Source organism: Stegostoma tigrinum, chromosome 24 (assembly GCF_030684315.1).
Source record: "Stegostoma tigrinum isolate sSteTig4 chromosome 24, sSteTig4.hap1, whole genome shotgun sequence".
Taxonomy (NCBI): domain Eukaryota; kingdom Metazoa; phylum Chordata; class Chondrichthyes; order Orectolobiformes; family Stegostomatidae; genus Stegostoma; species Stegostoma tigrinum.
The window spans coordinates 34,792,986-35,369,701 of NC_081377.1; the positions used below are offsets into that span (position 1 = coordinate 34,792,986).

At 42.5% G+C, this 576,716-nt stretch overlaps 2 protein-coding genes, 2 long non-coding RNA genes and 1 pseudogene across 8 annotated transcripts; 2 read left to right on the top strand and 3 right to left on the bottom strand.

The window, feature by feature from the left end:
• The first annotated feature begins 6,295 nt into the window (after positions 1 to 6,295).
• Positions 6,296 to 34,100, top strand: LOC125465157 (uncharacterized). Its single transcript, XR_007250181.2, has 3 exons — positions 6,296 to 6,374; positions 6,470 to 6,532; positions 33,599 to 34,100. It is a non-coding gene; the product is annotated as an uncharacterized LOC125465157 (long non-coding RNA).
• A 33,104-nt stretch (positions 34,101 to 67,204) lies between these two features.
• On the bottom strand, positions 67,205 to 165,133 carry qkia (QKI, KH domain containing, RNA binding a). Of its 4 annotated transcripts, none has more exons than XM_059654346.1 (9): positions 164,688 to 165,133; positions 141,865 to 142,007; positions 117,971 to 118,087; positions 101,092 to 101,235; positions 80,262 to 80,349; positions 76,969 to 77,247; positions 72,588 to 72,662; positions 70,711 to 70,823; positions 67,205 to 69,907 (listed from the first exon to the last, which is right to left on the bottom strand). In XM_059654346.1, exons 1-9 carry the CDS (start codon positions 164,827 to 164,829, stop codon positions 69,884 to 69,886), a joined length of 1,125 nt encoding a protein of 374 aa, XP_059510329.1. In that variant the 5' UTR covers positions 164,830 to 165,133; the 3' UTR covers positions 67,205 to 69,883. The 4 variants fall into 4 exon arrangements, 3 of the variants coding, with proteins under 3 accessions (XP_059510329.1, XP_048414363.1, XP_048414365.1); XM_048558406.2 differs by having other exon boundaries at positions 76,969 to 77,271; XM_048558408.2 differs by lacking the exon at positions 70,711 to 70,823 and having other exon boundaries at positions 76,969 to 77,271; positions 164,688 to 165,132.
• Positions 165,134 to 173,263: 8,130 nt separating this feature from the next.
• Positions 173,264 to 461,939, bottom strand: LOC125464825 (parkin coregulated gene protein). 2 transcript variants are annotated; one of them, XM_048557641.2, is made up of 6 exons: positions 461,857 to 461,939; positions 455,898 to 456,055; positions 378,118 to 378,252; positions 258,881 to 259,052; positions 237,409 to 237,558; positions 173,264 to 173,766 (listed from the first exon to the last, which is right to left on the bottom strand). In XM_048557641.2, exons 2-6 carry the CDS (start codon positions 456,018 to 456,020, stop codon positions 173,606 to 173,608), a joined length of 741 nt encoding a protein of 246 aa, XP_048413598.1. In that variant the 5' UTR covers positions 456,021 to 456,055; positions 461,857 to 461,939; the 3' UTR covers positions 173,264 to 173,605. The 2 variants fall into 2 exon arrangements, with proteins under 2 accessions (XP_048413598.1, XP_048413599.1); XM_048557642.1 differs by lacking the exons at positions 173,264 to 173,766; positions 237,409 to 237,558; positions 258,881 to 259,052; positions 461,857 to 461,939 and adding an exon at positions 271,921 to 272,292 and having other exon boundaries at positions 455,898 to 456,092.
• Positions 193,919 to 207,016, top strand: LOC125464827 (uncharacterized). Its single transcript, XR_009447186.1, has 4 exons — positions 193,919 to 194,015; positions 194,406 to 194,657; positions 196,968 to 197,094; positions 205,255 to 207,016. It is a non-coding gene; the product is annotated as an uncharacterized LOC125464827 (long non-coding RNA).
• Positions 320,340 to 321,102, bottom strand: LOC132210924 (large ribosomal subunit protein uL22-like; annotated as a pseudogene).
• Positions 461,940 to 576,716: the final 114,777 nt, after the last annotated feature.

Genomic DNA, 576,716 nt, shown 5'->3' on the forward strand with positions numbered 1-576,716 from the left:
GGAGAGCACAGGGATTATTCCCATTTTGGCAAAAATGCTCAATAGAATGGCCCTTACTTTAGGCTCAGCTGCCCAGAATGTCCTTCGCCAGAGGCAGGACAGTGACCGTGAGTCATTCTGAGACAGATCACCACTGTTTTCCAGGCAACACAGCTCACTTTTTACCTCCTGGGCACCAACAAAATTCAGCCCCAAAAACCTGTCTCCAGTGGCCTACCTTCACAGTGAGGAGTTATAAAGCCTCTCTAGCTGGTAAGAGCAGAGTAGTTGGAGAAATGGGGAGGAGGGGGGAATGACAGTGTAGGGTGGTTAAGGGGGGAAATGGTATAGAGTTGAAATGGAGCATGGCCCTTGTTACTCAAGTCCATGGCCATCCCAATTTAACGTCGCCACTTTCTCAGTGGTTGAGGCAGTCTCCAGATTCTGATTGCAAACAGGAGGGAGACATGCCCCAACCTGACTGGGCATTCACACCATCAGATAAAGCTGGCAGGAGTAGGGGGAAAGCAGGACCTGGGCTGTGGAGGTTGCTAATAGATATGAAAGGAGTAGCTCGTGCTCTAGGATGATGAAACTCCTTGTTGTGTCCTGAAGGATGTAAGGTCCCCAGGCAGAAGGTGAGATGTTGTTCTTCCAGCTTGTGTTGAGTCTGGCTGGAACTCTGAGGCAGTGTTAATGTGACCCAGCACTGTACTATAACGGGGCTAGTCATCTGACTACGGTGTGAACGTCAGATGTTGCTGTAAATAACATCACCGTAGTCCCTGTGAGTCATCCTGAATATATCTCCAGGCTGTCAAGGCATCCGAGAGAGGCAAGTGCATAATACTCGAGCCTGAATTCCAAGCTCAGGCGTGAATGAAGGGTGGTGGAAGAGTGTTTGACTACAGTCTGACTTTGTCTGAAGACCTTTATTCAAAGAGGCTGGGCTGAAAGATAAAGAGAGGGAGAGGATATAGCCTCGAGCTGCTGCAATGACACCCTGCCTTCCAAGACAAGAGGCATTTAGCAGGATCTGTTTAAATTGTGCTGTAATGTTGTTTTGTAAATGATGTGCAACCTCACTATTTAACAGGCTGGTTTTGTTTTCTCTGCTGTCACATTTTATTGACAGGATAAATAGCTACATATATAGCCCTAACAACTAAACCAGATTCCACTAGCGCAAAAGATGGATCTGATCTGTGTTCGCAAGCTGTCCTCAGCTGTTCCAGTATTTAAGATTTTGCAATTGGTCCAAGCATATCCCACATGGATAGGGCAAGAGGAAGATTACACAAGGTTTCTGTTTAACCACCCTGTGATCGTCCCCACTGAAACTTGCATTGTATATGGAGACTGGCCAAGGGCATCTTATAGAAATGAGCTCCACATTGGCCACTCTGTGTGCATCAAAAAGATGAGCCAGATATGTCGCTACCAGGGGGATGCAGGTTGATCTTGAGAAGTCACTCTGCAGTATAGACACTGCCTTCTCAAGTATTTGGGCTGTAGAGAAGTAAAAGTAAAGGTTTTGGCAGCTCGTTGGAATTTGCAGAAAAGAAGCCATTGTGAACTCACTGACCTCCACTGAGGTTGATGCTAAAAAGAACTGATCAAAGGCAAATACAGTCATAGAATCAAAGAAGTTTACAGCATGGGAACAGGCCCTGTCCAGCTCTCTGATGAAGGGTCTAAGCGCAAAACATCAGCTTTTGTGCTCCTGAGATGCTGCTTGGCCTGCTGTGCTCATCCAGCTTCACACTTTGTTATCCTGTCCATGTCACCCAGTTTTCACAATTAAACTAGCCCCATTTGCCTGTATTTAGCCCGTATCCCTCCACACCTATCACATCCATGAGCTTGTCTAAATGTTTCGTAAATGACAAAATTGTATTTGCATCCACCACTACCTCTGAGAGTCCACTCCAGACACTCACTACCCTGTGTGAAAAATATTGTCCCCTGGAACTTTATGTATCTCTCCCTCTCACCTTAAACCTATGACCACTAGCTTCATACTCCCCTACCCTGGAGAAAAGCTATTGGCTGTTGACCATAACCATGCCTCCCATGATGTTTCGGCCTCTATTATCCATTTAGGGAGTCAATTTTAGATGTTGATTTTCCCTTTCCCTTTGCTATTTATCTCGTTGCCTGTGCTCTAGCTGTGTTTTAGTTTGGGTTCCAGCCCAGTGTCGGCTCATGCGAAAACTCCTGACTTTCATATTACTGAATCCATTTTTTCTTATCCCTGTGAGAGAACCAGAGCCAGTTTGTCTGTTTGCCTGCCTGTCAGGATCAGGGAGAATAACTTCCCAACTCTCACGCACCAAAGTTTGTTTTTGTTGCAAAAGAAAATCACAGGATCTGACAGCTTATTCCACTTAAGAATAAGTGTTCGAGAGTAACTTATCCCTTACTGCCGATTCAGCTCCTAATATGTCCTAATAAAAGCAATGCATGGAAAGATCATTATTTTCTCGGGCCATTCAGTGTAACTGATTCTACTGCACCAGTGATGCTATCTCTCAACATTGCCTTCCACGTATATAAGTTGGCCTGTTTCCCTCATATTTGGCAGTTAAAAAACATTTTAACTTCTTGTTCAGTTCATTGCACATAGCTGCACTTTTATTGGTTCCTTTATCACAACTCCCTCTCCCAGTAGCCATTAACTCCTCCACAACTTTTCACAGCTGGGAGGCTGAGGGAGAGTGAAATAACACCACAGTGGCCAGTATCCCATCAAAAAGTCACTGTTTATTTGCACATGAACACTCATAGAGTCATGTAGGCCAGAAACAGACCCTGCAGCCCATCCAGTCCATGCTGAGCATAATCCCAAACTAAACAAGTCCCACCTGCCTGCATTTGGCCCACGTCCCTCCAAACCCTTGCTATTCACGTACTTATCCAAATGTCTTTCAAATGTTGTAATTGTGCCCACATCCACCACTCCCTTGGGAAGTTCATTCCACACGCGAACCACCTTCTGTGTAAGACATTTGCCACTCATGTCTTTTCCAAATCACCACCTCACCTTTAAAAATGTGCCTCCTGGTCTTGACATCTCCCATTCTGGGGAAAACAGGATGTCACAATCTCTGACGCTCCCCTTTTTATCTGTCAGCCAGGGCTCCCTGATTGGACCAGATTAATAAAAAGAAACAGGGAATTATATTCTATGAGGCCCAGCTGGCTGACCTCGTTGCAATTACTTCAGGGGTGAGCACCAGTCTCTGATTTTCTACTGTCAGAATCATCTTTCGCTTTTCAGTCAACTTGTGATATCCTTTTGAAAGTTGAAATTTACCCCTCCTCACTTTGTGGGGTTCGGAACTGACCTTGCACCATGGAGTTTTTCTAACTCTGTGACAGTCTATCCCCAGCTAAACAAAAAAAAACTTCGAAATTTGTGCAAGCTTATTGGATTTCCCAAAGGCCTAGATATTAGCTGATGGTACGGGAACTGAGGGACACATATTTTTGGTGAAAGATCCAAGAGGGAGGTGAGGAAGAAATTTTACAGAAGTTGCTGGAAAAACTGTTGTTGAGGAAAAACTTTTGTTAGTGGTGATGACCTGAAGCTCACTGCTCAATAGGACAGTGAATGTGGCAACAATAAATTTTAAAGGAAATTGGATGGGCACTTGAAGGAAATAAATTTAAGGGGCAGTGGGGAATAAGTGAGTCTGACTTTATTGTTTCTGTCGGAAGCCAATGAGGATTCCTAATGGCCGAATAGCCTCCTTCAGTGCTGTAAATGATTTGATGGCCAATGGCCAGAAAAAAATGGCAGTCTCTGTGTCTCCTTGTGACACTTGAATGGTACCACTAAGGGATGTTGAAGGGCAAATGCTGCCCCTTTAAGTGGTTGGTGCCACATGCAGAAAGAGCACAGCTACTGTGAGATACTTCACAGGGAGGCTACTGGAGCCAGTTGTTTGGTGAAGGTGGCAGTACCCTGGCTACTTCAGCCAGGTGGCAGCTGGTTAAGATGTGAGCTAATACATATTCTACAAGATCTTAATTTCACTGAAGCTCAGGATTTCTTCATGGGCTCCCACAAGGCCATCGATGTAAGCAGAGCGCACAAATATGGGCTTCAAATTGGGATGCCAGGTCGGCACAACATCGAAGGCTGAAGGGCCTGTACTGTGCTGTAATGTTCTATGTTTCTATGTAACATATGCCAACTGTGAGAGTGAAAGATGATGATAAGCTGTACCAATTCTTAATACCTTCATAGCTACAGTGCAGAAAGAGGCCATTTGGCCCACTGAGTCTACACTGACCATCTGAAAAGCATCCCAGACCCAGCCTCCAACCCTTATCCTTGTAATCCCATGGCTAAGCCACCTAACTGGGAAGAAACTGGAGCACCCAGAGGAAACCCACACTGACACAAGGAGAATGTGCAAACTCTGTACAGGCATTTGCCCATGGGTAGAATCAAACCTGGGACCCTGCTAACTACTGAGCCATAGTGCCACCTATGCTCCTGGTGGTCCCTGGAAATAAGATGGAAAATTACTTAAAGCCCAACATTTATTTATGCCTCAGACAAATTAAAATTGGTAAAAAAAAAGCAATCAGCCAACAGGACATATTTCAGTAGATAAAGATTGATTTTAAAATGAGAATATAAGCAGAGATATATTAGATAACAAGGTGTAGAGTTGGATGAACACAGCAGGCCAAGCAGCATCTTAGGACCAGGAAAGCTGGCATTTCTAATGAAGGATCTAGGCCCGAAACGTCAGCTTTCCTGCTCCTAAGATGCTGCTCAGCCTGCTGTGTTCATCCAGCTCCACACTTTGTTATCTTGGATTCTCCAGCATCTGCAGTTCCTATTATCAGAGATATATTAGGTGATTGTTTTTGACCAGCACTGACTCAATGGGCCAAAGGGCCTTTCTCTGTGCTGTAGATTACTATGACTCTATAAGTCAATAATTCTACACTTCGTTGGACGAGTTAGTCAGATAAATCTTAGCTGATGCAGGTATACTTTAGGTGTTATATACTTTTAAATGCTATCAAGTGTCTTTTGAGTAGGTCCTTCAATGTGATGCTAATATTAACATTGCTTCAAGTTCTGACAACTAGGAGACACCTTATCAGGCTTAGTGTTGAGTCCACACTTTTTATCATTGTTCACTCAATAGTATTTATCCCGGAGTGAACCAGTTATGAGGCATTGTTGCCAGCTCAGGAACAGCTAAGATCTGTGACCATTATCAATTGGGAAACACAGGTGTAGGTAAAAATTTAACAGCGAGTTGTTTGATGCACAGCCAAACAGTGATGAGTCTATACCAAGAATACCGATATTGACCAGGTCCTCAGCAGAAATAACTAACCATGTTATTACCGCATCCTGCCCCCTCACTCACAGACGAAAAAGATAGGCCAAACAGGTTCTCCTGCTGTCCTAGCAAGGAGGTTACAGTACAGGAAGGACTAAAGATAATTTCAAAAGTAATGTTTAAAAAAATGCAATGTAAAATAAACTGAATGCAGTAGGTTTTAATTTTGGTCAGTTTTTTTGTCTCAATTACAGCTGAAATGATCAGATTGAAGAGAGCTGTAAACAGTGGCAGTGGAGAATTTTGGAGCGTCCCTTTGAAGCAAGGATCATGTCCCTAAGCAACAGGAATGCCAACATGGTGATGACACTGCTGGCTTCCTTCACAACGCCACAGGCACCATCTACCCTTCAGAGGTCACGTTGAGCAATAGAATGTCAAAATCCTGTCTCAGGTCCATGGACAAACAGCAACAGGCTAATGTCACTGACAGCTGCTGGGCACTAACAGTAGACTGAGTACGAGATCTGCTTCTGACATCATTTAACACGGATGTCTGCAATGGTTGGATTGTGCAGTCAGATTGGAACGAGATCAACCCCCCATGAAGACAGATACCGCAGTGGAAAAAGTATAAGAGGCAAAGCACATAAGTAATGAAACGATCCCATCAGTGTTATGCAGTGGGCCAACAGGCAACACATTTAGCAGTAGATTGAAGACTGTCCAACAAGCAGCAACACTTGGAGAAATTAGATATTTAGAAAGATTTATGATTAATTTGGTTCTGTTCCTGCCAATTTATTTATTTTGATTTTCTTTTGCTCTTGAGCTGATGACATTGTCCTGAGGATTGCTTTAGAGAACTTATTAAACCAGTCAGTATGAGAGAGATGAATTAAAACACACTGCTGAAGTGACATGATCACTGAAGCACCCAGGCTATCTCTTGCTTATATTAAGCAAACTGCCTGGCTCACACTATGGTTTATGCAAAAGACACATGAGAGAGCGCTTAGTGATTTAGTGAAACATAAACCACTGCGTGACATTGGGTACATCATTCGCAAACCTGAAGGGCAAGTGAGTCACATAAAGCAAGGCTCGCAAGATTTTGTTTTTGTTTGAAATGCTGTTTTAATATTTCAACTGAGTTTGTCTTAATCATTCCTTCACAGCTGCAGAAAATATAAGGGCTTTCTCTTTGGGGAAGGTATCATCACTCAGAGTCATTGTCTTTGGTGAGTTGTTCATATGCACATTATGAAGTATCAGCAAAGACAAATATTCATCTTGTATTGCATAATGATTGAAAACGTTGATGTTTTGAGGTGAGGAAAAATGCACAGTTGGTTCAATTCTCAATAAACACTTAGAGATATTGATTAATTGATTGATTGATAAAAGTTACATGACAACAGGTTTATTTGAAATTACAAGTTTTCAAAGCACTGCTCCTTCGTCAAGTGATGAAGGTCGCCTGGTGAAGGAGCAGTGCTCTGAAAGCTCATGGCTTCAAATAAACCCATTGGACTATAACCTGCTATCATGTGACTTTTGACCCTGTCCACCCCATTCCAACACCAGACCTCCATATCCTGATGTATTGCTGTCACATGTTGGAGTTTGTGAAGAAGTAACTTGTGCTGTAGGTAAAAGGGAAACCAGAGAGTCTACTGTATTTAAATTTCTAGGCAGCACTCAATAAAGTGCCACATCAAGGATTATGACAAAAAAAGCTCCTGGTGCAGAGGGCAAAGATGGAAGATTGGCTGGCTAACAGGAAAGAATGGAATAAATGGGTATTATTCAGTCTGGCAGGATGTCCTGAGCGAGGTGTCACAGCAATTGGTAATGGGCCTTCAACTCATTACAGTATATATCAATGATTTGGATGAAGTGATCACAGGTATAGTAGCTAAAGTACTGAAACACAAAGTTAGTTCGGACAATGAGTTGTGAAGGGGATAAAATGAGCCAACAAATAGATATAAATAGGTTACGAGTGGACAAGGCATGACAGATAGAGTATAATATGGAAATGTGTGAAATTGGCAGAAAGAGCAAAATAGAAGCATTTTATCTAAATAGTGAGAGGTTGTGGAGCTCGCAGATGCAGAGGGATCTGGGTGTCCTGGCGCATTAATTGCAGGAGGTTAGTATGTGCAGGTGCAACAAGTAATCAGGAAAATTAATAGAATATTATGTTTTATCAGCCATGATTGAATGGTGGAGCAGGCTCAATGGGCTGAATGGCTTAATTCTGCTCCTATATCTTTATTATGAGGGGAATTGGATGCAAAAGCAGGGGGTTTGTGCTTCACTATACAGGGCATTGGTGAGTCTGCATCAGGAGTACTGTCTACTGTATGATATTGTCACAGTACTTACAGAAACATGTTAATGGATTGGAAGCAGTTCAGAGAGGTTTACTAGACTAATACCTGGAATGAACAGACTGCCATTAGAGGAAAAGCTAGACAGATTGGTCTTGTATCCTCTATATCCTCTGGAGCTTAGAAAGTCAGAGGTGACTTCATTGAAATATATAAGATCCTGAGCGGACTTGACCAGGTAGATGTGAAAAGGATATTTCCTCTTGTGGGAGAATCTATAGCCAGGAGCCATAGATTAAAATTATGGCCACTCATTTGCGAAAGATCTGAGGAAAGATTTTTTTCTTCCAGAGGGTTGCAACTCTCTGGAATTCCTTTCTCAAAAGGTGGTGGGTGCAGAATCTTTAAATATTTTTAAGTGGAAGTAGGTAGATTCTTAATTTCCAAGCGGATGGAAGATTATTGGGGATATTCAGGAATGTCGAGTTGAGGTTAAAATCAGATCAGCCATGATCTTATTGAATGAAAAGGCAGCCTTGGAGGGCCAAATGGCCTCAATCTTGTTCCTTGTTGTGTCAGTGTTTGATCTGTCTGAATTGAATGTGTCATCACGTGACACGTTGCACAGTTTCTGGAGTAAGTAAAAGGTGACTTCGTGGATGATTCTTTACAAATATACTTTTGAAAAACCACCAGCTTTCACTGTTTATGCTATCGGGCCCAAATGTTCATCAGGTGCACAAAATTAGGAGAATTCCTGGCTCCAGGAACCTGGCTTTTAATAATTGCTGCCCTTTCTCAGTCTGGAGCACTAGATAGAATTGGAGTCAGGTTGGTGCTGCTCCCCATGCTATATCAATGCCATCCCATGTCACCTAATGACCTCTGTGCCACCCAATGCCCCAAACACCCACCTCCCATGGTCCTTCATACTTCTGATGCCAACTTGGTGCCTACTTCCAGCTACCATTCTAACCCCATTCACTTCCCATACCATCTCATCTTGTATCCACAAGTGCGAGGTTGTATCATTGTAATCTACAATCTACTTGCATTCATAAAAAAAACTTAACAGGTGTTGACATTTCTTGGGAAGTAGGACATTTCCAAGGGATCAATGCACCTTTAATGGATAATTTTCTCAACAGCTCACTATTACCTACCAACCTTCCCCAACGAGGATGCTTCACCCTCACTCCCAGGTATCCTGGGACCATTTCCAGGGGGATACCACAACTCTCCATGGATGGCACCCTGACTATCCAAAATAATGCACTGAGAATAGACCTGCTCCTGCATCTCTAATCTCCACACTCCGGGTTCCAAACAGCAAGGACTCTGCAATTCAATTTCAGTGGAGGCAACTGACCAATTAAATGGCCAGCTGCCTCCATGAACCTTGCACTTGTAAACTATAGCCCACAATTCATGGGGAGGCCTTTGGATTTCAGGTATCTTCTGGTATTTTACTTCTGTGAAGATGGCCTCCAACATGGCAAAAATCTGGACCTGGGTTCTAGGTAGGTCCTCAGCCATAATGTCATAACATTCCTTGATAGTGGACTCACGGCTGCATAAAGTTGCAGTTGTATTATTTGAGACTAATAATTGGAAGAATGCAGAAATGGCAAACCATAGCGGTATAATAGGCTTCACTTTGCTCTCTGTACAGTTGTAACACCAGCAGTTCTGATGCAAGCAAACAGCCAATAGAACATTTAACACTGAAGACTTTAAAATGGCTTGAGACAAAGATCCCATACCTGAATTGAGCTCTCTAATTTCAGTGTCAGTAGGGTCAATGCCATTAACCTCAGCACTCCTGGGTAATAGTGGTCTTTGGTACTTCTAGAAACCAACTTTAGCAAGAATCCAATGCCTTCAGACAGGGGCTCTCATGGTGCAGAGGTAGTGTTCCTGCCTCTGGGCAAGGGGACCCAGGTTCAAGTCTGACATTCTCCAGAGCTGTGTCATAATGTCCCTGAACAGGTTGATATTTAACAGAAAAGCCTTCAAGAAGACAGCAAATAATTACAGAAGAAGAAGTGCTGGAGGTCTTTGAAAACATTAGGCTGGATAAATCTCCAGGACCTGATCTAGTGTATTGCAGGACATTGTGGAAAATTGGGGAGGAAATTGCAGGGCCTCGAGCAGAAATAGGTATGAGGTGCTGGAGGACTGGAAGGTGGTGAGTGTTGTGCCTTTATTTAAGTAAGGCTGTAAGAAGAAGCCTGGGAACTATAGACTTGTGATTCTGAAATTGTTGGTGGGTAAGTTATTGGAGGTGATTCTCAAAGATAGGATTAACATGCATTTGGGGAGGCAAAGACTGATTAGGCATAGTCAGCTTGCTTTGTGTGAAGGAAATCATGTCTTTCAAGCTTGTTTGAGTTTTTTGAGGATGTAACTAAAAAGATTGATGATGGTAGAAAGGTAGATGCTGTTTATTTGGACTTTAGTAAAGCTTTTGATAAGGCTCTGAAGGGTAAACTAATTAGGAAAGTTAGATCACATGACACCTAGTGTGAGCTTGCCAACTGGATACAGAATTGGCCCCATGGTAGAAACCAGAGAGTGTACATGGAGTGTTGATTTTCAGACTGGAGGCCAGTGACCAGAAGTGTTCCACAGGAATCAATACCGGGTCCAAGACAACAAGGTGCAGAGCTGGACGAACACAGCAGGCCAAGCAGCATCAGAGTCGCAGGAAGGCTGACGTTTCAGGCCTAGACCCTTCTCCAGAAATGGGGGAGAGGAAGGGAGTTCTGAAATAAATAGGGAGGGGGGGGAGGTGGGTAGAAGATGGATAGAGGAGAAGATAGGTGGAGAGGAGACAGACAGGTCAAAGAGGCAGGGATGGGGCCAGTAAAGGTGAGCGTAGGTGGGGAGGTAGGGAGGAAATAGGTCAGTCCAGGGAGGACGGACAGGTCAAGGGGGCGGGATGAGGTTAGTAGGTAGGGGATGTGGGTGGGGCTTTGGGTGAGAGGAGGGGATGGGTGGGAGGAAGGACAGGAAATACCAGGTCCACTTTTGTTTGTCATTTATTTAAATGATTTGGATGAGAATATGGTTGGCAAGTTTGTGGAGACACCAAAATTCGTGGTATAGTGGGCAGTGAAAAAGGTTATCTAAGATTAGAAGGGAATCTTGATGAATTAGGTCAATGGGCTGAGGAGTGGCAGATGGAGTTTAATTTGGATAAATGAGAGATATTGCATTTTGATAAAACAAATAAGGGTTTAGCTTATACAATAAATGGTAGGGCCCTGGGTAGTGTTGTAAAACTGAGAGACCTAAGGATTCAGGTAGGTAATTTTTAGAAATTTGTATCACAGGTAGACGGGGTGGTTAAGAAAGCGTTTAGCACACTTGACTTCATTGCTCAGACCTTTGAGTATAGGAGTTGGGATGTCATGTTGCGGTTGTACAGCACATTGGTGAGGCCTCTTCTAGAGTAATGTGTGCAGTTCTGGTTGTCCTGTTATAGGAAGGATATTATTAAACTGGAGATGGTTCAGAAAAGATTTACCAGGATGTTGCCGGGAATGGAGGGTCAGAGTTATAAAAGTATGCTGGATAGACTGGGACATTTTTTTGACTGGAGCATAGGAGGTTGAGTGGGGGCAGGGGGGTGCTTATAAATTCATGAGGGGTATAAATAAGGTTAACAGCAAAGGTAAGAAAGTGTGGAGCTGGATGAATACAGCAGGCCAAACAGCATCTCAGGAGCACAAAAGCTGACGTTTCAGGCCTAGACCCTTCATCAGAAAAGGGGGATGGGGAGACGGTTCTGAAATAAATAGGGAGAGAGGGGGAGGCGGACCGAAGATGGATAGAGGAGAAGATAGATGGAGAAAGGCAGACACCAGGCACTTGGACTCCATTGCCTCAAGGTGCTCCGTAGAGCCAGCCAGAATCCTCTTACATTATTGCACAGCTTGAAGAACTGGTTTGCTCTGATACATAGCGCCTTGTTTGACTGGTCTGAAACTAGGTTTCAGTCATGTGACAGACAGTTGTTACAGTAATCCCAATCAGAGTTCAGTGTGGTTCTGCTGAGGTTTACCTGCAAGGTTTCCACAGTCAGTACAGCACACAGTGCATACAAACAAACCACATAAATGCATGTGGTATGCACTTGCTTATTATTTACCAGGATTGGTGATTGTACCTGTGGTTTATTTGATACATTCTTGCCGGAACAGGAGAATTGCCTCTAGTCCTGTTCGAAGGCATTTGGTGATTGCAGTTGCTTGAAGTGCATCACAGAACAGTTGTGGCGCAGAAAGGAACGATTCAACCCATCGTGCTCATGCTTGCTCTCTGAAAAGACGATTTTATTAGTCCCACTCCCCGCCCTTTCCTCATGAAACTGCAATTTTATTCCTTCAAGTGCTTATCCAATTGTCTTTGGGAAACTGCAATTGAATCTGTCTGTCAATTCCTCAGGCAGTACTCTTCAGATTTGAATCACCCAATGCAGGGAAAAGATTTTTCTCATGCTGCCTTTGAATTTTAGTTCAGTCATTTTTAATCAGAGTCTGTTTAGATACCTCATGGATTTGAACATCGATATCAATTACCCTCTCAAGTTCTGAAGGGTCACTGAACTTGAAACACTGTTTTTCTCACCACAGACCTGCTTGCTGAGCTTCTCCAGCATTCCCTGCTTTTTTTCTTTGTTTTAAATCTTCAGCATTTGCAGTTCTTTGTTTTATTTTAGCCTTTCAATGTTCTTTTTTCCACCTCTGATCTATGTATACAATTGAAATTGTGCATTCCCATAAAACGTCCTGTAAATCTTTGTGCACCATCTTTAAAACATCCATATCTTTGCAAAGGGAAAATAAACTCCCAAAGAAGAGAAACAGGCAAGTTAGACATAGCAATAAATAAGACCTGTTAGCGATATCATCATCCACGTTCTGTCTCCTAAAAAACATTGGCTGTGTTTGATTGGGTTTGGCAGCTCCTGAGATGATGTGTTTTGTTTCAAACCATCCTCTACCCCAAATGGTAGAGATTTTAACAGAGCATTGGATTGAATTAACTTTCTCTTTGCTTTTCTCCCTTCCATTGCTACTGTGAATTTGAGATTCCTGTCCCAAACCCTAATGCCACACATCTTTGCCTCACTTTGAACCAGAACATTATCAGATCTCAGTCCTCTGACTTGAAGCCAACTTTTGGAAGATTTGTGGCAACAATCCAAGGAAGCTTTAAATTTACTTTCCACGATTGCTCCCAGTCCTACTTTCCTGATAAATTATCCTGGGAACATTAATAGCACACATTGTTCTAAACTCTGAAGGTAGGCAAGTTGCTGCCATTCGTGCATGCATGGTACATATGTGTCTGCATGTGTGCGTGTGCCTGTGTGTGTGTGTGTGTGTGTGCGCGTGTGTGCGTGTGTGTATGTGCGTGTGTGTGTGTGTGTCTGTGTGTGTGTCTCTGTGTGTGTGTGTGTGTGTGTGTGTGTGTGTGTGCGCATGCGTGTGTGTGTGTGTGTGTCTGTGTGTGTGCGTGTGTACATGTGACACATTTAAACAGGACAAGGCAACAAATAAGAGGTTTGGGTGCAAATGGATTTAGTTTAATGAGTTTAAAGAACTGTAAGTGCTTTTAAAGTGACGTGCAAACTAAGCAAAGGTGATGTGAGATAAAACATTTTCAGACAGTGAATTGTTAAGGTCTGGAGTGTCCTGCTTAAACTCAGGCATTTGAGGGAGCAGTGGATAAATATTTGGGGAGAAATGGTGTGCTGGGAGATTGGGAAAAGGCACGAGATTGGCTGTAGGTAATAGAACCAGAGCAGTGCTGAATGACCTCCTTCTGCACTATAACAACACTATGATTCTGTGAATTGGACTACTCAAGGCAAGGTCAATAGTTTGGGGAATCATATTCCAAGGAGTTGCACAGCCAGTTCAAAACAATTCACAGTTCCTTGAAAGTGGAGTCCCAGGCAGACAGGATAGTGAAGAAGGCATTTGGTATGCTTGGGATAACAAGGTGTAGAGCTGGACGAACACAGCAGGCCAAGCAGCATCAGAGGAGCTGGAAGGCTGACATTTCGGATCTAGACCCTTCTTCAGAAATGGAGGAGAGGAAGGGGATTCTGAAATAAATAGGGAGCGAGGGGAGGCAGATAGAAGATGGATAAGGGAGAAGATAGGTGGACAGAGGACAGACAGGCCAAGGAGGCGGGGATGGAGGCAGTAAAGTTGAGTTAGAGAGGGGACAGGTCAGTCCAGGGAGGACGGACAGGTCAAGGAGGCGGGATAAGGCTAGAAGGTAGGAGATGGGGGTGGGGCTTGAGGTGGGAGGAGTGGATTGGTGGGAGGAAGGACAGGTCAGGGAGGCGGGGATGTGCTGGGCTGGCTTGTGGGATGCGGTCAGGGGAGGGGAGATTTTGAAGCTTTTGAAGTCCACATTGATACCATTGGGCTGCAGGGTTCCCAAGCAGAATAAGAGATGCTGTTCCTGCAACCTTCGGGTGGCATCGTTGTGGGACTGCAGGAGGCCCACGATGGACATGTCATCCAAGGAGAGGGAGGGGGAGTTGAAAAGGTTCACAACTAGGAGGTGCAGTTGTTTACTGTGAACTGATCATAGGTGTTCCACAAAGCAGTCTCCAAGCCTCCGTTTGGTTTCCCTGATGTAAAGGATGTCACAACAGGAACAGTGGATACACTATTTCACATTAGCAGATATGCAGGTGAAAATCTGTTTGATGTGGAAGGTCTTCTTAGGGCCTGGGATGGGGATGAGGCCATCTGCATGGGGAATGCAGGTGTGTAGGGACTGGACATCCATGGTAAAGCTGAGGTGTTGGGGACCGGGGAATTGGAAGTTTGGGAGGAGATGGTGGGCATGGGTGGTGTTACGGACATAGGTCGGGAGTTCCTGGATCAAGGGGGATAAAATGGAGTCAAGATAGTTGGAGATGAGTTCGGTGGGGCAGGAGCAGGCGGAGACAATGGGTCGGCCAGGGCAGGCAGGTTTGTGGATTTTGGGAAGGAGATAGAAGTGGGCGGTGCGGGGTTGGGGAACGATGAGGTTGGAGGCTGTGGGTGGGAGGTCACCTGAGGAGATGAGGTTGTGGATGGTTTGGGAGATAATGGTTAGGTGCTCGGGGATGCGGTCATGATCAGGGAAGCGGTAGGAGGAGGTGTCGGAGAGGTGGTGCCTGGCCTCGGCGACATCGAAGTCAGTGCACCATACTACAACTGCGCCTCCCTTGTCCACGGGTTTTGTGGTGAGGTTGCGATTGCCGCAGAGGGAGCAGAGGGCTGCCCATTCTGCAGGGGAGAGGTTGGAGTGGGTGAGAGGAGTGGAGAGACTGAGGTGTTTGATGTCATGACAGCGGCTGGAGATGAAGAGGTTGAGGGAGGGTAGGAGGCCTTGGGGTGGTGTCCAGGAGGAGGGGGTGTGTTGGAGGCGGGAGAAGGGGTCAGTGGAGGAGGGGTTAGGCTCATGTTTAAAGAAATAAGCGCAGAGGCAGATGCAGCAGGAAAACTGCTCGATATCCAAACGTGACCGGTATTGGTTGATGTGTGGTTGGGGGGGGGCAAAGGTGAGCCCCTTACTGAGGACTGACCATTGTTCCCCAGTAAGGGGGCGGTCTGGGGGGATGGTGAAGGCTCAGCAGGGCTGGGTGCTGCTGCCTCTTCTGGAGCTGCTGGCTGTGGAAGCGGTGAGCGGAGTGACGTTGGCGTCAGCTGTGGGCGGAGAGACATCGGCAGTGGGCGGTGTGGCGTAGGCCGGTAAATCTTGGATGTTGGCGGCAGCGGTATCCTCGATGTCTGTGTTGTTGGCCTCGGAAACTGAGGCAGCGGCGTCGATGACTTGTCGCTGTCCTGGAAGTGGCGTGCCAGGATGAGATGTCATCCTTGGAATACGTTAGTGGCCACATAGGAAGGCCCTGGGTAGGGTTGGGGATTTGGAGGGCGGTGGAAGAGGCCTGTGTTGGCTGACAGGCACCAGTAAGTTTAGAGCGCTTACGGTTTTTCGTGTCCCATAAAGCTGAGTAGAATTGTGAGTTCAGGTTGTGGATTCTACGATGAATAAAAAACAGGAGAGGTCCTTTGCAGGTCTGGGAGAGGGAGGCTCTGAGCTGGGGTAGGCTGGATTGCAGTGCTAGGAGCATCGCTGCGAGTGTATGTTTGAGGAGCCTTAGGGAGAAATGTTTTTCAGGGATATCAGTGTTATGAATGTAGCAGTCGTCACGGTGAGAGCCAAATTGGGAAAGCCGAAATGTAGATTGTAGTCCACTGGGGATGATCCAGTTGCCTTTATTGCTCAGTGCATTGATTGTAGGAGTTGGGATGTCATGTTGCAGCTGTACAGGGCATTGGTTCGGCCCTTTTGGAATACGGCATTCAGTTCTGGTCTCCCTGCCATAGGAAAGATGTTGTTAAATTTGAAAGGGTTCAGAAAAGATTGGCAAGGACATTACCAGGTTTGAACTATAGGGAGAGGCTGAATGGGCTGGGCCTATTTTCCCTGGAGCATTGGAGACTGAGCAGAGACCTTATTGAAATTTATAAAATCATAAGGGGCATAAATCAGGTGGACAGCCAAGGACTTCCTCCTAGGGTAGGAGATTTCAAAACTAGAGGGAATACTTTAAGGTGAGAGGGAAAAGATTTTAAAGGGACTTGATGTGCAACTTTTTCATGCAGAGGCTGGTGCGTGTATGGGACGAGCTGCCACAGCGGGTGGTGGAAGCTGGTGAGATAACGACATTTAAAAGGCATCTGGAGGAACACATGAATAGTAAGGGTTTAGAGGGATACGGGACAAATGTTGGGAAATGTGACTCGATTAATTTAGGATATCTGGCCAGAATGGACAAGTTCAGACGAAGGGTCTGTTTCCATGCTGTAGAGCTCTATGACTCTAATTATACAGACACAGTGCAAAAGGTCCAAAATCTGAACCTTAAGTCATTTTAACTCATAAGACTGGCATGAATGGTACCCGCAGGGCATACAGAGCAGTAGTCTGATCAGACATGTGACCTCACTAAGTGACACTTACATTGGTCTAATAAAGTGTTAGCCATAGTACTATTTGTGTCACAATTATAATGGTACAGATTCAGAGATTTGACTCTGCTTTGATTCCCAGCCGCACCCTACACTTATTCTGCGTCCAAAGATGAAATTTAAAATAATTTGTATATTTAAACTGCAGGCTAAAGAAACACAATGTTTAAAACAAATCTCTGCAGTAATGCACTTTCAGGTTAGGTTTTAAAAAAAAGCACAGCCCTACTGCTAAAAAAGATTGCAATGAGTTCTATTCCAAAAAGACTTGCTGTTTTCATATGGTTAAGGGAGGGGGAGGTGTAAACCAAGCTGCAAAGTTGAAGTATCATTTGATGGAGATTTACGAGACTCTGAATGTATCTTAATGGACTGGTAGTGCTTATATGGACTGTAGACAGAGATTTCAGTTTCTGCATTGCTGGAAATTTAAGTATAGGTAGGATGTCTAAGGTCCTTGGGACGTACAACTGACCAGAGTTTGGATTAGTCACTATTAAAGTAATCTCTTGTGGCACAGTGGTGAAGTCCCTACCACTGAACCAGGAGGCCCAGGTTCAAGTCCAACCAACTACAAAGATGTGTAAAAATATCTCTGAACAGGCTGCTGAGGAGATATCTACAACTGATGATTCAAACAGGCATTTTATATCTAGTGAGGGAGAGCTGGATGTGAGAGTACTGTAGTGGACTCAGTTCCTGTAAGTCAATGCCTTTGGTTAAGTCTAAGAATTAATTCTTCATTCTCCCATTTACCCTGTTCCCGGGTCAATCCAGTGGAGGGAAAAAGAAACTGGATTTTGGACATGGGCCTAGCATTTAGAAAGCACTCACTTGTTGAGAATATAAACCAGGGCTAGCTCAAACTGGCAAGGGCTCTGATTCCAGATTTAGACACCACAACCTGCAGAATATTCTGCAAAACCTGTTCTCAGAAACAACAGTGCAACAGCAACGCCAAATACTCAACTGGATGAATCAAGAAATGTTTTGTTTTATGTGAATCAAATACAAATCCCCTAAATCTTTCACCACCAGGTAGGCAATGCCCTAGTGGCATTATCATTGCCTTGTTAATATACAGGCCCCTAAACGTTCTGGGGTCCTGGGTTCAAATCCTGTCATAGCAGATGGTGGAATTTGAATTCAATAATAATCTGGAGTTAAGAGTTTGAAGATGACCATGAATCCATTGTCGATTGTCAGGCAAACCCATCCGGTTCACTAATGTCCTTTAGGGAAGGAACCTGCATCCATACCCAGTCTGGCCTACAGGTGACTCCAGACCCACAGCAACATGGTTGACTCTTAACTGCCCTCGGGGGCAATTAGAAATGGGTAATAGATGCTGGTCCAGCCAGAGATGCCCACGTCCTGAGAATGAAATTTTAACAAAAGGTCTTTGCCCCTTAATTCCCAACAATAGCACAGCTGCCAATGTGGTAATATCATTGTCTTAATTACCTTGGAATTGTATCCTGTCTTTCAGGAGCAGTAGGAAACTGTAATTTTTCATTTAAAATAAAATCATTTAGAGCTGAATTACATTTTCTGTTCCTTTAAATGCATTTTTATTGCATCTAAACTTGTTACAATGTACCCTTAAACAAAACTTTCCAAGTTGTAGGTTCTTAAGCATCTTAAAACATTCTATGAGTTAAGAAATGGCCATGTCGAAATGTAGATGTTCATATTTAGAAAGTATGTGTAGATTCACCACTCTCCCTGGCTTGATCATTTACTCTGATGTATAACTGATTTTAGCGTTCAGACCTAAACTCGGATTTGCGTGGAATTTGAGCCTAATTTTACATTGGCAGCATGGGCACGGGAATGACTAATTCAGGAGCAATTTCCGATTTACGCCTCAGCAGGAAATTCCGGATGCAATGACAGCATCGGTGCAACACAAAACCGCAGGAGGTAAATGCAGGCTGTGATGAAGGCGCCGGCTCTAAGCAGGGCTGTCAGCGATGTAAAAACTGGGCAGCATTGGGAGTCTGTCCCATCACTGATTGCAGAGTGAAATAAATGTTTCACTGCTCACACTGCTCTCTGTCACCTTGTGTGTGCGCACACACACACATATATTTATAAAAAGAAGTTGTTTAGACAATGGCAGGAATGAGCACACTGTCTGGAATGCGTCTGCAACCTGCTCCAGACGTCGCCATGGCAACTGGCTGCCCAGACTGGTTGCAAACTTGCGACTCATTAATGTTAGAGTTATATTTCCAACCTCCTAGCACTTACAGATCGTGTGGTGCCGTGACATTCATACATTCAAGGAGTGGCCATCATTGACTGAAGATACGTCTCATTGATCCGGGGAGAGACAAGTTTTTGCCTCGGAGACAGAATCAGGGCAAGATGTTTTGTCACAGTGTGCCAGAGACAGCAAGTCAGTACCTATGTTAAAATTCTACAATTAAGAGTCTCATTTCCACACACGCTAACAAATAACTTGGGCGAGCTGTTCGAGGAATTTACCTTTTCTTTTGTGCAGACCAGGCCCTTTGTTTTGAATCAGCCCTTCGTTGGAAATGTGAGAGTGACTGGGAAGCCCAGCATTTATTACCCATGTTCAGCATGTACTGCTCTGTCATTTTACAGCACCATCACCCACATTACTGTGCATTTGGAATTTCACATTGCCACCAACTTAGATAAGGATGGCAAATTCCATTCCATAAAAGACACTACAGAGTCAGATAGGTTTTTTTTAACCACCATCCAATAGTTTCATGATGGATGTTAGTGAGACTTGTATTTTATTCCAAATGCATTAATTAAATCTAGATTCCTTCAGCTGGTTTGTTGGGATTTGAACTCATGTCTCTGGAGCATTATTCCAGGCGCCTCGTTTACTAGTCTGGTAACATTACCGCTCTGTACAATCCCTCGATTACATAAATCAATATTCCCTTTTATCAATATTTCTTCTCTTAGTGCTGATACTTTCCCAGGCCTATTAAAGTTGGAACTTATATTTATCTAGCACCCTTTCAAAACCCGTAGGATGTTACAAAGTGCTTTGCAATCAATGATGTACTGTTGAATTGTAGTCACTGGTGTAATGTCAGAAATGCATTATCCAAGTTTTGTACAGTGAGCTCCTATGCACAGTATTCTTTCTCTATTTAGAGAGAGGGTAACAGAAACTATAGGCCAGTCATATGATGTCAATCAAGAGCAAAACTAGCTAATCTTTTCTAGTGAAGTTCGTTGTGGGATTAAACACAGTATTGGCTAGGGCACTATTAAAAACTGCTCAGCTCTCCTTTGGAACAGTTTAAGACGTGGGCTCAATTGGTTCCCATTGCAGTACCAACCCAACATGCAGAACAACATTAAGTGTGAAATCAGGTCTGCCCTTCACTGACAGATCGCAAATCAACGGTCTTTGTAATCATCTGCGAAGATTTGCAGAACAATCAAGATGTGACATATGAGCTTACAAACTGGGAGCAGAAGAAGGCCATCAGCCCCTCAAGCCTGCTCTGCTACTCCATAAGGTCACAGCTGATCTCTCTGTGTTCTGAATTCCACTCTCCCATTTTACCTCTGATAATTTTTGGCTCCCCTGCCTAACAAGAATCGTTCTACTTCCATCTTAAAAGTGTTCAGTCACCCTGTCTCACTGCCTTCTCAGGCAGTGAGTTCCAAAGCTGCACTAGCCTCTGAGAGGGAACATTTTTTCTCATCTCTGTCCTAGAAGGGTGAGGCCGAATTTTAACACAGGACTGGCCTTTAAAAGGAAACATCTTTTCCATGTCTACCTTGTCAAAACTCGTGTGGATGTTCAATAAATTCACCCCTCACACATGTAAATTCCAATGGCAACAAGCCCAGTCTGTCCACCCTACCCTCATTAAACAAAGCACTCATTCCAGCATCAAGCTCGTATGTTTCCTCTGAACAATCTCAAACGCATATAAATCCTTCCCTAAATAAGGAGATCAAAACTGGTCGCAGTATTTGAGATGTGGTCCCATCAATGTGCTGTGTAAAAGAAGTATGAGAATCTGCACTTCTTTGTTCAATTCCTTTCGAAATAAAAGATAGTATGCCATTAACCTTCCTGATTGTGTGCCTGTAGTCTAATATTTTGCGATTCACGGACTATAACAGCTAAATCCTTCTGAGCCACAGAATTCTGTAGTCATGATTTATTATTCTTCCTGCCAACGTGAACAACTTCACAATTTTCCCACGTTATACTCTATCTGCCAGATTTTTGCCCACTCACACAACCTATCCATGTCAGTCTGCAAACTCCTTATGTCTTCTTCACAGCATACCTACTTCCAATCTTTTTGTCATTGACAAACTTGACTATGATGCCTTCACTCCCCTTGTCCAAGTCATTGTAAAAATTTACAGCCATTATTCAGGCCCCTGCAGGACTCTACTCATCATTCCTGTCAATCAGACATGGCCACTGTAGTCGTGGATGAGTGGTTAAGGTGATGGATTAGAAATCTATTGGGATTTCCCCACATAGGTTCAAATCCTGCAGAACTCTGTTCCCTCATCATGATGAGTTATTGCTCAAACTTGAGGAAAATCTGTCCCACAAGCCTACCTGAGAATCAGGTCACTTTAGTGCGCAGCACGGTGGCTCAATGATTAGTACTTGCTGCCTCACAGTGTCAGGGACTTGGGTTCAATTCCACCTCAGGCAACTGTCTGTGTGGAGTTTGCACATTCTCCCTGTGTCTGCACGGGTTTCCGCCCAAAAACCAAAGATTTGCAAGCTAGGTGGCCATACTAAACTGTCTGTAGTGTTCAGGGATGTGCAGATTAGGTGGGTGGGATGCTCTGTGGGTTGGTGTGGACTTGTTGGGCCAAACAGCCTGTTTCCACACTGTTAGAATTTGATGATGATAAAAGACCATTTCTACATAATCTCTGTTTTCTACCAGCCAGCCAAGCTTCTATCCCAACTGATGCATTAACCCTTACACATTAAGCTCTTATTTTCTGCAATAATCTTTGATGTGGCACCTTATCAAGTGACTTCTGGATACCCTATTACAAAATGTTTATAGGCTCTCCTTTATCCACAGAAGAACTCCAATGAATTGCTTAAATGATGATTTCTTTAAAAATGCTATGCTGACTCTTCTAATTATCTTGAGTTTATCCAAATGCCCATTACAAGTTCTGCAATGATTGCTTCCAAAACTTAGCTCTTGATTCACATCAAGATGACTGGCCTATAGTTTCTGTTCCCCTCTGTTAAATAGAGCAGGTTGTATTTCCCACTTTCTAGTCTGATGCAACCTTTTGAGAAACAAGGGAATGTTGGAAAATTATGATCAATGACTACCTCATAAGCCCTTCTTTTAACACCTTAAAATATTTTTAATTTGTAATCAGTAAGAGAAATACATTGCAAACCTGTTTAAGAGGCAGAATGCTCTTCTGTTTAATGAATATCATTGAATCAAAGAAACATGAATTTTAAGGAGGTCTCACTTGCTGAGTCTGGGCTTGCTGTCCTAACTTTTCCTTTATGTGCTTGAGCTTTCAACTCAACCCATCAGCACCTACCCATATTCCCATCACACCATAGTCCCCAGCCGATTATATATCCTATCCATTTCATTTGTTGATGGAATGCAAAATATGCTAATCCCATTAGAAGTGATTACACAGCCTATAACTAGGTGAGCAACTCCAAGCCAGAAAGATAAGGATGCTTTGCTGTGGGGTGTCCTGGTGAAGCCTTGAGACTTGGTGGAGAGAGGGCAGGTGCATTGTGAAGGCTGAGAGACGTGGGGAGAAGTCCTGAGAGAGGAGTGATATGAGGGGGCTGGTTACTGCCGCCAGGCCCATTGAGATTTTCCAGCAATTTCTGTTTCTGTTTTTCATTTACAGCACCCACATTTTTTGTTGATCCAGAGACCCAGGAAATACTCTGGGAACCTGAGTTTGAATCCCACCACGGCAGGTGGTGGGGTTTGAATTCAATTAAAAATGTGGTGACTACGAATCCATTGTTGATCATTAGAAAACCCCATCTGGGTCACTAATACTCCTAAGGGAAGGAAACTATCATCCCTACCTGGTCTGACCAATATATGACTCCAGATCCAAAGCAAGGTGGTTGACTCCGAACTGCCCAGGGGGAAAGAACTGCTGACCTAGCCAGCAATAACCTCATCCTGAGAATAAATAAAAGAGCCATTGTTTTTAATTGGTCCTCTGGATATAAATAATACTGTAATCATTCTCCACCCCTAATTCCCCAAGGAGCTGGTATGGGCTTTCTGCATGCACAGCTGCTGCTGGTGTGGTATGGCGTTCCCATATGAAGTGTGGGATTGTAGGATGGCGACAATGATGGAACAATAGACTGCAGCCTAATCAGAAAGATACGTGGTTTAGAGGTGGTGGTGTTCCCACATATTACTACTACCTCTTCGCATCTAAATTAATTACACACTGCTAGACTTGCTCATAATTAACGCTAATTGTTCACTCCAAGACAATGGAAGGAAGATTGACACAAGGAATGGAGGCATCAATTTGGGGAAGCTAGTGTTTTTCGCCAGCCTTGCGTCAAGTTATGTAACAGTACAAGCTAGCATTTTCTTGTATATAACTCAATCTCAGAACTGGCAGGGGTTGGAATTACACTCCTGTAACCCAGCCCCCTCATATCACTCCTCTCTCAGGATTATGCCAGAATTTGTCTCTTCCCAGGTCTCACAGCCTTCACAATCCACCAGCCCCCTCTCTACCAAGTCTCAAGGCTTCACCAGGACACCCCACAGCAAAGCACCCCTATCTTTCTGGCTTGGAGTTGCTCACCCAGTTCTAGGCTGTGTAATCACTTCTAATGGGATTGGAATGTTTTGCATTCCCTCAACAAATGAAATGGATAGGATATATAATGGGCTGGGGACTATGGCGTGATGCGAATATGGGTTGGTGCTGATGGATTGGGTTGAAAGAGAGATCAGAACTGGGGAACTCTGATGCTGCCAGATCTGCTGAGCTTTTCCAGCAATCTTTTGTCTATGGATTAACAGTCCAACCATATTATCACCACCACCTCCCCATGACTGGCAAAACATATTTCATTATTAAGACTGCAGAATTCTGCTTCCTTACATTGTTGGGCTTAGTTCAGAACATAGTTATTAAGAGAAATAATTCGACAAGTGTGATTGTTTAAAATTCAGACTCTGCACCTTGCCTCATTGGCACAGAAAGGTTTCAGTTACATATCTATATTGTTGACTTCTCTGGGCTGTCATTTCAACTAAAGAGTAAGACTTTGTTTTGAGGTAGAATTCCTTTCTCTGGTCACCAAGTACACAGTTTGAATCCATCTCCAAACAGAATAGGCAACTGGGGACAAGAGACTTGGTTGGGAATTCTCTTACAATGCACATCCCTGATGGGCCTGGGCAGTGTACCCTCAATGAAAACATCAAGATTGAACACAACAAACTTCAACTAATCTGTGCATTACCGTTCCAAAAATTGTCTCTGGAGACACTAAGGAACACAGTTTATTTTGTGGGATTCCCACTTAACAACTTCAAACTTTTGTTTATTTAGACAAACATTCCAAGACACTTCACAGGAACATGAATGGATTCAGATTGATAATGTGCCAAAGAAGATTTAGGACGAATGACTAAAACTGGGTCAAATAGGCAGGTTTTAAGCCAGGCCGAAAGAGCTGCAGATGCTGTACGTCAGAAACAAAAACAGATGTTGCTGGAAAAGCTTAGCAGGTCTGGCAGCATCTGGGAGAGAAATCAGAGTTATCGGTTCGGGTCAAGTGACCCTTCCTCGGAACTGTTCTGAAGAAGGGTCACCAGACCTGAAATGTTAACTCTGATTTCTCTCCACAGATGTTGCCAGACCCTGCTGAGCTTTTCCAGCAATTTCTGTTTTGGTTTTAGGTTTTAACAAGGATCTGAAAGGAGGAGAGTGAGAGAAGTAGGGAGAGCATACCAGAACTTAAAACCAAGATGGCTGAAGGCATTGCTGTCGATGTCTGGGCAAAAGTGAGAGGCATTAATTTGGAAACAGCTATGCTGTCTCATTTACATTTAACAAAGCTGATGAAATCAAGGCTACTAATAGCCATCAAATGACAAGTGAGGCAGGAGCTAAAATTGGCAGGCCTCATTTCACTGAGGATCATAGCAGTTGTTGGAAACAGCATAGCATCAGCCCATCTGTTTGGATCCAAACTTAAATACCAGAGATGAAAGGGCTTTGTTCCAGCCCTCTGGGGCACCCAGTTCTGTATCTCAGGGCTTACTATTGGAGATATGACATAGCCTTTGCATTTCTCCAATAATTCAATGGAGATGGTTCATTTAAGGGAATTACAAATTTGATGGAAAATGTTTCTTAGCAGAAACTAGAAAACCTTGCAAAGATCTCTCTGCACAATTTAATCAAACACAGTGTATTAATATTAAACAGTTAAATTAACTAGGAGTAATTTTCTGAGCTTGTCTATCAAGCTTGCCTTCTCCGCTTATAATTGCACAGTCTAGATATAGCATTTTGGTGAATATGAATTAAACCATATTTACTTTACTTGATTAAACCTATTGTCTTATTCAGCTGAAAACCCTTACCTTGATACTTCAGTTACAGCCTGCAGTTATTAAACATCTGACAGCTTCTTCACAGCAAAGCTAATTAAATAAATTAGATCCAATCAACCACAAATATAAACTCTAATAAGCTTTTCAGTATAAAGCATGGGGGAAGGGGAGATTTTGACTTTGATGCATGAAGTCAAATGTTGCAGCACCAGCCAGCACACATGTGGAAGACAAGGTAGAGCCTTATTCTAGTTGAATTCTCCATATGGTGTGACTTACGGAAAGTACATATCTTTATATAATTCTCTCAGATCTGTCAAACCCCTCAAAGGTACTTCACATGATTACTTCTTGGAGTGCAGCGACTCTTAAATAAGCAAATTTGACAGCCAATCTGCCCCAGCAAAGATCCACGAGCCATGAAGCAAATAACCAGCTAATCCATGGAATTTTTTCATGTACTGGCTGAGGAATTTTGGCCGTTCCACTGGAAAGATTCTCTGTTCTTCTTCAAATAAATATATGACACTCTTAAAGTGAATTTGAAGGAGACAGGCAACTTCCTTTAGTATTCCCATCTAAAAGCCAACCCCTCTGACAACGTAGTCTTGCCTGGAGGCTCAGACTGGAACATTAGCCAATTTATTACAGACTGCCACAATCCTCTTGCCTTCAGTCATAGTGAATATGCACAAGGATATGAGCTGATAATTTTTTCAAAGTATGGGCCTCCATCCTTGGGTCTATCTGTATTTTTCTGCCCTTAGAGTCATACAGCACGGAAGCAGTCTCCTCGGTCCAAGCAGCCCAGGCCAACCATAATCCTGAGCCACACTAACCCAAATGCCTGTTCTTGGCTCATATCTCCACAAACATATCTTATCCGTGTATTTATCCAAATGTCTTTTTAAACAATGTAACTGTACCCACATCCGCTACTTCCTCTGGAAGTTCATTCCACACAAACCATTCTACATGTAAAAAAAGCTTGCCCCTCAAGTCGTCTTTTAAAACTTTTCTTCTCTCACCCTAAAAATATGACCCCTGGTATTGAAACCCCCCAAACTAGCGAAAAGATGCCTGCCATTCACTTTATCTATGCCCCTCGTGATTTTATAAACCTCTCTAAGGACACCCCTCAACTTTCTATGCTCTCCTGAAAGATGTCCCAACCGCTCCATTGATGGACTGCACTGTGTAGTCTTTATATTATTCTTCACTTTTTGTTAGCATCACACCTGACTCTATGCCAGGAAAGATTGTTTCAGCAATGTAGATCTCCAAGGAACAGGGGTTCCCTTAAGGGGTAAAAAACATTTTGATGTGAAAATGGACCCTTTACTCAGATTTCCAGCATCCATGGTATTCTGCTTTTAACTTAGCCTGGTGCATGGAAATAGAGGTGCACAGGGGGTGTAGCCTTTGTGACACTGTAGTCTATCACTTCGTTCTAACCTAAAGCTCGTGTGGTAAAAAATTATAACATGGCTGCAAGGCTCGTGCTGCCCTGTTACTGCCTTGTGGCAAAGGGAGACCCGGTGTTGGTTCATGTGATGGTTCCAAAGAGAAACCACATAAAAGGACTGTACTTGAAGCAGAAACAATTATATGTTGCACAGCAGGAAGCTGTAATATCCATGATGCTGCTTTCCTTCCCAGAGGTAATATTAATTTTAGCCCTAAGAACTGTATCTAACTCCTTCTTGAAAACAATCAATATTTTGTCCTCGACTACTTTCTGTGGCAGAGAATTCCATAGGCTCTCAACTCTCTGAAGAAATTTCTCCTCATCTCAGCCCTATGTGGCCTTCCCCATATCCTTGAAATGTGAGCCCAGGTTCAGAACTCGCTCACCATCAGGAGCATCTTTCCTGCATTTACCCTGTCTAGTTATGTTAGAATTTTATAGGTTTCTTTGACATTACTCCTCATCTTCTAATCTCTGGTGAGTATAGTCCTAATCAAATCAGTCCCTCTTCATATGACAGTGCTGCCATCCAGGTATCAGTCTGGTAAACATTTGATGCAGTGCTTCCATAGCCAGGACATTCTCTCTCAAATAAGGAGAGAAAAAGATGGGGTCTCATTAAGGTCATGAACAATTGCAGTTAAGATGCCCCTGCTCCTGTATTTGAATCCTCACATTATGAAGCCAAAGTACCATTTGCCTCTTTCCCTGCCTGCTACACCTGCATGCTTACTTTCAGGGACTACTGTACAAGAGCAGTCAGGTCCCATTGCATCTCACTCTTTTCCAATCTGTCACCATTCAGACAACAATCTACTTTCTTCTTTTTGCTACCAAGGTGGATAATCTCACATTTACCTCCATGTCGTATTTCATCTGCCTTGCATTTGCCTATTCACTTAACTTGTCTAAATTATATTGAAGCATCCCTACATCCTCCTCACAGCACACCCTCCCACCAACCTTTGCATCATCTGCAAATTTGGAGATGTTGGCATTTAGGTCCCCCAACTGAATCATTAATATATATTGTGAATAGCTGGGATCCAAGCACTGATCCCTACTGGTACTCAGCTCACTAGCAGCAGAAAAAGACCTGCTTTTTCCTACTCTAATTTTCTTATCTGTAAGACATTTGTCTATCCATATCAGTACATTCATCTCAATCCCATAATATATTTATGTGTTAATCTCTTATGTGGGACCTTATCCAGAACCTTCTGAAAATCCAAGGAAACCACACCTTCCAGTTCACACGTGTCAATTAAGCAAAGGAGAGACAGTACAAGCCAAATATTACAATTCAAAAGATGTGCTAGAAAATAAACATGTGGGTGTATTTGATGAATACGTTTGTGACGATGGCAGAATAAGTTAACAAAGCAGTTAATAAAGCATGCAGATTCATGGGCTAGATGCAGACAGCACAAAAGCAAAGATGCTCTGAAAAATCTTTAAGAAACACCAGTTTAGCCTTAGCTGAGATACAGCAGGGCAGAATCATGAATATTTCATTTCTGAATCAAATCAAAACAAAATGATTGAAGAAAATCACCCACAAAATATTGGGCTGAGAACGCCCATCAAATTTCAATTTACTGGGGCTTATTACAAACATGTCTCACATGCAGGACTATCATGGTGGACTTACTGAAATACTGAGGGGACTTGAGTGGACACAGGGGAAGAAGGTTTCGGAACTAAGCGAGAATTTTGAAAATAACAGGTCTCTCTTTTAATGTAGCGATGGTGAGGATGTTCTATTCGCAGACGATTGTTTGTCAATGGATCTCTGCTCCTTAGAAAAGAGTGGAGGCTCAGTCATTGAACTTATTGAAGGCTCAATTAGATTTCTGATACACAAGGGAGTCAAGGGTTGTGGAGGGGTGGAGGAGAAAGACAGGAAAGTGGAGCTGAAGCCACAGAAAGCTCAGCTACAATCTTATTGACTGGCAGAGAAAGCTCAAAGGACTGAACAGCCTAGTCCTTCTCCTAAGTTTTATGTTAATATGCTGTATGTTCCTTAAAAGAAGTTTAAGGCACAAAGGGACATGGAGTTTTATTAAATGTCATGGGTGAATCACCTCAAGCAAAACATGTGGGAAGCAAATATTGATTGCAGTTGAGGAATAGAATGGCAAACTATTGATCAATTGTTTACAAAAGTAAGTGTGCTGTGATTAAGATTATCCACAATTCCCCAGAGCAAGATCTCAATCTTGGTCAGGCCATTAAAGGAGACATCAAGCAGAGAAAGACAAGCAGGCTAAGAGCAGATCTCAGAAGCTTTCAAAATCAGGACGGGTCTAGACTGTGCATATAGGGAGAAATTGTTCTCATTTGTAAAAGGATTGAAAATGAGAGGGCACAGATTTAAAATGTGTAAAAGAAGTGAAAGTGAGGTGTGAAAAAGCTGTCTCACACAACATTTGTTGCAGAGATAGTAGGAACTGCAGATGCTGGAGAATCTGAGATAACAAGGTGTAGAGCTGGATGAACACAGCAGGCCAAGCAGCATCAGAGGAGCAGGAAAGCTGACATTTCGGGCCTAGACCCTCATTAAGTCTAGGCCTGAAACGTCAACCTTCCTGCTCCTCTGATGCTGCCTGGCCTGCTGTGTTCATCCAGCTCTGCAACTTGTTATCTCACTCAACATTCATCTCTCTTGCACATTTTAAATCTGTGCCCTCTTATCCTGTTCCTTTGATGAAGGGGATCAGGAACTAGGCAGTGGAATGCATTTTCTGGGAGTGTTATTGAGGCAGACTCAACAGGCATTTCTGTAGAACTGATGTGCAAGAGCTTGGGGCAAAGGTAGAAGAATGGCACTAAATCACAATCTTCATTTGGACATCCACCTTCTGCGCCATAATAAATCTGTGGTTCAGTGACAGGAGAAAAACCCAAGGAGTGGCTTACCACGGGGTACCCTTCTTCAACCAGATGTGTTGGTTAAGGACAGGAGGTTAACTGGGAAACAAAGTATGACAGGAGGCGTTCAAGGGTGAAAAAAATGAAAAGCATGGAGTCATACTACATGCATCAGGTAGTACAATACTGAATCCTGTATCTCCTGCATGTTCCTTGCTCCATTCAGCTACATATCCATTTTGTAGAGTGCCCCAAGGTTCCTGCACCTTCAATAATTCCAGAATGAAAATGATCATCAGAGATGTGTCACCTAACTGCCCAAATGCCCATTATTTCTGCCTGAGTGTTCAATAGATCCAATATTGGTTCAAACAATATAACTGCGGTGAATATTGTCGGAATAGAGCTTACATCTGTAGAATGTAATAAATATTAACATAGGTGGAGGTTAGGTGGTCCATTAAGTCTGTGCTACACTTTCAAACAAAGAACACAAGAAATAGGAGTGAGGTAGGCAATTCAGCCCCATCAAGCCTGACTTGCTATTCATTATAATAGCTGATCTGATTGTCAATTTAACTCCACATCCTGGTCCACATGCCCTTCCCCAAATCTTGACTCTCCCTTATAGGTGAAAAAATTGTCTAACTCAACCTTCCCCAATTCTCCTGGGCCAAACTTTCATTTCTTCCACTTTAAAACTGTTCCAAAACTGTGCAAGTTTCTCCTTTTCTCATATATACCCAAACCTGTTTCCATTACCTTTGCAGACAGTGCCAACCAGTCTCATATCAAATTACTCAAAACATCAGGGTTTGAATTTGCAATGTAACCTATTGCCAGGTAATTCTGGCATTCTAATTTGAGCATGCAAAAAAGCTATTATTGGGCAACCCACTGAAGTGTTGGGGGCAGGAGAGATAGAACATTACAGCGCAGTACAGGCCCTTCAGCCCTCGATGTTGCACTGACCTGTGAAAGCAATCTGAAGCCCATCTAACCTACACTATTCCATTATCCTCCATTTGTTTATCCAATGACCATTTAAATGCCTTTAAAGTTGGTGAGTCTACTACTGTTGCAGGCAGGGCATTCCGTGCCCTTACTAATCTCTGAGTAAAGAACCTACCTGTGACATCTGTCCTATATCTATAACACCCCCCCACCCCCAATTTAAAGGCATGCACCCTCGTGCGAGCCATCACCATTGGATCTCACAGAAACAGAGAAAATCGGAGCAGGAGTAAGCCAATGGCCCTTTGAGTCTGCTTTGCCATTCAGCATAATCATGGCTAGGAGCTCTTGTGGCACAGTGGAAGTGCCCTTACTTCTAGGACAGATAGCCTGGCTTTTGTCCCACCTTCCCTGGAATTGTGGTACAACATGACAGAGTGGGTTGATTAAAACTGTCTATAATCACAGCAATCATCCAACTCAGTCTCCTGTTGCTGCTTTCTCCCCATACTCCTTAATTAAAAGAAATATATTAAACTCCTCCTTGAAAACATTCAATGTTTTGGCCACAACCACTTTCTGTGGCAGAGAATCCCACAGGCTCTCCGCTCTCTGAGTGAAGACATTTCTCCTCATCTCAGTTGAAAATGACCTTCTCCTAATCATACAGTCATACAGCATGGAAACAGATTCTTTGGTCCAACCAGTCCGTGCTGAACATAATCCCAGAGTAAACTAGTCCCACCTGCCTGCTCCTGGCCCATAACCCTTCAATTCTTTCTTATTCATGTAGAACTGGCTCCAAGGTAGATGAGAGGGAGTGCTGGTGGTGGAGAGTTGTTTTACACACTGGAGGCCTGTGGCCAGCGGTGTGCCACAAGAATCAGGGCTGGGTCCACTGCTTTTTGTCATTTATGTAAATGATTTCTTTGTGAACAAAGGAGGTATGTTTAGTAAGTTTGTAGATGACACCAAAATTGGAAGTGTACTGGACAGCAGAGTGCCAGGGAACCTTCATCAGATGGGCCAATGGGCTAAGGAGTGGCAGTTTAATTTAGATAAATGTGAGGTGTTGCATTTTGGAAAGGCAAATCAGGCCAGGACTTATACACTTAGTGGTAAGGTCCTGGGAAGTGTTGCTGAACAAAGAGACCTTGAAGTGCAGGTTCGTAGTTCCTTGAAAGCGGGGTCCCAGGCAGATGGGATAGTGAAGAAGGCATTTGGTACGCTTGCCTTTATTGATCAATGCACTGAACATAGGAGTTGGGGAGTCATGTTGCAGCTGTCCAGGACATTGGTTCGGCCACTATTGGAATACTGCGGGTAATTCTGGTCTCTCTGCTGTCGGAAGGATGTGAATCTAGAAGGGTTCAGAAAAGTTTTATAAGGTTGTTGCCAGGGCTGGAGGGTTTGAGCTATTGGGAAAGGCTGAATAGGCTGGGGCTATTTTTCGTCGAGCGTTGGAGGCTGAGGGGTGACCTTGTAGAAGTCCTTAAAATCATGAGATAGCGTGAATAGCCAAAATCTTTTCCCCAGGGTGGGGCACTCCAAAACTAGAGGGCATAGGTTTAAGGAGAGAGGGAAGAAGACATAAGGGGGCAACATTTTCACACAGAGGGCTGTGCATGTATGGAATGCGCTGCCAGAGGAAGTGGTGGAGGCTGGTACAATTACAACATTTAACAGACATCTGGATGCTCATATGAATAGGAAGGGTTTAGAAGGATATGGGCCAAATGCTGGCAAATGGGATCGGATTAATTTAGGATATCTGGTCGGTGAGGACAGGTTGTGCAGTTCAATGACAATCTGTGCTTATCTAAGCGTCTTTTAAGCATTATAATTATGTCCACATCCACCAAGTTGATTCCACCTGCGAACCCCACTGTGTAAAAAAAAGTGCCTCATGTTTTTTATAAATTTGTCTTCTCTCACCTAAAAAATCATCTTGAAATCCCCCACCCGAGGGAAAAGGCACCACCTTGGAACTTATGCACAGCAATCATGAAACAAATACAAATTATGCTCCAAAAAAGCATATTAATTATTTATTGCATTCTGCACATTTAAGCTGAATTCTGAGAATATTCCCTGAAGTTGTGCTGTTTGAAATAATATTCGACCTAGTGGGCGGCAGAAACAATAGGCGTCTGGGCAAGGTAGCTACACAGGAGTAGAGAACCCATCACTGATTGTGGAATGATCATCTTAATTGTGGAATTATTGAAGGTCCCAGAACCTTGGGGAACCTTACAAAATTGGTTACGTAGCTGAATGGAGCAAGGAACATGCAGGCGAGACAGGAGTTAGTATTGTACTACCTGGTGCCTGTTTAACACGCATTAATATAATTCTCTTCATTATTACAAAATTAATTGGATGAACAGATTAAGCGATGCTCCAAGCATGTATATCTCTGAATTAATTATGGGAGCAGCAAAATCAGGATTCAGAGCACGGAAACTTTCTGTTGTGTCTGTATCATCTGAGTTTACTCCTTTTATATTGACGGAAGCATTAGCCTGTGAGCTGTGGAAGAGAGCGAGTATAATTTATTGGAGATCACATCTGTTGTTGAACAGCAATTTGCTGTCCAGGTGAGCTGGCTGATCTCAGCTGGGCCAGAGGTTCCGGCAGCACGTCTGAAAATTCAAACAGAAAAACAAAACTGAGCTTCGAGAGAAATCACTCATCTTCACTGAGAATGAGTCAGTCCTACTGTGAAGGTTTCAAAAGAGAATGGGATTCATCTCAGCAGCGAGATCTTCCGCAGTCGAACATCTGCACCTAGCAACAAAGCAGTGCCTTCAGGTAACCTGGCACTAAAGAGAGGTTTAAAAAAACACACACACAGTACATATACTGGCAGTGATTGTACCAATCTATCCTCCACCTCACGTTTGTCACTTTGTGTGTGTGTGTTTTGGAAGGAATCCTTTACAGAAAGAGAGGACAAGTTATTGATTAGATGCACAAATGTGTTGAAGCAATTGTAATTTTGTAAATGCACCTGGTTTGATTCATCACAACTTTTATTTTACAGCTCAGTGGGACTGTGAATTAGACAGAAAAACCGCAACAAAGACCGGGCGATCGCACTCTGGTAACCCAGGCACTCAGACCTGAATGATCCTACTGTTGTTGTAGCACCACTGGGAATGATTAAGCACAGAGTAAGCCCATTGCAGTGGCAGTGAGCTACCCCTGGGTCAGTGACTCTTAAAAACTACCAGGAGCCGCAAATGTAACTGTTCACTTTTTTAAAAAAACAGTAACAGAGGATATGGATGGCCTCCAGTTCTGGATTGAATATCGTACACTCTCATTATAAGATGTGTCAGCATTACAAACAGAAAAGCATTGACAATTATCAGCCCTGGCATATCTAGTGGCATATTATGTAGCTGCTTCTGTCCATGGCCAGGGCATATTTCAGGCCATGTTTGTTTTGAAAAGGGTGATTTTAACTCTTTCCCCAGACTGACTGTGCCAAATCAGGGGGACATCGCTGCCCATGGCCACTGCTGAATTCACTCAAACCACCAGAAGAGGATACAAGTGTACAAGTGACCCTTCTCATAGACAGTCGCTGCCTCTACACCGCCCCCTACCTTGCTCTATGTTGTTGGATGATAGTACCTAGTGCTAATATCACTGGGATAGTAATCCACGACTTCAGGCCAATGTTCCGGGTTTAACTCACACCATGACAATTGTGAAGTTGAATTCAGTGAGATAAAATCTGGAACGAAAAGCTAGCCTAATAATAGCTAACTACTGTCGCTGGGTATTTAACTTAGGGGAGGCAATGGCCTGGTGGTAATATTGCTGGATTGTTAATTCAGAGACACAGATAATGTTCCAAGGACCTGTGTTTGAATCCTGTCATGGAAAATGGTGGAATTTGAATTCAATAAATATATGGAATTAAGAGTCTAATGTAACCATTGTCGATTGTCAGAAAAATCCACCTGATCACCTTTAGGGAAAGAAATCTACCATCCATATGACTCCAGATCAATAGTAATGTGGTTGACTTTTAACTACCCAGAGGGCAATTAGGGATTGGCAATAAATGCTGGCCTATACCCATGCCCACGATGCCCACATCCCATGAATGAAAAACAACCATGGTGCAGATCAGTGGTTTGGCTTTCTAACTGTCAATTCTATTACTCCATTAGCACAGTGCAGTACACTGAGACTTTACAATTCCCCTGTTCCATCCAAAAGCTGAACACCGCAGATGCTGGAATCCTGAAATAAAAACTAAAAGTGCCGAAAATACTTAGCAGGTATTGCAGCATTTGTAGAGAGACAGAAAAATTTAGATCAATGACCTCATGTCAGAACTGGAAAAAGAAGATGGCAAGGTTTAAAGCAGATGAAGGTGCCTTAGTCCCCAGAGAGAGAGCTTCTCTCTCATTGGAGAGAGGGAGAGGGACGAGTTGTGATGAGTTTAACCTGAGGGTCACCCCACCTCAAGTAAGGAATGAGGTCAAGTAGATGCGACCTTCATATTAATCTTGAAACAAGTACAGAGACAGTCAAAGGGGAGCACAGAAAGAACATAAGGAGGAGTTTATAAGAGGTTAAATGTCAGAAGTGATGACAGGACATTGCATAAAGACATGGAAATAAAATAAATGATGGTTTAAAAGGAATACCTGAATGATCAACAAAGGCTGATAACCACTGCTCAATGCATCTTTGTGTATGTAATCAGAAATCGTTAACTCAAGGTCAACTCTGTAGAGTGCTAAATTTATCGATGAGAGATCCTGTTCAGGCTTCCATTCAGCTTCCCAAGTTTGTTCAATCTCTTCTCACAGTTAATGCCGTCCAAACCAGGCAACATCCTGGTAAACCTTTCCTGACATGCTCTAAAATATCAGCACAACCCTCTCCAAGTGCACCATCCATCTTGTCCTTCTCCCTGGTGCAAAGTATTCATTAAGGACCTCACCCACTTCCTCTGATTCTACACATAAATTCCCTTCTTTGTCCTTGACTGTACTAACCCTTTCCCTTGCTACACTCCTGTTCCTTATTTAAGTTCAAAGGACCTTGGGATTTTCCTTAATGGCTTCCTTAACAGTTCATGGAATTGTGTCCCTCTCCCTCCATAGATTCTGTTCCATAATCACTGATTCACCTCTCCCTCTGCCAACTGCCTGGAGCTAAATAGACTGTTTGCAACCTCAAAGTCACATCTGACACTAACATCAGCTTCTGAGCCACATATTTGTCCCATCACCAAAACTATAGCATTCCATCTCTGTAACATGACCTGACTTGACCCCCGCCTCAGCTCCACTACTACAATATTTTATCCATGCCTTCACTTATTTCAAACTTGGACAATTCCAATTCATTTTTACCTGGTGCCCTATCTTTCGCCATCAGCAAACTGAACCCCATTCCGAAATTATATTGCCGATATCCCTCCTTAAAACAATTCCTGCACTTGCCAAACGATCTATAATGGCCCCTGGTCATTCAATGCCTTAATTTTAAAATTTTCATCCTTATTTTCAAATCCCCTCCATCCCTTTATTTCCCCCCAACCTTCCTCCAATTCTGGCCCCTTATACCTTGCTGAGTCTCCTCCACTGGCAGTCATGTCTGTGACAAACTGGACACCCAAGTCTGGTATGGCTTCCCAAAATCTCTTTGCCCAAAACCTGCCTCCTTTTCCAAGCTTTTGGCCACTTGACCTGATACTTGGTGCTTATTTGGCAAGGGAGTTTGTTAGTTTTCTGGATGGCAGGTTTGTGATACAGAATGGCGCTCAACTCCCTTCACCATGAAGGTCCCACTGTTTTAACCTTGCCTGGGACATAGTGACCATCAGCTTAAACCAGTTGTATCTCTCTAACGAGACAATCCTTATGGTCCTCTGGGACTATAGTAACATTACCTCCCTGATAATGCCGCTGTAAAATGCAGGGTGAATTTTATTGTGTTAAAAGCTTTATCTAAATGCAAACCTTATTTATGATATTTCTGATACACATTTCCTGAACCAAGGTGAAGATATCTTTTAGTCTCACCCTTGTTTCAGACTGAAAACCTCTGAGGTAAATGCAAGGCAGATTCTACTTTGCATTAGGTTAAGTAAAATGAGCAATAATTCACCAGTCCATCTAAACAATTTTTTTTACTGAGCAGTGACAATATTCAGTGGGGAACAACCCCCATTTTGCTGAAATTCAATGGTAGGATGGCACAGTGGCTAGCACTGTAGCCTCACAGTGCCAGAGATCTGGCTTTCATTCCAGCCTCAGGTGGCTGAGTGGAATTTACACATTCTCCCTGTGTCGGTATGGGGTCTCCCCTGAGTGCTTCGGTTTCCTCCCACAGTCCAAAGGTGAGCAGCGTAGGTGGATTGGCAGAGCTAAATTGCCCATGGTGCCCAGGGATGAGCAGACTAGGTAGATTAACCATGGGAAATTCAGGGTTAGAAGGGTGGGGAGGTGGGTTTGGATGGAATGCTCTTCACGGGGGCCAGTGTGGACTCGATGGGCCAAATGGCCTGCTTCCACACTGTAGGGATTCTATGAACGTCACGATGACACAAGAACACCGAACAGAAGGTCCTGCCAGTAACAAAACAATCTTACTAAAGTTTAAACCAACTACCCATTATTAAGGTATAGAACTGAGTGAAAACAGCAGGCCAAGCAGCATCAGAGGAGCAAGAAAGCTGACATTTCGTTTCGAGACCCTTCCTCAGAAAAAAAAATTGTTATCTCAGATTCTCCAGCATCAGCAGTTCCTACTAACTCTGTATCCATTATTAAGCTTGGCCGCAAGTTTCCCATTTGTACAGTTTTTTTCCCTGAATACGTAATAGACATAATATTACAATCTACTGCAGCAGAATATATTTTGGTACCATTTCAGATGACTGCCAAGGGAATAGTAATTATGGAACACTCTCCTTTGGATTCATCTCAACTTCACATGAAGAAGCTGTTTCTGCATTCACCCACCTCCTAATTTCCCCGTCTTCTTGCCTGAAGTTCTCGACATCGTACTAATATTAGCGTTAAACCACATGGCTATTCTTCCTGCACAATGAAATTAATTGCTTCGCTGTCTGCAATGATTGCCTGAGAGGAGCGTTGTCAGGCAAAAGTTGACACTGAACCAAAAGGGTTTTAAGGAGCATCTTAGAAAGGATGCAGAGTAGCTGGGTAGCTTAACAGCCATGGATAGTTTTAAAATGGAGTGTGATCCCCACTCACTTGACCCTCACACAAACTCTCAACAACAATCAGTTATCTTTATCTTCTCCCTTCGTCAGGACATGGTAACCTGTTAAAGCTCCAGAGCTGCTGTATTGGGCACATACTGCTCTCTAAGTATTAGGACCGGGGTTAGGCCATATATCCCATTGAGCCTGCTCTGTCAGTCGATAAGGAAATGGCCGACCTGACTATAGCCTTAACTCCAAATCCTACGTGTACCCCGTCCTTACACTCCTTGTCAATCAAATACCTGCCAAATTAGCCTTGCATATATCCACTGATTCAATCTCCATGGCTCACTGTGGAAGAGGATTCTCGGGCACACCAGTTAATCCAATGGTTAAAATTTCCACAGAGGGAGATTGTCACATATTACAAGCTGCAGACTGGGAAGAGTGGCACATGGAGCATAACATAGATATTTACAAGGTGAGGTGCACTCTGACAACAGAAAATGGAATCTTCCAGATCTTTGAAAATACATTAGAAAGAACTGAATGCGTAGTGAGTGTAACGAGGTCAGCCAGGTAGAATATGAGTTCCCTGATTGGGGCTGTTATCCCGGTACAATCAGGGAGCCCTGGCCCACAGACAGGAGTGGCAGAGATACTTTTCATGTTGAGATCAGGCTCTGAGGGAGCTGGATCAGTGTCAGGGACTCTCCACATGTGAATAAAAGGTATCCCTCCCCTTTCTGAGTTCCAGGACATCGACTGATTTTTTTTATTGCTCCTCCTGGGGTCTTTTAGCACCAGGTCAGGCTCCTCCAACTCTGTAGCATGTAGCACACAGTAACTCACCTTCTACGCCCAGAACGTCTGGGAAGGAATTCTTTCTCTTCTTTAGGTGGCAAAGGCATCGAGACAGTGACGTCTGCCATGTCCATCTCAGATTCCAAGGTATCTTCAACGTTTGATGGACAGAGACAATCCACGGGTTCCAGGACAGTTGGAACAGTGGCCAAGGAGCCGAGCATGTTCTGCATCCCCCCCCCCCTCAACTGTTTGAGTGTTTGCGGCTTTCATGTGGCCAATGTGTTTGTTCAGGACTATCACATCTACCCGAACTTTATATGTCACTGGACCTGACCTCGTGCCAACCAGGCCTTTACCCATGCAGGGCCCTTCCCATGATTCCTACACCAAACTTTGTCTGAAGTAAACTGTCTCTCTCACTTAGCAGAATCTTGCATCCAGCATTTACATTCCTGATGTCGTTTCAAAATGGAATAGCAGAGGAATTTAGGGATACAAGAGAATATAACATCAAAAGAAGCATCACAGGTCAGCAAAGCAATTAGGAGTTTGAAAGCAATGAGATTTATTCCCTTTGATACAGATTTCAAAAGTAGTGGAAGCAATGTCAACGTTATGTATGCATCTTGCCGAGCAGCTTCTATTACTGCGTACAGTTCTGGTCTGCAGGTAGCAGAAAGGTAATAGGAGAGGTTGTAAAGAAGGCAAATGGTGTGTTGGCCTTCGTTGCGAGATGTTTCGAGCACAGGAGCAGGGGTGTGTTGCTGCAGTTATAGGAGGCCTTAGTGAGGCCACACCTGGAATGTTGTTTGCAGTTTTGATCTCATTTTCTGAGGAAGGACGCTCTTGCTCTCGAAGGAATGCAGTGAAGGTTTACCAGGCTGACTCTGGGTATGGCGGGTCTGATATATAAGGAGAGATTGACTAGGTTGGGATGTTTTTGCTAGAGTTCAGATGAATGAGGGGGGAATTTCATAGAGACTTAAAAATTCTAACAGGACCAGACAGGGTAGATGCAGGGAGGATGTTCCCAATGATGGTGGTTGTGTCCAGAACAAGGGGTCCCAGTATGAGGATTGGGGGTAGACCATTTAGGGTGGAGGTGAGGAGACATTTCTTCACCCAAAGAGAGGTGAGCCTGTGGAATTCAATACCACAGGAAGTAGTTGATGCCAAAATATTGAATGCATTCAAGAGGTGACCAGATAAAGCATTTGGAGCAAATGAGATCAAAGGTTATGGGGAGAAAGCAGGATTAGGTTTTTGAGTTGGACAATTAGATACGCTCGTGATGAATGGCACAGCAGGCTCGAAGGGCCAAATGGCCTCCGCAGGCTCCTACCTTCTATGTTTCTATGGTAAAACTCCATAAAAGATATACAGCGGTACTTGTAGAACTGAGAAATTAGAGTCACCAGAAGAAAAACAAACCAGTCAATGCTTCTTTTCAGTGATGACTTAGAGGTGGCCTGAAGCTCACCTGAATGAGCCAGACAAGGTAGATGTTGAGTGAGTGTCCCGGCTTTTTCTTGTACTTCATGTAAGAGTTACCTTTGCAGGGGTCAGTGCTCATAAAACTACCAAACCAAAATGGTTGGTTTAGGATGCTAAAATCACAAAACTTGCCCAAACAGTTTCTTCACATTTATAAAATGGTGATTCTAACTATGCTGATGAAACAATATATTGTGAAAACCACTTAAGTAATCTGGCCAGTTTTGTTATTTTCTTTACACCCAGTAACTGTGCTTGTTTGTCTGCCTATTGTGTGAATGGGGCTGAAAATAAAAGTGTTTGGGTTTAAAGCGTAGGTCAATTGGTTGTTTAAATTTACTCTACTAAAGCTAGTTTATTATTAATAAATTGCTAAGCATTTTGTTTAAGTTGCAAACCAAAGCCTGGAATTGATTATCCACAGAGCATGGGTGTGGTTATTCATCTGCCTGGTTAGGAACCATTGGGGTCAATTTTGAGGGTCTTTTGAAGGTTTTCATTTTAACTGTGTGGTGAATACAGAGGTAGAAACGCAGATTTGCTTCAGCTGTTTAGCTCTGTGTCATAAAAGATCAGGTGGAAAAGGTGCATTGTTTGGTTATCTCTGTGAGAGAGTCATTTTATAATAGATGCTGAGATGGTCCCCCACCAGAAACATGGGTGTGTGGCCTGTAAACTAAATTAGAATTCATGCCTGTTAACAGAAATAAACTGAACAATAGTGCAAAGTATTGTTGATAGCATCATGAGGGTACACTGTCTAATAAACAGAAATAATATGTAATTAGGGAGACTGTATGCACTCCACTTTTGATTATGTATTCATTATTCACAAGAAAGCAACAACTCCCAAGACTGAAATGATCATTGTAACAATGCACACATCTTGTTTTTATTCAGGAAAAGGTCTCAAATTGTGAGCAAAATGCAATTAAAAATGAATGTTCACATCTTAAATATTAAATACAGAATAACTCAGTTCAGTAAAACACAATTTTAACTGACCTGCCAAATGTAACTATTTGCAACGTGTGGGATGGGAGATATTTACGAACTACATTTCACATATGGACTCTCTCTTACACTGATTCATCCTCTTTCCCTTTATCTGACTCTGTACTTTTTCAAGACTTGTTTCACCTCAAAAAGGCTTTTCCAAATTTGATTTAGGGTCATCACCTTGAAGCATTTCTCTCATAAGCGGTGTGACACGCATCAAGTATATGCATAAAGGAGAAATTTACCAGCAAAATTAATCCGGCTTCACATTCTTAGCATACACTGTTCCTCTGTTCAGCTCTTGTTTGAGAGCACAGAGTTAGGGGGAGGAGATGTAATAAAATCAAATGGACATGGGTTTATAAATTAGGGTAGGATTGCTGGCATTAGGAGTTAGAACAATGCTGTTTCAGATTTGAAAACAGGTCAAGTTGGGACAGAGATATTTCCTCCCTGTTAGACACACAAAGTTCAAAAATGAGTAATTTGTAGTGAACTCACATCACTGAGGCAAAGTACAAAAAGTCACACGTCTAGCCGAGGAACATACTTTATCAGCAGCTGTGGGAAGATATTTTGTTCCAACTATTATGGGAGGGAGGGGCGTGGTGTTAACATCATCGGACCACTAATCAGAAACCCAGGCTACCCAGGTTCCAGGGATGAAAAGTTGGTCTAACAGTGGCCATGTCAAATTTGCTGGTTGACATAAAAAGCTACCTGGTTGGGAAATGTCCTTTTGGGAAGGAAATCTGCCCGCTCTGGCCTATGTGTGACTCCAAACCTACAGCAACATCGTTGAACTTGGAAAATGTAACAAGACAAAGGAGTGCTCAATAAATGGCAGGACACCAGGAAGCTCAGAGCGATCTCGGCATGCTTGTCCATAGATCCATGAAGGTGACTGGGCAGTTTAATAGGGTAACTAAGAAGGAATCCTATCCTTTATCAGACAAGACATACATTATAAGAGCAGGGAAATAATGTCAACGCTGTACAAAACTTTGTTTAGGCCACAGCTGGAGTAGTATGCAGTTCTGGTCATCACATTATAGAAATGGCATGATTGTGCTGGGAGGGGTGCAGAGGAGGGTCACCAGGAGACTGCCCAAAGTGGAGCAGTTTAGCTGTTAGAAAAGGCTGGATAAGCTCAGGTTGTCTTCTTTGGAACAGAGAAGGTTGAGAGGGGACCTCATTGAGATGCATAAGATTGAGAAGGGTATGAGCAAGGCGGCTAGGAAACTGCTGTTTCCCTTTGTTGAAGGATCAATAACAGGTCGGCATAATTTTAAAGTGAAAGGCAAGAGTTTGAGGGGACTTGAGGAAAAGCTTTTTCACCTAAAGGGTCTGGGATGTGTGACTTGGGAGGGTGGTTGAAGTGGGAAACCTATAAGATGTATATAGACGGGCACCTAATGTGCCATAATATTTAAGGTTATGGGCTTAGATAGATAGATAGAAGATAGAACACTACTCCATCATTATCCATATGTTTACCCAATGACCATTTAAATGCCCTCAAACGTGGCGAGTCTACAACTGTTGCAGGCAGGCTTTCCACGCCCTTACTACTCTCTGAGTAAAGAACCTACCTCTGATATCTGTCCTATATCTATCACCTCTCAATTTAAAGTTATGTCCCCTAGCGCTAGCCATCACCATTTGAGGAAAAAGGCTCTCACTGTCCACTCTATCTAATCCTCTGATCATCTTGTATGTCTCTATTAGGTCACCTCTTAACCTTCTTCTCTCTAACAAAAACAGCCTCAAGTCCCTCAGCCTTTCATCATAAGACCTTCCCTGCATACCAGGCAACATCCTGGTAAATCTCCTTTGCACCCTTTCCAATGCTTCCACATCATTCCTATAATCTGGCGAACAGAACTGTAGGCAATACTCCAAGTGCGGCCGCACCAGAGTTTTGTACAGCTGCAACATGATGGCAAAATAAGTCATCAGTGATATTATTAATAAAGTAATAAGTTCAGTTGTCTCTTAAGGGTGGGGTGGAAATTATTTGTGATATATATGTTGATTACAAAAAGTGCATCGAAAACAGTTGATTGATCCGGCAAATCTTGATGCACAAGATTATCCAATCATAATCAACTTCATGAGTCTGAGCCCCTTGACATTAGTGTGGAAAGATGGGATTAGTGTAGATTTACTTTATTTTTGGTGGTACGGCGTGGAGGGGCTGAAGAGCTTCTTTTGTACTTGTCTGACTCTTAATTACCCTTTGAAATGGCAATTGGGGATGGGCAGCAAATGTCACCCTTAAGATAACACAGTGTGGAGCTGGATGAACACAGAAGGCCAGGCAGTGTCAGAGGAGCAGGAAAGCTGACATTTCAGGTCTGGGCCCTTCTTTAGAAATGGGGGACGGGAAGGGACCTCTGAAATAAAGAGAGAGAGGGGGAGGCGATGATAGAAGGTGGATAGAGGAGCAGATAGGTGGAGAGAAGACGGACAGGTCAAGGAGGCAGGGCTGAAGGCAGTAGGCAGTAAAGGTGAGTGTAGGTGGGGTTGGAATGGTGTTTGTCAGTGAAGAGGGAGGGGCGAGTAGGTGGGAGGGAAGACAGACAGGTCAAGGAGGTGGGGATGATGCTAGTAGATATGAAGTGGGGAAATGTCACCCTTGTCCATGATGCCCACATCCCAGACAAGAATGAGAAAACTTCCTAGAAAATTACATGACATGATGCAGTCTCTGGTTCTCATATGTCTCTGCTTATTTGTAGTTAACTCTGTTTTGTGAGGCACAAAAATAACAAATCATGTAAATGGCCTTCCATAGACATCCATGATAATTCCACTGCTGTGTCGCTCCTGAGTACATCTACTGCCCCAATGGACAGTGCTGATGAAACACACATGACTATGGCACATGCACTAATTTTTGTAGAAGAATTCTTATATAAGCTTCAAAAGGTTGTTGGATGTCAGTCATCTCAGTTCCTAGGCATCTCTGCAGGAGCTCCTCAGGGTAGTGTCCAAGACCCAACCATCTTCAATTCCTTCAAATTTGCTACCCAAGTTGATAGGGTTGTAAAGAAGGCATACGGTGTATTGGCTTTCATTGGCAGGGGAATTGAGTTTAAGATCTGCGAGGCTATGCTGCAGTTCTATAAAATGCGGGTTAGACCACACTTGGAATACTAGGTTGCCTCATTATAGGAAGGATGTGGAAGGTTTAGAGAGGGTGCAGAGGAGATTTACCAGGATGCTGCCTGGACTGGAGGACAGGTCTTATGAGGAAAGGTTGAGGGGGCTAGGGCTTTTCTCATTGGAGCGAAGAAGGATGAGAAGTAACTTGATAGAGGTGTACAAGATGATGAGAAGCATAGATAGAGTGGATAGTTAGAGACTTTTTCTGAGGGCAGAAATGACTATTACAAGGGAGTACAATTTTAAGGTGATTGGAGGATAGTATAAGGGAGATGTCAGAGGTAGGTTCCTTACACAAAGAGTGGTGGGCGTATGGGATGCGCTGCCAGCAGTGGTAGTGGAGTCAGATGCATTAGAGACATTTAAGCAACTCTTGGACAGGCACATCATGGACAGTAAAAAGTGTAGGAGATGCAGAATAGTTTGATCTTAGTCGGCACAACATCGTGGGCCAAAGAGCCTGTACTGTGCTGCACTGTTCTTTGTGCTATGTTCCTTCATTAATGGCCTTCCCACCATTGTAAGGTCAGAATTGGGAATGTTTGCCAATAATTGCACAATGTTCAGCACCATCTGTGACCAAAGTAGTCCATGTTCAAATGCAATAAGATCTGCACAATATCCAGGATTGGGCTGACAAGTGGCAATTAATATTTGTGCCATACAAATGCCAGGCAATGACCATTTCCAATAAAGGATAACTCATCACCAGCCCTCGACTTTCAATGGTGTTACCATCACTAAATCTCCCATTATCAACATTCTGAGGGTTACCATGAACCATAAACTCAGCTGGACTCCTCATTTAAACATGATGGCTAAAAGAGCCGGTCAGAGGCTAGGAATACTGTGGCAAGTATCTCACCTCCTGACTCCCCAAAATGTGTCCACCATTTATGAGGCACAAGTCAGGAGTGTGATGGGATACCTCTCATTTGCCTGGATGGGCGTAGCTCCAACAAGAAGCTTAACACCATCCAAGACAAAGCAGCCCACTTGATTGATAGTGAAGAAGGTTACCACAGGGAACAACTGGATCTTCATCAGATGGGCTAATGGGCTGAGGAGTTAATTATAATTTAATTTAAATTAATGTAAGGTGCTGCATTTTGGAAAACCAAATCAGGGAAGGACTTATCCACTTAAAAAGGTAAGGTCCTAGGGAATGTTATTAAACAAAGAATGCTTAGAACGCAGGTTCATAGCTTCTTGAAATTGGAGTTGCAGTTAGACAGGATAGTGGAGAAAGCATTTGGTATGCTTGCCCTTTATTGGCGAGTGCATTGAGTACAACAGTTGGGAGGTCATGTTGCAGTGGTACAGGACATTGGTTAGGCCACTTTTGGAATACTGCGTGCCATTCTAGTCTCACTGATTGAGGACAGATGTTGTGAAACTTAAAAGGGCTCAGAAAAGATTTACAGATACATTGTCAGGTTTGGAGAGTTTGAGCTATAGGGAGAGGCTGAATAGTCTGGGCCTACTTTCCCTGGAGCATCGGAAGCTGAGGGGTGACCTTATAGAAGTTTATAAAATCATGAGGGATATGGAAAGGGTGAAGAGACAATGTCTTTTCCCCACGGTGGGGGAGTCCAAAACTGGAGGGCATATGTTGAAGATGAGAAGGGAAAGATTTAAAAGGGATCTAAGGGGCAACTTTTTCCATGCAGAGGGTGGTGTGTGCATGGAATGAGCTGCCAGAGGATGTTGTGGAGGCTGGTACAATTACTACATTTGAAAGGTATCTGAATGCGAATATGCATAAGAGTTTAGAGGGATATGGGCCAAATGCAAGCAAATATTATCTGTTTGGCATGTGCAAGTTGGACTGAAGGGTGTGTTTCCATGAGGTACAGCTCTATAGCTCTACATCCAAAATCATCCACTCCCTCCACCACCGATCCTCAGCAGCAGTACGTACTATCTACAAGACATACTGCAGAAATTCACCAAAGATCCTCAGACAGCACCTTGCAAACCCACGACCACCTGCATCCAGAAGGACAAGGGCACCTTCGAGTTGCCCACCAAGATACTCACCATCCTCATTTGGAAGTGCATTGCAGTTCCTCCACTGTTGCTGGGTCAAAATTCTAGAATTCCCTCACTAATGGCACTGTGGGTCAACCCACAGCAGGTGGACTGCAGCAGTTCAAGGCGGCAGCTCACCACCACCTTCTCAGGGGATAATCAGGGACGGGCAATAAATGTTGACCAGCCAGCGATGCCCATGACCCATGAGCAAATAAAACAAAATGTATACAGTTACTGAAGCATTGCTGTTCGGTAGCCAAGGAAGGAAAGCAGTTATTTTACAAAATAAATTTTTTTTGTTTTAATATTTTACAAGTAAGCACACAAACGATTAGAATAGCAGATCTGCATGCCATGCAGATATGAACATTAAGATTACATGCCCAAGGATAACGTCCATCGCGCATTTCTTATTTACTAATCAGAAATAGACTTAGCCACATCTGGATTCCATATTAGCCATAAGCGACCAATATAGTAGACAACACTGGCATAAGGCCATACAAACCAAGTTGCGAGCCAAGTTCACTGGGATAGCTGTGAGGAAACTCAGCAGACCTCAAGACCTCAGTTGTTTCCTGGGCTAAGGGTGGGATGGAAAATAAATTAGCCAAGATTCTCATTCCCGATCACTAGCTGTGGCTGCAAACATGTACAGTCTCCCCTCATCCAGACACAGATGGGCAATGAGAAAACAAGGTGTAGACCTAGATGAACACAGCAGGCCAAGCAGCGTCAGAGGAGCAGGAAGGGTCTGAAGGAGGGTCCGGGTTCAAAATGTCAGCCTTCCTGCTCCTCTGATGCTGCTTGGCCTGCTGAGTTCACCCAGCTCTACACCTTATCTCAGATTCTCCTGCATCTGCAGTTCCTACTATCTGAATTTTTTCTGTACCCTCTTCAAAGCCACCAGATTCTTCTGGTCGTGTGGCGACTAGAATTGAACACAATATTCCAAATGCAGCCTAACTATAGTTCTATAAAAGCTACATTACTTGACCATTTTTAAACTCAATGCCCCAGCCGATGAAGGCAAGCATGCCACATGCCTTGTTGACTACCTTTTTCACCTGCGTAGCCACTTTCAGTGACCTGCGTACCTGGACACCCAGATCCCTCTGCCTATCAGTACTCTTAAGGATCCTGCCATTTACTGTATATTTTCCATCTGTATCAGACCTTCCAAAATGCATTACCTCACATTTTTCTGGATTAAACCCCACCTGCCATCTCTCTGCCCAAGTCACCAACCAATCCATATCCGGCTGTATCCTTTGATGGTCCTCATCGATTTCCCAAATCCACCAAGCTTTGTGTCATCAGCAAACTTACTAATCAGGCCAGTTATATTTAAATGATTTGGAGGAAAATGTATTACAAATAGCAAAGGTCCCAACACTGATCCCTGAGGAATAGCACTAGTCACAGTGCTCCATTCAGAAACACACCCTTCCAATGCTACCCTCTGTCTTCTATGACTGAGCTTGTTTTTTTATCCATCTTGTAAGCTCACCTCTGACCCCATGTGACTTTACCTTCTGTATCATCCTGCCATGAGGGACCTCGTCAAAGGCCTTACTGAAGTCCATGTACACAACATCTACTGCCCTACCCTCATCGATCATCTTCATCACTTCCTCAAAAAATTCAACCAAGTTAGTGAGACACAGCCTCCCCTTCACAAAATCATGTTGCCTTTCGCTAATATGCCTGCTTATTTCCAAGTGGGAGTAAATCCCATCTCAAAAGAATCCTCTCCAATAATTTCCCTACTACTGACGTAAGGCACACTGGCCTGTAATTAGCTGGGTTATCCCTGCCACCGTTCATAAACAAAGGAGCAACATTGAGTATTCTCCAATCCTCTGGGACCTTCCTGTAACCAGTGAGAATACAAAGATTTCCCTCAAGGCCCTAGAAATTTCCTCCCTTGCCCGTCTCAATATTCTGGGGTATATCCCATCAGGCTCTGAGGACTTGTCTGCCTTCATGTTTTTCAGCCCCCCCAATACCTCCTCCCTTTTGATCTCAACATGACCCAAACTATCTACACACCCTTCCTCAGACGCATCATCCACCAAGTCCTTCTCTACGGTGAATACTGACGCAAAGTATTAATTTAATACCTCACCCACTTCCTTTGGCTCCACACATTAATTCCCTTCCCTGTCCTTGAGTGGGCCAACCCTCTGCCTGGCTACCCTCTTGCTCTTTATATGTGTAAAGAAAGCCTTGGGATTTCCTTAATCCTGTTGGCCAATGGCTTTTCATGACCCTTATGGACCATCCTGATTCCTTGCTTAAGTTTCTTTCGACTTTCCTTGTATTCCAGCCTCGCTCCGTGTGTTCCCAGCCTCCTAGCCTTGACAAATGCCTCCTTTTTCTTTTTGATTAGGGTCACAATATCTCTCATTATCCAAGGTTCCCTAAACTTGCTATACTTATCCTTACAGAAACTTGCTGGTCCTGAGTTCCCAGCAACTTACACCCGAGTGTCTCCCATATACCAGATGTTGATTTGCCTTCAGATATCTGCCACCCAGTCTACATTCTTCAGTTCCTGCCCAGTATTGTTGTAATTAGCCTTGCCCCTGTTTAGCACCTTCACTTGACAACTACACGTATCTTTATCCATCAGTAACTTAAAGCTTACTGAATTGTGATCACTGTTCCCAAGCTGCTCCCCTACTGCGATGTCGACCACCTGGCCAGGCTCATTCCCCAATACTAGGTTCAGTATGGACCCTTTCCTAGTTGGATTATTTACATACTGTTTCCAGAAGCCCTCCTGGATGCTCCTTACAAACTCAGCCCCATCCGTGCCCCAAGTCAATATATGGGAAGTTAAAATCACCCAAAACAACAACCCTGTTACTTTTACATTTGCCAAAATCTGCCAACATATCTGTCCTTCTATCTCCTGCTGGCTGTTGGGAGGCCTATAGTAAACTTGAAACATTGTGATTGCATCCTTCCTGTTCCTGAGCTGATAATTGATGATAGTTATCACGATCGCCATCACAGAGACAAACACTGTGTTCCAGACCTTAAATTCCACTAGATGCCATGGTGGACTTTGAACTCATGCCCCCAGTACGATAGCTTGAACTCGCTCAACTGGCTAGATGGTTAGTATGTTGTTGCAATGTCTTCAACAAAAGGTTCATTTTCCATCATGGCTGCAGTAGGCAGACTCCTCGCCTTTTCCTGAGCGTGGAAGACAATGACAAATCAACACTGAGGAAAAAAATCAGTCAAGAAAATGGCTCAAAGATGAAGTAACAATACGCAATGAGCTGAGGACCTGTCTTTGGGCACAGCCTTCAAGACATGATGAGGAATTTGCATCATAAATCTGCAGGAACACATATAACTTTAAAATAGGAGGTGAATTTCATCCATGCATGATTATTCCAGATTTTCTAAACCAGTTGCCCTAAAGCGTACAATTGTCCTCTATAAATACGTAGGGTCTTGGCAAATTGACTAGCATGCAGGAATGGTGTATACTTCTGTACAAAATCTCAGAAAGACCAGTTAAAATGCTAATTAATTCATAGAATACTGTGGAGCTTCACAATTACACACTAACGGAGCACATCCCATATATGGTCGTAGAAACTGCAGCCTGCATCAGATTTGGGAAAATAAATTTGCATCATGATCTTTAAAAGGTACCCCAACACAATATACATCTATAGATTATAATTCATGCATCCACATCAGGCTATATCCCAACCCAATTAGTGGGAGACAACTGCGGTTTGATTTGGCATCACATGCCAGTGACAGGATGTAACATTTCAGAATAATTGCGATGTTCATTGTCATGCTGCAACCATGCAAATGAAACTAGTTTGGTCAATCATCCTCTTAAACAAAATGTCTCTCAGCTACTATTCTACATGCAATTTCCTTGGAGAAAATTAAATACATAAGATGTTTTTCAGAATAAGGATAAAATTCAGCAAGAAGTAAATTCAGCTGGAAAAGCTTTTCCACACTCATTCTGAGTGATCTCATCTAAATTTGAGGAATTGGCAGCAAGGCATCGTGACCTGCTAACTTCACACCTCAGAAATGTAGAATGCATTGCCAGTAATTTGGACAAGAATTGCAGGCAACCCACCTGCAATCTTTTTGCTATGTACTGGCAGCACGGGTGGTTCATCAGCACATACACAGAAATTACAGCACAGATGGGAGGCCATTCAACCCATCAGTTCCAATGGAGTTAGTCTAATCTTTTCTGCATGCTGTTGCAGATTATTCTTCATTTTCAAATAACTGTGCAATTTCTTTTTATAACCCCACTCCTGAGTAGATTTCCTTACCATTGCTGTAGCAGCATGCAACATACAACTGTGGTCTAAACAGTATTTCATTAAAAAAAAATCACCATCACTTGGGTTTGCTCACATGTACAAAACTCGCAAGCCTGTTTTTACACTTCTTGAGCTCCAACTTTTAAGGGTTTATGCAATTTTACATCCCTGATATAAAAATAAAAGTGCTGTCAAAGACATTCACATTTCACTCATCAGAACAAATGCAAGAATGTGTCAAATTCCAAAGGGGGCAACATCACACAACTTGACTCTGGTTTAACAATCAGCGTCCTTTTCCCATGTAGTATAAATTATTATTCCCTTTGACATTTGGCATTCTTGCATCTTGATGAGAATGAGGGGAAAAGCTTTGACAGTGCCCTTTTTCAGGATTGCTTAAGTTCTACACTACCGAGCAACTATTTATGCAACTGCACCTCCAAATCTTTTGGTTTGTCACTAAATACATTGCTTAAATGGAGCAGATGACATCTCACTGTGCCGAGATACAGTGGTTGCCACCTCGCTTCCAACTCAACAAAACTCTCCATTGTCCTGTAATCTTCCTCAGTCTGCCAACTCCTCTAATTTAATTATCAGCCAACTAGTGATGTTATCCATGAGTATACAACTCAAATGGTAAAATGTCTATGGATAGATTTCTAAATCCCAGTAACCCCAACCCTCACCCAGATTTCAACCTCAATAATATCCAATTACAGATATCCTCATTTTTATGACAGGCACAGCAGTGTAGAGAGTTTGTTTCTGCTCTAGTAATCTGGAAACATGAGTTCAAATCCCACCATGCCAGCCTTGGGATTGGAGACATTGGAGAGAAATTTGTAAATTGATACAAGTGAGATTCCTTAATACATTCTTCTTCAATACAAGAGAATCTGACCATTGTCCCATGACTTCCAATAGCACTGCCATTGCTATTAATATCTTATGGATGTTCAGCAACTTAAATGGACCAGCCATAAATATTGAGATTGTGATTACATGAGTAAGTCAGAGGCTGAGAATTCTGAGTGAGGAACTCAGCTCCTGGCAAAATCTGTTCAGAAGTGTGATGCAATGCTCTCCACTTGCCTGGATGAATGAATTTCCAATATCCAAGAAGCTCAACACCATTTAGGACAAAGCAGTCCTGTTCAGTCTCATCCTTCACCTTGAACACTCATGCCCTCCACCACTGGAAAAAGAGTGCATGCCATCTACATGATGAATTGCAGCAACTCAATAAGTCTCCCCAAATGTACCTTACAAATGCACTAACTCCATCACCTAGAAGATCAAGGGCAAGAGATGATTTAGAACACCACCCCTTGGAAGTTTCCCTCCAAACCTCTCATTATGCTAACCAAAGCTATAATCATCATTCCTTTACTGTTGCTGAATTTGTGGAATTCCATCCCCATTAACACTGTTGATTGGTACACCAAAAGGGACTCCAAGTGGTACAAGGTTGCAACTTAACGTCATATTCACAAGGGCAGAACAATAAATGCAGGCCTGCCAATGACATCCACATCCCATGAATGAATATGAATAAAATTCCAACCATGTCAGTAGGTTTTATATTTCCCTTTCAACTGTATTCCCTAATGTTTGCAACAATTGGTATATGGTCTTTATTAAATGCTCTCTACATCTGTCTTATTCACAGTAATTTAACATTAGTCCCATGTACATTACCTGTTTACACACTCACCAAACAGCAGGAACAGTCTTTTATTATTTACTCCCTCAAAACTTCATATTTTACAAACATTTAATAAATCCCTAAACCTGCATTAAATTCTTTACCATTTTTCCCTCTGCCCCTATAATACTCTGTTCCCATGATGTGGATAAAATGCCTACTCATTAATCTTTTTTCATTCTAAATAATACATATTCAGAAACACACAGAACACTGGAGAAACTCAACAGGTCTGGCAGCATCTGTAGAGAGAGAAAGAGTGTTAATGGCTCAAGTTCAGTATGAAACTTCTGCAGAAGAATTGCCAAAGTTCTGAAGTTGTCACAGTGAACTCAAAATGTTAAGTTTGTTTTCTCTCTCCACTGATGCTGCCAGATCCAATTAGTTTTTCCAGCATTGAGTGTTTGTGCCAGATTTCCAGCAGTCGCAGTATTTTGCCTTTATTCAAATACATATTCAGACTTCAGCTGAGGGGTTAGGGTCAGCCGAGAGAGCCATCATTTCAGTTTTAATAGTCTAAGGGTTTGCTGAAATTTTATGGAGAACTTTCAACTATGCTAGGTTCCACTCATGTCAAACGCTGCACTCTAATTTCAAAATCTCAAAGCAGGTCTTTAGTAGAACCTTAGATAATTGCAATCCAGAAGTTATACTACAGTTAACCTAAATATGTTACAGCTTTGCCAGAAATGAGCCTCCATTATGGTTTTCAATTGAGTAGCTATTTTGTGCATGGCATCAGTGTGCCGTGTCACAGACTTGTGAGATTGTGAAAACCAGATGATTAGCAGGCAGATCTTCTAGTTCTGCTATCAGGCAATGACTGGCATGCTACAAAAACATTAGGCATACCACTTTGCATCATATTACATTCCTCTGTGTCTGGCTGGACAACAGCAGCTAGAGACATTTACTGGCCTGTAGCTGCCATCTCAACCAGAGCAGGTGGGTCACAGAAGGTACGAGCTAAGAAAAGTAGTGGAGAAGGGGGAAATCGGGTTAATGATCCATAAATTATTTATTCCACTGCATGAACACAGATGCAGTAACTGTGCTTTCTCAACTGTGAAAACCTAATCAGACGAAGTGATTCCTCAGTCTCTTTGGGATGTATGTTCAGAGTTTAACAAACAGGGTATTCCAGGAGTTGGTTAGGTAACCCTATAAAGTGCCAGGGGAAATCAATCTTCACAGAAAACAGAAGCAAAGTATATGGATACTGTAACTTTGGAATCAAATCTCACTGTTGATTTGGTAGTATATGTGGAAAAACAGCATTAATGGGCAGAGACTGAGTCACAGTGAGATTTGTGACAGAATCAGACATAAGTGCAGTGAGATCTATGTCAACATTGGGAGCAACTCACTTCATCCTTTATGCATTTCACAAACAGCATAGTGAGTTTCCCATGAGGCAGCATGGGTTATTAAACATTTTGCTGACAGCACAACTTGACTCATTAATGTTCAGCTTCTACCTTAACAAGCTTGATCTTGAAGAAACTCAACATGGAAACCAGAGCAGGATTCAACTCACCACAAGCTCTAAGCAACCTCCAGGTTGTACACAACCCAACTCGTCGGAAAAATAATCTTCATTCTTTCAATATAGGTTTTGCTGGGGAGGTATTGCCCAGGCCTAATTGAATTGTGACACCACTTCTGAGGACAACAGTCCAACAAATGCAGTCCGGACAAGGATGGCAGATTTCCTCCCATGAAGATGGTATTTACAACAATTGATGATAGTTAAGGCCATAAGAAGGAGGAGCAGAAGTGGACAATCCAACCCATTGAGTTATAATTGCACCACCATCTCCCTTTAATGGGAGCAGTTTCCTCCCCAAGGGATACAAAGGCACCAATTAATTGTGATGTTTCAAAGTATTGGCCATTTTTCTGAAATTTAGTTGAATCAACATGGTAACTAACGTCTATACCTCCAGACATCCAAAAAGTCCTCCCAGAAAGTGTGCAAGTAAACAAGACCAGGTATAGGGTTCCCCATCGTTCATTTGCCGAGCAGCACTGAAGGTTCCTTTGACAAATAGCTACTCTGGCTGCTAACACACGAATCAGCACAGTCAATTTGAAACCAAAGCTTGGGATGCTACCCTCAACAACACAATGGAATCAGCCAGTCACTTCAGCAATATTCACCTTGGGAAACGCTGGGTAAGTGGTGGAAGAACTCCTGGACTGGTTATCAACTTGTTGAACCGTGTCAATAACACCGCTTTTATTCACTAAGAGCTGCCAGGGATTTGAACCTGGAGTTTCTGGGTCATTAGGAAATATTGTGGTGCAATAATAAATCAGCAAAAGCTTCCTTCCTGGAAAGGTTGGTGTTTGTAGACCATCAAGTGGCTGCCAAAATGCACTGACTAATTATGCCAGAGTCTGACAAAACAAAAATGTGCAATTTGGATGACTGCTGACAATGCAGTAAGCTTCCACCGGAGTCCATTGTGGGACCTGAACCTATGCCCAAGAACATTAGCCTGGCTCTCATGGAAACTGACTCAACCAACACAAATGATTGATCCTGTTGGCATGTTCATAAAGGCATTTCGAATGAAAGTATGAAGCTTTTCGTACCTTCAAATATTCCTCAAAGATACACCAGTCTACCTCTGAAATAAAACTCTTGTATACATCTATGGAAGGACCTGGAAAAGTTACATGGACTGGCAACAGGGACATGGGAGAAGATGGTCAAAGCATTGAGCAAAAGTAGTGCAGGGAAAGAAAGTACTAGGAGAAAAGTTGATAGAAATAAATCAAGAAAATAAACTACATATATAGCATCACATAAAGGCATAAAACCATAATTAAAAAAATAATATTTTACTCAATTGGCCAAGTGTCTAGATTAGAAGTTGCATGCATTCAATTTATTTTCAACCTTCAATAGAGTTGGACAGAAAAAAATGCCAATTAATGCCCTTACATGTGAAGTATGTTTAAAGTGTTGAGGGAGCAACATTCAGTGCCTATCCCATCTCATCAACCCTCATCCTAAATATTCTGAAATTACCAATGATTCTAATGAAAACTTGCACAAACATCTCAACACAAGCTGGAGCTAAAGTGCACGTCAATAAACTTATTGTGTCATGTTTTTTGTATAGAGAAAGGCATGATCAAAAAATCTTTTATAATTTCTGGAATAAAAGCACCTTATGATCCAAGCAGAAGAGAAAAATATATCTGCCAGGCCTAATTAGTGCCTATTAAAAATAATTAGGTTTTGGCATATACTTCTCCAACATGATAGCATTGGGGAATAAGGGATCATTGTTATTGTAGCCACCAAATAGTAAAGGTCATGTTTTACCCAGCATGAAAGTTGTCAAAGGATACAGCAGGATGCAGATCAGTGGCAGATGTGGGCAGTAAAATGGTAGATGGAGTTTAATCCATTGGATCAGAAATTGGCTTGCTGAAAGAAGACAGAGGGTGGTGGTTGATGGGAAATGTTCATCCTGGAGACCAGCTACTAGTGGTGTACCGCAAGGGTTGGTGTTGGGTCCACTGCTGTTTGTCATTTTTATAAATGACCTGGATGAGGGCATAGAAGGATGGGTTAGTAAATTTGCAGACAACACGAAGGTCGGTGGTGTTGTGGATAGTGACGAAGGATGTTGTAGGTTACAGAGAGACATAGATAAGCTGCAGAGCTGGGCTGAGAGGTGGCAAATGGAGTTTAATGCAGACAAGTGTGAGGTGATGCGCTTTGGTAGGAGTAACCGGAATGCAAAGTACTGGGCTAATGGTAAGATTCTTAGTAGTGTAGATGAGCAGAGAAATCTCGGTGCCCATGTACACAGATCCTTGAAAGTTGCCACCCAGGTTGACAGGGCTGTTAAGAAGGCATACAGTGTTTTAGCTTTTATTAATAGAGGAATCAAGTTCCGGAACCAAGAGGTTATGCTGCAGCTGTACAAATCTCTGGTGTGGCTGCACTTGGAGTATTGCATACAGAGAGGTTGAATAGATTAGGATTATTTTCATTAGAAACACGGAGATTGAGGGGGGACCTGATTGAGGTCTACAAAATCATGAGGGGTTTAGACAGGGTGGTTAGCAAAAAGCTTTTTCCCCAGAGTGGGGGACTCAATTACTAGGGGCCATGAGTTTAAAGTGAGAGGAGGAAAGTTCTTTACACAGGGGGTGGTGGGTGCCTGGAACGCGTTGCCAGCGGAGGTGGTAGACGCAGACACGTTAGCATCTTTTAAAATATATTTGGACAGGTACATGGATGGGCAGGGAGCAAATGGACATCGACCGTTAGAAAATAGATGACAGGTGACCTTGAGGTTCATGTCCACAGTTCCCTGAAAGCTGCCACCCTGGTGGATAGAGTTGTTAAGATGATGTATGGTGTGTTATCTTTCATTAATAGAGGGATTGAGTTCAAGAGCCGTGAAGTTATGCGCCAGCTGTACAAAAGCCTAGTTCGGTCACATCTAGAGTATTGTGTCCTGTTCTGGTCACCTCATTACAGGAAAAATATGGAAATGTTGGAAAAGGTGCAGAGGAAATTTACCAGGATGTTGCCTAGAATGGAGGGGCGGTCTCACGAGGAAAGGTTGAGAGCGCTGGGGCTTTTCTCTTTAGAACGATGAAGGATGAGAGGGACTTGATAGAGATGTACAAAATGATCAGAGGTATAGATAGAATAGACAGCCAAAGACTTTTTCCTAGGGTGGAGGTAGCTATCAGGAGGGGGCATTGTTTTAAAGTGAGTGGAGGTAGATATAGTAGAGATGTCAGAGGTAGATTCTTTACTCAGAGAGTGGTCAGGATGTGAAATGCATTGCCATAGAGGGTAGTGGAGTCAGCCTTGTTAGGGGCATAATGGATGATAGTATAAGGTAGAGGTGGAGGTTAGGTAGACCTTAGGATTAGGGTAAAAGTTCGGCACGACACTGTGGGCTGAAGGGCCTGTACTGTTCTATGTTAGACAGAGGATCTTGATCGGCGCAGGCTTGGAGGGCCGAAGGGCCTGTTCTTGTGCCTTAGCTTGCTGTGTTTCTGGTCACCGCATTATAAGGATGTGGAAGCTTTGGAAAGGGTGCAGAGGAGATTTACTAGGATGTTGCCTGGTATGGAGGGAAGGTCTTACGAGGAAAGGCTGAGGGACTTGAGGCTGTTTTCGTTAGAGAGAAGACGGTTGAGAGGTGACTTAATTGAGACACATAAAATAATCAGAGGGTTGGATAGGGTGGATAGGGGGAGCCTTTTTCCTAGGATGGTGACGGCGAGCACGAGGGGGCATAGCTTTAAATTGAAGGGTGAAAGATATAGGACAGATGTCAGAGGTAGTTTCTTTGCTCAGAGAGTACTAAGGGAATGGAACGCTTTGCCTGCAACGGTAGTAGATTTGCCAACTTTAGGTACATTTAAGTCGTCATTGGACAAGTATATGGATGTACATGGAATAGTGTAGGTTAGATGGGCTTGAGATCGGTATGACAGGTCGGCACAACATTGAGGGCCGAAGGGCCTGTACTGTGCTGTAACGTTCTATGTTCTATGTGCAATACCTAAAGTGCCAGAAGTTGAGAATAAAATAATTGAAGAGCATTTTACAAGACACCCAAAGAATCACAATAGACATACAACTTGGGTTTCAACTAGGCCCCATAACCTTTAATACATACTTGCTAGGTTTATGAGGCCACTTCAAGAACATCTCAATGACTTACTGCAGGCAATCCCAGGGAGAGGCCAACTGACAGTGTAGTCAAGGATAATAAAGTGTAGAGCTGCGTGAACACAGCAGGCCAAGCAGCATCTCAGGAGCAGAAAAGCTGAAGTTTCAGGCCTAGGCCTGTGTTCAGATTCTCCATCATTTGCAGTTCCTGTTATCTCTGATGCAATTTCAGCCTGTTCAAGGGACATGGCTGTAGATTTTACCTTGTGTAAAAGGTGAGAAGCTGTAATATGGGAAACTTCCCAAGAATTTGTTAAAAACTAAATGCAAACTTCACTGGAGCAGCGCTATGAGCTTGAAGCATTGAAGATTAAATGTTGTACAAAGCAGGGCACAGTTAATACTAAAACATTGTAACAAATTACCATTAAGCCTGTCACATAGGCCTTACTCATTGACTGAATATTGTTACTATAAATTTCAATACTGAGTTTCTGACATCAGTTATCATGGATGTCAAAAGGTTTATCAATGCAACTTTGACTTGAGAGTTAGGAGTTCATTATGCTTCAGTATTGTATAGTGATCCCATTCATCCACAAGCCATTGATTGCATGGGACAATGAAAAGCAAAGGCAACTTTGTTTCTTCTGAACTCCAGGAGGAGGAGATTGTAATTCCCTGATAAACATACGGATTAGTAAAGTGATGACTTCCTAAAAGCTTGGAATACTGGAATTCATAGTATAATACTACCTGCAATTGCACAGATCGACTTGCTGTGGTGTAATCTAAAACAGAATTCAGAGGTGTGGATAATTAGAGAAGATCCTGCAAAACTTCAGTACCATTTAAAAGTCATGGTTTTTATTTCTGTAATAAGCTTTTTCTCTTACAAAAAGTGATATAATGGCAAAATCCACAACTTTTACATACCAAAAGGAGGCTGGTGCAATTGCATTTGTAGGGTTTAGAGGGAAATGGGCCAAATGCTGGCAAATGGGACTAGATTAATTTAGGATCTGGTAGGCAGAGACCAAATGGACTGAGGAGTCTGTTTGTGCTGTACAGCGCTACCACCTACAAGCTGAAAACTGCAAGGTATTACAGCAACGCTACAATCTGCAGTTATTCGAATGTCATAAATTAATGAGGTGCTCCCTAAGGTTGCAGACAATTTCCACAGTATCATGTGCACAGATGGAAGTTGCCTAGATCTGTACGTGAAGATCTAGGTTCAAGTCCCACCCATCCAAGATATGTTACAAAGTATCTAAAACGGGCTAATTTTTAAACATTTAAAATGCCCATTCTGTATGAGCATACAAAGTCATAAAAACATACCAGAAAATGAATCCAAGTTCAAGACTTTTTATACATTAAGTGTTAAATACAGTATAATCTATCCAGAACTCATTAGCAAAGTTGGCATATGAAGCTAACCATAGCCTACTAGCAGCAAGTTTGTAAGCACTGCAATGCAAATCCCAAAAGGGATGCAATCCTCAAAATGATTCAAACTCCCATCCAACAAGGCTAACAAACAGAATGTAGGGATAGATTTCAGACTGTGATGCAGTGATTGCATAATAGAGAAAACAATGCCTCCTGCCCAGTTTTTGAAGTTGTACCTTAAATGGGATTTACCATTTTAGACTCAACTACTTACAATTACTTTAGACCTATAATTCAAAATTTAGAGTCACCAAAATATTCATTAGAAAAAAGGCATAACTTAAATTGGGTGTTCAAAACATGTTGCAAAATTGGTGCTGGGGTTTCTAGTTAAAGACACACAGTCTTAATCTCGGTCTATAATGTGCCAACTTAAGTGCACCCTGAATAGCGCACACTTTATTTTCCACTTCAGTGATCAGTGTATTTCAACTAGAGGTAGTGTTTCTTCCTGTTGGACAGTTTACACCACTGGATCATTCATACTGGACTGACAGGTACACAAGAAACATCTAAAAATCAAAAAAATAGGCAAGTTTTTAAAAAAAATTGGTCTTAAATCACTTTTTTTGTTTATTAGGTTGCTGTTCTTTAAGCAGTAATGTAGGCAAACATGTCAAGCTATTCTGTTCCAGCGACAGCTAAGACATATGAGAACTAACCCAGGCAATCAGCTTCACTTCTACTTCCCTTTTCCATCTTGAAGGCTTTGTATCACTGCACGGTAAGCACTATATTCTATTTGGTACAATACAATCCTTACAAAACACTTTGTCAATTGCATTTTTACTGTGCAAAAAGTCACAAATGTTTTTTGAAAAATTTAAAGTGTATGGCTGGACTTTTCATCTCCACACACAGGTGAAACAAATCAATCTATACAACATTCACAATAAGAGTTAGCTGTTGTCTTTGTGCGGTTTAGAGAAAGCGGATGGTGTAGGATAAGATAGCACATTTCGGTGAAAACAATACAAATGCATTCAAATAATTTTTGAATACAAAAGTACAATATCATGCAGTGATGCAAATGAAAAAGTATTAAAGACCACCAAGAATCAGGTTTGTCGAAAGCAATATCAATAGCCAGAAGGTCTTTTAGTGGGTTAAGTAAGCATCACAAGTTGTTGTTAGCAAATGCAGTAGTCATTTAAATAAAATCTCCCAGAAAGGAGCAGTATCTACTTTGGGTAAATTTTGATTTTTAAAATTATATATAGAAATTCTATCAGGGAACTTGTGTGTAGACTAAAATTCATTGCTTTTTCTAATTAGCTTTGAGATGGTCCCTCTAGGCCACTGTAACATCTGGTAAAGGTACAACCGTATGTGTTGTCACAAAGGAAATTCCAGTGTTCAGACCCTGGGATAATGAGTGAATGCCAATACAATTCCAAGTTAAAATGTTGTGCAACCTGGCAGGTGGCAGTACTCCCATATGACAGGTGTCATTATCTTTGATCAGCTAGAAGGATAGAGTTGGAAAGTGGTGTTAAAGGCTGCTTGGTGAGTTATGGAATCATACAGTATGGAAACAGAACTTCAGTCCAACCAGCCCATCAATTCCAAATGAAATTAGTTCCACATACCTGCCCTTAGCTCATTCATTAGAATATTTCTTATTCATATACTTATCCAAATGTCTTTTAAACATTGTAAATATACCTGCATCCACCTCTTCCTCTGGAAGTTCATTCCACACATCAATTATTGTGTAAAACAAAAGTTGCCTCATATCTTTTCAAATCTTTCTCCTCTCACCTTTTCTACACCCCAGATAACAAAGTGTGGAGGTGGATGAACACAGCAGGACAAGCAACATCTTAGGAGCACAAAAGCTGACATTTCGGGCATAGACCCGTGATCAGAAAAGGGGGATGGGGAGAGGGTTCTGAAATAAATAGTGAGAGATGGATCAAAGATGGATAGAGGAGATGGGTGGAGAGGAAGGTGGCAGAAAAACTGCTCCATGTCCAAATGTGACTGGTATTCGTTGATGTGTGGATGGAAGGGGACAAAGGTGAGTCTGTGGTACCTGGTTTGCTTCAGGACATGGTGGAGCAGTTCCATCTTCGATCCACCTCCTCCTCTCCCCAATACCCTTTTCTGATGAAGGGTCTAGGCCCAAAACATCAGCTTTTGTGCTCTTAAGATGCTGCTTAGCCGGCTGTGTTCATCCAGCTCCCCACTGTTATCTCAGATTCTACAGCATCTGCAGTTCCCATTATCTACACTCCACTTGATTTTATAAAACTTCTATGAAGGTCACCCCTCAAACTCCTATGCTCAAGTGGGAAAAAAAGCCCCAGCCTATCCTTAAAACTCAAACCCTCCATTTCTGGCAACATCCGGGCAAATCTTTTCTGAAGCTGTGCTAGCTTAATATCTTTCCCATAATAGGGCGACCAGAACTGCACACAGTACTCCAGAAGAGGTCTCACCGATGTCCTGTTCCAGACAGGTGCATTGAAGATGCTGGACAGGCTTTGGGAAGTCATCACAGCTGCTATTTTAGAGGCTATGAACACATTTATCAGTTAGTGGGCAGTACGTATAGCCTAAAAAAGGTGACACAAGAAATTTGATGGTGACAAAGTTAACTTGGACTACAAGTACTGCTCATTTTCCATTTAAAATAATTGTTGTAACCTTAAAAGGCTGGAAAAGAGTCAAATTTATGTTCATTATGTTGGAAAAAGTGTATAATTTGAAGTCCTTTTGTGCCAAAACCTGTATCATAGAAGCACTTTTAGGCCTGAATTTCCATCTGTTGCTTACATGATTTTATTGATCAAGGCACAATTCACAATTTGCAGTGGTTCTGACACTGAAGAGGTTGAAGAAAGTTCTGAAAATTCATCAGATATCCAGGATTGCGTGATTGCATATGCCTAACAAGTGCCAAGTGGCAGAAGGACCCAACACTGCAGGTGCACAGATCTGAGGCAACAGGACATTTGACAGTGGTTAGCAAAGCACATACAATCATGGGTTTCATAGCCAAAGAATACAAAACCAGGTAAGTTATGGTATACATTTTTAAAACTCAATAAGTTCCAGAATATTGCGCTGACACTTGGGTATCATACTTTGGAAAGGAGATAGGAGTCGTTGGAAGACAGTAGGGCATATTGACCATAACATCTCCACCAATTAAGGACTTTAGCCAAGATAGAAGGAACTGCAGATGCTGGAGAATCGGAGATAACAAAGCGTAGAGCTGAATGAACACAGCAGGCCTAGCTGCAGAGGAGCAGGAAAACTGACATTTAGGGTCTAGGCCCTTCTTCAGAAATGAAAGGATTTTAGCTACAAAGGTTAGACTGGAAATTGGTCATCTCAGACTAAAGAAAAAAGGACAGATGCAACTTTGACAGGTTTACATATTAATGGGCAAAGAAATAAACATTTATACTACTGGCATCAGTGCTTTTGGGGGCAAGGGGAAGAAAAGCAGCACAAAGTTAACATTTTCGGCAAGAGATGAGCACAGGGTGAAAGATCAGAGAACTTTTATGAAGCAAACAATACAAGGGACCCCAATAAATGAACAACTGATTTATGAACACTCATTCTGAACATGATCCCATACATGGTTTAAATTTTTTTTTAAAAAGAGACCCAACATTGGAAAGCAGCCATTTGTATAGGCATTGTGTTGCACTGTGCTCCAACTTGCAAACAAGATCAATTGCCGAGCAAAGTCCAGAACAGAATCCAAATGCCTGCCTGTAATCTGGAATTCACAGGTCATGAGGGTGGCTAAAGTTGAGACGTGTGGGAGGGGCAAATACAACTGACTGGATTGCTCCAGGGAGCTTGTATAAAAGGTGATGAGCCAATATACTCTGCCATAAAAAGGCCAATTCTGTTTCAGTAAAGTCACAAAAAAGTTGCCATGATCCTGGAGGACTATTGGGCTGCTTACTCATCAAAAAGGTGACTAGTAGTGGTTTTACCAGAGAGTCATCACACCTCAGGCAAAGGCAGGGCCTTCATGGCAACGTCAGCCAGTACAGGAAGTGAGCCTGCACTGTTTACATTACAATCGAGCATCTGGCTAACCGAGTTAAACAACTGGAATTGCTAAAAAGAGGGATGCTGCTGAAGTTTTTTTATTTTACATTCAACTGGACAAAAATTCAAAATAAATATATTTATAACAACAGGAGAAAAAGGGTACCACCTAGTTATCAGCCAGTTTGGATTCTCCATGACACTGCCTCAGCTAAAAGCAACAGGGGCCTACAGGCTCCTAGGTTGCCCAGTAATGAAAAGGTACAAAGCTTGAACATATTTCTCGTGTTTGTAGAAAAGCAGTCACTACATATGAAATCATGTCACTTCCAACCAGTTCAAGCTTTACACCACTTCTGAATTACCCAGGAGCTTGGTGAGCCGATAGTTTCTGGTTACTTTTTCCTATATCCAGAACCAAGTTGCCAAACAATCAGTACCCTAGTCTCCTAATAGTATCAACTGCTATAAAAGTGTGTTAAGTTTAGCATCCTTGTATTCATCCTGATAGTTTCATCAGTACACTTCTTATTTAAGCAGAAGGTTATGCTGAAACGTCTGGATCAGCATAGCTACCAACAAACATGAAACTGTTCAGAATTATAATGGCAGGTTGTGGAAAATTAACTAGATCTGGATATTGTGCCAAAGGGCAAAGGTGCACAAGCTTTCACTGAGAAAACGTCTACTACATACAAACTGATTCTGGGAACAAAGAATGCCAAAAAGTAGTTTTGAAGCCATGTTCTCTGAGTTGTACATGGATTCTTACATTCTCAGAACATTCATTTTCAAAACTTGAGAAATCTTTCTCAGTTTCTGAGTTATGTTGGGTCAACTTTGGTTACTGAGCTGGAAACAGCAACTTTGCTAGAGAAACTCAGGTCTGGGAATATCTGTTGAGAGAAAGCAGGTTGTTTTTTGTTTCATATTTCCAGCAGCCAAAGTTCTTGGTTTTGTTTTGCAGCTAGTATAATGGTTGCCTGTATAATTAGCAACCAAGACACATTTCCCAGGGAGATTTCAGAAGAGGTCTGACTTTCAGGATATTCTTGAAAGAATACTACTTGGTTTAACAAGACTGAAATTTTAGATTTCTACTTTTAAACATCGTACTGTTAATCTACATAATAAATGTTACTTTTCAAGCAAACGTATAAGGCCAGTTCTAGCAACCCTGCCATAGGGAGGATTAATTCAGTTGGAGGGGGTTCAGAAGAGATTTACTAAGAATGTTGCCAGTTATGGAAGGTTTGACTTGAAGAAATTAAGATGACCATTAAGATGAAATTAAGATAATCATGAGGTGTAGATAGGGTAAACCCAACTACTGCTAAACCTAGGATGGGAATTTCAGGACCAGGGGCATATTTTTAAAAGGTGGAGAAAAGATTTAAAGATAAAGGACAATTTAAAAAATATATAAACGAGGGTGGCTTTCACATGGAATGAACTTCATGAGGAAGTGATGGATGCTGGCAGTGTTTAAAGGCACATACAAGGTCATGAATAGGAAAGGTTTGGAGGGATATGGGCCAGAAGCAGGCAGGCGGGACTAGTTTAGTTTGGGATTTTGTTTAGCATGGACTGGTTGGACCAAAAGGATCGTTTCTATGCTATATGACTCCCTGACTAAATTTGAGCATATCAATCAGCCAGTATCCTGGTGAGGAGACAGATGTAGATTCTAATTCTCCTCAGCTCAGCAACTTGCAACACTACTGTAATGCTTGGACCAAAACTGAATTCTTAGGCTCCATGCACTCAAAAGTTGATTTTTAAAAACAAAACAACACTTGCCTAAGACATAGGCTGTAAAAGATCTAAGAAAATGCAGATGTTATTGTGGAAGTTCACTCACAAGCAAACAGCTAATCAAAACAGTAGAAACATTCATCTCATGTCCAAACATAAATTGCAATGAAAACACAGCTCTCGTTGCCCTTTTAGTAATCTGTACAACAATGTGTTGTTGTACTGAAAAGGCTAACATTTAAAGGCAGCAAGTGACCATATAAATAAACATAGCTTCATTATGCTTTTCTAGAGAGAATCAAAGTAGTTAGCCCTAGCATTTAATTACCTCACATAAGTTTGTTATTGAGGTTGCTTGGAGATCTTCAGGTTTCAGGGGTTTCCATTAAGTTTATTTTGCTCTTGTGGTTCATTCACAATAGTAGCAAGTGCACTTGCTCATGACAGGTTACTACTTTGGAAATAAAAAGTGTGCCCGCACAACACAACTTGCATTACAATGCAAAATGATCCATGAATTATCTAAAAAACAGATGAATATCATGATTCAGCCACCTGGCTATACAAAATTATTCAGCAGCAAGTTGGAAGCATTTTTTTTTAAATTTGCCACTTCATTCCTTGAAGATTTGTTCGTTCAATTTGTTTTCTGTTCACATGGTACCAGTGTTATGCCATTCTGCATTTAGTCACAAGTCTCCAGCTCTGAAGGCCAACAAACAATCAAGCTTCAAACTGTACAGCTTCTATCAGAAGCTTTCATACGGAACACACCCAATTTAAAACTGGAAGTGACAATAATTGAATATTCATTCCCTAGGATTCTGAAGTGTGCAGAGATAAACCACAGAAGTGAACTTTGAAATGAATGGGTGGGAAGGGTTTTGCAGTTCAGTTCTCGAAATGGAGCAGGGTGAATGAACATAAAGTTTCCACACAATTTTACACGCTTCCTCACAATCCAATTGGATTACAGAAAATTAATTAAATCTCTCCCAGAAAGGATTTCCCCATTTGTACTTAAAATTGGCTTGCAAATATAAATGGTTTCAAAACTTTGAATAACACTGAGGTTTTAAACATATTTAATCAATCATGAGCATCTAGGCACCTTGCCCAGAAATGCAGGACTAGAAAGTCATCAATATGACTGAATGTAATTATACAACAGACAATAATTAAGAAATTCATTTGCATTTTGAATGCATCAAGCTAGATACTGATAAACAGACATTCCAGTTTTAATAGTCATTTTATTGCACGCGTACAGGAGAGCTCCTTTTGGTAGAAGTTACATACAAGTGAATTTCAAATTTGACTATAAATACTACTTTTATATATACAGTTTCAAACAATATTATTTATGCATACTCTTATCTTAAAGTGAATTTGCAGGCATGGGCTGACTGCATTGAGATTCCCCAAATGTTAATGTACTGTATTAGATCTTCAGTGCTTTTTCTTTCCCTCTCAATTTACATAATATAAAAACACTTGAAAGCAGGCCATTTTACAGCATAATACATTTCAGACTCAGTAGTCAAAGGACTAGTTTACTACGTGACTGCCTCCAACTCCCGCCCACCAAAAGGCAACCTTGATTTATCTACCCCCAATCATTGCTTGTGTGCCTCTACGAACAAATACCTCCTGCATTAGTTGAAAGAAGGAAGAAAGCAGAGAGGCCAGGTCCAACATTAGTACACAGAGAAGGTGCTTTAGCTGGTAGGCAATAGACAAGACTGGACAGATATCTCAAAAAGAAATGTTACTTTGTTCCCGACCTTGAAGGGACAATGTATACATCACCCTCCAGGCTCCACTCAATTCTGAATGCCGCTGTTTACTTTATTGTGCAGTGCAAGTAAGTCACAAGACGACGTAGCACATAACTTGGAGCAACTTTCAGCAAGTGTTATTTTTTGTGCGTGTGTGTACTCGAGAGCAATTTATACTCTTCAAAAAAAGGTTAGTCCAGTGAACCAGACTGTTTATCAAGTGTTAAAAACAAACTATTCAGCAGTTAGTAGATTTGTACTGTAACGTTTATTAAAATAAATGCCAGGGTTAATAGAAACAGCAAACACCATGAAATAAAATGCAAGCATGTAAAAACATTTTTAACAAGAAACTTATTAAATGGATAATGAGTTAACAAGTCAGAAAAGGCAACACTCCCAATGATAAATGATTACAATGAATCTGCAAGAGTTTCTGGCTATCAAAACCACAGGGCCTCAAATTGGGAACAAAAATGTATATAGTATATAATATACATACAAAATGAAGATAGAAAAATACATTATAAACTTGTAACAATGGTGGTAATTACAATACTATACATGTGTGTACAATATTCAACATATTGCCTACACAGCATATGTAATTGCTTTGCATTTGACCAACCATCACGTAACAGCAGTGTCTTTGAACTACACCCCTTAATGTAACTGAGGGAATACATAATACTGTTAAGAAAACTTTCAATGTTTTGGTTACAAAAATAACACTGACAAACAGAGTTTACATTATTCATATAAACTCAATGAAAGCTGACAAAAATTAAAATATTGAAGGGCAGCATGTAATAAACACATTGGAGATGGTTTCAAATTTGTTCTTATGCGCTTTGTTCTGAAGTCAAACACTGCAGCATTTCAGTTTAATGGTAACAGCTGGTTTGTTGGCTTTTTAATTAATTAGGCAAAACTAAGCCAAGGCGGCCTTCATTTCGTAAGTGACTAATAGAAAACATTTGCTTAGAATGTTTACTCAAAAAAGGCTACGACTTTATGAAAAAATGGCACAGAGAAAATTGAAGGTATAAACTTAGGAAGACAAATGGCACAAAATACAAACTAGTTGAGAAACTATTTCACACTTGTTGCATAGAATCAATGAACTGAATTCTTCAGACAGGCCTAAACTTGAGTAGCTTCACACAACTGTCCTCATACTGTTCCTATCATCTTATGAATTTTTTTGCCAATAAAGACTGCTTCCCTCCTCTCCAATGATGGACTGGCATGCATCATACTTGGGTCAAACAATATGTTAGACACTTACAAATTGACCAGGCAGATATAAGGCACTATTTTTGCTTTCTTTATGCTCCTCTCTTCTTACCCACAACCCTGCAAAACACTAGATACACTTTTGGTCTTCTGTTTTGTTTACAACCATCCAGTATCACTTCCATTACTTTTTTTAAATTTTTTTTTGTATTTTGTTACTGCAAGTAAGTATAAAAAGCTAAATGTCAAAAATATATATTTCTTCACCAGCACCCTGTAAAAGTATCTAGTTTTCCTCTGTGGTTTAAATGCACTGTACTTATCTACACTTTAATAACATGTATACAGCAAATAGAATAGGCAAGCATGGCTTTCACATCCTTCTTAAAAGAAGTGTCTATTTATGGAGAGAATTAGAAACAGTTTTTTTGCATCCAGAAACATGACACATTATGAATGCACCTCAGTGTCAAGGTATATGTGAACAGTACGAAAGTTATTGGTTGCACTTAAAAGTCAAGCGGAGCTCAAAATACAAGACTAATACATTGGATAAACGTAGGAAGCTCAAATGAAATAAAGACCGTAAAAACGTTGGGGAAAACTTTGTCAGGTAGATCTCATCTAACAGGCACAATAGTGAATGCAGATGTTAGATGCTTTAACGAAAAAGTTCAGACCCCAGCAGCTTTTTTTTGAAACTTTCTGACACTGCGGATTGTCCCTATGGACAGGTAGCACTGGCAGAAAATGTCTGGGTTTAGACAGAATTAAATTTAAACTAAGAGCAATTTGGAACATGAACTTTCTTGGTGAAAACGGGGTAAGGTTTAACAGAAACTTTACTGATAGAACAGAACATCAGAGTGGAGAACTTCACACTGCAGATAATTTTATCAACTGGGCAAAAGACAGAGGTTGCAAAGCCACAAATTAAATAAATCTGAACAGGAGAAACTATCCCTTTTAAAAAAATATTGATTGATCCAAGGAGTTGAATTCATTGATAATCTTATTCATTATGCTTTTCTCAACAGCTTCAATAACCTAGAAACTTTGCTTAGCTGCTTATAATACTAAACGGCATCTTAATTCTGGTACAATTCAAAAAAAGTCAGAAGTGGCCTTAGAAAAGTGTTTGGCAAAAAAGGTTCTGTACACAAGATACTTTCAAATCTTTGTCCTTAATTGTAGAGGTCAATATTATTTTGTACTGTCAGTATCGAACTCTCCCCCAATATACCTGACTCAAGGTCCATCCATAATGAATCACAAATGCTTTCAAAGACTTTAACTACTACATAAATTACATCAGATGTCCATCACATTTGTCCGTGGCAACTGCCTGTATACCGTTCAATCCCCTGCCAGTGCTGTTAAGGAGACCTTTCTTACCATTCTTTAGGGAGAATCTTTAAGAGATGATCACTGAGAAACAGTGGTGAGGGATGAACTGGACTTATTGCTTTAGTATTATTCAGTGCAGGTTCTGGTACCACACATTCACCCAACCAGAAAAGCTGTGGCTGGAGCTTTTATTTTTTTTTAAAAACGCAGTTAGGTAACGAGACGAACAGACAGTGCCTCAGCTCGCTGCATTGAAGACAGGCAAGCATAGGCGATAACCAGTTAACTGATCAGCAGGCAGGCATGGTCAGGTCATCATTGGGTGAAGAGTTCAGAGGTCAAAGGTCATGGGTTAGTTGCCTGTGGCAGCTGGGTAGTTAGGAACATAAGAAAACAAAAGATAGAAAAAAGATATTAGTGTCAGCTAGTGAAGACTGATGACATGAAAACTAACCATAACTAATAAAACTATTTTTATTGACAAAGATCTGAAACAATCATGAGTAAAAGTATCATGATTTGAACATGAAAACATCAAACTTCTAACAAAGTAATAGGAATACATTTAAGACTAATTAATGGTTAGTAGCAGTCACAATATAAAGTTCAAGGCTGGAAGAATTTTTGCATAAAATACATCTATCCAAAGTCAAACAAATTTAGAGCAGTGGTCCATTAACTACAGTCCTAGTTCCCTCAAGAAAGAGAGCAAATAATGAAATACATAAATATAAGTTTTAAACTGACAAAATATACAACAAACTGGGCCATATTTTGTTTTCAGACATATCATGCCACATTTATTTTTGACCTTGCACTAAGGCTCTTTCTGCTGCAACCCACAATGGACTGCTGCCACATCCTTGCCCAGGACACCAGGCACATCTTTCCCTGTGTCAAAATAACTGGGAAGGCCCCAAGTGGAATAACAGGAGACTCAAAAACCATTGCCTCTTCTTTGAGGCACACAAGTTGAAGGGTGAAAGTATCCAACAACTGTGCTTTAGCTTTTGTGCTCATTCCACAGATAATAGAATCCTGTTGCGTTTTAGTCTTGCCCACAAGCATGTGACAGCTTTCATATGGTGGAAAACAGTATTTCAGACCAAAATTGTAATGAATTCACGTGTTCACTTTCTGGTTAATAACTAGAAGCCTGTAACTTTACATACTGGGTACTGTTGAGATGGTGATCCTTTGGTCTCGTACAATTTGAATTGTGGTCCTGCCAGATTTTTGTAGGGTCCAGGACCCAGGACCATTGGATTCATCCAGCCCTGAAGGTCTAAAAAAAATCGTGGGAAGAGAGACAGCAAAAGAATTCAAAACGTTTTTCCAAAGATGGTTGCGTTGACTGCTATTAAACATTAGTATTTAACAGCAAAAAAAATTGCAAGGCTAAAAAAAAGGTATTTTTGCCATTTGTTAAAAGTTTACATTTAAAGCTCGAAGAAACTATTTTGCTTCCAAAGGTTTATTTCAAATTATACATTTAAAAACCATTGTTGCCACACTGAATAAACATGTAAAAATCTGTTGTTAACCAACAACTTCACAGATCATTTAGGAGCCAAATATAAGTGGGCACTTCAATGGGCATCTGAAACTGAAGACTTGGAGAGAAAAAAGTCTACACAAAACTGTGACATGTACTTCAAATAACTGCTTGCAGTTTCAATTCATATTGCCAAGAAAAGTTCAGACAAACATCATTAACACCTTAAAACTCACATTAAGTACAGTTAAAATCAACTTTATAACATTGCACATATTAAATAAAGTTATTCTATAAAGCCACCACATTTTGGAACCAGTAGAAAAGAAGTGGGACTACACTTACAGCAACACACTGTTGAACAACATATACATAATACTTTGGACTTGCAGGAAAGGTGACATCAAAATGTACATTTAATAATTTCATCACCTCTTCTGCCCACAAGCAGAAACTTTGGGAGCATTCTAGCTAGTGCTATCTGGAGCAAGTTAACCTTCAATTTCACATAGAACATTAAAAGCACTATTTTAAATATAATGAAGAAATGCCACAAGAAAGTAAAACATTATTGAACAAAAATATTCAAACAACAGTTATCAGGGCAAAAATTCCAACACAGGAAAGCTAGAACACCAATATTTTATTAAGACTAAATCAGGAGTAAAACATTTGCAGAGATCAAAAAATAGAAATACAAGCTCAGTGCAAAATTGAACACAGTCTTAGAGAGTAGGCATAACCCTCAAATATTTGCAGACCTATCATAAATCCTCAGGTACCAAGGTTAACTGTAAACATTTCCAATTTATGTAAAAGAGGGCTGAATATTCTCTGTTCAGGCAGTTATTTACAAAGAATGATTCCAGCTGCAAGAGCTACTACTCTAACCTTAAACTACAGTCTAAAGTCTTTTTAGCTAGTAAAAAATTGTTTTGAAATTTCAAATTTAATGCTTTTTAAAATTATTATACAAGCCCACACTACTGTCCTAGACTTAAATGCAACTAACCAATTTGGAACCAGCCATTATAATACTTCTGATTTATCAGATCTATATTGCCTTGCAAACATTAAAAAGGTATGAATTGATAGAGAATGTTTGAAGCATTTATTAGATAATAGATTAAGTGAGGACATTTTTGTAGCTTCATAACTTTGAATTCCCAATTAAAAAACTTCAAAATCTCAGCAACTAGTCCTGTCTTATGCAAATGCCTACAGTGTACTTTTATTTTACTGGTTTATTTTGCAAAGTCATAGATGGAGTGAATTTGCAAAAAACCAAACAAATGGCTAGATTCAGTGCAAGTAAAACAGACTTTCATTTTCCTGACTTTGTTATTTACTTTGTTATTTATGTACCATTCAGGAATGTAAAGAATTTGTTCTTGATTTGTAGTGTTCTTTATTGATAATTGGAATAAAATCAGTACGTTACAGTCAGTCATTCCATGTTCCTCAATCCACTAACCCAAGTACTGCCTGTACTCAAAGTTACAGCTTTAATATTGATCAAAGTAAATGCCATTTTGGCGATAAGTCTAAACTAACCTCTGTCTGCGGTCACAACCCTTTGGTAAGGATGGACACGCGAATCATGCCTCCGAACTTTAGTTGCCATCGCACCTAGTTAAATTGTAACAAGTCCAAAAGAGAGTTAGAATTTTTTTCTAGAATAAAACCGAAAATTGGTGAAGTAGTACATAATTCAACAACATACAATGACTTGAAAAATTACGCAAAAATAAATTTAGGTAGTCTTGCCAGATAGTATTACTTTACTAACTGCTTATCTCTTAGTATTGTGCACTGGGGCTGTTAAAGGGTCTCATTCAGATATTGCAATTAGGAGCTAAAGGTCAGGCAAGTATTTATACTCATTTGGTGAGATCAACCTGGCTTGAAGTAGTGCAACTCTAAAATATTAGGGTTGGAAACTGCTTGCTGTCAACATACAGACAACCTAAGAAAAGGCCTGAGGAATGGCTGCATCACTTTTTCATCCAAGTTACTCAAATGCAGCTTCATAGTCAATGTTAGCTGTTTGGCCTATCTCAGCATGTAAAAACTGACTAAAATCTGCAAGACTGCGTTTGATTCTCTTTTAGTTGCAATTATTTAAGTGATAATACCACCCATTTTCTTGAATAAATAATTACCTAACAACTGGCATTTAAGCTAAGCTTCTCCTTTTCTGCAATACAACTTTTCCTTAAATTCAACATCCTAAAACTAGAAATAGATTGAGAGGATTACTGTAAATTGATTAAAATGAACCCTGCAGTCAACAGTAGTAATTACAGGATTTCTCTCAATAGCATCAAGGAAGGTTCTTTACCAAACCCCAAAGGGCAAAGAACTTTTTAAAAAAGAAAGCAGCTTTGCTTCATTACCGCATTGTTACATACAAACTCAGTCATGTGTCTTATTCTGTTAGGACTGATCTACATATAGCTGGCATTTAACAAGGCAAGTTTCTACACAACTTACAACCCTTCCAAACATGGGTCCACTTCCGATTTCAACAATATTTTACAAGTTTTGTATCTTTCCAAAACCTTAAGATTTCTGTGGGCCTTGTTACAATTGTGTTGTTAGGTAAACAGCACCACACAAGTTATCTATTTCATTATACTGTTGTGCTATATGGTTAATTAAGTGAGCACCAGTAAATGTTCAAGAAAAACTGAGGGCAACAGTTTACACATGGAATTTAGTGCAGAAGAGAGATCTGGAACCACAGTAAAAACCCAACAGCATCCATTGATAAGCAGTTAGTAAAAAAAAGTATAAAAATAAATGAGCCTTGCACCAAGCAGAGATTGAAACACTGCAGATTTGGATCACGAGTGCCAGTTTGGCAAGTGTCAGTGTGTTACAAGGGTTGATCAGTGGTTAGTGTGCACGTGTGCTAGAAGATCAGATTCCAATACCTCTTGCTCTCTCAGATTTAAAAAAGAAATGTACTTGACTAACTCAGAACAGTTGCTTTACAGTACCAACAAGAAAGGTCAGAATCAGCATTTCCAGATTTTGCATCAGAATTTTCTTTGAGACATGAATTCAAGCATTCTTGAAGTTTCACCAAATCTGGATCCAATTCACAGGCACAGAGGTTCCACAATGTGATGAAAAACCCATAAAGCCTCAGCCACAGCAAATTTGTTTGCAAATTATAATCTCTCTTCAGTTAGCAGGTTATGGGTTAATTTACCAATGCTTACAGATTAATGTTTTTACTGAGACCAAAGCACTAACCCACCATTACAGAAAAAGCAGCAATGTTTGGTAGATGAAGAAAGCTTGGGACCAGCTATGATTCCAGTAATAGTTTTCATCTGGCCTTCAATTCTCCATAGTCAAGTCTTTCCAAAAGCTAATGTCGTATTCATATGGGTCAAGCAAAGAAAACCACAGATTTCAGGATATCATCTAAACTAACTTATGGCAATCATAAACATTAATGGTGTCTATTTTATTCTTGAATTATCAGCATTATCAATTGAATCAATTGTGGACCTACAACTGCCAGAAAACTAGACAAATGTATACAGACATTGAGAATTAAAAGAACAATGACGGTGTTATTTAATTTGGGCTGAATTTAAACCCAGTCAATAGACAAGAACAAACTGTTCCAATCCACTGCATTACTGACACTTTTCTTGCAATTTTTCATTCTGCTGTAGAATTTTAACAGCTCAAGGATAAACAAAATGTTAATTTGGAGCAATTTTCAGTAAATTTACTGGTTCATATGTAATTCTTAAAGTAGTGCAGGCACCTACAATTAAAAAAGATTTAAAATTATTTTTCACTTTTGAAATCTAACAGTTTGTGGAAAAGCTGAAAGAAACCTCTAATTCTGGTACTTTTGATTATCACCGTACATATCAGCTCCTTGCTGGTCCAAGTACTTTGACAGGATGTGATATCACATTCTTCCGAATCAGGTCTTCAGTGTATCCACTTTTCAACAATCGCTACAAGTGAACATTTGTCTCAAAAAAGTGCTCTAGGTACGTTAAACCACTGACCGTGTCCTTAAGTCTTAAGGTATATTGTATGATGTGGTAAAGCCTGCCAAATACTGAACACCCTGTACCCAAAATAAGCATCGCTATACTGCTCGTGTTTCAATGTGCTTGGTCAGACTCTTCACTTCTTCTGAAGTTATTTTTCCTGAGGATTCAGACACATGTCCCATGCATTCTTAGCCTTTTGTTGGAAAAGCCATACCTAAGAACAAACAATTATCAAGGTAAGACAATCAGACATCTTCATTTGAAAGAATCCATTGACATTGTACTGTATACCCATTGCTCTCAGTCTTTAAAAAACTGCATAATGAACTTTATGAACTTGCAATGATTAAGCTTCTTACCCGCTTGCAAACCCCATCTCTCATGTGCACAGTCCTGCTGTAATGATAATGTTGCTTTTAAGTGGAGAACTGGGTAAAATCTGGAATCTAACCTGAACCAAATGGTAGGAAAGACTAGTGAGGAGGGGCAAATAATATTCAATGTTATTTGTAATTGTAAGGCGGCAGGCTTTTTTAAAATCATTTCCCACTTTTCAAAGCAGGACGTGATGTTCTCTTTTCAAATAGCCCAAAAATGCAGACTGCCAGAATGGCTTTAATAAACATCTATTGTATATTTGAAAACTTTGGGGTGAGACAAGGTTTACTGCAATTCAACGGGAGCAAGTGAAACATTTTGATAATAAAAGCTGGCATTATTTATGAATGGATGTACAGTGGCCACATTTCTAGACTAGCAATCCTGAGGTCCAAAAACAGTTGAAATCTCACCACTGGATAACTTATTGGCAATTAGTTGACTAAAACCTAAAACTGGAAACGGTACCCCATGAAACTACAGGATTGCCGTAAAAATCCTGGTTTACCAAGGCCCTTTAAAAAGGAAGGAAATATGCTGGACTTAGCACAGCAATCTGGCTGACTTTTGGCAGCCCTCAAATAGCCTAGAAGGCACACAGATTGTATAAAAAAATATAAAAATGCTGGCCTTACTAACAGCACCATTTACCATGAGTTTGCAAAAATGATTTCCAAGTTGCAAATTTTCACTTTTGCTCCGTGAGTTTTCTTTTAAGGGCTACATGTAGCCATTTCTCCAACTACATAGCCAAGACTTGTACTTTTGTACTTGCATGCTGCACCAAACCATTACAAAAATCTCAATTTTAATAAGCTTTCCAGTTACTATTCTAGCACAAGAACAAGCATCTATAGGGCAAGTTGTTTCAAGCACAGTAAAAATATTATGATTACATTTTATACTGTATATGTCCACTTTTTAAGAAAGGAAAGTGCTTTTATCAAAAAAGGATAAGTTGCTGTTCAATGAAGGACATCACTTTTTCACTACCTCTTCCACTGCCACAACCATACTATGGATAACCCCCAGTTTCTGCAGCGTTGCCTTGCAATCAACAGCAAGTTCTTCGCTGCATACATTGGTTTCAAACATATTTTTTATTTCTATTCATAATAATTGATTCATCTTCATTTACTCCACTCAACACTGGAGATGCATCTAGTACAGTGATTGTTAAGTAAAAGATTAAAAGTCAATTTTAGACACAATTAAATTAGTATGACAGAATTTAATTGCTGTGGCAAACTCCATTCAATATCTTGAATCTAAGCTCGGAGAAAAACGGACAAAATCAGCTTTTTTTGATTTAAAGCAAATAAATTACTTTCATCTGGCGACATGAACATACTTGTTTAACGCAGTATAAAAAGGCAGTGCAATCTGTCCTCTAAAAGGAAGGAAAAAGCCATATCTTTCTAACTTCAAGTAACAATATTTAAACTGAAGACTAGTACATTATTTCCAAAATCAGAGCATTAAATTCACAATGTCAATATTGGTTAGTCTTACTTTCTGACTTTGCTTACCTAGAACCCCACTTGGCTCCATTGGATATTCCAGTAGAGATGCAGCTGGTGCCAGAGCATATGGATATTCGTAGGGTGCTGTATAAATTATACCAGCTTCTGGAGAAGATGGCACTAAGGCAGTTGGATGAGGGGTTCCATTAGGCATAACTGCAGTTGTCTGAATTGGCCTAATTATATTCATTATGGCAGGACCAGCTGGCGTAGAAGCACGCAAGGCAGCTGGTGGAAGCATGGGTGCAGCTGGTCCAGTTATCAGCCGTGGACCCTGTGACGTTGCTGCAAGAGAAAAGGCAAGGGTAGCTGCAGTAAGCAACGGGGATTGAGAGGGGTGGGGGTGGGAAGAAAAGGATGGTGAGCAGGAAACAGGAGGGCAAGAATTAAAGAAGAAGTATGATAGGGAAGGAAAACAGGAAATTAGTCCATGCAATGATCACATGTACCCACACAAGCAGCCCTATTGCAAGCTGATTTCCCATTACCGATATTCACCAGGCAAATTTTTAAAGAAACAAAGACAGCGCAAACTAAACAGTGATACAGACAGCAAACTCACCACACAATAGACAAAAATTTGTGGTTTAAACAAGCAATATGATAAGCACCATTAACAGTTATCTGAGATCAGGGAAATGGAGTGTTATATTGTGTACCTAATCTCCCTGTTTTTAAGTTCATTTTATTGAATCTGTTAAACAATACCTGTATCATTCGGAAATGGAAATATAAAAGCAATGTGTACAACTCAGTTTTTTTTCAAATCAAAAGCACACTTATTCAATACAATTCTTCAATTCTAATTCTTAAAGTGGGTTTCTTCTGCCGAACCAATCTAGAGTTTCAAACGTTACATTATCCACAGATCTCAGATGAACTGTTAGTGAATAAACCGATGCATGCCCCAATTATTCTCACATACAGACAGTGACACTGGCATTTCTACATTCTATAGTATTGATTCTTACTTTCTTAGCTGCATTCAAGTGAGTGAGTGCGTGCAAAATTTGTACAAAATTTTACCAAATGCTGTTACTTTTATGTACATGCAAAATGATGCCAGTTGTTTGTGGAATTTATTTTGAGAAGTGTCTATTAAACCAGTGTGGAAATAAAACAAAACACGTTAAGAAATGCTAACAATTCTCTGGTCAGGCAGCACCCGTGTAGAGAAAAACAAGTTGTTTTAGGTCAAAAGGCCTTTCATCGGAGCCAGCTAACAAAACAAGTCAGTAATCTGAAACAGTGTTAAGTTTTTCACTCCACACAAATGCTGCCTGATCAGATGAGCAATCCACTATTTTCTGCTTATCAGATTTCCAGCACACAGTATTTGGCTTCTGTACAAGAATGGAACGGTCAGCTCTCATAATCAGTGAGCTTGTATGACTAACATTGCTGCCATATACTGCCAAGAGGAGCCAGGACAGTTAGAAAGAAATAACAGTTGACCAGCATCATCTGAATTGCAAACTAGAATGAACTCTGCAATCATCACTCAAAAAAAAAATCACAATATAGCAGGCTCCTTTAGAATAATCTAATGGCCTGTTTGGTCCCATATATAAAAAAGCTCCAACTGGCATCATCTCATTCATGTATTCAGTATGCAAAACTACATACTTTTGCACAATCATGCAAGTGAATGTCTTGAAAGAAAAACCCCATGAAATTGCAGATCAGAAGACCAACTTAATGCAAGGTAATGTTTTAGAAGTTGATTAAACAGAATTGAGGCAATACTCCACTCAAAAGAAAATTTTAATCTCTCCCTTCACAGTTCAAAAGATTAAACTGAAAACAAAACTGATCACAAAATATTTAGCATACTGATAAAAAGTTTCAATTAATTTTAATGAGCATTTAACAGATACGCTGATCACTCAAGTTCAAAACTCTTCAACAGAGCAAATCATTTATTTCCCGTTTCTTCTGGTTCTTGACCTTGGACACGAATAATTTTAAGCAAAGTTTGTTACCATCCCACAAATCACTGTATACTTGAAAGTCACTTTCACATATCAGTAATCTTAAACTATAAATTTAAAAGACATTACATAACCTTTAATCCTTTTCATTAGAAAACTGACAGCAGCTTTAAAAGTATCCGACTTTTAAACAGTTGAACCATTTAAATTCCTCAGTCGGCCACTAACACCGTATGCCTCCCCCTGCCCTCTCATTTCTTTTGCCCAAATATGGAGGATATTAAAGATTACAACCCATGAGACTGTCAAGTTATTGAAAGGATTTTGGAACTGGGGACAGTCTAAGAATTGGGGATAGACCGGTTCAGGGTTTTTTTTTTGGGGGGGGGGGGGGTGGAAAAAGAGAGAGAGGCGCATTGGAGGTGGTTTAGGAAGCACTTTTACAGACCTGAAGGTGGCAAGTATTTGGAAACTCTTCCACAAATGGAAGTGGATCCTGAGTCGGTTGTTAGATTTAAATCCGAGATTGCTAAGTTTTTGTTAAGCAAAAGGGATTAAAGAATATATCTGCCTTTGGAGCAGAGTAAGGCCACAGATCAGCCATGATCTCATTGACTGGTAGAACAGGCTTGAGGGTGGGAATGGCCTATTCTTGTTTTTACGTATTACAGTCAACCACCACTATTTTGGTGGGTGTGCGCGCAGAGGAGATAACCCTAACCTTACTACCTTTAACAGTTTCTACTCCATCCTACCCTCAGCTCCAGAAAATCTCATTCATGCATTGCTCTCTAGACTTGACTACTCCAACAGTCCTCAGCACGTTTCCATTTTTGCCCTCTACAAGTTAATGCAAGCTTCTGCTGCTCACATGCTAACGCAATTTAACTGGCCTACATTGGCTTCTATTTAAGCAATATCTCAATTCTAAACATTTCACTGTGGTTTTTACATCTCTCCCAGGTCTCAATCCTCCACATCTTTGTTACCGAGTTCTAAAGTCCTCAATTTCTGCAGCTCTCCAATTCTGGTCCCTTGAACCGGTTTTTAAAACCACCGATCAGCACATTTTCAGTTGTGCAGGTCTTAAGTCTTGGAATTTCCTACCTAAGCCTTCCTTTCTCTCTTTTCTGGTGCACCAAAAAACCTTTGTTCAAGTTATTAGCTATTTGTTTTAATTATCCTTAAATATTTCAGCCCTCCTGTTCATGAAATGACTTTGCTTTGTCAATGATGCCCTACAAATGCAAAACCTTCACATTGACAGATGAAAACATTGTAACCCACTGCATCACTTCGTATCCTAACTTATTCATGGCACTATGTTTAACAAAAAATAATGTGCAAACTAAAGTACAGTCCCCTTACGTGCTTTGATATTGGCATCTCTGTATGTTCCATTAAGAATAGCTAGCTCCATCAGCTGCATCTTCTTCAAATTGTCTTCCCCCTCTGCCTGTAATAAGGACAGCCATTATTAACTATAAAAGACAGGAATCATTTAGAGATATTTCAAATCATCATTTCTGGATTGCCATGTCAACAAACCACAGCAATAGAAAATTTGTCCTATACTAAATCAAAAGCACAAACCTTAAACTGCATCCAAGTTGGTGGTATACAAGAAAAAAAGTTGGTCAACAGAATTAATTCCACAAGGAAAATTCATTGCAATAGAATTTTTATTAAAAAATAAGAGGATAGAAAAATCTAGATGAGTTAGAGGGAGAAAAGGGGAAGACCTATGCAAACAGTGGAAAACAGCTCATCTTTCTTAATATTAAGAGTTTAAAGAAAAAAAAAATCAACCAGGAATGTAAAGCAAAGCACCAGGATGCTTCCATTTTTGTAGAAACTGACACTAAATGCTCAAATGGTTCACTGCAACAAGTTTGTGGGGAAGTAAATAGGCAGTGTCATGACTAGACATTAAGCTATGCTTTTTGCAGATATATATTCAGTAGCTGCCCGAAAAGAAACCCCCATAGCTTATCATAACTAAATGCACCAAATGAACTTCAAATAACCATCTTTTGGGGAGAGGAGGGAGCAAATGCAAACAGATGGGACTATGATTTCATGACCACAGATATAATAATGAATTGCTAACACTGACCAACAGCAAGCCACCTCCTGATTATGCTCCAAACTGCAGTCACGTGTGATTTCCTCGACAAATATCAGAACAGAGTTAAAAAGCTACTTTCAACTTTACTGAAGTAGTTAGTGGGACTGAACATTCTTGCATCCGCCAGCTGACAAAGATACCCCTGTGCATTAGCACAAGTATTAACGTACTGCAAAGGTCACAAGATAAAAAACTATCCCCAAGTCACCCATGTTGCACATAAAGGGACTCATGCTAACTAGCTGACTTCTAGCATCACAAGCCAAAGGACTCTTGTTCACCATGAAAGCTGGAATTCAGCCACAGTCAAAAGGAATCAAACCAACAGGATTTCAAACAACCTACAACACTAAGAACAATGAAACTGATTGTTCAACTACCATCAAAACCGACTAGGCAAAAAAAAAAGTGGAGTGCAGTGGAGATCAATCTCAACTCATCTTGGTGACCAATCCAGGAAACAAACTTCTTTTTGGACTCACCTCTTATTTCTAATCCATGTGATGTGTTACTGATTGTGTTTAGCAGTTAATAAATTCACTAAACTCAAGAAAGCCCAGTTAAATGAATTCCTTTTAAAAGCACAAGTTCATTTAGGTCTGGGAGAAAAAGCAACAAGGGAAGGGTTGAATTTTTAAAACTGAACCTTGATGCAACCAAAGGAACAAGGTGAATAAAGGATGAGAGCCAGTTCATCCACCCTTCTCTGCAAGCTTAGTAGTGAGGTATCTTACACAGAACCATAAATTGGGTCCTTTGTCATGTTCTGGGTAGAATGGTAGGACTGGAATTCACATGTGCCAGACCCTGGACAGCAAATTGTAAAAACAATCATATTTTTACATTTGGCTTGCCCACCATCTGCAGGATGTAAAGAATTTAATTAGTGAATATGTTCCTTGCAACTATTTACAAATTTTCACAATTTCAGATATTTTTCCTTTGCCATCTGTACCCCTCACCATTTTAATTCCTTCAGAGGCAGCAAGAGTTAAATGCCAACAGTAACAAGTACAGAGGGAAAGAAAATATTTTCTAAAGAAGACCACTTATTTAATAAGATCCTGAAATTTCCATAAATCAGTTGTCAAACAAAAAAAATCAAACTGCACTGGAGAAGGGAGGAAATACTGGTTTATCAAAGTTGGGGGAACACTGTAGCAGGTATGTTTCCAGGGAGTTAAGCCTAAATGGGTGGCATTTGAAGGAAATACAAACTCACAACAAACTTGAATTTATTCACATTCCTGCTGCTTTAGCTCAAAGAAAAAGATTTAGTTATCACTTCAGCAGGTAAAAAAAATGTATAAAAAAAGAGTATACTTCCATGCTTTCCTAAGCTTCTTCCTGTATAGCATGCTCCCAAGAGAAAAAGTTTGCTGGCAAGTGCCATTAAGGCCATCACCCAATTCCCTAACTGCAGCTGTGAAAAATTCCTCTGCACCCTAATGCTTTGACTTTCATTAGCTTGAGAAAGGTAAAACTAGATTTGCACATACACCCCAGATAGATGGATAGAATCTCATATGCTAGATGTTCCTATCCAACTACGGTGGCATTCAAAGATGAATTAGTGCTGCTTCTGTCCAGAGACACAACTGGCTAATCTTCAAAAAAAAAAAAAGCCCATGGATCAGATGCTGTGCACAGACAAGTGGCACTACTCTACACTGCTTGACAAATCTGCAGGTTATAATGTTAACTAGACACCAAGGAAACAGATGCCAGTGTACTACATTTTGCAAACTGGCGATAGCAATGCTGTAAAATGCAAGTGATAGATCTTCTACAGCAAGTACTCATCTGTATCAATCCTCATCATTCAAAAAAGGAAAAGCAATGGGTAAACATTTACTGAACTAACCTAACTTCCAATCCACGTCACCATCATATTATAGAAGATATTAGTAAGTATATTACAAGATTGCTGGTGTTTGAACCTGGTTTCAATTATTTTTGGAATCATAAATGCTTACAGACGTCCTCTCTGGTGTTCTGCAAGGATGACTCACCTTATCCAACATGCATCTGCTCTGGAACCTTTGTTTCCAGATAATAATCCAATGCCTTAATGATGGAATCGGTATCCATTACACAGTGCATTCCAGATCCTAGCCCTTAAAAAATTCTTTTAGATTGTCAAGAGAAACAATGGTAACAGTCTTCCAATTTTTTTAAATTCATTCATTCATGGGATGTGGGCATTGCTGGCTAACCAGCATTTATTGTTTGTTCCTAGTTGTCCTTCAGGAGGTGGTGGCAAGCTGCGTTCTTGAACCTGTTGTGGGTTAACCCACAATGCCATGAGGGAGGAAATTTCAGGATTCTGATCCAGGCACAATAGAGGGAACTGCAATATATTTCCAAGTCAGGACGGTGAGTGACTTAAGTCAGGGGAACTTGAAGATCATGGTGTCCCAATACATACCTGCTGGCCCTTGTCCATCTACATGGAAATGGTCGTGGATTTGAAAGATTTTTGGGGAATTTCTGCAGTGTCTCTTGTAGATAGTACACACCAAGCGTCAATGGAGGCCACAAGTGTTACATGCCACTAGTCAGTCTAAGCCAAAAACAAAAAGGTCTCTATCTCCTCTGGCCAGACCCTTAGTGATTTTAAACACCCACCATAAAATGTCCATTAATAGTCTCTTCAATGAGAACAATCCCAGCTTCTCAAATTTATTCACATAAATTATGTCTTACACACTGGCAGCCATATTCCTGATTTTTTTTTGCATTCTCTCATGTCTTCAGATTCTTCCTAGAATTCAGTGCCCAGACATGGACACAATTTTATACACGTTTACCATTTTTAAAATTCATTTTCACCATTTCGGTTTTCAGCCACAGCAAGAGCAGGAGCAGGAGCTTGGACCAGGGGCCTGTCGGGAAAGGGCGAGTCAGTGATTTAAATCTTTAAAAGCTTACCCCAAGCATCGGAGCCCTCCATTTGTTTTCAGCAACAGCACCTCAGAGCAGAGGTTTCTGGGAAAGAAGGGACTTTTTCCTCCTCAACTATATAAGTGATTGGTTTAGAAACCAGTACCCTTGTAGGGTCTCCCACCCATCCACCTCCTCTAACCTTATATACCAGGGGCAAATCAGTTAAGTTTTTTGGGGACTAGCGGGGATGGCAGTGCAGGTAGAAGAATGTTCCTCCTGCCTGATGTTTGAGGCGAGGGACACCATTAGTATCCCATCCAAGTACATCTGCAGAAAGTGCGCCCAACTCTTCCTCCAAGGCCGCGTTCGGGAACTAGAGCAGGAGCTGGATAAACTTCGGATCATTTGGGAGGCAGAGTCTGTGATAGATGAGAGTTACAGGGAAGGAGGTGCTCCTAAGCACAAAGAAAGCTGGGAAACTTTTTTGGGGGGGGGGGGGGGGAAGAGAAGGAGAAGGAGGAGAGAGAGAGAAAAAAGTCAGTGCAGGAATCCCCTGTGGTCGTTCCCCTCAAAAAGTAGTAGGCCGTTTTGGATATTGTTTTTTGGGGGGGGGGGGGGGGGGGGGGGGGGGGAGAGAATGGGGCACGCGACTTACCTGGAGCATGCACTGGTGTCCAGGTCTCTGGCACAGAAGGGGTGGCGGGGGGGGGGGGGGGTGAAGGGAGGAGTTAGTCACTGGGGACTATAGTTAGTGGGACAGATAGAAGGTTTGTTGGGAACAAAAAAGAAAAAAGGAGAGACACAACAGTTGGTGTGATGTCTCCCAGGTGCCAGGGTCCGTGACATCACGGATCGTATCTTTGGGGTCCTGAAGGGAGAGGGTGACAAGCCCCAAGTCGTGGTCCACATAGATACTGACATAGGTAGAAATAAGGGATAGGGAAGTTCGATGGGATTTCAGGGAGCTAGGGTGGAAGCCGAGAGCTAGAACAAAGAGTGGTTACTTCTGGTTTGTTGCCCATGCCATGTGATAGCAAGGCAAAGAACAGGGAGAGATTTCAGCTGAAGACATGGCTGCAGGACGGTTTCAGGTATATGGACAATTGGGGCTCATACTGGGGAAGGTGGGACCTCTACAAACAGGACAGTCTCCACTTAAACCAGGGGAGTACTAATATCCTGGGTGGGAAATTTGCTAAAGCTATTTGGGTGGATTTAAACTAGCTCAGCAGGGGGATGGGAAACGGGAAACTGTGGTGTAGTTCCAGTACTTAGGAGGAACAGAGTAGGGAGGACATGGACAGGATTTCACTGTCACAGGAGTGTGCTAGCAGACAGCAAGGTGGTTTGAAGTGTGTCTACTTCAATGCCAGGAGTATCTGGAATTAGGTAGGTCAGCTTGCAGCATGGTTAGGTACCTGGGACTTTGATGTTGTGGCCATTTCAGAGACATGGATAGAACAGGGTCAGGAATAGATGTTGCAGGTTCCAGGGTTTAGATCTTTCATTAAGATCAAGGAAGGTGGTAAAATAGGGGGAGGTGTGGCTTCGTTAGTCAAGGACAGTACAGTGGCTGAAAGAACATTTGCTGAGGACTAGTCTACTGAGGTGGTATGGGCTGAGGTCAGAAACAGGACAGGAGAGGTCACACGGCTGGGAGTTTTTTTTTAAAGTATAGGCCTCTGCAAAGTTCCAGGGATGCGGAGGAGAGGATTGGCAAAACGATTCTGGGCAGGAGTGAAAGGAACAGGGTGGTCATTATGGGTGACTTTGACGGGAAATGCTATAACTCGTGTATCGGATGGATCAGTTTTTGTCCAATGTGTGCGGGAGGGTTTCCTGACATAATATGTTGAAGGGTCGACAAGAAGGGAAGCCACACTGGATCTCGTACTTAGTAATGAACCAGGCCAGGTATTTGATTTAGTGGTAGGTGCGCACTTTGGACAATGACTATAATTCAGTTACATTTAGTTTAGCGATGGAAAGGGATAGGAACATGCCACAGGGCAAGAGTTCTCGATGGGGGAGGGCAATTATAATGCGATTAGACAAGACTTAGGAGGCACAGAATGGGGTAGCAAAATGTGGAGCTGTTTTAAGGAACAGATATGCATGTCCTTGATAGGTATGTCCCTGCCTTACAGGGACAAAGTGATAAGATAAGGGAACCGTGGTTTAATAAAGAAGTTGTATCTCTTGTTAAGCGAAGAGGGAGGCTTATCTGACGTTGAGATGAGCTGGTTCAGATGAGGTGATGGAGAGTTACAGGTTAGCTAGGAAGGCTTTAGAGTGTTAAAAGAGCAGCAAGGAGGGGACACGAACAAACATTGGCAGGTAGAATAAAGGAGAACCCTAAAGCTTTCTATAGGTATGTGAGGAATAAGAGGATGACTAAAGCTAGGAACAGGGCCAGTCAAAGACTGAAGTGGGAAGTTGTGTGTGGACCCTGTGGAGATTGAAGAGGTGCTAAACAAATATTTCTCATCTGTTTTCATTTAGGAGAAGGAGAATATTGTAGAGAAGACTGAGTTATGGACTACTAGAATTGAAAGGGTTGAGGTTAGTAAGGAGGAGGGGTTATCAATTCAAGAAGGTGTGAAGGTAGATAAATCCCCTGGGTCAGATGGGATTTTTCCAAGGATTATCTGGGAAGCTAAGGAGGTGGCTTTGGCCTTGGTCTTTGAGTCCTCATTGTCTACAGGTTTAGTACCAGAGGACTGGAGGATTGCAAATGTTGTGCCCTTGTTCAAAAAGGGCAGTAGAGATGATCCAGGTAATTATAGACCAGTGAGCCTTACATCTGTTGTAGGAAGTGTTTGAAAGGACTAAGATAGGATTTATATTCATCTAACAAGCAACAATTTGATTGGAGATAGTCAACATGGATTCATCTCACAAACCTCAGTTTTTTGAGAAGGTGACCAAGCACGTGGATGAGGGTAGGGCAGTTGACATGGTGCACAAAGACTTCAGTAAAGCCTTTGAGAAGGTTCCACTTGGTACGCTATTGGAGAAAATACAGAGGCACGGGATTGAGGGAGATTCAGCAGTTTGGATAGAAACAGGCTTTCTATAAGGCAGCAACGATGGTGGTTGATGGAAAATATTCAGCCTGGAGTCTGGTTACAAGTGGTGTGCCTCAAGGATCTGTTTTGGGACCATTGCTGCTTGACATTTTTATAAGTGACTTGGATGCAGGCATAGGTGGATGGGTTAGTAAGTTTGCAGATGACACTAAAGTCAGTGGAGTTGTGGACAGTGTGGAAGAATATTGCAGGGAGACTTGGATAAACTGCAGAATTGGGCTGTAAGGTGGCAAATGGAGTTCAATGCGGATAAACGTGAGGTGATTCACCGAGAAGAATAATAGGAAGGCAGAATACTGGATCAATGGAAAGATTCTTGGTAGGGTGATCAGAGATAATAGGAACTGCAGATGCTGGAGAATCAGAGATAACAAGGTGTGGAGCTGGATGAACACAGCAGGCCGAGCAGCATCTGAAGAGCACAAAAGCTGATGTTTCGGACCTAGACCCTTCATCAGAAAAGGAGGATGGGGAGAGGGTCCTGAAATAAATAGGGGGGGGGGGGGGGGGGGGGAGAGGTGGACGGAAGATGGATAGAGAAGATATGCTGCTCGGCCTGCTGTGCTCATCCAGCTCCACACTTTGTTTTCTTGGTAGTGTGGATGTGCAGGGGGATCTTGATGTCCATGTGCAAAGTTGGCACCCAGGTTGGAAGTGCTGTTAAAGGTGGCATATGGTGTGTTAGGTTTTAAATGGTAGAGAAATTGAGTTCCAGAGCCGTGATGTCATGCTGCAACTGTACAAAACACTAGTGCAGCCTCATTTGGAATATGGCGTACAGTTCTGGTCACCCCATTACAGGAAGGATGTGGAAGCATTGGAAAGGTGCAGAGGAGATTTACCAGGATGTTGCCTGATCTGGAGCGAAGGTCTTATGAAGAATGGCTGAGGGACTTGGGTCTGTTCTCATTGGAGAGAAGGCAGCTAAGAGGAGATTTAATAGAGACATACAAGGTGATCAGAGGGTTAGATAGGGTGGACAGTGAGTGTCTTTTTCCTAGGATGATGACGTCAGCTTGTACGAGGGGGCACAGCTACAAATTGAGGGGGTGATAGATTTAAAACCAATGTCAGAGGCAGGTTTTCACTCAGTGGTAAGGGCATGGAATGCCCTGCCTGCCAATGTAGTTAACTCAGCTACATTAGGGGCATTTAAACAGTCCTTGGATAAGCATATGGACAATGGGATAGTATGGGGGATGGGCTTAGATTAGTTCACATGTCGGCACAACATTGAGGGCCGAAGCCCTGTCTGCGCTGTACTGTTCTATGTAGCATAACTTCCTCACGTTTTGACACTTTAAAGCCCAAAATCCTTTATATCACAAAGAGAGCCAAACCCTCTGTGGCCCCTCCCCCACAGAAGGGAGCCTTTTATTTCATGTCTCACGTCCTCATTCTTTCATTTTGTTCTTGATTATGGACAATCCATAGCGTACAGAATGGATCCTGAACCCAAAAGACTTTACATACATTCACCTGCACATATAAAGATGCAGGGTTTATAATATTGTAGAAACCGCAACCAGTATGCCATGTGCATTTTGTCATGCATATGCAACAGTTAACACTACCCATTCCTCAGATACTGAGCAGATTAAGACAACAGATGGGTAAAATATAACAGCTGTTCAACAAAACATCTGGTGCACGCTTCCGTAAAAAGACACCAAGCCTGCCTTGAAGACCAAGTTCTTGCAAACATTCACAACGTGGTAATGCCAACTAGATCATTCGAATCACAGAACAGCTTTATTTGCTGTTCAATCAAGGAGAGCAAAATTAAAAGTACAACAGCCTGTGGGAAAAGTAATGGGATCACTGAGTTACCCAGGACACAAAATAGAGTTGAGCACACAGTTATAAACACAAGATTAGACATGGCATTAGTAATGTAGAGGTTTCTGGATGGACTAGCTGTTCCAGGACAAGATGCTAAAGGGGTTCAAAGGCTCCAAGCCTGTTCACTGACGTCAGGGAAGGTAAAAATAAGGATATGCAATTCATAAAAATCATTGACATCGAAACAGCACAAAAGGAGGCTATTCCAATCAATAGGTCTCTTTCAGAGGTATTCAGTCAATTCTATTCATCTGCAATTCCCTTCCCCCTCCCACTTCCAGTCATCCAATTCCTTTTTATATGTCATTTAACTCCATTTCCAGCACCCTTACAGCTCAGCGTAATTCAAATAACAATTCCTTGTTTCAGCAAAAAGGGAACTGTGAGATCATCTGTGGTTTGCTGCTCAAAACAGTTTATCTATTTAAGTGACTGCATCAAACAGTACCAGCTATTCATGCTAGTTAACCACACTGCTGCACTAAGATGTCTAAAGTCAAGGGCAAGATTAGGTAAATCAAGTCAAAAAGGCATAAAAGCCTATTTGTCAATTACAAAGATTTATACCAGACATACAAAGATGGACAGTTTTCCTGCAAAAGTCAAAATTTGGTTTAAGTATTACCAAACATTCAAAATAATTCACAACCAAAAGAACTACTGCCACCGTCCACACAATCATTTGTCAAACACTTCCTCACCTTCACCTTTGAGGCTAGAGTACTGAAACGTGAACTTCAGCATTTTAAAATTTAGCAAAAACCACCACTTCCAGTTATTCTTCTTTTGAAAAGAAATAGCTCTCAGGTCCAATATCAAAATTCACATCTAAGCAGTTCTTGGTGGAGGAGAAGAAATATTGCTGCAACTAAGGCTGGAGTAGTAGTCATTCCCACCCCACAACATTACCAAAATAGCTGATGAAATATCTCATCGATAGCAGGCCTTAAACAAAATGATCTGCACAACCATATTTATCAAAGATCGATTCATCAAAAATAACAAAAAACCAACTGGTCATCAGCAGGTAGCCACAGAAATATTATCAAGTCCATATGTTGCTGTTGTAATAGTAATAATAGTAACCCTGCCCCAGAGTCATGAGACCTGGGCACGTAATAACTAAGAGGCCGATTAGAAAATATCTACACACATTTATTCTTATAAATAACTGAAAACACAAAGCACTCTAGTACAAAACCACACACACAATTTCTGTCAGAGACTAGCTCTCAAAAAAAATAATTTCGGCCAATGGATTGGTCTTGAAGGCAAAGAAGCCTTTTAAAAATCTCAATGTCCAAAGTGAACTTTAAGAAATGACTCCGTGCACAACGACATAATGAATGAGCTTTTCTACAATTCTTCAAAACTTCAAGTTCTTCAAGCTATGTGAGATTTAAAGCATAGTGATGGTATGGAAAACATTAGAAGGACAGGAAATAGAATAAATGGGAGATGGGAAAGAATTGGGGCATGGTGAGAAAAGCATTCATTGATTTTTCACCTTGGACACATACAGCTGTAATACTGAATATTTCACTTCTTTTCACCGGAGGTGTTGGCAATTACTGTTGTCTGTTTAATTTTGACTAAATGCCCAAACCTGTGTCCAAGGCTGAAACCTTCTTAGTGCAGTGTGCGCTCACTGAAGCGGCAAGGAGTTGGAAGCTTTCATTTATACAATTTAACGTAACAGGGAAAAAAATTCTCAATTAGAGACACAGAAAAAGTCCATGACTGCTAGTATTACTAGTGGCAATCTTCTCTGCCTTTTTCCTCACAGCCCTGCACTTTTTAAATCCAAAGATGTAATTCTAAAGGCATTGCAGAGAGCCAGACAAAATTTGACATCAAGCCTTAAGGAAATACGGGTTTGCATGAAAGTTTTTAAGGAACATCTCACAGAAGAGGGGCAGATGCCTAGTTCAAGTCTATTATCTTGCACTTACTTCAAGTGACAGAAAAACAAGGTCAAAGTCAATGCGCAGATTGCTGTAATACTGAGGGCACAAATACTTGGGAAACCTCTAAATCTGATCAAGATTGAAGGTGACTAAATGAGCACTGGTCCCTTTTTCCCTTTATATTTGCAAGTGTTGAAACAAAACTAACTTTTTGCTAAACTGCACATTACAGTATAATTGGTCTGCAACCAGGGGTGAAAGAACCACATTGTATTATTTATTTTTAGTTCTACTAGGTACAGGTCTCAAAGCCCCTTATCAAATCAGTAGCCACAAGTAATTCAGTCAGCACAAATTTAATTCCAACAATTGTGCAACATCTAGGTCAAACTGTGGATTAATTTTGCTACAATTAAGTCTCAAAATATTCTAAAGCAGTCTATTAGCACATCTTTAAATTTATTTTTATTGAAACAGCTTTGGAGCTAGTAAGGCAGTATAGTCCAATATTCCAGATCTTTTAGGTAATCAATCCTTCAATGTTAGGAAGGCATCTTGACATTTCTCAGACTAATGCCAACTTCACATGTCCGGCACTCAACCAGCTTCTTTGCCTCTCCCAGTTTATTCAAATTACACTTAGGGAACCAGTCATCAGGCAGTGAAAGGATCCAATCTGGGACTTTGAACCTGTTTAAAAGATTTCTCATAATAATGGCTGCTAAAATAAGTATGAAACATTTCAATGAAATTGCCTTTTAAGGTGGTTATGCTATCAACTCATTGAAAGTCAACATCCAATAAGCTCTGGGATTAATACAGCATTCAAAAGCAATGCTGTATGCACTTGCTCCCAACGTTATACACAAATCCAAAGATTTTCATAGCATGTACCACTAAATCTAAGTAACTAGAAATTATATTAAAAGGATCACTTTTGAGCAACTGCTAGAAAGACACTATGTAAATTGTAAATCAGTTGCTTTGGGGAAAAAGTTGGAAATTCGAAGTCTTTGTGATGGCAGAGTTCAGATTCTCGACCAGCACGGAATACACTAATTAATCTCAGACCAGGTCACACAGTCAATTTCTAGAGAACAAGTGTTTGGAGTGGAGACTTAAAACAATAGCTTTAAGCTTCCTTTTTTTTTAAAATTGGAGGAAATTTCTGCTCATCCAGTACTAAAGAATGCGTAAGCAGCCCAATAACTTGAGTGGCTTTGAGAAACAACTTTACTTGGGAGTAACTTTGTTCCTTCAACATAGTCCAAGGGCTATTGTTAGTCTTTTTACAAAAATGTAGTGCTGACCAGCACATTAACCAACATTCCCTCTCTTTACAAGAATGGGAAGAGGTAGCCATTGTAAAAGGAGAACAAAAAAAGCACAAAACAATCTCTACCCTACCCTGTAGAGCTGCAACATGATCTCCCAACTCCTATACTCGATATAGTGACCAATAAAGGAGAGCATACCAAGTCTTTTCCACCATCCTATCTACTGACTTCACTTAAGGAATTATGAACCTGCACCCCAAGGTCTCTGCTCAGCAACATTCCCCAGAACCTTACCACTAAAAAGTGTACAGTCCCGCCCCAATTTGCTTTTCCAAAGTGTAGCACCTCATGTTAATCTAAAAATTAAACTTCATCTGATCAAGATCCTGTGTACACCTCCAGTTTTAGTGTCATCTGCAAACTTACTAACCATACCTCCTATGCTCACATTCAAAATTATTTATACAAAATGAAGAAAAGCAGTGGTCCCTGCAACAATCCTTGTGGCACATCACTGGCCACAGGCCTGCAGTCTGAAATAGCTAGTTCCCCCAAGATAAATAGGAAAGCTGGTTTCCCTGGTATGGAGGTGGTGGTGGTGGAGGGGGAGAAAAAAGTCCAAAACAGGACATTGGTTTACAGTGGGAGGAAAAAGATAAAATGAACCTAAGGGGCAATGTTTTCACAGAGGATGGTGCATTTATAGAATGCGCTATTGGAGGAAGTGGTGGCAACTGGGACAATTACAATTAAAAAAGGCATCTGGATAAGTACATGAATAGGAAGGGTTATAGCGGGATGAGCCAAATGCAACTGGATTTATATAGGGTATCTGGCCATCATGGACAAGTGGGTCCAAAGGGTCCGTTTCCATGCTGTGTCTATGGCTCTACCCTACTCTTCATAGACATGCATATCAATGTTAGTGTTTGAACAATAGTTTGAGAGAGATGGGTCAAAGGAAACTTCAGATACAGCTAATTTGTGAAAGAGGGTCCACTGGGACAGTCAGCTGTGGAACTCAGCATTGCAACCTGAAATGAAGAAATTTAAAAATATGAATCTTAGATTCAGTCTCCTTCAAGACTTTTAGAATCCAAACTACCTTCCAATGAAAAATTTTGACATTTACCCATATCTAATTCTTGGTTGTAACTCAAGTCAGATCACCTGTAAATTTGTAGATTAGATTACTTATTAAAAATATCATTAGGCTTCAAAAAAATTATTTGGTATCAGGGTCAAATTCTAGGAACTCCCCGTCAAATGGTACTCAGCAACACCACATGGGCATCAGCAACTTAAGGTGGCAGCTCACCTTCACCTACAAGAGCAAAAAAAAAGTTGTGTCAATTACAAATTTCCTGAACAAATTATTAATTCATAAAAGCTGCAAGTTTGATTCTTAGATTATACTGTTAGCTACCCCAGCCAGTAGTGTAGCTGGGCATAACAGGCTTGTTGCTTTAGATCAGGGATTGGCAAAGTAAAGGTCAGGATGCCCAAGAAATTGAGAGTCCACATCACAAGCTTTGAAGCAGCAAGGCCACTGTCAATCTCTGATCAAGTTCTCTTCCTGAATTAACCAACCAGGTCACAAGAATTTTTAAAATCTTGAAATAGTTTTAACATGGCGAAAAAGTTTGCAAAGCGCTGCTTTACAACTTGGGAGGTGAAGAATAACCAGACTTCCCAGTTGTGCTCTAACACTGAACTTGTGAGCAGAGCAACAAGAAATCAAGCTCAGTTCTGGCATTTAAATGCTTGTGTTCGCTTATATTAATGGCCATTAAAATGTATTCAGTTCAAGGAACCGAAACTGCAAAAAGACAGTTGTACTCTTGGGAGGTCAGAACAACATGAGGGATAATTAAAGATGCTTAGAAATGAGCTCTCTCCAAGGTCAGCTTTCATTGCCTATCCCCAACTGCTATGGAGAACATGGTGCATCACGTTCTTAAACAACTGTAGTGTATCTGGCATAGTACGCACATTACTGCCAGCAGGGCAGCTCCAAGATTATTATCCATCCACAATAAAATTATCTTACTTTATCTCAAACAGCAAGACCACTATGGATCTCTGATCAAGTAATAAGTTCTCCTCCTGAATTAACCAGTCACAACAATTTTCAAGTCTTGAATTTAACAGGGGTGAAAAGCACCTCAACTATTCCTACTGCAAGTGTGCAGCAAGACATGTTCAATCCCGAAGATTTTGATAACCTGAGACTGTTAGTATGACGCAAACTGAATCAGAATGATGAGCAATTTTAGAGTGTAGGTTAAAATCTAACAGTGCTGGTATGAAGGAACCAGAATTCATTTAGCTTATTTTTCACATTAGGAGATAGTAACGAGTCACATGCATAGGTTAAACTGACTCCTTGTTCTTGTAGCAATTTTAAATGATTGCACAGGTATCTGCACACAAGTAAAGGCCCCAGCAGTGAGCATTCTCGGCACATCAAGGGTAGCTAATGATTGTCCAAAAAGTTATTGCAGATTTTCAGAACAGTGTACTGAGCATGAAATCGATCTTTCCCAAGGTTAAGAAAATGTCTTGAATGCCTAGGTGTGGTAATAGAGCAAAGGATAAAAGGGAAGTGAACTTTGTAGTCACTATAACAAATACAAAGTTACAAAAAAACTGAATCATATTGTAACTGATTAAATGTGATTGCAAGTTTAAACACAAAAATGTAGTCTAAGGATCACCTGTTCAAGCTTATGGATGCGCTGTACACATCGCACAACTTGGAAGCTCATCACCAACATCACTGCATCCGAAGTTGCCCTAAAATCCTTACAAGTGTTGTTCAGCCTCTATCGTGGGTAGTCTTATTTTCAATTTTCTCAGGACAACTTTTAATAGACAGGGAAGCAGCAATTATAGGGCAGGCACTTGAAATTCTACAACCATTACATCTGTATTAAATCAATAAATATAATGGCATAACTCCAAACACCTCACAAGGCTGCAAGTGTCAATTCTTAGATTTTTTTTATTTTTCAAAACAATTTGCAGTCAACATAATGGACTAAAACCACAAGTTCAAAAAGTGTCAAATGCAGGCTAAGTGGAAAACTAGAGTATTCCCACATTAATCAGTTGTTTCCTACATTACAACAGTAGTTACATTTAAAATGATTTCATTGGCTGTAATATGCGGAGGTGAACAGCCCTACAGAAATACTAGTCTTTCTTTTCATCCAAAAAATAAAAAAGTGTGAGAAAAGCTTTGCGCATCTACCTTGTTTGCACTATGACTGGTTAAAATGTCATCTTTCAACAACTGAAGTCCTGCAAACATACAAAACATTATGCATTACAATACTGATGCATCTGTTAAGAATAAACAGAAGTCAAAGGAATTCTTTAAATAATTAAAATTGTCCCTTGAGTTTCTGGCTTGTGTTATAACTGAACTCACATTAGATTCATTTCAAATTAATATGACTGGACTAGCAAGCAAACTATGAAGCCTTTAACTGTTTTAATAATAAAGCTTTTTAAAAAAATTCTTTGCGCTTTTAAAATGATCAATGTTCAGAAAGCAACCCATCATACTACAGATTCACGTAGCACCACTTAAGTTGAGAGATAAAAACACAAGAAAATAATTTTGTTTTTCATATTAACTGAAGACATGGCTACTAGCTTATGGAATTGGCTGCCATTATGCCATGCCAGCTGGGTAGAATGCAAGGGTAGGCCAATTCCAATAGTTGGAAATCCCAAAAATCAAAATCTGATATTGTCCTACTGACCAAAATAGGTCCTGTTCTACATTAGCCACAAAATCCAATGCAACAAGTCTGTTCCCACCTTACAAATTCTGAAAGAAAGTACAATTCAAAAGTGTACAATTCAAAAAAGGGGGAGGTGACCGCCTAGTGGAATATTGCTGGACTGTTGACCCAGGTAACATTGAGGACCTAGGTTCAAATCCCTCCACAGCGGTGGAGGAATGTGAATTCAATAAATATCCAGAATCAAGAATCTAATGATGACCATGAATCCATTGCTGATTGTCAGAAAAACCCATATGGTTCACTCATGTCCGTTAGGGAAGGAAACTACCATCCTTACCTGGCCTACGTGTGACTCCAGACCAATAACCATGTGAAACTCTGAACTGCCCTCTGGGCAATTAGGGATGAGCAATAAGCGCTGCCTAGCCAGAGACAGCCCTATTCTGTTAATGGAGACAAAAAACAGGAGTACCTGCAGGAGAACATTAAGAGTCACTCCAAGCAACTAAAAGAGCATCAAGTCAGAATTACCAAGTTAAACATGGTAAGTCATTCGAGACATTTCAAATGTGTATGATTTTCTATATTTTTGTAGTTTCCCAATATTGAATATCTCAAAAGGAAAAAAGAACTCAACACTTACCAATTGTTAAATGAAGGCTAAAATTTAGTTTTAATAGCAGTGCATGAAATGGTCAGGCAAATACTGAAAAGGACTAATAGAATGGACAAGTAAAAAAACTCAAATGTGTATAAAGTTAAATATAGAACATGAACATTACAGCACAGTACAGGCCCCTCGGCCCTCGATGTTGTGCCGACCTGTCATACCGATCTGAAGCCCATCTAACCTACACTATTCCATGTACGTCCACATGCTTATCCAACGATGACTTAAATGTACTTAAAGTTGGCGAATCTACTACCGTTGCAGGCAAAGCGTTCTATTCCCTTACTACTGAGTAAAGAAACCACCTCTTACATCTGTCCTATATCTTTCACCCCTCAATATAAAGCTATGCCCCCTCGTGCTCACCATCACCATTCTAGGAAAAAGGCTCTCCCCCTATCCAAGCCTCTGATTATTTTACATTAATATTTTGGGTATAATTTTCATCAGAACAAAATTAAAATCTTTGGCATTCAAAATTCAATTCAGATCTGCATCTTTGTATGGGCATCAATTAAAATTTTTGAATACCAGTTTAACTTCTTTGAAGAGATGATCTGTGCACAATGCTAAGTTAAAAGACACTGACAGAAAGTGCTGTACATACTGGAAACTTGAGATCAGAATATGCTGGAAATACCTGGCTTAGAGGGGAAAAAAGTTTAATAATTATTCAAATTCGAAAGAGTTGAGAAGCAATACTTTTAAGCCCATTACACATGAAAGGAAGTAAGAGAATTCTGATAGAATGGAACACGGAAGTAATTCTTTGGCAAAAAGAAAGAAGCTACAGAAGTAGAAAAAGACAGCGATAAAATATCAGTAGGACGTAAAGGAAGATCAGCAAAATCATTACAAGATCTCTAAAAATGAGACCAATGGTATTAAACAAAATTCTGAACTCTCAATCTGGAAAGTTGCCATAAGTAGGCTTGTGACAGGGTAGGACACAAATGACAAGTCCCGAGGACTTCACTAAATGAAGCTAAAAAAAGCTTTAAATGCTTTTAGAAATGTGGCCTTTCAGAAATATTACAAAATTGTGCTATCAGTGCTTTTGTTCACACGTTTGCTCACGTGAACAACTGTCAGTTCATGTTGGATCATATTTAATCTCTTCAATTATACAGCGTCATTTATTTATAATCGATCCAACTATGTTTGTGCAGTTCTCCAGTTTTAACTTAGTCTTAACTTGCATTTTGCACTTCATATAAATCTAATTTTAATGTATCACAACAAAAGCTAACTACATGCAGAGTGATCGCAACAGCCAGCAATCAGAAGGCAGTTGCTGCTTAATGATCGTTTTGGTGAGTTGTTTCACAACGTCCTCCAATTTATTCAGCATTCACCAACTGCTCCAATTCACTGTCCTCATTAGCATTAAACTCTCCAACCTCAAGGCTACTGTCAAAAACTCAGAGCATCTACCAGCTTGGGTTCAAATCTACTTCTACAGTTTGAGCTCTTCTCATACAAGTGTACGTTTTTAAGAGTTTTAAGAGAGTGTAGATTTACTGCAAATTTAAAGTTTAATTACCAGTCAAATCCTTTAACTTAAAACCGTTTTATTCATTTCTCAACCTCCAGCTGTTCAAATGTGTCAGCCACACCAAGTAAGGATGGCAGATTTCCTTCCCCAAAGTAAGGAAGTTAGTGAATCAGATGGCTGTTTACAATTGATAGCAGCTACATGGTCACCTTTCAGCTAGCTTTTTTCTCCCCCCGCACCCACCCCCCCCCCACCCCCCGCCAAAAAAGTTTAATTTAAATTTCACCACCTGCCACAGCAGGATTCAAAAGATGCTCCCAGAAGATCAGGACAGTACCATTAAGTTATACCTACTTTTGAATTAATCTACTAAAAATGTTCAAAGTCACAAAAGGTGTTTAGGGCATTGATCATATTGATTTTTTTGTTGGCATTTCTGATCTCTAGCTCATTTACACAAAATAGTACATATGAGACAAAATTTCTTTCGAAGCATGTCAGCCAAAAAGAAAAGCCTATAAAATCAATTTTCTTGGGAGAGAGGTAAGGCCCTGCCCCTGAGGCAAGTATGCTCTAGAGGTGTGTCATAGATTGATCAAAAAAAAAACAAGAATGGTCATTCTCCTGCAGAGGAGTCTTGAAAGTAGATTTAAGACTAACAATTATATACTTCACTCTACGGAAGTTGAGATTGCCACGAAAACCCTGAAAGTATTTACAGAACCAGTGTTGCAGTTCAAATTTCATTTTGTGCTCCAAAATAGAATGTATTTCGAATCACAGGTTCTTTATTTAGTTTCACATTTCCAATGAAATGAACTAAAGCTCTTGGTGTAAAGAATACATATAAAAACAAGAAGTTCCAGAATGCAATACTTCATCCTGTTTTCACTAATTTAGCATTTTTAATATTTTGAATTATCTGTTGTAGGAATAAAGATGAATGAGTATTCACCATTGTTTCAATCTAAGTGTACAAGATACTGGCCACATCCGTACTGTTTGAATGTACAATCCAGAAAATGAAACTTCAATGCATGCCAGTCACTAACCACTTGCATTAACCACAAATATACTTTGCTATTTAGAGGGCATGAGGACTCCATATAATATTGATTTCAACTGACATTACACTCCATCATTCTTAATAGTCTGCAACCTTGGGAATCCTTTCCAAAAATTAACCAACAAAAGCAAATAAATACACAAGTCACTCAAATTGCATACATACAAATGCCAAATAAAATCCTGACCAAAATCAGGATATTTTCTCATGTTTAGCTTAACAGAAACAGGCTGTTATGCAGTCCTAATTTTAAAAAAGTTCATGAATGGAATAACTTAGGTGAAAAATTCAAATAGACCAATACATGCTGGTGAATACATATATATATTCATCATGCACTCCATGAACGTTAATACAAGCCTACCTAACCAGAGGAAAAATGCAAGGTAAAAGATTCTTAAATTTCTTTTGACTAATTAACTCCCATTAGCAATCTAGGTTTCCTGTATCACTGTATCCGTAAATAGTGAACTTTTCAATTAACCAGTGTCAATAATTTTCAACTATTAATCCAAACTTTAGCTAATCATATAGATTTCAACAAGGTACAGCTTTGAGCACCACTTGTAATCAAGGGCAAATTAAATATTAAGCCATGACAATTTTAAGATGAAAAAGGTCAATGGATAAAGCAAAAAACAAGCTGCGGGCTGAACATAGTCAGATGGTGAAGGCTTCAACCAAACCTATCCTCTGCTTATAATTAAATATAGTGTTGAAAGTTTGAGAAATAGAGGTTAGAGATCAGTTAAATTTTATTTTTCAAACCTTCAGTGATTTGCTGAGTGCAAAAAAGTCACCCTGGTGGTCTCTGACTCCGCCTCCAAGTTGGACATCAGAACAAACAGCAACAGCTCTTTCTAATGGCATAATGTTCATTTCCCCCATGATGTTATTTTCTAACAGAATAAGGGAAGCCAATTTATACTAAGCAAGCAAATTTAAGACAAATTACCTCCTAAAGTTCAAAATAAAATTTCAGACACTAATGCACACTTTTGACAATTTTCACGAGACTTACAGAAAACACTTGGCAGTATAATACTATTCATTTACGCTTTAATATCAATCTTGCTTTTTTTGCTATTTAACATTTTTGGTGCTACCACCCAATACTTCAAAGATCAAGATTCAGGGACCCGCCATCAGAATTTTCATAGACAAGGGTCACCTCCATTTCAAATGGACACTGAAGGTTTATTTTCCTTTAAGCTGTTTGCACAGACAAGCAAGCAGAATGCATATATTTAAGTGTGGTTATTCACAGCCAGACAACTGGAAAGTGTAGCATGAAAATACATTTGCTCTTTATTGCAATACTAATAGCCATGTCCTAGTTCAGAGTTAGGACTGACAGTAAAGAGTTAACTATTTGCACTGTAAATAAATGTAGCTCATTCTTTTGTACCATTTCCATTACACTTCACTACTAGGGATTGTTTTGAATTAACTGAGTAGAATGATATAGAATGGAACGTGTGCAATCTGTAATAGGTTTAAAACCTCTTTACTGGTTACAATACCTAGCACAAAATGGAAGTAGTTCTTGCTGTTTGCAGTCAATCATTTCCAATCCCCTGCCAACGTGAGAAATTAAAACTTGACAGAAGGGCAACGCAAAGGATACATTAATCCTAGGAAATCTCAAGCTAAACCACAACTATCTTAATATTGGATAGATCAGACAGTTAAAGTGATTGGAAGCAAACTCGTGACACGTGCCCATGAATTGGCAATCTGCACAATGACTTGCAAAGTGTTCAGTCCCATCTTATTTACATCCGGATTTAAACAACCGAGTTTGTATTTATGAGAAAACAATCCAAACATTTAGAAATAAGTGACACTTTTACAAACAGTTGTTAACTCATTCAACTTTTACAACTTGCTTAGCAAGTGTACCTTAGTAGGTGGTTTCAGGGTATCTCACTGTTGAACACTCGAGACCTATCATTTTGTTTAAATACTGCAAAATTTTTGTACCTTTATAAAAGGAGAACAGATTTAATTCTTAAAACAAAGCAGCATTAACAAGCTGCTGATCATTAGTATCATTAGCTTAAAAACTCCTACAGTAACTTACAGCAGGAACCAGTAGCTTCTTAACCTCCTCAACAGCTCTTCTCAACTTCAATTCTGCTCTATCTTGTGTATCTTCAACTGTTATTAACACATGGAGCTCTTCATTGAGATGTTCCCAGTTTGGTTTGCCTCGGTTCTGTTCTTCCTGTGAAGACAGGGAAAACTTAATAGAATTATACAGATTCTACACTAAAAACAAGCCATCTGGCCCAGGAGATCTGCTAGTGTTCATACTCTGTACAGGCTCTTGCCCTCAGTGACCTTTCATGCCTTGTCCACATCTCTCTCACCCCTGTATATACAACATAAAAAGAGAAGAGAAACTGATATGGCTCTTGCTTATCGTACACTGGTAGACATATACAAGCAATGGAAGTTAAATGCAACAATATTTGGAAGTTTATGGCAATAACTGGAGCAGTTTTTTTAAAAAACATAACAGTAACAAAATCAATCTCCTACAAGCTAAGTCATAAGTAATGTTCACTTGCTTAAAGAGAGAGAGTTACCAACTTAAGTATAAGAATATCTTGCTCGGGAACCAATAGCTGAATGAGCAAAGCAAAAAGGCAGCTGAAAAAAAAAGGGACAAGATGAGAGCACTGAACCATCACCGTTCACAATAGCAACAGCAAAAAAAAATTACTTCTTTTAAAACTTTAATGTTTTAATCTGCTGCAATACAACCAGCTTTGCAATGATTCCTACTCGACCAAGTGGAACATACACCTCAACATCAATGAACACAGCTGGAAACTTAAAGAGTAACCAGGTGCTTGGAAACTCCTGGGTTTGATCAATAAGCCAAATGACTGAAATCTTGCAATTTCTTTATGTATCGGTTAGTAACAAGTGCACAGAAATCACTCTAACCAGTTCAGTCATTAATGATGTAAAAACAGTATGAAGTGTCACAAAGAGTGATATCAAGATGACATTTTATACGAACTAGACACTACTACTGGTGCATTACTTTTGTGCTCCAAAATTCTCAAATTTGAAAACAAACCAGCTTCAAAAGGGTATCGTCCATGGCAAAGAAATACACTTGTTTAAAAATTACAGGTATATGTTGCAGCCTAACACCAGCACTTGGAAGGCCTGCATCTGACAATGCGTGACTGGTCCATATTACATTCTTGCTGCAAACAGCTCAATGTGTATGTGAAGGGTCTAATTATCCACAACTCTGTAGGTTGTAACTGAAAGTTGGGAATAATGTATGGGCTTGTTGGCTAGCATGGACAGCAAGCTGGATGACCTCCTTTGTGCTACAAAATGGTTTCAATTCTAACTTTTATTGACATAAAATTAGGATATTTGATTTCCTAAACTATGTGAAAAGCTAAGACTGCATGTTCTAAAGTTGCTCCCTTCCTGCTTACCATCCCCAAAAGATTCCTCTAAGCAACCTGTTATGAAAAACTTTTGCACATCACAGAAGTACACCAATTTCCTAAACAAGGAATGTTAAGAATATAGCCATATCTGTTAAGAGTAAAAAAGAAGAGAAAGCTTGAGAGTTGGTCATACTTCCCCAGTGTCTGTTTAAACCTTCAAATCAGTGGGAAGGTAGGTGATCCGGTAGCAATGTTCTCTCCCAAACCAATATGCCCATCAGCAAAAGGGTGCTAAATCAGCTCCATAGGGTAGGACACGTCATTTGTCTATGTGGTGCCAGGGTCCTAAACAATTCTATTCTGGATTTTGTCATGAAGGGTTTTATTTTTAAATTCACAGGTGACGGTGATGCTGACCAGGCCAGCATTTATTACCCATCCCTAAATGCCAGGAGGGGGATTAAGAGTCACAGAAGGTCAGCACTTTTCAAGAACTCATTCATGGGAAATGGGCTACCAGTAACCGGACCAGCATTTATTGCCCATCTGTTGTTTGTGGCTGAGGTGCAATCAAGCAGATTGTTTAGTCCTGGAAAGCACTGAGCCACACAAGTATTGTGAACTGCTTTCATCTTGAAAAGTGGCAAGCACTCCTGACTTGTGCCAGATCAATGGTGAGTCAGGAAGCAAGTTACTGTGCTGGAATTGTAGCCTCTGGCCTGCTCTTGTAGCCATAGTTTTCACATAGCTGGCCCATTTCAGTTTCTGGCTAACGGTAACACCAGAATGTTGATTGCACCGGGGGTATTCAATGCAATGCCATTAAATGTTAAGGATTCGATTCTTTTAAAAATGGTCATTTCCTGGAACTTGTGGAAAAACTTCACTACCCATTTCAGAGCTTAAAACTGGCTATTGTGCACATCTTGCTGCATTTTAGCATGGACTGCTTCAGTATGACGCTAAACACTGCATATCAATAAATTCCCTACTTCTGACCTTATGGTGACACATTAGCTGAAGATGGTAGGTATCCTCAAAACACCCACCAATTCAAGAAAGCTCTTGGCCATGCTCAAATGGCAAGGCACAAGGGAGATTTGGTCAGGAGCAGAGGGGCCAATGTGAGGCAGAAGCACATAAAATGTCTAAGCAACCCATCGACCAAACTGTTCAAACATTACCTACTGTATTTCTGGCAAGTCTGCAAATCATACATGGGATGTGTGTCACTTCAGAACCCACTAAACAAGCTGAAACAAGCAGTCCTCAATTCTGAGGAATTGCCCAAATAAAGGGCAAAATGGCAAATATCAGGCTTGATAACAATTGAGAAATTAGACAGCAAGTGAAAAAGAAAATAAAACCAAGGAGGGTAGAACAAAAGATCAGCAAGCGAACAAAGATCAGAGAGTCTATTAGCAGACAAACATTATTCCTCCTTTTAGCACTTAGAGGCAATTTCAGAAGAATTTTCTGCAAGGAGATACTGGCAAGGCTGAATTACTAGATGAGTGCATGGTGCCTGTTTTTACCATGAAAAGAAGCCAAAGTGAAATAGGAAGCAGCAAGATACTGAACTGGATTAGAACAGATAGCAAACATATCAGACAGGCTGGGTATTTTTGAAAGGGATAAGTCGCAGGTGTAAGATCAGATGCATCCAAAAGAGTACAGAGGGAAGTAACAAGGTGGAAATTGTTGCTGTATTGATCATAACCTTCAATACTCCTTAGATATTGAATGGTGGCAAAAGGACTGGGGATACATGCAAAAAGCATTACATTGTTTGCTTCTACCACTGGCAGCATGTTTCAGGCACTTACTACCCTAGAGAAAGCTATCATTTAAACTACTTCCCTCCCCCACCCCCAAACACCTTGAACCTGTTGACCCATAGTAACTGACCCCTCCACCCTGGGGGAGGACCTCAATTTCCACACGTGGAAATTATCAGGTTGCGCTAAAACCACCTCTTCCACTGAAAACAAACCCAGTCTAACTAACCTTTCTTCATAGCTACATTCTGGTAAACGTTTTCCATAAACAACATCCACATCCTTCTGTTATTGTTGTGACCAGAACTCTATGGAATATTCCAAGTACGGGCCTAGCTAAAGTTTTATAAAACTGTCGCATAACTTGCCTATCCTTATACTCAATACCCCTTCCAACGAAGGCAAGCATGTCATAGGCCATTTGTTTTAAACCACCTTATCTACCTGCATTGCCACCTTCTGTGATCTATGGAGCTGAACACCCAGATCTCTCTGCATATCAATACACCTAAGGGTTCTGCCAGAGGATGCAGTCAGACAATACCAGCATTCAAGCAGCATCTGGACAAATACATGAATAGGAAAGGAAGAGGGGCACTGATCCTGTAATTGAAGACAGTTTAACATAAGAGGGCAAAGATGATGTTGGGGCAGACTTGGAGGGCCACAGGGCCTGTTCCTGTGCCGTATTCTTTCTTTTTGAACAAAAAGTATAACACCCACAACTACAGATTAAGTGAGTTTAACACGTGATAATGAATGCTTTCAAACTAAACTGATTAATTTTATTAATCACATGGGCAACATTAACAGTCCAGCAAATCTAAAAATAAAAGGGTTTAATAAAATTGATTTGAGCTTTTGATGAGAGGATTGATGAGAGGATTGCTAAGAGTAATGCAGCTGCAAAATTGAATCATGTGAAAGAAAAAGCAACAGAAACAGTAATAACAAACAGCTTTTTTTCAGTCTAGAGGAATATACATCCTGTGATCTACCTCACATTTTTATATTAGGTCATTTTCGTGGCCTCATGATCCTGAACCAAACAGCCTGATCAGTAACTTTTTCTTTAAGAAAACTTAGCAGTTTAAAACACAAGGGCTAAAAGAACAAAAGTGTCTCCTTGGTTTTGAAGAAACCAATGCACTTTAATGATGCAAAGTTATGACAGTTTTATAGTACATTATGCATAATTTACTCAAATCCAGAAGCGGCAGGTAAATATGGGTAAAAACTAATTTGTTAGATATCCCAGAGCACAAGCAGCAAGATGTGGTAAAGACAAGCTTCTCAGCAATCCCAGAGACATGAGACAGAGGGGAAGGGACTGGGTAATCAAATGTCATTGGAAAATAATTTAAAGGGGATTTCAATTTCTTCACTTAAACCTAGCTTTGAAACTCTCTCAACAGCCACTTCATTAGTATCCGCCTCAACTACTCATGCTCTCGTACACTGCCTTCCATTCCTGGGTTTCACACTGCTAGATTCTTGAAACTGCATTAAAACGTCAAACAACAGTTTCAGTTCAGCAACAGCTAGGTTCACCAAGTTGGGACTGCCTGACATTTCTTCTAACTTTAAACTTTGCTTGTCACACAAAACAAATATTACTTGTAGGCTTCCTTCACCCTTATGCTCAGGCGTACTAAACTAATGATAGATGATTTTTCTGAACATTTATAGCTCAGAACATTTCCTCAAATCTACCACTGGCTCCAGTGGCAACTTTTTGGGACAGAGTCTCTTGCTTACTCACAGCTTGAAACACACAATTGTCTTTTCTAACTCTGTCCAACTGCCTCAAACTGAATGTTTAGTAACCCTTGAACTGACTGACCTGTCAGAGAGCTCTGCAACATGTCCCAGTCTTTCTCCTAGGGAACACTGAACACTATTTTGGAGAATCAAATGCAACAAATCTTTGGAAATGCATTCTCTAAAATATATACACGTTCAGATTCAATACAGTGTGGAGCTGGAGGAACACAGCAGGTCAAGTAGCAGAGGAGCAGGAAGGTTGACATTGTAGGTTTTCACACTCCTGCAGGGCTTAGGAGGGGGAAGGGAGCTCAGTAATAAGTAGAGTGGGGTTGGGGTATAGGGATAAATAAGTGGATGCAGACAGGGGATTGTGGAGATTGTTCAGTGGGCAGGGTGGGACAGATAGGTGAGAAAAAAATGGGCTGCGTTAGGTCAGTGTGTGAAAGAAGATTGGACATGGGATGAGGCCAGAGGCAGGAAGACTTTGAAACTGGTGAATTCTACAGAGGCCATGAGGCTGTAAGCTGCCAGAGGTTGAACAGGTGGCGTTATTCCTCCAGGCAATACGGGGCCTCATTTTGACACAGAGCAGCCCAGGATGAACATATCATCAAGGGAATGGGAGGGGGAATTAAATTAGTTGGCAGTCAGGTGTTATTGATCATGGCACAGAGCACAGGTGCTCCGCAAATTGGTCACTGAGTCTGCCCTTAGACCACATTGGGAGCAACAGATACAGTAGACCAGATTGGAGGATGTACAGGTGAATCCCTGTCCAATTTGGAAAGACTGATGGGGTCCTTAGATGGTGGTGGTGGGGTGGGGGCAGGGGCACGCAGGGAGGGGGGCGGTCAAGGGAAGAGAGGAGGGGTGCATGGAATGGAGGAGTGGATGAGGGAGTCACAGAGGGAGTGGTCCTTACAAAAAAGGTAGATAGAGGTGAGGAGGGAAATCTCGTGGTGAAGTCAGATTGCAGGTGACAGAAGTGGTAGAGGACAATGCGCTGTATGAGAGGTTGGTGAGGTGGTCTGTCCTTATTTTTGTTGGGGGAAGAGGTTTGAGGACAATGTGGGAAATTCAAGAGATACAGTTGAGGGCATTGTGAATCAGCCCAGGATGGGGAAGAAAAAAACCGTGTTAAATGTCCTCGAAGTAGGAGGGCATCTGAAAAATGTCTAGGAGTGGAACACTCCATCTTGGGAATGGACGCGTCAAAGGAATTGGGAGTATGGAATCACATTCTTGCGACAGGGTGCATGAGAAGTGCAGTCAAGGTAGCTATGACTGCATATAACTAACTGTTAGTGGGTTTGAAATAAATGTGGGAGCTGAGATGATTACTGGAGATTGAGACAGAGGTTCAGAAAGGGAATGGAGACGTCCATGTGAACGCAAGGTTGGGGGGAAAGGTGGTAGAAAAGTTGAACTGTTAGAGTTCCTTGTGGGAGCATGAGGCAGCACTGATAAAGTCAATGTAACAGAGGAAGAGGTGAGGGATGGTGCCAATGTAACAGCAGAAGAGAGGCTGTTCCATGTATTCAAAGAAGCAGGCATAACTTAGACCAATGCATGCGTAATAACTGTCCCTTAAGTTTGTAGGGAGTGGGAGGAGTTGAACGAAAAGTTGAGGGTAAGGACAAATTCTGTTAAGGAGGGGATCTGGTTGGGCCTGCAAGAGAGGAAGCAGCAGAGTGCTTTTAGGCTTGAGGGATACAGGTGTCCAGGGACTAGTCATCTATGGGAGAGAGGTGGTGTTGGGGGCTGGGGAAAATCAAAGTATTGGAGGTAAAAAGTATGGGTTGGATCCCAAACGTAGATAGTGTGTGTTCTGGACTTTGTTTTGTGAGCCTAATTTGTACAAAGAGGACTGCAACATTAAGAACTTCGACTCAGGTGTGCCATGCAAAATTTAGAATGGCAAAACCGGGCAGTAGTGCGAACGGTCAAAATAGTGTTAGAAATGACTCACTGGAGAAGTGGACAGACAGTTGGCAGATGAAATTTTGTGCAGCATTAAGTAAAACATTTTGGTATGAAAGATCAGGGAGGCAAGCTGGACGAGAAAGAAATTAAGGATCCTGTTACTTTTGTTCATTAACACAGTTATAAAGACAGACAGCAAAAGTTTCTATAAATATGTAAAACAAGAAAGAGTGGCTAAAGTAAAATGTTGGCCCTTTAGAGGAGAAGGAAAATTTAGTTATGGGATATGATGAAATGGCCAGGGCATTGAAGAGGTATTTTGCATTGGTCTTCAGTGGGGGGCACTAATAACATGCCAGTAATTGATAAAGAGACGAAGGTAGGTGAGGACCTGGAAATAAATCATTATTACAGAAGAGATAGTGTTGGGTAAGCTACAGGAGCTAAGGATTGATAAGTCACCTGGCACTGATGGAATGCATCCCCAGGTACTAAAAGAGATGGCAGGAGAAATAGCAGGTGCACTGGTGGTAATTTTCCAAAATTTGCTGGGCTCTGGGGCAGTCCCAGCAGATTGGAAAACAGCAAATGTGATGCCACTGTTTAAAAAGGGAGGTGGATAAAAGATGGGGAATTATAGACTGGTTAGTTTAACCTCTGTAGTGGGAAAGATGCTGAAGTCTATTAGAGGCAGAAATAGCAAGGCATCTCAATAGAAATTGTCCCGTTGGGCAGACATAGCATGGATTCATGAAGGGCAGGTCATACTTAACAAATCTTTTGGAATTGTATGAAGACAAGCAAGGCAGACAACGGGGACCCAGTGGATGTGATGTATCTAGATTTCCAAAACACCTTCGACAAGGCACCGCACAAGACGCTGCTGCATAAGGATGCATGTGTTAGGGGTAACAGTATTAGCATGGATAGAAGATTGTTTGACTAACAGGAAGCAAAGAGTGGGGATAAATGAGTGCTATTCTGGCTGGCAGTGACTAGGTGTGCCTCAGGGATTGGTATTAGAACTGCAATTATTTACAATTTATATAGATGATCTGGAGTTGGGGACACATGCAAAGTGTCAAAGTTTGCACATGACATTAAGATGAGTGGCAAAGCAAAGTGTGCAGAGGACTACGAAACTTTGCAGAGAAACACAGATACATTGAGTGGGTGGGCAAAGGTCTGGCAGATGGAATGCAATGTAAATAAATGTGAAGCCACACATTTTGGTAGGCATAAAAGGGATTATTACTTGAATGGTAAAAAGTTGCAGCATGCTGCTATGCAGAGGGACCTGGGTGTCTGTGTGTATGAACCACAGAGGGTTGGTCTGCAGGTACAAGTAATTAGGAAGGCAAACGGAATTTTGTCCTTCATTGCTAAAAGGGATTGAGTTTAAAAGCAGAGTGAGAGGTTGTTGCAGCTGTACAAGGTGCTGTTGAGGCTACACCTGAAGTACTGTGCGCAGTTTTGGTCTAGTTTCTTGAAGGATGTACTGGCACTGGAGGGGGTGCAGAGGTTGTTCACTAGGTTGATTCTGGAGTTGAGGGGGTTGGCTTGAGGAGAGACTGAGTAGATTGGAATTATGTTCACTGGAATTCAGAAGATTGGGGCGGGGGAAGCTTATGGAAACATAACATTATGAAGGGAATAGACAAGATAGAAAGTAGAGGATGTTTCACCTGGGAGGTAAAGCTAGGACAAGAGGGCATAGCCTCAAAATTAGAGGGAGCAGATTTAGGACTGAATTGAGAAGGAACTTCTTCACTTAGAGGGCTGTTAATCTATGGAATTCCTTGCCTAGTGAAATAGTTGACGCTACTTCAGTAAACGTTTTTAAAGCTAAGGTAGATTTTTTTCTGAACAATAAGGGAATTAAGGGATACTGTGAAAACGTGGGTAAGTGGATCTGAGTCCATGAAAAGATCAGCCATGATCTTACTGATTGGCAGAGCAGGCTTGAAGGGCTGGACAGCCTACTCCTAGTTCTTATGTTCTTATGTGGGCATCACTGGCTAGGTCAACATTTAATCGCCCACCCCCAAATGCCCCAAGAGAGCTGTTAAGGGGCAACCACATTTCCATGGGTCTGGGAGACACATTTAGACAAACCAGGTGAGATCGACAGTTTCTTTCCTGAAGGATCCAGATGGAATAAACTCGGAATTCGAATTCCACCATCTCCAACGGCAGGAATTAATGCCAGGTCCCCAGAACATTATCTAGGTTTCTGGAAGACTAGTCTAGAGATAATACAACTAGGCCATTACCTCCACTTAACTGACATCATAAATGGAAGCATATGAGCACAAAGTGAAGTTACAGTTAGCCTTCATGAAATGACGGTTTGGTTTCAACTGCAGTACCGAGTCCAAATTGGTCAACACATTTCAGGATGAAGTCACAGAGGATGCAGAAAAGATCAAGGTGGTTTCCAAGGATCAAATAGTTGAGATGCTGGGACTGCTCTTTTTAGAGAAGATCTAGAAAGAAATTTGGGGAAAGGTGTTCAAAACTACGAGGCAACACAAAGCAGATCATGATGATTCAACAGGGTAAGGGATGGCCAGAAATTTTCAGAACGGTTACAGAATTAGTAATAAAAACAAGAGGAAAGAGTAGTAAAAAAGTGAGGCAAGATATTTTTAACACTAGCAAAGTGTGTGTTAAGACCAAACAGATTAAGACAAGAAACGCAAGAGGTCTCTACTTTTTGTTTAGCATATCAACAATATTACCTTGAATAGAACAAATTTCACACCACTGCTATATTCAGCATGAATGCACTTGGTAAGGCATGTAGGTGGATATAAATTGTTAGGTGAAACATTAACAACCCACAGCATTTAGCTTCTTTAAGCTCATTGACTGAGCAGACAGCCCTACACAGAAAAGTAGTCATGAACAATGATCAATTTCGAGTTAAACATTTTAGAAATCATACCCAATTTTTAATATAGAATTATCTTGGCTTATGAATCAGCAAACTCAATTTGCCAAAAATTTCAAAATCTCACTGTGAAACAACTTTAAAGTGGTAATACAAAGGTGGCTTTACAATGCATAGCTGAGGATCAGTAAGTGTAACAACTTCAAAGACTCAAAAGTGTCACATTTAGATTAGAAGTATTTTATATATAATTTGAAGAACAAATTTGTATTTGGACATGCAGTTAAATATTCTACATTTGATGCTGCAAAAGCATGAGAACTGAGTGGAGGGGGCGGGGGGGGAAAATCAGTCAAGAGACCAGGAAGTGGTGTTCATGGAGAACACAAGAAAGAACTGTGAAACCATGGTAAGTTTTAACATTTCTGGCCTTCAGCGCCAAACACTGCAGCCACTATCTTAAAATTTCAAAGAAACTCTTGCACAAAAATCTTAAGCTTTTAACAGGTATTAGTGGCATCGATGAACTATGACAGAGACAACTATCCATACACTTCCCAGTTGTGTAGAAAACCATTTTTCATACTAAGTTTGTGTCAATTTTAATTCCTTCCTTTAAACATTGCTTTTTACAGGTAGACATCTATAAAGTGAAATTTGACCCAAATGAATGCTTGATAGTGAACCATATGACTTCTTTACATAAAATCTACCTATTCAGATCAATCTAAATATATAAACAAAACCTAGAGTTTTAATTGTAATTCTTAAAATTATAAACAAATTAGATTGCTTGAATCATGTTGATAAGTATTTGGCAGACATGAAGTGAAGTGATTAACTAAATGCTGTCATTGGCCTCAAATTTAAATTCCCCTCCAATACAGGGTTTCCTCACTTCAAAAAGGTGAAGGGAGACTTAAGTGGTGAGATTTGCCAGAGTTAGTAATCAATGTTCAAGTCAGGATTTGGTTCCAGAGCACAATATTTGCCTAGAAAGGCCAACATAAAAAGTCAAAATACCAATACACATATGCAATACTGAAGTCCTTGCTGAAATCCCTTGTTTTGCATGCAACACTTCAGTTAGGAAAGGTGCCTATTTGTATGCAGAGAAGCATTTAATGCAATATGTAGAACAGGTACGGTATATACTTCCCAACTGTTGTACCTATATAGGCAAAGTACTGAGTTCTGAGGAAAGGTCACTGGGCTCAAAACTTTAACTGATTTCTCTTCAGATGCTGCTAGATCTGAACTTTTCCAACAAGGTATTTTCGTTTGATTTAAAGTATCCAAGATTTTTTTTGTTGTTACAATAGATAAGAATCCATATTGCTGCTGGTCTGTATGACATGTAGGTCAGATCAAGCAAAGAGTGGAAATTTGGCAGTAAGCGCCATTGGCTTTCTAGTCATCATTACCAAGACCAGCTTTTAGCTCTACAGCTATCAATTAGCCTCAAAATCCACCAGGTGTCAAGATGGGATTTGGACCCGTTACCACAGAAGTAGCCTAGAATGCTGAACTGTTAGCCCAGTGATATTACCACCACCGTCACTAGTATTGCTTCTCCTTTACTGTTTCATCTTTCCACCCAGTCTTACATTTGCCACCGTGCACAGGTCTATAAATGGGATCGCAGGTTGATAGAATCATGAAAGCACTACGCTTAAAAAAAGGCTGGTTTACAAAGTTTCAACTTCAGTAAATATGGCACCATTGGAAGGTGACGGCACAGGTACAGACTTGCACCCATTTTGCTCCAATCCCTGCATCGGAGTTTACCCAATAGTTAGTGTATATTACAAAAGATCTGTAGGCATTGATCAGTCTTCTTTGCCATCTCCTGCATGTTAGGTTCAATCTTGTTTTTATGCAGCATTCAAAGTCACAACCACTTAGCATTAAAGATTATGAATACCCCAACTGTGGCACTCCACCTGATTTTTTTTTAAAAAAGACACAGATGGTTTCAAAGTCTTTCCCCAAATTAAGAAATTGCACTGTTATACTCTTGCATGTTGACCTTTACATTTGGACAGCCTTTTTAAAAAACTGCACTACAAAGGTTTGTATTCTCTTAATTCACTTAGGAAGGCATGGGAAATTACTAACCAATATAACTTGAGATTGAATCCACATTATCCCATGCTCAATTTATTTAGTGCAAATACATCTATTTTGATCCTCAAGGCATTAATATGGAACTGCCTTCAACCTCAATGGTACATGCCTGTGAAATGCATTGGCTTCAAAATATGGAGAAAACATTCCAACTTCTTGGATCGACAGCACATTAAAATATCTTTTAATCAATAAAATAAAAATTAACAGTTTGACAGCAGAGGCAACGGATCCTATGATCTGACAGACTGGACTTGATAGATGTAGTAAGAAAGAATGGAGCTCTGCTCAAAGTGCATAATTTTTTCCAAAACCCTGCTTAATGTTGCGGGTAGGTAAATTAACATGAGTTGAAACTGAAACTTCAGCCCAGGGAAAAAAGTCTGAGCTGTTGCTGAAATGAAACTTGAAGTCTGACACCTCCCAAGTTCTGAGTGGACAAGGTAATAAAGTTAGCAGAATGAATGTTAACTAGGTGCATGTAAATCAAAAAACAGCAGTCAAGGGTGGAGCTCTTTAGTACATCAGATGACACTGTATTTGCAGAAGCACAAGATATTAGAAGTCACTGCAATAGTACAATCAAAATGCCACATTTGAAATGAATATTCAAAACACACCAAGTTCTCAGTTTAAAAGATTAGCAACAGACAAGTAAACCCATACATCAACCACCCACCCAATTGCTTAATTCTTGGCCTAATGAGCCGATTTTTGATCTTTTGTATTTGATCTTCTTCACACTGGCACAATTGTGAATAATTCACATGAACCATAAACTCTATCCAATTATTGTCTCAATTTTTCAATATAAAAGAATTGAGACCATCAGCATTAATAGATGGTAAAATGTATATCGTGTACAATATGTACATGATCTGAGAAGTCTGAATGCATGTTGATTGTACAGAAAACCCAAGCATTTCAAAATGTACATCTTGGAAAGGGAAAAACCTGCATAAACGAAGTGTATACATTCTATGCCACTCATCCAGGTTTAATGAGCTTGCAGGTTAAAATGACTAAGTATTGAAATTTTACACTTCATTTGTCACCTTCTAAACTAATTAATGGAATGAAGGAAGATTTGATTTGCAAAGCATGTTTCTCAGACTAGAGCAAAAGCACAAACTCAGCAAAACTGAAGTGCAAGGGTCTGGGTAAAAAAGTTCTAATTTATTTTCTGGCACACGTAATCAACTCCTGAAACACAAGTAATTTAACTTCTATCAAATCAATCTAGCAACATTCAAGTTGCTAGAAAACGGAGATCTCTTATCACTGCTTCCAGTGGTTGCAAGTGATGTATTAATGCAAGATGAAAAATGACAGAAGTTGTCATTTATTAGCAAATGTTGCTAGAACAGGTTTTTGGTCAGAAACAAAGAAATTAAAATTGAACCTCGTATGGCAGCTTTCTTCGACGAGTATGTTTTCTATTTGCTTTATTGAAACGTTTCAATCAAACAAATAACTGAACTCTGGGTGAGACTTGAAGCCAATACTGGCAGGCACAGAACAGCTGAGGGAGAATTAAAGGTATTCCGGTTTTATTCTTACCTCTTAAAAGCAGGCAAATCCAAATCCAATGAATCTTATTGTAATCTCTATTGACTCAGTAACAAATTACAACGGCTTTAATGGCCACTAGTTACACTGTTCAGGGCACACAGCTGCAGGGTCAAACAATTTGCCACCTATTTCTCAAAAAACCGTTCAAATGAGCACTCTTGTTTTGATACAATAGTTTCTGGCTATTTCATGGGTGATGGATTGCATCCATGTGGCCACCTGAAGAGCATCCAGTAGTTTTTGTTAACAAGCAGTTCATTACAATCAAATCCTGTGATGACTGTAGCATAAACTGCAATTATTTCCATCCCTTTGATGTTCCTAATAATGGAAGATCCCAATTTTAAGAATGACTTGCTTTTAATGGGCCTTCACAATTACCTAATACCTCAAAAGCAACTTAAAGCCAATAACAGTACTTTTGAAATGCAGCCACTTATGTAGGCAATTTAATCAGGTTAGTAAAATATGGAGGAGCCGTACTTGCCACAGCACTAAAAAAATTAACTTTTTAACAATAGTAAAAGGAACATAATTGCACGTGAATAAGAACCATGTCCATGCCTTTCCAGAAGGAATTTTGGATAAGAAACCTCATGTGGGTCAGTTAATTTCAGATTCACCAGGTGGCTTGTGCATCATTTCATTGTCAAAATCCTAATATATTTTAGAATCTTCACAGCAATGCTTTGGAAAAAGATCTGGCCTCTTATGACTTTTGCCAGTTAAGGTTAAGGTGATAACAAATTAGTCCTATAAAGCAAAATGGAAACAGCTCAGTATGTAACAACATCAAGCATCTTTGATCAACATTTGCAGTCTTGCTTTAAACAATTATCCCCAGCTCCAACTCATGCTAAACCAGTCTTCTCCATGTCAATCTCTGGGGTGACACACCGGCTTTAGCACATCAACAGTGGTCAAACAAACCCAAAATAAAAAAAAATGCACATCTGACATGGAATTTGAACAGTAACTTTCTGGCACCACATGTAAAGAAAAAAAAAAATCAGAAGGTTGGCCTTGATCTTCTCTTTATTGCTGTGTTTAACTGGTGTCCAGCATATCTCAGTTACTGTTCAAATGGGATGGCACCTCAAAAGCTGCACTAGATGCTACATATTATGTTAATGCAAATTTGGGACTACAGGGGTGTTTTTGAAGCCAATTAACAATGAAGCAGTGGCCACATTTGGATTCTGGGTAGATCTCAACATTCATAGGAATGTAAAGCAAGGTGACAATCAGGTCACCCATTATACATCTTGACTGGTTTGCCTGTCCTAAATCAGAAGGGAAAAAAATTAAGCAGGCTGACCTAATGCCTAGTTTTATATGCTCCAAGTTGAAAGTTTCATCTGTTCTCAACTTCAGGTTTGAGAAGTTAGCAGACTGGTGCTGACATGCCAGTTTTTTCGATAGTAACTTTTTCCAAAGCCTGAAGTGCTGTTGTCTGAATTGCTATCCAAGCAACTAAAGACAGACAGCCCTAATCACATTGTAAATGTGTACATGGTTGTGCACAAGAGAACTCACCCTCTTGAATTCATTTGAGTAACAACAGCAACTACATTTCAATTATAGATAATTTGTAAAGTCCTTTGGGACCTTTTTGAGAATCTTGTTCTAAACAAGTATATTTGGAATATTTCTCAATAGCTCACCTATACAACATTGTGAACTTCCATGATTTAATAAGAAAACAGTTACCATTCTAATGAGACCATCAGATAGCATTTTAGACAGTGTAGTTGATAACATTTCAAGATACTGTTAGACTAGATAGGTAGGCAAAACTACGGCAACCAAGTGTGAGTTTATCTATGTTAAAAATTTAGATCAGGGCACTGTCCAGATGCTATGAAATTCAACAAATGGATGCGGAGACACTTGGGAGCACAGCTGCACAGGTCTTTAAAATATTGCAAACAGGTGGAGCAAATAGTGAAAAAAGCACTATAAAATGCTGGCCTTTGTGCCTGGAAGACTGGAGTACAAGGACACAAGTTATGCTGCAGTTGTACATAACACTGGTTTAGACTCTATCTCAAGTACTGACAGATCTGGGCACCTAACACAAATAACATTAGCCTTGGAGGGAGACAATGCATGTTTATAATTAATGATTTTTGGACTTTGGAAGTTAAATTGAGATATTACATGAAGTAGGGCTGTTTCCTCTAGAATTTAGAAGGGGTGATATGATTGAAGTCAAAGACATTAAAGAGAGACTGTTACAGTTAGACATTTTTCCACTGGTTGGGGATTCTGGAAATAATGGGCACAGATTAAAAATTAGGGCCAGGCTGCTCAGGACAGAGGTGGCAGCGGTGAATTTGAGCCCCAGTATGATGCTGGGCATATCAGCAATGGCAGCTGCATCAGTGAGGTCCAGTGAGGACTCACTGGTGAGGGCAGTGGAGGAGAGAGATTGTTTAAAAAAAAAAAGAGAAAACAAAAAACAACCATCAACTTTTGCTCCAGCAGGACTGCAAAGAGGATTTCATGCCTGGTCACCAGGCCCAAGACAGCACTTAGTGTCTAACTTTATAGACCTCTCTCTCATTTGTCTGCCTTTATAATTCTGTGTTTTAAGATGGCACCAAAGAATGGTGCAATTATTCATCAGTTCACTATTTTGTACAAAATACTTGGCAAAACAAAATACAATATTTGCATCAGCATATTTCAGAAGTTAAAGGACACCACAAAGCAACTGCTATTTGCAATGCTGAACGCTAAAGGATACCCAAGTCCCTTTGTTTACAAGTTAAAGTTAACATGCAGGTACAGCCAACTAAGAAAGCAGCACATTATGTTGACCTTTATTACAGAAGGTTTTGATTATAGCAGTAAAGTCTTACTGCAATTATACAGAGTTTTGGAACCATTTTGTGCAGTTTTGATCTCCTTGTTCAAGGCAAGATATACTTGTCACAGAGGGAGGAAAAAAGCTTCACTAAATTAATTCCTGGGATAGAGGGACTGCCCTGAGGGATGATCCTCAAAAGAAAAAAGGTTCACATTTGTTGAAGTTTGGAAGGGTAATCTCATTCAAAAATACAAAATTAAGGAACTGACCGGATGAACACAGGAAGGCTGTTTCCTCTGGCTGATGTGTCTAGAATCAAGAGGTGGTTTGAGTGACTTAGAACAAGGGGTACTCCATTTAGCATAGATAAAAAGGTGCAATTCTTGAATTCAGAAGATAATGAATCTTTGGATTCTCATTTTGGAATGCTCAAATGACTGAACCCATTTAGCCTTAAGTATTTTCAAGTCCAAGTGGATATATTTCTACATATTAAAACACACCAAGGGATACAGATATACTGGATGAAAATGGCAAAATAGAAGATCAGCCACGATCTTACTGAATGGCAGAGGGCTCAAAGGCCTACTCCTGCTTCTACTCCTAATATTATTGTTACTGTGGAGGGATGTGCAAGCTGGGATGCATCAATTTTATCTTGGCCTTACCTTCTTTTTATCCCGCATTGAACTTTTCCCTCTAACCATGATCTTGCAACCAGTCTCTGCTTCCAGTTGTTTTGCTGTGAGTCCTCTTGGGCCAAGGATTCTACCAACGAAGTTAAACTGAAAGAATAAAACAAAGCTAAAATGTTAGATAACATGACAGAGTTATAAGCATTGCAAACAAAAAAAATCAAATTCTAAACACAAATATAAAGCAGCTTTCAAATTAGACTGCCAATATCTTGAAGAAAACAAATTTCCACAAAACTTTTCCAAGTTTTCCATGTGTGTTATGTTACAGTACTAAAACAAGTTATACAGTCAAAATGGCAGAGTAGTTTATCCTGAGATTTACCCATTTTCATAATTTGATTTATGGTTCACTAAGTTATCTAAAACAAATCTCCTCAAAAATAAAAATTGACATCTAGAAGTTATTTACAACTTTCAGGTTGACAGCAGGAGAGAAGACAGATATAGACACGACAAAGCAAGGAGAGTTGAACTTGTGAATTGAATACTCAATTTTTGAAGGAAAACATTTTTCATTTTGAAATCACCTAATTATTAACCCTGCTATCTGAATTGCTCAAAACAAAAAATGTTGACTTAGATGAAACATGCCCTCCATGTGCAATATTTTCTCTTCTAAAACTGAAAGCTGAATTTTGGAAGCAAAGTAGCCTAAAATGGGGGTAAATGGGAAAAGGGAGCCGAGTGCGAGAGCAAAATAAGCAAAAAGGTAAAAGACCCAATTTAACAAAAACATTATCCAAGTTGTTCACATTAACTTTGAAAGCATTGTTAAAACAGTCAGAATTTCCAGAATTGCTGGGAGCTCTATGCGAAAGACAGGAAATCTACAAACCGAGACATGCTAAGTTCTAAATACAAAGGCAACAGGATTTTCCATTCTTTGAGATCCTGCACCAAGACGACCAAAAATGCACAAATCCAAAAAAAGTTGCCTCATTTGTGCTTTGAGATATAATATGCACAGGATAAGCAAGTATCCACCCTTTAATTATAGCAAACTGATCTGCAATGACCACAAACAGAAGACTGCAACACGCGAAAGTGGCAATTCCATTTTTAATTCTGAGTAGTCGTCTTGTGAAGCTCTCAGGATAGGACAACTGTACAGTGCTCCCAAATAGGGAAGAATATGTAGTAACTCTGTGTTCACTCAAGACCAGAACTGTTGGAATAAAATCCTGAAGACTGAAAGCTTTTAGTGTACAGTACCCCCAGATAGCTTCTATCTGCAGTTTCAGTCTAAAAATTAAAGTCACAAGTGGTTTAAATCTGAATAAGTTTAATACAGGAATTAGGATGCGTATTGTACCAAGAGTATGTTTTGGCACTCTTCAAAAGCTGGCTTACTTTTCCAATTTAGCAGTGTATTTGGCCTTTAAAAGTTTGATTAATTAGATGGTTTAGTTTATTCTCTCAAATTCCACTTTTAATAATTGTTTTATTGGTAAAATATCTACAGCATTGTGTACATTTGTTCCAAGAGACAACTTTGCTTAAACCATGTTCCTTTCTAGGATTTCATTTGTCTGGTACCAAACATTAACTGGGATCTTAATAGTTTCAACCACTGTACAGTATCATTTCACATTCAATCAAAATTTCTTCTCATTTCCATTCTTCAAGATCTCTAGAATGTTTACTACTTCTCCCATACAGATGAGGATACTATGATCTAAGATAATCTTGTACTGCCTTTATTAGACTTATGGAAATTCCATCAGCCCTTAGTCAAGGTTATGGTTGAGAAAAATTTTAAAATGCAATTAAGTGGAATAGGAGGTGCTGTTCCTTTGGAACCCTGCAGCTCAATGATATCAATGTGGACTTCACAAGCTTCAAAATCTCCCCTCCCCCTGCTGTATCCCAAAGCCAGCCCAGCTTATCCCTGCCTCCCTAAATCGGCCCTTCCTCCCATCTATCCCCTCCTCATACCTCAAGCCCCACCCCCATCTCCTAGCCTCATCCTGTCCCTTTGAACTGTCTGTCCTCTCTGGACTGACCTATCCTGTCCCTAACTCCCCATCTACACTCACCTCTACTGGCTCCATCCCCACCTGTGACCTGTGTCTCCTCTCCACCTATCATTTCCTCTATCTATCTTCTATCCACCTCCTCCCTCCTCATTTATTTCAGAAGTCCCTACCCCTCCCCCATTTCTGATGAAGGGTCTAGGCCCAAAATGTCAGCTTTCCTTTCAGCCTGTGTTCATCCAGCTCCACACCTTGTTACCTCAGAACCATGGAAAGGTTGGGACCATTCAGGATTGAAGTGGTTGTGCAGAGCCAAAAAACATAAGTGAGACTTTAAATGCATCTGTACTATATTCACAATGGAGAACACTGACACAGGTTGGAGGGGTGCAGACATGCTGTGATATACTTGAGCTAATTAACATTGCGGAGGTTTATTAGCAGTTTTAGTCAGCTTAAAAACATGCAATTTGCCAGATCCTGAACAGATATATTATAGGCTGCTTTGGGAGAAAAGGGAAGGAGATTGCGTGGCCTCAGACATTAACTTTCAAACCGTCTCGACACAGGTAACTTGGTATTATGCAAGGGTGTAGAACCAACCCACGGTACTAAAGGCTGAAAGATTTGAGATATAGAATTCATGTCCATTTGGGACAGACAAGGATCAATATCAAGGATAATCAATGCGGGTATGTCACAGGGACACGCCTAACAAATTTGATTGAATGTTACAAAAGAGTTGACTAGAACTGGAGAGAAGGATAATGCTGTTGAAACAGTTTGCATGTACTTTTTCAGGTTTTTGAAAAAGGTTTTTACAAGAGATGGTCAATAAACTAACAGCTAGTGAGATCCAGGTAACTGGATCCAAAACTAGCTTAGTGGCAAGAAGCAGAGAGTGATCAAAAATGTCTATAGCTGGATGGCAGGTGAAGGGTGATTCATGATCTGATTATCAAGGCAGAGATAATTACAAGAAATTTAAAAACAAAGTGGTGCTGGAGGAAAAAACCAAAATGGCTGGATATAAATTTTGTGCAATCATCTCTGCCTTAACTGGATCACAAGTCATCCATTCATTTGCTATTCAGCTACTGACACCTTAAATCACACCATTTGATAGTTGATCACCTGCAAAGACTCGTTATTCAGTGTGTTAACACAACTCACCAGCAAGTTTTGAGAAGATTTGTAGCTCAGATTGAGGTTCCGGATGAGAGAGTTTGCTTGCTGAGCTGGAAGGTTTGTTTTCAGACGTTGCGTCACAATTCTAGGTGTCAGTGAGCCTCCGACAAAGCACTGGTGTTATGTCCCGCTTTCTATTTATCTGGTTAGGTTTCCTTGGGTTGGTGATGACATTTCCTGTTTTTTTCCCCCCCTCAGGGGATGGTAGATTGGCTCCAAATTAATGTGTTTGTTGGAGTTCCGGTTGGAATGCCATGCTTCTAGGAATTCTCGTGCGGGTCTCTGTTTGGCTTGTCCTAGGATGGATGTGTTGTCCCAATCAAAGTGGTGCCCTTCCTCATCTGTATGTAAGGATACGAGTGATAGTGGGTCATGTCGTTTTGTGGCTAGTTGATGTTCATGTATCCTGGTGGCTAGCTTTCTGTCAGTTTGTCCAATGTAGTGTTTGTCACAGTTCTTGCAAGGTATAACCACTCTCCCCAAAGACATTTCCGAAATGACTGCCAGACTACTCTGACCTCTTGGCATCAGGGTAGCCCACAAACCCACCAACACACTAAAACAGCAGCTAAATGAACTTAAAAGAGACCCTATACAGACAACAAGCAAAACAAATGTCATCTACAAAATACCTTGCAAGAACTGTTGCAAACACAACATTGGACAAACTGGCAGAAAGCTAGCCACCAGGATACATGAACATCAACTAGCCACAAAATGACATGACCCACTATCACTCATATCCTTACATAGAGATGAGGAAGGACACCACATCCATCCTAGGACAAGCCAAACAGAGACACGCACGAGAATTCCTAGAAGCATGGCATTCCAACCGGAACTCCATCAACAAACACATTGATTTGGAGCCAAACTACCATCCCCCGAGGGGAAAAAAAAACAGGAAATGACATCACCAACCCAAGGAAACCTAACCAGATAAATAGAAAGCAGGACATAACACCAGCGCTTTGTCGGAGGCTCACTGACACCTAGAATTGTGACGCAACGTCTGAAAACACACCTTCCAGCTCAGCGAGCAAACTCTCATCCAGAACCTTAACTCACCATTTGTACCATCTTTTGACACTCATACCTAGAATTATCTTGCAACGATCTTCTTATAAATTGCATCTATGAGCTTCCCGCCACTTCACTTGACAAAAAAAAAGTAGTGTTCTGAAAGCTTGGTGATTTCAAAAGAAGAGAAAAACCCAGGCTATCACCTGGTCTAAGCACAAAGCAGGCAGCAGAAAAGTTGACATTTCAGGTAGGGACCCTTCTTCAGAAATTCAGATTTCTGTAAGAAGGGTCCCAATCCAAAACGTCAACTTTCTTGCTCCTCTGATGCTGCCTGGCCTGCTGTGCTCCTCCAGCTCCACACTATTTAGACCAGATCATAGCCCAGCTTCTGCAGTTCTTGCTACCTTGGACTATAATTTAGTGTTACATAATGTCCAATTTTTTCACTAATCACCGAAAACAAAATCTCCTCTACCTTATCAAGCTGTCACAATTTTGCATGTCTCTAATCTCCAGTGACTATCAGCTCAATTTACTCAATAGATGATTCTTTAAGCCAAGAGAAGAATTATGAACTTTCACTTTAACTCCAGTTATGGTATAAATAATTTAAACCGAAATAGAATTTATACTTCAACATGGTTTCATCAAAACCTTATGCAACTGGTGCAGGGTTTCTCAATTTCTCTACTTCAATTCCCTTTCCAACGTGTCACTTGCTTTATGGTTTGTTGTATATACATGCTGACTTTCTACGTTCCACGGTTATGCCTCAGGCCTACTTGACTTAATCATGCATCCTTTTGGTCTGTAGTTATTGTTTGAAATCAGCATTTTTGCACTGAAACTGATTAAGCACACGACAAAACAATTTGAGTAGCATGTCTCTTTTCAGCAATCATGGCTGATTTTAAGTCTAAACTCCACTTTCCTGCCTCATGTCTCCAAAATGTATCAACTCAACCTTATGTTGTGGATTCTCCACTGGTGTATTCTGGAGCAGAAATTTTCAAAAGATTCAAAACCTTCACATTGAGGAACATTCTCATCTCAGTGCCAAATTATTGAGCCTTCTCATCCTGAGGCTATGTCCATGTTATGTCGCATCAGCTGGGGGAACTTACATACCTAGTCAATGCTCTTCCAAACTGTATGTTTTACTATAATTATTGCTCATTTTATTGAGCTGCAGAAAAAGAGACCTTCATACAACAGTTCCATCATTCCAAGAACAAAACTAACTTTCACAGTTTACATCCCTCAATATGGGGCTGAAAACAGCATACATCCTGCAAATGCAGTCTCATGGAAGACCTACACCGCAGTACTTTCACTACTTTATTGCGAAGGAAACAAAAAGGACCAACATGCTTTTGCCTTCTAAACCACTATACCTATATATTTCATTTATGTAACCTACCTTTCTTTTAAACAGCATCATTTTTGAAGTTTTGCACTAGTTTTTTTTCCATTCTGATATTAAAAGTAATTTTACTTCCCCATACAGTACCCTGCCAAGTATTGCATTCTCTCAACCTGCCACATGGCAGCTTGTGCCACTGTTAAAGACACATTTGCTAACTATACAAAGCCAATATGTATTACTCTTGATCTCACATCCAAGTGGTTAACAAACAAAATAGCCAAAGTGATCCTTGTGGCACTCTACCACTCAGCCTACCACCTGGAAAAGTGCCCCATTATCCCCACACCTGTCAGTTAACCCAGTCCCTAATATTACAAAACCTTCAATCTCATGAACTCACATTGTGCATTAAGCTTTGGTGCGTTGCCTTTTGAAAATTAGGTATGATGTACTTATTGACTGACACTAAATCAGTTCACTAATTCCATTCTCAAAAAATTGGTCAAATGCCTCTTCCCTCTGAAAAAAAACCATGCTGAATCAGCTTAGAGGGGTTTGAGGAGCAACATGATTGAGATTTATAAAATTATGAAGGGCATTGGGAAAGAAACTTTTCCTCTTGGGAGGATCAATGACTGTAGGCATGAATTTTAAGATAAAGGCCAGAAAGTTCAGAAGAGAAGAGAGGAGACGAAAATCTTTTTTCAAACAGAAGGTGGTGGGAATTTGCAACATACTGCAAGGGTGGTAGAGACAGAAACCTGTCTAATATTCAAGTATTTAGAAGTGCACTTGCAACGCGAAGGTATAAACAGCTTTGGATCAGTACTGAAAGTGGATTAGAACAGTTAGGTAGTTGCTTTTGACCAAAAAACATAAACCAAAGGGCATTTTCCTATATAGCTCTGACATTATAGAAATGTCTAGAATTAAGCCTCATGTTAGGGTCAATCACTGCCTACTTTTTGAAAAAAAAATCACAAGGCCAAAGAGCATCTGAGGCACTAGGCACAAGGAAATTGCCTCCCATTCAGAAGTCCACCTATGTAATGCATCAAAAAAAAAATCATTAACTCTGGACAGCATACAGATCTGAACTCAAATTTCAGTGTGCAGGAAACATTGATCACCGATGGCCTAGTGCCAACATGCTCTGCAAAAGAACCAGAGCCAAACTACATGTAGAAACAAATTAAAATTTGAATTCAACTAGTCTTGACTAAACTTAAACAGTGCTAATTTTCATATTTTGCCATATCCTTTTTTTGACGTTACTATTTCACTTGGTTTCTCATTTTGGTGTTCAGTCTCCGTCAGCTGCATATTATTACAAAACCTATTGCGACTTTTTCAGACCAAAGAACACCCATTTTCTACTGTGCTTGCCCAGCTACTGCCAGTCTTCATGGGACAATGATGCTAACAGTGGAATTCTGAGATGTCACTACATGGTGTAACGATAGACATTTTTACATACTGCAGTCATGACTGTCATATTTACATTCCACATATTGAATAGCTGAAATGTGATAGCCCACTTCCAAATCACAAAAGAACACCCAAATAAACTGCTTTTCCAGAAATCCAGCTTACAAGACATGAACTTAAACTGTTCTCATTTCCATTATATACAGTTACTAACTGTAGTTATACTTGAATATAAAATAATAAGGACTATTTCCCATTGATTATTGCACAGGTCGTTAAACTGAATAGAAAGCTACAACAAAACTAGCTTGCAAGTAAACATGTTTCAAACAGAGCCAATCTAGCTCTCCAAACAGACACTGAACAAAAATATTAAATAAATATGTATGTGGAAGGTTACTGACTGATGACATGATTGAGCCAGATGAAATCAGGCTGCTATCCATGAAAACTTTGCAATTTATTTCTTCTGATGGGAAATTGGGGGGCCCTCTACAGTAAAGAATTTCCAGAGAGATTCATTATCCTCTGCAAAGATATTCCTCCTCATTAGTCTTAAACATGCAACCTATTACAGAGATTATGCCCTCTCGTCATACAGGCTCCCACAAGGGGAGATAACTTTTCCATATCTATCTCGCAGTCCCCTCAGAATCGTGTTTCAATACGGCTGCCTCATTCATTTACGAGTAAGGCCTGACCAACTCAATTCTAAGATGATCCCTCCATACCCAATAGCCTCAAGAACTCTGTGGACTGCTTCCAATACCAGTGTCTTTCCTTAGATGAAAGGGCACCAAAAAACCTTCACAGTATTCAACTGTGGTCTGATTAGTGGCTTGTATAAAAGGAAAGAGGTTTAGCTAAAATTAAACACTATTCCCTTTGAAATTAATCCCACCATTCCATTTGCTTTCTCTACTACCCACAAAGCTAGCATGGGACTCAAGCGAGAGGACTCCCAAATCCCTCTTTTGCAGCTTTCTGTACTTTAAATTCATAACATTTAGCTCCTCCATTTCACACATCAAAAGAATCAAAATCCCTATAGTGCATATAGAGGCCATCCAGCTCAGTGTGCACCAACCCTCCAAAAACACTATGGCTAACCCACCAAGCTTGTACATCCCTGGACAGTACAAGGCAATTTAACACTGCCATTCCACACAACCTGTACATCTTTGGACAGTGGGAGGAAACTTGCACACAGGGAGAACATGCAAACAGTCACCCAAGGCTGAAACCAAATCCAGGTCCCCCGTGATCAGAGTCAGTGCTAATTACTGTGCCATGTTGCCCAACTCTTCTCACTGAAGAGCATAACATAACATTTTCCCACATTATATTCCACCCATTAGCTTTCTGCACTAATCTATCCATATTCCACTTATAGGCTCACATCATTCTCACTACTTGCTTTCACCTGTGTGAAATCTACAAACTTAGCTATATTACATCCACTTCTCACTCAAGTGGTTAGGAGATCTTAACTTGTCCCCACTCAAACTGGTGGTATGCCACAGACCAAAGTTGCCAGCTTGAAAATGCTGTATGGATGGAATGAGCTGCCAGAGGTAGATGCAGGCACACAGATAACATTTAAAAGATGACACTTGGACAGGTTTAGAGGGATATGGGCCAAACACAAAAGGGAACTATTTTAAATTTAGGATACTCTGTCAGCATGGAAGGGTTGTTTCCATGCTTATGTGCTATGCCCTTTTATCCTGCTTGATTCATCAGGTATTTCACCTTCATGAAGCCACACTGTCTGTCTAATCATATAATGCACTTCTAAATGCTCTATTACATCATTTATAATAGCTTCCTCAGTTTCCAAATTACCAATGTTAAGGTAACTGACTTAGTTTTTTTTGTCTCCTACCTTTTTAAATATTGGCATTACTTTATTGCCTCAGCATCAGGGACCAGGTTTGATTCCAGCCTTGGGTGACTGTCTGCACAGCATTCCTCCCACAGTCCAAAGATGTGCAGGTCAGGTGGTTTGGCCAAGCTAAATTACCAGTCATGCCTAGAGATGTGTAGGCTAGTGGATTAGCCATTGCAAATGTGGAGGTTACAGGATTGGGATTGGGGAGGGGGGTGGTGGGAAAGAGTCTGGGTGAGATGCTTTTGGGAATCAGGAGATTTGATGGGCCAGGTGGTCTTTCCACACTGTGGACATTCCATGAAAACAGCAATCACCAATCATTTTAGCATTTAATGTGTGGAATGGCAGCCTCTGAAATGCAATATTTTCCACTATTATAAAGTTATGAACAGTTGCACAATTAGTGGCAACGTATGGCAAAGTGCCTAACTGAAATCAGATTTTAAAATTAAAAAAAGAAGTTATTTACAGTACAAATGTTCACTTTTGTAAGTTTGATAGGACTTGCAGCAACCAACCATTTCAAAAGCAATTACACTCCTTGACAGATTTTGCAGAAGATGTCTAACTAGTTCATAACAAAAGAGTGCCAAGAGAAATTCTAAGGGTCAATGTGCAACAGGATATCAAACCTGCAGCCACAGAATAATTCTTTACATTAAAACAAAGAGAAAATCCAACAAAACAGGGTGAGGGTGACCCACAGGTATGTGTTATAATCCTGTTACATCTCCAACCGTTTCCAGTTTCAAAAACTCAATCCGGAAACATGACCTCTATCTCAGATACTGCCTGACTCACTAGTTCCAGGATTCCTTGCAAAAATTCAACTGCAAGATAACAGGGCAACATGGATGAACAGTTGATCTAGATTCTTCCCCACTTTAAACTGGTCAGGTTTTCCCCCATATAGTCCCTTCCCAAACTAAAAGACACCAGCGATGAAACCTTAAGATGCTGAATAAGCCTAGAGCCATTAAATGTTTAAAAAGAAAGAATTGTATAATTTTACAGTGCCTTCACAGAATACAGATCTGCTATCAAAGTGACTGCCTCCAGGATATGCCCCATTGTTTAGAAACAGAAAATGTTCATCAAGTTGTGAAAAGAAGTTTAATACAAATTCAGCACAAGGGCAGTGCCAAAATAGCAATTTTATACAACAGTAGATAAACAAAAAAAGTCATAGGGATCTTAACTGCAGTACTGCAAATTCATGCAAACAGGGGCACGAACGTGTAAGATGCATTTGTCAGTGAATCATTGTCTACACATTACCAATTGTAGAAGAAAAAGATTTTATATCTAGGGATGTGAAAGGGTATTTTACAAACCCAGTAGCCTGCAAATTCCCATGACCATAAAACAATTAAGAGGTAAAAGCACTTAATTAGAAAACTAAAGATGATACTAGGCAGCAATTCTAGTTTCACCATACTTACTGATCAAGACAAAATTGTTATGAAATTTCAACAACAAGCAGTTGAGCCTTGACAAAATGTTTGACTCAAGAACTTGAGCAAGGAAAATTCATGCTCCTGATTTCAACACTAGGAGGACAAGTCTTCCCAGTGCAACTTACATTTCTCATCTACTTTGAATTTGTATACCCTTACCTTTTCTGTCCACAAATTTTCAGTATCCAGATGGAAGCAAGTTCAAGAACAAGTTGGGTATTTATAACTGAATTCTAGTTTGACAACAGTGTTTGGCTAAGAGACTCTTCTGGGAGTAAAAAAGCTACAAAAAAGATCAAAACAATGAATAGTCTCTATTGAGCACATCTTCAAACTGAACATTGCTCAGACAGAAGGAAGGAAAATGAATTCATATTTCTAATATCTGCAAATGCCCACAGTTTGAGAACAAACCTAAATCAAAATTTTAGCATGACATGCTACATGGACATAAAGGCTGTATTGTTTTCAGTCGTGTTAGACATGTCAAGGATGCATCTCATAACGAGTCAGTACCGCCTACAAGACCAAACTTCTACAAGAGAAAATACAATGCTTACACAGACTTTAACTAGCCATTTTTCACAATGACTTTCAACTGCCTGCAGTATACTTTTCTGGTTAGGGATCAATCTAATGGTTCTCCCATAACCTTAAATCCAACCTCAAATTATTACTGAGACCGAAGTAGTCACTTATCAACTGCAAGCCTAAAAACTTATCTAACGTCACAGAACTAAATCATTTTAAACCAGACCTCAAAAATGTACAGCAGCACCTTTAGTTTTTATTAATGCAACCCAAGCTGAGTTGGTCATTAAGAGCTCCAAGCAACAAATACAAAAGTGTCATGGAAAATTTCTTGCCATGTTAATTATTTGGAGAAAATCAATTATGTCAAGTTTTCAAAAGATAATTTATAAAAACGATACTATTAGTTAAGTTGGTGATAGGTTTTTTTAAAAAGTTCTAGTTATGCCATTTATGCTCGAGTCCCATTTCTATATCTTTCGCCTTTCTTTACCTTCTCTTATTTTTAAGAATTGTCATTCATGGAGGAAGGGGAAAGATGCACGCAGCAAGAAATTGTTCAAGCATCCTTAAGTCAGATTGAGACAGTGCTGGAATTTGAATAGCGTTAATCACACCATAATGTTGCTCATTACTTTCTTTTAAAGAGGAAAGAAGTGAACCATTACAGTTCTAATAAAAGGTGCAAACAGATTGTTCGAAACAGTTAGATTATGGTGGTGAGCCAAATGCTATTCTGAAAGCTTCCTCTGCCAAAAGAAAGGAAGTAGATTAAATTCTATTTGAAATCCATAGGTTAATACACAATGGAAAATTTCATTCAGTATAAGAGGATTCCGTTACACTTGCACAGAATCAGCACTGTTGACTCTGCAAAGTCCTCCTCACTTAGATCGGAGGGTTAGTGCCAAAATTGGGAGAACTGTCTCGCAGACTAGTTAAGCAACAGCCTAAAATTGTCTGTAACATATGATTGTGCGAGTATGGCTATGTCCCAGACACCATCACCATCCCTATCCCTGGATGCGTCATGTCCCACCAGCAGGACAGACCCAGCAGAGATGGTGGCAGACAGTGGTACGCTATTGGGAGGGTGATGATCTAGGAATCCTCAGCATGGGACCCAGACCCCATGAAATCTTGGCTTCAGGTTAAACATGGGTAAGGAAACCTCCTGCTAATTACCACATTGTCCTCCTCAAGCCGGTGAATCGGTACTCCTCCATGCTGAACACCACATAAGCACTGAAGATGGCAAGGGCGCAAAATGTACTCTGGAGGGGGATTTCAATGTCCCAGAGTGGCTTAGCAACAGTACTACTGATCGAAATGGTCGGGGGTCCTAAAGTACTAGACTGGATCTGCAGCAGGTGGTGAGGGAACCAGAAGGGAAAACATACTTGACCTCATCCTTACCAATCTACGAGCTGCAGTTGCATCTGTCCATGACAGAATCCTGAAGAGACCATCGCAGAGTCCTTGGAGATGAAGCCCCACCTTTAAATTGCAAATACCCTCCATCGTATTGTGTGGTATCACCGTGCTAAGTGTGACAGACATTGTACAGATATAGCAAGTTAAGACTGGGCATCCATAAGGCACTGTGGGCCATCAACAGCAGAATTGTACTCCCGCACTTCATGGCCCAGTGTATCCCCCAAATCAACCATTTCTACTAAATTAGTGATAATGGGAACCGCAGATGCTGGAGAAGTTCATCTAGCCTCACATTTTATCACATTTCTACTAATCCCCTGGATTGATGGTAAGGGACGGAGGGCATGCCAGGAGCAGAATCAGGCATACCTGAGGATGAGGTATCGACCTGCTGAAGCCAAACAGGACTACTTGCACAGCAAATGACAGACACAACGAAGCAATCCCACAACTAACAAATCAGATCTAAGCTTTGCAGTCCTGCCACATCCTGCAGAGAATGGAGGGCTATTAAACATCTCACTGGAGGCACTGGGTCCACAAATATCCCCATGCTCACATGATGGAAAAGCCCAACGCAAAACAGTGCAAAAAATAAGGTGGAAGCATTTACAACAATCAGACAGATATGCTTAGTGGATGATCCATCTCTGCCTCCTCCAGTGCTTCAGAGCTTGCAGTTTTCTGAGCCAAGCTGTTCCAGTACAGTTACAACACTTACCTACTCAGCAGTATGAAAAATTGCCCAAGTATGTGCTGTACACAAAAAGCAGAACAAATCCAACCTGGCCAATTACCACGCTACCAGTATACTCTCGATCATCAGTAAAGTGATGGAAAGTGTCAGTGCTATCAAGCAGCATCTGCTCAGCAACGGTCAGTGTGGGTTCCACCAGGGCCTCTCAGATCCTGATCTCGTTACATCATTCTTCTAATCATGGACAAAAGAGCTGAATTCCAGGAGACGAGGAGAGTGACAGCCCTTGATATCAAGGCTTCATTCGACCAAGTGTAACATCAAAGGGCCATGGCAAAACCAGAATCAGGGAGAAAACTCTGGTGGTTGGAGTCATCCTGACACAGAAAGATGGTCATGGCTGTTGGAGGTCAGTCACCTCAGCTCCAGGATATCTCAGCAGGAGTTCTTCAGGGTACTGTCTTTGGGTCAAACATCTTCAGCTGCTTCAATGACCTTCCCTCCATAAAGGTCAGAAGTGGGGATATTTGTGATGACTACACAAAGTTCAGCACCATTTGTGACTCCTCAGAAACTGAATCAGCATTCAAGTACAACAAGATCTGGACAATATAACCAGGCCTCTGTTGACAAGTGGCAAATGACATTCACGCCAGACAAATGCCAAGCTACAAGCATCACCAATGAGAGACAATCTAACCACTACCCCTTGACAGTCAATGGTGTTACCATCACAGAAAACCCCCACTAACATCCTTGGCGTTATCACTGATCAGAAATACAACTGTACTCACCACAAACAGTTGCTACAAGGGCAGGCCAGAAGCTAGGAATTCTGCAGCAAGCAACACCACCTGACTCCTCAAAGCTTGACCATCTTTTAGAAGGCCCAAGTCAGGAGCATGATGGAATACTCCCCACTTGCCGAGATGAGTGCAGCCCCAACAACACTCAATTGTGACATTATCCAGGACAAGGCAGCCTGCTTGATTTGCACTACATCTAGAAGCATCCACTCCCTCTAGCACTGACACTCAGCAGTGTACTATCTGAAAGGTGCACTGTAGAAATTCAAAAAATCCTCAGACAGCATCTTGCAAACCCACAACCACTTCAACGTGTAGGGCAGCAGACATATGGGAACACCAACTTCAAGTTCCCCTCCAAGCCACTCACCATCCTGACTTGGAAATGTATCACCAGTCATTTTTGCTGGATCAAAAGCCTGAAATTCCACCCTCCATTCCCCCACCAAATAGCAGTGTGGGTTGGTTAACCTACAGCAGGTGGACTGCAGCAGTTCACTGCCACCTTCAAGGGTAACTAGTGGTGGACGAGAAATGTTGGCCAACCAGTGACACTCATCCCATAAATGATTAGAAAAAATGCCAGGCTAAAAAGGCAAATGCATCAGATTTACATGGCTCACGGAGGAAGTCGATGAAAATATTCAATTTCAGTGGTTAATCCATATTGTGATCAGAAGTACTAGTCAATAATAGAAACATTTTTCATAAAAGAAGATTACCATGTGCTTCAATCTGGAAACCCAATGCATTTCCAGAGATAGGCTTCATAAGTCTGCTAATGACATTGCCAGATTACTTTGAGCTGTGTGCGCAATGTAGTCAACACACCACAGCTTTACTCTCTTCTCCCAACTAAAAATAGTCCAATAACATCTTGTTGAATATTTTAATATTTTAAAGCATGCCAAATAAAAATCAGCATTTAGTACAAGTTCTTTGGCAAAGTCAGTGAAATTCAAAATGATTCCTACATTTCCAAAAACTGACTGCATACCCAAAATGGCTTTTTAGTAAAGCAGGCTTATTGTGCTTGATTAACCAACTAGGGCCAGTAGTATCATATGAAAAAAAGGGATTATTTTGATTTAAGGGAGTGTACTAAAATATTACATTACATGCTATTTAAGGTATTCATGGTTTTAAGAAAAAAGGAGCCAAAGTTGCATTCCCAGCTTTATGTGCTCTAAAATTGAAAAAACTATGTCCTTCAGATCTGTCCTTTTAGCATTCAAAGGTAACAGATGTCAAAACATATCAACAAATCACTTGAACAAAATTTAACACGGCAACATTAGCCAAGTGTAATTTTTGACTTGAGCAAGGTCACCCCATCCCATTTCCTTAAGCATATTAAACTCTTCCATAAAATCCAGACTAGATCCGAGATGAAACTCTGCAAATATAACTGTTCTCCAAATCTGTGGACCAAACACTCATTCCAATCAGATTAACAAAAGGGTCTATGAATATCTGTAGTTGTTTTGTCTACCCCTCAAAGTCTACAATGCATCTATCACAACACGCTTTTCTAACTCCAAACAGCGTTATCTGTAACCAGGACGACACATTTAAAGCAAATCAAGCTTTCACTTACTGTTTTACGATGTCTTTTGGAAGTTACCAACCCTAATCTCACTGGTCAGTGCAAATGCAATAATGTTTTCATAGATCTACTTGAACTAATTCATGTGGTTAGCTGCAGAGTGTGTGTTCTGGATATTTATCAGAGGCTGCAGAATGGCAAAATACAGGAGATGAATTAAGACACATGCTCCACTTGAGGCAGTAATCTTCACACTACCATGCAAATCACAGCCAAAATTTAAGTCAAGGTTTAAGAATTAAAACGAATGGAACAAGGAGGGAGGCAGAGAACTTTTAAGCCGGTGTCATTTTTAAGTATGGACAGGCAAAAAGACTGTCTTCACTCGCAGGATCCGTATCTTTCTATTTCCTTCCTCTTCAAGTACTCGTCCAAGTGTTTCTTGAATGCTGCTATTGAGCCTGCTTCCACCACCATCTCTGGCAGCATTTTCCATGCAATCACCACTTGTGAAAAATTGGCTTGCACATTTCAAACTCCTCACCCGCACCTCAAAACTCTGTCCCCTGCTAATCGAGACCTCCACAGCAGGGCGGGGCAGGGGGCTCATTTTCCACACCATTCACAACTTCTTTTGGTTACCTCTCAACTTTCTCCATTCCACTGAAAACAAATCTCATCTATCCAAACCATTCTTCATAGCTTAAAAATTCCCCAAACCATGCAACACCATGGTTAAAAAATTCTGTACCTGCTCCAAAGCATCCACATCCTGTTAATATTGTGACCATAACTGTATGCAATATTTCAAAGGGCAGCCTAATTAAATTTCTAAGCAGCTGCAGCATACCTTGACTATCTTTATACTCAATGACCCTTCCAATGACAGCGAGCATGCCAAAGGGCCTTTTAACTATCCATCTACCTGCACTTGTACCTTCAGCAATCTCTGGACCTGCACAACCAGATCCCTGTGCATATCAATACTCCTAAGGATTTTGCCATTCAAATGTATAATTGCCACTTGTACTTGACCCTCCAAAATGCATCATCTCACATTTGGCCAGGTTAAATTCTATACGTCATTTTTCTGCCCATGCCTCCAACTGATCTATATCCTGGTTTATCCTGACAATCCTCCTCACAATCTGCAACTCAGATCATTGCATCATCCACAAACTTAACAATTAGACATTTTCCTCTAAATTATTTAAGTGTGCAGCACACAGAGGTCCCAGCATTGATCCCTGTGAAATACCACTAGTCGCAACTCTCCATTCCAAAAAACATCCTTCCAACATTACCATCCATCTTCTGTAACTAAGCCACTTCCATATCCAACTTGCCAGCACACCCCAATACCATGTGACTTCACCTCTGTACCAATCTGCCATGAGGAACTCTGTCAAAGGCTTTGCCGAAGTCAGCAGCAGACAACTACTTTGCCCTCAATCATCTATCATCCCCTCAAAAGACTTAAGTTATTGAGACAACATCCCTCTCAGCAGGTGGGGCTTCAATCCAGGCTTCCTAGTCCGGGGGAAGGACTAACTGTCAAAAGACAGTAACGTGTTTGTATAAGTAGCCTGCTCATCGGGCTAGGCGGACCTAATTAAACTAACCTAAAAATCTATTCGGCAGTTTACCACAAGCCATTTTGAAAACTGGCTTCAGCCAAATTTGATTAGCAGGAAGCATCTGTATTACCATAGTCCAATAGTCACCTGAAATTCAAAAGTTTCAGTCAGGTTATGGGTTATGTTTTTCTTCTTACCCCAGCCTCAAAACTAAAATAGCTCAAACTTCTAGTAACCATTTGACACCCTGCCAAATAGCAACTTTTAAGCAAAATACTCACTTTCTTGAGACATTACGGCTGAAACAAACATTATCCTCAGCCATCTAAACAAAGTTAGAAATGGAATATGAGAGATCAGAAGCATTAATCCTATTTATCCAATTTAGGGGTTAAAATATTTTTGCAGAACCCAACTTAAAGTTAACTCAATACACATTAAGATCAAACCCTGGCTTTTATGGCAGTAGTGTCCCAATGCCTGGATCAGGAAGCTCGGGTTCAAATGCCACTGGCACGTTGAGAAGATTTGTAGCTCAGGTTGAGGTTCTGGATGTGACTTTGCTCACTGAGCTGGAAGGTTAGTTTTCATTCTGGTGGCTAGCTTTCAAATGCCACTGCTCCAGAGTTATGCAAGTTCTCAGAATAGGTTGATTTAAAAAATTAGGTTAAAATCGCACCTGGGGCTCTTGTCATGTAGTGGTACAGCCCCTGGACTTGAGGCCTGGGTTCAACATCCAAATGCTCCAAAATCAGTTCTGAGGAAGGGTCTCCGGACCCTAAGCATTACCTGTTTTCTCCTCCACAGATGCTGCCAGGCCTGCTGAGCTTTTCCAGAACTTTATTTTTGCTCAAATGCATCTAAACACTCAACACTGCAAATGTTCTGAATTTGCACTGGTGTCAATTTGGAATTATGCTTCTTGTCAAGAAGCCTCCATAAGCTTTATTTTTGAAAAGTATCATACGGTGCAGCTATTTCAATTTCACAGTTTGGCAGATCTGGGAACACACACCACAGCAGTATCTCAGCAAATTATAAAACAGACACTTCAGTCCCAAGGATGCAACCCTGTCAAAGCTGCCAAAAGTCTCTGGACTCAGCTGGACATAAAAAAACCAAGACAGGTAGTTCATTTGGCACCATGGTCAAATTCCCTTAAACAGCAAAATAATGTTGCCTCTCAGATATGGAATAAAGTGAGACTGGTGACAAGTTCTGTTGTACATGTCTTTGAAAGATTGGTTATAATTCAGTGGAAATTCATACTGATGCACTTGAACAGGAGTGTCAAAAAGCTGTCTGAAAAGTAACTGTCTTTGATGTCAACCCGCTCCACGAGCACCAATATTGTTTGCATTTTCCAGTTGTTCATAAGTCTTTCAAAACTGACGGTCACCCCATAACCATCACATCATATTTCAGTACATAACTTCATAACTAATTTTTGTTTCTGCAAATCTAAGCATATCTCCACCTAAAGTCTGAACTACAGGCACTGTTTTTAAAGGCTTATCACATTAATTCACGATTGCAGCTTCTGTGGTTGTTTGCGGATAACATTTCAACTGCTTTCAATAATGCTGTGCAAGGCAATAGGTCTACAACTGGATGCCAACAAGAAAATCTTTGGGAACTTCACAGATATTGGCCTTAGCTCCTTATGCACATGCTCAGTAGCTTTAAGAAAAAGGATGTTAATCCCTTACCCCAAAGCAACATTTCAAATGTCATCTCGTACATCTGGATGATCAGTAGAATTTCCACAACATTTCTAGTCCTTGATGAAAGAATGGACCAGGGTGCACCTGAGGCAACAATACTTTCAGAATGCTAGAAGGGTTGGGGACGATTTATTTTGAGGCATCATACTAAGTGGCAGAAAGTTATTCTCTAGAACATGGAGTACAAGAGGAAACCTACCCTTCCTAATGTAACACTAGCACAGGTTTGGAAGCAAGAAGGGGTAAGAGATGTATGGAAACTGGAACAAAAGGCCAAAGATATGTCAGACACGACAAACAAGTCTGTGCTGGGGAGAACAAGCACGTCATTTGACATGGAAGTTACACTGGCAGGGCAGACATTAGAGGGACCATGAAACTCCGAGAAAGGAGCACAGTGTCCTTATAGGCAAAAGTGTAGTCAATTTATAGTGGATATTGATCAATAACAACTCTACAAAATAAGCTTAGTTCAAAAAAAGTCAAAGTCGAAGTCAAAACAGACGTTGGCTGCATTGGTAACAAATATAGATTAGCTGAAAGGTTACTGGACTCAATGCTAATTGCACTTTGTCTTCATGGATACTGCCAGATCTGAGTTTTTGTTTCATATCTTCAAAACCTGCAGTGGTCTCATTTTAGTGACTGCATCAGTGCCGTTGTCCAATGTTTCAGAATACATATAGCTGAAAATCCCAGTGGTACTGGAAGAAATAAATTTAGTTTAATACCTTACAAAAGGGGAAAACATATCCATGGAGGTATACAGGTCACCAAAAAAGAACTTTTAGGAGGAAGTAAGTGAAGTCAAAAGTGAAGTTCATCAATGCAAAGGAAAGTTCAAGCAGGCAGTAAATAGCAGGAGGCTAGTGAACTGTTTAATAATTAAAAAACCTCTGAAGCTGTTCAGGTAGCAAAATTGATGCCCATGATGAAAAGGAGACAATTAGAGTTCAGAAATGGGAACCATTAAAAAAAAACTATTAGAAGGCAGTGAGGCAGTCCTTTGAGTGTATCCCCTTCAGAAGTGAAATTAAATTTGGTTTATTTAAATTCTCTGCAATCCAGAGGCACAAATTATCCAGGAACACCTGTTCAAATCCAACGACACAACAGAAAAATGGGAACAGGAATACAAAGAATTCAGGACTGGCAGTTAAACGTCCAAGGATTCACAACATATCAAAAAGACAGGGAGGTGGGCAGAGGGGACAGGGTTGCCTTGTTAGTTAAGAATGAAATTAAGTCTACAGCACTGAATGACATAGGGTCAGAGGATGTGGAGTCTGTGTGGGTGGAGTTGAGGAACCCCAAAGGCAAAAAACCATAATGGGGGTTATGTGCAGACCTCCTAACAGTGATCAGGACCAGGGGCGCAAGATGCACTGGGAAATAGATAGGGCATGTCAGAAAGGCAAGGTCAGTGTGATCATGGGGGACTTCAATATGCAGGTAGACTGGGTGAATAATGTTGCCGGTGGGTCCAAAGAAAGGGAATTCATGGAATGTGTGCAGGATGGCTTTTTCGAACGGCTTGTGATGGAGCCCACATGGGTGCAGGCTATTCTGGACTTAGTGCTGTGTAATGAGCCAGACTTGATACAAGATCTTAAAGTAAGGGAACACTTAGGAGGCAATCATAATATGGTAGAGTTCAGTCTGTAGTTTGAAAGAGAGAAGGCAAAATCAGATGCAATGGTGTTATAGTTAAATAAAGGTAATTACAGGGGCATGAGAGGAATTGACGAAAGTCGACTGGAGGCAGAGCCTAGTGGGGAAGACAGTACAGCAACAATGGCAGGAGTTTCTGGGTGTAATTGAGGACACAGTACAGAGGTTCATCCCAAAGAAAAGAAAGATTATCCAGGGTGGGATTAGACAGCCATGGCTGACAAGAGGGGTCAGGAAATGTATCAAAGAAAAAGAGACAGCATATAAAGTGGCCAAGAGCACTGGGAAATCAGAAGATTGGAAGGCTACAAAAACAAACCAGAAGACAAAGAAATAGGGAAGGAGAGGATCAAATATGAAGATAGGCTAGCTAGTAATACTAGAAATGATAGTAAAAGCTTCTTTCAATACATAAAGAAAACGAGAGGCAAAGTAGACATTGGGCCGCTCCAAATTGAAGCTGGAAGGCTAGTGATGGGAGATAAGGAAATAGCTGAAGAACTTAAGTACTTTGCATCAGTCTTCACAGTGAAAGACATGAGTAGTATGCCAACAATTAGGGGGGAGTCAGGGGGCAGAGTTGAGTATGGTAGGCATTACAAAAGAAAAAGTGCTAGAAATGCTAAAAAAAATTAATAAATCTCCTGGACCTGATGGGCTACATCGTACAGTTCTGAAGGAGGTGGCTGAGGAAATAGTGGAGGCTTTGGTAGTGATCTTTCAAAGTCACTGGAGTCAGGGAAAGTCCCAGGTGATTGGAAGTTTGCTGTGGTAACCCCCTTGTTTAAGAAAGGATCAAGGCAAAAGATGGGAAATTACAGGCCAATTAGCTTAACCTCAGTAGTTGGTAAAATTCTAGAATCCATTGTTAAGGATGAGATTTCTAAATTTCTGGAAGTGCAGGGTCAGATTAAAACAAGTCAGCGTGGATTTAGTAAGAGAAGGTCGTGCCTGACAAACCTGTTAGAATTCTTTGAAGAGGTAACAAGTATGTTAGACCAGGGAAACCCAGTAGATGTTATCTATCTAGACTTCCAAATGGCCTTTGATACGGTGCCTCATGGGAGGCTGCTGAGCAAGGTGAGGGCCCACGGTGTTCGAGGTGAGCTACTGGCTTGGATTGAAGATCAGCTGTCTGACAGAAGGCAGAGAGTCGGGATAAAAAGCTCTTTTTCGGAATAGCAACCAATGACGAGTGCTGTCTCGCAGGGTTCAGTGTTGGGGCCGCAGCCGTTCACCTTATATATTAATGATCTGGATGAAGGGACTGGGGGCATTCTGGCGAAGTTTGCCGATGATATGAAGATAGGTGGACAGGCAGGTACTGAGGAGGTGGGGAAGCTGCAGAAAGATTTAGATAGTTTAGGAGAGTGGTCCAGGAAATGGCTGATGAAATTCAACGTGAGCAAAGGCAAGTTTTACACTTTGGAAAAAAAGAACACAGACATGGACTATTTTCTACAGTGAGAAAATTCGCAAAGCAGAAGTACAAAGGGATCAGGGAGCATTGGTCCAGGATTCTCTAAAAATTAACTTGCAGGTAGAGTCCGTGATTAAGAAAGCAAATGTAATGTTGTCATTTATCTCAAGAGGGTTGGAATATAAAAGCAATGACGTGCTTCTGAGACTTTCTAAAGCTCTAGTTAGGCCCCCATTTAGAATAGTGTCCAATTTTAGGCCCCACACCTCAGGAAGGACATACTGGACCTGGAGCACGTACAGCAGAGATTCACACGGATGATCCCCGGAATGGTAGGTTTAACGTATGATGAACGGCTAAGGATCCTGGGATTGTATTCATTAGAGTTTAGAAGGTTGAGGGGAGATCTAATAGAAACTTACAAGAGGGGGCATAGCTTTAAATTGAGGGGTCAAAGATATAGGACAGATGTCAGAGGCAGTTTCTTTATTCAGAGTAGTAAGGGTATGGAACGCTTTGCCTGCAACTCTAGTAGATTTGCCAAATTTAGGTACATTAAGTCATCATTGGACAAGCATATGGACATACATGGAATAGTGTAGGTTAAATGGGCTTCAGATTAGTGCACCAACCTGCCATACCATTGAGGGCCGAAGGGCCTGTGCTGTTATGTTCTATGTAATATATGGCTTAGAAAGGGTGGGCGGTGGGAAGTTGTTTCCGTTAGGCAGGGAGACTAGAACCCATGGGCACAGCCTTAGAATTAGAGGGGGTAAATTTAAACCCGAAATGAGGAGCTATTTCTTCAGCCAGAGAGTGATGGGCTCGTGGAATTCATTGCCATGGAGTGCAGTGGAGGCCGGGACATTAGATGCCTTCGAGGCAGAGATCAACAAATTCTTGATCTCATAACGAATCAAGGGCTACAGGGAGAGTGCAGGGAAACGGAGTTGAAATGCCCATCAGCCATGATTTAAATGGCAGAGTGGACTTGATGGGCCGAATGGCCTTACTTCCACCGTGTCTTATGGACTTATGGTCTAAAATCACAAAACCAGAGATTGTTGAAGCAGCTCAATAGGCTCACAAACATCCTTTAGGAAAAGAATAGTTTATATTTCATCTTAGCTACCATCTGATAGCACTGCAAATCACAAGTGCTTTCAAACAGGCAATGTGCTATCATCTTTTCACAATCGCTGGCCTAGTCAGTAGACACTCTTCTCAAAATGATTAAAACAAAACTAGGGAGAAGCCCAATCATCTGAGACAGACAAGACATTTCCTTCTTTGCCATTGAACTTTCAGCAGATATTGTACTAAATTAAAATAGGACTTCTCGGCATCTTTTAATCACTTTCATCAGTACTTTATTTAATCACCAGGTTCCCATGGCACTTTCCTTCATTCTGTAGATATCAATTTGCATTGAGCCAAAAATGACAATTCACTGCTTTGTAACTCTCAGTTGCAATTTTACATCCAAGTCACTGGAAGACAAAACACAGCGAGTCAGTATTTTTCTGGAATATACACAGAGCACAGGTCCAGAGAAAAACTACCCCCATGCCCCAGAAAGGGCAAATTGCTAGCTATTGGGAATACATGAACAGGATTTTTAACAAGTACAATAAAAGCTGACACTAGATGGCTCATAGCACAGGCGGCCAGGATTCAAGTTCCACCTACTGCAGCATTGTGTAATAAACATCCGAACAGGCTGATCAGAAAATCAAGGATCTTTTGGTGCAGTGGAGTAGTATTCCTGAACCAGAGGGTCTGGGCTCAACTCCCACTTGGTCTAGAGATGTCATACATATCTGACCAGGTTGATTAGAAATATCCAAAAGCTTGTACCAGCTGCCTTTTCATTCAAATGCATTGGAGTCAAAACCTGTACACAATGCCAAAAATACCAACTGAATTAAGGCAAATATTTTTATAGTATGAATTGATTGCTTCCATAAAAACTGTACACAAAAGCTTATAAAAGTGTTTGTTTCAGTTTATACCCTGCTTAAGACTGATTAGTAAATTGAAAACTGTTAAATATTCCATGACTTCTATGAAATCAGAACTATCCAATTCACACAAATACCCCAACCCCCAAAAAAAGAGAGGAAACTTACATCTGGATACTCTTTCACAGGCACAAATAATTTTTCTTGTAACTGCATAATAGGTCCTATGGGTTCTGGTAGGTCCATTGGCAGCTTGTCTACAAGGCCATTCATTGTGTCAGTATACATGTCCTTTCGTACTCTGCTTATTTCTGTAAAAGAAGAGAGATTTTAAGCTACTCAAAAAAGGGAAAACTGAAACATCAAAACTGTTTGTTTCTGAAAGGCAACAAATCAAGCCTTCACAAAGTCAACTTTAGCTTGCAAAAGTGCATCTGTACAAAACATTGCATGGTGAAACCATGTTGCATTTGATGCTCCCAACAGTTTCCTAGTTAATATAGGGAGGTGGCAGAATGGGAGTGGTTTGCATTCGGTGCAGCTACATTACACAGTTCAAAACTGGAGGAAAATCTTGCAATGAATAACGATAACTTGAACATGATCAGAGGCCGACAAATTTTTAAGAATTTGTGCTGTCACATTGGGTATGAGATTTTTTAGTTGAAGTTAGAATGCCCAGAGTAAGTTAGTGCCACACTAATGAAAAACAAACAAATCCAAACGGTTACTCGCCAAAGGCAGAGTTATGCAGCACAAAAACAGACCCTTGGTTTGGACGAAACCAAGTTTCCCCAAATTAAACTGGTCCCACCTGCCAGCATTTGGTCCATATCCCTCATCCTTTCCTATTCATGTATTGTCTAAAATGTCTTTTAAAATATTTAACTGTACCTGCATCCACTTCCTCTGGCAGTTCATTCCAAGTACAAACCACCTTCTGAAAAAGTGCTCCTCACTTTCTTTTCAAATCTTTCTCCTTTCACCTTAAAAATATGATCTCTAGTTTTGAATTACCCCCACCCTAGGGAAAAGGCCTTTGCTATTTACCTTATCTGTGCCCCTCATGGTTTTATAAAACTCTCTAGGGTGACGCCGCGACCTATGCTCTAGTGAAAAACAGTCCCTGCCTATCTTCATAGCACAAATCCTCCAGTCCAGCAACATCCTGGTAAATTCTTTTCTGAACCCTGATTTAATATCCTTCCTACTGCAGGGCAACCAGAACTATACACAGTACTCCAAAACTGGCCTCACCAACATTCTATAAGTCATAGGACTGAAGCATTGAAGCAGACCATTTAGCCTGTTGAGTGCATGCCAACCTACCAAAGAGCATTTCACCAAGATCTACCCTATTCCTGTAATCCTTTATTTATGGCTAACCCACCTAATCTGCACATTATAGCTATACCAAATTACCCAGTCTACTTAACTTGTAGATCTTTGGACTGCGGGAGGAAACCCACACAAAAGGAGAATCAGTGTGGAGTTCACATACAGTCATCCACAGCTGGAATTTGAACCTGGGTCCCTGCTACTGAGAGACAAGAGTGCTAACCACTGAGCCACCATGGTGCCCTACATAACCTCAACATGACTTCCCAACTCCTATACTCAATAGTTTGAGCAATGAAGGCAAGTGTAAATCACCCTGTCTACCTACAATGCAACTTTCAAAGAACTATTTACCTGAAACCCTAGGTCTCTGTTTACTCTGAAAACAAACCAGTTCACAACCAGGATTAATCTTTGATTGACAATGGACACTGCACACCTGGAAGGATGGCTGTTTTGAATTCCAGTGACTTCATGTTCACATCCATTCCCCTACAGACCTTTAACTGGGCAAGCATCATATCCTACAACAGCAATCTCTGGCCATTTTGGATATGGAAAAAAAAGTCAACCACAGAAATCCAAGCATCTCAGCCAATTAACTGCAGTTGCTTTGCAAATTTCCACTTTGTTGCAAGGTAGACAACATTACAATTGTTCGGTTTCCATACAAAATGTGAAGCATGCTGTCCCCGACTCAACATTTCTTGCCACCTTGAGGGTGATGCTCAAAAATAGCCGATATACACAAAATGATTCCATTGTTTTCTTTAAGATGGTGAACGGACTCAGATTCACCAAGTCAGAATTAGAACATAAAAGAGCACTGGAGTTTTACCCACCTGACCAATCACCACATTAACAGCAATTTACATGCACATCATAAACCTAACTAATCAAGCAAAGTGTCATCGCAGCATTCTGCAAAGAATGCTATGAAAAATATTTGGAATGCATCAAGCCTAGTAAACAACTAAAGTAACTGTGGTACATGATGTTATGGCTATGCAATTGAAGTTACACTTATGACAGTACCACCTGTGCAATTAATTACTACCATAGCCTTTGAACAAGCACCATGGATATGATAGCAAATGGAAACTTGAAGAACTGGCCATATTAGATGAACCACTCAAGACTGAAAAGTTGGTCTGAAAGATGGTAATTCCTAATCAGGCAAATTCACATTTTACCTTGAGCAAGAGGGGAAGGAAGCGGCATAATTATAAACGCTGGACTTGGAAAGGAGTGTGCATTAGTAAAGACCTGCGTGGTCATCCAATACACAGATTGGTAGAAAACTAAGATGACTGCGCTTGACTAGAATTGTCATGTTTCCAAAGAAATAAATTGTGTGAAGAAGCCAGCCAAGTTAACCCAAAAAATACACAAACTCTCATTGGGTGGGTTGGAGATTTCAAATTACAAATATGGATTTTTCCTTGCCAAAAATTGCTTATAACAGGTAGTGATCGACAAAGCCAAGCTGTGGCTTAGCAAAGAATCCAACACATCAACATCTAAACCTGGTTAGGTTGCAAACTTGAAAAATGAGATGTTTTACATTTCCAGCAGCCTTTAAGAAATTTGGCTTAGCAATTATGCTAACGCTCCAGCTTAAAGATTGCTTTCAAATCTAATTGAAAATATTGTTTCTAGTAGATATTTCATAAGAATTATTCCACTAGAGATGTGCACTAATGTGTCTTCAGCTCAAGATTTCTGGAAACAAAACCCATGCTAATTTAAGGTAAAATAGCTGTAGCATAGTGCATCATTTACGACAGAACACATTGATCAAAACATCTACAACTAGAACCTTAAACATTAAGGTTAACAGCTCCCACCACATCCACTTTAGCAAGCTTATCTTCTGCTCCAATTTGATAATTCCCAAAATAAACCAGCATGTGCAACATCAAAAGATAATGTCAAGCCTTAATCAAAAAGGTAAAACAGTTAACATGCATTTTAAAAAAAATCTACAGAATGCGAAACCTAGTCTACATGACATCCCAATCTCCAAGGAAAAATAAGAATGCACATACTTATCTCACTAATGGTTCTGAAGGAATGTGAACGATAGGATACAAGTTTCATTCAATGCCAGCAGCACTAGACTATTTATCAAAGGCTTAGAATTTACATCATATACGCAGACAAAAATTTAAGATTTTGAATGAAGGAGCAGTAACCTACTTGCAGGATTTAATGGTAGTATATTCAGTTTTGCTGTAGTATTCTAGATATATAGCCTGGCATAACCATATAAAAAGCATTTCTAGTTGTATAACACAGCAAACCGATAACACAAAAATACTGGCTTTCTGGGCTTTTCTTGGGTGCACTCAAACCTGCCTTTTTTCAAAAAAAAGGGCTATTCAGAGAGAAATCTGAATACAAGGGAGAAATTAATTTGCAGTAGAATGCTAACTATAGCACAATAGCATGTTGACTCAACATTTTTCCTCTCTGTAATGTGAACTTAAAAAGGACCAAGGCAAAGTTACATTAACCTTTAATAAGCATTAATGCAATCACCATAGGGGCTCATTTATGCAAATAGTTTCAAAATGACTGACCAATCTTGGTCATCAAACATACCTAACTTTTCCTTTACCACATTTATTTCCACAAAACAAGCAAAATTATGAAGAAATTCAAAAGGCATGAGAAACCTCTTGTACTGTCCTGTGGAGAGAAGTTACTCACTCTCTTGTCTGGCCTTTTGAATTCTATGGCTAGCTGGAGAAAAGGCCTTTCAGTGCTGTTGTCTCAGTGGTGACTAAATCTCAAACCAAAATACAATACTTAGGAGGCATTAGCAAATCAAGACAGTCAGATTACATAAAACCTTGAATTCAAGATCTACATGTGGGTGTTCAGATTTAATTTGATGCATACCTATCATGGCCACACTTAGTGTTGGATACCATTGACCAACAAGATCAGACAAGCTTGTCTGAAGAAACAGCTGACAGACTAGGAAAAAACAAGACTGCATATATCTTACACATGCTGCACTTTAGATTAATTGCATTCAGAAGGTATGCAGATACCTAGCTTTATGGAAATCATGCATAAAGCCAGTAACTGAAAAAAAGTCAGAGGAAAGATTGGTAAATTTCTATACAAAAAGTAGAACCATTCCCTCAGCCTTTTCCAGGTTTCTCTGCTTCAAGCAATAATTTAATGAGAAACTGAACAGGCACAAGAATCTCATTAAGTAAACACAAATATAAAGCTATTTTAATCAAAGGACTGTATCCCCAGGACGTTTAACAAAGAATAGAAACCAAACCTGACCAAATAAATTAATCTGGGAGTCCAGAGGTACAAATCAGCAAAACACCACAATCAAGGGAGAATACATTTAAAAAATGTCACACTGGTTAGAATTAGATATTAACAAAAATCAAATAATTGCAAAGCTAGCACCAAATACATAACATGTACTACTGATGCTTATCAAGAATACATGTGCAAAATCCAATTCATAAACTAGACTTTGCTACATTTTCCTGTAGCAACCCTGGAGAACAGAATGAGAAATTTTGGTGCAATGGGAACCACAAGATGTTCTGAAACCAACTTCATAAGTTGATTATCAGATTCCAACACACAACACTGGGTAGGTGAACAAGGAGAATGAAAATAAAAGATGGAAGATCTGTCTGCCAAAATTTCCTAGTCGCCACATAAATTTGCACTTATCTTGTTAAGTGCTTATATCACAAGTGTCCAAAACTTGGATTACATGTTCAGGCAATCTTAATTTGTCAGTCATGAACATCACCTCTAAGGATACTACTGTGGAACCAACACAGATACCCAAACAAGGTCAACGTAAAAGCAGCTTCAACAGGTATTTAAAATCATTGTAACTTTTGCAAAGAGAGAAGAAATTGCTTAGACAGAGAAAAGAGGCAGCCTTTATGGTGAAAGTCATTAAAGATTTGTCTGTCCTTCCAAGTTTGAAAAAGGTTAGTACAAACTACAAATTTTGTGTACAACAGGGATTAGAAAAGGGCTTGTCAGAATTGTATTTTTGTATTCATTTGCTGGAAGTGTCACGTGAAAAAAAGGTTGCCTATCCTATATTGGAATGTAAAGTTGACGAGTTGCCTTCTCTTGCAGGAGACACCAAACCATCGTCTCATTCAGATGCACAGGATTTAAATTTTTCTGAAATCTCAACTGTATGTAAATACAAGGCCTGCCCTTTTACCTCTTCTTGCTCGCAGTTTGAGCTCAATTTTTCTTCCACAGACAACCACTCAAATGCTTTTCTTTTAATGCAGCACGCTGCACCCATGGATCAGGTATGATGTCCTCTACATTTGGGACAGGAAACAGATTAGATGGCTGCTTCAAGGAATCTCTAGTCTGCAAGACAAATTCCACATGCTCACATATCTACCCTTGATCTACCACATCATGCCACAAGTTCGACAGTAGATCAGCTACCGTTTCATTTCAGGCTCAGTTCAAGCATATATCACCTCCCTGCACTATTCCTTTCTTTTGTACACTGCTAGTTTTTTTAGTTTCGCTTTCAGAAGGCGCACACTTGCTCTAACTACATTTCCCATCTCTTTTCCTCCCCCATCACCACTCTTGTCCTGCAAGACTCAATATCCATCCTGCTCAGTCTTCACTTTGTACCTGTCACACCAACCCCTTGCTCAAATTGCTACATCTTTTTTTTTTGAAAAGCTAATCCCAGTGACTGATTATCAAATGGTTAACTCTTCTTTCTCTCAAATGCCATTCGAGATATTAATATTGGTATATAGTTTGTATTTGTGTACCCTGGCCACCAAATGCCTTGACAGGTCACAACATCAGACTACACAGAGCACAACCTGGACTCAACCCGCAAAAGGGAGCCTCAATGAATGAGCTAAGATCGGGTTTGAAGAAAGATGTTTCTACATTTAGACACAGATAAAGTAAATATTCTTTTTAGAAGGGCAAGTTGAGCATTGACCTCATTAACAATTAGTGCTGCATTCATTACAAAATTTTAATAACCACTGATTTTTACAGAAATGCTTACATACACATTGCTGAAACTAATTCAGCAGATATTTCTGGGTAGCACAAGCCAAAACAATACAACTAACGTAGCATGTAATAAATATTGTGTAAACTTTAATCCCAAGACAACCAGAACTTCAATTTTATCACATTTTAAAAATGCTGCAGCTAGCCACAACTCTTTAGTGGTAGAGCCAGTGGTAAGTTTCTATTATCTTTAGAAGGAACACATTTAGCATTGCATTTGCTGATTCAATTACTTAAAATGCTCACCTCTCCAGTAAAAGGGGAAGCAGATTTTAGCAACTATTTAAGATTTTAAACCTAACTCTATATTCCATGTTAGTGTGCGCCCCTGCAATTTAGTACAGGACTCAGTAGCCAAATATGAAATTTCACAAACATTTAAGAGATTCAGTGGACAAATTCAACAGCCCAGACAATACATACATTTCAATAATTTTAAACTAAAATTGAGAAGAGAGAGTAGAGTATATGAATGGAAAACAGCCTGCAGCAGTTTCCACACAGCTAAGTCAGTTAAAATATTCAAAACACTGATAGGACAATTAAGAGTAGTGCATGACACAGACTCTCGTTTACAGACTTTTCTCTTTTGAAAATATACAAACACGCTAAAGAAAAATCTTTCACATCCCACTGAACAACCCATACTACTCAGTTTTTGTACAGTTAGAAGCTATATTTAAAGCTTTGGGTCACTGTGCTTACTCACTTCACATATTGAAATGTACACCACATTGCAATATTAATTGAAAACTAACTTATGTTTTAACCATAAAACAGGACACAATTTACACTAGGTTCCAGTAGATGACAACAAGATGCAGTGATCAGTGATTGTAAAATAGTCACTGCTCAACATGGCAAGCAGCTCATGTGGATGAGGGGATAATACAGTTTAAGAATTTTCATTTTTGATGATTTAAAATAAAAGTAACATGTTTTAAAACTATTTTTAAAATCTTCATGGTAGGTATGGCCCCACACTATAATAAATGTTGAGCTACACTGGATATTAGGGAAACAGCCACAGGAAATTAGAGGGTCTAAGATTTGATGCAACCAACTACAGGCAAGATATATAACCTGGTGCTCAAACTGAGGTATTGGAATAGGCCTACTATGTGCCATGAAAAGTGTTGCAATATGGATGCTGTATAACTATGCTGACAGTAAAGGGCAGTTGCAGGCTCAGCGTGCACGGCAGGAGACCAAAGATGGAACTGGCATCAGGAAATCCCAGCACTGGCAAGTTAAAGAAAAAGTTGGTTTAGCATTGAAAAGAGGGGGCCCCTTAGATAGTTAAGGAGCAGAGTTTGAATATTTGCATGAGCAAACCAATTAGGATTCATGAAAAATAACACTTAACCAAAAAGAAGATTCACTCCAATGCTTGACACCAGAACCCAGGAACAGGAGGCAAATATTTTTAACAGTTTAATGCAAGAATTGGGTAGTTGGACTTGGTCTATCAGCAACTGTAAAAAAAGGCTGGCAGCATTTTGCAAAAACAGAGGTCAGTTCACTACTGCCAAAAGACTGCATTTCAAGCATGAAATCTCTTGGGCCTTGAAGTTACTTGAATGATCTATAACCGCTATCAAAAATTCCCTTTCCAAAGTCATCTAGGTCTGTGCACAATGTTGTATATACTTACTGCATCTCTCCAAGAAGCAAGTCAAGGAAAAACTTCACAAAAACCAGTGCACCATGTAACAGATTCTGTAATCCATGTCAAAGGAAAATTATTTTCCTTTATTCTTCTAAATGGCATTTCCAGTCAGTAAGCCACACTAGATGCTAAAAGACAACCTTTTCAGATATAGGTGGCCAATAAGGGGTGAGGCATGCACTAGTGAAAAATTGGCTTACTTTCTTACTAAAAGAATTGTGCATTTGCACTTGCACACTGAATTTTGAACAAAGACAGTGCTTCCAACTATAACCCATCATGAAGCTCCCTGAAGCCCTTTTATGCAATGGTTTATTTATAACAATCTGTTTAATTATCACTGTAGAGAACAAGCCCTAATTTCCTGTATGCACAACTTGAAATACCAATCAGAAGATTCTTCACAAGAGCAGCTCATCGACCACAGCACACCCGAACAGCATTCTGAGTCTACCTACAGCAGATGAACTATGGCTGTTCAAAATGCAGCTCACTGCCTATCTCTGGTAGCCCTTAAGGTGGCGATGAATGCTGCCCGAGCCAGCAATGTCCCATGTTTCAAGATTGCATAAACCAATACACGTAAAAGCAGATGCCATGGTTTGGAGCCTATGGAGCCCTGTAACTAAGTATTTTTTTAGGGATCAATGCCCAAGGTTCCAGATTTCATGTTAATCATTTAATTTCACTGCAATTATTCAAACGTGACAAGAAGGTAGCACAATTAAACGAACAATGTTCATAATTAGTATTCATGTTACATAATTGATATTAATTGATTTCACTTGGGCTGAAATCAAGCAGGCAACTTTTCAAAATATGGTGTAACACTGACCCAAAATACATCACCTAAAAGAATTTGTTTCAAAAACTGACTTTTTAAGATGAGTGCAATCGGTCAAAACTAGATAACAAATTTCATTTGACAGCCACGTTTGTAGTTGCTGGAAATCCAAAATAAAAACAGAAGAAAATACCAGAAACACTCAGGTGGGACACTGGAGCAAGAAACACTTTTCTCATCATTTTAAAAAAACACAAACCCAGTTGGTGTTTCTCTCCAGTCAGATGCTGCCTGACCTGCAGAGTATTTGCAGCATTTACCAACTTCAAAAATATACGAAGTTAGCCGCTATATGCGATTTTGGACAGATAACTCAATTAGAATCATATCATGGATGTTGGCAATGCCACTGAAGATTCATTTAACAGGAGATAATTCAGCCAAGAATGACAAATACAAGTACTTACAAAACACAGATTATGACTGATCTTAATACTGAAGCCAGAGGCTTTTTGCTCAAGTTTTCAACTTTCTTAGCAAAGACAAAGACACTCTCACTAACAATTCAATAACTTGTTAGTCAAAAAGTTAGTCTTTTCCATACAAAAGCTTTTGATATCCAGTTACCAGGTGGCATATCTAAATGAACCTGGCACCCAATGAAAGTCTAAATTTTTGACAATTTGTTCAAAGCTTGATTTATGAGCATAAAAAAGCACAACCAGTCTAAACCATTAATATCTACATAGAACATAGAACAGTACAGCACAGAACAGGCCCTTCAGCCCACAATGTTGTGCCGACCATTGATCCTCATGTACGCACCCTCAAATTTCTGTGACCATATGCATGTCCAGCAGTCTCTTAAATGACCCCAATGACCTTGCTTCCACAACTGCTGCTGGCAACGCATTCCATGCTCTCACAACTCTCTGCGTAAAGAAACCGCCTCTGACATCCCCTCTATACTTTCCTCCAACCAGCTTAAAACTATGACCCCTCGTGCTAGCCATTTCTGCCCTGGGAAATAGTCTCTGGCTATCAACTCTATCTATGCTTCTCATTATCTTGTATACCTCAATTAGGTCCCCTCTCCTCCTCCTTTTCTCCAATGAAAAGAGACCGAGCTCAGTCAACCTCTCCTCATAAGATAAGCCCTCTAGTCCAGGCAGCAATTTACAATGAGGCACAGACATGGAACCATTTCTCAAATTTATAATGACTTTACAAGATGGTAAACCAGTCAACTGACATTTAATTCTGCAGTCGACATTATCATTGGGTAGGTAAGTTCTCTCAGATAAGGCTACTTATTCCAATCCAAAAGATCAACAGGGATCATAATTACAACCATTTCAGAGATAGCAGGAACTGCAGATGCTGGAGAATCTGAGATAACAAGGTGTAGAGCTGGATGAACACAGCAGGGCAAGCAGGAAGGCTGACGTTTCAGGCCTAGACCTGAAACATCAGCCTTCCTGCTCGGCCTGCTGTGTTTATCCAGCTCTACACCTTGTTATCTCAATTACAAACAGCATGCACAAGTTATGGGATATTAGAATGCCGATTCTTTCGTGCAACAAGCTCCTTTCAAATCAGGCCATGGGCAGTTAGGGCAAGGCCTTAATTTCTGAAATCAGAGAAATACTGCATAGACCATCCATCTGTTGTGATGTTGGAAAACAAAAAGATGAAACAGCAGTAAGTCCTAGACACCAACATCTTAGGCAGATTATAACAAATAGAAAGACTGATGTATCCATCTAGCAGATCTGCCAAGGATCTTGATAGAGGTGCAGGCAAGTCAAAGAGTCCTGGGTTGTACCATAAACACTTACTGGAACATACAAGATTTCAGCTGTCCTTCTGATTCTGAAGGACAAAGTGACTGTACTAAATCTAGTTGCCAAACACACTTTCTCCTTCCCTGATCACTCCAAATATTACCTTAGTTTGGAATGATCTACAGTTCAAGCCAATCACTCTCTTAGCTGTCCTTCTGTTTAGTGGGTAAAAAGATTGCATGTACAATTTTAAATTCACAGAAGTATATTTAAGCAATGCATTAACGAATATATCTAGAAAGCACTGACCAGTTCCGTTGAACTGCACAAATACTGAAGTACTTAATGATCAAGGAAAAGTTTATTAAAGTATACGCTGAGATGCTCAACCTGATTACTATATATTGTTTGCTTATTTCACAATGTGTTAGTTTTGTATCTCATTTTGGAATGACATCCAGTTTGAAAATAGTGGAAGCACTACAGCGATCAATTATTGAAGCCATTACTAGCAATATTACTGTTCAATATTGATCAAAGTCTATGTATAATCTCCTTCATTAACAGTCACAAAAGGAAGGCCAAAAGTTCAATAAGCAAATGCACAACTCAGGATTACACTAGTGTCAACTGCTGGTTCATTCATTTGTCAGAAAGTCAGAATTTTGGTTAAAATCATTCCCAACACCAGTAATAGGGATGGAAAATAAAGCAATTGCGTATGCTGGGACCATTCACTTGAAAGTGGACTACAGACTTGATTAAATAAGGACTGTTCGGATTTGTTTGTTAGCTAAAAGATGATACAACATTTGTCGGCATTATCCTCAAAGCACAAAACAAACTTTAGACAGGAACAAGGAGGAGCGGGTTAAACCTATCAGGGAGCAGAAGCACCAGAGCAGTCATTTTTAAAAGATCATAATTCCAGACGAGAGCCTAACAGCAGGATAAGCAGCTGGTAGTCCAATTCTTCGTCTTGGCAATTCACAATTAGAGTGTGAACACAGCAGCACTCATTTAAAGATACATTAGAGGAAAGGTGAAACACGTGAGATTTGAATAAGAGCGCAAAAATCTTACAACATGGCTAATTTATAAAAAGATAGTGCATCACATTCAAATTATCCAACAAATGCAGGATTACACAATACAGACAACTCAGCTTAATTTAAACTGGACTGATTAGACAGTGTAAATAACAAAATTTCTTTTAAAAGTCAGTATTTTTCCAGAGGTGGCACACTGATGAAGGAATTCCATTCAGGGTTAAAGGGACAGGATTTTTAGCAAGGGGCCCATCAATTGGATCTAACAATCTTCAACTCCATTTTCCTGACTAGTCCCTTAAATCCTCGACTCCCGTCTAATATTAACAACCCAGCCAACAGGTTTCTGTGGTACAATTCCACAGATTCACTAAGGTCCTAGGTAGTAAATTACTCATCTCAGACTTTAGACATTTGTCCCTGAAATTATGCTTTTGATTCTAGAGCCATGCACAAGAAGAAACAACTTCAGCACATCTACCTTGCCAAAGCCTTAAGAATCTTGCATTCAATATATTTGCCGCTCCTTCTGAATTCCAACAAGTAACAGCCTAACCCACACACATCAGAGTAACCTCCCTTTTTATGAAGGTTTTGAAGTCACCAGCAAATAACAAAACACCAAAGAGGAAAAACAGAAGTGAGCACAGGAATGAGCAAGGAAGAGTGCAGTACAGTACCTTCATATTGACTGGAATGGAGAGACAGAGCCACAGTAAACCAGTGACAGTGGTCAACAATTCTATTATTGAAGTGCAATCAAATACATGTATATGTTTGGACAAAAAACTAGTTGAATAAGGAAGATTAATATAATCAACTGACATTAGGTAATGCAATTTAACGATATTGAAGATGTATCAACTAAAATAGGAAGCTAGCTACTGCAAAACAGCAGACTTAAAACTCTGGCTGCAAAAGAATGGTGTCAAGATCAGCAGATATTCAGCGCTTCCATCTGGACTATGTTAATTTATTAGTTATTGGCAGGATATACAAGAAACAACTTTTATGGCAACGTGAATTCTAATAGCCCTTTTTAAAAGATTATTTCAAATGCTGAAACAGATAAAAATCCAGAATAATTTATCATCTGTTCTTCCCTCTACTCTTTAAAGTTGCAGTCACTTTTCATTTCCTAGCTGCTCCTGCTGAATACAAGATGGTGACTGGTACTGTTCTTAAAGTTATTAATTTGCACCATACTAATTTCAAAAACAGGACATGGACACATGGCAGAGCTGTACAGGTTGCTTTAACTGTTGGAGTAGGGGTAAGGGAAGTGAAACTTTGAATTGATTGCTGTAACTTGCACTAAAATTGGAAAAAACAAACAGTAGTTAGCAATAAAAAAAAGCAGTTTTAAATCATGATAAATTGATCGGCATAACCAGAGCTAGAATTATTTTAATATTTCAATTGTGCTTTTAAAAAAAAAAAATCAGGCAGGCCAGTGATGATTGCCCATTGTTAATCCCCTTCAAGATGGTGGAGCTGAGTTACCTTCATGGCTGCTGCAGACTGATCTAACACTGATATTCCCACTAAGTTTTCTGAACAAAGTTCCAATATTTTGACCCAGCAATGCTGAAAGAACTGCTACATACACCATAAATCAATATAGTGAGGGGCTTGGAGGTAAAGGTATACCCATACAAATGCTGCCCTTCTACAAAAGAATACAGATCTCAGGTTTAGAAGATATTGTAAAATGTGGTCTTTGAGTTGCTGAAGTGCATCTTGTAGACAGTGCATACAACTTGGAGAGTGAATGCTTAAGGTGGCAGACAGGATGCTAATCAACTAGGTTTGTGTGGCATGGGGCATTGATTATTGGTGATTCGCACAAGGAGATGGAGCATATTCTTTCCCATTCCTGAATTGTGCATTGCAGATGGTAGACAGGTTTTGGGGGGAAAAAACAAACAAACATTCAGTAGGCAAGTTAGTCACTATGGATTTCCCAACTTCAGTTTTCTCATAGCCACAGTTGGGTTGGTCCAGTTCACACTCTTCTGGAAGGTGGCTTAGTATTGAACATCGATAGTGGGGAGTTGGCAATGGTTCTTTCTGTAATTCTCTTGTTGGAAATATCCAATGTCTAGCAGGTGAGTCATAAATACTACTTGGCACGTATCAGCACAAACCAGATTATCATCCAGGTCTTGCTGCATATGGACAGGCAGCGCTTCAGGATGAGGAATGGTGAACATCTGGGATGCGTGAACATCCCACTTTTAGCCCTGATGGAAGAGCAGTCATTGAAATATCTGAAGATCTTTGGATTTAGGACACACTGAATAACTTGGGTAAAGTTCTGGGGTCGTCTCCAACAACCACAACAAGCAAAGAGTTTTCATCAGGATTCCCATTTCACCAGAGGCCCTTCATGGCATTTGTCAAATGATGTGTCAATGCTCAAGGTAGGCATTTACAACAATTTCAGCTGTTTTGACTAAGACTGGACCAAAACTGAGGACTGGAGTTGAATACTCCCGGCAGGAGCCAAACATCCTGAGTTTATGGATGTGCAAGTAAAAGCACTGTTGGCAACACCTCCAACCTTTTAAGGATCAGAGCGTAGCCTGATGGATAGGTAGTTAGCCAGGAAGTACAGATATAACACTTTGGTTTGAAGGTGCAACTAGCTCTGGCAGCTAAGTCTTCAATGCTGTCACCAAGTGTCATCAGGGTTCACAGCCTTTGCAGTGTCCAGAGTTTCCAGACAAAATTTCCAAAGTTGCAGTTATCTATCTTCTTTGGAAGAAAGAAAGAGGTTAAACTGCGTTACTGCATCAGCATAACAATCCTAAACAACTGGGTAAATATCAAGATCAATAATTATTGTCCTCCCCTTTTAGAAGGCAAGACAAGGTGTGTGACATCACATTCTAGCTTCTCTTGATAAACAGACAAAGTTGTCAAATTTCAGTAGCTAAAACAATATCAACTCCAACTGTGGTAAACTGTGAAAATAAAAGAAACCTGGCGATTTAAGAGCTAACTTTGGGAAAGTGTAAAAAGTTGATGCAAGCTGCTACCTGTCATATGAATCCAAATAACTCACTTGTATCATTTAGAAGGCAAGATGCATTCACTTCCTGCTATACGAAGTAAAATGCTCTCCCAAAACCAAAATCACACATTACAAGGGAAATTTACAAAAATTAAGTTGATTCGATTGTGTTTTCAGCAAAAACTAGAATATCACTATATATGTTAAGACTATACGCAACAGCATGCTACATTTTTCCAGAAGCAAAGTGTATGGACTTCTAGATGGTCTGACTACTGGCAGCATTTTACTTAAACTTCAACCAAATTCAAACAAACACTAAGCCAGAGCCTGGAGCTTGAAGTTACAGCACTTTAAAACCTCAAATTAAAGTGAAACTGACTCAAATACTGAGCATGTGGCAACCTGGGTTTTTGCAGATGAACATTTGCCATACCAGAAATTGTCAAAATATCTCTAAAGTAATTGCAAATTGCAAGTTCACTAAACCAGATGGTTAATGAACAAATGCACTCTGGAAAGTATGCTGTGACAGACAATTCCTATTACCTTGGCATTAAAAATACAAAGTATCTTAATTTCACCAATCTCTGACCTATTGCTATCATTTGCAAGAATAGTCTAATTGGCCAGAATATACAGGCAGGTGGTCAACCCAAGCAGGATTCTGATATTCATTACCTTAAGGGCAATTAGTCATGGACAACAAATGCTGACCTTGCCAACAATGCTAACATTCCATGACAAAGAAAACTGAAAAACCCTTCATCCTGTAATTTAGGAAGCACCATAGAGGAGCTCCAAAAATCAAGGTGAATTTTGTTGTCAGAAGCCAGATTCTGGAAGACCTATTTCTGGTTATGGGATAAAGGGGTGCTATACAGCTCAAACTAATCAAAAAGGTGGTTGCAAAATGTTATTGCAATGTGCAATAGCTGATCCACTTAGTTGTCAAATCAAAACTCAAAACACTTCCAACTAGGTTGTCCAACACCATGAAAATTCAAACAGCAGCATAATTCTAGTCGAACATATCTACAGGTAAAGAATGCTAGAAAGCTGCAGTTGAAGTGAGCTGATCAGTGTCCAAATGCCTCATCCCACTCTACCAGTGAAGTAATACAGACTGAAGACAATACTTAACAATAAAGTTAATGTAGATAGAGAAGTTAAAATTGTTTAAATGACCTTGTTCATCTATATTGCCATTTTAGTAAGGCACCATGTGAAGTGTATGATGCACTGTCCAACTTTTAAAACAAAGCACAATACAAGAACTATCAGGTCAAGGGCTTGTCCTTCAACCAAGATTACAAGCTTCAGCACAACTAATACTGTCACCGTAACTCACCCAACAACAAAAAGGGGCTAGCAGGCAGAGCACAGAACAAATACTAGTTAAAACAAACAGTTTTTAAAGCTGTATTTAGGTCAATAAACTTATGTTTCAGCTCAACAGATCACAGCATTCTGAACTGTTCAGGAAGCTTGAGAAATACCAAGCCCATTTGTATTTGACAGTAGGAAGAAATAAACATATAGCATCTGCCTTTCAGGTTTTGCACACAAAGTTTGCTTGGGCTCCCTACAGTGTACAAAGTGTTTCTAAATAATAACTATTTAACCTCGTCAAAATCAACTCACTCAACAGTGAAAAGACAGACTTACAATACATATTATCAGAATCCCTGTGTGGAAACAGGCCCTTCATCCCAACAAGTCCACATGACCCTCAAGAGCATCCCATCCAGACCCACCCCGCTATAACCCACCTAATCTACACATCCCTGAACTCTATGGGCAATTTAGAATGGCCAATCCACCTAGCCCACACATCTTTAGAGACTGTGGGAGGAAACCAGAGAACCTGCAGAAACCCACAAAAGACAGGGGAAACTGTGCAAACTCCACTCAGACAGTCACCAAGGGTTGAACCAAACCAGAGGTCCTGGTGCTGTGAGGCAGCACTGCTAACGACTGAGCCACCTTGCTGCCCAAGTGCGTAGCAGCCCTTTGCCTCTGGGTGGTTATGAGCCACCAACCTTCCATTAACAATGAACAGCTATAATTGGAAATGCACAGTCACCAATTTGATAAATCGGGATCATTTTACCTCAGTCCTTAAACTGGATTTATTCAGTAATCATGCAGACTGCACGGTGCCAAAGCTGCTACGGGGGGGTAATTCAAGGAGGGTTCATTCCTTACTATTTTGGGAATATTGTTCAGTTGCATGCCGGCAGAGCGGGAAGGGGAAGACAGACAGATGTGGAGAACCATGTACAAGTTAAAGATGATCAATTCTACCTTCTGTTAAAACAGGATGACTAACAAGTATGTCATAACAAATCAACTCATGTTTGAACATAAAAATATTTATATGGATTGAGAATTAATGTGAAAGTGCAATAGAATCAAGAAAGGCATCCAAATGTTGGAGGTACATGCTCCCTGAAATTTTGGTTTGCAATGTAGCAGCTTATACGTTAGAAGAATTCTATCCAGGTGACTACACAGATGTGCTTGTGGCTCTAATGTCATTAAATTCAAAAGATTTCAGGGTTAGGTTGCAAGTCATAACTGTGCAATGAATCACATGGATTTGTTTGAAGCACAGTTTACAACAAACCTTGGCACTGTCAACAGATTATTTCAAGTTCCAAAAAAACTGAAGAATCAACTAAATGGACCTAGAATATAAGGGCCAGAAATGCTGAAAACTCAAGACCCGCAACGTTAGGGAAATGTACAGGAGGTGTTGCTTAGAAAACTGTTTCAGGTCCACACATACAAAGGGGTACAAAAAAAGTGCAGATTTTACAGCAATTATGTAATTTAAGAGAGCAGAAATAAATGACAATTAGGATCTTAAACCTGCGCCCCCTACAAGAATATACAGCCATCGCCACAATTAAAAGCTTTACAGTGAACCGGTCAAACTGCGTTTGCAGTACAATGTACTATGGTGTCCAGAAATTTTAAAATCGTAGGAAAACAGCATTTATACCGAGGAGTAAAATATTTCAATGTGTACATGGAGTAACATCCATAACAAAGGGTCTTGCAGCCAAATTTTTTGGTTCAGACCAGAATTAGATACAAAAAAGGTTAAATCAGAAGGTTCGGTAGGCCACAATACTGTTAGTAAAGTAGGGAATTCTTATGAACAAGTAGCTTTAATAAAGAAAAAAAAAGGCTAATGCAAATATAAACCTCCAAAATGGAAACCTGGGATAAATGTTTCCCTCACCACACTTTTGAGACGTAAGTGCGAATCCCGAGTAGGCCAATTTGCAAATAGGAACTAGACTGCGGGAGGTGGGGGTTGCTGTTTTGTTGTTAAAAAAGGGAACCGGCAGTACTTCGACATAGATCAACAAAACTTCCCGCTAGATTAACAGATTTGAATTTGGCTACTGTTGTGTGCTCTTAAGTTACTAAACAACAATAATTCAAAACACGTGTTAAATTCATTTAAAAGCAACAATTCAGTAGTTACAGCAAACAAGACATTTAACACCCAATTTCAATTATGCACGGTATTGGAAGACGGCTCTCGTGACTCAAGCTATCTCGAGTGTTAATAGATAGAAAGGTACAGTACCCGTAGTTGATAAATTTAATTCCTTTAAAAAAGTAAGAACCGTGATTTAGGAAACCCATTCAGCACTGATCTCTGTGCATCCATCAAAAGAATTCGAAACTTGTTTTATATAGTTTGGCGCAGCCTAGTGTTAGAATTGAAATTGCATTTTGAGAGCTCCCACTTTCCAATGTGTCGCGTGGGCTTTAGGGGATGGGAGCAAACGAATGCGTGACCTTTTGTCTTTTACGAGAAATAATGCCGCGTGTTAAACCAAAATTCGACAGTTCCCAACGCTGAGTCACAAAAATAGAAAGAGAACCAAAGTTTAGCTACAACTAGTAAATTTTTAAAAACCGATTTGTTCACCCCAGAGTACGAAAAAAACGGAGCCGGCTTCCTCTGGAAAAATTCCAGATGACTACGCATGTTAAAAAGAATCGCCCGAAGTTCCAAGCAAACTCTGCACGGCAGTTCATACAAACTGTTCCCACCGCCACTCAGAGGGCTTAAAGATAACTTGGGTGGGGGGGGATAGGAAGGAAGGAAGGTGGGAGGTGGGGGGGGGGGGGGGCGGGGAAGGAAGGAAGGTGGGGGGGGGGGGGGGCGGGGAAGGAAGGAAGGTGGGGGGGGGGGGGGGGCGGGGAAGGAAGGAAGGTGGGGGGGGGGGGAAGGAAGGAAGGTGGGGGGGGGGGGAAGGAAGGTGGGGGGGGGGGGGGAAGGAAGGTGGGGGGGGGGGGGAAGGAAGGTGGGGGAAGGAAGGTGGGGGGGGGGGGGGGGGAAGGAAGGTGGGGGGGGGGGGAGAAGGAAGGTGGGGGGGGGGGGGAGAAGGAAGGAAGGAAGGTGGGGGGGGGGGAAAAGGAAGGAAGGAAGGGTGGGGGGGGGGAAAAGGAAGGAAGGTGGGGGGGGGGGGGGGAAGGAAGGTGGGGGGGGGGGGGGAAGGAAGGTGGGGGGGGGGGGGGGGAAGGAAGGTGGGGGGGGGGGGGGAAGGAAGGTGGGGGGGGGGGGGGAAGGAAGGTGGGGGGGGGGGGAGGAAGGAGGTGGGGGGGGGGGGGAAGGAAGGTGGGGGGGGGGGGAAGGAAGGTGGGGGGGGGGGGGAAGGAAGGTGGGGGGGGGGGGAAGGAAGGAAGGAAGGTGGGGGGGGGGAAAGGAAGGAAGGTGGGGGGGGGGGGGAAAGGAAGGAAGGTGGGGGGGGGGAAAGGAAGGAAGTGGGGGGGGGGAAAGGAAGGAAGGTGGGGGGGGGGGAGGAAGGATGGGGGGGGGGGGGGGGAAGGAAGGTGGGGGGGGGGGAAGGAAGGTGGGGGGGGGGGGAAGGAAGGTGGGGGGGGGGGGGAAGGAAGGTGGGGGGGGGGGGGGAAGGAAGGTGGGGGGGGGGGGAAGGAAGGTGGGGGGGGGGGGGAAGGAAGGTGGGGGGGGGGGGAAGGAAGGTGGGGGGGGGGAAGGAAGGTGGGGGGGGGGGAAGGAAGGAAGGAAGGTGGGGGGGGGGAAAGGAAGGAAGGTGGGGGGGGGAAAGGAAGGAAGGTGGGGGGGGGAAAGGAAGGAAGGTGGGGGGGGGGAGGAAGGAGGTGGGGGGGGGAGGAAGGAAGGTGGGGGGGGGGGAGGAAGGAAGGTGGGGGGGGGGGAGGAAGGAAGGTGGGGGGGGGGGAGGAAGGAAGGTGGGGGGGGGATAGGAAGGAAGGAAGGTGGGGGGGATAGGAAGGAAGGAGGGTGGGGGGGGGATAGGAAGGAAGGAGGGTGGGGGGGGATAGGAAGGAAGGAGGGTGGGGGGGATAGGAAGGAAGGAGGGTGGGGGGGGATAGGAAGGAAGGAGGGTGGGGGGGGGATAGGAAGGAAGGAGGTGGGGAGGGAAGGGGGGGGAGAAGGGTGGGGGGGGGAGAAGGGTGGGGGGGGGAGAAGGGTGGGGGGGGGAGAAGGGTGGGGGGGGGAGAAGGGTGGGGGGGGGAGAAGGGTGGGGGGAGAAGGGTGGGGGGGAGAAGGGTGGGGGGGAGAAGGGTGGGGGGGAGAAGGGTGGGGGGGAGAAGGGTGGGGGGGAGAAGGGTGGGGGGGGAGAAGGGTGGGGGGGGAGAAGGGTGGGGGGGGAGAAGGGTGGGGGGGAGAAGGGTGGGGGGGGGATAGGAAGGAAGGAAGGTGGGGGGGGAGAAGGGTGGGGTGGGGGGGAGAAGGGTGGGGAGGTGGGGGGGGGGGAGAAGGGTGGGGTGGGGGGGAGAAGGGTGGGGAGGTGGGGGGGGGAGAAGGGTGGGGAGGGGGGGGAAGGAGGAGGGGGGGAGGGGAAGGAAGGAGGGGGGGAGGGGAAGGAAGGAGGGGGGGAGGGGAAGGAAGGAGGGGGGGAGGGGAAGGAAGGAGGGGGGGAGGGGAAGGAAGGAGGGGGGGAGGGGAAGGAAGGAGGGGGGGAGGGGAAGGAAGGAGGGGGGAGGGGAAGGAAGGAGGGGGGGAGGGGAAGGAAGGTGGGGGGGGAAGGGAAGGAAGGTGGGGGGGGGAAGGGAAGGAAGGTAGGGGGAGGGGGGGGAAGGTAGGGGGGGGGAGGGGGGGGAAGGTAGGGGGGGGGGGGAAGGTAGGGGGGGGGGGGGGGAAGGTAGGGGGGGGGAGGGGGGGGAAGGGGGGGGGGGGAAGGTAGGGGGGGGAGGGGGGGGGAAGGTAGGGGGGGGGGAAGGTAGGGGGGGGGAGGGGGGGGAAGGTAGGGGGGGGGGAGGGGGGGAAGGTAGGGGGGGGGGGAGGGGGGGAAGGTGGGGGGGGGGAGGGGGGGGAAGGGAGGGGGGGGAGGGGGGGGAAGGGAGGGGGGGGAAGGTGGGGGGGGGAGGGGGGGAAGGGAGGGGGGGGAGGGGGGGGAAGGGAGGGGGGGGAAGGTAGGGGGGGGGAGGGGGGGGAAGGTAGGGGGGGGGAGGGGGGGAAGGTAGGGGGGGGGGGAGGGGGGGAAGGGAGGGGGGGTAGGGGGGGGGAGGGGGGGGAAGGTAGGGGGGGCGGAGGGGGGGGAAGGTAGGGGGGGGGAGGGGGGGGAAGGTAGGGGGGGGAGGGGGGGGTAGGTAGGGGGGGGGAGGGAAGGAAGGAGGGGGGCGGGGAAGGAAGGTGGGGGGGAGGGGAAGGAAGGTGGGGGGGAGGGGAAGGAAGGTGGGGGGGGGAAGGGAAGGAAGGTTGGGGGGGAAGGGAAGGAAGGTGGGGGGGAAGGGAAGGAAGGTGGGGGGGGAAGGGAAGGAAGGTGGGGGGGGAAGGTGGGAGGTGGGGGCGGAGGGGGTGAGGGGGGGAGGGGGGGCAAGGTAGGGGGGGGAGGGGGGGAAGGGAGGGGGGGGAAGGTTAGGGGGGGGAGGGGGGGAAGGTAGGGGGGGAGGGGGGGAAGGTAGGGGGGGAAGGCGGGGAGGGGGGAAGGTGGGGAGGGGTGGGGGGGGAGGGGGGGGAGGGTGGGGGGGGAGGGGGGGAAGGTGGGGAGGGGTGGGGGGGGAGGGGGGGGAAGGTGGGGAGGGGTGGGGGGGGAGGGGGGGAAGGTGGGGAGGGGTGGGGGGGGAGGGGGGGAAGGTGGGGAGGGGTGGGGGGGGAGGGGGGGAGGTTGGGGGGGGGGGGGGGGGGAAGGTGGGGAGGGGTGGGGGCGGGCAGGGGGGGGAAGGTGGGGAGTGGTGGGGGGGGAGGTGGGGGGGGAGGGGGGGGGGGAAGGTGGGGGGGGAGGGGGGGGAAGGTGGGGAGGGGTGGGAGGGGGAGGGGGGGAAGGTGGGGAGGGGTGGGGGGGGAGGGGGGGAAGGTGGGGAGGGTGTGGGGGGGGAAGGTAGGGGGGGGAAGGTAGGGGGGGGAAGGTAGGGGGGGGCGAAGGTCGGGGGGGGACGGTAGGGGGGGGAAGGTAGGGGGGGAAGGTAGGGGGGGGAAGGTAGGGGGGGGAAGGTAGGGGGGGGAAGGTAGGGGGGGGAAGGTAGGGGGGGGAAGGTAGGGGGGGGAAGGTAGGGGGGGGAAGGTAGGGGGGGGAAGGTAGGGGGGGGAAGGTAGGGGGGGGAAGGTAGGGGGGGAAGGTGGGGGGGGGAAGGTGGGGGGGGGAAGGTGGGGGGGGGAAGGTGGGGGGGGAAGGTAGGGGGGGGGAAGGTAGGGGGGGGGAAGGTAGGGGGGGGGAAGGTAGGGGGGGGAAGGTAGGGGGAAAGAGAACCCAGGAATGAACAGACGAAAGAAAAACCAAAAAAAAAGTTTCAAAAATCTTTTAAAGCGTACCCACGAAGTGTTTAAAAATAAGGAAAGGAATGATTAAAACAAAAAAAGTAGTAAAACTCGAGACAGAAAAAATATCAGTAAGTTATTTATGAACAAACGACTAAATTGGAATCCGTGTCTGAAAACAGAGGAAGACATCTTCAAAGACGGGGGGGCGGGGGAACAGAATGGCTTGCCTTGCTCGGCGCGGTGGGGGTCGAACCCTCAACTCTCCTGGGGTGGTGGTGGGGGTGGGGGGGGGGGGTAAGGGAGGGAGGGGTCGGGCGGCGCCAGGAAGGAGCGGTCGGGCAACATTATTTTCAAGAAAAAAAGTGGAAAATATAGGGGTGGGCGGCAGATTAAAACTAAAAACTTTAATCCTGGCCAACTTTCTTTTCTCATTTATTTCTCTCCCCACCCCCCAAAAAAAAGGTTGCGGTGGAAATTGTCTCTTCCATGAAATGTGAAGGAAGAAGGTTTAATAGTGGCTGGACAGTCGATGGCCCTCTCACTCCTGAGGAATACTCTCAGCCCGCTTACCTTCATCCAACAGCCGCTCCAAATGCGTGAATATCCCACAAAAGTTGGGCAGACTCGACATTAATTTTTTGTCGTTCATCAGCTGCATTAAATAATCGGGAGTCGGTCTCGGCTTCTCCTTCGTTTCCATTTCCCCCACCATAGTTCTTATCGTTTTTTTTTGTTTTGTTTTCTCCCCCTCTTCTCGTGTTTCACTCGATAGATATATATATAAAGAATATGTACTTCTACAGATGTACAGATTTACCAAAAGACTTCGAGGTTTTTTTGTTCTTCGCTAGTTTGAAGGCCGATCTTCCTCACAGTTTCAGCTCCCGGGCGCGCTGCCGTTTTTTTTTGTTTTAAAGATTAAAAAATTATTTTATTTTTTCCCCCCTTCAGCCGCGACGGCGACACTCACTCCACCGCCCGCCCGCCCTTAACTACCCGGATCCATCTACCCTGCTGCCGAGCCGCCTGACGTCTCCCGTGATTGACGGGATGCTTCCTCCAATCGCCCACAGCCTTACGCCCTCCCCCTCTCCCGCGAACCCACCGGCGTCCCTCCAATCGGAGCCCGCCCACCGCAGGAGGAGGGGGCGGGACCTGCCACCACCCGGCAAGTTTGGTTGAGGCTGTATGGCTGAGGCCACGCCCCCTTCCCCACGCCCACGCCGCCGCTGCGCATGCGCCCCCCTCTGCCTGCTCAAAGCATGAAAGACAAATTATTCCCTGTAGACTGTTTTGTTTTCATTCCACTGCTCTCTCTCCTCTTCTTTTTCCTTCCCTCCCCCTTTTCACAATCTGAAGCAGTTCACATGCGTGTGTAGCTGGCAAATGTTTGTATCTTTCTCCTGCAGGAACGTTTGAGGGACGTGTAATTTTGCCTAAATGTTTACAGCTGTTGTGCACGATAGCATTTATCATTGCAAACAGTCAGAAATTAAGTGACTGTGTTGGATTTTTGACAAAATTGATTGGTGCTTTCCGCAGTGCATGCTATAACATGTCATTTCTGTTTCTTGCCATCAGTGCATGCCATACGTTAAGTTTTTGTCTGGATAATATACAAACCTGTGTCTAATCTTCTGTGGTGTTTTCTTGAGGTTGCATTTTTACTTTTAAATCTAATTCAAAAGTGTGTTTTTATTTTTCAGTGCTTCACACCACATTATTTTATTACTATTTCACTGCAGACTAGACCTGTTGCACTAAATTTTAGCTACTAATTGTTTATGCTTATTGTTTTAAGCTTACTTGATTCATTTTGAATTGTTTCTTATTGTACCAAGTCACAGTTGAAATTTGGTAATAATAGCTTTCATCACTGAATCAAATTATATTTTAGGGGAATTCAATATTTAAGAGGTATTCCAAAAAGTCAATGTGACTGGTACCCCTGAGCCCAGGAGATGCAATGAAAAGGCACTTGCTTTAAAAGCTGCAACATCATGAGGGGGATCTGTATCATATCACCTTCAAGGTTAGTACATCCAGTTTTGGGAAGTGAACCACAAAAAAGTGTATCACTCCAGCTAGAATTTGACAATGTTTCTGTTTGAAAAAAAGCAAGTATTATTTTCTCATGTTTTTAATCACCTCCCCCTCCCAAGATAAAGACCAATATTTTGTTCAATCAGATGATGAGGGCATTGCCAATGAGGCCAGCATTTATATCATCCATCCTTAGATTTGCTCAAAAAGGTGATGCCGGTAAGCTGCCTCCTTGAATACAGTTCAAATGATTTGTTGGAAAACCTCAGAGGCTACTTAAGAATCAACAACATTGTGAGACTCTCCTCAAATAAAGTTAACACCAGGTAATGCTGGCAACATCTTCTATTAAGGATATTCGAGAACCAGATAAATTTTGCAACACCTGGTAATTTCATGGTCCCAATTACTGATATTAACTTTTTAATTGCCTGATTTATTAATTCAATTTAAATTCTTAAACCTCCATTGTGGATTTGAACTCATGTCCACAATCCCCCAGATTATTTGTCTGGTAATACGACCATTTTGGTACTGTACTCCTGAGTTTATTGTATCAAACCTTTTGATCATGCATTGTACCTGTGTGTTATTATTAAATGTCTGTGCAAATGGACATCCAGATCATTCTGTTCTTCCACAATTCCTACTCCCTTGTCATTAAGCAACCAAAACAACTTACTCATCTCAGATTCAAAATCTTACTCATTTCTCTAAAATGTATCTGCCATGGTTTAACCCTATCTGTATTCCTACACAGTGAGATGATTTTGTTTTAAAACAAAGTGATAACTCCATATATTGAGATTTTTTTCGTAATTACTGTTAGCCAGCTACTTTCATGTGAGGCTTTCCTGCCTTATACAAAACCTTTAAGAGGCCTTTAGAACCTGCATACCGTGTAGCTCAGGCGCAAGTAGCAAAGTGTACCATAATTGATGGCTTTATGGTCCCTCCATAATTGTAGGGAGGAAGCTGTTACTGAGCAATAAGGATGGGTGTAACTGCTCTTACATTGATGTAGAAACAGGAGCAGGCAGTCCCTACTCAAGTCTTTTCCACCATTCTATGAGACCATGCCTAATTTCATATACAGTACCTGCTTTTATGACAATAAGAGTTGATGATGTGATAATAAGCCAGAATTTTCTCCTATCACCATAACTGCTAAAGTTAACTTCCTCAGTAACTATAGCCATGATTTTCTGCTGAGTACAGGACAAATTTCTTTATAAGCCACTTTAACAAATAAGAAAATTTGCTGTTCATACTCTCCCTGCTGCTCACATTAAAATGTTTTTCATTTAAATTCAGCAATAAGGGTAAATTTTTCAGTAGTGGCAGATATGGTATCAGCAATTTGTAAATAAGTCCACTGCTACGCAGCATGGGGAAAATCATATTCTTGAAAATACAAAGAGTAGTGTGGAATAACAGGGACTGATTTTATGAGGCTTTAGCACCACTGACAGAACTTGGCAGTGTGCCTATGTAATTAGTAAAATCAAACTCACACTAAAACAAATGGCACATGATTTAAGGGAAGAGAAATGAGGTTTTGCAACAGGAATGGTTGAATGCGCCTTCTGTACGAGTGACCCTTTTTAATGTGCCACCTACAGCAGGACATTCAACTGTTCCTCCTGTGTCATTGCCCCCACATTTCTTTAATTGTGATTGCAATTAATCAAGGTAGTTTTTGGGTGTGATCACGACCATCCCTTCCTTATTGCTGGTCAATCACAGTCCTTAGAAGGCTGCTGTCTCTCCTGATTATTTTTTGCCAGTTAAATGTGCTAGAGACAAAGTTTTCTGGGCAACTATTCAAGCTGACAGTTGCCTGTTGAAAGCAAGGTCTTCTGTCATAAAATTTGACTCACTCTGCCCTCAGAAATGCCAACACAGGCAGATTAGTGACATGGGCCAGCTCAATATATTTTTTTAACTGGATTTATAAAACTGAGGCTGTGTTGTAAGCTGGTGCTTTATATAATGGTATCTTAAGACAACGGGCTATTTCTCACAAAGACAGTGCATGACTATTTAGTAAAGTGGCAACATAATTCTCAGGATTCAAATTTTGGAATGTTCCATGTGTTAACATGTAATTCTGCATGTTCAATATGGTGAAATGAGCATAAACGTCATAATATTAATACATGATATGTGCACCTAAGTAGCAGGCTGACCATTTGCCTGGTTGAATGGTGATCCTGCAAATGATACTGATACTGGTTTCCTCAAATTCAAATTTCTTTATACGACAAATTTAATCACCATTTCAATATGCCATTCAACTGAAAGAGCTTAGGTAACTGGAATTGAGATTACATAGCAGAGATAATGTACTCCATGCTCTTTGAATAAAGTTCTCCTTCACATATCATTGATATTCACTCAAACCAGTATAACAGAAGAAATCTTTTGGACGTGTGATTCATTACGTGATTTTTCCTTCCTGCGCCCCGTATGCAGTGCTCCCATACCATCTGTTCCTTAGTTATTTCCTTCAGTTGAAGGCTTGATAGCAGCGTTTGTTGACAAAAACAAAAAGATGGATGCTAAGATTTTTTTTCGTCCCCGGGAATAAAGCTTTTCACTTTGATAGAGTGTGAACAGTCAAAGGTCATAGCATAAGATATCATCAACGTTGAAAAGCACAAGGGCTGAACCAGAAAGTAAAGAACAGGGGAAAATTTTGTGATTTAAAATCTAAAAACTAAAGAAGAAGAGAAGACTGCTTTCCACGTGTATTCTTAAATTTCAAAGATGCAAGTTAACCCTTTCAAAGGGACAGCTCATTTATCTCTTCAGTCTGTCTTGAGTAAAAAAAATTCACCACCACACCTTCCAGACTGCATTGCCAAGTTACCTGCCTGATCCTGCAGCAATCTGTAGAAACCAGCAGAAAATCAGGAAGTACAGTTTAGTTTGTGTCAACCTCTGAGTTTGAAAAGGTTATAGATTGTAGGATTGCAACTGATAATATTATACAGCGTCAGTGACCTCCTGGATAATGCACTGGCTTTAGGAACAAGAGATTCCGGCTGGGATAGCTTTACTTGTTGATTCTATTTTGTCAGGAGTGCATTCAGCTAAACTGTCCTTCCAGAGAACAAGCATGGAGCCAGGGACCAAAATGCCCCCTTCTGTGCTGTAGCCATTTTAGGATTCTAATAAATTCAGAATTTTTAATGTATTTCTAGCAATGAAGCTGCTGTGGCCTATTGAGGAAGACATTTAAATGTCTGCCACTTCAAGAATGCCTAACTCCTAAATCATTGCAACAAGAGAAAAGCGAGCTCTCTAATTAGGAAGAAACCCAAGGCCAAATCTTCATTGATTATCATGTTGATCCTTATTTGCATGTAAGTTTAATAAAATCTGTAGGTATGCTGAAAAGCAGTGTTCGGAGGGAAACACGGTGAGGAAATTGTAAGCCTCCACATCTTCATTTTAAGTCCACTTGAATAAATGGACAGAAACTCATGAGGCATGAAACTGTGTTTGCACATAATATATCATCCCAAGGATAGAGGTTTTTGGAATAGTGTTCTTGCATGTCAGGTCAAGATGGTGAAACACTGCCATTGAAAATGGAAGCAGGGAAAGTGAGTATGCAATGGAGTAACACTCCCACCGTTCAATGTTGTTACCATCACTGAATGCCCAAACATCAGTATCCTGGAGATTACCATTGACCAGAAACTGAACTGGCCTAGCCTGGATACAGAATTGGCTGCCCAATAGAAGACAGAGGGTGGTACTAGCTAGAAAGGAGACAGCTTGGAGCTTGGTGAGCGGTGGAGTTCACAGGGATCTGTTCTGGGACCTCTGCTCTTTGTGATCTTTATAAGTGACTTGGATGAGGAAGTGGAAGGGTGAGTTACTAAGCTTGCCTGTGACACGAAGGTTAGTGGAGTTGTGGACAGCATGGAGGGCTGTTGTGGATTGCAGTGGAACATTGACAGGATGCAGAGCTGGGCAAATGGAAGTGGCAGATGGAATTCAATCCAGAAAAGTGTGAAGTGATTCCTTTTGGAAGGTTGAATTTGAATGTAGAATCCAGGGTTAATGGCAGGATTCTTTGCAGTCTGAAGGAACAGAGGGATTTTCGATGCACATCCATTAGATCTCTCAAAGTTGCGACCTAAGTTGATAGGGTTGTAAAGAAGGCGTATGGTGATTTGACTTTCATTGGCAGGGGAATTGAGTTTAAGAGCTGCAACTTGGTGGAGCCCTGGTTAGACAACACCTGGAGTGTTGTGTTCACTTCTAGTTGCCTCAGGAAGGATGTGGGGGTTTTGGGGGAACTGCAGGGGAGGTTTGCCAGGATGCTGCCTGGACTGGAGGGCAGGTCTTATGAGGAAGGGTTGAGGGAGCTAGGGCATTTCTCATTGGAGCAAAGAAGGATGAGAGGAGACTTGATAGAGGTTTACAAGATGATGAGAGGCATAGATAGAGTGGATAACCAGAGTCTTTTTCCTAGGGCAGAAATGACTATTACTAGGGGGCTATAATTTTAAGCTGATTGGAGGAAGATATAGGGGAGATGTCAGAGGTAGGTTCTTTACACAAAGTGTGGTGGACAGTGGAATGTGCTGCCATCGGTGGTAGTGGAGTACTGTTCTATGTTCCATATAAATACTGTGGCTAGAAGAACAGGACAGAGATGTAAGAATACTGCAGTAACTTGCTTTCTGACCCACCAAGATTTGTTCACCACCTGTAAAGCACGGATCAGGAGTTTGATGGAATATTCCCCACTTGCCTGGATGAGTACAGCTCCAACCACACTCAAGATGTTTGACATCATCCAGGACAAAGCAGCCATCTTGATTGACACCACATCCATAAGCTTCCACACCCTCCAGCAGGAACAATCAGTAGCAGAAATTCCCAAAGGCTCCTTGGACAGCACTTTCCAAACTCATGATCACTTCCATTTAGAATGATAAGGGAGGAAGAAATAAAGGGAACGCCACAACCTGCAAGTTCCCCTCCAAGCAACTGACTATCCTGACTTGGAAATATGTCTTCGTTCCTTCAGCACTGCTGGGTCAGAAACCCTGGAACTGTCACCTAGTGGCAACCTCCTGCCTCCTGACATGATTGCGCTGCTTCCTGCGTTTTTTTAATGCAAAATCTCGAGGGGCCATGAGGACCAGGAGTTAAGATTCACCAGGACTCATAATCTGGAGGTCAGGATGGTATGTGGACCAATTAGAGCTGACCGGACCAATTCCTGCCCTGGTCAATACTGGTACATTTTGAAATTCTACAAATGTAGAATTCTGGTAGTCAATTTCTTTCTGCTTATTACAACCTTAGACTACATGATTTAAAAAAGGGGATTTACTTTCTCCTTTGTGGATGGAAGTGGGATTGACTTTGAGACTGCTATTGCTTGTGTTGGTACCTTTAAGCCAATATCATTTGATTTTAGGCAAAACCTCATGGAAGCTGGAAACTGCAATAACAACAGAATATGCTGGAAATGCTCAGCAGGGAAAACAGTACCTGTGAGGAGACAAACAGGAGTTAATACTTCATGTTGATGTCCTGTGGTCAGAATTTGAAACAGCCTAGGGCATGCTCTTTGTTTTTCTCTTTCCACAGATGCTGGCTGTCCTATTCAGTCTTTTAAATGTTACCTGTTGTTACTTCAGAGTTCCAGCATCTGCAGGATAAATACAGGTTGCTGTGTTGTTGATAATTAGCATTCCCAAAAGGTTCCTTTGATTTCAATGAACCCAGCGACACTAGCATGGGAGATCACACAAGGTGCGTCGTCATGTAAAGGTAAATTGACAACTCCTTCCTGTTGGAGAGAAATATAGCAAGGTGCCGTAAAGTTGCATGAATTGTTATGTCTATTCTCCCCTCAGAATACAATCTCATCATTTGGCATAGTCTGTTGGAATTCCTCCATGATGGACTCATTTCTCAATCAGTTCCAGGTGAAGCCTTTTGTTAGTGAGAATATACAGCATCACTTATGCAAACATTGTACTGTTAGACCTTCAAAAGCACTCCAAGGTGTACTGATTCCCCTTAAGCCAACCAAGTGTTTAATCAGTAATTGTGCTTTTCCTTGCTTGCGTATTTGAGTGTCAATATGCCTAACTGACCTCTGTGCGTTTTGCAATGGAACCTTGAAACCCACTGTCAATATACAGACTAAATCTCCCAAACATTAACATGGCAGCTGCTCACCTTATTTCAAATAATGCAGTCAGAAGCAACTGGATAAAGAAGTCAGCTAACTTGGAAAATTGATGCCCCCTACCCCACCATAATGACCACTGTTTGAATACAATTGGGCACAGTTCTCTGGATTAAAAACCTGAAAGAACTGTGGACACTATAAATGAGAAACAAAAGCAGAAATTGCTGGACTTAGGGGCTTAGATTAGTTCAGCAGGCCTGTTAATATGTGGAGAGAAATCAGAGTTAACGTTTCGGCTGAGTGACCCTTCCTATGAACTCTTACAGTTCTATGGATGTGCTTCCATTTGAAGCACCACTAGATGCTCTGCATCTAGTGACACTGCATTGCAGCTGGCAGATTAATCCTAATCATTAATCTGCTATTTTCTGAAATGTTTGGTAATTGTGATCCCTGGTGATCCTTAAATTATGGACATTGATATTCTATCAGCCCCATCAATAATATGCTGATCTTGCTGATAGTTCTTTTTCAATGTTGTCTTCTCCTGGGGGTCCTATGCCTTTGGTAACCTAAGTGTTTGACCCATTATATGAAAATGTTGTAGAAGCCACAATAGCAACAAAAGTGGCTTTGTTGGGTTTGGTAATAATTAATCCCATCAGTAGCAGTTCTGACCCTACAAATATGCAGCCAGTTTAAGTGATTGGACACTTGGTCACTTTTATGTTTGGGAATTAAACCCATTGTCATGAATATATGAATCTCCAACCACAAGGAGTAACATATGCATAATGTGACCATTGGATTACTGTTTCTCATTAGAACCCTGGAAACATCATTACCTGAAAAGTCAACATCACATACTTTGCATCTGTAGGGTTGGGTTAGGAATATCAAATTTTAAATGAATATTCAATATTTTTATTGCAGAAACAGTTCAACATTTGTGGCATTCCTTGTACACAGGGTTATGTTATTCATAACTTCTTACTTAAGTTATATGAGATATTTAATAAAAGTCATTTATTGTCAAGATAATATGAGGGTTTGTGTATTTAAAGGCAATATATAAAATCAAACTGATGTTAAACGGAAATGCAGTGTTAAACCAATCCTTATGTTTTTTCTAAATTGTTTTTACCATGAATGATGTTGTTTCAAATAATATTCTAATTCACAGAAATATGATTATTTGGAAGTATAACAGTGTGAATTCTCCATGAATCATTTCAAATCTTCATCGTGTGTTCTTTTCTTGACATTTTGTTGCTGTCTAGTTAAGTACGCACGACTCATATGTGGGGATCATGTATTTTATGTTGATGAATGCATCTTCCCCTCCAAAGCGCTCGAATACCTCTAGAGTTTCATTTATGAGATCCCCAATATTTTCTCGTTTCTGCTGACTGTAGTCGATACCATCTCCAGAATTTACTGCAGAATAAAGAGGAAGGGAGAATGAGTTCAGGGATTGACAAAATGTATCACACATTAATATATTCTCTGCTGAGAAATACTTTGCTTAGGGCTTCTGTGAAAAATCTACTGAAATAAAAGCTTGCAGTAAAGCTGGACCGTGGAAATGGAATTCTGTCCTGGGCCAAGTAAACATCTAGATAAATTTTGGAGACAGAAGGGTGGGTGGCCGGAGAAATGGCCCCATTGTAGATCTATTATGGAAAAAGGGGAAATTCCACGAGGCAGGGTGGGGAGGGGTCTTTCTGCTTGGTTTACCTCCCGTTTGACGTCATGATGGAGAGAACTCATTGGCTTTCCTACAAAATTCTGTCCAGTGTATTCTCAGGAAGCTGCAGCAAATAGGTAGAGTGAGTAGATAGAGTTCACTCAGAGAGTGGTAAGGGCGTGGAACGCCCTGCCTGCCAATGTAGTTAACTCAGCCACATCAGAGGAATTTAAACAGTCCTTGGATAAGCGTATGGATGATGATGGAATAGTGTAGGGGAAGGGGCTTAGATTAGTTCACAGGTCGGCGCAACATCAAGGACCAAAAGGCCTGTTCTGCGCTGTATTGTTCTATGTTTTAATAGTCAAGGTCTTTTTCCCAGGGAAGGGGAGTCCAAAACTAGAGGGCCTAGGTTTAAGGTAAGAGAGGGGAAAGATTTAAAAGGGACCTAAGGGGGAACTTTTTCTTGCAGAGGATGGTGCATATATGGGATCAACTGCATGAGGACGTGGTGTAGTGGGTACAACTACAATGTTTAAAAAGAATCTGGATGGGTACATGAAGAGAAAGAGTTTAGAGGGTATGGGCCAAAAACTGGCAAATGGGACTAGATTAATTTAGGATATCTGGGCAGCATGGATAAGTTGGACTGAAGGGTTTGTTGCCATGCTGTACAACTCTATGACTCTTAAGTGGAATCTGAGGGAAGACCACAAAACCAATGACTTTAAATCTTATAAGCAGAAACTCCTATCCAAGACATTTGAAGCAAAAATTACCAGCCCTTTGCCCATTTGGCTTGGAAGAGCTTTGATGTTCCATTGGTCAAACTACAGCCAACACTCTGGGGGCCATAGATGTTTCACTTATGTTAGTGGGGTTGAAGTGGTCTCTGTTAAAGATGTAAGAGTGTGAGGTGTGGGCAGATTGCATCTGTTATGTATGTAGTACAGAACGGGTTAACTGTCTCACGTCATGCGGGAAAACATGCTCGGAGGAGAGTTGATGTTATAAAGGCATTTTAAAATAAACTTATTAAAATAATCTAATAAATTCTTCCATAAGATTAATATCTTGTACTGTTGTAATTTTTATGCCAGAGGATGGTCTGTCACTGCTAATCTATTTGAAATGGCTCCCTTAAATCAAAACAAGTTTGAGAACCACTGCGACAGACCACTTACAGTTACATCAATGGATCAGATGTGATCAATGTGCTCATGTGTGGTCATCTTAACAATGCAAATGCATCTACTGCCACATGTGGGATAAAGTTTGAGTCTCTGACTATCATCAGGCATGAGGTTTACTCCGCCACATTTTTGCAAGCAGAGAACATCATCACTATGGAATCCAGACTTGCATTGATAAATCTCTAGCAATATTATGCCATATATATGAGGTAGTAAGAGGGTCGGTTAGCTCATTTGGCTGGACAATTGGTTTGCAGTGACACCAGCAGTGCAAGTTTGATACTTGCTTCAGTTGAGGTTACTTTGAAGGAACCACCTTCTCAACCTCTCCCACCACTTGAGATGTGGTGATCCTCAGGTTAAACCACCACCAATCATCTCTCTCTAATAAGAGAGCAGACCTATGCTTCAATAGGACTATGGCAACTTTACTTATATATGTATTGTGGACATTGTTGTGCACTTGTTATGTTACTGAACAAATAATCGGTAGGTTTGGAGTAAAAATCTAGATAATGTCAGTTCAAATCATACTCCATGCCATCCTGAGATTTCGATTGCTGTTTAACAAATTAAAAGCAGGTAACAGTAAAAATGAAGCTGTGTTTGTCATCAAGCCTTGAATGTCCTTCAGAAAGGAAATCAGCCATCTAATCTAGCTCATATGTGACAACCTGCTTCTTACCAATGTGTTTGCCTCTTAACTATCCCCCCACAGCGGTCTGGTAAGGCAATCAATTGTAGCACTGTCTATTCAGCTGGTCAGTGAGAAGACTCGACATTAACTTTGCAGGGTAACTAAGAAAGACAGTGGTGACCATGTCCCAAAATGAATTGAACCATCAACATGTCACCCAGCAGCTTGAAGGTAAATGTCAAGTGGGTTTAGAATTTTAATTAGCCGTTGCTCATCACTGACATTATTCTCTATCCTTAATCCTCTTCGCTAGTTTAAGTGTACAGTAACTGCTCTGCCTACCCACTCTGCACGGCCATTAGCATCCGTTGAGTAAGATCATTCCATCTGTAAAGCTTCTCATGCCTCAGATTTTGTCTTATTCTAGCCTGGGTGCTGCTAACTAGATCTCTGATTCTGGTTAGGAGCATTGGGGAGATGGTGGTGTCATTGCTGATATCACCAGAACACCATACTATTGCACTGGGGACAACAGCTGGTTGAATTTCAATTCAAATTAAAGTAACTGGAATGTAAAGCTTGTCTTAGAAATGGATGACAATTTTGTTCACTAATGCCCTGTGGCTGTCTGATCTCAGACCCTGGTAATGTAGTTGACTCTTAACTGTCCTCTGAAATGGCCATGACAGTCCATGAGCAGTTCTAAATGGGCAAGAGCAAGCTTTCACCACATTTCTTGAAAGGAAATATCACACCAGTTGTTGGGACTGGACCAAATGGAATTAGGATAAGGAAAGTTCTTACAAACAGTGAGCTATTGTAGTGACAGCATTGGTTTTCATGTATTTTTAATCGTTGTTTGACATCCACACCATTGCACAAAGAACAGAATATTAATTATCCATGCAGCAAGTGACGAAAGTTATGCACTATGTTTGTCAGAAATATTTTAATTGCTTTTCACTTGCACAAACCTGATGCCACTTGTGTCCAATCTTCCTCTTAATTACAGTGTTTGTTGATTTGGTTGTAATTTCTTTCACTGTATGTCTATGCCGTTAATTTTTATTATGTCCTTTTGACATTATAAATCTGACTGTCAATCTAGACATTCTAATATGTGAAATTTAGTCTATGTACTGTGTCTGTAAACTTATTTCTCTCAAACAAATTCATATTGCAGTGACAACAAAATCTATATTTCAATTACAGCAGTGGCAAGGATTCACAGCCTCAAAAATTAACAGTAATAAATTCAATTTAATGTAGTTTAGTAAGGGGTAATATTATAAACCAAATGTAACTTTCCCACCATATTCTGTCTAATAATGACTTGAGCTGTCAATTTTTACCTTGTTTGTTTCTGTGTACAAATATACAACACTGTTGAACTTCATACTGGAAAACAAATGCTCTCAGTTGTGCCTTTTAAACACTGGCTTATGTTTGATTACAACTGTGAAACTGCAATTCCCCGAAACATAATAAGATTTCTTAATCTCTCGAAACAAATCGAACTTCATTCTATCCATAAGAGGCAAAACTGGTCTGTCAGTGTTTGAATTCTCTGAGACAAAAATAATTACCAGACACTCATCAACTTTACCATGAAACAAGTTAATTCCTCTGATGAAACCAGTGATTGAAGTCCAAGAAACATTTCTAAATTTGGTTTACATTTATGTTTGCCACAGGTTTTGCATTAATGCTTGTCTGTACAAAATCTTGTCACGTTCATTCAATTTGGCATTAGCTGCAAAAATGCATGTAAATGTGTGCTTTTTTAATCATCACATGTGGTATATAAACATGAGGTTAAACCCAAGAACAGATGTAGGGTGTTTACCACAATAAATATAATTTCTTACTCATTGAATGCATTACAAAAAAAGATGCAAGGTCTATATTTTTGCTTTCAATTTTGTTCCCTCCTCTCTTTGCTGGAAATGTTAATTCCAGGATTGTTTACTGAATCCTCCATTTCTGGTCCCCATGGCCAATATTAATGAGTGAACTCAGTCTCACATATAGGCAAGGTTACTTATTATTGAGAACAACACACCAAAATCCATTTTGATCTCCTCTACATTGGGGAGACACAACACAGATTGGGTGACAGTTTTGTGGCACACCTATGTTCTCTGCGCAAAAATGACCCTGAGCTTCCAGTTTCCTGCCTCTTCAATGCCCCATCCTTTCCCCTATCCAACATCTCTGTCTCAGGCTTGCTGCAGTGATGGTGTGGAGGTGCCAGTGTTGCACTGGGTTGGACAAGGTCAAAGATCACACACATCAGATTATAGTCCAACGGGTTTATTTTAAATCACAAGCTTTCAAAGCGTTGCTGTTTTCTCAGGAGTAGGGAGAGAGGGTGTATCACGACGCAGGATTTATAAGTAAAAGATCAACTGATGTGAATGTACAGATTGAGTTATATGATCCTTTGATCTTTTAGTTATAAATTGTGTATCTTGATACCTCCTTTTTCACTACACCCGAGAAAAGAGCAACACTCCAAAAGCTTGCATTTTCAAATAAACCCGTTGGATATAACCTGGTACAACAAGGTGGAGGAACACAGCAGGCCAAGCAGCATCAGAGGAGCAGGAATTTCTGAAGAAGGGTTCAGACTCGAAACGTCAGCTTTCCTGCTCCTCTGCTGCTTGCCCTGCTGTGTTCATCCAGCTCTACACCTTGTTATCTCAGATTTTTCAGCATCTGCAGTTCCTACTGTCTCAGATATAACCTGGTGTGGTGTGATTTTTGACAGTGAAACTCACTGCAGGCTGGAACAACAGTACCTCATTTTCTCCTTAGAGACCTGCAGCATTCAGGACTCAACGTCGAGTTCAATAATTTTAGGGCCGGACCACCCTTTTCTAAGTCCTTCGCTGAACGCCACACCCTAGCTCCTTCATGCCATGGGCTGCTTTCAACACAGCCAACTCGTTTTCACCTACTGCTCCTCTGATGCTGCTTGGCCTGCTGTGTTCATCCAGCTCTACACCTTGTTATCTCGGATTCTCCAGCATCTGCTGTTTGTACTAGATCTCATTTTCACCTACTCATGGTCCAAGTTATCAGCTTTTCTCTCTTCCGGGTATATTATCATCCATTCCTTTGTCTGCCGAACTGAAGTTTTCTTTCTTTGGGCTCCATCTCTGCCGAGACATTCACTCCTCCCCACCTTCAACTGATATGCAACCTTTTCCTAGATACTATTAGTTTAAAGTTGTAGCAAAGATCTATAGTACGTGTTGTGGGTTAGGTTGTTGACTTGCTCTCCAAGCTGGCTTGTTTTCATTCAGACCTTTCATCACCATGCTAGGCAACATCATCATTGGAGCCTCCAATGAAGTGATGTTGTTCTACTCTACTCCACTTGGAATTTATACTGTCTGGTCTGTTATGATGAGTATTGTCATTTCCGGTTTTGATCTGTATGGGTTCGTATATGAGGTTGAATTCAATATATTTATTAATTGCATTATGGGATGAGAACCATGCGCCTCGGAATTCCCATGCATGTCTATGTTTGGCTTCGGCCACTTATGGTTACCTTGTTCCAGTTAAACTGATGCCTTCATTGTCCAAGTGAACTGACATTAAGGAGAATTCATTGTGCTATCTTGCTGCTAGTTGATGTTCACGTATTCTGATGGCTAGTTTCCTTCCTGTCTGTCCAATGTAATGTTTGTGGCAGTCATTGCATGGTATTTTGTAAACCACATTGTCTCTGCATGTTGTGGGATTGGGATCTTTAATCTTTGAGTGTTTGCCATAGGGTGGCTGTGGACTTGTGTGCCACCATGATTCCTAGTGGTCTTAGGAGTCTCTTTGTCAGTTCTCATATGTTCTTGATGATCAAGACTCCTAAGACCGCTAGGAATCACAGTAGCACACAGGTCTACAGCCACCCTACAACAAACACTCACAAGGATTAAAGACCCCATTCTCACAACATGCAGAACGCGGCACAACGTAACCATAGTAGCCCAAGCCAACCATCGACATGCATGGGAATTCCGAGAGGCATGGTTCTCCACCCATAATGCAATCAACAAACATATAGAATTGGACCCTATATACAAACCCATACAGATCAAAACCAGAAATGACACCACTCACTGTAACAGACTGGACAGTGTGAATTCCAAGTGGAGTAGAACAACATCGCTTCAGTGGAGACCTCACTGATGATGCCACCTAGCATGGTCATGAAATACCTGAATGAGAACAAGATGGTTTGGCGAGCAAGTCACAACCTCGTACTATTAGTTCTAAAGAAGAGTCACTGCACTCCAAACACTGAGCCTGCTTTCACTCCACAGATGCTCCCAGAACTGCTGAGTTTCTCCAGTAATTTCTGCTTTCTGTTACAACAAAATCCAATCTCGGTTTCACCCAGCAAAAATGGTTTGTGAAAAATAGGCACTAGGTAACCATCATGTCAGGAAACCTTGGATGGCTCTCGTCACACAGACAATCGTGCCTGTAATGCTATTCCAACAGAGCTGAACTATTGTACTATGCCTCTAAACATTTTGGGCTGCATGGTCTGATACGAGATCAAATTATGCCTCTTTCCGCCAGGCTGTGGAGGTACAGGTGTTGGACTGGGATAGACAAAGCCAGTGGTCACACCAGGTTAAGGTCCAACATTGAAGTCACAAACTTTCAGAGCGCTACTCCTTCATCACCAGTGATTCCCAGGTCTGTTGGAATGTCGCACTTTGTCAGTGAGGCCTTGAGAGTATCACTGAAGTGTTTCCTCTGTTCACCTTGGGCTTGCCTGCTGCTTTGAAGCTGTGAGGACAGCAGCTGCCTGGGGAGTTTTATATCAGTCATATGGACGAAGCACCTAACCCATCGCAGCCAATCAAGGGTGGCCACTGCCCTGATTGTTGGCCGGGTTGGGGATGCTGGTGTCGGTCCATCTTTCTTCCAAGCAGATTCACAGGATCTTGAGCAGTCAACACTAGTGGTAGTGCACCAGGGCCTTGAGGTGTCTGCTGTAGACAGTCCACATCTTCGAGCCACATAAGAGGACTGGAACCACCACAGCTCTGTAAATCATGACCTTGGTGTTGGATCTGATGCTGTTGTTCTTGAATACCCTTTGCCCCAGGCGGCCAAAAGCTGTGCTAGCACACTGAAGGTTGTACTGGATCACTTTGCTAATAGGTGCTGTGGCGGACAGGACATTCTCAAAGTATTGGGAATGGTCAGTGTTCTCTAAGGCCTCCCCGTGGACATTGATGATCGAGGATTCACTCCTAATGCTGGGCTATGTTGGTGGAGGACCTTCATCTTGTAGATACTCAGGCCCATGTACTCATATGCATCTGTAAAGGCTCTGACAATGGTCTGGAGTACATCCCTGGAGTTTGCGCATACGCAAGCATCATCCATATACCACAGCTTGATGACATTGGTTCCACTCCAGTGATGAGCTTGCCAGTGGTGCAGTGAAGCACTGTAGTGAGGTAGATTGAGAACAGTGTTGGGGCGATGATGCAGCCCTCCTTGACATCAGTGACGGAGAATGGATCAGTGGTGGAGCCATTTGCCATTCGCATGACTTTCTTGTCATCATGGAGCAGGTGAAGGACAGTGACAAACTTCATGGTGCAGTCAAGTCGAAGAAGGATGCTCCATAATGCTTCTGATTGACTGTGTCACAGTCCTTTGTAAGGTCGAACAGGGCCATGTGCAGGGATAGGTTCTTTTTTCTGCATTTCTCCTGCAGCTGTCATCTGGTGAAACGCATATCTGCTGTGACCCTTCGTGGCGAAAAAGCCACACTGCGATTTCGAGAGGAGTTCCTGAGCCACAGGGAGGGGACAGTTGAGGAGGACCTTGGCGGTAACTTTTCAAATGTGGACAGCAGGGAGACTGCCCTATAGTTACCACAATCGGACTGTTGCCTTTCTTTGAAAATGCTTACAACCATGGCATCTCAGAGCTCTCCCAGGATGATCTCCTCCTTCCAGATAAGGCAGACAAGGGTGTGTGGCTACAACAGCAGCTCTTTGCTCCACACTTCAATGCTTCAGCAGGGGTATTGTCTGCTCCAGCAGACTTGGTATTCTTAAGCTGGCAGACGGCCTTCTCTACTTCATGCAGGGCCGGGGTATTGCTGAGCTCATGGCGTGTAGCATGCTGTGGGATACATTCAAGGATGTTTGGATCTATGGCAAAGCTCTGGTTAAGGGGGTCTCTGAAATGGTTCCCCCTGTGTTGTTGAATGGCTTTCTTTATCTTTGATAAGACTCGCTCCATCCTTGGCCAGCATTGGGGTGAGGCCTTGGGTGTTTGGTCTGTAAGTGATCTTGACAGCACAGAAGATATTTTGCATTCCATGGCTGTCGGCCATTTGTTGAGCCTCCAGTGCTTTGTCCACCCACCACTTGTTCCTGAAGTCGCGGGTTTATTGCTGGATATCAGCTTTCAGTCACCCGTAGGCCCGCCTTTTCTCTTTTGAGTGCAGTTGTTGTTTTCAACTCAGAAATGCCATGTGCTTCTGGTTTATGTGCTCTTGGATCTCCTGATCATTCTTATCAAAATAGGTTTGGTGCTTCCAGGTTGAGTGACGGCTGAGTTTTTTTGCAGGCATTGACGATGGTGGTCTTGAGGGCAGGCCAGACGCTGCGACTGAGTGTCACCACTTGCTTTGTGGAGACGAGTCAGCCATATGATGCTATTTTTCTTGGCCTTTAGGTGCCTCAATGTTGAACTTCCTGTGGCACTGCTTCTGCTGCCCCCTGTTGCAGCAGGGCTATATTTATGACAAGCCTGGGTAGGATCAGGCGATGGTCCGTCCAGCAGTTGTCAGCTCCCGTCGTGGCACAGATGATTTAAATGCCCCTCACTCTGACGATGGTGTAGTCAAGGAGATGCCAGTGTTTCGAGTGCGGGTGCTGCCACGTTGTCTTGTATTTGTCTGTTTGGTGGGACTCTGTGTAGGTGATGAGGAGGTTCTGTTCACATCAGTTGTTAATGAGAAGGGTGCCATTGAAGTTTTGCTTCCCTACTCCCTCTTTCCTGCCCCACAGATCTGAGCTTTTGCCAACTCTGCATTGAAGTTGCCGAGGATTATTTATTATCACAGACTTTCCCTGAAAACATACATCTCTCACACACACTTTATGCACACAAAGATTAAATATCCACAAAGGGGGGAAAATACAATTACAGTTTGAAATTATTTCAGTCTTGTTTGTCGTAGGCCTATAGTTTATTAGATGGATTGATAATTTAGCTGGAGGGGAACTCTTTTAAAAGCAGGGATTTTCAGTGAGCTTCGAGACTGCTTACAATTGAAAGACTCTTAGGTGAACCTGAAGTTGTAACAACTGGGGAGAGACCTTTTCCCATTTTCAAGGTATAACTGTTCATTTCCTTGTCTGCGTAATTGACCTAGAGCTGGTTCAATGACCTTTCAGCTGGTCTTTCTGATTCAAACTAATTTCTGCTATCATTTTTAAAACACATAACTCTTGGCTGACTTACTCATGTATACTGCTACAAGTCCACTGCTCTTTTCCGAAGTGTGTGTTCGGCTGGCAAAAATGGAACGCCATGTTATCACTTTTCACACCCTGAGAGTTTATGACTCCCAAGAGTTTTGTGTTTAGGATTAGAAGTCATCATAATACGACGGAAGGTTGATTAGATCAACTTCATATTTGTCCATCACCCACTGAATTTCAAAGCCACAATGAGGCAGAAAGTCAAGTCAGTTGGTGTTTCATGGTCCTGTTTGGCTACAGTCCATCTGTAACAAATGGATGGGTGAATTTGACAAGTATCTGTGGTTGTCCACATTTAACTAGACATTTGTTTACATTTTAGGACTGTCTGGTGCTGAAGGGTATGCCAAAGACCCTTAAAAAAAGTTTTGTGTCCGCTTTTAAAGGTACAGCAATCAATTCTGGTCTCCTTGCTATAGGAAGGATGTCGTGAAACTTGAAAGGATTCAGAAAAGATTTACAAGGTTGTTGCAGGGGTGGATGGTTTTAGCTATAAGGAGAGGCTGAATAGGCTGGGCCTATTTTCCCTGGAGTGTTGGAGTTTGAGGAGTGACCTTATAGAACTTCAGAAAATCTTGAGAGGCATGGATAAGGTGAATAATCAAGGTCTTTTCCCCAGGGTAGGGGAGTCCAGATTTAGAGGGCATTTGTTTAAGGTGAGTGAGGAAATATTTTAAAGAGACCTAAGAAGCGATTTTTTTCACACAGAGCGTGGTGTGTGTATGGAACGAACTACAGAGGATGTGGTGGAGGCTGGTAAAATTACAACATTTGAAACGCATCTAGATGGATATATGATTCAAGGGTTTAGAGGGGTATGGGCCAAATGCTGGAAAATGGGACTAGATTAATTTAGGATATCTGGTCAGCATGCACGAGTTGGACTGAAGGGTTTGTTGCTGTGCTGTACATCTCCGTAACTCCATGGCTATATGCTAGAAAAAACTCAAAATAACTCTGGTGGTTATATCTCTGGATGCCTAATGATGTGACACATGACTATGTGACAGGCAATCATGTGATGCTTGTTCACCTGACTGTTGGCCGCACATGGCATTCATTCACATTCGCGCTGAAGCTTTGCCCAAGTGGCCAATTGATGATTCTAGGTGAAGCATTGGCAATCTATGAGAGTTGTCAACAATAAGTGAGAGCATAAAAGAAGCTGGGATTTTGTGCAAAGTCAAGAAGTTCCCCTTGAAACTTTTACCACAGCTCACCATTAATACTGCAGCTAAGATGCAAGTAAGCCAACAAGCAATTTTGGTGAGGGAAAAGAAACTACTTTGTATGTTTAAAACACAGATTTTTGGAAGATACTGCTAACTGGATGATGAATAGTTGGCTACATGGGAAACTTCTGCCTAAAAATTGAACAAGCATTGCATCGAGGGACAGCAAGTCACAGTGTGCCTGTGTTATTTCATCTGGACAAGTCAACAAGAAGAATTGCTTCATGTCAGGAAAGAGCAGGAAGTGTTTCAAGAAGTACCTGACTCTGATAATAGAGAATTCCAGTGAAAGAAATGTCAGTGGCAATACAGAAAAGTGAAATTTGCTGCGCGCATTCCAGCATGCAACATAAACTTCTGAGGAATGGAAATATTTGCTATGGAATCGTGACATTAATGGCAACTACAAAACAGTAATGGTTTGTTTGGAAGCTGATAATGGAGATCTGTCACTGCACAGATCCCCTTTGTTTGCACGGCATGAGCTGTCATGTGAGCTCATGCAGGAATGAGGCTGCTGCAGACCACTGATGGAGCAGAACTCAGGAAACAGCAGGTCAGAAAGGCCAGCAAACCTCCACAGCTTGTGGCATGGGGGAGGGGAACAACGAGGCAGGAGGAGGCGGGAAAAATCATTCCTTCTTCGCGAACAGAGTTTGAACTACTTCACACAGAGAACGCTGTGTGGAATTCAAGTGCGGCGCCTGAGTTAAGTCATTGTCTGAGATTAATTACATCCCACCCACTTTGAACTTTACAGAAGCTTCTCTGTATATTAAATACGCACTGACTCATCACCACGAGCATGACAACAATGTGCTGTGACAGTTTTGCTGGAGCAATGTAATATTTATCCAATCTTGACTATTTTAATGACAAGTTAACAAATGTGAAACACCTCACCCAAACTAACGAAAGAGGGATCCAAACAATGATCTGCTCCTAATAAGTCAGTGATCCTCTCCATGTAGCTCTGTGTGACATTTGCAGCTGAGTGCTGTGGAGTGTGGGCACTTTGCTGCTCCTGAGTCAGTGGAAATACAGAAGGCTGGATTGCTTTCATGCAACTGGTTTCCTTATTCAAGTGGAACATTGATAAACCTGCACTTCTGTGGATCTGCATTGATTCCCTGAGCCTTGGGCCATTTATACCATGACAGATTGTCTCTCATTTGTTTCTGTTGACTGCTCTGCTAGAATATAAAATAGCCTTTTAAGAACATTTATGATATCCAGGTGCTAAGATTCGCAGTGAATTGACAGTCACAGGCTACTGACAGATATAGCATATCTGGTGTCATGTTAAGAGGTAAAGCATGGTTGCGAGTAAACTGTAGAAGTAATATTTTATTGCAGAATAGCCTGGGTTGGTGTTAGAATGGAACAATGTTATTTTTAAAGATAAGCTGCAAACATTTGGTGGATAAGTAGTTTGACTGCTTACTGATTAAAAGTTGAAATTCTGACCCTGCAAACAGGGACTGTTGACTGTTTTGGGACTTTGATGGAGACAAGAAGCAGTTTGGATTTGACTCAGGCCTAGATTATCATCATGTTGGACAGCCATCCTGATGTGTTGAACGTACCAGGAAAAAGACAGAAATCCCAAGTCTTCTTGACATTTCTCAGTTTTAGGCTATTGGGATTGAGGTCAGAACAGATTACATCTGGTATTCCAGGAGCTGGTTACATCCACTCAGCTGGAATTTTGGAGACTTTGGTATCTGGAATTCCAAGCATGGAGATTAGACCAGGTAAGAATAGGTCAATTGTCAGCACATTTCATCTGGATAGACATGATGCCCATTTGGAAAGCTTAGGAATCCTCAAGAATGTAGGCCTAGGACACCTTGGGGATGGAGATCAGGCATCCTTTGGGATGGAGGTCAGACACCCCATCAGTAAACCACTGGATTACTAGTCCAGTGTCATCACCACCGCCATCATTTCCTCTCTGCCCACCCCAACAACTGCACTCCCTTTGTTCTATTCTTATCTATCCAATTAGAAGTAAATCATCTCCAACTCTCATCTTTTCCTGTCCATCTGTTGTTAACTTCTAAAGTATTTCATATCCTCTCAACGACATTGTGATATCACCTGAATCGTGCGATTGTCTATCCTGACTCGTGCTGGCACACTACTTGTCCGGCTGAGAACCTTGACTAAGCCATTCCTTGTCCTTCCTCCATCACTGCAAAACCAAACTGTTCATAGCTTCAGCATCAGCTTAACTCCTGAGCAGAGCTTCAGACCTCCTGTGTTCTCCATTGTAGTGACCACTGACACCTAGCTTCATAACATTACCCTGGCCAAAGGTCTTGAAATTCACACATGTCCTTCTCACTCCAGATTGGGCTATTCTAATGGCTTTCTGGCTCATGCTCCAATCTCCAAATCGTTCTTGCACCCAACACCCACAAAAAAGAAATTGTATTCATAAAGTATATTTCAGCAAAGAACTATAACAAAGGAACCATTGGCAGTTATCAATGTGTCTTTTTTCTCAACTGATTTTGTAAAGTCTGGAAGAAATAATTCTTTAAATTGAGCTGCTTCTCACCATTATTAAAAACCTGAAATATTTTACTACCTTCTTGTCACTCTGTGTTTCAGACTATTTGAGGAGCAGTTTCCTTCAAACAGCTAACTGGTACTGTTTGTGACACAAAGGCTTAAGCTTGGCATTGAAGCTGAATATCAAACTGGTGAATATGAAAGATTAGCCCAAAAAGCAGCCTTTAAATTGCTGGAAACTGTATAGACTGACAAGCCTGTTCTCATTTCTGTTTTTCTCATATTTTTAACGGGTACCAATGATATTCTGTGATTGACTGGTAACGTCAAGATCAATCAGTTCACAGATAATTCTAGACTACAAACTCTGATCTTTGCCTTTGAATTCAGTAGAATATGAGTTGAATTATTGTAAACTGGAAATTTTTCCCACAATGAAAAATAGTAAAAAGTTCTGTTGTGAGGTGGATAGTAATTGATGTTCTCCTGATTTCCCTCAAACAGCATCTCAAAAACAGATAACCTGATTAATTATGTTTTTGTTTGGAAGGGGTAGGTGTTGGTGTAACTTTACCATGTTCAGATGGGTCAGTGTAAGAACAAAGGAGCAGCCCATCTAACCAAACATGCCATTCAAATTGGTGTTTTGCAATAATTCCAGGCCCTGCAAGGCGCTATATCAATGCCAGTTATTATTACTTCAAGACACAATTCTTGACTTTGTTCCTCTTTTTATTTCATATTCTTGTGTTTGTCATTGCAAATTTAAGTAACTGTCCATTTATTTCACAAATAAAACATTATCTTATGGTTCTGAAAGACCATTAAGGGGAAGAGGAATCTCCTCAGCTCTGAGTTGTCACCTCATTCGCAGTGTTTGCAGTTAAACTAGATCATGGAATTCTTGTGAAGAGCTAGAGACTTTTTCCAAGGGTGGAGGTAGCTATTAGAAGGGGACATAGTTTTAAAGCGAGTGGAGGTAAATACAGGGGAGACGTCAGAGGTAGGTTCTTTACTCAGAGTGGTAAGGGCATGGAATACGTTGCTGGAGTGGGTCATGGAGTCGGCCTCATTCGGGGCATTTAAGGGGCTATTAGATAGGCATACAGATGATAGTATAATATAGGGTGGAGGTTAGATAGATCTTACGATTAGGGTAGAAGTTCGGCACAACATCGTGGGCCAAAGGGCCTATACTGTGCTGTATTGTTCTATGTTCTAGCTGCTGTTTTACTACATTCCTTGGGAATTTGAAAGATAATGCTTTTATAATCCAACCCCCATAGTCATCTGTGAAAGTGAAATCTGGTCACTAAAACAATGCACTATGTCTCCCAAGCTTATGTGAATTTTGGATAATCCTATTTTCAAAAGTTGCTAAGAACCTCAGAGATATTTACTGAGAATGATCTCAGAAATACATTGTCCAATGTACCTCAAAACTCAGCTAAGTCAGCTCAAAATCTTTTTGAGCAACATGACTCCCATCTCCTTTGTAAATCTCTGCTTCAGTTCATTGGCAAAAGGGAGAAATTGGATCATACTTGTAATGATTCAGTTTGTCAGAATTGCAGTTACAAAATAAATGCAGCGCGTGGAGGTTACTTGTCATTGTAGTGCAACTTGCTTTTCTACTCTTAACTCTCACATCTGCATGCATGACTTGTCAACTCAGTTCATTATACATTCTTATTTGCATTTATGGAACCAAATGATGTGCCCTTGCCCAAGCCATTCCATTCTCCTCACGGCCTGGGTTGGTGTAAAAACTGCAGCACGCTCACTAACAGCAGGATGTTATTACAGCCTGATTAGTTGCTTTTTTAAAGCATCTTTTTAAATTAATCAGCTCAGGCATATTATGGCACCTCTCTGTGACATGTTGAACTTAGAACATCTACTAAAATGTATGGGCATGAACAATGCTTCACAAGGCTTTTTATCCATGATAACTTTATGGAGGCAGTTTCCATTGCAGATTTTCATCTTCACATTTGTAATGTCGATAGAGAAATAGAGAGAGGACAAATGCTTTACAATGCCTCCATCCAAATATTTTGCAGCGTCTTACTTGCTCGATCTGAAGATTTCATTTAATCTTGATGCCTTGAGCTGATACTTAATCTGAAATCAGTGCGTGTTTGAGGGGCTTTTGGTTGTTTAGAGTACAAAAATCTGAATCCAAACTACTCGGTTCACGCCCTGCTTCTTTCACCCACTTCCTGTTTTATCATGAAGCTGGAGTTTGTACAGGAAACTAGCCCATTCCAAGGAGTTTGGTTGTTCCTTTAATCCTCATAGTCATTCCAGCAGTTTTCTTTTGGCACCTTCATCAAAGGTCAGGACTTGGCAGAGTCACAAGGTGAGCATCTTCAAACCTGGTCGCAGGTGCCTGCCTCAATTGGGTCCCACTCTTGCCCGTGAGCTTTCACCCAATTCCAAGCCTCAAGGCCCCTGATCTCCTTCCACCATCATTCCCCTGATCTTCTTGCATTGCTAAAATGACTGATTCTTTCCTTTCATCCAACTCAACGCAGCTGCTGATACATTATACCATTCCTGTGGCTCCACACCACCATCACTTCAAGCACAAGGTAACTCTCCATCCCCAATCCCAATCCCCAACTGAGGCCTTCCAATTCCCTTTTGAGCTTACGATCTTCCCCACAATGACGCATCCCAACCTCCTTCTGTTTAGGTTCACGAAATCCATCCGCCGCTAACCAATAATCCTTGCCATTCCATCCGAAATTTCTGCCTCCGCCCTGACCATAGACATATCAGTGGCTGTCACTGTCAGTGAACAATATAAGTATTTATGCCATTGTATGTACCGCTAAGATGTAACGGCACATGACTTTGTAGCATCTCAATCACCGACATCAGAAATGGCAATCTTTGTAACTTAAATGGGCTGAGATTCAAAGTTCATCAGCTGCTAGATATTGCTGGAGTCAGATAGAGAGAAGGAGCGAAAGGCAACATATTTGGGAAAACAGAAAAAAGGTTAAAAAAAATAGGATTAAGTCAAGAGTTGTAAGATTTTATTGCCAGTGTGAAGCTCCCCTGGTCATCAGTATAGGCAACAGAATCATTTTGCAGCTGTCTTGATGACCGAAAACCGTGCAAAGCCAGACTTTACAACAGTGGTTAGACCTCAAAGGTTTCTGCTCTATTTAATTTCTTTTTGATATGTATGGCCCCTGAGTAAATCACTGCCCACAGCTATGGAGCTGAACAAAAAGTTAGTGGTACGTAATTACACCAAACACACAGAAACAGTTCTTAATACAAATGCGCTTTTATACCCAGAAAGTCAGGAGGGCAAGGTTAGCATTGGGAACCAATATTTAACAAACATTTATTTACAGAGGTGCACGTTTCGAACAAACACCTCCCAACCCAACAACAGACACACTCTGCTCCTGTTTGTATATGTTTTAAACAGATCGTACTGTTGCAGCATGTTTGACGCATGAATTGGGATTTATATATATTCCTTCTAGCCCAAAGGCATGAATACTACCACTGTTCCTATTTATGGCAGTACAAATAATTACCCTGTTCATGGCTACTGACTGCAGACAATTAAACACAATTAATACATAATTTACACAGTCGTTTTTTTTTAAAAAATCAATGCATGTGAATGCATTTGAAATGAGCATTGACTAATCTCACCTCATTTTCGTCCTTTACAAAAATCTTTGCGTTTATATTGTGCCCTTAAAGTAGTAGAACATTTCAGGAGCAGTATGAAAGAAAGTAGGGCACAAACACTGAAGGAGGTACTTGGTCAGGTGATGAGCTCAGTCAATGAGGTAGGTTTTTAATAGGAGACAAAGCGGTTTTGTGAGGAAATTCCAGAGCCTCTCTGAATGGAAGAAATTACTACCAAAGGTGAGCAAGAAAATTGGAGAGGTGAAGGAGGGCAGTGTAAGAGGGAAGCAGAGATCTTCGCGGGTCACTGGATCAGAAATCATAGAGGTAGGGAGAGGTAGGTCATGAAGGGATTTGAAAACAAGAATGAGAATCTTAAAATTGACCAGGAGCAAAGGTTGGTCAAGGAACATGGGATATTGATGCAACAGTTAATAAAGATTGCTGGTGAGTACAGTATGATAAATAATGCTTGAGTTAGCTTCTGTAGCAACTCTTAACAATATCAGATTACTCTTCCACTGTAGTGGTCTAACCAGAATTTTAACTGTGAAGGTATTTATCTTTCCCAGAGAAGTTGCTGCAGCTGGTCAGATGTTTATATTTAGTTGTCAGTTTCAGACTTTGGCAATGCCAGAGATCAAGGGGTTTCTTCCAACGAGCTATTGCTGAAAATTTCTCCCATCGGGAGGCATTGATGACTGAAGAGATGTTGTATTTAACACGGAACGTAGTTTACAATTTTCAGCAGTTTTGCAAATATAAAAAGAACGATGACAATGCACAGGTGAAACCACAGAGAGGCAACGCATGTGCATGGAAAATAAATCTCATGTTTTCTTCCCCCAGTTGTTACGCAGAATGGTCGGGTTTATTCCAGTCTTTCGCAGCGTTAAACACTGACTGAGCAAAATCCTTTGTGTTTGCTTCAGATTTCCACAAAGCAATTTTTTTGGGCCCTGAATAAATGTGACCAGACAAAATATGAAGTGTATGTTCTGATGTTGGCATCCAGCAGTGATGAGCTGACACACAGAGATGCAAGTTTTGACAGTCTGACATTTAATCACAATCGAATCTTGGATGTTTGCAGTCCTAGATGTTCAGGTACAAGTAAATTCATGTCTCTGTCTGGTGAGTGGCAGACAAATAGACAAAGTAAAATATACCTGCCTCAGTTTGCATTGCTGGTTTTGGTTAGAGATAAAAAGGGTTCCTGAGAAGGGTTAATTACTCCCAGCAAGTGCCCAGCATCTACCCTCCCCTCCATGGAGAGGTGAGGCTCAGGGAATGGAAGGTGAGGTGAATTTCCTCGGAGTTTTATTGAACCATGGAATCCCTACAGTACGGGCAGGAGTGGACGAAGGCTAGGATGAGGAAGGGAAGAAAGGGGAAAGAGAGAGAAGGACAGGGAAGGGAAAGGAGAGGAGGAGAGGGAAAGGAAGAGCAAGGGAGAAGGGTGGGAGGAGGAGAGGGGAGGCAGAGCAAAACGAGGGAGATGAGAAGGGGAGGGGAGAGAAGAGGAGGAAGCTGAATGGAGGAGCAGAGAAGAGGAGAATAAGAAGGGGAAAAGGTGTGACGAGGGGGTGAGAAGTAGAAGGGACTGGGAGAAGGGGATGGGAGGATGGAGGAGAAGAGAAATGAGATGGATGGAGGACTGGGGATGCAGCCAAGCTTGGCTAGGCCAACAGTGTTGTTGTTTGGCTGGGTGCCATTAGGACAGGCTACATGCTATGCTACCACTGTGGGAGTATCCTCGCTACAGGGGTACTCCCAGGCACACAAACAGAGGACTAAGTGCTGACCATCCAGCCTGCTGCTGGGAGGGTGTCTCCAGCTGGTTAAACTGATGCCTGCAGCAATCTGGAGGCTGCCTGGAAAATCCCAGCGATATCCACCACAGATTCAGAGTGGTTGCCAGTGTAGGAAGGGAGGAGGGCTGTGAAAACTTCATCCCAAGATGAGTGCAGGAGAACCCTCCAAGGTGGCTCAATGGTTACCACTGCTGCCACACTGCGCCAGGGACCCCGGTTTGATTCTACCCTCGGGCGAATGTCTGCGTGGGTTTCCTCTGGGTGCTCTAGTTTCCTCCCACAGTCCAAAGATGTGCAGATTAGTTGGATTGGCCATTTAAATTACCCATAGTGTGCATGGATGTGTAGACTAAGTTGATTAGCCATGGGAGGGATAGGGTTGGTGCGGACTTGTTGAGCCGAATGGGGATTCAATAGCAAAGAAACCCCATGGCTGGTGTCAGTGTTTAGACATTGACTTGCATTATCCTCTTGTTCCACCACTTGAGGCTTTGCTGCTGAGATTGATCCTGATCTGCTGTATCCAGCCAGGGGTTAGTTACGGAGTTGTGACCAGTCTCAGGAGTGCTGCTTGTGTTCACCTAGCCCAGCCATGATACCCCCCTCTCCGCCTCAGTAATGCACAGCAAAGCCTGGGTAGCAGCTCTCAAATGAAACCCTGTCCAAAAATGGTTAAGTGTCACTGAATCTGCACAAGGTCAAGGAAAGCCGGTCAGTTTTGCTCCTCCCTGAATTGAGCTGTCTCTGTAGCCCCTAGTGACTGGCAGCTCATTCAGGCCGGATCTGGGCTGTGGGGCTCAGCTGGTACTGGGATCACTGTTCGGGGTGGGGCAGTTTGAAATCTTTTAATTTTTTGCCACCTGGGTATTAAGTAAGCATCCCTGGTGAGTAGGGAACACAGAAGGGTTATGTCTGACTAAGAAGAATTACACCATTCTAGGCTTTTCAAATCCCTCATTTGCATCCTGAAACTACTGTTCATTGAGATAGCACCGTCTGCACAAGCCTCCCTACAGATTTTCAGTTCCTTTGCTGGCAGAGATTAAAATCCATCAGGTTAGTTTTCCCACTTAAATCCTTGCCAAACACACAGTAAAGCAAAAGCTTTATCAAACAATATTGCTCCATTAGTGAAAAACATTTGCACCTCAGGACGGCCTGATACCATTACCCCCTCCTTGAGGGGGACACGGGGCACGTGAAGTCAAGAGAGTGGCTAAAATAACGCCGATTGGTGTCGTAAGGTTGAAATGGTGAACACTTGCTGTATTGTTCCGGATACTCTTATTTGCATACAGTGCGCAGAAGGAGATTAGACTGAGAAGTGAGATCAAGTCAGCAAGGGCGTCCGCTGAGGACTACAGCTGCCTCTGAGCAAATAACCCTCGGTGCCATTTGGAGCAAGTCATGTGGAGTATGTGGGATTTATTAAGAGCACTTTAGTGGCACAATTTAACATGGTCACAAATACTTTATTCTTTAATGATCCCTAAAAAACATCATTGTTACAAACCATTCCATCCGCGTGAGATGTGGGGGAGGGTACTCAGTGCAGGAATGCTTTGCAAGAAATGCTGATCCTTATGTCAGCTGAGGGACGTTTTACTGAAAGGAGTTGTGTTAACACAGCCAGGTCCCACTAAATGGATAATATTTGTATTCAATTGTCTAAATTAAAAATGAACATTAGTATGCAAATCTTACAGTCGTATTGGAATCATTTTCTCTTGACTTTGCAAATGTTCTTCCTGTGTTGCGGTTAGCGTGTGTGACAGTGCTTTCTCTTTTTAAATTTTATTTTTAGACAGACCACTGCATATAATTAAAAAAAAGACTCACGACAAGGAATATGTCAAAGGCTCTTTCAGACAGTGGTGACTGTGCTCGAAGTGTTACAATGAAAGATAAGGAATTGTTTTAAGGTCACCTCTGCAGCCCATGATGATTGAAATCGGCCAACACCTGAAATGTTGCGAGGAGGAATCCAGGCTTTCTCAAGCGATTAATAATGTCCGGGAGATGTTGATAATTCAGCTGGTGTTGTGCAATTTCGACAGTAAGTGACAAAACTGTCAGATCCCTGTTAATTAAACTTGGTTTACCCCCAAATGGCTGACTGCAAGAAAATGGCATTTCATCTCCTTCATGGTCTGTATCCCTCACGCAGTACGTGGGGATCCCATACTCCCAGCCGAGACGAGCATTTCCACTGCTGGTTATATTTCAAAACGAATTCAGTTTGTTGCAACTTGCTGATTTAAATTGTTTGTTTACATGCTGTGCGCTGTTTTGGAGTTGATCCAAAATAGTGTATTTAAGGACAACACAATTTTTTTTTGTAAACACGCCCAAAGTTATCGTATTCTTCATCAGAGGCTCTGCCGTTAATTGCATTTATGCACAAGAGCAGTCTCTTTTGCAAGTGCCCGAAATTCCAGTTTTAAGCTTTTAAACCAGTCATGAGATTTGAACTTGCAAGAGCAATTAAAAAAAGTTTAAAAAGTGACATCCAGAACAGAAAACGTTTGTAATTTGGCCGTGAGCTGAAAAGCCGCAGGAATTTCTTCCAGGGGGCGTAGTGGAGGGCAGCAGAAAAAGGGGTCGCTATTATGAGTCGTCAGAAGACAAGCGTCCCAGGATGGTTACAGATGAGCTACAAGGGATGTACAAAAGATGAATGTGACTCTCGTTGACAGCAGATTTTATGGAAGGTGTGGCTGTAAGCAGCAGCCGAAGGCTAGTGGTGTAGAACGCCACTCTGAAGGAGTCAATGTGGAGTGCAAAACATCGTGATTTTATCAAGTCAGCATTTACAATTGCTTAAATCAAAAACGTGAGCTTCAATGGCAGTCTCTAGGCTTCTTCTGATTTCGATTTTCCAGTTCAACATTTACAACTCCTCACCTGCCTTTTGAAGCTTTCAAGGCATGGACCTGTCCCTCATTATGTGGACACTTCTAAAACATCTTCCAAACATTTCCAACTGAATTATCAATATTGCCACTAAATTACAGAACAGCGCAGGTAAAATTTGAGATATTCCAACATGTTGCAGACACTTTCCCCTCCCCTGTTCTCATTTAGCTGCCATCCAAGCTTCAGTTGCACAGGGGTGTGGAATGGAAGGATTGGTGTCAAAGTGCAGCAACATAGGGATTATACAATCACACCAAAAGGAAGAGTGCCACACAAGGGCCAGGCGCTGCCCACATGGACAGGAGTACATTGATAGTCAAAGTCACTTTGGTTTGATCTTGGGCTTTGAGATGAGGAGGCAAGCACATGATGCATAACCAAAGGAAAAACAAATGGCTATATGTTGCCCTTGTTTTCAGCTAAGTACTGGGTGGGATGGGACTGAAGATTCTCAGGGAATTCACAGACATGGACTCCACTCCAGAGCCAAAAGTCTTGATTTAATTAAATGAGGAGCGTTCAGGAAAATGACTTATGGAGCTTTGCTGGTCAATTGTGGCTTGTCCATTTTAAATTAGACAATTTCGGGTGAATAAATTAAGGCAACACTTTCTTTACTTTTCATTAGGTAGTACCTGCTGGAAAACTGACAGTGTTTGAGTGCAGGGTGATGTAAATGTCACCCATCAGTTACAAGGCCTCATTGAAAAATCAGCATTTGTTAAATGCTTACATAGTATCTGACCGTCTATAGCTCATTCTGCTGATCAATATCCATAGTCCAGGAAGCAATCCCAATAAATCGTTTGCTTCATAATTCAAGGTGTCTGCATGATTTCATTGGGCAGATGGTCTACATCATGGCTGTTGAGTCCAATGAAGAAAATACCCTAGGCAGAGTCTCTGATTTCAGCCACTGACCCTCTGCTGCCAATTCCATGGATCAAGGAATGAGGAAATTATATCACTTTTAAAGACGGTGCTAATGTTGGATGATAGTTGGCAAGAAGATGCAGCAGGATTTATTAACTTCAAATAAGACAAGCTAATGACTCCCCCTGGCAGTGCAGTACCTACTCTCCACTGCACTGGGGTGCCAGCCTGGATTTAGACTCCAATCCTAGATTAGGGTTTAAAACCAAAACCTTCTGAGTGCTAGCCACAGTCGACACATTCCGCAGCAAAAGCTTGAGATCGGCTGTGAAATAAAAGCTAGTCCATTCACCTTGTAGAGGTTCAAAAATTAGGAAATGCTGAACATTTGCCATTTTAAAATGGGTCTATCTCATTTTTTTAAAAAATGAATCTGGATTTGTATTGTTCAATAGTATTCCAAGAGGCTTTATGGATAGATATATGGAAAACAGATGCTGAACCAGTAAAGGAGAAATTGGAGTTCTGAGAAAGGGTCACCAAGCCCAAAACATTAACTCTGATTTTCTCTTCACAGATGCTGCCAGATCTGCTGAGCTTTTCCAGTAACTTCTGTTTCTGTTTGTGAAGGAGAAATTAGAAACAGGTGATCAAATGCTCGATCAATGAAAACTTCCAGGAAATTTCTAAGGGGCCAGGTAAAGGTAAGATACAGAGGAACAGGAGTAGACCATTCGGCCCCTTGAGTCTGTTCTACCATTCAGTGAGATCATGGCTGATCTGTGGCATAACTCTATGTACCTGTGTTTGGTCTTTATCCCTTAATGCCATTGCTTAACAAAAAATGTATTGACCTCAGATTTAAAATTAACAACAGATATAGCATCCACCGCCATTTGTGGAAGATGCTGGGAGAGAGATTTCCAGAAATTAGCACCTTTCAGGATGAAGACTTTGATAGCTTTGGTGAAGTAAAAATAATAACAAAAGGATTGAAGTCTCAGAATCAAGAAATAGACCTGGTGGTGTAATGCTGTGTGATTGTAATGTTGAGTTCAAGCCACGCCCTGACAAATTGAAGATTTGAATTCATTTTAAAGCTTATATCCCACAAATGATCTTTTCGAAGTATGAAGTTCTAGAGACAGAAACACTCGGAATTATAACTGCACGAGCTCTTAAACATGCTGCCCACTTAGGTGAGTGAAATAGACAATGCAATTTTCAATACGTTTACATTGTGGGGAAGTGGATGAAAATATATTGAAGGAGGTTGAAGAAATAGGGTGGATCAGTAGAACATAGAACAGTACAGCACAGAACAGGCCCTTCAGCCCACAATGTTGTGCCGACCATTGATCCTCATGTATGCACCCTCAAATTTCTGTGACCATATGCGTGTCCAGCAGTCTCTTAAATGACCCCAATGACCTTGCTTCCACAACTGCTGCTGGCAACGCATTCCATGCTCTCACAACTCTCTGTGTAAAGAACCCGCCTCTGACATCCCCTCTATACTCTCCACCAACCAGCTTAAAACTATGACCCCTCGTGCTAGCCATTTCTGCCCTGGGAAATAGTCTCTGGCTATCAACTCTATCTATGCCTCTCATTATCTTGTATACCCCAATTAGGTCCCCTCTCCTCCTCCTTTTCTCCAATGAAAAGAGACCAAGCTCAGTCAACCTCTCTTCATAAGTTAAGCCCTCCAGTCCAGGCAGCATCCTGGTAAACCTCCTCTGAACCCTGTCCAAAGCATCCACATCTTTCCTATAATAGGGCGACCAGAACTGGACGCAGTATTCCAAGTGCGGTCTAACCAAAGTTTTGTAGAGCTGCAACAAGATCTCACGACTCTTAAACTCAATCACCCTGTTAATGAAAGCCAAAACACCATATGCTTTCTTAACAACCCTGTCATTGGAATTTCCGCTAGAAGACAGATTTTGACCTTGATATTTGGGAGTTGGTGGGGGGGAGAGTGGGTGGGGTACAAATGATGATTCATGAAGATGAGTAATAGTGTCCAGAGAGAAATGTGTGGCTGATACGAGTTAATTTCTTGGTCATGTGTCTGAAACCCTGTGCACACACAGTTGTATTTGATGGCATAATGTATTTCCAGACTGCAGTTGGCATTTGTATATCTTTGATCATGCACTTTTTTTTGAGCCTTCAGTTTCTAATTTGTTATTTAGTATGTACCCTGCTCGGGCTAACAAGGATCCAGGATTCCTTTATTCTTTCCAGGAATAAAATAGTAATCTCCAGGAAACTATTGCCAGCAACCCAGAGGAAAAGACACACTGGGGAAAATAAATAACTGGATGAACATGAAGGAAAAGAAAACCAAAGTGCAGCCTAGGAGAATGTCACTCTGCCCTTCTTTGGTCCATAACCATTTCAGTGGTTAGTCTTTGGTACTGCAAGATGCCCTGCCCAGCTTCACATACCTGGCAACAGTCGGTGGCCAGGTGCGAGAACAAGTTTCCAGGACTTGTGAAAGTTGTGTGAGCCACATTGATTCAGCTACAGCACTGTAATAGCACCAGCTCTCCGGTGAATGACTGTGCTGTACCTAATAATGCTCATCACGTAAGGAGTGGACAAAGTTTTAGACCACAGACAACCAGTCAATAGAAGAGGGAACAGGAGCCTAGCCTTTATCCATTAAAAGCTCCAATTTACAGGGACACAAAATATGTAGGCAAGGGAGATCAAGGTATCACCAACAGTGCCTTTGCAAAATATTCCAAATATGATGGCAAAAAGGGTGACTCAGCAGTAGTGTCCTCTTCCAAGCTTACTTAACCACAATTGAGATAACACGGTGTGAAGCTGGATGAACACAGCAGGCCGAGGAGCAGGAAAGTTTGACGTTTCGGGTCGAGCCCCTTCTTCAGAAATGCGGGAGTGGAAGGGGGTTCTGAAATAAACAGGGAGACAGGGGGAGGTGGATAGAAGATGGATAAAGGAGAAGATAGGGTGAGAAGAGATGGACAGGTCAAAGAGGCGGGGTTAGAGCCAATGAAGGTGAATGTAGATGAGGAGTTAGGGAGGGAATAGGTTGGTCCAGGGAGGATGGACAGGTCAAGGAGGTGGGATGAGGTTAGTGGGTAGGGGATGGGGGTGGGGCTTCAGGTGGGAGGAATGGTTAGGGAGGCGGGGAGTAGCTGGGCTGGTTTTGGCATGTGGTCGGGGGAGGGGGAGATTTTAAAGCTTGTGAGATCCACATTGATACCCTTGGGCTTCAGGGTTCCCAAGCGGGATATGAGATGCTGTTCCTGCACCTTTCGGGTGGCGTCATTGTGGCAATGCAGGACGCCCAGGATGGCCGTGTCATCCAAGGAGTGGGGGTGGCGGGGGGGAGTTGAAATGGTTTGCGACTGGGAGGTGTAGTTATTTGTTGTGAACTGAGTGTAGGTGTTCAGCAAGGCAGTCCCCAAGCCTCCACTTAGTTTCCCCAATGTAGAGGAGGCCACAATGGGAACAGCAGATACGGTATACCACATTAACAGATGTGCAGGTGAACCATTGTTTGATGCGGAAAGAATTTTTAGGGCCTGGGATCGGGGTGAGGTATAGGGGCAGGTGTAGTACTTGCTTCAGTTGCAGGGAAAAGTGCCGGGGGTGGTGGGGCTGGAGGGCAGTGTGGAGTGGACAAGGGAGTCTTGGAGAGAGTGGTCTCTCCGGAAAGCAGATAAGGGTGGGGAGGGAAAAATGTCTTTGGTGGTGGGGTCAGGTTGCAGATAGCAGAAGTGTTGGAGGATGATGCGTCAGATCCGGAGGTTGGTGCGGTGGTACAGGAGGACGAGGGAGATTCTGTTTTGGTTATTATTGCGGATAGGGTGTGTGAGGGATGAGTCGCAGGAAATGTGGGAGACACAGTCGAGGGCATTTTCAATCACTGTGGAGGGGAAGTTGCGGTTCTTGAAAAAAGAGGACATCTGGGATGTTCGGGGTTGGAATGCCTCATCTCAGGAGCAGATGTGGCGGAGGCGAAGGAATTGGGAATAGGGGATGGCATTTTTACAGGAAGGTGGGTGGGAGGAGGTGTATTCTAGGTAGCTGTGGGAGTTGATGGCCTTGAAATGGATATCGGTTTCCAGGTGGATGCCAGAGATGGAGACGGAGAGATACAGGAAGGAGAGAGAGGTAACAGAGATGGTCCATGTAAACTTAAGTTTGGGGTGAAAGATGTTGGTGAAGTGGATGAACTGTTTGAGCTCCTTGTGGGAGCATGAGGCGGCGCCAAAACAGTCACCAATGTAATGGAGGAAGAGATGGGAGATAGGGCCAGTGTAGCAATGGAAAAGGGATTGTTCCACGTAACCTACGAAGAGGCAGGCATAGCTTGAGCCCATGCGGGTTCCCATGGCCACCCCCGTTGTCTTTAGAAAGTGGGAGGAGTTAAAGGAGAAGTTGTTGAGGGTGAGGACGAGTTCAGATAAGCGGATGAAGGTGTCATTGGAGGGCTCTGGTCAGGCCTGCGGGACAGGAAGAAGTGGAGGGCCTTTAGGCCATCTGCATGAGGAATACAGGTGCATAGGGACTGGACATCCATTTAATATTGAGGTGTTGGGGACTGGGGAATTGGAAGTTCTGGAGGAGGTGGAGGGTATGGGTGGTGTCACGGACATAGGGAGGGAGTTCCTGGACCAAGGGGGAGAAAATGGAGCCCAGACAGGTGGAGATGAGTTTGGTGGGGCAGGAGCAGGCGGAGACAATGGGTCGATCAGGGCTGTCAGGTTTGTGGATTTTGGGAAGGAGATAGAAGTGGGCGGTGCGGGTTGGGGAACGATGAGGTTAGAGGCTGTGGGTGGGAGCTCACCTGAAGTGTTGAGGTTGTGGATGGTTTGGGAGATTATAGTTTGGCGGTTGGGGGTGGGGTAATGATCAAGGGGGCTATAGGAGGAGGGGTCAGAGAGCTGGCGTTTGGCCTCAGCAATGTAGAGGTCAGTGCGCCACAGTACTACTGCACCTCCCTTGTCTGCGGGTTTGATGATGAGTTCGGGATTGGAGCTGAGGGCCGCCCGTTCTGCGGGGGAGAGGTTGGAGTGGGTGATCTGGGTGGAGAGATTGAGGTGATCGATGTCTTGATAACAATTAGAGATGAAGAGGTTGAGGGAGGGTACGAGGCGTTGGGGTGGTGTCCAGGAGGAGGCGGTGTGTTGGAGGCAGGAGAAGGGATCAGTAGTGGGCGGGTTAGGCTCACAGTTAAAGAACTAAGCCCGGAGGTGGCGAAAAAACTGCTCAATGTCCAAACGAGAGTTGTATTCGTCAATGTGTGGGTGGAGGGGGACAAAGGTGAGTCCTTCATTGAGGACTGACCGTTGGTCCTCAGTAAGGGGGAGGTCTGGGGGGATGGTGAAGACTCAGCAGGCTGGGTGTTATGGAGATGCTGGCTGTGAAGGCTGTGGGCAGAGCGATGCTGTCAGTGGGCGGAGCGACGCTGTCAGTGGGCGGAGCGACGGGAGTCTGTAGATCGAGGATGTTGGCAGCAGCAGCATCCTCGGTGTCTGTGTTGGCCTCGGAAACGGAGGCAGCGGTGTCGATGGCGTGGGTTGTACCGGGAGTGGCGTACTGGGTGACAGCGAATGTGACGTCGTCTGTGGAAACCGTTGGTGCTCCGAAGGTGGCCACACGGCCAATGGCGGCAGTCACATGGTGGGGAAGGTTCTGGTTATGGTGACAAGCACCAGTGAGTTTAAAGTATTTTAGGCTTTTAGTGTCTGATAAAGCCGAGTAAAGTTGGGAGTTCAGGCTGTGGATCTTAGGAAGGATAAAAAACAGGAGAGGTCCTTTGCAGCTCTGGGAGAGGGAGGCTCTGAGCTGGGGTAGGCTCAATTGCAGTATTTGGAGATGCCGGCACATTGCAGCGACTGTGTATTTCAAAAGTCACAGCGAGAAACGCTTCTGTAGGAGATCAACGTTCTGATTGTAGCGGTCATCGCGGATGGGGCCAAATTTGGAAGGTTTAAGTGTAGACTTTAGTCCGTTCGGGATTATCCAGTTTCTGTAGGCAGGTACTCAGAAAGGTGATGTGGCTGTGGTTCCTGGTTTCCTTCAGGACGTGGTCGAGCAGTTTCAGGCCCTGAAACCGCTCCTTAACCACTATTGAGACTGGAATCACTCAAAACCATTTCCCCTGGAGAAGACGTGTCCTTCGTCTGCCTGACGCCAGGCTCCCAAAGCAACAGCCGCAGCAAGAGACCGAAAGGGAATACTCTCCAATATCCTCGAGGAGGTGAAGGCTACCTGATCACTCAGGGACATGACCAAGATGGGAAAGGGTCACTGAAGAAAGTACTAAACACATCAAGACACTTCATCACGAGCAGTCAGAGGTGATATTAAGGCATCAAAAGGGGTCCAGGAAAATAAATGATCCAGCCCTTCAAGCACCACCATGTGGTAGAGTCTGAGGATCACACATTAGCCTTAGCAACTTTCTCAGAACCTGTGGGCATAGTGAAAGTAATTCTTCAATCCTGTAAAACTGCCTAAGAAGACATCATTCAAATTGCTCATATCCGAATGTATGAACACAGGCGAAATTCCAATTAATGTACCTAAAGGGTAGGAGGTTTAGATGGGGTGGTGAGGGAAAAACCTTTTCACCCAGGGTGGGAATCTGAAACTCTCTGTCTGTAAGAATGGTAGAGATAGGAATTCTTAAAATTTATGAAGTATTCCAATGTACTTGTGATGCCAAGGTATACAAGGCTATGGTCCAAGTGCTGGAAAATGGCATTAGAATAATTAGGGATAGTAAGAACTGCCGATGCTGGAGAATTTGAGATAACAACGTGTAGAGCTGGATGAACACAGCAGGGCAAGCAGCATCAGAGGAGCAGGAAAGGTGACGTTTCGGGTCTGGACCCTTCTTCAGAATAATTAGTGCTCTTTTTGACTGGTGCTGTCTCGATGGGCCAAAAGGGCCTTTTTCCCTAAGCCTATTGCTGTACACCTCTATGCCTGAATGTCTGTGTCACCTGATCACAAATAAATTCCATTGACAAGTAAGAAGAAGCTCCGCCTCCAGAAGTTCATACCAGAAAGGCTGGGTTTGCTGTCCATCAAAACTGTTGCAGATTCTCAGGATCCTACTCTCTTTGAATGAGCAACAATGAATAATGATCCAAATTAGCTGACGTGGAAAGCTTGAGGCCATGAGTTCAACCTGACACAAAAGGCTCAATTGAATTGGCAGTGGAAAATCTCCTTTTAGAGTTTGAATTAAGAACAGAGAGAATTTTTAAAGCCATTTATGTGTCCAAAACCGCTGAAATGTTCAGGCAAAACGATCAAATCCCCCAAGGGATTAATAGCTCTTCTCAAAAATGCAAATCGTTGAAGAAAAGATACCAAAATTAACTTGGGTAGATTAGAAACCCAAGTCGCGTCTCTGACTCTAACACAAGAGGGAAGAAATATGGGTTTTCAGCATATAAATCAAAGTACTACGATTTACTAACAGCTATTATGTTTCTTTTAAAATGAAAGTGCTGAAGTATAATTAAAATACCATTAAAAGATTTGATAAATTTCCATATAAAGCTTCATCATTAATTTTGGATATAATTGGCATTTTATTGCTGCTTTGATTAGATTTGTAGTTTAATATCTAATGTTAGTGCAAATGCAGGGAATTTCTAATTCTACCCGATTTTAGCTATCTACAGTCTCCCTTTTAAGAAGCTGGGCAAGTTATAATTCAGCCATAAATTCTACTGCTACCAAATGACATTGAAAATTTGTAGAGGGGACTGAGGAATTTGTTACAAACCCTCGTACAGTAGAGAGTTGCAAAAATTTAGAATTCTCTGTGGCCAACTCATAGCTCCTGCCATGAGGTAGATATGTCTCAGTGCCTTTCAGCTCAAAGCATTTGTCCACAATATTACTGGAAGTGTGTGATGATAATGGAGGCACAGCAAGAGACAACAGGGTATCTTGGGCCTGAATGAACAGGCAAACAATAGTATATCTGTTGAAGCGATGGAATTTATAAACTGAGGAAAACAAACAGAGGAAGAACTGAGAAGGTGAAGAAGAAACATTAGAATAAGAGAGAAAGAAAGAAAGGGTCAGAGATGAAAAATAAGAAAACAATCATTATAAGTTAAATTTGACCTTTCTAAAATTTCCCACAAAAAGTCAAAATTTGAAGGAGGGAGCTTCAGATTGGGAACAATTAATTTTCTGATCCACTGAAGTTGATGATAATTAACAATTATTTCAACAATAAAATGGTACTAAACAAAAAAAAGAAAGAACTGCAGATGCTAGAATTCAGAAACGAAAACAGAAATTGCTGGAAAATTCCAGGTCTGGTAGCATCGGTAGAGAGAAAGCAGAATTCATTTCTGGGTCCAGTGACCCTTCTTCTGAACATTGTGAAGGAGGGTCACTGGACGTGAGCGTTAATTCTGCTTTCTCTCTACTGGTGCTGCCAGACCTGCTGAGTTTTTCCAGCAATTTCCGTTTTTGTATTAAGAAGGTACTTGTATTTGTAATTGTTGGTCCTAGATATCTGTTGGGTTTACTTTATATGTAGAAAATTATGACATGAAAACTGGCAACAGTGAAGCAGACTGTGTAATGTTGCTTTTGTGAAATTGACAGGAGAGTGGATCAATGTTGACAGTAATATTTAGGAATTTGCATTTGTTCTTTGGCTGATGTTGCTGGACCATCAAAGATTAACCAGCAGTGAATGCCACTAACATGTCATGTATACCATCTCTGAAGCCAGGTTCTTGGTTCATTGTCTGATGATGCTTCGTCTTGAGCAATTTTCTTTGCAGTTTCCTGTTGCCATTGGCTAATGCTTTGTTATTGTTTTTCACTCCGAGCTGCAGAGTGAGGAGGGCAGATCTTAAGTCTTCATTAGCCGTGACAGGAATTGCATCCATGTTGTGGACACTTCTCCGCACCCCATGCTAGCCATCCAGCCAACTGATCTATCCAGTCTCCAAGCAACATTAGCCTCATCATTATTTTGAAAGCAAAGTGTCTCCCATTATCTCATGTAATCTGCAAATGATTTCAGGGAACCACTCCAAAGCTCGGTGACGGGCATCTGAATGGATGTAAATATGTAGATGTGTTGCCTTCAACATTTTATAATGCATATAAGCATACTAAGTAAGCTTTTTTAGAAATGAGATATGTATTGTATGACACAGATCTTTTATCAGCTTCTATCACCCTGGAGAACAGTAGAATTTTATTAAAGAATATCATTGCCAAACATTGGGCAGTATTGTACATTGATGAATAACCTCATTTGGCGATCAGAAGCTTAAAGCTTTATAGATGCAAAATTACCAATATGGGAATTATTTTGTTTTTCTCTAATACCTACATCTGTCTCTGCAACTCATTTTCCTGTGTAGGAAGAATCTACAGCTATGGTGTGTAGTGAGTAAAAATGTAAGGGAAGATTTTCTGTTTGAATATTTTAGGTTGGTAAGTCAGCAGCAATCATATCAATCTATCAGCAGACTTCATGAATTTTATATATCTTATAATTGCAATATTTGAAATCACCATTGGGAAATTAGTTTGAATTATTTCTAAGTTAATTTCCAAACAACTAACTGACCCAAACTGCCCTGGACAAATTGATCTGGGCGATAGCACATCAGCTGCAAATACTGAAGAATGTTTTCTCAAACCAAATAAGCTCTCAAACTATTTTGGAGGAGTTTTATTTTTGCAAATTTATTTGGAGAATAGAAAGAAGCTAGTGTGAAATAAGCCAGCAATGTGTTAACCCTTGTTGGATGCTGTCACAAATAATCCTACGATAGCTTCTGATTCAAATGCCCTTAATCCACTTTAGATAAACAGAGGGTAACTTGGCAGCCAACTGAGCAATATACCACATTTGAGGTATTTCTTTCTGATGAATGTGATTTCATCTAAATCCCTAACAGATTTAAATAAAAACATTGAGTGCTGGATATACTTACAGATCTGCCAACTTCTGCTGAGAGAGGAAATATGTTAATATTTCAGTTTGAGGTTTCATCTGCCTGTTTCTCTCAACATAGGTGTTGCCAATTCTGCTGAGTATTTCCAGCATTTTTAGCTTCTATTTCAGATATCCGGTATAAGTAATACTTCACTTTTCCAAAACAATTCTAGTCTGATCAATCAAGTCAGTTTAGTTTGTGTAACTGAAGTCATCATCACAAGGCATTCATCAATATTCCTGCAGAATGGATTTTATCCGTTCATGTTGTTGTTTGAGAGTCATCCTGGTTGAATTGAAGACCGGAGGTTTGTAGGGTCCTATAGAATGTAGGAGGTCTTGTGCAGTGTGCAGTGTCTGGCCCAGAGACAGGGACACTGTCAGTTGGTGTTCAGACCAGGACTTGATTGTCAAGCAAGGTGAATTCATAATATCAGCCAACCTGAAAGCCCTGACAACACACGTTTCAATGGCAGGCAGTAAGGATAGGAGAGATTCCTGGTCACGTGTGATGGAAAGAACATTAGAACTTCAACCATCACTGTTGATAGCTCTGGCCTACAATCTGAAAGTGAATGTGTATGTTGCTGTAGCAATTTGTACCTACTGAGTGAACTGTAACACACCACATGGATGTTGTCCAAATCGGTCGTAACTTAAATTGTGCTAAATAAATTGCATAGCTGTGACTTTGTCTAACTCACTGGGGCACTAGAGTTTGAAGGTTGGTGACACAGTTTCTTGACAGAGGCTAACAAACACAGCCTCACTTCCTGTTCCAAACTGGCACAAAACACCAGCTTGAAGATTCAGCAGCCTTGGTAAACTTGTTGAAAAATGAATACACAGTTTTACAAATCCGAAAGTGCAGGCACAAACCTTTAATTTCTCCTGCTGTCCAGCCTATTACAGACCTTCCCCTTTTGTCCTTTTTCCCCACCTTTTCTCCGTTGGTTTGCTCACAGTCCATTACGTTTCTAACTGTTCTCAGTCCAGATAAAAGGCCAGAGATCTGTAACATAAATTCTGTTTCTCTCCCAACATGCTGAGCGTTACTAGTCATTTCTGTGTTCTTTATTATCATAAGGATGGTGCTGCCTCTGACTAGGGAAAGGACAGGCAAGTTAGAAAAGAAAATTGAGCAGAGAATAAAATAAGTTTACCATTCTCAAATGTTTGCCTTTTGTAAAGTCAATTATCACACCTGGTTAGAAAATACTTTCTACTCAGAATGCAGAAAGTACAAATAAAACTGGTGAGAGATTAATTGCGGGTGTATTTCATGTGCTATTGTACACAAGGAGACTGAAGGGAAGATTTTATGTTCCAGGGGAAAAGGTAAAGGAGTCTGCTGCAATTTCCACAGCTGAACTGTCTGACTCACTCAGAGAAAGAGCAAGATAACAACAGGAAAGATTTATCATATCAATGTAGCACCACACTTTTAAAACATTTCTTGCCACAAGAAATGTGCTGTGCCAAAAATACCAAGAAGCCAATTTGTCTACTGAAGATGCTAAATGTTGCTCAAACTCACAGTCAGATACTCTGTTTCACTTTGAGTGTTCAATATAATTCAACTCACCAAACAGGGAATTGTAAAGGAATTAGAAGACAAACAGCAATGAAACTTTAAACATTGCCTAATTGAGCAGTTACTTAATAATTTAAATCTTCATGCATATTCATTTAGCTAACAGAATATATTAATTTAACAGTGTTGAGCCTGTATCATTTATAATACATTATAAATATTCATCAATTTTCTTCACTACCATCATGATCTTTGCTTTACAAATGACTTTGGTTTTAAAGTTTGAAAGCACAATTCGATTTCTTTCAAACTTTTAAACATTGTAGTACTGCATTCATGCCATTCTCTTTCTCTTATATTATAAATGAAGAGTGTTGAGCAGAAATAGTTTAACTCTGTCCTCATGCTGCACTCCATGCCGCTTAGGGAACCCACAAGTGGTTGGGTGCAGGAGCAGCAGCAGTGCCACCTAGTCAGTAGGCTATCAACTCTGGTGCATAGTGCTAATGTATGATAGAGCAATATCAAGGGAGCTTCTTTCTGTTTCTTACTGTGTGTTTTGTAACTGAGTTGAAAATTGGAAGAAATGAATTTAGGCATTTACTAGCAAATCCAGCGCTAAAATTTCTTCATCCAGAGAGTGTTTAGATTGTCCAGCTCATGGTTGAGGTGAACAGTGCTGATGCCTTTAAGGGGAAACAAGATAAACACAAGATGGAGAAAGGAGTAGAAGGACTTTGTGGATGGGTTAGATGAAGACAAATCAAAGAAGATTTATGTGGAATATAAGCACAAGCTCAGACTAGTTGGGCCGATTGACCTGCTCTTACGCTGTAAACCTCAAGCAATTCTTTCCAAAACCTGAACTGGCTTGATCCAAAAATTGTGCTCTTGAAATGGAAAATATTTCATTCTTTCACAGGCAACATTCCACACTTTGATAAGTACTGCACTCAATGGAAAAAAAACATTAATTTGTCACAGGCTCCTGTAGCCACATTGTGAACACACCCTCGACTCCAGGCAAACATAGCAGGGTGATACAAGTTCTTTGATGCAAAATGAGAACCTGGGTGAAGATCAAAGTTCAGTGTTTCAGTATTAGAGTAACTAATGCCTTTTTCTTGCTACTCTTTTAAGCCTGAGTAGTGCAGATCAATTTATTGTGTAACTTTTAATGTGAAGCTATCTTTATTTCCAAAATGGCTTTCTTTTGCATATCTCTCAGAAGTTGTTACAATCATAACGTCACAATAACAGAAGACTTCTTTAAGTTTAATGTTTCTATTAAATGCAGTTTATTTTGTTGAATTAAAAAAAATCAGTAAGAAAGAAACCACTTTTGCATTACACAAAATGGCCCATGTCTCATCACATGACACTATTATGAGTGATGCAGTTGATATGCTTCAGTTTTCTCAATGCATGCACAACATTTACTTTTAGTTTTGGCATGCAGAAGTTAAATTTAACATCTATGAGCCACTGGTTAAACCGTCTGCAGATAGAACAAACAAGCTTGATGTATCAATAACATCCACATTTGCTTTTTGGAATCCTGTCTTCTAATAACTTCGCAGCCAATTCTCAAGGAGCAAAACAGAACTTGTAGAACGCTAACCATCAAAAATAAATTGCTGCAGCAAATTTTCATTATACTGTTACATAGTAGAAAATAATTTTGCACATTCCCTTGGCCAGCTGTGCATTGGAAACAGAAGCTTTGAGCATTCTTAATTGAGACTCAGATTTATAACTACGGAAGCGTGAAGCTTGTGTTCCACCTTTATGACAAGCATTTCTGCTGTGTAAAACTGTCTTCTTACATGATATTTTCCCATGATGTTTTCTCATTGTTTGTTCTATATCAGGGCTTCCAAATGTGGAGGTTGGGAGCCCAACTAAGGTTTTGAGCTGAAACTTTCAGCTCCTGAACCTAGAGGCAGTGAGTGGCTGCTGTTGAGCTCTGATCAAGTTATAACAGCTTGGTTCCATTCTAATAGGTCCCTGCTCCCAAAACCCCACACCCTCCTCTCAAAGTTCCTGATGACAAGTCTCCTTATGGCAGTCACAATACAAAAGGAAATAGTTTAGGAAATACTGTTCTCCATTGTATATCACAGATGTGAAAGATTGATTGAAATATTGTTCTTCATTTTGATCATTTATGCAAGAGCTGCAGATCTCAAGCAGATACACATGTCTGCAGTGGTAGTGTCACCATACTAACAAACCAAAGGACCGGCTAATGGTCTGGCAAGAAAGGCAAAATACCGCAGATACTGGAAATCTGAAACAAACATGGAAAATGTTGGAGAAACTCAGCATGCATGCAGAGAGAAACAGAGTTAATGTTTGTGTCTGATATGACTCTTCTTCTGAGTAGAATGCTCTGGGGACATGAGTTCAAGTCCCACCACCATTGTTGAATTTAAATTCAATCGATCAATAAGTCTGGAATTGAAAACATGCCTTGTAGCAATCAGTCAACCTTTGTTGATTTCTTCGAATCTCACTCCATTCACTAATGTCCTTTAATGAAGGAAGTCTGCAATCTTTACCTGATCTGGCCAACATGTGACTCCCACACCCACAGCTGATTCTTTGCCCTTGGACAATCGGAGATGGGCAATAAATGCTGATGTTGTCTGCAACACCCACATCCCATGAATTAATCAAAAAAAAACTTCAGTAGCGATAGATGTGAGCTGGTATGTATTGCTGGTAGAAACCAGGAAAGTAAATGTCTAAAAGGGTTAGCAGATGGATGGTAGAGAAGGGTACGATACAGAAAGTGCCGAAACCAGAGTTGTCGTTTAATTGGGATTTTTAGAAAAAAAATCCAAAGCACTGGGATTCAAGAAGAAATTGAAGACAGGTAGATTTGATGGACGACAATTGGAGAGCTGTGAATAGTTCCGAACTCTACATTACAAAAGGATATAGACGCAGTGGTCAAGTCGTAGAGAAGAATTATTCAGGTTAAACCTAGAACTACAAGGTTATAGTCATCAGGTGAGCTTGACCAATCTTTTGTAGAGAGATGACTGAGGAGTAACCTGATAAAGATCCTTAAGATTACGAAAAGATTTGATTGGATAGCTGTAGCAAAGATCTTTCCATTTCTGAGTGAGAGCAAAACCAGGAATGCTAAATATAAGATCGAGATTAATAAATGTATTGGGGACTTGGGAGAAACAACTGTATCTAGAGAAAACATAAACAAAAATTGCTGGAAATTCAAAATCTGAGGAGCAAAACAGAGTTAATGTTTTGAATCCAGTGCCCCTTCCTTTCCATATCACTTTCTTCTCAAGAGGTGTCACTGGACTCAAAACATTAATTCTGTTTCTGTCTCCACAAATGATGCCAGACCTGCTGAGTTTCTCCAACACTTTCAGTTTTTATTTGTTTATCATCTCCAGCACCTGTAGTTCTTTATCCACTTTATCTAGACAGAAGTTATGATGTAGAACTGGCTACCATAAAGAACTGTTGAGTTGGCTTCCACTGAGGGAAGATGTGGGAGAAAAGCTTAGGAGGAAATGTGATGGGGTGTAGAAGGAGGATGAAAGAAATTTCAGGTGGATCATAAACACTTGGACATTTTGGTTGGCCCAAATGCCTGGATTCTGCGCTGCAAATATAGTGAAATGAGTTGCAAAAAATATGGGCATGCATTTTGGATGTGATAACACATTTGAGGACTTTGGACTGGAAAGCGATGTCGAAGAAGGAACTGTAGTTTCCGTAAGACCATAAGATGTGGGAGCAGAAATAGGCCACTTGACCCACTGAGTCTGCCCCATCATGGATGCTGTGTTTCTCAACACCATTCTCCTGCCTTCTTCTCGCAACCCTTGATCCCCTTACTAATCAAGAACCTATATATTTGTCCTAAATATAGTCAATGACTTGACCTCCACAGCCTTTTGCAGCAATGAATTCCACAGGTTCACTTCATCTCAGTTCTAAACGGTCATCCTTTCACTCTGAGGCTGTGCCCTCTGGTCCTAGTCTGTCCTACTGGTGAAAACATCTTCTCCATGTCCACTCTATCCAGGCCTCTCAGTATTCTGTAAGTTTCAATGAGATCTCACCCCCATCTTTCTAAATTTAATGGAGTTCAGGTCCAGAGTCCTCAACTGCTCCCCATATGAGAAGCCCTTCATTCCCAGGATCATTCTTGTAAACCTTGTATGGACCTCCTTCAAAGTTAGTATATCTTTCCTTAGATACAGAGCCCAAAACAGTTCACAATATTCCAAATCTGGTTGACTACAATCTTAGACAGCCTCAGCAGTATGTCTGTGCTCTTGTATTCTCGTTCTCTTTGAAATGAATGCTAATATCGCATTTGTCTTCCCAACTCCAACATACAGGATTTGAAAAACAACAGGGGTTTCAGAGGGAAGATGCATAATGCCAGCTAATATGCAAGTCAAGAAGCAAGATGGGGAATAGGAGAGAAACACTAAAAATAATCTTCAGTGCTGGGGCTGCTGGTGGTGATCCTTATGGGAGGTAAAACAGCAACATGGACATGCCTGAATAGATGGCCTCATCCTCAGTGACAAGAACGTCCGTGAGCAATTCATATTTGTTGGATGTGAGGGTGAAGGGTGCAGGAGGTGGGGTTTAAGAAGGTTGTTGGTAATTAAGAAAAGAAGACAGTAGAGATGGGCTGAGAGGTGGCAGATGGAGTTCAACTTGGATAAATGCGAGGTGATGCATTTTGGAAGGTCGAATTTGAAAGCTGAGTACAGGATTAAGGATAGGATTCATGGCAGTGTGGAGGAACAGAGGGATCTTGGTGTGCAGATACATAGATCCCTTAAAATGGCCTCCCAAGTGGACAGAGTTGTTAAGAAAGCATATGGTGTTTTGGCTTTCATTAATAGGGGGATTGAGTTTAAGAGTCGTGAGATCTTGTTGCAGCTCTATAAAACTTTGGTTAGACCGCACTTGGAATACTGCGTCCAGTTCTGGTCGCCCGATTATAGGAAAGATGTGGATGCTTTGGAGAGGGTTCAGAGGAGGTTTACCAGGATGCTGCCTGGACTGGAGGGCTTATCTTATGAAGAGAGGTTGACTGAGCTTGGACTCTTTTCATTGGAGAAAAGGAGGAGGAGAGGGGACCTAATTGGAGTATACAAGATAATGAGAGGCATAGATAGAGTTGATGGCCAGGGACTATTTCCCAGGGCAGAAATGGCTAACACGAGGGGTCATAGTTTTAAGCTGGTTGGAGGAAAGTATAGAGGGGATGTCAGAGGCAGGTTCTTTACACAGAGAGTTGTGAGAGCATGGAATGCGTTGCCAGCAGCAGTTGTGGAAGCAAGGTCATTGGGGTCATTTAAGAGACTGCTGGACATGCATATGGTCACAGAAATTTGAGGGTGCATACATGAGGATCAATGGTTGGCACAACATCGTGGACTGAAGGGCCTGTTCTGTGCTGTACTGTTCTATGTTCTATGTTCTATGTTCTAATTCTCACTATTCACTTGTGGCTTAAGAGGGTTTCCAATAGATACAAAAAGTTAACCAGCTATCACTGAGTCTTCACCTATCATATTAGTGAAAAATCTCAACCTTACATTTTTCAGCATTGGAGCCTTTAGAATTTGGGCTTATTCTGTATTTGAAAGCCTGTCAAATGCCTAAAGGCAGTGTTACTAATGAAGAAAATCCTTTTCTGAATAGTGAACAGCAAGAGAAATGCTAATGAGACAACAAGGGAGAAAAATAAAGAAATCCAAGACAGACTGAGAGAAATTTGATATTCTTGTGGGATCGCTGGGTTTCCCTTGGGACCCCCACACTCTAGCTTGGCAAAGTATAGACAAGGTTAAGAGATATAAAGTAGCTCATTGTGTCAAAATCATTGCAAATACAACATGTGTACAAAAAAATTCTTTGGGCTTGGTTCTCACATTAAATTTCATATTAAACTTAGCATGTACAGAATATTTATTCCCCTAAAAATAGAGAAGTAATACAACCCAGACTGTAGTTGGATGTTAATGGTCTATGAACTTTGGGTTCCTACTTATTTACTGGTTTGCCCAAGATATTGTGGTGAATTGACCTACAACAAGATGCAGTTTCCAAATTTGCATTCATCTGTTGAACGTTTCCCTGCCAATGTCAACTCCTGGAAATGTGAGGAGCATGATAAATGGAATTGTAAAAACAAATTGAGGACTGTCACACAAATGAAAGGGGAGAGAGTCATAGCATTGGATTTTGATAGACTGTAAAGAGAGCAGTTTAATGAATGATTCCCTGATCTTACCATAGAGTTTTCTAATAAGCAGCATGGGCTCACTTGAAAACAGAACACAGTCAGGCGCAGGGGCACCTAAATAAGGAGAGACAATTTCTTTGTTTTAGATTAATGTTGAAGACAGTTGCTGTTTCACAGACGGAGATTTCATTTGTGAAAGAATTTGGAATATGGTAAAAACAGCAGCTGACTTTCCTTCTGGCCCTGTCTGTGGTGGTGCAGATTTGACCTACTTTAGGCATGTCTAACCTTCAGGCAAGAACTCAAGAGGGGAGCAATGTTACAGTTGAACAAGTGTTCAAAGCAGGTTCAACAAAATATCTAGCATTATCTGGTAGCTGATTTTTGATTCCATCTTTATGATGCACCTTGAGACAGTTTTCTAAGTTTGAGGCATTGCATAAGTGTGAATTTCTGCTCTAACCTGCTACCCAAATATATAATTATTTACCATTTAAGCAGGAGTTGTCACATGATTATACAGGAACTAGTTTTGGGATTCTAGAACTGCACAAAACTACATGAATTGAAGTAATGATTAGCAAGTGAAATTAACTTTTCTTCGATAGCTTTGGCCACCCTAGGCAAGGAAAGAAACTGTCTCCAAGTTTACACCAAGGTTTCAGTGGTGTCCCAACATTGAAAGTTATTTGTGATACTTTGCATCTGCAAATGGATTGAACAGTGAGCTAGCTCACTGCCACAAGGAAAGCAGCTCACAGTAGAGCGGGAAGAGTTAACATCATATGTCAGAGGATGATGAATTGTCTGCTGCTATCAATGGAATTAGGAATATCCTCATAAATTTTACAGAATCTCTCAAATTCAATCACATGCAAAATGCAAATGTCACAAAGAGGTGGTAGACAATAGGGAGTGTTGAAGAATTAGATCACACACCATTTCTGACATACTGGGGCCACGGTCCTTTCAACTTTAAGATTAGCTTTTACATGCAAGGACTGAAGTTCTCTTTCATGAGAACCAAAATGGCATTCTTTAGAGTCTTGTAATGCTGGGCTTTGCTGGCACTGCCCCAGGCAATAGCCCACACCCTCACTTATTGCAGCATGTATATCACTCCAGTTACTGAAATACAAGTCACTTTTAACATAAATCATTAAAAGCTGAATACAAATGACACCCATTCAGTACAGATAATTCTTTCTGAAAAGTGACTGCAGTTTCTTACTAACTGATGGAACTGCATTGAATAAATTGACTTTTCACGTTTAACTGAGCAGCCAACAAGTGAAAAGTAGATAGGGGCTTTGAATCTCTTCTCATCATGGGGCAAATAGTTCTTTGCTAGGAGCTATCACTCCCTGTTTGGACTTGGGCCAACAGGTTTATGTAAATAATCGATGATTCAGTAAGCCAGATATTTTCTATTACTCATACTCCCCCAACCCTGCACACCCTTCAATGGAACGTTCTGGCTGGGACCCTCCTCCAACTTTTCATTTGGACACATCAACAACTGAATTGGTGCTGTGTCCCGCTCTCACCCAGAACTGGAGACAGTTATGTAATTTAAACCCAAGCATTTCCTACCTATCCCTCCTTCGACCGGCTGAGTCTTTCTTTTCCCCACATTGCTTACGGGATGTTGGCATTTATTACCCTAAGGGCCATTAGGGGTCAACCACATTGCTGTGGGTCAGGAGTCACATGTAGGCCTGACCAGGCGAGGATGGCAGATTTCCTTCCCTAAAGGACATTGGTGAACCAGATGCATTTTCTTTTATGACAATTAACATGATTTAATCAGCTTTTATTTCCAAGTTTTTGTGGAATTCAAATTTCACCATCTGCTGTGGTGGGGTTTGAACCCATAGCCCTAAAACATTAGCCTGCATTCCTGGATTACTAGCCAAGTGACATTACTACTAAGCAACTGGGTCCCTTGAGGGGGTGTTCTCTTATTGAGCAATTTCTCCTTTAGCTTATCTTACTTCTCATAAATAAAAGGCCAGGCTATACAATTCCTCATGGGGCCTCATTCTTTCAGAGATAGTAGGAACTGCAGATGCTGGAGAATGTGAGATAACAAGGTGTAGAGCTGGAGGAACACAGCAGGCCGAGCAGCATCAGAGGAGCAGGAAAGCTCACGTTTTGGGCCTAGACCCTTCTTCAGAAATGGGGGAGGGGAAGGGGATTCCAAAACAAATAGGGAGAGAGGGGGAGGCGGATAGAAGATGGATAGAAGAGAAGATAGGTGGAGAGAAGACAGACAAGTTAAAGATGCAGGGATGGACCCTGTAGGTGGGGAGGTAGTGAGGGGATAGGTCAATCTGGGGAGGACGGACAGGTCAAAGGGGCGGGATGAGGTTAGTAGCTAGGCAATGGGGGTGGGGCTTGAGGTGGGAGGAGGGAATAGGTGAGAGGAAGAACAGGTTAGGGAGGCAGGGAATGAGCTGGGCTGGTTTAGGGATGCAGTGGGGAGGGGGGATTTTGAAGCTGGTGAAGTCCACATCGATACCATTGGGCTGCAGGGTTCCCAAGAGGAATATAAGGTGCTGTTCCTGCAGCCAATTCTTTGTTGGAGTCCGATTTGGGCCTACTCCCACAGCCCTGTCTCTGAATCATTGATGATTGTATTGGTGCTGCCACCTGCCCTTACCCAGAAATGGAAAAATGAATCCTCTCCCAGACTTCACCATCTCTCTCTCCCAGGACTTTTAGAGACAAAATCCATTCTGTAATTCCACGCCATGGTCTTTCTCTCTATCCACATCCCTTTCATGTTGCTGGTGAAGGCTGCATTAGCACTGTACTCAGCCGGGGGACGTTTTGCAAGAACATGAGGCTTCACTGCTTTTTGCTCCAAGAATCCGTGTTGTCTTTGGCTTCTGCCGCTTCACTTGCGTGCATGTCTTTTTATCACATAACTCTGTGACTCAGCAGGAAACCCTCTCTGGGCTAGGGATTGTAACTCAGGGTGTGAAAAGGTTTGCTTTTCTGTGTTTTCTGAAGAAGAGTCCCAACCCGAAACGTCAACTTTCCAGCCCCTCTGATACTGCCTAGCCTGCTATGCTCCTCCAGCTCCACACTGTGTTATCTGTGCTGTTCTGTGACCACAGTTCATGTGAGTGTTGTTCATTTATGATGTTTGTTCTCTAATGCTATTACTCAGCATTACTTGTTTTAAATTTCAATTGTCATACTTTGTTTAAAATTTAGTCAAGGCAGGTTGAATCTGATTGATCAAGGCTTTATCACAACATATGAGCCACTAACTGGTTGCCACCAGTTTTGTTGAGTTGAAATGCATGCTGTGTGTATACATGTTCTTTCTGTTTGCAACGCACAGGGACCCATTACTGTGTGTAACTTCCAGTATAAGCAAATAGGGGGAAGTAACAGTGAAATGTTATTATGGCTGCCCTGTTAATCCAGAGACCCAGATAATATTCTGGGGATCCGTATTCAAATCCCGTCACAGCAGATAGTGGAATATGAATTCAGTAAAATATCTGGAATTAAGAGTCTAATGATGAACATGAATCCATTGTCAATTATCAGGAAAACCCACTTCATTCACTAATGTCCTTGAAGGAAGGAAACTGCCATCATTACTGGGTCTGGCCTACATGTGACTCCAGACCCACAGCAATGTGGTTGATTCTGAACTGCCCTCTGGGCAATAAATGCTGCCTGGTCTGGCCAGTGATGCCATCATCCTGTTAATGAATAAAGGAAGAGAAAAAATGTGTCACAGTGCAAATCTGACTGACAATCCAAAATTAGTTCCCAGCATAATCCTTCACACAGTCAGGGCCCTGCAGCAAATGTTGACCAATTGCAGAATTACGTCTAATATTGGAAACAATTTTGCACATATGGGCTGCTTGGGCACAGTCCCTCCGCTTATTACAAATGCTGAATAGATTTGTTGCTTGATATGTTCCAACAGACTGCAGAATGTACGGCCTTATGTACCTGGCATTACACTGACACTGAAAGTCATTTACTACGTTACTCATTTGTGTCATAGGCAGAATATTACATTGGCCTGGCAGCATCATCCTGTTAGTGGTGCACATCATTTGTGTTGCTCCCACGTAGTGGCAGCGTGAAATAACTCTTGCAGCAAAATAATGGGCTTCCCCAGTGCTCAAACTTTTGAGATACATAATCTGAGGTGGACAGGGCATTTCCAACCAAAAATGTTGGTCTTAGGCCTTTTTCAGGTTTTGCAAAATTTATACTGACAAATGAACTAATCTGTGTGTGTGTCTGTGTGACTGTACGTGTGTGTGTGTGTGTGTGTGTGTGTGTGTGTTTGTACGTATATGTGTGTGTGTGCCTAAGTATGTGCCTGTGTGTGTGTGTGTGTGTGTGTGTGTGTGTGTGTGTCTGCGTGTTTGCGTGTGTGTGTGTGTGTGTGTGTGTGTGGATCTCTGTGTGTGTGTTTGCGTGTGTGCGCATGTATGTGCATTTGGTGATGCAGTTTTGTTTTTACTACTTGGGATTAGCGAGTAACAAAATTGCTCTTTCTGCTTTTTCTTTCATTCAAGGATATTAATGATACTCCATATTGATACAGTAAAAACTATTTAACTACATTTTAACTGGAGACAGTTTAAAGCTGGGTGCAATAATGACATTTAAACATTTGTCACAGCCAGCAGCGGAGGTTGATAAAAGTGGAGCCAATTTGCCTCTCCTCCTGGATATGGTGGTGTAAGGAGGCACAGCAGGTTTGTTGATGTAAAGGTGAGCCTTGGTCTAACTGAATGTGCTGTCCACTTACTCCTGTTCCTTATGCTCTGATGTGACTACTGCTAATTGGCCAGATCCTTGCTTTCTTGCTATGAGCCCATGTCAGAGCCGAATTCTAAATACATTTAGTCTGGTCAGGGTTTGCGATGGATAAGGTCCAGTTGGTATTCCTGGGCCTCGAGATATTTAATCAGCACCATTTCAATGGACTGCTGATGATTAGTCTAAAATCAATCCTGTTCCTCTGATGCTGCTTGGCCTACTGTGTTCATCCAGCTGTACACCTTGCTATCCCAAAATTTTGTTCAGCTTTGCCCATCTTGGATTCAGAAAGAACTGGCATGTTGGTTTGGAATTTTTTGATTCATTCACGGGATGAGAGTGTCATTGGCCAGGCAGCATTTATTGCCCATCCCTAATTGCCCAGAGGGCAGTTCAGAGTCAACCACATTGTTGTGGGTCTGAAGTCACATGTAGGCCAGACCAGGTAAGGATGGCAGTTTCCTTCCCTGAAGGACATTAATGAAGCTGACTGGCTTTTCTGACAATCAGCAATGGATTTATTGTCAAAATTAGACTCTTAATTCCAGTTATTTATTGAATTCAAATGCCACCATCTGCTTGGGTGGGATTCAAACCCAGGTTCCCAGAACATTATCTAGGTCTCTGGGGTAACAGTCCAGTGATAATAACACTAGGCCATTGCCTTCAGTGAAAAATCCAAAAAAAATCAATTAACTGCCATCACTGAATCTTGTCTTTGGCAGCCGAACACCACCTCTCATGGGGTCGGGGCTTGGGTTTGGGTCTTCCCATCGATCATGGTATCACCTTCTGACACTGGAGTTGCACCTGGCAAGGACCTGTCATACGTTGACAACCCTAGGTACCTGAATTCTGAAAGTGTTGGGACCTGCAAGCTACCGTGCATCAAAAATGGGGATGTTAAACTCTAGATAATGTCCAAAAATGGCACTGGATTTAACCATCCCCAAATGTACACTTGTAGGGTGGGTGAGATACTTCAATTCCAATGAGAGACCTTGCCACTACTTTCATGGTTGTCTCTGATCTGATTGGAATTTTATGGGATGACCCACCTTTAGGCCCATTGAGGCTCTTCATTAGCCAATTATTGGCAACTGAAAGGACTCTTCCCACCATCTGCACCATTGCTATTTTACCCACTTCAAGTAAAGGTCACCACCATATGGAAAGCCTGGCAGCTTTTGCTGCAGATCATGTTGGGGATCCTCCTTTGTGTGTCACCTTGGCCCATTAGAGGCAGCCCACCTACAAAGATAATTCCCCCGCCCCTTTTAAATATAGCTTCCTGAACATGCCCCTCCATCCGCGCACTTTGTCACTGAACCACTTTTTTCCTGCCAACCCCCTTGCTGAGACCCCTTGACTCCGGACTTATACATATGTGCCCCTTGATGTGTTAAAGCTTCCCACAGTTCAAGCTGTGACCACTGATCCTGGCTTCTCAACAGAAACCACCCAGCACCCAGATTGGCCACATCTCTCCGAGGCAGGATTTTTCCGAAGAAAGGGTTGTAAGACCTGACTTGAATCACATAATACTGCTCCCAGCACTAAATTGTGAAGGTCACCCTTTCAGATCATGGTTGGCTCCATGGCTTTTTGCATCTTGTGAAATCCAGTCCATTGGAGGAAATGAGCAGTCCTGATGCGGTGATTTTGTTGTAAGGTAGAGTTTCATAGCTGTTACTTTGAATGTTGTCTTCAGTGCCAGGTTCGTATCTGTTCTTTTGCAATTGTCAGATGATCGTCTGAAATTGGTGAATTGTATTTCTTTGCCACACTAAGTTGCTTTGTGAAGGTGATAATTAGCTTTATTGACTCACTTGTGCAGATGATTCTGCCATGGCAGTTTTAGGCAGGGAACTCCAGAGATTTGTTTCAGTAATGATACAGAGGAATTTTGTTCAAGTCAGGAGGACTCAGGAAGAGGGCCAAGAATGACAATGTTCCAATGATACATGTGTTGCCTTTGTCAGTGAAATACTTCAGGAATTGAGAAGTGATGGACAGGAAACTTGTTGAGGACTTCCAGTGCAGTGCTTTGGGGGCTATAGCACGGCTGTAACAGCTGGAAACCAGCAGCATTGACTAAGTAGACTACCCTATTTAGTGTCATTGCAGCTGCACTGGGTCACTCCACCCCATTCCCAACTCAAGTCCTCCATCTCCTAAACTCTAGCTAAGTGATAAGTACTCCATCAGTTCCCTTGCTGTAGCTATAGATGTCAGAAAGGTTTTAGGGGATCTCATTGCCTCCACCCTGTTGTTACTGAGAAGATTTCTTCCATGGTTCTGGCAGGATGACACAAAGAATTTTATCAATAGAGGTAGGAGTTTAGCTTGGGCTGGACATGGACACAAATGTTTGCCCATTCAGAAGAGAGTTGCTATTGAAGCTTTTATCAGGACAGATGCAGGGATGTCAAACTTGGCAGTAACAATTTCTGCTACATGAGAAAAGACTGCTACTTGGCTGTCAAATCAACTCTGATTGGTTAAAGCCTCTTGCCAACCAACCAGCACCATTTTCTCATGTAGTAAAAAATTGTTGTGCCTTTTGAATTTTGGCATTCTTACATCTGTCCTGATGAGTGCAAGACAAAACGTTTTGGCAATATGTCTCTTCTACTTCCAGGAATACTTATGTTTGGACCACAAAGTGACAAACACTTGCATTCTGCAAAAGACTGGCAGCAAAAAGAAAATCCTGGACATTTTTTACATGTAGACTTGATAATCAGATGTTAATTTTATTGTGTTCCCCAGAACAATAATAGGACGACTGTTTGTCAGATGTAGTCACTGTCCTTTGTTAAATACATAAGAAATTTTTATGAAACTGACAGCATTTGAGAACCATTGTTTTACAATTTGAAACATTGAAGAAAATAGGAAAAAAAATTTAAAAACTCACAAGAGACGTAGAAATTAGGTTTTGGGTTCCTACAGGCTAATGACCTGGAAGTCTCATTTCTCAGCCTGCAATATTAACCATTACCCTTAGAAATGGTATTTCAATAGACTCCTTCTTGGATTCTCAGGCCTAAAGGCCATATTTGAGTGAAAGCAATAGCTGAATTAACATAACATCTCATTAAAAAATTATAATGCTCCATTAAGAAACATAGTTGGCATTTGATGGACTCCAACTCAGAGCTAAAGGCTGAAGTGCTCTTTTAAAACTGGGAATTACTGTGTTTATTTTAAGCATCATTTTGGAAGTTTGTATTAAAATTCTCCACCCATGGCATTTTACTCAAAATTCGTCCCATTAATCTGAATGCTTTGAACACAAGAGATAAATATTCTCTGAATCAACGTCCAGTAGAATATGAAATAACAATTGATATAATCTGAAATAAGTCCAGAGGTGTTTGTATACCATCACCAAGTCACCCTTTATTTACATGTCCATAGTACTTAACATTGGTCTGGCTTCCTCAGAGCCAGCTTTCAGAGTGAACCGAACATTTGACACTCTTGTTTATATCAATCAGCCGGGGCTCCCTGATTGGACCAGATTAACAGCCGCATTCAGGGAACCCATATTCTATGAAGTCCATAAGGCTGATCTTGTTACAATCATTACATCCCGTCCCCTCTAGGTCTGGGGACATCGGCTTGTTCTTTTTATTGAAGCTTTTCCTGGGGCGTTTTCACACTGGGTCCAGTTCCGCTGACTCAGAAACGGGCAGCGTTTACTGGGCCACAGCTCACCTCTCGCACCCAAAGTGACTCGGAAGAAATTCATCCTGTTCCTCAGGTGGTGAAGATATCAAGGCTGCAACGTCCACTGTGTCCATCTCAGGCTTCAACGCTAAAAAGTGGAGTACCCATGGGTTCCAGAATAGTCAGAAAGGCAGTTGAGGGGCCGGGCATGTTTAGCTGTTGCACCATTTGTGCGTTTGCAACTTTAATGTGGTCCACATGATTGTTCAGGAGCAGCTCACCTGCCTGAACTTTATACTTCACTAGACCTGCCCTCGCATCAACCATGCCTCTTAACCATGCAGGGACATTCTGTAGTTTTGGCACCAAACTTCATCCTCTGATGTAAACTGTCTCACTCACTTACTGAAATCTCGCATCCAGCATTGAGTTGATTTGACTTATTGTTACATGCACCTGAGTACAATGAAAATTTTGGTTTTGCGAGCAGTACAGCAGATCATAACATACAAGGGCATACAGATCCTCGGCTGTTTAGCTGCACAGGAGGTGTACAAAAGCAAGATCAACATTACATTGGCATTCGTGATACTGCTTCACCAACTATCCCCCACCCCAGGTCTGAGAAAATCAGATTTAACCTGGTGTGGAGTCTTCTCCCCATTAGCAGCTCTGCTGGAGCTATCCTTATCGTCGTATGAGGGACGATCCTATAATCAAACAGGAACTGGGACAGTTTGGTATGTTGTGAAGCTGTAGGCTGTTTCTTTAAGCCTGCCTTCAAAGTTTGAACTGCTCTTTCCAACAAACCATTGGATGATGGGTTGTATGGAGCTGCCCTTATATGTCGAATGCCATTTGATTTTGGGAAATACTCAAATTTGCTGCTGGTAAATGATGGCCTGTTGGCTGTGACCAATCCTTTCACCATCCCCTTGTTTGATGAATAAACTCTATGTATGTACAACTACTTTGAGTGGTCATCCACAATGACTAAGAATGCGGAACCCATGAAAGGGGTGGAGTTGTCGATTTGCAACTGACTCCATGGTTTACCTAGCCATTCCCACAAATGTCTCACCACCTGGCATCTCAGAATTAGAAGAGGCTTGAGGCTGTAATATTTCTTAAATAAATCCATCAACTCTTGAAAGGTTTTAGTATCTGGCACCTCTTGAAATGTCAGACCTCTAATAACCAAAAAAGCTGTGGGACCACAAGCTGTAAGGAGAATTACTCATGGATTTTCATCTGCCCCAATGTCATATGTTCGGATAAAATAATGTATATTCTTTCCACATACTGGGCCCAGTCTTTGATGGCAGGATTGAATAAGTCAAGAAATGCTTACGCCAACTCAAGCTCGACTGTTGCAAGCAGGTAACTTCAGGACCATTTTTTTCTCTCATCGCCTCTGAAATAACTCCACAGAGGCCTGTATCCCATGACCAAGTCACCCATTACGTACACGTACATATACTTGACACTGGTTTGGCTTCCTCAGAGCCAGCTCTCAGGGGGAACAGAGCCTCTGACATTCCTGTTTATATCTGTCAGCCAGACTCCCTGATTGGACCAGGTTAACAGCCCCTACCAGGGAACTCATATTCTCTGATGTCCATCTGGCTAATCTCATTACAATCACTATATAATCATCGTAATGTAACAAACATTGCAGGAAAGCTGATAAAGAAGGATAACATTCTTGATGGCGAAATGTGAGGCTGGATGAACACAGCAGGCCCAGCAGCATCTCAGGAGCACAAAAGCTGATGTTTTGGGCCTAGACCCTTCATCAGAGAGAGGGATGGGGTGAGGGTTCTGGGATAAATAGGGAGAGAGGGGGAGGCGGACTGAAGATGGAAAGAAAAGAAGATAGGTGGAGAGGAGAGTATAGGTGGGGAGGTAGGGAGGGGATAGGTCAGTCCAGGGAAGACGGACAGTTTAAGGAGGTGGGATGAAGGTTGGTAGGTAGGAGATGGAGGTGCGGCTTGGGTTGGGAGGAAGGGATGGGTGAGAGGAAGAACAGGTTAGGGAGGCAGAGACAGGTTGGACTGGTTTTGGGATGCAGTGGGTGGAGGGGAAGAGCTGGGCTGGTTGTGTGGTGCAGTGGGGGGAGGGGACGAACTGGGCTGGTTTTGGGATGCGGTGGGGGAAGGGGAGAATTTGAAGCTGGTGAAGTCCACATTGATACCATTGAGCTGCAGGGTTCCCAAGCAGAATATGAGTTGCTGTTCCTGCAACCTTCGGGTGGCATCATTGTGGCACTGCAGGAGGCCCATGATGGACATGACATCTAAAGAATGGGAGGGGGAGTGGAAATGGTTTGCGACTGGGAGGTGCAGTTGTTTATTGCGAACCGAGCAGAGGTGTTCTGCAAAGTGGCCCCCAAGCCTCCGCTTGGTTTCTCCAATGTAGAGGAAGCCACACCGGGTACAGTGGATGCAGAATACCACATTGGCAAATGTGCAGGTGAACCTTTGCTTAATGTGGAAAGTCATCTTGGGGCCTGGGATAGGGGTGAGGGAGGAGGTGTGGGGGCAAGTGTAGCATTTCCTGTGGTTGCAGGGGAAGGTGCCGGGTGTGGTGGGGTTGGAGGGCAGTGTGGAGCGAACAAGGGAGTCATGGAGAGAGTGGTCTCTCCGGAAAGCAGACAGGGGTGGGGATGGAAAAATGTCTTGGGTGGTGGGGTCGGATTGTCGATGGCGGAAGTGTCAGAGGATGATGTGTTGTATCCGAAGGTTGGTGGGGTGGTGTGTGAGAATGAGGGGGATCGTCTTGGGGCGGTTGTGGCCGGGGCGGGGTGTGAGGGATGTGTTGCGGGAAATGCAGCAGACGCTGTCAAGGGCGTTCTCGACCACTGTGGGGGGAAAGTTGCGGTCCTTAAAGAACTTGGACATCTGGGATGTGCAGAAGTGGAATGCCTTATCGTGGGAGCAGATGCGGCGGAGGCGGAGGAATATGGCTGTTTTGATAGGCCCATGTAGTGTACAATCATTGAAATCTTCTTTTCTTAGCACTTGCCTCTGATGTGATTCGATATGTTTGCCACATGTCAGTGATGTAGAAATGAGGGCCCACATTTTAGGATTACGGAAACAGAACTTACAACCGCTTTAATGAAACAACTCTGGCTTTCAAAGATGATACTCCAAGCAGATATTTTTGGCAAAGTTTTTAATTATACTCCTGAGCACGTTGGCAGAAGTTAAACAAAAATGGATCCCCAGAGAATGTAACCTGCTGTCTGTAAATATTAAATGCGCATTAATTGTCCACAGATGGATTGAACGTAATGCAAAGAATGGTCACTCCCAGCTCACCTAGTTTACTTAATCATATGCTTGATCTGTAGCTGCTAATTGCACTATTGTACAGAAGCTGCAAATCTACAGAAACATTCCACGAGTCAGGATATTATAGGCTTCTGGAATTGGTAATGTATCTCTGAATTTTCCTGGCACTATGCTACGATACCAAGGCAAAAGAAATTCCTCTATCATGGCACAGCATTATTTTGCTCAGTTCAAATTAACCCAGCTCTGTTCTAAAGCCTGCTTTGAATTCTCATTACACCATGCCATCCTGTTAAATCTGGTACCTAATTTTGTCACTCTCCTGCTGAAGAGAGAGTTGTCCACATTTCCTGTTGCCCTGCCAATCTTTCATTTTCAGTTCTGTTCTGAAGTCCTGCTTATAGAGGGTTGGTTAGCTAAGTTGGCTGGATAGCTGGTTTGCAATGTAGAGATAGGGCAATAGCAGGGGTTCAATTCCTGCGCTTGTTGGGGTTACAATGGACAATTCCTCTTCTCAACCCCTCCCTTCACCTGAGGCATGGTTACCCTCAGAGCCCTCTCTCTACTCAGACAGCAGTGCTATGGTTCACGAGGACAGTAGTGACTTTTACCTTCAAAGTCCCATTTTGGAGATATATCCCAGATCCAAATGTTTCATGTTCATGCAGAATCCAAAAGATCTTCATCAAATTTTCCTTATCCTACTCTTCACCAGGGGGTAAAGGTGGACAGCATTCTTCATGGGAATGTAGAAATGGAGTAGGCCATTCAGCCTATTAAGCCTGCCTTGATCATGGCTAATCAAACACTACAAAGCGTTTTACCCACTCCATCCCCATAATTGTGTATGCCACTGGTAATCAGAACTCTTTCAATCTCTACCTTGAATGTACTTAAAAGCTGAAACTTCCATGGTCCCCTGTGGGAGACATTTCTAAAGATTCATTGCCCTTGGTGTTAAGAAAAAAATGAATATCTTGGACCGAAATGACATCCCCTTTATTTTTAAATTGCACTTCCTGGTTTTAGACCTTACAACTAGGGGAAACAACTTATCTTTGCCTAGCCTGTAAATTGGTTTAAGTATTTTGTAGGTTTCAATGTGAACACCTTGCAATTTTCTGAAACTGTAATAAATACACGACCACTTTGCACTCTTCATAGGACAGTGCAGCCACCCCAGAAACCATTCTAGTGAATCTTTTTTTGCACTCCCTCTATGACAATACTATATTCCCTTTGATAAACCTACTAGGACTTAAATTGTATTGTAATGGTGGTCAGTTGTGATGTCTGATTCTCATGGTTGCTGGACTGTCTTCAAAATTATGTGAATTCTAACTCCACTGAAGAAAGGTGGAGGTGAGCTCAGTTTGTGTAGCATTTTTAACTAGCATTCCAAAACCCACTTGCAAATATACTTTATATAGGCCATGTCTGTGCCTTGCTCTCCATTCAAGTTACATTCCCCAATCCACTATTACTGACAAGGATAATTGCTTTCCAAGGTGGCTCTCCAATCTTGTTCCAATAAGGTTTTCCCGCAAAGTAGGCCTGCATGCAGCAGCTCATTTCCTCCTTCACATTCCTACCCTCCTCCCTCAGTACTGTTTCTACCGCAATGTAAGTGTGAATATACCTCTGTGCTCAAGGCATCTGCTCACTGTTCCCACTCTAGATCCAGCCCGTGGACATGGGAATAATGTTAACAACTCTGGTTAAAGAAAATCAAGAAATTTGTTTCTAAAATACATGCCATAAAATCCATACCGAAAGAGAATGTTGTAGCTGAAAAATGTAATAATCTCCAAAAAAAATGTCAATCCATTACTCGCTCTGTATCTCAATTCTGTTTTCCCAAACATTTCTGTTATTTACGCCTTGTATCTTCCTGCTTTTACTTTGTCAGTTACAGTATTGTCAATTATTTCAAGTAATTCAGCCGCTAAATGTTGAAATTTCTGTCAACGTCTCAGTTTATTTCCCTTCTTTTACCCCTGTCCAATGGCTTTTTTTTAGCTGCCACTTACTTTCTGATGCACAGCCATGTGTGGAGTTGAATGTGGCATTTTCTGTGTAATGAATGAATGATGGATCATGGCCCTTTCTGCTTGGGATTGGAGGAGCTATGCAAAGCAGCTGTAGCCCAAGAGGCAAAATCCAACATTACTCAAATTCCCACTTCAGCACTGGCTGCACCTCTGTTCCTGCACAATGTCCTAAATTTTCAGGTTTTGCCTGGAAAACCACACCTCAAAGGCCATGCTTCAGTTTTACATTTGAACAGTAAGAGTTTTTCCTTTGCTGACTTTATTAATTGCCCGATTATGATGTAACTGCAAGTAAATTGAGACTCAACCTTCATCGGAAGCATTGATGTGATTTGATAATCGCACAACTACATTAGATCATGTCTCTAAATCATGCTGCATTTCTCACAAGTTGAACTGAGAATGACTCGTTCATAATTTTACAAGTGGAAGGCATTGGATGACCAGATTTTCTTTCAGCATTTCTGAAATGAGGTATTTCTTTGTCTGAAAATGATCTGGAATGGATCAAGGAAATGCAATTTATTTCTCCCTTGCGTTGAAAAGACATAAAACCACAACACACCATCTTTAGCATCTTTAACAAAGCAAGAGCATTTCATTCACAGAGACAAGATCAGATTAAACTTGCCACCTTGACCTGGCCACATAAAAAGACATTAAGACAAGTGACCAAAAGCTTTGTCAAGGAAGGCTGGTTGTAAGGCAAGGGGTGGGTGGTCTTAAAGGAGAGAGATAGGGAGGCAGAGAGATCCAACAACGGAGTTCTGCAGCTTGGAAATCACAGAGGCGATCCTGGATGTTGTTCAGAGACTGGAATTGGAGCAATAGACAAATCTTGGAAAATTGATGGGACGGATGATATTATCACATAGGAAATGATAAGGCCATAGAGGGATTTGAAGAAGAGGAGGATATTTTAAGATGAAAGTGTTTCCAGACTGGGAACCAACAGCAAACCCAGGCAAACTGGGTGAAAAGGACTTGATGTAGATTAGGATAGAGAGTTTTGGATGACCCCAGGTATAAAGAGGGTGGGAAGCTGATGTACAGAGCAATGATGTAGCTGATTCTGGAAGAAAGAAAAGAATGAGAGAGTTCCTGGAGCTGAGGGAGGAGAGGAGGTGGATGATATTACAAAGGGGAGAGTTGGTGCTCTCACTGATGGACATTGCTTTCCATTTTTAACATTGCTTCACACAAAAGGCGGCGAAAGTTCGGAACTCTCTTCTGCAAATGACAAGTGACCAGTTGTCACGTGGTGATTTTAAAACTGAGATTGATTCTTATTTGTTAATCAAAGACGTGAAGGGGTGTGGAGCAAAGGTCAGGCACGTGGAGTTAGGTCACAGAGCAGAAATGATCTCTTTAAATTGAGGGCTTGAACAACCTTCGCTTTTTCCTGTGTTCCTAATGGAACTGAGCTTTAGGCAAACGTACCCTGGATGGTCAGTTCCAGGCTGTTAGGTGCTGCTGTCCAAGATGGTGTTCTTGGATGGGACGTTCAGTGATTTGGTTTCAGAGCAAATAGAACCAACATTGCTCAGTCTGTCCTGTGCAAACCAAGAAGTGAAATGAAGCAAATAGAACGATGGAAGCTTATCGCTTTTGCTTGAAATTCCTTTGTGACCTTATTTATTTTCACACAAACCTTCTACTGCAATGAATTTGAGGAATCTCTTGTTATTGTTTCCACGATGAACAGATTCAATTTCAAGTTCAGCCAAGTTTATTATCTTTCCTGAAAGATTCATTTTATAAATTTCCAAATTCCATCTCTTTATAATCTCAAAGAGAACCTTTAATTGCTATAAAATCATACATGTTTTAGAGGGAACAACCTTTGACAGAGACCCCCAGCGTTTGGTTTCTGGACTTACTGTATTTTTAAGCTTTAAAATTGCTGGCTGGGAACTTGGGATTGGTCATAAACCGATGAATATTTTCATTTTTATTAAAACACCTCATCTTACAATCTCAAGAAGCCAGGTGATTTAATAAGACATGGTCTGTGGTTCAAGCAGCTTCTCAAGACCAAATCTCGTCAAACAGTCAAAAAGTGAGGTTGTTGACTTGCTTGCCAAGCTGACTTGTTTTCATTCAGATGTTTCGTCACTATGTTAGGTGACATCATCAGTGAAGCCTCTGATGAAGCGATGCTATTCTACTCTGCTTGGAATTTATACTCTCCTGTCCGTTATGGTGAGCAGTGTCATTTCCAGTTTTGATCTGTATGGGTTTGTACATAGGATCCAATTCTATATGAGAGATAATGGGAACTGCAGATGCTGGAGAATTCCAAGATAATAAAATGTGAGGCTGGATGAACACAGCAGGCCAAGCAGCATCTCAGGAGCACAAAAGCTGACGTTTCGGGCCTAGACCCTTCATCAGAGACCTCTCTGATAAAGGGTCTAGACCCGAAACGTCAGCTTTTGTGCTCCTGAGATGCTGCTTGGCCTGCTGTGATCATCCAGCCTCACATTTTATCATCCAATTCTATATGTTTGTTGATTGCATTACGGGTGGAGAACCCTGCCTCTAGGATAGAATCTTCAGGTAACGTTCTGCACAAACAGACAAGCAATAAGTTTTTACTTCAGAAATTTGGTTAGCAAAAAAAAAGATGAGGATTGCAACTGGAGTAGATTCATTCTTCAATCACAGTTTTGTCATGATCAGGATCAAGTGGACCTCATTGACTAACAGTTCCCTGATTGGGGTTGTTAACCAGGTATAAACAGGGGATTAAGCATTTACCTTACTGTGCTTTGCTTGCTACTGGTTCTCTGGCCGTATGGATGTTTTCCTAGTGGTGAAAATACTGAATGAAGTTTTTTGCATATGGTATCATTACTGGGTCACCGCACATGTACGCATCACAGCAGTTGTGGAGGATAAATAAGTACTAATTCTGTATAGTGGTAGTGCAGGGGAATTGAATTTTTAAAAATATATAAATAGGGGATTTAGAATCTCCTCACTTCAGGTCACAGCCTATGTAGAGAGCATATGTAAATAAAGGGTGATTTGTTGATGGGATAGTGGCCTCTTGTGCAGTTATTTCGGTTTTAGGTTACGTGGAACAGTCCCTCTTCCGCACCTACACAGGCCCCAAACCCCACCTCTTCCTCCGGTACATTGATGACTGTATCGGCGCCACCTCTTGCTCCCCAGAGGAGCTCGAACAGTTCATCCACTTTACCAACACCTTCCACCCCAACCTTCAGTTCACCTGGGCCATCTCCAGCACATCCCTCACCTTCCTGGACCTCTCAGTCTCCATCTCAGGCAACCAGCTTGTAAGTGATGTCCATTTCAAGCCCACCGACTCCCACAGCTACCTAGAATACACCTCCTCCCACCCACCTTCCTGCAAAAATTCCATCCCCTATTCCCAATTCCTCCGCCTCCGCCGCATCTGCTCCCACGATAAGACATTCCACTCCCGCACATCCCAGATGTCCAAGTTCTTTAAGGACCACAACTTTCCCCCTACAGTGATCGAGAACGCCATTGACCGCGTCTCCCGTATTTCCCGCAACACATCCCTCACACCCCGCCCCGGCCAAAACCGCCCCAAGACGATCCCCCTCGTTCTCACACACCACCCTACCAACCTCCGGATACAACACATCATCCTCCGACACTTCCGCCATTTACAATCCAACCCCACCACCCAAGACATTTTTCCATCCCCACCCCTGTCTGCTTTCCGGAGAGACCACTCTCTCCGTGACTCCCTTGTTCGCTCCACACTGCCCTCCAACCCCACCACACCCGGCACCTTCCCCTGCAACCGCAGGAAATGCTACACTTGTCCCCACACCTCCTCCCTCACCGCTATCCCAGGCCCCAAGATGACATTCCACATTAAGCAGAGGTTCACCTGCACATCTGCCAATGTGGTATACTGCATCCACTGTACCCGGTGCAGCTTCCTCTACATTGGAGAAACCAAGCGGAGGCTTGGGGACCGCTTTGCAGAACACCTCCGCTCAGTTCGCAACAAACAACTGCACCTCCCAGTCGCAAACCATTTCCACTCCCCCTCCCATTCTCTAGATGACATGTCCATCATGGGCCTCCTGCACTGCCACAATGATGCCACCCGAAGGTTGCAGGAACAGCAACTCATATTCCGCCTGGGAACCCTGCAGCCTAATGGTATCAATGTGGACTTCACCAGTTTCAAAATCTCCCCTTCCCCTACTGCATCCCTAAACTAGCCCAGTTCGTCCCTTCCCCCCACTGCACCACATAACCAGCCCAGCTCTTCCCCCCCACCCACTGCATCCCAAAACCAGTCCAACCTGTCTCTGCCTCCCTAACCGGTTCTTCCTCTCACCCATCCCTTCCTCCCACCCCAAGCCGCACCCCCATCTACCTACTAACCTCATCCCACCTCCTTGACCTGTCCGTCTTCCCTGGACTGACCTATCCCCTCCCTACCTCCCCACCTATACTCTCTCCACCTATATTCTTTACTCTCCATCTTCGGTCCGCCTCCCCCTCCCTATTTATTCCAGCTCCCTCTCCCCATTCCCCTCTCTGATGAAGGGTCTAGGCCCGAAACGTCAGCTTTTGTGCTCCTGAGATGCTGCTGGGCCTGCTGTGTTCATCCAGCCTCACATTTTATTATCTTGGAATTCTCCAGCATCTGCAGTTCCCATTATCTCTGATTTCGGTTTTACAGTCATGTTTGCTCTCCCCATTTACTGATCTCTGAGAGAGATTGCATGGTCCATTTTTACCCAAGAAACAAGCCAGAATGTGGAATGATGCCACACTACCAACCATAAAAAAGCAGACCACGTTCTTGCAAACGAAAAGAAAGCCTGATGGCACCATTTGTTTTTGAGGTATTACTCTCTCGGGGAGAGTAGTGTACAGTGTGTTTTGCTCACAGTGGTGTTGATATTGCCCCACTACCAATATATTGACCTGGTGAAAAATACTTCTGGCTCAGTTACTCTTTTAAGTGGCGTTCAGAGTGTCTCATCACAGTTGACCTCCTTTGGGCTTCTGGGAGAAAGAAAAAGAGAACAGAACAGAGCTAGAGATATATTTTACCAGGGGAGAGAAAAAGAGAGATGGAGAGAAAGAGCTTGGAAAAATGAAGGAAGAAATAAAAAGGAGGCTGCTTCATTTTTTTTTAATCGTTTCAGATATACCCAGGTTTGTCCCAATGATGGGCAAATATCCCTTTGCAACCCTTTCAAGGAAAAGCTATCTTTGGCAATAAACTTGTGTTTGATAGATTCATTTTCAACATGAACTAGCCAAGTACACTGTTAATATCTTGAACTTTCCTCTCTTCACATTTAGTGATTTTAACATAATTCCCAGCACCTTTCAAGCATTATGTGGTACACTATGAGATCCAGCAATACCATTTGATGCCAACATTTCTGCCACATAGGCTATTGTAACCAAATGAAAATTCACCCACGGTTGTAATATTCTGGCTCCTTTCATGTACATGGTGCATATCATAGAATCCCAACAGCGTGGAAACAGGCTATTCGTCCCAGTGAACCCACACTGACCCTCCGAAGGGCATCCCCACCTAGACTCGCCTCCTATCCTATCCCATGGCTATTCCATGCATCTTCAGACTGTGGGAGGAAACACCCTACAAACACAAGGAGAATATGCAAACTCCACAGAAACAGTTGCCCAAGGGTGGAATCGGACCAGGGTCCCTGGTACTGTAAGGCAGCAGTGCTAATCACGGAGACATAGTGCCACCCATGCATAGCATAGGAATTGTACATATGATGCCCACTGATTTTCTGGGAGCAATCCTAGAAATAGCTGTAAAGTTCATTCGAAGTCACACAACATTTTTTATATTGAAAATGAATCCATCAAACATGTCTTTAATACTAAAAGTAACATTTCTTTAAAAGGGTTGTTAAGGCAGATCTGACTGTTGTTGCGATATAAATCTGATAGCAAATCTGAATATGATTTGTAAAAAGACTTGCACTTGCGTAGTGCCTCTCTTAAATCCAGGTTGCTCCAAAATCCTTTACAGCCCAGTGAAGTAGTTTTGAAGTGTAGTCAGTACTGTAATGTCAGATATGTAGCGGATAATTTGATGCAGCAAGCTCTTACAAGCAATAATCTGTTAATGACCGGAAAATCTGTTTTTGTGATGACTGGAGACAAATGTTGGCCAGGACAATACTGGAGAGAACTTCCCTGCCCTCCTTAAAAATAATTGGCTGGGATCTATTGTATCCACCTGGCAGGGCGGATGGAGTCTTGGTGTAGTGTTTCATTCAAAAGACAGTGAAATGGAAATAATTTACTGTCATCACTCAACCACATCAGGTGACAGCCTCATGTTAGATTACTTTTGTTTCTACTGATGTAGCTGTCAACCTTGAACTCACAGCAGTCACTTTCCTGAAGCAGATTCAAACAGGATCAAGACAAACAGCTATGCCAGGTAGAAGACGATTGTCATCTTGCTGCATTTCGCACTTGCACATTCTACACAAACCTCCGGCTTAATCATCCATAGTTTGTATAAGAATAGGTGATGTGTATGCAGCACACCCTGCGGCTATCAAAGTCAGTGAGACATGTCAAAACTGAGACGCAGCTCTCAGATTTCCGGGAAATGATGAATTCAGGGGAGTGCTTTGATTGTGTGGAATGGCAAGGCTGGAATAAAGCAATGCTCCCTTTGCTGCGAGATGCTGATGGACCACAGACCATTTTGAATTCACAGTGCTGTTAATTCCTAACTTTTGTAATCCACTTGAAATGAGTTTTGCAGTGTCAGTCCTGGCTAATCAAAATTAAAGATAACAAGGTGTAGAGCTGGATGAACACAGCAGACCAAGCAGCATCCGAGGAGCAGGAAACCTGACGTTTCAGGCCTGACCTTTCTTCAGAAAGGGTCCAGAAAGAAAGAAGAGACCAGACCTGAAACATCAGCTTTCCTGCTCCTCTGATGCTGCTTGGTCTGCTGTGTTTATCTAGCTCTACACCTTGTTATCTCAGATTCTCCATCATTTGCTGTTCCTATTATCTCCCAATCAAGATTAAACCCGGTTGTTGGCATTCATACTTAAAATAATTTCATTAACTTTAAAATGATGGCTGTGGGTATGATCTCCAGAAGGAGGAGGATAGTCTTGAGATCTAGGCCCCTAATTTACAAAATATTGATTTCAATTGAATATACAGTATAATATAGGGGTCTTACGGCACAATGATAATAGCACTACCTTTCGGCCAGAATGTGTAAGTTTAATCCCCACCTCATGTCTTAACAGGTTGATGCCCCATAGCAAGGGTATTTGCTGCGAACAGTAGAGGCAGAGTTTCCTATCTCAAGCCTTAAGCAGCTAAAAGTGGATAATGCTACAGTATCTTAATAACATCATGGCCATGTTATTGGGCTAGTAAATTAGAAGAGTTTACCAAGGACCTAATTTCACCATGGCCATGAGGGAATTTAAATTCAGTTAAGTGAATAATCCTGGAATTAAGTTCAGTAATGGTGAAATTTGAAACAACTGGATTGTTACAAACATGTAGCTGGTTTACTGATCACCTTCAGAGAAGGAAATAGAATCATAGAATCTCTACGCTGTGCGGACAGGCCCTTTGGCTCAACAAGTCCACACCAGCTCTTAGAACATCCCACCCAGACCCATCCCTGGACACTACGGGACAGTTTAGCATGGTCAATCCACCCTAATCTGCATATCTTTGGACTGTGGGAAGAAAGCAGAGCACCCGGAGGAAACCCATGCAGACACAGGGAGAATGTGCAAATTCCACATAGACAGTCACCCGAGGGTGGAATTGGACCCAGGTCCCTGGCTCTGCGAGGCAGCATGCTAACCACTGAGCCATTGCCCTTACCCTATGTATGATGCCAGACTTAGTTAGTATGAGTGTCACCGGTTAGACAAACTATTGTTGTCTGTTTCTAATTGCCCCTGAACGGAGTGACTCGTGAGTCTGTTACCACCTTGCAATTAAGAGACAAACACATTGTGTCTGCCTAACATTACATGTATGCCAGACAAAAAGAGCAGGGGATTCTCTGCCCTAAGGGACATTATTGAAGCAGATTTGTATTTATCACAATCGATGATAATTTCATGGTCACCATCAGTGAGAGTAGTTTTCAATTACAGATGTCATTAGTTGAATTTAAATACTATAAGCTGCTGCGGTGAGGTATGAGCACCTGTACAACAAGGCATTAGTCTTAACTTCTGGATTGTTAGTCCAATGACATTACCATGAAACAACCTTCTCCCTCAAACTGATTTCTGAAATGGCCGAGTAGCTGTGTTCAAAAGCTCAGCTCACCTCAACCTACTCGAGGGAATTTTGGGATGGGCAGTAGCATTGGTGTCATCAGTGGTGTGTACATCCTGCAACTGAATTTAAACAAGAGCACAGGGTCATCTTCTGTGTTGGACAACAAAATTCTTTGAGCTGATTCAGAGCCACACCAGTGCAATGTACAGAGAATCAAACGGCTAGCACAAACCGCACAATTTATAATCATCGTCACAATGGGCACCAAATTTAATCAAGTCTGAAATCATACTGAAGATTAGAAGTAAATGCTGCCCAAAGGACAATAAAATGTCAGAATCCCAGCTAATAAATGAATAACAAGAACAAACTCCAGTAAAAACCAAATGTAAATTGGTTTTGAAATAAGGATTAGAGTTAAATGAATAAATGACGCAGGTAATCAGAAACTGTTGGATGTGTAATGTCCAGAGTTGTTGGGCAAATATATACAGCAACCGCCACAGCATTTATAACAGGGAGGTTTAGATCATTTTCTTTGCTATCCTGTGGATGGGGGGGTAGCTCAGATAAATGTTTCCTCAGGAGATTGAAGGGGATGTGTAAATGTCAGGTTGCCCGTGGGACGTGGGTTAAAAGACTTCATGCTATTCCCAAGCTTTCTTCCATTATTATTCATCAAAAGAAGAAACAATACAAAGGCAAGGGGAAAGGCCAGGCAGGTGAGATTAATTGAGAACTAGAACAGGTACAATGGACCAAATGACCTCTTTCTAATGCTACATGATTCCTTGAATACTTTATAACAAGTGGTACACAATTCTAGAAATACGTTATAGTAATGTATGTGAGGCAATACTGACATGAAGCTACTGACAGTAACACACTTACAATTAGACTTTGCTCCAACCACAGATGTATTGTACTGAGGAATATGTGCCATATAACACTGAAATAGGCTGGATGTTGCATTCTCGTAATGGTCATCAGATAACTCACTGAAACTATTGTTTGGTTTTGGTAATCTGAGTAAGGAAAGTACCTCTGTATGTTCCGGATCGGACAAATACAAGATAACTCACAATCATGTACAGTGCAGCAGGGAGATCCCACTGTGTCTGCAACTTACCGTTCATATTCTTAAATATATTCAGGATAGGTAATATCTGTCGATAGTAAGGGACCAGAGCCTCACCCACCATATCTCCAGACACAACAAGGTGCTGCAGGATTTTCAGCGTGGTACATATAACTTGCTTGTTCCGAGTGTTCAGTGCATCTGTACAAGACATGAAAGGGTTATGGGTTGGTGTGCTGATTAAATGCTCCCTGCTGAGAGAGTGGTACATCATTTGTTGTTAACAGAGCTTTAAACATATTCCAGTTAGATTGTTGGTACTCATCTATCCCTGACTCCCCTGCTATTAGCAATGCAAGACTCAATACAATCCTCTGAGAAAAAGAACAGGAAATGACATCACCAATGCAGGAAATGACATCACCAACCCAAGGAAACCTAACCAGATAAATAGAAAGCGGGACATAACACCAGCGCTTCGTCGGAGGCCCACTGATGATGTTACCTAGAATGGTGACGAAACGTCTGAAAACTAACCTTCCAGCTCGGCGAGCAAACTCACATCCACTGTCCAGCGTATTCATTTAGCATTGAAGCTCTGTGTTGCAATTTTATCTTTTACACAGCTCATACCCTCAGGGACGTAGGAGCCTGTCAAACCTTCGCAGCAAACAAATGGCACATTTCCAATCAACTGTCACACCATCAAACAAAAAAGGCCATCACATATCAACCCTGAACAATAAAACTTTACAACCATCTGTGGTTTTTGCAAGTGTTTAATACAATCAAGATATGTTTGTAAAACAATTTCGAACAAATATACAATGTGCACTGGATCTATCCGCTAGGCTCCTGTGACCAGTTAGGTAGACCAAGTCAGCTTGTGTCAATTTTCTTTTCTAATGATTTTAATATCCTCTTTAGTGGTTGAGAAGATCAGTTAAATTCTGAAGGAAGGGAATACAAAATCAGAATCCACTCCCAAAAGGTATTTCATAAAAGTATTTGCAAGTTGCAGCAATAACAAATTGAAAATGAACCAGCAAAACAAAAAAAAACAGAAATGTCAGCGTTATTTGATAGCCTGGAGAGACGTAATTACAATGTAATCATTTGACCTAAAAACTGCAACTGCTAAAGCTAGGAATCAACTGTTAGGTTTGCATAAGGACAAAAATAGCTCTGTTGGGCATTTTAGTGGAGCATTAAACTAACAAGACATGATAATTTTATTGGAAAGTGCACAACATCAGGAACAATAATCTTTAGATTGTAGTTTCTCATGGAGCGCAAAAATAATTATTTTGAGTGGAGAACGTAGAACAAAAGTTGTATCCTTGAAAGTAGAGAGAATGGAAATGAGCACTTGTGAACACTGTTGAGTGTAATGCTGAAAGGGAATAGAGAAGTATGAGGTTTATTTATAGTTATCTGCTCAAAGAGATCAGTAGCTACTTGCCAACAGATTTTGATTATTTTGCTTACAGCTACTCTATTAGCTGAAGGACTATTATGACATGAACATTAACTCAATGGAATGACAATCCAGACATAGAACACCAGCAAACATCTTCCTGACACCAACTACAATCAAAAAGGCACTGCGTACAATTAGATTTAAATCTTTCAGATGCTGAAAGACTCTTCCCTGTTTGTGTTGCAACAACTGGTTTTGATCTAGAGAGGATAATGTATCTCAGGGTTGCAAGTTATTTTTACACTGGTTTTATTATGAAATGATTTACACAAAGTTTCTGTCACAAGTGATACTAAAATAGGGAAAAAAAGAACAAAACTGTGCTTCAAATCTGAAATTTTAGCATTTTCCCTTCCTTCCCTCGTCATTCGTAACATTACTTGGCCCTTTCATCTGGTCTTGGCAACCATTCAACCACAACACACTGTGCAGGCTCTGCACAGCCTGAACACATTTCACAGCAAATCCACACAATCCTTTGTGGACTTATTTTTAAACGTTGGGCTTTCGGGATGTACACATTCATTGCCCACCCCTAGTTACCCTGGAGAAGGTAGTGATGAGTCCGTATGGTGAAGGTGTGGTGATGGTTTATGTCGAGATTTCGAGCATTTGACACAATGAAAGTGAAGGAATGGCTTGTATGTGGCTCAGAGGGGAATGTGGAAAGGAAGGTCTTGCCTTGCGCCTGCTGCCCTTGGTCTTTTGGGTGACTCAGCATGGGTTTGGGAAGTGCTGTGGAATGACTCTGCCTATCGCCGCAGTGCATCTTGTAGACAATGCCCACAGCACCAATGGTGTGCCAGATTGGAAGTGGTTACGTCTCAGCTTTCTCTTAATTAAGAACCTCTTTTGTCCCTGGAGCATCTGAGGCTGAGGGAGTGACCTAATAGAGTTTGTAAAATCATGAGGGCCATGGATCAGGTGAATAGCTAAGGTCTTTTTCCCAGGGTGGGGGAGTCCAAAACTAGAGGGTATAGGTTTAAGATGAGACGCAAAAGAATTAAAAGGGATCTAAGGGGCAACTTGTTCACGCAGAGGGTGGTGCGTGTATGGAACGAGCTGCCAGAGGAAGTGGTGAAGACTGGTACAATTACAACATTTAAAAGGCACCTGGATGGGTACATCTACAGTCAAGGTCTGGAGAGATAGGGGCCAAAAGCTGGCAAATGGGACCAGATTTATTAGGGATATCTGGACAGCATGGACAGGTGGAAAGAAGGGTCTGTTTCCGTGCTATAAAGCTCTATGAACGTATGACTGTATTTGTACCACAACTATTATATCAACTCTATCCTTCTCTTGTGTTCCTTTTATTTTGACTCCTAGTTGTTCCAGTGTTCAACTGAGCCTACTTTTCACCTTGATTTTTGTTTCACATTTTCAACTATATATTACTTTCCCATTGACTGCCTCCTAAGTAAAATATTTGCACCTGCCTACTGTTTATTTTTCAGTTTAATTAGGACATGATGATCAGCACGGGCACGGAGAGCTGAAGGACCCATTCTTGTGCTGTACTTCTTGTTTGTTCTTTTGAAAACAAACATTCTGCCCTTAATTATGTCCATAACACTTTATTCCCTCCCTATTTATGTAACTACCCAGATGAATCTTAAATGTTGCCAACATGCCTGCTTCCACCAACTCTTCTGGCAGTGCGTTCCAGACTCCTACCACTCTCTGTGTGAAAATCTCCCCTCCTACATCTTACTTAAACTTCCCCCCTTTCACTTTGAACCTGTGCCCTTCTGTAATTGAAACTTCCTGCCTGGATAAAGCCCCTGACTCTCCACCTTATGGTTGATTCTCATAATTTTGTAGACCTCTATCAGGTCTCTACTCAGCTGCTGTCTTTCCAGTGAAAACAATCCTAGTCTTTTTAACTCATAGTCAGTGCCATTTAGACCAGGTAATGTCCTGGTGAACCTTCTCTGCCCTCTCTCCAAAGCTTCCATGTCCTTCTGGTAATGTGGCAACCAAAACTGCACACAATACCCCAAATACAGCCTAACAAAGGTTTTATGTAGCTTCAACATTGTTTGCCAACTCTTGTACTTCATTCCCCAGCTGATGAAGGCAAGCATGCCATGTGCCTTCTTAATCACTTTGGCCACCAGTGTTGCCACTTTCAGGGAACTGTGCACCTGCGTGCCCAGATTTGTCTGTATGTTAATATTCCTAAGGGAAGATTCTGACCTATAATGTAACTCTCTAATCTCTCAGTTCCACTCACTTGGGATGGTTTGTATTAGTTGGACCTGCATACGAGAATGGAAGGTGAATAATACTCAAATTGGAAGTGCATACATTTTTATGAAAAGTTTTAATATTGAGCTGCACAATCTAATTTGATTATTCTTCAGGAGTGTGAAAGAAGAAAGGATTAAATAAGATGGCCTGGATTTTCCCATCATGAACAGAATACCCCGGCCATCATCAGGTTAAAACAAACTACATTCCTCTGATTCCTCTGAATGATCTTTAATAGAGGGTTAGTCAGATCTGATCAGTGCAGGAATTCTCAATAGAAGCAAGCTCTGTGCAGAATGTCTGCAGCATCAACTATTGTATTATGGCAAGTTTAGATATCCCAGACTTCTCATTGTGTTGGTGAGAGTGTATGAGTGATTGGGTAAATGGAGAGTGTGTAAGTAGATGGATTGGGTAAAAGGGTAGGGTGCTAACTGGGCACAGTGTGAAAGGGATAGGATGGGAACTGGAGAGGTTGATGAGGTAGTGGCATTGACAGCAGAAAAGATTGATGGGGATAGGGTAGATGAAAGTTACGTTTGTTCAAAGGGTAGTGTTGGTGGAGGGGTAGGTTTGACGGAGCAGTAGGGTTGATAGGAGGTAGTGTCGATGGGGCGTCGTACTGAAGGAGATAGTGTTGAGGGGCTTTAGTGTTGATAGGGACAGGGTTGATTGGGAGTGGGGTTGATGGGTTAGTCTGGATAGCTGGGTAACATGGTTGGGTGGTGAAGTTGGATCAGGTCAGATTAGATCAGTGGGTACATTATGTATTTGAAGGAAGCTTGGTGGGCTTGGATAGGAGTTTGCTGGTTGATCCGGAAAGGGCTGGTTCAGTTCAGTCATTCATAAATTAAACCAGGCTTTAATCCATCCAACATTTTCTGGTTTGTGAGTCAGAATCCTCCAAAGTTTCTGATTCTAACTCAGATTTGGAGACTCTTGGAGAGTTCCAGACACTGGGTAATTGCCTACTGGAGACTTAAACTTACCTGGCATTCCCTATACAGTCAGTATGTCAGGACTTCCAGGTGCTAGTATGTAGGTCTTGGGGTCTAGGTCTGGTCTTTTACTCTCTGGAAATCAGCAACCTGGATCCTTACTCTCTAAGACTTACTAACTCCTCATTTTACCCTAAAGCAAGAGACTCCCAATTTCAACTCTATAATTATAAATCTGTGACCTCTGACTGTTACAGGGGAGTGGTGGATGTTTGAAACTTTCTGACTAATTTGAGGCTGGAGGTAGAAGCCCTCAATTTGTCTAAAAGGTACCTGGATCAATACCTGAAATGCTGTACCTGCAAGTTACAGACTGGGCCCTGGAACGTGGTGGCTTGTTTTTTAATGGAACTGAAGCAAATACAATGATCTTAAGTACCTCTTCCTGTGCCGTATCTTTTCTAAGGCTCGAACTCCCAGTGGAACAAGGGCAGCAAGCGCACAGGAGCACCACCACCTCCCAGTTCCCCTTCAATTCTTTTTTTTCCCTTTATTCATTCATGGGATGAGGGCAATGCTGGCTAGGCAGCATTTATTGCCCATCCTTTAAGAGTTAAGAGTTAACAGTCAACCGCATTGCTGTGGGTCTGGAGTCACATGTAGGCCAGACCAGGTAAGGATGACAGTTTCTTTCACTAAGTGGATTTTCCCAACGATCGACAATGGATTCATGGTCATCATTAGATTCATAATTCCAGATATTATAACTGAATTCCAATTCCACCATCTGCTATGGGAGGCTTTGACACCAGGTCACCAGAATGTGGTCTGGGTCGCTGGATGAACAGTCCAGCAGTAATACCACTAGGCCATCACCTCCCCCGTGTACATCAGACACCAATCTAGAGTTAAATGTAAATCACTGTTCCTTTTTTTTTGTTTCCGGCTCAAACTCTTTGAGCTTTCTACCTGAGAGCACAGTTGGATGCACTGTATGGGCAAAAATGATTCAGAAGCACAGCTCACCATCACTTTCCATAGGTGCTTAGGAACAGAAGGGAACATCGAATGATAACTCTCAATTGCACTTTCGTTTCTTATACTCACTGATCTGTCTATCTTCACGTTGAATACCCTTAACAACCCAACCTTGATAGTCCTCTGCACTGTCAGGGACATTTAGGGCTGGGCCATAAATACTTGGCTTGCCAGTCATGCCTGTATACTGTGAATGAATGAAAAGAATCTGTTTTTGACGTTTTCTAGTCCTACACCTAACTCCTGAAACTAAGCAGTGGATGGTAATTGAATGTTTTGACAGCTGTTGGTGAAATTCAACAGATATTGATGCTCAGTGTTTCTTTCTGTCACCAGTCAGAGATAGTCACATTGTTCCAAAAGCTGATGACTAAATGGAAAGGTATTTTCAATCAGGCCGTCTTTTCTGAGAAAAGTGACAGATAAGGAAACAAGGCTGTTTTAGATTCCTAGTTCATGAATGCCACTTGTTCTCAAGGAATTTGAGACATGGTCACATGATTTTTATTTAGAAACATTTTCTCACAATTGAATCAGTTCTTTCTGGCTCATGAGCCAACAAGCTTGATCTCTGTGGTTCTGTTCATCTGACCATTGCTTGTCTGAGGTCTGCTGCTGAGAGGTAATCCTGGCCACTTCATCCAACACCTCTGTGTGCCCCAGCTAATGATGCCTACCCTGTAAACCCCCTGAACACAATCTGCTGTGAGTCTATTCCTCCATTAACACTACATTTGGTTACCATTTAATGAACTTGCCAAATTAACTTTCTGCTTTTTTTTTGGATGCTTTTGTAATATGTTTTCAGTTTTACCATAAGCTTTCTCTTACTCATTCAGGAATGTGGGTGTCACTGGCTGGGGCAACCTTTATTAACTATTGCAAGCTGCCCTCGAGAAGATGGTGGTGAGCTGCCTTTTTGAACCACTGCAGTCCAGCTGGCATAGGCCCACCTTTGGTTTAGGCAGGTAGATCTGAGGTTTTGATCATCTGTATCTCAAAATGCCAGAAACAATTCTTGGTTTGATTCCTGGTCAGTGCTAATTTCCTCCTGTGCACTGATTGGATCACTACAGATGATCTCAGTACTTCTGGCTGAATGAGGAAGATCAGGAAGTCACAGCTCCCCTGATGGGCTGGAATATAATCCAGGTCATGGGGGTCTCAGCCACCAGCTGGAGAGCTAGCTAAGAGGCTCACCTCATCTTTCCTGAAACTCTATCTGTTAAGTACCTCTTGGATGGAAATGCCACCCCAACAAACTAGCCTTCCTTTCATTCACTCTGTCTACTGCCTCGGGAAGGCAACCAAAATCATCAAAGACCTCTCCCATCCCTGCTATACACTCTTCCATTGGGCAGAAAATCCAAAACTTTACCAACAGATTCAAGAACAGCTTCTTCCCCTTGTCAGACTTTTGAACAGACCTCTCATATCAGAGTTGATCATTCTTTGCAGCAGTAACACCATATTCTGCATTCTGTTCCATTGCCCTAATGTACTTATGATTAAAGCATGATTGGTCTGTTTAGCACACAATACAATACTTTTCACTGTATCTCGGTACATGTGACAATAATATATCAAGTCAAAAAAAAGCTGCCAACTATCGAGATGCCATGAGCTGCATATTGATCCTGGGGTTGTCAAGGGTGTACTGCAGCAGCTGCCCACTGCCCCTTGGTGGCATTGCCTGCAGTACACGCACCACAGCTCTGGGATCAGTGAGGGGTCCTGGGGTGGGCAGGGTGTGTCACGGTGAGTTAGAGAGGGTGAAAATCCCAGATCTCCCTGCTTAAAGCAACAGTGCACCTACACCAATTGGACTGCACTGGTTCAAGAAGGCAGCTCACCACTACTTTTTTTTCTCTTTATTTGTTAACAGGATGAGGGCATCGCTGACCAGGCAGCATTTATTGCCCATCCCTAATTGCCCAGAGGGCATCTGAGAGTCAACCACGTTGCTGTGGGTCTGGAGTCCAGGTAAGGATTGTCGTTTCCCTCCCCAAAGGGAATCAGCAAACCAGATAGTTTTTTCCAACAATTAAGAATGTCATGTTCATCATTAGATTGTTAATTCCAGATATTTTATTGAATTAAAATTCCACTATCTGCCATGGCAGGATTCAAACCAGGATCCCCAGAATGTTATCTGGGTCTCTGGATTAACAATCTAGCAAAAACACCACTCGGCCATCACCTCTCCTTCTCAAGGGCAGTTAATAAAGGCTGACCGAGCTATTGACACATGCCCTGAATGAATAAAAGAACGCCTAAATAAAGTGGGAAGCCAATCACAAAAGCATCCAGACAAAAAAGAAAGTTGATTTTACAAGCTCATTAATACAACAATAAAGCTCAGAGGTATGGATTCCCACCCAATCTGTTCAAGTGATTTCTATCTTGTTTTGGAAGTGTATTAATGTTGGACATTCAAACAGGTTAAATGGCTAAAGTCATAGCTATAGTTATAGATGGGTAGACAGATCTCGGTGTCCATGTACACAGATCTTTGAAAGTTGCCACCCAGGTTGACAGGGCTGTTCATAAGGCATACAGTGTTTTAGCTTTTATTAATAGAGGGATCGAGTTCTGGAACCATGAGGTTATGCTGCAGCTGTACAAAACTCTGGTGCGGCCACACTTGGAGTATTGCGTATAGTTCTGGCCACCGCATTATAAGAAGGATGTGGAAGCTTTGGAAAGGGTGCAGAGGAGATTTACTAGGATGTTGAAATGTGAGGCTGGATGAACACAGCAGGCCCAGCAGCATCTCAGGAGCACAAAAGCTGACGTTTCGGGCCTAGACCCTTCATCAGAGGCTTTCTGATGAAGGGTCTAGGCCCAAAACGTCAGCTTTTGTGCTCCTGAGATGCTGCTGGGCCTGCTGTGTTCATCCAGCCTCACATTTCATTATCTTGGATTCTCCAGCATCTGCAGTTCCCATTATCACCTTTACTAGGATGTTTCCTGGTATGGAGGGAAGGTCTTACGAGGAAAGGCTGAGGGACTTGAGGCTGTTTTCGTTAGAGAGAAGAAGGTTGAGAGGTGACTTAATTGATACATATAAAATAATCAGAGGGTTAGATAGGGTGAATAGGGAGAGCCTTTTTCCTAGGATGGTGACGGCAAGCACGAGGGGGCATAGCTTTAAATTGATGGGTGAAAGATATAGGACAGATGTCAGAGGTAGTTTCTTTACTCAGAGAGTAGTAAGGGAATGGAACGCTTACCTGCAATGGAAGTAGATTTGCCAACTTTAAGTACATTTAAGTCATCATTGGACAAGCATATGGACGTACATGGAATAGTGTAGGTTAGATGGGCTTAAGATCGGTATGACAGGTCGACACAACATTCAGAGCCGAAGGGCCTGTACTGTGCTGTAATGTTCTATGTTCTATGTTCTAAGTGTCTTACAGGCCAGCTGAGGTTTGATTTCTAGTCTGTATTTGAGTTGGATGATCTCAGGCATATTGATGGGGAGGGGAATCAACATTCTTGTTTCTGATTGATGATCAGTGAATTCTGTTCCAAGATGGATGTGTGCAGGTCCCAGAGGAGAGTGAGATTGGACCGAGCTATGAAGCCTTCCACAGTCCAACTTCTTGCTGAGTCAGCTTATATGTTAGTAATGATACTCGAGAGCTTTTGAAATCTCGGCTTTGGTTACTGCTAATATGTTTGTCACCCCCGGGACATTCTGGTAGGTGGGGTGATTTTGTTTTTGGTCTTCCTGCTGTAAAGATTTAATGATCCAAATACATTTACACAATTATTTGCTCCTTTGCTGACTGGCCAACCTGTGGAATACCATAAAGCGCAGGAGGATTTCTTGCTCATCATTTCAGATATGCAGCAGTACAGTGCCCAAGGTTTCCTTCACTTCTACTCAGATCAGATTTCTTCCACTGATCAAAACAACCCTGTGTTGTGCTCCAAGACTGACATTGATTATCCCTGGTGCCTGACAACCTCAGTTAAAGAGTCAGATACAATGAAATACTTATGATTGTATTGCTGTCTCTTACATCTGGCAGGAATACATCTATTGCCATGTTTCTGTAAAGATAGGATTTATCTGAAACAGGTGTAAAGTTCCACACTGCAAACTTTCTTTTTAAAAAAAGTTAATAATTAATTGTCTCAAATCATGAGCGTTTGAGATTAGGAAAATGCGTTTAACTGTGTGCAACAGATTACGGGGATGGTTTTCTAGTGTCTGAGCGCAGGAGGCAGCAAGAGAAACAATCACCAAATCGAGCTTTGAGAAGATTTGTAGCTCAGGTTGAGGTTCTGGATGTGAGTTTGCTCACTGAGCTGGAAGGTTAGTTTTCAGACGTTTTGTCACCATTCTAGGTAACATCATCAGTGAGCCTCTGACGAAGCGCTGGTGTTATGTCCCGCTTTCTATTTATCTGGTTAGGTTTCCTTGGGTTGGTGATGTCATTTCCTGTGTCGGTGATGTCATTTCCTGTTCTTTTTCTCAGGGGATGGTAGATTGGCTCCAAATTAATGTGTTTGTTGATGGAGTTCCGGTTGGAATGCCATGCTTCTAGGAATTCTCGTGCATGTCTCTGTTTGGCTTGTCCTAGGATGGATGTGGTGTCCTTCCTCATCTCTATGTAAGGATACGAGTGATAGTGGGTCATGTCTTTTTGTGGCTAGTTGATGTTCATGTATCCTGGTGGCTAGCTTTCTGCCAGTTTGTCCAATGTAGTGTTTGTCACAGTTCTTGCAAGGTATTTTGTAGATGACATTTGTTTTGTTTGTTGTCTGTAAAGAGTCAGTCAGTCGCCTGAACTGAGGAGATTTTAATCTCCTGGTTATGTTGGTCAGCCAGGGCTTTCCTGATTGGTCCAGTTTAACAATCCCAATCAACGACCTTGTCGTCAGCCTGGCACCTGGTAGGTCAACCTGGCTCCAATCACTATAGTACCAGAACTGGGACAGTACACAGCAGAGTGCTGCTGATCACTGACTGCCCAGCCTGGCTCAGCAATTGGGTAAGATAGGGATTGGGAACTGACGAAGGAGCTTTCACATTTGATGCTTGATAACAGGAAAAATCAATATTGATGACAATGAAAAGGTATAATTAAAGAAGCATTTCATTGGCTGGAAAAGTACTTTGTATCAGTATGGAGCCACAATAAAGGAGAGTGGATGTGTGGAATGTCAGATCAGCCATGATCCTATTGTATGGAGGAGCAGGCAATAGAGGCCCGAATGGCCGACTTCAGTTCCTATTTCTTATGGTCCCACGCATACCCAAATTATGTCTCACTCACTCACTCACACACAGGCGCGCATACACATATACACACTCACACACGTGCATACACACACACACACACACACACACATACACAGGCGCACACACACATGCACGCATACACATTTACACACACACACGTGCTTACGCACCCATATGCCTGCACACACATACATGTATACACACACCAACACAAACACACACACACACACACACACACACACACACACAGATACATGCATGCATGCGCACACACACACACACACAAATTTAAAATTGAGACCATTTGAAAAAGCTATTGGAATATTTGCCTGTTCTTCTCAATAGATAGCTGAGCCAAGTTCTTTCATTAAAACCTCTGCCACTCATGAAGAGAGACATAGACAGAGAGAGAGAGAGAGAGAGAGAGGGAGAGAGTGAAACAATAGAAAATAGGATTCAGTAGAAGTTGGGTGGAGAGAGAAAGCAGGAGCAAGACTCTGTCTTTGCTTCTCAGTTCTGCTGAGGAAAACATGCGCATAAAACATACTCGGAGATAATGGGAACTGCAGATACTGAAGAATCCAAGGTAATAAAGTGTGAAGCTGGATGAACACAGCAGGACAAGCAGCATCTCAAGAGCACAAAAGCTGACATTTCGGGCCTAGACCCTTCATCAGAGAGGGGGATGGGATGAGGGTTTTGGAATAAATAGAGAGAGAGGGGGAGGCGGACCGAAGATGGAGAGAAAAGAAGATAGGTGGAGAGGAGAGTATAGGTGGAGAGGTAGGGATGGGATAGGCCAGTCCAGGGAAGATGGACAGGTCAAGGAAGTGGGATGAGGTTAGTAGGTAGGAAATGGAGGTGCGGCTTGGGGTGGGAGGAAGGGATGGGTGAGAGGAAGAACAGGTTAGGGAGGCAGGGACAGGCTGGGCTGGTTTTGGGATGCAGTGGGGGGAGGGGAAGAGCTGGGCTGGTTGTGTGATGCAGTGGGGGGAAGGGGATGAACTGGGCTGGTTTTGGGATGCGGTGGGGGAAGGGGAGATTTTGAAGCTGGTGAAGTCCACATTGATACCATTGGGCTGCAGGGTTCCCAAGCGGAATATGAGTTGCTGTTCCTGCATCCCAAAACCTTGGCCTGCTGTGTTCATCCAGCTTCACACTTTATTAGCATAAAACATACTCTTTAATATACCAGCCATCCAAAATGACCATGTACTTTAATCATACCTTGATTTAGTCAGGTCTGGGTTGCAGTGTTCAACTGATTAGGTTTAATAGTTTGTCACCATGCAGTTAAACTATCTGAATGTTGTACATATGGAATAGGACATACGATTCACTTGCATCCTTTAAGGTCCTTTTCTTAGATGGGTTTTAACAGACTGCCACCCAAACCCTCCCCCCTTAATGTGATTGGAATGCAGAGTGTACAATGCTGCAAACTAGGTAACCATCTTGGCCATGAATTCAAACCACTGTCGGCTGTGTTTCAGAAGTCTATCTTTAGAAGGTCTGCTTATGTTTCCAGCTGGTGGATTTTCTTTAATAAAAACCGAAAGAACCATGGGTGCTGTAAATTAGGAACAAAAACAGAAGTTGCTCGAAAAGCTCAGTGGGTCTGGCAGCATTTGTGAAGAAAAAAATTCAGATATAATGTTTCAGGTCTAGTGACTGTTCTGAGGAGGGGTCATCGGATGTGAAATGTTAACTCTGATGATTTTTCTTCACAGATGCTGCCAGACCCACTGAGCTTTTCCAAAAACGTATGCAGCATGGTGGATTTTCTTCATTATTCTTCTTTGGAACATGTGTGTTGCTGCAAGGCCAACGTTTGTTTCCCATGTCCTCTTGCCCTTGAACTGAGAAACATATTTCAGAGGCGATTAAGTACCAACCAGATTGCTTTGGGTCTGGACTCAGATGTAGTCCAGACCAAGGAAGGGTGCCAGATTTCCTTCCCTCAAGGATATTATGAACCAGGTCCATGAGTAATCCAGAACCCCAGCATCTTGTTCCAGGGGCACGGGTTTGAAGAATGGGAGGTGATCTCAATGAAAGTGACATTAATTTACATGAAACGATAGAATTGGTGTAAATTTCCCCATGCCGTGACTCCAAGTTCAGGGAATATGATCTCGGGATAATGCAAGGCCATTTGAAATAGAAACAATAGTGGATTTCTTCACTCAGAGGCTGGTGAGACTTTGGAATTCTCTGCCTCAGAAGACTGGGAGCTCAGTTATCAATCAGGCTCAAGACAGAGATTGATATGTCACTGGAGAAAGATGACATTATATGGGGATTGTGCAGGCAAGTGGTGTTGAGGTGCAATCAGCTTTAATCTAATTGAGTAGGTTCAATAGGCTGAATGCCAAACTCCTACTTTTATGTTCCTAACAGTGGAATGTATCCTGTATGAGTAAACCATGCAGCTTCACTCCTGTAGGATACATCAGTTGCTAAAGTTTGGCTCAGTTAAATGGTGCTGAAACTCACTGGGGTTAATTAAAGCTCAGGCATTTGCCAGGTACTGAAGGCACATTCTCACCCCTTTTGAACAGACAGAAGATCTATAAATGTCGATTTCCCTGCAACTCATTTCACAAAATTTAAACTCATTGTTGGATTTCTGATCATTTCAGATGCTGTGCTGATCAAAAAGAAATCCTATTCTGCATAAGGTTCGGTGCCAGCTGGAAAGGGAAATCCTGGAAATGACAGAAAGCAAAGGAACCCCCTCTAGAAATGAAAAGAAATGCACGCCAAAATGTCAGTAATAACAAAACTCAGCCCTTGTCTGTCAGGATGTATGAAGAACTGCAGCACTTGACACACACATAATGCTCAACCGTTGATGGTGCTGCCATCGTTGGGGATGTTAGTCGGAAAAAGGGACAGTGGAAGATAATGGGGACCCACAACAAAGTTTCTTTGCCTCAACTCATTAGGGAGGAGGAGATTTATTTGGTGGAGCTGGGGGATGGGGAGGAAGGTGCTGGCAGGAGAGCATGGCAGGGAGGATCCGGTGACAGCATGAGATATTTTAGCAATTGGGCTTTGGTTGGAGCATGGAAGAGGGCATTGGCATAAGGATGGTCACATAGGAACTGTGAGGACAGCAAGAGGAGACTGGGATGGAGTGGCAAAGGACAAAGGGACATGGGAGGGGTGGTTCAGAATAGAAATGTGGGAGAGGGAACCACGGGACTGTCAACATGGGAGAGACAATATATAGAGGGAATGTTGGCATGGGAGCATGGCAGATGGGGTGGAACGGGGAATGGGATGGAGTGATTTCAGAGGGATAAATGGAAGAGCTAGGTATGGTATGAGGGGGATGGCATGGGAAGGATTGAATGGTGTGTGATAGAGATTTAATGAAATTTATTCCAATAAAGTTATAAAAACTCAGTACAAATCCTTTGTAGCCTCTTATATCGATATTGAGTAAAGTTCCAGTCCAAACTGCACCAATGAACTTACTTGTTTGGCACTTTATATTTTTACACACCATTTTGTGGCTCCTACTGATTGGGCAACCTCACTTTTTGAGCCAAAATCATAGAATCAAACAGCACAGAAAGCAGCCATTCGGCCCATCATGTCAATTCTGACTCTTATGTGGAGCTGCCCAATTAAGCTCAGTCCTTTGCTCTTTCCCCTCACATCTGTTTTCCTTCAATTTTACTTTGATAGTCACGATTGCATATGCTTTCTGGCAACGCATTCCAAGTCAAAATATCCAGATGTGTTATAAAAAATGCTTCCTCATGACATCACAGGTTTCTTTGTTCATTATTTTTGGAAACACTCTGGAATCTCCTTCCTGATTTTCTGCAGGAAACGGTGCAGGATGAGGAGTGGACTGTTCCATGGCTGAACAAACAGGACACAGCAACATGATTTCTCCATTGTTCAACCCTTTTGTTGGAGGGGCTAAGTTTTTTTAAATTTTCAGATGTACTGATAGTTTTGAACGGTAAGCTTCCTCCTTTCATAATTTTACCAAATGATGATTGGTCCAGCTGCAGTTAGATTTTGGGGACACTATCCAATCAGATAACTTAAAACCATCATTGAAGTGGAAATTGCAAGTTTTTTGCCACAAAAGCAGGATGCCTTAAAAAAAATCATTGATTATCATAAAACACAAACAAGTGTGGCAGCATGTTTTAGACCTGAATTTGTAATTCCGTCAAATACCTGTGCCATATGTGCTGGCACTCAATGCAAAGGGAAGCCAAATTAAAATGATTTGGCTGTAATCAGTCAAAATTGCAATATTTGACAGCAATCTTGCATGATCAGGTGGTTTGGGTACACGGCAATAGTTTCAAAGAGAAAATCTTTAGCCTTGCATCAACAACTAGCCTAATGAAACAGGCAGGGATTCTGACCAGTAGATCAAATTTAAAGCGATGTATCCACTTTAAAATAAGTGACTCCAATTGAGAGCAAGTTCAAAGAGAATTTTAAAGTATTTGTCAACAGTTACCAAGGCTACAGGGAGATGAGAAATGCCACGCAGGAAGGAAGAGCGAGCAAGAACAGCGTAGTTGTGGTTGTTGGAGGTCAGATATCTCAGCTCTGGGACATGTCTGCAGAGGTTCCTCAGGGGAGCATTCAATGCCTGAACATCTTCACCTCTTTCATCAAAGATCTTTCCTCCATCATATGATGTGAGGTCATGATTTCACTGATGACTGCATGATGTTCAGCACTATTCATGACTCCTCAAATACTGAAGTGGCCTGTGTCCAAAAGCAGATGGCATTCTGACAGGTGAGGTGAGTGACAGCCCTTGTTATCAAGGCTGCAAATAACTGAGTGTGGCTTCAAAGAGCTCTACCAAAACTGGAATCAATGGTTTCGGGGGCCAAACTCTCCACTGGTTGGAGTCATACCTGACGCATTGTTAGAGCTTCAGGGCATCTCTGCAGGAGTTCCTCAGGGTAGTTGCCTGAACCCAACCATCTTCAGCTGCTTCATCAATAACCTTCCATCCGTCGTCAGGTCAGAAGTGAGGATGTTTGTACAATGTTCAGCACCATTTGCGACTCCTCAGATACTGAAGCAGTTCATGTTCAAATGCAACAAGACCTGGACAATATCCAGGTTTGGGCTGACAAGTGACAAGTAACAGTCGCACCATACAAATGCCAGGCTCTGGCCATCTCCAACGAAAGATAATCTCACCACCATCCCTTGACATTCAATAGCTTTACCATGACCGAATCCCCCACTATCTACATTCTTGGGGTTATCATTGACTAGAAACTCAATTGGACTTGCCATATAAACACAGTGGCCACAAGAGCAGGTCAGAGGTTAGGAATACAGCAACAAGTAACTCACCTCCTGACTCCCCAAAGCCTGCCCACCATTTACAATGCACAAGCCAGGAGTGTGATGGAATATTCCCCACTTGTCTGGATGGGTGCAGCTCTAACAACGCTCAAGAAGCTTGACACCATCCAAAAAGAGGCAGCCCACTTAATTTGCATGACGTCCACAAGCATCCACTCCCTCCACCATCAACGCTCAGTAGCAACAGTGTGTACTATCTACAAGAAAAACCGCAGAAATTCACCAACGATCCTCAGATAGCACCTTCCAAACTTCCACCTGGAAGAACAAGGGCAGCAGACATATGGGAACACCACCACCTTCAAGTTCCCCTCTAAGCCACTCACCATCCTGACTTGGAAATATATCACCGTTCCTTCACTGTCAGTGGATCAAAATCCTGGAATTCACTCCCTAGTGGTATTGTGGGTCAACTAACAGTAGATGCATTACATGTTCAAGGAGGCAGCTCACCACCACCTTCTCAAGGGCAATTAGGGATGGGCAAGAAATGCTGGATGGCCAGTAATGCCCATATCCTACAAATGATTTAAAAAATTGGGTTGATAAGTGGCAAATAATTATTGTCAAGAAATGACCATGTCCAACAAGAGAGGAATATTCAACAACATTACTGTTGCTGAATCCAGCACCATCAACATCCTGTGGGGCTCCGTTGCCCAGAAGTTGAACTGGACCAGCCAAATAAACACAGTGGCTATAGGAGCAGGTAAATGACTTGGAATGCTGCAGCAAATAAGTCACTTTCTGAATTCACAAAGCTTGCTCACCACCTACAACGCGAATGTCATGAATATGATGGGATATTCCATATTTACCTGAATGAGTGCAGATCTAACAACAGTCGAGAAGCATGCCACCATCCAGGGCAGAGCAGTCTACTTGTTTTATACTGCATTTAATGCCTTCAATGTTCTCTCCCCTTTACCACCACGGTGCAAAGTGTCAGTCGTGTGAGACAGCACCCTCCAAACCAATAACCTTTACCAACTAAAAGGGCAAGGGAAACAGATACATGAAAGCACCACTACCTGCAAGTTCCCCTCCAAACTGAACAACATCCAAGGGCGATTAGGGCATTGAATGTTGGGCAAGCCAGTAAAGCCCACATGCCATAAATTAATTTAAAAAGAAATTCCGATCAAATAGCCTAAAGCAGAAGTGGACTTTAGATTAAGATAGCAGAGCTTCGTGTTAGCCTTCCTTAAATGGAGCAGATCTCCAATGACATTCCTAGAAAGTACTGCTTGGGTCAGTAAAGAAAGATCCTAGACGAAGAACAGATTTACTCATATTAAGTAAAGCCGAGCCTTGGCTAGTTTTCTTCCATTGTGAAGAATTAAATTTCTTCCTCCTAATCCGGAAACATCATTATAAAGGATTTAATGTTTCAAGTCCGGTATGACTCTTCTTTGAAACTTTGAATCATACTGCACAGATGTTCCCAGACCTGCTGAGTTTCTCCAGTGTTCTCTATGTTTGTTTCAGACTTCCAGCATCGGCAGCATTTTGCTTTTATTACAGAGGACTTTTCCAGCCTCTATACTTCGACCGCTAAACAATGATATGGTTGGAAGCAAGGAGAGCTTTTTAAAAAAGTATTGAAATGGGAATCTTGGAATGGAGAAGAAAATGTGCCCTAATTTTCCATTCAGCAATTAACATGTAATCTTCCCCTCATATAGAAGAAGATGGTGCTGCAGGAAATCATTGCAGGGTAATGCCTATGCTTCAACTATCTTCAGCTGCTCTTAAACAATGTTACTGCCCTTCGCTCCATTATAAGGTTAGACTTGAGGCTGCATTGTTGATCAATATGCTTTTTCTCAGATAATGAGATAGTCAGTGCCCCCATCCAGGTAAGGGCTGATAAACGATGAGTAAAATTCACACACCCAGAGTGTCAGGGAACAATTGAACTCCAGCACGAGATGATAACCAATGAATTCTTATCAACAGCATTTTCGGAGGGCAGCTGGAAACACCATTGACCAGAACCTCATGTGCCAAGTCTACCACAGCAGGTCAAAGACTGCTTATATTGCAGTGCATGGCATACCTACTGACTCCTAAAAACCTCTTCTCCATTCACTCTTTTTCCCAGAGTTAAAATGTCTAATACTAGAGGGCATGCGTTGAAGGTAAGAGGGGGAAAGTTCAAAGCAGATGTGAGGGGTAAGTTTTTTATATCCAGTGTGGTAGGTGCCTGCAATAAGCTTCCAGTCAGGGGTAGTGGCAGAGGAAGATACAATAGGGGCATTTAAGAGGCTTTTAGTTAAGCATACGAATATGCAAGGAGTGGAGGGATATGGACCAAGGGCAGGCAGAAAGGATTGTCTTAATTTGGCGTCATGTTTGACACAACATTGTGACCTGAAGGGCCTGTTCCTGTGCTGTACTGTTCTATGTTTTATGTTAGGAGAAAGTGTGTTGGAAAATTCTCCAGTTGGCTGGGTGCAAAGTGCTGGTCGCCAGTGTATTGAGAGTGTTAATTATTCCCCAGTGTGTTCACCCTCACTGAGGCCCAGCATTGTTCATCGAGCAAAGAGAAATTAAGGCTTTTGCATTGTTGAAATGTCTTTCTTTTAAACCCAATCAACAAAGTATATAATTTATCAAAACACCCCCCACCCACCTTATTTTGTGTAGGCAGACAAACACTCAAATTTAATAGCTTGTTAAAAGTTTGATTGGGTCTCCTTAAACCTCAGTACAGAAGAATAGAAAATGACTTGTTTTTTTACTATATTGAAGATGTTGCAAATTGTTTGCTGGCCAGTTCCTTGCACTGTTCTTCATGATATTCACTGCCAGAGATTTCCAGAAGGCAATTACTGACCAGGTTTTAAGTGTGAACATAATCACATGAATCTGAAAGCCCATGATATGAAGGTTTTCAATTTTAACTGAGGCAGGGTAGCAAAAGTAGTGATTTTAGCATATTACAATCAAAGTTATTTTAATTACCAATTTTCAATTGTACAGAGCAGAATTCAGAGTGTTGCGTAGGTTTGAGTCATGGCACTCATTATTCCATGAGTTTTTTATTTTACAAAAGACCTGTTATGTACCCCCTAAAACCTGCCATTAACTCACTTCAATAATGATGTGGCATATTTGCTATTGTATATGACATAGGGATGCCAGATCACTTCACTGCCACATTTGCACAATTTATTGTAAATTGCTATTCAGGAATATCCTAGCAGCTGTTGCAGACAAATAGATTTTTTTCCTGACAAATGTAGATAACGGAGTCAAGGGTCATTGCTTTGGTCTTGTTTTTGAGGCATGGTCACCCATTTACAGGAAGAGGCACTCTTCATTTCCACCAATTGTGGCTTTACAGCCGAGGAAAAAATACGAATCATTTGTGAAATTTGAAACAAAATCTCGCTTCACAGATTGCATTCTACATGTGTACTGCAGAAGGGTAAATGCTGTGCAGCTGTCTGATCAGCAAGGTGCCCTGCCCCCTGTAACTAGTCTTCATTTCTCTGACGATGCAGTAGTGACCAGTGCTCCATGTGAACTTGTCACACTTAATAGCATCTGACCCTGGGAAATGATGAATAGCCTTAGCCACTGGGAGCTGGAGACATGGATCTCTGCCCATATAACCTAACAGTCATTATGATTTTCAATGGAAGCAAGTAAGTGCATATTCCTACTGATCAAGAAATAGTTCTGAAAAAGAAATCACTCCTTCAAATTGGAAGCTACTTTAATTAAATTCTTGCTGATCATTTTTGAATGTTGGAAAAATGCTGAAGTGCTATCAGAGCAGTGATTTGGTTTGTACATTTGCCTTTTAAGTTGCATGCACAATGCTTTCATCTCCAGCAACATGCATTTAAGGAAAGAGTTGATAACTTGCTCTAGAGTTATGCAAGTTTTAAATGGAAATAGTTGTAGGTGATTCGTTCCTGAATCTTAAGTGTTATAACGAGTAAGATATCAGCATACTTGCTGGACTTTGCACAGTCCCTCATCATAGTGTTCTTTGTGTTTCAAACCTGCTGTTCAGAGACTTCTATGTCGAAGACCACAATGTCACTGAAACAGACTCACAACAGGGCAGCTACATCTGTCTCCCAGGGTGACTTCAACCAATAGAGCATTGGCAGAATCATTTCTCTCTTAAATAGATATTCATAAGCTCAAACATATTTTCAAGGTTTGGCCCATCTGTGTTAATATAATTAATGCTAAACAAGGCGGAGCTACTACTGTGTTTCAAAAGTTTTACTGCTAATTTCATGGCATGATTTGGTTACCAGCAGACCACAAAATTGCCTATTCACTAACACTCACAAGAGAAAATCTTCGGAAGCAGGGAATAGGCAGCATAAAAACGTTAAGATTCATACCAAGTACAATAATCTACAACGCTCATTGCGTAAATAAGGAGCTTACATAAGCATATTACAGTGGCTGCTATCAGACGTCTCAGTTTATTGAGCTGAACTCCAGTTGAGAATGAGTCAATTACTATATGTGACTCAGTTACTGCTACAGTGTATTAGTATCCAGCCACCCAATCATAATGTGACAACAGTAAAAGCCCATGATGTCAGTCAACAAGCTATAAATGTTCTAGTATACATTGGTTTTGCTATTTCCATTTAGGCTCTTTCGATTCTCAACTCCCTAGTTTGCACCACTAAATTGTCATAAATCTAGCTGCAAGCTAATTTAGACAGGAAATTTTCTGTGGAATGTCAAGTGGCTTGTGGGGTGTTGTTAATAAACTGAAATTGAGCACGTATTACTTTTTCGTCTCTGTATGTGTGTACAGAGTAAGGAGAGCCTTCAGCTTCTGTTGATTATATACAATGCTCTATAATATTATATTGTCCATTCTAGCATTTCATATCTGGTTCACATCCTGTTGCTAGCCATGCCTGAACTCTGGAATGTGCTCACTGCACACCATCGCTTCTGTCCTTTGTTTTCTTCCCTTAACACATTATTTAATAGCTACCTAGGCTTCTGGTCATCTGACCCATTATCTCCTCATGCAGCTTGGCATCAGACTTAGTTTTATGATGCCCCTGTGAAGCATCTTGGGACATTTTATTGTGTTAAAGGCATTTGATAAACATGCATTCTTGTTTCTTGAGGCCAATCCCTTGTATCTTTCAAACAAATCCCCATTCCCAAATGATCAAAAACAGTTCAGTTTCTTACTTTTTATGGGGATGATAAGTTGAGGGATGACAGGAAGGACTTTTGATGTGCCATGCTCCAACAGATCGTGGACTCCTTGTCTGGCAAAAAGCTCATATGGGTGAGTTGTCTCACAAAGGCCATCAAAGAAAAGAGGCAGATAGTGATGGTAATCCAATTTCTCAATTTCCACCTGCAGAAGAGACCAGTAATTAATCTGTCAGTAGCACGTGGTCAGAATTATAAAGGTTTTTAATAGAGTAAATAAGGAGAAACTGTTCACACTGACAAGAGGGTCAGTAACCAGAGAGTAAGTGTCAAAGATCCGGGGGAGAGGAAAAGTTAGCGTTTGTTACATGGTGGGTTGTTAAACTCTGGACTGCACTGCCTGAAAAGCATTTAAAAAGAAAATGTCATGGTAACGTTCAAAAGGAAGTTAGATCTATAAAAGTATAATGGAATAGAACAGTACAGAAGGAGGCTTTTCAGCCCATCCGTGACAGCATTTTCAAAAAGCAAATCAGAGGGTAATGCAAATTAAAAGAACAGTAATACTTTGAGATGAATGTACTGTCCATTTTGAAATTTACAAGATGAGGGAGACCAGTGAGCCTCATTTCACCTCCTCTTCCCTCGCTCTTTTCCCATGGTACATTATTGCTTTCTACATTAACCAGTATCTAATTCCCTTCTGAAAGCTACCACTGATTCTGTAGTCATTTCAACCACAGCATTCAAAACCCAAGTTGGCTGTGGCACTGATATAAAGGAGAGCTCTTTCCACACAGGTTTAAACAACCTTAGAGATAAGTAGATCAAAGGAGAGACGGCATCTGGCCCCTGTCTAAGGTCTTTCTACCGAAGTTAATCCATTTAGTTATCAGACTCTTCCAATGCCTCAGATGTATGTAAATATAATTTTATACAATTAAGTAGAAATGCCTTTGGTTTGTTTTCTGGCTAAAGGCAAACTGTAATCTTTGTTTGTTTCTACATATCCTACTATAGAGAACTGAACTGCTTTATGTACGTGTATAAAGATATATTTATGAAAAAAAGTACATTTTTGAAATATAAGAATACCCAAAGTGACAATCTATACCCATCCTCTGTACTGTTCCAATTTGCCTTAGTACTTGAAAATCCTTGAACTGTTAACACCTCCCAGATTCAAGGTTTCTCATGGCTCCTTACTTCAATCTTCCTAATTGATCACAGACTGAAACAGCCCTAATCCTGCTCATAAAGGACATGCTATATCACCATAAACATGGCCCCATATTCCTCTTCATCCATGTCAATCTATCTACAGCTGGTAATACAGTCAGCCACACCATACTCTTCCAATGCTCCTTCCCTGTTGTTCAGTTTACAGTCACTGCATCTCTAGCAACGATTAATTATTGCCAGAACAATTCTCATGTTGCCTTTCCACCTCATAACATTATACTCCAGGTCATTAAAGGACCCATATTGACTTCTCCCTGATTGAACTGCTGGCCCTTGTCAAGGGTCAAGTTTCATATGTAGGAGCATGAAATCCTATCTTTTCACCATATCTCCCAATCTACACTGCCTCTGATAACAAAGTGTGGAGCTGGATGATCACAGCAGGCCCAGCAGCATGTCAGGAGCACAAAAACTGACGTTTCGGGCCTAGACCTTCATCAGAGAGGGGGATGGGGAGAGGGTTCTGAAATAAATAGGGAGGGAGGGGGAGGTGGACCGAAGATGGAGAGAAAAGAAGATAGGTGGAGAGGAGAGTATAGGTGAGGAGGTAGGGAGGGGATAAGTCAGTCCAGGGAAGACGGACAGGTCAAGGAGGCGGGATGAGGTGGTAGGTAGGAAATGGAGGTGCGGCTTGAGGTGGGCGGAAGGGATGGGTGAGAGGAAGAACAGGTTAGGGAAGCAGAGACAGGCTGGGCTGGTTTTGGGATACAGTGGTGGGAGGGGAGATTTTGAAGCTTGTGAAGTCCACATTGATACCATTGGGCTGCAGGGTTCCCAAGCGGAATATGAGTTGCTGTTCCTGCAACCTTCGGGTGGCATTATTGTGGCACTGCAGGAGGCCCATGATGTACATGTTGTCTGAGGAATGGGAGGGGGAGTTAAAATGGTTCGCGACTGGGAGGTGCAGTTGTTTATTGCGAACCGAGCAGAGGTGTTCTGCAAAGTGGTCCCCAAGCCTCGGCTTGGTTTCCCCAATGTAGAGGAAGCCACACCAGGTGCAATTGATACAATATACCACATTGGCAGATGTGCAGGTGAACATCTGTTTGATATGGAAGGTCATCTTGGGGCCTGGGATAGGGGTGAGGGAGGAGGTGTGGGGGCAAGTGTAGCACTTCCTGCGGTTGCAGGGGAAGGTGCCGGGTGTGGTGGGGTTGGAGGGGAGAGTGGAGCGGACAAGGGAGTCACAGAGAGAGTGGTCTCTGTGGAAGGCAGACAAAAGTGGGGATGGAAAAATGTCTTGGGTGGTGGGGTCGGATTGTAGATGACGGAAGTGTCAGAGGATGATGTGTTGTATCCGGAAGTTGGTGGTATGTGAGAACGAGGGGGATCCTCTGGGGGCGGTTGTGGTTGGGGCTGGGTGTGAGGGATGTGTTGCGGGAAATGCGGGAGACGCGGTCAAGGGCGTTCTCGACAACTGTGGGGGGAAAGTTGCGGTCCTGGAAGAACGTGGACATCTGGGAGGTGCGGGAGTGGAATGCCTCATCCTGGGAGCAGATGCGGCGGAGGCGGAGGAATTGGGAATAGGGGATGGAATTTTTGCAGGAGCATGAGTGGGAGGAGGTGTATTCTAGGTAGCTGTGGGAGTCAGTGGGCTTGAAATGGACATCAGTTTCTAACTGGTTACCTGAGATGGAGACTGAGAGGTCCAGGAAGATGAGGGATGTGTTGGAGATGGCCCAGGTGAACTTGAGGTTGAGGTGGAAGGTGTTGGTGAAGTGAATGAACTGTTCGAGCTCCTCTGGGGAGCAAGAGGTGGCGCCAATCATCAATGTAACGGAGGAAGAGGTGGGGTTTGGGGCCTGTGTAGGTGCGGAAGAGGGATGGTTCCACGTAACCTACAAAGAGGCAGGCATAGCTTGGGCCCATGCGGGTACCCATGGCCACCCCCTTTGTCTGTAGGAAGTGGGAGGAATCGAAAGAGAAGTTGTTGAGGCTGAAGACGAGTTCGGCTAGGCGGATGAGGGTGTCGGTAGAGGGGGATTGGTCGGGCCTGCGGGAGAGGAAGAAGCGGAGGGCCTTGAGGCCATCTGCATGAGGAATACAGGTGTATAGGGACTGGATGTCCATGGTGAAAATGAGGTGTTGGGAGCCAGGAAATTGGAAGTTCTGGAGGAGGTGGAGGGCATGGGTGGTGTCACGGACGTAGGCAGGGAGTTCCTGGGCCAAAGGGGAGAAAATGGAGTCCAGATGGGTGGAGATGCGTTCGGTGGGGCAGGAGCAGGCTGAGACAATGGGTCGACCAGGGCAGGCAGGTTTGTAGATTTTGGGAAGGAGATAGAAACAGGCCGTGCGGGGTTGGGGAACAATGAGGTTGGAGGCTGTGGGCGGGAGGTCCCATGAGGTGATGAGGTCATGGATGGTGTTGGAGTTGATGGTTTGGTGCTCGGGGGTGGGGTCATGATCAAGGGGGCGGTAGGAGGAGGTGTCGGAGAGTTGGCGTTTGGCCTCGGCAATGTAGAGGTCAGTGCGCCATACTACCACTGCGCCACCCTTGTCTGTAGGTTTGATGGTGCGGTTGGGTTTGGAGCGGAGGGAGCAGAGGGCTGCCCGTTCTGCGGGGGAGAGGTTGGAGTGGGTGAGAGGGGTGGAGAGGTTGAGGCGGTTGATATCTCAATGGCAGTTGGAGATGAAGAGGTCAAGGGAAGGCAAGAGGCCTGGGGGTGGTGTCCAGGAAGAGGACTGGTGTTGGAGGTGGGTCAAGGGGTCGGTGGAGGGAGGGTTAGGCTCCCCGTTAAAGAAGTAAGCATGGAGGCGAAGGCAGCGGAAAAACTGCTTGATGTCCAAACGTGACTGGTATTCGTTGATGTGTGGCTGGAGGGGGACAAAGGTGAGCCTCTTGCTTAGGACTGACCGCTCGTCCTCAGTCAGTGGGAGGTCTGCAGGGATGGTGAAGATGCGGCAAGCTATTTACTTGAACTTTAGTTCTGGATCAGCTACATTTCTTTCCCACTAAACACAGGCTGGTGAAAAGAATGGTCTTTTCTAACTGACACCTAAAATTTCTACATCCTCATCCATGATTCCATCCACTCCATCTCTACTGTGTCAGGTAGTACATCTGTGTTGGCAGCTCTCGTAACTGGCCATTGCTCAGAGCAGCCACCATCTTATAACATCATATCTGATCTGAGATGTCCAGGGTAGATTCGCTGCTATGAGTTCATGCAAATGATTCCCTGTGGGGAAAGGATACCCCTCAACACATCTTAGACAAAAGTTTCATTCAGTCTTAATGAGCAGTAAGTGTGTTTATTATATGCTATTTAACAGAGAATTGCATTGCATCTAAAATACATGATTGTTTCTTGTGAGACATCAAGCTCAACTGGTGCTACTCAACTGTATGTACACATTATTACTTCAGGGACATGTCTTTAACACCAGGAACAATCACTGAAGCATTGCACACATCCTGATGGATGCACAAAGAAGTGGTTAACTCATCCCAGGAGCAGAGATAATGGGAACTGCAGACGCTGGTGAATCCGAGATAACAAAGTGTAGAACTGGATGAACACAGCAGGCCAAGCAGCATCTCAGGAGCAGCCCTTTCCGAAAACAGAGCTAATCTTGTGATGTTAATTAACTCTTTGATGTCCTAACTACCTCATGCAACAGCAACCTGTTCAACCAGAGCTGAGCCTTTAGTCTCATATTGTCTCCAACACAAACACAACTTGCTTCCAGCTTAGTAACATGGCGCATCTGTGTCCCTCCCTGTGTTGACACTGTCATTACTGTTTGATCACCTTCTTGTCCACCAGTCAGGAACATAATTTCAATTAAAACTCTGCTCTCTATTTCCAATCCCACACCAGGTTCTGTATCTCCTGTCATCCTATCTCCACAACCTCCTGTCTTACATCACAGGATGTACCCAAGCGGTTCTTTTGCATTCGGTTAAATATAGTTAAGGGAAGACTCAACAGCAGCAATTTGCTTAAATGTGAATGTTTATTAGGCAATAATAATAAGTGAAAAAAGGAAAAGAATGGAAAAAAAACAATAAGTCTCACACCCTTCTGCCCGTGGGGGACCCCTCGAGCAATGGCTGGTCTGGAGGCTTAGGTTTGCCCCTGGTAGCAATTCATGATTCTGGACTGAGATGAAGCCAACTCTCAGAACGAAACTCTCCCTCTCTTATACAGTGTAACAAATCAGCCGGCACAGAGAAAGCAGATACAGAAGACAAAACTGCTTGCTAGTACAGAAAACTAGTATTTAATTGTGCTGTCTGCGGCACATATAGGAATATTGAGGGGATACATTCAAGGTCATGCCGCTGCTGAATATCATCAACCAGCTTAGCTCTTCAGCCTAATGTACACAGCTACTTCTGCCCCTCTTGTCCCCCAAAGCTTTCAATTCAAAATGCCCAACACAGGACATGAATTTCCTCATTATAGGGAGAATTTGATTGCAGTAGACAAGGTGCACAAGAGATTTCCCCAGATGCTGCCTGAGCTGGAGGGTCTGAGCTGAGTAAAGATTAGAAAGGCTGGGGTTATTTTCCTTCGAGCAGCGAGAGTTGACAGGGGACCTAATGATGGGACATTGTGAGAGCGAATAGTACTTCTTTGTTTAATAGAGGAATACATAACCAGGGGCATTGATTTAAGGTGAAGTAAAAGCCTAAGAGGGGAGTTATGGAGAATATCTTTCACTCAGATGATGCTGTGAAACTAAACTCGTTGCAGAAAGAATGGTTGCAATAGTTGGAAGCAGCAGTTCACTGTGTAGCAATAGCCTCCAGAGCTATGGGTCAACAGCTGGAAAGTGGGCTTAGTGTAATCAGATCTTTGTTGACCAGCTCAGACATAATGGCTCAAATGTCCTCCCTCTGTGTTGTAAATGCCTATGAATAATACAGACAAATTAGTGGCAAAAATTTGAAACTTTGAAAATGTTGTAATGTCAGGGATTTTTTGTAGGGATTGGCACAACGTTTTGAGACAAAAGGTTGCACTTTTAATCCCTTTAATAGTAGCATTATGGAAACACATTACTAACATGCATTTTTGGAGGCACTGTACTCTTGAAGATGTTTGTTAAAAACTTTTTTCTTGTGTCTCCACAAAGAGAAACTCAAGAGGCAGGCTTTATTTGTTTTCTTTTTTTGGAATGTGAAATTGTAAGTACTCAGTTCAAGACCACATTCATTTTGAATGTGATACTCCTTTAATATTATGGCTGTGTGAGCATTATTATGGTTGTAAAGATAATGATGGTTCCAAATCCTAGTCATCAGCAGTACTTATGAATATTGTACACAGGAGCTTTGTCTTCTCCATCAGAAACACTGAACAGCAGTGTGTATTTCAAAAGTTCTGCTTGTGCATGCAGTGGGTATCTAATGGCATCAATGATAGTACGTACAATCTTTCAAGTACTTCTAATTTCATAAAATATTTTCCTTCTTATTGTATTCCACTGTCCTGGTACCGGCAAATTGCAGTGAAATTCAAATGCCAATCTTATAGAAAAGACTTGCTCCTGATAATGCAAATGTGCTCAAGCAAGCAATGATTTTATAATGGCATGCAAGGAAGCTCAAAGATAAGCACATCATTTTACAAATGCTGCTGTAGTTCATACTACGCACAGTTATCATTCTCCCTTTTCTTACTTAGAGTTCAAGGTTATGAATGGTATGTGGAACACAATGCCATAGAGGCAATGACAGGGTATTTAGGAATTTCTACAGTCTATGAATAATTCAGCCACTGCTCATTACTGCACATCTCCAAACATAACGAAACCCAGCCTCCTCCAGGAGAAGTTGCAAATTATATAGAATGCATTTAGTCCTTTGTTTCCTGTGTAATCTCTTCAATAACATTGTTGTTAAAATTGTTAAATAAAGGAGAAAGCTCATTCATCATTTTCCTCCATTCGTGAGTTGTGCTGGTCTGCAATTTGAATGTAAAATGTACACAACTAATTTCAACACCACATCAAATCTAATTCTGAAAACCTAACATGACAAAGTGTGGAGCTGGATGAACACAACAGGCCAAGCAGCATCTCAGGAGCACAAAAGCTGCTTGGCCTGCTGTGTTCATCCAGCCCCACACTTTGTTATCTTGGATTCTCCAGCATCTGCAGTTCCCATTATCACTAATTCTGAAAACCTGTTTGCGTGAAACTCGAAGGGTTTCACCTTTGCAAGTTCTGACACTTTTTGCAGTTTCTGCATTTCCTCTTGCAACATGTGTTTGGCTTTTTATTTTCAAAATTTAGAGCCCTTCAAAGATTTGGGGAAAAGTCAGTCCAATTTTGAAAGAATGGAGTGCACGTTGCAATTGTATTGTAGAACAACAAGGGTGTTATGTGACTAGAAAGATACACTAAGCCAGACTCTTCTAGCCCTGGGGATGGGCAAAGTAATCAGGCAGGATGGTGTCATCCCAGTACCTTTCCACATCCATAGGCTGTCAATGGGAGGACCCAAGTTCACCCCCCCACCACCCAACTGAGTTTCTTAAATGGTTCATTGCTGACTGCTGAAAGCCTATTCCTACTTGGTCTGCAACTCCTCCAGCTCCAGTCAGAACAGGAGTCATGGACCTGCCTGGTAAAGCATTGCAGGCAAGCTATGAGTTGGATGGGTGGGGGAGTGAATGGGTCTTGTGGGGTTGAGGGGGAGTGGGGTTTGGTAAAGGTACTCCCTTGATCTTTACTAACTTATGGACGAAGCAATGGCCTGGTGGTATTATGGTTGAACTGTTCATTCAGAACTCTGGGTAATGTCCTGGCGAACTGGGTTCAAATCCAACTGTGGCACATGGTGGCGTTTGTGTCCAATACAGAGATCTGGAATTAAGAGTCTAATGATGATCACGAAAGCATTGCCAATTGTTGGGAAAAGCCATCTGATTCACTAATATCCTTTAAGGAAGGAAACTCCTGTCTTTACCTGGCCAGGCCCACATGTGACTCCAGGGCCACCGCAATGTTATTGACTCTTAACTGCCATCTGGGCAATTAGGGATGTGGCAGTAAATACTGGTCTGGCCAGTGGCCCACATCCAGTGAATGACATTAAAAATAAATCTACGCATGAGAATGGAATGGACACCGGGCAGGATGTTTGCTGCTGACGGCCACCCATCGCCCTAGCTCCTATTCTCACCTCACCAATGGCCCGGCAATCCTCAAACCCACAAAGCCCCTTTCATAGTGAGATGCCTGATGAAAATAGAAGGTCCTGCCCTGAGTATCCCCTGGCGATTGCAGTGGTAGTCATCGGTAGTTTTATGTGTCGGCTGGAAATAACATCTTGCTTGCAGCAGCGGGAGTGGTGAGAGGCGCGAGCGGGGGGCAGCTGGGAAGGTGAAATTTTCTATATAAAATCTTACCTTGTGAGTCAGCGGCCTCCTTGATCCGAGCGGCAGGAGTGGTAAGAGCATGAGCCAGGAAGTGAACTATTATATTCGGGCATTGGTTAAACTTGATACACTACATGTGTAGTGTCTCCCACCCATCTTCCTCCTCTAATCAAAAAAAATGGAGGGTCAGTAAGGTAAAGATATTTTTTCTGTATTCGTTTGGAAGTTTAGACTAGAAGGAATGGGAGTTAGTGCAGTTGCATGCTCCTCTTGCAGGATGTGGGAGGTAAGGGTCATGACTGGTGTCCCTTCTGACTTCATCTGCGAGAAGTGCACCCAACTCCAGCTCCTCAAAAACCATGTTAAGGAACTGGAGCTGGAGTTGGATGACCTCTGGATCATTTGGAAGGCTCAGGGGGTGATAGAGAGGAGCTATAAGGAGGTGGTCACACCCAAGGTACAGGAAAAATGTCACAGGGTGACTGACAGGAGGGGGAGAGGGAATAGGCAGACAGTGCAGGGATCCCCGGTGGCCTTTCCCCTCAATAATAAGTATACCGTTTTGGATACTTTTGCGGGAGGCGGGGGAGGACCTACCAGGAGAAAGCCATAGCGGCCAGGTCTCTGGCACTGATCCTAGCTCTGTGGCTCAGAAGGGAAGGGGGGAGACTAGGAGGGTGATAGTGATAGGAGATTCAATTGTGAGGGGAACAGATAGGAGATTCTGTGATACCAAGCGAGACTCCCGGACGGTATGTTGCCAGGGTGCCAGGGTCAGGGATGTCTTGGATCTACAGGATTCTTAAGGAGGAGGGAGAACAGCCAGAAGTCTTGGTACACATGGGTATCAATGACATAGCTAGGAAATGGGATGAGGACCTGAAAAATGAATATAGAGAGTTAGGATGGAAGCTGAAAGCCAGGACGAGCAGTGTGGTCATGTCAGGATTACTACTGGTGCAACGGGCTAGTGAGGCTAGAAACAGAGAGACAGCGCAGATGAACACGTGGCTACAGACCTGGTGTAGGATGGAAGGCTTCAGGTTTGTGGATCACTGGGATGTTTTCTGGGGAAGGTGGGACCTGTACAGGAAGGACGGATTGTGCCTGAACTGGAAGGGGACAAATGTCCTGGGCGGGAGGTGTGCTAGAGCTTTTCGGGAGGGTTTAAATTAGTTTGCCAGAGGGACGGGAACCGGAACTCCAGGACAGATGATGGGATAGCTGGTGTATAGGCAGGTACAGCAAGCAGAGAATCTATGAGGAAGGATAAGCAGTTAATAGGGCAAAGTTGCAGTCAGTGTAATGGGTTGAGGTGTGTCTACTTCATTGCAAGAAATGTAAGGAATAAGGGTGATGGACTTAGAATGTGAATCAGTACTTGGAACTACGGTGTTGTGGCCATTACGGAGACTTGGATAACACAGGGGCAGAAATGGTTGTTGGATGTTCTGGGGTATAGATGTTTCAAATGAAATAGGGAGAGAGGTAAAAGAGGTGGGTGAGTGGTATTGTTAATCAGGGATAGTAGCATTGATGCAGAAAGGGAGGTGGTAGAGAAGGGTTTGTTCACTGAGACAGTATGCGTGGAAGTCAGAAACAGGAAAGGAGCAGTCACTTTATTGGGAGTTTTCTATAGACCCTCCAATAGCAACAGGAACAGACTGGGAGACAGATTTTATCAAGATGTAGAAGTAATAGAATTGTTGTCATGGGTAACTTCAACTTCCCTAATCTTTGCTGGAACCTCCTAAGGGAAGATTGTTTGGATGGACCAGATTTTGCCAGCTGTATCCAGGAAGGATTCCTAACTCAATATGTAGATAGGCCGACTAGAGGGGAGGCCATATTGGATTTGGTGCTTGGCAACGAGCCAGGCTGAGTGCCAGGTCTTTCGGTGGAGGAGCATTTCGGTAATAGTGATTACAACTCCCTGAGCTTTACTACAGTCATGGAGAGGGATAGGAGCAGACAGTGTGGCAAAGTATTTAATTTGGGGAGGGGGAATTACAATGCTATTAGGCAAGAACTACAGAGCACCAATTGGGATCAGATGTTCTCAGGGAAATGCACGACAGAAATGTGGAAGTTGTTTAGGGAGCGGTTGCTATGGGTACTGGATAGGTTTTCCCCACTGAGGCAAGCAAAGGATGGTAAGGTGGAGGAATCTTGGATGACAAGACATGTTGAACACCTAGTCAAGAGGAAGCAGGAAGCTTACTTAAGGTTGAGGAAGCAAGGATTGGACAGGGTTCTAGAGGTCTACAAGGTAGCCAGGAAGGAACTGAAGAATGGATTTAGGAGAGCGAGAAGGGGGGTACAAGAAAACCTTGGCATGTAGGATCAAGGAAAACCCCAAGGCTTTCTATTCTTATGTGAGGAACAAGAGGACGGCCAGAGCGAGGGTAGGGCCAATCAGGGATAGTGGAGGGAACTTGTGTGTGGAGTCAAAGGAGGTGAGGGAGGCCCTTAATGAATATTTTGCATCAGTATTCACCAGTGAAGGCCTCACAAGCCTCATTGAATTCTTTGAGAATGTGACAAAACACATTGATGAAGGTAGAGCAATAGATGAGGTGTATCTGGATTTTAGCAAGGCATTTGAAAGGGTTCCCCATGATAGGCTCATTCAGAAAGTAAGGAGGCATGGAATTCAGGGAAATTTGGCTGTCTGGATACAAAACTGGCTGTCCAACAGAAGACAGAGGGTGATAGTAGATGGAAAGTATTCAGCCTGCAGCTCAGTGACCAGTGGTGTTCCGCAGGGATCTGTTCTGGGATCTCTGCTCTTTGTGATCTTTATAAATGACTCGGATAAGGAAGTGGATGGGTGGGTTAGTAAGTTTGCCAATGACATGAAGGTTGGTGGAGGTGTGGACCGCCTGGAGGGCTGTTATAGGTCACAATGGGACATTGACAGGATGCAGAGCTGGGCAAAGAAGTGGCAGATGGAATTCAACCCGGAAAAGTGTGAAGTGATTCAATTTGAAAGGTCACATTTGAATGCAGAATACAGGGTTAATGGCAGGATTCTTGGCAGTGTGGAGGAACAGAGGGATCTTGGGGTCCACGTCCCTAGATCTCTCAAAATTGCTACCGAAGTTGATAGGGTTGTAAAGAAAATGTATGCTGTGTCGGCTTTCTTTGGCAGGGGAATTGAGTTTAAGAGCCATGAGGTTATGCTGCAGCTCTATAAAACTCTAGTTAGACTACATTTGGAATATTGTGTTCAGTTCCGGTCACTTCATTACAGGAAAGATGTGGAAGCTTTAGAAATGGTGCAGATTAGATTTACCAGGATGCTGCCTGGACTGGAGGGCAGGTCTTATGAGGAAAGGTTGAGGGAGCTAGAACTTTTTTCATTGGAGTGAGGAAGGGTGAGTGGTGATTTGATAGAGATGTACAGAATGATGAGAGGCACAGATAGAGTGGATAGTCACAGTTTTTGCCAGGGCGGAAATGACTATTATGAGGGGGCATAATTTTATGGTGATTGGAGGAAGGTATAGGGGAGATGTCAGCGATAGGTTCTTCACACACAGAGTGGTGGGCATGTGGAATGTGCTGCCAGCAGTGATAGTGGAGTCAGATACTTTAGAGACTTTTAAGTGACTCTTGGATAGGCACATGGAGGATAGTAAAATGTAGGGTATGCAGGATAGGTTGATCTTAGTAGGACAATAGGTTGGCACAACATTGTGGGCCGAAGGGTCTGTACTGTGCTATGTTCTATGTTCTTAACTGTCCATTTTCAATGTCCTACCTGGTCATTTTGCCCGATTCAGCCTGTAGGTTCACCTGCACCATACACGACTTCAGTGTACAGTCCTGAAGATATTAGATTGGAAATACTCTGAAGAAACTATATTGGAAATTGTTTTAATTTGTTCTCTCCAAAACACATCTACATATATATTTGCAGTTAAGTGAGGAATTTCATAACCATTTAACACCACTCAGTCAATAATTGTGAAAATTGCACTTGAGGAAGGAGAATGTAAATATTTTATTTCAAACTTCTTTAAAAAAAATCAAGCAGAACAGAGCCCTGGGGATAGCGTTGGCCAGAGAAAGGATTGGATTGTTCTACAGTGAGCTGCTATTCACTTGCAGGGCCGAATGGCTTTCTTTCTTCTCTTTCTGTAACGTATCTGACTCTACATGTTCAACAAGGAAAGAAACTGAAATCAGATCGCCGTAACGGAGCAAGCAGTCATGAGAAATGAACCCCAAGTTCAAAGTGGTTGTGGTGATGTGGAAAATTTGTTGCACTGGATTTTCTGAGGAGTGGGAATCTCACACAGACAGATGTTCCCCATTTAATGAAAGAAGGGGGAGCTCTGTGTTTCTGAGAGGAGATTCCAAACGGAGTTCCTTTGGAATATAGAGCTGTACGCCCATTCTTTTCGGAGCACAGAACTGTCAGAGGAATGTAAATTACGCTCCTTTCCACAGCAGTCAGTGACCACAGTCTGACACATTAATGTACTGACAGCCACTTTGACAGCTGGCATTGGAGCAGTTCCACTAATGCTGCCCATGCAGGATCCCGCAAATCTTCTGGGAAGGAAAACACAACGCCAGTATCCTCAACCAGGCCCTCACCTCCAGCATCGAGGCACTCACCACCCTTGCGTTGATCGGCTTCGATGGGCTGGGCATGGCCGACCTGAGGATCCCAAGCCGGTGCTCCCCTTCCAGCTCAGAAACGGCAGGCAAGCCCCAGGTGGACAGGAAAGGCTGAGCTGGGATCCCCTCCAGGCCTCCCCTGTCGAAGTGCGGCGTTCTCACACACACCTGACACTCACTGGCCCAAGGCTGCCCAAAGTGGAGGAGGAGAGTCCAGGAAGGGGTTGAGCACCTGGAGACTTGCTGTTGGGAAAAAGCAGAAGGCAGGTGAAAAGGAGCGCGCTGCCACCCCAACACACCCCTTCCCAAGGCCACTTTTTGTTCCAAGTGTAGCAGTGTCTGAGGAAGCTGCATCCGTCTGCACATCCACCTACAGGTTCACCCTGAGGGTGGAAGAGAGTCGTTCTCGTTGGTGATGGACCGCCAATGATGATGATGCGTGTTTTAAGTATGTACGTGTGATGTTAAAATGCGGAGGATGGTACAGTACATGACTGATGATGGGGATAGAATACCAGATAAGAAAAGTGTCAGGTGGGTAGAGTGTCAGCTGGGGAGGGATAGGATGGGAACCAAAATTGTAGTTCAAGTATAGAAAAGGCTGAGAGTAGGGAGGTCCGAAATAAAGTTTCAGGGACGCAAGATGGTAGCGGCAAGCAAGAAGTTGGTTTGAAGTGTGTCTACTTCAATGCCAGGAGCGTCCGGAATAAGGTGGGTGAACTTGCAGCATGGGTTAGTACCTGGGACTTCGATGTTGTGGCCATTTCGGAGACATGGAGAGACCAGGCACAGGAATGGTTGTTGCAGGTTCCGGGATTTAGATGTTTCAGTAAGAACAGAGAAGATGGTAAAAGAGGTGGAGGTGTGGCATTGTTGGACAAGGACAGTATTACAGTTGCAGAAAGGATGTTTAGGGACTCGTCAACTGAGGTAGTATGGGCTGAGGTTAGAAACAGGAAAGGAGAGGTCACCCTGTTGGGAGTTTTCTATACGCCTCCGAATAGTTCCAGAGATGTGGAGGAAAGGATAGCAAAGATGATTCTCGATAGGAGTGAGAGAGACAGAGTAGTTGTCATGGGGGACTTCAACTTTCCAAATATCGACTGGGAGTACTATAGTTCGAGTACTATATATGGGTCAGTTTTTGTCCAGTATGTGTAGGAGGGATTCCTGACACAGTATGTAGACAGGCCAACAAGAGGCAAAGCCACATTAGATTTGGTACTGGGTAATAAGCCCGGTCAGGCGTTAGATTTGGAAGTAGGTGAGCACTTTGGTGATAGCGATCACAATTCTGTTATGTTTACTTTAGTGATGGAAAGGGGTAGGTATATACCACTGGGCAAGAGTTATAGCTGGGGGAAAGGCAATTACGATGAGATTAGACAAGATTTAGGGAGCATAGGGTGGGGAAGGAAACTGCAGGGGATGGGCACATTAGAAATGTGGAGCTTATTCAAGGAGACGCTCCTGTGTGTCCTAGATAAGTATGTACCTGTCAGGCAGGGAGGAAACTGTAGAGTGCGGGAGCCGTGGTTTACTAAGGAGGTGGAATCTCTGGTCAAGAAGAAGAAAAATGCTACTGTTAGGATGAGATGTGAAGGCTCAGTTAGGGCGCTTGAGGGTTACAAGGTAGCCAGGAAAGACCTAAAGAGAGAGCTCAGAAGAGCCAGGAGGAGACATGAGAAGTTGTTGGCGGATAGGATCAGGGTAAACCCTAAGGCTTTCTATAGGTATTTAAGGAATAAAAGAATGACGCGAGTAAGATTAGGGCCAATCAAGGATAGTAGTGGGAAGTTTTGTGTGGAGTCAGAGGAGATAGGGGAAGCACTAAATGAATATTTTTCTGCAGTATTCACTCTAGAAAACGACAATGTTGTCAAGGAGAATACAGGCTACTAGACTAGGTGGGATTGAGGTTCACAAGGAAGAGGCATTAGAAATCCTACAGACTGTGAAAATAGATAAGTCCCCTGGGCCGGATGGGATTTATCCTAGGATCCTGTGGGAAGCCAGGGAGGAGATTGCCGAGCCTTTGACATTGATCTTTAACTCGTCATTGTCTACAGGAATAGTGCCAGATGACTGGAGGATAGCAAATGTGGTTCCCCTGTTCAAGAAGGGGAGTAGAGACAACCCTGGTAATTATAGACCAGTGAGCCTTACCTCAGTTGTTGGTAAAGTGTTGGAAAAGGTTATAAGAGATAGGATTTATAATCATCTGGAAAAGAATAATTTGATTAGGGATAGTCAGCGCGGTTTTGTGAAGGGAAGGTCATGCCTCACAAACCTTATTGAGTTCTTTGAGAAGGTGACCAAACAGGTAGATAAGAGTAAACCGGTTGATGTGGTGTATATGGATTTCAGCAAGGCGTTTGATAAGGTTCCCCACAATAGGCTATTGTACAAAATGCGGAGGAATGGGATTGTGGGAGATATAGCAGTTTGGATTGGAAATTGGCTTGCTGAAAGAAGACAGAGGGTGGTAGTTGATGGGAAATGTTCATCCTGAAGACCAGTTACTAGTGGTGTACCACAAGGGTTGGTGTTGGGTCCACTGCTGTTTGTCATTTTTATAAATGACCTGGATGAGGGCATAGAAGGATGGGTTAGTAAATTTGCAGATGACACTAAGGTCGGTGAAGTTGTGGATAGTGATGAAGGAGGCTGTAGGTTACAGAGAGACATAGATAAGCTGCAGAGCTGGGCTGAGAGGTGGCAAATGGAGTTTAATGCAGACAAGTGTGAGGTGATGCACTTTGGTAGGAGTAACCACAATGCAAAGTACTGGGCTAATGGTAAGATTCTTGGTAGCGTAGATGAGCAGAGGGATCTCAGTGTCCATGTACACAGATCCTTGAAAGTTGCCACCCAGGTTGACAGGGCTGTTAAGTAGGCATACAGTGTTTTCGCTTTTATTAACAGAGGGATCGAGCTCCGGAACCATGAGGTTATGCTGCAGCTGTACAAAACTCTGGTGCGGCCGCACTTGGAGTATTGCGTACAGTTCTGGTCACTGCATTATAAGAAGGATATGGAAGCTTTGGAAAGGGTGCAGAGGAGATTTACTAGGATGTTGCCTGGTATGGAGGGAAGGTCTAACGAGGAAAGGCTGAGGGGCTTGACGCTGTTTTCGTTAGAGAGAAGAAGGTTGAGATGTGACTTAATTGAGACATATAAAATAATCAGAGGGTTAGATAGGGTGGATAGGGAGAGCCTTTTTCCTAGGATGGTGACGGTGAGCACGAGGGGGTACAGCTATAAATTGAGGGGTGAAAGATATAGGATAGATGTCAGAGGTAGTTTCTTTACTCAGAGAGTAGTAAGGCAATGGAACGCTTTGCCTGCAACATTAGTAGATTCGCCAACTTTAAGTACGTTTAAGTCGTCTTTGGACAAGCATATGGATGTACATGGAATAGTGTAGGTTAGATGGGCTTCAGATCGGTATGACAGGTCGGCACAACATTGAGGGCCGAAGGGCCTGTACTGTGCTGTAATGTTCTATGTTCTATGTTCTATGATGCCAGGGGTAGCACTCCACATGAGTAGGGGGTAAAGAGCCTAGTGCGTAAGTTTGAAGGTGGGTGGGTACAATGTTGCCAGGTACATAGTGTGCCAGCTGGAGAGGCATTTGAGTGACCGGGTTAGGATTCCAAATGGGTATGGGTTTAGGATGCCAGCTATATAAGGTGCCATGATGCCATGTGGGTGGAGTACCAACTGTGGAAGGGGCGGTATTTCGGAGGTGGGATACCAGAGGGCACGGAGCCTAGTAAGGAGGGGCTAGCTGGGTCAGGTGCCAGGTGGGTAGGATGCCAAATGGGATGGAGGCAGGGTACCAGTGACATGGAAAGTGCTGCAATGCTTAGAGAAGTTTGGTATGAATGGAAGAAGTTGGGTCAGACTGGGTTGTGTCCAGATGGTTTGGTTGGTTGGGTAGCAGGGAGAGGTAATAGTAATAGTGGGGTGGGGATATGGTGGCGTTTGGTTGGGTTCGGTCAGATCTGGAAGTTTGGGGGAGGTGTAGTAGGGGAATTTCCCAACAGAAAATTCCCAGGCAATTCCATTGAAGTCCACTATGATGGAGATTCCGCAAGGTCCCAATGAGCAGCTCCCTTCTCCATGTGCAAAATGACAACCTGGCTCCTGGAAAATTGGGGCCAAAAGATCAAAGGAAATTTTGTTACCTCTGATTTATTTTAAATGTTTATTATTAAAGTATGTATTTTTCAAGCTTATAATAATTCCATATCACCAATTTTAGAATAGGCTTAATCTGGATTCAATCACAATAACATAATAACCCAATAACATAAACTTTGTTAGGCTGTGTATTCTGTACACATCCCAGACTAAAAGTCACCTCTTCAGTCTGAGCCAAATTGCATGTTGGCCAAACTACAGAAATTCAATCATCCAAATAGATTCTTTGATGGCAATGCAAAATTCCTGGCTCTGCTGCTGTTTGACAAGAGATCTGACAAAGCCTTGGCACCTTGAACTGACAAGATCCAATCACTGAAGTACTGCTGACAACGCCAATTTAAATACTTTTTGGCAAAGTCTATGATCCAATGGTTCCAAACATTTTGTCCTCCAGAAGCTTTAAGTTGAGGACACTTGCAATCTTCACCTGGCCTTCCCTCCAGGGAGACCTAGAAGTGGGACCTTTGCTGATGTTTGCACAATGTTGACTTGTGACACCTGAGGTCCTGAAGCAGCCTGTGCTCACAAGCAGCATGACCCTGGACCAACATTCAACCTTGGATTGACTAATGCCAAGTGACGTTTGTTCCATCTCTAACAAAAAACAAGGTCTAGCAATCTCCCCCTTGACTTTCAATCGTATTACCATGGCTGAATCCTCCACTTTCAACTTCCTTGGAAGTACTTTTGAGCAGTAATTGAACTGGACAAGCCACTCACAGACTGTGGATACAAAGGAAGGACTGAAACCAGCAATTCTGTGGAGTGCAATTCACTTGTCATCTCACCAAACCCTGTCCACCAACTACAGGACTAACTCAGGAGTGGGAAGGAATACCTTCCACTTTCCTGGATAAGTGTAGATCCAACACTCAAAAACCTCAGCACAATCCAGGACAAAGCATCCCGTTTAATTGGCACCTATCCACCACATTAAACATTCACACTCTCTACACCTCCAAACCAAGGCGCACAGCAGCAACTCACCAAAGCCTCCTTTCCTAACCTGTGACCACTATCTCCTAGAAGGACAAGGGGAACAGATATATGGAACATTGCTCTTTAAGGAAAAATCATCCTGGCTTCAAAACATTTCGCTGCTCCTTCACTATGTCTGGGTCAAAATGCTGGAACCCCCTCCCTTATAGCACAGTGGCTGTCCCTACATCACCTGGACTAAAGTGGTTCAAGAAATCAGATTGCCACCAGCCTCCTCTGAAGGATTATAAGTGCTGGCTTCGCTAGCCACTCTCAAGGATGAATTAAAGTGAAACACTAATACTGCAAGAAAACAAAAAATCCCCTCCTTCTCCCACTTCCCCCTTTCATTTTTCTTAAACTGTTTTTAATCTCTTCAACTTCTGTTTCTCATGTTTTCTCCTCCATTTACATTTCTTGCTCTCTTCCTTTGTTTACTCTCTTCCTCACTTATCTTCTCCCTCCAATGTTTTATGTTTTCTTTTTTTCTGCTTACTCAATACTTCTTACATCTTTCTTTTCACTTTATCTTACAGCTCTGCAACATGGGAGTATTGTCAGGACCCTAACAGAAATGAACAATGCGGGTTAAAAATAAGTAAGGGGCCTGTGAAAGAAAACACGGTGTCAAGCTGTGTGGACAAAATAGACAATTGATAAGACTGCTCCTGTGAACATAGATACGTGACTTTGTCATTCATTAGAAATTGGAGCCCCGGTTCCAGTTTACCATGATTACTAAAAGGACAAATGTAGCTAATCACCTCAGCAGCAGCTAAGGAATGTAATGGTCAGCCAGTGTTCCTGAACATAAGCTGATGTGGAAAGTGAGCCTGTATTAATACTGGTGAACATGTAATAAAGCTCCACTGTGATGGCTTTTATTGTCACAAAGTCCCTAAGTATTGACTGCCCTGATCACCTTAGAAGCACAATCATTTCAATAACCGCAATTGTCATTTCTATTTCATCACCAGTGTTGTAAAAAAATCACTTCACAAGAGGGTTATTAAGAAACAATTCCAAGGGAAACATTTGGACAGGTGACCCACAAGCTCAGTGAAAGAAGGAAAGTTTCAGGAGTGTCCAGAAAGGGGTGGAAAGAGTTCAGAACCCAGATAGATAAAGGCACAGTCCTCAATATTTGGACAATAGTGATGGGTAATATAATACACGAGGCTAGAACTGAGAAGGTAATGTCAGGTTGGAGATAGGGATGTGCAAATCATAAGCAATTTGAAAATAAGGATGAGAATTTCAAAATCAGAGCATGGGAATCATATCAGATAGTGAGTAAAAGGGCAGCGATGTACAGGACTTGGTGAGAGTTAGAATGCTGCAGGCAATGGTTGATTTCAAGTATGAGTTTACGTTTATAGATGGAGGACAACAGGATTGTTATCTTCTTATTCTATGTGAATTATGGCTGAACTAGATTCATCTCACTCTGTGAGCGAATTGGCCACAGCCTGTATAAAGTTTTCATTAAACTCTTTATTTACAGCTATATACAACCAAAACCTCATCATACACAACATACTTTATCCATTTTATCCTTCAGAGCTTCTAATCAGCCCTATACATACCTCATTATTCATTCAGTGTCATTAACATCAATATTAGCACATATCTCCACATCTTTGCCCACCTCCCCAGTGTAATTCCAAGAATTAATAAATTACAATTAAACCACTTTCATCTCTTTCTAAAGGCCTCACAATTAGAGCCTGTTTGGTATCATTATGAATCTATGTATTCTGGTTATCACTATTTCTAGTTCTTGCTATTTCTAGCCAACACTCAGTGCTTAAATTTGAGCGCCAATCATTGAAATGGTTGATGCAAAGTTCATCATAATATTCCATTCTTTGAATTATTGGAAATTTTCCTTCTGGCTTCTAAAAATATTACAGCTTTCCTGTATCTTCTGAAGACTTCCAAGATGTCTGGATGAGATACAATTGTAGTTATCGCAATTGCTCAATGGTCGTACCTTTAGCCTAGTGGTCTCTTATCTACACTTTCCATCCAGGTATTAACATGAAAAGAGTCTTTGTTCAATGCCAAAAATTGTAGCATCTGGGCTTTGAGATTTTTCCTTTTGCCTTACTTGACCACAATCTTCTAAGGTGCTGTGGCGCCTGATCTTAAATTGTAAAAGAAGGAACAAAAACAGAAGTTGCTGGAAAAGCTCAGCAGGTCTGGTAGCATCTGAGGAGAAAAAAATCAGGGTTAATGTTTTGCGTTTGATGACCCTTCCCCAGTTCTAGGGAAGAGTCACGGACCCAAAACATTAACTCTGATTTTTCCTTCACAGATGCTGCCAGATCTGCTGAATTTTTCCAGCAACTTCTGTTATTGTTCCTGATTTACAGCGTCCAGAGTTCTTTCAGTATTTAATATGTAAAGAAGGAAGTTGAGCCTTTAGCTATCTCCCTATTCACAATTCTATAGGTGAAAATCACGGCTTAATGGTTTTGCCCTCTAATTCAGTAACACCAACTTAACATGGTTATTCTTCATTGTAAGCAACTGAGTAGATTTTAAGCCTGTCTCCACTTCCCTACCAGCTTGAAGGTAGAGTGGCTAACTGGTCTCATATTGAAATCCACATTCTTCAGCAAATTGTCTGAAATGTTCATTCGTGAATTGTGGGTCAGTATCCACGATCATGTTGTCTAGAATATTGTTAAAAAAAGAGGAAATATTTGCAGAAGAGCCAGAAGGAATACCAAGGCCAGACAACAGCATGGTCTATATTGTTGTCATCAAGAATGACTACCAATGAGATGAGAGAATGCCTGAAAGCTCATTTGGGTCATTTCAGACCCTGTGATAGGTGACAATGGACCACAACTCTCAACTGAAGTAATCATAAGATTAGATTAGATTACCTACATAAAGGACTGAGAAGTTCAACATCACATGCCATCTCCACAATGTCCCCAGTCAAAGAGTATGGGTGAAGCATCAATGAAAATTACTAAAGGAATTACAAAGAAACCACGCAAATCCAGCGCAGACTGGTACAAAGCAATCCTGGAGTGGAGAAGTATACATCCTGGTGGCATGGAAAGTAATCCCATTTAAAGATTAATTTCATACCACACCCACTGCTCTTTCAGTAGCAAAAAAAAACACGAGGCCAGAAGTAGCATCAAGCAAGGGTAACAAAATCAAAGTGAAATTACAGAAATTCAAATGTCACTTTGATAAAACTGCCCAGTCAGTGCCAGACTGAGCATTGGACAGCTGGCCAGAGTGCAAATATTCAGCATTCTCAACAGTCAGCTCACATGGCAAATTGGAACCTGTTTAAAACAGTTGTTACCTTGAGCATATGTCATAAAGGTGAATGATCAGTTACATTGTCGTAAGCATAGGCACATATACACGCCTAAAGAAACTGCTCCTTCACTTCAGGCTGCTGTTCAGGAAGGTTTGATCTCAACACTTATGATGGAGTGCAGAACAATCATTAGTCTCAGAGGTCCCCCTCTCCACAACAACAGAAACAGACCAGCAACAAGTTACCATAGTAATTACCCTCACCATGGAGTGTATTTAGGTCAGTGCACACTGTCAGAATGGGTGGCCTGTATATCTCCTGAGCAAACAGGTGCTAATACAATTTTATGAGCAATGGACACACATAAGTGTGGGGAATGGTTATTATCTTAACTTTCAATTACCAAAGAGCCAATGACAATGTATTTGCGTTCAATTAGAAAACTTGCTTGATTTAATGATTCAGTAAATGAATGCACTGAGACGAAGGAAAGTTGGACTGACTAGAATTAACAGAATTTTGTTAATGAATGATAATTTTCTTTGTTGACCATGAACATTGGGTAACCTTGGCAACATGCAGCTTTATGTAAAGGAGAATGTTTGCAATAATACATAGTGTTACCTAGCTGCTGTTGTTATTTGAGCTCTTCGTCTGCGTTAATGCTTTCATTTTGCGGTAGACCTTAAACATAATGCCTGAAACAAATATTTGTTGATGGTAGCAAATGTCTTTGGTGTTTAAGTGTTCATGACATAAACAATACAAGTCAAAATAAGAACTTCAAATGCTTTTGAGGTTTCTGGTCCTCATACTGTTTATTGTACCTTTGTTCTGCATATCATTTTGCCTAAATGACTACTGTTGACTTTTTGGAGAACATCTTCAGTCAAAGCTTTTGGGATTCAAGTCTATCATTGAACAGTAGACGATCACTTATGTGTGTCCATTGCTCATAAAATTGTATTAGCACCTGTTTGCTCAGGAGATATACAGGCCACCCATTCTGACAGTGTGCACTGACCTAAATACACTTTGTGTCTTCTGGGAGAATTTCTGCAACATCTGTGATTTTGTTCCCTACGGCAGGTAGGCTTTTTGCTATAGTCAAAGAATACGCTTCGATCTCAGAGAAGACAACTAAGCCTTTCTTTGCAACTTAATCAACTGTGCTTTTGAAAGAGTGTCTGCCCCATTGTAATCTTGAGACACTTCACTGACTTTCTTTATGAAACCTTAATGTAAATGCTATTGTCTGATGAACAGAGAAATTTGCTGTTTGTGCAAGATTTACAGAATTTCATTAATTTAGTTTTCTTTGTGTAAGAGAACTGTGGTGATCTGACCCCTGAATTTGGGGATTGTGCCTCCCAAACATTGCAGCTTGAATTTGGATGGCTGAATTTTGACTTCTTTAAGCCATTCAAAATGATCTGCGAAGTCTCCGGTTTCGAGGTTAAATTCTGTTTGGAATATTTTGCCTTACTGTTCTCCTGATCAGGACTTCTTATCTTCATCTTTTCTTTGTCTTGATGAGGAAATCTTCAGCTTCAATGTCTTGGCTTTTGATTTCCATAATGCTGCCATTGTTGAAAACTCATCCCAGCCACCCTTCATTAAATGGATGGTTGAGCTTACAAAATTGTTTTAAATGTGCTGGCTTGCCAAAGAGAAAGCATTCCGATCCCTCTCTTAGATATCTGACTCCTTATTTCTCCCCAACTGTAATCTCAAAAAAAAAGTTAAATTCCGTACAACATCCTTATGACTTTTTGTGATCTAGTCATCCATTTTTCTAGTTGAGGGTCAATACTCAGTAGTTGAAAGTCTATCTGCCTGCGCCTCAGCCCAACTTGTACTTGGGCTGCCAATTTCCTACATTCTCCATTAACATAAATATGACATCTTACCTCCATAGGAGGCATCCAGGAGAACTTTCCTTTTTAAGGGCCGTTAGCAATGGGTAATAAATGTTGTTCTTGCCACTAATGCCAATAGTCCAAGAATAGATGGAGTCATAAAGTCATAAAGCCAATGAGGTGTTGATGGGGGTGAACGTTTATAGAATCTTAACTCTGCCAGAATCAGTAACTTAGGAAGGGGAAGAAGATAAGAGGAGATCAAATTGGGAAGAAAAAAACAAAGTCTCGAAGCCATGTTTCATTCTGGCGTTGGATCGAATATGATTTTATAATTAGGCTTGCAGCTTTTTCTGAACTGCTTCAAACTATTCAGTGCCTTCATGACAAAAGGTGGCAAAACCAAATGTATTTTTAAGTTAGCTTACTTACCAATTCTCAGAAATCATTTTGTGGTCTTAGCGATTACAACATGGGGCTATCAAGAACTATTTCCAACATGTCTGTGATAGATTTTTCTTTCAGAATAGCTTTCCCAAGTCACAAGATGTAAATACTTCCTATTATTTTTGTGTAGCCTGCAGATTTACATTTTCAAAGTACTGTATTATAACACGATACTTCCCAAATAAATCATGAAGCTAACACACAGGAAATGGATCTTGAATTGTACACTGTAAAATCCTACCAAATAGATGCTGATAATATGTATTGATTTTATATTAATTGTTTATAAAATCTCTTGCACAATGTAAAACTGCGTGGAGTTTATAAGCTACAGAGAAGCTAAATGTTCTTGTCAATGAGGAAAATAAGGTATTCTGGATATTATAACATAGTACATTAATCTTACCCTTCTTAATTTCATAAATTGTGACTGTAAGATAATAATAGGAAATACTGTCTGCATATTCAATGGGTTAGTTCAATGCAAGTTGCATGATGACTTATATTCCCCATGTGAATTGATCAGTGGCTTCTGCGTGACAATCATGAATAAGTTAAGGTCAGCACTATAAATTAACTTTAAATCATATCCCTCTTGTCTATTTATATGCCCAGTTTAATGCTTATGGTAAAAAGACAAAATGATGTATTGAATGATCCAACATTGTTTAGTTCCATTACAGGAAGGGATGTTGAGAGGCAGCAATAATACAGGCTAGAAGTATTCTCTTGGAAACATTCTTTTGCAGCAGAATAGTTATAATCCTTTAATCATTAATATTGTTCTTGTTAAATGAGAAATATGTTTGATCGTGCTCCTGTGAAAGGCCTTGTTTCAGAACATCACAAGCGTGAGATAAATGAAAGTCCAAGTATCTGTTGAACATGGATGGTCATTTTGCACAGAGTGTGCAGCTGCGATAGGAATTGTCCCTTGCTGCTCTATCATTTTGCTGTTTTGAAGAACACGCAGTTCATAAGGCTCAGCATGTAAACCACTGTCTGGCCTCAGCTGGACTAATTGGATGGTGCTTTCCCTTCAGCTGGCATGGGTACAATAGACAAACTGGCTTCTTCTACGCTGTATCGTTCTATGATTGAAATAAATTATGGCTCGTGAAGAGTGGATGACAGTGACTCAAGTTCTGCAAGATCCATCATAATACACAGAACTCGTTCTGAGAGAGGGTCACCAGACCCGAAATGTTAACTCTGCTGTGCCTTCGCAGATGCTGCCAGATCTGCTAAGCTTTTCCAGCAATTTCAGTTTTTGTCTGTGGCACAAAATAATAAAATTGCCATTTAATTTCTGACAACGTATTCACTTTAAGAATGAAGCCCACTCTCTGAGTTAAATTTTGACTTTGTGCAATGATGTGAAAGTTGACATTAGTTTAAATCTTTAGAATTTTCCTTCTATCACTTTCAGAGCACTTTGGACCAGGATTAGTGGTCACTATGGAGGAGGACACCACCTAAATCATCCTGATTTGCTGAGAAAGTAAATAATAGTTACAGTATTGAGGATTGACACTTTGAAGTATGCCTCAATCCACTCTTCGCCCCTCCTAAAGGATACTGACTTATGGCAGGATTCATTTTTGCATCTAGGGTAGAATCTTGGATTTCTTTGGGAAAGCTCCTAAGTGGAACTGGAAACCTCAACTGAAAGGGAAATTGAATCTTCAAATTCATAGGAAAACTAAAAATGAAAGAGAAATTGTAAATTTCAAGTTGCTGGAGAAGCTGAAACCAGTTAATGAGGCACAATGTTACTTCAGCTCAGAGATTCCAGTCGTGCAGTTCAGGCAGGATGAAGCAGAATGGATTAAGCTGGATCTGAGTGCTGGGAATAATCAAATTCCTGATTGCAGAAGCTGAATATAATCTTGATGGAGGGACAGCAGGACCCACATGAACGAACTTGAGGAGGCCCTGCAGATGTGTGCTATTTTGGAGAAGACCGTGACTATGGAACTTGAGTTGGTTAAGTGGTACTATTGACTGTGAATCAGGCTAAATCCCTGACAAAAGAAAGCTGGAATTTCTATTGGAAAAAGTTCTGAACTTTGAAAGGCTTGGTGCCTGAAATTAATACTGAATGGATATACTGAATTGTCCTGATTACATTTTCAAGATCTGTCTTTGTATGTGCTCATAAATATGCAATTTACAGTTTATTTTATCAGCTGCTATTCACCTGTTTCATTGAAGTTTAATTTGTGTTGATTTTGGTTTGATTGTTACAATGAAAGTTTCATAATGTGAAATGTTATTCACCACATTTCTCCACTGGGATTGTTTGTAAAGTCTGGTTTTTGCTTACTGGGCTGATTTCTAGGCTGGCAGGACTGACATGTGAAGTGAGATTGACTCAATTAAGACTATATTTTTTGGGGTTTACAGAAATGAGGAGGAATCTTATAAAAACCTATGAAATTCTAACAGCACTCAACAGGGTTGATGCAGGAAGGATGTTTCCAGTGACCAGGGAATCCAGAACAATGGATCACAGTTTAACGATATGGTTTAGGCCATTTAAGATTGAGATAAAGGGTCATTTCTTCGCTCAAAGAGTGTTGAGCCTGTGAAACTGTAAGCCGCAGAAAGTGGTTGAGGCCAAAACATTAAATGTTTCCAAGTAGTTGCATGTCATTCTTAGGGCTAAAGGGATCAAAGTGTAGGGGGAGTGGCAACAAAATTGGATGATCAGCCATGATTATATTGAATGATGCATTAGGCTTAAAAGGGCCAAGTGGTCTAGTCCTGCAGCTATTTTCTATGCTTCCAAGTTCTTATTAGAACATAGAACATAGAACAGTACAGCACAGAACAGGCCCTTCAGCCCACAATGTTGTGCCGACCATTGATCCTCATGTATGCACCCTCAAATTTCTGTGACCATATACATGTCCAGCAGTCTCTTAAATGACCCCAATGACCTTGCTTCCACAACTGCTGCTGGCAACGCATTCCATGCTCTCACAACTCTCTGCGTAAAGAACCTGCCTCTGACATCCCCTCTATACTTTCCACCAACCAGCTTAAAACTATGACCCCTCGTGCTAGCCATTTCTGCCCTGGGAAATAGTCTCTGGCTATCAACTCTATCTATGCCTCTCATTATCTTGTATACCTCAATTAGGTCCCCTCTCCTCCTCCTTTTCTCCAATGAAAAGAGACCGAGCTCAGTCAACCTCTCTTCATAAGATAAGCCCTCCAGTCCAGGCAGCATCCTGGTAAACCTCCTCTGAACCCTCTCCAAAGCATCCACATCTTTCCTATAATAGGGCGCCCAGAACTGGACGCAGTATTCCAAGTGCGGTCTAACCAAAGTTTTATAGAGCTGCAACAAGATCTCACGACTCTTAAACTCAATCCCCCTGTTAATGAAAGCCAAAACACCATATGCTTTCTGAACAACCCTGTCCACTTGGGTGGCCATTTTAAGGGATCTATGTATCTGCACACCAAGATCCCTCTGTTCCTCCACGCTGCCAAGAATCCTATCCTTAATCCTGTACTCAGCTTTCAAATTCGACCTTCCAAAATGCATCACCTCGCATTTATCCAGGTTGAACTCCATCTGCCACCTCTCAGCCCATCTCTGCATCCTGTCAATGTCCCGCTGCAGCCTACAACAGCCCTCTACACTGTCAACGACACCTCCGACCTTTGTGTCGTCTGCAAACTTGCTGACCCATCCTTCAATCCCCTCATCCAAGTCATTAATAAAAATTACAAACAGTAGAGGCCCAAGGACAGAGCCCTGTGGTCTCTTTGGGATTGTAATGCACTTCAGCTACGAAAATAGAACCTTCTAATATAAAGGTATGACACAGCACAGCAAACAATGCAGTCCATGTTTGTATTATTGTGTAAGCAGGTCAGAGGTGTTTTGCTGCCCAGCCTGGTTGTAGGAGAGTTGGCTCATTTGTTGCCTACAAACACTTTCCTTGAATAAATAATTGGATCATAATATCCATTTGGCCCGTTTTAATTCATGTGTCATTCAGCATACAAACATTACAGCACCTCTATATTCAACTGAACAAGGCTCTTGGTTTCAGAATCCGGTCTGAAGGTAACACTACTTTTGCACTGTACAGGAACATGGAATACTGGCTGTAAATGGAGTGAGACTCAAGCCCATAACCTTCTAACCTATTGGTAACAATGCTAGCAATTGTGTTAAGCAAAAGTACAAGTTGGTGGTCAGTCAGTAAAGGATCTAAACCCACCATAGGGCCTTCCTTTGAGACAGTGCACAAATAGATATGCTTCTTTTGCTTTTACAAAGTCATTTTTTTGTATGTTTCTGGCAGCCCCCAGCAAATATTCATACACTTCCGCCTTCAAACTTATAATGCATATTATTAATATCCTTTAGAGAAGGAAACCTGCAATTGTTACCCAGCCCAGACTATGTGGTTACAGCTGCACAGCGATGGAGCTGACTCATAATTGCCTTCCACAATAGCACAGCAAGCCGCACATGGGCCAATTAGAGATGGGCTATAAACCATGGCCTTGCCAGCGGTGCCCACATCCCATGGAGATGGCTTGTAGAACATAGAACAATACAGCTATGTGTCAGCTATCTGAAAGAAAACAGTTGCAGATTTTATTTTTCATTCTAATAGACACATTACAGGTAGTTCTGCAAAAATGCATGTTTCGTTAATGCGAGCTGGCTGTAACACGATTGATGAATAGTGGATGCTGTTACAGGTAAAGCAATTATCTATGCTAATTATCTATCCTTGGATAAGCATATGGATAATGATGGGATAGTGTAGGGGGAGGGGCTTAGATTAGTTCACAGGTTGGTGCAACATCGAGGGCCGAAGGGCCTGTTCTGCGCTGTATTGTTCTATGTTCTATGTTCTATTTTCAGTGATTTCTCTATAACACGATTTTCTATGGCAATGTTCTATAGCGCAAGGTCACACAAGAACACAACTATCAATTTATAGGAGAACTACCTGTATGGTTTTGGAGTAGATTTGTATTCCTATCTTGTAGGTACTACCTGTATGCCAGAAAATCAACAAATAAAGTAATCTGATAGACTAAGGATCCAGGGGTCCCGGTTGGAAAATCTATGCTACAAAAGAATGATCAAAGACCCATGGTAGAACTGTAAAAACACATCCATTGAAGTAGACTGCTCTGCCACCTCTGTCCTTTCTGATAGACAAAGGAAGTTGTTGGACATCAAAATATTTGTCGCAAACATCTATGAATAACTGGCTTCTATTTCTTGGAGCCTCAGAAGAATGTGAATAAGAAGATGCAGAACAATTCAGCTCACTGAAGTTAAGAATGAGAAATTATGAACTGCACTATTGTGTCACTGACCCACTTCCCCATGTGTACTATAATTACCTATCAGTGATATGCTGTCTGAGCAAGTAGTGTTCCTCAAAAAAGAAACACACTTGTATCACTTTGGCAGTCCTGCATAAGCCACAATACAGTGTTAGCGCCATGAGTAAGAATTGAAAACTAATTGCCTGTTCAACCGTCAGAACTTTGTTGTAAATTTAAATCAGTCCAGAAAGATTTTATTTACCAGAACAAATAGCATTCCTGCACCAGCTTTAAGCTGTCTGTTTGTGGAACTGCGGGAGATGGGGGAGATACCACACAAGTATTTTGCATCCAAGTAAGAACTGAAGGAAGGGTCACCGGACCCAAAACGTTAACTGTTTCTTCCTTCACAGATGCTGCCAGACCTACTGAGTGTTTCCAGCAACTTTGTTCTTGTTTGTGGGTATTTTGCATCAGTGTTTACTGTGGAGAAGAGTATGGAAGGCAAAGAAATAAATATCAACATCTTGAAAAATTTCCATATTACAGAGGAGGAGGTGCTGGACATTTTAAAACACATAAATGTGGATAAATCTCTGGGACCTGATCAGGTGTACCCTAGAATTCTGTGGGAAGCTAGGAAGTGATTGCTGGGCCCCTTGCTGAGATATTTGTGTCATCAATAACCAGAGGTGAAGTACCGGAAGAGTGTCTGGTTGGCTAACATGGTGCCAGTATTTAAGATTATAGGAACTATAGGTCAATGAGCCTGACATTAGTGGTGGGGAAGTTTTTGGAGGGAATCCTGAAGGGCAAAATTTACAAGAATTTGGAAAGGCAAGAACTAATTAGGGATAGTTAACATGGCTTTGTACGTGGGAAATTGTGTCTCACCAGCTTGATGGAGTTTTTTGAAGTAGTAACGAAGAGGATTGAGAAGGGCAGAGCAGCAGACATGATCTATATGGACTTCAGTGAGGCGTTTGACAAGGTTCATCTTGATAGACTGGATAGCAAGGTTAGATCACATGGGACAGGGAGAACTAGCCATTTGGATACAGAACTGGCCCGAAGGTAGAAGACAGAGGGTGGTGGTAAAGGGTTGCTTTTCAGACTGGAGGCTGTGACCAGGGATGTGCTGCAAGGATCGATGCTGGGTCCCCTGCTTTTCATCATTTACAGAAACGATTAGGATGTGAATATAGGAGAAATGGTTAGTAAGTTTGCAGATGACACCAAAATTGGAGGTTTAGTGGACAGTGAAGAAGATTATCTCAGAGTACAATGGAATCTTGATCAGATGGGCCAACTGGTCGAGGAGTAGCAAATTGATTTTAATTTAGATAAATGTGAGGTGCTGCATTTTGGAAAGGCAGATCAGGACAGGCTTTATATACTTAATGGTAAGGTCCTGGGGAGTGTTGCTGAACAAAGAGACCTTGGAGTGCAGGTTCATATTTCCTTTAAAATGGAGTCACAGGTAGATAGGATAATGAAGAAGAACTTTGGAATGCTTGTCTTTATTGGTCAGAACACTGAGTATACAAGTTGGGAGGTCATGTTGCAACTGTACAGAACATTAGTTCAGCTAATTTTTGATTACTTTGAGAAATTCTGCCCTCCCTGCTATAGGAAGGATGCTGTGAAACTTGGAAGAGTTCAGAAAAGATTTACAAGGATGTTGCCAGGTGGGAGAGCTTGAACTTTAGAGAGAGGCTGAATAGGCTGGGATTATTTTCGCTGGAGTATGGAGGCTGAGGATTGATGTTATAGATGTTTATGAAATCATGAGGGACAGGGAAAGGGTGAGTAGGCAAAGTCTCTTCCCCAGGGTGGGGGAATCGAAAACTAGAGGTTTAAGATGAACAGTGAAAGATTTAAAAGGGACCTGAAGGGCAACCTTTTTCATGCAGAGGGTGGTGCATGTATGGAATGAGCTGCCAGAGGAAGTGGTGGAGGCTGGTACAATTACAACATTTAAAAGGCATCTGGATGGATATATGAATAGGAAGGATTTAGATGGATATGGGCCAAATGCTGGCAAATGGGAGTAGATTAATTTAGGATATCTGGTCAGCATGGATGATTTAGAATAAAGGGTCTTTTCTGGGTGGTTGCTGTCATTCGGATATCTCATAAATAGGGTGAGTCAGGTTGGTTCAGGAAATAGCATTTTCACCAACTCTAGGACTTTTTAGGCAAAGTTGAGGTAATCAGGTAGCAACTTGCATTACACATAGCAAGTGTCGAAATTTGTCAGATTTCTCACAGGAAGTCACATTGCAACAAATCATTTTCCCTTCCCATCATTACTTGCTTGCTTGCCAATCCTGACTGCTTGTTAATGCATCCAATAGCTTTCATCTTAAAGCAGAGAAGAAGAGAAAGAAGACTCACATTAAATGGAATAATAGATGGAGTTACTCTCAGACTAAAGAGTTACTGCGTATTTCATTGCTATCCCTAAGGCAGGGAACCAAAGAGATTCCTACTCACCCATTTACATTGGAGTACATAATGCTCAGGCTAAAAGAATAACCAATACAATAACCTTGGAGGATATAGGAAAAGTCAGAAACATCAAATGAATGCCTCTGAATCTTGCACAGGATAGGAACCCTGCCCTCAGGAGCAGCTTAATCAAACTGCAGAAGAATAATGCCCAGAGAGAATGGGAATGAAACAAACAGTTGAGGTAGATCAGAGTTTTAAGGGGAGGGATGATGTGGAGGTGCTGGACAAAGTCAGAAGTCACATGACACTGGGTTAAAATTGTTTCAGAGATAGTAGGAGCTGGAGATGCTGGAGAATCTGAGATAACAAGGTGTAGAGCTGGATGAACACAGCAGGCCGAGCAGCATCAGAGGAACAGGAAAGCTGATGTTTCAGGCCTAGACCCTTCTTCAGAAATCATAATCCAACAGGTTTATTTGAAATCAGAAGCTTTTGGAGTCTCGCTCCTTTACCAGGTGAAGTATGTTCTAAAAATCCAAGCATCAATGAAATGTCAATGAATAAAATGCTACCCTTTGTATTTTTTAATATCATGATGGGTTGTATTCCCCATAAACTTTTTTCTGTGCCTCTGATTTAAGTGTGAAATCTCAAAATTAAATACTTTCCACTTGCACGAGAATGCTGTTTCAACATAGACTGAATCAATGTCTATGTGTCAGTCGTAGCTCAGCAGACACGCTCTCACCTTGCAGTCAAAAGGCTGGTAGTTCGTATTTCCACTCCAGGGATTTGAGCACATAATCTAAGGCTCATATCTGGTGCAGTCCCTCAAAAGTGCTGCATTGTCAGAAGTTGGGTTGAGATGTTAAACTAAAATACCATCTGCTCTCGCAGACTGATATAAAATATCCAAGGGCACTTTTTCAAAGAGGATCAGGGTAGTTCCCTTCAGTGTCCTGGCCATTATTTGTCCTTTAACCAAGACCTAATGCCGATTATTTTCTCATAAACTCATAGCTATGTATGGATGTTTGCTGAGCACAAATTCATTGCTATATAAGACCATAAGACATAAGGACAGAAGAACGCAATTTCCTACATTACAACAGTAACTGAGCTTTATGAAAGTATTTTGTTGGCAATAATGCACATTTGATCATCCTGAAGTTGAGAGAGACTTTATATAAATGCACATATTTCTTTCTTTTTTGCTGCTCATTTTATTTTGTTATGATCAAAATTGAAAATGTTCCACAACTACTATGTGTCAGCTTTGTTGGTGATATTCCTGCAGGAGTTCTGTTTAAGCCATTACAATAGTTGAGTCTGCAGCTCAAACCCCACGCGTAGTTTGGATTCTCACAGCTGAGAAGATGACAATTGCTTAGATGGTAGTCAGTATTTAATACTAAAGGGAAGTAGAAACTGAACAAGCATCAGCTTATGGTCAAAGTTTAAAGGATATTCAATGAGATAATATAATTAGATTAAAAAATGAATTATAAAATGAAAATAAAATTGTTAGAAATAAAATCTATAATTTGCTAATAAATCACAAATAAATCGTTATAATTAAACTGTGAAAGTAGGTTCCTGTGGTCAAGAAATTGAGTAAATGTACAATTAGCACCTGTTGGTCCATTGTCGAATTTGTTCCATTGAAGTTTCTCCCTGATACTACTCCACTGTCACAAAGTTTAAACTGGATTCTTACTGGAGAACACGCCGTGTTGTGCATTTCCTTCAGGGTTTGTGCCAAGTCAGGGGACGTAGCCACTGACAATAAGTTACATTTATTGGCATTCTACCAGTAGTTAGAATGCCACAATCTGAAAGGAGGATGGTTCTGTCAGCATATTGAGTGTTGCCTTGCCTTATGCTTCCTCACAGTAACTAGAAGCCCCTGCTGGTGCACAGCCATTGGCTAACATGGTCCTTAAAAGTATGAATTTGCACAGATTCACTTTTTCTGATGGAAAGGTACAACTCTTTAGGGAAGGGTAAAAGCAAAGTCCCTGCAATACTAAATTTGTAAATTTGTTGGGGGAGTGGGGTGGAATGGAAGGGAAGAGAACCTGCGATCACAAGCCAATTCATTCCTGGGAAACAAAAATAAAATACTGCAGATGCTTGAAATCTGCAACAAAAACAGAAAGTGCAGGAAAAGCTCAGAAGGTCTGGCAGCATCTGCGAGAATGAATCAGAATCAATACACTGAGTCTGATCTGACTCTTCGGAAGACTAAAGACAGAGTAGAAAAGTGATGGGTTTTGTGCCGTTGAAAAAGCTGGGGAAGAGCAAGTGAAACAGAACGAGAGATCGGGGCAAGTTAGAGGACTAGGAAGATTAAAGATCACAGTATCATAGAGCAATGGGAAAGGGAGTGGTAATAAATTGTATAGGTGTCAGTAGCAGGATATCAGTCAACCCTTCCGAAAGCAAAACCAAAGTAATGAGATATTGGCGGAGATAGTTTGGGTTGTCGAAATGACAGGAAACAAAATGGAGACCGAATTCATGGTCTGAGGTTGCCACATTGACCACTGAGTCCTGAAAGCTGAAAGGTGCCGAAGCAGTAAATGAAGGCAGTGAGGAAGAAGAAGATAAAAAAAGTTAGTGTCACATTTCCTGTGAAGGCATTGAAGTACCATTGGTGAGGGATAAGTTGTTGGGTGTGATGATGCAATGGACCAGCATGTCATGGAGGGAACAGTCCCTTCAGAATGCTAACGGGGGAAGGGAGGGCGAGATGTATTTGGTGCTGGCATCACACTGGACGTGATGGAAATGGCAGAGGATGATGCCTTAACTATGGAGGTGAGTGGCTGAGAAAGGGAGAGCTACCAGGACACTTTTGGTCTGGGAGCAAGATGAAAAGGTACAGGCAGAAGTGATGGAAATGGGCTGGACACAGCTGAGGCCGTTGTCCATCCCAATGGTGGGAATTCTCAGATGAGCGAAAAGGAAAATACATCAGCAGCACCATTTTGGAAGGTAGCATCATGAGAACAAACATGGTGGAGATGGAGGAAATGGCGGAATGGAGCAAGGTCTCCAGCACCAGGATTTCTGTGTTTGATTTAAGCTGGAGGAGAAATTGTTGAAAGCAAGAACAAACTCAGACAGATGAAGAAGGGCAGTGGTGGCTAGGGATTATTTCGGCCTCTGTTCAAGGAGGCAGTGGAGAGTCCTCAGGTCATTCTCTCAAGGGGATAGAGCTAGAGAGGAATTGGTCCAGAGAATAAAGGAGGTAGTTGGAGCCAGGAAACTGGGAGGGAGTTGATGAAATGCCATGGGGACACCACAAGAGACATGAAAGTAACTCAGAGACCAGTTAAGAGAAGAAAAATAAGTAAGGTAGGGAGAAATCAGTTTAATGTGGCAGGAACAGATTGTAGGATATTCTGGTCAGGTTAGCATTTGTTGCCCTGTAATAATTGCCCAGAGGGCAGTTAAGGGTCAACCACATTGCGTTAGGTATGCAGGTGCATGTAGCCAAACCAGGTAAGGATGGCAGTTTCCTTCCCTAACGGCCATTAGTGAACCAGATGGGCTTTTACAACAACCAAAACAGCTTTGCCGCCTGGCCTGCTGGGGATTTCTGGCATTTGCAGGACTTTACTTTTGCTGTTGTCGTCTCCTCAGGAAGTTCTAGTTTTCCTGCTTCCTTTCCGAAAGCACAACAGCCAGAAGTGGATATCCTTGGGCACATTTATACTAATCAGGAAGAAGCTGAATCAGCTGTTGCATGCAGTGCAAATGGGTTTCTGCACATGAAATAATCCACAATCCTGTGACTGATAGAACAGGAAATCTGTCAAAACTTGTGGGTGCAGAAATACAATCTCTTAAGCCTCAGTGGGTATTGTGCTCATCTCTGAGTAAGTGGGTTATAGGTTCATAATCCAGCACAAACTTCTCGGCTGTTCCGAAGGTTTCTTATGGATGGAGTACTTCTGACAGACAGATGGTGCAAGAGGAAACCAGGCAGCAGTTTTTTCCCTTAATACCTTATTTCGAGAAAGCGACATTACAAATCTCTAAATAAAAACCGAAAGAACTGCAAATGTTGGAAAAAAGAACCAAAAACGGAAATTGCAGGGCTGGCAGTGTCTGTGGAGGGAAATCAGAGTTAATGTTTCGGATGCAGTGACCCTTCCTCAGAGCAATTACAAATCTATGCTCCTCCCTGACCAATACACAATGCCCTAGAAGCTGCTCTTTGTAGATTTTTGACTCAATTTTTGTTTCATTTTGATTTTTATTTCAGGAAAATATAGATGGTGTGGTGGGATTTGAATTTAATTCTTCCAGCTCTTTAGATTACTTGCCTGGTGGTTTTATCACTGGGTTCTTTTACCTGAATATCTACTGCACCTTATACTCACAGGTGGTCTTATATCCAAGTACTAGTCAGGTATAAGCCTCCTTCATGTTTTAGAACAGCGGTTTTAAAACTTGTATGTTGTTGCAAGTGTCTCTTTCTATGTGCCCAAGGTAATTTGTCAATCTACACCTTCTACCTGTATTTATTTAACCTTGATGCTAAATTAACACATTGTTCATAGTGTACAGTTAGTGATGTTGTCTTTTGAATGAGATATAAAACTAAGTCCACATCTGGCCTTTGAGATGTATATAAAGGATCCATGGCGGTACTAAAAAAAAATGGTATTCTGGCCAATATTCAGCACTTGGTCAACACCAAAATCTGACCAATACCTGACCAAAATCTGATTATTGTTTGTGAGATCTTTCTGAATTGTCTCCATAGACAAATTGCAGGGATGGCCCAGGGACACAGGAGTGGGGGGGACATTTTAAGGTGTAGTTGTATATTGTCTTCTGGGACCCAGCCTAAAGATTGGCTTTGGAGACAAAATTGATAGAGATACCACTGACAGCACTGGCAGCAGCTCTCACTCTGTGCAGGGCCATACCATGTCTCAATGGTTGGTTCTACAGGAAATTACAAATGATGCAGCTGGGAGTGTTTCTGTTTGGCTGTTCAGGGATGGTGTGCTTGCAAACACCTGTGAACTTGGAATCAGGATGTTAGCAGCCCCTGCAGATGGGCTGAATGGTAGGAAGGCTGGTAAAAATCAGCTCTGGAGGGAAGTAGGAAGCGCAGTTCAAGGCGAGTCTGAGCTCTCCCGGGATGAGACTTGCAGAGCCAATGAGAGGTTAGGGTCCTCCAGTGGACAGGGTGGGGAGGGGTATGGTGGAAAGGCTATATGAGGATGGGGACAAGCATGGACTGGCTTCTGATAAGCACTGAGTACTGGGATGTGAGGCTATCCCTGGCCTGATCACCTGGCTGCCAGCTTTTGCTGGGCACTTAATGTGGGCCATATGCAGTGTACGAAAAATTCCTGTGGAAGTGGGAGCATGTCCTTATGTGGCTACTTAAGGGCTTCAACTGGCCCACTGGAGATCAGATCTCTCGATGCCTTCAACTCTGATAGTGTTATGTCCAAGTTTGGACATGTGAACTGACTTCCTCTCATCCCACTAACCCAACAGGTTGCAAGACATTTTTAAATTAAAAATGTCTTTATCAATAAGGCTGTTACAAACTAGGCGACTCAATTCTGAACACAAATCTAGAAACCTGGTGGATTTGTAGAAATACAATCAGGTTTTGTTAATAAACATTAAAACTATAAATTTATCGTAAAACAAGTTGTACTCAGTAAAGTTTCAAAGCTTACACTGGATGATGACAAGAAAATTGCAGATCTTTCTTAATAAGATAGCATGTGACTAGCCAGACAGACACACACATGGCAGTGAAAGAAAAATTAAAGTTTATTTTTGGTGAAAAGAAATTTTGGCCAAATAATTGCTAATTTTGGAAAAAATGGATATGATCACAGAATCATAGAATCCTACAGACCATTGTTGCTGGACACATGCAGCTGTCTCTGAGATCTCCTCAGTTGCTATTCATTCCTGAGATGTCTAAATGAAGTCAGCTAGAAGCTTTTCAGGAGATCTCCCAGTTTCTAGCTCTCACATTGATTCAAAGAATTTCTTTTTCCAAACAGATGGGAGAGGATGAGCTGGGGGACTTATGTCAGCAGGCTACGAATCAGCTGAATTTCAAACCATGTGAAATAGCCACAACTCCCAACAACCATATACCCAGGCACATGACTTCCAGGAAACCATCTTAAGCAATTAGCTGAAAACATGTGACTTCGTCTAAGTGTTTTTTAAAGAGAAGTCTTAAGTGGCCTTTTAACAACCTTGTAATTAAAATGAAGCCCATACTTACTTTGACTTTCAAATGTATCAAATTTCACAATCCTTTAAACATGAGTTTTCATAAAGATTAATAATAGAAGCGCCTTCATAACAATAGATTTTAGGAGACCAGTAGGCTTTGATGTGCACAAAGCAATGTTTATCTCACAGTTCGGACAGTTCTGCATGCAGGGAGGATATTTTTATAACTAAAGCAGGATGTTGCATGGAGGTTTCTTACAGTCTCACAGGAAAGCTAAATTAGATTCTCCTACATTATTTGTACTGACACAGATTTTGTTTTCTGACACTGATAGAGCCAAAAGACAGCAAAAGAATAAAACCCATGAGAGAAACCTTTGAAATATGCTGTCAGGATAGAGTGGCCATAAAGCAAACTAATGGGGGGGGGTGATTTGCACTCAAAGACAGAACATGAACCAACTAGGAGATTGGTGGCCTGGGGAGATGATGGAATTTGGGCCCAGCTAGACAAATGTTGCAAGGAAGGTTAAAATTGAGAAGGTGGAGTTGAGTGAACAATGTCTAGTGTTTGCAGATCTTGACAATTAGGCTTTGTGACTTCTGGTTATACTGAAGAAATGGTGAGAATTTTATTGAGTTCTTGAACGAATTTGAGCATGTTCACCTCCAATTCCCAATAGGAAAGACAACTATCCACTACAGTGCAAGCAGATAAAGAGATCAGGGTAACCTCTCCAAAACATACACAAACAAGGGGGCCTGCATTGTGTGCCCATAATTCTGTAGCCACTTCAAAAAGACTATGCATTTCCAAATCTCTTGCCCCTCACAGCCAGCTTGCTTTTTCTCGTGCTTTTGTTTTCTAATATGGTAGAGGATTTATCACCTCCCCTTTTTATCAACTCTACTTCTGAAGCCTGCATTTTCCATTCATCATCTATGAGCCTAGATGGATAGTGACAGCCAGCTATTTGAAGGTGGAGGGCATTGTGGCAGATTTATATGTTGCTGTCGCCCAAGATGGATGTGCACTTTGGTCACTTTTACAAAGAACACCTGCCAAAACTGAAAAGGAGCGATAGCTGGCCAGCAGCTTCCAATCAGCTGAGAGCTGAAGATTATCTTTCATCTTCCCCCCAACTCCCAAAAGCCCTCAGGTCTATCCTGCCCTTCTTCTGCCCTGGGTAAACATCGGCATTCTTATTCCACCTCAGCTTTTCTCTCCCCACTTCCTGATAAATGCTGGCATCCCTTTCCTTGCCTCGCTTTTTCCTACTTTGTAAAATACTTCTTTCCTCCTCTCTGATCTGCCAACATGGTGTGGACTTTACCTCCTGCAGGGTATTTTTAATCAATGGGGAAGTGCTTATATTAGTTCCCATGAGAACTGGATGTGTGTAATGTCAGGCTGAAAGATTCAGTACACTTTGATTACAGTTCCTGACACAGGCATTTCAGTATCTAGGTTAATATTAGGCAATTTGTCTACATGCTTTCACCAATGTGTCATGTTACAAGTGACTCCTGTTGAGATGGAGCCTGAGATCTTTATACCCTCAGGCTACATGCATGATATGCTGAAGATGTCATGAACATGACTCTTAAAGTTATATTGCCTACTAACTGAGAGACATAACATAGCATCGGTACATTTTCCTATTCAAGATCACTAACTTCACCCTCTTGTTGCCAATTGTTGGCCCCATTTAGAATACTGTGTCCAATTTTGGGCCCCACACCTCAGGAAGGACATACTAGCCCTGGAGCGTGTCCAGTGCAGATTTCCACGGATAATCTCTGGAATGGTAGGTTTAATGTATGATGAACGGCTAAGCATCCTGGGATTGTACTCATTAGAGTTTAGAAGGTTGAGGGGAGATCTAATAGAAATTTACAAGATAATGTGTGGTTTAGAAGGGGTGGACACTAGGAAGTTGTTTCCGTCAGGCGGGGAGACTAGGATCCACGGGCACAGCCTTAAAATTAGAGGGGGCAAATTTAAAACTGAAATGAGATGACATTTCTTCAGCCAGAGAGTGGTGGGCTTGTAGAATTCATTGCCGCAGAGTGCAGTGGAGGCCGGGACGTTGGATGCCTTCAAGGCAGAAATTGACAAATTCTTGATCTCACAAGGAATCAAGGGCTACGGGGAGAGTGCAGGGAACTGGTGTTAAAATGCCCACCAGCCATGATTTAAATGGCGGAATAGGCTTGATGGGACGAATGGCCTTACTTCCACTCCTACGTCTTATGGTCTTACTTCTCTATCTTTTCCATTCAATACCATTCTATCCACTTACACCCTCTTTAGAGTCATAGAGATATACAGCACAGGAACTGACCCTCTGGTCTAATTCATCCACACCACTAGATATCCTAAATTAATCAAATCTGGCCCATATCCCTCTAAACCCATCCTATTCACATACTGTCCAGGTGCCTTTTAAATGTTGTAATTGTACCAGCCTCCACCACTTCCTCTGGCAGCTTGTTCCACACACACACCATCCTCTGTATGAATAATTTGGCCCATAATTTCCTTTTAAATCTTTCCCCCCTTACCTCAAGCCTGTGCCCTCTTATTTTGGATTCCCCTACCCCGGGGAAAAGGCCTTGGTTATTCTCTCTATCCACACCCCGCATGATTTGATAAACCTCTATAAGGTCACCCCTCAGCCTACGCTCCAGGGAAAATAGCTCCAGCCCATTTGCCCTCCCCAGCTGCTACTGGACCAGGTCAGGTCACTCTTCCTTTCGCACTGAGTTCATGACAAAGGGCAGGGATTTCAGTTACTGCAACGTGCAGCTTGGCTCACTCCAATTTTGTGGCATTTAAGGAGCAGGCCCTGAGGAGTGCGAGACACTTCAGGCCTTCAAACTGAACTAGGCTAGGAATGGAGGCAGGGCTAACAAAAGCTAGCAGGACATGGAGGAAGTTCCGGTTTGCAAACATCATTGTTGGCAAGGCCCCTGAATGTTGGCTGTTATTGTGAAATGCCAACTGATCATGAAATTGACAGTTGGCATGAAAACAGAAGTGAGTTAATCACTCTCAGCCCACTCAGAGTTGTTTGAAGCTCTTTGGAGATGTATCTAATTGTGTAGAAGGGAAAGAGCCATGTCCAAGCTACAGAAACATTAACCAGCGTCTCTGCAGAATATCAAAAATATAATTCAAGTCTCTGTCCCTTTATAACACAGGCACAGATTACTGGTACAGATGCTAATTGGGTGAGTAATGGAATGGGTATGAGATCTGCCAAAGCAGTATAGCAGCAATTGGTGTTCTCAAAGTCACTCTGCCATTGTGGAAAGCTCCCATCGTCAGGCTTGTGAAATGGCTACAAATTCTGACTCGTACCTCAGTAACTCCAGGTCATAGGTTCACTCCGGTTTAATTTAAAAGCAGACCCTGTGTCTGGAACAAAAAAAATGCTTCTGGAGTATAACTGCTGGCCATCCATTTTTGTTCCTTGTTTCTATCCCGGGATGTAGTGTGGCTGGCAGGGCCAAGAGTTGATGTCCACCCTCAATTGCTCCACAAGTGAGAGCAGGTAGGATGTATTGCTGTGGGTCTGGAGTCACTTGAAGGCTAGATCTGATAAAAATGGCAGATCATCTTCCCTAAAGGGGCATTAGTGAAGCAGATGAGCTCTTACCACATGAATGAGAGCTTTAAGGTCAGCACAGTGGCTCAATGGTTAGCCCTGCTGCCTCACAGCACTATGGACCTGGCTTTGATCCCAGCCTCGGGCAACTGACTGTGTGCAGTTTGCACATTGTCCCCGTGTCTGTGTGGGTTTGCTCCAGTTTCCTCCCGATGTGCAGGTTAGGTGGATTGGCTGTGCTAAATTGCCTGTAGTGTTCAGGTGGGTTAGCCATAGGAAATGCAGGGTTACAGGAATGGGATGGTGTGGGTAGGATGCTCTTTGGAGAGTTGGAATGGGCTGAGTGGCCTGATTCTACACTGTTGGGGTTTTATGATTACTGACACTGGCTTCTTATTCCAGATTTATTCATTAATTGAATTTAACAGCAGGGAAAGAAACCGAGTAATACTTGGAGATGAGTGTCCTTGTTATACCAATCCTTCATTTTTAAGCAGACAAGACTTTCGAACATACAGTTCAAGTTTATAGGACCAGTACATCTCAGTTGCAAGTTTACTGGCTTTTCCTGGCAAATTCCACCAGTTACTGGGTTGAATGTGTCTCCCCAGAGCATTAGAAAGACCTGCAGGGACACTTACTGAGACCAGGCCCTAACATTTCAATGGGTCTGGAGGTGGGCATAGAGGGAGCTTGAGCTCCAAACATGGGAGAGAGATAAGACTGTTGATTCCACAACATTTCCCCACTTCCACGGGATTCTACAGGGATCCAGTTATCAGCAGGATGGGTCATCCATTTAGCCACATCTGGTAGTCCATTAAATTCCCTTGAGAACTTCATTACAAGCAGTCCCTGGCTCTGCCCAGATTAGTGAGACCCTGCCTGAGGAAATCATTGTGCCAATGGGCTATTGGTGTCTGGCTGTCTCCCAGCAGTAGACCCTTTAGATATTGGAACCAAACACTCCAACCTATTTCAAAGGTGCCATTCCAAACACAGCTACTCTTGTGTTTCATTGAAAATTGCGTTGTTCATTTTATCCACTCTAGGCTACCACATAACTTGTACCAGCAGAGAGAGTCTGTTATGTGAGAATAACAACCAATTTAACAGCCTGTGCAGTTTTAATTCTAAATGACTCACATTGGATATCCAGTCACAGGACTTCCATGGCAGCCATAACTTCCACTTCATGGTCTATACCACTTGCCTTGTTGGTCTATTGACAAGCTAGTGACATGAGATGTAATTGTATCAGAGATAATGGGAACTGCAGATGCTGGAGAATTCCAAGATAATAAAGTGTGCAGCTGGATGAACACAGCAGGCCAAGCAGCATCTCAGGAGCACAAAAGCTGACGTTTCGGGCCTAGACCCTTCATCAGAGAGGGGGATGGGGTGAGGGTTCTGGAATAAATAGGGAGAGGGGGGAGGCGGACCGAAGATGGAGAGAAAAGAAGATAGGTGGAGAGGAGAGCATAGGTGGGGAGGTAGGGAGGGGATAGGCCAGTCCAAGGAAGACAGACAGGTCAAGGAGGTGGGATGAGGTTAGTAGATAGGAAATGGAGGCTTGGGGTGGGAGGAAGGGATGGGTGAGAGGAAGAACAGGTTAGGGAGGCAGAGACAGGCTGGGCTGGTTTTGGGATGCAGCGGGGGGAGGGGAAGAGCTGGGCTGGTTGTGAAATGCAGTGAGGGGAGGGGACGAACTGGGCTGGTTTTGGGATGCGGTGGGGGAAGGGGAGATTTTGAAGCTGGTGAAGTCTACATTGATACCATTGGGCTGCGGGGTTCCCAAGCGGAATATGAGTTGCTGATCCTGCAACCTTCAGGTGGTATCATTGTGGCACTGCAGGAGGTCCATGATGGACATGTCATCTAAAAAATGGGAGGGGGAGTTGAAATGGTTCGCGACTGGGAGGTGCAGTTGTTTATTGCGAACGGAGCGGAGGTGTTCTGCAAAGCAGTCCCCAAGCCTCCGCTTGGTTTCCCCAGTGTAAGCCCACTTATGTTTCTCTACAAGGTTCAATAACATGTGATGGTGGGTGTTCAAATCTATAGCAGCCAATTGCTGCCCAGACACAGGATATCCCACTATCTCCCACCACAACCCCACCCCCAACTTAATTGGTTACCTCCTCCTCCAGAATCATCTCAGACCCTACCACATGGGTCCAATCGTGGAAATTTTGTGCTGTTCTTAGAGTGCAGTTGGAGTCCCATCCTCAACTTCCCTCACTCAGGCCCACACATCAGTGATGTTCTATTCCTGGGTTGTTTCTCCCACTAATCTCACCGATTGCAGCAGTGTTCACACAAATCCAGGCCTAATTGTGAGATTTATGTTGGCTTTCTATCAACGGCTTAATTATTCTTCAAGAATCAATGTAAGAAAAAATATTTTGATCACTATCTCTGGAAACGCTTTCCAAATTTTCTGCAGTTATCATGTTTCCTTTGTTACTGAGCAACCTTCAATTCAATGTTTATCTCGTGTCCCCTGCTCTTCTTCAAAATAGCACTATGGAATCTTTTACTTTGTATCAAGTGGGCAGGATGAGCCTCAATTTAGATTCCCCAACATCAACCAGTACTATCGAAAGTGTGGCATTTCCTCAGTACTGACCCTCCGACAGTGCGGCACTCTCTCAGTACTGACCCTCTGACAGTGCGGCACTCTCTCAGTACTGACCCTCTGACAGTGCAGCACTCTCTCAGTACTGACCGTCCGACAGTGCAGCACAAAATCAGTCCTGACCCTCCGACAGTGCGGCACACCGTCTGTACTGAACCTCCGACAGTGCGGCACACCGTCGGTACTGACCCTCCGACAGTGCGGCACACAGTCAGTACTGACCCTCCAACAGCGTGGCACACCATCAGTACTGGCCCTCCAACAACGCGACGTTCCCTCAGTACTGACCCTCCGACAGTGCAGCACACCCTCAGTACTGACCCTCCGACAGTGCGGCACACCGTCAGTACTGACCCTCCGACAGCGCGATGTTCCCTCAGTTCTGACCCTCCGACAGTGCAGCATTCGCTCAGTACTGACCCTCTGACAGTGTGGCCCTCCCTCAGCACTGACCCTCTGACAATCCAGCTCTCCGTCAGTGCAGCGGTCCCTCAACACTGACTCTCTGACATTGCCACACTCCCTCAGTACTTCCTGCTGGAGTATCAGCTTGGACTTTGTCCTCCAAACACTGTAGTGAGTCTCAAAACCCGCATCTGTTTGACTCAGATAAGAAAAACGGCTGAAACTATTCCATGAACAGAGAGATGTAGGTGCCTGAGTAAGGACTGAGCCAGGACTGCCTGATTAGTGCAGCTTAGAACAGCAAAAGGCTGTATTATTCCCTATTACAATGCAAGGGGCTTGAGCTTATTGATGTGAAGGGGAATAGTACAATGATGAAACGTCCTGTTTGCTTTTAACAGAAATCCAAAAGGAAATGGAGATAACAAGGTGTAGAGCTGGATGAACTCAGCAGGCCAAGCAGCATCAGAGGAGCAGGAAAGCTGATGTTTCGGGCCTAGACTCTTCTTTAGAAAACTTCCATTTTCTTCCATTTCTGAAAAAGGGTCTAGGCCTGAAACATCAGCTTTCCTGATCCTCTGATGCTGCTTGGCCTGCTGTGTTCATCCAGCTCTACACCTTGTTATCTCAGATTCTCCAGCACCGGCAGTTCCTATTATCTCCAAAAAGAAATAGCTGTGATATCAGGGTGTAGATCTGGATGAGCACAGCAGGCCAAGCAGCATCAGAGAAGGAGGAAAGCTGACGTTTTGGGCCTAGACTCTTCTTCAGAAAAGGAAGTTTTCTTCATTTTCTGCTTCATTTTCTGAAGAAGGGTCTGGGCCCAAAACATCATCTTTCCTGCTCCTCTGATGCTGCTTGGCCTGCTGTGCTAATCTAGCTCCACACCTTGTTATCTTGGATTCTCTAGCATCTGCAGTTCCTACTATCCAAGAAATAGCTGCGTTGCTTATGTTCCTATGAAGGCTGATCATTTTGAAAGTTTCCACTGTATCAAACATTTTCCAAATTATGAATATTGTAAGAAAAGCTGGCTGCAGCCAAAATGATAATCATTTCAAATATTACATCAAAACAAGCAAAATATGTTTTAAAATTCATGTGTTTGTCGTCACTACCTTGTTATCAGGCTATCCTTAGATGAGTCACGTGGACTAGCAGGTCTATAAAATAACATTTTGAAGTTTGGATGCTGAATGCTCACTAAAGAGGAGGAAAGATTAAAAGCAGATGTTTGTCACTGACAGCAGCAACTTGAAACAGGGAACAACTTGTCAAAGGAAAAAAATACTTCAAAAAGAGAGATATCAACCATGTTGCGTTTGAAATGCATATTCCAAAAAAAGCACATTATCATCCAAATTAAATTCAGGGAAAAATAGAGCAATAGTTTTGATTACTTGCTGTTTTAAAACATTTCTCGATCCACCGTTTGTGATTATTTCAATAGAAGTGAGAACAAAATTGTGTGGATTAATTGATCAACATTTCATTAATGATTTATGTAGCTGATTGAACCTGCCTTGCTCGAGCTGAGAGTTCCATTAATTGTAGAGGAATAAATGTGACAGAGATTAGAAAGTCTGATGAACAATGTTTGAGAGATCTAGAAAGGCGGCTAGATTTTACTTCCAGGTGCAAGATGCAGAGGTAGGTCTATTTCAGGGTAGGAAAACTGTCAGTGATTGGGATTTTCACTGTGGTTTCTCTTTAATTGGCCTGGAAAATGGGTCACCATCCAATTGAGGGCAGTGGATGGGCTGCCAAACTCAAGGGTCAATCACAGTCCAAGAAGAACACCAGGTTTAATTTGGATTTTAAGCAAGAGTGGGAGGATGACTCAGGATGGACTCAAAATTGCTAACCTCACATTTTTTCACAATATATTCCATCGGTCATTCTCTTGTCGACTCACCAAGCCTGTCCAAATTCTCTTGGAGCTGCTTTACATCTTCCTCACAATCAACATTCCTATTTGGCTTTGTGTCATCTGCAAATTTGGAAATATTACACTTTGTCTCCACCTCCAAGTCCAGCCAGTAACTGGATAAGCAGTAATATGGGTTCGAATTCCACAACTGAAAATGGTTAGACTTGAATCCAATTAAAATCTGTGAGGAGTGAGGGGACAATTAGAGAAAATAATACTAATGGTGACCATCTACGGCCGTCAATTTTAAAGCTGATCTGATTCACTAATGTTCTTTAGCCGTGGAGATCTGCCATCTTTAACTTGTCACCATGTGACTCCAGGCCCACAGCAATAGGGTTGGCTCCTAACTGTCCTCTGGGCAATAAATACCAGACAAGCTAATGACACCCATATCCAATGAATAAAACTTTAAAACAAACACCCTGTAACGAAGTAGCCTGTAGCCAGTATTCTCACGCAAGATCAAACTCAGCAGATCTGGCACCTTGTGGAGAGATGGCAAGGATAGCACTTTGGGTCCAGTGACCTTCTTCAGAACTGCCCTACCAAGGCTAACAATTCCCTGATTTCTCTCATCCCCTTCTTAAAATAGTCAGGTGACACTTGCTAGCTTCCACCTCTGAAGAATCGTTCTGTAGAATGTTGGAATTGGAAGGTGGACATTTACTTTTTCTATAGCCACGTCCTCCATCACTTTGGGATGTGGACTATCACACTTATCAACTTTCAGCTCCAGTGATTTCTCCAGTACATCCTTCTTATTCATACTGATTTCGTTCAGGTCCTCTTTCTCTCCAGTCACTTGGGGGATTTCAGGTAACTCCTTCAGTGAAAACAGACACAAAGGGTGGAATCTTATAGGGCTCTGAGCAGCATGGGTGATGGTGAGATGTGTGGCAGAACCCAAAGGTAGTCCACCAAGGCCAATCTTGATGTCAAGAGATTCTCTCTGCATCTTTTTTGCTTCTGCTCAACGGTGAAGTGAGTTCCTCACTAGGCAGCAGTAGGTTGACAATTCAGGAGAATTTTAACTTGTTCAATGCCTTATTCATGCTGCAACTTGCCTCATGCAGCTTCCTATCTTTTCAGACACCTTGAATAAGTGAGAAGTTAGAGTAGGTACCTGCCGACAGTCTGGTGACATGCTGATGGCATCCCTGCCTTAGCTGAAATGCCTCTTTGTACATTAGCAGAGCCAAAAGCAACTTGTAATGCTGCATCGACATGCTCTTTTAGGCCAGAAACACAGGCAGGCTGCCTGTCAGCTTCCTCGGTAGGGTGTCTGCGCAGCAAGAGGGGGGAATCTTTCTTGATAGCACCTCAAATGTGTCAATCTCACACCCACTAATATGTGCTAGCTGCCTTCATGAAAAGCACACGTCTTATTGACTCAACCAAATGACTATGTCAGCAACAAATAGAGAAACAAACTGGTGGGTGCCAGTGCTCTGTGCAGCCAAGGGGGGTGGGATGGTTGGGGGTGAGGGCTTTGTCTGTCAGGGGCCTCGGTCAGTCCACTCGGGCTGCTCGCAGTTGTCTCTCTGACGACCGTCCAGAGATTCGCCATCAGTCAGTTCTGTAGGTCTCACAAAATTTCAGGGAAAAAGCCAGGGAGCTGCAAACAAACACTTTGAGGGATGTTGGGGAGAAATGTGCAGAGTATCATCAGGTAGACTATAGTTTAGGGGGATTAGTGGGAGTGACCAACACAATAGACACCATGGTTGTGGAGGACAGGGCAGGGAAGAGAAGTAGGATGGGCATCGTCAGGGTGTAATGTTGAGATTCAAGGGGCAGGAAGACAGTTGTGGGTGAAGTTCCATATGGTGAGTCTCTACAATGGGGAGCAGAGAAGGTTAGTAATGGGCTGTTGGCCTTGTGCAAGGTAAAAGGAGACTCAGAAGATGTGGGCAGCTCTTGGTGACCAGGTGCTCTGCATTCCCTGCCATTACTTGCTGTTCTCTGCATGCGAAATGGAATTGAGACATTGCTGGGAGAGTGGTGGGTGGAGTCAGCGTCAAATTGACAGACGAGATCGTGGGATCTTTGTCTGCTGGATAATAAAGGTGTTGAAGGTGAGAGCATACTCATGGAAAACTGCAGCTTCATTTACTTTGAAACCATTTCATCCCCCATTATCTCAACACACAGAGTGAATATGCTTAGGGTCAGGCTTTGGTCAGAGGCAATTTACAATGTGCCATTGGTGCTTGAAAATAGAACTTTGGCATCTCGGTGGTGCTGAGGTTAGCAGCAACAACTTAGAAAGAGGCCAATGCCGGCACAAAGTGACCAATTACCCACGCAAGTTTCAGCATCGCTTCATCATCTGTGATGTCAGTTTATTGATGGGCTGTACTGAACGCGGTGAAATGTTAAAGGATTAATGTGGGTCTAGGACGGGAACTGGGCTCAGATTGTTTCAGCCACTCACTTCTGATGTAACATGGTGGAACTCAGCTGGTACCTTCACTAAGTTGGTGTACACACTGAGGCTGAAGCCGCGCGAATGATGGCTGAGCTGCTGCGTGTCTCACTGTGCTGCGAGGTGGAGCGTGTGCAGGTCCTCACCTGCCACCAATCATTTTCCTGAGCCTTGACTTCCATTCCTGATGTTCCCTACATCCCTTTGGGACCTGTTGCTTCTGGGACGTTGGTGGCTGTGGTTGCCTTCTTAAGGAAAGCAAAGCGAGGAGCAGGGCTGACAACAAACCCAGGAGTAGGCCACACCGCCCCCACCACCCACCTCCCAGAGAGGATGAGAATTCCCCAGCTCAGGGAGACGTCACTTCCAGAGGAACCCTCAGGGTGCACAGGGTCTGCAGGAGGCCCAGAATCTTTCAGCCCCGACTCCAGTTCCAGGGATGAGCAAGGCACAGCACTAATGCAGGCTCTTTACCCGCAAAGACAGTATGAAGGAATGGCGCTGGCTGTTAGAGCAGCAGCCGAGAGCTATAGGAGGAAGAGGCCATTTTCTCCCTGTGGCAGTGAAGATGACAGCTGCGCTGAGCGTGTCTGCTGCTGGCTCCTCCCAGAGCCAGTTGTGGGTGGTCTGTGTAGGATCTCTCTGTTGTGCTCTAACAAGTACTCTCGGACAGGGACCGATGCCATCTGTGCAAGGTCGCAGCGGTTCATTTCTATTCCTCGTGACAAGGCCTGAGCTGCAGCCTGGGCAGTAGGATTCAGAAACACAGCTGAGATCCCACAGTGCAGGGCACCAGTCACTGCACACACAGGGCACCGACAGGGCTGTATCACACACTGCAGAGTTCATCAACAGGAATTACTGCCCAGTTACTCCACTGTTACCACATCATGGAGGGGTGTACCCGTTAATCTGGCAGCTGCCCTGAAGTACTATCCTGGAACATTCTCGTGGATCTGTTGTGTTCTTGGGGTTTGGGTCCTTACAAAGCTGGTTACTGTGGGACATGGACTACTCACTGGCACAAATAGTGATAACACCACTGCCCAACGCCCTGACAGATATGGAGCACAGACACAATGCTACATTGACTCCAGACCCACAGCAATGTGGTTGACTCTTAACTGCCCTCTGGGCAATTGGGGATGGGCAATAAATGCTGCCTGGCCAGCAACGCCTCATCCCATGAACGAATAAAGGAAAAAGAACATTTAGCTCCTCTGCCATTCCTCATTATAATTTTTCCTCACTTTATCTTTAAGGGACCCAATTACATCTGACCCAAATGTTTCTATTTAGAACAAGAAGTCACCAAAGTTTTAAAAGTTCAAGCAATGTCTGAATTTCTTGGTATTTTTCAAACGCTGTTGCATTAGAAAAGTCTTTTACATACCCTCCAATGATTTGAATACAGAGAAAATCCAGAACAGTTTAATTCTATTAATGCAGGAATGTTTTGCTCAAAACTTAATTATCCAGCTACCAAAATTAAGTATTTTAATACAGCTGAACAAATGCCTTTTTTGTGCAATTTCTGTTCAAGTTTCGTCAAATCAAGAGTTTGACAGTATTCTACCATTTTTCATTGTGATGAATTTTTCCATCCACAAATGCCATAAAATTGTATTGTCTCTGTACAGGGAATGTTTTATAAAGTTATGTTTTGCATTCAACCACATCAGTGAAAATGAAACTAGGTGGTCACTTTTTGGTCTGAACATTGAGGAGTGGGAATAATAAACATTCGGCACTGTTGACATTATAACTTCGGTGATTTTTCTTTCTTAAATGAATCCTTTAGTTTGAGTGTTCATAGGAGGAGGAATCACCATGCCCAGACTTCCTCCTGAACCCCAGCTTGCATTCCCCATGCTGATAGCAATGCACATCAGCACTGACACCGTGACTTGGAGGTTTCAAAGAGGGAGCTACAGAAAGCAGCTTTATAGAGTGTGGATGAGGAGGTTTGAATAAAGATGACCACTGTGAGGCAGAAACCCACTTCTCAGCAGAATATTGAAATAACTACAGAGGCCAGTATCCGATCACCAAATCACCCTTTATTCAAACATGAACAATTCTTGTCGTTCAATGGAGCACTGTCTCATTTGGAGTAAAGCACCACACTGTCAATATCTCTGGCACTCACACTTATTATCTGTCAGCCAGGGTTCCCTGATTGGACCAGATTAACAGCCTCAATCGGGGAACTCACATTCTGTGAGAATCAATTAGCAGGTCTTGTTACGATCACAACAGTCACCACACCTCCTGTTGCTTCTTTCTACGGTCTCTACCTCAGTAAGTGGAAAGCAGGTTCCCAATATGGCTCTGAGCGAGTGTCACCGGACCTGAAACCTTAACTGATTTTTCCTTCACAGATGCTGCCTGACCTGTTGAGCTTCTCCAGCAACTTTGTTTTTGTTCCCTATACGATTAATAGCTGTGAAGCTACCTCATGTTACTTGTAGCAGATATCAAACTGGGAGATGCTAACTTGCATAATCTCATGTCATGTTGTCACTGCAGTAACTTTGTTGTAGGTTCAGACATAAGCTTCTAACACTGCTGAGAAGTCTTACACATTAGGACCGTCAAACATGTTGCAAACACTTTGCTACTTGTTTACTACTTGCATTTAACCTCGCATATGAAGGCGCACTGAGATTGTGATCTCACCATAGTTCTGCCACAGAATAAAGTGTCATATCATGAACATTTCACTCAATTATCTGAGCATGTATCAAGCAAATATGTAAGGAGATCTCAGATATCTGTCAGAATAGTGCGATTGTAATGCTGGGGATTTTAACTTTCCAAATATAGACTGGGATTGTGATAGTTTTTAAGAGCTTGGGTGAGGAGGAATTTGTTTAGTGTGCACAAGAAAATTTTCTTATTCACTGTATGGATGTACCAACAAGAGAAGGATCTTCTATGAAGAAATAAGGCAAGCGAAGTGATTGAGTTGTCAGTGGGGGAAGACTTGGGACCAGGGTCCGTAATTTTATTAGTTTTAAAATTGTCATGGAACAGGGTAGATCTGATCAAAAAAATTAAAGTTCTAAGTTGGAATGATGCCAATTTTTATGGTATTAGGCAGGAACTTTCAAAAGTTGATTGGGAGAGGCTACTTGTAGGTAAAGGGATGGCTAGAAAGTGGGAGGCCTTCAAAAATTAGATAACAAAAGTTCAGAGACATTATGTTCCTGTTGATGTAAAGGGTAAGGCTGGTAGGCACAGGGAATGCTGGATGACTGGAGAAAATTGAGGCTCCTGGTCAAGAAAAAGGAGGCATATGTTAGGTATAGACAGCTGGGATGGAATGAATCCCTCGAGAAGGTGACATGAGATTGCTTTGGCAAATAGAGTTAAGGAGAAACCAAAGGTATTTTATAAGTATGAAGTGGGAGGTGTAGTGGCTCAGTGGTTAGCACTGCTGCCTCACAGTGCCAGAGACGTAGGTTCGAGTCCACCCTCAGCTGTGGAGTTTGCACATTCTCCCTGTGTCTGTATGGGCTTCCTCCAGGTGCTCTGGTTTGCTCCCGCAGTACAAAGATAGGTTTGGTGGATTGGCCATGCTAAATTGCCCGTAGTGTCCAGGGATGTGCAAGCTGGGCAGATTAGCCATGGGCAATGCAGGGTTATAGGGATAGGGTGAGGGGAGGTGGGTTTCGGGGAGATGCTCTCTGGACGGTCAGTGTGAAATTGATGGGCCAAATGGCCTGCTTCCACAGGTACTCTAGAGTCCAGCAAAGGTGTTTCCAGGAGCTGATGAGTAGCAGAACTTGCATAGATCCTCAAGCTATTTCAGTGCAGCATCACATTTGTCCTAGGCAGCTATTTGACTCTGGAGACTCACTGGGCAATTTAAGATGTAGTGCCAACACTTGTAGACAATGCTGAATTGTTGAGACGGAAGGAAAATTAGGAAAAAGCAGCATGTAAAGAGAATGGGTATACTTTGGATCAAAGGCATCAACAAGTGTTTGTAGGATGAGCAGAATAGGAGACAAAGAAGAACAGACTGGCATTTGTAACATTGGCACAGGTTCAATGATGGGTTCACTTTAGTGGGCAATTGTGTCATCAACTGTACAGTGAGTGGAACAGGCATTTACCTGAAAATCTGACGCAGTCTTGTTGATTGGAGCTGGGGGCATAGTCTGAGAAGTGGGGCCAGGCCATTCAGGCAAGATGTTACGAAGCACTTCTACACACAGAGGGCAATAATTGTTTGGAACTTCAAATGGCAGCGGAGGCAGGATTACTGTAGATTGTAAATCTGAATAAACAAGTTTATATTAAGCAAAGTCATTAAGGTAGGGAGAGATAATGGGAACTGCAGATGCTGGTGAATCCAAGATAACAAAGTGTGAAGCTGGATGAACACAGCAGGCCAAGCAGCATCTCAGGAGCTCAAAAGCTGATGTTTCAGGCCTAGACCCTTCATCAGGGGGTTCATCAAATCATTAAGGTATATGGGCAAAAGGCATGTATATGGAGTTGGGCCACCAATCAACCATGATTTCATTGAATGGTGGAACAAGCTCAAGGGGCTGAATGGCCTACTCTGTCCCTATGTTTCTAGGGCCTTAAGACAGCTATCTACAAGCAGTGTTTGAATGGTGTGCTTACATGCTCAATCTCGCTCTCTTCCTCTGTCAATAGAAGTTCCTAGTTCTCTTGCTATACGTGGTGAAGTTCTACAATAGAAGAAAGTCTACAAAATGGGGCCCCTGATTGGGCAATTAATAATCTGAAGTCTTGCTTCAACATTCCAATAGAATGTAGGATCAACAATCTAATTACCTCAGTTGTGACTCTTTTTCTCCCGTTCTCGGTTCTTCACTGGAGAATATTGGTGGTGTCCAAAAAGCCCACCTTTCTGCCTCCTCAAATAATATGATGCTAGAGACTTCCCTGAAGTCAAGACACCATGATTCCGTACAATAAGTGGCATCGGCACCAGTGGAACCCCAGTCTACTTAGGCCCTTCTGAGGAAGGGTCACTAGACCCGAAACGTTTACTCTGATTTCTTTCATCACAGGTGCTGCCAGACCTGCTGAGCCTTTCCAGCAACTTCTGTTTCTGTCCCTGATTTACAGCATCCACAGTTCTTTTGGTTTTTATCCAGTCTACTCAGACAGGCTTCAGAATTGAGGGGCAAGGCACCTGTCTATCGAAACTCCCTGCAAGTTAAGCGCAGCTGAGAGGTGGAAAAATTGCAGAATTCCCTTGCTCTTTTAGATGCTTTCATGGAGAAATTAATAAATAGGTTGGTTGTGGCAAATGAAGGCATGCTTCACCTCCTTCGTGGACCGAGTCCACACTTGTTTGCAACACTTGGCATTTATTCCCTGCCACTACTTGACTGGATATAATTATAGTGAACTAGCCACCTTGACAAGCATCCACAAGCTGTCTCCATCTTAGAACATTTCTGAAGATCAGACACAAGGAGGAGGTGAACCTTTGTGAATGTCTAGCGATGACACATAGACAATGAAGGCAGATGCCCTCACAAGGGGGCACGTGGGAAATCGGTAATGATAGGTGTAGGATGACTGCCTCAGGTGTAATTGTCAGTGTTTTTCATACTTTTGCAGCTCCTCACAAAAGCAATTAATGAAGCCAGTTGGGTGCCTATCTTCAGAAGCCTGCTTATGACAATTTAAAATGCAGCTATAAACAGGCTACATGATAGTGAAGAAAATGCAAAATTAAGCCACAATTGAAATCAACAGCAAATGCAATGAACACAATGTGAACTAATTGAAAATGTGAGCTCTGAAGGTAAGCAGAAATTCTCTACCTATTAATAAGTATCTTTCAAGAGTGAAGTCTCCAAACAACTGAGAAATGTCAGCTTTAAAATTAAGTTTCATTTGTTTATTCTAGCTTGAATTATTCTTTATATACTTATAAAATTTCTGCATTTTTGGCATAAAACTAAGTTAATGAATAACCTTATCTATTATGGTAAATTCTTGGGCACTAAGGAAGGAAATTTGAGGTCACAGATCAACTACAATGTGAAAGGATGTCAGTGGTCCCTGTGGCCTACCCCTCTTCCTGTTTTGGAGACAATAAGAACTGCAGATCCTAGAAGCCAGAGTTTATTGGTGTGGATCTGGAAAAGCACAGCAGGTCAGACAGCGTTACAGGAGCAACCAAGTCAATGTTTTGGGCCGAAACCCTTCATCAGGACTGGGAAGGGGCGGGAAGCTCCGAAATAATTATGAGGCACTGGGAAGGGGGGGGGGGCAGGGTAGGAGAGATGGTGATAGGTGGATGCAGGTAGATGGTTATTGTGATTGGCCTGTGGGAAGGCTGGAGCGGATAGGTGAGTAGGAAGGTGGACAGGTTAGGTTAGGCCAGGAAAGGGAGGGCTGGACATGGAATAAGGCTGGGGGTGAAAAGATTTTGAAGCTGGTGATGTCAATGTTAAAGCCATTGGGCTGTAAGCTTCCAAGGTGACATATCAGATGTTGTTCCTCCAGTTTATATTTGGCCTCGTTCTGACAGGAGGCCGAAGATGTACATGTCTTCAGGGGAATGGGAGGGCGAATTAAAAGAGTTGGCAACTAGAAGGTCGGGTTGGTTGTTGTGTGCAAAAGGCAGGGACCATTCATTCCGTGAATCCCTCTTCAGCTCTACACTCTCTGCCAATTCCTCCACCACAGCCAGTACCTTTCCCAGCAACTGCAACACCTGCCCCTAAACCTCCCCTCTCACCTCCCTCCAAGGCCCCAGAAAACCCTTCCAGATCCGGCAGAGATTCACCGGTACTTCATCCAACCTGATCTACCGTATCCGTTACTCCTGATATGGTCTCCTCTACATTGGGGAGATCAAACACAGTCTTAGGAATGGGTTCATGGAGTTCTGAGCTCTGCATGCAGCCATATGACTGACCCCTCCTCCTGTTTCTTATGTTCATATATTTCTGTGGAAATGCCCAGTCCAGTGTTTTTGGCACAGATGCAAAATATTTTCCTGGCAGTTACCTACATTTTATTTACTTTCTCTCTAACTTGTTTAATTTAGTCAAGGCACTGGCAATCCATATAAACATGTTGTCTATGATATTTCCAATATAAGCAAAGTAAAGAATTAAGGAGCTGAGTCGGTAACAGGAGACTGGATGTGTGCACACTTGTATTTTGGAAAGCTGCCTCACTGAATCATTCTAATAGGTCCTTACACCCAAATGTTTTATCAAGTGATTGATATTATTTCTGTCATCTGTCTATTCTTCCTCTTTGTTTCCATGTGTAAAGCATGATTGGGATGTTTTCCTCATCAAAAGGGACTGTGCAGGTGCAAATTGTTGTTGAGTGGAATTTGATAAATGGATTCAACCTCCACTTGAAGGTAACATTTAGTTTTTTCATCGTCCATGCCTTGTTTCCGCCCCCCCACTCCCCCGTACCCTGCCTGAAAACTTTGTTTCTTGTTGAATGTTCTGGCTCAGAAAATGCCAATGTCAGAATGCTCTCATGCCAGCCAGGATTGTAATAAAGCTCAACAAGTCTACTCCATCCCTCTAATCTCCACATCCCTGAACATTTAGCACGGCCAATCCGCATAGCCTGTGCACCTTTGGACTGCGGGAGGAAACCCACGCAGACACGGGGAGAATGTGCAAACTCTACACAGAGGGTCGCCCGAGGGTGGAATTGAACCCGGGTCCCTCGCCCTATGAGGCAGCAGGGCTAACCACTGAGCCACCGTGCTGCCCATGGTTATGTTTTGAGTGTGCACACATCTCAAGACCTTTCTCAAACTTACCCAATCTGAGACAAGTTGCTTCCGCCATAAATCTGACCATCTTTCATGTCTATTTAGTCTGCCGGCCTACTGTGTCCAATTCTCGACTTTCAATGTTAGAAGATGAGTGTGCAGTTGGCATTTTACTAGAGCTTTGTAGCAGAGCTATTTTCGTATCGCTGATATACAGGTGCAACCTTTAAAAGCTGCAACTCTCATAATTCAGTAACCCGGTCTCCAACTCTAGCCCTATGTACCCAATTCATTCAGCATGATCTCTGAGGTACTTTGATCTCCAGTAGCATTTTAACCGAGATCACTGCATCAGGCTGGAAAAGAGGAGGGTTCTGTAGATGTTGCAAGAACAGGACAACCGTGATAGATCAACATGAATTTGCCATCTTACCCCTCATCCTAAACTGTAATTCATTTTCTTCTGATAAAACCTAAACAATTGACCTGAGGGGTAACTTTTTCACACAGAGGATGGTACGGGTACAGAATGAGATGTCAGAGGAAATGGTGGAGGCTGGTACAATTACAACCTCTAAAAAGTACCTGGATGGGTATATGAACAGGAAGGGTTTAGTGGGATATGGGTCAGGTGCTGGCAAATGGGACTAGGTCAGATTGGGATGTCTGGTCAGAGTGGATGAGTTGGACCAAAGGGTCTGTTTCCATGCTGTATAATTCCATGACTCTATGGCTCTACAATTACTTAGATAAAGATGATAACATGGTACAATGTTTTAAAGTAGGTACTAGATTATGAGTTGGTGGCACATCTCAAATGCTCTTCTATTTACAGCATTATTCCAGAAAATTTAACATCCTCCACCAGTCATGTTAAACCTCGGGTCAGCTAACAGAAAATTAAAATAAAGCTACATTGCATGATGGTTTTCTCGACAGACTCACAACTGGATTGCATCTATCAAATAAATCCTAAGTTTGTTTTAGAAAAAGGACTGCTTATACAAAAATACAAGCCTCCACTTTTTCTCCATCCAGCTGTTGCAGTAACGTTGCTGTGTTTGAGTCTAAACTATGTAGGGTCTGTTCATTCAGTGTCAGCTTACACAAACTCTTCCATTACCTACAGTTGGCTAAGGGCCAGTTGTTAAACAATGTGTTTCAAAACAGGCTGGTACAGTCTAATTCACAAGTACTTTGTGCTCCCTAGGATGCTAGTGGGGGATGAAGCATGTTAACCATCAGATGAACCAAGCCAAACATAAACACTAAGACATTCCTACACAGAAGTAATCTGTGGGTTCCTTCAATTCCTCACTGAATCAGGATGGTGTGTAGCTGTGATACACAAGGCACAAGCTCCTCTATCTGTCCTGGCTGACCTGAGAATAAGTGGGTCGTCACAGGGTGGCAAATGGGACTCAGTAGTTAGCACTGCTTTCTCACAGCTCCAGGGACATGGCTTTGATTCCACCCTCATCTGTCTGCGTGGAGTTTGCACTTTCTCCCCGTGTCTGGGTGGGTTTCCTTCGGGTGCTCCGGTTTCCTCCCATAGTCCAAAGATGTGCAGATTAGGTGGATTGGCCATGCTAAATTGTCCATAGCATCCAGGGATGTGGAGGCTAGGGTGGGTTAGCCATGGGAAATGTGGGTTTATGGGGTTGTGGTGGGTCTGGGTGGGCTGCTCTTTGCAGAGTTGGTGGGGACTTGATGGGCCAAATTGCCTGCTTCCACACCATAGGAATCCTATGAGCTACTTTAGAGCAAAGAAAATCAAGCTGGGTTCCTGCTCCTAATTGATGCCACCCAGTCCCACTGCTTGAACTAGCCTCAGTACTACATTCAGTAAAATCAGCAATTGCTTTGGTGATAATATCTGACAGAGAATTAGTAACAATCCATCGTCTCAGTTAATAAAGAAGGAAGAGCCACTTGAGTGAACTATCAGAGAACAGTCAACATTTTCAAAGCCAGAGAATTCAGGCGAGGCATAGAGAATAGGAACTAGAGGAAGCGGAAACGAAATGCTGCCTTTGAGTGGAGGCTAAATTCATTCCTCCAATTTTATTTTGCAATAGTTTGTAGCTGCCCACTTCCTTTCATGTCAAAAACATTCCAATTTCACTTTACATGTGGAAACAGTGAGGAAGAAAAGACAGATGATAGGAACGAAATCAAACATTTGATACAACATTTGTGTTTTGAGAAGATTTTTAAGGCTCGAGAGAGTAGCGCAGAAAGATGTAGTCAGCACAGTTATAATGCATGAAAATGTTGCATCAGATCATTGGGTCTTTGGTTGGTTGATGGATTAATCTTGGCTGGGACGTCAGGGAGAGGGTGGGGGAGATTAGGGGACAATGGGGCATGTAGTCGTTGTCGCCGTTAAAGAATGAGAGATAATGTACAGTGTCAATGGTGAATGTTACTGAATGAATAATCCACATGCCCAAGCTGACATTGTGGGTCGGGGTTCAAATCACACCACAGCAGCTGCTGGAGTATGAATTCAGTTAATAAAATCTGGAATTGAATCCTAAGCTCAGTAATGGTAATCATAAAACCACTATTGGGAAGTGCCACCCTAAAGTGTTCCTTAGGAAAGGGAATCTCTCGTCTTTACCTGGTCTGGCCTATGCGTGACTCCAGGCCCACAGCAAAGGGGTTGACTCAGAAATGGCAGTAGCAAGTCACTCAGTTCAAGGGTAATTAAAATTGGGCAATTTGCCAGTGATGCCCTCAAACTCATACCAAGTGAGGTTGTTGAGTCTGTACTCAATGTTGGTGAGTTTTCTTCTGGAGTTCTGTGTCCAGTTCCGGTCACCCTGCATTACAAAGGATATTATTGAGTTGGAGAGAAATCAGAAGACAATTACCAGGATGTTGCCGGGAAGGCAGGGTTTGAGTTATAGACAGAGGCTGGGACTTTTTTCACTGGAGTGAGGGGTGACATTATAGAGTTTTATAAAATCATGAAGGGTATAGATAAGGTGAATGGCAGGTGTTTTTGCTCTAGTGTGGGAGATTTCAAGACAAGGGGGCATATTTTTAAGGTGAGAGGAGTAAAATTTTAAAAAAGACGTGAGGGGCAATATTTTTGAACTTCCAGAGGAAGTGATGTGTGGGGGTACAGTTACAGCATCATTGAGTCGTAGATGTACAGCACAGAAACAGACCCTTCAGTCCAATTTGTCCATGCTGACCTGATATCCTAAATTTTCTGAAGAAGGGTCTGGGCCCGAAATGTCAGTTTTCCTGCTCCTCTGATGCCGCTTGGCCTGCTGTTCATCCAGCTGTACACCTTGTTATCCTAAATTAATCTAGTCCTATTTGCCAGCATTTGGCCCATATCCCTCTAAACACTTCATATACCCGCCTTTTAAATGTTGTAATTGTACCAGCCTCCACCACTTTCTCTGGCAGCTCATTCCATACATGTAACACTGTCTGTATTAAAATGTTGCCCCTTAGGCCCCCTTTAATGCTTTCACCTTAAATGTATGCTCTGTAGTTTTGGACTCCCCTTACCCTTGGGAAAAAAATAACTTTAAAAGACATTTGGATAAGTAAATTAATAAAAAATTGTTTGGAGGGAAATGTGCCAAGTGCAAGCAAGTGGGACAATTTTAGTTTGAAATTATGGTTAGTTTAGATTGGTTAGACCAAGGGATCTGTTTCCACGCTATATATCTCTATGACTCTAGGTGATCTTTTGCCTGAGAGGTAGACAGACCTCAATTTAATATCTGACCTGAAAGACATCACCTCCAGCAATGCAGTCCTCCCTCATACTATGATGAAGTGCATGCTTTGATAAGCTACTCAACTATCAGGAATGGGATTTGAAACCACATCCCTTGACTCACAGGTTTACCTGCTCCCCACTGGAACACAGTCAATGGTCTCAATGCTTATGTCCTATCACTTTGTAGCTGTGCACTGCTATTCTAATGTGGTGCACATGTATCATATCCTGTTGTGCAATCTACTGGAGAACAGATGATTCAGATCTATTACGCTTCCCAAACTGGCTGTTGAAGATTCTGGGTGACTGCCTGCAGTAACACAAATGGTTCTGAGGACAGAAAAATAAGCACAACTAGTTTAGACCCTGACTATTGTTCCCACTGTTGAATGGTAGACAGATCTTAATTTTCTAGTATATTACAAACATACAGCATTGTGTAGGCAGTGTGATGGAGAACAGCATGTGTTCCTGAGGTACATATCTCTATAGACCCAAAAGCAATTGATGCAGAAAATGAATAAAATTGAAGGTGTGTGCATATTTATTTTGGAGAATGGTGGAATAACTCAAACATTTGTTCTTCTCTTGTTCAAATTCCAACTTAATTTTGAAAGTTATAGCTTACAGGATATTGAAGTTTTGAAACACTCTGAATCAGGTGTCAAAATACCATCAGGTTATTCATACTTACCTGATAAACAATGTTGCCACTAATGCCACGAGGAAGGTCATGAAGCCCTTCTGAGGTGTAGCATTAGTAGAAATATTTCCCATTGTATGCAACATTACCAGGGTAAAAGAGCATAAAATTATCTGGTATGGGTTGATATAGTTTTTCTATTCTCTGTCTAAGGTCCACTCCACAGCTTCATGACCTCCACCACATAGAGGGTAAGGAAGCAGGTCCCAAACCCAACCCAGTCAGAATGTGGATTTTTTTATTTTGCTTCTGTAGTTTCCAGTAGTTTTATTATACGTATAGAAGTTGTTGTTAAATGAGTAAAATCTAACCCTGTGCCATAAGCTTCTGCTTCTTCAGCTTCCTCTGGGAAACCTTTTCTCTTCTGAACGACTTCCTCCTCTGGTTTCTGAAAAATCTGCCCCTTCTTAGTGAGGATCATCTTATCTCACTGGTATAGTGAGCTCATATATGAATTGGTACGACCATGGGCATGGTAAGTTGGCTGGCACATCTTAGGAGCCTTGTTCACTTCGATGTGCTCAATCAGTAGCCAATCCACATCCAGAACCTTGAGTTCAGCATTGCTCCCTGCATTTTCTAGCACGTACTCTGTGCTCTTTTCAGATCAACTATGTTGTGTCCATTGTCAGGCCTTAACTTGAGCACACCTGCCAACTCCACCATTGTAGTGTCGGAAAGGGACACACTGCCTCTTGATCACAACATCCTTCAGGAACTTTGAGTCATTAAGAACTGCCGATGCTGGAGTCTGAGATAACACAGTGTGGAGCTGGAGGACACAGCAAGCCAGGCAGCATCAGAGGATCAGAAAAGCTGACGTTTCGGGTTGGGACCCAGCAAGGTCCCCACCTAAAACGTTAGCTTTCCTGCTTTGGGAATTTTGTTGCTTTGTGGATATAGAAGCCTTTGATGGTCTGGGCAGACTCAGAGTATACTTGAAGCGTACTTGCAAGTTCAAACCCATTGCCATGCATGATTTAGTGAGGTTCTCTGAGTCAGCTGAATGGCAGACCTTTTCCATGGAACTCCGGGAATTCTGATTGTTAACCCAGTGTTGTTGGCACATTCGATATCCAGTCAACTACCCTCCTAAAGGAAAGACATGTTGATGTAACAACATATATTTCTGAATGCATGTTGTAGTTAGGAGCTGTGGAGTAATGGAAGAGGCTCCAATGTGTTTTCTATCTCTCTCACTCTTACTGCCTGCCATTGACAAGTGTTGCAATCTTGACCCTCAAACTGCTTGTCTGAGGTATGAATACACCCTCATTGGCCTCAAGTCTTGGAATGGGCTTTAACCCGGAACTTCTGGTTCAGAGATGGGACATGACCATAGTGTAACAAGTTTGCCAGAATTACTAATAACAGCAAGAAAATGTAGAATATGAAATCTGCTTTACTTAAAGCCAACATTTCACTGATTTAACAGATTTTAATTAATTCCTGCTTTGGAGTATTTAAGGTTGGAAATTAGTTGCTATGGAAATTAACATTGTCACACAATTTTATAATAAACACATTAATGTATCTGTTAAAATAGCTGGCCAAGAAACCTGGTACAATCATTATACTCACATATCACACAATGTAACTTCCAAATATCAATGTGGTTGTTTTCATTTGTTACACGCATGGACCAAATAATTTGTTTGCCTTTGTCTTCAGAAGAAACATTATTTGGATGTCTAGACAGAGTCTCCTTTGCAAGTACTTCCTATTTTCCCCCTCCACACTCCCTCTGGTCAAACATCGATTCTGCAAGAGGCCGCACTTCAGGAGTACGTGGTACACAAAGCAGCATCATGTACACTGAGATGCAGACGGTCTGTCTATTCAAGCCTGACTGTATTGCCTCTTATCCCCCTCCCATTTACTCCAATCACCAAGATTTTGAGGTCAGCTGTGAAATGGTTTTACTGAGCCCTGACCTTGAAGAAAGTTGCTCACAAGACCTAGCAATCCCTCTTACAGATTTTATCTTTCCCAATGTTACTATCAGTTGTCCCAAAGGGAAAATAATATGCTGTTCTTACCTCATCTTGCCTACATGTGACTCCAGGCCCACAGCATTAAATGTGGTTGCCTCTTAACTGCCCTCTGAGTAATTAGGGGAGGATTGTAAATGTTAGCCTAGCTAGCGATGCCCACATCGCACAATTTTTATTGAGAAAATGGTATTCTGATGCAAACTCTACGGCAGTGCACACATCTGTTACAAGTGCTATTATTAAGCAAAGCAGCCAATCACATTGAAGAATCCCCACCAACAGCAGACAAGAAATAAAAGAAACTAACTATTCTTCACCTTAGTGGTTTGGCAAGATTGGGACATAAACATGTAATTAAACTTGAAGCTGAAATGTCATTATATATATTTATTATGCCAAAATGTATGGAACGTTTTTTGAATAACAATTGAGAAATAAGACATTCCACTAACTTTGCATTCATTTTCAGGGCCAGAGGGATTAGCCATGTATAATAATGAGGTTAAAAAATTTCAGATGCACCAAATTCAACTCGGCATACACGTTTTTAATGGTAAGATTAGAGTATAAAAAGCAGGATTCACATCAATTCAAGGGATTTTTGGAGGTTGCCACCTGAAGAGAATTCATCAACACACCTATGGAGGAGCAGGCAATGTCTGATAGTCACTCCTGGGTTTCCAAGTTTAATTGCACACTTACAGAAGCCAGGCATTGCCGTCAGTTTCATAGAAAACACTGACAGTTTTGCCGTCATTACAACCACAAAATCCATGTCATTATGTTTCAAAAGAATAATGGACATAGCACATGCTCTGTCAGCCTCTATTAATTAAATAATGTACCAAAAGGACAGCTTCATCCATCAGCCTCCAGGGTACAGCATATGACATTTTCTTCTCAAGCACAAACGTGTTATGGTTGTTTAGATGGATCCAAAAGGTGAATTTGTTTCAAAATTTGAGCCAAAAATTCAATAAATCTCACAAATGAGCATGTTTTCATAACAGATGATAGAATCTGAGGAGAAATTGCAAGCTTAGTAACCATTCAGATTAGGAACTTTGCAGAAGCTCCTACAGCCTGCTAAATGGATTAAAAACCTTAAAAGCCTCTTGAGGTTCATTAATTAGGAAAATATGCTGTAAAGCTCCTGCTGTCCCGTACAAAATATTAAGAAGGTTTAATGAAGGAAAAAAAAACACACCCACTTCAGAGAGTAATAAATCCACTGTGTTTACTTATCCATGTTTTGGATGCTTTAACTGTGTTCCTTGACTATTATTTGGCTGACATTTACAAGAAAAGAAAGAAAAAACTGTTAAACAGAGCTGTCGAATTGGTTTGTATGCATTTTATTTAATCAATTTTCAGCAGTATTAATAGCAAACTAAAAGCTTGCTTAGCCGTATAAACAAATTGTAAGCTCAATCTGTTCCATTGGCATTATATAATCTATATCGGGGAAACCATGAAATACAGGAGCACAAGAAACAGGAATAGGAGCATATCATTTGACCCATTGAGCCTGTTACCATTCATTATGATCATGAATTACTTGGGATTTCAACTCCACTTTCCTGCATCTTCCCCATATCTCTTATATTGGAACTATTACTTGGCAGAATCGAAAGATATGGTGACAGGGACTTAAAATTGAAAGCTAACTTAGCTATGAGATAATTAATTATAAAAAATTACTATTAAATATTCTGGAAACAAATCCACTATATTGCTAATTTATGGAAGTCAAATTCTGTTGTTTAAAGAGTTAATCATAGCAGTTAGCAATGGCCTTCTTTAGCCTTCAATTGCTTCTCACTACAGTGCAGGTATTTCTAACCAACTTGTTCTAGCATGTATTTCCATAATAGATATCACTTGAAAATGGATCTAAAGGCGAGGATCGTTCCAATGTGCCACACGATTCCCTTGCAGCAATTTGAGCCGATTACGACCTGATTGTTTTACATGGACAAGTCACCGCAGTGATCATTAATACATTTTTAATCAACATGTTCGAATATGTTCCGAATAGACATCTGGAGCAAGTGAGATTTGAACCCACTCCCTGCAGTGTAAATCCAGCTTGAGGGCACAGTCACCCTAGCATTCATTTGAATTGAGTGCTAAGTCTAGTTAGCTTGAAAGCTGCTTGAGAATGTCAAATGCACCTGATTTTGAAAGATTGCAGTCAATCAAGGCTCATGCTCATGACTGGAAGGTACAGGTAATCCAGTTACACCTCACTACCAGAAATCTGTTGCCAGCTTTATAAGACTCTTCTGTATTGAAACAGCAACATAGAATCAGGGTCCAGCTGGTAGAAAATGCGATCTCTGCAACGTAAATGACAATTGACAGCAAAGCAATAACAAATGAAAGCTTTGAAAAGTCAAGAGAAATTTAGCAACAAGTATGTGCAGTATGAAAGGTCAAACACGACAACAAAAGGTGCATTTAAAAATTACAAGATGGTGGAGCTTAGCAATATCAACTGTGAACAACAGTAATTATAGACATAACGTGTGTGTGACACATATTCATTTTTTAAATGGATTGCCTCTTTAAAGAGGTAGAAGGGCAAAAGTCCTACCATTTGCTCTACATTGCAAGAAATAATTGGAATTGATTATTACAAATGTTGTGTCACATGATGGGTGTTATTTAGTAGTCTCAGCCAATGTAATGGACTGATTGCTGACAGGAGTACTCAAAGTGAGAGATCAGAGATAATACCAACGAGATGTTTATGAAATTTTATTTTATATTCAAATCCCTGAATTAAATGAAAAGCTAAAAATAATCAAAGCATTTAACTTAAACTCAAGCTAAAAACCAACTTAAGAAATAGATTGTCTCTGGTTCAATCATGTAGTCCAGCCGACCACACACAGGACTGGTGCAGAAACGAAGTGCATAGACTGCCATGTCCCATATTTCCATTTTATTTAATTAGGTTTATCTAATTTGAAGATAATTTACTTTTAACAAACACATGTTGCTTGTTATTGTCTATCTAACATATACTTCAGAAATCATGCTCTGTTTTGCAGATAATTAAAGCATTTTATTTTTCAGCAGTAAGCTTGACCTATTATGTATTTATTTCATTGACCAAATACCGTTACCGTGCAGGATTGAATGAACTTAATTCAGATGACAATGTGAGCTTCCTGGAGTTCTATACAATATGAATATTTATGAGCATTTCAAGCATAACATGTAGGTCACTCACTTCTAACCTCCCTCATGGCAGAATATAAATGCCAATTCATATTTGACGTCATTGCTGTAAAGATCATATCATTTATTTCACTACATTTTTGACCGTAGACTGAATTGGGAAAATAACTGCTTTGAAAAAACAGGCATTTTTTGAAAACAAGTAACCTGATGCTCATTCTCAATGCTGTTTTCTCAGTTGCTGGTTCAAGCAATAGTAGCTGGTTTGCAGATGAGTTGGATCCAAGGGCTGTGTACAAATGGAAATTCAATTGACGATAAATAGCAGATAGGTCTGTGGACTAGTGACCATTTATCGATAACAAAGGCCTTTTGTCTGACAGCAACAGTGTGGTTGGTTCCCAGGTCGCTGAATAACTTAGGCCTATGAACAAGATAGGGACAAGCAATCACATCTTTGCAAGGTCAAGAGATTTCTGTTCTCTACAGTAAAAAGAATCCACCTTAAGCATGAAGAAGCCAACTTATTCTTCTATTAGACATTGCCATAAAGTTGGACTTTTAATTAACAAGTCAGAGAGTTTTATAAGCAAGAGCCAGCTGCCATGTGCCTTCTGCAAAAACGTGAAACCATCTAGACAAGGAAGATCAAGGAGCAGCATTCTGAACAGAGTGGCAATGACCGAGCAGTATTAACACCGGAGTGTTGATCCAGAGACCCAGTTAATGTCTTGGAAACCCAGGTGCAAATCCTGCCATGCTAAATGATGGAATTTAAGTTCAATTTTTAAGAAATATGGAATCCGTTGCTGATTGTCAGGGAAGGTTGTACCTGGTTCATTTAGGGAAGGAAATCTGCCATCCTTACCTGGTCTGGCCTACATATGACTCCAGACCCACTCTTAACTGCCATCGGGACAATAATTGCTGACCCAGCCAGTGATGCCCACATCCCATGAATGAATAATAAAATAAAAACAAGAATCATCTCAACATATCCCGAAAATGGAAATCACTGAACTGTCTAACCTGCCACACATGAGCCCTATGGTTTTTTTTCCTATCTATGGCTTTGTGTATGTGGATATAAAGGGGAATTTATAGGATGATTAGAGTCGTAACAAGTGTGTTATATTCCAACAATTCGTAATTGCTTACCACTGCCTACAGTATAAGCCATGATTCTTCTTAATGACAGAGACGTGGTCTATTCTTTCTACCAACCTGGGTCCAAAAGACTGGGAATTCTGCAGACATTTTAAAATCTTTTACTTCTGTGACAGCTCTGGGAATACAGCGGCCTAATCTTTCATGCGCTTAACACAACATTACAAATAATATTCTTGAAATACATTAGTAACACCTAGAATGATGCTCCATCCAATTTGTTCATGTCTCAATATACTTTACAGAATGTACAATTTATCACAGCAAGTCAATTTGTGGTGTTTCTCAAAATGAGAAAAGTATCATCTTTAGACGTACATGAATGAAAGCAATGCACAGTTAAGGCAGAACAAAAGCCTCCATTAGGAATCATGTTGAGGTGGTGTTTACAGGCTGATTAAGCTTTATGTTTGTTGATTTAGCAGGCATAGCATATTGTCATCAAAACTCTGGGTTGATACTGCTGTTTTGGAACTACTTGTTATAGTCCAGAATAAAAGCAGTCCATTATATAACCAGAGCTAACCTTCATATGTTCTTATGAGCAATTATTTACAGTTACATATTAAAAGGGAGGGGATGGCCTAGTGATATGATTGCTGGACAATTAATCCAGAGATCCAGGTAATGCTCTGGGGACCTGGGTTCAAATCCTGCCATGGCAGATGGTGGCATTTGAATTCAATAAATATCTGGAATTAAGAATCTAATAGTGACCATGAATTGTCAGGAAAAACCCATCTGGTTCACTAATATCCTTTAGGGAAGAAAACTGCCATCCTTACCTGGTCTGGCCTTTATGTGACTCCTGAACCCCAGCAAATGTGGGTGACTCATAACTGCCCCCTAGGTAATTAGGGATGGGCAAGCAATGCCCAAAGGTAAAGTCAATATATTTTTATAGGCTCAGGAAGATATTTTTGAACCAAGCTGTTCAGAGATGCTATTACTCACCTCTAGTGAAGTAGTTGGGAATTGAAGCATGTCTCCTAACTCAGAGCTAGGGACATTATCAGTGCACCATAAGAGCTCTTATAGGAGCAGGAATGAATCACCCTAAGGCTCTTGAGTAGATTTGGAGCTTGAGTTGTGGATGCTGTGATTGGTTCGCTTGCCGAACTGGTTTGTTAGTTCATTCACAAGGATAAGGAGAACCATCAGTTTGATTGGGACAGGCCAAACAGAGACAAACACGGGAATTTCTAGAGGCTTGGTTCTCAACCAATAAGGCCATGAATAAATGTAGAATTAGACCCTATATATACACCGCGGCGAAGAAGTACCAGAAATGAGGCCATCAACTCCAACAGACCCCAGAAATTAAAAACTAGGCGGGAAAACACAACAGCGCTTCATCGGAGACTGCGCTGATGATGTTACCCAGCAGGGCAATGAAACATCTGCAAACTAATGAACCAGCTCGGTGAACCAACCAATGAGAGCAATTAATCATCAGATAATGCTCACCACCAGCAATTACTAAAGATAACATTTCTTCAAGATATATGGTGTCTGTATTTACATCACAGAAAGAAACTTGCTTGTTATGATGCTCTGATCAAACTTTCAGTCAGATATTTCTGGTCTATTATTAGTGACTAATTTAAATAGTACTACCTGCAACTACAAATGAAGGTTTATTTGCTTGAATAACTAATCTACAAAAACATAAACATAAACTTGAACTGACTCACAGTGGGAGGATTTAATTCCCCAGATGTAGGGGGTACGGGTCAAGCTGGGAGATGAGGTTCCCATACAATTGGGTGGAAGAGCCAGGATGGGAGCCCCTTTGTTTTCCTAACTTGCCCTGATTAAATCTAGGGCATGAATGCCTGTGGACACCCCTATTGTCCCAAAGCCAATTGAGTCCCTTAAGTGGCCACTTAAGAATAACATAAGGGCCTCACCGTGCCCCTGTTGGCATTTAACCATTGGCAGGAGGTGCACCATGTGGGTAAGCTACTAGGCAAATCCTGGCAGGTTTTTCTGCAGACTGGTGTGGGAGGTTTCCTACTTATTGTCTAACTCATGCCCAATGGAGTAACACACCACAGGCAAATGGCACCTGTAGGTGAAGACTCCCACCTGCCCATCCATCTCAATCCGCCATCCCTCCTTTGCCAGCACCTGCCTGACTGTTCTGCACGAGCTCCCACTTGCCTACATTCTGCCCAGGTTCCTGTGGTGACTCTGTCACTTGAGCCCATTGTAGTACCGGCAATGACCACTGATCCCCGTGGCACTGTCAGTACTGGAGAGCTGTGGGCTTTCTGATTGGCCAGAAGCTCTCCCTTTGCCAGGACAAATACAATCTCGAAGTCAAACTGATAAATGCTGGTTGGCACAAAATCAGACTGGGAAGGCTCAAAATGACCATAACCATTGGCTTTGCAGCTTGCATTTGCACCAAATATCAGTGGTTCGAAACCGCCCAGCGTTAATTCCAAGGTTAAAGTAATGTTACTACATACTATGCATCAGTTTGTGCCTGCACCCACTCATTATATGAGCATTATTACTTACTTCCAATCTCCTATGCTTTTTTCTCCTATACCCTATTATTTCCATCCAAATAATCTTCCAATGTCCTCTTGAATGCCTCAATTGAACCAGCTCCACCACATTTCCAGGCAGTGTAATCCTTAACTAACTGCTCTTTGTGTGAAAAAGCATTCCCTCACTTTACCCTTGCTTTTGTAGACCACTTTCAATCTATGCCCTCTTGTTCTTATTTCTTTTACAAACAGGAACAGCATCTCCCTCTACATTCTATCTGGTCCGCACATGACTTTGAAAACCTCAAACAAATCTCCCCTCAGTCTTCTTCTCTCCAGAGAAAACAGTCCCATCTTCTACAACCTCTAGTGTTCTTCACCCAGCCATTTTGTAAAACGCTTCTGCACTCTCTCCAATGTGTTCACATCCTTCCTACAATGTGGTGCCCAGAACTGTGCAGAAGGTCATCTGTTAAAAAAGCACCAAGTGTCATCTTTTTTCTGCTATTCGTTTAGAGAGTCTTTGTAATGGACCAGTTGTGAATTATAGAATCAGACCAACTGACTGAGATTTATGAGACAGGAAACATCCATCTGGACAGACAACATTTCTGGAGCAAACAGAGAAGCTGGTGGTTTCATGCTTCATCAGAAATTGTCTGTTTCTGCTTTCAGATTTCCAACCTCTGCATTTTTTGGTTTTGTTGACTTGGGTCATACTTGAATAAACTGTTCTTGCGCCAGAATAATGTGCCCCCTTGCTCGTGACCAACGGAAGTATTTCTGAAATGCTGATCAACATCATAAGCATTTTTGCCTTGAAGCGAGATGAAGATTTTATTAATAATGGGTTTTCAATGTTGCAGTTGAATGAAGCACTAAAGATATGAATGCCCAGGTTAATTAATAAAGGATGAAATATAGAGGAAACATCATCACAACTCATTTCCCTCTAAGTGACTCTGCCTTGCCTTGACATTATTTCTCAGTGAAAACCTGGATTCCTCTAAGTCACCCCCTGCACAATTATTGGCATTGTCAGAACACTAGCACCACAAGGAGTTAGCCTGCTATCAACATTTCAGGGCAATTAGGGATAGTTGGTGTTATTGCCCACATCCTAAAGGCAAATGCAAAGAAATAAAATACATATTTCACTGCAGTAGGATTCATACAATTTAAAGTGGATTTATAACTCTGTGGGACTGATGAATTCCAAAGCCCAACAACACTGTTTGATTTATTTTTTGGTAACCAACTGTGTATCCAATGTATCTGCAGAGTGCACACTTGGAAGGAAATCAGAAAGAATATGCAGCCTGCTGGCCTAAATCCACACTGTCGTCTTAGTAAAAGTTCAATCACAGTGTTACTAACAACTCAGGCTAGTCAACAGCCTTGAATAAATTTACTTGTGTTCTTAACAACAAAAACACGCTACTCCTGGCTCTTTCATGCATGAACACCAAAACTGACTGAGCACTCTCATTACACTAATTCATCATTGTAATTAGCCATAATCATAGTCATCCTGTTGGAATGAAAATGGAAAACTGGTACCTTCACGACAAAGTATTTGAATATGAACCTCATCAACCGAAAAATGAAGTGAAGCAGACTCTGAATAGTTGCTGTGAAAACATATTTTCAACTCAGCAATGTAGCTGGTGTGCAAGCTTAACTTTACTCCAGTATCAATACTTTACCTCACTGATCATCATGCAATTCTTTTGCTGTTCAAGGGAGCTCATTCCTTGATTGAGTTGTGTGTTTGTTGACGATGGTCTTGTGTTCAGCCCTATTTGAGACCCTTCTGACAATGAAGCAGCCCTATTCTCATATGCAGCATGCAATCACATGGATTCTACTCAGACATGCTGTGACATTCCCCCATTTCCAAAATCCTGGGGATTACAATAGTTCTGCCAAAAGCTGAGATGGACCAGCCCTTAAAATACTGTGACGACAAGGGCAACTCAGAGGCTAGGGGTTCTGCAGCAAGTAATTCACCTCCTGGGGGAAGGGGATGTCTGAGTTGTATTTTTGCTGAGCTGTTAATCCAGAAACCCAGGCGATGTTCTGGGGATCGGGGTTAAAATCCTGTCACAGCAGATGGTAGAATTTAAATTCAATTGACAGATACCCTGGAATTAAGAGTCCAACGAGACCGTTGTCAATTGTCAGGAAAATCCCAACTGGTTTGCGAATGCCCTAAAGGGTTACTGTCACCTTTACCTGATCTGGCTGAGATGTGACTGCAATGTGGATGACTCTTAACTGCCCTGTGGGCATTAAATGCTGCCCGAATCAGGGATGCCCACATCCCGGAAATCAATAAAACAAATTCCCCAGAGCCTGTCCGTCATATGGAAGGCACAAGTGACGGAAGTAATGTAAATGGAATATCCATTAATTGCCTGGATGAAGGTACATCCAACAACACTCAAGAAGATCAACACTGTTCAGGACAAAGCAGGATGCTTGATAGGCACAACATCCAACAACAGCAGTGCACAGTGGCAGCAATAGGTACCATATGCAAAGTGCATTGTATATGCTTTGCTAACACTTTCCAATCCAATGGCATCCATTACCTTGAAGGGCCAAGGTAGGTGGTGCATGGGAATGCCACTGCCCACAGATTCCCCTCCACATTGCTTACCATGCTGTCTTGGAACAATGTGGCCCTTCCTTCAACGGTTGCTGGGTCAAAATGCTGGAAGTCCCTTCCTAACAGCACTTTGAGTGACAGTGGTTCAAAAGAGCAGATCCTCATCATCTTCTCAAGGGCTGTTAGTGATCACTTTTTGAATGGCACTCACAATCCAGAAATGAATAAAATAAATTTGCATCTCGTTAACTTTTTACAACATTCTTCCACAGGAAAATTACTGGTATTTTGTTCAATCCCAAAGCAAAAAAAATTACTCCTTAATTTCACTGCAATCTGCCTGGGAGATACTTTATTCTATTTAAACACCTCGGAAATCTGTTGAAGTTTAATTCACACTCATTGCAGAATGATCCATGTGAACTTTTGTATAATATAACAAGACAAGTATTGTGAATGACATTTTAACAAGCAGACATTGATCATACAGCAGAAAATCCATTATGCTGTTTTCATTTTGTAACAAAAGGAATGTCACAATCATTTTTTTTTATGTATGTGCATGCCTGTAAGCCTGCTTTAATTTCAATAATGATCTTTTATAAGTTAAGTATCTCCCGTCTATCCTTCAGGGGGCTGTGGGTGATAATCTCAGGTAAGAGAAACGGGGGGCAGTGTCCTAAAGTCATGGTTTCACAATTCTGTAGTAGGTTATCTCTTAATGTTGTAGCAGAGGTCCCTCTCATTTTTGGTGTTTTTCAATTAATTGAAAAGTAAGTTGCATGGAATGTGCATTGAATTCAGGTTTCCAACTGATTCTACAAGCAGAATACAAAGCAAATTTGTTTTGAGAATGTGTGAGGAATGCAAAATCCTAAAAAAAATGGCATTAGTTTTGTTAATCGGATTCCTGATCAAACTGGATAAAAAATATCCATCTTCAATATTGTACTGGCCTTATAAGGAAGCTCTGTGCGTGATTCCATTCTGGTGTGATGATCACTGACTACAGAAAAGCCACCTTTTAAGATTTTTTTTAAAAGAAGTATCTTATCTTGGAAGGAAGTAGGAGGAAGAATATCTCCTCTTGACATCTGTGGTTACTTCATCCCACCCACATCATTGCCACCACAAAACAGCGCACATCGAAGGTAAGAACAGCTGCACCAGCAAGTCAGAATGCACAGTTTGCACAACTGTCTGCAGTGTTTATTAGGCCATCACAAAGTATACAGCTCTTGTGAAATAGCATACAAAGCAATTTAACAATAATGGGAATAGTACTGAAGAAAGGAACTAATCAGGAACAGGGTTCATGACTTAAAATAACAGCAGAGCCCATTTTTTTTCTGATGCACTGAAATAGCTCACTCTGCAGCAGCTTTGATCTATTTGAAGGATACATTTCCACAAGTTCTGGGGCAATACTTTACCCTCCATTATTCAAAGAAGAAAAGAACCTTTCAGCAAATATATTCATTTATTTCATGACTTTTCTGGCTTTATGACCCCAGATAGTGATTATTATCGTTAATTCCATTTAAATCACTGTCATTATGGAAAATGATTCCTCTCTGCACTGTTCTAAATTAGCACACAAGATTCACAGCTTCAAAATACACCATGTAGTTACACAGACACAGAGGAAGTGAGGCACTATTCTTTTTAACTGCTGGAGTGGAATCATTTTCAGACTTAATAATAGTGGTATAATTAGCTTCAAGGTAAACGTACGCACTCATTCTCTAAAAGTCATGCCACAGGGGTATGATACTATCCAGAGGCAATGATCTAGAACTCGCAATTGCCACCTGTTGCAATTTTTAAAAACTCTATAATTTGCTTTGCTTACTTTTAAGAGGCTGAAAACTTAGGGATAAAATGCAGTGAGGGTAAAAGTGTTCGTTTTTATAGAATTATAGAGTTGTACTGCATGCAAACAGACCCTTTGGTCCACGCCTACCATAATCCCGAACTAAACTAGTCCCACTTCCCTGTGCTTGGTCCATATTCCTCGAAACTTTTCTTATTCATGTACTTATCCAAATGCCTTTTAATCATTATAACTGTACCTCCACCCACCACTTCCTCTGGAAGTTCATTCCAAACGCCAACCACTCTCTGTGTAAAAAAAATGACCAATTATGCCTTTTTAAATCTTTTGCCTTTCACCTTAAAAATATACCCCCTCGTCTTGAAATTCCCCACCCAAGGGAAAAGATACCTGCCATTCTCCCTATCTATACCCTTCATTATTTTATAAGTCTGTACAAGGTCACCTCTCAACTTCTTATACTCTAGTGAAAAATGTCTCAGCCTATCCAGCCTCTACTTATAACTCAAATCGTCCATTGCTGGCAACATCCTGGTAAATCTCTTCTGAACACTCTCCAGCTTAATAATGTCCTTCCTATAACACGGAGATCAGAACAGGACAAAGTACTCCAGAAGAGGCCTCACCAGCATCCTGTACAAATTCAACATAAAGTCCCAACTCCGATTCTCAAAGGGTGGAGCATTGAAGGTGACCTTTTGACCACAAGACAATCCGCTATCCCTGTTTTCAGCAACCTCAAGACCTATATGTCTTAGTAAAATCACCCAGCTGGAAGGGCCCATCAACCCAAACCCAAGATGATAACTGGGAGGTCAACAGCCCCAATGTTAGAGTGGTTCCATTAAAACTCACTTGATTCATCATTCTTCACTGAAACCAAAAACTGGAGTAGCTCAATAGATTTAACTTTAGAATGTATAGGTATCTTTTAACCGGGTTTGCAGTAATCTTGCCTCTTTCTATCTGAATATTGTGCCATTGGTAGCAGACAGATTGTAGACAGATTGCACCATCCAACATACACACTGAGGGGAATGCAGAATGGTGGGCTAAGAATGAGGGCAGGAGGTGGAATGTCGGAGAAGGTAATTTAGCCTCTCAAGCCTGTTCTGCCATCAGTGCCTGTCTCCAGTTGCCCATCTTGGTTCCACATTCCTTAACGCCTTTACCTAATCGTGCCAGTCATTGCTCAGTTGGCAATACTCTCTTTTCCAAGTCAGGGGATTGCGGTTTCACATCTCATTCCAGAGGCTTGAACACATAATGAAGACTGGCACTGCTAGTGCTGTGGTGAGGGAATGTTGCACTCTCCATAGGGTAACCATCAGATTTGACATTGAATAGAAGCCCTTCAATCTGCTCAGCTACGTGGAAAAGATCCATGGTCTATGTTGAAGAGTAGGGAGTTTCATCACAGTATCCTACTCAATGTTTATTATTTGACTAACACCTGAAAATCAGATGGCCCAGCCATCACTAGAAATTGCTGGAGAAACTCAGCAGGTCTGGCAACATCTGTGGAGAGTAAGCAGAGACAAGGTTTCGAGTTCACTGAAATGTAGTGGGAAATGAAAAAGAAAAGCCTCTATGGGTACATTGTGACATGGGAGACTGTCTTTAGAAACAGAAGCTCAACTTCATTAATGTACTGTTACTTCATATTACCATCTGTCTGATCGACTATTATTGTAACTATAGCGACAAGAGTCAGTTTACATAGGCCACCTGTCCCTGGCACCACACCGGTCTAAGTGAGTGCTACTCTTTCCCTGATGCCCAGTGCAGTTTAAAATTTGTCGTTGTTCAGGACTGACGAAGGCCCACCCCTGTAACTGGTTTGGAAGGACAGGCTTGAGTGGTGAGTGACCAGATTTCTGGGCAGCTTTCTGACTGACTTACTGCAAGACCCAAGATGGGTTGCACTGGAACTACAGGACTGACCATGGTCCCCTACAATCTGACTGTAATGATATACAGTCCCTGACTTTGACCACACAAGCAATTGACTGACTGTATCCACTCCTAGCCAAGACTTTTTGAGTGAAGACAGTCCCAGTTAGACTTTGAGACCTGGCCATTTGGTTGAGGCATGTGCAGTGTGTTTGCCATGTGAGCTGGTGGCACATTCTGAAGGTTTGACACTGACATGGCACTGTGCCACACAGCAATATGCCCACCCTCTTGACTGATCATTGCTGGGAACTATGACAAGTTGCCTTAATTTGTGTCTGTGTTAAATGACAAAGTAAGACAGAAGTACAGTGAGCCATTAAGTTCTGAATGAGGCAGCAAGACGCAAAAAGACAAGTCAAGGCAGGGATGTTGTGAGTATCCAGGTGGGCGTAAAGTGAATAAGCTCAAAAAGAGCGGGTTAAGAGCCCTGATCTTACTGTGCTCCAATCCATGAGATGGATGCCTGTCCCTGGCCACAAGCAGCCTGCTAGCACTAATACAGTGCAAGGTGTTGGTACAGTCTGAAACACAGTGTTGAAATGGAGAGCTATATCATAAACAGGAACAAAAACAAAGTTGCTGGAAAAGCGCAGCTGCTCTGACAGCATCTGTGAAGGACAAAAACAGAGTTAACGTTTTGGGGTCCAGTGACATTTCCTCAGAATGGAGTGAAGTTATAAATTTGTGTTCAATGTGAATCTTTGTGGATAATGGAGGTTTGTTTTTGACGTAGGTCGTTTCTACCCATGGAGTGTGCCCTGAGATGTTGGAGACTTCTGGCCATGGTGGAGTCCCAGAGGAGGGAGTGGTGAGATAGAACTACCAGGTATCTGCACTGGCTTCTGTTGTGAATCTGGTTTCTTTCCAGTGTGTGGGAGAATAGAAAACTGCATATAATAAGGCAAGAAAAGGTTGACAATTAGATGTTAATGCATGTGAACGAGCCTTTTGCAACTCACTGACATGATGCGTGTTTTACCTTTCAAATCTTGGGTGCAAAATCAGGCTCAGTTTTCTCGATGTTGAGAATCCCATTTTTCCAACCTTGCCATATTTTCCCAACTGACTCAATGTCACATTCACCATTCAGGGGTAGTGTTTGTTACATTGACTGTAACACCTGAAATAGCTAGTGGTATTATCACTAGATTAATAATCCAGAGACATAGGTAATGCTCTGTGATCTTGGGTTCAAATCCTGCAAATGGTAGAATGTAGGTGACACAGTAGCAAGCACTACTACCTCATGGTGTCTGGGACCTGGGGTTGATCCCAGCCTTGGGCATCTGTAAGTGTGGAGTTTGCACATTCCTCCTGTGTCTGCATGGGTTTCCTCCCTCAGTCCAAAGATATGAAGGTTAGGTGGATTGGTGATGGTCAATTCGGGGGTAGTGTGGATCTTGGTGAGTTGATGTTTGGAGAGTTGGTGCAGACGTGATTTTTCAAATGGCCTCTATCTGCACTGTAGGGTCTCTATGAATGCGTCTCACTGTATCTTTAATGTTAACAAAAGTAAGCAAGGTAATGATAATGTTGCTTTTTCTCAACTGGCTCAGTCACGGCACTAAAAATTAAGAAATTGTGAAATGTTATCTGAAAACCTCATGTTTGGGAAGTTCTGTAAAAATTTCCATGCTGTTTTTCATTCTGCCAGTTTTTGATTTTTCGTTCTCTACAAGATGGTGATGGAATTGGGAAGGCAGTTTTCAGAAACATGCTCCACAGCATTGCCTCCTAGCCCAATGCTGCAACAACATCGTCAGAGCAATGCCTCCGACAAATCCTTTGGAAACAGACAATTCCAAAGCTGCCGAGACAGAAACGGTGGCAACAGAACTGGAATTGTGCATAGATGCAAGATTTTTTATAATTTATTCTTAGATCACCTGTGGATCACCTATAAAGCTTTTTATAATTCAGACATTTTCATCACTTTTCTCTTAGTTAAATTTTTGATGTGTGGGTCCCTAGCAATGTTGTTTCCAATGAAAACCAATAACAAATATAACCTTAGATACATAAATAAAACATTGCAAAAATATTCAAAATTACAAAGCCTGAACTTGATACGGCACGTATGCAGTGATAAAAATAGAATAAATTATGCTGTGGAATTAAAGCAGGAATTGCAGTGTGCGACAAGACAAACAATAGACAGATATACAAAATGTCTCGAACAATACAAGGCAGAAGAGCCACACATCAGAAAGCTCTCAGTCTGAATTTGGCTGAGAAACACATTTTAATTTATACACATCCCTCATGGCATGGCATAAAATGTTTTATACTGTTAACATATTAGTGTTAAAATGAAATCGTTTTTAAGATTTTTCAATTTGACATGTGCATAAAATTAAAATCACCAAGAGAAAAATGAGGCATTAACATAGACAGAATAAAACTGCTTTGACATTTGATGTGCTTCTTCCACTCAAAAAAAATTGGTTAATTTAGATATTGGCACAGAAAGAAAGGAAGTAAATATTGGCTGTTCATGCTAAATTAAATATAAATATTTGCAGAGTAGTATAAGTCCTAGGTCCGTCTTTGGTTCCTTTTGTAACTGAAGCAGGCAAAGCCCATGAGCAGCTTTGTGTCACTGCTGAAAACTTTTTTCATTCAGCAATGTGTGCCTCTTTGCCAAAACTAAACATACCAAACATTCTCCAGGCAGTAACAGTTTGCTATAAAAAAAACCTGAAATGGCCAGCAATACACTATTTATGAAACCACGCATTCACACACGAATGCATTGGACCCATACCATTAAAGGCTGCAATTTTAGTTGCTGAATTTCAATACACACATCATGCTCACAGATTCTAGCCTATGATGCTTTGTCATGTGAAGAATGGTCATGGATACCAAGGTGTGGAGCTGGAGGAATACAGCAGGCCAAGCAGCATCAGAGGAACAGGAAAGCTGACGTTTGGGGCCTAGACCCTTCTTCAGAAATGGGGGAGGGGAAGGGGGTTCTGAAATAAATAGAGAGAGGGGGGTGCAGATAGAAGATGGACAGAGGGGAAGATAGCTAGAGAGAAGACAGGGCATCACATGGGCATGGAGATGATTTTATCCATACTGTGATGTTTCCAACCAAAACAACTACTAGTTTCCTGAGTTCTGAGCTGCTCAAAGTGCTCCCTTGGCAAGCACTCACCCTTGTACAAAACCTGTGTCAATCCACCTCATTGGAGTCCTTTAAATAGATTCAATTGGGAACACGAGAACACTTTTCTGATTTTAGTCACATCCAATTTGCACTTTTGTTGTACCATTTATTTGAAATGCCAGGCTGACAACTGCCTGAAAGCAACAAATGCTGGAGATCACAGCAGGTCAGGCGGCATCCATGGAGTGAGAGAGAGCTAGTTAATGTCTCGAGTCTAGATGACTCTTTGTCAGAGCTGACGTTAAGGGATGGGTCGTAAAATGCTGGTCTAGCCAGTGAAATCCTCATCCCATGAATGAATTTTAAAAAGTTCAGACTTTGGTACTTGAATCCAGCCAGAGACTGGTCTTTGGACCTCACTATTATTATTCATTGATGTCTCTCAGGTGGCTGCCTGAGACTAGGCCCTAAGAAGATGGCAGTTGGAGAGGCAAAAGAGAGGGAAGGATGGAAGGGGAGAGCCTGGTCACAAGGCCTGTAGAACTGGGGATTACTCAAAGCTCCAGAGCTTCAGCAGGACCTGGCCCTTGCCTTACTTTATCGAAACTAGGTGCCCTGAAGTGGATTCTAAAACTTGAAATTTAATATTTGATTTGAAGCGCTGCTTCACCTGAAAGGTGTGTTTGGGGTGTTTGACAATGAGGAGGGGAAAGGTGAAAGGGCAAGTGTTACACCTTCTTAGATTGGTGAGACCAGCAGCAAACTAGATGGTTACTTTGTGGAACTCGTCCACAATCTGTAGGAATGATCCTGACCTCCCAGTTGCTTGCCATTTCAATAGCCCACTTTGCTCTCATATTTACATTTCTGTCCTGGGCCTGTTACAATGTCCCAGCAAAGCACAATGTAAACTCGAGAAACAACACCTCTTTGTCTGCTGAGGCACCTTACCAACTCGAAGTATCAATAATGAATTCAGTAACTTCACAAGCTGACTGCATTATTTCTGTTCTCCACTTTTCTTACATTCTCTCTCCTCTTTCCCCCCACAGCCTTGTCTCCCTCCAGACAAACCTCTGGGGATCTCTCTCCCACTGAAACATGGTATCAATGTGGATTTCACCAGCTTCAAAATCTTCTCTCCCCCAATCGCATCCGAAAACCAGCCCAGCTCATCCTCGCATCCCTAACCTGTTCTTCCTCTCACCTATCCCCTCCTCCCACCTCAAACCCCACCCCCATTTCCTATTGACTAACATCATCCCGCCCCCTTGACTTGTCTGTCCTCCCTGGACTGACCTATCTCCCTCCCTACCTCCCCACCTACACTCACCTTTACTGGCTCCATCCCCGCCTCTTTAACTTGTCTGTCTCCTCTCCACCTATCTTCTCCTCTATCCTTCTTCTATCCGTCTCCCCCTCTCCTTTTTTATTTCAGAATCCCCTTCCCCCACCCAGTTCTGATGAAGAGTCTAGGCCCGAAATGTCAACTTTCCTGCTCCTCTGATGCTGCTTGGCCTGCTGTGTTCATCCAGCTCTGCACCTTGTTATCTTGTTGGTATCTTGTTTTCTTTGCACTTAGTGGAGAGGACTAATTCTTTCTGTTTCACACTTTAATTTACACTCATTGTACATCTCTTTATTTCTTTGTCCAGCATTAATAACCCTTTTGCCTTTTGCACTGGACCCCAGCCTCTGTCAAAAGTTCAAAAAAGTTCCAATATCTTTCAGCTCTGACCAAGTCATATCAGACACACAATGGTGAAGGGTCTAGGCCTGAAACGTCAGCTCTCCTGCTCCTAAGACGCTGCTTGGCCTGCTGTGTTCATCCAGCTCCAGACCTTGTTATCTCAATGTTAAATCTGTTTCTTTCTCCACAGGTGTTGCGAGACCTGCTGAGTTTCTTCTGTGTTTGTTTCAGATTTCTAGCATCCGCTGTATTTTGCCTTTATTGTCTTGAAGGTATACTACTTATTAATTGTGAGGCACCACACAACAGGAACACTGACTGATTTGTCATCCTCCACACAGAGGCTAATAGTTCTTGTCACCTCAGCTGAGATCAGTTACCTCAACACAGAATTGAGGCCAAATTCATAATTTATTTCTGCACATTTTCACTGAAGAATCACTCATGGATGAAACTTACTTTTCCAATGGGGCAGTATAATGCAAACTGCTGTATTGAGGCAATTTACTCTGAATAGGAAAGTACTGTTATGGATATTGTGTTGATGTTTTGCGTTTGCACAATAGTTGATGTGGAATCCCAGAATAATACTTCCCTTATAAAGCAGCATTTGTTAACACACGAAGAACTAGGAGCTGTGGTTGCTAGAAAGGAACTGTGTTGTATTCTCTCTCAATTTGCAGTATGAATGAAGGCTCCTATTTGGATTGTCAACTATTGCCGATACATGCCTCATAAACATTGACAGAGCAAGCTTTCATGATCTGATTCTCTGCATCAGTTGGGAGGACAGGTGTACTGACATCGGTGTCCTTGAAGCAGCTAATACCACCAGCACCAAGACTGAGATCATCCAAAACCAATTCTGCAGGTCCAGCCATGCACTTAGGATTGCCTGAGTTCTGACTGCCAAAGTAAACCGTTCTCGGCCAGGGCAAGGAATGCACTGGAATGAGAGGAGTACACCTGAAGCATTTCAAAGACTCCCTGACGTCTTCCCTCAAACAATTCAACATAGATGTCAACACCTGGGAGACCCTCATTCAAAAACAAATAACTTGGAGGAAACTTCTGAATGAAGGGACACAATTCTTTGGAAGCACGCATCAACAAGAGGAACCATATGAAAGGGAACCAGAGGAAGGAATGGCAACAATCTCAAGACAAGGGCCAGAAACACCTGTATGTTTGGAGATGTGGCTCTGGGGTCAGGTTTTTCAGCCACACAATGGGTCCACAGAACCCATGACCAGTGACACAGAATTTCCCGGTAGGCAATCATACCTCGTTTGCGAGTGGTGCTGACGTCATTGATGACGAACCATTACGTGCTCAGAAAAATTCCTCTACGCACTATCCTCATCAAAATGAGTTTAGAAATTCTATTTCAACATCACGCTAAATAGTGCCTGAAGAATATCTTCGGCAGTTTCTAGAAGAGCAGGTGAAGGTGCTGTCTAATCCAGGCCACCGTTCTAAAGGAAATAAAACCAGATGTAAAACTGTCCACATATCACAGTTTCACAAAAATGAAACTGCTGAGTTTCAGGTGAAATCTGCTCGAGGCTGAGAAATAAAGAAAATTGCTTCCAATCCTTAATTCTTAACAAACCCCAGAAGGAAAGAAAGCTGCAAATAGATTTGACACAGTGACATGATGCTGCAAACATTCTGTCAGGGTGCTGATGTGTCAACCCATTTATCAAGTTTATTTGCTTGTTTGCAAGCAAGATGGCACAGGCTCCCCTTCCAATCTCCAAAGTCACTCATTAAGAAGAAATTTTAGAAATGTGATCAGTTTTCTAATCCCGTGCCTTCAGATATCATCTGCATTCATCAAAGACATTCCTTTATCATAGGTCACCTACAGCAAAGGGACGCTTGATTGGTTCTGACATTTTATGGAAGGATGCCAATTGTCAAGGAGAGATGGCAGGAATAATTTCTACACAACACATTTTATTCAGTTGCTGGGTCTTCCAGAACCAGGTTAGGTGCTTGGGAAAGGAAGACGTTGGGGCAGGACCGAGCACAGGGAAGGAGTGGCAAGCCCTTTAAAACAGCCCCCAATTACCAGGCCAACAGTTTTCTCCCAGTTGTACCATGCATGCTCTCTCCCAGCACCATTTCCTACCACTGTCCCTGACATCATTACTGACAGGGAATCAGTACAGACAGCATATCCCTGCTGTGTGAGCACACCTTGCATTTCTTTACAGATTTAATCAAAGTTTCAATGAGTTTTACAACTGAGAATGAGATATGAAATCACACCCAGTTCTATATTCGACACTATTTCAGCAGCTTGGGTCATTAACTTTTGATCCTAGCACTTAGGGATAATTACACCAACCTCTGTTGCTTCCATGAAGCAATTATTTCACTGAGGTATGGTCATATGTAGGTCTTAAGATCTCATTGCTGGTTCTCACATAGTTCTATGTTATTCAAGTATGTGCAACATGCATCCTGAAGTGCAAAGCAAATTAAATTCGATTGATTCATGAATAGTCCTCTTGTGAAATGCAAAGTTCGTAAGGTAATCGCTGGCCATACTTAGTCGCTGCAAAGTGGAAGGATGTGCTGATTCTTCAAAGAGAGAATTGATGCAAATTGATATCAACTTTGCACTGGGTATCTCGTGCAAAGCTAGAGTTGAAGCCAAGATTAAAACCATGTCAATGAGGGAATTGCTGGAGAACGGTTCTGCTGAATTCCTCTCTCCCTCCCTACACAGCACTTATATAAATGAGAGATAATGGGAACTGCAGATGCTGGAGATTCCAAGATAATAAAATGTGAGGCTGGATGAACACAGCAGGCCAAGCAGCATCTCAGGAGCACAAAAGCTGACGTTTCGGGCCTAGACCCTTCATCAGAGAGGGGGATGGGGGGAGGGAACTGGAATAAATAGGGAGAGAGGGGGAGGCGGACCGAAGATGGAGAGTAAAGAAGATAGGTGGAGAGAGTGTAGGTGGGGAGGTAGGGAGGGGATAGGTCAGTCCAGGGAAGACGGACAGGTCAAGGAGGTGGGATGAGGTTAGTAGGTAGCTGGGGGTGCGGCTTGGGGTGGGAGGAAGGGATGGGTGAGAGGAAGAACCGGTTAGGGAGGCAGAGACAGGTTGGACTGGTTTTGGGATGCAGTGGGTGGGGGGGAAGAGCTGGGCTGGTTGTGTGGTGCAGTGGGGGGAGGGGATGAACTGGGCTGGTTTAGGGATGCAGTAGGGGAAGGGGAGATTTTGAAGCTGGTGAAGTCCACATTGATACCATATGGCTGCAGGGTTCCCAGGCGGAATATGAGTTGCTGTTCCTGCAACCTTCGGGTGACATCATTGTGGCAGTGCAGGAGGCCCATGATGGACATGTCATCAAGAGAATGGGAGGGGGAGTGGAAATGGTTTGCGACTGGGAGGTGCAGTTGTTTGTTGCGAACTGAGCGGAGGTGTTCTGCAAAGCGATCCCCAAGCCTCCGCTTGGTTTCCCCAATGTAGAGGAAGCTGCACCGGGTACAGTGGATGCAGTATACCACATTGGCAGATGTGCAGGTGAACCTCTGCTTGATGTGGAATGTCATCTTGGGGCCTGGGATGGGGGTGAGGGAGGAGGTGTGGGGACAAGTGTAGCATTTCCTGCGGTTGCAGGAGAAGGTGCCGGGTGTGGTGGGGTTGGAGGGCAGTGTGGAGCGAACAAGGGAGTCACGGAGAGAGTGGTCTCTCCAGAAAGCAGACAGGGGAGGGGATGGAAAAATGTCTTGGGTGGTGGGGTCGGATTGTAAATGGCATCAATGTGGACTTCACCAGTTTCAAAATCTCCCCTTCCCCTACTGCATCCCTAAACCAGCCCAGTTCATCCCCTCTCCCCACTGCACCACACAACCAGCCCAGCTCTTCCCCCCCACCCACTGCATCCCCAAACCAGTCCAACCTGTCTCTGCCTCCCTAACCGGTTCTTCCTCTCACCCATCCCTTCCTCCCACCCCAAGCCGCACCCCCAGCTACCTACTAACCTCATCCCACCTCCTTGACCTGTCCGTCTTCCCTGGACTGACCTATCCCCTCCCTACCTCCCCACCTACACTCTCTCCACCTATCTTCTTTACTCTCCATCTTCGGTCCGCCTCCCCCTCTCTCCCTATTTATTCCAGTTCCCTCCCCCCATCCCCCTCTCTGATGAAGGGTCTAGGCCCGAAACGTCAGCTTTTGTGCTCCTGAGATGCTGCTTGGCCTGCTGTGTTCATCCAGCCTCACATTTTATTAACTTATATAAATGATTTGGATGTGAATATAGGAGGCATGGTTGGTAAATTTATTGATAACACCAGCATTGGTGGTGTAGCGTACAGCGATGAAGGTTACCTCAGAGCACAATGGGACTTTGATCAGATGGGCCAATGGGCTGATGAGTGGCAAATGAAGTTTAATCTAGATAAATGTGAGGGGCTGCAATTTGGAAAGGCAAATCAGGGCAGGACTTATACACTTAATGGTAAGGCCCTGGGAAAATGTTGCTGAACAAAGAAGCTTGGAGTGCAGGTGCACAGTTCCTTGAAAGTGGAGTCGCAGATAGTGAAGAAGGCATTTGGTATGCTTGCCTTTATTGGTGAGTACATTGAGTATAGAGTTGGTAGGTCGTGTTGTAGCTGTACAGGATGTTGATTGGCCTCTAATGGAATCCTGTGTTCAGTTCTGGTCTTCCTGCCAAAGGAAAGATATTTTTAAACTTGAAAGAGTCCAGAAAAGATGTATAAGTATGTTGCCAGGGTTGGAGGGTTTGAGCCATAGGGAGAGGCTGAATAGGCTGGGGCTATTTTCGCTGGACCACTGGAGGCCAAGGAGTGACATTATAGAATTTTATAAAACCATGAGAGGCATGCAAAGGGTGGATAGTTATGATCTTTACCCCAGGGTAAGGAAGCCCAAAACTAGAGGGCTTTGATCCAAGGTGAGAGGGGAAAGATTTAAAAGGGATCCGAGGGGCAATGTTTTCACGCAGAGGGTGGTGTGTGTATGGAATGAGCTGCCACAGGAAGTGGTAGAGACTGGTACAATTACACCATTTAAAAGGCATCTGAACAGGTATTATGAATAGGAAGGGTCTAGAGGGATATGAGCCAAATGCTGGCAAATGGTACTAGATTAATTTAGGATATCTGGTCAGCACGGACAAATTGGACCAAAGGATCAGTTTCTAATCTGTACATTTCTATGACTCTATGACTCTAACACACCTGGACACTTTTGAAATCTATATAACCTCAACATTAATTTCTGAGAAAGAGGGGTATTTTCCTTTTCCACTTTATAAATGTTTCCAGCTGTTGGAAAAGAGAGAATTCTGCCCATTCCAGGCTCTTTCTTGGCAAAGCTTCTAGTGAGAGAAGTACCTGTGGCGGTTTTGTTTGGCTGGACTCCAAATTAAAACTATTGATTTGTTGCTAGCAGATACAAACAAAAATGCAGTGCAAGAAATATTACATCATTATTCTAGAAATGCTGCCATTTATTCTTTTAAAGGATTGTTACCTCCATATGCCAATATGAGATAGCATTATCTCAATTTTTGGTAGATATATGGACATACATGATGTAGAGATTAAAACAAGGGAATGCACAACTTTATGTTCTAAAGCTCTACACTTTAAAAGCAACACAGTGTAAACAATAGGAGCCTGTATGAATTAGCTTCATCAAAAAAAATCAAATATTGGCACTTTGTAGCTTGAGCACCAGCATATTCATGGCAAATATGACTATATATTACAGAGATAGTAGAAGGGTCCAGACCTGAAACGTCAGCCTTCCTGCTCCTCTGATGCTGCCTGGCCTGCTGTGTTCATCCAGCTCTACACCTTGTTATCTCAGATTACAGAACCCATTTCTGAGAAATTATATCGACATTTTGGAATATTGCTGAAATTGTGACCTACTGTTGAAGCTGAAACTGCTGGAGAAACTCAGCAGGTTTGGCCACATTTGTGGAGAGAAAGCAGAGCCCAGTGACCCTTCTTTAGAACCTAGTGAAAGGCCACATTAGTCAGATTTAAGAGCCAGCTATTTTTGCTGTGCGTGTGAAATCACAATAGCCAGACCAGGTGAGGATGGCATAATTTCTCCCACAGGAACATTTGCGAACCAGTGTGTTTTGTGGACAATGGGGACTATTGGACTAGGTTTTACTCCCAACTGTTATTGATTGAGTTCAAATTCCACCAGCAACTGTGGTGGGATGTCAGCCCATTTCCGCAGATGATTAAACAAAAAGAAAACACCCAAAGAACTGCAGATGCTGTAAATCTAAAACAGAAACAGAAATTTCTGGAGAAACTCAGCAGGTTTGGCAGCGTCTGCAGAGAGAAGGAAAAGCTAATGTTTTGGGTCCAATGACTCTTCTTCAGAACACAGATGCTGCCACAGCTGCTGAGTTTTCCCAGTAATTTCTGTTTTTGATCCAAGATCTTTAGCCTGGACCTCTTGACTACAAGGTCAGTGATACTGAACTTGTTACTCTTGCCTTCCTCGCTTATGAGACAATGTCCTCATTGCACACTCCTTGGCAGCCCAGCCTAAGCAAAGATGTTGCACTGTTTTACTCATGACATAATTGGAATGATACACTCTGTGGAAAGCTTACTCTGAATCAGTTTATTTAGATCTTGTATTTTCAATCCTATTGATATGCTCCACCCTCCAGAGGCTGTACAGCCCTGAACACAATGTAGATTGGGATCGTGGATCTGCAGGCAGGGGACTGCATACATTGTAACATGCTCCTAATTATGTCTAACTGCCTACATGCAATGTACCTTTAAGAGACGTACTCATGATATCATCGGCAGATCATGGCATGTGACCTTAGATTTTAAAGTTCTGTTATTGTACTGAGGTCACTTGAAGTATGAAATAATGAAAGAAGCAGTTTACAGTGTGTAACTGAATTGCTCAGTACTCACCCAGACATGGCAGTGGCTGTGATTGTAATCGAAATGTACATACCAGGAGCTGTAATAAGCATCTATTGAATCTTCCAGTACCACTTCTAGTTTTTGTTTGTTGTGGGAGCTAACATAGATGCTGCCACATCACATTCAAGTACCCTACTGAAGTTAAAATTCTACTTTTGCATTCACAGCAGATCATTGGGGCTGATCGCATCACTGTTAACATTGGCGGGCCATCTATATAGAAATGAAGCCCGGATCCCAGCTAAAAGATCCCAATTAATTTCTTCCTGGTTTTCTGTCTTTAACAAAATAGGGAAGGTGTAGAATAACTCTTCTCCTGGATATTCTGAACTTGTCTTGATGGTGCGCAGTGCTAAGGTGGAAGTCAACATCCGGAAACATAACCGTCTCAGGAGATGCAGTCTTGAACAGAATTGTTTTGAAAAACATCAAGGGATTGAGTTACTATTTCTGGGACAATGCTGAGTTGTGAGAATCTAGCAGGTGTTAATATGGGATTATGTATGTACCTAAAATAGGTGACTCCTGCACAAACATTGGAATTGACATTGAACAGGTATGAGTATTGTGAATGGAGAGAGATAATGGGAACTGCAGATGCTGGAGAATCTGAGATAACAAAGTGTGGAGCTGGATGAACAACAGCATAAGATGCTGCTCGGCCTGCTGTGTTCATCCAGCTCCACATTTTGTTATCTATGAGTACCGTGAGTAACCATTCTCAGCTTACTTCCTCCTGTAATAGTTCTTCTGATTCAAGACCTTCCCGGTAACAATCACCATCTCATATTAACTATTGTTTTAATGGTTTGAAATAGAATGACAACTGAGTAACTCAACAACTGTTGCACATTTCCTGTAATGCCAACACGTTTCCATGTTAAATTTTGTAACATGTTTTCGTTGTGGAACCTATACATTGAGCAATAGTTTGTCCTTTTATAAGAGGGTCAATTAAATAAAAGTCCTTTTTGTGGATCCAGTAACTGGGCAGACTTATTCGCAATGAATGTATTTGTCCGTGAGGTCATATGCATGCAACTTTTAGATTACCTCAAAATCCGCTAACCATTGCGTCTTTTTTGCTTGAAAAAGTGCTTTGAGTTTGTTTTCAGTGTGAATATTTTCCTCAGTAGGCTTCCGACCAGCTGAGAAATCAAATAGTCTGGGTTCGAGCCCAGCTGTGAAAAACGGTTTCAGTAAGATTGCCATTAACTTTGTTTCATGAATGTAGCCATTTGAAACGACTTCTGCCGTAAATTAGCCCTGCATAAAAAAAGCATTGGGTCATTTGGCATGAAATTTGTCATCCAGCTTTTAAAGGTCATTAAGTAAGTCTAAATGGAAGTTATTCCTCATGCATGATGAGAGTTATATCAAGAAAGAAGTGCTCAGTAGAATCGGGGCTCTACACACAATAAATTTTTGTAACACTGAAGGCTAATGCAATATGTACTATATTTGCATGTATATTGATTCACTGCTGATACAAAGAATGGAGGCGGAAAATAGACTGGAGATGGTGATTTGCCACTAGTAATGCATTTTTATGTTCGCTTCTGAGAATGTAAAATGGATAACCTGTTCATTAGGAATTTCATTCTGTTTCTATTGCTTTTTGGGGGCAGTAGGAGCACTTTGGAATTGTTTTCTCTTATAGGGGCTTGATAAAATCTCCTTGCTTTGCAGAATCATGTCATCACCTTCATTTATCTTTCCATATACATGCAGATCAGTTAATCTACATGAACAGGTGTCATTTTCTTTCATTTTTCAGAATGCCACAAGTATTTTTTGCAAGATGAGTGCCAGTTTACATAATAAACCCGAGGTATTTGGTTTTCCACATTGTACATTGACATGTGCTTTTGCAATAATTTTAGATATGAGCACTCTTCTCTGACCGTTATGCTTAGGAGTCAGGCTTTTTACAGTTAGAATAATGATTTTTATTCAGCCACAAGGTGGGATTCATGATGGACAAAGGGAGACCGTCAACTACAACCTCAAAAAATTTCATTTGCTCTCTAGCTCTTTTGTAGGGTGTGGGCATGATAGTCAATGCTTACATTAATTCTCCATCTAATTTTCCATTGAGAAGGTGCTGTTGAGTTGTTTAAGTAGTTTATGAGGCAAAGTCATGGGGCAGTTAAGAGTTGACCACATTGCCATAGATTTTGAGCCATGCGCCAGGTAAAGATGGCAGGCTTGCTGTGAAAATTGTTGGTTAGATTTTTATGACAATCCAACAGCTTTGTAGCACTCATTCCTTTGCCCCAAAATGGACAAGTACAGTCATGATTGGGTACACTGGCCTCAGTGTCAATTTGCCACTACCATCCGCAATTTTCCCAGAGGCAGGATCAGAGTGGGGTATTGGAAGAGTTGTGGTCAGGGGTCAGTTGGGGTAAATGCCAATTAAGCCAATGATCAGAGACTGACTGAGATTTCTCTGTAGCTTTGGGTACAGGCAGGCTGCCTGTAGACTGCCTACTGGCAGTGGGCCAGGTGTGGAAGCTGGGGCAATGCTTCAGGAAGGTTTTGAGGCCCAGCCTGTCTCGCTGGAGATATAATTCCTCTCTCGAATGCTGGTCTAGCCGGTGTGGCCAGTCTTTTAATTCAAATTTGCTGACAGGATCTCTCAAGCTGTAAGCACCTATGTTCCTCTTAGCTGCAGGCATTAGATCCTTCTATTGTGAAGGGTCTCCTCCTGGTCTTCTAGCTTCAACACCCTGTCCATTATCATTGTGGAACAGGTTTGAAGGGCTGAATGGCCTACTTCAGCCCCTATTTTCTATTAATTGGATGGCAAGCAGATATCTCCAAAGTCTAATTGCGCAGTTCGGGGAAAAGCATTGTCTGGCGGCTATTCCTCACATCGTGGGAGGTCAAGACCCCCAAGTGACCCAGATGTCACGGTCCTGAATGTAAACTCAAAAACCACCATTAGTAATTCTAGCATTGGCCTTTCACAGGGAACACAGTTCCTTTCAAATTTAGAAGCGAAACACACAGTGAAATGCCTAGCATTTTTTTTCATTTTGGATTGGGGATAAGCAATTTTTGGGGTTTGATGGACAGGTGGCAGAAGGGGTGAATATTTCTATGGTGTCATGCTCCAATGCAACCTTGATTAAGGTTGGCCACCCTGGTGGCACCTATTCCTGGGGATTGTGTTGTATGATCACATGGCTTCCTACCTGCACAGTCTTTCCATCAGGTTGGCTGAATGGACATTATTTACAGGCTAATACCTGCCCAATGCAAAATGCTCAGTACTGGCTGATTCGCACATTGCAAATTGGGACCTGCATGTTATGTTTTATGAGGCACCCTTACAATGTTTTTATTACATATAAATATACAAACACCATACTCTCAAGTGTTTAACTAAATGTTAGTTGTTATAGAGTTATCGCGATCCTCAACACAGCGAAATGCCCTTTAGCACATTAAGTCTGAACACAACCACCCAATGGTTCTAATTCCATTTTCCTGCACTCAATCTATACCTTTGTATGCCCTGACATTGCAAGTGCAATGTCTTAAATGTTATGAGGGTTTCTGCCTCTGCCTCTGGTTCTAGGTTCGGACACGTTAATTCTGTTTCTCTCTCCTAACAAGCTGCCACACGTGCTGAGTTTCTCCAGCATTCTCTACGTTTGTTTCAGAGTTCCAGCAGCCACAGTGTTTTGCTTTTATGAAAGTCTTGTCTTCTATATCAGATGTGGAGGTCTATTCTGTTATCTAGGTATAAATCTCATTGAATTAGAGTTTCCTTCTAGTCAATTTCTGTCACGTTCCTCTCCACTGTTTATACAGTCTGGTGCACTATTGCCTAAAATTCATCAGATGGTAATATTCTCGTTGATCCACATTGTTAAAAAAAAGACATTATGGTGCACTGTATGGTACATTGTTAATGATTGAAGGATTGGTATCTGTTTTTAAAAAACGCCATCCATTAGAAGACCACAACCAACACATGTAGATGACAAATATCTAGAATCAATCCTGGGACGCTAAACCCAGTCTCTGTGAGAGTGGTACAGAGAAGATTATTTTCATAAAGAAGGAAAAGCTTTGAAAGAAACCTTGGATTTCTTGTCTTCAAAGAGTTAATTATGTAGACAGTTTTTTCTTATGAAACTTAATGCAACCATCCTGTAGATACTGAGCTAGCACACACAAAGGTTTTACTGCTTAATCCTCTTATCTGCTACAGGCAGGGTAGGGAAAGGGAGAGCAGTACTCTTCACCTAGAGACTCCTCAGAAACTGAACAAAGGCTTTGGTTTAATATGTTTAGTGATGGGCCTGGTCACCTTGGAGGGAAAAAGTGGAAAGTCTGGCAAAACTACCACAGCGTGGAGACAAGATTTACTGGTAAGAATTCTAGCAATTGCAAAAAAGTCATGAATTATGCTTGCTTGTATTGCCAATGCAGGTACATTTCTGCAACTAAACCACACATAAATGTATAGAGGAATAAGCGTTAAATCCCTGTGGATCGTTCTGTTCCTTTCACATTAAATCAGAATTCCCATCAATATATATTATGTGGAAATACTACATCTTCATCCAAGTCATGTTAAAAGTTTCCAGGCAAGAAAATATATTCATTAGTTTGTATTATTTGCTGTGTGGAAGGGTTAAGCATGTATAAGCCAGCTAACCTACCCTGTTCCCAGTGGAGTGCCTTAAAGATGTGAATAGTGTGATTATTTACTGTGAGAAATATACATATAAACATTAATTTTCAGTTTTGTTACTTGGAATTTCATCAGCTCAATCTCAACTCTTAAATCTGGCAGTAGAAGAATGAACATTGTCATCAGTGCCAGACATTTGTTACAATTTCTTAACCCAATATGGTTGTTATATTGGGGTAGTTTTAAATCCAGGGTCTTGTCAGATTCTGCAAAATATTTCGATGTGACATTTGACTGACAGGCAGCACCTTTCATGATCTGCAAGAAACACCATTGCATGAGACAATCATCAGCATAGTCGCACAAATAAAGCAGACCTGGTTCTTTCAACAAGTCGTTTGCAATGATTGCAGAAGCAAGGTTTGCAAGTAGCTAAGTTCAAAACCAGAATCACAATGGTGACAATGTGCAAATTGGCATCGGATAAACAAGGGGCACTGACACAGGACTTGGGAAAGACCACTAGTGGAATTAAAAGCAGATGAGTTGCCAAGACTTGACGGCCTACAACAAAGGGGATTAAAGGAAATGGCTGCAGAGACAGCGGAGGCATTGGTTGCTTTACTCCAGAATTCACTGAATTCTGGGAGACTTCCAGCAATTTGGAATATTGCTAATGTGACATCCCTGACAAAGGAGGGAGGGAGAGAGAAAACAGGAAATTATACATCAGTCAGCCTAGCCTCCAGCATTGGGGTGTTGTTCGGGAGGAAATAGCAGGGCTTTTTAGGGTCAAAGAGTCATAGAGTTGCACAGCATGGAAATAGATCTTTCGGTCCAACTCGTCCATGCCAACCCAATATCCTAAATCAATCTAGTCCAATTTGCCCGCATTTGGCCCATATCCCTTTAAAACCTTATTTGCATGTACCCATGTAATTGTACCAGCCTCCATCACTTTCTCTGGTAGCTCATTCCATAAATGCATCACACTGTGTGCGAAAAGTTACATGTTAGGTCCCTTTTAACTCTTGCCCCTCTCACCATAGACCTATCCCCTCTAGTTTTGGACTTCCCCACCCTGGCATTAAATCCCTGCGGATCGTTCTGTTCCTTTCACATTAAATCAGAATTCCCATCAATATATATTATGTGGAAATACTACATCTTCATCCAAGTCATGTTAAAAGTTTCCAGGCATACCCTCAAGTGTTTAACAAAATGTTAGTTGTTATAGAGTTATCGCGATCCTCAGCACAGCCAAATGCCCTTTAGCACATTAAGTCTGCACCAGTCAGAACACAACCATCCACCCTGGAGAAAGACCTTGTCTATTTACCCCATCCATGCCCCTCATGATTTTATAAGCCTCGATAAGGTCACCCCTCAGCCTCCGACACTCCAGGGAAAGAAAACCCCAACCTATTCAGTCTCTCCTTATAGCTCAAACTCTGCAGCCCTGGCAACGTCCTCGTACATCTATTCTGAATCCTTCCAAGTTTCACAACATCCTTCCTATAGCCTGGAGACCAGAATTGCAAGCAGTATTCCAAAAGTGGCCTCCTAAGATGCTGCTTCACCTGCTGTGTTCATCCAGCTCCACGCCTTGTTATCTCGGATTCTCCAGCATCTGCAGTTCCCATTATCTCTAACCAATGTCCTGGACAGCTGCAACATGACTTTCCAACTCCTATACTCAATGCACTGACCAATAAAGATAAGAATACCAAATGCCTTCTTCACTACCCTGTTTACCTGGGACTTCACTTTCAAGGGACAATGACTCTGCACTTGAAGATCTCTTTGTTCAGCAACACTTCCCAGAACCTTACCATTAAGTGTATACGTTCTGCCCTGATTTGCCTTTCCAAATTGCAGCACCTCACATTTATCTAAATTAAACTCCATCTGCCACTCCTGGGCCCATTGGTCCATCTGATCAAGATCCCACTGTACTCTGAGGGAACTTTCCTAGCTGTTCACTTCACTTCCAATTTTGGTGTCCTCTGCAAACTTACTAACCATGCCTCCCATATTCACATCCAAGCCATTTACATAAGCGACAGAAACCAACATGAACTTGTGAAAGGGAAATCATGTTTGACATATTTTCGAGAGCTTTTCAGGGATATAACATACAACATTCATACAGGGGGTCAGTGAATGTAGAGTGTTTGGGTTTTCAGAAGACATTCATAAGGTGTCACATAGCAGGTTACTGCAGAAGATAGGTGCTCATAGTATTGGAAGCTATGAATTAGCATTGATTGAGGATTGGTTAACACAGAGTAGACAGTTAGCATTAATTGGTCTTTTTCATGTGGGAAAGATGTTATTAGTACAGCACCACAAGGATCAGTCCTAGGACTTCAATTATTTACTTAAAGGAAGGGGGGCAGATAATACAAAAATAGGTCGGAACCTATGTTGTGACGAGGACATCAGGAATCTGCAAGGGGGCTATAGACAGGATGAACATGTGGGCAAAAACACGACAGATGAAATTTAATATTAGAAAGTATGAGGTCAAGTTCTTTAGTTCAGAAGACTCAAAAGGCAGATTATTATTTAAATAGAGAGACACTCCAAAAGGTACATTGCAGAAGGTTCTTGGTGCTCTTGCATGAGATATATAATGTTAGCATGCAAGTAATTAAGAAACCAAGTGGAATTTTGGCCTTTATTTGAATTTATAAATAAGTAAGTCTTGTTACCTGGACGGCTGTGTATAGTTTTAGCCCCAAATTTTAAAGAAGTAAATACTAGCATTGGAGGCAATTCAAAAATGGCGAAACAGTTAGACCTTTATTCATTGTCTTTTAGTAGAATGAGGGCTGATCTTATTGAAGCCTACAACATTCTGAGGGGGCTTGATGGAGTAGATGTTGAGAAGATGTTTTCTCTCTTGGTGGAGCCTCAATCTAGGACATATAGTTACAGAGTAAAGGGGCACTCATTTAAACGGAGATATGAAGAAATTTGTTCTCCCACAAAGTTGTGGAGGATCGACCACTGTAAGCATTTAAAGAAGAGATAGATAGATTATTGAAATATTGGAGAGTTGATGGCTATGAATTGATAAGAATATCAAGATGGTGCCAGAGCGTGGTGACATTTTGCAAACTGTCTATTGCAGATCTGATTACTACATATCTTATAATCATCCTTCTTCTAACCCTCAATTCTAAGTCTATCAGAACTACGAAAACTGTTCTCGTAAACCTGCTTACAGGTTTCTTCCCTGGTGTTATCGAACTTTGAAAGGATCACTCCCATATTAATTCTGATCTCTCTCTGTGTGAGTGTAACACTGTATTCTGCACTCTGTTCTGCTACCCTTATGCATTTTGTGTGGTGTATTCTGCCTGTATCGCATACAAAGCAACACTTTTCACTGTACCTCGGTACATGTGACAATAAATCATTCAATCAATCAATGATGAGCTGACATGAACTGTCTGCCATGATCTTATTGAAAGGCAGGGCAGGTTTGACAGGCTAAATGACCTACTTCTGCTCTTATTTCTAATGTTCTTCTTTTAAGATAGGAGATCAATATTTTACCAAGAAGCATTGATACAGCATGTATAATGTGAAATGCTACAGTCACTGATGGAGGTATGATAATATTGAATGCAGGCCAGCTGGGATTTAAAGTCCTCACACTGTTTTCAAACTCTCAATGGCTGGCCTCACCTCCTCCTATCTGAGTAAGCTCCTTCAGCCCCACAACCCTCTGAAATATCTGCACTCCTCTAATTCTGGTATCTTGGGCATTACTGATCCTAATCATCCTAATGTTGGCAGAGTCGGGTAGATAGAGTTTTGGTCAGGTGGGGTGAAAGGTGAGAGACTACAAAGTTTACTCCTACCCTTAATTCATATGCGTGTAACAAGCATTCTTTTTGGATGAGTAAATAAATGTGAATTCACAATTTTGGTGAGATTGCAAGCCAGTGATAATGGGTGGCTGATTGGAGGCTACTGGTATCCTATCTGTACCCAACTTGAAAATTTCAACTAGTTGCATAAAAACTCCACAATCCACCCAATGTCTGAAATATCTACTAGAGATTTGGGGACAAGGATGCCATGTAAGTATAAATTGTTGTTGTTTACACACCAATCCTTTTCCTGTAAATTGCAAATTTCATGCAAAACTGTTTCTTTAAATTGGATGAGGAAGCATATTAAACCATCTGGATTTTGCTTAAAAGCTGTTGATATTCCAAGGTTCCTTTTCTAATAATCTGTAAACTCGAGATTCACCCATTTTGTACTGAAATTAATTTTGCAGACATTTTAAAGTTTAGCCCGCATGTGGCAGTATCCACAAATAAATTAATATTTCACTGTCACTTTGTTTTCCAAATTACAAAACAAACCAGATTGGTTTCTTTTTAAAAAGCTTTAAGGCCTAAGATTTTGAGTGGCAGTTACTAACAGGACAGTTTTACTTTTCACTGATTTTCACTGACTGAGGTTCTGCCACTCTATTATTGCTCCAAGAAAATAGATTAATTTTTCCACGGCCAAACAGTTGAAAACAAACTGAATCAGAACATTTTAGAATGTAACGACTTTATAGTATGAATCGGTCTGGTGTTTGAATTCTAATGCAGCAGTATTAACTCAAGGAAAACCAAGAATGGGCACAATGACACTTTCTAACGTTGCACAATTGGACAGTAAAAGCAATATCTGAAAAGAGTAAATATATCCATCGCAGCAAAGGAACCCTCTGCTTCACAATAGACATGCAAAATAGGGGATAATCGAGAGTCAAAGAGTCAGAAAGTCAATGCAGCACTAAAACAGGCTCTTCAGTCCAACTTGTCCACACTAACAACAATACAGTAGGAATGGGAATAAAGGTGTTGCACGCCTTTAAAAAAGTTCACATTCAAAAGCTGTGTGTACACAATGTTGTGACTCCATTTAAATGAAATGTTCCTTTTATTCATCCTGCCCAAGGCAGACAACATGACATTTCCCTGGCATCCGCTTCTTTTTTTTGCCTGTTCATATAACATACCCCATCCTTTTGCAGATTTCCAATGTTCTCTTCATAACTTACTTCACTACCCACCTTTACATCATCAGAAAATGTAGCTACCATGCGCTCAGTCCCTTCATCCAACTCATTTATGTAGATTGTACATAACTGAGGCCCCAGCACTGAAACCAATGGCACACCCCTGTTCTCGTACAGTCTGCCTGAAATAATCCATTTTGGGCACCCTCTACTTCATTTTTTGCAACCAATCTTCAATCTTTGATTAAGATTGACATTGTGAGTTTGTGCTTGGGTGGTAAGGTGTCAGATTTGATGACCCATCCATTTTAGAACTCATCTAACGTTCAATTACTTTACTGAAATGGATTCATTTCTACCCCTGTCCCTCAACTAACCCTTCCGTGACACTTTATTACCTTCCTCACTGGACCTCAGACCACGTCCGACATTTGGAGCATCTCAGGACATTTGCCTTCTCTTCTTCTGACGATAATGGTATTGAGGCTGCATCCCTCCTGGCCTCAACCTACCGTTTCTGACAGGCCTTTCTGGATGTTCTGAGGGCCCAACTATGTTTTGTTCCTGAGATAATGGGAACTGCAGATGCTGGAGAATCCAAGATAATAAAGTGTGAAGCTCTCTGATGAAGGGTCTAGGCCCAAAACATCAGCTTCTGTGCTCCTGAGATGCTGCTTGGCCTGCTGTGTTCACACTTTGTTATGTTTTGTTCCTGTTCTGTTTGTGAGGTAACAGCTTTCAGGTGATTCACAAGTTTGTTCAGGACTGTATCACCCACCCAAACTCTGCAAGTCATGGGACCTGACCTCACATCAACCTCACTTCATACCCATATAGGGCCGCATCCACAGTTCCAGCACCAAACTTCATCCCCTCAATTTAACTGTCTTTCTCTCTTAGAGGAGGTTGTTGGCCAGCATTTCTATTCCTGCTGCCATTTCCACCTCCCCTCCTGCCCAGGTCTGGGAATATCAAGTTTAGCCTGGTGTGGAGACTTGTCCCCATCAGCAATTCCGCTGAAGCTCTCCCTGGAGTTGCATGAGGGATGATCCTATAATGGAACAAGAACCGGGACAGTTTGGTATTGAGGGATGCTGCAGGCTGTTTCTTTAAACCTGCCATCAACATTTGGACTGCTCTTTCTGCCAGACCATTGGACTATGGATGGTATGGGGCTGTTCTAATATGTTGGATGCCGTTTGACTTTAGGAAATACACAAATTCCCTGCTGGTCAATGACATTCCGTTGCCTGTGACCAATCCTTCCAGGAGATGGTGTACCGCAAATGATGTTCACGGCTTTTCAATTGCTCTCCCTGCATCTATTAAATGAACTCTATGCATGTCCAACTACTTTGAATGGGTATCCACAATGACCAGGAACCTCGAGCCTATGAAAGATCTGGCATAGTCCATACGCAACTGAGTCCAGAGCTTACCGGACTATGCCCTCAAATCTGGGGGAGCTGTAGGAAGTAATTTTTGTTCTTTTTGGCACTCTGAACACTGGCCCACAAATGGTGCGATGTCTGCATCCACTGCCGGCAACTTGACATACCTTCTCACCTTAATTTTGGAAACCCCTGGATGACCCTGGTGGGGTTCAGCCCGTGTCTCACAGTGACCTATGCTCGGGACAATCACTCTTGCTCCCCAGAGTAATATGCCATCCTCAGTGGTGATCTGGTCCCTCTGGGTACAAAAAGGTTTCAATCCAAGTTTTGATGGGCCTTCTGATTCCCCTATTGCCACCATCTGATTTAGTTTAGCCAGGAATGTGTATCCCAATTCAAAGACTACTTTTGTGAGCAAATGTTCGTCAGGCCCATGCTGATTTCTCCTGTCGCCACTGAAATATCATCACAAAGGCCGGTATCTCATCACCAAGGCACCTTTTATTTACATGTGCACAGTACATAGGCTGTGGTCAGCCAGCTCAGAGTCAGCCCAAGAAATGAGGAGATTTTGAATCCCCTGTTTACACTTTTTCCCTTTTTGAAAGGTTTCAAGGGTAACAAAAGATGACTGGGACGTTCAGATGGCTGTCAGCCTGGCACATAGAATCCCAACAGTGCAAAATCAGGCCATTGAGCCCATCAAATCCACACAAACCCTCCATCCTTATAACACTGCTTTTCCCATGGCCAATCCACTTAACCTGCACATCTTTGGATGCTATGGGCAATTTCACACGGCCAACCCACCCGAACCTGCACAGCATTGGGCCGTGGGATGGAACCAGAGCACCCAGCGGAAGCCCACACAGACACAGGGAGAATATGCAAACTCCACACAGGCAGTCGCCCAAGGGCAGAATCGTCTATATTCCCTGTTTATGTCTCTTAGCCAAGGCTCCCCGATTAGCCCAGGTTAATGACCCCAGTCAAGGATCTCAAATTCATAAGATCAACCTGGTTCCAATCGCTACAGGAATTAATTAATTACTGACACCTACAATATTTTCAAGTTTTCTGTAATACTAAAAATGATTGTTTTGTACTTCCCTTGACAGCAAACTTAGAAACTCTTACATCATAAGACAAGACTTTGTTGGAGGTATAAATGTGGATACGTTTTTGTATTTCTAATGGGATTCTAAATCATTGAATCTGAAAAATTGTCTTTCGGAGTAGGATGATAAATAATCTTATGGTAATTTTTCGTGTTTTAAATGGCTAAAGAGAAGGTGGCCTCTCAGAATAAATTGGTCAAGTGCTACAGTATTTAAAAGATCATTGGACTCTGGTCATAGAAATTCCGCGGCATTATAGGCACAAAAGGTTTTAATAATCACAATATTTTCTTGTCAAAATCACAAAGTGATTTTGTTGATACAATCATATACAACAATGAGCTGCACAAAGATCTAGAACATTGAACATAGAACTGCGCAGCACAGGGACGGCCCTTTGGCCCACTCTGTTGTGCTGAGCAAGATGGCAAATTAAACTAATCCCTTCTGCCTGCCCTTGATCCACATTCCTCCGTTCCTTGTATATTACCAAAAGGTCTCTTAAATGCCCCTATCATTTATGGGTGGCACAGTGGCTCAGTGGCTGGCACTGCTGCCTCACAGCACCAGGGACCCAGTTTCAATTCTACCCCCAGGTAACTGTCTTTGTGGAGTTTGCACATTCTCCCCGTGTCTGCGTGAGTTTCCTTCCACAGTCCAAAGATGAGTGGGCTAGGCCGATTAGCCATGCTAAATAGTGTTCAGGGTGTGTCGATTAGGTGGCAGTGTGTTCCAGACTCCTATCACTCTCAGTATAAAAAAACTTGCCTCTAACAACCTCCTTTGAACTTCCCCTTCTGACCTTAAATGTATGGCCCCTAAGATTAGACATTTCAACTCTGGGAAAATAATTCTGACTGTCAACCCTATCTATGCATCTCATAATTTTATAGAATTCTATCAAGTCTCCCCTCAGCCTCTGCCACTCCATAGAAAACAACATGACATTTTCTAGCGTCTCCTTATAGCTCACACCCTCTAATCCAGGCAGCATCCTGGTAAAAATAGTATCAGTGCTCCTGAGATGCTGCTTGGCCTGCTGTGTTCATCCAGCCTCACATTTTATTATCTTAGCATCCTGGTAAAATTCTTCTGCACCGTCTCCAAAGCTTCCTCACCCTTCCTGTAGTGTGGTGACCGAAATTGACCATGGTACTCCAAAGTCTTATGAAGCTATAAGTGACATCCTGACTCTTGTACTCAATTCTCTGACTAATGAAGGCAAGCATGCCATACACCTCCTTTACCACTCTACCTTTTGGTGTGGGCTCTTTCAGGGAGCTATGGACTTGAACCCCAAGATCCTTCTGTACATCATTGCTGTTCAGGTTCCTGCCATTAACTGTAGATTTTTCATTAACATTTAATCTCCCAAAATGCAGAACCTCACACTTACGTGGATTAAACTCCAAGTGCCATTTTTCCGCCCATATCTGCAACTGATCTATATCCCGTTGTATCCTTTGACAACCCTCTACACTATCCACAACTCTACTGATCTTAGTATCATATTAATAACCCATCCATCTACAGTTTTATCTGAGTCATTTATACCTATCACAAACAGCAGAGGTCCCAGTACGGATCCTTACAGACCACCATTAGTCACGGACACCCAGCCTGAAAGACAATTTTCCATCACGACCCTCTGTTTTCAATGGGCAAGCCAATTCTGAATCCATGATTCCAAGTCACCTTGGATCCCATGCATCTTAATCTTCTGGATGAGCTTACCATGAGGGTCATTGTCGAAAGCCTTACTAAAATCCATGTAGACAACATCCACTGCTCTGCCTTCATTGATCACCTTCATCATCTCCTGGAAGATTTCAATCAAGTTAGTAAGACATGACCTGCCCTGCACAAAGCCATGCTGACTGTCCCTAATTAGGCCACACTTTTCCAAATGCACGTAAATCCTATCCCTAAGAATTCTTTCCAATAGCTTCCCAACCACCAATGTAAGACTGACTGGTCAGCAGTTTCCTGGATTACCCTATTGCCCTTTTTGAGCAGAGGAACAACATTAGCTACTTGCCAGTCTTCTGAGACCTCTCCAGTGGCAAATGAGGATACAAGGATCTTGGACTAGGCCCCAGAAAGCTCCTCTCTTGTCTCTCTCAATATCCTGTGGTAGATATCATTGGGCCCTGGGGTCTTATCCACTTTTATGATCTTCAAAAGATTCAGCAACACTTCTTTCTAGATGTGAAAATGTTCTAGCACATTAACATGCTCCACACAAATCTCACTATCTTCCATATCCTTTTCCTGGGTGACAACTGATGCAAAGTACTCATTTAGGATCTCATCCACATTCTCTGCTCTAAGCACAAGTTCCCTCCTTTATCCTAGTTATTCTTTTTGTTTTTCATGTACATATGGAATGCCTTGGGATTCTCTTTAACCTTACTTGCCAAGGTCATTTCATGGTCCCATGTTGCTCAGTTAATTCTCTGCTTCAGTACTTTCCTGCTTTCCTTATATTCCTCATGGGCCCTGTCTGATTTTAGCTTCTTAAACCTTACATACGCTTCTTCATTCCCTTTGATTAAATTCACAACCTCCCTCATCATCCAAGGGTCTGTTATCTTGCCATCTTTGTCTTTCCTCCTTATTAGAATATGCCGGTCTTGAACTCTCCCCAGCAGGTCTTTAAACAATTCCCAAATGACAATGTGGACCTACCCAATAGTAGCTCCTCCTGATTACCCTCCCTAGCTCCTGCTAAATTTTGATATAATTTGCCCTCCACCAATTTAGCAACTTCCTGCAAGGTCCCGACATATCCTCATTCATAGCTATCTTAAAACTTAAGGAGTTGTGATCATTGTTTCCAAGATGCTCTCCCACTGAAAAGTCAGATACCTGGGACGGACTCATTAGCCAATACAAGATCCAGTATGTCCCTACCTCTAGTTGGACTATCCACATACTGTTTCAAGAAACCCTCTAGGATGCACTTAACAAATTCTGCCCCAGCTAAGCCTCTTGCTATAAGGAGTTCACAGTCAGTATCGGGGCAGTTAAAGTCACCCACTATGACTACCCTGTTTTTCTTGCACCTTTCCGTAATCTGCCTATGTATTTGTTCCTCAATGGCTTGATGGCTCTTTTGCGGGGGGCGCAGGGTAGTGTGGGTAACAAGTATAATCCAATCAGAATGATTGCACCCATCTTATTTTTGAGCTCACCCCATATTGCTTCAGTGGATAAACCCCCCAGCATGTTCTCCCTGATTAGTAATGCAACTCCTCCACCTCCTTCACCTCAATCTCGTCTAAAACAACAAACCCTGGAACATTGAGCAACCAGTTCTGTCTCTCTCTTAACCAAGTCTCTGTAATGGACAAATATCATAGTCCCATGTACTGATCCACCCTCTAAGCTCATCTGCCTCACCGGTGACACTCCTTGCATTGAAACAAACACACTTCAGCTCATTAGTGCCATCATGTTCATTTTATCATCTCTTTCTGTCCTTTCTTTCTGATTTATTGGTCTTAACATCTACCTTCCCCTCAATCCCTCCACTTGCTGATCTCCTGCTCTGGTTCCCAGTCTCTTGCCACTCTCGGTTAAACTCCAGTTTAGATCCACTGCACTTCTGAGGAAGGGTCACTGGACCTGAAACATTTACTCTGGTTTCTCTCCACGGATGCTACCAGGCCTGCTGTGTTTTTCCAGCAATTTCTGTTTTTGGTTCTGATTTCCAGCATCCACAGTTTTGGCAGTTTTCCACAAAGATTCCACTGTTCCATAAATAGTTTTCAAATATTCTGGATATTATAAACAGAGATGGAGATATTTGGCTCATCCAAACTGAAGTTTTGACTAAAAGGGGAGAATGGGAAGCAGAATTTGCATTTAGCTAGCTCAACTGAGAAGCATGATTGTAATGAAAGAAGGCATACTGACACAATCATTCTCGTACAGGGGTCAGGGATGTGAATATTGCTGCTGTATGGTAACATTCTAGCCTGTGTCAAAATATAGCCAATAAAATGACATAAAATTGATGTTTCACTCTCTAAACACTGCCTCCTGGAACTGTAAAGCTGTAAAATTTTGCTGTAGCTTCAATTTTAATTTAGCTTTTAGTGTTAATATGCATCACAGCAAACTATAAAAAAAACTAGAGTATTTTAATGCAACTAAGCATTTTGTGGGGAGTAGGAAATTAATTCCCACTGCTGTATTATGTAACTGTTCTGGAAGGGTTCATGCTAAAGATGACATTAAGTTCCACCCAATTTGTTGATGACGTCAGACCTTATGTGAGAAAAAGCGAGGCAAGGTATCACTGGATTTCAACAAAGACAAACTCATCATTGAGATCTCCTCATCGTTTCAGTAACAAGGTGGAGTGTTTCAGTGTAGATAGTTTTCTTTTATCAATCAGTCAGTGTCTTGGGAGCAGGTGGGACTTTTACCTGGGCTTTCTGGTATTTCAGAGGGAGGGACTATACTGCTGTTCCACAAGAACCCCAGATTGTTTTTAATCCAATCTGTTCAGATCGGCTATGGTATCCCTCTGGAGAAAGAAAGGCTTTAATATAAGCCTCTTCCCAGAGGAAGGGATACTACCACCAAGCTACAAGAGTCCCATCATACATTGGATCATGGAATCCCTACAGTGTGGAAACAGGTCATTTGGCCCATGGAGTCTGCAAGAAAGAGCATCCCACCCAGACCCACCCTTCCTCCCTATCCCTGTAACCCTACATTTCACATGGCCAATCCACCCAACCTGCACATCTTTGGGCTTCAGGAGGAAACCAGAGCACCCGGGGAAACCCACACAGATACAGGGGAATATGTAAACTCCACACTGTCGCCCAAGACTGGAATCAAACCTGGGTCCTCAATGCCGTGAGGCGGCAGTAATAACCGCTGAGCTACCGTGCTGCCCAGATGCTACCTGCACCCGATTGCCATCATGCAATAAACTACATCTTGTTTCAGCCAAAACCCTCTTCTCTTTAGACCACCATGAGTTTTTTGTCATACACTCTAGACAAAACAAGTCCTGTAGACGCAAACCCAAAAGGAGGAAGGTGGCAGAAACCTACCTTATGTTGACCAAGAGTTCAGCTAGCACATATCAGTGGTGGCCACCCAAAAACCTAATTTAGCTGCAAGATTGCAACATCTATATTATAGCTACATGTTGGACTGTCGCTTTGCTGAATGTTCACCATTTGTATATTCCACAAATATTTGGCTATGCATTACTTTTTGTTTGCAGTTGATGTACCAAAACATTTATTTTGAGTTAATTATCCAAATTAATTCACCTGAATTATTGGGTCACTTATAAATACCTTTTCATCCTTATTTTAAGTTTCAAACTACTGCACTCTCTGGACCCCCAGCGTAAGTTGGTGAAAGCCGATGTTTCTGAAATGCATTATGTTACAGTGCAGAAACAGGCCATTCAGCCCAAAAGGTTTGTACTGGTGAAACCTTTCCATTTTACTTCCGTTAACCCTAACAATTTATCCTGACCCATTCGCCCTCGTTCATTTATTTCGCTTCCCCTTAAATACATTCACGCTATTTATCACAAGTACTCTATTGAGTAATGACACTCACCTTCTCATGACTGGGGAAACATGTTTCTCTTGGAACTTTTATTGGATTTATTAGTGGCTGCTTTAATTATGATCCCCAAGTTTAAGATCTTTTCACGTAGATGGAAGCATTCCCTTTCATTCTATTCTGTCACATGCCTTTATAATTTTAACAACTTCTATCAGGTCCCTCCTCAGTCCTCCGCAGTCCAAGCCCACTTAGTCTTTCCTGATTGTTGAACCCTGGAGGAACTAACTTTATAAATCTACTTTACATTTTGCAGAGGTTCTATGTTCTGTTTGCAACAGAGTCCAGGCACAGATTTCCATGAGCCGTCAAACTCTACAGAGCTTTAAATGAGTCGGGTAGGATGCACCCAGATTCAGAAACCGTGCCCCAATTAACAAAGCATCTTTTTTTTCTGTCAAGAGAATGGGACAAGAATGTGTTTCTCACAGATGGGTAACCTGGACTCAGTATGGTCAATTGAACTTAGTGCTGAGTTTAAATAAACACCATTTTGGCTGGTCGAGAGCTCTTAACTTTCCCTGTAGGAGTCATGAATTTATGCAACAGAACTTATGCTCTTGATCGGTGGGTAATGTCTGTTTTTTTAAGTGTAATGAAATATTTTTTTATTTAAATCCCCTGCTTACTAAGCACCTAAAAGAGGTTGAACTTATTACTAAGGGTTAAGATATCCTTTGCATTCCTGCTTTGATTGACAGGATATCTGGTGTAGGTTAGAAGAACAAAATACATCTGTTCATGGAATATTGATAGAATTGCCATTTCTACAAGGTTTATTATTAAGTCATTATGAATACTTGGCTGAGTATCAAAGAAAACAACAGATATGTCAGCAAGGGTTTCCGAGTTCACAGTTTGTCTGTTTAAGAAGTCTACCAAATAAGTAGATGTTTATGATGTAGAATCTGAATAGAGGTATGTTTGTTTTCAAAAGAAATTTGAAATCTTATTTTTTGAATGAGAGGTCTTCTCACCACTAGGTGTGTTGAAGTGAGGGCTGTGTTAGAATGGCAGAAGTTGTTTTCCATCTCTACATGGCTCCTGAGGTCTAGCCATGTCGGATCCTGGTGGATGGCTGAGGAGATGGTATCGATGTGTGGGAGTTGGCACTGAGTTGGAAAGGTAGGGTGAAGTAACAGGTAGGGTTGGTGCGGATGGTGCGTTAGTTGAGGCTATAGAGCTTAAACAGCACCTAAAACTGTTGGGGCTAATTCATAGAGAACTGAGATAGGCCTTCCAACTGGTTCACCTTGGCACCTTCGCACCCTGCACCCACCCACAATCTTGGGTCAGTGGGCCCATCTTATCATGCACCCACCTCCCTGGGTTGACAATTGGGTTACAGGAAATAGGAAGCTTTGAACTGAGGTAGGTCTACTTCAAACCGTCCTGCAACCCCTTGCACTCTCCTTTCCCAGCAGTGAAAATCCAGTGCAAGGACTGTGGAAAGTTCCGTGGTCTAACTGTAACATTAGGGAATTTCTTTGTGTTGATTTTTATTTCTGTAGAAACAGCCCCCAGTCCTTTGTTTGAGTGTTTATTAGTCTTATTGAGCCATGTTGCTTATTTTGATGATTTGTTTTCATTATTTTTCTCATGGCTGATCTGGTGTTTAACCCCACCTAGCTGCAGTGTCTTAGTATTCTGAATTCCCTTGCCTAATCAAACTCCATCAGTCAGTGATCTACGGAAGACAATGGCTTGGAATTTCATTCCCCTTTTCTGACATTACGTCAGAATGGCCTAGCGATAAATCTGCAGTTACTCCTCCTCATTTCAAACTCACGCAATGCAGGTCCACAATTTCTGTCAATCTATCTTAAATCTTAATTGTCTAAGAATCCTGAGAAAATATTTCATCCCTGTTCCAGTCAGGTGCTGGGCAAATCATAATCCAAACAAACCCTCATGCCCCAATAATTACTTGAAGTGAGTAGAGAATGGATAGGTTGTCAGGTTCTGAATGAAAACCTTGAAGAATCTCTCTACCACACATGCCCCTTAATCCGATGGCCACACAGCTTCATGAATAGACATCTTGCCTATAATCAGGCAGTGTTGTAGGTGGAATCTCCTAACTGCTGGCAAGCGAGGGAAGAGAAAATGGGCACCAAAGGGTTAACACTGGCTGGTAAGGGCAGTAAGGCATTCAAACACTCTTAGTTGGGTCTTGGTCCTTTTGCCCTAAAGCAGTGCAATTAAAGCATTTAACCTCATTGTACTGCCTATTCCCTGCTGGGATTCCCAGCCTCCAAAAACTAAAACATAAATCGAATAAAATAGAAGAAAAAAGGCTAGAGGTGTTAGGATCTGAGCTGCGCTCTGTGAGATGTTTGGCCAGCTATATTCTTGGTCGTGCCTCTGTTGAAACCAAAGGTGGTGGATTGGAGGAGAGTTGGATTCCAGCTTGAGAATTGTATATTTTGTAGGAACCATTCAATCATCGCCATTGTGGTAACACTAGTAATCCGCTCAGTGATTTTACCTTTCATTGTTGAATAGATATTCCTGACTGCAAACACCCTTTCTTGTCCGACTCTCCTTAATGGGGAAATGCAGTTTTCTCTTGTGCAGATTTTTTCCTAAACAACCTGCGTAGAGATATTATTACACACCTCTGGACCAAATGTGACTTGAACCTGGGCGTACTGGTCCAGTGGTAGTGACACTACCGTTGTACTACACGAGGGAAGATTCATCATCGACTTGAACTTAAAGTCTGTTTTTCTCTCTCCAAACCTGCTGAGTTTCTGCGGCTATTTTTGTGGATGTTTTTAATCAGCCTGTTCAGAGATGCTATTTCACACCTCTGGGGTGGGGTGGGACATGAGCCTCCTGGCTCAGAGGTAGGGTCACTAGGACCCCAGCTATTTTTTATTTCGACAGATTATCCTCTGTATTAGGATGTGGTTGCTGATGGCAAATACACGTTTTCTATTTCCTAATCAGCCAGTACAGAGATGCTAATATACACCTCTGGGATAGGTGAGACTTGAACCCAGAAACCCTGTCTCAGAGCTAAGGACACTACAACTATGTCACAAGAACATCTGAAACTGCTTATTATTTAATATTTTCTACTCAACCTACTCTGAAATGTCATTACACACCTCTGAGACTTGAACATAAGCCTCCAGATCGAGAGGATGAGACATTACCGCCATTACCCAAATAGCACAGTGCAACAACAAAAGGAATCAGAAAGGTGGGATTAGAACCAATCCTTTATATAAAAGAACTGCTAATTAACTAACCGAACTAACAAAAATTTACATGCACTGCCCACGAGGGTTGGTGCAACAATAGCAATAAGCAGTCATTTTCTTATAAAAAAATCAGTTCATTAAAAACCGACCTTTAATATTTATAATCAGCCTCTTCAAGCATGCTGGATATTGAGAGCAATCAGTCAGTTTCATGATGGCTTGTTCCATGCCACTCAGCCCTTGAGCCTGTTTCATTATTCAATAAAGTCATGGCTGATCTGGTTATTCAATAGTCCCACATATTTCTGGTGACCTTTCAGCACCTTGCTTGTCAAGAGTGCCTCAGCTGTGGTGTGGCAGGGTGGCTCAGCAGATAGCCTTGTTGCCTCATAGCAGCTGGGACCCAGGTTCAATCCTACCCTTAGGTGACTGTCAGGTGGTGTTTACTGCACATTCTCTCCAAGTCTGTGTGGTGTTTGTTTTTATCCTCCCACAGTCTGAAGGTGTGCAGGTTCATTGGACTGGCCATGCTAAATTGTCCTGTAGTGTCCAGGGTTAACAAGGGAAATACTTGGTTTCAGGATAATAAAGTGTGGAGCTGGATGAACACAGCAGGACAAGCAGCATCTCAGGAGCACAAAAGCTAACGTTTCGGGCCTAGGCCCTTCATCAGAGAGGGGGATGGGGTGCGTCTGGGTGGGATGATCGTCAGAGGGTCAGTGTGGGTTGAATGGTCCATTTCCACACTGTAGGAATTTTAACCACTGCCTGATAAATGTTCAAAGACTCTGTTTCCACATTTTAAGGAAAAGAAATTCCAAACATCTGCAACCCTCTATGAGAGAAACCTCTTTAGCTCTATCTTAAAATGACTGACTTCTTATGTTTAAATAGTGACCTCTCATTCTAGAGTTCTCTATAAAAGAAACCAACCTTTCCACATGTACCCTGCCAGGATCTGGTATATTTTGATCAAGTTGCCTTATATCTTTCTAATATCTAGTGGATACAAACCTATCTTGTCCAACCTTTTCTTATAAAACAGCTGCCCATTCCAGACATTAATCTAGCAATCCTTTTCTGAATTGTTTCTGACACAGTTACTACCTCCCTGAAATAAGGAGACCAATATTGTATACTGTCTGCAGCTGTGGTCTTATAATGCCTTGTGGAATTGAAGATAAACCTTCCCAATTTTGTATTGGAATGACGTGATTTGAATTTATGTTCCCTGGATTATTAAGGCAGGCATTTGGATTATTAGTCTGGTAATGTAATGACTAAGTAGCTATTTTGAGCTCAAACCCAAATACACCAACTCTAAATGATCTGTAAGACAGATCTTCCTCATGTGTATTATTGCTGCAGGACAGCACCCAGCACATACCTCAGGAGTTCCGGTTGAAAATCAGCTGCAACAAGTCTCCTGGAGTTCCCTACAAAGGTTGGAATTTCTGACAGCCACAGATATTTTTGCCTCCTGTTACCTGGAGATTGAATTCCTTCAATTGTTTGGGGACCCAATGTTTATTTGGTAGCAGGTGTCCAAATGTGTTGCGTACCCCGTGCAAATTCCTAAAGTGTGTTTGCACTCCCCGAGTCACGTAAATAAGATCTGGTCTCCCCAACTCTCGCCTCGCCTCACTCTCCCCCCATGGAGCTGAACCTGCAGTCATAGGCACTGCTTGAATACTGATGCAATGAGGTTTACAATCAGGATTGGAAAAACTAAGAGAGTTTGAGAAGGGTTTTCATAGTAGTGTTTATATCATAAATATGGACAAAAGACGGGTAACTAAACTGGGCAAAACTAATTCAGACAAATAGGATATGGCAATTATTGAAAAAGTTCTTTTTATAAAGGTGAACTGTAGACTGACCCTATTCAATGTACACGAGGCTACAGAATGTGTTGTGCTTTCATATTAAACTGGATAGACTAAATAATCAAAAAGCTGCAAGTGAGAATTAAAGGAAGACACTGACAATGTTTTCTTTGGTGTATATCTTTCAAAACTTCTTAAATACTGGGAAAGAACTGAAGATTAAAGGGTGGCAGATGTTATTCATACAATTCCAAAACAGTAATAAGCCGTGACCCCAGTGATTACAGGCCTGTTATCTAAGCATTTAGAGGAAAGCTGCTTGCAGACAGGCAACTAGATGCTTTAAATGAATATTTAAAGTGTGTAGTTCTTGGAGGGATGTCTTGTTTCACCAGCAGGTTCCACCATAGAAAGATATTGGAATTATTTGGTAATTGGAGCAAGTTTAAAAAATTGTATCATTCAATAACTTTCCTACGTGGGAAGTAATCTGGCTGGGGAAAAAAGAAGCCCACAGAGTTCCACATAGATCTGTTCTGGAACAACTGTGATTTAGAAATATGAGATGCATAAAGAACTTAAATTAAGAGCCAAATGAGTTATGCTTTGCTTGATATTGTTGAGAATGTGGAATCCAGGGTGAGCTAGCCAACTGGATGCAAAATTAGCTTGATGGTATGAGACAGAGAGTGGTGGTGGATTTTCCAAGATAATAAAGTGTGAAGCTGGATGAACACAGCAGGCCAAGCAGCATCTCAGGAGCACAAAAGCTGATGTTTCGGGCCTAGACCCTTCATCAGAGAGGGGGATGGGGTGAGGGTTCTGGAATAAATAGGGAGATAGGGGGAGGTGGACCGAAGATGGAGAGAAAAGAAGATAGGTGGAGAGGGAAGTATAGGTGGGGAGGTAGGGAGGGGATAGGTCAGTCCAGGGAAGACGGACAGGTCAAGGAGGTGGGATGAGGTTAGTAGATAGGAAATGGAGGCTTGGGGTGGGAGGAAGGGATGGGTGAGAGTAAGAACAGGTTAGGGAGGCAGAGACAGGCTGGGCTGGTTTTGGGATGCAGTGGATAGAGGGGAAGAGCTGGGCTGGTTGTGTGATGCAGTGGGGGGAGGGGATGAACTGGGCTGGTTTTGGGATGCGGTGGGGGAAGGGGAGATTTTGAAGCTGGTGAAGTTCACATTGATACCATTGGGTTCCCAAGCGGAATATGAGTTGCTGTTCCTGCAACCTTCGGGTGGCATCATTGTGGCACTGCAGGAGGCCCATGATGGACATGTCATCTAAAGAATGGGAGAGGGAGTGGAAATGGTTTGCGACTGGGAGGTGCAGTTGTTTATTGCGAACCGAGTGGTGGTGTTCTGCAAAGCGGTCCCCAAACCTCCGCTTGGTTTCCCCAATGTAGAGGAAGCCACACCGGGTACAGTGGATGCAGTATACCACATTGGCAGATGTGCAGGTGAACCTCTGCTTAATGTGGAATGTCATCTTGGGGCCTGGGATGGGGGTGAGGGAGGAGGTGTGGGGGCAAGTGTAGCATTTCCTGCGGTTGCAGGGGAAGGTGCCGGGTGTGGTGGGGTTGGAGGGCAGTATGGAGTGAACAACGGAGTCACGGAGAGAGTGGTCTCTCCGGAAAGCAGACAAGGGTGGGGATGGAAAAATGTCTTGGGTGGTGGGGGTCGGATTGTAGATGGCAGATGTAGATGGTGGTGGATTTGTTGTTCACTGGAGGTCTGTGATCAGTGGTGTGCCACAAGGATCAGTGCTGGGTCCGCTGTTGTTCATCAGTGAATTAAACGATTTTGATGAGATTATAGAAGGCATGGTTAATAAGTTTGTGGATGGCACCAGAATTGGTGATATAGTGGACAGTGAAGAAGATTATCCATCAGTACATTGGGACCTTGATCAACTGGGCCAATTGGATGAGGAATCACAGGTGGGGTTTAATTTAGATAAATGTGAGGTGTCGCATTTTGGTAAGACAAACCAGGGTAGGACAGTTAACATTAGGGCTCTTGGGAGTCTCATCGAACAGACCTGGGGGTGCGGGTACATAGTTGTTTGAAAGTTGCATTTCAGTTATACAGGGTGATGAAGAAAGCATTTGGCACGCTTGCTTTCGTGGGTGAGAGAATTGAGAACAGGAGTTGGCAAGTCAAATAACAGCTGTACAAGTTATTAGGAAGGCCACATCTGGAGTATGACATGCAATTTTGATCATCGTGGTGTAGGAAGAATGTTATTATACTGCAAAGGGTGCAAAAAAGTTTTACAAGGATGTTACCGAGACTGGAGGGTTTGAATGATAAGGAGAGCTGGGTACGCTGGGATTATTTTCCCCTGGAATTAGGAGACTGAGGGTTGACCTTATAGATTTTTATAAAATTATGAGAGGCACAGATAGGATCCAAGGTCTTTCTCCCAGGGTAGGGCAGTCCAAAACTAGAGGGCACAGGTTTAAAGTGAGAAGGGAAATATTTAAAAGAGGTCTGAGGGGCAGGTTTTACACATAGAGGGTGGTGCGTGTATGGAATGAGCTGCCAGAGGAAGTGGTAGAAGTGGATACAATTGCAATATTTAATAGACATTTGGGCAGGTACATGAACAGGAAAGTTTTTGAGGGATTTTTGCCGAATGCAGGCAAATGGGACTAGTACTGTTTAGGAAACCTGGTTGATGTGGATGAGTTGAGCCAAAGGGCCTGATTCTGTGCTTTATGACTCTATGACTCTATAACTCTACCTCTTGGGTGCTCTGTTAATACTTGAGATTGTTAATATTTGAGCAGAGTTTGATAATTTTGCTTCAAACTTAGGAACTTAGTGATTTTGATAATAATATTGTGGGTGGCACGGAACTCTCTGGTCAGTCAATGAGTAAAAAGAAAATATAACTATGTTCTGAAAGGTTAAGCTGGGCCAATATACGGCAAGCACAATTTAATGTGTGATCAGAGCCAGAATGATAGTCATTGTTTAAAAATTGCAAGCAACAAATATTGCTTATCACAAAATGAGTTCCTGCTGTTGAGGTTAAAGAAACTAAGATTGTGGGACTGAACATAAATCAATCTCCGATAACATTGAGCCAATGTGAGGTTTTTATTAATAAGGCAAAGCAGACATTGGGGAGCAACTGAAGATCGTCTACGTAGATATTTTAGAGATCAAGAATGCTAATTTAGGTTGGCCAAGCAAAATAGGATTTCAATATTTGAAAATGTCAGAGAACATTGACTAAGCTCTGAGTCAAGGCTGGAGTGCCGACTGTTTCACTATGGCAGTGAGTAAACAAACTATTTATCTTGAACAATAAGCATTGGAGAGTGTTTGTTCATAATTCTGAAGCATCAACAAGGTTAGAAATTACAAAAACTTTTCTCCACAGGAGTGTGTAAAGGCATCTCCCTGGGAAGAACCTTGATGCAGATTCAGTGGCAACTTGGAGAAAGATCTGCTCATGTGGAATCAAGGTATCCCGGGTACGAAGATATTAGATGAGAAACAGAGCAAAAACAATTGGTCCACTGTATTCTAGACTTACACAAGTTGATATACAGACAAGTACATGTAGGGGGCAGAGAGCACTGTACAGCCACCTGGGACGGGCAACAAAACTTCCTCTTTACCCCCAAGGTGATCACACAAGTTCACAAAGAACAGCAAGTCATAGGCCCCATTGTCAACCCCAGCTCCATATGTAGTTACGTTGAGAATCCAGTTACTCTGCAAATGCTGAAAGCAGACACTTACAAGCAACCTGCTCTATAGTTCATCAGTCCTATGCAAAAACAAATGCCTCCTAATATTCAACTTAGCTCCTATGGTTATGTAGATTAGGAACTTGACCAGGAACTCTATCTTATGGAACTCAGAATGGTTTATCCACATAGATCAAAAGCTATCCTTTTATCATTTTGAAAGATCTCAAATAAGTCTCGGTCAAGCCAACGATTTTCTGGAGCTGAACACCTGAGCTTTGGAAATCAGTTTTACCGACAGTTGTAACTCTGCATTGTATAAACATCTGCATGTAGCGCAGTATACAGCAATGTGGTTGACTCTTAACTGCCCTCTGGGCAATTAGTGAAGGGCAATAAATGCTTGCCTAGCCAGTGGCACCCACATTCTGTGAATGAATTTCAAAAAAAATTCTTAATGGATTCTGGAAAATAGGAAAATCAGACGTTGATAATAAGCGCTATGTTACTGGAATGCAGAATGAGTATCTGAGGCATCGTAAGGGAAAGGAGCAGGTTGACATCCCATCTGGGTAAATTTTGCAGAACACAGGATTGGAAAGAAATTATTCAGGGAGCGTGGGGGATTTGAGAGCAGATAGAGAACTTTATTCTGTTTGCATAACAACAAGACACAACAATGAAAGAAGATTTCTCAATATTGGCATCATATGTTATTCTTTATGCACAATTGAAATTTGGAATTTCTATGTAAGGCTGGACTGTAACGTTTTATTGTTCTTAATGTCATCTTGTTAAAATAATATCCTTCAGTGCGGCTGTCAATGGGCAGCATTGTATCACTGCTGCCACACAGTGCTGGGGAGCAAGGTTCAATTCCACCCACAGGCAACTGGATATGTGGAGTTTGCCCATTCTCCCCATGTCTATGTGGGTCCCCTCTGAGTGCTCTGGTTTCCTCCCGCAGTCCAAAGATGTGCAGGTTAGGTGGATTGGCTGTGCTAAATTGCCCATAGTGTCCAGGGATGTGTAGGCCAGGTGGATTAGCCATGGGAAATACAGAGATAGGGTGGGATGTTCTTTGGTGCATTGGTGTGGACTGAATGGCCTACTTCCACACTGTAGGGATTCTAATTAAGGAAATTGATATTTTTAACTGACACGCTCTTTGCTACTGATGGTTTCATCCTGATTCACCTCTACATAAGCCTTTTTTACATTCAGTTACACAGTGTTTGTGCCAAGTGCCTGGGTAAGGAATTCCCTCAGTCATTGGCAGGGAGTTTCTTGAAATATTTAAGGAAACATGGCTCGGGAACTAGATGCATCTACTTTTTCAAATAATAAAATCTGTAACGTTAGAGGTTTAACGATTGCATCTGTGTGTGTGTCTTCAAGGTATTTTCTCTACATTCTTGGGATGACACATTGCATGAGTTCAGAAAAACTTTTCAGAAAGAAAGTTTGGTTGATGAGATTGTACTGTCCTCGTTATGTTTACATTTTGCATCCTTTAAGATGATGCAATAGTAACTTTATTCCCCTCCCAACCGATTTCCAACTTGTGGCAAGGACTGCAGCTTCAGGATTGATGGTTCTGGAGATATTCCTGCTGTGGTGCCCCTCTGGACTAATGCACAAACCCAAAATTGGGAACATTAATATATTCCACTCTCTGATGAAGGGTCAAGGCCCGAAACGTCAGCTTTTGTGCTCCTGAGATGCTGCTTGGCCTGCTGTGTTCATCCAGCTCTACACTTTGTTTGTCTTGGATTCTCCAGTATCTGCAGTTCCTATTATCACTAATATATTCCACTGTGACTTAAAGCTCAAGCAAAAATAATGTACAGATCTGCTCTTAATCATCAATGAAATAATAATACTTTTAGACAGTTATTGTCAAGTCCTTGAGATGGATTACGCTGTGGGCTTTAGGACTGTGTGAGAGAGACCAAAAGTAGATTCCAAGCTCAGACTTGCCAGGAGCCAGAGTAGTAGAAACATTTTTCCAAAGTGATCAACCGAGGATATGGATGTGTTGCTGAAGCAGGATAATGATCCCAAGAGCACCTCAAAACAGAGGCTGAAAATATACCAAAATATTTTAAAAGGGGCAGAAGACAGAAGGACTTTCACATCAAAGGGGAAGCCCATCCATAGAATTCCTAGCGTGGAAGCAGGCCATTCAGCCCACTGAATCTGCACTAACCCTCCAAAGAGCATTCCACCCAGACCCACACCCCCATCCTGTATATATCATGGCCAATCCAAATAATCTGCATATTTTTGGACTGTGGGAGGAAACCAAAGCACCCACACAGACACGGGGAGAATATGCAAACTCCACACAGACAGTTGCCTGAGGGTGGAATTGAACCCGGGTCCCTGGTGCTGTGAGGCTGCAGTGCTAATCACTGAGCCACCGTGCTCCCCAACTGAATTGCTGGGGCTGCTTGGATGTGTCTTCTACCCAGGCCCCATCTTTGTTGGGATAAACCTCTGATCTGCATGGAGCTCTCCCTTCCAGGGAGATTCACTCTGAGACCAGTAAAATGCTGAGGGTGCCACAGCATTACCCTTATGGGGGCGGCGGGCCATTTCAATGGCTCCGGGCCTCCAGGTCATAGGCAGACGATCAATTCCATTGACCATTTTACACTCCCAACTCCCACCAGGGGCTGCTGAATGTGCTGAAGAGTGTTTCCAACACAGTTTCTCCTGATTTTTCCACTTCCCCCAATTCCACTTCCAGCATTCCAGGACTGGAAAAACCCCTCCACCATCTAGCCAGGTGTTGCCTTACCCTAGTCAACGTTTTCCTCTCATCTATTTTTCCAAATTCATAAGAAATTTCTCGTGGGCACGACACATTTTAATCTTTTTGTCGTGTCATTGTGTGCGAGCGTGCAGTAATTTTAAAGGGGCTGCCTTGGGTACAATGAGTGCGGGGATATCTTGATTGACATTCTGCCGGGCAGTTTAAACAGGATACAGTTCACAACCCTCAGTGATGTTCCTAGTCCCCTAACTCCAGCTTCCTGAGTTTGTTCAATTTTAAATTGCTCAACACTGATGGTTGTGGACCCCAGGCTCTGGAGTGATAAAGCCAAGGAAATATGCAGTATGGAAACAGACCCTTCAGTCCAACTCATCCATGATGACCAGATATTCTTTATAAATCTAGTCCCATTTGCCAGTATTTGGCCCATATCCCTCTGAATCCTTCCTATTCATATAACCATCCAAATGTCTTTTAAATGTTGTAATTGTACCAGCCTCCACCACTTCTTCTGGCAGCTCATTCCATACACGCACCACTCTGTGCGTGAAGACTGTTCTAGTCTTCTGTCTATACATTTTTGCCTCTCTAGGTCTCTAAACTGCCTTAAAATGTTCCTTTGCCAGCCTTTCAACTGTTAGCCTTAATGTCACCTCATATGCCCTGATATAACATGTTCCTCTATAACCTTCTTGCAAAGCAACTTTGGACATTTCATCATGTTAAAGTTGGTACATAAGTATAAGTTCTTGTTATTAATATTGCATGTATTACTTAACTGTATATTTTGTATGTAAGATTAAGCAAATAAATTACAAATATTGATGTTCTGAAGGACAATGATTCAAATTTGAATTTATTAACTTCATCTATTTCATGAAAAATCTGAACAAACTAGCAAGAGGCTATTTATCATAGCTTCTAAAGAAATACGTTGCCCTCTTTAAGATTTATTGCTTTGTGACTTTGTCTGCATTCCAAGATATGGAAAAAGCCTGTTTCTCTAAAAGCTTTCTCAGTAATGAAATCTCTAATTTCCTAATCAGTTTAAAAATGCTCCAACGTGGTCCCCTGTCATGACATTTAGATATAAATTGTTGAGAGAAAATAAACTGAATTGGATTAATAAAAGAGATTTCTGTTATACCATTTTTTGTAAAAGCTGAATAACAGCATTAGAGAGTAGAACTAATCGATTCATTTCTAAACCAATTAACCTTTCACAAGGGAAAATGGAGGAGACGCAATGATTTCAGGCTGGAGGTCAGTCAGTGACAGGGACGTGTCTGTCACTGATTACATTAGCAATCCTGCACAGGAAGTGAAATGTTGTAAAATCGGTCCGATCTTAATTTACATTCTACGCTTGATTACAGACAGTACACAATTAGGACCCAGCTATTTAGCTAATTAAAGGTTGCATTCAAAGATATGGTTTGCAATACAAGATGAAGTTATGACAATGAACTAAGACTGAGGCATATCAGTTGTCAATGATAGACTGGTTGGAATAGCTGAGTCTTGAAAATCCTCATAAAAATGGAAATAGACGGCTGGGTAAAAAGGCTTTTCAAAAAGCACTTCTGACCCTGTCATCTCCCAAAGCACATAATTTAATCATTAGAGTAGGACAAAGCTACCTCATGGGTGTGTTTACAGTGCCATTTACTAAAACACTCAATCAAAATAATTGATGAGCTAAATTTGTTGCTGCCAGGAGATGCTACTTGAATGTTGCATAAGTTAATATTGCACCAACCTTCCAGGCTATTCGGTTTCCTTTAGCGTCATGTTCCATAGCAACAGGGAAGTCACCCCGTTTGTAAAACTTTCGAAATGCCGTGGGTTTTATCTGTCTTTCTTTAAATGCTCCAGCCACTCGAGGTTCAACATTCTGTCAAAGGAAAAATCAAACAAGAATTGCTACATCAAAAAACAACAAATTTTAATTTGTAAAGTGCCTTTCGGGACCTCAGAATTACCCAAAACACATTAGAGTCGAACAAGTTCTCACTTTGGAAGTGTAGCCACTGGTGTAATCAGGAAAAGTGCCACTCTGCTTCCAAAGAAAAAGGTGAGGTATATTTACACAAACAGCTTCATCATGCAGCAAAACAAAGCAAATTACTGCAGATATTGGAAATCTGGAAAATAAACAACAAAAATCCTGGAAATACTCAACAGGTCATGCAGCATCTATAGTGAGAGAAGCTGAGTAAACATCTCAGATCAATGGTCATTCATCAGATGATCAGCTTAGACCAAGGGGTGAGAGGGATGAGGATATGAAGGGGTCTTTAATAGGGTGAAAGTGAAGAGAGATTGAAATACAGAGGAGTTGGCATTACTGAGCCAAACAGAGAATGCTGGGGCAAGAAACAAAAGACCATAGCGAGAGCAGATACATTGCTTCTGAAAGCAACAATGACGGAAAATGCGAACCATGTAAAGAAAAGGAAACAAACTAAATGGATTTTGTGGTCTGAACTTATTGAACACAGTGCTGGGTCTGGAAGGTGTAAGATACCTGAGCAAATGATGAGATCCCTGAAGATTGTATTCAGTTTCATTGGAATGGGGAAGCCAGCAAAGGACGAAGATGTCAATGTGAGAAAGAGTTACTCAGTTCATTCTTGAAACATTAGAGTCATAGAACAGTGCAAGACAGAAGGAGACTATTGGACCCGTTGTGCTTTTTTGAGCTCTTTGCAAGAGCTTCAAACTAGAGCCATTTTCAGCCAAGCTATTCCATCAACAAGCCAATATTTATATCAGCCTTGTAACATTCCTTCAAATGAGTGCATCCTGCTTCAATTCACATTGGTTGGCAGTGACATTACACAGCTAATACTTTATCTTCCATCGTATAAAATTCTGCAGCACTATTCTCTGCTTCACAGCATGCAGACTTGATTTACAAGGTATTCTTCCAGTCTGCCCACCTCTTTCAAACTAGAAATGCAACAGTTTTGTGAACCTTGTTGAAGCTCACCAGTGATGATTGTAAAACCCCCGTGCTAGCCCTGCAGCCTGTAGTGGTGCATGTACTGATTCTGTGTGAGAGATCACTGATGAGTTTTCTTTCTAATTATAAATGGGCTAACCACCACAATGAGTGTTACTGAATTGCGCAATACGTTTGAGACTTTCTTCCAGATGGTTTTAGTGCTTGCAAGCCTATTTAGAAAGGAATTTCAAAGACCTCAGTAAATTATGAAACAGCTTAGAGCTTGGTCACTCTCACTAAAACACTAGAGGAGTGCTACAGCTATAAGAACTTCTTTTCTGCAAGTAGTGACTGGACCATATTACTATTTGAAACAAATTGAGCCAAAAGTTAACAGATTGCCAGCAGTACGCTGTCAAATTGTGACGAGTCAGCAAAACATGGGAAAATGGAATGTTAGGACTCTCTCGTTCCTTAGCCCAGACCAAATTTTAAGGACAACCTGTGCCTTGTGATTTGGAGGCCAATTTGGCTAAATTATTTTTTGCAACACTTGAGCTTCTTTTCACATGGATCATAAGTGACCTCTCACAGGAGATGGGAATGGCAAAGGATTGTTAGGGCTCTGGTGAATGGGGAGGGATGCTATGGATGGTGGAGGGTTCAGAGAAGGAATTTCCAGGTTTTCTTTGCCTCCAAGTTTGTGTCAGTTTTGAATCTGTTTTGTTCCACCTCCCTCAGGTGATCACATGTTTGGAGGTGCATTGTGATACACAATGTGCTCAATTTTAACCAGACCTTGAGGGGACACCTGGGAGGTAGGAGACACCATAAAACAATGAGAATGTTTGGGGGGGGTAAGTGGTGTGGTTAGAATTCCTACTATAGCCCCATCACATTGACATATGAAGAGAGATTGGGTGGGTGAGGATAATGTTCACGGGGGTTTAAAAGAGTATGGGGGTGACCGACAAAATTCTAACACAATCAGACAGGGCAAATGCAGGAAGGATATTCTCAATGTCCTGGGATTACAGAACCAAGGGTCATAGAATATAGAACATAGAGCATAGAAAAGTACAGCACAGTACAGGCCCTTCGGCCCACGATGTTGTGCCATGGAATATAGTTTAAGGTAATGGGGTAGGCCATTTAAGACTGAGATGAGGAGAAATTTCTTCACCCTGAGACTGATGGGCCTGTGCAATTCTTTGCCACAGAAAGCAATTGAGGCCAAAACATTGAATTTTTTCAAGAAGGGCTTTCATATACTTCTTTGGGCTAAAGGGGTCAAAGGGGATGGGGAGAAAGCAGGAACAGGGTACTGAGTCGGATGATTAGCCATGACCATTTTGAATAGTGGTCAGTCTGAAAGGGCTGAATGGCCTACTACTGCTCCTATTTTCTGTGTCTCTGTGGAACGGCAATGGTATTTTGTGGGGAGAGGAGGTTGGCCTCCCACCTGGAGAATCCAACTGGGCAAATTAAGTTGCCAATGAGGGGCCTTTTTCCCATCACTGCTGGCATTGGTTCAATGCTGGTAGCCCTGACCACCACATGGTGAGACTGACTGATGAATGTCTTCTTGGGCATGGGGATGCAGCATCCTCTTATCCAGGAACACTGTGACCTCTGATGGCAGGGGCGGGGTCTCCTATAGCAACAGCCCCCCTGCCCTCACCAAGCCATGCCTCTGCCTGGGCAGGGCCTGCCAGACTGACATTAGTGTTCCCAGACTCTGCTTGCCTGGTTGAGAGGGCAGTCTGTTCCCATGCTACCCTCTATCTCCAGTTGCAGTACTAGCAGTAGCCAGCACTGTTGGCGGTGTTGCTTAGCCGCCAACCCTCCAATTAATCTGCTGCTCCTGGGACGAGGAAGGAATCCTTAAAGGGGAAGCATACCTAATCAGCTGGCTGATACAGATCTCATTTGGCCAGGGGTCCTGCACACTGCTGAGGTGGACCGTCCCTGGATTTCTGGTCTATGATTGGGACCTCAGATACAGCAACAACATTTAGTGTGATGTACCACAGATGTATGCATCAGGCTGGTAACTGGATGGTCTTTTCCTGCCTGCTGGTGTTCATATGTCTGCGTTGTATGAAAAAAATCAGCGGAATCTTTCCAGTGCTTAAATTTCAGAATCTCCAAAGAGATACTTGAGAAGCCAATAAGGGATAGGCCAGGTGGCAGATGCCAAGAGGTGGTGTGAAAGTTGTGGAGTATGGGAACCTTGCAGGCACAAGAATTGTTCATCTATTAAAAACGAATGTTTCATTTTTATAACAAGAAGACACTTCCAGAAGATGTGTTGATATAGGACACAATTACAGAGCAATACAAAGTCAAACGGGTCCCCCCACCAAGAACTTTAAGAAGTGGAATTGGGTACAATAGAAGAAAAACCATAGATATTCCTAAGGTAAAAAGATGATTCAAGCCTAGAGTTTTGGCAAGAAGGTCATTATGTTAATGGACAGATCACTAAACTTAAGCTTGTCAGAAGGCCAAGAGCCATTACATTATCAGATGGTGTACCATAGCTGAAGAAGCACTGCCCATGGCATACAACAGTGCAATAACTTGTTCCGGGAGTATAGCTCTCAAGATTAATAGTGTGCTACAAAAAACTCCGTAACATAAAGAGAGTCAGATTGAAGAGAATTTATAAGTATTTCATACAACTTTTCCAGGGCCAGCTGGTCATGGAAAAACCTGGTACAAAAATCGAACATATTTTACAAAAGAAAGTGTTTGTTTCAAAAGGGCAGCTGTCCTCTGTGACGAAAATTCTATACATGAAGCTCCCTTCAGTATAAAGGGATTTTACAGATGCCACACTGTTGGAAACAAAATCTAGGTCAACATTCTACATTCCAAAGACCTACTGATCTTCCATGTCTGAGGGAAACATACCCTGATAGAGCAATGAAACCACCAGACCACCAACATTTGTGAAGTCAGAGACTTTACAGCCTCCCCATTGGGGCATCCCAAAGTGGTGTAGTGACCCACGACCTGGCACGGCCACATCCCAGCCTGGTGCAGTGGCACCCCAGTGTGGCATAGTGCAGTGTGGAGCCAGCACCTGGTGCTGACTGAAGAATAGGTAACAGCATGGAGCTGGAGGAACACAGTAGGCTAGGAAGCATCAGAGGAGCAGGAAATTTGACGTTTTAGGTCAGGACTCTTCTCCAGAACAGCTCCTCTGATGATGCCTAGCCTGCTGTGTTCCTCCAGCTCCACACTGTTATCTAGCATCGGCAGTTCTTACTAGGAACCATCATGGTCTGGAATGGAAGACCATTGTTCTGAACTTTTATTTCTGCAATGCTAGATGTTCTATTTCTCTATTTTCTGAGATCTTGTAACTGAAGAAGCTGCGGCACTGTGAGTGGCGATGTATAAACCTTTCACTATACCATTGAGCATATGTGACAATGAAGGCTAATCTAATCTAAAAGAACTTTGGGGGATGTGGCAAAGTGTGGTGGCAGTACAAGTAATTACATGCATGAATGTGTAAATATTGATAATAGAGAAACAGATGGGGCAAAATGCTGTATTAGGTGTGTGGGTTGCGAACCCCAGAACAGAGTGTGAGCTGTGAGTCCTGGAGCAGTGTGTGGGCTGTAAGACCTGGAGCAGTGTGCGGGCTGCGAGCCCTGGAGCAGCGTGTGAGCTGCGAGCCCTGGAGCAGTGTGTGGGCTGTGAGCCCTGGAGCAGTGTGTGAGCTGTGAGTCCTGGAGCAGTGTGTGAGCTGTGAGCCCTGGAGCAGTGTGTGAGCTGTGAGACCTGGAGCAGTGTGTGAGCTGTGAGCCCTGAAGCAGTGTGTGAGCTGTGAGTCCTGGAGCAGTGTGTGGGCTGTGAGCCCTGGAGCAGTGTGTGAGCTGTGAGCCCTGGAGCAGTGTGTGGACTGCGAGCCCTGGAGCAGTGTGTGAGCTGTGAGCCCTGGAGCAGTGTGTGAGCTGCGAGCCCTGGAGCTGTGTGTGGGCTGTGAGCCCTGGAGCAGTGTGTGAGCTGCGAGCCCTGGAGCAGTGTGTGGGCTGTGAGCCCTGGAGCAGTGTGTGGGCTGTGAGCCCTGGAGCAGTGTGTGAGATGCGAGCCCTGGAGCAGTGTGTGAGCTGTGAGCCCTGGAGCAGTATGTGAGCTGTGAGCCCTGGAACAGCTCAGGGAAGAAGCCCCAGAGCAGCACATGGAGTAGGAACCCTGGAGCATCAGGGGAGGAGGAGGCCCTGGAACTTAACTTGGAGCAGCTGCAAGCTGGTAAGGAGCAGACTCGAGGCTTGCATGAGAGTAGAGATGGCTGTTGGACTGTGGTCTGGCATGGACAGTCAGACCACATGTGGTGGCCCCTGTGGTGAGCTGCTACAATGTAATATCTATTCGAAATTTCCTGTCTTCTTGGACTGTTGGCCCTTTAATGATATCCTATTTTAATTTATTTTTCAACTCCGTAAGGTAATGCAGTTATATTTATTCCATCTCTGTACCCAAGAATTGTACTTAGGTACTTGTATCTGAGATGATGCCATAAGACTGTAGACATTGTAAAAGCTTTTCACTGTACTCCTACAATGGACTACACATGGCAACAAAAGGATATTTTGTTCTATACTCTATTCCAGATGCACCTTCTATCAAAGTCTCCCTGATGATCTTAGTACCAATCGATGTGGCCTTTACCCCATACAGGGGCAGGGTGGGGGTGGGGTGTGGTGAGCATCTTAACTAGGGACTAAGAGGCCACGCCCACTGATGAGACAATTCATCACCATTGGCTGCAATCAGCTCATTAAGAGGTGCCAGTCAAGTGCGGGTTGGTATCTCACCAAGTTAGAGGGCAGAACACCAGCAAGGTGAGTCACCAGAAGCTGCAGTCTAATTAGAGACCAGCAGCATTCACATCCTTAAGCCTGCTGGTAGAGGTCTACTTCTCATGGAGCCCAATGGTGAGAAGGTAATTTGTCCGTTTTCTCCTCACAGGATGGGAGGATTCATGAGAAGGAAGGGTCAGAAGCTGGTTTTTAAAGGCCATCCCCTTACTCCTCCCCATGTCTCCGACTGCCCCCAGATTGGTTCAATTGGACACCTCCAAATCCTGAACGTGGGCTGGTTGGAAATGGGACATCTTACACACCAGGGAGGCAGGAGTTCAGGGAGGTAGCACATTGAGGTCTTCACATGATCGTTAGTTGAGCATGAAGGAGATTTAATTGCTGCTGTGTTGAGGATGACACAGTGGCTCAGTGGTTAGCGCTGCAGCCTCACACAGTCAGGGATCCAGGTTTGATTCCAGCCTTGGGCGACTGTCTGTGTGGAGTTTGCACATACGCCCCGTATTTGCGTGGGTTTACTCCAGGTGCTCCGGTTTCCTCCCACAGTCCAAAGATGTGCAGGCTAGGTGGATTGGCCTTGGGAAACTGCCCGTAGCATTCAGTGATGTGTAGATTAAGTGGGTTATAGGGGGATGGAACTTGGAGGGATCTCTGATGGTTGGTATGGACTTGTTGGGCCTAAGGGCCTGTTTCCACATTGTAGGGATTCTATGAAAGTCACCTCTTGCCCAACAATTAATTGTGGAGGTGCCAAAAAATGGGTGAATTTCTCTCCATGACAAACTCACCTAATTATTCCCCTCTTCACCATTTCTCTTGCAGGGAGAGGACAATCATATCCAGTGTCTATCAAACCAACATAATTATACCTGATTGCTATCATACGATAAACTACATCTTGTTTGAGACAAGCTTAGATCCTCGTAGGCTACCTAATGGCTTTCCTTTGCCACACTAGACTAATTAGATCTGAACCTGAAAACAGGATGGTGACAGTGGATCTACACAATGTACCTTTCACTAACGTGGTTACAATGAGCAAACACTATCTAACAGTTTGCAGGGATTGATTACAAAAGAAGTTGTATATGTATAGCCCGAAATTGCAGGGTGAAGATTAGAGAATTCAAATATTCCAATGAAAGTTTACCTCCTCACTCAGTATGTCTCACTAGGCCGGAATGCTTCCTTCCCTTTGTCATGTTTTGCAATGATCATGTTCAGCTGTCCCTCAAATGTTTCTATTTTAATTCAGATATGTTTTCTCCTTTCTTTTTAAGCACACTTTCATCTTCAGGGAAATTCACTCATGGAGATATTGTCCACATTTCAGTACTGCTGTTTGGTGCAGTTTAACAGGGACAATGAACACTAGAGGAAAGGTGCGCTGGTATTTTCAACTCACTGATTGTGAAAATAAAATGCAGCTGAGAGTCTAAACCCAGGCTGGATGAGATTTACATGGCTACTAAAGGAAATGTAGTGTACCAGGCTGAGTCTGACTGCACTGGGATTTTCAACACCAGTTCAATTCAATAGTGGATTGGTGTAGCTATTATATCATTATTCACTCTCCCAATTAAAATAGACCATTACTCACCCGCTCTTGTTGCTTGTTCTACGCAGTTAGTCTGGTGGAACAAGTTGCGCTTTTTAATTCTTCAGTTCATGCATTTAACAGTATATTAAGGTGAGATGTATAGTGATTGAAACAGCTTGGGAAAACTGACCAATATCATAACATTTAATTCTAAGGGTAAGCTCTCGAAGCTTTAAATCTGCTGGCACAAAAATCAGCTTGTGTTCCTGCTATTGATAGCTGGCCAGTTGGCTGCAGGCTAAGGCCAGAAACAGCAAGTCTGGCAGCATCTGTGAAGAGAAATCAGAATTAATGTTTCGATTCTGGAGTCCGGAGGAAGTGACGCCGGACCCGAAATGTTCACTCTTATTTCTCTTCACAGATGCTGCCAGACATACTGAGCTTCCCCAGCAACTTCTGCTTTTGTTTCTGATTCAGAGTTGCTGTAGTTCTTTTGGTTTTTATTAATGACAGAATCAGACGTGACAATAGTAGTTGTGCGTACATATTGTAATCGGGTATAGGAACAGGAAGATGCCATGCATGCGCTTGAGCCTGTTCTACACTTCATTCCCACCATCCTTACCTGGTTTGGACCACACTTGGCCCCAGAAGCACATTAATGTTGTTGATTCCTCGGCAATGGCCCAGCCAGACACTCACTACAAGGGCAATTAGGGATGAGGAATAAATGCTGGTCCTGCCAACAACATCTGCCCAACACCCCTTCACATTTTATAAAAACCTAACAATTTTCAACATGGGTTACCATACCTTACCCAAAGTGAGTTTGGTGAGAGGGTGGAATTTAATTGGATGGGAGAGAGGGCAGGTGTGGACCCCACCTCTACCTCGATTTATGTTGGGCTCAGAAGGTTTGTGTATGGCCTCCTTACCCTGAGGTGATTCAAATGGTGAGTGCATGCCCACTTAAGTGCTTCATCCTGCCCGATGAATGGTATTCAGCCCATGGTGCGCAGGGAAGTTGCCATTCGAGAAGTGCAAAGACATTGGGTTTGGTCGTTGTCTCCTGGGGAGCATCCTCAATGTCACGTGCTCAATACATAGTTAACAAACTTGGCTTCGGGAAGCGGGCACCTGCTGAAATTCGACCCCCTCCTCCTCCTTCACTTGCTCCAATCCCGGACCGCCTCCCCTTCCATCCAACTATCGCCATGACCCGCAAACTCAGTCCCTTAGACTTCGTCTTTGCAAGATGATGGCCTGGTGGCATGAGATGACTCATCCAGAGACTGAGGTAATGTCTTTGGGGAACTGTGTTCAAATCCCATGACCGATAGTAGAATTTGAATTTAGTTTTTAAATTAAAAAGTGATGACCATGAAACCACCTCTCTGATGAAGGGTCTAGGCCCGAAACGTCAGCTTTTGTGCTCCTGAGATGCTGCTTGGCCTGCTGTGTTCATCCAGCTCCACCCTTTGTTATCTTGGAATCTCCAGCATCTGCAGTTCCCATTATCTCTGAAACCATGAAACCATCGTCAGTTTTCGGAAGAATCCATCTGGGTCACCTATCTCTTTATGGAAGGAAACTACCACCCTCACCTAGCCTGGTCTACATGTAACCCCATACTCACAGCAATAGGATCAACTCTAAATGTCCTTGGGGCAGTTAGGGATGTGTAATAATTGTTGGGCTAGCCAATGACACTCACATCTTATGAATGAATAAAAACAGACTTCTGTGTATCACAACAGGAGTAACATAAGCATCCCTGTTACTAATATACTAATACACAAGGCCATAATCACCTTCCAATGTTATGAAGTGATTCTTTGAACCAATTTGATTGCATTGCGACATTAGTGTGAGTAATAAAAACAGCCCTGCAATTAAACAAGATATAATTTTAACAATTAGCTCACAATCATTTAAAATTGGTTAGATCATAAAATATGAGGAAAGCAACTTACGCGGCACAGGAATGATAAATATTAATGGATTCTTTTTAAAAATTACCAACAAAAGAAATGGACAACTAAATAAAGGTCAACTATTCATGCGATGCTTTAAAAATAGACTGATGCTGCCAGTGCAGGCAAATATGGTTTCTCTACAGGCTATTGACAGGGGATTTGGTGCCACAATCATCTATGTTGCTTCATCATGGTAAATTAATGCTCCATAACATGCCCTTAATCAGCTGCAAGCAAGATCTTTGCCTTCTCACAGTTATAGACACACCATGTAATAATACAACCTCATATCCTATGCATGAAAATTCTTTTGTGACCTCAAGGAAAACTGTGATAAAATTGTTAAGCCTCCGGTTGCAGTAATGCAAATGAGGTTTTATTTCCCTGTTTGGAGGAGGTAAAAGCTGCATTTTATTCAAAGATATTCAGGTGTTCCCCTCTCAGGCATGCAGAAGTTACATACAAAAGAATCGACAGAACCTATTTTTATTCATGGGTGGGATGCCAGTGTGGCACTGACAAAACCAACATTCATGGTCCACCCTTAACCTTTGGTGGATTGAGAGTGTTGCTGGGCCGTTGCATGAAGTTAGAGAGTCAACCACATTGATGTTTATCTGGGCTTAAATGCACATTAGACTGGGGCAGGAATTTTCTTCCCCAACTATCATTCTTGAACCAAACGGGCTTTTAGAGACAATTGATGATGGCTATCACAGTCTCTATCATTGACGCTTACTTGTGTTATCATCCAGATTTATTAATTGTACTTAAAATCTATGTACTGCTATTGTGAGGTTTGGACCTGTGTCCCCAGGGCATTAATTGAGCCAGTGACATTACCACCACACTGCCATAACTCAACATTTTACTTCAGCTTTGCTGAGCTATTGGAAACATCATCATTCTTTCATGCTTCAGGCCAAATACCAGCAATCCCCTAATTCAGATGGAGAAGCAGCGGCGGAGATCTATTTATATATCAACAACGTATTAAAAATCTATCCATGTACAAGGTTTGCGAAATGTTTTCTATTTGTTTACATTGTAAATTCTAGGAGCACTATTTACAATGGTAAATGTTTATGTAGAAGCATCACATGGGAGTTGCAATCTCTTTCCAGTGGTGGCGCTACAAGCAATTTGCTTCAGATGTGTAAAATCAACCTGTTCAGATGTGCTTGGACAAACCTCTGGAGATGGTGGGACCAGATCTCCTGGCTCAGAGTTAGGGACATTACCACTCCAATAACCAAGCATTAGTTTTATATTTCCCACTTACACAAACTGCACTACTACAACTGATTCTATTTTTCTGCTTCTTCATTTGCCACATAGTTTGCAATTTAACTAAATAATAATGCTCGGTTGGTATTTTATGATAAGAAAAACATTGAACGCATGTCTTTAAACTAGAAACGTTGACATATCTTGGTGTAATTAGTGCTGCTCTCTAAGCCAACATGACTTTATGACATACATTAACTCCTGCATGCAGCAGCATCACATAACTTTCAATCAGTGGCAGGATGCTACTGTTCTTACAGCATAGCACATCCCCTGAGGTACTGTCAGTAGTGAACAGAATATTCGTTAGTAAAAAATAAAGGATATTAATCAACTTATCTCATCAGCCAGGAGAAAACTGGTGCTTTTCTTTGAAGAACACGTAAGAACTAGAAACAGAAGGAGGCCATTCAGTCTGCTCCATCATTTAATATGATCATTGATGATCTCATCTCGAACTCAACTCCACTTTCCTGGCTGCTTCCCAAAACCCTTCAACTCATTACTAATGAAAAATCTGTCTTTTGCCTCAGATTTATTCAGTGTCCTTGCATCCACCATATTCTGGGATAATGGTTTTCATCAATTCATGTCTTCTTAAGAGAAGCAATTCCTCCTTATCTCTGTTTTAAATCTTCTAACCCTTATCCTGAAACCATGACCTCTCACCTAGATTGCCACACAAGAGGATGCGTACAAGAAGACATTTATTTCAAAATGTCCCTTATTTCAAAAGGGCCCTACTGGAAAGCTTTCTCTGTAAAGGCAGCATTCAAAATACCGAGCATTCAGCTGTTTCTGTGCTATAGGCCAGTAAGGCTTGGATCCATAGTCTCTGAACAGTGGCAGAAGTGCTCCCAGCTGAGCCAACATCATTCCTGTAATCCTGTAGTGGAACTAAGCCAAACTAACATGTGGAAAGTACATTCTATAAGGAATCTCCTTGAATATGTGGTTAAACAAACTGAGTTAAAAAAGCAATTTAACTTAATGGTCAGTGTTACTCTCACTGCAATTAAATTCACTGCACTGCTCAAGAACTGGACATAGCTAATGAATACATTGCTTTAATGTACTGTACCCACAACACAATGGCCTATTATAGCACAGGCTAGGCCACAATGTGGTGCTGCTGGAGGTCCATTCAGTGGACAAATTCAACAAGCTATCATTTTTCTTTGTGATCGCTGCACCATATTCAAATAATTCATGTGAAAGTAATGACTTTTCTGAAACTCTCAAGGTAGATTCACACTCATTTTGAATAATTTTCTGTGTTCATTATTCATTTTATATTCATAATAGCATTAAAGTGCTTTTCATTTTCCCTCAGCACCTGTGCAGAGATGAATAAGAATGCCATTAATGTTAATGGGATCCTTTTGATTTGGAGTTCACTCCAATGCTTGTGACACTCCTGCTTCATGTAATGATGCTCCATGATTGTTCAGTATTCTGTCCTTACAATAACTAAGACTATAAGACACGGGAACAGATGCCGGCTATTCTGCCCATATAGTCTGCTCCACCATTTAATGTGATCACGGCTCCTCTGATAATCTTCGACATCACTTTCCTGCCTTTTTCTTATATGCCCTGGCTGATTCTAAGCCTATCTCAGACTTGAATATACTTAACGACTCAGGCAGAGCAGCCTTCTGTGGAAGAATTCCACATACTCGCCACCCTCTAGGGGTATCTTATACATTGTAAGGCTCAGGTTCTCGCACCAATTTTCCAAGCGACATTCATGGATCTCTCTCTCCTACTGCTTTCTGCCAGGGTCATAATGCAATGTCACCGTCCTCTGTGGCTCACCAAAATAAAACCTCTGATCTCCCACATTAGTTCACATGGTTTAATGCTGCCTCTGTGATCACTGATTAGTGGAGGTTTTGTGACTGAGTAGATAGTGTATTCCAAACTATCTCTGAACTTCTCTGATTCGAGCCCCTCTTCAGGACTTATTAACCATTGATGGAGTATTCAGAATGTGGCTCAAACCAGTTGATGGTGAGTATGCTAATTCTAAAGCACCCATGAAGATATGAACAAGTGCAATCTGACTTATCTGGATTGGTTATACCATCCGAACCTCCACACTAAGTCATGGTACTGCTTTAGTTTATTTAACAATTTAAACTCAGCTGCTGGATTTTTTCAGTGATCGCTACTCCAGGCGAGCAATCACTGATGTTGGCTCGAGTTTCTTGTCTGGAGATTCTGTGACAGGTGTTTCTCACTGGGATTTACAGCAAGGGTCTTGTTTTATATCCATTTGCTGTGATGTTTTCATTTCTCACAGGGTTCTGCAATGACCCTCTCATTAATCAAAAGGCAGTTGACAAGGTGCAGATGCTGTTGCTCCAAGCTCAGGGCAGGTGCACTGTGAAGGGCAGGGGCTCTCTGTGGGAGGGGAGGGTCGACATCGACAGTAAAAGTTGAGTATTGTCTGAGTTGGGGGTGGGGCACCTTCTCTAAGCCTCATCATTTTGTTAACTATGTGTTAATCCTTATGACCGTTATGATATATTTGACTTGATAGACACAGCTTAGAATGCGATGCGTAACCTCCCCCATTACATTGTCTGCCATTCACTGATTCACCAAATTAAGAGAGAATGTGAGAGGAAAGCTTTCTCTATATATATGCATTGCCACAAAGCTAAGAAAAGCTGATGAACAGCTTCAGCCCAGAATCCCTGCTCCCAATTTATCATAGAGCAGCTGTTCATAATAATTCTGCTGTTGCCATTTTTACCTCCTCTGGGCTGATCCTTTGTTCCTTGTTTGTCCTTTAGCTGCTCACAATGAGACCTTGTACTATTGTCACTTCTGTCATTGAAATTGGGCAACCTGAAACACAAAGATTCCCCTTTTTCTATCCATTCATTCATTCACAGAATGGCGGAGTCAAGGGGCAGGTCCACTGCTACTGTCTATCCCCAATTGCCTGGAAGGCAGCAAAGAGTTAACGATATTGCTGTGGGCCTGGAGCCACATGTAGGCCAGACCAGGTAAGGGCGGCTGATTTCTTTCCTTAAAGCAGTGGTCTCCAAACCTCTTCAGTATCAAGGCACACTTCAATGAGACTGACAATTCTACGGGCACACCCATTTGTTCCAGTTGAATAGATTGCTAATAAATGTCACATTTACTTGTATTTATGATGCGACAGTAGGAATGGAGATACCGGGTGATGGGTAAGATTCTCCCGCAGCCTCTTCACTCCCTGCCTGTCATTTTGCCTCTCACAACACGGCCCCATCTTTCAGAGGTGATCTAATCATGGAGACGAAGCCTAGTCACTGCTGGTAGCGGCTGTTTCCCACCCTGCAGGGCCCAGGTGATGTGTTAAGCCGTGACCATCACCCCTGGACTCAGCTCCATGACAGAGCCAGCTCCGCAGGCAGCAGCTCCTGCACACACTGTGTTCCTGGCTCAGTTAACTCACACCAGTGATGGTGTATGATTCAATTGACTCAGCCCAGCAAAGGGGAAATGGTGCTGTGAGGCAGCAGTGCTGGCCACTGATCCACTGGGCCACCCATTTCATGGCACACTTCACATTGGTCATGGTGCACTTGTTGAAAATCACTGTACTGAAGGGCATCAGTGAACCAGACCGGCTTTTACAACAACCAAGTGATTGCTCTTTGACCATTAGAACCTGTTTTTATTCTATATTTTTCTTGGATTTAGCTATCACCATTTGTTATGGTGGGATTTGTACACACATCTTCTGAGCTTTGGCCTGGGTCTCTGGATGGCTAGTCCATTGACATTATCATGATATGACCACCTTCCTGTTGCTCCCCACATTATTCACCCCACCCATAACCCTTTCCATGTGCTGTACTTCCATAAAACTTGCTACATCTCTAACCCTATCCTCCTTCTGATAAAAAGTCAGCAATCTGAAATATCAAACTGAATCTAACTTTTCTTTTGGCTAAATGTCTGTTTGTTCAAATTTCACATTCCCAGGAGATCTAGCAAGGTGTCTTGCCAAGCTCACCTCATTAATGACCTACCTTCCTGTGGCAACCTTCCCAGCAAATTTGAGCCCCATTCTACCACCAGTCATTCTCGGAACTTGCCACTCAGTAGATTATCTGTTGAATGACCGGCATCCCTGGTGCCCGCATCACCTTTGTATGATTGTTGTGTGCCCGGTCAAACATTGGCGATTGGTGTTCTCCTCTCAAACAATGTAATGACATAAAATCACATTGCCCATGCATGTAGCTGGCACAGCTGACAGTCCCCACACAAGCAATTCCATTCTCTCCAGTCACTGTTTGAACACAAGGCCACATGCTCTACTTGCACCTAGCCACATTCCAGCTGAACACCCTCTGAATAACCACTACCCTGTCATCAATGCCCACTGCACACTCGGAACCTGTCATTATCCAGTAGGGAATTATCACGTACAGGCAAGCAACTGGATAATTCCAAGCATTCACAGCCAGCAGAAGTGAACACAAACAAAACTAACATGTTCCATGATGGTCTGTGGCACCATCTTCAGGAGCCGTGTGTCAATGAGTCCCTGTCTGGTCTGTAGGACCTGACAAAGCTGAGCTCTGTCATGGACAAGGAGAGCTTCCTCCTCCCTCCCTACTGTCCTCCTCCTCCCTGAAAGGATGCTCCCACTCCCCCAGTCCCTCAGGGTCCAGCACCTCCACCTCATTGTCTGCTCCGATTGTACACAGCTTAGGACGCCAGGATGAAGTGACACACACTGTTCGTACTGTACCCAAGACCTGTCCAAGCAATGGAACTGCACCTTCAGCTGTCCCATGCGTCTGCTCCGCCATCGCACTTTTCAAATCCTGGACAGCATTATGTCTGTGCTCCTTGTCAGTCAGGGCATTGGGTGCTGGTGTTTTCACTATTGGTGCCAGTGGGTAGCCCATGTCCCATAGTAACCAGCTTTGTAAGGCCCTGGACCCTAAAAACATACCAGGCATACAAGAGTGCTCTAGGACATTGGGCACAATGAAGTGGGAATAGAGTGGTACCCCTTCTCGTTGATGAATTCTGCAGTGTGTCATACAGCCCTGTCATGTTACATGTGCCCTGTGTGTGCAGTGACTGGCACCCTGCACCTGCAGGATCTCATCTATGTTCCTGAACGCTACTGCCTGTTGTAGCACTGACCTGGGAAATGAAATGAGCCACTGTGATTGTGCACAGATGGCATTGGTCCTGTCTTGATACATTTGTGGATGCACAATTGAGATATATTTCCCCAGACCCCTGTCAGATCTCAGCTACCAAGCTTGACAAACAGCCCGCCTGCGTCTGTGTCTCTGCAAAAGACTGCACGCAAGCTGACAGGGTGGTGCCAGGAAGTACCCAGTGAAAGGAGGAATCTTGCACAGGCCCCTCAGAACTCCCCTGTACAGAAACTCCACAGGTGGCTGGGTGATCCACCTGCATGCTGCTCATATCCTCAAAGTTCAAGCTGAGAGGGTGCGCTTGTCTCTGGCAAGGAGACACTCAGACACCCACCAAACCTTCGAGCCAAACGGACTCTATTTTGGGCAGGATTTCCCCTACTCAGTGTGAACCCTGGGACTGACGCCAGATACAATGGGAGGAAAGGAGAAAGGCAAATCTCTTGAGGGTATATTGGTGGGACTGGGGGACATCTCACTGTATATAAAGTCTGATATTTCTTCAATCATGTTCAGAGTACCACTACCTTTGGCTTGTTTATGTCTCAGTGTTGATAGTTTGTAGCTACTTCTTATGATTAGAATTTGTTTATTTGTAGTGAGTAGTAACTCTTGTGAAGTGCAGGAACCTGGTCATTGTTTTCTACAATGTTTTCATGTCTGGTTTCACCAGACAAGTAAATCAGGAACAAAAACAGAAGTTGCTGGAAAAGACCAGCAGGTCTGGCAGCATCTGTGAAGAAAAAATCAGTTAACTTTTCGGGTCCGGTGACTGTTCCTCAGAACCATGCTCCATCAGGAGCATGCTTTGATTCAGCCATTGACTGGTGTATAGACCTGGGAGCAGGGAGCCTTCAAAATCAGCTCACCTTCCCAATGGACCACAACAGTCACGTGAGGAGTGGTCAAGGAGTTTTATCCAGGAGGAAGGGACTATGGAGAAGGGTTAGGTTAGCACTATGACAACTCCAAGCAAAATGGGAGAAACTAAAGAAATATGGCCAAGTGAGTAAATGATGGCTCACTGTGTAAAAGGCCATTTACTGCCTACTCCAAGGATGTGATGGCCAAGAGTAGTTTGTTCCTAAAGTAGACATATACTTAGAATACTAGCCTGTACGTCCTTCCAATTCAATGGCAGGCAGTAAGACGAGACGAGATTCCTGGTCAGCCACGTGAGTTCGAGCCTTGACCATCACTATCCATAACTCCAGACTACAACATCTGCATTAAAGCTCATGTTTCCACAGCGACTCAGATTCCCTGAATGAATTGTAACACAATGCCATCACCAGTTAGTAACAGGATCTGATTATTTTTCTCACTGACCTCCCCGTGAGTTTATATATTAAATGTTTATTATCATTCCTGGCAGGATTTGCCTTGCTAGGCTATTTCCCCCTGTTCTGTTGCAGCTGGCTGCAAAGTTGACTGAGAATGAAAATGTTTTTGGTTTGACTCAGAGACTTGAACACACCCAGGCTGAATCTTCTGTGTAGTACTGAGGGAATATCGGAAATTCGTAAAACCATAAATGTTGACAGCGTGGTTGTTTTATCTATGTTCCTCTTGACATTACCTCACTGAGGAGCACTTGCTGATGCTTCATTACCCATACCCTGCAGCCCCACCTCTCCTACTCTCTTCGGTTAAGCACCATCCTTGGTTCATTGCAGCTCACCAACATTTGTTAAAAATCATGGGATGGTTATAGCGCAGAAGGAAGCCATTCTTGCTGTCATGTCTGCTCTGGCCATCTTTAAGCGCAGTTCACCCTGTTTCATTCATCAGCTTTCTCCCCGTTGTTTTCATATCAGATCACAATCCAATCACCTCTTGAATGCTTCAGTTGAATCTGCTTTTGTCACGCTCTGAGGCAGCACATTCCAAACAAAATGAGGGAAATTATTTTATGAACCATTCAATGAAGAAATAAGTTTTTCCCTGTATTTAGGTCACATTATTGAAGACACCGTTGCTTGGTCAGACAGTCAGGATGGTATTGTGCATAAGGACTCCACAAGCTCCACTGCAGGGTGGATTAACTGCACCTGTTGGTTTGCGCAGCAGATTGACACTCACAGCACAGGCATCATTCCTGGTCCTTCTAAGGTCATCGCAAAGACCTTGCTTTTGCAATGGTGCCATTTCCTTAAAGTAAGGTGACTGCCAGGCTAGGCTCAGCAGCGATTTTCCCCCTATACTGCAAGAGGTGTCTGTGGTGACTTTCATTTTAAGCTGTAAAGTGCACAAGGCCGGTCTGAATTTGCCAAGCCACCCCTGCAGAGATGAACGATGTTTGATGCCTGACCATTTTTGCAAACAATTCATTTAAGGCAGCTCGCTAGCTGGGAAAGCTGCAGGCACTAACGAGCAGCTTTCGCCCTTTTTGCACACCATGATTGTATGTGGCAGCGAAATGTCACAGGGAACAGTTTACAGCAAGTTCACAAAAGTTACTGGTCCTCACACAACCTCCCTCCCCTCGAACCACCTCACCTAGAAAATAACTCGAGACAAAGAAAACAAAATGATCAGCAAATTTATTCAGCGAGTAGCTGACCCATAATAACAAGACAGATCCTAGGTTCAAACTTGACACTTAGTTTAATCTCAGGAATCACACACCTAGAGATGGAATACCTGAGGAAAATAAAGATTAATGAAAAGATTTGCATTTATATAGCAACTTTCCTGACTGCAGGGCTATTCAAAGCACTGTGTAGCCAATGAAGTGCTTTAGAACTCTAATAATGTAGGAAATGTAGCAGCCAATTTTCACTTCACAAGATTCCTCAAAAAAAGCCGTGATTATTATCATGTGAGAGTCAAGTTTTTTAAGCATTCATTCATGAGACGTGATTGGGCCGGAATTTATTGCTCATCTTTAACTGTAGACCCCAGACTGTGTGGACACTGCTGTTAGGGTTTTAACCCAGCAGCACAAAACAGTTTCAAAGCCAGGATGGTGCATGGTTTGAAGAGGAAGCTGTATCTGTTGCCAGTGTTCTTCTGGATGCTAAAGTCACAGTTATGACCGCGGCTGTTGAAAGACCCAGAGTGTGTTATCGCAGTGCATCTTGTAGGTGGGACACACAATTGCTGCTGTGCATTGGTGGTGTTGAAGGTAAATGTTGAAGGTGTTGGATGGGGTGCCAGTCAAGTGACATATTGTTCTGGATGGTGTCAAACTTTTTGAGGGTATTGGAGCTGAACTCACCCAGACGTATGGAGAGTATTCCATCACACTCTTGACTTGTTTCTTTGTTGCACCTCAGTGGGATAGCACACTGGAAATCAATATTGCTATTCCAAAGATAATATAAAAGTGAAAAGTTTTGTGAAGTATACAATGCCCCCAGTTTACCTTTCAAGTAGGCCAGGTTAAATGGACCAGATTTCTGCAATTTACAATAACTTCTATTTATTACAAATGAATAGATTCTAACGACAGGGTAACAACCATGAACTGTTGATATAAAAATCAACGAGTTATAACTCCAACTTCCTTTGAAAACAACCCTAGGCATGCATTACGACAGAGACAGACGAGTTTTTTCAAAAATGGTGTTATGGATGGAAGGAAATAAAAGAAGTTCAATGACCTCAGTCCACAGGGTTGACTGAGAAGTTCATAGAATCACAGGATCCCTACAGTGTAGAAACAGACCATTTGGTCCATTGAGTCACACCAACCCTTTGAGGAGCATCCCACCCAGGCTCACTATCCCCATGACCCTGCATTTCCTGTGGCTCAACACACTTAACCTGTACGCTAGGAAATTTAGCATGGCCAATCTGCACATCTTTGGACTATGGGAGGAAACCGGAGCACCAGAAGGGAACCCACACAGACACAGGGAGAATGTGCAAACTCCACACAGACAGTCACCCGAGGCTGGAATCAAACCCGGGTCCCTGGCGCTCTGAGGCAGCACTGCTTATCACAGAGTGACTGAGCCAACCCTTTAGCTTGGCAGAATTTTCTGTGTTTTAATCCCTCTCCTGCAGGTTCTTTACACTTCTTTTCAAGCAGCACAGGATTATTGGTACAATGATGGCAAAGTCTCTAAGCTCCTGTCAAAAGTCACACCTTACAGCAACTGCTGACAGAAAACAAATGGGATCTTTTTCAGGCTTCAGGCACTGAAGAACAGGATGCATGCTGATCTTTGAAGAGTGTGGGAGCTTCTGCCAGTATCATTCACACCCACAAGCTGTTCAGCTACCCAGTTGCCAATCAGATCGCTGTTGCCAGGCAGATGGTCACTGTCATCCAAAAATCGTCGCAAGTCTGCAGTTCAATCAGCAACCTGTTGCTGACCAAATCTCGCTTTGTATGCACCTGCTGGTTCTGGCTCATGTACAAACAACCTCCCATTTCTTCTTAAACAAAGCAGCAATGTAAATATGACTTACAAAACAACTTATTTGTTTTAAATTCCTTCGACAATCCTTGGTTTTAAGATAGTCCTTTTCCTCGACCAAAAACAAAATGGTGTTTGCGTAGGTGGCGGACCATCTTTAGGGGATTTGAGGTAAGTATTAGCCAAATCACTGAGGGCAACTCTTCTGCTTCAAAATGGAATCTTTAAGATATGTTTGAAAGAGAAACTGTGCCTCAGTTTTCGCAGTTGTCCAACAGAAACTTCTTCAAAAGACCAGCAGTCCATTGCTAGAGATAATGGGAACTGCAGATGCTGGAGAATCCAAGATAACAAATTGTGGAGCTGGATGAACGCAGCAGGCCAAGCAGCATCTCAGGAGCACAAAAGCTGACGTTTCAGGCCTCGATCCTTCATCAGAAAAGGGAGATGGGGAGAGGGTTCTGAAATAAACAGGGAGAGTGGGGGAGGCGGATCGAAGGTAGATAGAGGAGAAGATAGGTGGAGAGGAGACAGACAAGTTATGGGGGTGGGGATGGACCCTGTAGAGGTGAGTATAGGTGGGGAGGTAGGGAGGGGATAGGTCAGTCCAGGGAGGACAGACAGGTCAAGGGGGCGGGATGAGGTTAGGAGGTAGGGAATGGAGGTGCGCTTGAGGTGGGAGGAGGGGATAGGTGAGAGGAAGGACAGGTTAGGGAGGTGGGGATGAGCTGGGCTGGTTTTGGGATGCAGTGGTGGGAGGGGAGAGTATCAGCTTTGTACGCTCAAGTGTCTGGACTGGGATTTGGTCCCATTAGCTCTCCAAATCAGAAACAAGAATGCAACCTGTAAGCCATGGTAACAAGATGAGTGGAATTGACCAGACTTGCTGCTACTGACCCCTCCCCACGAACTGCTTAGCATAGTGTCCTTGAATTCTGGGTGAGGATAAGGGCTGTGGTATACACTTGGATTGAAAAGCCTACTCGAGCTTACCATCATGGCTATCATCATGCGGATACTAGGTGGCAGAGGAGGCATTGTACTAAAACGATGACTCAGCAAGAAGCCAACACATTCCAGAGAGATGGGAAAGAAAAAGATCTCAAAGTAAACAAAGCAAGTCGCAGAATTATGTCTGCCTCCATCATACACAGTACACTGCACACACTGCTCCACTGATAAAGGATACAATTTAAAGCAAGCACGGCTCATTTCTTCTCAATCTCTCCTTTACTTATTGGCATAAAATGATAGGCTTGTGAGACGAAAAAAGTTTTGAAAACATTACATTTATTAATATTAAAGCATGGTTTTATTTTATTTATAGAGCCACGCTTGTGCTGGTCTGAGCACACAAGACGATAGCTTAATGCTGGGAACATATTTCAGGAACTGACTGACGACTAAGCATGTTTATTTCTTCCAAATTGATTTGCTTACCATATGAACGCAAATTGTTCCCTGCAGCTTCCAGTTTCTGAAGTCCAATGAAAAGTGAATTCTGCGCAGTCCAATCATTAAAAAAATGTGACTGGCACTATTTTAGGACTTAATTGTATCTTTTGAAAACAAAAGCAAGCTTTTAAAGAAGCTAATTGGGATGTCTGAAGTGAAAAATGAAGATATTGTGTACTGCAGCCTTCGATTTGAACTCCAGCATCACCCGAAGGAGAGCATAGGAAGAATCACTCACATTTTCATAAAAGATGTAATTGAATAAAGAACACCGGGTTCTTTGATTCATCTCATTCTTCATCAGATCGCAGTGTAAGCAATCATTAAATGCAAATCTTTATCCGGATGGTGATTACAATAGACAGGCAGAGTTAGAGAAATATGACAGGATTAGAAAACAAGATGTTTCTGACCAAGGCAGCATCATCTGTCTTGTCTTCTGGGCAAGAGGAAACAAGGCAGTTTGACAAGTGTTCGAGGGCATTAAGGTCACAGCATCTGTTGGAAACAGGAGACTGCACAGGCACCTTGCAGTTTGAGGGCAGTGCAAACACTGGGAAGGATAGCAGCGTCTGTAAGCAATGAACAAAAGAGATGTCTGTGGATACTGTCATGTTGCTGAATGGGAATGACCTCTTCAGGAAAACCAAAGAATTTTCAAACACTAAACTGCAGCCTCCCAAAACTTTTTGGACTTGTAGAATTTATTTTCAAATGGGCAAATAATGATAGACTCTGCTCCCCCATCTAAAATGTACAAATAACATGACAGTGTTGCATGAAAAGAAGGTTTTAACACTGCTTTAAACAAAACTGGCATTCACTTATGGATGCGAGATAATGGGAACTGCAGATGCTGGAGAATCCAAGATAACAAAGTGTGAAGCTGGATGAACACAGCAGGACAAGCAGCATCTCAGGAGCACAAAAGCTGACGTTTCAGGTTTAGCACTTATGGTTATTTATTTATTGATTACTTACAAATATTGTGAACTTTGTCCTGTTCCCGGTGCCCCTCCATGTGATCTTACTGCTCCCAAATGGGATAGTTTGTCCACTCTGTACTACACATGTTTCCCAATGCACTCCTCCTCTGCTGCCAAGTTCACACCACCCTGCCATCAGCTGCCCAAGCCCACCTGTCACTCTTAGACCTCATGGGCCCTGCAAAACTCTTTGACAGACCCTTGGTTTGGGATGTGCTCTCTGGGGCACTTAAGTTGCATCCAGTTGAAAGATCATAATTTCTCTCAAATTTCCTTTTAGCCATTTAAGTGTGCACTATCAATATAGAATCATTGTGTCATACAACATGGAAACAGACCTCCTGGTCCAACTGGTCCATGCTGACCAGATATCCTAAAGTAATCTAGTCCCATTTGCCAGCATTTGATCCACATCCTTTTAAACCCTTCCGATTCATATATTCATCCAGATGCCTTTTAAATGTTGTAATTGTACCAGCCTCCACCACTTCCTCTGGCAGCTCATTCCATAAACGCAGCACCCTCTGCATGAAAAAGCTTCCCCTTAGGTCCCTTTTAAATCTCTCCCCTCTCACCTTCAAACTATTCCCTCTAGTTTTGAACTCCCCTAACCTGGGGAAAAGAGCTTGGCTATTCACTCTATGATTTTATAAACCTCTATAAGGTCACCCTATAGCCTCCCACACTCCAGGAAAACTAGCCCAGCCTATTCAGCCTCTCCCGATAGCTCAAACCCTCCAATGCTGATAACATCTTTATAGGTCTTTTCTGAACCCTTTCACGTTTCATAGCATCCTCCCTATAGCAGGGTGACAAGAATTGAACAAGAGGAGAATGCTGTGCCAGTGAACACAGAAGTCTGGCTGCTGAAAATCCTACACCCAAATCTAAACAGCACAGCCCCATAGGCTGCATGATGTAATACCGAGTGTCTCACCAGCAATATAATCTGAGCTTTAATGAATCACATATATTTAGAGTAAAAGGTACCTATCAAGATGTTGGTGCATTACCTGTATTTAGTCACAACAACACAGTGAGTTCACTGCCAGGCTGTTTGTTAAGGCATTGCCTCATAGCACTCTCTTTGTTCCTAATATATAGTCTGCAAAGCAGGCAGCACAGCAAACACATTCTATTTTGCTTGTTTATCCCATAGTCTCAAGATGAAGAAAAGTCCCAGCCATCCGTGCAGATTTTGTCAACAGAAATGTTACCTTTCTCTCCCCAGTAAGAGAAAAACAACTCTGGGCTGTTTCATGAAGTGTAGCTGAAGCCATTTAAAAACTGAGCCTCTGCACCTTTGCTCCAAAAAGAAATACATCTCCTTTTTTTCCCCACTCTTGATTAGAAACAGTGACAGTTTTACATGAAGATTGCAGATATCACTACTTTCCAAACAGGATCACTTTGGAAAGGTTTTGAAACAATTACACTGCTCTCAGCACAAAACATATTTTCATTGCCTATTGATTGCTCCGTTCAATCCATCAGTGTTTGAATGATTCCCTTTTCCTACATCACTGTCTCTACTAATTGATTCTTCTTTTATTACACAGAACACTGCTTCCAAATCCAGTATCGTTCGCAGCAGACAGCATCAAAGCTGCTGAGCCAAGAGTTTTTCAGGTTTTGTTAACAAGGCTGGGTTTAACTGGCAGCTGATATAACACAACATCCGGCAAAAACAAGGATCAGTGTATATCTTTGTATCGCAACATGATGGAGTATATCTGCTGTTATTATAAACATGGAAATTGCTGGATTAAAGAATTGCATCACAACAAGTTACCATTCGAAGGATCAATAAAACGGGGCATAATTTTAGGGCAGGAGATTTTAGAAGGGGTTTGTTTTTCACCCAGAGTGGTGAGAAATCTGGAATGTTCTGCCTGGGACGGTGGTTAAGTGAGAAATCTCACAACCTTAAAAAAGTACTTGGATGAGTATTGGAAATGTTATTGTCTTCAAGCTTTGGCCAAGTGCCGGAAAGTGAGACCAGTGTAGGTCCAGAGTAGTTTTGTTACTATACACTTGATGGGTTAAATGGCCTCTTTCGTACTGTATAATTTAATGGTTTGTATTGAACTGTTAACAGAGTAAAAGATCCAAAATTCCTAGCAATAGCAAGTTTTGAGAAGATTTGTAGCTCAGGTTGAGGTTCTGGATGTGAGTTTGCTCGCTGAGCTGGAAGGTTCGTTTTCAGATGTTTCGTCACCTTTTTTTATTTGAAAAAATATACTTTATTCATAGAATGTACAAAAAATAAAACATTTATACACCTACCCAGTCAAGCAAGCCTCTCCGGGTTACCCGGGGGTACATACACCAACTAAAGGAAAAAAAAACAAAACAGAGAAAAAAAAAACAAAGCAAAGAAACCGCCGCGGCAGTCGTCACCCCGCACAGTCCCCGTTGGCCCCCTGACCAGTTGGGGAAGGCGCCAGCTGGGCCCAGTTACCAGATAGGATTCTTTTCCCTTTTCTGGACGAGGGGGCTCATACGGTGGTCTTTCCCCACCGCGCCTTGGCGGCGGCTGCCCCAAGCTTTAGCGCGTCCCTCAGCACGTAGCCCTGGACCTTGGAGTGCGCCAGTCTGCAACACTCGGTCGGGGTCAGTTCTTTCAGCTGGCAGACCAACAAGTTGCGGGCAGACCAAAGAGCGTCTTTCACCGCATTGATGGTCCTCCAGGCGCAGTTGATGTTGGTCTCGGTGTGCGTCCCCGGAAACAGCCCGTAGAGCACGGAGTCCCGCGTCACGGAGCTGCTCGGGACGAACCTCGACAAATACCACTGCATCCCCCTCCAGACCTCCTGTGCATAGGCACACTCCAGAAGGAGGTGATCAACAGTCTCGTCCCCCCCGCAGCCACCTCGAGGGCAGCGTGCGGTGGTGCAGAGATTTTGGGCATGCATAAAGGATCTCACTGGCAGAGCCCCTCTCACCGCCAGCCAAGCAATGTCCTTGTGCTTGTTTGAAAGTTCTGGCGATGAGGCATTCTGCCAAACGACTTTGGCAGTCTGCGTGGGGAACCACACGACGGGATCCACCCTCTCCTTTTCCCGAAGGGTCTCGAGGATACTACGTGCTGACCACTGCCTGACGGCCTTGTGGTCAAAGGTGTTTCCTTTCAAAAATTTCTCCACGAAGGACAGGTGGTACGGGACGGTCCAACTACTCGGAGCGTTCCGCGGCAACGAGGCCAGGCCCATCCTTCGCAACACCGGGGACAGGTAGAACCTCAGTAAGTAGTGACACTTGGTGTTTGCGTACTGAGGATCCACGCACAGCTTGATGCAGCCGCACACAAAGGTAGCCATGAGGGCGAGGGTGGCATTCGGTACGCCCTTTCCCCCATTTCCCAGGTCTTTGTACATGGTGTCCCTGCAGACCCGGTCCATCCTCGACCCCCAAATGAAGTGGAAGATGGCCCGGGTGACCGCAGCGGCGCAGGTCCAGGGAATAGGCCAGGCCTGCGCCACATATAACAGTACCGAAAGCCCCTCGCACCTGACAACCAGGTTCTTACCCGCGATGGAGAGGGACCGGAGCGTCCACCTGCCCAGCTTCTGCTTAAATTTGGTGATACGCTCCTCCCAAGTCTTAGTGCATGCCCCAGCTCCAACGAACCAAACACCCAGCACCTTCAGGTAGTCTGTCCTGACGGTGAAGGGGATGAAGGAGCGGTCGTACCAGTTCCCGAAGAACATGGCCTCGCTCTTACCCCTATTGACTTTGGCACCCGAGGCCAGTTCAAACTGGCCGCAGATGTCCAACAGCCTACTCACCGACCGACGATCGGTGCAGAAGACGGCGACATCATCCATGTACAGGGAGGTCTTGACCTGAAGGCCTCCGCTGCCTGGGATAGTCACGCCCTTCAGGCTCACGTCCTTCCTGATGGAGGCGGCGAAGGGCTCCACACAGCACACGAACAAGGCAGGAGAGAGCGGGCAGCCCTGCCTGACTCCAGATCTAACAGGAAAACTGTCTGATTCCCACCCGTTGATCGAGACTGCGCTAACGATGTTGGCGTAGAGCAGCCGGACCCAATTGCGGATGCCCTCCCCGAACCCCAATTTGGAGAGGACGTCCCTCATGTAAGCATGAGAGACCCTGTCGAAGGCCTTCTCCTGGTCCAGGCTGACGAGGCAGGTGTCCACTCACCTGTCCTGTACGTAGGCAATCGTATCCCTGATGAGCGCGAGGCTCTCAGCGATCTTCCTGCCCGGCACAGCACAGGTTTGGTCAGGGTGAATCACTGACTCCAGGACAGACCTGACCCGGTTGGCAATGACCTTGGCAAGGATTTTGTAGTCCACGTTCAAAAGTGAAATGGGACGCCAATTCTTAATTTCTTCCCTCTCCCCCTTCCTCTTGTAAATGAGGGTGATGATGCCCTTCCTCATGGACTTGCACATTTCCCCTGCCCGAAGCGCACTATCGTACACCTCCAGCAGGTCCTGGCTGACCAGGCCCCACAGAGCAGAATACAGCTCGACCGGTAAGCCGTCGCTTCTGGGAGTCCTATTCCTCTGCAAGGACTTGAGGGCTCTGGCCAGCTCGTCCAGGGATATCGGCCGGTGCAGCCACTCCCTCGTGCCATCGTCTAAGACCTCCGTGATAGACGACAGGAACGACTCGGAGGCCGTGCTGTCCGTGGGCTTCATGTCGTACAGTCTGGCATAGAAGGATCTGCTGATCCTCAAAACGTCGGGCCGAGACGACGTCACCGAGCCGTCGTCCTCCTTCAGCCGGCTAAGCACAGAGCTCTCTTTGTGCACCTTCTGAAAGAAGAAACGCGAGCACGTCTCGTCCTGCTCCACGGAGCGGACCCTGGACCGGAAGATTATCCTGGAGGCCTCCACGGCGAAGAGCGAGGCTTGCTGGCCCCTCACCTCGCGGAGGTCCTCCGTGACATCGACCCCCATCAACTGCAGAAGGAGCAGGTTCTGCACCCTTTTCTGGAGTCGCGACAGCTTTCCCCACCTCTCTCTTGCCTTCTGAACACCCTTGGGGACAAAGAGCCTCTTGATGTTCTCCTTCACCGTCTCCCACCAGTCGCCTGGAGACTCAAAGAGGGGTTTCACGGTTCTCCAACCGGCGTACTCCCTCTTAAGCTCCTCGACGTTCTCTGGGGTCAACAGAGTCGTGTTGAGCTTCCACGTCCCCTTGCCGGCCGGCTGGTCATCCTGTAAGTGACAGTCGGCCAACAGGAGGCAGTGGTCAGAGAAGAACACCGGCTCGACACCGGTGGATCTGACCGAGAATGTCCGTGACACAAACAGGAAGTCTATCCTTGAGCGGATAGACCCGTCTGGCCGCGACCAGGTGTACCTCTGCTGCGCTCCGTCTGCAGGGGTGCTGAAGACGTCGAGCAGCTTGGCGTCCTTCACCGTGCCCATCAGGAATCTGGACGTGACGTCCAGTTGAATCCCCCCACCCGCTGTCCCCACGCCGGATCTTCCATCTGCATCAATGATGCAGTTGAAGTCTCCGCCCAGGATGACCGGCCTGGACGTAGCCAGCAGGGGTGGAAGCCGCTGCAGGACGGCCAACCGCTCACTCCATACCACTGGGGTGTACACGTTGATCAGCCTCAGGGGAGCATTCCTGTAGGTGACATCAGCCACGAGGAGGCGCCCCCCTCACCACCTCCTGAACTTGAGAGATGGTGAAGTCGCGCCCCCACAGCAGAATAGCCAGGCCCGAGGAGCGACAGTCGTTACCCCCCGACCAGATCGAAGGCCCACAGGTCCAGGCGCCGGACCATTTCCCGTACCTGCCGAGGTGCGGTATCCCGCACTCCTGCAGAAACAGGAGGTCAGCCTTGATGGTGGTCAGGTAGGCCAACGTGGACACACATCTCGTGGTTGACTTGACGCTGCGCACATTAATGCTCGCAATTCGTACCCCCATTGTGGGCAGTGACCGCAGTACCCTCCCCAAGTCCAAGGTCCAGCCCCTCCATCTGTCCCTTCATGCCCATTGCCCGGGCTAACTGCTGGACGCTCTCCGGGCTCAGGAAACCGTCCGTGCTGCCTTCCGGGTGGCATCCCCCCATCAGGGGTGCGGAGGCAGGAGGGTCCGGCTCCGGCTCAGGCTGGGGACGTGCTGTTTCCTCCTTCCCGCCTGGAAGTTCCGGGGGGCCCTCCAGTGCTCCAGCGGCCCGTGACTGGGTGTCGGAGGGAGTCTCAGGATGCCTCCCGTCACCTGGAAGAGTGATGCTGCTTTCCTTCTCTCTTGAGACCTTTAACTTCTGCTTCGGGTGGGCCCTCTCCGAATCCTCCTCGTCAGAGGAGCTCTTATAGCCCCCCTGTAGCTGCCTCTTCCCGCCTGATTGTTGCGGTTCCTGGGCCCGTCGACGCACCTTCCTCCTCGCTTTCCGGACTGTTGTCCACTCCCCTGGGTCGCCTGTCGCCGCCTCCATTGGCTCCGGGTTGTCGGGGGGGATCGGAGCCTTCAGGGGTGCTTTGCTGGCCTCGGGCCCATCCTGCAGGGCTGGGCCCTCCTGCACGGCCTGGCCCTCCTGCACATTAGTGGGGTCCTTGCTGGGCCCTGGTGCCTTCCTCTCCTCCGAGGGGGCTGGCCCCGCATTTCCCCTGCCGGCGACCTGGGCGTAGGTGGTACCTCGCCGCGGGCATGCCCTATAGAAGTGGCCCGCTTCCCCGCAAAGGTTGCGGCTTCTCTCTCGTGGGCAATCCTTTGCAAGGTGTCCCTCCTCCCTGCAGTTCCTGCAGATGGTGGCTTTGCAGTCGGCCGCCATGTGACCTGACCTACCACAGGCATGGCAGACTTTAGGTTGCCCTGCATAGGTCAGGTAGCCCCTGCTCCCGCCGATCGCGAAGCTGGACGGTGGGTGTGCGACATTCCCGTCTGCGCCCATCCTCAGCGTCACCTTGACCTGCCTCTTACTGGTCCAGATGCCAAAGGGGTCCACGATGTCAGTTAGGTCCCCTTCCACCTTCACATACCTTCCGAGGAAGGTCAGGACATCAACTGCTGGCACATGCGGGTTGTACATGTGTACAGTCACCATACGGCTCCTCTGCGCTGGCAACACAAACAGTGGGACAGCGGTCAATACAGAGAGGGGGCCCTCACCTCCTTTCTCCTTGAAAACCTCCAGGAAGCGCTCGCAAAGCTTGGCACTCCGGAAGATCACATCGTAAAAACCCCCTCCGGGGAAATCCTTCAGGCAGTAAATGTCCGCAGCAGCAAACCCACAACAGTCCAACAGGACCCTCTTCACGAAGAAGGTGCGGTCCACAGGTGCACCTTCATCCACCTTCTTTACAGAAACACGGATGGTGTTCCGGACCCCCTGACCTGGGGCACGAGCACTTGCCGCAGCCATCATTGCAGGTTGGCTGCTCCCCTGAACCAGCGTTAGGCCAAAGCCAGCATTAAGATCCACTGGTCGCAAGGGTGCACAGCCAACCTGACGTCCTCCTTTCACCTCCAAGACAGCACTCTCGTCCTCTCGGTCCACAAGAGAGTGGGTCTTTATTGTGTTCAAGATGTAAGCTGGTTCACTGAGCTGTAAGGTTTGTTCCCAGATGTTTTGTCACCATTCTAGGTAACATCATCAGTGAGCCTCCGACGAAGCGCTGGTGTTATGGCCCACTTTCTATTTATCTGGTTAGGTTTCCTTGGGTTGGTGATGTCATTTCCTGTGTTGGTGATGTCATTTCCTGTTCTTTTTCTCAGGGGATGGTAGATTGGCTCCAAATCAATGTGTTTGTTGATGGAGTTCCGGTTGGAATGCCATGCTTCCAGGAATTCTCGTGCGTGTCTCTGTTTGGCTTGTCCTAGGATGGATGTGTTGTCCCAATCAAAGTGGTGTCCTTCCTCATCTGTATGTAAGGATACGAGTGATAGTGGGTCATGTCGTTTTGTGGCTAGTTGATGTTCATGTATCCTGGTGGCTAGCTTTCTGCCTGTTTGTCCAGTGTAGTGTTTGTCACAGTTCTTGCAAGGTATTTTGTAGATGACGTTCGTTTTATTTGTTGTCTGTATAGGGTCTTTTAAGTTCATTATCTGCTGCTTTAGTGTGTTGTTGGGTTTGTGGGCTACCCTGATGCCAAGGGGTCCGAGTAGTCTGGCAGTCATTTCGGAAATGTCTTTGATGTAGGGGAGAGTGGTTATGGTTTCTGAGCCCGTGTTGTCTGTTTGTTTGGGTTTTGTTGCTGATAAATCGGCGGAGGGTGTTCATTGGGTACACATTCTTTTTGAATACGCTGTATAGGTGATTTTCCTCTGCTCTGCGTAGTTCCTCTGTGCTGCAGTGTGTGGTGGCTCGTTGGAATAATGTTCTAACGCAGCTTCGTTTGTGGGTGTTGGGATGGTTGCTCCTGTAGTTCAGTATTTGGTCCGTATGTGTTGTTTTCCTGTAGACGCTGGTTTGAAGTTCCCCATTGACTGTTCGCTCTACTGTGACATCTAGGAATGGCAGCTTGTTGTTGTTTTCCTCCTCTTTTGTGAATGTTATGCCAGTAAAGGGTATTATTGATGGTCTTGAAGGTTTCCTCTAATTTGTTTTGTTTAGTGATGACAAAGGTGTTATCCACATTGGGTCCGCTAGGAAGGACACCACTTTGATTGGGTCAACACATCCATCCTAGGACAAGCCAAACAGAGACACGCACGAGAATTCCTGGAAGCATGGCATTCCAACCGGAACTCCATCAACAAACACATTGACTTGGAGCCAATCTACCATCCCCTGAGAAAAAGAACAGGAAATGACATCACCAATGCCGGAAATGACATCGCCAACCCAAGGAAACCTAACCAGATATATAGAAAGCGGGACATAACACCAGCGCTTCGTCGGAGGCTCACTGATGATGTTACCTAGAATGGTGACGAAACGTCTGAAAACGAACCTTTCAGCTCAGCGAGCAAACTCACATCCAGATTCCTAGCAATGATACTTTGGAATCACAGCATTTACTCACCAATCCCAAGAGTGCCAAGTGTTACACTAACAACCAATTTAAGATTCAGTTGAACTCATAATGATATTTGCTAGAAGCTGCGTAAATTCATAAGCAGGACCCTGACCTCTGAAGACAGGAAGCACATGTCAAAGCATTGAGCTCTCTCCATAACAATTACAACAGCTTAGAGAACGGGTTTCCTGCCACAGTAATAATGGGAACTGCAGATGCTGGAGAATCCAAGATAACAAAGTGTGGACCTGGATGAACACAGCAGGCCAAGCAGCATCTCAGGAGCACAAAAGTTGACGTTTCGGGCCTAGGCTCTTCATCAGAGAGGGGGATGGGGAGAGGGAACTGGAATAAATAGGGAGAGAGGGGGAGGCGGACCGAAGATGGAGAGAAAACAAGATAGGTAGAGAGGAGAGTATAGGTGAGGAGGTAGGGAGGGGATAGATCAGTCCAGGGAAGATGGACAGGTCAAGGAGGCAGGATGAGGTGGTAGGGAGGAAATGGAGGTGCGGCTTGGGGTGGGAGGAAGGGATGGGTGAGAGGAAGAACAGGTTAGGGAAGCAGAGACAGGCTGCTTCCCCTCCCCTCCCCCCACTGCATCCCAAAACCAGCCCAGCCTGTCTCTGCCTCTCTAACCTGTTCTTCCTCTCACCCATCCCTTCCTCCCACCCCAAGCCGCACTTCCATCTCCTACCTACTAACCTCATCCCACCTCCTTGACCTGTCCATCTTCCCTGGACTGACCTATCCCCTCCCTACCTCCCCACCTATACTCCCCTCTCCACCTATCTTCTTTTCTCTCCATCTTCGGTCCGCCTCCCCCTCTCTCCCTATTTATTCCAGAACCCTCATCCCATTCCCCCTCTCTGATGAAGGGTCTAGGCCCGAAACATCAGCTTTTGTGCTCCCGAGATGCTGCTTGGCCTGCTGTGTTCGTCCACACTTTGTTATCTTGGGTTTCCTGCCACATTCCACATGTCAACGTCTTGACGAGAGTTAACTTGCATTTTCGAATTTAAACAGAAGATATCTGTTCCCTGGTGCATTTTCCGTGCAAAACTATAACTAATCAGGATGTGGAAGTGCTGGTGTTGAACTGGGGTGGATAAAGTCAGACGTAATGTGATACCACGTTCACCTGACGAAGGGGCTAAGTTCAGAAAGCTTGTGATTTCAAATAAACCTGTTGGACTATAACCTGGTGCCATTTGACTCCTGAGCATGACTAATCAAGAGTCTACTTGATTGGTAATCGGCTCTCTTTTCTCCACATGCAATATAAATTATTATTCCCTTTGAAATTTGGTATTCTTGCATCCATCCTGATGCATATAAGACAGAACGTTTCGCGGGCACATCTTTTCTTTCAGCAATGTTCAAGTTCTGTATTCCTAAGCAATCTTAAGAAACAATAGTGATGATGTCTCCTTGAGCGAGATTTGTGGAAATGCTGCAGACGTTATTGCTGATCCCAACACCCCTGGTAGGTGAAGTTGTTACTATTTTGCCACAGTTGCACCTCCAATCAGGGAAATATCTTTCAGGAATTTCCACTATTGCAGTTTAGTTGATTGATTTGCCGTGCATCCTTTTCGAAGATTGACATTTAGCTTTTGCTGATTTCAGGGAACCATCATTCTTATGTTCTAGGATATTGGCAGCATTTGTAGATGGAGAGTCACAGAAGGAGAGCAGACTGAATGATTACTTGTTAAGACATTAACCCATGAATCTCAGTTTCTCTCTTCATTTCAGGCCTTTTCAAAATATGTTTCTCACTTTAGAAGGGAATGGAATTGATCTCTTTCAGTTCAAGCACTAAGTCCCTAAATCCTTGTTTAAAAGGAGGGCAAAAAACTGATTTGCTAAAGTTATAATCTTAACCAAATATTGTGGCATGCTATAGATAAGTAATGGATGAAAGGCAAGCTGGAAGACAAATTTCAAAAATTATAAATGGTCTGAGAAGTGGTAATTTATGAGAAGACAATGTCACAAGCAGGTTTTCCATAAGAAAAGCATTTTCTTTATTTTATTTTATACAAAGTAGCAGTAATCTATCCAAAATAGATGAAGGGCAAGCTGCTCGGTTAATCCCAAAACGTCAGATTTCCATCAGAGATGATGCATATTGACTACTTACCTCAAGGTACTCAAAGGTTCCAGTTCAAGCAGCATTATCTCAGCACTGTCTAAATGTAGTTGATGAATAGCCTCGATTACTGTGTTGTTGTCACTAATACACTGCTGTATTAGGTAATGCAGTGCACCAACATTTTGATCAAGCACCTATTACTCTAAAGATATGTTATACATCAAAGGTCAGATTGTGAATCTCTCTCTCTCTCTCTCTCTCTCTCTCTCTCTCTCTCTTTCTCTCTCTCTCTCTTTCTGTCTCTCATGTGACTGTGTGTGATCTTCCTCGGTGATTTATCTCACAATTTCCCTCATTCAAAGCTGGCACAACTCATGAGCCAGGTTGCAGTCCACAAACTGAGAGAGAATGTTGCTGCTGCTGTTGACAGTTTTCTCGTCACCGCTAATTCTTGACTCCTAAGGCAGAATTGAGGTAAACTGAGGGAATGCCAGCCTCACAAATTTGTTTAGGTTTCACAAAATAAATGATTTACAATACATAGGGACTGATGACGAATGCAAAAATGACACTTAGTAGCTTGATGTAAATGTAGAGTCGCAATTGTACGATGAAATAACTTCTTGGGTCAATCAAAACTGATCAAAAAATAATGCCAGGTAAGAAAGTGCGGAGCTGGATGAACACAGCAGGCCAAGCAGCGTCTTAGGAGCACAAAAGCTGACGTTTCAGGCCTAGACTCTTCATCAGAAAAGGGGGATGGGGAGAGGGTTCTGAAATAAATAGGGAGACAGGGGAGGTGGACCGAAGATGGAGAGAAAAGAAGATAGGTGGAGAGGAGAGTATAGGTGGGGAGGTAGGGAAGGGATAGGTCAGCCTGGGTAGGACAGACAGGTCAAGGGGGCGGGATGAGGTTAGTAGGTGGGAAATGGAGGTGCAGCTTGAGGTGGGAGGAAGGGATAGGTGAGAGGAAGAACAGGTTAGGGAGGCAGCAGCAAGCTGGGCTGGTTTTGGGATGCAGTGGTGGGAAGGGGAGATTTTGAAGCTTGTGAAATCCACATTGATACCATTGGGCTGCAGGGTTCCCAAGCAGAATATGAGTTGCTGTTCCTGAAACCTATGGGTGGCATCATTATGGCATTGCAGGAGGCCCAGGATGGACATGTCGTCTGAGGAATGGGAGGGGGAGTTAAAATGGTTCAAGACTGGGAGGTGCAGTTGTTTATTGCGAACCAAGCAAAGGTGTTCTGCAAAGTGGTCCCCAAGCTTTCGCTTGGTTTCCCCAATGTAGAGGAAGCCACAACGGGTGCAGCGGATGCAGTATGCCACATTGGCTGACGTGCAGGTGAACATCTGCTTGATGTGGAAAGTCATCTTGGGCCTGGGATGGAGGTGAGTGAGGAGGTGTCGGGGCAAGTGTAGCACTTCCTGCGGTTGAAGGGGAAAGTGCCGGGTGTGGTGGGGTTGGAGGGGAGTGTGGAGCAGACAAGGGAGTCCCGGGGAGAGTGGTCTCTCCGGAAGGCAGACATGGGTCGGGATGGAAAAATGTCTTTGCTGGTGGGGTTTAATTGTAGATGGCGGAAGTGTCGGAGGATGATGCATTGTATCCGGAGGTTGGTGGGGTGGTATGTGAGGACTTGGGTGTTTCTATTTTTGTCTTTTGGTTTTCTGGGGGGATTCTCCCAAAAGAGAATCCCCCTAGTCCTCACATGCCACTCCACCAACCTCCAGATACAACGCATCATCCTCCGACACTTCCGCCATCTACAATCCAACCCCACCACCAAAGACATTTTTCCATTTGGACTGGTTTGAGGATTCCTTCACTTTCCAACCTCCTGATTCCTGCCTCTACTTTTACCGATAAGGCAAATGGCACTGGATGGGCCTTTCAGAATCGTGGAGCGGCTTCTTGGTCAATGTGCAGATGACCTTCATTAGCCCTAGACCTTCCTGAAAATAATTCCTGGTATTTAATTAGGACTTCACTCAGGTAGGCATTTTCTATTTGGGAAATATTTAGCCAAACTAAACTCAACCAATATCACCCCATGAAGTTTGGGCCTGAGCCCTTCACAACAATCAGTGACAACTGAACCTGCTGCTTCTCAATAAAGCCTGGGGTTGTGTCCTTGGTCTGTAAACTTTCCCTGGTGTAGGTTCTCAATCTCGCTGTAAAGGTTGGGGTCCAGACTAAATCTTGTTAAAGGCTGGTTCTGCGATCACTGAGATTGCCACGTCTCCATTAGAACCAGGTGACTGTTTAATTTTGAATGGTTCTGATTTGGGTGTTGCTAAGCAATTTTGATTGTTCCAAACCTGATGTAGGGGGACTTTCCAGGGTATGCACTCTCCTGGATACCAGCCTATCGTTCACTTACTCAATATCGGTCGATTGGGACTCATTTGTGGTCTTGAGTCCCCATACTGGCAGCAAATTGCAATGGCTTGTTGGCCCAGATCCTGAATAAAATTTTAACCATTTTGCCAAGGCTTGGTGTTGTTCCAGGTGTTTGCTGTGGGCTGATCTAGAGTCCCTCTGTTGTCCTGTGTGAGCCTATGAAATTGCCTTCACTCAAGTGGTGTTCCCCAAGCTCAGTTGAACTGTAAGGGTGTCACTTCCATCTGAATACCCTGTAACTCTTAAGCTCCACTTGCCACATTTTCCACTGATAAAGCCAGTTGTAGTGCCTGTTTGAAGTCCAGCTGGGCTTCAGCTGGTGGATGCTTTTGCATTATCACATCATTAATCCCATAAATAAGACAGTCTCTCAGCATCTGGTTAAGGGTTAAACCAAAGTCGCATGCCTCTGCAAGTTGCCTTAACCTTGCCAAAAACCCGATATAGATTCCCCAGGTTCTCAATTTGGCACGTAAAACCAATAGCATCTCAGGATTAGAGAAGGTTTGGTGCCATAATATTCCTTAACTAAATCTATCAAACAGTTTTAATATATGGTGCCTCAGGGTGCCTCTTATTAGTCTCCCAATAATCGAAAAAGCCAAGGGTCCACAAGCTGTCAGGAGAATTCCTTGTTGATTTTCATCTGCCGCAACACCATTTGCCCAGAAAACATAGTCTTCAATACCACATACAGTCTTTGACGGTAGAATTGAATGAGTCAAACTTCCCAAATAATGGCATGACCCCACACATATTTACCCCAAATCACAGATGACTGTTGCAAGTTAATTTCTGAATTAACTCCACGGAGGCCGGCGTTGCCTCATCAAGTCACCCTTTATTTATACATGGAGAGTCCTTGCCACTGATCCAGTACCCTCAGAGCCAGCTCGCGGAGTGAACAGAACCTATGGCACTCCGGTGAACAGCCCCAATCAGGGAACTCATATTCCATGGGTCTACCTGGGTGACCTTGTTACAATCACTACAATTCTAATGTATGATGGCCTCTCAAAAGAGCACAGTAACTGAGATTAAATCCTCAAATAAACCTTAAAAAAAGCTAAGCAGATAAGGCACTGTAGTTCCTATGGTGTCCATCCATCAGGGAAGGCCTCAAGCATGTCAATGTACCTGAGTTGGGGAGGTGATGGCTCTGTGGTATTATCGCTGGACTGTTAATCCAGAGATCCAGATAACGATCTGGATTTGAATCCCACCACAGCAGATGGTGGACAATAAAATATGAGGCTGGACGAACACAGCAGGCCCAGCAGCATCTCAGGAGCACAAAAGCTGACGTTTCGGGCCTAGACACTTCATCAGAGAGGGGGATGGGATGAGGGTTCTGGAATAAATAGGGAGAGAGGGGGAGGCGGACCGAAGATGGAGAGAAAAGAAGATAGGTGGAGAGAGTATAGGTGGGGAGGTAGGGAGGGGATAGGTCAGTCCAGGGAAGACGGACAGGTCAAAGATGAGGTTAGTAGGTAGGAGATGGAGGAGATCCCAGGCCCCAAGACGACTTTCCATATTAAGCAGATGTTCACCTGCACATCTGCCAATGTGGTATACTGCATCCATTGTACCCGGTGTGGCTTCCTCTACATTGGGGAAACCAAGCGGAAGCTCGGGGGCCGGTTTGCAGAACACCTCCGCTCGGTTCGCAATAAGCAACTGCACCTCCCAGTCGCAAACCATTTCCACTCCCCCTCCCATTCTTTAGATGACATGTCCATCATGGACCTCCTGCAGTGCCACAATGATGCCACCCGAAGGTTGCAGGAACAGCAACTCATATTCCGCTTGGGAACCCTGCAGCCCAATGGCATCAATGTGGACTTCACCAGCTTCAAAATCTCCCCTTCCCCCACCACATCCCAAAGCCAGTCCAGTTCGTCCCCTCCCCCCACTGCACCACACAACCAGCCCAGCTCTTCCCCTCCACCCACTGCATCCCAAAACCAGTTCAACCTGTCTCTGCCTCCTTAACCTGTTCTTCCTCTCACCCATCGCTTCCTCCCACCCCAAGCCGCACCTCCATCTCCTACCTACTAACTTCATCCCACCTCCTTGACCTGTCCGTCTTCCCTGGACTGACCTATCCCCTCCCTCCCTACCTCCCCACCTATACTCTCCTCTCCACCTATCTTCTTCTCTCTCCATCTTCGGTCCGCCTCCCCCTCTCTCCCTATTTATTCCAGAACCCTCATCCCACTCGCCCTCTCTGATGAAGGGTCTAGGCCCGAAACGTCAGCTTTTGTGCTCCTGAGATGCTGCTGGGCCTGCTGTGTTCATCCAGCCTCACATTTTATTATCTAGGATTCTCCAGCATCTGCAGTTCCCATTATCACAGCAGATGGTGGAGTTTGAATTCAATAAAACATCCGGAATTCAGAATCTAATGATGGCCATGAACCCATTGTCAGTTGTTGGGGAAAGAAAATCTGGTTCACTAATGCCCTTTTGAGAAGGAAACCGCCATCCTTACCTGGTCTGGCCTACCTGTGACTCAAGACCCACAGCAATGTGGTTGAATCTGAACTGCCCTCTTGGCAATTAAGGATGGACAATAAATGCCACTTAGCCAGCAATGCCCTCATCCCGTTAATGAACAAAAAAAACTCCCGCTATGGGGTCATCTTGGAACGGGTATAATCACAGAAGAGAAACGGGCTGTTGAGTCTAACATGCCCACTCTTTATAATTATTTTTAGTCAATCAGTCAGCAAATGGGTGATGAACCCAGCCCCTCTGGACAATATTGAGGGATTCTTGTTCATAAGCTCCCCATGTTCTATCTTTACTATTTCAAAATAACTAGGTTAAAATAAAAATTAGCATAGATAGCCCCTAAGAGACATTGTTATGAAAATCAAAATTTTCAAAGCATCTTACAAATTTAAATTAAGATGTAATTTTAGAGGTGCAGTGAGAATGGTCCACAGGTCCTGCGGGTGCCCATCAATCATGAAATGCCTAAAGCTTATGTGAACACAGTGCTCTCCTTCTCCAGGGACACTGAGCCCCAGACATAACCATGGCAGACAGGTATAACACCCCTCTCCACAGCACCCTGCCTGCCCCTGTTCCAGGCCACCTTGACCTGGTCCAGTGTCAAAACCACAAGGAAGGTTTCCGATATGCCCACTCCATTGCACACCAAGTGTCCAAAGGTCAGGAGTGTGAGGCTGAAGTGAAACCAAAAAATTAGGACACGTTCCTTTAGAAAACAAAATTGCTGCAAGAGTCTATGGCAATCAACACACTTGGCTCATAGATTCCTCCTGGCTACAGGAATTTTGTCATTTGCATAAATGAATTGGATGTGAATATGGGACGCATGGTTAGTAAGTTTGCAGGTGACACAAAAATTGATGGTGTACTGAACAGTGGAGAAGGTTATCTCAGGGTACAATGGGACCTGGATCAGATGGGCTGGTGGCCCTGGGGGTGGCAGATGGATTTTAATCTAGAAAAATGTGAGGTGTTGCATTTTGGTAAGGCAAATCAGGGATATAATGCTAGGGTCCTGAGGAGTGTTGCCAAGCAAAGAGACCTTGGGGGTGCAGGTTCATAGTTCCTTAAAAGTAACACGTGGACAGAATAGTGAAGAAGATGTTGGTACACTTGCATTTATTGTCTGGTGTGTTGAGTATAGGAGTTGAGAGGTCATGTTGCAGCTATACAGGACACTGGTTAGGCATCTTTTAGAATACTGTGTTCACTTCTGGTCTTCCTGCTACAGGAAGGATGTTGTTAAACTTGAAAGGATGCAGAAAAGATTTACAAGGATGTTGCGCGGGTTGGGGGGTTTGATCTAGAGGGAAAGGCTGAATAGGCTGGAGCTATTTTCCCTGGAGCATTGGAGGCTGAGGGATGACCTTATAGAGGTTTATAAAATCATGAGGGGCATGAATAGGAGAGATAGCCATCTTTTTCCAAGGGTGAGGGAGTCCAAAACGAGAGTGCATAAGCTTAAGGTGAGAGAGGAAAGATATAAAAGAGACCTAAGGGGCAACTTTTTCACGCAGAGGGTGGTGCATATATGGAATGAGCTGCCAGAGGAAGTGGTGAAGGCTGGTACAATTACAACATTTGAAAGGCATCTGGATGGACATATGAATAGGAAGGGCTAAGAGAGATATGGGCCAAATTGTGGCAAGTTGGACTAGATTCATTTGGGATATCTGGTCAGCAAGAATGAGTTGGACTGAAGGGTCTATTTCTGTGCCAAATGAGCCTCTAGCTGGATTTACAGATGGCCTGGCATGCAATAATGACTGGTGGCCTTGGGCATCATAGAAACCGGGCAAAATCGAACAAGAAAGAAAAGATTAGATGCAGGAAGGATGTTCCCAAAGGCAAGGGAATCCAGGCCAGCAGTTGCAGTCCAAGGATATCAACTTGAGATGAGTAGAAATGTCTTTATCCAGAAAGTGGTGAGCCTCTGGAATTGTCTACCACAGAAAACAGCCAAGGCTAACACTTTGTATGATTCCATGGACGAGGGTATAACACTTCGGCTAAAGGAATCAAAGGGTATAAGGCAAAAGCTGGAAAAGGCTATTGAGTTGGATGATCATAGTCATTGGCAGAGCAGGCTCGAAGTACCCTTCTTATTTTCTATTTCTCTATGAGGGCAAGGTTCGACAACCTATGGTTGCATGGGATTGCGGAGTACAAACATTCCATCCCAGTTGTTAAGGTGGGAGGACTCCTCACAGAGAATCTACATCTGTGCCCCTCTGTCACTGTCAGGTGGCATGTTGGAATGCCAGGTCTTGTCTCAGCCATTGGTGATGGTTTAGACAATGAAGAGTATGGAGGAGCTGCCAATACAGGAAGACTCTGCATGCCAACCAGAAGGGCAGGGAGGGAATTTCCTCAGGACAGGTCAAATTGTAGGACATAGGATAATTTGTTCTGAAATGTTATGACACACCTCTGTGACAGGTAGGATTCGAATTTAGATTGCCTGGCCTAGAGATAGGGGCATTATCACCATACAACAAGGCATCTATATCCCTATAATGGTTCAAGCACCCAACTACATCCATAACAAGCCCCTCTTTATATTATTTTTAGTCAACCTGTTCAGCCATTTGACAATGCACCAGATGCAGGGGCACTGCCACTGTGCCACAAGGCCCTTTTCATAGCCATAAATATTTTTGCTCAACCTGTTTTGACATGCTATGGCATACCTTTGGTGCTGATGGGTTTTGAACCCAGGCCTCCTAGCTCAGAGATAGGGGCACAACCTATTGTGCAACAATATTTTTATATAGCTATTGTGTTTTTTCTTTTTACCATCACCAAATCACTCATGTTACTCATTAAACAAACAATTGACAGGCGCTACCCACCAGGGAGTCTGCAACAATAATAAATGCAGGGTATGGTGAGGAAAGTGTGAGGGACAAAATGAGAATAGAGTTAGAAAATAATGCACTCCTACAGCTGCAGTACCCACCTTAACATTACCATTAAGGATATTTTCCTAATCAAGCAGTTCAGAGATTTTATGTTACACCTCTGGTGGGACCAGAACCTAGAACTCATGGCTCAGGGGATAGAAACATTGTGCCACCAAGAACCCCTCATTGTTTAGCTTTCTTTTCTTTTGGTAGTTCTGTAAGCAGTGAAATAGTAGATGGTTGTCGTTGGCTGGAAGAGTTCCGGTTGCAATGGGAAGAGATTGCATAGTTTTGCAGCACCATTTCTGATGCTGAACCTTTGCTTCAAATGCAGAAGAAATTCAACATCTTGAAAAGGTTTAGTCATTTTAAGCATCTGTTGAATGGGCTCAATTTCAATGCACAACAGCAACAGACACTTGCATGTCAACCAGATGTACGCTAACATTGACTGCACACTGATCACTGAGGAACAACATCCTGGAAGCATCCATGATCTGCCTTCTAGATTCCAGCCTTTCAAAGCCATGTTAAGTTACTTGAAAAAATGTAATATAAGCTACCGCCAGGAGCTATTTGGACACTGCATTTCTCAATGTTGTTATTTTGGGCAGGATGACCAACTGTATCACCATGGTAGATTTCAAAAATTAGTTCACACTACACTAGTTTCAGTGTGATTGTGTAAAATGGTAGCTTATAACAGGGTAGGGATTTATACAGCCAACCTGAAGTTGCAATCCTACAGATGCTGAATTATTATGGCATCAATCGTTGAGGACACTATGGTAAGGCTGTGACAACCAGACCCATCTAAGGTAGATTCATAGATGTTAATTTTTTTTCTTGGTATTAGTCTAGGTCACTGATACCAAGTGGCTCGCCAATTCCAGGAGGAGTTCCATTCAATCTTCATAAGCAGTAAATATTTTTTACAAAGGACTAACCAGTTAGTAACATTACATCTGACATCCAAATGTCTCAATTGAGACATCAGGTTTAATTTAAGAATAAATACACATTATCATTAGCTACCTTGGTTTTAGCACTCGACTCTGCAATGTATTGCTTAGCTCCTACCAGGTACAGTCCTTTGAAAACTGACGGACAGAGCTTATGTCATGATGACAGTTACTCAGGCACTATCTGCCTTGCACATAAGCACTGGGAAAGCTGTCAAGCTTCAAGTTGATACCCCACACTGCTGCTTTGTGTCCCTTTCTTTGGATTAATTACCCACTTGGGTGGTCTATCGATACTAAACTTAGCTCAGCATTTGTTTACGTGTAATTTTGTTACAAGGGAGGGAACTTTTCAGCTACCCTGGGCGCATGGTGGTAACAGGAATTCAGAATAAAATTCCAAGCCATGGTAGAGGCGATCTTTTAGCTTTACATTTTTGATATAATACCCATCAGCTGCTTGCTGAATTTATTCGACATTGCCATTTTGGTGTGATACTGAGGGGTGAGTCATTCATGCATAGGAGGCTGGGGCTCAAGCTCAATGAATCTACAGTACTGCAGTCACCTCAATCTTTTCAATGGAAAGTGAGATGCAATAGTCCATCCCCATCAAATCTGTTCAGTGTGCATTGAATTCAATTGGATTCCCCAGGTCAAGATAACCAAACGCCAAGACTAAATGGTGTATAGATTGAAAAGAATTCCCCAACAATGACAAGTATGACCACATGAATGTGAGGACTCCACTTTGCCATTTCCTTTTCTAACTGTTGCTAACTTAGACTTGACTATCTCATTAAGGAAAGAATATTTTGAACTGACAGGAAAGTAGATATTACACATTTGGGATGGATGAATACTGTGGTTAACCTTTCTTGAGAGCTATTGACTAGCTTCATCACAGCACTCCAGATTATCTACTTATTGACTGTCCAATTCTCTCTATTTCTGCCTGCTCCACTTGACTTTTAGATGGCAGTGAAAGATTATTGTGTGGTTCGGTATACTCATAAAGACGAGAGTCATTGAGAAAGATAAGAAACAATGGAATTGCACAAAAATAGCAACTAATGGGAGAGACAGGGAAGGTAAGCTATCAGTTGAAATTGGAGGAGCCAGGGGAGTAAAGAAAACTCTTAGGTCTTATTTCTATGAATAATTAGCTTCAGTATAAGAGCAGTGTAAGTAGGTTTTAAATTTGTTCAAGAATGCATCATACCCAGTTTGTGATAATCAAGGCTGAGTGATTATTTTCTGCATCTTACTGATGTGAGAAGTACTGACGTGTTCGCTCATATCTATTGAGCTACAATTTGTGCACCTTTTCAACCAGCATACAATTTTTAAAAAATATAAAATTTTACATTTGGGCTTCTAAAAAATTTCAGGCAGCAAACTGATGGCCAAACATGTCTTTAGCACTTCTGAATTTAACAAGGGATAAGTAGGAGGTGGGACGGGAGTTGGGAATAGAACAGCCAAAGCTTTGGCTTTGTTTCAATCTTGAGTAAAATGCAAATACTGAGTGACGTGCTTCGCTCATGAAAGGTGTCTAACCAAATGAGGCACCAAAGAGCTGATAATCTCATGTAACTGTGTTACTCACCTACTTATCTGAATGGCATATACACCAATTGTTAAAAAAATCCAGTGCATTTTAAGTTAGGCCTGTAAGAAGGTAAACTGGTGCTTTAGTTTTAGCTGGAGGAGTAAAATGGGCCAAGCTTCAGTTCAAACACCATAGGCCTGGGTGCCCTATTATTGGAAGGTATTACAAGCAATGGGATAAAAAAAAACAGGTGTACATTCTCTGGGATATTACCAGGGAAAGGGAATTACAGGTAACTATGAGGAAGTTCTAATTCAAGTTCTGAAGGGTAAGGAGAAACTTGATGGAGGTGTTCAAGGTGATGTTGAAGGAAGTGGTGATAGATGACCATCATTGAATTCTTTGCAGGTCTGGCAGCATCTGTGGAGGGAAATCAGTTATTGTTTGGGTCAAGTGACCTTTCCTCAGAACTCTTTCTCTTCTGAGGAAGGGTCCCTCGACCCATAGCATTAACTGTGATTTCTCTCCGTGGAAGCTGCCAGACTTGCTGAGCTTTCCCGCAATTTCTGTTTTTGTTTCTGTTTTGCAACAAATGCAGCTGTTTCTAGCTTTTCCATTGAATTCTTATGAGGCTCAAGTAGCCAGCAAAGGACTTAAAGGGAGATCCATTAAATGGGCTGTGCCTAGAGATTGGAATCAACAAGAGACAGAGAAAATCATCATCTGAGTCTTGAAAGATGGAAAGAGCTGAGTTTCTGAGTGATAACATTGTACGATTGAAATAATTGGGTGCACAAGATCTTAGTTTGCTACCTATCATTGTGAAAATATATGTATTCACTTCACACCAGAAATTTAAAGAACAGTCAGTTGGTACTTAAATACCATATTGATCCCACTTTTAAGGAAATCTCACTAATGGTTTCATAATTTGTTTTATATGGTCTTCCTATAACACACCATAAAAGTAGCATTGCTGTAACTTTATTGAATATTTTCCAGCTCATTATTGAGAAAGTCATTTTTAATTAAATAGTAAACAGGGAGGTTTTAATCAATACTGAATCCATCATATTGTTAAGTGAAAATTGACTGTTTTGACATCCAAGATGAAGTTATCCTAATCAAAGGTATCTCGCTGATGCGAGCACAAAATGGTGGACTGGACCAGAACCACCTGGGCCATTAGGTTGAGCAAAGAGACAGGTGGGTATGAAAGAGAACACCAGTGCCAGAGCATGGCAGTTCCCTGATTCCGTACTGCACTTTCACTAACTTTCTGTAGGAGACTTGGGGAATGGTTCAGCACAGCTACAACCCTGCAAACAATTGGGGCCACTTCATCCCGTTGATTGTGGCACCCTGAGATTTTTGTAAAATCATTGTGGTGTAACTGATCACATGACTCAATAAGGGAGGAGATACCAGTCTGGAATGAGCACATGAAGACTTAGACATTGCACTATACAGCTGCATTTGATAAACAATCTCATACAAATGTACATAAATGCTACAGGACACAAAGAGTTGAAGTCTTGCTGAGCAATGAAGAGCAAACAACCTCACCAACAGCGTATGTTCAGACACCCACAGTCCAAGATACAGTGGCTCAGCAGTTAGCACTGCTGCCTTACAGCATCAGGGACACATGTTTGATTCCACTTTCGGGCGACTGTCTGTGTGGAGTTTGCACATTCTCCCTGTGTCTGTGTGCGTTTCCTCCAGGTGCTCCGGTTTCCTCCCACAGTCCAAAGATGTGCAGGCTAGATGGATTGACCATCCTAAATTGCCTGTACTGTTCAGGGAAGGTGTAGATTAGGTGGGTTGTAAAGGATCGGTTTGAATTGGATTCCATGAGGATTGGTGAGGGTTTGTTGGGCCAAAGGGCCTGTCTCCACACAGCAGAGATTCGAAGAATCTATATCTTAATGTCAGGGTAGCAGTATCGATATAAAATGCATGATGACATTGAGGAAACAAGAAGCCAGGATTTGAAGTTAAAACAATGCCCAAAGGCCACAGCTAAATGGGGATGACTCTGAGGCCAGGGAAAACACATGGGATAGCTTTGTGTACAGGCCGAAAGAATAAATGCCCCCTCTGTCTGTTAAGGTGGTCAAAATATAATCCAGCTCAGGAGGTACTGCAATCAGAAACCACACTTGTCAATCGTGGAAAATTCCTTGGTGTATGTTTATGGAATGATGATGCCAAAATCGATGTGACGAGAAATCCTGAGAAATTCCATGGGAAAACACTGAGCTAACACAATGTGTGGAGCAGGGCCCTCCCGATCAATGTGGCAGCTCATCATTTTGACAGACCTGCAGAATTCCATCCCAAACATGTGTCATACTAAATCAAAACCCAAGGTACTACATGTGCTGGAAATCCAAAATAAATACAGAATCTGCTGCAGAAATTCAGCAGGTCAGGCAGCAGTGGAGAGAGAGAGGAGTTAACGTTCTGGGTCCAATGACTCTTCTTCAGAATTGTGTGCCATACAAAGCCAAGTGTCTATGTAAGCAAGGATTTCATCAAGATTTCTGGAAAGGTCATGGGAAAAACTAGAAATGGACTTGATTGATTTTTTAAGGAAAGATATATTTAGTCCTCGGTGACTATTCGACAAGATAGATAGAATTGACAGAACTTCATTCAATCACAGTGGGCTCAGTGAACAGAGCACTGAAATGATCATTACAATACATGGTTTCCTGGAAGAATTAATATTGGTCAAGGGACCTCAATTTGTGAATAGAGCTTTCAAGAAGTTCACTTTGGAGATAGGCATCAACCAAGTGCATGTTGAATGGAAAAGCAGGAAGTGCAGTCGAGTCTGTGAAGTGACTGACGCAGGAGAAGGCAGAATGCATGATCACTGGGCTATTAATTCCACACACCCGAGTAATGTTCTGGTGACCAGGGTAGACGAAAGAATTTGAATTCAACAAGAAATTGGGAACTTAGGCTCTAATGAAGACCATTTTGAGTGTCAGGAAAAATACCATCTGGTCACTAATATCCTTTACAGCAGTTTACCTGGTCTGGCCTACATGTGACTCCAGACCCTCAGCAAAGTGGTTGACTCTTAACTGCCCCCTGGGCAATTGGGGATGGACAATAAGTGCTGGCCTGGCCATGGACATCCACATCCTATGAATGAATGGATGAATGAGAAAAAAGGGAAACTCTGTGTTCGCTTGCAGCCTAGCCAGCGAAGCTCACACACTGCAAATTGATTTTTTAAATAAAATGGAATAAAAACTAAAAAAAATGAACTTTTTTAAAAAAGATTGAATACTTTGTTATGGAGCAACACCTATGAATGAATTGTTTATGGAGAAGAAGTTAAAAATGATGTACCAATTTTAGAGCCACACATCAAACAAATCTGGTCTCAAGGCCACAAAAAGGATAAAGAACCATGGAATATTCACAGCAACAAAGGTAGTGTAGCTCTAGACACAGGGTGAAAACTGTCCAAATTAATGTCAGGGCAGAAAATCTGATGAAAGGGTCGGAAGCCAGAAGCCACAGTCACCAGATAAACAGATCAATTGAGATCTTATATTGTCAGAAGGGATCTTCAGGACAAGCAGTGAGGCTGAACATGAGGATATGGGACAGCTTTACCTACATGATATCAGGAGGTTTACAGACTGGTATAAATACTCCAGGCACAATTTAACACCACCATCCTCATGTTGAATTCAAGTAAATCAGGTTTAGGGTGCTCAATTAGTTTTAGATTGCTTGCCCTGTGAGATTCAGACTTTGAGGTGTTTGGAGAAGTGATAAATAGTGATAATGGCAATAATTATATAAATAATGGTCGCAAAGTCTATGTATGTAAGTCAAAGTAGATTACTCATATAATGTAAACCAATTAGGGGGAAATTTAGAGCGGAGACGTGGGATAATGAGATTCATGCAAATCAAAGAGATCTAATTGATCACCTGACTCTGATATCAATTAGAGAAAAGACACCAGTCGAGAAAGGGCGGAAGACAGAGGTCTTTGGCACTACATTAGAGAGCTATATTTCAGCTTCAGTCCCTTGAGCCTGTACCATCATTCAACATTCCTGGCTGATCTGGTATTTGTCACATCCATTTTTTGACCTTTCCCCATAGCCCTTGATTCCCCTATTGATCAAGAATCTATCTGTCTCAGTCTTAAATATAATCTGAAGATGGATCCACCCTAGGGTGGGTCTGCCATGTTAAATTCCCCGCAGTGTCCAGGGATATGCAAGTTAGCTGGATTAGCTGTGAGAAATGCAGGGTTACAGGGATAGGAAAGGAGGTTGATCTGGGAAGGATGCTGTTCGAAGGGCCAATGTGGACTTGATGGGCTGAATGGCCTGCTTTCACAGTGTAAGGAATCTGTGATAAGGACTATGACCCTCAGGTCTCTGTGGCAAAGAGTTCCAAGGACTCACAACACTCCGATAGAAGAAATTCCTTCTCATCTCTGTCACCAAATGTGACCCTTTTATTCTGAGACTATGCTCTCTAGTCCTAGACTCTCCCATGAGGGGAAACATCCTCTTAGTATTTGCCCTGTCAAGTCCCTTACGAGTCCCATAAGTTTCAACGAGATTGCCTCTCATTCTTCTAAAGTCCAGTGAGTAGAGTCCCAACTGTTTAGCCTTTGCTCAAAAGGCAATGCCTCCACAGAAGGTATCATCCCAGTGAACCTTCTCTGAGCTGCAATATTGATGAACTGCAATATATAATTCCACATATAGATGGAACTGATGCAGTTGTAAATAAAGGAATGTTACAGTATGTAAGGTGTTGAACAGCCTTCCCTACAGTTAGAGAGAAAACAGGCCCAGGGAAAGTGTATGAGCAGAAACCCACAACCCAAGATTGGTATCTCAGTGAAGTGTGAAGCTGGATGAACACAGCAGGTCAAGCAGCATCTCAGGAGCACAAAAGCTGACATTTTGGGCCTAGATCCTCTGATGAAGTGTCTAGGCCTGAAACATCAGCTTTTGTGCTCCTGAGATGCTGCTTGGCCTGCTGTGTTCATCCAGCTTCACACTTTGTTATCTGGGATTCTCCAGCATCTGCAGTTCCCATTATCATTGGTATCTCAGTGCCTAGGTTGAAGTATTGGCTCAAAGCAGAAGATGAAGTATTAATGGCTACCTAAAGCTAGTTGTGAGAGGATGAACAGAAACACCCAGCCAGTTGCTGCAATCTGTAACTTCATGGCCTGGCATATCCCTCACTTAACCATTACCATCAAGCCGAGGGATCAATCCTGGTTCAACTGAGGGTGCAGGGGACTACGCCAGGAGCAGCACCAGGCATACCCGAAGATGAGGTATCAACCTGGTGAAGCCACCAAACATGACTGCTCAAATGCCAAACAGCATAAGCAGCAAGTGATGGTTAGAGCTGAGTGATCCCATATCTCACAGTCAGATCTCAGCCCTGCAGTCCTGCTACATCCTATTGTGAATAGTGGGAGACAATTAAACAACTCACTGGAGGGTGAAGGTCTAGAAATATTCCCATCCTCAATGATGGAAGGGCCCAGAACAACAGTGCAAAAGATAAGGTGAAGCTTTCACAGCAATCTTCAGCCAGAATTGCCGAGTGGATGATCCATCTTGGCTTCATCCATTGGTCCCCAGCATTACAGATACCAGTCTTCAGCCAATTCAATTCAATCCACATGATATTAAGAAATAGTTGGAGACACTGGATACTGCAAAAGCTATGAGTTCTGACAACATTCTGGCAGTTGTACTGAAGACTTGTGCTCCAGAACTTTCTGCTCCCCTGGCCAAGCCGTTCCAATATAGTTACAACACTGGTATCCGCCCCACAATATAGAAATTTTTCCTTTTTTTAAATTCATTCATGAGATGAAGATGTTGCTGGCTCAATCTGCAATTATTGCTCATTGATAATTGCCCAGAGATCAGTTAAGAGTCAACCACATTGCCCTGGATCTGGAATCACATGTAGGCTAGAGAAGGTAAGGATGGCAGTTTCCGTCTCTAAAGGAAATTAGTGATACCAGATAGGTTATTCCTGGCAATCAACAATAGATTCACAGTCATCATTAGATTCTTAAATTCCAGACATTTATTGAATTCAAATCCCACCATCTGCTGCGGCAGGATTTGAACCAAGGTCCCCAGAGCATTACCTGGGTGTCTGGATTAACACTCTAGTGATAGTACCACTAGACCATTGCCTCCCATACCAGGTAAGTCCTGAACTCAAAGGACAGGAGAAATCTAACCCAGCCAATTACTGCCCCAATAGTCTACTCTCGATCATCAGTAAAGTGATGGAAAGTGTCATCAACAGTGCCATCAAGCAGCACTTGCTCAGCTATAGTCGGCTCAGTGACGCCCAGTTTGGGTTCTGCCAGGACCACTCAGCTCCTGACTTCATTACAGCCTTGGCTCAAACATGGATAAAAGAGCTGAATTGCAGAGGTGAGGTGAGAGTGACAGCCCTTGACAGCAAGGCTGCATCTGACTGAGTGAGGCATTGAGGAGCTCTAGCAAAGCTAGGATCAATGGGTATCGGGGGAAATCTCTCTGGTGGTTAGAGTCATAACTTACATATAGGAAGGTGGCTTTATTCAATCACTAAACAAACAAAAAACCAAAAGGATCCTAGAAATCAGAAACCCAAATAGAAATTGCTAGAAAAACTCAGCAGGTCTGACAGCATCAATGGAGAGAAAATAGCATTAATGTTTTCGGTCCAGTGACCCTTGTTCAGTACTGATTGTAGCCAGAAATGGTTGGTCTGTCTGCTGCAGATGGGGAGGACGTGGGTTGGGGTGGGGGGGAGGTATCACGGAGTAAATAATAGGTGGAGGTAGACCCCAATGAGAAAGAAAAATAGTTGGGCAGCAAAGAGGTGGATAAAGGCCAGCCTGGGAGAATGAATAGAGATAATAGGAGCTGTAGATGCTGGAGAATCTGGGATAACAAGGTGTGGAGCTGGATGAACACAGCAACTGGAGGTTGAAGGTCACTTTTGCAGATAGAACATTGGTCTTCTGCTAAGCAGTCACCCAGTCTGCGTTTCATTTGCCCAATGTAGTGGCAACCACACTGTGAGCAGCGAATACAGTAGACTGGATTGTGGGCAGTTCAGGTAAAGTGCTGCTTCACCTGGAAGGTGCATCTGGGGCCTCAGATAGTGGGGACAGGAGGTACATGGCAGGCGTTACACCTTCAGTAAATGCACAGGAAGGTGTCATGGGGCTGTGGGGCCGCGTTGGGAGTGGGGAAGGAGTGGGCCAAGACGTCCCAGAGGGAACAGTCTCTGTAGAATGCTGACGAGAGAGGTAAGGAGAATTTGTGTCTGGTGGTTGCATCCTGCTAGAGGTGGAAGAAATGGCAGCTAATGATCTTTTGGATGAGAGATAATGGGAACTGCAGATGCTGGAGAATTCCAAGATAATAAAGTGTGAGGCTGGATGAACACAGCAGGCCAAGCAGCATCTCAGGAGCACAAAAGCTGACGTTTCGGGCCTAGACCCTTCATCAGAGAGCTTTTGGATGTGGATGGTTGGTAAGTGAGGAACAGGCAGGCCCTGTCGCTGTTTTGGGAAAGAAGAGAAGCTGTGAGGGCAGAGGTGTGAAGTGGCACAGTGGCCCTGTGGTTAGCATAGCTGCCTCACAGCACCAGAGACCTGACTTCAATTTCTGCTCCAAGTGGCTGTCTGTGTGGAGTTTGCACATTCTCCCCATGTATGTGTGGATTTCCTCTGGGTACTCTGGTTTCCTCCCTCAGCCCAAAGATGTGCAGGTTAAGTGGATTGGCCATGCTAAATTGTGCATCGTGTACAGGTCAGGTACTTAGTGATGTGAAATACAGGGATAGGGTGGGTCTGGGTGGGATACCCTTTCGAGGTTTGGTGAGGACTTGATGGGCCAAATGGCCTGCTCCTGCACTGTAGAGCTTCTTTGAAAGTGCAGGAGATAGGTTGGACACAGCTGAGAACTTTACAGCCTTCTGAGCTCAATCTTGAGGTCAATAACTTCAGATTTTGAGCTTCGCCTTCCAATTTGAGTTGTTTGATTTTGCCAAGCCCCAGAATCTTAGAACAATACAACACAAGAATGGATACTGTGCCGAACACGACGCGAAATTTAACTAATCCCTTCTACCTGCCCTTGGCCCGTATCTCTCCATTCCTCATGTATTCATGTTCTTATCTAAAAGTGTCTAAAAAGTGCTGTTGTACATGCCTCTGTTCTACATACCACTAGAAGCAAATTCCTACATTCTCTGTGTAAAAGACCCTCCCCTCACATCTCCTTTGAACTTTGCCCCTTTCACCTTAGATGTGTGTCCCCTAGTTTTAGAATTTCAACTCTGGGAAAAGTTTCTGATTGTCAACCTGACGTATGCATGTCATAATTTTAAGGAATTCTATCAAGCTGCCCCTCAGACTCCACTTTTCCAGAGAAAACAACCCGAGCTGTGGTTTATTTTGCCTTCGACACTTAACATTGTCCATTGCTTCATTTCTTTCCTGCAACTATGATCATTCCATTTGCCTTTTGTTCTACAATACCTTTGACATTTAGATTAGATTAGATTCCCTACAGTGTGGAAACAGGCCCTTCAGCCCAACAAGTCCACACTGCCCCTTGAGGCATCCCACCCAGACCCATCCCCCTATAACCCACACACCCCTGAACACTACGGGTAATTTAGCCTGGCCAATCCACCTAGCCTGCACATATTTGGACTGTGTGAGAAAACCAGAGCACCCAGAGGAAACCCATGCAGACACGGGGAGAATGTGCAAAGTCCACACAGACAGTTGCCCGTGGCGGGAATTGAACCTGTGTCCCTGGCGCTGTGAGGTTGCAGTGCTAACCACTGAGCCATCATGCCGCTGTGTCTGTCTCACTGTAACCTATCACTGATCTTCCTATTTGTTCCACTAACAACATAAAACCCACTTCACTTCTCCCTCTCTACAATTCCAAAGGACAGCCAGATTAGACTCAAAATATTAACTCTGTTTCTCTCTCCACAGATGATGTCAGACCTGTTGGGTTTGCTTTCACACTTTTTATTTTTATTTATGAGAAAGGATAATTGGCTTGAAATTTTAACTTTTCCACTCGCTACTGATGTTGCCTGACCTTTGAGCGTTTCCACCATTTTCTTGTTTCATTTTAAAGGGAAGGTTGAAAGAAAAAATTTCTCTCAAATCCCTTACTGGATGGATTATTGCTGCTGGTTTCCTTCTCCCCAGCAAATGGAAACACCTATATTTAATCTATCAACTTGGGTCATCACTTTAAAGGTCTTTATTCAGCCTGCCCACAGTCTGAGTTCTGAGGAAGGGTCACCAGACCTGAAACATTAACTCTGATTTTACCTTCACTGATGCTGCCAGACCTGCTGAGCTTTTCCAGCAACTTCTGTTTTTGTTCCTGATTTACAGCATCCGCAGTTCGTTCAGTTTTTATTCTGTCTGCCTTCCGTTTTCTGTAAAAGGGAGGCTAAATCTGTTCAAACTTTCCTGCTGGTTGCAAATTCCTGGCAGTGACATAATGGAAAAATTGCAAAATGAAAATGTTGTGATTTTATTTTATTTTATTTGCGCATTGCCTCAACTTCCTTTCATTCCTGTTACCTTTGAAAATGTAGTGCTCAAAGTGCCTGAGACTTTCGGGAAGATGAGTTTGGCGGTAATTGGAGACAATACTTAAAAGCAATGTTGACAGGGATAGGTTAAACAAAGTCATCAGTGGCATTTTATTCATTATCAAAAAATGGATCCTTTTCTTCTATTCGACTAAATTCCTTCTCTGTGCCTCTATTGTTATTCTTGACTCGGTAATTCATGTCAGGAACTCTGTCACCCTTTGCTCAAATGCAAGCGTGACAATGACATTTAACTCAAACAGCATCACAATTTGGTTTCAGTTTCCAGTCACAGGATATGAACAAGTTAAGCCAGCCCAGCACTTATTGCTGACCATTAACTGTCCTTGAAAATGTTGAGGTGAAAGTGACCTGCCTTCCTGAAGAGGACAGGCCCTTTGTGAAGAACAGAGATAATGGGAACTGCAGATGCTGGAGAATCCGAGATAACAAAGTGTGGAGCTGGATGAACACAGCAGGCCAAGCAGCATCTCAGGAGCACACTCCTGAGATGCTGCTTGGCCTGCTCTGTTCATCCAGCTACACACTTTGTTATCTTTGTGAAGAACAGCAGCTTTGAAGGAGAGTCATATCAGGCTGGAAACGCTAACTCTATTTCTCTCTCTCGCCACTGATGCTGCGAGACCTGCTGAGTTTCTCTGGCTTTTCTTATTTTTATTCCAGAACTCCAGCCTCCATGAGCTTTATATTCTGATACTGCCATGATTCCAAATTTGTAACCCAGTGACATGCATTGACACTTAACTTTGATAGCTGGGCTATAACACTGCTTGTTATTATCCCCACTACCTCCTATAGCTTTTGCATGAGACCTTTCATTGTGAACTGCTGTTTTCCCCATGGTGTTATGACAACTGCCAGCTACACCTCTCCTTGGCAAAGCCCAGAAACCACAGAGAGAATCTGTGCTCTGGCGGCAGACACTGCTTTTATAAATAGCAGAATAATTTTGTTGCCAGATTAAAAATGCTGATTTTAAGCTCAAGTTTCAATGAGCTGAAATCCAGCATCCACGTTAAATTATGTTGCACGATAATGTCCCAAAGAAATAGATCAAGAATGAGGACCAATGAAGGATATAGAGAATAATCATGATGACATAAAACCACTTACTGTCATCTATTGAAAAATATCCTGATCTTCATCCACTATCGATCAATACTCATTGGACTGGTATTACATATTGGTCCCTGTGGACATATAAACCTTGCTGTTGTCATCTAAATATATAAAAATGTCCATTTATGTTCAAATATGGTTAGCCTAAGTGCGTATGTTTTTAAAGAGCAGCTCTCCTCTGTGTATGCATTAAACAAAATGTATATGTCTACATAAAAATCCAACTGTATGCATTTTTGGAATCAAAGTGTCTGTTGGTATTTCATTTCCTCCTCAACATTGCCTCTGAGAGACCATGCCATTTAATTATTAGAAATATTGCATTAAACATGAAAGGCGTTTTCATCTGTGCTCAGAAATTATTAATTTTTTGGAGGCTCAAGCACTGTAGGCTTTTTCTCTGGTTTTAAAGAAACCTCAGTTGAGCTGTAATAGGGCAGGGCACGAGGCAAATGTGGATCACATAACAAACACAAAATGTTGACCAAGCCCCCAGCCATTACACAAGATGCGGTCATTTACTGTTCGTTCTGTAAGACCAAAACACTTTCATATTAGGAAAAAGACTAAAAGTGCTGGGGCAACTCTGCAGGTCTGGCAGCATCTATGGGAAGAGAAACAGTTAGTATTTCAAGCCTGGTATGATTCTTCTTCAGGATACTGACATATTGTAACTTTATATTGGAATAAGAGTCAACATTCTTTGCTGAAGTACAACATTTCAGTAGAAACAACACCAGGCCCCCGACCACCCCTTGATTTTTCCCTCAGATACAGAAGGAAAATTTCTTGATTGTGGTAATAGAGAGATTGGCCTTTGGCAACGCAGTCAAAATGTTCATTAAAATTCTGTCATCACATCCCACGTTCTCATTGTAATCAATGGTGTCAGCTCCTATGCAATCCCCTTCAGTTGGGGAAGATGATAAAAATGACCCTTTCCACTTCGACTTCACATTGACCATACAAGTTTATACAACGTGTGTAGGAGTGAACCAGGCTTCCACAGAACATGGGCAGGAGAGACTGATCACATCATGGTCATACATGACAGGTCCAATATTCGAAACATCAGCTGCTTGCCAAGTTTTGAACATTTGAGCAGATTTCCAGTTACAGCTCAGTGACTCTATAAGAATGGACATGTTATCTTGGTATATCTGCCACATTCAAAACGTGTGCTATTTCACCATGTACAGAAGGAACTCTCCACCTCCCTCATAAAAACCGATATATTTTTATCTAACTGGTAACAGTTTATTATTAAGCCAGTCTGTTGGCAGACTTGATGCCACATTTGATTCTGAGATGAGTTTCCAACATTGTAAACATGTCATCATCAAGACTGATTATTTCCAACCATGTAATATGAATCAACTTCAACACATCTCAATTCATTTGCTTAAACTCTCATTCATGACTTTATTAGCTCCAGGGTTGTCTATTCCAATATAGTCTCAGTTAGTTCCCCACATCCTACCCTCTGTATCATTGATGTAATCCAAAACTCTGCTGTATGGGTAATTTCATATTTCATTCAGCACATATGACAATGACGGCTGAGCCATCGTTTATTGCCCAAGCCTAATTGCCCTTGAGAAGGTGGCAGTGTCCTGAGTTCTTGAACTGCAACAGTCCTTGGGGAGTAGAGACACCCACAATGCTGTTAAGGAAGAGGTTTCAGGATATTGACCTAGCAATACTGAGGAAATAGAGACATATTTCCAAGCCAGGATGGTGAATGTCTGATAATTGAGAGGAGACGGATGGAGTAATAATTGACGAAGTTGGATCTGCCTTGCCTTTTGGGGACAGGTCATAGCTGTGTATTTTTCCACAATGTTGGGCAGATGTCAGTGCTGTAGCTGTACTGAAACAGTTTGACTGGACCACAGCTAATTTTGGAGCACAAGTCTTCAGTACAATCACTGGGATGTCATCAGAGCCCAATAGTCTTTGCAGCATCCATTCCCTTTAGCTGTTCACCATTCCATGCGGAATTAATCAAATTGGACAAAGGCTAGTACCTGACCTTAGCAGGAGACCAAGAGAAATGTTTTGTTTCAAAGATTTTACAAATTCTTCAGCCTTGATATTTTAGAACAGATGTACCGGGATCCCCCACCATTGAGGATGGAGACACTTGTGGAGGTTCTTCCTCCAGGGAGTTATATCCTCCACCATGCACGACTGAATGTGGCAGGACTGTAGAGCTTAGATCTGATCTGTGAGATGTGGCGTTGTTTAGCTCCATCTATTACATGCACCTTAAGCTGTTACATGGCAATTCAGTTAGTTCAGTTGGCTGGATGGCAGGTATGCACTGCAGAGTAACACATGTGACTAATTCCCACACTAGCTGAGGACACCATAAAGGTCTCACCTTCACAGCCTTGCTTCTCACCCTTCACCTGAAGCATGACGATCCTGAGATTGAAACTCACCATCAGTTGTCTCTCTGTCTCTCTTGTTCTCTCTCGCTCGCTCTTTCTAATGGCAGAGTGGGTCTCTGGGTATGGTAGCAACGAAGCATTATGCTGTTTGGAACATGACTATGTCTGTCTATGGTCTTGGTGTACTTTTCTGCACTTTTAATTGAACCAGGGTTGATCTCGTGGCTTGATTGGAGATGCGTGTCAGATCATGAGGTTACAATTTTACTGCTGCTGATGGTCACCAACGCCTCATAACTGTTTGACATCTATCGCATTTACCTTGTTTATAGTGCCACACATCATGACAGAGGGTACCATCGATATGAGGGCATGACTTCATGTCTACAATACTCCTTACTGTTACTGTCATGGACAGATGCATCTGGGCAGGCATATAAGCAAGGCTAAGTTCATGTGCTTATTTTTGGTCTTAATGCATTCACTCACTGTCTGCCTCAGACCCAGGCTGGCAGCTATGTCCTTTAGGATTCTGCCAATTTGGTCAGCACATGTGGTACTGGATCAATATTTATGATGAACATTGAAACTGCCCCCAGCCCAGACTGTCTTCTGCCCCCACAACAAGTCCCACTCTTTGGTCACCCTTGTGCTCACTGGCTATATTAGCTCTTGGTCAAGCAGTATCATGATCTCTAAAATTCTTGCTCTTGTTTTTGGATCCCTCCATATCTCCCTCGCCTCCTCCATATCTCAGTGGTCTTCCCCAAATTGAAAGCCAACTGAAATATTGTTGCTTCTCCAATTCTCATCTCTTGTGCATTCCCCATGAGAATCATTCCAGCACAGGTGACCGTGGTTTCATGGGCAATTGCCTTGGCCATTAACTCTGGAAATCCCAGGCTGTACTCCCCCACCACTTTCCTCCTTTCAGGCACTCCCTTAAAACCTTTCTCTTTCACTGGTCATCTGCCCTCACGTAAGCTTAAATGATCTGGTGTCACATTTGTTTTGTCACACAGACATTTAACTACATTAAAGACAATGTGTAAATACACTTTGTAGTAATCATTGGTCTATATTAACAAGTGAGCAGATTGATTTGGCTATAACGCAATGTGACATTCTTTTAAATTTTCTGTTGGTGTTTTTTTCCTGTCGATTTTAATCCTACATTGGACCAAAGGAAGAAGCTTTGCAAGTGACCTGACCTCAATTGCTTCCCGTAACTACTTGTACGAAGGATTGAAAGTCTTCGCTTTTTCTCTCCATTATTTTCCATTTAACCCAGACAAGACCTGAAGCTCAAAACATAGACCTGTGTGCAACATTGGCCACTTGTTTTCTTTCACTGATAAATGTTCATGAAAGAGCAACACTCAGTGACACAAAACAACACAACAAAGAAAATAATATGGAATGAGATGAAAAGAAACACTGGCCTATGATCCCAATTCTATCCACAGTGCATTTATCATGGAGCCAACATAACTTATTTAATTTCCTGAGGGAGGCTGATCATCACAGATAAAATTCTGTGGTCAATCACCTCCCTCTGGAGACAAAAAACCTCTGAAATGTCTCGTGACATTCCAAAACACCAATTTAACACCGCAACCTACACGATTCATCTCTGACGAGTCACACTGGACACATTCATGATTCTGATACCAGTTTCAACAAGATGTGATACCAAGTAAATGACAAATCTATACACATTTTCCATTGGTAGCCATTTCTTTTTGATACAGCATTAATTAGCACACTGTAGGACTATTCTGCTTATCTATTACATTATTGGGAATTTTATTTTCCAAATCTTGCTGGAGCGTGGTGACAAACATTTTGTATAATTTCTTTAGTTCCACGATTACATTCAAAACTGATATGCCTCATGTTTTCACTGCCTCATTCACTTTGTAAACAAGAACCAAGGTTCCTCTCACTTTCAGTGATAATGGGAACTGCAGATGCTGGAGAATCCGCGATAACAAAGTGGGGAGCTGGATGAACACAGCAGGCCAAGCAGCATCTCAAGAGCACAAAAGCTGACGTTTCGGGCCCAGACCCTTTACCAGAGTGGAGGGTCTGATCTGATGAAGGGTCTAGGCCCGAAACATCAGCTTTTGTGCTCCTGAGATGCTGCTTGGCCTGCTGTGTTCATCCAGGTCCACACTTTGTTATCGTCCTCTCACTTTCCTTTGCTCCAAAGAAACCAGGCTTGAGCTAAGGCTTCTGTTACATTATGAAGCAACCTTACCAAGTGTGTTATTACTCTGGGACCTCAACATTGTTGTTTGGCTTGTGCAGGGTTTGATTATTTCAAAAAGCCTCATGATTAAAACTTTATCTTTAGGTCTCCTGAGTGTTCAAATAAGTTCTACACATTCTTGTTTTCAAACTCATCTGCCCCTCAAATAATTCTTGTACATTTATAAATAATGACTTCTTGCTAAAGCTCATCCAACAGAAGAGGGAGGCAATGGCCCAGGAATATTATTGCTGAACTGTTAATCGAGACACCCAGGTAATGTTCTGGGGATCCAGGTTCGAATCTCACGGTGGCAGATGGTGGAATTTGAATTCAGTAAAATGTCTGGAATTAAAGAGTCTTATGATGACCATGAATCCATTGTTAATTGTTGGAGAAAAACCTATCTGGTTCACTAATGTCCTTTTGGGAAGGAAACTGCCATCCTTACCACGTCTGGCCTCCGTCTGACTCCAGACCCACAGCAATGTGGTTGACTCTTAATTGGTGTTGTGGGCAATTAGGGATGAGCAATAAATGTTGCCTAGTGAGTGATGTCGTAATCCTGTGAGCAAATAAAAAGAAAAGAATTTTCCTGTCTGCTTTGAGACACACTCATAGGACCGCATACCAAAGACGTCAATCTGAGTGTTCCCCATCCTTAGACCTTGGATGAACCAGGAAATCCACTCCCCAGTGAAGACCAGATGTGCAGCATTCAAGTCAAGTGACCCAGACCAAAACAGGAGTCCAGGTATGACCTCCTGAAATCCATCAAGGAGGCCAAGGGGCAGTATCGGATCTAGTCAGAGGCCCAGACCTACCAAACAGGCTCCCAACATCAATGGCAGGATACAAAATGAACCAGTGTAAGATAGCGGACGAAGGGACATCCCTCCCTGACACGCTCAATGCTCTCTATGCTCAGATGAAGCAGAATGCAAGTGGTGTGGTGATCCCTGCTCTGACAGCCCCAGACACACCTGTTCCCTCTGTCACTGCTGCAGGCTTCAGATCTATTTTCCTGGGAGTCAACCCAAGGAAAGCGATGGGCTCGGACAGTGTCCCCGGCTGAGGTCTCAGATCCTGAACGGACCAACTGATGGAGGTATTGGAGAGAGGGTTCTGAAATAAATAGGGAGAGAGAGGGGGGCAGACCGAAGATGGAGAGAAAAGAAGATAGGTGGAGAGGAGAGTATAGGTGGGGAGGTGGGGAGGGGATAGGTCAGTCCAGGGAGGACAGACAGGTCAAGGAGGCGGGGTGAGGGTAGTAGGTAGGAAATGGAGGTGCGGCTTGGGGTGGGAGGAAGGGATGGGTGAGAAGAAGAACAGGTTAGGGATGCGGGGACAAGCTGGTCTGGTTTTGTGATGCAGTGGTGGGAGGGGACGAGCTGGGCTGGTTTTGGGATGTGGTGGGGGAAGGGGAGATTTTGAAGCTGGTGAAGTCCACATTGATACCATTGGGCTGCAGGGTTCCCAAGCGGAATATGAGTTGCTGTTCCTGCAACCTTCGGGTGGCATCATTATGGCACTGCAGGAGGCCCAGGATGGACATGTCGTCTGAGGAATGGGAGGGGGAGTTAAAATGGTTCACGACTGGGAGGTGCAGTTGTTTATTGCGAACCGAGCGGAGGTGTTCTGCAAAGCGGTCCCCAAGCTTCCGCTTGGTTTCCCCAATGTAGAGGAAGCCACACCGGGTACAGTGGATACAGTATATCACATTGGCAGATGTGCAGGTGAACATCTGCTTAATATAGAAAGTCATCTTGGGGCCTAGGATGGGGGTGAGGGAGGAGGTGTGGGGACAAGTGCTCCCAGGATGAGGCATTCCACTCTTTTTTCTTCTTTTCTCTCCATCTTCGGTCCGCCTCCCCCTCTTTCCCTATTTCTTCCAGAACCCTCTCCCCATCCCCCTTTTCTGATGATGGGTCTAGGCCTGAAACGTCAGCTTTTGTGCTTCTGAGATGCTGCTTGGCCTGCTGTGTTCATCCAGCCTCACACTTTGTGATCTTGGATTCTCCAGCATCTGCAGTTCCCATTATCCCTGGTGGAGGTATTCACCAACATCTTCAACCTCTCCCTCCTACAAATCAGAGTCCCCACCTGCTTCAAGAAGACCACATCATCCCCATACCCAGGAAAACACCTGCAGTGTGCCTTAATGACTACTGCCCAGTGGCTCCGACCTCAATCATCATGAAGTGCTTCGAGAGGCTGGTCATGGCCCACATCAACTCCAGTCTCCCAGCCTGCCCTGATCCTCTATAATTTGCCGACCGATGTAACAGATCCATAGCGGATGCCATATCCTTAGCCCTGCACCTATCACTGGAGCATCTGGTGAACAAAGACACCTACATCAGACTCCTGCTCATTGAGTACGGCTCCACCTTCATCACCATTATCCCCTTCAGACTGATCTCAAAACTCTATGAACTTGTTCACAGCTCCGCCCTCTGTGACTGGATCCTCAACTTCCTGACCCACAGACCGCAATCAGTGAGGATAGGTAACTGCACCTCCTCCATAATAACCCAACAGTGGACCCCCCCCCAAGGATGCATCCTCAGCCCCCTGCTGTACTCCCTGTACACCTATAGCTGTGTTTCCAAATTCTAAATGAACACCAGCTACAAGTTCACTGATGACACCACCATGGCAGGATGGATATCTAACAACAACAAGTCAACATACAGAAGGGAGATAGAGGGCTTAGTGACATTGTGCAATGAGAACAACATCTCCTTCGACATCAGCAAGACTAAAGACCTGATCATTGACTTCACAAAGAAAGGAGGAGAATGCCATCAAGATCAAGAGAACTGAGGCTGAGAGGGTGAAGAGCATCAAGTTCCTCAGAGTGACTGTAACCGACAACCTGTCCTGGACTTGCCACGTGGATGTGACAGTCAAGAAGGCACAACAGTGCCTCTTCTTCCTCAGGCAGCTCAGGAAATGTCCATAACGTCCCTCACCAACTTCTACAGATGCACCATTGAAAGCATGTTGTCCGGGTGCATAACGGCCTGGCATGGCAACTGCTCTGCCCAGGGCTGTAAGAAACTACAGGAGGTGGTGAGCACAGCCCAGGCCAGCACGGAAGCCAACCTTCCATCCATGGACTCCATTTATATGGCTCACTGCCACAGAAAGGCGGCCAACATCATCAAAGACCCATCACACCTGGTAATGACCTGCTACAACCTCTTCTGTCAGGCAGAAGGTACAGAAGCCTGAACACAGACACCAGCAGGTTCAGGAACGCCTTTTTCCTGGCCGTTATCAGACTCCTGAATGGACTCTCTAGTTTCAAATAACACTCTTGCTAATGTTAATCTAACCCAATGCACACCTTGTGCAATGTAACCTGTATGTCTCTGCCTAAGTCTTCATGATGCGTACATCCTTGCTTACTATGCCTGTACTGCTCGTGAACAATGCTTTTCACTGTGCTTCGGTACATGCACCAAAAATCAATCAGTCAATCAATCGTGCAAAATGTTCTCAAGCACTTTCTCCATTTCTTTCTCTCTGTCAGGTCTGCAGCTGCCTTTCTGTCACTCAGCTTTGATAGATTCCGAAATCTAGTGAGTCCAGGGCCCAAGATGCAGACTCACTCACACGTTGAGCAAGAGCTACTTGGAGAGTTCCCTCAAAGAATCACTTGGAGGTTTGTGTTCTCTTTGCGATGCTTCCTTGGCTTCACCCTGTGCATTTATTTTCCCCAGTGTGCTCAATGCCTTCTCGAAAAATGAAGTCTGTTTTGGTCAGTCAAAGCTGCAGAGATCCCTGGAGGTTGGTGGGAATGTGGGATCTGCTGCATCCTACGAAACTGGTTTGGAAAGTGAGGGCCAGGCATTCCGGCTACATGATAAACCGAACTCGGTTACGACTGTTTCACCACGGTGTGGTCGCTTGGCACGCCAGAACAGGTCAGCACTTCAGTGCCTAGCATTTTATCCTGTCATTTAATTTCCAGATGCTTGTGAAAGCATCACATGTGAAACTGGGTGAACTCCCTACCATGATACTGGTACAGAGAGCCAAGGGCACTGAAAGTTTCTCCACCAACAATTTCAGAATGGGTGGCCTTCAATCTCATCACTTTTTGAATAAAATGTTCATTGTTGAATCCCTGAATATGTATCTACATCTAACTATTCCTTACTTCCTTGAAGATTCTAAAGCATATCTCCTTACACATTGTGAGGCCTTAGGATTTTTGTTAACATACACTTCCCTGGATATTATTAATTGTTTGCCAATTTCATTGCACCTGGTAATCTGAAAGCATGAAAGCAGATGTGACGAATCATGTCACCAAACATCTGCCATATCTCCATTTCTCCCATGCATAACGAAGAGTAACACAGACCATTCAGATGTTGGAGATAAACTTTCTGATGTTTGTCACACTTGCTCGTTTGTAATATATCCCTAAAAAGATTGTTGGTGTAAAAACTTGAGGACCCACACAATTTAATGCAAAACGTGTCTGTTCTGACAAAATGGAGGTTATGAATAATACCTGTGTAGCTTACTGAGGGCCTCTAGCTGGGGAATGAGGTACTGCAAGATAAAAGTCTATTCTTCGTTCATTTGCATGTCCCAATTTCAGTTTGAGTTTTACATTTTGCCACACAATTACATGATTTCGTCTTCTCTTCTACTTGTGTTCAACTCTCTTTCCTCCAACGAAAAATTGCATTTGTATAGCAACTTCAACATGGCAAAACATACCAGGGTGCTTTACAAGATCGAACCAGAAAACTAAGATGGAGCAAGAAGATACATTAGGGCAAAAAAGCTCAGGTCTGAAGGAGTGTCTTGAATGGGGAGGGAGAGCAACGGAAAGGTTTAAGGAGGGAATTATAGAGCTTATGGCCCATGCTGTTGAAGGCAGTTCTGCCAATGATGTGGTGATGAAAATCAAGACCAGAGTTGCAGGAACAGAGTTCTACTCACACAATATTCTCAATTTCAAAGTTCACAATTGGCAATTGTCACAAAATCTGCAGCAAACTCACACATGCACGTATATAATTCAGGCATTTCTTCAACATACACCACAAGCAACTGCAGGAATTCGCTAACGATTTCATACATATCTGAAGCTAGGGGTTGAGCTGCTGAATACTAATATATATACTTTTGGGGATTCTGTGGAACCTTAAATTGTTCAGAATTATGATTGCTTAATATGAATGCATTTATTTAGTCTAGCACAACCACAGATACATTCCTGAGCACGTTAAAGCATATGAGGTCCTTCGGATGTGTCATCACATAGCAATCAATTTATACAAAGCAAGATCCCTCAAACAACTCTCTGATGAAGGGTGTAGGCCCGAAACGTCAGCTTTTGTGCTCCTGAGATGCTGCTTGGCCTGCTGTGTTCATCCAGCTTCACACTTTATTATCTTGGATTCTCCAGCATCTGCAGTTCCCACTGTCACATCCCTCAAACAACAACATGATAAGGACCAGACAATAAGTGCTGGCCTGGGCACTCAAAGTGATTCTTCATTAAGATAGTGCTGTGTCGTCTTTAGATTCACATGAAAGGGTAGGCGGGGCACCCCACCTAAAAGATAGCCCTTTCAAAAGTGTAGCACTCCCTTACTACTGGCATTGAGTGTCAGGTTTGATTCTTGCACAAAGCCACCCACACAGAGTTCAGAATACTTCCAACTGAGACACAGCTAACATCAATTACACACTGAAATTCTGCTTATTGTAATCACTGTCTAATACCAGATATTAAAATATCATTTTAACTTCTACCTTTAATTTGATTTTGCAAAAAGTGTACTAACTGGAATAGGATATAAGTGCCCAGTTTCATAATGCGTACAGCGCAGGCCAAATTTTAATTACAGAAATCACAGATAAATCTACAGAGTGGAGAAAAAGTTTGTTTGCTTCTCTCTTTTAAAAAAAGAGAGAACAGATTACACTATCTAAAGCCATCTACTCTTTCTTGCTTGCTTTCTTCATACTATATGAAGGTAGATCTGTATTAGGGCTTCATTGAGCCTGGCTTTGATCAATATCGAAGCACATTCTTATCCCAGAAGGAGTGGTTTCTTGGAATGGGGAATTCTTTAATGAGTAGATTACATCTATTTTGCTCTGTTTGGAAGAATGAAAGTGATTCCATCAAAATATACAAAATTCTTAAGATATTTGGTCGTGTTCTGACCAAGTAAAAAGAACTGAGTCGGTTCCTCTCTACTTACCATCCCCAGTCAGCCGCAATAAAATGTCTTTTTCTTAAGCACGCTCACTTAAATTGAAATGGAGTTAACTAGTTCCCCAGAAAAAATGAGGAGCCAATTGCAAGATTTTTCTTCTGCGACAGGGAAGAGCGATTTTATTACTCGCTGACACTGAGAAGAGAATAAAGTCGCAACATCAAATGCACACGCAAACACGCGATTAGAAAAGGGACAGTAAGAACTGCCGATGCTGGAGTCAGGGATAACACAGCGTGGAGCTGGAGGAGCACAGTGGGCCAGGCAGCACCAGAGAAGAAGGGATAGTGGTCTAGAGCAAAAAAAAAGTAAAGAAGATATAAAGTCCTCTGGATGTTAGGTTTTAATCTTTTAATCTGGTCGTGGGCAGTAACATTCGAAGAAACAAACAAACATTGGAGTTTGACACTTTCCAGCAAAGAAAACCAAGGCATTTCCTCCTTGTACAAGACTATATTTACATACACAGTCATTAGCAATGTTCTGGTTAGCAGTATTCTGTGTCGACCCCCCCAATTCTGACCACCTGAAACTGGTGACTGATTTTGTCCAAGCTCCTGGACTGTACCAGAGGATGTCCTTGAGCTGGCCCCTTGACTAACGGTCATCTCCCTTGACCTGACTGAGGAGCACAGCCCTTAGATTGTGAGACTTGGGCATTTGATTGATGCAGATACAGTGTGTTTACGGCACAAGCAGCCAGCACATGGTGCTGGTGTGTGAGATTAATGCAGTACAGTGATTACAGCAACAAATCCTGATGACTGATCATTGCTGACATGCCTGATGAGCTGCCTGGTTCTACGCCTGTGCAAAAAGGCAAGGGGGCAGTGATGCTGCCCCAGGATCGTCATTGGGCTGTTGATAGCCTCCTGAAGATGAAGTTCTACTGGGCTTGAATCAGTCTGAGGAGGACAACTTGCAGAGTGGATCTGCATAGTTTTAGCATGCTATGCCCTGCACAACTGGAGGAGGCAAAGGGTTATGTGACATGTTCTGAAGGACAGCGAGTGTGGCAGCAAGCTTCTGATGAGGACGAAGATGACGACTTTGAGCAGGACATCATTTTCAGCATGAGTGAGCAATGCAGTGTCAAGTGCGACATGCCAGGCAGGATTTCATTGACACTCAGTTCTGATAGATGTGACTATTCATTGATAGTACATTCATTGTTGCTCAATAGGTGCATGGCCCCCATTTGCTCCCAGGAGGAAATGCAGTGATTCTTTTCATTTGAAGGTCCTTTACTTTTCCTGTTGTAAATAGAAGTTGATGTTTTCAACATCTTGAAGCTTTCCTTCATGGAATGCTCCCTGATTGCACAATGTGAAGATGTTGTACTACGTTGGGCATGGAGGAAAGAATAGCACTCACATGGACACAGGCCAAACATGGTGTGGTGCCGGGGACAGGTAGCTTGAATACCTTGACTGCAGTTACAATGACAATTGATTCAAGATCCACGACACAGGACTCTGTCCTCTACAGTCTGTCTGCTAAGATACGCACTGAGACAAACATTGACTGCACCTGGAAGACCATCAACTCGGTGAAAGAAGCAATTTGCTCTGCGCGAAACCTATTGATCTTCCAGAGCAAGGAGTTGACCCTGACTGAGTGTTGCAGACTGGCACATTCCAAGGTCCAGGACTACGTGCTGAAGGATGCACTAAAGCTTGGGGCAGCTGTCACTAAGGCTCAGTGGGGAAAGACTACCACTTAAGGTCCTTCCGCCAAAATTAAATGGGGGCCTGTTCCATTGTCAGACCCTCCCAATGCCTCAAATGTACGTAAATATAGTCTTGTACATGTAAGAAATGCCTTGGCTTTCTTTTCTGGAAAGTGTCAAACTCCAATGTTAGATAAAACGGTGTAGAGCTGGATGCACACAGCAGGCCAAGCAGCATCAGAGGAGCAGGAAAGCTGACGTTTCGGGCCTAGACCCTTCTTCAGTAATGGGTGAGGAAACTCCAATGTGTTTGTTTCTTCATGTGCTGCTGTCCAGATCCAAATGGCTTTACTGATTATATACCTGTATAAAGACATTTTTACGTTTAAAGTACGTTTTTGAAATTTGACAAAAGACAGGTGATGACATAAACTAGCAATACATTGATGAAAGTGAGGTTCTATTTCTAATAAAGGGTGAACAATGTACTCATAGAAGCATTTTCATTTCCCTCCTACTATGTATACCATGAAGGGCTATTTGTGGTGGTAAGCAATTGGCCTAGTGCACAATGTAGGCTAAAAATACTTCACCAGTGACTGAAGATCCTGAGAGGGGTGAATACTTCCGCTGCTGTTAAATGCATGCTAGCAGAATGCCAGAGAGCTATAGGGCATACATGATGAAGTGAGCTGCAGAGAATTGCATGGGATAACATGCTAGCCTTCACAGAGAGAAACCCTGCATGAAATTGACGTCCAAGTTTTGATAAAATTGAGCCGGATATAAACGCAAGCCTGTCATTCTTGTTTTCGCCGTTTCAAAATATTTTAATTTTCTAATAATAAATTTGATATCCGTTCTTAAATCAACAGCTTTAAAATCTGCTGAGATAATTGATTAACGGAGAACAGATATTGACAGTTCACATCGGCATACTTTAACCTGGAGTGACGACTAATGAAGGTTTGGCTGTACCCCATGTTGTTTCAATCTATGGAGAAAGGAAATAGCTCCATCAAAGACGGAGGCAGCGTTGAAGAGTCATCAACGAAGCAAATTATTTAACCTGCATTACTTAACCTTTGGAGTCCCATCACCTGCTGTGTACCTGGTTGAATCATGTCTGACAATAAAAAGGTGGCTGGCTCAGAACTGCATGCAGCAATGAAGCAACTGCATGGGCAGATTGAAGAAATGCCAAGCAGGATAATATCAGCCCGAAATCTTTCAAGAAAAATATCAATGCAGTAGTTGAGTATCTGTAAAGCTTTTTATGCATGAACTTTAGTGATTGACCTGCAAGTTAAACATCTTAGATCTAATTCTTTGTGGAGATCTCAGAAATCTCAGAAAGAGTAAGTGGAAAGAAATCAAACTTGGATTAACTTTTGCAGCTCACAAGGCAGTGATCCTGCTTCATGCAGCATGTCTTGATAGCTATGTGGAATTATTTAAAAATGCCAGTTAATTAACTTCAATTAGAACAAAATTTTTAATAAATCTAGTGTAATAGGCAGCCTCAGTTTTCGAGAAGATTTGTAGCTCAGGTTGTGGATGAGATTGTAGACTTGCTCACCAAGTCGGCAAACATTTGTGTCGCCCTGCTAGGTAACGTCGTCAGTGTGACTCTGGTGAAGCGATGGTGTTCTGTCTCAGTTGTTATTGATATGCCTTGGTTTGTTGGGGTGTTTGGTACCACTTCCAGTTCTGTTTCTCAGAGGTTTGAACATAGTCTAATTCCATGTGTTTGTTGATGGCGTTCTAGTTGGAATACCAGGCCTCTAGGAATTCCCTGGCATGTCTCTGTTTGGCTTGTGCAATTATGGATGTTTTGGCCCAGTCAAATTCGTGATCCTCATTGTCCATGCATAGGGAGACAAGCGAAAATTGATTATGTCTCCTGGTGGCTAGTTGGTGTTCATGTATCCACATTGTCAGTTTTCTTCTGGTTTGGCCTATGTAGTGTTTCTCAGTCCTTGTATGGTATTTTGTATATCAGACCAGTTTTGCTGGTTTTGGATATGGGATCCTTTACATACATCAGTAGCCGTTATAGGGTGGTTGTTGGTTTGTGGGCTATCCTGATATCTAGGGTTCTGAGTTGTCTTGTGGTCATCTCGGAAATGTCTTTGATATGGGGTGACTAGTGGCCGTGTTGTGTCTTCCTGTTGTAATGTCTCGGAGTTAACAGCAGATTGTGCTTTTCAGGTATCCATTCCTTTTGAAGATTCCATATAGGTGCTCCTGTTCTGCTCTGCGTAGTTGCTGCAATGTGTTGTGGCTCATTTAAAGTAGGTGTCCTGATGCAGCTCTGTTTGTGGGCATCGAGGAGGTTGCTGGTGTCATTAATTAATATGCCAGTCTGCAGTTCCCCTTTGTTTTTGCGTTCTACCATTATGCCTTGGAAGAGACGTCGGTTGTCGTTCTCTTCTTCTTTAGTAAATTTTATCCTGGTGAGTACATTGTTTATGAGTCAACAAGTTTCTTCTAGTTTTGTGCATTTAATAATCAAAAATTATTGGGTGGTTGGTGTTACTTCCGGTTTTGTTTCTCAGTGGTTTGTACACAGGGTCTAATTCAATGTGTTTGTTGATGGATTATTAAACGCACACAAAGTCATATTCATTATGGAGCTCATAAGGTTTGTGAGACACACAAGAGAAGCATCATTTAACTGCGGATATACTTATAATGAGATGACTGACAATTTGCACCCAGTTTTCAATTGCTGATTTGTCTTTAGAAAGCTGGATCTTTGTTAACCATTAGATATTTACCTAATTAACCTGTTCAAAGGTGGTAAGGGACACCTCTGGAGCAGAATGGGACTTGAACACAAACCTCCTGGTCCAGAAATTGGGACATACCACTGTGTCATAAGAGTTTCTAAACTCACAATGTGATCAGTTTTGTGTCACTGTCTGGCAGATAGCTATTGGCCAAGGCATGAGCAAAATCTCTCCTCCTGTTCTTTGAGTAGTGCTACGGAATTGTTTAAGTTCATCTGAGAGGAACAACTGATTTTAGTATTTCATCAGACGGAGGTCACCACATACAGGGCAATGTGAAGAGTTAGTTTGGATTGTGTGTTCAATACTCATCAGTCAGCCTACAACATTTTGACCTAGGTATGGGTGTTCCTGGGTGAACCTTAATTATTGGCTTATGTTTTGAAAGTAACCTAGTACGTAATCCACCATGAACTCAAGACCTGGAAACATAGGTTCATAATCCTACAGTGGCAGCTGGTGAATTTAAATTCAATAGTTCTGTAATAAAAAAAACATGTACATTAATAGTGACCATAAAATAACATGAATTGCAGTTTAAAAACTCTCTGGTTCACAAATCTCCTTTAGAGGAAGAGATCAGCCATCTTTATCTGGTCTGTCCTATATGAGACTCCAGATCCACAGTGATGTGGCTGACTCAGTTATCTTCAAAAAGGACCCTATCAATCCATTTTGTTTATTCAAGATGGAGGCTCTGTGAATTAAATTGTTTTAAAAATCTAGCTTTCGTACAGCCCACTATCAACCACAGCTCAATAAAACTAAAGTCAGCAGAGTCCTACCAGACCATAGGCTGCTGACTCTCTCTCAGTAGAGAGAGGCGACTGGTGATGGTATAAACTGAGGGTCACCACGCCTCAGGTGAGGGGACAGGTCGAGGAGGAGAGCCCTTCATGTTAACCTCAGCTGGTGCAAGAATTGGATCCCATGCTGTTGGTGTTAGTCTACATTGCAAACCAGCCATCTAGCCAACTAAATAGCTGACTCCCTCAATACGGTAACAGAGGGTTATTAAAACCCTATTAAGAACTATTCGTAGTATGTGGCCGCCATTACAATGATGCATTGTAGCACGTTCATCCATTCAGGTAGTTGGAAAGTGCCCTCACTCAATGCGTCATATTAGTAAAGTAAGGGAAAATACTGGGGACGTTAAGAGTTAACCACATTGCTGTGGATCTGGAGTCAAATGTGGGCCAGACCAGGTAAGGATGGCAGTCTCCTTCCCTAGAGGGCATTAGTGAACCAGATGGGTTTTTACTGACAATCAACAATGGCTTCATGATCAACATTAGACTCATAATTCCAGATGTTTAATGAATTCAAATGCCACCCTCTACCATGGCAGGATTCGAACATGGGTTCCCAGAACATTACTTGGTTCCCTGGATTAACAGTCCAGTGGTAATACCCCGAGGCCACTGTCTCTACTAATACTGGACATTTTCTCTCTGTACAGTATATTGCACAGGTACAGTCAAGGGAAAGAGATGGGAAACAGTGTTATTGCCTGATGGAGGGATGAAGCAAATATAATCACTGCACCACCTGAAAACCACCGATGGAAAGAAACAAATTCTCCAACCTCAGGAATATAAGAATGGATCAATGATCAAAAAAGATGAAACACCAGCAATCTCCTGGCTGTAACAGTATTTTGATGATCAAAGTTAGAGATAAGAGCTGAAGATTGCCGTCAATGGCGAAAGGAAGAAAATCACTGGATTTTATCCAAAGTGTCTTCTGCAAGGACAGACCTCCCGTGATATCTAACCTGATCCCCCAACGCATCCTGTCATGTGTAAAACCCACAAACAGCAATGTTGGGTGTGAAGAGTGATGTTGAAAAATCCACAAAAATAAATCAATAAATGCATTACAGTTTGAAAGCATTGAAGGTAGGGTTATATACTGTCAAATTAAAGAATCAATGTCTGTGAACAAAAATTCTCCCCAAACATTTCCATTATCTTGAGAAGCCCAGTTGCTGATGATGGATGAAACACAGTGATTAGATCAATCCTCGTATGTGTGTGACTGCATGCCTCACAGACACAGACTGGGTGAACAACATCAAATACATCATTTATGATTGACAGCCCATGGATTCCAATTGGGGCTCAATAATTTTATTTTAAGTATCATTGATTTTTCAGGACTAAACTCTATATCATTCACAACGTGCATGTCAGTCAGACATAGCCTCAAATTTCAATCACATCTAAATGCCTCCCACCCAAAAAGAAAGACTGACATGTCCTCAGTCACAGAAATGTAGGAAGAATAATGTCATTATTGTACATCACCAATCGAAATTTATCAGATCAGAAAGGCGAAAACAGTGGAAAAATTGGAACATTTATTTTGTTGGATTTGCTAAAAGCGTTATGCAAAAGAGTTTTGGATAGTGCCTGGCAGGTACATTACTCAAGCTGAAATCCAGCAGGAATATTTTACTGCTATCATCTATTATACTGATCCCAAAAGGAATGGGGACACTAAGGTCAAAGAGAAAGAATAGATCAGAGACAGGGCAGGTCTACAAACAGACCAGGTTGAAGGACCTCTCTAATTAAGGGAATTTGCTAAGCTAGTGTTTCTCAAACTTTTTTGTTGTATGACCCCATTTTGAGGCTTGAAAATTGTCACAGTGCCTTGGTTCGAGCTGGAGAACAGCTGTTAGAACTTGGTCAGAGCTCAAAGTCCTCAACCCCAAAATTTCAGCTCATGATCCCCACTTTGAATCCCAGCCCCTGTTTTCGGAAGCTTGCGCTAAGCTCCTAATAGCCCTCCTACCTTTAAGCCAGGCCAATGGAAAGAACTACTTAGAGACATAATGTCTCCAGTTTAGGCTGTGATTGGTTTGTAATTTTTCAGAGAGCTCAGGGGTTGCATTTTTATGTTGTCAAATCTTTTTCCTGGATATTATTTTATTTTTACAGCCGTATCCACTATGTGATAATGCTAAACATTGCATTACACATGCTCTTAAACAAAAGCTAGTAAGAAATCCATATCTAGCAAATGTTCTGCTTGCCTAATTTTAAAAGGGTACTTTTCCCAGACAGCTCCAGTTACATGTTGGTGATAGACAGCTCGGAGGCAGCATCAAGATTTGACCAGCCATGTGCTTCATGGCCTAGCGTGGATTTCACAAGAAAGTTTTCAGATGTTCAGACAACTGGAACTATCTAACCCATGAGTATACTGGCTACAGGGTTATTTGTAATGGTACTAATGTCAGCCTTCTCCCTCCTACCCCATCCAAGCCTTCAAATCCAATGAACTAGGCTGGTAGAAGGAATATGGTTGCTGAAATGGGTTTGTCAGGTTCCAATCTTCCACGGATATAATTTTTGAACCTTTTCAACACCACTGACTTGTCACTTAACTTGAACCTCTGATAAGAGTCTTCATGCAGTGATCCTTAAATAACTGATGGAAATGGGTGTGACTAAGTCTGCTGAAGAAGGAAATAAGGAGGGTGAAAAGGGGGCACGGGGTGGATTTGGCTGAGAAGATTAGGGTGAATCCAAAGAGATTCTTTAAGTCTATTACAGACCAAAAGAATAATTAGAGGGAGAATAGGACCCCTCAAGGATCAAAGTGGACATGTATGCGTGGAACTGCAGGAGATGGGCAATGTCCTCAATGAATATTTCTCCCCTGTGTTTACCGTGGAGAAAGACATGAAGACTTGGGAACTTAGAAGAGTTAGTAACAATATCTTGGACACAGTCCGTATCACAGTAGAGGAGGTGTTGGAAGTATTAGAATGTATGAAGTTGGATAAATCTCCTGGTCCTGGCCAGATATATCCAAGAATCCTGCACAACGCTAGAGAAGGAATTACAGGGATCCTGGCTGATACATGTGACTCCAGACTCATAGCAATGTGGTTGACTGCTAGCTGCCCCCTGGCCTGACCAAAGATGCTCTCATCCAATGAATGAATAATAAAGTCTACAGATATCAATTGTTGGCTATAGAGAAGACACCTCATGTGTCATCTGATAAGCTCCCAGCTGCGACCTCTCCATACCACTGCTTCCTTACCCGACTGGGCTCTAATGGTTCCAGAAGGCAGATGACCAACACCTTCTTAAGGGCAATTAGGGATGGACAACAAATACCAGCCTTGCTGGGGTCACCCATTATCCATAAAACACTTTCAAAAAAGGAAAACAGCACATTTGTGACCTGCAGAGAATGTAACCCTCAGCACAATATTTATTGCCAGTTAAATTTCCCATGAAATAAGAATATTGAAAGCAAAGGTAAAATAAAAATCAAAACAGAAAAATGACAGTATTCCTGAAATTCCATGACAAAAAAATGAATTGACAGAGAGGACTGCTGACCTGAAGCCTTTTGCACTGACAGTGGCAGCTCCTGAACCTTTATGAAGCCTGGGTTAGGTTAAAGTCTAAGCTCGCCAGCCTGAAACAGGTGAACTAAAAGCTGAAGTAAAATATTCCTTCCTAATTATCTCCTGCTGTTGAAAATTCTGGCAAGAAATATGACTCAGTTTGAGGGGAATGCAGCTGAGTCACAGGAGTGCGGCCTGAACTGAGCAGAGAAATTTCTGGAAGGGAAATCAGGAGCATCGTTCACCAGATGTTTATGACCACTGGGCCACTGGCCTTATCTCACAATAGTCCACACTACAGACAGAAACTCTAATGACTGGAACCTATTTATCAGCTTTGGTCCTTTTCAGCAAAAAGGGAACTTTTTGAAAAATAAATCCTTCATTGAGCTGACAAATTGCTTTCATGTCAATTGTTTCAAAAATGGGTGCCCCTATCTTATTGGTATCGTGTTCTCCATGTCAATAAGGCATGAGTGTTGTGGTGATTATGTATTTTACTTCAATTAAGAAACTGTCGTACTTGTTCTCCTTCTAATTATCCAGATAAAGAAATTGCGAAACAGCACAAATAAGACAAATTATTTTGTTGAATGAATCACAGATACTGAGAGATCGCTGATACCGCAGGAGCAGACAAAGTTATGAAAAGCTTGATCACAGATGAGAATAAAAGTGGGAGATCAGTCAAGTATTTGAGAAGGCGCATAACTGCACCTGAAACAGTTGAGGGCATGTTCGTTCGACTGATTCCTGGGATGAAGGAGGTTATTTTCCGAGGAGAGTCGGACAGGTTGTGAACAGATGCTTCCCCCAGCTGCTGCTCCTGTCAGGCACCTACAGAGAAACATTTCCAGCTCGAATTTTGAGATTCGCTCTGAAACTCACAGAGGCGAAGCATGCTGCTGTTTGTATGCTAGCGACATTTATACCAGCATCCTTCATTTCAGAGATTTCTATTCCCAGTTTCCTACATTAGAACAGCATCTACATTTCATACTTATTGCCTGTAATGTGCTTCGTGACATCCTGAGTTTATAAAAGGCACAGCAAAAATACAAGCCTTATATTTCTTGCTTTCCGTGTTGACCAGTGGGACTCACTACCACGAGGAGCACTTGAATCAATTGTAACTGATAGATTTTAGAGGAAGATACATATCTGATGATAAAGGTAATAAAAAGGTGGGATGGGGCTCATGGAGAAAGGGTGGGAGAGGGTCATTTGGAGCACAGATACTAATATGGACCTGTTGGGCCAATTGGTCTGCTTCTGTACCATACTGCAAATACAATGCCAGTATGATGCAGTTGAGTGGCCTATGAATTACTTCAGATGGCTCACAGCTTTATGTGTCAGCTGTTCTAGTCTACCCCCTGATGTAATGTTATTCTACCATCACCAAGTGAGTTGGAACCTAGCTGGTGCGCCAAAGCCCCGAAATGACATCGAAGGGAATGGTGAGAGGCTATGGAGATACTTGCATGATCGCCCCTGGTCTCCTGTAAGACCCGTGCTGTCAAGAGGGAGCAAGCTGCAGTCTTAACATTATCAACAACATTGTTGATACAGAAGAAGGGGTTCTTTGGCTTTCTGAAGGTTCAGTAAAGCTACTGCCATTCTAACTCAGCTGTTTGACTATGCTCAGTGACTCTACGACAGAGGGAAGGAACCATTCCAGTGAGTGTTGTTTCTTAAAACATTTTTTTAACTTTTCATGAGCTGTGGACAAATCCGACTGGCCCACCCCTAATTACCTATGAACTGAGCACTTTGCTGCACTGTTTCAATGGACAGTTGTAAGTGAATCAATTGCTTCGAGTCTGGAGTGGTATATAAGCCAGCTCATGGTGGATTTCCCTCCCTAAAGGATGTTAGAGAACCAGATGGGTTTCAGATGATGCTTTTAGAGTCAGCATTATTGAATTTGGCTGTATAATTCTAGATTTATTCACCGAGCTTTCATTCCACCAGTTGCCATAGTGGTGTTTGAACACAAATGCCCAGAGCATAATGTTGATTCTCTGCCCTCTAAGTGCAGTAACATTATTACTATTCCACACTTTACCAAGAGTTTCACTTGGGAAGAGCGGCCACCACTTTGTGCTTAACATCTGACATGGTGTGCAGCTACAACATTTTTGGTTTGATCTCCACATAATTTTTTTTTAAGTTAAGCTACGGCTATTACTGTTTATTTGTTTGCTAATAAAAGGTTAACTCCTAAAGGTTATAAACACCTCCATCTCGCGTTATAGCAATTGCAGTTTGTGACATTCAAGAAAAAGACTATTTAGGCAACAGTACATGGTATGATGCAACCCCTTTATAAGATATCACAGCACCTGCATTCCTATAAGCAATGCCACAGGAGATTCAGTAACTTATTAACACATATCTCTGCAGAGAAGATCCTGAGTATTGTACTCCACGACAGGTGTGAACCAACATGAAAATGTTCCAGCCTCATCTCTAAGCTTTCCAGCCACGCAATTTGCAACCTCCAGTTGAATTCTAAATAATCTGAGGCTGTTCAATGGGCAAAGTAGAATTTATGTCCTTGAAGGGTCACTTATACAATTCGCTGGCATCATTATGTGCCACACACTGCTGTAGTCTTGTCGTAAAAGATTGTAAACTGAGTATGAGAAATGCATTAGAAAGGGTAACCCTCAATTATAAAATGCACTGACAGTTTTAAGGCAGGAATCTAAATTTGAACTTGCTTGGAATGCTTGAACTTAAATCACACAGCTTATTACATTAAAACCACTCAACTGAATTACTACCCTGCAACACATTGCTATTCACATATTCCTCTGCTCATCTAACCTCAGTCCCAAACTTCAATCTCATTTTTAATTAACATTGTCCTTCATCTTGAAATAGTCTAAAGGGTTGTTAAAGTGAAACCAGTTTCACACTTAGGATTTATTAAGTAGGCAGATGTGGGGAAATGAGGGCCTTACCATTTGCGTTCTTTTTTACCTCCTTCAGCTTTTTGGTAAAATATCAGAGTATTTTGGAATGATACATTTGACTTACTATTAACTTGCTCATGTTGGGTGGCTGCAGGGTAAGTGTAGTGACTCTTTGGTTTTTCAGGCTCCTCATTCCTCCCGCTTGTTGGAGTGAAGAAGTCACTTTGTGGCGTGTAACTGAATCCATGAAGACAGACCAGAGGGAAGCCACAATAGAGTTGGCTGTGGGGACACAATGTTTAACACCAGGGATTCAAGGCGTGCTTGCTACCAAGGTGCTGTTGCTAGGAAACAGCAAACGTCATTTCCGAACACTCAGAGAAAGAAGCTCTTGTTTAAATGCAAAATTATATTCAGGAATAAAGTCAAAGGGGGAAGTTACAGCTGTCCTCTCTCCCCCTCTCACTGTGAGTTTGTGAAATTATTTAGCATCTGCTTCACTAATGACCTTTAGGGAAGGAAACTGGTATCCTTAACTAGTGTGGCCTACATGTGACTCCAGACCCACAGCAATGTGTGTGCCACACACAGCAATTTAGTTAACTCTTAACTGCACTCTGGGCGATTAGGACTTGGCAATAAATGATGGCCGAACCAGTGTCATTTACATCCCACAAATGACTTGCTCTCCCTTTGCTTCCAGTTCTCCTCTCCAAACAAACAACTAAGGAACAATATGACTGTGAAATTAAACATTAACTCAGAGCCCAGGAAACTGTTTGAGAAATGTGGATCTGAGTGTACGTTTGAGAAAATTTGATTCCCTTTATCCACAGTGTGCCTTGGCTGAAATTGCCACTCAACCTGTTTCTTTAGATGATGCGAAGAAGCACAGAGCTAAATATTGCATTTTGTGAAAGGAGGCACAAGGGCTAGGGTCCTAGTCCTCTGCTACTTTCAACAAAAGGACAACTATTTGCATTTATATAGCACCTATCGCGATTGTAAAGTATCCCAGTCTTTGAGGGAAGCAGGTTCGAACCAAGTTTGACATGGTCTGATACAATAAGTAGTTTTGATGCTCCCTGTGTTTTAATTGGCTAATACTGGACTTGGGCTCAGTCTAAAGAGAATAAACTGTAGAAGGAGGTGGGAATTTCTTTTAACCCACTCAGGGGAGGTGAGTGTCACTGGCTGGCCAGCATTTATCGTCCATCCCTAGTTACTTTTGAGAAGGCACTGGTGAACTGCATTCTGGAACCACTGCAGTCTACCTGCTGTAGTTTGACCCAGATTGCCCTCACGGAGGGAATTCCAGGATTTTAATGCAGGAACAGTGAACAAACGGTGATATATTTCCAAGTCAGAACGGTGAGTGGCTTGGAGTGGAATTTACAGCTGATGGTATTCCCATGTATCAGATGCCCTTGTCCTTTGAGATGGAAGAGGGTGTGTGTTTGGAAGGTGCTGCCTAAGGATCTTTGGTGAACTTCTACAGAGTATCTTATACGTGGTACACACTAATGTTACTGAGCATCAGTGGTGGAGGGAGTAGATGTTTGGGTTAGAATAGCTGCTGCTTGATAGTACTTCTGTCACTTTACTGATGAGTGAGAATAAACTGATGGGCCAGTAATTAGCTGGGTTGGATTTATCCTGCTTTTTCTGTACAGTCATGCATGGGCAATCTTCTACATCCCAGTGTTGCAACTATCCTCAAACTGCTTGACTAGGGGAGCAGCAGTTTTGGAGCACAAGCCTTCGGTACCAGTTGCTGGAAATGTTTTCAGAGCCCATAGCCTTTATAGTATCCGGTTCCTCTACCCAATTCTTGATATTACATGGAGTGAATAGAATTGGCTGAAGACAGGAGGAAGCTAACATGAATCATCCACTCGGCACTTCTGGCTGAAGATTGCTGCGAACGCTTCAGCATTATCTTTTGCACTAATGTGCTGGCCTCTTCCATCATTGAGGATGGGGATATTGGTGGAGCCTCCTCCTCCAGTGAGTTGTTTAATTGTCCACCACCATTCACCACTAGATGTGACAGGACTGCAGAGCTTTTACTGATCTGTTGGATGTGGTATCACTTAGTCCTGTTTGGTAGCTTCACCAGATTGACACCTTAGTTTTAGGGTATACCTGGTGCTGCTCCTGGCATGTCCTCCTGCACTCTCCATTGAACTAGGATTGATCCTGTTTTGATGGTAATGGTTGAGTGGGCGATATGCTGGGCCATGAGGTTGCAGATTGTCCTGGAGTACATCTCTGCTGTTGTTGATGGCCCATTAGAGCTAGAAGAGTGAAGTAGGCACTTTAAAAGCTCTGTGAGTTAAAACCTGTTAAGCAACAGGTGTCATCTCTACCTAACCCTGAGATATAAAATATAGAAGGCATTGAGACATCAAAGGCAATAGTAGGGCCTACGGGCCAAAAGCCTGGTCAAAAATGTAGGTTTTAAAGAGCAAATGGAATGAGGAAAGAGAGGATGAGCAGTTCCAATGTTTAAGGCATGTCAGCTAATAGAACAGTAGCCACATTTATCACATTTGCCAGTGACCAGTGAAAGTATGTGAGGGAGCTGCAGAAGGGCTATTGTGGCACAGTGATGGTGTAGTGTCCCTAACTGTAAGCCAGGAGACCCAGGTTCAAGTTCTATCTGCCTCAACAATGTGTTATAATATCTCTATGTGGTTTTATTTATGGAAACAATTTTAATGGGCTGTTGTGGCATAGTGATGGCAGCCCTAGCTGCAAGCCAGGAGGCTTGGTTTGAAGTCCCACCTTTTGAAGGGGTGTGCACTGATATCTTTGAACGGTTTAATTAGAAGGGATCTGTCAGCACATGACATCTTTCTGCCATGTGTAGAGCAGTCATTGATTGCACCATTATGGTCATTTGCATCCCATAGTCGCCAAAATGCTGATGCATTTCAACTTTTTCGATGTGCAATGGTCTGGGATCACCAGCTCGCTATTATGTGGACCAGTGCCTGTTTCCTTAGAAACTCCAACAAGACCAAATAGTCACTGCCCTCAAACATGATCAATGATCAAAAAAGGGAATTGGATTCACAGAAAGCAGCTGAAGCCAAAACGTTAAATATTTTCAAATAGGAAATAGCCCTTAGGCTTAAAGGGATCAAAAATCATGGGTGAAAGCAGGAACAGGGCCCTGAGTTGGATGATCAGCCATGGTCATATGGAATGGCACAGCAGACCTGAAGAGCTGAATGGCCTATTTCTGTGATAACAAGGTTTAGGGCTGGATGAACACAGCAGGCCAAGCAGCACTAGTGTTCATCCAGCTCTACGCCTTGTTATCTTGGATTCTCCAGCATCTGCAGTTACTATTATCTCTAGTCTATTTCTGTTCCTGTTTATTTTGTTTCAAGGAAGATGGTGTTTTCAAACTACTGAAAACAGATTAAGATGGTTTGCAGGATAAGCCCATGGTCAGCTGCTGCAATGAGGTTGACTGTGGTGAAGTATCTGTCAGATGGGTGAAGGGTGACAGCTTCTTAAGCACTATAACATACCAGAAGCGCCCTAACATCAGCTACAAAAATAACGTGTCAATGACATGTCTCAATGCACCACCAGGGAAGATTGCTTTGACCCTCCGGATATCTCCTTGGAAACCGTAATAGAGAATCACGTAGGCTCAGCCTGTGATTTCCCAACCATTCACTCTTATAAAATTACAAAATAAATTGCCCCAAAATATCTACTGCTTTGCTCTTGTGCGCTTCCTTAAATACCATCATTGGTCACCTATTCCTGCCCTGTACAACTCTAAATAACACACACAGATATTCAGCAGAATGCACAAAGCACATTGAATGGAAGCTATGGCCTAGTCGTACAATCTGTAACCCAGAGGACTTAAAGCTGATGCTTTGAGGGCACTTATTCAGATCCAACCACATCAACTGGTGAAATTTTAGGTTTAATTAATTACTTGGACAATATAACTCGTCCAGGTCATGGTGACTGTAGTATTAGGGAGTAGAAGGATGGTGCCATCAAACTTACAAACTGTATGAGATGATCAAAAACTGAAGTTTGCTGGGAAAGCTCGACAGGTCTGGCTGCACGTGTGAAGAAAAATATTTTGGGTGCAGTGATCATTCCTCAGCGGTGAGAGGATATTGTTGAGTGGTTGGCAAGTCAACACTGGTTATTAAAGGTGTTGCCATTGAGAATGCACCAGTTAATGATCATTGACAGTTAACTACCAGGTTAGTTGACATTGATTATTTAAGGCATTGTGGTGAGAAATGAACCAAGAATTGCTGTCACCTATTTTGCATACGGTATAAATATTAGGTTTCCCCTTGAATTGGTATTCTTGTGAATTGTTCTGATGAGTACAAGATGAAATGTCTTGAAAAACTGTCTTTTACAACTATACTCAAATTCTGTATTAACAAGTGACTATTTGCATGACCTAGTCAGACATGTTTACTAAGATTTTGAGGTGCATGTGTCTGTAGGAATGTGTGCATGTTCAGCTATGTATATGAGGAGTACGTGTGTGCAGGAGTATGCAATCTTCAGTCCATGAGATTCTAAATGGTCTATCTTATCCCCATCCAAACAGGATAACATCATCACTTTGGACCAAGCTTATAACAGTCACCAACATTAACACTTTCAGAATCATTACCTGATAACTAGGACCAAGAAGCTACAAGAATTATTGTTAAAACACATCTGGTTTAGTCATGTCCTTTGGAGAAGGAGGTCCGTCATCCTTACTTAATCTGATCTATACGTGACTCCAGACCCATATTTGTGCTCTGAAATGGCTGAGCTCTCATTCCAAGAGGAATTGGGGTGGGTAACAATTGCTGGTCTTGCCAGTGATGCCCACATCCCTATAAAATAATAAAAGAAATCACTTGCAGACTTTTTTTTTCTTTAATCATTCATGGGATGAGGGTGTCACTGGCTCAGCAGCATTTATTGCCCATCCCTAACTGCCCCTCAGGGCAGTTTCATTCCCTAAAGAACATTAGTAAACCAGATGAGTATTTTTCCCGCTGACAATCAGCAATGGATTCATGGTCAGCACTAGATTCTAAATTCAGGTTTTTAAAAATTTATTGAATTGGAATTCCAACAGCTGCCTTGGTGGGATTTGAACTCAGGTTCACAGAGCATTATCTGTATCTCAAGAATAACAGTCTTATGATGTTACCTCAAGGCCATCACCTTCAACTGAACCATTGGCTAAAACAACAAATACTGGAGGATCACAGCAGATCAGACAGCATCAATGGAGAAGGAGAAGCTAACAATTCGAGTTCCGATGACTTTTCATCAGAGCTGCTTCTCTATACGATGTTATCAGCATCATTACCCTGAAAGGGCTGTAGCCTGTTACTGACATGTGCTGCCCAGCTTGCTGCTCAGAAGCAATTCCCTTGGGATGGAGTGAGTATCCTAGCCTACTGCAGGATTTTTCTGAAAGCCTGGGCAGCATCTGAATGCAGTATATGCCCTGGCTCCTTCAAGATGGCGGCCACATGGAGCTCCTGACAGGAGCTTGTACTCTCCAACTGCTTTTCCCTCTTCTTCTTTTCTTGTTTTCATTCTTCTTTCTTTCTGTTAGTTCTTAAGTCTTTTGTTTTGTTCCTCTGCTCACCTTCTGCACGCTTGGAGAGTGTCTAAGAGTGGGAGGCGGCTAATGTGGCAACGGAGGTGGGGGCCCAGATGGATTCCAGACCGCAGCCAATGATGAAGGATGGTGGTGGTGGCACCGGGCTTCAGTCACTAAGGATGGCAGCAGCTATAGTCAGCGGCAGTCGGGGCCGAGGCCTTGCTGGCATGGCGATGTCTGAGGCCCCCGATGGAGGTCAGCGGCAGCGATCAGCGGTGCAGATGGCTGGTGGGCACAGGGGGGTCTTAGCCCGGCGCGGGAGAGATTGAGCCCCCCTTGGCAAACCAAAGCTTGGAGTGACGGCAGGCCCACGGTTTAAGAAAGAACTGTAACGTTTGACTTTTTGACTTCATTTCTTTATTTTCCCACTTTTACTAAGTCAGACCACTAAGAAGACTAATGTTGAACTGCTTACCTTATTTCTTTACTTTTCTACTGCTGTAACTAGGACTTTATACTGAGATGGCTCTGTGTGTGGCGACAGTGTGCACTTTTCACTGTACTCTTGTACCTTGTACTTGAGTGCACATGACAATGAAAACTAAATCTAAATCTAAACCATGTGATGCTTGCAATTGTTCATTCAGTATTCCAGCCACATATTGCTAGTGCAGAGATTCTTGATCCCCATAAAAGATAGCTGACCGACTCACTTCTCTGGGGGTTAAATTCTTGCTTTTGAATGCTCCCTCAGCAAGTCCAGCGATCAATATGAGAGTAACATTTTAGGCACTTGACTTGCAGTTGTTTGCATGCAAACCCCAGGACTGCAAGATAAGCACAAAGCTTTAACACTTGAACCCCAGGGTCACCGTGGAGATTTTGTGAAGTGTGCTCCCATTGTCCACGTGACCTGCGCCACAGATGCAATGCTCCCTGTGATATGGTGGGCTCACACTAGTTTTGTCCTTGAATGCACAATCCCTGGCCTGTGAATTTCTTGCTATGTGTCAGCAGAACATGTGAGTTATGAGGACAATTCAGTTCATACAGGGATTTCTAGCACCAAAAGGTTCCAGATTCTTTGTGAGCTGCAGCCAGAGTGAGAATCATCCCAGAGCTCCAGCCTATACATACGAAGACCGCAGCCACTGCGACTGCTCATCCCTCCTAAGCCATGAATAGACCCCACAATGCTTAATGAGGAGTATTCATGCCTCCCTCCATGGGCTTGTCACAGTCTGTAGTGTCAACCAGGTCCCCAGACCTCTCTGTCTCTCCAATTCTGCCCTGCACCAATGACTTCCACAACCCCACCACTGGGGCTTTTCTCCTGAAACCTCTACATTTCTCTGCTTGCCTCTTATCCTTTAAAATGCTTCGCGAACCCTCCACCCTAAGTTTTCTTCATAGGGTTCGAAGTCAATGTTTTTGATTTGTTTGATGAGCCCAAGGTTTGAGGCTATAGTTACATTTCAAAGGGTCTCTTTGAGCTCACAGTAGAATGGACAGGGTGGCCTCCCATTGGTTCTACCACAATTAGCCAACATGAGCTGGTGAATTGATGCTGGAACTGCGGGTCAAGAATGAGTCTCTTGAAACCCCAGTGCCAACTTTCAAATGTGGGCAGCAAAGAAAGAAGGACTAGCCTTGTTATGGGAGATTTCTAAACTATGATGCAGCCACAAGCAGGAGAGAGAGAGACAGAGTGATAAAAAGACTGGGAGACAGAAAGGCAGAGACAGAGATAGAGGGACAGACACAAAGAGAAAGGCAGAGAGAGAGGGAGAGAGAGAGAGAGAGAGAAAGAGAAAAACAGCAGTTGGTATGTGTTATATAAGGCCATGAAACCTGAGAGGGTTAACTGACATTATCAGAGAATCCCTGCAGTGTGGAAGTAGGCCCATTCAGCCCATGTGTTGAACAACCAAAGACCATCCCACCCTATCCCTGTAACCCTGCATCTCCAATGGCTAATCCACCTAGCTTGCACATCTTTAGACTGTGGGAGGAAACCAGAGGAAATCTACATAGATGCAAGGAGAATGCGCTAACTCCATACAGACAGTTACTCAGGGCTCGAATCAAAATTGGGTCCCTGGCACTGTGAGGAAGCAGTGCTAACCACTGAGCCACCATGCCACCCAATGGTGGCAGTCCTACATCATCAATATTGCATCAGTGTTACAGCCTTCTCCAACAACATTTACAGCCACAAACATTCAATCCCTCCACCACCGATGCTCAGTAGCAGCAGTGTGTAACCATCTACAAGGTGCATTGCAGAAATTCACCAAACATCCTCAGATAGCTCCTTCCAAGCCCATGGCTACTTCCATCTAGAAGGACAAGGGCAGCATGTATATGGGAACACCAGAAGCTGCAGGTTCTCCTTCAAGTCACTCACCATACTGGCTTGTAATTATGTTGCCATTTCTTCAGTGCCACTGGGTCATAATCCTGGAATTCCCTCTGAAAGGGCATTTAGGGTCAACCTACAGCAGGTGGAACCGCAACGGTTCATGAAAGTGGCACAACACCACTTCTCATGGGCAACAAGGCCAGAAATGCTGGCCCAGCTGGCAAAGCACGTATTCCACACGTGAATTTTAAAAAAGGTGTAAGCTCCACTCATCTGCATATACAGGGTGGCTGCTGGGAAGAGCTGAGAAATTCATTCCAGTTATTCTGGCATTAAGTCAATGTGCACTTAGTCTTACCTTTAACCTTATCTCACACAGGAGACTATCATGTAACTCATGTTACTGGCTATTAATTATTGTTTAACAAGCCTTTCTTTTGCTGAAGGAGTTGTCTGAGCCTCCTTCCTCATGGGGTGCCAGTAACTTAGACCAATATCAATAACAAGCATTGGTGGTAGGCATCATGGATGATTTTGATGGATAGAATTACAATCTAGTGCAAACTTTGTTAACATCTCACTGATGGCAGGGGTGAAGACAGTTCTCTGTTAGCTACCAGGCAGAATGCTGGAGCCTGCTCATTCTCTGGTGAAAGCAGTGGAGCACGTGAGGATTTCATGGATGTCCACCCTGGGTTGAGCTTGACAATGCAAGCGAGTTCGGAGATACTCAGAACACTGAGGCAAGCAACTTTCAATGAAAAGTTCAATGGAGCAGGTGAATTGGGAAGAATCTGTTGGAAGCTGGGAGTAGATCGGATTGGGTTTCTGTAAGGGCCAGATGTTTGTAGAAAATGCAGAATAATGTAAGGGATTTTAGTTGTGTTCAGAAGGTGAAGGGGTGTTATTTTTTCTGTGGTTTAGTGCATTAGTTGCCTACAGTTTAGTTTAATTTTAGTTCATTTGTTATCGTAAGCATGTTAAAACATAAAACCTATCGATTCAGCCACTGAAATTTCAAATCTCATTCTAAATCTTATCAGTCTCCGTGGGCATTGTAACATAACATTCCTGTGAGACACTTTGTATGTTTTCTTTTTAAATAGGGTTAGTAGAAGCATATTATCAGAAATTATTTTTGTTTATCGCGTAGTGCTCTTTTCTCAGCCTTGCTGGCTGCATTCTCCAGGGTGTCTGTAATTGTGTATTTGTTTGGTAAACGTGTCAATGACAATGCATTGTAATGTAAGATACTGGCTTTGCCAATAGCTCTCGGGACAAGAATCTAGTATTCAGTTCATAATATGCAAAAAGAGAAACAATATTAATGCCCTACACTAAAACATTAGCTACTCATCAAAGTATTTAATTGATTGTAAAATGCTTTGAGGGTATCCTGAAGTCACCCCTTATTTACATATAAGCAGTGCTTGACTTTAAAACTGCCTCATTCAGAGTCAGGTAGCAGGGTGTCAGAATCTCTGACACTCCCTTTTTTGACCTGTCAGCCAGGGCTCCATGATTGGACCAGATTAACATCCCCAATCAGGGAACTCATATTCTATGAAATCCAGCTGATTGACCTCATTACAATCACCAACACTAAGGATACAATCTCTCTCACGCACCTTATCCCTGTCAAATCTGGCCCCTCAACTCCCTTGCTGGGGCCTGTCGGCCAAGTCCTGCTGATTCCCTGGATGTAACTTCAGTCAGGCCTCCATTACATCCTCTTCTGTTTGGATGCGCTGTAGCCCCAGGATAGGATTTCTAATAGTTGGTGGCTCTCCTTTATGCAGTAGCCCACCTCCTGATGGGGCTAGACATCTCCCCCTTCATCAAGTCATGTCCCAACTAAACATGGAATAGATGTGGGGCAGCCAGTATTAGATTAGATTAGATTACGTACAGTGTGGAAACAGGCCCTTCAGCCCAACATGTCCACACTTCCTCTTGGAACATTCCACCCAGACCCATTCCCCTATAACCCACACACTCCTGAACATTACGGGCAATTTAGCATGGCCAATCCACCTAACCTGCACATCTTCAGACTGTGGGAGGAAACCGGAGCACCCAGAGGAAACCCACACATACACGGGAGAATGTGCAAACTCCACACAGACAGTTGCCCGAGGCTGGAGTCGAACCCGGGTCCCTGGTGCTGTGAGGCTCCAGTGCTAACCACTGAGCCACCGTGCTGCCCCAGTATTGTCTGAGATGCTGACCCTATGTGACCAGTTGAAAAACTGTGCCATCAGGAAAAGCCTCATTTCACCTACTCAGATCAGCAGCATCAGGTGTGAAGTAGCTTTCTCTGTGACCTGCACAAACCAAAGAAACACTCAGTTAGCACCTAATTACCATAGATAGCAGCTTCGACGCTCAGAGTCTCTTACAATCAATGTGGCCAATTGAATGTCGTTTGGGCTGGAGATCTGCAAACAGGCCCAAAATTGGAAATGAACCAAAAACTCAAGCTGCACTTTATTGTCACTCATTGATTTCATTTTGGAGCCAGATTTAATCTATTGGTTGGTAGATAAGAAGCACATAAAAAAGTAGTTATCATTATTATTAATATTGATCCAAGAATGAAATGAGGAAGAATTTCAATGAGATCCTTCATCAAGGATACACAGCCCATTATAAGCATTGGTGCTGGGCCTGATCAGAGTAAACCTGATTTTGACTGTCCTCCTCGCAATGAGGAAATGGTTAACTGGTCGTTCACACTATACGTAGGATTTAACTCTAGGTAATTGACTGCTGCATTTGTCTATATCATAGAAGTGAATGTACTTTAAAAGATAATTAATTGAATGTGAAGTATTTTGGGTTAGGGTCAGAATTCCACAAGTCTTTTCATTAATTCAATTTTTTTCTACAGCAAACGGCAAGGGACAGAAAAGTGAGGAGTGTCACTGAATCAGCTACAACCCTATTGAATGTCTGAGCTCACTCAAAGGGCTGAATGGCCTACTCCTGTTTCAATTTCCGATAGTCTCATGGTCTAAAGCAGAGCTCTTTGTTATATTTAATGTTGTTCAGGAGATTTGTCTAATTCTTTGTGTAAAGTTGATATCTCTAGTGAAATGAATCACATGTAACTAAAATAGCGTAAATAATTATAAGCTCATCAGAAAAATAATTTCTTTCTTTTCTATTTAAATAACCCTAGAAAATTTGCTAAAGACAGTTCTTCAATTTCAAACAGAACGCAGATCATAATTAATTTAAGGTAGCAAAAAAATGCACGTGGAAGAATTTTGGAATAAAAGCAGTTCAAGTGAAAAGATCAGGGGAGATTCGTTAGTATCTATAAAACAATAAGACCCACAGTAAAATTGAACTCAGGGGAATCAAGGGAAAGCTTTCCATTGTAATAAAATGTGAGGCTGGATGAACACAGCACGCCAAGCAGCATCTCAGGGGCACAAAAGCTGACGTTTCGGGCCTAGACCCTTCATCAGAGAGGGGGATGGGGGGAGGGAACTGGAATAAATAGGGAGAGAGGGGGAGGCGGACCGAAGATGGAGAGTAAAGAAGATAGGTGGAGAGAGTGTAGGTGGGGAGGTAGGGAGGGGATAGGTCAGTCCAGGGAAGACGGACAGGTCAAGGAGGTGGGATGAGGTTAGTAGGTAGCGGGGGGTGCGGCTTGGGGTGGGAGGAAGGGATGGGTGAGAGGAAGAACCGGTTAGGGAGGCAGAGACAGGTTGGACTGGTTTTGGGATGCAGTGGGTGGGGGGGAAGAGCTGGGCTGGTTGTGTGGTGCAGTGGGGGGAGGGGACGAACTGGGCTGGTTGAGGGATGCAGTAGGGGAAGGGGAGATTTTGAAACTGGTGAAGTCCACATTGATACCATATGGCTGCAGGGTTCCCAGGCGGAATATGAGTTGCTGTTCCTGCAACCTTCGGGTGGCATCATTGTGGCAGTGCAGGAGGCCCATGATGGACATGTCATCAAGAGAATGGGAGGGGGAGTGGAAATGGTTTGCGACTGGGAGGTGCAGTTGTTTTTTGCGAACTGAGCGGAGGTGTTCTGCAAAGCGGTCCCCAAGCCTCCGCTTGGTTTCCCCAATGTAGAGGAAGCCGCACCGGGTACAGTGGATGCAGTATACCACATTGGCAGATGTGCAGGTGAACCTCTGCTTGATGTGGAATGTCATCTTGGGGCCTGGGATGGGGGTGAGGGAGGAGGTGTGGGGACAAGTGTAGCATTTCCTGCGGTTGCAGGGGAAGGTGCCGGGTGTGGTGGGGTTGGAGGGCAGTGTGGAGCGAACAAGGGAGTCACGGAGAGAGTGGTCTCTCCGGAAAGCAGACAGGGGAGGGGATGGAAAAATGTCTTGGGTGGTGGGGTCGGATTGTAAATGGCGGAAGTGTCGGAGGATAATGCGTTGTATCCAAGACATTGGGGAAACCAAGCGGAGGCTTGGGGACCGCTTTGCAGAACACCTCCGCTCAGTTCGCAAAAAACAACTGCACCTCCCAGTCGCAAACCATTTCCACTCCCCCTCCCATTCTCTTGATGACATGTCCATCATGGGCCTCCTGCACTGCCACAATGATGCCACCCGAAGGTTGCAGGAACAGCAACTCATATTCCGCCTGGGAACCCTGCAGCCATATGGTATCAATGTGGACTTCACCAGTTTCAAAATCTCCCCTTCCCCTACTGCATCCCTCAACCAGCCCAGTTCGTCCCCTCCCCCCACTGCACCACACAACCAGCCCAGCTCTTCCCCCCCACCCACTGCATCCCAAAACCAGTCCAACCTGTCTCTGCCTCCCTAACCGGTTCTTCTTCTCACCCATCCCTTCCTCCCACCCCAAACCGCACCCCCCGCTACCTACTAACCTCATCCCACCTCCTTGACCTGTCCGTCTTCCCTGGACTGACCTATCCCCTCCCTACCTCCCCACCTACACTCTCTCCACCTATCTTCTTTACTCTCCATCTTCGGTCCGCCTCCCCCTCTCTCCCTATTTATTCCAGTTCCCTCCCCCCATCCCCCTCTCTGATGAAGGGTCTAGGCCCGAAACGTCAGCTTTTGTGCTCCTGAGATGCTGCTTGGCCTGCTGTGTTCATCCAGCCTCACATTTTATTATCTTGGAATCTCCAGCATCTGCAGTTCCCATTATCTCTAAAGCTTTCCATTGGTTGGCATTACACCTAGTATGAGGTTGTGGCTTTGCATGTCGATCAGCCCAGCTCCAGGAAATGTCTGCAGGGTAGTGTCCTCGGCCCAAGCTATCTGCAGGTGCATCATCGCTGACCTGATCTCTATCCCAAGGTCAGAACTGAGAATGCCTGGCATTGGCTATACAATGTTCAACACCATTTCTGCCTCCTCAGATTTTGAAACAGCCTGCCTCCAGACATTGCAGGACCTGGAAAACATACAGATTTGAACTGATAAGTCGTGAGATGCATTCACACCATTCAAGTGCTAAGCGATAACGGTCTTCTCTAAGAGAGAATATAACCATTCCCTTTGACATTCAACAGCATTTTGGTCACTGAATCCCCCACCATTTACATCCAGGAGCATGTCATTAAACAGAAACTGAAAGCAAGATAATAAAGTGTGAAGCTGGATGAACACAGCAGGCCAAGCAGCATCTCAGGAGCACAAAAGCTGACGTTTCGGGCCCAGACCCTTCGTCAGAGAGGGGGATGGGGTGAGGGTTCTGGAATAAATAGGGAGAGAGGGGGAGGCGGGCCAAAGATGGAGAGAAAAGAAGATAGGTGGAGAGGAGACTATAGGTGGGGAGGTAGGGAGGGGATAGGTCAGTCCAGGGAAGACAGACAGGTCAAGGAGATGGGATGAGGTTAGTAGGTAGGAAATGGAGGTGCGGCTTGAGGTGGGAGGAAGGGATGGGTGAGAGGAAGAACAGGTTAGGGAGGCAGAGACAGGCTGGGCTGGTTTTGGGATGCAGTGGGGGAAGGGAATGAGCTGGACTGGTTGTGTGGTGCAGTGGGGGGAGGGGACGAACTGGGCTGGTTTTGGGATGCGGTGGGGGAAGGGGAGATTTTGAAGCTGGTGAAGTCCACATTGATACCATTGGGCTGCAGGGTTCCCAAGCGGAATATGAGTTGCTGTTCCTGCAACCTTCGTGTGGCATCATTGTGGCACTGCAGGAGGCCCATGATGGACATGTCGTCGAAAGAATGGGAGGGGGAGTGGAAATGGTTCACGACTGGGAGGTGCAGTTGTTTATTGCGAACCGAGCGGAGGTGTTCTGCAAAGTGGTCCCCGAGCCTCCGCTTGGTTTCCCCAATGTAGAGGAAGCCACACCGGGTACAATGGATACAGTATACCACATTGGCAGATGTGCGGGTGAACCTCTGCTTAATGTGGGAAGTCATCTTGGGGCCTGGGATGGGGACAATCTGACCCCACCACCTGAGACATTTTTCCATCCCCACCCTTGTCTGCCTTCCGGAGAGACCACTCTCTCCGTGACTCCCTTGTTCACTCCACACTCCCCTCCAACCGCACCACACCCGGCACCTTCCCCTGCAACCGCAGGAAGTGCTACACTTGCCCCCACACCACCTCCCTCACCCCTATCCCAGGCCCCAAGATGGCTTTCCACATTAAGCAGAGGTTCACCTGTGACTTACTCATTACGCAAATTTGCCAGGTTCTGGCCTGCTCTCACAGGGTTTTTTTTAACATCTGATTGCTTTCAGTTTCTGAGATAATGGGAACTGCAGATGCTGGAGAATCCAAGATAACAAAGTGTGAAGCTGGATGAACACAGCAGGCCAAACGGCATCTCAGGAGCACAAAAGCTGACGTTTCGGGCCTAGACCCTTCATCAGAGAGGGGGATGGGGGATCGACTCCCCATTGCCTATCTGCCATGTATAGGAATTTGACAGAATACTCTCTACATGCCGAAACAAGTGCAGCTCCAACAACATCTAACAAGAGGGGGGTCTTGAAGCAACAATCTTCATGATTGACAAGTCAGATCACTGCTATTGTCTTAGTGTATCCATTTAATCAATCTCTCTGTTTCTATTTAAACCACCTTAGAGATATTTCTTCTTTCCATTGTATCTCTATATGTTCACTTTATAATTGAAAAAAATCCCAGAATATCAGGCAGTGAAAACAAAATTTGAGTACATCAATCACAGCAAATCTGTGATCTTGGTAAGCACATTGTGCATTAGGACAACTGTTAGCATCCCTAACTTCACAAAAGGGCATATAACTTGATTTCTTGTGGAAAATCTGTTAATTCATATCTGAGAAAATAATTAAAGTATTCTATTATGTGTTTTGAACAAAAGGAACTGGAACAAATCAAGCAGCTCATTGTAATTTCAACATGAACAACCTGGGAGGCATAATATATGGTCAGAGATGGTGGGAACTGCAGATGCTGGAGAATCCAAGATAACAAAGTGTAGAGCTGGATGAACACAGCAGGCCAAGCAGCGTCTTAGGAGCACAAAAGCTGACGTTTCGGCCCAGACCCTTCATCAGAAAAGGGGGATGGGGAGAGGGTTCTGAAATAAATAGGGAGAGTGGGGGAGGCAGACCGAAGATGGAGAGGAGAAGATAGGTGGAGAGGAGAGTACAGGTGGAGAGGTAGAGAGGGGCTTGGTCAGCCCAGGGAAGATGGACAGGTCAAGTGGGTGGGATGAGGTTTGAAGGTAAGAAATGGAGGTGCGGCTTGAGGTGGGAGGAAGGGATAGGTGAGAGGAAGAACAGGTTAGGGAGGTGGGGATGAGCTGGGCTTGGTTTGGGATGCAGTGGGGGAGGGGAGATTTTGAAGCTGGTGAAGTCCACATTGATACCATTGGGCTGCAGGGTTCCCAGGTGGAATATGAGTTGCTGTTCCTGCAACCTGCGAGTGGCATCATTGTGGTACTGCAGGAGGCCCATGATGGACATGCCGTCTAAGGAATGGGAGGGGGAGTTGAAATGGTTAGCGACCGGGAGGTGCAGTTGTTTATTGCGAACCGAGCGGAGGTGTTCTGCAAAGCGGTCCCCAAGCCTCCGCTTGGTTTCCCCATTGTAGAGGAAGCCACACCGGGTACAGTGGATGCAGTATACCACATTGGCAGATGTGCAGGTGAACCTCTGGGCACAATATATGGGTTTGTGGCAACTACAGAATGCAGCATGATATTAGCTGCTGCACCCAAAGTAATAATCATCTCTCAATTGCACAGTCACCTCCCAGTCTATCTGCACCTAATGCTATACCAGAAGCTTGCAATTTATACTTTTCAAGTTGGCCATGCAATGCTGATGGTACTATAAGAGTCACTGTCATTCACACAGCAAATAATTAAAATTACCGTACTAAGTAGCCAACTAACGTTGTTGGAATTTTCACCTGAGTACACCGAAACATCTGCAGCAAGTCTTAACTTTGGTGTAAACCTTTCTCCAGTAAATATACTTATGGAAGATCCAATGGTACTTTTGAAAATTAAAAATGATGCTTTTGATAAGCAAATTTAATTATGAGTTCCACTTTGCACAAGAGGCTGTGATCCCCCAATGTCCTCTCCTCCCTCATGTTTTATTCATCTCTCAGAAAAGCACAGTTTTTGACTCACCACAACTCGCCATGCAGTTTCTCACGGCAGTGCAAAAGATATATGTTGTCATCACCTGCATTATGTTTAATTTTTATTAATTTACATAAACACTTACAAAAATCGAACCAATTTTACATGAAATGTGACATTTGCCTACCATCCTTCTTGCAGGGTCATTGGGCACAGCTTCAGTGGAGTCTGGATTAATAATCGTGTGTTTCTTTTTAGGGATTTTAACAACTAGAAATTAATATGGCACTGAGTGTGACTTTTGTGCAGGCAATTTTCTGAAGCATGCATTTGTAAAGAAGGAAAAGTTGGCTCATTATGACAATTTATAATAGTACAGAGTGACAGAGTAGCACAGGATGGCTGACTCTGCATCAAGGAAAAATCAGCAAATTGCCAAAGGTACATGGAACCACAAATGAAGGGCAATTACCTTCGAGCAATTTGGACCCATTACAAAAATTGCAGCTGGAAACTAATATAAGCTTCCATGGGCAGTCTATTTTGGAAAGATATATCACCTTTTGGTTTACGTTTATATCCTGATGGACATGCACCAAATATCTTTAGGTTGTGAATGTGTGACATTAGTTACCTTATTATCACTGAAACCAGGTTAATGGCAATGAACACTCAATGTGTTCCTTCCATTCATGTCAGATACATTGCATTTAAATAACAACCAAATAGTTGTCAAAATAAATTCAACATTTTAGCATACTTTGTTTAAAATCCATAACCTCACTCCTCCCTATTTCTACCAACCCCACAACGCTTTTGATTTCCATTAACCTCCAATTCCGGCCTTTTGCTCCTCCTGACTTTCTTCACTCCAACATGGGTGCTCTTCTCTTCAGTGTATCATACCCATATATTCTGGAATTGACTTCCAAAACTTCTCTTTTGCCCTGCCTTGCTCTCCTCCTTTCTAACAGTCCTCAACACCCACCTCAAGTCTCATAACATTTGAATATTGCTGCAAAAAAAGATTTCGTGAAAGTTTCTTGTCTTGCTCTCCCCCGGACAATCTGCAAGAAATGGAATAAAAAAGGAAACTTTTTATTCTGTATGAGGAGGGAGTTTTAGTTGGTCAGCAAGTGAAGGCATTGCGGTGGAGAATGATCCTTACAAATTAAAGGTGAAAAACTTTGGCAGTGTAAATCTTTTTCAGCAATACACAAATTCCATACTGTAAATCAACTATCATAGTAATTCATTCTAACACCTTGTTTGGTAAAACTTCAACAAAGCGCTGTAGGATAATGTAGTATGTTAAAGATGCAAAGTGAGTGGAGGTTATTTTTTGTGGCATGTTGCCATTTAACTTTGTAGCGTTTGGCAGTTTTAAGATGCCTTGTTTTCAAAGTTACCTGTTCATTTGTTGGGAGATTTATATTGCCTCTGGAACCATTGGATGAATTCATTGCTTTGTTAGGTGTCAATCAGCTCAATGACCTTGCACAGTGCCAGTTATATGTCCGGTGACTTGCGCATATCAATGGTAGTGCAGGAATCTCCTGCAGCTAGTCCCCTCTGTAACAGGTATACCGTTTTAGATACTATTGAGGTAGATAACCTCTCAGGGGAGCATAATTGCAGCAGCTGGGCCTGTAGCACCACAACTGCTGTTGATCAAAGTCAGGCAAAGCCCAAGTGAGCAATAGTGATAGGACATTTACTAGTTAGGGACACAGGCAAGTGTTCCTGTAGTTGCATTTGAGACTCCAGGATGGTGTGTTGCTTCCCTGTTGCCAGGGCCAAGGACATCTCTGAGCAGCCATATGAAACTCTTAAAGGAGAGGGTGAGCAGCCAGAGATTGTTGTGTACATTGGTGCACAGAGGGATGAGGTCCTGTGGAATGAGTACAGGGAGTTAGGAAAGAGGTCGAAGAGCAGGACCTTGTGGGTAATAATCTCTGGGTTACTCCCAGTACCATGTGGTGAGGCAAAGAATGGAAAGAAAGAACAGATGAACGTGTGGCAAGGAGCTGGTGCTGGGAGTTGGGGGAGGGCGGGCAAGGTTTCAGGCTTTTGGATCACTGGGGCCTCTTCTGGGACAGGGGTGACCTGTACAGGAGGGGCAGGTTACACCCAAACTGGAGGGGAACCGATATCCTCGCAGGGAGGCTCACTCATGCTACTTGAGAGGGCTTAAGCTAGAGTGGTAGGGGGCTGGGAACCAGAGTCGCACGTCAGCAAGTGGAAAGATTGAAAGAAAGGACAGGCAGAGTTAAGTAAATTAACATGATGGGACAGATGGGCTGAAGTGTGTTTCTTTCAAAGCAATGAGTATAATGGGTGAGGCAGATGAGCTTACAGTTGGATCAGTAAATGGGACTATGACATTGTGGCCATTACAGGGCCTTATTGAGAGAGGTTCAGGACTGCCTGCTCAAAATTCCAGGGTCTGTTGTTTTAGATGAGATAGAGGTGAAAGAGGTGGAGGAGTTACATTACTAATCAGGGAGAATGACACATCTGCACTCAGGGAAAACATGCTGGGGGTTCATCCACTGAAGCAATATGGGGAGAACTCAAAAATAAGATGGGTGCAATCATTTTGATTGGATTATACTTATTACTTCTCCCCTCCACCCCCAAACAGCCATCAAGCCATTGAGGAACAAATACATAGGCAGATTACGGAAAGGTGCAAGAAAAACAGGGTAGTCATAGTGGGTGACTTTAACTGCCCCAATACTGACTGTGAACTCCTTATAGCAAGAGGCTTAGATGGGGAAGAATTTGTTAAGTGCATCCAAGAGGGTTTCTTGAAACAGTATGTGGATAGTCCAACTAGAGGAGGGGCCATACTGGATCTTGTATTGGTTAATGAGTCTGGTCAGGTGAGTGACCTTTCAGTGGGAGAACATTTTGGAAACAGTGATCACAACTCTTTAATGTAATCGATGAGGGTAGACCAGTGGATATTGTCTATATGGATTTCAGTAAGGCTTTTGGCAAGGTCCCTCATGGTAGGCTCATGCAGAAAATTAAGCCGGATGGGACCTTACTGCTTGGATTCAGAATTGGCTCACCAATAGAAGGCAGAGGGTAGTGACAGAAAGGTGTTTTTCATGCTGGAGGTCTGTGACTAATGGTGTGCAGCAGGGATCTGTGCCGGGACTTCTGCTGTTTGTGATATATATAAATGACTTGGATGAAAACGTAGATGGGTGGGTTAATAAGTTTGCAGATAACACAAAGGTCGGTGGAGTTGCAGATAACGTAGAAGGTTGTCAAAGGAAACAGCAAGATATGGGTCATTTTCAGATATTGGTGGAGAAGTGGGATTTAATTTGGGTAAATGTGAAGTGTTGCACTTTGGGAGATCAAATGTTTAAGGAAAAGTATACAGTTAATGGCAGGACTCTGAACAGCCTTGATGTACAGAGAGATCTTAGAGTTCAAGTCCACAGCTCCCTGAAAGTGGCCACTCAAGTAGATAGGGCAGTAAAGAAGGCATATGGCGTGTTTGCCTTTATTGCCAGGGCATTCGGTACAAGAGTCAGGATGTCATGTTCCAGCTTTTTAAAACTTTGGTTAGGCTGCAACTAGAGTATTGGTTCCAGTCACCACATTACAGGAATGGTGAGGAGGCTTTGGAGAGGCTGCAGAAGAAGTTTACCAGGATGCTGCCTGGATTAGAGGGTGTGGACTATAAGGAGAAGCTAGAAAAACTTGAGCTGTTTTCTCTGGAGTGGCAGAGGCTGACAGGAGACTCGATAAAAGTTTATAAAATTATGAGATGCATAGATAGAGCTGACATTCAGAAACTTTTTCCCAGAGTTGAAATGTCTAATAGTAGGGAGTATGCATCTAAGGTGATCATTATCACATCAAGGTTCACTGGAGTTTGCCGTACAAATTTTGGTTATGGAGTTTCCTACATTACCACAGAGACTGCACTGCAAAAGTATTTCATTGACTATAAGGGGCTTGAAGGTTTCCTAAAATAAAATTATAAATTATAATATACAAATGCAAGTCTACCTTTCTATTGAATTCAAAATGAGTGTTCACAAGACTTTGAAAAAGAGTTGATTGAAACAAACTGTAATTCTTTTTCAGAATGAACTCATTTTTCAACTGTTGACAATCCAATTCAAAAGTGTTGACTTCTAGGAACATTGTGAGGCTGAAGTGCTTTCTTTAGATTTGTTCCAGGGATATGGGCAGTGGGAATAAGGTACCCATCAGTACATATGCTGAATGAATAAGTGGTCGCATAGTTACGCATAGGCCAGACTAGATTTTGAACTTTAAAAGGACATTTATGAACCATTTATAGTTTTACCACCAATCCTGCTGTTTTCATAGTTATTATAGTGACTCCACCACAACTTACCAGATTTATTGCCAGAATTAAATTTCTCATTGTGCAATGGTGGGATTTGAACTTACAACCTCAAGGCTGCGACTCCAGCATATTTATTCTCAAGTGGCTGTACACAAAATATATTAAAAAGAAATATTTATTTCAAATAAACCCATTTTGTATTAATTTTTAAAGATAATTTTCAAATTGGTTAGAACGCTCAATAATTGAAGAGTTTTGATCAAAGAGTTTAAATTAATAATGCAAAATTGTTTCTCACCATGTAAGTGCATTAGCCTCAGTGAATCCATATTTTATTTGCAAGTGATGGTTGAATGAGTCTGGCTATTTTGCTTATAAAACCAAAATCAAACTGAGTCACAAATTGAACAAGTGAATATACACAAGTTTAACATTCATGACACATAATACCCCTCGGCAACTAGAGACCATCTGACTTTCTCCCTTTGGCATTCAATGGCATTACCATCATTAAATCTCCCGCTATCCTGAGAATGTGACGATTCACCAGAAATTGGTCAGAGGCTGGGAATTCTGAGGTGAGTCGCTTAAACTGCTCCCCCAATCTCTGCCCAAAAGTTGTAAGGCTCAAGTCAGGAGTGTGATAGAATACTCCCCACTTGCAGCCTCAACAGTCCTCATGAAGCTTGACACAATCCAGGGCAAAGGAACTCATAAAGCCCCCATCCACTGCCTCTATCTTTCACTCTCTTTTATCACTGCTGTACAGCAGTTGGAGTCTTAATGAGCCCAGAAACAAGTTTGATTGATGTTTTATTCTTGCTCAGTACATTTTTATCCAAAATTTGACTTCTTTTTTCCACCCAGTAGAACTGTTTCACGTCAGTTGGCCTTTTCTAGACGGGAAGGAGCTGGCCAGCTTCAGAGAGCTTCCAGCCCCACTCAGTACCCACATAGCGATCATTTGGGATTAGGGGAACAAAACCAGCTCAGTTGTCCCCTTACACAGCCTATGTATTCTGAAGCCAACTTCAGAGACCTAACTACAACTGGGATTAAAGGACGTAGAAGAATGAAAAGCCAAGCCTGGGACAGTCTCGTTTGAAGCTCTGCAGTTAGACTGGATTGTACTTTTACAAACAATATGGAAATGATGAACTGAATGGCATCTTTATGTCCCCAGCAGTACTCTACCTGTGGACCTCTCTTTAACCAATTCGTTATGATCTATTTTCTTGACCGAGTATTTCGATATCGATCCTAATTTATGGATTGAGGTCAAATTTTGTTTGATGAAGCTCCTGTGAAGCATCTTGGAATACTTTATTCCATTAAAAGTGCTGAATAAATTCAGCTAATACTGTTGCAGATATTGGTTATCCCTCCACCATAAGATCAGAAGTGGGGATGACTGCTGGTAATTACACAATATTGAGCTCTATTCATAATTCTTTAAGTACTGAAGAGCTTATGTCCAAACGCAGCAAGACCTGAACAACATCCAGGCTTCGGTTGACAAGTGGTAAGTAACATTCATGACACATAATACCCCTCTGCAACAAGAGACCATCTGCCTTTCTCCCTTTGGCATTCAATGGCATTACTATCAGTAAATGTCCCGCTATCTTGAGAAAGTGATGAAGCACTAGGAATTGGTCAGATGCTGGGAATTCTGAGGTGAGTCACTTAACCTGCTCTCCCCAATCTCTGCCCAACAGTCGTAAGGCTCAAGTCAGGAGTGTGATAGAATACTCCCCACTTGCAGCTTCAACAGTCCTCATGAAGCTTGACACAATCCAGGGCAAAGGAACTCATAAGGCCCCCATCCACTGCCTCTATCTTGCACTCTCTTTTATCACTGCTGTACAGCAGTTAGAGTCTTAATGAGCCCAGAAACAAGTTTGATTGATGTTTTATTCTTGCTCAGTACATTTTTATCCAAAATTTAATTTTTTTTTCCACCCTATGAAACTGTTTCACATCTGTTGGCCTTGTTCCAGGCAGGCAGGAGCTGGTCAGCTTCAGAGAGCTCCCAGCCCCATCAAAATCTCAGGAGGGCAGAAGGCTTCATGAGGCTCGTATTGACCTCAAGCTTCCCAATAAATGAAATCAAGGACTTCACTTTCCAGTTCATTCCCATTCCCACACTAGTGTAATTCTAATAGAAATATAGAAGATAGGAGCAGTAACAGGTCATATGTCCCTGGAGCCTGCCTCACCATTCATTATGTTCATAACTAATCATTAAATTTGATGCTCTAATGCCCTGCCCCCAGCCCTCTTTTTCCTTTGATCCCTTTAAACCACAAAAGATATATCTAGCTCTTCCTTGAAAACACATAACATTTTGGTCTCAACTACTTTCCGTGGTTGTGAATTCCACAGATTCACCACTCTCTGGATGAAGGAATTTCTCTTTATCTCAGTCCTAAAAATGATTACCTCTTTATCCTTAAGCTATCACCTCTGGTTCTGGATTCACTTACTATCATGAGCGTCCTTCCATTATCTAATCTGTCCATTCCTATTAGCATTTTACAGACCTCACTGAGATCCCCCACCCTCAATCTCCTAATTTCCAGCGAATACAATCCTGACTAACTCAATCTCTCCTCATAGATCAGTCCTGCCATCCCAGGAATCGGTCTGATAAGTATTCGCTGCACTACCTCTGTAGCAAGAACATTCCTCTTCAGATAATAAGATCAAAACTGCACACACTATGCCAAGTGTGGCCTCACTGGTGCTTCCTTTCCATCAGAGGTTATGACTGTAAATCTTCAATTTAAAGCTTTTCCAACAGGATGATGTGAGTGCAAGTGGGTCATTGTGGGTACCCTGTTTTGATCCTTTTGCATTGATCCAAATGTTCTATTACTGCTGCAATATTTCTATTCTTGGCGTATAAGCAAGCCTGGCTGCAGTGATGGTCCTGTCACAAACTTACAGTTTCGTTGCCATCACCAGACCTTTCTAATGTTACAAAACACATTTCCAAACAGACAACAAAGGACTGAAGGAAATCATTGAGCACATCCTAAGATGTCTCTGAAACAATCTGGTTTTCACGTAAAAATGATATGAAGTTAAAATGGATATGAGTGCCAGTGATTCACAGCTCCAAATGTGATATATAAATTTTGATATACACAGATAGTTGGATCTTGAATGCAAATGAAAATAGGCGAGCTGTAGAATGGCTACCACTTTGCTATCACTCCGACATTCAAAAAGCAAAATCAGCCTCATTATCTTCACCGTCAACATATGTTTTTTTTGGATTCAGGTTCATATTTAGCTGTCCAATCAGCTTTCAATAGCTATCTGTATTGTGAAGTGATTCCTGGCCACAGCAGAAGAAATGTTAGGATCACCACAAATCTGGTTAACTGGAGCAGAGTTCCAGCTAGAAAGTAATCATCAAAGATGCATAAGAATCACAGCCCTGTCAACCAGACAGACCACATTTTCCAGTCCACACAACTTGGAGGGTAAGTGATGGCCTAGAGGTATTATCACTAGACTATTAACCCAGATACCCAGCTGATATTCTGAGGACTTGGGTTCGAAGCCCACCACAGCAGATGCTTGAATTTGAATTTAAAGAAAATCTGGAATTAAGAATCTACCGATCATAATGACATCATTGCCAATTGTCGGGAAGGGCCCATCTGGTTCACTATTGCCCTTCGAGGAAGGATATCTGCCACCATCACCTGGTCTGGCCTACATGTGACTCCAGACTCACAGCGATGTGGTCGACTCTCAACTGCCCTCTGAAATGGCCTAGCAAGGCACTCAGTTGTACCAATCACTACAAAGTCTCAAAGAAGTGAAACTGGACAGATCACCTGGCATCGACCTAGGCACCAGAAAAGATAATGGCAGAAACTGCCCTGTCGACCCTGCAAAGTCCGCCTCACTAACATCTGGGGTGTTAGTGCCAAAATTGTGAGAGGTGTCTCACAGACTAGTCAAGCAACAGCCTGATACAGTCATATTCACAGAATCATACCTTACTGACAATGTCCCAGATACCACCATCACCCTCCCCGGGTATGTCCTGTCTCACTGGCAGTACAGACCTAGCAGATGTGGTGGCACACAGTGGTATATATGCAGGAGGGTGTTGCTTTAGGAGTCCTCAACAATGAGTCTGGACGTCATGAAGTCTCATGCTTCAGGTTAAACATGGTCAAGGAAACCTTCCCCTGATTACCACATACTGTACTCCCTCAGCTGATGAATCAGTACTCCTCCATGTTGAGCAACTCTTAGAGGAAGCACTGAGGATGGCAAGGGCACAGAATGCTCTCTGTGCGGGGGATTTCAATGTCCACAACCAAAAGTGTCTCAAGAGCAGTACTGCTGATCGAGTTGGTAGGGTTCTAAAGGACATAGCTGCGAGAGTGGGTCTGGAGCTGGTGGTGAGGGAGCCAACAAGAAGGAAAAACATACTTGACCCAACCCTTACCAATCTGCCAGCTGCAGATGCATCTGCCCATGACAGTATCAGTAAGAGTGACCATTGCACAGTCCTTGTGGAGACAAAGTCCTGCTTTTACATTGAGAACAACCTCCATTGTGTTGTGTGGCACTATCCCCGTGCTAAAAGGGACAGACTTCGCAAAGATCTAGCAACTCAAGGCTGGGCATCCACGAGGTGCTGTGAACCATCAACAGCAGCAGAATTGTACTCCAACACAATCTATAACCTCATGGCCCAACATATTCCCCCACTCAACCATTACCATCAAGCCAGGGCATCAACACTGGTTCAATGGGCATTGCAGGAGGTCATGCCTGGAGCAGCACCAGGCATGCCTGAAGATGAAGCATCAACCTGATGAAGCCACCAAACAGGACTACTTGCACGCCAAACAGCGATAGCAACAAGTGATAGACAGAGCTAAGCGATCCTACAACCAACGGATCAGATCTAAGTTCTGCCACATTCAGTTGTGAATGGTGGTGGACAATTAAACATCTCACTGGAGGAAGAAGCTCCACAAACATCCCCATCCTCAATGACGGAAGAGCCCAGCACATCAGTGCAAAAGATAAGGCTGAAACCTTCACAGCAATCTTCAGCCAGAAGTGCCAAGTGGATGATCTGTCTTGGCCTCCTCCGGTGGTCCCCAGCATCACAGATACCAGTCTTCAGCCAATTCCATTCACTCCATGTGACATAAAGAAATGGTTGGAGACCCTGGATACTGCAAAGGCTATGGGCCCTGACAACATTCCGGCAATAGTATTGAAGACTTGTGTTCCAGAACTTGTCGCTCCCCGAGCCAAGTTGTTCTGGTACAGTTACAGCACTGTTATCTATCCAACAATATGGAAAATTGTCCAAGTATGTTCTGTACACAAAAAGTAGAACAAGTCCAGCCTGGCCAATTACCACCCTATCAGTCTACTCTCAATCAACAGTAAAATGATGGAAGGTGTCAATCACAGTGTTATGAAGCAGCATCTGCTCAGCAATAACCTGCTCAGTGATGCCTAGCTTGGGTTCCACCAAGGCCACATGGCTCTTGATCTCATTACAGCCGTGGTTCAAACATGGGCAAACGAGCTGAATTACAGAGGTAAGGTGACAGTGACAGCCCTTAATATCAAGGCTGCATTCGATTGAGTGTGGCATGAAGGAGCCCTAGCAAAACTGGAATCAATGGGCATCAGAGGGCAAACTCTTTGATGGGTTGGAGTCATATCTGACTCAGAGGAAGATGGTCGTGGTTTTTGGAGGTCAGTCATCTCAGCTCCAGGACATCTCTGCAGGAGTTCTTCAGGGTAGTGTCCGAGGCCCAGCCGTCTTCAGCTGCTTCATCAATGACCTTCCCTCTATCATAAGGTCAGACGTGGGGACATTGGCTGATAATTGCACCATGTTCAGCACCATTGGTGAATCCTCAGATACTGAAGCAGTCCATGCTCAATTGCAACAAGATCTGGACAATATTCAGGCTTGGGTTGACAAATGGCAAGAGACATTTGTGCCACACAAATGCCAGGCTATGACCATCATCAATAAGAGACAATCTAACCACCGCCCCTTGATGTGTTACCTCACTGAATCCCCCACTATTAACATCCTGGGGTTTACCATTGACCAGAAACTCAACTGGACTCACCACATAACCACAGTGGATACAAAAGCTGGTCAGAGGCTCGGAATACTGTTGTAAGTAACTCACCTCCTGACTCCCCAAAGCCTGCCCACCATCTACAAGGAACAAGTCAGGAGCGTGTGATGGAATACTCCCCACTTGCCTGGATGAGGACAGCCCCAACAACTCTCAAGAAACTTGACACCATCCAGGACAAAGCAGCTCCCTCTTGATTGACACTACATCCACAAGCATCCACTCCCTCCACCACTGACACTCAGTAGCAGCAGTATGTACTATCGACAAGATGCACTGCAGGATTTCACCAAAGATCCTCCGACAGCACCTTCCAAACCCACGACCACCTCCATCTAGACATGTGGGCATCACCACCACCTCCAAGTTCCCTTCCAAGTCACTCACCACCCTGACTTGGAAATATATCACTGTTCCTTCACTGTCGCTGGGTCAAAATCCTGGAATTCCCTCTCAAGGGGCATTGTGGGTCAACCCACAGCAGGAGGACTGTAGTGGTTCAAAAAGGCAGCTCATCACCACCTTCTCAAGTGCAACAATGCTGGGTCAGAAATGCTGGCCAGCCAGCGACTCCCACATCCCACATATGCTTCAAAAAAAACTTCTGAATATTTAAGCCTCCACAGAACAACACTGCCTCCAGTTGTGTAATGTTATTATACCTATAAGATACAAGCTTATGATATCATCACAGTATCACAGCATGTGGCCTAGGAGTATAAAGATCATGTTTTCCATCCATCCAAGGATCACTTGATGTGCGGTACATTACATGATGCACTACATAACTTAACAGTCTAATGTTAATCCAGACATTGATCTGTTTGTAGATTGTAATATTCGTATATAATAACTAACTGTAATAAAAGTCTCTATGGCTCTTCATTACACATGTCTAGTTTCTTATGTTCTGGAAGGTAACATAAAACATGCCACATTTGGCAAAATGCCCTGTTAGAGACAAAACCTACATCTATGGTGTGCCTAAATTACAGGCAGTTCCTGGTTGTTAATGGCTTCTGTTCTTGAGTCTGATAGATCATAGAATCCCTACTGTGTGGAAACAGGCCCTTTGGCCCAACAAGTCGAAACCAAACCTCAGGGCATCCCACTCTGACCCATCCCCCTACAACCCACCTAATCTACACATCCCTGAATGCTACTGGCAATTTAGCATGGCCAATCATGGTCAATTGCTGATGACACTAAGATTGGTGGAGTAGCTGATAGTGAAGGGGACAGTCAGAAATTACAGCAGAATATAGATAGACTGGAGAGTTGGGCACATAAATGGCAGATGGGGTTCAATCCGGGAAAATGCGAGGTGATGCATTTTGGAAGATCAAATTCAAGGGCGAACTATACAGTAAATGGAAAAGTCCTTAGGAAAATTGATGAACAGAGCGATCTTGGTGTTCAGTCCATTGTTCCCTGAAGGTGACAACGCAGGTCAATAGGGTGGTCAAGAAGGCATATGGCATGCTTTCTTTCGTTGGGCGGGGTATTGAGTACAAGAGTTGGCAGGTCATGTTGCAGTTGTATAAGACTTTGGTTCAGCCACATTTGGAGTACTGTGTACAGTTCTGGTCGCCACATTACCAAAAGGATGTGGATGCTTTGGAGAGGGTGCAGAGGAGGTTCACCAGGATGTTGCCTGGTATGGAGGGTGGTAGCTACGAAGAGATGTTGAATAGATTAGGATTATTTTAATTAGAAAGATGGAGACTGAGGGGGTACCTGATTGAGGTCTACAAAATCATGAGGGGTATAGACAGGGTGGATAGCAAAAAGCTTTTTCCCAGAGTGGGGGGTTCAATTACTAGGGGTTCAAAGTGAGAGGAGGAAAGTTTAAGGGAGATATGCGTGGAAAGTCCTTTACACAGAGGGTGGTGGGCACCTGGAACGTGTTGCCAGCGGAGGTGGTAGACGCAGACACGTTAGCACCTTTTAAGATATATTTGGACAGGTACATGGATGGGCAGGGAGCAAATGGACATAGACCGTTAGAAAATAGATGACAGGTTAGACAGAGGATCTGGATCGGTGCAGGCTCGGAGGGCCGAAGGGCCTGTTCCTGTGCTGTAGGTTTCTTTGTTTCTTTGTTTAATCCACCCTAACCTGCATATCTTTGGACTGTGGGGGGAAGCCTGAGCAGCCAGAGAATGTGCAAACTCCACACAGACAGTCAGCTGAGGCCGGAATTGAACCCAGGCCCCTGGCACTGTGAGACAGCAGTGCTAACCACTGAGCCACCGTGCCACCTGAGCACTCTGTTCCAAGTTCATTGTTCACAGGTCGAAGCACAATGCAAGACATTACAAAATAGTTGTTCATAAATACAGGCAATGTTCTCATGTTGAATCTTTAAAATTAATATTATAGACATCTGCATGGGATCTCTTCCATAAGTACAAGCATTCATAAGTCTGGTGTTTATAAATTGGGAATCGCTTGTATTGGCTGTGATTGTTCCCATTTCAGGGACTAAATTCAATAGCAAAATTTATTCATGAACAAACATGCAATGTCTCAAACCACGCGACTTTGATTAAACTTAAAGCTTTGGTCATCACTTTAGTTCTTTGTCTAAAGAAGACTTTGTTCCTGGACTTTGCGATTGAATCTGACTTAATAAGGAGTTTCATGAATGAATTCGAGGAAATACCAATTGACATCAAAGTGCAGTGCCTCATATGTCCTCTTACATTTGTTGATTCATGTCTGACTTTATACTTCTACCAAGTAGTTAGCCCTTGCCTCTTAGCCATTTTATTACTGTCACTTGTGATAGTTTTGTTAAATGTAAATATCTGAACCATGCCAGCAGGGATTATTCAACCTGCTTGGACACACTACTGCTTTGTTAGTTACCCTGAGTTAAGGGAATGGGTGTGGATTGCTTGAACAGTGCTCATAACTGGTCAATCTTTTCCTTTGTAGGAGTCCAGACTCCTTAAAATGTATTCATTTTCAAATGTATTGTGAGTTTCATTTTGTCAGGTTTTTAGCTCATTTAAGATGTAGAAGTAAATGATTTTTATTTGGAATTTTGCCTAATTACGTTTTTCTGTTCCAAGCTTTCAGATCCAATCTATTTGGCCGTTTATCTTGTGCTGTTCTTAAAATCAGAAGGTCATAAGATTATACAGACATTCAGTCCACTGTAGCTGTGCCCGCACTTCGGAAGGAATAAAATTTTGCTTTTCATTCCCAGGCCCAGATAAATGGGGAAGGTGGCAGCAGGCAAAGCATCTGGCTTGTAAAGCCTGCTGCCAAGCCCAAAATGGTAGCTCACTTTAATGCCTCATCCACAAGGCATTACCTCTGACAGTGCACAAGTCCTTTGTTGTACTGCATTGGAGTACCGGACTCGACGTTTGTGCTCAGCCCGGGTTTTATCCATGTAGCCCCACTCACCTGCTCTTTTCCCTCAGTCTTGCAGAGCTACCTCTTCAACCACAGCTTCACAGAAGATCACAACAACTTGTGTTAAAATAAGACTCATTTCTTTGGCCACATTAAGGGTGGGAGTTTCTTGAGAGGATTCTGACATTTGTCTGAAATGTTTCTGGGTTAAGGGTTTTTAACAACCAGCTGAAGTTAGAGAAACTGGGTTCATTTTTCCGTGGTAAAAGAGATTGATGGAAAAATTGTTCGAGTTGGGCAGTTCAGGTATGATGGACAAAGATAGGTCATTCCCATTAGCAGCAAGAACTAGACAACAGCCAGACTTGGACTGACAAGTGGTAAGTAACATTCATGCTACACAAGTACCAGGTACCAGGTAATGAACATCTCCCACAAGTGAGAATCTAATCACTGTCCCTTGATGTTCAATGGCATTACCATCTTTGAATCCCTCACTATTATCTTCCTGGAGTTTAACATTGACCAGAAACTGATATGGACCAGCCATATAAACACAATGGCTAGAAGAGCAGTCAGAGGCTAGGAATTCCATGATGAGTAACACACATCTTGTCTCTGTCCACAATCTACAAGGCATAAGTCAGGAGTGTGATGAAGCACTCTTCACTTGTCTGGAGGAGTGTAGCTCAACATCAATCAAAAAACTTGATACCATCCAGGATAAAGCAGCCCACATGATTTGCACCCCATCCACCACTTTCAACATTCACTCCCATTATCACTGAAGTAGAGTAGCAGCAATGTGCATGCTCTACTTCATATACCGCAGTAAATCACCAAGGTACCTTTGACTGCATTTTCCAAATCTGCAACCTCTACTAGCTAGAAGAACATGGGAAGCAGAAGCATGGGAACACCACCTCCTGCAGAGACCCCTGACTTGGAAATATATTGTCATTCCTTCAGTGCCACTGGGTCAAAATCCCAGAACTCCTTTTCCAATAGTTCTGGAGGTGTCCAAGCACTCCAAGGTCTATAAAGGTTCAAGAAGGCAGCTCCAGAGAAATTAGGGATTGGTCATAAATGCTGACCTCACAAATAACATCCACATTCCATGAATAAATGAAAAGAAAAGCTGATGGTACAAAGACCAGGGAAATTCAAATTTAGAGACAAAGGGGGTGGGAGGAAAAAATGTTTTTACACAAGTGACAATGGTCTGTAACTTAATGCTTATGAGAGTAGCAAAGTGGAGGTGAACAATGATTTCAAAAAGAAAATGGATGGACATTTGAGAGAAATAACTTTCAGGGCTAGTGGGATAGAGCAAAGGAATGGGCCTGAGTTGATTGTTGCACAAGAAGACAGTATAGACTGGATGGGACGAATGTCCTCCTTCTGTGCTGTGATGACTTTATGACTCAACCTAGTTCACCCTGGTGCTTTTATCAATTAGCTGTTATTTTGTTTTGATTATTTGCACAACTATGTAAAGTATGAACTACTTATAGCCACGGTTATGATTGCATTTTCTTTATTCCAAACTCCACATTCCCTTTTATTTTACATTTAACAATTTCAGATTAGTTTCAAAGATATCACTGATGGGTATGATACATAGAGGTGCAAAATATTCCAGGTTACTTTTTCCACATGTGGGGCTGATCCCTGTTAAGTATAACGGAGATAAGAAGTGATGACAGGATAAAACTATGTGAACAATCATTGGATTTTAGTTGCAATTGGGTTGAGGATAAGGCCATTGTATATTTAACTTGGCAGGTTGCATGATAAAGGCTGCACTGGGATGAAGATTAGCTTTTATTGGAGCAGTGTTGTGTCTCTGTGATTTTACCACCACAGTGACAAAGTAATGATACAGTAGCTGCTTTTCAAGGCTCAATCCTACCCAAAGGGATTTTCTACTGCATTACTCTGGACTGCTTGTGAAGGCCATTATGCACAGCAGTCAATAACATCATTTTCATGAGACAACAGTGGAAAACATCACTTTCTGTTGTTCCAAGAATTTTATTCATTAAAGCACGCTTGCAATATGTATTTAATAGTCTTAAAACATATGTAAATGTGTTCTTTCAGTGTTTTAAATAGTTTATATAGCTAACATTAGCTCACTGTGATGATAGCACAGCAGAGGGAAAGTCTCAGCATACTTAACATATGAACAAGGAACAAGAGTAGGCCATTCGGCCCTTTAAGCTGCTCCATCACTCACTTAGATCAGGGCCGAACTGACTTTAACTTCAACCCCACATTCCTGCACACGTCCAATCATCTTTCATCCCCTTGATAATCTGTCTACCTCGGCCTTAAAATATTTAAAGAATCTGCATCCACTGCCTTTTAAGGAAAGGAATTCCAAAGACTCACAAACCTCTGAGAGAAAGAATATTTGCTGATCTCTGTCTTAAATGGGTGACTTCTCATTTTTAAACTACGATTGCATAGAATTGTGGCAATATTACAGTCTGTTATGGTATAAAAGGAAGCTGACAGTCTGGACAACTAAGCATCAGTCTTGAACTGCAGTTTAAACTTAAGCTCTGCTATTGGTGAGTCACCTTACAACTAGGTGAGCAAACAAGTCAGCCCTGATCCCCAGTTAGGAAGCTATATTTAAGAAGACACACAGTGGATGGTTCTGGGTGTAATTGCCATGTTAAAGACAAAGAAGACTTGCTTTTAGGCTTTGAATGGCAGAGCAGGCTTGAAGGATAGAAAAGCATACACCTGTTCTTCTTCTGTCCTATGTGACTTTCTGTCAGGGCCTCTGAGCATTAACAGCCAATAATGAACTATTGGAACTTTGCCACTGGGGCATTATAGAAAACATAGCAGTTAACTAGCACTCAGCAGGCTCCTACACACCGCAATACGATAATAGACCAGGAAATGTGTGTTCATTGTCAGCGATGTTTGTTAAAGAATAGGTGTTGGTCAGGGCACGAAGGAGATCTTCCTTGCTTTTCTTTGGAGTACTGCCATTGGATCCTTTACACCAATCGGCAAAAACTAAAGGAATCTTGGATTAATGTCGTATCTGAACAGTGAAACCTCCAACAGTACAACACCAATCGAATGGATTTTGTGCTTGTATTTTCGGGAGTGGGCCTTAGCCTACTGATTCAGAGGTGAGAGTGATTTTTCACTAAACCAGACCTGAGACGATTAATAAATTATATATAATTTTGCAGGTGTTCTTGACTGTGGAACACAAAAAAAATGCACAAGATGGAAATAATATGTTGGTCCTTAAAGCCAGCGGATTGGACTACAAGAATAAAGAAGCCTTGTGACGATCGTAAAGTTACCATAGTCCTATCAGGCCATAGGGTGGCTCTCTCATTGGAGACAAGGTAGTGGTTTAATATGAGGGCTACCACATTTCCAGCAAGGGGAGGGTTTGAGTAGGAATATCCCTCATGGTAACTTCAGACATTGTGGGAATTAAGCCCATGCTGTTGATATCACTTTGCATTGCAAACCAACTGTCCAGCTAGTGGTGCTAACCAATTCCAAATGCTCAATAACTGCCATAGGAGCAGACTTGCTTCACACCTCTTTCCGATGCCTTCAGAGCCATCTGATAAGGTACAATGTACAACCCACAAACTCTGTCACACACAGACCAGGTGCTACTTGCAGAGTTGGGTGGCTGAGGTGTTTGGAAGATTGTGAGCTCTTGCCATGGCTCAATTTCACTTCCCTGTGCTCCCAGCGAAGTCTCTAGATACATTCAGCACCTTTTGATGTGAAACTTGGAACTGTTCCATTTTGGTCAGTATGGAGTCAGGAACTCCTAGGGGATAGGGAGATCTGATGTCCTCAAGCATACTTTCAAGACAATCCCCAAGGAGTTTCCATTGTCTCCAGGGGGTGTCCTGTTGCAACCAAGTACCGAGTGGCGTTGATAAAAAACAGAAAGTTCTGGATAAACTCAGCAGCGCCGGCAGCATCTGTGGAGAGAGAAACAGAATTAATGTTTCTGGTCCAATGATTCTCTTTAGAATTGGGTTTTGCTTTTATGCAAGTCAAGTTGTCCTCTGAAGGGGGACACATTAATGCTATGGGGCCAGTTAGCGATTGCTGGGGCAAACAGTTTGAAGAACTCCACAGCTGTTTTCATTTTTGACTTGAATGTCCTTATCTCAATTCGTACATACCCTGTCCAGATCAGTCACAATTTCACTGATGGATGTGTGATGAGTGCAGTCACACAAATTACTGTAATATGTTCTTCATGAGGCAATTCCACCTTTCAAGTAACATTTTGCACCATATGTTACCTCACTGTCATACACCAGATAGAATCTGGAAAGTCAGCATCTTCAAAGAGAACTAACAGGTTCCTTCTAAATAGCAAATCATTTTAGTCTGATATCATCAACCTTTCATCTCTGTCATTCCCCTTTACAGGGTTTGTAAATAACACACATTCCTTATGCCTATAATTTCAGCCTTGGAGGGCCAGTGGATGATTAAACAATCTTGATCACAAGACAACCAATAATAGCACCGTCTGACATACTCTCAGCACAAAAATATCAGTTCTGAGCAATAGGAGCATTATGCCAATTAATTCTATGTGTAATTTGTCAGCTTACTGATTTTTGGTGATTATCCCTGACACTTCTTGGTTATTCATTAGCTTTTCTTAAAAACTTTCCTAATGTGTACATATCTCTTAACTAAACTTGTTTTCTTTAACAACTCTAAGGTAATTTTCCAATGCTGCCTTTCTGCTTTCTCACATCTCACTGAAACAATTGTGTGATCATCTCTACTTCACTATGGTATACCTTAATTAGACGTGATGTGCCGGAGGGTGAATTGGCATTAAAGTGACATCTTTTCACATAGTGACTATTTAGTGTAACGAATGTTCTGCCTGGAATTTTGGTGAAGGCAGGTTCAACTGAGGCTTTCAAGAGGGCATCAGATGATCATTTGGATAGGTGTAGCATGCAAGGATCGGGGGAAAAGGTAGGAGATTTGTAATAGAGCAGGCATGATGGGCTGAATGGCCTCCTGTACTGTAACCGATCTGTGATTCTGAAGGACTGCTGTATGGATCTACAAAATTATCTTTGAAAATACCTGTGCTCCAAGGGTTAGGTTATGAAAAAAGATTGCACAAATTATGATTGTATTCCTGGTGTTTAGCAAGTAATGAATGACTGCATTGAAGTTTCCAAGATTTTGAGGGAGCAGATTGTGCATATTGGACAAACCTATTTTGACTGGCTTGAGAGTTTACGGTTTTGAGCATTTTCTGAAATCTTAATCAAGGAGCTACGCTTTACAAAATCGTTTGCAAAATGTTGGCTGAATCTATGGTACTCTTGAAACTCCTGATTATTTCATCTATGTCATTCTTCCAAAAATCTCGGTGTAAAAACAAACCTTCTCCATAATCCCGGAAGGGATATCTGAGTAACTTCATGGATAGAGACTGTTTCCAAAGCAATAACCACTGCTAAATGTCAGTCTACAGAGCCGGTGCTTCAGAACCTGACATAAAATGGCAGGCAAAGAAAAATGCAGAGAAAAAAATGTTTCTTTTTCAAATATGTCAAGGACTAGATCATTTGCATGGCCCAGAACAGAGAACTAACTGATGGGCCGTTGGCAAGAAAAGCTGAACCATACACAAGAAATCAACTGTGCAGCTAGAAAGGTATTTTGCAGCCTTATACGGTAACCAAGTGTGGGGCTGGATGAAGACAGCAGGCCAAGCAGCATCTGAGGAGCACAAAAGCTGACGTCCCGGGCCTAGACCCGAAGGTTGCAGGAACAGCAACTCATATTCTGCTCGTGAGCCCTGCAGTCCAATGGTATCAATGTGGACTTCACAAGCTTCAAAATCTCCCTTCCCCCCACTGCATCCCAAAACCAGCCCAGCTCGTACCCGCCTCCCTAACCTGTTCTTCCTCTCACCTATCCCCTCCTCCCACCTCAAGCCACACCTCCATTTCCTACCTACTAAACTCATCCCACCCCCTTGTCCTGTCCGTCCTCCCCGGACTGACATATCCCCTCCCTATGTCCCCACCTGTACTCTCCTCTCCACCTATCTTCTCCTCTATCCATCTTTGGTCCGCCTCCCCCTCTCTCCCTATTTATTTCAGAACCTTCTCCCCATCTCCCTTTTCTGATGAAGGGTCTAGGTCCTAAACGTCAGCTTTTGTGCTCCTGAGATGCTGCTTGGCCTGCTGTGTTCATCCAGCTTCACATTTTGTTATCTTGGATTCCCCAGCATCTGCAGTTCCCATTATCTCTCATTTCGCAGCCTTATTATTTTTTTTCTGTTCCACTGATTCATGTTGTAAACTTCCTGTTTATTGTATATTAATAAACGTCCTGAAAATTATACTGTCTGCTCATTGTAATAACATATTTATTCACTGACTGATTCCTTAACTCTAGCATACAATTAATTTGACATAATGATGGCAGTTTTATACAAATACAAGAGAGTGCTAAGAATGAACAAGGACAACTGATTTCAGATTACCAATTGGGCTCACACTTGACATACACATGGATTTGTCTGCAGGAAAAAGGAATCTTGCTTGGTATTGTTTTTCAGTTAGAACAGTGTGGAAAAATGGGTTTTTGGAACACGGTCCTGGATAGGCGACGGCCAAATGGTATCCTTGCGCGATAACAGAGTGTGGAGCTGGATGAACACAGCAGGCCAAGCAGCGTCTTAGGAGCACAAAAGCTGACGTTTCGGGCCTAGGCCCTTCATCTAGCCGGAAACGTCAGCTTTTGTGCTCCTAAGATGCTGCTTGGCCTGCTGTGTTCACCCAGCTCTACACTTTGTTATCTCGGATTCTCCAGCATCTGCAGTTCCCATTATCTCTCATATTCAGTAGCAGTTGGGAATGTTCCTCCAGCTTCACACTTTGTTATCTCAGATTCTCCAGCATCTGCAGTTCCCATTATCTCTGGTATTATTGCTAGACTATTAATCCAGAGAGACCCAGGTAAAGTTCTGGGGACCTGCATTCAAATCCTACCCTGGTAAATGTCGGAATTTGAATTCTTCAATAATCTGGAAATAAGAATCTAATAATGATCATCAATCCATTGTCGATTGTCAGGAAAAGCCCATCAGGTTCATTAATGTTCTTTACAGAAGGAAACTGCCATCCTTACTTGGTGTGGCCTACATGTGACTCCAGACTCACAGCAATGTGGTTCAGTCTTAACTGCCCTCTGGGCAATTAGGATGGTCAATAAATCATGGCCTAACCAGTGCTGCCCAGATACCACAAATAAATAAAATATACACCCTGGCAACACCATGGCCAATCAAAGTTGACCTTCCAACCAAATGGCTCCCTTCTCTGGTGTGACAAAAATTGCTGCTTCTTTTGAGATTTGGCTTCTTGAATGGCTGTGTTTGCTGAGTTCAGCTGCTGCAGACAACCACTCATTGGGGAACACACATATCCCAGGGAAAGCCCAGGATCTGGGATGGGGTGGCCAGACGCTGGGAGGCCCTCATCCTGTATGTTTCCATCAGATGCTCCCCCACCTCTCTCACCTTCTCTTCCCACCCTGTCCCCCCACCTCCTGGTCCTGGTCTCTCCTCCCACTTCCCAGTCCCAGTCTTTCTCCTAACTCTGTCCCGATCTCCCCACTCCTCCACCCCACCCCATGCTGATTTAAACCACACAGAGCACAAGTACCTCAGTGTCAGAATACATGGCCTTCTTGAATTGGCCCAATGGGTGTGAAGTGACTAGCTCTGACAGCATAGCTGGGATCTCCCTTGCCTCTGACTGATCGAGGCAACAGCAAGACAGCAGAGATTTTTTGGCCCGATGGGAAAAGTGAGATTCCTGACGTCGAAAAAAACAGTCTGATTTTCCCCTTCAGGTTTCAACGACGAGGTGAGAATTTGTTAGTGAGTGGTGAAGGGCCTATTTGCATCTCATTATTTCCCAGCTTGAGTGATAATGGGAACTGCAGATGCTGGAGAATCCAAGATAATAAAATGTGAGGCTGGATGAACACAGCAGGCCAAGCAGCATCTCAGGAGCACAAAAGCTGACGTTTCGGGCCTAGACCCTTCACCAGAGAGGGGGATGGGGTGAGGGTTCTGGAATAAATAGGGAGAGAGGGGGAGGCGGACCGAAGATGGAGAGAAAAGAAGATAGGTGGAGAGGAGAGTATAGGTGGGGAGGTAGGGAGGGGATAGGTCAGTCCAGGGAGGACGGACAGGTCAAGGAGGTGGGATGAGGTTAGTAGGTAGGAGATGGAGGTGCGGCTTGGGGTGGGAGGAAGGGATGGGTGAGAGGAAGAACAGGTTAGGGAGGCAGAGACAGGCTGGACTGGTTTTGGGATGCAGTGGATAGAGGGGAAGAGCTGGGCTGGTTGTGTGGTGCAGTGGGGAGAGGGGACGAACTGGGCTGGTTTTGGGATACGGTGGGGGAAGGGGAGATTTTGAAGCTGGTGAAGTCCACATTGGTACCATTGGGCTGCAAGGTTCCCAAGTGGAATATGAGTTGCTGTTCCTGCAACCATCGGGTGGCATCATTGTGGCACTGCAGGAGGCCCATGATGGACATGTCATCTAAAGAATGGGAGGGGGAGTGGAAATGGTTCACGACTGGGAGGTGCAGTTGTTTATTGCGAACCGAGCAGAGGTGTTCTGCAAAGCGATCCCCAAGCCTCCACTTGCTTTCCCCAATGTAGAGGAAGCCACACTGGGTTCTGCAAAGCGGTGTGGCTTCCTCTACATTGGGGAAACCAAGCGGAGGCTTGGGGATCGCTTTGCAGAACACCTCCGCTCGGTTCACAATAAACAACTGCACCTCCCAGCCGTGAGCCATTTCAACTCACCCTCCCATTCTTTAGATGACACGTCCATCATGGGCCTCCTGCAGTGCCACAATGATGCCACCCGATGGTTGCAGGAACAGCAACTCATATTCCGCTTGGGAACCCTGCAGCCCAATGGTATCAATGTGGACTTCACCAGCTTCAAAATCTCCCCTTCCCCCACCGCATCCCAAAACCAGCCCAGTTCGTCCCCTCTCCCCACTGCACCACACAACCAGCCCAGCTCTTCCCCTCCACCCACTGCATCCCAAAACCAGTCCAGCCTGTCTCTGCCTCCCTAACCTGTTCTTCCTCTCATCCATCCCTTCCTTCCACCCCAAGCCACACCTCCATCTCCTACCTACTAACCTCATCCCACCTCCTTGACCTGTCCATCTTCCCTGGGCTGACCTATCCCCTCCCTACCTCCCCATCTATACTCTCCTCTCCACCTATCTTTTTTTCTCTCCATCTTCGGCCCGCCTCCCCCTCTCTCCCTATTTATTCCAGAGCACTCACCCCATCCTCCTCTCTGATGAAGGGTCTAGGCCCGAAACGTCAGCTTTTGTGCTCCTGAGATGCAGCTGGGCCTGCTGTGTTCATCCAGCCTCACATTTTATTATCTATTTCCCAGCTTGACTTCATTTCTATGCTGGTTCCTGTTCTCTCGGGCCCTGGAGAGGAACGAGATGCTGTCAGTTCCTGGCTTAACAGTCGTACTGGGTGCCCAGAGGCTGCAGTCCATGGTGTATTCACTGGGAATCCCACTTTAGCCAGCAACGCCCATCATCTCAGGGCACACTCCATGGGCAGTGGCAGCCTGCAACCCCAGCCACAGAAGTTGGCATTGGCAAAGCGTCAGCCTTGCTGTGTCATCATGGCACAGCTTGGACTCAATTGTAAGACAGGTTCGGGCGTCAACACTGCAGTCTGGAGTTCAGAGACACTTTCCATTGCAATACAACTGCCAGGTAGCTGTTTACAGGGACAAGGAACCTTCCCATGCAGCGGGACAGGGTATGCATCAGGGCATTCAACTTGTTCTCTGGGCACTCGCAGACTCTGCACCTGCTTGGAAACTCATAGTATCTCTGCCTTCCCTTTGCCTTTTCACAGCACTTTGCTGCTTCACACAGAGCTGACAGGCTCACAGTCTTTCTGTCTTGCCTTGCGTTTAGCAGAGACACAAAGCCAGGCAGCTTGGCATGTTTACCAGCAGTTGAGAAGAGGCGCAACATTGGGAGCGGTGGGTTAGGAAACTTGCTGGGAGGCTGGTGCAATGATAGAGTGAACGGTGTCCAAGAACAGGTGATGGCCTCCCCTTGAAGAGCACAGAAGGTCATTGACCTTCTTTCTGTGTTGCTGGATGGCCCTCTGGATTATTGAAACTGCATTCACTCAGGTGGTGCTTTGGACCAGGCTAACAGGGTTGGTTTCCATGGTCTCCTGTGGTGACGCAGGGGGAAACAGATGGCCTTTCCTGAACTACACCATTCACAGCTCCCTGTTTGCACAACAGGATAAGAATTTCCATCTATCAGATACCCCCTGTAGAATTCTTCACGTAAAATTTAAAATTAGCTCGAGCTTTTGGACAGACCCCTCTATGAAACTTTCTAGAATTGGCACTTAACTAATTTCTGGGGAAATTTCAACTCCATCTGCCAGTTGTCAGCAGAAGCCTAGTTTTGTACTCGAACATTAACTGCAGCAACAGAAATTGCTAGAAAAACTCAGCAGTTCTGGCAACATCGGTGGAGAGGAATCTGGGTTAGTGTTTCAGGTCCAGTGACCCTTCCTGAGAACTGTTGTTTCTCCACAGTGGCAGCCAGGCCTGCTGACATTTTCCAGAAATTTCTGTTCTTGTTTCTGATTTCCAACATCCATAGATCTTTCGTTTTTTTAATATTCCTGGTTCTGTGCTGTTAGATGACGAACTGTGAGACAGTGGAGATTTCAGGAAAAGTAATAAATCTTAAAAAAAAACTGTTGCAGAGCAGCTCCTCATTTTTAGTGACCTTGATTTGTAGGATATGTTTAAACGTACATTGTCACACAAACTATTTATGGGTAATTTAGGAACATGGGAGTTAGTTGTTAGATGAAGGAAAGACCAAGGTAACACACCTATAAATTTTAACATCTTTGTGAGGAGGTATTGGCCTGTGAGATACAGGAGCTAGTCCAGAGAACATTCACTAGGTTGCTACCAGGTCTAGTGGGACTGTCTTATAAGAAGAGGTTGAGTAGATCGGGCCGGTACACATTGGGATATAGAAGAATGGGCGGTGACCTTACTGAAACATATAAGATTCTTCAGAAGTTTAGAGTAGATGCAGAAAGACCAGAGGATATAATCTCAAACTAAGATAGAGATGAGGAGGAATTTCTTCTCTCAGGGAATAGTGAATCTATGGAATTCTTAACCACAGAGCTATTGGGACTGGGTTACTAAGAATGGTCAAAACTGAGCCAGGCAGGTTTTTAGACATAGAAAGGTGTAGAGCTGGATGAACACAGCAGGCCAAGCAGCGTCAGAGAAACAGGAAGGCTGATGTTTTGTCCGAGACCCTTCATCAGAAATGGAGGATGGGAAAGGGGTGGGTGGGAAGATAGGGAGGAGATCGTGCCCATCTTGGGCCTCCTGCAGTGCTACCCGAAGATTGCAGGAACAGCAACTCATATTCCGCTTGGGAACCCTGCAGCTGAATGGTATCAATGGGATTTCACAAGCTTCAAAATCTCCCCTCCCCCCACTGCATCCCAAAACCAACCCAGCTCGTCCCTGCCTCCCTAACCTGTTCTTCCTCTCACCTATCCCCTCCCCCCACCTCAAGCCGCACCCCCATTTCCTACCCACTAGCCTCATCCCACCTCCTTGACCTGCCCGTCCTCCCTGGACTGACCTATCCCCTCCCTACCTCCCCTCCTACACTCTCCTCTACTGGCTCCATCCTCTTTAACTTGTCTGTCTCCTCTCCACCTATCTTCTCTTCTATCCATCTTCAATCCACCTCCCCCTCTCTCCCTATTTATTCCAAAACCCTCTTCCCCTCCCCATTTCTGATGAAGGGTCGAGGCCCAAAACATCAGCTTTCCTGTTACTCTGAAGTGGCTTGGCCTGCTGTGTTCATCCAGCTCTACACCTTGTTATCTCGGATTCTCCAGCAACTGCAGTTCCTATTATCTCTGATAGTTTTTAAAGATAGTAGGAACTGCAGATGCTGGAGAACCTGAGAAAGCAAGGTGTAGAGCTGGATGAATACAGCAGCCAAGCAGCATCATAGGAGCAGGAAGGCTGACGTTTTGGCCTTGACCCTTCTTCAGAAATGCTCTTTAGGCAGGTTTTTAATTAGTAAGAGGAGCAAGGGTAATGGGGAAAGGGCAGGAAAGTGGAGATGAGGATGATCAGATCAATCATGATCCCATTGAAAGGTGGAGCAGCCTCAATGAACTGGTTCCTGTGGTGTAGTGGTCAGCACACTGGTTTCTGAGCCCTGCGATCCGAGTTCAAGGCTGGGTGTAGCCTATTTCCGGCCCCGGATACGGCTGAGCCTTGGGAAGTCTCAATGAACTGAATGGCCTACTTTTGTTCCTACGTCACTTGGTCTCATAGCTTTAAAGTTTTGGAGCTGTGAATGAGAATAATACTCTTCTTTCTCAACTGTAGCAGCAACAGAAGTCTGTGAAAAGCTTTAGCCTTGAAGCAAAGCTTCACTCACCAGAGTAAGATGGGAATTAAATTTTAATGTTCGGACTCAACCAAGTTCAAGAATAAAAAAAGTTGAACTTTTCAACTTGACTTTGCTGTGGTGAATCATTAACCCGAAAGCTGTGATGAAATATCTTGGAGCAGCTCTCACATCTCTTGCCTTTTTGTCTTGCCTGATGACTCTGGAGTATTCATCAAGGACAGGAGAGCCCAGGATGCTTTGATATGCTTTTCCAATATTAAGTTACATATTAAAACATGCAATGTCTAAAAAATGCTATTGTCCACCAAAGAATAATCTACTCATGCACATCTCACAGTTGGAAACCATAATCTTGGAATAAAATTCCTACTTTTATTCATGTAGATCACAACAAACATCAATATTGAAGCTATACACCCCATGAAAATGAATGAAGAAAAATTTAAGGAATGGATCTATTTCTTCAGGTTTCTAAGGTTTATGTAGTCCCAATTTCTTAAACTGCTTATGAGGCTGGGAGCTAAAATCACTAACTGAAAGACAATTTTCAGACACAAGTGTGAGGTGTATAGTGGTATTAGTTGCTCTCATTCCTGCAGTCTTTGATGTGCACTACTTGAAAATATTATGGGTTTTTTTTTTAACGTGGTTCTCAATCTAGATTCTGCTCACACAAAAGCAATGTGTTAAAAGTAATAGCTGCAAAACAGCCTCGGCCTAAGAGTGAATCCCAAGTCAGTGATTCAGGCAGGCAGTGCTTCAGCTTTTCATAAGCTGCTAGAGGAATGTTGTTCAGAACAGAGAGTTTATTCACACCCAGCAGCAGTACAGTAGGTGCCTCCAATAATTTAACATCCTTTTCAGTTCTATCTTTTGGCAGTGTATCTGACAGAACGTTAGAATTTTCCTAATCCTTGCCTTGTGGAAGCATTGGAGAGGTGCAGAGGAGATTTACTAGGATGTTGCCTGGTATGGAGGGAAGGCTGAGGGACTTGAGGCTGTTTTCGTTAGAGAGAAGAAGATTAAGAGGTGACTTAATGGAGACATACAAGATGATCAGAGGATTAGATAGGGTGGACAGTGAAAGCCTTTTTCCTCGGATGGTGATGGCTAGCATGAAGGGACATAGCTTTAAATTGAGGGGTGATAGATATTGGACAGATGTCAGAGGTAGGTTCCTTCCTCAGAGAGTAGTAAGGGCGTGGAATGCCCTGCCTGCAACTGTAGTAGACTCGCCCACTTTAAGGGCATTTAAATGGTCATTGGATAAACATATGGATGATAATGGAATAGTGTAGGTTAGATGGGCTTCAGAATTGTTTCACAGGTCAGCACAACATCGAAGGCCAAAGGGCCTGTATTGCGCTGTAATGTTCTGTGGTCTAACCCATCTAGTCTGACTGTGTAAAGTTCATTATTATTAGAATTCTACTTGAGTCCAATGTCTCTCTCAGGTTAGATAGAACTGAATAGCCTTTATTGTCACATGTACTTGAATGAGTGCAGTGAAAAGTTTGTAATGTCATTTCATGGTGCCATGCTAGGTACCGGGTACCTAGGTACAGATACTTTAAATGTAGTTACAGAATTGAAATAGTTTTTAAAAAAGAGTAGCATGGGAATGCAGAGTTTGAGAAGTCCAGAATGGAAATAAAAATATCATTAAAGCATTTAAGTTACAGCCCTTCATCACTGAATTCATGTTCACCGGGCTTTAGAACACAAGCCCTCGCTGCTCCTCGCTCATTCTGCTCCTGCTCTGTGCCCCAGCCTGAGGCTCACTTCCCAGGACTTGGCCCACACTCACCCTGCTCCTGCTCTGGGCTCTGGACTGAGGCTCACTTCCCAGGACTTGGACCACACTCACCCTGCTCCTGCTCTGGGCTCTGGACTGAGGCTCACTTCCCAGGACTTGGTCCACACTCACTCTGCTCCTGCTCTGGGCTCTGGACTGAGACTCACTTCCAGGACTTGGCCCTCGCTCATAAAGCTCCTGCTCGGGGCTCTGGCCACAACTTGCTCCCTGCATTGGCCTGTTCTCTGACTCATTTCCCACTCTGGGCTGGACTCAGACTCCGTTCTCCATTCCCTCGAGGTGGGGTAGTTTAAAAAGTTACAAGTTTGGGGGGAGTGGGGAGGAAAGAGAAAAGTGCAGCTAAGATGGAATAAAATAAAGAAAAAGGAAGAGGAGCCAGCGAGCAGAGGAGTTCTGGTTGGAGGGTCTTTCTGTTCCACCATCTTGAGTTTAAGTGTTCAAATGGTTTGCACTGAAATGTATATCCATCACTTGGACTGACGCAAGACCGAGCTGAAATTTTTCTGATACAGTTGTGAGGATTATAAAATTATTGTGCTTTGGAACTGTAACTTTGAATTTAAGGTGAATGGGAGAGGTCATGTGACCTGCCCGAAGTCTGTCTGATCATAAATTTAAAACAAACACAAACTTTGTTTCAGCCTGGCAGCATCTGTGCAGAGGGAAATAGAGTTAACGTTTTGAGCCCAGTAGGACTCATCTTCAGATCTATTAAATTAGTAGCATCCACTGCCCACAGTAATTCCATGGGATGTTCAAGTTGTAGTAAGTTCAAAAGAGGAATGTTCCTCTAAGTAGTTGAAACTATAATAAATTGCCTTCAGAAAAAGGAAATATTTGGTCATTAGCATTTCTAATGTTTAGTTACAGTAAAAAAGGGCATGACATCTTGGATTTTCTGAAGAAGGGTCTAGACCTGAAACGTCAGCTTTCCTGCTGTCCTGATACTGCCTGGCCTGCTGTGTTCATCCAGCTCTACACCTTGTTATCTCATGAAATCTTGATATGTCTTTCTATCTGTTGTTAACTTGAAGCTTAAATTTCTTCTTAAAAGTTTTAGGCCCCTAACAAGACTGTAATACTTGCATACCAACATAATCCTAGCATTAACCCGAATTCCAATCCACCAAAATATTCTTTTGATATCAGAAGTATAAAGCCTGATTCTGTTGATGATTTGTGATATAGATTAAACAGCAGGCAACTTTCTGAAGAAGGATCCCAACCTATAATGTCAATGTTTCTGCTCCTCTAATGCTGCCTGGCCTGCTGTGTCCTTCCAGCTCTACACTGTCTTATCTCAACTTATTTGCTCAGGTTCCTTTGTGTTGTGCCAATGTCACACATTATTTTGAACTCTGTGCTGCTTGGATTCACATTTATCCAGGCTGCAAGGAGTAAGTTAGTGCTGCCAAATAAACATGAATGGAATTACATGTATTTCAGGTACATGGCTGTGTTATTGCAGGTTAAGAGCTTTGGTGTAAACCTGTTACCTCACAAAGTGGAAAGTTTGAAGGATTAATTTATGGCAGTGGAATTTCTTAACCCAAAATGTTGTGCATCTGTGGAATTCCCTGCCCAGTGAAGCTGTTGAGGCTACCTCATTGAAACTTTTTAAGGCAATGATAGACTGATTTTTGAACAGTAAAGGAATTTAGGGTTATGGTGAGCGGGCGGGTATGTGGAGCTGAGTGCACAAAAAGATCAGCCATGGTCTTATTGAGTGGCAGAGCAGTCTCAGTGGGCCGAGTGGCCTGGTCCTGCTCCTATTTCTCCTGGTCTTATGTTCTTAAAAGAAGTCTTCAGGATGTGGCAAGCGTGACAAGTTTCCCGGCCCTGTTGGATGGCCTGCATTTAATGTCTTCATTCTTATTTTCTTAATACCTTCTGAATGTAAGGACAGAATGCATCAGGTTGATCTTCCAGATGATGGCTGCGGCAATTTTGTTATTGAGGAGGCACGATGAAGGGGTAAAGTCTATAGTCAACATCCCATCAGCATTTAAATAGTAGGAAGTGAGAAAAAATTCAGAAAAACAGGGATTAAGTGGCACCAAAAAATGATAAGATGGAGGAAAAGGCAGGAAAGCAGTTTCTCATCTTTGAGAGTGTTGAACAGGATTACTTACAATGGTAGGCTCTTAATTTCAAAATAGTGAGATTGTAAGAAGTAACACGATCAGAGTACATAACTGAAAGCTTTGACACCTATGTAATTGATGCATTCAGCAGTGCATCATATGACCATCAGAACCTCCTGAGGCTCAGAGACTCATGAAAAGCATTGATTTAAAAAACATTAATAACACATTCCCAACTGCTACTGAATATGAGAGATAATGGGAACTGCAGATGCTGGAGAATCCGAGATAACAAAGTGTAGAGCTGGGTGAACACAGCAGGCCAAGCAGCATCTCAGGAGCACAAAAGCTGACATTTTGGGCCTAGACCCTTCATCAGAGAGGGTCTAGGCCCGAAATGTCAGCTTTTGTGCTCCTAAGATGCTGCTTGGCCTGCTGTGTTCATCCAGCTCCATACTTTGTTATGGTGATAATGGGAACTGCAGATGCTGGAGAATCCCAGATAACAAAGTGAGGAGCTGGATGAACACAGCAGGCCAAGCAGCATCTCAGGAGCACAAAAGCTGATGTTTTGGGCCTAGATCCTGGAAGTAAAACACAGCAACATTGTTTGCATTCCACACATTGTGATGTGAATGTTGTGTAATAGTACAGGGATAACAATTCTGACAAAATGACATCCCTATTTTTTAGAAGAGGGACTTTCAAATTCTATCTCTTCTCCTTCAATATCCCTCTGAAGGAGCCTTGGGCATGGTTGCAGAAAGGGTAGTGCACACTGGTCCCACATCTATCAGAAAGTGTAGCTTTCGCTATCATATAGCAGTTGTTTAATTTTGATGAAGGGACTGGACAATGATAAACAGGCCCAGCACTGGAAGCTTTCTCACAATTGATCAATTGGTTGATTGTTGTCACATGTACTGAGATACAAAGAAAAGTTGTTTCAGAGATAGTAGGAACAGCAGATGCTGGAGAATCTGAGATAACAAGGTGTAGAGGTGGATGAACACAGCAGGCCAAGCAGCATCAGAGGAGCAGGTTTGGTTTGCTGTGTTCATCCAGCTCTACACCTCGTTATCTTACAATGAAAAGTGTTGTTTTGCATGATCTACAGGCAGTTCAGGTTTACTAACACTTCCGACTCACTTTCAATCATCTCAAGAGGATCTGGAATTTTAAAAAAGACTATTTTAAGAATACACCCAGACTTAGTGGTTGGAAACATGTAAAATATGTTGTAGATTTGAACAATGTTCTAATGGTCAGTTTGATATAATGGGATATGAATGTTGAAAACGTGAGGGATGACACTACTGACATCAGCATGGTAGAGTATAGAGAAACATGTGATCAGGACTCCATGAGGAGCTGAAGGGAAAAAGCTGTACTGGTGAGTTGTATTCAGTAGAAATGAATACTGTATAAAGGAAGTATTACTGAGAGAGAGTATAATTCTAAGGTAAATACAAATTAGAAATGCAAAGGACACTGAGTACCAGCAGTCTGGGAAGATAGTGTAAATTCTCAGGTTGCAGTGTAAACTCGCATTGCTCTAGAGAACCAAGAAAATATAAAATCCAATGGGGGCAGTCAGATAGACTTGCAACTATGCAAGTAATCACAATCCATAGACTTAGCTGCAGCAGTCCATGGTATGTTTGCCACAGAGCTTTCTTAAAATAATTGAGATACAAAACAATGGGGACAATTAGAAACATGAATAGTGAGAAGCCAATGCATTATTAAATGGGGAGTTAGTGGCAGTAGCTGGATATAGCAGCTGTAATTGATTAGACTTGTTGTTAAAGAGGATGTGGGCAGAAAAACTATAGATACATTCATTTGCAACAATGTCTACCCTTCAATAACTACTTCGTCAATTGGGAAATACTTCAGAGTTTACAAAGATCCTGAAAATTGCTGTATAAATGTAATTCCTTCTTTATCTCTTCCAACAGACTTAATTATTCTGGCATGTTACAAAACAATTGTCCAGGTATTGAAAATGTTATGTACACTAAAATATGTTTTAACCTGTTTAATGTATATCAAGTATGTTGACAACTGTATAAAATGCCTTATAATAATACGTATCAGAATTCCTGCACTGGGTAATCATTGATGGGTGTCATGCCAACATCATTTTCAATTGTAAGTGCATATTGGCTGGTGGCACCCAAACATGAATCACCAATTATGGTAGCACATTTCTTTCTGCAATAACTTTCAGAGGCATTTATGTGAATAAATTATTGCTAAAATTGCATTTTTATAAGGTACTGCACAACATGTGAAAATGTGTAATAACAATTAGGTCCAATTACAGTGCCACTTGCTGATGGAATCAGTTCACCATAAATTATCTGACTTGAAACTGTTTCTTTCTAACTAGTTCTTCCTAACAGATCCTGACAGGGTGAGGTCAATCTTGGAAGTGAATATTGATAGAATATTTCACCTCTTTATATGTTAATTAGTGTTGTTAATTTCTAACAATCTCTCTTGTTCATACATAAAGCTAAATTGATTGGTTTGGCACATCTAAACCTTAACATTTCAATTTAATTAAAGATCATCTCGATTTAGTATGAACAAGATATATATATATATATATATATATATATATCCATAATATCTTCAAATTGCAATAACTGCATTCACTTAATTTAAATATCCTGTTATAAATTTTCAATTTTCATGTCCCACTTACAACGAAAACAGGGCCATGTAAACCTGTCACATTGCAGTTACATTCCTCCACCCAGTGGGGACGCTGTACTCCATGTGCATCACCTGATTCCTCAGACTTTCCTGCAGATTTTGCTGTATTGCAATCAATTCTACTTCTTTGCAATGGTGACATATTTTGTTAATAAACTGCAGTGTCACATCAAAGTCTGATGTCAAAATAATGACAATGCCAGACTTCAAAGTACGATTGAAGTATATGCATGTGTCCCGGTCCTGTCATCCTACACCATCTAATCCCACTGCAAAAACACTACATTTCATCTTAACTGCTACATGCAATCCTCTAGGAAGCTGTACGATAAGTTTTAAATACTTTTTCTTACTGACACAAAAACCTGATTGAATTTGAAACTGACAAACTGTCCTGCCCAAAGCTAAAAGTTCTTATTTTTAAAGACAAAGCTGTATGAGGACAAGGAGCTAACAGTTGATTCTCCTAAAAGAAAATAAATGTTGAAACAATTCTGAGGATAAATGCACTTAAAGGGAGATCTTGACATTGTATGATAGTTTAAGATTAGATTTTAGAACATCCACTGGAATGAACTGGTGAGGGCTGGCATACTACAAGTGCCAAGATGACTGTATCATGCCTACCACCAGTCAGCACCCACTGGTATGTTACAATTGGTATGGGAGGCATTGCATGGTCTAACAACCCTCTGGACTAATTGACACCTTTAAGCAGACAATTAGCGGTTGCAGGCATTTTACAAGCAGTGAGACGCACCCAAGCCATGTGCTGAGATAAGCAAATGGAACCTAGCAGCCTTTTCATAGGCTGTGACTGAAATTGATTACTTGGGCTGCCTGCGTCTGAAAGCTGCCTACCTCACCCTTCCCGATCAATAATTCTTCCACCTTCATGTGTGCCTCCTCTCCTCCCAACTTCAGAAGTCTTCCAGCCCCTCAATCAGCTCCTGCCGAACTGATGCTGGAGGAAAGCACTTTCTCACCTATGGGTCTAGACTTAAATTGACAGCTTTCCTGCTCCTGTGATGCTGCTTGGCCTGTTGTGTTCTTCCAGCTCTACACCTTGTATCTCACTTTCTCATCTAGCTCCCTTGCAATCATCAGTGGAAGCTGCCTGTCATCCTAGTGTTGCCTCCAGTGGTGCTGTTGGAACTGAGCAGGATACGATATATCCACAGATCCTAAAGACAGGATTTCCTCATAGGCGAGGGTGAAACTGAATCATTTCACAGTATCTGTTTCTCCACTGTAACAGCCTCTAATAAGCAACCTGTTAAGCTTCTAAAATTAAACTGTTATATATGTTCACTAAGGAAAAAATAATTAGAACGCATAGAGCAGCTTCACGTCAATAACAATGAATCATTTTAAGGGAAGCCCCCATCATCCATGTTTAGTTTATTTAGTATCAAATTTAAAGAAAAATTGTGCAAACATGTTTGTCAGGACAAAAGATTGTCAGGATATATTTTAAAAAGCATTGAATGACTGAAAGAATCATAAGAAGAAAAATAATAAATTATGAGAGAAAGCTAATGAGAAATAGATAAAAAAAGATAGTTACAGTTTCTATAGATTTCGCAAAAGGAATGATTTAATAAGGGAACGTTGACCCTACAGAAAGTAAGCCTGGAGAATTGCTTGTAGAAGATAAGGAGATGGCAGATTACTTGAACAGGTATTTTGCATCAGTCTTCACTATAGAAAAGGTACGTAATGTGCTTCAAGTCGCCACAAATCCGGAAATGGAAAGGAGGAAATGAAAAAAAATTACTGTTGTTCAAGAAGTGGCACTAAACCAATTATTGGATCTGCAAATTGACAAGTTCTCAGGTCCTGATGATTTCATGCGAGTTTCTGTAAAGAAGAGACGAGTAAAAGAAGTGACTTGATTTTAATTTTCTAAAATTCCCTAGATTCAGGGAATGTTTCATTAGAAAATAGAGAATGTAACATTTTCATTCAAAAATAATGTGAGACAAAAACAATCTTTCTTATATTTAAGTCAGTGGGCATGCAAAAAGAAAATGGAATTATGAAACTTGCATTGACTAAAATTGTTGATGAAAATAGCTTGTAATAACAACATGACATTGTTCCCCTCCCCTTGCCTGCTGAAAGTTACCCAGTATCCTCTGTTTCTATTTCACATTTCCAGGATCCACTATATCACATTTTCTTCACAGAGTTGCCCTGATACAAGATCTTACAACAGCAACTTGTATTTATATAGAAACTTTGACATCATTAAAAACATCGAATGGCACTTCACAACACCACCATCACAGATAAAAACCAAAAGAACTGCAGATTCTGTAAATCGGAACAAAAATAGAAGCTGCTGGAAAAGCTCAGCAGGTCTGGCAGCATCTGTGACAGTGACTCTTCTTCAGAAATGTTAAGTCTGATTTTTTAGTCAGCATGGATTTGTGAGGGGTAGATCATGCCTCACAAACCTTATTGAATTCTTCGAAGAGGTGACCAAATATGTGGATGAAGGTAGAGCAGTGGATGTGGTAGACATGGATTTAGGTAAGGCATTTGATAAAGTTCCCCATGGTAGGCTCATGCAGAAAGTAAGGAGGCATGGAATATGGGGAGATGTAGCAGATTGGATTCAGAATTGGCTGACCCTAGAAGACAAAGGGTGGTAGTAGACGGAAAATATTCCACATGGTGCTCAGTTACGAGTGATGCACCACAAGGATCTGTTCTGGGCCCTCTTCTATTTGTGATTTTTGTAAATGATTTGGATGTAGGAGTGGAAGAGCAGATTAGTAAGTTCGTGGATGATACGAAGGTGGGTTGAGTTGTGGATGGTGCGGGAGGCTGTTCTAGGCTACAAAGGGACATTGATAGGATGCACAGCTGGGCTGAGAAGTGGCAGATGGAGTTTAACCCTGAAAAGTGTGAGGTGATTCATTTTGGAAGGACAAACTTGAAAGCAGAATACAGGGTTAATGGAAAGATTCTTGGCAATGTGGAGGAGCTGAGGGATTTTGGGGTTCATGTCCGCAATTCCATGAAAGCTGCCACCAAAGAAGGCATATGGTGTGTTAGCTTTCATTAATAGAGGGATTGAGTTCAAGAGCCGTGAAGTTATGCTCCAGCTATACAAAACCCTGGTTCAGCCATACCTGGAGTATTGTGTCCAGTTCTGGTTGCCTCATGACAGGGAAAATGTGGAAGCATTGGAAAAGGTGCAGAGGACATTTACCAGGATGTTGCCTGGAACAGAGGGAAAGTCTTACAAGGAAAGGTTGAGAGAGTTAGGGCTTTTCTCTTTAGAATGACGAAGGATGAGAGGTGATTTGATAGAGGTGTACAAAATGATCAGAGGTATAGACAGGGACAGCCAGAGACTTTTCCCTAGGGTGGAGGTAGCTATTATGAGGGGGCATAGTTTTAAAGTGAGTGGAGGTAGATATAGGGGAGATGTCAGACGTAGGTTCTTTACTCAGAGAGTGGTAAGGGTGTGGAATGCATTGCTGGAGTGGGCTGTGGAGTCAGCCTCATTAGGGGCATTTAAGCGGCTATTAAAAAGGCATATGGATGATAGCATAAGGTAGCAGTGGAGGTTAGATAGACCTTAGGTTTAGGGGAAAAGTTCGGCAAGACATAGTGGGCCAGAGGGCCTGTACTGTGCTGTACTGTTGTATGTTCTCTCCACAGATGCTGCCGAGCCACTATTCCAGAGTTTAGGCATGCCCAACAATGGGGTAGCAATTAAGAATGGAAAATTAAAACTGTAGAGAAATGCTGAATATTTTCAGTATTTTCTGAAGGTTGAGAATGTTTAAATGAATCCCAGAGAAATATCAAAAAATTAATATTAACGAAATTCCCCACAAATTAGGAACGTAATGCAAAAATGACCAAACAGAATCACAAGGGCAGTAATAAGGTAATGGAGTTCTTGTAAGAGAAACAATAATTCAGGGCAGAGGCATGCCTGATTTGGCTTTTAGTCTTTTGTACTGGAGCAAAGGAATTCCTGGAATCCTTGTCAATTCCAATCACGAGTGAGAAATTAATTGGCACAGAGCTCCCGGAAAGCTGACTGCATGCCTTTGATTCAAATCTGGAAAACCGCGTACAGAAGCCAAATGATAGGCGACAAATTACATGTATGAAATATTGATCTAATGGATTGAGAATATATTAGACCTGTTAGGGAAAACAAACACAATTCTGAAATTGATTCATTTCAATATTTTGGATTTTCTATACAGTTGTGTAACGTGTTTTATACATTTCTCTGCATATTTTCTGTGCATTTATTTGGTATCATTTCACAAAGGTGAGTAATTTCCAGGAGAATTATTTTTTGGGTGAAATTTCATTGCATAATATGGAAACAATTTACAGAAAGAGATGGGTACGCAAGTTAGCCGACAGCTAAGACACATATCAATTCAGCTATGAATAATGTTATGCTTATTGTTAAGAAATATACCACATTTTATGCTCTTTTTAAACTCTTTTACTCTCTAATACAAATAGAAATTAAATCAATGAATCAAATATGTTGAAACAAATACAATCACTTTGTGAAGAACAGATGGAATGCAACGTATTCCTTTTTATTTAAATATGTTGTTGCTTGAGTTCCTTGATGCAGTTAGTCTTTACATCAAAGGGGCCAGAATACAACTGGTTGGAAGTTTTGCTATAGTTGTATAAGGCTCTGGTCAGACCCCATCTGGAGTACAATATTTAGTTCAATATGCCACAGTGCCGGAAAGACACTCTGTCCTTGGAAGGGGTGACATTCAGACGTTCCAAAGATAGTCCTGGTATTGAGAATTAAAGGAGTTAAATTATGAGGATTGCCTTTTTCCTTTATTCACTCATGGGATGTGGGCATTGTTAATTGAATGACTGTTCATATCTAATTGCGCTTGAGAATGGGCTGATGAGTCATCTTCTTGAACAACTACAGCCTACTCGGGACATCCTACTCCTTCTAATAAAGTAGTTCCAGAATTTTGACCCAGCGGCAGTGAAAGAATGGCGATATAGTTCCAACTAGTTGATGATGGTGTTCTCATTTGGCATGGAGGTGATGGGTTTAGAAGGTCCTGTTGAAGAAACATTGGTAATTTTCTGCAGTGCATCTTGTCGATAGTATACACTGCTTCCAATCTGGGTCAATGATGGAGGGAGAGAATGTTAAAGGTGATGGATGGGGTGCTGATCGTATGGGCCGCTTTGTCCTGCATTGTGTTGAGCTTCTCGAGTGTTATTAGAGCTGTACTCATCCAGACAAGTGGAGACTGTTCCATCATACTCATAACTTGTGCCTTGTAGATAGATGGTGGACAAGAACCGAGGAAACAGGAGGTTGCCTAGGTAAATCTCCTTGAGCATACCAGGTTAAAGATTGATCTAATTGTAGCACTTAAGATGATTAAAAGATCTGCAAGGGTAGATAGAGAAGAATGCTTTCCCATCATAGAAAACCTACAGTGTGGAAGCAGGCCATTTGGCCCATCAATTCCACACAGGCCCTCCAAAGAGTATCCCACCCATACGGCCTCCCCGCATCTCTGTAACCCTGTATTTCCCACAGCTAATCTATTTAGTCTGCACACTGTGGGTAATTTAGCACTGCAAATCCACCCTGTGGATTATGGACAACATCAGCTAGGACAACATATCCATTTAGCACAAGACAAACTGAGACATGCCAGGAAATTCTGGCTTGGCATTCCGACCAGAACACGATCAACAAACACGTTAAAATGGACCCGATATGCAAGCCACTGAGAAACAGAACCAGAAGTGATGCCAACCAGCCCAGCAAACCAAGGCGTATAAATAACAAGTGGGAGAGAACACCAACGCTTCACTAGAGGCGCACTGACAATGTTACCTAGCAGGGTGATGAAACATTTACAATCACCCAGCCTCTGTGAGCAACTCTACACCTTCCAACCTATAACTTTAAAACTGAGGTTGGGATTTTCAGAATGAAGCCAAGAAGAGGCTCATGAAGAAGAAGAAAGCATCAAAGCTGCGAGTCAATTGAAAATTTCAAGACTGAGATTGATAGGTTTATATTAAGTCAAGGTATTAAGGGTGTCAGGACCAAAGGAAGGTCAGACACAGATCAAACATGGCCTAATTGAATAGAAGGATGGATTAATGGAGCTGATTGACCAATTCCTATCCCCATGAACAAATTTTTCCAAAGAATAACTGAGCAAAGCACAGCAATAAGTTAATAGATTGGTTCCTCATTGAGGTTAATTCTGCTCAGCTGTGGTAGACGTGCAGAAATTGGCCCTGGCAGTTTTGGTAAGGAGTAATTGTTAAGTGTTCTGATTGCTATACAATGTCCCCTGCTGGACTCGTTCACATTTGAGCAGGAGATGCAATACACTCTGCGGTTAACTTGCCTGCTGATACTCATTCTCATGATTAACTATCACATCAAGGTAGCAAGTGTAGTGGTGTGGGGGAGGTGGGTGTCAGTGCACATGCAGCTTTATGTTATCAACTTATTAACACCTTCCAGAGAGAGGAGGTTGAAAGCTGGCAGAGAAACAAGCCATACATATAAAAAAGCAACAGCTGGTGCACTGCCGTATGTCAAATCCCACCCGATTTGGCCTTCATCTGTAAGAGCAGAATCTTTCAATGTGACTATGAGCCTGTCTCATTCATCTCTATTCTGTGGGCTCTTATGAAATAGGGTCAGACAGTAGGTGGGTGTGAAAAGCAGCAACATTCAGATACCAAAATTTGAGATCGTAAGTCAGAAAAAAATGCCAGAAAGTCCTTCAAAATAGTCAGGCAAAATTTAATTTAGTGAAATAATTTATTATTGTTCAACTAGCTCATATAACTAAATTTCACATCAACAACAATTAATCTTTGATGTTTAAGAGAAAATTTGAAATAACTCGACAGAGGCTGGCGTCCTGTCACCATTATTTACACAAGCATAGTATTTGACACTGATCCAGTTCCCTCAGAGCCAGCTCTCAGAATGAATGGAACCTCTAACATTCCTGTTTATATCTGTCAGCCAGGGCTCCCTGATTGGAGAGGCTAACTGTTCCAACCAAAGAACACATATTCTGTGAGATACACCGAGCAAACCTCATTACAATCGCTACAATTTAGTTCTTCTTATCAAAAATATTTCTTGACCCATCCTTTGCTTATTATTTTAAGACTGCTTACCTGAAATACTGTTGTATAAAATCTAATTTCCTAACTATTGTGTTACTTTTCAGCATATTCTGGAGTCAAACTCAACTTTACAGTTTTAAACTGGCCACAAAAAGCTGCCTCTTGAGGATTAGCTGACTTCTTTCATGGATTGAAACCACCCTCCTCCTCAAGAGGAAGATAACAGAGATGTTCAAGACTGATGGTGACTCAACGCCTTTTCCTGAAACCAATTCAAAAGGATATTATTGATTTAATGGCTCTATTAAAAATGAACAGTTCAAATGTCTCGAAGTCTAAAGGTGTGAAAAGCAGATGACAGAAAGTATAACAACGTGAAACCTAGCTTATTTGGAAAAGGATTCTCAACTGATAGAAGCCACATATTGAGAAAGCCAATTTGTTATCTGCTTTTCAAATTAGAGCGAGTTGTTCAGCAGAAAAAATTTCCATTATGAATCCATGGAACCAGCCCCAGGTCATCTAAGAGGAGATCATAACAAATAGCCATATAGTGAAAGTGAGAGAAGGACCCCCTTCATTCCTTGTCTCCCATTATAACATAGAGTTCACTTGAGAACCAAACTTCTGATAACTTGGCTACAAGAAGCTTCTCAGTTTACTGGGAATTCCCTACTTTATAAATCTTCACATCAACTAAAACCTCACCTCATTTAAAAAACCATAGGCCTGTCATGAAAGGGTTGAGATGATCATAAGTTGTAAGTCTTATGTTTTAACATCATCCATAGAAATGCATTTTGTATATGATAGTGTGCGAAGCGAGTGAGTGAAACATCACATTTTAAACATCTGGGGTAAACGAATGAATTATTTTCAAAGATTCATTCATAAGATGTGACTGTTACTGGCTAGGTAAGTAGAAGGTGGTAGTGAGCTGCCTTCTTGAACAGTTGATATTTATTCGTGCAGACACACTCACACATGCCAGAATTAATTAACTCGGGCATTCATTCTGGAGGTAAACACAAAGTCCTTAAATACAAAAGATCATAAACGCTGATCATTAAAAGGTAAAAAGGAACACCATAATTTCTGCCCCTAATGATTGGGAAGATTGAAGTCAAAGTCTTCAGTCTTGTTATAAAACCAAACCAGCCACTGGCTGAACTTTACAGTTTACGACTTGGTAACTCATTTCACTCTGAGTTGAACTTGCAGCTTCAAACTCTCGGAATTCTTTACCCCCATAACATTTCTGAACTTCTCCTTCTATCCTAGTCCATGTATCACAATTAATTCTTCTTCTTCATGCTTTCTATAAACTGTAGTACTCCCAAATTCTTCTTTCACTAATCAATCTCACACAATGTCCCAAAGCCTGTCATACCAACTCAGCCTGATCAAAGTTCACTTTCCATTGTCTCAAGTGGCAAATTATAAGTTTCTATCCTCAGCCTTTTTCTGCTTCTGACTCTATTCAACAGCTTTTCTCCCTTAATGCCCTCCACTCATTGCTGACCATCAGCCATCCAGTTCCTGCTCTGGATTAACCTCCTTAACCTCTCTGCACCTCCATTACACTTTCCTGCTTTAAGGGCTTTCTGCAAGCCTACATCTTTGGGCAAGCTTTCTGGCTCTCCACTTATTACCTTCCATTTTGGTCTGCCATCTAATTTCTTTATGTCTCTGTGAAGCACATTGAGATTTTTTTCTTCATAAGTGGTGCTCCCAAAATGTGAGTTATTCATAAGAATTCAATGTTCTCAGTGTGTGTTCAGTCAAGATTGTTGAGTTGCTGAAGTTTACTTTAGCTTCAAAAAGACTGACTCAGATGGAACTATGATATTCCTTATACTTTTTATCCAGGTGCCTCCAACACTGTTGTTCTCGTACTTTTTATTGCACTATCTAGGAACATTGGAACAGATTGAGGCCAGTTAACACTCAAGCCATTCAATGAGGTCATGAAGGATACGGCCTAAGCCAACAGAGCTGGGCTTGTCACATTTCCCTTAACGCTTTTGGTCTATCAACGACAGTTTTAAAATTAACAATTGATCTTGCATCCATGATTGTTTTTGGAGGAGAGTTGCAAACATTCACTACTTTTTGTGTGTAGAAGTCTCTTCACCAATAATTTCACTCCCAATAAGCTCCAGGGAAAAGACTTAGCCAACCTCTCCTTATAACACAAACCTTCCAGTCCAGATAGCATCCTAGTAAATCTTTTCTGTACTCTTTCTAGTTTAACGGTATCATTTCTATAATAGAGCATCAGAACTCCACACAGTACTCTAAACGTGGCCTCACTGATGTCTTGTACTGTTGCAACAAGCTGTTGCACAATACATAATGCTCTGCCTGCTGAAATCTAGCTTGCCAAATGCCTTCTTCACCACCCGGTCTACCTGTGACTCTATTGATGGACGTGAAACATTAACTCTTTACCCTTTCTCTACGGACATTGACAAACCTGGCGAATTTCTCCAGCACTTTCAGTTATCATTTCGAGCATTAATAATGGCTGAAGAGTTAAATTGGTTTAGGAAATAAAGTAAAATGTAAGTGAGTGGAAATCAGACAAAGACTAAGAGACAGAAGAGGAATAAAGAGTGGATAGAAGTGGTACCAATAAATCTTTGAATTTAACTGCAAATTTTGTGCTTTTTTAAAAAAAATAGCTTTGCCTGGTAACCTGACGTGGGCCTCTCCTGATGTGGGTAAGTTCCCTGAGGCAGCCCTGAAGTGACTATTAATTTAGTCTTAAGGGCTTCCCCGTGACTGGAAAAAAAATTGAAGTGTAGGGAAACACACACACTGGCATTGTGCCAATTTTGTGTGCCCACCTCAACCCCACCTACTACCTCCTCCCGGGTGTGGGAGAGAGAGGTAACTATATGATTCTGGTCCTAGTATGCCAGTTGGTAACTTAAGGAAACGTCAATTCAGGGAGATGGTAATTTTCTTTACAGATGTGCTTGAAATCTACATTTTCAAGCAACCTTTTGACTTTCATCGGTGAGAAACTGGAAGCATACAGACATGGACTTTGCAGTTGCAATGACAGTAAAACTGTTAGCATTTGCCGTTATTATGTTTTATAAGACTGACAGCAACTTCTAGAGCCTAGATTAAAATGCAGAATTCCAAAATTTGGTGCCAGTGACTCTACAGTTCTCCACGGATTACATCACAGATTGTAATAATTAGGAAGCATTGACACATCTTAACCTTTACGCTGATCATCCTACTTTGAAAAGAATCCCTTCGAAAGGTTATGCTTATTAGATGTCATTGGGATTTTAATGGAAGTTCATGCATAATACTGAACAACCTCTCTTGGATTTGAAAACAACTTACATTTGGGAAGCATCCAATTTCAACAAAATACTAAAAAAGTCCTACATTTTATTAAAATATTCTTTCAAAAGTTTGTTTATGATACATTGGTTTCTTCCCGAACCCTATGTGTATGTCTCAATGTTCATTCTACTCACTGTAAAATCATCTTAAAAATTTAAGGATTGTGAGTGCTTTTAACTTTCCAGTTTTCTATTTGTGAGAATTCTTCAATGTGATTAGTTGCTTCCCTTGTTTGGTGACTGCTGAATGCCAGGAGGTCCCCCTCATGGGCTGACAGATTTAAAATTCACACCAGGATAAATTTGTGGAAAGCTTCCGCCAAGAACAGTCACACTAAACAACTGCACCTCCCAGTCATGAACCATTTCAACTCCCCCTCCCATTCCTTCGACGACATGTCCATCCTGGGCCTCCTGCAGCGCCACAACAATGCTACCCAAAGGTTGCAGGAACAGCAACTCCTATTCCGCTTGGGAACCCTGCAGCCCAATGGTATCAATGTGGATTTCACAAGCTTCAAAATCTCCCCTCCCCCCACCGCATCCCAAAACCAGCTCAGCTCATCCCCGCCTTCCTAACCTGTCCTTCCTCCCCCCTATACCCCCTCCCAACTCAAGCCCCACCCCATCTCCTACTTACGAACCTCATCCCGCCCCCTTGACCTGTCCGTCCTCCCTGGACTGACCTATCTTCTCCCTACCTCCCCACCTACACTCACCTTTACTGGCTCCATCCCTGCCTCTTTGACTGGTCTGACTCCTCTCCACCTATCTTCTCCTCTATCCATCTTCTACCCACCTCCCCCCCTCTCTCTATTTATTTCAGAACCTCCTTCGCCTCCCCCATTTCTGAAGAAGGGCCTAGGCCTGAAACGTCAGCCTTCCTGCTCCTCTGATGCTGCTTGGCCTGCTGTGTTCATCCAGCTCCACACCTTGTTATCTCAGTGGCAAGTATCATTGTTTTCCCACTGTTTATAAAATCTGGTCCTGGGCCACTTCCTCCATATGCATTCCACTGTTGCAATCTCAGTGTTTCAAACACATTCAGCACCAAAATGCATTTGTAAGATGTGTTATTACTGTGATGTTACAGCACAAACCTTTCTGTGGTCTGTAACAGTTTTACACTTGTTCTTGAATCTGACCCCTGATTACAATTGGACCTGAAATGTGGCCCTCCCTTCGTTCAAAGGTTTGTGTTTGATTGAATGCAGTCTCACTTTACGCATGGTTAACTTCCACATTTTAGAGAAAATCATTTTATAGATAAAACATGTCAGAAAATAAACATTCTTTCAAAGCCCCAAAGAGGTCTCAGCATTTACAGAGTTAAAACTGTTTTTTTGTCATAGAGTCTAGGAACAAGGCAGCAAATTTTGCAGTTTTAGAAGAATTAGTCTCATTTTATTTTCTATCCACTGATCCTTTTTACTTGCATCAAAAAATAATTTGTAAAGCTTCTTTTAAAAAAATAAAAAATCCCTGTAAACAGAAGCCTATTTAGGCTGTTTCCCTGGTTCTGATATGAATGAAGGAAATGATGGATGAAAATTGTAAGAGACTATTTAAATCAGTTATTACCGGTGCAGTGATTCAGTGACTCATTTGCAAATGAAAAGCATACTTGCTTTTCTTCAGGAAATTACTTCATTTTTCTGGCAAAAAAAAAAGAATGCTTCCTTAATTGGAATGTTTATAATGTATATGAATTGCTAAAGGTTAGTCATTGAAGTCAGCGCATTATATTGCGTGATTTACCCTTTGCATCAAGCCATTTCTTTTTTCAATGTAAAGTACTTTGTGCTAAATTCATTTCTATCATCAAGGCACCCATAAGTGAATAATCAGTGCAACACTGAAACTCCCAGCAACCCAACCCCCCCACCATTAAATTAGATTGGTCAGAGAATTTGTTCCTGTATGTTCTGATTTAATATTTTACAGACATGGGGATGTTTTCCATTTTAAAACTGTACGGATTATTTACTGTGTGCCCTTTTAGATTTCAGATGCGGTAATGTAATGCACAGGGCTTCAGATTGACAGGCGTGAAACCCCCTTACGGAAAGGACAGGCAATGGGCGGAATCAAGCACTGATAGCTAGAGCAAAAATCAATCATGTGAGATACAATCTTGTGACACACAAAGTGAGCAAAATGATTTGAAAAATGTCGCCCACTCAGCAGTAGAGAAACACCACTTGGAGCTGATCACAGAAATGAAACAGAGTGTGATTATTTCATGTAGGGTTGCTTTAAGATAATCCTCAACCAATCCTGAAGGCCCTGGGCAACAAAGAGACATCCCAATGGGGAATAGACCTCTCGAGGGTTTCACAAAGTATAGCTCATGCATTTAATAGACTAACCTAATATAATACATTAATGCACATTAATCATCTAGGCACGAATGAAGGAGGTATGATTGGCTTGAAGATGAGACGAAGATTGCTGGTTCAATAAAATTGGGAGGAGGAAGCCCTTAGATTGCATTGACAGTATAGATGGGATCGTCAGATAGGCTGATCAGTGGTAGATGGAATTTAATCCTGAAAAGTATGAGGTGATGCATTTTGGGAGGACTAATAAGGCAAGGGATTTAACAAAAAACGGCAAGACCAGAGGAAGTAGCAAGGATTAGAGGAATGTTGATGTGCATGCCCACAGATCCTTGAATGCAGCTGGATGGGTAGGTAAGGAGGTTAAGAAAGCATTTGGGGTATTTGCGTTTGTTAGTCAAGGCATTAAATACAAGAGCAAAGTTGTTATGATGGAACTGTTAGAGTTAAAGCAAACCAGATTACTATGTGCCTGTGCTGTTTGCCAAACTATAGGAAGAATGGGATTGCACCAGAGAGGATGTGAAGGAGATTCACCAGGATGTGACCTGAATTGGAGCATCTCAGCTATGCAGAAAGAGGGCCGTTTTCCTTAGAGCTGAGGGTTCCTGCTTGATGGGTAAAAAGCTCTGAGGGATAGATATGGATCAATGTACCCCCTCAGTAGAGGGGGGAGGTTTTAAGGTAAGGAGTAGGAGGGTTAAACAAGTTTTGAGAAGAAAAAGTTTTCACCCAGAGAGTGCCAGGTAACTGGAACTCACAGCCTCAAGAAAGTGGTTGTAGCAGGGACTCTCAAAACATTCATACAACTATTTTGATGAGTGCGACATGGTGGGTCAGTGGCTGGCACTGCTGTCTCACAGCGCCAGGGACCCGAGTTTGATTCCAGCCTCAGTCTGTGTGGAGTTGGCACATTCTCCCCGTGTCTACGTGGGTTTCCTCGCACAGTCCAAGATGAGCAAAATTGTCTGTAGTGTCGAGGGTAGGAAATGCAGGGAAAGGGTAGGAGATCCGTCTGGGTGTGATGTTTTTTGAAGGGTTGGTGTGGACTCAATGGGCCAAATGGCCTGCTCCCACACTGTAGTGATTGTATGAGTGCCCACTTCTGAGATCTGGCATTGCAAGCATGCCAGAGGCTCTGACCAACAGTGCTCAGAAGTGGTACATCTGCACCATGAGGGGCAGAAGCCCCAGCCTTACTTTTTGTAGCGAATTAGAAGCATATTATTGCTGAGAGGTGGGTCAATTTATTGTGTGCCATCTTGAAATATGCTTCTTCTACCCTTGTGAAATTAATTTATTGATAATGTACCATGACCAAGCAATAATCCCTCCAGGGAGTGTACATGCTAATAGAAACATAGCAATTGCCAGTTGGAAAAACTCAACAACCCATCAGGTTAAATTTTTACCTAAATGCTAGCTGCATACTAGAAAGATAATGGAGTGTTGATTAACCACGATAATTAATCACAATCATATGGTCTGTAATAAACACAGATCTGTGAGGGGATGTTCACAACCATAAAGAAATTTGCAAAGAAATGAGATATAGTTTTCAAAGTTCATAGATAACAAAGTGTGGAGCTGAAGGAACACAGCAGGCCAGGCAGCATCAGAGGAACATGAAAGCTAATGTTTCTGGGCGGGATCCTTCTTCAGAAATTTCTGACCCGAAACCTCAGTTTTCCTGCTCCTCTGATGCTGCCTGGCCTGCTGTGTTCATCCAGCTCCACACTGTGTTACCTCTGACTCCAGCATCTGCAGTTCCTGCTATCTCTCTCTCTTCAAAGTTCATGTTTTCATCAGAACCTCAACAAGTCAGCAAAGTAGCAAGCTTTCTGGAACCATAGAGGCTGGAAAATGAAGGCGGAAAGGTGTTTGATAGGCGCAGAGGCAGGAGTGATGAAATGCCAGAGAGGGTGATGGTGCAAGACAAAAAGGAATGATAATAAGAAAAGTAAAGAAACAAACAATAGATCCAGATGGAATCTATTTGGGGAAAACAGACTGATCAGTAGCCAGATTCTGAAAAAAAGAGGGGCTGATGTTATGATCTGAAATGGTTGAAATCAGTTTGAGCTTGGAAGCCTATGGACTGTCTCAAAGGATGAGGTATGGTGGCTCCAGTTTATGATGAGCTTTTCTGGGACAGTGTAAGATATAGCTATAGAATCCCTAGAGTGTGGAAACAGGCCCTTTGGCCCAACAAGTCCACAGTGAGCCTCAGAGCATCCCACCATAGCCCACACCTCCCTGAACACTATGGGCAACTTAGCCTGGCCAAACCACCTAGCCTGCAAATCTTTGGACTGTGGGAGGAACCTGGAGCACCCAGAGGAAACCCACAGAGAAACATGGGAACAATGTGCAAACTCCACACAGACAGTTGCCCAAGGCTGGAATTGATCCTGGGTCCCTGGCACTTTGAGCCACTATGCTGCCCCAAAGGTTACAGAGTGGGAAGGGCTAAGCTTGGGTAAAGCCTATAGACTGTCCAGAAGTGACCGCCCAATCAGCTTCTAACCTCTTCAATGTACAGCAATGCAAACTGGAAGATATTTAAGTTAGTTGTGCTTTCGCTTGGAAGAAGTATATGCGGCATCAGATGATAGGAAAGGAGCAAGTAAAAGGGCACTTGCAAGAGAATGTACCATTTTCTCAGATCCAACTGCAAAATTTTCATCAAACTGGGCGACAGGGTACAGCTGTTGTGCCTGCTTCAAAAATTACAAGCTGACAGTACATTCTTAAAAGATGTGAATTCGTCAGCAATATTTAGCACATTATATGAGTCCTTAAAATGGGCTCTGACCATTTAATGTATTACAGTGACATATGTGATTTAATCGCGAGGATTTAGCATTGGCAGTCATTTCCCTGTAAGTGTTTTATTTTAATATATTTAATAATAAAAAATGACATTGCTTTTATAGCTTAACAGATTTATTTGACCAATCTTTTAGTCTTGTACCAATTAAAACACTGATTCACAGGAAGAATGTTTGCTTCTTGAGCTTTCATTGGAACTCATTGAAACAATAATTGACAAACTTGGTGTTAGTTTGATAAGTAGATAATTAGTTTAATTGAAAAGCCATTGTTGCAATATGTGCCAAACTGTGATGATAATAAAGCATTTTGATCCCAATTCATGACGTAGTTGTAGACTGTAATGGAAATGGAGTATTAAAAATGCACAATAATGATCATTTTGGAATACAAATGTTTACAATATTTAGCAACATTCAAGTTTCTTTAAATAATGAAGTGAACTTAAAGGTCTGGTACACACTGTATTTGGTTTTGAAGTTTATAGATGATATGATGTCATGTTGAGTTCATTGAATTCACAGTCATTTACAAAGTCTTGATGAATGCGATTAGACAGGAGATTGGGCTATCTTGTAGTCTATCTGTTCTGTAACTTACTTGTGAAATGTGCTCCTCAATTCCATCACAGCTTTATTGCCATATGGTTGTGGCAAGGGATAGCAGCTGTTGGCTTGTGTCCTACAGTCAGTATATCAGTATACCTTTAAGAGACACGCATGTGAAAATTCACTGTATCATAGCACATGGCCTGAGACAATAAAGGTCTCATACTCCATCTTACTGAGAGAAACAGCTTAATGTTTTGAGTCCAGTATGATTCTTCTTCAAGGCCAGAATTGTCGCAGGAGTTTGGATTACAATGAAGAGTTTGCCAGAATCAAGAAGTTTCCCCAGTTAAAGTGCAAATTGGGCAGAGACCCACCAAGGCCTATGTGCACCATCAGACAATTTGGAACAGTGCACACATAGGCTCAGCAGCGTCTACAGCACTGGACCAACCAAACAGCAGGCCAGCAGCTAAAATTGTATTTAACTTTGCAACAGTAGAGTGGAGTTAGAGATCACGTCAGGGATCCACATCACCAGATTGGTCCATTGCTAGGAACCCCCTACATCGTGCCCACCCATCCATCCCTGCCCCACCCAAATGCCTCACTCCTCAGAGATACACCCTCCCACTGCCAGAAGATGATGGCTCGAAGAAAATGATCAATCCAATCCAATGTTGCTGGTTGAATGCTAGTGAACCACTGCCCTGAAAATGGGCTGGAATATCAGTTCTGCCAATCAGCCCAATTATTAAAACCTACCCCACTGCAACTCAGCAGCACAGAAGGGGCTTTTGAGTGAACCGCGGTGTCCTCAATCACTTTGCCCATCCCTACACATTTCTCCACTTCTTCGAAAGCTTTTTCCCTATGTGATAAAATATTTCCCCATTTTCTATCTAAACTTTTTTAATGGATTCTGCTTCTTGTGCATTCCTCGTCCAAGCAGGCCTATGAACAAAGCATTCTTGTACTTCATTTTGTGGGCGATCTCCTCAAATTTGATCTCCCAGTTTGAAAAAATGTAAACACACACAAGAGTTTACAGTGCTTTCCATCACCCTCTTGAGACTAAGGTCAGATTTTAAAAATGCTTGGTATTTTAATTAGAGCAGAAACATGTTTGTGCAGAATAAATTGGATACCAAAATGTTGCTTTACACGTGGAATAAAAAGGATAGTCCTTGCCACACTAATGGTCTCACTTCTTCTTTTGAATATTATTAAAAGATCATTTTTAATTACGTAGGTCCACCTTCTCCAAAGTGCCAGTGAATTCTTCAGGAACCATTGTCTACTGTGTAAATATGCCATGTGTGAGAGAAATGCAGCCCTTTCTGGGAAAAGCATTAGTGTCAATTCTAAATGAGTCCTTCAGGAGAACATGTTACAGATGTCTCTTGGAACTTTGGACAGAACTTTGGATTATAAAAAAAAGTAAGGATAAACACATGTGAAATCTATGAGCCAAATTCGGTTCTCAGGTGAACCAGAGTTGTGCAGAGGTAGCTCTGATGCTGGCTGTTAACTTTTGTTTATCCCCTGAGCATATTGTATGAAGGGATATTGTATGAGCACACTGGCAGTCAAAATAGAGAGCTGATTTCTCCATAACAGTAGCTGGGAGTCCACTAATCTTGTCATATGAATTCAGCATCACGGCAAAGCAATGATGGGTTACATCATTTCAAAATATTGACTTTGATTTAACTGCAAAAGCAGCAGTGACCAAGGAAATATTTATGTAGAATTGTCTGATAGTGCTGGCAGAGGTTCATGTCCGCACCCAAGTCTTTAGCAGTGCTCCTCTGTCTTTCCAAGAGCCATTTAATACAGAAATAGCAGCACAACAACCTACTGAGGACAGTTTAGGAATGAGATGAAAAAATAATCTCTCCCCTCAGAGAGTGGTGTGTTTGCTGAATTCTCTGCCAGGCAAAGTGGTTTTGGCCAAAGCATTGAATATTTTTGAGAAAGAGCTAGTTATAGTTCTTAGGTCAAAAGGGATTAAAGGATATAGAGAGAATGTGGGAACAGGGAAGTGAGTTGAACGGATCATATCGAATGGCAGAGCAGCTCAATGGGCCAAATGACCTACTGCTGCTGCTATTTTCTTTGAATACATATATCCTGTATTTTTAATGTAACATTTTAAATCACTTTGCAGTAATTTTATAAATTAAAAAAAACATCACTGAGCCACTTTAAGGAATATTAAATCAGATGAAGTCAGTTCCATGGATAGATTAGAGAAGTGAAGTTTAACATGAGATTTAATAGAGATGCTCTTGTGAGAGACTCAGTCAAAGTAGAGAGTGTTCCAATCAATGCTGGAGGAATTTGTTGTCTCTCTCTGGTCCCAATACTCCACTGTACACAACATGAGTTTAAATGCTTTACTCAATTACAAATAGTGGCCAAGTTTCTATATTATTTATATTAGGTTTACAGTAGAAAGATCAATCAACCATGTTTCATTAATAAACAACAAACTTAATGATTCATCGTGAAGGCAGGAATTATTCAGCAAAGATGTAATGCTGATTGATATACAGTTTGAAACATAGAAGTTTAATAAAATACTATTCTAAATCATGCAACTCATATCAATTAAAAGAAATAAATAGATAATTTTCTCTGAGAGATTAATTTTGAAACTAAGTAGTTTGGCCAATAAGTGTCAGTTCTTGAAGGGGGAGAAAGCTAAGAATATTACTTAAGTGGAGAAAGACGGCAGAAAGCTACAGCTTTGGGGTTACTCATGCACAGCTAGCTTATAAGATCAGCAGGGTAATAGGGAAAGCAACTGAAATATTTGCCTTTATGTCAAAACAAATGGAGTTTAAAAATAGGGAAGACTTACTAATGCTACATAAACCTGTTGACATTGGGTCATCAAGAATATTCAAGGTGGAGTAGATAGACTTTTAAGGTTTTTTTTAGGAGTCAAGGGTATGGGGAAAAAGGCAGGAGAGTGAAGTTGAGGATTATCAGATCAGCCATGACCACTTTAAGCGGGGGCAGAGTTTTGATGGGCTGAATGGCCTAATTTTGCTCGTATTTAATTTAAATAATGAATCCAATGGCAGATTTGAAAAAAACATCTTTACTAAGAACTGCTTAAAATGTGGAACTCATGACCACATGGAACAGTTGGAGTGACTGGTTCAATAGTTTTAAGGGGAAGCTAGAAAATACATGAGGTGCGTGTAAATGAAGGACGTGCTGATGGAATTAAATGAAGAGGTTCACATGAAGCGTGAACAGAATCATGGACTTGATGAGGTTGAATGGCCTGATTCTGTGCTGCAAGTACCGTACAATTCCCATCCTGCCTTCTGCTTTGATTGTGTCAGCACCACAGACTAACTTCTGTGTTCTGTCAATATTTAGAAATGTGGTAATTCTAGTTCATTTACACATTACCCGCTAATTTGGTCAGCATGACAATGAAAACTTTCTTTGTATTCTTGCGTGGGATAGTAGCACCACTGGTTAGGCTGTTATTTTTTGCATGTTTCTGAGCGCCCTGCTTTGGCAGGCTTACATACCCACTTTACCCATTGCTGTGGATCTGGAGTCATATGTAGGCTAGACTTTCTTTCTTAAAGGACATTAATGAATCAGATTATGACAACTGATGATGTTAAATGGTCACCATTACGTAAGAACATACAAACTTACAAACATAAGAAGGCCAGTCAGTCCCTTGAGTCTGCTCCACTATTCAATACGTTCACGGCTGATCTCACTTCAGCCTCAACCTCACTTTCCTGCCCATTTCCCATAGCCCTTCAGCTCATTACTATTTCAAAATCTGGCTACCTTCTCCTTAAGTTTACCCAATATCACAACATCTACCATTCTCTGTGTAGTGAATTCTACAGATTCGCAACTCTTTGAGAGAAATAATTTCTCCTCATCTCTGTTTTAAGTCTGCTGTCCCTACCCTAAAACTGTGACCCCTTATTCTAGATTGTCCCACAAGAAGAATCATCCTCTCTAGGTCTACTTTGTCCACCTCCTTTCGCATCTTATATAACTCAAGTAGATCTGCTCTCATTCCTCTAAACTCCGGACAGCATTGATCTAAACATTGCAATCTCTTTTGATCAATCAAATTCTCCATTTCTGGAATTAATCTACTGAATTTCCTCTGAACTTCCTTCAATAAAACTACACCCCTCCTCAAGTAAAGGTATCAAAATTGTCCGCAATATTCCAGGTCTGGTCTCATTAATGCTAGTCCAGTTCCAACAACACTTCCCTACATTTACACTCTATTCCTTTAGCAATAGATGTCAAAATTCAATTTGTGTTTCCTATTAAGTGCTGTAGCTAGCTTTTATTTCGTGATCCATTATTCACCAGATGATCTAGATGTGGGAGTCAAAGATCCGTGTAATGGGAGGTTTAACTATGATGAACGGCTAAGGATCCTGGGATTGTACTCATGAGAGTTTAGAAAGTTGAGGGGAGATCTAGTAGAAACTTACAAGATAATGTATGGCTTAGAAGGGGTGGACGCCGGGAAGTTGTTTCCATTAGGCGGGGAGACTAGGACCCATGGACACAGCCTTAAAATTAGAGGGGGTAAATTTAAAACTGAAGTGAGACGACATTTTTTCAGCCAGAGAGTGGTGGGCCTGTGGAATTCATTGCCACGGAGTGCAGTGGAGGCCGAGACGTTGGATGCCTTCAAGGCAGAGATCGAAAAATTCTTGATCGCACAAGGAATCAAGGGCTACGGGGAGAGTGCAGGGAAGTGGAGTCGAAATCCCCATCAGCCATGATTTAAATGGCGGAGTGGACTTGATGGGCCGAATGGCCTTACTTCCACTCCTCTGTCTTATGGCCTTATGGTCTTATTTCAAGGGTGACCACTTTCTTTAAGCAGAGTGAGTGCTGCAGAAGTTATACTGGATTGCAACTTTAACATTGTCTCTCTTTCTGTCTCTCCACTGGTGCTGCCAGACCTACTGAGTTCTTCAGCTCTTTCTATCCTTATTACCTCTTTTTCCTCCTTTATTGTATTGACTCCTATATTGGTCTGACTGAGTGCAGTAAACATCACTCATTGTGATGATTTCATGAGGAGTGAACTAGGGTCACTTGAGTGACATTCCTGAGCGTTTCTTCTGACAATTTTTGTCATAATATTGATCCTAATATTGCATCTTGTAAATAGTTGCATTGACGCAATAATCCACATCCTGGTTCTTCTACAAAGGTCTTCTCTTCAGATCAGCAGGTGGCTATCCTCACACACACTGGACCACATATGTCCCTTAAGGACACTCTTGGAAGATATGGATGGCAGCATATGACAATTCCCATTCCTGAGCTTTGATCAGTGATGTGACACTTGTGTACCCTGGCTCATTCTTGCATCAGTGTGGTCTGCTAGGAGTTTCAGGGCTGTAGTGCTTAGGAATTCAATCAACTGATTCCTGTCAATAATTGGTTACAAATTATAAAATAGCGTATAGAGATAATTATTAGTCTGCAAAAGATGACCACACAGGTTCTCAACATTCGGAGTGATTTCCCGCAAATTTCTCAAAAACTCCAAAGAAGTCTAACAATTTACGTTCCATTTGGTTTCTCCCATCTGTACCTATTAACCTAATGGGCTTTCTGCTAATATCATTCACTATTTCAGATAATTACCGTACATTTCAAGGTGAGAAAGGTTTTAATGGCAATCATACAGTCAGTTCTCTTTTGTTTTTGATTTAATTGTGACCAAGAACTTGTGTGCAATTCTGCAAAATGAGCCTTGTATTAAAAAGCTTGCCTCATCTGTCTTAGCCAGCACTAATTGCGTTTTTAATTGCAACTCATTTCCATTTCAAATTACTATGTGCAGTGTTAGCTTTGTTCAGATACGTTAATATCTGTGCTGTACTGTAAAATTACTCATTCACTGACTCTGCAACCATAATCACATTGTCTACATTTTCACTGAACATATCCTGATTTCTCTTGGCTTCTTGTGATTGATGTATCAGTGCTTCTAGTAACATCAGTTGCTTACACTTGAAGCCCCAGTATACTGTACTCAAAATATAGAAGTATTGGAAGTTTACAGGACGTGGGCCATTCTGTTTGTGCTAGCTGTAAGGACCAATTAGCTTAATGCCATTTTCTGGTCCTGTATTCATGTATTTTTATTAAATGTAGTAAGGGCATTTTCCCATCATTTCAAGCAGTAAATTCCAGATTCCCCTATCCTCTGATGAAAAACTGGCCTCAACTCTGATCTTGTCGATTGGTATAATTCTAGATTTTCTTCCAAGTTATGGGTTTTTCCTCTAAACCCAAAAAATCTATTTCAGAATCTTCTTTCTGACAATCTGATGCACTACAGTCTTCACTTTTTTTGCTTGTAAACTCTGCCAATGTATAAAAAACCCATAACTCTCCAGGAAGTCTCTCTCTAATAGTGTTCTAAAATAAATCACCATGACCTCAGAAATACTGACAAGTTAATTATCAAGTCAGACCACGCAGAAAACCAATATGCCACTAGTTAAACATTTAAAAGTTAAAGATAAATGATATTAAAATAAATGTAAGCCACACATCTTACATCACAGTATTTATGAAATGCAATATATTAAGAAATAATTAAGAATCTAATGATGACCATGAATCTATTGTTGATTGTTGGAAAATCCCTATCGGTTCACTCATGTCCTTTAGGGAAGGAACCTGCCATCCTTACCTGGTCTGGCCTATATGTGACTCCAGAACCACAGCAATGTGGTTGACTGAACTGCCCGCTGGGCAATTAGGGATGGGCAATAAATGCTGCCTGGCCAGCAACACCCTCATCCTGTGAATGAATAAAGGGAAAATATTGCAAGTGGAAGCCCACAATGGGCAAGTATAAGACATGACATGCCGCAAACACTCCACTGAGTTAATCTTTCTATCTCAACCTCTAGCCAGGGCATCCTCGATTTTGAATCCTGCTTAATTCAGCCACCATATACGCCACATTTTCTGTTTTTGAAGACTTCAGGAAATCACTCCCCACAACTCCTCACATCCCGTCAGAAGAGAATATCGCACACGAGTTACTGTTGGTGATATTAATTGGTGAACACATTCAGCTGACAGTCTCCCATTTGATATGTTAACAGAAACATTAATCTATTTAAAATAAACCAACACTCATTCAATTAATGGGCAGAGAAATGGCAGGCAAATGCTCTAAACATGTATTGCATCTACCCACCAATAGTACTTTGGAGGCTAATGACATTTATTGCTGTAGCTTCAATTCAGGTAATTAGTTTGACATCAATTATGCTGGGAGTACCCCCATTGCTTTTAAATGGAGCGAGTGGAGCAAGACCAGTGAAATATTGACTGTGTCAAGAAGTCAATGTTCCCGGTGGTTCTTCAGTATTATTGAAATTTTAACAGCAGTTCAACTGAAGGAAAACCTTAAAACTTGGAATTTAAATTTAAAATGTTTAATTCATCCCACATTGACTTTAACAAATTGTTTCTTACAGTAAATAAAATGGAATTAACCTACTTTCTGATGAAGTGGGGGACAGCCTCAAATCTGATATCCGAAACCAATCACCAAGCCAGTTTTGTTTCACCTGTTAGGTACTATTTCTGTGTCACTGGGATGATAGGTATTGATTGAGCTCAGCTAGCCACCAGTGTAACACCAAAGGAAGTGCTACACTGTCAGAACATTGTTTTGCATTTGAGGCATTAAACTGAGGATTTGTCTGCCATCCTAAATGAATATAAAATTTCATTGATGGTAGTTTCCCTGTCATTAAGATAATTCACCATTTAAAGGCTCCATGTTCAGTGTGTAAACAATGGTCTGACACAACCAGCCAGTTAGTCTGCTGTACAAAAACAAAGTTGCTGGAAAAGCTCAGCAGGTCTGGCAGCATCTGTGAAGGAGAAAACAGAGTTAATGTTTCGGGTCCGGTGACCCTTTCTCAGAACCTTGTCACTGGACCCAAAACATTAACTCTATTTTTTCCTTCACAGATGCTACCAGACCTGCTGAGCTTTTCCAGCAACTTTGTTTTTGTTCCTGATTTACAGCATCTGCAGTTCTTTCGGTTTTTCGTTAGTCTGCTGTAGTTTTGTAAGCTGCACACTCAGAAACTGCTGTTTTACTGTTTTAATAAACTAACCCAAAGTTAATCAATCATTGACAAACGACTGATTATTACAACTTATATCATTAATGTGACAATTTGGTACTATTTAAGAAAGGAAGAGCAATTTTCATTTTGCCTTGGCTGACAGAGATCCCTGAACTAACAATTGCAACATCTTACATTTATGCATTCTCTTTAGTACAGTAAAATAATTCCAGGCATTTCTTAAGATCATTGTCAAACCAAGTTTGACATTGAATTACACGAAAGCATGCAAGAGCAGGTGATCAACAGGTAGGTGAAAGAGACATATCATAAAGACCGTTGCGTTTAAGGAGTGCCTTAATGAAGAAGAGCGAGTGAGACAGTTGGAAAATACTAAGGAGAGAATTTCAAAATTGACGACACAGTCAATTGCAGGCATAGTTGACCCCTGAAGAGTGGCACAGCTAGCTGAGGGGCTAGAACTGGGGAACACAGATATCTCAGTGGCTGATAGAGTTGGAGGGACTTGTAATGACAGGGAGAGATAAAGCCATGGAGCAATCTGGAAACAAAGATGACTATTCTAGCCGACATCCGTCTAACAGATTCCAGAACTGTTGCAGTGCAAGAAGAGGTCATTCGGCCCATCACATCCACACTGGCTCTTCAAGTGAGCATCTTTACGTAGTAGTGCCAATTTCCCCTATTTGCCCTCCCTCCAACCTTGTATTTTATTTCTATCCAAATAATTATCCAAAACCCTCTTGAACTCCTCAAATAAACCTGCCCCCACCACACTTCCAGGTCATGCGTTCCATACTCTAACTACTCATTGTGTGAAAAAGCTTTTTCCACTTTGCTTTTGCTTCTTTTACAAATCACTTTGCCTTCTGGTTTTTGATCCTCTTACAAATGGGAACATTTTCTCTCTCTCTCTCTCTCTACTCTAATCAGCCCATCCAAGATTTTGAAATCCTCCATCAGACCTTCTCTCAGCCTTCTTCTCTCCAAGGAGAACAGTCCCAACTTCTTCAGTCAATTCTCGGAACTGAAGTTCCTCATCCATGGAGCCATTCTTGTAAAATGCTTTCATGCTGTCTACTATACTTACGCATCTTTCCTACAACCTGGCACCCAGAACTGCACACAATACTCTAGTTAAGTACTCCGAACTATGACAATACTCAAGTTGAGTGCCCAGAATTGTACACAATACTCCAACTGAATGCTCAGAGCTGTACACAATGCTTCGTTATCCAATAATTTATCTCAGTTCTAAACGTAGAACACTGCTTGGCTGAAAGAATCTGACACAATTCCCATTATAGCCATGGCTGCACCTGAAAAGTCCCAGAGGTGTGAGAGACCCCATTTGCACATTATTTCTTTCATGCACGATGAGCAATGGCACAGTAGTCGCTTGGTGTAATGGGTTCTATTATATTTGCCATGTATTCGAACTTGAACAGTGATATTTCTTACATCAGATAATGAAAGAATCCATGAAAATCTGGTGAAAATCTAGTCTTTCATCATATCATAAAATGGTTAAGGGTTAGTTTTACAGAAGCATTTATAAATGCGAGCCTTTAAAAAAGAGCATTCACATAGATGTATTATAGCTATTAAAATGGTTTGGTTGGTTGACATTCCTGAAAATGTATATTTATTAAACAATGCTTGCTCAGAGAATGCTCATTTACCACACACACAAGGATGGTGAATGTACAAACAGGACAACATGGCATAACAGGATGTGAAGGGAATTTATCACACTAATGGAAAAAAAATTGGATAGAAAATTTCTATTTGGCACAAGTAAAAAGCACAGAATGAAAGGAGAAATTCAGTCTCTTGATGTCCCTCTGACATCTAAACATCATGATGCCCATTTATTTTTTCATCTCCATCACAGTTAACCCAGCAATCTCAACCTTCAGTGAAAGCTGTCTCAAGAAAGTGCAGGAAGGGAAAAGAATGCTCAGATTTCCTACAGGGCAGCTGACTAAGAGATGGAAAAGGTGGATTATGCCTGAAGCTTTAACACATCTTTACCTTTCAGATGTTTCTCATCATTTTATATTTACATTTCTTAAAATAAAGCTCACAAAATAACTCAAACATGAATCAGCTGGCGAGATTTCCTATTCTGATCACATCATCGTCCTGAACAATTTCATTTTCACACGAACCTCAGAGGATAATGACATGACTGCCACTTTGTTTGAATTGATGACGCAGGTTTTAGACACAGTCTAGAAAAAAATGTTAGTTGAATCATCACTTGCTTTAAAAAAGTGTTCTGTTCTATGAGTCAAGTAGATTGCACCTTGCAGTCACCAGCTCCAAGTTACACATCACCCAACAGCAACGTACCAACATGGATCTAATTAGGATAATAACATTGTCTGATAGTCCAAGGTGATAATATTTCTGTCAGATTCTCACAACCTTGCTGCGATGATAAGAACTCAATATGAGATTAATTGCCATAGGGAGGGCTCAAACAGTCAATTAATTGGTGGGTGCATTGCTTAATTCCTTATTCCATGCCCCTAATTTCAGATACTAGGGATGCTGATTAGCATCTCCGTTGTAGCTGTCTCAGAAATGGTGAGAAATTAGAGGGCAACGTTGAATGTCTGACATCACTGCTGGAAGCAATTTTGGTCCTGGATACAATCCAGGAAACGTTACAGAAGTCATACACTGCTTTCAGCATGGAGAAATATAACATTCGTTTCCAAATATGGCTGTACCAAGTAGGAAAGATCGCAAAACAGACCCCGTCTGGAACTTACTGGATGGCAAGGGGTTCTATACATCTCTACATCTCAGTCTTCACTGTGGTGCTCAGTAGCCGAGTTTCTTTCCCAGTGGAAGACCAAATAGAGAACTTAAGGCAGTAGTTGGAGGTGTTGCCGTTGTTTTTCTCTTAAATGGTGTAGGGTAGAGATAGGCCTTTTGGTTCAACTGGTTGATAGGTGGTTTGCATATGGAATGAACTTGCTGAGGAAGTGGTGTGTGTGGGTACAATTACAACATTTAAAAGACACTTAAGTATATGATGAGGAAAGATTTGAAGGGATAGGAGAAGGAAGGTGGGACTAGTTTAATTTAGGATTATGTTCAGTAAACACTGATTGGACCAAAGGGTCTGTTTGCGTACTGTATGGGTCTGTGATTCTATGACTGTATGGTGCTTCACACAAGCCTCCTCCCACTTTATATCATCCAAGTCTATGAGCATAGACTGCTTTATCAATCTTTCAAAAACTAAATCTATGCTCTACACCTCAGCCACTGGTAATGGTAGTGAGGTCCAAATTCAAACTACTTTCCTGATTTAAAAAATGAAAGTTGTTTATTGTATTTCTCAATAATTATACTTGTGTTCTCTGGGAATCTCCATAACTTAACAGACCTTCTTATCCAGTCAAATAATATTTAAAAACTTCGACATTATCCTTCGATCTCTGCTATTCTTGAAAAACCTTTTTCTAATATGTTCTGTCTTTTCTGGTAGTCACAAGTCTCAGTTCTAGTTTCATTTGCTTAAATGATTCTGCATTTTCTGCAGTGCCTCCATCTTTTCTTTATGACATGGAGACCAGAGCCATGAACATTGCTCTAAGTTCTCTCCAGGTCGAACATAACCTCTCTCCTTTTCAATTCTGTTCTTTAGTCTGTAGCTGCGATTGAGGTAAATGCTTTTAAGGAACATCAGAGATAATAAAACATTAATGGCCGTTGTTAAGTAACAGCTGGGACACAAGAATGTGTGGTTTTCAATAAAAGTACTATAAATGCATCCTTCTTTTATCTCAGAACCACTAGTGTGGCTTGATGGAGTTTGATCTCTCACTGCACTTGGCATCTTCTGATGCTGGTCTTGTTCAACACAAATGCAATTGACAACATGTCAGATCCAGAGCCTCGAGCCTTAACTTATGCAAGTTGGAGTATGTATTCATTGTGTTGTAAGGAACATGTTTTGACAGATGGACACTACATTCATTTCCAAAGCTCCCACTTCTTCACAGTGAGCTGTCATACAGATCCAAATATTTCTTAAGAAATGAAAGGGATGACATACTCTTCGGTATTGCTACTGAACAAAATTTAGCAAGTGCCCAGTTATGCACTTCTGATATTTTCCTGTTAAAGGCATGAGATAAATACAAATTGTAGTGGTTGATAGAATTATTGAAAGATACTGGATGAGCTACTGATGGCATGTGCATTGTATGTTTCTGTTCCAGAAGATTCAACATGGCAACAAACAACAGTTCCCAAAAATACGCAGAGACTTGCGAAGATCTCGTTAAAAGGTACAATATAGCCACATATAACAAAAAATTTCAGGAACCGTTGAGAGTTTGATGCCAAGACAAAGTCCATATCTGGTTACTGTGTGAAATTAAAAATCCAACCAGCTACAATTAAAGCCCATAAACAGCCCTTTCTCTTCGGGTTAACAAGGTGTAGAGCTGGATGAACACAGCAGGCCAAGCAGCAACATAGGAGCAGGAAGGTTGACGTTACAGGCCTAGACCCTTCAAGGGTCAAAATATGTTCCTTACAACACAATGAATACATCCTCCGACTTGCATAAGTTAAGCCTTGAGGCTCTGGATCTGACATGTTGTCAATTGCATTTGTGTTGAAAAAGACCAGCAACAGAAGACGCCAAGTATAGTGAGAGATCAAACTCCATCAAGCCACACTAGTGGTTCTGAGATAAAAGCAGAATGCATTGATAGTATGTTTATTGAAAAACACGCATTCTTGTGTCCCAGCTGTTACTTAACAACAGACATTAATGTTTTTTCTGACCAAGTGACTAGGCCCGAAACATCAGCTTTCCTGCTCCTATGATGCTGCTTGGCCTGCTGTGTTCATCCAGCTCCACACTTTGTTATCTTGGATTCTCCAGCAACTGCAGTTCCTACTATCTCTTTCTCTTCGGGTGCTAGGCTGCTACTGAAGAAGAAGCAAGCTGCTAATTAGAACTAAAGTGACTTTAGTTGCTAATAATTGACAGGATCAACAAAAAGCATTTGGGTTGTTATTGCACACTGACATCAATATAATGGATTTCAGTTCATATATGCAATAATAAATAACTTACATATTCACTTTACAGTCAAGATGGTCTATGCAGCCACCATTCTCAGCAAATACGCATTACGTGAAATTCAAAATTATTAAAGGACACATTGGTAATCACGCTATTCTAATATATGAGTTGGATTACATCACAGGTTACTGAGATAGACAGGTTGATTAGAATCCAGATTCCATCCCGTTTGGTGCTAAGTTCTCTAATCTGAACAGGGGTCCTAGAATTGATGTTTTGGAGTTAGAAAAATGGGAGGGAATGGGGAGGATCGTCAGACAAGCTTGCCATTCCCTTGCCGCTGACCCCTGATTGAGGTGTGTGTACATGTCCAAATTTGGCTCCAGTATCTGCCATGAAAAGAAAATTGCCCACCTTTCCCATATAAAGACGAAACACTAATGCTCAGCCATGAACGTGAGGTAAATGGGTGCGCTCAACAGACATTGTTGGAGAATTCAGTCAAGGTTTTCAGGAGAGAGCAGCATCAGAGAGTCAGCTATGGTGTGGAACTAGTTTTTTGACACAATGAGGTCCTCCCAAAGGTCATCCCACCCAAACCCATCCCACCCCCATGCCATCACAGTAACTCTGCATTTCCCATAGCTAATCCACCTTGCCTGTTCATCCCTGGACACTCTGGGGCAATTTAGCATGGCCAATCCAGCTACCCTGTACATTTTTGGACTGTGGGAGGAATCTGGAGCACCCAGAGGAAACCCACGCAGACATGGGGAGAATGTCGACCAAGGGTGGAATCGAATTTGGGTCCTTGGTGTTGGGAGGCAGCAGTGTTAACCATTAATCCACTGGGAAGAAAAATAAGAAAGGAGGAAAGAAAATAAATGACACCTAAATTTCTGAAGAACTAATGTACATTTGTTATCATATTTTAAAAATGATGGTGAAGTTTTTATTTTAATATTTGCATTGCTACGCCAACTACTTTGATTAAAAAAAATCACGTAGAAATTTAGAAATAGAAGTGAGTGTAGGCCATTGACCCTTCGAGCCTGCTCTGTCATTCAATATGATCATGGCTGCTTATCCAACTCAGTACCCTGTTCTCACTTTGCGTTCATACCTTTTGATCTCTAAGAACTATATCCAACTCCTTCTTGAAAACATTTGATGTTTTGGCTTCAAATACTTTGAAGTAGTCCGCAAGCTGGTGTGTCCAGGGATGTACAAGCGAGGTGGGTTAGCCATGGGAAATGCAGAGTTACCATGATGAGGTAGGGGGAACAGGATTGGGTGGGATGCCCTTCGGAGCGTGAGTGTGGACTCAACTGGGCCAAAAAACTGGTTCTACACTGTAGATGATTCTATGATTCTGCTCTCTCCTGAAAACATTGACTGAATTCTTTCAAAATGTCTAGTGAGTGTGCACGACTCACTAAGAGAAGAAATGTCTCCTCATCTGTATGCTAAAGAGCCTACCCAATATCCTTAGACTGTGACGTCTGGAACTGGAATCACCGGTCATCAGGAGCATCCTGCCTGCATGTACTCTGTCTGATCCCCTGTTAGAATTTTATAGGTTTCTATGAGATTCCACCCACTAAATATTCTAAATTCTTGAGATTATGGGCAAGGCAAGGCATTTATTGAGCAATGCTGGTTGCCTCGACAAGATGGTAATGGGGCTTTTGTTTTGCGCTGCTGCACTCCACATAGTGAAAGCACAGATTTGGTGCTCCTCTATAATGAGATGCAGGATTTTGAACCAGAGACAATGAAGTTATAACAAAGTTGCAAGCGGCATTTCAAGTAATAAAAGTACATGATCACATCTTTTCCTCTCTATATTGGAGTGTGAGCCAACTAGTATAATTCTCTGACACCAACACGGTTGTTGGAATGAAAGGACCAAAATGTAAAACGCTTTAATATATTCTTCATCTTAATTTGCTCAGGAGATTCTGGTGAACCTGAAATTGAAACAACAGCTTCCACCAGTAATCTGGCCTTGCCAACAGCGCATTTGTTCCATGAAAGATTATTTAAAGAAAGGTTCCTTGGATCCAGGATGTTAAACTCAAGCATTGGCTCCCAGAACCCAAACTTCTATTGCCTAAAGCACTGGAATGGTGCCAATGAATTGGGATGGTCTCCCACTGTTGATGTGCAGCATTAATTCAGTACAATATGCAAAAAGATTTAATTAGCACGGTACTTCACAAGGCTCTATGCTCCAGAATCAGTCATAATGTACAGCATGAAATTTCATTCTTTTCTTCTAGGTCTACAGTATTGCCAGACTACATTTTGCCAACTATTTGAACCACTGGTTAATTGCCCTTCATACCTATTTGAATAAGTGTTGCAAACCACCATCAGTTTGACAAAGTTTCAGTCTATGTATTACCATCAACAAACTGAGTTTTCACCTTATTATTCTGCTTGTATGTTTCCAAGGGAATGACTAAGCGTACTCAAGCCAGGAACTAATATGTATTAGATATACCCAACTTTAAACACATCATCAAAATATGCTTTGTTTTGCTTATGTGATTGTAAGTCAGCCAGTCAAAGAGTTATTATGCAAGAAATAACATTTCTTAAAATAAGATATGCCCAAATTCAGGTTATAAGTATTTTGCTTCAGGACTATAAGCCTGTCAATGTATCTGTGCAAGAAATGCTACTGCAATCATTCTCCTTCAAGAGTAAAGACCTGTCAACATATTTGTATGAAAAATGTTATTTTTATTTCTAACTAGCAAGAAGCAGTAGGTGGTACATGTTTAAAGAATGAATGTGCAGCGCTTTTGATGATGAGTCATATTAATTGCTTTCTGTGAGTTCTTGGTACTTCTCAAGGAGCTGTCTTAGTGACAGACACTTGATAGATTAGTGACCCCAAACTCCGTGTAGTGCCATTTCAGGATTTAAAGGTGGAGCCTGTCAGCCACCTTGATCTGATGGCTCACTCAGATTGGACTTGATTAAAATTGATGTTGAGAAATGATTTCTGCACCATTGTGAGAAGGATAACTTGGCAACATTGCCAGGAGAATTCCAGTGCTGCTGCTGTGCTTATGCGAAACATTGATGCAGGTAAAACTTTATTTTAATATTCAAATAACAAAGCGCAATGGGAGACTTTATTCTACCCCCAACCCCTGGCTTGCCTAATGAGGAGTCATTCATCAGTCTCAAAATGTAATATTTACGAGTATAGATTTTGGGGGTTCCCTATACAGGCAAGACTACCATTCGTGAGCCATTTTCAGATAGTTTATAGGGTTTGTTAAGAAACAACAATTTAGACATGATACATCAGTTAATTAGACAAAACAAGGGTACAGTCTGAGACAATTAGGGAAGGTTCACTGATACCAGAGGACAAATGAATTAGTGGCGCCGAATGCGTCGGCCTCAGTAAAGTTGGGAAGGATACATCCTACTCTCTAGCTGAAACGTACAAAACTCTTCCCTAGATCTTCTTACCCCTCTTCTGGAACAGACAGCTTCCTGACAAGGATAGCTTCTTACAGGGTTCACCTCTGAGGACTGCCCCCCTGCTCCTGAACACTTGTTCATATTCCTTATTTCTAACGGCTGGAAGCTTATCCTGTATCAATCAATCATCTGTGTCCTTTCTACCAATGCCCACAGTCATAATGCCAGAATGAGTCTTGTCCTCTTATTCTCTCCGTTTGAAAGTTAGTTTCCGTTCCTTCAAAGAACAAAAACTTACTTTCCAAAGCTCTTGTAGAGGGTCACTTACTATTGTAATACGTTTAAATGAGATCTCCTGTGGCACAGGAGATATTAAATATGGAATACTAAAAGAACACAAATTTAATGGGCGCCACAATTCCAACAATATTTATAAAGCCACTATTAAAAATATTACATTGTGTTAACTGATTCATTGAGAAATGTTCCTCTGACACAGGGAAATGGTAATGTCACTAGGTTAGCACCCCAGGTTAATGTTCTGGGAGCATGGGTTTGAATTCCACCATGGAGGATGGTGAAACTTAAATTCAATAAAATCTGGAATTAAAAACTAGTCTAATGGCGATCATGTAATCATTGTCAATAATTATAAAAACTCATCGGATTCACTAAAAAGACCTTAAGGGAATAATATCTGCTGTCTTTAGTAAGGGCTGGTCTTAGGTCACTTAACTTCTGATTGAGATGGCCCAGCAAGCTACTCAGTTGTATACAACTGCCACAATGTCTAACAGATGGAGTGAAGCTGGACAGCTCACTTAGCATTTACCTCAGCACTGAAACCAACAATGGTAAACTCAGGCCCATCAACACTGCGAAGTCCTCATTATGAAAAACTGGAGACTCATGCCAAAATGAGGGGTGTTTTCCCATAGATTTGCCAAACAACTGCCCGACAAAATCATACTCAAAGAATCTTACAGACAAGGTGTCCAATTGACAGGGAGTTGCCCTGGGGGGGCATCAACATTGGCTGCAAACCCTATGATGTGTCATGCCATCAGGACATACAAGGGCCAGGAAGTCTCTACCTGATTAGTACCTACTGCCCCCTACTAGCTATTTTCTGCCAACCATCTTCTATCCACACTATTATGTTACCCACACATCGCACTTCTTCCTTGCTCAAGAACTTTTAGTGTGGCATCTTGTTGAGTGCCTTTTAGAAATCCAAAGGCAGTAAGTCAATGAACATTTTCATATCCAGGCACATGTTAGTCCTTTTTAGAGCACTATTAAATTGGAAGGATTGTGAACATTAACATGCTTTCACTTTATAAAATCATGCTGACTCTTCCAGATTATTTCAATCTAAGTCACCAGCTATAACTCTTAAATGATCAATTCTCACACCTTCTCCACAACAGACAACAAGCAAACTGGCTTGTAGTTTCCTGTTTTCCATCTCCCTTCCTCCTTGAATAAAGGACTTATGTTTGCTACTTTCCAGTCCAATGGAACTTGTCTAGAATATAGTGAATGTTGGAAAATTTATGCAAATACATCTACTAACTTATTGGCGTCTCTTTAAAGAATGTAGGATGAAGTTCATCGGGGCAAAGTTCATTTCATAGCTCCCTCAGTTTGCTCACTACCCATTGATACTCTGATGAACATAAATTCCCCAAGTTCCACTCCTCCATCCATCTCAAGATTTGCAGCTATCGAGTTTTGAGAAGATTTGTAGCTCAAATTGATGTTGTGGATGTAAATTTGCTCGCTGAGCTGGAAGGTTAGTTTTCAGACGTTTCGTCACCATTCTAGGTAACATCATCAGTGAGCCTCCGATGAAGTGCTGGTGTTATGTCCCGCTTTCTATTTATCTGTTAAGGTTTCCTTGGGTTGGTGATGTCATTTCCTGCATTGGTGATGTCATTTCCTGTTCTTTTTCTCAGAGGATGGTAGATTGGCTCCAAATCGATGTGTTTGTTGATGGAGTTCCAGTTGGAATGCCATGCTTCTAGGAATTCTCGTGCGTGTCTCTGTTTGGCTTGTCCTAGGATGGATGTGTTGTCCCAATCAAAGTGGTGTCCTGCCTCATCTGTATGTAAGGATACGAGTGATAGTGGGTCATGTCGTTTTGTGGCTAGTTGATGTTCATGTATCCTGGTGGCTAGCTTTCTGCCAGTTTGTCCAATGTAGTGTTTGTCACAGTTCTTGCAAGGTATTTTGTAGATGACGTTCATTTTATTTGTTGTCTGCATAGGGTCTTTTAAGTTCATTAGCTGCTGTTTTAGTGTGTTGGTGGGCTTGTGGGCTACCCTGATGCCAAGAGGTCCGAGTAGTCTGGCAGTCATTTCGGAAATGTCTTTGATGTAGGGGAGAGTGGTTATGGTTTCTGAGCCCGTTTTGTCTGTTTGTTTGGGTTTGTTACTGAGAAATCGGCAGACTGTGTTCATAGGGTACCCATTCTTTTTGAATACGCTGTATAGGTGATTTTCTTCTGCTCTTCGTAGTTCCTCTTGTGCTGCATTACTGAGATTGTTTTTATATTCTCCATGGTGAAGACTGAAGCAAAATATTTGTTAATTTAATCCATTATTTCTTTACTATCTACTATTAAGTCCCTACTCTCAGTCCCTGGAGGACGAACATATACTTAATCTTTTCTATTCTTAAAACTGTTACTGTTTTTAGTAGTGATAATGGGAACTGCAGATGCTGGAGAGTCCAAGATAACAAAGTGTGGAGCTGGATGAACACAGCAGGACAAGCAGCATCTCAGGAGCACAAAAGCTGACGTTTCGGGCCTAGACCCTTCATCAGAGAGGGAGATGGGGAGAAGAAACTGGAATAAATTCTAACTGATTGTGGCCATGGGTACCTGCATGGGCCCAAGCTATGCCTGCCTCTTTGTAGATTACGTGGAACAGTCCCTCTTCCGCACCTACACAGACCCCAAACCCCACCTCTTCCTCCGTTACATTGATGACTGTATCGGCGCCGCCTCTTGCTCCCCAGAGGAGCTCGAACAGTTCATCCACTTTACCAACACCTTCCACCCCAACCTCAAGTTCACCTGGGCCATCTCCAACACATCCTTCACCTTCCTGGACCTCTCAGTCTTCATCTCAGGTAACCAGCTAGAAACTGATGTCCATTTCAAGCCCACTGACTCCCACAGCTACCTAGAATACACCTCCTCCCACCCACCCTCCTGCAAAAATTCCATTCCGTATTCCCAATTCCTCCCAGGATGAGGCATTCCATTCCCACACATCCCATTTGTCCACATTCTTCCAGGACCGCAACTTTCCCCTCACAGTGGTCAAGAACGCCCTTGATCGCATGTCCTGCATTTGCTGCAACACATCCCTCACACCCCACCCCCACCACAACTGCCCCAGAGGATCCCCTCGTCCTCACATACCACCCCACCAACCTCCGGATACAAGGTATCAGCGTCCGACACTTCCTCCATCTACAATCCGACCCCACCACCCAAGCCATTTTTCCATCCCTACCCTTGCCTACCTTCCGGAGAGACCATTCTCTCCGCGACTCCCTGGTCTGCTCCCCATTCCCCTCCAACCCCACCATACCTGACACCTTCCCCTGCAACCGCAGGAAGTGCTACACTTGCCCCCACACCTCCTCCCTCAGCTCCATCCCAGGCCCCAGGATGACCTTCCATATCCAGCAGATGTCCACCTGTAAATCTGCCAATGTGGTATATTGTATCCATTGCACCGGTGTGACTTCCTCTACATTGGGGAAACCAAGCGGAGGCTTGGGGGCTGCTTTGCAGAACACCTCCACTCGGTTCGCAACAAACATCTGCACCTCCCAGTCGCGAACCATTTCAACTCCCCTTCCCAGTCCTCAGACGACATGCCCATCATGGGCCTCCTGCAGTGCCACATTGATGCCACCTGAAGGTTGCAGGAACAGCAATTCATATTCCGCTTGGGAACCCTGCATCCCAATGGTATCAATGTGGACTTCACAAGCTTTAAAATCTCCCCTTCCCCCACCGCATCCCAAAACCAGCCCAGCCTGTCTCTGCTTCCCTAACCTGTTCTTCCTCTCACCCATCCCTTCCTCCCACCTCAAGCCGCACCTCCATTTCCTACCGACTAACCTCATCCCGCCTCCTTGACTTGTCCATCTTCCCTGGACTGACCTATCCCCTCCCTACCTCCCCACTAATACTATCCTCTCTACCTATCTTGTTTTGTCTCCATCTTCGGTCCGCCTCCCCCTCTCTCCCTATTTATTCCAGTTTCCTCTCCCCAACCACCTCTCTGATGAAGGGTCTAGGCCCAAAACGTCAGCTTTTGTGCTTATGAGATGCTGCTGGGCCTGCTGTGTTCATCCAGCTCCACACACTGTTTTTACTAGCTAGCTTCCTGCCATTTATTTCTCCTGGTTAACCTCTTAGGCACTAACCGCTGTTATTTATATTCTGCCCGAACGTTTCAGTTGCCATTCAATGTTTTGCAATTATATGTTTTTTTCCTTCACTTTGATGCTCTCCTTGATGAATTTAGTTAACCAGGGATGATAGGTCATTCTCCTCATGTATTCCTCTATGGGAAGAATATGCTTGATCTGAAATATCCCCTTAAATGTCTGGCACAGCCTCTCAATTGATCTATCACTGAGCCTAGTATCTGATTTCACTTCAGTTAGCTCAGCTTTCATGTCCACATATTTCTCTGTAATAAGTTTAAAATATTTGTCTAAGACCCACTCTTCTCCCTTTGAAACCGGATGGAAAATTCAATCATATTCTTACCACTGCTGCCTAGAAGCATTTTTCCTTTGAGGTCATTAATTAATCCTGCTTCATTACACAAAACGTCATTTCAAAAAGTCTGCAACTGTTATATTCCAGAGTGTGCTACTCTAAGAAATTATTGTGAAAGCTTTCTATGAAATCTTTATGCAGGTTATTATTGTTCGACTGATTTTTCCAATTGATACCAAACTAAATTCATCCATGATTATTGCCATCCTTTTATCACAAACATGTAATATTTCTTCTCGTATACTTTGTACCACCTTCTGGTTGTGGTTAGCGGGTCTGTAGATCACTCCCATGAACTAATCTCCTACTATTCCCTATCTCCACCCAAACCTACTCTACAGTCTGATCTCCTCAACCAATGTCACCTTTAACTATTGGTCCAAATGCTATCTTTGATTAACAGTGCTAACCCTCCACCTTTACCTAGCTTCCTGTATTTCTTAAATGTTACATATTATGCAACATTTGGGACCCAATCTTTGTCATCCTGAAGCCATGTTTTCATAGTAGTGATCATAACTTATTTATTTTCGTCAATGTGTACTATTGATTATTTTGTTATGAATGCTGCACACATTCAGTACTTTAGTTTTGGCTTTTTGAATTCTTGTATTGACTTCTTGGTGTTTTTTAAATTTAATTCCTGTCTCTTCCCACCAATTTTGGACTTCATTTGCCATATTTGCTCTCCTGCCTCAACTCTATACCTTGATTTATTACAAACATCCATGCTTGATTCCTCACTTGCTTATGTAGTTTAAAGCTCTGTCCACTTCCCTACTTAATGTGCCTGTGAGAACACCAGAACAGATCTGGTGTAGATAGTACAGATCCTACTTTTCCCAACACTGGAACCATTTCTTGTACCCCTGTCTTTGAGACACATTTTTACTTTTCTAATTTTTATTGCCCTATGCTAATTTTCATGTGGCTTGGATCGTCACCCATAGATTATTACTTTTGAGATTCTTATTTTTATTTGGCATCTCATGTTCTATCAACAGAACCTCTTTCCTTGTTCTACAGTACCGATGGTACCAATGTGAACCAGAAATAGTGAATCTTTCCCTTGCCACTGCAAGTTCTTTTCTAGCTCAGGATGTTCCTTGAGGGATTCACTCGTACCCTGCTGTCTATATATGCCATATGCCTCCTTCTGTTTCTTGAACAGAGTCTCATTTCCCTTATCATCGTGTATTCCCTACACCTACCAGCGTTTCCCTTCTCACTAACAGGAACATACAGCTTCTAGATTCTCGTTATGGCACTCTTGAAGGCTTTCCACTCTCCAACTGTCCCTTTAACTGCAAATAGCCTCTCCCAGACAACATTTGAAAGTTCTTGCCTAATACTGTCAAAATTGGCTATTAGATCAGGTCTACCCTTTTTCATAACTATTTTAAAATTACACCTGGTCTAATAAATCCTGGAACTCTCTCCCTAACAGCAGTGTGGGTGTCCCCATGCTACACGTACTGTTGTGGTTCAAGAAGCCTGAATTTCTGCACAGATGAGGGATTATAGTCAGGAAAAGGTCTTCAGATTCATCCGTCATTCTCGCACCGTTGGGAGACCTTGGATATCACAGCATGGCTATCTCGCATTCCACCTGAACGGATACTCTCCCGGGGAGAGGTGAAAAACTGGATGAAGGAAAATGCCTGGAAAAATCCTCTCTGACCTCCTTAAGCAAAGAAAACCAGAGTATCAGATTGCATCAGGGATAATGGGAACTGCAGATGCCAGTGAATCCGAGGTAACAAAGTGTGGAGCTGGATGAACATAGCAGGCCAAGCAGCATCTTAGGAGCGCAAAAGCCTAGACCCTTCAGGCCCGAAACGTCAGCTTTTGTGCTCCTAAGATGCTGCTTGACCTGCTGTGTTCATCCAGCCCCACACTTTGTTATCTATATAGCAGATTGCAGTTGGCTGTGATAATGCCATGTGGTACCCTTATCTTGTTTAAGATGATCACTGCCTTGAACAGAACTCTGAGAGACTTCAATATTCAGTGTGAACATTGACAGCCAGTTTCAGGGCTCCATTATTCTCCGGGATATGTACCACAACCTGTCATCTGACATAGATCTATTCCTGTGCAACATCAAGTTATGTGTTCCCAAAAACTATTTAACTGGAAAACGTTTTCACTCAACACAATCCATTCCCTTTGTCAACTCATAAACTTTGATCTAATCATCTCCTGCAAGGTGTAGAATCTCAGCTCTTCCTGTTTGGTTTGATGACAAAGATATTTCAAACATCAAACTTCAAATTACAAGGCAAGCAACCTCCTTCATTTGTGATGCTCGTCAGGAGGCCTCAGGGTTTAATTGTTGGTGTAATGCATTCTCCAGACTGAATGAAGTGATTCTCATCACCTCAGACTATAGACTAGTTTTAATGACTGTTGATGATGTTGCTGCCCTGAAGTATATCTTCACTGCCTGCTGAATGTGTCAAACACACATCAAGTCAATTTAGAAACATCTGCAACTTAATTGAATGCGAATAAAAAATTGTGTTAATTCATCTTTCCTTCAACACTTTTTTAAAATCACAGAGAGCAGTAAAAATAAATGAATTTACTGCTGGAAAATGGGTGTCTGGTTTGATTCCACCTTGAATTTCAATTGTATACATAGAAGCTGTCATCTAAGTGCAACTGTAAATGTTTTTTCAATGCATGCTGGAGAAGAAGTTGATCGAACTGACTGTAGTATGACTATTACTGTTCACTGGGTTCTTTCATGCCTTGAACAATGACTAGAATAATAACTGGGTGTCATGCCAGTCTCTATCTCCATCTTTTATCATGTGTTCCATCAGCTTAGTTCCAAGCATTCAGGATAAGATTAATTCTGAGGTTGGATTGGGAGATGGATAGTGGTAGTTTTACAGTGTGTTGAATCATTGCATTCTTCAACTAAACCTTGCCACAATCTTCATTCCTTCATCACTTACCCTGCCCTTTGTTCGTTACTCACCTCCTAGACTTAAACCAAGCAGCATACAACTGTACCATTCTGTTCGATCTTGAGCTGAGCTCCCAACATCATATCTCCTCTAATGCGAAGACCATATGGCTCTATTTCTGCATATCAATCGCTCCCCATTCCTAAATTAATTCATCCACGGACAATCTCACTGCACTTTTGTCACCTCTCTTATCATCTTTCCTGCCTTCCTTCAGCTTTCAAAACCACGGCTCCTACATTCTCTATTTACCGCTCTTGTAGAATGACACTGGCTGCTGCCTCCTTCTCTTTGATCTTAACTACATTGTACTTAGGTTTAAGTCTCCTTCCGTTGTCTCAGCCTCCATTAGCAGTCATCTCATCCAGTCCTTCAATCCACACTCCGCCCTTTCTGAAAATCTGATCCTCTGCTACCTTTTTTTCTATTCATTTGTGGGATGTGGACATCACTGGCTGGGCCAGCATTTATTGCCCATCCCTAGTTGCCCCTAGAGAAGGTAGTGGTGAGCTGCCTTCTTGAACTCCTGCAGCCCACCTGCCGTGGGTTGACCCGCAATGCCATTAGGGAGGGAATTCTGGGATTTTGACCCAGTGATAGTGAAGGAACAGTGATATATTTCCAAGTCAGGGTGGTGAATGACTTGGAGGGGAAATTGAAGGTGTGGTATGCCCATATGTCTGCTGCCCTTGTCCTTCTAGATGGAAGTAGTTTGGAATGGCTTTGGAAGGTGCTATCTGAGGATCTTTGGTGAATTTCTGCAATGCACCTTGTAGATAATTCACACTGCTACTCCTAAGTGTTAGTCGTGGAGGGAATGGATGCTTGTGAATGAAGTGCCAACCAAGTGGGTTGCTTTCTCCTGGATGGTGTCAAGCTTCTTGAGTGTTGATGGGGCTGCACTCATCCAAGCAAGTGGGGAGTATTCTATCATACTCCTGACTTGTGCCTTGTAGATGGTGGACAGGCTTTGGGCAGTCAGGTTGTGAGTTACTCACCACAGTATTCCTAACTGTTGGCCTGCTCTTTTAGCCACTGTGTTTATGTGGTGAGTCCATTTGTGTTTCTGGTTGATGATAATGCCAGGATGTTGATAGTGGGGGATTCAGTGATGATAACACCACTGAATGTCAAGGGGTATTGGTTAGATTGTCTCTTGTTGAAGATGGCCATAGCCTGGCATTTGTGTGGCACAAATGTCACTTGCTACTTGTCAGCCCAAGCCTGCATATTGTTGAGATCCTGTTGCATTCGAACATGGAATGCTTCCGTATCTGATAAGTCACAAATAGTGCCGAACGTTGTGCAATCATGAGTGAACATTCCCACTTCTGACCTTATGATGGAGGGAAGGTCATTGATGAAGCAGCTGAAGATTGTCGGGCCTAGGACACTACCCTGAGGAATCCTGCAGAGATGTCCTGGGGCTGAGATGACTGACCTGCAATAACCACGACCATCTCTCCATGGGTCAGGTATGATTGCAAATGCTGGAGAGTTTTCCTGATATTCATCGATTCCAATTTTGTTAGAGCTCTTTGATGCCACACTCGATCAAATGCAACCTTTCTGTCAAGAGCTGTCACTCTCACCTCACCCCTGGAATTCAGCTCTTTTGCCAATGTTTTATCCAAAGGCAGTAATGAGTTCAGGAACTGTGTGGCCCTGAAATTGGGCATTACTGAGCAGGTTGTTGCTGAACAGGTGCTGTTTGATAACACTGTTGACGACATCTTCCACCACTTTATTATTGATCAAGAGTAGACTAATGGGGTGGTAATTAGCCAAGTTGGATTTGTCCTGCTTTTTGTGTACAGACATACTTTCAGCAATTTTCCACATTGTCAAGTGGATGCCACTGTTGCATCTGTACTGACAGAGCTTGGCTAGGGAGCTGGCAAGTTCTGGAGAACAAAGCTTCAGTTTTATTGCCGCAATGTTGTCAGGGCCCGTAACCTTTGCACTATTAAGTATCTCCAACCATTTCTTGATATGATGTGGAGTGAATGGAATTGGCTGAAGACTGGTATCTGTGATACTGGGGACCACTGGAGGAGGCTGAGATGGATCATCCATTTGGCATTTCTGGCTGAAGATTGCTGTGAGTTTCAGTCTTAGCTTTTGCACAGATCTGCTGGGTTCTTCCATCATTGAGGATGAGGATATTTGTTTAGCCTCCTCCTCTAGCAAGTTGTTTAATTGCCCAGTACTATTCATGACAGTAAGCGGCAGGACTACTGAGTTTAAATTTGACTTGTTGGTGGTGGGATCGCTTAGCTCCTTCTATCATTTGCTGCTTATGCTGTCTGGCATGTAAGTAATCCTATTTGGTAGCTTCACCAAGCTGATACCTCATCTTCGGGTATGCCTGGTGCTGCGCTTGGCATGGCCTCCTGCACTCTCAATGAACCAGGATTGACCCCTGGCTTGATGATAATGGTTGAGTGGGGGATATACTGGGCCATGAGGTTACAGATTGTGCTGGAGTACACTTCTGTTGCTATTGATGGATAACGCACCTAATTGATGCCCATATTGAGTTGCTAGACCTACTCTGGCATTCCCAGAGGCATGAAATCCCTCTCCAAATCTCACCATACCATTGGAACTTTCCTTTCGGTGCCTAGATTTGACTATCTATATTTTACTTACCAAATTACTTCAAAGGCTCACCAGGTCTGGCAGCATCTGTGAAGCGAAAGCAGTGTTAACATTTCAGGTTCTGAGGAAGGGTCACCAGACCTGAAACATTAACTCTGTTTTCCCTTCACAGATGCTACCAGGCCTACTGAGCTTTTCCAGCAACTTCTGTTTTTGTTTGTGAATGTCGTCTGCTATTCTTTGTACCTACATTTTCCTATACAGTCTTTCTCTGGGCTTTTACATGCACATTACACTTATTTTACAGCTGAATCAGAACTACACCTTCAAGGAGAGATCAAGGCATGCAACCATAGATGTTTGAAGTCTCAAATAATCAGCAAAATCTGAAGGAATGAGACTCCACGTTTGTGGAAGTAGATTTTGCATGCTAGAGAGTGTGTTTGGATATAATGAATACTTCTAAAGTCAAAAAATAGTCAGTTACACTTGAATAGACAAGCCATAATCTTTTATGTGATGTCTAGTAAGTAAGTACTACAGCTTAATGATTAAATTAATCAGGGAGAAGATGTTTGTGCAGAAACAGGGTAACTCAGACAGCAGCAACTGTGATTTGGAGCACGTTGGATATTGCTGTCTGATTTGCTTTCATAAGGATGAGTCCTGTTAAACGCCCTCTTTTTATTAACAGAAAATCCAGGCCAATTTGTCTTTAGTTGCTCCAATGCACACCTGAACACTACTTCTGCAATCTAACATTCATGAAAGATGTCGTTACTTTAGCTTTTCTTCCATTATAAAACTGTATGCACGGAGCCCTCACTTATTGCATCTAATTGGATGTAAATTGTATTTTAATATTGGCTAATAACTCACAAAACATTGAATGGATGGAGTTAACTGAAGGTCTTCGAGAAAATACACAAGCAAAATGTTTGGGAAACTATATTGAATAACAGCAATTTGGGTGGTTGACACTATTTTATCAATTACAATGGAAAAATTACTGTTACTAAGATTTGAAACAATGAGAACCTTATGCCAGAGATTGAAGCAATTTCCTGCAATTTGCTGGCTGGGCCAGCATTCATAGCCCTTCACTAGTCGCCTTTGAGGAGGTCACGGTTAGCTGCCTTTTTGAACTGCTGCAGTCCGTGTGCTGTACGTAGACCCACAATGCCATTAGCGAGGGAGTTCCAGGGCTTTGATGCAATGCCTCTGAAGAAATAGTGAATGTTTTCAAGTCTATGTGGTGAGTGATTTGGAAGGAATCTTGCGGCTGATTGTGCTACTTTTTAGTTGCTGTCTTTGTTTTTCTGGATAGTTGTGAATTTAGAAGGTGCTGCCTAAGGATCTTTCGTGAATTTCTGCAGTGCATCTTGTAGATGGTGCATACTGCTGCTACTGAGTGTCGGTGAAGGAGTGACTGAATGTTTGTGGATGTGGTGACAATCAAGTGGGTTGCTTTGTTTCGGATGGTGTCAGATTTCTTGAGTTTTGTTGGAGCTGCACTTATCCAGACACAAATCTTCACAAATACAAGATTGTCAAGCATGATGCAAGACAGGAGATTAAGAAAGCAATTTTACCAAAGATTTGTTCATGTATTGAACCAGTACCCAGAGAAGATAACGAGTTCAGATTCACTGAAAGCTTTAAGAAAAATGGTAGGAAATGAAATTTAGGATCAGAACAAACCTCACCAGTATTAGCATCGTGTGTTCTAGTTACTGTCACTGCAATCCATTATTTGATTCATCTTATTGATATTAGTATCTTTATTGATCAGATACTTTATGGTATAATAAACAGTCACTCTAATAACCTTTTCTTTAACCTCATTTCGTGGAAGTCTTTCCATGTTATACAAATTTAGATTTAGATTTTATTGTCACATGTATTCAAGTATGGGGTACAAGGGTATAGTGAAATGTGTACACACAGGGCGCTATTTTAGGTACAACATCTTCATTATATCAGTAGATGGATAAAGAAATAAGTTTAAAAATTCAACACTACAGTCTTCTTAGTGTAAAAGTGGAAAATGAAGAAATAAAAAGTCAAACATAGTCCTGCAGACACTCCAAGCTGGACTTTCCTCAAGTGAGTTCACTCTCCCCTGTGCTGGACATGCTTTCCTGAGCTGGGCTAAGACTCACCAGTGTTCACTTATCACCTTTCCTGTTGACCACCACTGCTAACCTCCACTGGGCATGCCAGGTCACATTGCTGACCACCGACAGGCCTCAGCTCTGACCACCAAGAGGCCACATAACTAACCACCACCAGGCCACATAACTGACCACCACCAGGCCATATAGCTGACCATCACCAGGCCTCATTGCTGACCACTGCCAGGCCCCATCACTGACCACCTCTGCCTCATCACTGACCATCGCTTCCTCATCACTGACCATCTCTTCCTCATTATTTACCACTGCTGCCCCATCACTAGCCATCTCTACCTCATCACTGACCACTGCTGCCCCATCACTGACCACCGCTGCTGCCATCTGGGCTTGCTATGGCCCCAAATTCACTGCCAGGCTCCATTACCATGTCAGCCGTCTCACTGCAGAATTGCACTCCATCACTGCTCTGGACATAGTTGAAGCTGCATTATCTCTGACCACCATCAATGTCCCACAGCCACCACTGGTGCCACTTCCAGGACCGAGCTCCAAAGACCAAAGGAACAGAAGAAAGAAAGAGAAAAGTGAGAAAAGAAGAAAAGAAAGAAAAGCGATTGGAGTAGAGGGGCTATGGCGAGGAGCCTTAGTCTGCCACCATTTTGGATTTTATATTTATATTTGATTACAGTAGTCTATTTTAATGTGTTTTGCCCCATTTCCAGTGCATTAAAATGATATGCCCTACACCGGTTTTTATTCCAAATCTAGAGGATGATCAGACTCTTTCCTGTTTAGAATCTGATTAAATAGTTCTATGCTTTCAACAAATTTGATCCTGCTGTTACTTTTAAGAATTTTTTCACATAAGTATGTGTAATGTTCATTCTGTAATAAATTTGAACAGCGATCACCTCACATCAAAGCCACTGCCAATTTAGCATACTGTTGAGCCTCTCAAGTAAGTGTGCTGTTAAATGGATCAAAACATTAATTCTTTTTCTGAACGACCAAGTGTGGTGCATTGAAAATCGCTTTGTACATTTTGTCCATTTGTGACTACAACACGTTTATGCACCAACAAAGGGAGTCTCCTAGGTAGGGACAATAAAGTATCTTGAAGTAGCTTGTTGAAGAAGAGTCATACTAGACTTGAAGCATTAAATCTGTTCCTGTCTCTGTGGATGTTGCTATACCTGCGGAATAACATTTCCTCTCAGCTGGATAGTTCCACACATGGTGATCATGTGTGGAACTATTGATGGTAGCATGGACTTCCGGCTCTGAAAGTTGCTGCCATACATGGACCTCAGTGCATTTCGCTTTTATTATAATGAAGGATCTATCTGGCTGAATATATGCCTGTGTTGTTTCTGTTCCAAGAACATTAAAGGCTTAGCATAACACAAGAGATAGGTTGGATTTTGCTATAAATGGCTCAACCATGGCTTATCCCAGAAATCTTAAGAAAAATGGAAGATGTTTTTATCTGGTACCTCTTGAAGATCCAAAACACCATATATTACCAACTTAAAAATGCTGCACTTTTATGGTTTGAACCTCAGATACCTATTAGAATTGTGAAACACCAACTTTTCCATGTTTGTTTCTGGCTAGTTTATCTCAGGGTTTTGTAATGGGTATGATGCTTCAATCTGTCTTTTAAATAAATGATGATTCCGTGTCAAATGTTGTCTATGTCAACACTAGTGATGTTAGCTTTGTTTTCTCACACGAAATGTTTTAAAACAATTCTTGCTGTTAATCACACATAAATGCCCAAGAGAAAATATCCACATTGGGCTCAAATGATTCATCTGCCAGTGATATCGAACAGACCTGGTCTCACAAACAATGGAACTTTTTAAAAACAAAGATCTTCCAGTACACCTGGGAGACCCTAATTATGGTTCTCTCAAGATGTTGGCTTCACAGGTAGCAGATATCAGATGGCACTGAGCAAAATGCTAGCAGCTATATGAAATAATACTGGAACTGACTGACATCCATGAGATATTTTGTTAAATTCTGGCTTTAACAGTCTCTGGAACCTCAGGCAGAATTTTAGTTAATACAAAATAGTTAGGCCAAAAAGGCATACGAAATTCACATGTATGTGTGTGATCATTTTATGGTAATAAAAATAAACATTTAGCATTAATTAGGACCTCTAGAAGAAAGAGAGAGTTTAAACCATAGTTTGAACTTTGTGCTGCAAATTGTCAATTTACATACATTTGGGTAAAATTGAACAGGAAGTTCAGTACGGTTGAGTATTTAGTTTTATTTAGAATTGTCTAAAAATGCGTGCAAATCCAAGGTTTCAGATGTGTCTTATTTTAAATTGCGAAATGTAGAGCAAGGTTTCTTTTTGTAGTCAGATCAAGGAGTACACAATCAGGTGTTTTTCCACTTCACAAATTTTCACAGATCTCAATCATCAGCCAAATATGCAGTAAAATTCCTTAGTAGCCCGTGGAATAAACTGCAAGAATGAATGCTTCTTTGCATAAATGGTGCTTGATGAGAGTTATTGAATTATCCATGAAAACGTAATACTTGTGCCCCACCACATATCGGACATACAGCCCACTTCACACAAATGACTTGGTGATATGTTATTTTAGACGCAATAATGGATGACGATTTTCTCTCGGGTTGTTTCCTGAATTTCCAATGAGATGAATGATTAACTAAGCACTTTTGAAGTTAATGCAATGGGATCAGAAATAATGGGTGGAATTTAGTTGAGGTAATGGGTTTTTCATCCTGCAAAAGCCATCTTCATTGTGAAATGCTGACTGGCCTGAGTTTGCTTCCAACAAGGCAATGCTTACCTCCCACACCATAACTAACTGGGAACGTATATTGTGGCTTGAAGAATCCAACAGATATTACATTCTTCTGGCACATCATTGAGTAATGAACAAAAATAAAGTTGTTGGAAAAGCTCAGCGGGTCTGGCAGCATCTGTGAAGATAAACACAGAGTAAATGTTTCGGGTCTGGTGACCCTTCAGAAGGATCCAAAGCGTTAATTCTGTTTTTATCTTCACAGATGCTGCCAAACCTGCTGAACTTTTCCAGCAACTTTGTTTTTGTTCCTGATTTGCAGAGTTCACAGTTCTATTGGTTTTCATTGTGTTATGACCTCCTTTATTTTGAGCCCCACTGCTCCCAGAATCTTTCCAAATGAGAAAGGTTTATTTTAAAGTACGTGAAGTATCCCAATTTACCAACCTTTCAAAGTAAGGTTGTTAGAAACCATTGATCAGATTTCTGAGCTGAACAAGAATTACTATTTAATGTAAGCAAGTAGATAATAGCTGCAGGTAGACATATATAAACCACTGACATGTAACACTTCTAACTAAAGCTCTAATCCCTCTATAACCATAACCACTGTCCCCACCACCTGACCACAAACATATACTCACTCAGACAAACAAACATGTAAAAATAAATTACTGGCGGAGGCAGTAACCTAGAAAGTCAGATTAATGGTCTTTGCTTCCTGGTTCTGATGATGAGATGACGTTTCTTCAGTTCAGTTGTCTTTCTCAGGAAGTTTTCACTTGTTTGTAAAAAGTACAGAGCGACTGATTTTCTGAGAAAATGTCTCTAGTTATCAGTTCAAAAATCACAGCTCACAGCAACTGGTGCAGGTAAGGTAAACTGGTTTTCTTCAAGTTTAAACAGGGTTTTGTTTACTGCAGAGAACAGGCAGCTCCTCGTGAGTAGAACAACAACGCACATGTCTGTATCATCTCTCTCTGTGTGCTTGTGTTTCTGTAACTTGTTTCTAGTTCCAACCTGTTCACTTAGCTGGGAACCAATTAGCTTCACTTGTAATCAAATCCTTGTCTTCTGATTAACTGCATGTTGCAGAAATCTATAGCCACAAAAATAAACAGGTCACTGTTTTACTGTGAAATTATGCATCCATCCCAAGAAATTCATGTGTTTATTTTTAAAGAAACTCTTATTTGCTGAAGTCGCATGATATAATACAGCAATGACAAAATAAGCCTATTTCTTAAGGTATAGCATCGCACTGATTGTGAGACATCATCTTTGTTTCTCAACATTTAATGATTATTAATTTGATAGTGCATAACATTGGTTCTGCTGCACAACTGGAGCACTTATAATGAGGTACTTTTTTGAAATTCATTCATAGGATGTCGGAGTCACTGGCTGGTCAGCATTTGTTGCCCTTGAGAAGTTGGTGGTGAGCTGCCTTCTTCAACCACTGCAGTCCACATGCTGTGAGTTGACCTACAATACCATTAGGGAGGGAATTCCAGGATTTTGACCCAGTGACAGTGAAGGGACAGTAAAAATTGTCCAAGTCGGGACATTGAGTGGCTTGGAGGGGAACTTGAAAGTGATGATGTTCCCATGTGTCTGCTGCCCTCGTCCTTCTAGATGGAAAAGGGTATGCGCTGGGCTGTCTTGGATCTTTGGTGAATTTCTGCAGGGCATCTTATAGATAGTACACACTGCTGCTACTGAGTATTGCTGGTGGAGGGAGTGAATGCAGCTTTGTCCTGGATGGTGTTACAGCTCATGAGTGCTGTTAGAACTGCACCCATCTCAGCAAGTGGAAAGTTTTCCACCACATTCCTGACTTGTGATTCATAGATGGTGGACTGGCTTTGGGAAGCCAAAAGGTGAATATTCCTAGCCTCTGCCCTGCTCTTGTAGTCTCTCTGTTAATGTGGTGAGTCTAGTCGAGTTTCTGGTCAATGGTAATGCACTTGTGGTTGATTGTGGGGGATTCAGTGATGATAACACAATTGAATGTCAAGGGATAGTGATTAGCTTGTCTCTTAATGATGATGGCCATTGCCTGACAATAGTGTGGTAGAAATGTTACTGGCCAGTTGTCAGCCGAAGCCTGGATATTTTCCAGATCTTATCGTACTTGAGCATGGACTGTTGCTGTATCTGAGGAGTTGCAAATGGTGCTGAACATTGTGCAATCATCAGCGAACATCTCCACTATGACGGAGGGAAGGTCTTTGATAATGCAGCTGAAAAGCCTAGGACACTACCCGAGGTGTCATGGAACTGCCTGACCTCCGACAACAATGCTTAACCTTCACATATGCCAGGTATGACTCCAACCACTGGAGGGTTTTCCCCCGATACCCTTTGCTACCAGTTTTGCTAGGGCACCTTGATGTCATATTCAGTCAAATGCAGCCTTGATGCCAAGGGTTATCACTCTCACCTCACCTCTGGAATTCAGCTCTCTTGTCCATGTTTGAAACAAGGCTGTAAGGAAGTCAGGAGCTGAGTGGCCCTGGTAGAACACAAACTGGACATCACTGAGCAGTTTATTGCTGAGCAGGTTCTGCTTTATAGTACTATTGCTGACATCTTCCATCAAATCAATGATCCATCAACAAACACATTGATTTGGAGACAATCTACCATCCCCTGAGAAAAAGAACAGGAAATGACATCACCAACCCAAGGAAACCTAACCAGATAAATACAAAGTGGGACATAACACCAGCGCTTCATCAGAGGCTCACTGATGATGTTACCTAGAATGGTGACGAAACGTCTGAAAACTAACCTTCCAGCTCAGCGAGCAAACTCACATCCAGAACCTCAACCTGAGCTACAAATCTTCTCAAAACTCATTGTCCGTAGTGTCCAGGGGTGTGTGGGTTATAGGGGAATGGGTTTGGATGGGATGTTTCAAGGGGCGGTGTGGGCTTGTTGGGCCGAAGGGCCTGTTTCCAGACTGTAGGGAATCTAGGGAATCTAATCTAATATGTTCTGCCTTTTCGGTAAAGAATACACCTGGGAAATGTTTCATGATGTCAGTGTTGCAATTGTACTGAAATAACTTTGCTAAGGGAGCAGAAAGTTCTGGAGTACAAGTCTTCAATATTATTGCTGGAATGTTGTCAGAACCCATAGCCTTCGCTTTTTTTGTTACCCTGTGGATGGAATTGAATTGGCTGAAGTTTGGTACCCATGATGCTGGGGACCACTGGAGGATGCCGAGAAAGATTATCCACTCAGCGCCACTGGCTGAAGATTGTTGCGAATGCTTCAGCTTTAGCTTTTGCGCTGATGTTTTGGGATCTTCCATCATTGAGGATGGGGATCTTCTCCAGGGAGTTGTTTAATTGCCCACTACTGTTCCTGACTGAATGTGCTGGACGGCAGAGCTTAGCTCTGTCTATCACTTGCTGCTTATGCTGTTTAATATGCAAATAGTCATGTTTGGTTTGCTTCACCAGGTTGATGTCTCATTTTCAAGGTAAACCTGGAGCTGCTCCTGACATGCCCTGTTGCATTCTCCATTGAATCAGGGTTGACCCCTTGGCTTGGTGGTTGTGGTTGAGTTGGGGCTATGCCGCGCCATATGTTTGCAGATTGTCCTGGAGTATAAAACTGCTGCTGTTGAAGGCCCAGAACACCTCATGGATGCCAGATCTGTCAGAAGTCTGTCCCACTTACCACGTTGATAATACCATATAATATGATGGTAGGTATTCTCAATGTGAAGGTGGTACTTTGTCACTACAAGGGCTGTGCAGTAGTCACTCTTATCAATGTAGTCATGGACAGATACATCTGCAGCCAGCAGATTGGTCAGGTTGAGGTCAAATATGTTTTTCCCTCTTGATCCTTCCCTTACCGCTTGCTGCAGGCCCAATCTAGCAGCTATGTTGTAGAGTCATACAGCACGGACAGAAGCACTTTGGTCCAACCACTCCATGCTGACCATAATCCCAAACTAAACTAGTTCCACCTATCTGCTCTTAGTGCATATCCCTCCAAACATTTCCTATTCATGTACCTATCTAAATACCCCTTAAACATTGTAATTGTACCCATATTCACCACTGCCTCTGGAAGTGTAATCCACACACAAACCACTCGCTATATAAAAAGTTTGCCCCCATGTCTTTTTTTTAAACCTTTCTCTTCTCACCTTAAAAATATGCGTCCTGGTCTTTAAATCCCCCATCCTATGGAAAAGATACCCTCCATTCTCCTTACCTATATCCCTCATTATTTTATAAACCTTTATACGGTCAACCTGAGCCTCCTATGCTCCTGTGAAGAAAATCCCGGCATATCCAGCCTCCCCTTAAAACTCAAACCCTCCACTCCTAGCAACATCTTGCTGATAGGACTCGTCCAGCTTGATCAGTAGTGATGCTGCTCAGCCACTCTTGGTGATGGACATTGAAATCTCCCACCCAGAGTACATTTTGTGCCCTTGCAATCCTCAATACTTCCTCCAATTATGTGATATAGGTCACTCCCTACTTAATACATGTGCATTGCTCAAAAAAAGACTTGTGTTATTGAAACTTCTCATCTTGCACTCATCAGGACAATTTACATGAATGCCAATGCAAGCAAAACTGAAATTTATACTATATACATCAGAAGAGTTCTCATTGGTTGGTCAATGAATGGGGATTAGTGGAGCTATTGCCACGGAGCATTTTGCCAGCCCAACAGCAAGCCTGTCAAGGAAATTGTGTAATAGAGCCAAATGAGATAGCCCCCACCCATGTGGGAATGTATGTCATGTTCTTTTCATAGTTACACAAAGATTGAGCAACATATACATGATCATAACTGTTGCACTGTTTATTAATTAATTTCAAAACACATCTTAATTATTTTTATCTGGCCTTGATTTACTAAGCGTTTTCTGAGCTCATCTCTGGAGAGCTTAAAGAAGCAATTGTGTGAGAAACACAACATTCCAGTTCTGATCTGTAGGGATAGTATTGCAATTTTCTACCGTTGTGTTAGTAGGTGGATAATTTTGAAGCAGAGGAACTCAGGAAATGTAAAAAAATACAGTAATTGCTGGAAAAGCCTAGTGGGTCTTTGGAGAGAAATGAGGTAAATGTTTTGGGGCCAGTGACCCTTATCCAGGCTCTCTCCTTCAGTGAAATGTATATCATTCAGAAACATAAAAGGAAAGATGAGCACCATTGGAGCCAAGAGATCTCACTTTGAAGCCAACTCCTGGCCAAGGATCATTGAAAATGGAATCTTCACAATTGATCAAAACTGTAGACAGACATGAAATCTCAAAAGATCAAAAGCAGCTCGCCTCTATCTTGATTGATGTCGCCTTGATTTTTTTGATACCTTTCTTATAGGACAATCAAACAAGCACATATTGTAATACAAACAATGCATCTTTTAATCAACAGAAGCCAGACGATTCTTCATTAGAACACAAGAAACTAGAGGAGGAGTAGGCTATTTGGCCTGTCCAGCCTTTTCCAATAGTCAAAGGGCCATGGCTAATCTGGTCAAGGCTTAAATTCTACTCTGCAGCTTGTGTACCTGATTTCTGGATTTAAAGTCTGCCTAAATCAGCCTTCAATGACCAGAGTTTGAAAACGAGGAATAATTAATTCTGCAGAACGATCACCAGACTTGCTAACTCTGCTTTCTCTACACAGATGCTACCAGACCTGTTGAGTTTCTCCAGCAATTTCTGTTTTTGTTCCAGATTTCCAATGTCAGCAGTCCTTGGTTTTATAATAACTAATGCTCCATGGGAGTTGCGATACTCTATTCTTTCAAGATTGAGATATCAATGCGCTGGCCAAGGAAGTAAATAAAAATGGAAATCAAATGCAATTTATTGAACTGTGAGGAGTGCAAACACAGCAAGCAAAGAGACAATGTCTGGTATGGAAATGAAATATATAGAGGGAGTTCATGTCCACTCTAACAATGTCTTATTAGAAATATACCTTTGATTGAGGAATAAATATAACTGATAAGGCAGGGCGCATATAGGTTTTAAAATATTTAAATACAGAGATTCACATTGGAACTAACCACTAAAAATCATCACCACTAGCAGGGAAGTCAAAAAAGGCCCACTCTCATAAAACGATATACCTAGACAGTCAAAATGACAGAGCTTTATCAAGATGTTATCAGAAATGCAGAATTTGATAATGAAGAAGGATTGGATAGGCAGGGTTCGTTTCTTTGGGACATTGGAGGCAGGGGAAGACAATTCAGGTACATCGAATCATGAGGGATATAGAAAGGCTGGTTAGGGGCCATTGCCAGGCTCCTTACTTCTAGGTCAGAAATCCTGGGTTCAAGTCCCACCTGCGCAATAGCATAACTGAGCAAACTGATTAAAATTACGCAGGGCAGTTATGAAGGACTTTTTGCCGTTAGCAGGGACGTCAGTAACCAGTGGATAAAGTAGTTGCCAGAAAGTTTACCAGGTCGTTGAGGAGTATTATTTCTACCCGTTAGAATCTGAAAGTCATTGCTTGGGAGGATGGTCAAGATAGAAATTGCATTTAAGACACATTTTGATATGCAGTGGATGTAATATAACCTACAGGACCGCACAGCTGGGAAGTGGGATTCGGGTAAATAGCTCTTTCTTTGGGTAGTCCAGACACAATGGGGCGAATGGCCTCTCTCTGTGCTGTAAATATTCTAAGTTTCTATGTTGCCTCCCCATCCCACAGACTCCTTTGCCCACATCAACACTTGCCTTTCACGTGGACTCCTCCTTCTGACCTTTTACCTGCACTCGACCTGATCATCCAGAACTGTCAACGTGATATTGGTCGCCTTCATTTCTCTGCCACCCCACTTACCTGTACTAACGTATCCTCCCAGGAACTGAGTGCACTCCACGCTCCCAGGTCCAACTCTGATTTTGTAATCAAGCCTGATGATAAGAGTTGTGCTTTCGTGGTCTGGCGGACTGACCTGTACATCGCAGAGGCTGAGCAGCATTCTCTACCCAAAATGTTAACTCTGATTTCTCTCCACAGATGCTGCCAGACCTGCTGAGCTTTTCCAGAAATTTCTGTTTTTGTTTCATGTCTCTATGCTCAACGCCTCAAAAGTCCCTCAGCAGTGACCCGGAGAAACTTCAATTTGCAAATACATAATGATGATTCCTATGATCTCTAAAGGAATGGGTTTCATTCTCTTGCTTGATACGCTTTACACATGAGGAAAGTTATTTCTCATAGCTAGCTTAGTTAGTTATTGGTTTGGTGCCCACATACTGCTCATTTCTAGCATTTGACTTTTCCACATATTCCAGTGAAAAGTAATCTCCAGCATGAAAGAAACCGGAGGCAGTATTCACTCAGTTTTGGGCCTGGTTCTCTGCCGAATGTAATTGGAATCCAGCTCAGAAAGAGGTTTTTTTTACATTGGAAGTTGGTTTTGTTGATAGGACACTTATCTTGAGGCACAAAAGTTATTTGTTCAAGCTCCCTGTGAAGCAATAGCTCTCATTGGGATGCCATGCTGAAATATTTTCAAATAAACATTCCCACTAAAGCCTTGCTCTCGCTGTTTTTAAAACTATCCATGTCCTTAAGATGATGAAGCAGTTCACTCTCGTATGTCTGAGACAGAACTTTCACAATACTGAGAAACCAGAACACCTCTGTAAAAGAAATGATTACTTTAAATGTGCCCAGATATCTTGAGAATTATAGTGCTTTACTTTGTTATGTTTGAGATACTATCACTTCTTACGGAGAAAAATGCGCACAGAATTTTAACTGAAATTTAATTGTGAAGAGTTTGAGACTTCAGTATGATTAAGGGGTCCATATTCACCTCAGTGCCTGATACAAATAGAATGGACATGAAACAACAGCATAGGACAATACGGGATAAATCCATTATCGGATCCTAACTTTAATTAATTCAGCCTCAAACTGAAGTTTAAGCATGCAAAGAAGTGGGATGGCCACACTTAATTTTGCTGAGAAAAGATTTTGTGGATATTTCTAATTAAACATTCAGTAGCATCATTGGTGCAGTTGTGCTGATTTTTATGCAATAAACCAGACACTGTCAACTTTATTTTGGTGGTGCATAATTTTCAGTTTGATATGGCTCTGACATGATAGCATGGCTCCAGAGTCAAGGTAGAGATGTGATTCTGCGCTATAGAATCCCTGCAGTGTGGAAGCAGGCCATTCAACCCATCAAGTCCACACTGACCCTCCGAAGAGCATGTGACCCAAACCCATCTCCTTAACCCTGCATTTCTCGTGGATAACTCACTGAGCCTGCACATCCCTGAACCCTATAGGCAATTTAACATGGCCAATCCACCTAACCTGCACATCTTTGGGCTGTAGGAGGAAACCCTCGCGGATACAGGGCAACTGTGCAAATCCACTCAGACAGTCGCCTGAGGGTGGAATCAAACCTGAGACCTTGGTGCTGTGAGGCAGCAGTGCTAACCGCTGAGCCACCGTGCCGCCCCAGCAGAAAAATCCTCTGTGGTGTCATGTTGAGCTTTCAGAGTATCAGAAAGGCTTTCATAAGTTTATGAAAGTCTGCATCAATGTCTGGGATAAAGCAGGGTTGCCAGTTCGTGCTGTCAAAAATTATCAAGAAGGGAATGAAAATGGCCTCCAACAGCCCTCTAAAGTGTACAAGAGTGAACAGGCTTTTGTTTGACATCCCACATGAGCTACTTATTGAAATCTTTAACAGAGGTATAAACAGAGGGAGTCACAAGCGCATCAGTATACAATACACCCCCTTTCTCCTGCTGCGTATAAAGTAATGAGGACCAGTTTACAACTGCAATCATACAGTGGTGCCCTTCGCATCTACTGGAAGCAGCAAACAGCTTCAGTTGTGAAGAGTCAACACAGTGTGGAACTGCAGGAAGACAGCAGGTCAGGCAGCATCAGAGGGGCGGGAAAGTCAATGTTTCAGTCCTGATGGAGGCTTCTGACCTGAAACATCGACTTTCCTGCTCCTCAGATGCTGCCTGGCTTGCCGTGTTCCTCCAGCTCCACACTGTATTGACTCTGACTCCAGTAGGTGCAGTTCTTGCTATCTCCAAGCTTCAATTGTTATCAATATGTTTTGCAACAGGGAAGAGGGATATGGTCCAGCCTGCAAAAGCCAATGGTGCTTTCAGAACCTCTGGCCTATCACTGGCTGGAGTCCATTACTTTTCATAATCCCAGTTTCCTGTTGTATTCCTGAGTGCTGTTTACCTTAAATATGAACGTGACCTTGGCTCTTTAACGAATGCAGCATTTGATCTGTAAATGAATTAGCGCATGAGATTGTTTCACCAAAATATCAAAGGGAAGATCTGGCCTAATACCTGAATATTACTAAAGCAAGCAGAGTACTGCTTCCCAAGTTATCTGTGTATACTTGTATTGAGAAGTCTGCTCTTTGCTGATCATTGCCAGGGTTGCTAAGTGTAGGTACGTCAAGAAAGTAATGACGTGTTTATGCTAATTCTGTGTTTTGGACACTGGTAGAATGCAGAAAGACTGACGAGAGAAATCAGCTCAATTCCCCAGATCTTTTCTACGTGACAACAGTTAGGCCATTTAGATTTGACTTGACAATCTGTCAGACCCCATTCTGATATAGTCTCGTGATCATTTGAAATTTGACATTCTGGTCTTTGTCCTGATAAATGTAAAACAATAAACTTTAACAACGTGATTCTCTTTTCAGAAATGTCTAGTCCCAATGTATTAAAAATCTGGGAAAAGTGAGTGCAAGAATTTTGATTTCAACAGAATAAACATAAAGAGTTGGTAGAATAGTATAATTAAACTCGGGGAGACCCTATGTATACACTTAATTTGATTTCACTGCTTTATGTCGTGTGTCATATTTTTCCAACTAGCATCTAGCAAATCCAAAATAAATAAAACAAACCTTATTACCATATTTGCACTTCTTCCTCAATATATCCAATCGCTGTGTTGCAAGTGCTGAATCATGCCAAGAAAATGTGTTTCCCTTTAGAATTAGGAAACAAATCTGTTTGTATGAAGTGATGAATGTTCAGTGGGCTTTCTTCACATTAATTGGAGTGCTGATAATTAATCACAGACAGAGGCAAGGTCTTCTGACTGTCAGGGGGTGGTTACAGGATGATACAGTGTGCTCATGCCTGAAGCTCTCATTTTTTGGTTCAAAGGTTGAAGTATGAATTATAGCAATCATCGGCAGCACCATTAATCAGACCTGTTCAATTTTTTGCTTTAAAAGTTTATTGACCGTTTCGTACAGGCTGTAAAATGTGCAGGGATATTTATGACTTAAAACAAAAAGGCAGATAAAATCCTGGCCAATATTTTAATTGCTGTACATGCATGCCCACAAGCAGAGAGACAGTGGAAAGGATGAGATTTCAGGAGGGAGATCGGTCAAGGACACTCAGGTTTCTGAGAATATCACATTTCAAAGCAGATTAAGTTCCAGTTGGGTAGTTTCTGTGTTGACAGTTCAGTATAATGCATAGATTCCCATGTTATATGCTTCAGGAGGATAGGTCCCCATCATAATAAAGCACAAACTAATGTAGCAGGTTCAAATTTGTAAAATGATAAACACACTTTAAAAGTGATCCTTCCTCTTTCTGTCATTAGGAGGCTAATTTGCGAGTCTAGTAAATGAAACATTTATCATTGTTACACGAAATGAAGTGCCCAGACTGACCACTTGATCATTTTATCAAGGCTAACACTTCAAGGCAGCATTGGGCTGTTAAAGACCCTGACTTTCAGATAAGGCATGAAACCAATGCATTGTTGAGAAGATAGCAAGCCAAAATTCATTCGCCATCAGCAAAAAAGCTACGAAAAGTCCTGACTACGTATTTTACTGCCATTTCCTGAATCTTGCTTAAATTGACTGCTTTGCTCCCCCACAATGCAGCAGTGGGTACACTTCAAAACTTACTCTTGGGGTGGGAAAAAATTTGAGATTTTCTGAAGTCACCCAAGAAGCCATTGTAAATGGATCATCCTCCTTTTTTCAAGCAATCTCAACATCAAGCACTCCCAGGCCAGTTCTCACCTAGTCAGGTATGGTCAGTGCGTCCAAATTTGAGATTCCATTCCAGCAGCTTTTCTTCTTTAATTTTCAGTGAAATTTGTGCCAGTAACTATTTGAAAATGGGCATGGTATGTAATAAATGAAAGGGGGCAGGACCTATAAGAGAGGGGGAACTTAGCAGTGAATGTGTGAGGGATTTGTGTGAGCAAAAATCAGTGGGATGAATAATGAACCACCGAGTTAGGGTTACAAAATGATTCAAATGGGGTAGGAGACAATTCTAGGATATTCCAGTCAATATTCTTGTCTGCACCTAACCCAATGCCTTCTCAATCAGCAGTCCTAAAGCAAGAACAGGGGCCTAAACTTCCAATGATAAGAGCTCATGCTTTACTGTCTTCCTGACCTCTGAGATAATGCTAAAGGTCATAGCAGCAATTAAAGAAAGTGATAATCTAACATCCACAGCTGGACAAAAACCATAAGAACTGCAGATGCTGTAAATCAGGAACAAAAACAGAAACTTCTTAAAAAGCTCAGCAGGCCTGGCAGCATCTGTGAAGAGAAATCAGAGTTAATGTTTCAGGCTGAGTTCTGAGGAAGGATCACTGGACTGAAAGTGTTAACTCTGATTTCTCTCCACAGATGCTGCCGGATCTGCTGAGCTTTCTTTCGCAATTTTTATTTTCGTTTGTGAGACATACCTGAATGTTCCTTTTGAGGAGATGGCAGTGGAAGCAGGGTGTAGATTCAATGAGGGGAGCAGCTTAGATCCCAAAAGACAGAAACACAGCATTACAAAACTATTGCAGTATTAAAAGAGGCCATTCAGCACAATATGTGTGCACCAAATTCCCATGACAGCAAAGCATCTAGTGCCATTTTCCCACATTCACCTTGTAGCCCTGCTCATTCTTCCTTTCCAGATATGGAGTAATGACTCCGAATGTCAAAATGGACACCCAACACATGCACAGCATGTTACTAGCAACAGATGTCCTGAAGTCAGAATACGTCTGGGCCTGTACTATCGACATCACATGTGCATGCACAGATGCATTGTGGAATTGGAGCATCTCTAAGGCTGTGCATAGGATGCATGAAATTCCAATTTAATCAGAACCCATTTTGCTGTGGTTTTGGTGTGCATTAAAGTTTATTCAGGTAGGGCACATCTTACTGCCCATGAGCTATGTCAATGTAGCCACAAGACACTGTCATTATGATGGTGGGGAGCAAGCAAGTGAACTTTGGAACAGTCAAAACAAGTATTTCCTCTCTAAAATGCAGTCACAGGTTAACTGGTGGCACTCCTGTGATTGCAACTGTATTTCTGCCACTGCTACACTTACTAACCTCAGGTCAGTTAGCTCAGTTGGCTGGATGGCTGGTTTGCAATGCAGAGTGATACCAACAGCATTAAGTTCCGCCCCAGTTGAGGTTACCACCAAGGCCTTTCCTTCTCAACCTCTCCCCTCACCTGAGGCGTGGTGACCCTCAGGTTGAATCACCACCAGTCGTCTCTCTCTAATGAGAGAGCAGACTATGGTTTGGTAGGTGTATGGTGACTTTATCTTTACCCTCCCCAGGCTGGGGCACTAACTCCAACCTGGATGACTGCTCAGATGTTGGGTCGAAATAACACCAATCTGCAGTGTGACTGTATGAGCAGCATCATCTTTGTTCCTGGCAGCTGCCAGTCTGTCATGTTGCAGTGGTAATGTACAGCAAGTCTGTGTTTCTTCAAGGGTTTATAACATCATGAGGAGCCCAAAAAGGGTGAATAACCAAGGTGATATTTTTCCCAGGGTAAGAAAGTCCAAAGCTAGACAGTATAGGGTTAAGGTGAGAGGGCCAAAATTTAAAAGGGACTTGCGGGGCAACATTTCCATGCAGAGGGTGGTGCATGTATGGAATGAGCTGCCAGAGGAAGTGGTGGAGGCTGGTACAATTACAATATTTAAAAGGCATCTGGATGGGAATATGATTGGGGCAGGTTTATAGGGATATTGGTCAAATGCTGGAAAATTGGACTAGATTAATTTAGGATATCTGGACAGCATGGATGAGCTGGGCTGAAGGGCCTTCTTCTGTACTGTACATCTTGTTGATGCAATGACTGTGTGACATGTTGTGCCATCTCGTGATGGCATTGACAGTCAATGCGGACGTTCAAAGAAATTCTTTCTTGTATGTTTCTGTTGGTTGCAATGGGCATCGGGGGAAGCCCTCCACTGCTTAGAGCTATACCTAGCACAACGGGTTGTGCTTATCCAAGCCCAATCCTTTCAGGCCCAGGGAATCACTGTGGGAATGGCGTCTGCATTGTTTGAGGTGCAATCATCTTCAGTCTGGCTTTTCTTTAAAATTGATCCACGTCCCAAAAGGTGCCAAGAGGTTGGATGAGGGTGTCTCAAGACTGATGTTGAGAGATGGGCGTTGGGGGAGGAAGTGATGAGGGATCTTTTCCTAAAATGGTATGGTGGTAGGGAGTTTCTGGCTGGATCAGGCAGTACGTTACAGAGGTTTGTGAGTACTGGAGCAGTTGCTTGCTATCACCAACACAAGGATGTGCCCCAAACCCCACCATAGCTAATAATTCCAGTTTCCTATCCAGGATCCTTGCAGGAACCACTGGAACTGGGATTTCTGGATTTGTGGGACTGAACTCACCTGTATGTGATGAGCTATGTTTCCCAGTTAGCGCACAGTGTGCCTTCAGGAGAAAAGTCCGTGATATCATCAGTGTATCACAGCATGCAACCTGAGGATATAAAGATCTCAGACTACATCTTTCCTGGGGGCACTTGAAGCCAGACATGCTGATAGCAATATGTTATTGTTTGTAATTGAATTCTTTAATATTAGCCCCAATATTGAAGTCGGGAAGTGTGGGCTCATAGCATCATCACTGGACTGTTAACGCAGAGACCCAGGAATTGTTCAGTGGATCCAGGTGCAAATCCTGCTACAGCTGACGGTAGAATTTGAATTCAATTTTAAAAAATCTGGAATGAAAAGTCTAATGGTGACCATGAATCCATTGTCAATTGTGGGGAACATGCTTTTGGGTTCAGCAAAGGGTTACAATGTCTGGTCTGCAGATGACTCCAGACCTGCAGCAATTAGTGTTCCACACATAACAATATGGTCGACTCTCAACTGGCCCTCTGGGCAATTAGTAATGGGCTACAAATGTTGGGACAGTGGTGTCCTCATTCAGTGAATGAAAGAAATATATTATATACACACACACACACACCTTAAGTGCTGAAATAAATGTCTGTTGCATCTTTCAGCAACATGTTAGCCAAGTCATGTTCTTATGTCACAGGAGCTAACAAAAATATCACCTCATTAGGTACAAATACCCTGCTGGGGGTAAAAGCCACCATGGTGACAGATCAGAATGTAAAAGCAGGAGGTTGTGCATGAGACAGTAGGACCTGCCGATGCTCGAGAATCTGAGACAACAAGGTGTAGAGCTGAATGAACACAGCAGGTCAAGCAGCATCAGACGAGCAGGAAAGCTGATGCTTCATGTCTAGACCCTTCTTTCTTCTGAAGAAGAGTCTAGATCCGAAATGCCTGCCTTCCTGCTCCCTTCATGCTGGTTGTACGTGAGGCCTTGTTAGCTCTCCCATACATATGTTATTCATCCTGTTTATGATTTCTGGATAAGATGGCAAGGGAAAGTATATTCTGAAAGGGAAACAGAAAAAGACTCACATGGAAAAAGCACCTTTTACAACCAGCTGATGTTGCAAAACATTTTGCAGCCAATGAAATGCATTTGAAATGTAATCGCCATCATAATGTAGGAAACACAGCCACCAGTTTGGGCACAAAGGAATTCCCACAAGCAGCAATGATGTGATAATCAGATTATTTGTTGCCTGCTGTTGAGTGAGTGATAACTCGTGGCTGGAATTCCTGGGATAATTCTCTTTCTCGTCTTCAAAATAATACGCTTGAATCTTTTACTGTAGCTTGTGAGGATATATAGAGCCTTAGTTTCACAGCCCATCAAAGGATTCTGCCTTGGTCAGGCAATGTGGCACTCCTTCAGGAATAGGTTAGACTTTCAGCCTTAAGAAGCTTGTGTTTTGTCCTGGACAGAGTCTTCAACTCATATTGTACAAAGTCAGAGACAAAAGTGGTCCCAAATGAGGCACAAATGACATCCTAACCCCACACAATTAAGTCCTCCACAAACTTTCACCTGAATTTAAATTAGCAGTGAGGGTGAAAAGTTTGCTGGTCAAAAATGCAATGAATAAGTACTGCACAGTCAAAGACATCACACAAAAATCTCATGTCAGTTTTCATGGAACAGCTTCAGTGTGAAAATAATCTTTTGGGATCCAATACAACAATGGAGAACATGACTAGGGGTGGAGCCTTGTGCTTCTGGAAGTGGTGAGCCAGGACCTGGAAATGGCATTTGATCTCATGATGTCATAGCCAATCCCCACTGCCTTCTGAGCCATACCTGAAATAAATTCAGGTCCACAGTCAACTTCCCACCCAGTGACCAATGGGGCTATTAAGTGGCCAATTAAAGGCCAGTGAAGAGTCTTATGCCCATCCTGCTGGGAGTAACTTGCTGTGAGCCATGAATGCTGGGAGGTGGGTTGGCCTCAGTCAATGGCACCAGATTATGGTTGAGGACAAGCATGATACACCTACCAAATCCCCCAGGTTCTTTGGGATGGCACGGTGGCTCGGTGGTTAGCACTACAGCCGCACAGCACCAGGGACCAAGGTTTGATTCCAACCTCAGGCAACTGTCTGTGTGGAGTTTACACAATCTCCTCATGTCTGTGAGGGTTTCCACTGGGTGCTCTGGTTTCCTCTCACAGTCCAAAGATGTGCAGGTCAATGCCATGCTAAGTTGCCCATAGTGCCTATGTACAAGTAGGTCAGGGATGTTAGCCATTGGAAATTCAGGGTTACCTGGATAGGGTGGGGTTTGGGTCTGGGTGGGTTGCTCTTCAGAGGGTTGTGTGAACTTGATGGGCCAAATGACCTCTTGACACACTGTAGAGATTCTTTGATTCTCTCTTTGATGCTCCCCACTCCACCCCTGACCCCGGCAAACTACTTGGATCCTCCGATCCGGGATTCCTCTTCCAGCAGAGGTCTCTGAGGTATTGTGGGAGTTGAAGGCAAGTGACTCTGCAGCTCATAACTGCTGAGATGCCCATCTCACCCGCACCCTCCATCTCCCACCAACAGAGGGCCTAATTCCAAGCGATGGACCACTGGTGGTCTAGGAACTGCCGAACGCCTGGAGATACAGTGACACACCTTCGGAAGTGGAGAACTGGGTATCTCACAGACTTTTCAGTCAGCTGACAAGATACACATTGTAGATTTCACTCAATGTGTTGCTTCAGGAATGGGGGCTGTACTTCCCAAACCCAATCAAATTCAGATTTCCCAGCAAAGTTTAACATAGCTCTACAGCCATTTGAAGTATTGATAAAATTTACCATCCCAAATTGATCTCTTCCAAAGACTGATGGCCAAGGATTTTTAGAACTTTTTTGTTTTAATTAATTGTATTGGGCTAAGTGTTTGTTACACAAATTGAATAATGGTGGCTTTGAATAATGAATAAAATAAACCATTTGCCATGGAAATATCTGAATATGGTAATTACAGTTTTGCAAAAGAGAACTTTGGGGGGGAAAAAGTTCCTGTTGTTTCTTTCACTGGGATGTAAATGTGGACAACTCTGATTACATGCCTGAATGTAAAATAGAATCACAAACATCCAATTCAGTTGCAAAAATAAACATTACGTGACTGCAAATCCAAAACTAAGGTCTGTTTCATAGTCTCTTCCTCCAAGTCACATTTGCCTTCTTTACCATCAAATAGGCTGGAGCATAACATAACGCTTTGTCAAACTCACTCAGAGTCTTGGCAATGACACCAGTGTGATGTGAGGGCTATGTGGGAGAGGGAGTAGAGGCACGTTCAATAACCAGAGATCACAGTTTTAAAGTGATTTGTAAAGGAGCGCACAAAGACAGGAGGATGTTATAGAAAATGGGCTGAATTTTATGGAGGTGTTAGTGTAGTTCTTATATGTGAGAGAACCACATACTGCAGTGATTGTAATGAAGTCAGCAGATGGACCTCATAGTAGATGGGTGCTCTGATTGGAGCTGTTAACTTGGTCCAATCAGGGATCCCTGGCTGGCAGCGATAAACAGGATTGTCAGACATCCTAGAAAACAAAGTGTGGGGCTGGATGAACACAGCAGGCCAAGCAGCATCTCAGGAGCACAAAAGCTGACGTTTCGGGCCTTGACCCTTTTGTGCTCCTCAGATGCTGCTGGGCCTGCTGTGTTCATCCAGCCCCACACTTTGTTATCTTGGATTCTCCAGCATCTGCAGTTCCCAACATCTCTTGTCAGACATCCTGTTCACTCTGAGAGCCAGACCAGTGTCAAATGCTGAGCACGTGTAAATAAAGAGTGACTTTGTGATGGGACACTGGCCTTTGTGGAGTTTCAAATACCTCCACTGTGAAGCCTTGCCAGTAGTAAGAGTGCCACTCTGGCACTGAAGTGGTCATTGGTGGACTCTTCCATGGATCAAGAACTCCAAGGGGATGGAAATATCACCTACTGACAGATGCAAGCCAATCAGTTGTTTGGGGTTTTGTTGAATGGCGCCACTGGGAGACTGTGGCTGCTGCTGAAATGACACCTTGCTGGATGACACAGACCAAGTTTAACCCTGTTTACAGATAAATAACAGCAGGAAAGGTTTCCTTAGGTGGGGCTGGTGGATTTCAGGGGAGCGGCCAACAGTAAGGATGAAGTCCGGCTCTCCAGGGGCTGCTCTTCGCAAAGTTGCATCCTTTGACCAGGAACTGAGGGCTTTTGAACGAGGGAAGACCCCTGCCCCAGAGTCCCCAATCCAAGTGACCATATGCATCATGTACAACGTTTGGTTACATGCAGCCCATACATTGACAGGCTTGCCCAACACCAGGGTAATACCAGATGTGGGGTGACTGTGGAATGACTGAGGCCCTGGTGTGATCTTTAATTCACAATGTCAGGCCCTCAATTGGTGATGGGTTGGAAAATTCAACGCTGGCCTTTCCCCACCGTGGCTCAATTCTAGTCGAGTGAGTGTGTGTCAGGGCTTATTTGCATCACTGCTCCATCCAATTAAATGACCAGTCCACCTCCAAACACACCAAAAGACAAGCCATAAAACTCCACCCAATTAATGGAAAGATTTCTTAAGGACTGGGAAAGGATTTGGAATGTCCTGTTGGCAGGGTGTTGGAAATAGCTTCAACAGCCAAAAGGGAATTGGCTTGAAAGAAAAAGGGAAAGACATCTAATGTAAGGAGACAAAGTGAGAGTAATTAAGTCTTCCAAGAACCCTTTGCAACAATGGATTCCTTTGCCCTTGTTTGATCCTATCATTCTAGAGAAGGTTTTACTGTGTGGCACGTGACTTGGAAACATTTAATGTCAAAGCTAAAACAGAAAACCTTCGAGTCTCTCTGCCATCAATATCTTTCCTCTCAATGGAAACTCATACAAAACTTTAGTTCCAAGTTGTAGCTGAATCTGTACCAAGAGTCTTTCTGGTACTTGCCTGTTTGTTTGCAAAGGATTGCAATATCTTCTCCTGTAAAAAACGAAAAGTGTATTCATTGTAATTATCTATATTAAAAATATTACGAATTACAAGAGTGTATTCCCTCACAATCGAAGGAAACTTTTAATATCAGCCGTTATCTTGAAGACCAATCTCTTTCCTTCTAATAACACTTTATCAAATGTCTGAATGGGTTTTCATCTAACACATTGCTTCTCCTATATAGTTTTCATTGTAGCCAGTTCCTATGGCAACTCTGCTGCAAGAACAAGATTTGATACTGATTTTCTTCATTCAAACTGTCCCTAAATCACAGGGAATGCAACATCACAGAGATAAATTTGGATTTTCGCAGGGGAACTGGTTCTTTAAAAGATTGATCCTTGTACTCATGGCGATATTTATCCCGCTTCTTACTAAAAGCTATTTTTCTAGACTAGAGAGTAAAATTGATTAGATGAAGGAATAAAGCAATGCGGGAGTTATAGAGTTATGGAGGTGAACTGCACGGAAACAGGCCCTTCGGCCCAATGTAAATATGCTGACCAGGTTTCCTAAATGGAACTCCATGATCTCATTAAATGCTGGAAAAGGCTTGAGGGGCTGAATGGATTACATATGTCCCTATATATTCATACCTTGGTTTCTGCTTCCACTATTGCCTCTGGTCGTGTCTCTAAGCCCCTTCTACATAAAAACAATATCCTTAACCTCACCCTGTGTTCCCATGGTGATAAACATAAAATTGGTTGACGCGTTACCAGTTCACCATCTAGCAGAAACAGTCTCCTTTTCAAAACAGTTTCCTATTCAAATGATCAAACCTTCAATATCAATTTTAGAATCTCTCGAAGTTGGAATGTTGGCGCAGGAATAGGCCATTCAGCCCCTCGAGCCTGCTCTGCCATTCTAGACTGTGGTTATTCTTCCACCTCAATGCCATATTACCAGTGTCCCTATAATCACAGCCGTCATCAATAGCTCGGAATAAGAGAATGATGCCAGGCACGTCAAATGATGAAGATAGATTGGAGCAGTTGGAAATGAAAAGGCAGAGAGGAGATCTGAGTGAAGTATTCAGACCATAAGAGGTCAGGGCAGAGTAACTCCAACTTGTGAAAGAATCAAGAGCAAAATGGCACAGATTTAAAGGACTTAATAAAAGAAGCTAAAGTGATATGTGGAACAACTTTTCCATGCCATGCGTGGTTACAATCTGGAATGTGCTGCCAGACAGTGCGGTCGAGGCAGGTTCAATCAAAGCATTCAAATTGGTCTTAGATGAATATTTGACAAGGAACAATGTGCAATGTTCTGGGGAGAAAGCAGGAGACTGGCACTGGGTGTGGTGTTCTTTGGGAGATCTGGCACAAATACAATGGGCCAAATGGCGCCATCCAGTTCCTTAACCAAACTGTGGTTCTGCAATCTGTCAATGATTACATGAACAAAGGAAGCTGATGTCACTTAATCGTCCATGATGCTGTGAAGATGTGCCATATCAAATATTGATTTTTAATTGCATGAGCTGGGTTCACAGGTCAGACTTTTTTTTAGAAAAAGGGAATTTAACCTGACTCACTGAGTTATCTTCTTACTCATCTCTTTCATTGTGGGAAGTGTTTGAGTTTCACTAGACTTGAGTCTTAACTAAAAGCTTTCACCCAAGATACACCTCAGTAAATCTCTGCTGCATTTTCCCCATTGCCCCAGTATCCTTCCAGGGGAAAGCAGCCTATCATAGGATTAAAATCATAGAACTCTTAAAGGGCAGAAAGAGGGCATTCAGTCCTTCAATCCCACACTGACACTTTGAAGAACATCCCATCCTTACCCTACAACCCCAATTTTCACACCGTGGATAATCCTGTTCATCCCTGAACACTTTAAGGCAGCATGGTGGCTCACTGGCTCGCACTGCTGTCTCAGCACGGGGGACCCAGGTTCAATTCCACTCTCGGGCAACTGTCTGTGTGAAGTTTTCACATTCTCTCCTCGTGTCTGCGTGGGTTTCCTCCGGGCGTTCTGGTTTCCTCCAACAGTCCTAGGATGTGCAGGTTAGGGTGGACCGGCCATGCTAAATTGCCCGTAGTGTTCAGGGATATGTGGATTAGGTGGTTTACAGGTCTGGGTGGGATGCCATGGGGTTCAGTGTGGACTTGTTGAGCCTGACTGTAGGGATTCTGTGACTGTGGGACAATTTAGCATGGCCAATCCACCTAACCTGAACATCTTCCAACTGTGGGAGGAACCCAAACAGACCTGGGGAGAATGTACAAATTCCACAGACAGTCATCCAAGACTAGAATCGAACCTGGGTCCCTGACAGCAGGAGCCAGCAGCACTAACTGCTGTGCCTCAATGGCAGCCAAACTAGTGATTACACACCTATTAAAAACCAAAAGAAGTGCAGATGCTGTAAATCAGAAACAAAAACTGAAACTGCTGGAAAAGCTCTGCAGGTCTGGCAGTATCTGTGAAGTGATGTCAGAATTAATGTTTCAGGCCCAGTGACCCTTCCTCAGGGCCATCTCAGGGTGATTGCACATGATTACAGCGGTTTCCCTTAATTTCTCATAGTCCCTGCTAGACATTGCTTGATTAGCAGTAATATTGCTCTCCCTAGTTCTTGGTGGGAAGGATGGAAATTATTTTCCAGGACCCTGCATTACCAAAGGATATGCCCTAATACATTCCTGTTAAACAATGAACTTCTGAAAGTGTATTCGCTGTAGGAGTGTGCTGTTTTCTGTTGAGGTAATAAACTGCAGCAAGACACCCTTAGTCAGAGATTCAAACCTCTTGCCATGAAGGCCAGCATGACATTTGCTTTCCTCACTACCTGCTGCACCTGCATGCCAACCTTAGCAACTGTTCCACCATGATACCCAGGTCTCGTTGTGCCTCACTCTGCAACCATTCAGATCCAGTCTTTCATCATATATCAACCAGGATGGGAATGGGACACTGAATCTGTATGATCAGCCATGATCACATTGAATGGTGGTGCAGGCTTGAAGGGCCAAATGGCCAGCTCCTGCACTTATTTTCAACATTTCTATGAACCATGTGATCTGGTTTAGTGCCGTAGTGTCAGAGAAAAAGCATAGGATGGGGAACCAGGTGCTCAATCTCTTGGACTTTACAGTCTGGGAAGCTGGGTTTCTCATCAAATGCTTTGAATTCTTTAATTCCAGCTTGAGTTAAAATAACATGGTTAGAAGTGCTTATGGTACACTGTCTTCATTAGGGGAGGTATGGAGTTAAATAGCAGGGAGGCGATGCTAGAACTGTATAAAACATTGGTCAGGCCACAGGTCGGGTATCGTGTGCAGTTCTGGAATCCACATTATAGGAGCGATGTAATTACACTGGAGAAGGTGCAGGGCAGATTTACCAGGACATTGCCTGGGCTGGAGAGTTTCAGTTCTGTAGATAGTTTTAACAGATTGTGGTTATTTTCCTTGGAATGGAGAAGATTCAGAAGGGACGTGATTGAGATGTATAAAATGTCAAGGGGCATAGAAAGGGCAGACAGAGACAAACATTTCCCCTTGTTGGAGAGATTCATGACTAGAGTCGGGGTGTAGGGAAGGGGCAGTAGTTTCAAGGGAAGATATAGAAAAATGATGGGAATCTGGAGCTCACTGCCTGTAAGGGTGGGAGAGGGAGAAACTCTCATAACATTTTAACAAATCGATGTGGAGTGGAGTGGAGACAGAGCTGATGTTTCACCTGCACTGTCACAGACATCCCGTGGAAAAGCACAAAAATATGAAACATTGCATTATGTGAATAAGCCCATTATCAAGAAGAGCATCAACGTCTAGTTTCATATTTCGGCAACTGGCTTGGGATAAGAGTATCAGGGCTGGGTTCTTCACTAAAGTCGAGTTTCACAGATTGACAGACCTGACAATTCAAATGAGGAAACACATTACCTTCTCACCTCAGAGTTTTAAACACAGGAAAGTCAGTAATTAGAGAAGGAGAGTTGCTGCTAAATGTGAGACTTGGCACAGTCAGACACTGACTTATTAGCATCTTCTGACCCTCTGGGAGTAGGTTTGAGGTTTGAATTTAGATGAGCCTAAATAAACAACAGCCCTCACTCTAATAGCGTTTGTTAAGGAATACAAATAAGAATTGGTCGGGACGTTCTCGATTTATTTCCCAGCAGAAACAAATCCACATAAACAGTCACATCATTTAGCTCTCGCTCACTCACTCAAGGGAATAGAGTGCAGAGAATGAAAATTAAAGCTTTCCATTGGGAATGAAGGTTTAGAATTGATATTTTTATTCAAGGTAGCTGTTGAGCACAGAAACTCATCCATGACTTTTCCCTTGATTTGCAGCTGTTAATGTGGACATTAGTAATCCCGGTATTGCTATGCTGTGTATAAATAGTTTGATGGTGGAGGAAGACACAACAGCAGTTCATAAGACACTAAACGAGATAACAATCTGATAGTCACAAATAGGCAGAGTGAAAAAAACACAAGATACATCATTAGCTGTGACCTTATT

What these genes read in the sequence shown, in the direction of transcription:
- qkia (XM_048558406.2), bottom strand. Translation starts at nt 164,829, where the DNA reads ATGGTGGGGGAAATGGAAACGAAGGAGAAGCCGAGACCGACTCCCGAT. An exon ending in CAATGCGGGATAAAAAGAAG is followed by an intron (nt 101,236 to 117,970) that starts GTAAGGCCAAGA and finishes CTGTCTTCACAG; the next exon opens with GAAGAACAGAACCGAGGCAA. An exon ending in GGTTGTGACCGCAGACAGAG is followed by an intron (nt 70,824 to 72,587) that starts GTTAGTTTAGAC and finishes GATTTTTTTTAG; the next exon opens with ACCTTCAGGGCTGGATGAAT.
- LOC125464825 (XM_048557641.2), bottom strand. Translation starts at nt 456,020, where the DNA reads ATGGATTCAGTTACACGCCACAAAGTGACTTCTTCACTCCAACAAGCG. An exon ending in GAAACCGAATAGCCTGGAAG is followed by an intron (nt 259,053 to 378,117) that starts GTTGGTGCAATA and finishes TCTCTTCTGCAG; the next exon opens with GTGGAAATTGAGAAATTGGA. An exon ending in ACTTATCATCCCCATAAAAA is followed by an intron (nt 237,559 to 258,880) that starts GTAAGAAACTGA and finishes TGTCTTGTACAG; the next exon opens with ATGCACTGAACACTCGGAAC.